A 576,716-nucleotide genomic window follows, 5' to 3' on the forward strand; every position below is an offset into this window, starting at 1 on the left:
TTTAGATTAGCTGGATGAGGTTTGAGGTGTGAACCTGGGAAATGCATCAGGGACTGTGGTTTCCAGGGGGCAGGTAGTTTGCAGTTAGGCACAAAACTGGGGACTGAAGCACTGGGAAGGAAGTTTGGAGTAGTGGAAAGATAGAAATATGCTTTTTAGCCAAGAAGACACGAGTTTGAATCTGTACTCACGTATGAGCTACATGACCACAGGCAAATTACTTAGATTAAGGTAAAATGGGTCGAGGGGATGGAATCTAGTAGTTGAAACTATGTGCCAGGCCCTGTAATTATTGATTTATATATGATACTTAATTTAATCCACATAAGAGCTTTATCAGGTAGACATTATCATGTCCCATTAAATGTTGGTGGCCCACTGCTTTTCTCATCCTATACTCTCTTCTTGGATAATCTAGATATGATCATAATTTCAATATCCACATGTATAGCAGAAACAGACACCTGATTGCAGTGGGTTAAGAAAGAAAATGAAGGAAGGTAGGGTTAGACAACTCTTCCCAAGAATTTGCCTTAGAAAAGGAGATGAGAGATAGAAAGTTAGTCACAATAAATGTGTCTTCAAGAGGGTTTTCTCTCCCTTCCCTCAGGATATAATAGACAAATATGCCTTTAGATTGGGAAAAAGTGAATTCAAAGATAGAGGCAAGGCAAGGCCAGAGAAGGCCAGTCATAGCAAAGGAGGTCCACTCTCCCACTTAGAGGCTTGTATCTGGCAGGCAGTTACTTCACAGCAGCATTTAACTCCACTGACTGCTCCTACCCTTTTGAAACACATTCATGTCTGGCCTCTGGAAACATAAAACTCCTTTTGGTTTTCTTTTTGCCTCGTTGGCTGTTCCTATTCAGCCTCTAATGCTGGATCCTCCTCCCCATGCCAGACTTCTGACTGGCTCTGTCCTCATCCCAATGTCTTCGACCTCAGCTCTCTTCTCTTGTAATCTACATTCTTCCTATGCGACCTCATGACATATAGTGCCAACTCCATACGCAAATGATTTTATAACATAGCTGAATCTCTTGACAGATCTCTCCTCAGAGCTCCACCATTCCGTCTCTTCCATAAGGTCTCCTGGATAGCTGCAGGCAAAGAACCATTTTGGTAATAAGCAGGACCATAAGGTGCCATCAGGAATCAACTGTATTGTTTCCTTCTACTGTCTGTTCAAGCCCATTCTGTGGGCTTGGTTTTCCTCTGCTTCTTAGGTCAATTCTAGGGCAAATCCCTTTTCCGATAACTCTTACTTTACGAAAAGTCATAGTATAAAATTATTCTGAGATTGTGGGCTGTAGAGCTAGACTGACCTTCAAGGCCCGTACTCTATTCTACTTCACCCCGCCTCTAGTTTTAGAGCTTAACTGCCTTTAAAAGTGCATTGTTAACATCGTGGCAATTTTGGAAGGGAATATCATTCACTTTCCTTTCGTAAAAGGAAATCAAAGATTAACAGGTCTCATTTACAAAAGAAATTCAAGACACATGACAAAAATATTTAATCTTATTTCATGCCCCAAATTTTACTCTTTGTTCAAAATGAAGTCTCTCACACTATTGTGTGCTATTCAGTCCCTTGGACTCCTCCTCCAACATAGCAAAGTAAATATGCTGTGACAATCACAATTCCTGAAATAGAGACAAGTATTTAAAGCATAACACTGCTTTCTTCTTTGAGATCTGTAAAGCCCAGTGTGTGAAGTGTCTCCCAGTCCTTTTTCCCCCACGTACACCCACATTTGGGTTCTTGCATACATAGATTCCCAGAACAGAACAAAAACTGGCTTGTTCTGCTACAATGTACAGAGAACGCTTCCTTTTTCTGAAAAACCTGGTTGAACATCCAGTCTTATCCTTCATAAAGTTCAGTTTCTCTGTTGGTACCTATGAGCTAGATATACCCAATTTTAGGATAGGTGGATTGTAAGGTAAATGTATCCACCAGTAATTCCTCTTTTTCTGTATCTTCAGCTTTTTTCTCCTTGCTTGACTCTACTCTCAGCAGCATTCACACTTAAACTGGTATCTTATTACACCTTAAAAATAATAACAAAAACAACTCTGCCCTCATATATCCTTCCTTTTCAGCTGTCAAGGAAGCTAGACAGCTTGGAATTGTCCTTTTGGTAATGGCAGACTAGTTCATTAGTATCAACTCTATTACTGAGAAAACTAGAAGAGCTGAAGTATATATAAATGCCTCTTTGAATACATCAGAGAGCCTATAAGACAGTGAAGAATAATGGGGCTAAAATCCAGCAGAAGATGAGCCCAACATTGGGGTCACTTCCACCTGAAGGGGCTAAGAAGTTGAGCAGAGATTTCAACATACTCATGGAGTTCAGACCCCATCAAGGAGGAGGTCCTTATAAATCATGCTTTGAGTTAGAATCTTGAAGAATAACCTTGGGAATTAGAATGAATGACAAAAAGACCAACCTTCACAATGACTGAAGGTTGTCTTACAATTATTTTAGTACTGAATAGATTAAGATGACCTAGGATTAGTGCCCTTATCTTTCTAACACAGACAAAATTGCAGAAATGGCAGATGAAAGAAACAGGCACCTATAGAGGATCCTGATAAAGGATGGACTTAAGCATGACTATGATTAATATGATCAAAAAATAAAAGACAAGTTCAAGCATTTCAGCATAAACAGGAAAATATAAACAAATAATCAAATGGACTCTGGAACTGAAAATATAATTGCTGAAATTAAGAACTTACTGGAGTTTATCTGCTATTAAACTAGACAGAAGAATTTCAGAAGAATATATGCAGAATAAAGCACAAAGAAACAACTTATACTGAGAAGTTATCTAATAGTCTTATTGTTACAGTGAAAGCCAAAAGAAAGTGAAAAGACATATTCAATGATCTGAAAGAAAACAACTACCCAATCTAGAATTCTATATCCAGTAAAAGTATTCTTAAAGTATTAAGGGGGGAATAAAGATATTTGCCCAAGATAGCTGAAAAATTCACCCCCAGCAGACCTCCAACTAAATACCGTTCTTTTGGAAGATGGAAAATGTTGCAGGTTAACTGTTTAAAGATGCAGGAACAGATGAATACCAATGCAAAAGGTAGATATGGGTAAATACAAACGAATATTGATTGTATAAAATAATAATTTCTCAGAGGATTTGCAATCTGTATAGAATTTAATTATATGACAACACAAACATATTATTTAAGGCATGGCTAAATTAGATGCTGTGATGTCCATAAAATAGTATAAGTACTAATTTATGTTTGACTCTAGTAATCTAAACGCATGGTGTAATATTTTTGGTAATCACTGAAAGAACAGTAAAAGACTTAATAACTACAAGTTAAATGGGATCATAAAACTATTAACTTAATTGAAAGGAGGCAAGAAAGGTGAGGAATAGAAACAGAATAGAGAGACAAATTGAAAGCAAAAATAACAATAGTAGATGTAAACCCAATTATATCAGGAAATAAATTAACTGTAAATGGACTAAATACTCTTCAGTTCTCACACTATTTCTCTAGTCTCTTTCATAGGCAAGATTTTCAAAAGACTGCTCTGCAAATGGTGTTTATACTTTTCCAATTCATATAATAAATTGTTTCTTTCTCAACTCACTCTATATAACCCAGACTTTTCTTGCCAAAGTTTCCAAGGACTTTGCATAATGCCAAACCCAGCAGATGCTTCCTAATACTCATCACAGTATGACCTTTCAGCAATGCCAGGAAACACTATTACCTTCCTTCTTGAAACTTTTTTTTTTTTTAATCTTGGCTCCATGACACATGTTTTCCTGGGTTTTGTTTCTATCTCTCTGGCCACCCCTCTCAATCACCCTTCCTATTTCCTCCTACTTTGTCCACTCTCAGGGTTTGAGAGTTCTCTTTTCGTCTCACTTTATATTCTCTCCCTTAGCAATCTCATCAATTTCCATGGCTTTAAATACTACATATATATATATTTGCTATACTATAACTATACAGTATATATAATACTCTAAATGTAGTTCAAATTGAACTATTGATCTCAGCTTACCCTATACCCTTGTAACCTGCTCCTTTTTCAGTAAATGATATCTTATCCAACCAGTTACTTTGATCAGAAACTTCAAAGTCATCCTTGGCTGTCCTTTATTTCCCCTTTCTCTACCACATTTAATCCATCACCAAATCCTTTTGATTTCGGCTTTTAAATATTTCTAGAGATCTGTCCACTTAGCTTCCTTATTCCCACTCTGGTCCAGACTACTTACCTAGGCTCTCCTCTTGCCTAGACTACGGTACTAGCGTTCTGTTATTTCCATTCCACTCTTATCCCCCTCCAATATATTCTCCACATAACAGTCAAAATGATCTTTTTTTTTTTTTTAAACATCTTTATTGAAGTATAATTGCTTTACAATGGTGTGCTAGCTTCTGCTTTACAACAAAGTGAATCAGTTACACATATACATATGTTGCCATATCTCTTCCCTCTTGCATCTCCCTCCCTCCCACCCTCCCTATCCCACCCCTCTAGGTGGTCACAAAGCACCGAGCTGATCTCCCTGTGCTATGTGGCTGCTTCCCACTAGTTATCTATTTTACATTTGGTAGTGTATATATGTCCATGACACTCTCTCACCCTGTCACATCTCACCCCTCCCCCTCCCCATATCCTCAAGTCCATTCTCTAGTAGGTCTGTGTCTTTATTCCCATCTTGCCACTAGGTTCTTCATGACCTCTTTTTTTTTTTTTTTTCCCTTAGATTCCATATATATGTGTTAGCATACTGTATTTGTTTTTCTCTTTCTGACTTACTTCACTCTGTATGACAGACTCTAACTCCATCCACCTCATTACAAACACCTCCATTTCATTTCTTTTTATGGCTGAGTAATATTCCATTGTATATATGTGCCACATCTTCTTTATCCATTCATCCGATGATGGACACCTAGGTTGCTTCCATGTCCTGGCTATTGTAAACAGAGCTGCAATGAATATTTTGGTACATGACTCTTTCTGAATTATGGTTTTCTCAGGGTATATGCCCAGTAGTGGGATTGCTGGGTCATATGGTAGTTCTATTTTTAGTTTTTTAAGGAACCTCCATACTGTTCTCCATAGTGGCTGTATCAATTTACATTCCCACCAACAGTGCAAGAGTGTTCCCTTTTCTCCACACCCTCTCCAGCATTTATTGTTTCTAGATTTTTTGATGATGGCCATTCTGACCGGTGTGAGATGATACCTCATTGTAGTTTTGATTTGCATTTCTCTAATGATTAATGATGTTGAGCATTCTTTCATGTGTCTGTTGGCAATCTGTATCTCTTCTTTGGAGAAATGTCTATTTAGGTCTTCTGCCCATTTTTGGATTGGGTTGTTTGTTTTTTTGTTATTGAGCTGCATGAGCTGCTTGTAAATCTTGGAGATTAATCCTTTGTCCGTTGCTTCATTTGCAAATATTTTCTCCCATTCTGAGGGTTGTCTTTTGGTCTTGTTTATGGTTTCCTTTGCTGTGCAAAAGCTTTTAAGTTTCATTAGGTCCCATTTGTTTATTTGTGTTTTTATTTCCATTTCTCTAGGACCTGGGTCAAAAAGGATCTTGCTGTGACTTATGTCATACAGTGTTCTGCCTATGTTTTCCTCTAAGAGTTTGATAGTGTCTGGCCTTACACTTAGGTCTTTAATCCATTTTGAGTTTATTTTTGTGTATGGTGTTAGGGAGTGTTCTAATTTCATACTTTTACATGTACCTGTCCAATTTTCCCAGCACCACTTATTGAAGAGGCTGTCTTTTCTCCACTGTATATGCTTGCCTCCTTTATCAAAGATAAGGTGACCATATGTGCGTGGGCTTATCTCTGGGCTTTCTATCCTGTTCCATTGATCTATATTTCTGTTTTTGTGCCAGTACCAAACTGTCTTGATTACTGTAGCTTTGTAATATAGTCTGAAGTCAGGGAGCCTGATTCCTCCAGCTCCATTTTTCGTTCTCAAGATTGCTTTGGCTATTCGGGGTCTTTTGTGTTTCCATACAAATTGTGAAATTTTTTGTTCTAGTTCTGTGAAAAATGCCAGTGGTAGTTTGATAGGGATTGCATTGAATCTGTAGATTGCTTTGGGTAGCAGAGTCATTTTCACAATGTTTATTCTTCCAATCCAAGAACATGGTATATCTCTCCATCTATTTGTATCATCTTTAATTTCTTTCATCAGTGTCCTATAATTTTCTGCATACAGGTCTTTTGTCTCCTTAGGTAGGTTTATTCCTAGGTATTTTATTCTTTTTGTTGCAATGGTAAACGGTAGTGTTTTCTTAATTTCACTTTCAGATTTTTCATCATTAGTATACAGGAATGCAAGAGATTTCTGTGCATTAATTTTGTATCCTGCTACTTTACCAAATTCATTGATTAGCTCTAGTAGTTTTCTGGTAGCATCTTTTGGATTCTCTATGTATAGTATCATGTCATCTGCAAACAGTGACAGCTTTACTTCTTCTTTTCCGATTTGGATTCCTTTTATTTCTTTTTCGTCTCTGATTGCTGTGGCTAACACTTCCAAAACTATGTTGAATAATAGTGGTGAGAGTGGGCAACCTTGTCTTGTTCCTGATCTTAGTGGAAATGGTTTCAGTTTTTCACCATTGAGGACAATGTTGGCTGTGGGTTTGTCATATACGGCCTTTATTATGTTGAGGAAAGTTCCCTCTATGCCTACTTTCTGCAGGACTTTTATCATAAATGGGTGTTGGATTTTGTCGAAAGCTTTCTCTGCATCTATTGAGATGATCATATGGTTTTTCTCCTTCAATTTGTTAATATGATGTATCACGTTGATTGATTTGCGTATATTGAAGAATCCTTGCATTCCTGGAATAAACCCCACTTGATCATGGTGTATGATCCTTTTAATGTGCTGTTGGATTCTGTTTGCTAGTATTTTGTTGAGGATTTTTGCATCTATGTTCATCAGTGATATTGGCCTGTAGTTTTCTTTCTTTGTGACATCTTTGCCTGGTTTTGGTATCAGGGTGATGGTGGCCTCGTAGAATGAGTTGGGGAGTGTTCCTCCCTCTGCAATATTTTGGAAGAGTTTGAGAAGGATAGGTGTTAGCTCTTCTCTAAATGTTTGATAGAATTCGCCTGTGAAGCCATCTGGTCCTGGGCTTTTGTGTGTTGGAAGATTTTTAATCACAGTTTCAATTTCAGTGCTTGTGATTGGTCTGTTCATATTTTCTATTTCTTCCTGGTTCAGTCTCGGCAGGTTGTGCATTTCTAAGAATCTGTCCATTTCTTCCAGGTTGTCCATTTTATTAGCATAGAGTTGCTTGTAGTAATCTCTTATGATCGTTTGTATTTCTGCAGTGTCAGTGGTTACTTCTCCTTTTTCATTTCTAATTCTATTAATTTGAGTCTTCTCCTTTTTTCTCTTGATGAGTCTGGCTAATGGTTTATCAATTTTGTTTATCTTCTCAAAGAACCAGCTTTTAGTTTCATTGATTTTTGCTATTGTTTCCTTCATTTCTTTTTCATTTATTTCTGATCTGATCTTTATGATTTCTTTCCTTCTGCTAGCTTTGGGGTTTTTTTGTTCTTCTTTCTCTAATTGCTTTAGGTGCAAGGTTAGGTTGTTTATTCGAGATGTTTCCTGTTTCTTGATGTAGGCTTGTATTGCTATAAACTTCCCTCTTAGAACTGCTTTTGCTGCATCCCATAGGTTTTGGATCGTCGTGTCTCCATTGTCATTTGTTTCTAGGTATTTTTTGATTTCCCCTTTGATTTCTTCAGTGATCACTTCGTTATTAAGTAGTGTATTGTGTAGCCTCCATGTGTTTGTATTTTTTACAGATCTTTTCCTGTAATTGATATCTAGTCTCATAGCGTTGTGGTCGGAAAAGATACTTGATACGATTTCAATTTTTTTAAATTTACCAAGGCTTGATTTGTGACCCAAGATATGATCTATCCTGGAGAATGTTCCATGAGCACTTGAGAAAAATGTGTATTCTGTTGTTTTTGGGTGGAATGTCCTATAAATATCAATTAAGTCCATCTTGTTTAATGTATCATTTAAAGCTGGTGTTTCCTTATTTATTTTCATTTTGGATGATCTGTCCATTGGTGAAAGTGGGGTGTTAAAGTCCCCTACTATGATTGTGTTACTGTCGATTTCCCCTTTTATGGCTGTTAGTATTTGCCTTATGTATTGAGGTGCTCCTATGTTGGGTGCATAAATATTTACAATTGTTATACCTTCCTCTTGGATCGATCCCTTGATCATTATATAGTGTCCGTCTTTGTCTCTTGTAATTGTCTTTATTTTAAAGTCTATTTTGTCTGATATGAGAATTGCTACTCCAGCTTTCTTTTGATTTCCATTTGCATGGAATATCTTTTTCCATCCCCTCACTTTCAGTCTGTATGTGTCTCTAGGTCTGAAGTGGGTCTCTTGTAGACAGCATATATATGGGTCTTGTTTTTGTATCCATTCAGCCAGTCTGTGTCTTTTGGTGGGAGCATTTAATCCATTTACATTTAAGGTAATTATCGATATGTATGTTCCTATTCCCATTTTCTTAAATGTTTTGGGTTTGTTATTGTAGGTGTTTTCCTTCTCTTGTGTTTCTTGCCTAGAGAAGTTCCTTTAGCATTTGTTGTAAAGCTGGTTTGGTGGTGCTGAACTCTCTCAGCTTTTGCTTGTCTGTAAAGGTTTTAATTTCTCCATCAAATCTGAATGAGATCCTTGCTGGGTAGAGTAATCTTGGTTGTAGGTTTTTCTCCTTCATCACTTTAAGTATATCCTGCCACTCCCTTCTGGCTTGCAGCGTTTCTGCTGAAAGATCAGCTGTTAACCTTATGGGGATGCCCTTGTGTGTTATCTGTTGTTTTTCCCTTGCTGCTTTTAATATGTTTTCTTTATATTTAATTTTTGATAGTTTGATTAATATGTGTCTTGGTGTGTTTCTCCTTGGATTTATCCTGTATGGGACTCTCTGTGCTTCCAGGACTTGATTAACTATTTCCTTTCCCATATTAGGGAAGTTTTCAACTATAATCTCTTCAAATATTTTCTCAGTCCCTTTCTTTTTCTCTTCTTCTTCTGGGACCCCTATAATTCGAATGTTGGTGCGTTTAATGTTGTCCCAGAGGTCTCTGAGACTGTCCTCAGTTCTTTTCATTCTTTTTTTCTTTATTCTGCTCTGCAGTAGTTATTTCCACCATTTTATCTTCCAGGTCACTTATCCGTTCTTCTGCCTCAGTTATTCTGCTATTGATCCCATCTAGAGTATTTTTAATTTCATTTATTGTGCTTGTCATCGTTTCTTGGTTCCTCTTCAGTTCTTCTACGTCCTTGTTAAATGTTTCTTGCATTTTGTCTATTCTATTTCCAAGACTTTGGATCATCCTTACTATCATTATTCTGAATTCTTTTTCAGGTAGACTACCTATTTCCTCTTCATTTGTTAGGTCTGGTGTGTTTTGACCCTGCTCCTTCATCTGCTGTGTGTTTTTCTGTCTTCTCATTTTGCTTATCTTACTGTGTTTGGGGTCTCCTTTTCACAGGCTGCAGGTTCGTAGTTCCCGTTGTTTTTGGTATCTGTCCCCAGTGGCTAAGGTTGGTTCAGTGGGTTGTGTAGGTTTCCTGGTGGAGGGAACTAGTGCCTGTGTTCTGGTGGATGAGGCTGGATGTTGTCTTTCTGGTGGGTTCGTCCACGTCTGGTGGTGTGTTTTGGGGTGTCTGTGGCCTTATTATGATTTTAGGCAGCCTCTCTGTTAATGGATGGGGCTGTGTTCCTCTCTTGCTAGTTGTTTGGCATAGGGTGTCCAGCACTGTAGCTTGCTGGTCGTTGAGTGAAGCTGGGTCTTGATGTTGAGATGGAGATCTGTGAGAGATTTTCGCCGTTTGGTATTACGTGGAGCTGGGAGGTCTCTTGTGGACCAGTGTCCTGAAGTTGGCTCTCCCACCTCAGAGGCACAGCCCTGATGCCTGGCTGGAGCACCAAGAGCCTTTCATCCACACGGCTCAGAATAAAAGGGAAAAAAATGGAAAGAAAGAAAAAAAGAGGATAAAATAAAATAAAATAAAGCAATTATAATAAAAAATAAGAAAAAAAATTATTAAGAGTAAATTTATTAAGAAAAAAAAATTTTTTTTAATTTTTAAAAATAGATTTATTAATTTTTTATACTAAAAATAAGAAAAAATTATTTAGAAAAAATTTATTAAGAAAAAAAATTTTTTAATTTTTTAAAATAAAAAATATGAAAAAACTTATTAAAATTTTTTTTTAAAAATAGAAAATAAGGAAAAAATTATTAAGAAAACATTTATTAGGGAAAAAAAAAAATTTTAAGCCAAAAAAAAAAAAAAAAACGGACGGACCTAACCCTAGGACTAAGGGTGAGAGCAAAGCTATACAGACAAAATCTCACCCAGAAGCATACACATCTACACTCACAAAAAAAAGGAAAAGGGGAAAAGTTAATATATCCTGCTCCCAAAGTCCATCTCCTAAATTTGGGATGATTCGTTGTCTATTCAGGTATTCAACAGATGCAGGCACATCAAGTTGTTTGTGGAGCTTTAATCCGCTGCTTCTGAGGCTGCTGGGAGAGATTTCCCTTTCTCTTCTTTGTTCGTACAGCTCCCGGGTTTCAGCTTTGGATTTGGACCCGCCTCTGCATGTAGGTCCCCTGAGGGCGTCTGTTCCCCGCCCAGACAGAACGGGGTTAAAGGAGCAGCTGATTCGGGGGCTCTGGCTCAGTCAGGCGCGGGGGAGGGAGCGGTACGGAGGAGGCGGGGCGAGCCTGCGGCGGCAGAAGCCGGCGTGACGTTGCAGCAGCCTGAGGCGCGCCGTGCGCTCTCCCGGGGAAGTTGTCCCCGGATTACGGGAGCCTGGCCGTGGCGGGCTGCACAGGCTCCCGGGAGGGGCGGTGTGGAGAATGACCTGTGCTCGCCCACAGGCTGTTTGGTGGCGGCAGCAGCAGCCTTAGCGTCTCATGCCCGTCTCTGGGGTCCGCGCTGATAGCCGCGGCTCGCGCCCGTCTCTGTAGTTCGTTTAAGTGGCGCTCTGAATCCCCTCTCCTTGCACGCCGCGAAACAAAGAGGCAAGAAAAAGTCTCCTGCCTCTTCGGCAGCTGCAGACTTTTTCTCGTGCACCCTCCCGGCTAGTTGTGGTGCGCTAGACCCTTCAGGCTGTGTTCACGCAGCCAACCCCAGTCCTCTCCCTGCGATCCGACCGAAGCCCGCGCCTCAGCTCCCAGCCCCCGCCCGCCCCGGCGGGTGAGCAGACAAGCCTCTCGGGCTGGTGAGTGCTGCTCGGCGCCGAGCCTCTGTGCGGGAATCTCTCCGTTTTTCCCTCTGCGTCCCTGTTGCTGTGGGATCCGCGCTGATAGCCACGGCTCGCGCCCGTCTCTGGAGCTCGTTTAGGCGGCGCTCTGAATCCCCTCTCCTTGCGCGCCGCGAAACAAAGAGGCAAGAAAAATTCTCTTGCCTCTTTGGCAGCTGCAGTCTTTTTCCCGGACTCCCTCCCGGCTAGCACCGAAGCCCGAGCCCCAGCTCCCAGGCCCCGCCCGCCCCGGCGGCTGAGCAGACAAGCCTCTCGGGCTGGTGAGTGCTGGTCGGCACCGCTCCTCTGTGCGGGAATCTCCGCTTTGCCCTCCCCACCAATGTGGCTGCGCTCTCCTCCGTGGCTCCGAAGCTTCCCCCCTCTGCTACCCGCAGTCTCTGCCCACGAAGGGGCTTCCTAGTGTGTGGAAACCTTTCCTCCTTCACAGCTCCCTCCCACTGGTGCAGGTCCCGTCCCTATTCTTTTGTCTCTGTTATTTCTTTTTTCTTTTGCCCTACCCAAGTACGTGGGGATTTTCTTGCCTTTTGGGAGGTCTGACGTCTTCTGCCAGCGTTCAGTGGGTGTTCTGTAGGAGCAGTTCCACGTGTAGATGTATTTCTCATGTATCTGTGGGGAGGAAGGTGATCTCCGCGTCTTACTCTTCCGCCATCTTGCCCCCGGGCCCAAAATGATCTTTTGAAATTGCCTTGCCCAAGAGAATTTTGGTGGCTTTCTATTGTAGTTAGAAGAACATCCAAAAATCCTTATCATTGACTCAGGACCCTGAGTTGACAGCCTCCTGCCTACCTCTTTAGCCTGACCGCCTGCCTTCCCTGCCCTCCTCCTTGCATGCTGGTGTAGCCGCACTGGGCTTTCTCAGAGTTCCTCAAACTTGCCAAGCTTTTTTCCAGCTCAGGGACTTCATACATGTTGTTTTTGCTACCTAGAGAACCCTCATCCCAACCATCTGTCCGGCTAGCTTTATTTCAGTCCTCAGGCCTAAGCTAAAATATTACATCCTCAAGAAGGAATTCGTTACATACTCCCATGTCTTCTAATCTATACTAAACCCTCCATTTCACTCTTGTGCCAGTTACAAACTTATTGCTTCTCAGCTCCAAATTCACTCCTCAATCTATGCTCTGCAATAATGGATGGAATTCCCTTCCATAGTTTTTTTTGTTTTTTTAACAGTAAGCGCATTGTTTTCCCAGTAGAGGGCGCTAGAGGAACATTGCAAGAGGAAGGGGCCCTCCCGCTCTTTTCAGCGGCTTAAGGTGGGTCTGCAGTGTGAGTGTGTGGACATCTGGGGGCGCTCTATCTTAGCTGTTCACCCAGAACACATTGTCCCTGGAAACCTTGCAGCCCTAGTGTGACCTGATGATAACCTTCCTGTGACCCTCTCCATGTGGACATCTCCTGCCTACCCTGGTGCCCTGATTCCCTCTGCTCACTTCCCCTCTCCTATAGGTTTGTCTCCTGCAGTCCTCCCTGCACTGCCACACTCCAGACATTCTTCCCAACAGGGATAGCCCATGCTCCAGGCTTCCTGCCACAGTGGCATCCCCAACTCCTCTTATGCTCCCATGCACCAGCTACCAGCTTCAGTTTACCTGCCCCATCTGTGCTCCAAAGGGTTGCTTCCTGTTTGCCCTTTGACTGCAGAATAACTACCTCTGTCTCAGCGAACTAGTGAGCTGCTCTGATATCCAGTGGATTCCAATACATTCCCCAAGGAGATGTGAATCCCCCAGCCTTGGAGAGGGGTGCCCTTTCTAAGTTTGTCCTTCCTTGGGTACTTTCCCTTGGTAGCATATAGATTTTTCTTATAGCCTATAGTAATTCTTTTATCATAGTTTAATAATTATTTATATTAAACTTGTTTAAATCACTGTGTGATTGTATCTCTTGTTTGGATTCAGACTGCTACAATTCTCTTCTCCCATCCCATAATTTTTCTTATTGTACCAATCACAATTGCATATTTATTTGTAAGTCTATTTCTTAATATCAGTCTCTTCTATGGAACTATAAGTACAAACAGGGCAGGCACCATGTCTGGTTTTTTGTTTGTTTGTTTTGTGTTTTTTGTTTTTGTTTTTGTTTTTTTTGTATTCCCAGTGCTTAGCATAATGCCTGGCTCTTAAAAAACACTCAATAAATATTTGTTGCATGAATGAATACTGTACAGCTGAGTTCATTTTCTGCTAATTTAATCTGTTGTGTTCTTATGCCCCCTTAACTCTTCTCAGTCATTGCTATCTACTCTAAAGTTTAGACATAATGTATTCTGGAATTTGTAGCATTACAAGGGATCTGATTTTGGCTCTTTATAAACAAAATGAAGCTGTATTTTTATATTCTGTCATCTCCATGTTAGACCTATTGTGGTGGGGATGCTCACAGCGGCAGTTACTCAAGATGTTTTTTTCTTAGCTGTGTCCAAACTTACTATAAGATGTACACGTCTTTTCCAAAGAGGACTAGAAGCAGTTTTTTTTTAAAATCTATTTTAATTCTAACCTCTCTACCACCACACTTTTAATTTTTCACATAAATTCTACCTCAGGACTCATACACTCAAATCCCTGCAGGGCCTAGTGAGTAATTTAAATGACTGGGCTCAGTGTAAGGAAATGAGGAGTAGTAGGGATTATGGCAAATTAGATAGTACATGCTTCACCTGAATGCATTTCATTAAAAAATTTATGAAAACTTTGTGCAAGCCAAATATAACATCTGCAGGCACCACTGGCCCCATGATTGCCCCCTGGCAAGCCCAGACACTGCTCCAGGAATCATTCTTAATCTCAAGAACCAGGAATCTTAGACTATGGGATGCACAACATAGGGTTGCTTTATGTATTTGTTTTGCTGAAGAAGCCATTAAAGAAAAGCTAGCATCTACTATTGTCACTGTTTCACAAGAGGAAACAAAAATTATCATCACCGAGAGGTAGGAAGGACACAATCTCAGGATAAAGAACCATCTATTCCATGAAAGAAAAATTGGCAAGCTTGCATTATTGTTTTATTTTTGTCTTCTGACTATAGATGGGAATAAACTTTGCTGTGGGACTTATCCAGGCTACAAATCAGTTCCTTCAGAATGGCCTTGAAAGCTTACAAAAGAATATACAGTTTCCAGGGCCCCACTCAGGAGGGAAGGGGGAAGGAGATAGTTCGCATGTGTACTTTGGAAAACTCTTCAGGGGCTTCTGAAGCATACCCAGGTTGGAACCGTCTGGTCTGTTCCTCTTTAATACTCAGAATACAGAAAACAAGGCTAGACCATCATTTCTCATCCTGCTTACAGAGAATCCTATTTTCCTGCACTGGAGGGAGACAAAGTTTTTGCAAAGTAGCTGTACGGCTCGCATTGCCCTGAAAGGCAGACACCTCCTGCTCCATGGCACAAATAAATGATTCACAGTCTAGGAACGAGGAGTCTTCACAATGATTCAATATGCAAAGTTACTACTCATTTTTTTAAATGTACTGATTTCTTTATAGATAGATACATAGATAGATAGATAGACAGATAGATAGACAGACAGATAGATACTCCTTGTTCCAGAAGGGAATTAAGGTCATTTTAAAAATATATAAAATACCAAAAAAAGCTTAAAATTAAGAAACTAGGGCAATATAAAATAAAGGCAGAAAAAATAAAATTGTGTCATGGATAAGGTAAATAACCCAAGCTCCTGTTTTTCACGCTTATTAGCAGTGGGTCACACAGGTGGTTCAGAGTGAAGCCAGCCGGGCAGAGGACATAGGAAGCAGTGGGCCCTCTATTGAACTGGGCAGCTCTCACCCTCCCTAGAGGAGGGAGTCACTACACAGTTCCCACCAGCTGTGACTAGAGAATTTTTCACGAGAAATTGGAAATGGGAATTTCTGTGTGAAATCTCTAAAATGTATGATGCTTGCTTTTGATTAAAAAAATTAAACATCGTATTGCATAGGGCAAAGAAAACAATTCTGCTGACAAGACCTGACCTGCCGGTTGGTTGTTTGAACTGCAGGCCAGCATCACCTGAAGTGCTTTCCCCACACCCACAAGCCCAGGCCTCATCCCAGACTTGCTGAATGAGAAACAACTGGGTTGAGGACTGGATCTCATATTTTGAGAACATTCCCTAGAAGATTTCAACCCTCACCTATGGTTAGAAATCACTGCCCTAAGGAAATCTGGGAAATGAAACAAAGTATTTCAGGTGGCTCAGTAGGTGCTCTGCTTCAGAAGCCTTGCTAACATCAGTCCCTGTAACCTAAGGAACAGTGCCCAGGCGCAGCGGTCTAGTGAGGTGTTAGCTGTGCTTTGCCTTAGCCCACCTTGATTTCTCTAGGGTACTAGGTATATAGTTTGGTTCTTATTTTATTGACTTTGATAAGAAAGTTTTCACAGAGGATCTGAAAGTAGGAATAAATCAGATAGAAATGTATGCCAGCCTTGATTTATGCAGCAGCAGAGAAAATAAATTACAGTTCTCTGAACTTCTGAAGAAGGAAAAGTTCTTTAAAAGTCACTGGAGAGAACACTGTTTCTAGAATCCTACCACATACATGGTACCTTGCAAGACAATACTTTGGTAATGGACTTCCTGTACTTCCCAGGGTTTCTTGTTCTTGCCCACTCCAACCCTTTCCCTTCCCCTTAGTTTACCTTCTTATGTCTGTAATAGTGGATGCAGCCATCATGCTTCAGCACGAACCACCGCTTCCTCCAACCCTTCATGAACCCGGAGTGAGTCCTCTTATATAGGTAGCCGCGGCAGGTGGGCCAAGGCGTATTGGGACAGCAGCTGATGTCAGATGCCACCACCAGAGTCAGGATGTCTGGACCTAGAGGGATGAATGTGAGCTAGTTCAGTGGCTGAAACTCTTACAATCAACTGGAAGGATTGTTGCTTTTCAGAAGGAATGGATGAAAAAGAGGTATAGTTACCATAAATGGAATCAGTGAAATAGAATTCTACAACTGGAATGAATCAGAGAGTTCTTTAGTAATTCAACCCCTCATGTCGAAGAAGAAAATGAAAGCTGGGGAGGTAAAGGGACTTTGTGAGGACCCATAGCTCATAAGGGGTCGAATCAAATGTGAGACCCAGGTTTCCTGATTGTAAGACAGAACTCTTTCTATTCAACCACATGGCCTAGTTGGGTCTGATTATGGATGACTCAGGTCTGCTCATTCTGTCCATAGTAACAGCAAGCTAAATATTTAACATATTTTGATTTACATCCAAAGAAGGAAGATAGGTGATGTTTGGCTTTTCTATCTCACTTTTATTCAAGATAATTAGCTTCCTTGACCTGTGTTAGCTAAAGGGAGGATCTAAACCACTGCTAGTATATGTTGCCAATATTGTCTCTGATCAAAATCAATTACTAACCTTTGAACTTGCAGTAGACAGAAATTTTAGGAGACTTGAGGTACAAATGTTTTTTATCCTTTTTTCTTGCCTACCCAACTCATTGCTGAGGATTTGACCCTGAGCTTCCAAGTGCCTGTCTTCTCCTTCTGGAGTGCCTGGACTTCAGTGGTGCCCCCTTTCCTGTAGAATCAGTATGGTGAAGAGCTTGAGAAAAATTGTCCCTGTCCCTGATAATATGAGGTCACTGTTTACCAGCTGTGCTTTGATGCTGCCAGCATGAACATAGACTTTCATCATATACCTACCTCTTGATGCCTCAAGAAAATTCTCTGAATGTCACTCAGACAGACAGCAACCCTGACATGCGTTGAAAACTGCAAATGGGGTGTGACTTCATTTACAATTCCTCTGAGATGGAGGCCACATCCCTGAAGGGGGACATTTGGCCTTGGCAGCAGTGACTTCATCATGATGTCTGACATTGAGATTACCAATCTGTTTAGAGCTGTCCATGGAAATGGGGGTCAGTGAGGAGACTCCTCTTATATAAGTGACAAGTTCCAACCCAGGGGATCATTTCTGGCTGAGCCACATGGCCCTGAAAATAAAGATTTGTCCCAGAAAGGCTGACACAGTCTTAACTTTAGCAGCACGCAAAGCACCTTGGTAATTAAATAACTCTGCGTGTTGAGATGATTCTTCATTGCCATGTAAATACATTTTAATTTATTGAACTGCCCTTAAGCTCCTGTCAAAAACACATCCAGAATAATTAGAAGAAATGCTCCAGATTGACCGGCAACCCACAAATGTCTTTGTCTTTGGACTTCAGTCCCCAAAGAAATGCACTCCTGGACTAATATGCATAGTTGACACATCTGCCAACTTATTTATGTACTGCTGCAGTGGGCTGCCCCTGGAGGTCATTTTTTTCTTGCTTACAAAGACTGCATATGGATTTCTCTGATACTGATCAAGCTAAACTTGAGTTTCAGCCGGCCGTAAACATAACTTGGTACACCAAAAAATTCTCTCTGGGACAGGGATACAGATGGTCCTATATTCATATTGAAAGGAAAGTTGGTGCATTCATATTGAAAGGAAAGTTCTTCATGTTCACAGTTAGGACATGATCCTGATGCATGGGGAGTTGCTGAGTTCCAAACAGCTGTTGGGTGGTGGTGTTTTATATTCTTTGCAGGTTCTATCTGGGGCCAGGAGGACCTGGGCCTGACATTTACAGAGACTTTAGACTTTTGATGTTATCTCCACATTAGATTATTTATATAGTCATTGTAGTATGTGTGTGTGTGTGTGTGTGTGTGTGTGTTTTAAAAGAACTAAATGTTAAGTACAAACAATTAAACCCTTCTGATTCTGTTATTATTTATCTGTTAATTTACTGGGAGCCTAAAAATATGCCAATATCCTAGCTCAGTGCTTGTCAAACTAAATGTAGATGCAAATCACCCAGTGGGTTTGTTAAATGCAAATCCTCATTCCGTAGGTCTGGAATGAGGCCTGAGATTCCTTATTTGTAAGGAGCTTTCAGGTAATGTTGGACCACAATTTAAGTGGCAAGTCCCCAGGCAATTGTCAGTTGCTGAGAGGCTCTACTCACCAGCACAGTCTTTGTCACCAACCACCATGCTTCTTTCTTTCCTTGGCTCTGATTTAGTCTCCCCTGTATGCTTTCATTTTCATCCCCAATATTTTGCAACAACAAAATCATTAGTTCCACACCCTATCCCAGAGCCACCATTACTTCTTTCTCTAGATATCTCCCCACCCTGGAGAAATGAAACACATAATCATTGCCTTCCTCTACTGGACACCCCAGAAATCTTTCCTGCTTTTTGGGTGTGAGTGGGAGGAAGGATGCAGTAGGATGAATGGCCTGATGTGAAAGAGTTAAGAGAACTGTTTGTTTCATGAGATGAAAGAGTTTGAAAATCCATGTCTTTAGCAAATACAGCTCTTTGGTGACGACGTCCTTAAAAAGAAAAGCTCTCCAGCAAACTCTTCTTCCCTAGCGCTTTGGCCTATAGTTTTGGAAGTAAGGAGTTGTGGGTGAGGTAATTTACAGCTACAGGAGAGAGAAAAATGATTTCTTTTTGTAATTCACACTTTCTCCTTGGATCACTGTCTTTTATTATGCCACCAATCTTAAACTGTGTCAGAGTCGCACCTCTGCTGTCAGACAAACTCCACCACCCTCGCAGGCGTGGATGAGCAACTTGCAAGATGAGTGCTGTCCCTGAGGGCTGGCGCAGTGGGCTGGTACTGCATTCAGCTTCGAGGTCCTAGGCTCCAGAGGCACTTCTGTGCTTGTTTTTAGTACAGCCTGCTGTTAGGGAAACAAAGGAGCCCTAATGAATCCAAAGGACTTCCAGGTTGATAAGCTTCATTGTTTCCCTTTCCTCTCCTTCTTTTCAGCACTTTTCCTTAATGATTAAATCTTCTATTTGACTCTGCAAGTAACCAAGCCCTATAAAAGCTCAAACCAGAAAGTATGAGGGACCTAATTAAATAAAAATTCACATGGAGCTCTTGTCATTCCCAGTGTGATACTGAACGCTTTCTTAAATCGGTTTTGGTATTTCCATCAGCAAAATTGAGGTAATTTGTCGAGGTGTGTGTGATTAGTATTTTTGAATAGAATTGTTATTTGATTATGTTTTATTTTATATTATTTCCTATTATATAATATATAAAATATACTAACATTTTATTCTATTATTATTGAATGGAATTATTATTTCAATAGAATTATTGAAAACTTGACCTTGTAACATACAGTGGATCCCCTTTCTAATGCTGGTCTAGGAAGATATGATAACACCTGCACTGGAAGCTAACAAAATTGATTTTTAATCTTATGCCTGTAACCTTTCGGCCATGCCTCCGACATGCTGGGCTGTGTACTGATGCTGGGCAGGCTGTGAAAAAACCACCAGGGAGACTTGATGAAAATTACAAATGTGCAGGCCACCACCCACCATGAATTCTGTATTTAAGAGTTTCTCAGGTGATTCTGGCATACAGTTAGATTTAAGATTTAATGTTTTGAGAAAAGTTACTTGATGTTTCTATATCTAAATCAGCAGTGTAGCAATCAGTAATATAATAGGATTTTACCAAAGTTTCACATGCATGGGAGTGAAATTGTGCAGAGATATATAGCAGTCAAAAAGATATCAGATGGACTTTTAAGAAGTTTATAAAAACAGACACAAGAGTTAGGTGGAAACAAACATTCATATTTTTAAACACGCTCTTAATAGGTACCTGGTAAATGTATATTTCAAGACCTCTATGTTTCATATGAATTAACAAAAAGCTCTATCATTTGTTTCACAATTTTAACTTTCTTCAGACAAGTTGGTGACTTCCTCTCCCAAAGAGAACCTCCAAAAGCTTGTTTCAAATTCTATATACTACAGAAATACCTTGACCAATGTATAGGCTTGCTAACAAAATCGAACATGTAAAGCATTACATAAAAATCAAATTATTCCTATTATTTCTTCCCCTTTCTCCTCTTCTTTTTTTAGTTTCACGGTCATGTATATTCTTCTCATAGACCCACTGCCTCTCAGTAATGCTGTGCTTTTGTTTGTTTGTTTGTTTTTTGTTTTGCCTTCCTTCACGACTACCACCTATACATTTTAGAACTTGGATGGAGCTAAAATTGTGTATGGGTGGGTCCCCATTCAGGAGGCATTTGTCTGTTGCTCTTGAACTCAACTATAGACAACTGAGCCCATCGTAACACTCAGGTCATTGCACGCAATTGTGTTTAGAGTACAGCCCCCTTTTGTTTTTTGTTTTACTTTATTTTTTCCTTCCATTCCTGATTCTCCTCAAACATTCTGCTCCCCACAATAGGCACTCACAAAACATGTTTGATATAGGACTGTGAATACACTCTTTTGTGCATGTCTTTTTATTTTACATAAATGGTATTTTGCTAACATCTCATTCTATTTCTGTCTTTTTCTTAACTCAAAACCATGTTTTTAAGGATCTATCCATGGTGCTGGCTAAATGTGCATCTTGTATATTGTTTCAAAGAAGGCATAGAAGTCCAGAGTATGCATCCATTATTGGTCTGCTTATCCATTCCTCTAGTGACAGTCACCCAGACTGCCTCTAACTACTCCCCACCACACAGAACACTGCAATGAACATCCTTGTATATGTCTTCTCAGCAGCTTCTTTGGGCTTAAATGCCCAGAAGTGCAATTGGTAGGACAAAGGATCTATAGGTACTTCACTAGATGTTGCCAGTGCTTTCTGAGATGCCTAGAGCCCAGCAAGACTGCATGAAGATTCTCACTTCCTCATATCCTTACCAAAGCTGGCTATAATCTAATTTCCACTTTTTTTCCCTAACTGGTGGATCTAAAATGTCACCTTATTAATTTGCATTTCTCTGATCACTAACAAAGTTATTCTACTATAATTTCTTTTATTGACATTATGCTGTTAACTTAAAAATTGAAGTCATTAATGCATCTGAGGTCAACCTTGGTATATGTTATAAGGAATAAAGCATAATACATGAAGGTATGAATCCATCCAAATTATAATTCTCCATAAAAATAATGTACTAAAATGTTTGTCCTTTTCCCATTGTTTTGTGGGGCCTTTATCGTATATCAAGCTTTAATAATTTTTTTACTCCATTTTTGAACTTTCTAACCCATTCCATTCCACTGGTCTATTTCTGTGACAGTACTATATTTTTTATTTATTATTATTATGGTTTCATAATATACATTAATATCTGATATGAAAAGTTCCTCTGTCATTGTTTGCCCTATTCATAAATGATGTAGCTATTTGTAGATATTTATTCTTCTACATATATTTGAAGATAAGTTTGACAAGCTACTCAAACATTTAAAATACAATTTTATTGAAAATTTATTGAATTTTTAGATTAATTTTGGGAGAATTAAGATCTTTACAAAGCTTTTCCACCAATAAAGATTCTATATCTCCAGTTATATTTAGGTCTCCTTTTATGTACTTTGGTCAAGTTGTAAACATTTTTTCATGAAGTCCTTGTGCATTCTTTACACATGTTTTTTTTTAAATTTTTATTTATTTATATTTATTTTTGGCTGTGTTGGGTCTTCATTTCCGTGCGAGGGCTTTCTCCAGTTGCGGCAAGCGGGGGCCACTCTTCATCGCGGTGTGCAGGCCTCTTCACTATCGCGGCCTCTCTTGTTGCGGAGCACAAGCTCCAGACGCGCAGGCTCAGCAGTTGTGGCTCACGGGCCTAGTTGCTCCGCGGCATGTGGGATCTTCCCAGACCAGGGCCCGAACCCATGTCTCCTGCTTTGGCAGGCAGATTCTCAACCGCTGCGCCACCAGGGAAGCCCCTTGTGCATTCTTTGTTAGATTAATTCTTTTCTACCTTGTAGTTTTGTTGCTATTGTTAATCATATATTAGTTTCCTTTTATTCTCTTTTTGGTTATTCCAGGTGTAGGAGAACACTCCTGATTTTTATAAGGAGATCTTAGTTTGGTCAATCTTTCTCTAACTACTTCTAAGCATCAGTCTATTGATTTTGTAATAATTATATAATCTACAAATAATAATGGTTTTGTCTCTTTTCTTCCAGACCATATACCTTTATTTGTCTTTCTTGTATATTGGACAAGTCGGGACCGTTGATGTTATATAAACAGAGGTTGTTAAAATTGGCATTATTCTTCTCAATCTCAAAAGAATGTGTCCAAAAGTTTCTCTATTAAATGTTTTATTGTTGTTGTGTATACACTTTTATTTATTTTTCTCTTTTCATGGTTAGAATTTTGGTAGATAGACTTTATCAAGTTATGAAAAAAAACTTCTATTCCTACTATTTAGAGAATTATATGTATATATATTATACATATGTATATATATATATATAACTTGATACATGATTTTTTCTTCTTTATATAGTCATGTGATTTTTTTCTTTAATTCATTAATGTGATGAATTGTGTTACAATATTTTCTTATAAGCTGTCTTTATTTAGGAATAAACCCTACTTGATTATGATGTATTATGTGTAATTTTAATAAACAGTTTGCTTCAGGTATTTACTATTTTTTCTTAGGATTTGTGCATCTATACACTCATAAGTAAAATTAACATATGATTTAGTTTTTCATACTATACTAACCTGGTTCTGAAATCAAAGTTATAGTAGATTTATAAAATGAGCTGAGAAGTATTCACTCTTTGTTATTTTCTGAAAAAACTCTATGGAATAGGGATTATTTGTTCTATGAAAGTTGGATAAGTTTCATCTATAAAAGTGACTGGTATCCTGGGCTTTTGAGTGAGGAATTGGGGGGGGGGATGGAAGTGGAGGAGAGGCAAGGTGGTCTCTTTGTTTATTCTATAAATATTTTATTATAGTCTATACAAATTTTCTAACTATTCTTGCACTAATTTTGGCTCTTTAAATGCTTGTGGAGAATGTTCTTATTTATCTAATTTTCAAATTTATTGTTATGCAGTGTTCAAATAGTATTTTATTATTTTTAAAACTTTGTTTTTCCTCTTTTATTATTTCCTTTTTTTACTCTCCATTTTATTTACATCTTTTAAAGTTTTATTATTTCTCAGTTAAAAGCTGGTATTCTTAGAAATGTGCAGAAGATTAAGCCTGGGGAAGGAATGATCAACCCCCTAATCCAGCTGTGTTTCAAGGGCTACTCTGATGTTTCTCACTGACTGTCCATAACAGGTGGTTCCATCTGTCCGGCTTTCAGTGGAGTGTGGTGGGGAATTGGCCACCAGGGCTATAACGGGGAGAAAAACACTAAGAAACAGTCCCTCAGCCATTCCCTATATGAGATGTTCAGCTCTCTTTAGCTATTGGCTGTAGTTCCCACCCCTCCAAACATACACAGGTACCAAATGGCCTTGTTTCCCTAAAAGTCTCTTACTGTCCTTAATTTAGCATCTCAGATCTATAATTCACCTTTCTGCTTCTGAGGCATCTCTACTGTTGGGTTTGAGAAGGATTGACAAAGACACGGGGAGGTTCCCTGAGGGTCAGGGTCTTGGGATAGGAAGTCCACGCTGGCAAACAAGGAGTGGTGGAACTCAGGTAATAACAGCATATAAAACCATCCTACAGATAACTGCCAGGGACAGCACAAGCTGGGTGCTGAATTTAGCTCTTCTCCCAGTATCAGTGTTGGTTCATCAGCTTTTAGAAATCCAAAAACCCTCCATTCAAGTTTTAGAGCTGTTTTCTATCTTCCATTAACTGAGGCTGAATGCTTCAGTGCTATACAGAACATTAAGCTTCTTGGGGAAAAATAAAAGAAGTACTAAGACTGGAAATATTACTAAAATTAGATTTTATTTAACTCAAAAATTGGAAAACTAATTTGTGAGAAAGAACATAGGAACAGCTAGATCCAGTAGCAAGGGGTAGTATTCCCTCATTGAATGGGATACTACCAATTCATTAGTATAATCATTACCATATTATCTCAATTTTTAATCTGTACTGCATAAGGATAAATATGTATGTAGGACTTAGAAGTAGTTGCTGCACCTGCCGACAGTGTCCTTGGATTCCTGGTGCACCAAGTACATGACAAGCAGCCAAATACTAAGCTAAATTCTACCTCAAAAGCTCCAGAAGGCTTATCAGGACACAACATTTGTTAGTGATTTTCTTGTGCTGGTCTGCACTAGAGAAGTCTCTTGCTGTTGCTAACCCACAAGCATGATGGCATCCTGAGAAATAGTGAGCGATACATACGGTTCAGCAGGTTATACTTATGGCACATGTGGCCTATCCCAAATGCACACATTTTAATCCCTCATTGCCCGATAATATATTTCAGGGCCACAGAGGTATGCATGCAGCCTTTGGGAAGCCAGGAATAGGACACATCACCAAATAATCCCATGATGGAACACAGCAATTACCAGCTGTTTATTTTTAGGTCTGTGGGGAGATGAGGATTTGTAACATGATGCCAAAGAAAGTAACTTTGTTTTGCAGAGAGGAAGGTGGTATTAAACTTTCGGATATTTTAATGTGAGTGGATACAAGTGTACAGGGCATGTGTTATCGTTGTTCTCTTGGTGGTCCCATCTGTGTCAGATTGGTATAGGGGCAGGCCTCAAGTGGCCCTAGGAGAAGCTGTAGAAGCTTTAGGTTTGTGATTTCTTTATGTCCTTCTCTCTCTTTTATAACATTAAAACCCTGAGGCTCTTAATTCTAAAAACTGATGGAAAGAAAGAAAAGAATAAAGGAAGGAAGAAAGGAAGGGAGGAAGGAAGGAGGATGCAAGAATGAGAGGGAGAAGCAAAGGAAGGGAGGAAGGGGAAAAGAGACATACTAAATGAATTCTTGTAATGATACTTTCATGGCAAGGAGTTTAAGGAAATATATTGGTAATAAATAGAGCACATTTTGCTTACTGCCACTTTCTGGTTTCACTTTCGTGGCTGGCCATCAATACAGAAGGAACAAGGGGCAGAAATGTGATTTAATTCCTATGAGAAATCATGTTGATGACAAGGCATTAATGGTAGCCTCAGGAGAGAAGTGAAGTTATACCCATTCTGTGGCTGCCTCCTCCTCATGTTCTCATTCCCTGCTGTATTTCAGCTCTCTGCTTCTTCAGATCAACCCTGGACTCTGTAGACCACCTACCTTTCCTTGCAAGGTGCACAGCTTCTGCATGCTCCACACTGGTGACCTCAGTGCCGTTGACAGCCAGGACCACATCTCCAATCTGGAGCCCAGCTTCCTCAGCGGCACTGTCTGTAAGTAGACAGACAACAAGGGTCTCATTGAGGAGGGGTCCCAAATTGATTGCCCTGCTGTTGGTCCCCTTTTTAAAAGGCTCTTTCTGTAAAGGGCCTTTCTTTCCAACTTTAGACAATTGCCGATGTCATTAATAAGAAGGAAAATACTGTCCTTGCAGCCTCCTTTCATTTCCAGGACATGGTTTCTTTGCACATTCATCCAGGCATCTGCATGGCCTCTTTGCAATATAATAGCAAGGCTGCTCAGAAACTCAATCTATTCATCTACCAGAACGTTGAACTGTTAGTTCTCATTCCTTCATTGCTGCTAGGTCTCTTTGTAACCCTGAGAAAATCACTTAACCTCAACATCTTCATCTATAAAAAGGGAGGTGGGGGGCAGAGCTTCTCAGCAGTATTGTTGAGGGAACAAGTAATTGAAATACTTGAGAAGTTTTGGCAAAAACAGACCTTGGAGTAGTCAGAGAAAAAAGAAATACAGAGCTGCTTTTACTTTTCATTGTATAGGCTCCTTTCTAAGCCATCTCAGAAAGGCAACCAAAAATAGCCTTAGGCCTTAAGATTTAAGTTTTGGAAGGTGGGGAGGACCTCTCCAGAGGCTATTTATTTTATCTCTCGGTTTTTGGGCATCTGCATTTACTGTAACATACCTAATATTCTCTAGGGGTAAAAAAGGATATAATAAATTATTTCAAGGTTAATTCATTTTAAATAAGGTCTCCCATATATTTGAACAAGATTCTTTCTGCAACAGTTTAAATCTATTTTTTCTTTTTCACTTCAGTTTAAACCCATTTCCTCTTTCTTAGATCTTAGTGCTGGGTGAGTGTTTATGGACTTGCAGAGTAATTACGCAGCAATATTAGGCTGTCATTATCTAGAATGTCATAAACCTCCTCAAGTACTTTTAATCTTAAAGCATGACTCTTTTGGTGAGGTAACATGACTTTGAATATTTTTAGTAATGACTATAGTTTGTCTAAGTCTGTTTATAATAGTAGGGAAGATCTCTGCTTGGATAGGAAATGGTCAATCAATGTAGGAAGGTTAAGTGAAGAGTAATATTTGATATATCCATTCATTTGCATAATATCATCCTTGTGGTGAATGAAAGTCTCATGGTATGGCTGATCATTTGAAAAAATTTCCTCCATTGCTTTAAAGACCTTGATTATGACAATGCTTTCTGAATCAAATTCCAAAATGATGATATAGATCCAGAAACAACTTATCAATTTTTGTATTCCATATGCTACTAAATATTATGTCTTTATACAGTAGTCTTCCAATGAATACATGTTGAACGAATGAATGACCTAAAAATTATACCTTCAAGGAGATTAGAATTCTATTGGAGAAGAAAAGACATGCATAATCAAAAAGAAATAGTGCGATACTCTGAGCAGCAAGTGTAAAAACACAAAGATAATAGGTATTGTGAAACTTCAGAAAAGGGAATTCTCACTCCCATTTGGAGTGGCTAAGAAATGCTTTCCAGAGAAGTGGAATTTGGTTTGACCTTGATGAATAAGTAGATTCTCCATAGTGGGGAGTAATGAGGAAGGCAGGGTGAGAAAGACTGCTGGGTGTTCACAAACCAAATTTCTCTTCTATCTGGGCTCACATTTGGACAGCTTTTCTCCGACTCTCTTGCAGTTTGGCAATATGATTGAGTTCTAGCCATTGGAATGGGATAGAAGTGATGTATACCACATTCAGGCCTGGCGCATAAAAACATCCCATGGACCACTCTTCCTATTCTTTACCCATCTGCCTGCCAGATGCAGATGACTTCAAGATCCTATGGCATGATACACTAAAGAAAAAATAAACCTGGATCTCAAACCATTATGTGGGAAGCAGCCATCTTCCAACCAAGAACATCCACATGGGACTATCAGCATGAGTGACTAATGAGCTTTTATTGTCTTAAACCATTAATGTATATTTTGTTGCCAAAGTTAGCATAACCTCAAACAATCAGCAAGCAAGCCAAGAAAGAAAATCTTCTGAGCAAAGGTGCACAAGCAGAATGTTTTAAAGACATGCCAAAAGTTAGTGGCTCAGATCAATTGGAGCAGAGGTTGTGGGTGGATACAGTGAGCCTGGAGGATAAGGTTTGAAAGACAGCCAGTGTGTAAAGGGTCTTGGATGTGAAGATGATGAATTTGTACTTGATCCTTCAATAATAGAGAGCCATCAAAAGTTTGTGAGCAGAAAATATACAGTGGTTTTCAGAAGATTAATTTAGAATAGGGAGAGATTAAGTTAAGCATCTCAGCAAAGATATTATTATCAGAATCAATACAGGCCTGCAATACAGGCTCTGGAAACAGGAACTGGAAACGAATAGAAGGTATAAAATGCTGTCATAGGACCTAAAATACCTCATTGCACTCATTTGCACGAGTAGGGGCAGATGTCTTTCTACCCCTAATAGACTATAAGCATCTCATGAGCAAGTAAAATTTCTTATTTATTTATTTAGGTATTTTCCGTGGCTAGTATAATCTCTGGCACATGGTAGGGGTATTAAAAAGGTTGGCTAAATATACTGAGATAACCATGGAAGAGAAAAACTGAAAATGTTCATTGGGCCAGGTATAAAAATATCTTTGAAACCTAGGATATGAAGTTGGCCCGAGAAATGGATTCAGAATTTATAACCAAAGGGACAAACGTAAGGAGAGAAGTACAGAGCACTGAGGACAAAATCTTGAAGAATAATCATAATTCCCTTTAAGGACAGAGAGGAAATGGGTAGCCAAAGAGGAACATAAAGGAGCAGATAGGTCCTAGAGAGCATGGAAGCAAGAGTGTAAGATCAGTGAAGGCAAAGGAAGAATTTCAAGATGGAGAAAATGGTCAACAGTTCTACAGTGATACCACAGAAGTAACCATAATAATGGTATTCTAAATCCTTTTCTATGCACCAAGAAGAACAAAGATGGAGGAAACGTGATTAAATCTGGAGTAAGAAAAGTAAATGATAACTAAAGAATTTTAAGGAGTATGATGGAAGTGAAAGACAAACTTTTGAGCTACTTGCGCTGATCAATATATGCTAAATGATTGAATAGATGAAGTCATAAACTGCTGTATAATCAAAGGTACGAGTGTTTGTTAACAGATCTTCTCTCCCAAGTAAACTTTGCTTTAAACAACAATTTATGACTTAAAGGATACAGCAATATGGAAATAATTTGCTTTTTTAACACCTTTATTGAGTCAAAACTAACATACCATATAATTTCACCCATTTAAAGTGTATAATTAAATGTTTTTTAGTATATTCACAGAGTTCTGCAACCATCATCACAATATAATTTTAGAACATTTTTGTTACCCCAGAAAAAAACTAAGTAACCAAGAGTAGTGACTCTCTCTTTCCCCCAACCTCTCAACTCTAGGCAACCACTAATCTGTTTTATGTCTCTATGGACTTGCCTATTGTGGACATTTTGTATAAGTGAAATAATATAATATGTGGTCTTTTGTGTTCAGTGTCATTCACTCAGCAAAATATTTTCAAGAGTCATCCACATTGTAGTATGCACTGCATTCTTTTCAATTGCTGAATGAATATTTTATTGTAAAGATATAGCACATTTTGTTTATCCATTCATCAGTGGATGATAATTTGTGTTGTTTTCCATTTTTTTGATGAATAATACTGCTATGAAAATTTGTGTACAAATTTTTTTGTGGACTTATGTTTTCATTTGTCTTAGGTAGATACCTAGGAGGGAAATTGTTGGGTCAAATGGTAACTCTATGTTTATTTAATGTTTTGAGGAATGGTCAGACTGTTTTCCAAAGTGGCTATACCATTTTACATTCTCATCACCATTGTAGAAGTGTTCTGAATCTCTCCACTTTCTTGCCAATATTTGTTATTTTTGACTTTTTGATTATAGCCATCCTAGTGGGTATGGAGTGGTTTTCATTTGCTTTCCTTGATGACTACTGATGTGGAATATTTTTTTATGTGCTTATTGGCTATTTGTTTATCTTCTTTGGAGAAATGTCTATTCAAATCCTTTGCTCATTTAAAAACTGTGTTATTTATCTTTGTATTATTATGAGTGAAAATTATTCTTGTTTGTCGAGGAATTACTTCTGTGGTGTAATGCTTCTTGATAGTTTATTTGATTGCTTTTAGCTTTAATTATAGAGGGTATTGACTGTGTTCCTCTAATCTGAATGCAAGTTACCAATTTTCCCTTTATCTACTAATTATGGTGACAGTTTGTGGCATTAGGATTTCTTAGGGGAGGGAGGTATTTCAAGGTGACTCTGTAATATACCACATAGACGTTTGCCCTACTTGAGGCTGCTCTTGGGAGCAGATGGAAATATACATCCTACACTGCAAAGGAATGATCAAGGTGGTAAGAAAACAAAACCATGCTTTTCTAAGTTTCCTTCCCCAATAGGATACCTGACTACATATTTCTGTATTTATTATAAAGAGTTAAATGCCAAGCTACTTCATCCTTTCATGCATATTTACATATAGTGCAGAATCTGAAAACCTTAAAATTAAAAAGCAGGCTTGTCCTTTTCATTTAAAAAAATTTACTATAACAGTAGCATTTTAAATTCTAGAGCTTCCAGAAAGATGGCCCTGTCCATAATTTCCTCTATGGTCTGCCCATCCCTAAATGTATAGTTTTCTTTTCAAGTTTGCTTTGTATCAAAGTTGGAACATCTGTTTCTTTTGTTTATGCCAACAGATCTCACAAGCATTTAGGCTTTCATAGAAAATGTTCATGCAAATGCCAGCTGGGTGTGGGCAATTAGTTATATAAGCTACGAGCAAGCTCCCTCTCTGTATACTTAAGGATAATAATTTCTATCGCACCTACAGGTCTTTCTGCTTTATCTTTTTTATCGTCAGTGTGTAATTAAGCCTCTCTGGTGCATCCGGAACAATGTTTTGTGGTGTGAACGAGATTCTCAGAAATGCTAAAATACATGTAATTTTAAAGTCCCTCAACCCTTCATTTAGTAGATTTGACTAGACAATGGATTTCAGGGGTTGCTTTTCAGCATTGAGGAACACATTTTAAAAAAAGAGAAGTAGACTCAGCATACATGAATCCCTGCCAAGGCAGTACTTTTTGATGTTGAATAAAATCCTAGGTTAACTGTGTATTGTACCATTTTTGCTACAGTAGAGATGCTTCAGCTTTTCCTATTACAAAACCTCAGGGCCTCCTAAATACAACATCATTTACAATGCAAATATTTTGATTTGTTTCACATCTGAATGAATGAGATACAGTTAACTGTCTCAGTTGGACAGGTATCAGACATTAAAGAAATCATAACATTTTATTAAACTGCATTTAGTTATTTTATCTAGAAGGCAGGCATGAAAAGTATGTCAAGGTTTTTGATATTTGGCAAAAATTTGCTAAACTTATGTTTGAATTTGAAAGGGTAGTCGTTTTTATTTTTCTTATGAATTATTTTATTTCTTTGTTTAAGGCTAATCTTGCAAAGTCAGAGGTATAAAGAGGGGAGTAGGGAGAAGGGAAAGAGGACAGAAGAGAGAGAAAATGGAGCGTGAAGGAAGGGGGAGAGGAGTTAAGTGGAGTGGGAAGATGAGGAACATCGTGAGCACATTCCCCATGAACGAACATTTATTTTCTTAAAGCCAGATGTCCTTTAAAACATTGTAAGAAATCAGAAGCCACTTGATGATAAAAAGTTGACTGTTTTTGTCTATATAGAAATAATTAAAGCCATAATTGGTTTTTGTTCTTGTTAATTTGAAGGGCACTAAGAGACAGAGTAAGGTTGACCCTGGTCAAAATTTGTAATGTTTATGTTTTGTCGCCTGAGTTCTATTGCCATGTTCCTCTTCTACTCTCTCCTCATTTGTCTGGGGTTCACCCTTACCACCCCCAAGTCCCACCAACATCTGGGTAAACTCCCCCCCTTCCCCAATCATTAAGAGAATTATCTGCTTAATAGTCACTTGTATATTTGATTAGCTGATTAAACTTTAATTGAAATTCATTCACATCAAAGTTAATAACTTGGCCCTTTGCTTTTCTATAAATATTTTAGAATCTAATTGAAAATTTTTTACCAAGAAAAACAAAAGCGAAAACAAAAACAGCCACTCTACTAGAATTTTAATTGGGATTATATCTATAGGTCAATTTAAGGAAGAACTGACATCTTTAAACATTAAGATTTACAAACCATACACACTTTTCCTGCCATTAATTTAAGTGTTCTTTAATTTCTTTCTGTATTTTGTTATTTTCAAAGTAATATTTGGCACACCTTTATGAGAATTATTTCTTTCAATTTGCCTTTTTTTTTTTTTTCCTTCCTGAAGGCTTTATATCCCATACTCTACATAGAGTTCTTAGGTCTACACTGCCTAGATATACCTTCAAGAGAAGCTACTGTGAGGATTATGATTGAGTGAAAGCCTTCAACTGCCACACTTTCTGGTCATCCTGCCTCACACTAAGGCTACATTCCTCCCACTAAGTCACTACTTCCAGCCAGTGACTGAATTTGGAGGGGGTACTGGAGCAAGGCTGTTTCTGGCCAATGTGGGACTTGTCTAATGGGCACTTTTTACTCTGGGCCTGTCTCAGAATTTCTCAGAGCTACAGAGCAGTTTGAGGTTCTTCTTACACAATCCTGCTTCCTTCTCCCACTCCTTTCACAGGGGCCAGAACTGCAGTGTTGTCTAAAGGCTCTTCTGCCTACTTATGCTCTCTTTTGTCTGTCATAGTGATTTCCTCCAATCTTTTGCACATCTGCTTTTGCATTGGTGTCTATTTCTCAGACTACAGAAATGGAGAAAAAGGAATTTCTTTTATTACCTTAAAGAAATTTACATCTGTTCCTAATTTACTAATATTTTTGTAAGTCACGAGAAGGTAGAAGTATTGGCTTTCAATTGGAGAAGGAGAAAAGGAGAAAAAGGTAAAAATTCAAGTGCATTTGAAGTTATAGAGGTGGGATTTCTAATGAACAGAAAATAGAAAATAGAGGTGAGAACTAGTAAAGAAGATAATCCATTCTTGCAAGCCTGAGGCTCAAGCTGGGAGAGGAGAGAAACTCAAGATTAGAAAAGAATTCAGAAATTTTTGTTATTACATTAGACTTACCTGTAGTTCTATGATTATTAAACTACACTGAACTTTTAATTACAAAACAATTATGTTCTTATTGTCTGAGACTACAAAAAATTAGAATCCATCCCAGAACTCACCCAGAGCAGGAAAGAATAGGTCTGCAAGGTAAGCTGAATGGAGAGTATTAAGAAAAAGTTATTTTATGTAGTACATTGACTGAATCCTGCTCATAAATGGTCAGATATTTGGGACAATGTCAGTTCAACTGTATAGCTAAGAAGAGTTAGTGTGATTTTTAATGTATTGAATATTTTTCTTAACAGCTGAGAATAAAGTAGGTTAACTCAAGTCATGAAAAATTCAAAGGCAATTCTTTGATAAGAATAATAGGATTTTTTAAAAACGGGATAAGATGGAAGTAATATTACATCAAGAAGAGACAAAACACCACCTTTGTGTACAGTAGGCGATGTTTCCTTTGTGTGACTGTTGTTTATCACTCATTGGGTGCAGAGTGTCAGTCACTGTGTCAGTATGATTTGAGGCTGAGAGGTGGTAGAGTTCCTTGAGGTCTTCTCATATCTTCTCCATCTCTTTTCCATTATTATTGGTACTTTTGGGAATGTGAAGAAGCATTATTCCACCTGTAGATCCAGGGTGGACCCTGATTTGCTAGAAACTCAACCAGGACAACGACATTCCCCTTGCATTTGGCTTAAGTGAAACAGCTCACAGTGGTCCCCAGGGCATGGAAATAAGAGGACATTTGAGGACTGAAGCCAGTCCCCTCCCTCTCTATCTCTTTTTTTTAAATTGGGGTATAGTTGCTTTACAATGTTGTGTTAGTTTCTGTTGTACAATGAAATGAATCAGCTATATGTGTACATATATCTCCTCCCCTTGGACCTCCCTTACCCCCTCCATCCCATCCATCTAGGTCACCACAGAGCACCAAGCTGAGTCCCCTCTCTCTTTATGACTCTGATGTGCGATGGGAAAACTAGAACTGCTAAGATTGTTTTGAATCCAGATGAGAGGCTTGTAACACTAAGGAAGTCTGGATCAAGGGGCTGAAAGAAGTTATGCCTTTGATTAAATAACTGAGCCATGAAACAAATCTAACACCTGTGCTATCTCAGAACCTTCAAGTTTTTTGAGTCAATCAATCCCCTTCTATTTTGAGTCAAATTTCTTACTAGTTGAGACAGAGAGTCCTAACTGATATAAGTCATAGGGCAAAAACTCTGGTTCTAGAGGTAGAAATTCTGAGATATGAATCCTGGAGTTGCCATGATAAAGCTATATAACCTGAGGTGAGTTGTTCAACCAGTTTGAGCCTTAATATATTCATCTGTTAAATGGAAGTAGTAATACCAAGTTTCAAGTTCTGTTGTATAGATTATATGGAAGTACATATATAAAATGCCCTGCTCATACTAGGTGTCCAGTGAATGTGAGTGTCTTTCCTCTCTGCAACATCACATGGCTTTTATATTTAAAGTAAATTTAATTTCTACTTTGATATTATAAATAAGTAAGTAAATTTCTTTCCTTACAAACATCAGTGAGTGTGACATAGATATCTAGGTTACTAAGTACTTAGGCATTCCCCCTATGCTTCATTTAAAGGAGACTAAGCCTCTACATTATACAAAATCTGTGCCATTGATCACCTGGCATAAGTGATAACCTGTGAGAAGTTGTTTCCTTAAGATGGGTCCTAAAACTGTAAAACTTAACTTCCATGCTGCACCAGGAATATCTCACATTCTATCTAGATACTCCATTCATATGAAAAATAGGTGGTTGTCTGTGCACACTGTTTCCTACCCACTGATGTCACCTATGACTGTGAAAGGCTGGGCTTGAAGGCAACAATTTCATCTGCTGCAGCTGTCACCCCTCTGGCCTTTCCCAGAGTTGAGTAGTCATCTACTTCTTTACAGATAGGAGAACATATTCCCAAAGGAATCACAGAGTGTACACAGAGGAAACATCCGAATGCTGATAAGCAAAGAAAAACAAAATGTGACCCTGGGTGATAACAGCACCTGGGTACCAGGGCAAGCCAGAAGTGTTGTAATCTTCCTGGACAGTATGCCTCCCTTCCCCTCTATCCACACTGCCCCAGCCTTCAGGTACCTAGGGCTCTCGTAGTCACTCCACAAGCATTTTGGGGGGAATCTGCTTTGTTGCCTTTGGGACACTGCACAAAGTATTCAGGATTAAAATAATGGATAGGATACAGTTTCTGACCTTGGAAAACTCACAGTCTAGATGGGGACTGTGAAACCCCTAGTGGCCTTGGGCGTCCCTCTGTGATAACCTCATTAGGTCTCCCCTAATGCACCATGCTGGGTATGGGTATATTTATCTTATCTTTATATCTAACAGATCAGGGAGCAAAGGATCTATCTTTCATTAGGCATCTACTAATTCCTAATTTGCTTGTTAGGAAATAAATCTGAGAAGCCATAAAGGAAATAATTTAGGGGGAATGGAACTGCTCCTGGAAACTATTAAATACTAATAAATAGGCAGCTGCCTACTCATAAGACCCTTCTATCTCCAGAGCTTGAGCCCTGTCTCCGTAGGTACAGGTAGGGCTCTCCTTTAGTGAGGTGGCCCTATGTACACCAGAGGTGTCCATTCCATCAGGAAAACATGGTCTTTTAAAAAATAATTGATCATGATGTGGGCACTTGCCAATCATCATGAGTTTTTATAGACTGAGATTTAGAGATTGCTTCTATTGCATATATGTGTTTTACAAGACTATAATATTGGAGGCTATTTAGTATAATATATTGCGTGAGGCTTGAGATAGTTGTTCCTGTCTGAATTAAAGTTGCTATAGTGAGATAACTTACTAGCATCCACTTCAGTTACCACAATTGGTTTGGAGAATTGAATTCGGAATCCCCAGGGATAATCGCCAGTTCCTTTGACTAGTTTCACGGTTCGCTCACGAACTAAAGAGGAAACAAAAAAGGCATTCTTTTGAGTTATTCTTTAGATACTACAGATATGATTATAAATGCAGCTAGTATTTATTGCTTATTTATTACATGCCAGGGGTAATAAAAACATTCTGAGTACTTTACAAGTATCATCTAATTTAATCTTAACATCGGCCTGTAATTAATATTCCTTTTTTGGAGAGGAGGAAACTGAGGCACAAAGAGGTTAACAACTCATCTGAGTCACATAATGAGTAAGGGGCAGTGCTTCCTACTCCGAGGCAGCACAACTCCCAAAAGGCAGCTGAGCCTTACAGGTCTGAGGCACTCAGATCCATAAACAGTGGAACATTTATTAGAAGGTTATAATACACATGGAAACAAGAAAACAGAACACTCAGGGGCTTCCCTGGTGGCGCAGTGGTTGAGAATCTGCCTGCCAATGCAGGGGACACGGGTTCGAGCCCTGGTCTGGGAAGATCCCACATGCCGCAGAGCAACTAGGCCCGTGAGCCACAATTACTGAGCCTGCGCGTCTGGAGCCTGTGCTCCGCAACAAGAGAGGCCCGCGCACTGCGATGAAGAGTGGCCCCCCGCTCGCCGCAACTAGAGAAAGCCCTCGCACAGAAGCGAAGACCCAACACAGCCAAAAATAAGTAAATAAATAAATAAATAAAAAGAAAACAGAATACTCAGCCATACATTTAGCTCTTACAGGAACCCAGGAAATCCTGAACAACTGAGCTCAGAAACAATGGGAATAGCTGGGCCTTGCCGAAATTGTAACTGTAAGGTTATGCTGCATTGAAAGTGGAGAGTTCCAGAGACTTCACAGTAAAAATTCAAGAATTTTTACGTTGGTCTAATAATCTTTAATTAATGTGGCCCAGCTGTTTCTCAGTCTGCTTTTCCATGTGTCTTCTCCCTTTTCCTTCTGCTACCTTTATACTGTCTTTTCTGTATGTGTATGTACGGGGGTGTGTGTGTGTGTGTGTGTGTGTGTATGTGTATTTCTTCCTCAAAGCTTCTGCTTGCTGACAAGTTCATAACTTCGACTAACTCCTGGGCCCTCTTGACTTTTCTCTACCTCAAGACTTTCCAAGAGCATTTTCCCAGGCTGAATTCCTGAAAGAGAGAATCTCACAGGATGAAACTCATAACTCTTTGAGCTATTGCCCTTCAGAGATGAGGAAAGAGCAGGATTCCAAGGCAGAAAACATGTCTCTGCAAGACTGTTCCTTTTGTGCAACGGCAATTTCCATAAAGGGAGATGTGGCCATGGGAGGTGTTTTGTCTTTTACAGTATATTTACACCTTGTTTTTTATTTAGAAAAAAAAAATCATGCCTGAATCATGCTAGAGTACAAAACTGAAATAAAACATTTGAAGGGCTTAAGTGATCTCAGAAGAATCCTATTTTAAATGCTGACAATGTTATCCAATGAAGAATTACAACAAAAGTCTTCAAAATATTGAGTATTTGGTTGTATTTAAGGACAACTTCATCAGAGAGAAGTATTAATGCAATACTGGGAGAATTAATCTGCCCCCAACGATTAGATTGGCATACTTTATTAGTCGAGTTTTTCCTATTTGTTAATGAATATCTTAAAATGATAAAGAATAAATCATAATAAAGTATAATGATAAACTTCCTGAGCTGCAGAAGTGAATTATTAGTAATAGGCCTCTGGGAAAAAGGTATTATTAGGTCTCTGGGGAAAAGGTAATTAATTACAAAATAAGAATGCTCATCTATTAATAAGGGCAAGGCAAATTCACACCTTAAAATTGTAATTTAATAGAATTCCCTTCCATTAAAAAATGGGAATACATTAAAATTTATGGGTAATATATTTTGTAGCTTCTTTTCAACCATTCTTTTGTATTTTTATATTTCTGTATTTCACTTCTCATTTCTCAGAAATATTTAGATATTCCTCCAGGTTGGAGATCAAGGACATTTCTTCTTTGAAGGGTTGCATCCTCTAGATTCATATTCAAAGGTTCATACTAAAAAAATGTCTAGTGCAGGCAAAATTTAGACAAAATTAGAAACAATCAAGAGTTCAAAGGAACTCTCAACTGCATTTTGAGTGGGAAAGGACCTTAGTCCTACTTCCCCTTTGATGAGGAATCTCTTTCTTTGCCATCGCTGACAGATGGTCTGGGTGGGTGAGTCCTTGATCTTTGGAGAGATATTATTATTATAAATGTACCTTATATTTTGCAGAGTTTGTAAAAAGATTTGCCATTATTTTATTAAATTTCCTTCCAGATATTCTGAGGTAAATCTTTTTTAAAAAATTAAGTTTCTTATTAAAAAGTGACAAAGATAGTAAAAGGTTAGGTAATCTCTCCAAATGTTCTTGGATGTGATCATCTCCTTGGTCAGCTCGGGAACAAAAATATCTGATAAAAACAAGGAAACAAGCATCTTTGTCTCTAATAATCCACTGTAGCCTAATATCAGAAGTAATTCGTTCACAAACATTTACTAAGTATCTACTTAGTTGTTGCCCAGTTGTTTTCCTATGTATTAGGACTGTAGTGGTGAAGACAGAGAAGAGACATTTTCTCATGGAGTTTACATCCTAGACACTGGCTACCAAAATTGGCAAACATTCAAAGAGAGAAAGAATAAGTTCTCTTCATATGGATTCCTGAAGGAAGGTTTGTTATTACAAAATGTCTGAACAAAATACACTGTTTTTCTACTGGAAAAGGAAACCAAAGCTGCTGTGCAGGTATTAGTGTATTCCAGCCCTAAAATGCTGTGCTCTGCTCTATTCTATGCTCCTGGGAAGATCTCTTATCATTTGTTAATATGATTCCCTTTTGGCAATTATTTTACATGACTGTTTGGACTGCCACTTACTGGATCTCAGCATAATTTAAGGGACAGAACTGGGAAATTCAAGGACACAGAAATGAATATTTTAGCAGTCTGCAACAAGCTGGTAGCTAATCAAGGCAAAAAGAAAATCAGAAATCCTATTTCTGACCTCGGTAGAAATCATTTCTAACAACCCTACTTGTCAAAACTTCTTGCTCCCTATAGGTTAACGTCTTGATACTATCTTCTGCTTTTGACAGATTGATTACCCAATAGATATTTGTTTAATGGAGTATTTTTACTGTGTTGATTCAAATCAAATCATGTTTTTTTGTTTGTTTTCATATTACATGAGACTGTAAGATAGCTATTGCTTTCAAGGCTGTAGTGGTGGTGGTGGTTTTTTTCAATCAGGCAAATCGAATGTCAACAATGTGTGACAGTATAAACAATTCAATAAAGTCTTTAAATGGTAAGCTCAACTGTAGTGCTCTCCTGTGGGAGAAGATACAATCAAGATGTTTTGTGACATGTTCCCCTCCCACTCTGAAGACAATTTTCTCATATTTTAAGATTTATAGTCCTGGATTCCCTTGCTACTGTCTGGTAAATAATCTATGAGTGCACAGCTGCTGAAAAGCCACAGATGAATGTTATTGTCTTTTCAGAGACTGTGTGGGCACATCGTCAAGTAATTTATCCCCCCAAATAACACTTCCTTGGAATCATCTTGTTAGATGTAAAAGTTCAAATGAAGGGTACATATTTCCATAAATACAATACGACTCATATATTGAAAATACCCTAAATTTTCTTTTAGCTCCAGCAATATACTTTTGTAATGATGCAAACCTTTGTTTATCTATTTCTCCAAATTATAGAAGGACACTTGCTAGAAGATTCAGGATTGAATTTTTTTAAGTGTAAAATTTATTTTCACAAAATACATACTGGTAGATATAAATTAGTATTACAATATTTTTAAAATGCCATTAGGCTAATAAAGATATCTTTCAGTCTTAAAGCTATTCATTTGCCTCCAACTCACGTTTCCTCCCAATCTCCATCTTCTTCTATTGATGTCTCAAAATCACATAGTTAAAAACATGTATCTGGTATATGTCTTAGTAACAGTAAGAAAGAAAAACTAGCACATTCTTGAACTGAGGTTCAGTCCAATAAATAGTATAAAACTCACCACATTTAAACATTTTCTTTAGTTGTGTGTATGTGTGTGTGTGCATATGTGTGTGTGTGTGTGTATACACACACACACACACATGAATTTTTTGGCAAAATTAAACAGATTTTCTTTTCTTTTTTAGCTAGAGCAAATAACAGTGAATCAACCAAATGCTTGTTCATTGGTGACCACAAACAGTTGTAGAAATGGTGATAATTGTACTTTCTTACATCAGGTGTTAGCCAAGATACTGTGAGGGAGGAATTGTATTTTACCCAACTTATTTTCTCAGCTCCCTCCCACAAACAGTCAATACATATTGGTCAATTTAGTTAGTATATTATGAAATAGCAATTGTTTACAATTTATATAAAATACATATAAATATACACAGACGTGAATATGTATTTAATATTTAGTTAAAACTCTCATAAAAATCAAGAAAAATAAGGATAGCAGATAGAAATAGTCAAGATAGATAAAAATAGTGCATTATAATTTTCACATACATAGTCTCACTTTATATTTTTATAACACTGTATGATAGGCAGAGAGATAATAACAGTAAATAAGTGACTTTTCTAAGGTCACATAGCTGGTAAATTACTTTTTATTCATTCATTCAACAAATATATATTGGCTTCCTATAATGAAGCAGACACAGTCCTTGGTGCTTAGAATACATCAATGAACAAATAGAGATCCTAACCCTGAAAATCCTATTTTCGGCCTGGTGGTTTTTTCGTATGCCATCCAATACTCAAATAAAAGTTAGCTATAGAAAATTTTGTTTCTTTTTTAAAAAGTTTATTTCTAATTCTCAGCATCTATTTTTTTTTATAGTTGATTTACAATGTTGTGTTAGTTTCTAGCATACAGCAAAGTGATTCAGTTATACACACACACCACACACACACACACACACACACACACACACAGATATATATATACACACATATATATAAATACATACCTATATATACAATATATATTCTTTTTCAGATTCTTTTCCATTATAGTTCATTACCAGATATTGAATATAATTCCCAGTAGGATCTTGTTGTTCATCTATTTTATATATAGTAATTTGTGTCTGATAATCCCAAACTCCTAATTTATCTCTCCCACCACTTCCCCTTTGTTAACCGTAAGTTTGTTTTCTATGTCTGTGAGTATGTTTCTGTTTTGTAAATAAGTTCATTTGTATTATTTTTTTAGATTCCACATACAAGCAATATCACATGATACTTGTCTTTCTCTGTCTGGCTAACTTCACTTAGTATGATGATAATCTCTAGGTCCATCCATGTTGCTGCAAATGGCATTATTTCATTCTTTTTTAATGTCTGAGTAATAGTCCATTGTATTCATGTACCACATCTCCTTTATCCATTCATCTGTCAATGGACATTTACATTGTGTCCATGTCTTGGCTATTGTAAACAGTGCTGCAATGAACATTGGGGTGCCTGTATTTTTTCAAATTAGAGTTTTCTCTGGGTATATGCCTAGGAGTGGGATTGCTGGATCATATGACAACTCTATTTTTAGTTTTTTAAGGAACCTCCATACTGTTCTCCATAGTGGCTGCACCAATTTACATTCCCACCAACAGTTGGGAGGGTTCCCTTTTCTCCATACCCTCTGCAGCATTCATTATTTGTAGTCTTTTTGATGATGGCCATTCTGACTGGTGTGATATAATGCCTCATTGTAGTTTTGATTTGCATATCTCTAATAATTAGCGATGTTGAGCATCTTTTCATGTGGCTGTTGGCCATCTGCATGTCTTCTTTGGAGAAGTGTCTATTTAGGTCTTCTGCCTATTTTTTGATTGGCTTGTTTTGTTGTTGTTGTTGTTATTGAGCTGTATAAGCTGTTTGTATATTTTGGAAATTAATCCCTTGCCAGTTGCATCGTTCGCAAATATTGTCTCCAAGTCTGTAAGCTGTCTTTTCATTTTATTTATCGTTTCCTTTGTTGTGCAAAAGCTTATAAGTTTGATTAGGTCCCATTTATTTGTTTTTGCTTTTATTTTTTTTGCCTTTGGAGACTGACTGACCTAAGAAAACATGGCTACAATTTATGCCAGAGAATGTTTTGTCGATGTTCTCTTCTAGGAGTTTTATGGTGTCATGTCTTATAGTCAAGTCTTTAGCCATTTTGAGTTTATTTTTGTGTATGATATGAGGAAGTGTCCTAACTTCATTGATTTACATGCAGTTCATCAGCTTCTAATTTAATTTTCAAAAATTCCACTCTAAATTCCTTAAGTTTTAGAATCAAAGTCTCATGCTTGCTTTTCAATGAATGGTTAATCTCAATTAATTCATATTATGAAATGAGTATAAATAAATATTCTAAATGTGCAATATACAAATCTTGCATTGTCTTATGCATGTGCATAGGAACTCAGAGTTACAACTTTTCCTCATTAAAATCCTCCAATGCTGAATTTCATATTTAAAAGAAAAAATTAAGAAAGGCTCTATTTTACTCTACACATAAAACAAATGATGATCTTATATGTAACAACAATTAATCTTGTCTCCATAAATGGGATTAAGATAAAACTAAGCACATTTTGATGCCTGTACTGAAAATTTAAGTACCTCTTTATGCAATAGAATCTATCATACTCATACCTGTCACTTCTGTGTATCTTTAGCAACTTCCCCCAGTTCCTGGACCATAGTAGGCATGGTATTTGTTGAATGCCAATGATTGTATAATTAATTTAAAACATTATTTTTAATCTGAATCTTTGCTTGCTTGAGTTAAATTGTTTACTATTTATCAAAGTCATTTATTTATACCAATAAAACAGAAGTTTATAAAAGCTCTACAGCTTAAATTTTGCAGCAAAGATTGGACTGAAGTAATAATTTCACATGCTGAAAGTTGTTATTCAGGTATAAGTTTTTAAAAAAATCATTATGCTGTTATTGCATTAGGGAAATATCAATAGTTTTAGTAAACTAAATTTTAATCTCTTAAAAAACATCATGAAACTATTAGAATATAATGACATCTGCAAAAACACATGAAAATATTTTATTAAATGAAGGTATAATTATTATATAATTATATTATTAAATATAAATCAGGCTATATAATTTAATTTAATAATTTAATAATTATAGGGTCCTTACCAGCTACTGGTAGGGGTTTTTTCTTATATATCAAACTATATACATGATAATATGAAATGCATATTTCATATGCATTTAAAAACAGGACTAGACCTATGTATAATAAAAAGAATGCAGAAACAATAAAATGGTCATATTCCAGTGCTGGAACAATAAATGATTTGTTACTTGTTTATACTTTCCAGTACATTTTTTAAAAATAGTAAGCATTTTTTCAATGGTTCTGAAGAACCTAGGGACAGGACAGGAATAAAGACGCAGATGTAGAGAATGGACTTGAGGACACAGGGAGGAGGAAGGGTAAGCTGAGACGAAGTGAGAGAGTGACATGGACATATATACACTACCAAATGTAAAATAGATAGCTAGTGGGAAGCAGCTGCATAGCACGGGGAGATCAGCTCGGTGCTTTGTGACCACCTAGAGGGGTGGGGTAGGGAGGGTTGGGAGGGAGATACAAGAGGGAGGGGATATGAGGATATATGTCTATGTATAGCTGATTCACTTTGTTATACAGCAGAAACTAACACACCATTGTAAAGCAATTATACTCCAATAGAGATGTTAAAAAAATAAATAAATCTTAAATCATGGTAAAAAAAAATAAAAATAGTAAGCATTTTTTACTCATAGAATGAAAAAGACTCTTGACTCTTCTTACATTAATCTTTAACTCCAACTGTGAAATTATTATTCTATTTTTGAGTGAGTGCTTAAGACAGTTTATATTTTAATAGCTTCAGACTCTTTCACAATATTAAGAAGTTCTATATATATAAACACACACACATACACATATACATACACACATACCCACACTTCTCTCCAAATGCTCCACCCAGTGTGCAAGTTTGCCGACTTTAGAGACTTGCTTGGTTACAGGTTCTCTAGGACATATTCATTTTACCATACTTGTAGGCTCCTTACCAGCTACAGGTCGAGGTTTTTTACTAAGACATCTGGGGCTGTCATCAGGATTCCCATCATCCCCTCGGAAAACCCATGCTGCTGAATGGAAATTCTCTGTGTAGAATCCTTTTGCTTCAATACCAACTCGAAAGCCAGGATCCACAGAACAGCCATCTTCTGAGGTGACTGAGGAGCAGAAAAGGTGATAACATGAATTACGGTCTGGGAAGAAAGATGTGCACGTGCTGATGGCCAAGGTAAGAAAGCTCCCGAATGTGTGCAGGGGCGAAGTCTATACTAAAGGCAGTGTCATCCTGGAAAACAAGTAACTAAGTTTTTTAGACAATTCTCTTGGGAAGAACTTGTATAGTCCTAAAATAGCATAAATAAAATAGGCATTGCTTGAGGGCCTATTCTGTGGGAGTCAGTGTACTAAAGACAGCACTACAAATCCTTTTGCTGAGGAGAAGTGTGCTTTTGAGACTTATATATTAGTATCTAGGGGTCAAGAGGAAGCCACATAAGACTGAGAATTAGCTTTAGAATCCCTTTCAAAATTCCAGGCACAGGGGGAAAAAAATCACTATTGCTTCTCTGTGCTTCAAAGAAGGTGCTGCAAAAACATACATTCCTAGAAAACTCTCTGTGCTCTTACATGTAGAATGAAGCATACAGGGAGGCAAGTAAAGTTTCATCTGACAGTTTCAGTCATAGCAGTTTACAGTTTTCCGTGTATTTGGGAGTTTCTTGGATTGTATAGAAGGCTATGCCAGTTAAGAAAATGAGAGTGCATTTCTATTTTATCTTCCAAGTATTTCTTTGTGGTCCTGTTTAGGTAATTGAAATCTGAATAAAGTCATGCCCCAAGCCTTTCAGTCTTTCAGGGATACAAAATTGAGAAGCACTATTTTATAACCAAAACATACTTTCAAGAAAAACACAGGTCCTTTACTTACATTTCTTAATGATCATGAAGAGAGTAGGGTTTGGAGATCACAGAATGATTCTCTTTTTTTTTTTTTTTAAAGGTTTTACTCATTTTTTAAATTTTATTTATTTATTTATTTATTTATTTATGGCTGTGTTGGGTCTTCGTTTCTGTGCGAGGGCTTTCTCTAGTTGCGGCAAGCGGGGGCCACTCTTCATCGCGGTGCGCGGGCCTCTCACTGTCGCGGCCTCTCTTGTTGCGGAGCACAGGCTCCAGACGCGCAGGCTCAGCAATTGTGTCTCACGGGCCTAGTCGTTCGGCGGCATGTGGGATCTTCCCAGAGCAGGGCTCGAACCCGTATCCCCTGCACTGGCAGGCAGATTCTCAACCACTGCGCCACCAGGGAAACCCACAGAATGATTCTTAAATAACAACAACAAAACACTTCTCTTTTAATGTCTTCTCACATACTATAGTTGCTCCCATGTGTTTATCTTAAAAATTATAGGTAAAACCTTTTACTTACTCCCCTCACCGTGTCCAGCAGTAATCAGCTGGACTTTTGCTGAAGGTCAGTTATATAAACCCCAGAAAGGTTCTTTTGCTGTCACTGATTTTCTCTGGAGACTCATTACTAATGGTTGTTGCCCTTGGCCCTACATTTCCACCTCTGCTCTCCTAGTACTGGACTGAAGGGTGTAAATGTTAGTTGTCCTGATACATAGATAAATGCAACAATAAGTTTCTAGCTCAAATATTTGTTTAACTTGTGTGGAAATGGTCAGGGGTGGTATACTGACAAAGCATGCTACAGCATAGTCTCTTGCAGACAGTCAAGAACAAACCCCAGGACTTCCCTGGTGGCGCAGTGGTTAAGAATCCACCTGCCAATGCAGGGGACATGGGTTCGATCCCTGGCCTGGGAAGATCCCACATGCCACGGAGCAACTAAGCCCGTGAGCCACAACTACTGAGCCTGTGCTCTAGAGCCCACGAGCCACAACTACTGAAGCCCGTGCTCCTAGAGCCCGTGCTCTGCAACAAGAGAAGCCACCGTAATGAGAAGCCCGCACACCGCAACGGAGAGTAGCCCCACTCGCCGCAACTAGAGAAAGCCCGTGTGCAGCAACAAAGACCCAACACAGCCAAAAATAAAAAATAAATAAAATTTTTTAAAAACCCGAAATGTTTTTAATGCTTGTTCTTATAGTTTTTATTTTATATACCAAATACAAGTTCATTAATCACTTGATATTAATTCACAATGGTTTAAATGGTTTTAGATATATTTATTCATTTATTACTCATGTATTGAGTTGAGTTAATTTAAAATAATTGTTCCTCTGTCATGAGCAAGGTACAATTTTAGGCATAATGGGGATAGAAAGATGAGTAAGATATAGGACTCAGGATGCAGTAAGAGAGTTCAGAGGAAGGAGAGTAATTGTGGCTGTAGGGAAGGGAAGGATTAAAGGAAGGAGGAGTGGGCAAAATTTCTACAGGATGATGGGGTTATGGATTGGTAGGTAAACATGATATGGATAGGTGGCCCACAGTAGGGCAGTAGGTACTGGAAAGATAGACCATGTTGATTGAATAGATATAATTTGGGTGTGTGAAAATAAAGGGGATGTGATATAGTAATATTATGTAATGATAAAGTTGAAATGTAAATGATATGAGAATGTTATGGGACATCTTGTTTATTGAAATAAAAGTGATAACTTTCGAATAGAATACTTTAACTCAGGATATAGAACACCTTCCACATATATTTCAAAATCCCTTAAGTATGTTTGCACTCATGTTTCGAATAAATCTGAGTGTGACATTTGACTTTAAATGGTAGGAAGAGTAAACCAAAAAATTATAATAATTCATTGACCTATCTTTCTGAGCTTTAAGCCTAAATCAAAGCTGCTTCCTACATACTTGCTAAAGTTACAGAAGCCCTAAAGGCTTTTTAAGTGTCATCCATTATTTGATTTATTTCCTATATCCTTGGCCTTAAATATTCAGTTATATTTTAATATTTATGAATATAACATATGTAGATTCCTGGGCAAGGATTTATCTTTATTTTTTTTTTTCTGAGCAGGAGCTGTCCATGTTGGACAGGTAGTCATCCCCCTATCATGTAAAGGTCTGAGGGTGGGCCTTTAAATTATAGTCATTTTTGTTTTTGTCAGCCTGCATGAGACTGTTAAAACAGCTCCCTTACTTATAAACAGATCTGATTACATGAATGAGCAGTTCTCTGTTCCTTCAGTTACCAGGACAGAGCTAATCAACATATTCTTACGTAAACTGAAACACAACATGTGTGTTAAAATCCAGCGAAGCAGCACACCACACACCTGCTGCAGCTTTAAGCTGCTAGATTTCTCAACTGCCCTTTTGGAACTTTGAGCCAAAGAGAAAACAAATCCAAATGTTTCTGTCACCAAAATTTGGTCATCTAAATTTGGCTTGCTAGATGAGCCTTTTAATAAACGAAACTTTAAAACAGAATGAGCTCTTTTTTTTAATTTTTTTTTTTAATATATATTTATTTATTTGTTTGGCTGCATCAGGTCTTAGTCGCAGCATGGGGAATCTTCATTGCGGTGCGCGGGCCTCTCTACAATTGTAGCGTGCGGGCTCCACAGCACACGGGCTTAGCTGCCCCACAGCATGTGGGATCCCAGTTCCCCGACCAGGGATGGAACCCGCGTCCCCTGCATTGGAAGGCGGATTCCCAACCACTGGACCACCAGGGAAGTCCCTCTTTTTTAAAATTTTTAAATTTTTTTTTACAGTAGGTCCTTGTTGGTTATCTCTTTTAAATATAGCAGTGAGTACATGACATGTACACAGAATGAGCTCTTAAATATGCTCAGTATGACGGAAATTGCATGTGTACTTCTTTGCTCTTGAAAAATTTAAATACTTCCTTTTTTGGACTTGAGAATCAAAAAGATAAAATACTCAGCTCACTTCCAGGTGTCTTTAGACATTCTCATATCTCTTTCATTCTACTGTATTACTTGACGGTAAGAAAAAAGTGGTATCTAATGAAGTGAGACCCTGTTTGGACATTTCCAGAGAGAGACCGGCTCAGATATGAATGATCCAACCAGAGGCAGTGAGTTGTATTGTTCAAGAGGGTGGACTCCTGGTCAGAAGGTCTGGTTTGAAACCCAGCTCCACCACTAATTATAGCAAAGGGACATTGGGCAAGTCACTTATTCTCTCCATGATGCAGATTCCCCACTTGGTAAAGTCAGGATGAAAATACAGCATTTAACTAATTTATATTGTAAAGACTGGCATAGCAAGCACAATGTAATTGTTAGCTCTTATTATTAGAAATGGAAGTTCTTTTATTGTGTAAATACAGTTCCATAAAAATTCTTATTGCTGAATGAAATAAGGGAAATGCTATCAAGTATCCTCACACAATTAGACCCAAATTCTTGCCACATCTGCTTGTAATACAGGAACCATTCGAGATTATAAATATCAGAGCTCCATTTTGCGGACCCTTCTGACTTCCGTTTACAGCCTTCAAGTTATTTACCTGGTGTGTCTTAGTCAGCATTCCCCACAGCCTAGATGGATTGATCAACTGTGTCCACAGACATAAATATGTCATTCCTAATGTCTTTTCCAGTTATTATGTAGGAAGTCAGAGATGAGTGAGATTAACAGACTGAGAAACACCAGCTGTAATGATGCTCGATAAAGCTGTCAGATTTGAATTCATGGATTAGTAGCATATCCTGACTCTATAAATGAGATAAAATTTAAACCATACATTAAACAATACTAGTTCCAGCAGCTCTTAGTGAATTGCAGTCTCTACTGAAAAGTTTCTGAGGAAATACAATATGCCTTCTACGTGTCTTTGCCTTGGATAAACTGAAAAATAAAATGGCAGTTCAATTCCCTCATGTCTAATCTGAAACAAATTGTTAGTATAAGTTTTCATTCAAAACAGAATTCACCCCAAAGGAAACAATCATTGTTTTAATTAAAATGACTATGTTATTTTGGCTTGAATTTGAATTTTATAAGTTATACAGCTGATTCCTGTGTTGTTTCAAGTGAGTACTGGTAAATGTTTAACAAGTGACTCTCCAAAAGGGATAAAAAACAAGCCCTGATTTGTAGTGTTTGCCAGTTTCCATTGAATAGATACTCCCATCATGGCCAATTTCAAGCTACCAAACTGATGTTACTGAATTGCAGTGTTAAGGGGAAAAAAGTGCACAGTTGGCTATCGTGAACCACTGTGAGTTGATTCCAACACACCTGTAGTTGTTCCTTTTTCTGCAGAGCAGACATGAACATGAAAGAGCATTGGTAGTAGAGAATTCGTCCATAAAACAAAGGATTTCAAGTTGTTTGCTGTGGAGTATGTAATAGAAGCCCTTTTGTGTAAGGGACTTGAGCATCCAGGGATTTGTTATCCACAGGGGTGGGGTCCTGGAAACAATCCCTTGTGGATTCAGAGGGCCAATTATATTGCTTTTGTGTGGGTATATTCTTTGGGGGACCTGGAAGAGTAGGGCCAATGGCAATTGTATCTGCTTTACATGCATAACACAAGATTTACATTCTTAGGTGAAAAGGAAGAAAATTTTCAAAGACTGCAAGTTAATCAAACAAAAGGCCAAGGAAAACATGAATGACAGTTCAAGAATATTGCTGTCTAGGAAATCCCGTTTGGGGGAATCCGCCTTAGTGAAATTTTGTCTGTTTATTTACCTTAAGACTAGGGAAGATTCGAGTACACTGAGAACAAAACCTTGGACACAACAGCTTGGACACTGAGGACCAAAACCACCTACTCCCACACATCTTACTGTCTAAATTACATGACCTTATTTCACATTATCAACACATTTTACACTCCAGAAGACTCTTGACCAGGCAAATACCTTTATCATTCATTACAGGAACTTCTGTCCGCACCATCAACTCTTCAACAGAATGCACCAATAGATAGTTTATTTCCTTAGTCTCTTTGAAACACTCAGAATCCTCACCTTGCCATTTCCCTAAGTCCTAATCTTTTAAATCACAATCCTTACCCAGTTCCAATCAAGCTCTCACATTGAAAGACCTGCCTTAAATCAAATTTCTAATTCTCTATAAAATCGGACTTTGCCTTTCCCCCTCTGAGGCACTACCAAACCTCTGTCAAGGGGGTATCCTCCCTTATCTCTGTAAGCAATGGACAGCTCTCTCTTATCAATATGTAATGTAGGTGATATTTGATCATTGCTATAATATGAGAACAGAGCACTGGTATGTCATAAGGTTGTGGCATGAAATAGGTGACACACTCAAATGAGTAATTTGAGGAAAGTTTAATAAAAACACTATTTACAAACTGTGGACAGAACTTAAGGAAATTGGGTGTGATAGACCAGTCCATCTAAGACTAAAACAGTAAGGGGGGAAGCAGGTACCAGTTACCAGACCCCAGAGCCATAGAAGGCAGTGTGGAGAGGACTGCTTTATAGGAGTGTGACTTTAAGGACACAAGCAGCCTTTGGTACACCACAGGGAGAGATCTGGAGCAATAATACCAGAATCTCACTCTCCCTCCAGGCTTCTGCTGATCTTCCCTACTGACCAAACCCATAGGAAGCCAGGGGGCAAATACACTCCTTGATATAGTCCATAGTGGTGAGACTCCTGGGGCAGACAGTAAGGTGGAGAAGGGTGCAAAAGGAAGCTAGAGGGGCAAATGGAAGCTATTCGCAGACACGGATTCAAGATTGTGGAGTAAGCATAGACCCAGTATCCCATTTTGATAGGAATGCTAGAAAACATGTTTTTGGATAGGTCCTAATTCCCGCAAGGTCTTTTATTTTATGAACACTGTGATAAATTCAATTGCACTTATGTAGAAACAGGGGTTGCAGCTGAATTTTTCTGCATAATGAAGGAGAGAGGTATTTCAAAGTCCACAGGAAAATTAGGAAATAGAGAATGTGTGTGTGCCTATAGTATAGTAACTGTTTTAAGATCTATAGATATGTTTGGAAGAAAGAAGGGAATTCTCAGTACTACCTAATAACTGGGAAAAACCTGAAATCCAGAATCAAACTATAAGCCATGGAATGAAATCACAGCAGAGGATATATGTGAGAGGTGTTTTTTTGTGTGTTATTTTTTTGTTTTCCTGTTGAAATATATTTGACATATAACACTGTGTAAATTTCAGGTGTACACATATTAATTTGATACATTTATACATTATAATATGATTGCCATTGTAGTGACAATTAGCACCTCTATCACATTAACATAATTATCCTTTCTTTTTAGTGGTTGGAATAATTAAGTTCTAGTCTCCGAGCAAATTTGATGATTATAATACAGTATTATTATCTATATTCACTATACTGTGCATTTTACCTCTAAGATTTATTTACTACTCTTTGCAAGTTTGTACCCTTAAACAACATCTATCCTATCCCCCCACCCCCATCCCCTGGTAACCACCATTTTACTCTCTGTTTTTACGAGTTTGGCTTTTTAAGATTCCACATATAAGTGATATCATACAGTACTTGTCTTTCTCTGTCTGACTTATCTGTGAGGAAGTTTTGATGCAGAATGGTGGGAGTATGACAAGAGTGAGAACCCAGGAGCTAGAGAGGCCCCAGGTACAAACAACAGGGCAATCAACTGGAGCACCATGACAGAAACAGCAGGTAGTTGGATGTCTGTGCATCCCTCACTTAGAAACTCCACCATGAGTCAAGTAGCAGCAGTGATTGTATCTGCCTCTAGCCAAGAAAAAAATGAATGTTTAAAAAAGTTAAAGATTGAGGACAGAGGACACCCAGATGGGATACAGAATATCCTGTGCAGGGGTAAGTCATTTATTGTAACCTGAAGCATTCTTACTTACACAGAGTACAGCAAAAATCATAGTGGAGCATTCGCTACCTGCCCAGGTGGTCAGTAGGAGACATTACATAAATAGGAAATTTGAACCAAAAAATAAACATCCAGTAAAAATCACAAAGCCATTTGGGAAAAGCCAGCACTATGAAATAAAGATAACTCAGCAAATGTGAAATATGTACTGAGGAAATAGTTGATAGAGCAATTAGATTAAAACTTTATATAATTCATTTAATGTTCTCAGAGGTAAAAATATATTAAAAAATAAAAATAGATAAATAAAAAGAAACATCTAAAGATCCTTTGAAATTAAGAAATAGTTGTTGAAATAAAAACGTTTTTAAAAAAGGCTAAAGAGAAGGAAGGATTTGGATGCAAGGTGAATTGTTAAGCTGAAAGATAGGGCTAAGGAATTCTCTCAGAATGTAGCACAAATTGATGAAGAGATGCAAAGTACAAAAGGAAGGTTAAGCTATCTGGAGGATAGATCTAAAAGTTTAGATGTCTCTCTAAAAGGGGTGACAGCAGGAGAAAATGAAGAGAACTCGTATCTGCGAATTTATGAGACTTGAAGAAAGATATGAATCATCAGCATGTAATAGCTTATGGGATGCCAAACATGAAAATATATTTAAAATACACATACTGAGATACATACTAGAAAAATTTTAGAATACCAAGAATAAAGAGAAAACCCTAAGAGGTAAAAGAGACAAAAATTGGATTAATGACCGAAGCTGTGAGAATGAGATTGGATTCAGACTTCTCATCAGCACTGCTGGTTACTGGAAGATAGTGAACCAGTTTCTTAAATAATCTGAACCTAGAATTGTCTACCAAACTATGCCAAACTGTCATTCAGAATTAAGAGGGAAGTGAATACATTTTCAGATATATAAGGTCTGAGTTTACCTCCCAAAGAATCTCTCTGAAAAAATTATTAGAGGATAACTATAGTAAGAAGAAAAAGAAAGCAAATCCTGTTGGAAGTAATTGGTACAAAAAGCAGTGATGAAGAAACATTAATGAACTATATTAAGTATTGATTATTAAAAGTAACAATTTAAAAAAATCTAAATCAAATTCTAGAATATATCAATCCAGAAGTTGATAAGGGGAAGGGGAAGTGAGAGTGGAATAAAATGAACATTACAACAAAATGTGTAGCAGTGGAAATATATTATTGGAAATCTGATATAAGAAAAGTATTCTCCAGGGAGGTACTTCAAGAGTCTGTGAATAATAGAGTGATAATAAAACAACCCTATACAGTAGTATATGTAAGAATAAAATTTTAAGAAATAGGTGAAGGGGATTAAGAAGTACAAAACTTTAGTTATAAAATACATAAGTCAAAGGGATGCAATATACAGCATAAGGAATATGGTCAATAATATTGTAATAACTTTATATGGAGACAGATGGTTACTAGACTTATCATGGTGATCCTTTCATAATGTATGCAAATGTCAGATAATTATGTAGTACACATGAAACTAACATAATATAGTATGTCAACTACATTTCAATTAAAAAGCAAACAAAAATACCATTGGGGGAAACTGGGCTCTCTCTATTCTTTCTTACAACTGCATGTGAATATAGAATTACCGTAAAATTTCAATTAAAAAAAAAAAAAGATTCCAGATCTTGAGTCCTTGCTGCCAAATAGGAAGAAGCAACTAGAGGGATTAGACACTGATCAAGAGACAAGAACAAAACTCTCAGGACAAAATGGAACATTTACATTGTGTTCTTCACTGTTCACATGAATGTAAGAACACCGTGGTGGGATAATACAGTACAGTGTTTAATTATTTAAATTACTTATAATTTTGCCACACATTTATAGCTACATTCAATCTCTAACCTGTGCCAGCTCTCTAACTCACTCTGGATAAGTTATACCACTGTCTTCCTGAACTGTACTTGGGTCATTCCGGGAGCTTGTCCATAGGACATAACCTAGGACACTCACACGCTCACTATTGTCTCTATCATAGAGACACCGTTCTCTACGTCACAACTCTTTTGGGTTCCTGGACCTAATTCCAACGTATGTGTGTGTTGGGGGGGGGCGGTGGTTTCCCCACATCAACAAGAAGCAATTCTTAGAAACCGCATGGGTGTACTACAGTTCAACTCAATTCTGACACTACCTACCAAATACAAAGGTTAAGCGTTCAGTCTTAAAAGACTGCCTCCCCCACCCCACCCCCCCACCCCTCACTTTAGCTGCCAATCACAAGTCCAGGTTGTTGCCTGTACTTCTGACCCACCAGCTAGGTTCCAACGATCTCCATGTGAATTAACATTTTAGAGCAGCTCACATAACTCAGAGAAGCATTTTACTTACTAGATCACCAGTTTATTATAAAGGATACAACTCAGGAAGAGCCAGATGGATGACATGCATAGGGCAAGGTATGGGAAATGGTATGGAGTTCCATGCCCTCTCCGGTTGTGCCACTCCCCCAAATCTCCACATGTTTACCAACCCAGAAGCTCTCTGAACCCCATCCTTTCAAGATTTTTACAGAGGCTTCATTACATAGGCATGATTGATTAAATCCTTAGCCGTTGGCAATTGTCTCAACCTCCAGCCCCTCTCCCTCTCCAGATTGGGGCTTTGAGGATGGGGGTGAGGCTAAAAATTCCAACCCTCTAATCATGTGGTTGGTTCCCTTGGCAATCAGCCCCACCCTGGGTTACCTAGAGGCCTTCTAAAAGTCACCTAATTAATATAAAAAAAGACACCTTTTTCGCTCATGTCACAGGAAATTCCAAGGGTTTTAGGAGCTGTAAGCCAGGAACCAGTGAAGATGACCAAATATATATGAGAAATATATTTTGATCTTCTGAATCACCAAATATATATTTCTTATCACTATATCTTGACAATACTGTCATTTTCTTTTTTAATGAAATTTGACCAGGTTTCAGTATCAGTGTTTTTCGTGAATCAACACTTTGTTGTTTTAAATAATATGCAAATGACAAAATGTCTAGTAATTTGGTAAGTATCTTCTAACAATTTTAGTTGTTAGAAATTTAGAGCCAGATTAATGGTGGTAGGTAGCTGTAAAATAAAACATGTTGCCCACCATCTAGTTCTATAAGGAACAAGTTATTAGCCACTGCAGTAGCTGACTTTTAGTTATACTCTGAAAGGAATTCAGGATGAAAAACAGGATGAAGCATTCTGTGTTTTGGATATATGGACCCCTAGATAGTTAAGATGCACATCTAAGGAATAATTTCAATGATCCCAGATTCTTGAGTCTTCATATAGATAAGCACTAAAATCATTAACTTGAGATATCTGGGGTTTTTTGTGATTACCAAGATGTATGCTTGACTACATGTGTTTCCCAGCCAAAAAAATTCATATATATACTGGCTCCTCCCCTACCTCTTTGAAGCAGTTCCTCAGAGCTATCTAAGAGGCTGTCTTCAAGGCTATAGTCCTCAGTAAGGTCCCCAAATAAAACTGAAACTCACAGCTCTAACTTTGTGCATTTTAAAGATTGCAGTTGACATACTAAATGTGGTATATGGGATTTCCCTGGTGGTTCAGTGGTTAAGACTCTGTGCTTCCACTGCAGGGGGCACAGGTTCGATCCCTGGTCGGGGAACTAAGATCCCACATGCCATGCAGTGCGGCCAAAAATAAATTAAAAATAAATTTTTTTTAATGTGGTATTCATTAGTGCCCCTCCTCCATTTTTTAAACCTGTATTTCCTTCAGTTAAATTTCCTCATTGATGACTTATTTACTTTCCTTTCTCAGTTTGCCATTGATTGTGGGACTGAGATGTAGGGATTCAGAAGAGGCCTCCCCAGGATGCACCACTCTGGCATGTGGATTTCTTTCAGCTAAAGGCAGTGGAACCCTCTGAGCTCAAGAGAATACTGCCCCTCCCTTAACTACCTAGAAGAACTTAAATTGGGGATTTTTCCCAGAGAAAAAGCTATTGCCAGAGATAAGTTTTATCTAAGTGGCCCCCTCTTTATGGCAGGGCAAACATCTAATTACCAAACCTCTGCTCTTCTTATCATCCCATGAATGACCCTCCTGTCCTTGAAAGCCCCAGGCACCTATCCCATTTCTTAGCTCAGGATGGCATATATACCTCATTTTACATTTCCACCTTTTTTTTAAAGTTTTTTGGCCGCACTGAGAGGCATGCGATTCTTAGTTACCTGACCAGGGATCAAACCCACACCCCCTACAGTGGAAGGGTGGAGTCTTAACCACTGGACCACCAGGGAAGTCCCTTACATTTCTGTCTTTGAATCTCTCCAAGAGATTCAAAGACATCTCTGACCCCCAGGTATGTGTGGTCTCTGACCCTCTCATGTATGTGGGGTCCCCACACCTATGAAATTAAGTTTGATTTTCTCCTGTTAATTTGTCTCATGTCAATTTAATTCTTACGCCAGCCAAAAGAACATAGAAGGGTTGAGGAAGGTCTTTTTCCTCCTTGACAGAAGCATGATGCTGATTTAATAACATCTTTTCAATAGCAAGAGAAAAAGCTCTATCTCACTAAAGTACACATCTACTTAAAGACACTTTCTCATTTCAGAAATGTTAAAATGTTAAAAGAAAAAAAAATTATTTCTTATAATCAAACATATTAATCTTATCTTTTTGCACTACAGGTATTTTTGTAAGCCAACTCAAATGCTTTGAAATAGGACACACATTTCATTCAGTAAAGAACCCTATAGTTAGTTATTTCAGTTTCTGAAGAGAACAGTAGTCTTAGAAGGCAGTTGTGTGTTTTGAAGCAGGTAATTTACCAAGTTCAGATTCCTTAGTGTGTAATAAAGAGTTGATTATTCTAAAAATATCTTTCATATGAAAGCACATAATTACCACATTGCCATGGTCAAGCAACAGGGTTTATATTCTGAAGATAAGAGGGAGGGGATCTGGTTAAGCTTCAGTAGGTTGTTGCCTTTGCTCTGGTTTTGGAAAAGAAGGCATTAGTCTACTCACTGGATCCTTCAGTGATGTTGCTGGCAAATGAACTTCTTCCAGCTGAGCTGCATCTTTTACCATCTCTGAATTGCTCCCTCCTCCTGGCCCACTGGTCTACTGCTTCGTCCTGTGAACCGTCGCTGGCCCTTGTATCTTTTGGTGCCATTTCCTGGGATAACTTTTGGTGGCTGTTTATTTCCAAATTCCAATCTAGATTAAACCACATTAAGTATGAAAGTGAGACAGCATTTCAAGATAGAATTTCAAATATTCCAGTCTTTGAAACAGAATCACAGAAGACTAGAACTAGAATGATTTCATTCAACTCCTTCATGATTCACTTTCTAAATTTGTATTACTCAAAAAGAAGAAGAAGAAGAAGAAGAAGAAGAAGGAGGGGGAGGGGGAGAAGGAGAAGGAGAAGGAGAAGAAAGAGCTGTATAGATTGAAAATTGACATATAGGAAAGGGGGGAATCACCATGCATTTCCTCAGTTGGATTCAATTCAGTAGATATTCCTTGGGCACCAGCAGTATGCCTGATACATTGTATTAGTCTATTAGTTGTTTTGGAGGATCACAGTGCAAATAAATTGTTAGTTATGTCCACTGAAATTTCAGTAAGACAAAATATGATTACCTGAATTAGTTAAATTACAGTCTTTGAAAACAAGTTTACTATTGAACTCAAGTCCTTTATGGTTTGACCTCTATTCATCACAAGACTACAAATTTCATGATACTTTTCTTGCTGCATGTGTTGGTTCAAAATGAAGAAAAGGAAAAAAAAAAGCCAAATTACATGAAGGCTTTGATAATTTTATGTTTGAATAAATAACAACTTGAAATACTTTATATACTTCCAAACTGCTGCTTTCTGTCATCACAAGCTATAAGGCTGTATATTAGTTAGAAGTAAGAAAATTTCAGATAAACTAATTGCAATACAAGCAAACTTTAAGAAAATAATTGTCAAAATGAAAAAAATAAAACCTCAAATAGCAGAGTACGTAATACCTAGAAAATAATTTGATAGGCTAGAATTGGTTAGGACTTCCCTTGCTTTCACTTTTTGATACTATACAAAAGGCAAGCAACATCAATTAAAAAGAAACCAAATTTTAACCTTTATTTTTATTCTATTCCCAGAAGCAGATGAATTTTTAAAATTTGGTCTTTGTAAATTAAAAACGAATTTATCAGTGTCAAAATTTGTTCTCAGAACTATTTAAATAATAAATGGGGTATATCCATGAATAAATTATCTCTTTATTTTTATAGATAGTTATTACTAATCCATTTACATAACAATTTAAACTTCACTTGGCAGGGCCAAAGACATAAGAAGGGAGGAGTCATTATTCAATTCCTCTTCTTTTCCATAATTCTGATGTTGACTCCTACCTCCTCCCTAGGGCTTAAGAGAGTGACAGAAAAATGACATTCATTCTATAATATTTACTGTTCCTTTCTATACTAATATATAGGTATGTATGTGTGTGTGTGTATGTATATATATAAAAACTAATTTCTACTGTGCTGGTTACTAGGACTACAGCTATGAACAAGATGACTTCTTTGCCCTCTGGAATTTTACAGAGTGGTGAAACTTTTAAAAATGCTACAGAGCTGGCCTCTAACCATTTTCTTCAATGCTCACTCTAGTTCCACTATTTGTTGAGATTGGGAGTCCAGGCTGACTCTGAAGGCATCCATGAGAAGGAGAATTTTCTAATGTCAAATATTTTACATTTAAAGCAATTCTTTTCTGAAATTGCTGGGAAAAAAAAGAAGTCTTATGAAACTAGGAAAGTGTGTGTAATGGAAATATGACTCTGTGACATTGTGAGAAAAGTTTTCCTTTAGAATCTTAAATACTGAAATGAGGAGAATATGTGCCCTACAGTATGTTTTGAAGTGTGATTTGAGAACCACTGTAATGTGCACTGAGAGCAAAGCATCACTCCCATTGTCCTGCTTGGTATTTGTAGAATCTCAGGTTTGCAAAAATATACAAGGTAATTTTGTCCAACCACCCTCTATATGCTTAAAACAATTCTACAGGATTTCTACCAAGGAGTCATTCAATCTAAGCTCGAACACTTCCCAGACTCAAATTTACTACCTGAATCAGCATAATCCTTGAATACTTCAAGCTGATAGAGAGTTTTTACATGGTGAATTTAACCTATGTCTCGGTAAGCTTTGTTCACATGTAAGCCTCTCCCTCATTCCATGACTACCCAATAGAGGTTTATTGAGCCTTTCTAGGAATCAGACAATTTGCTTGGTGCTGAAATGAAGACACTCAAGGATCTTGAAGGACTCTGTTAAAATACATACTGTCCCTTTGTAGGGACAGTATGTTAATACATCAAAAAACACACTAATATTTTATCAAACGTGAGTATGAAAGTAGAAAGCTACCACCATGAAAGCCAGAAGGAGGCCTGGGAAATGAGTTATAGACCAAGGAGAGGAAGATGCAGATCTGGGTGGAGCCCTGCTGGAAGAAAGCTGGGGCATTGCAGCTGGACCCTGGACCCTGGACTTGCTCATCTACTGAGAAACACTGAAATGGCTGTAGGTGTGGAAAGTTCCCAATTTTGTAAGAAGTCAGCTTGTTGGAAATTATCCCAAGAGTTGTATTCTTCTATAAGAAAAAGAATAACTGTTTTATGTATCTTTTTATCCCTAGTGCTTGGTGTAGATCTTAGGACTACAAACTTTGTCAGAGCTACAATCCTGTACACCTTTTGCCTTGGTGCGGGCTTTCAGAATCACTCCTTCCTTAGGGGCACAGGGAAATAAAATATCTCACACATTACATGTAAGTTTTGTATCATGTTACATATATAGGGCTGTTTAATTATCAATATTTCTATGCCATGTAAAGTATCATTTAATCCTTCTCATTACCTGTCATTCTCTCAGAGTAGCCTAGGTTTGATTTCCTCATTAAAATGTTTTACGACAGAGAATTTCTGGTCCTTTGGCAGAGATCTTAAAGATACATTTCAGGCAATTTACAGCGGAAGAACTGAGGCCCTGATAAACCTCTTTACCTAAGAATGTGCAGACCAGAACCCAGAATTTAGTCTTAAGAGGTTCAGACTGGTATGCTTTCCTTTATACCACTGGCTCTTTAACTCTTGTCATGTGCCAATCCCTACCACCTCTGGTTTATCTAGTTGAGAGGTGGTCGATTGTTTAGCCTGTACTGTGTCTTTAAATGTCATGTACTCTAGAGATTCAGACAGATAAAACCGCCACACCTCCAGCTCGCTTGAAAAACTAGAAGGCCTGTCTCTACAGGCAGGGCCTGAATTCTCATTCCCTCAGGACAGCGTTCCCTCTAGCCCACCAACACTCCATTATTCCTCACATGCAGCCTGCTTTACTCATTTATATTACCTGCCTGGTCCCTCGAGATTGTGACCTCTAATCTAGTTAATTCCTAAGTGGAAGGAACTGCATAAGTACAGCACTCATGTCAGGGATTCTTAATCTGAGGTACATGGACAGACTTTGAGAATTTGGAAGATCCCTCTGCAAATAGAGGCATACTTTTGTGCCTATATTAAATATAAAATTTTCTGGAGAAACAGTACAAAGATGCCCAAGCTCTTCAAAGCAATCTGTACCCTGAAAAATGACAAAATCCTGGCCTGAGGTATCAATAGTATAATAACAATGGTATTGAATAAAGTATAAAAAAACTCATAGCTCTAGGAGAGTAAAATCCATGCAAACATTTATAGATTCAAATGTCTTCTAATATAAACATTTTGATTTCTGAACTGTTTTCCTGTTTTTTTGTTTTTGTTTGTGAACATAGAGTTTTCCACAAAGAAACCTGATATAACTTCCCTGGACTCATTCTTTCATTCAACAAATATTCATTGAGTGCCTACTCTACAGGCAGGCACTGTTCAGGTGCTCTGGATACAGCAATGATCAAAACAGAAAAAAATACTTGCCCTCATGACTACGTTCTAGTGGGAGAAGACAGAATAAATAAATTAGTAAAATATACAGCACATTAGCAGGTGAAGATGTTATGTATAACAGTAATTCATGGAAAAGGAATATAGTATGCCTAGGCTGGACTGGACAGAGCTCAGTTTGCAATTTTAAATTGAGTGGCCTGAGAAGGCCTCACTGAGATGGTACCACATGAGCAGAAATTTGAAGGAGGAGTGTGAACCATGTGGACATTTGTGGGAAGAGCAGTCCAGGTAGTGGGAGTAGCCCAAGCAAAGGACTGATGTGGGCTCTTGCTTGGCAGGTTCCAGCAACTCAAGGAAGTCAATGTGGTAGCAATAGAGTGATCTGGGGGAAGAGGACTGAAGGGGCAAGGGGGAGAGTTGTAGGAACAGCCTTTTGATGAAACACAGTAACACAGGGAATCGGTAACTGGAACTGTTCACTAAATGGGACAGTTTCAAAGTCTAATGAAGTACAGTATCAGCTTTGGGAAGATTCTGACTTGAATTATTGATTTTCTTAAGGAAATATGCCTTGCTGGGAGAGGCAGTCCAGGGAGGAGCATATCCCCGGGGGAAGAGTCAGCCTGGGAGGGATATTCATCCAGGTGAGCACGCATCTGCTCTGGAAGACACAGCGCTCTTATTGCAGGTCTGCCTCTTGCAGACTTAAATAATTGTGGGCTGAAGCAAACGTAAGGATTAACGCCATTGATCCTGGTATCTAGGGGTGTGTCGGCACTGGGAAGCAGTCACTATGACTGATGGATCTTTGCCTTAGGGTGTTCATGTTAAGCAGGTGACTGCATAGCTTTTGTGTTGTTTTAGGGCATTTCATTCTCTATGAAGTAAATTTCATATTTCATGCCAATACTTCTGTGCTTCTGTGTTTTATTTCTACTTCTAAATTTTATTCTATTAAAAAATTAGGGATAGAATGACAACAAAGAAAAGTTAGCTTCTTGACTAAATTTCATCATTCCAAATATCATCTGTGGACCCATTAGGAATGTTACTGGCAGTTTGGAAGGAAGTTTTTACTTGTTCAAGGTGTATTTTAATATACAATGTAGAATAATGCTAACCTTAAATATAAAATATTTGGGGCTTATTGAAGAAAAACAAGAAGGGCCTTCTATGAAATGCCCCAAATGATATAATGTGGATCCTAGATTGAAAGCAGACAGGCAGTATTATGTACTTAGGAAGGAGCTTCTATCCTAGCCCTCTGCAGGTCTGGAGAGCTTCTGGGTTCTATCAATGGTTTGAGAAGGGCCAACCAATCCACAAGGGAGGTCAGAGGTCTGCTTGAGGTCGGAGTCCCCATGGACGGATCAATCAGGATTAGCCATGGCTGTTTCTGTTTTTTGTCCTTTGCTTTAATTACTATTCCACATGGCCTCCTGAAACATGTATGCCGTGCTTCTGCAACAACACAGCAAGGTTTAAAAACACATTTTATCCCAGACATATTCTTCCTATTCTTCTGAACATGCTTAGCGTGCAAGAAGGAAAGAAATGGCAGATTATTTAAGAGTGGCAAAAGGCTAACGTTTCCTACAAAATTGATTTGGCAATACATCAACCTTTTAAAGAGAAATTGATTTTTTTTTTTTTTTTACTTTATGTTACACTGCAGCCTTGGTGATTTTGTTATGCACTATTTATGGGTGGGGTAGGTGATAATGGAAAGAAGCAGGCTGACATATGCTTGCCCATATTCATCTAACTCTAAAATACTCAATATATCTTCAGCAATAAAGAAAAAGCCCCAAGCAATAAAAAAGATTTCCCAAAGCTCAAACATGTAAAAATAATGAAAGTTAAAGATTCTATATAGTCCATTGTACCTTTCAAAGCTTTCTGCTTCTGAGGGGAGAACAACATGTCTATTTGGTGATAGTAAGTTTCCTTTGGGTCATTTTTATTTTCTTCAGAATTTGGCTTTGTCGATGCAATCCTTTGGCCCTCTGCTGGCTCCTGTTTAAAACTGGTTAGTTCAAGGCTTTTTTCATCTTGGTTACCATATTGGTCTGCATCACTGGTCAGTTTTTTCTCAATAAGAAACAGATTATCTGTAGCACACACTGCACAGTTGAACTCAGCACTGTCTGGAAAATTCTTTTGAAAACAAACTTCATCATGAGTCTTGTTTGGTAGGTCTTCAAAATCTCTGTAGCATGCATTGTTTACCACAGGCATAATTATCTGGAATTTGTCTTTTTCAACATTTCCCAGAGAGCTGGGTGACTCTTTAGGCTTTTTCATTCCCATGGGATAATTAGAATAAACCGTGTCTTCTTTATCACTTTGAATAATTAACCTCTGGTCTAACTCATCAGTTATTAAGGTCATAACTGGTGCTTTTGTTTTGCTGAGGACTTCTGTGTCTGGATGACTTGCCTGGGACTCTGTCTGACCCCATTCTGCAGTGCTGTGGCTACTACTGTTGAGTGGGCTGCCAGCAGAGAGGCTGCCAGAGAATGAAGGGCTGAGAGTTGCACACTGTGTACTCTTCATTTCCAGTAGTTGCTGTACTTTTGTATGAGAGTCACTATGTAAAGTGGTTTTGTTAAAGTCTCTGTCAGTTATATCAGTAAGCCCTTCCTCATAGTCTTTCAAAAATTCAGCACAGTGATTAAAGGAAAATGTATCCCCAGGGGTTTCTTTAGGTTCTGAGTGTCCGGTGGCCCAGTGTGATGGCCTGAAAGAAGTGGAAGACTTCAGAGCATTTTGAATAGAAGGGAAAGATAAAGAATTTGAGTTCTCATAGCAATCTGCAGGTGGAATTTTGCTGCCTTTGCAATAAATGTTGGATGCCTTTTCTCCTACAAGCTGCACACTCAGAGAAGATGAAGAACAAAAGTCAGAGTCTTTGCCATCTTGAACTGGAAAGATGTCAGTAATGGTACTTGGCAAATAATTTATTCCTTCTGTGCTGCACTGTATATATGAGTCTGATGTGATATTTTCTGGTTTATCAAAGATGATTTTTCTCTCTCTATTCACGTCTTTGGGGTCCTCAAAATGCATTTCACTTAAGCCTGTATTACTTAAACTTGTGGTCTTTAGGGTATCACGTGAAGTAGGAAGAATGTTTTTGAGAAGAGTCTCAGCCTCAGAAAAATGTTTCTTTTTGGGGGTATTCTTACTAATTATAAAGTTCTTCTGCTGAAAGATGGCAGATTCTACCTCACAGTCATCTAAGACTGAAGATGGTGTGTCAGGCTTATTCTTCTTCTTCTCAGGGCTTGAGCACAGAGAAACCACAACTGTACCAAAATTCTCCTCCTTCTGGACAGCAAACACAACAGGAGGAGAGACATGAAAACAATCTGAACTCTGATGCTTGTTTTCAAGCTGCCACTTTTCAGGGTGCCTAATATTGGACTGTGCAGGAGACTTGGAACATTCTTTAGTTGTGTGATTGGAGGAAATGTTTCTGTATTTAGCTATTTTTCTACTTCTTTTAGGATGAGTTATATTTATTAATATATTCTGTTTCTTACTCATGTATTTAACTTTAATTCCTTTTCCTACAATGCTTACTTTCAGTGAGGGGCTCTCAGTTCTGGCAATTTTTCCTTCAGATTTAGATGGTGCCTCAGGTTTTAGTTCTATTGATATATTCTTGAATTTAGAACAGCAGCTTCTAGAAGTGTAGCATCTCTGAATGTATCTGACAGAATAATGCTGGTGACATTTCGAACGTCTCTTTTTTGTTGGAAACCGTATTCCTGTTTTACAGAAAAATCTATTCTTGATTTCTACTTGTACATTGATAGCCCCACATTTCACTTCTGTAATAATTTTGCCTTTTGCTGGTTTAAAGGCTTCTAATGTGTTTGGGAAATTCTGCAGTGTAATTTTTCCTGATAATGATTCTTCACAGTCATTAAACATGACCACTGGTAAGACTTTCTCTAGTTGATAAGAAATGGATGAAGGAGGATCATCATTTTCCTTCTCTCTAATTATTCTGCTGTCAGATGGAGGTTGTTTCTTATCTTTAGGGAGAAAAGGGGACTTCTGCTTTCTATTCATAGAAGCAGATATATGCACATCTCCATTTTCCTTAGATTTCCCTAATGTCCCAATCTGATGAAGCAAAGCTTCCGAGGTGTCTCCTTTGACTTCCTTTTCAAGATCTTTTATATTTTTTTGGCATGCTTGATTAGCAGGCTGAGGTTCACCTAAAGAAGAAGCAAAAAAAAAAAAAAGACAAAGTTTTCTGTGTCCATTTAGAGAGCAGATGTTCCAAATTCTAGGATGAAATTCAATGCATATCCTTTGTAAGTTTTTTGAGTAACACTTTTTATTCATTTCTAGTATGTCAAGGTATTTTCTATAAAAATTCATTTCTAATATCTCATTTTAAATCAATAATCTGAGAATGCAGAATATCACCTCGTTGTTTTAGGAAGTAAGAATCTAATTAAGTTTTACTCTAAAACAGAGACTTCCAAAACAGGTGAAATAAAAATTTCAGAGCAAATTTATGCAAATAAATTTTAAGAGACTTCTTGATAAAGAGTAAGTTGCCATGGTCAGGTATTTGGCCCAAGAACTGCCACCTTGTGACTTTTACTCCTCTGCTTTATAATGTTAGAATATTTTGCTTGAGAAATTTGTGAACCTGACCATGAGGTACTAGATCTTGTGTAAAAAACAGTACACAAAATACGAAGATTTCAAATTATGTTTTAAACAACATCTGAAAGAGAGTATTTCGAAAGGAAAAGAAAGAAGAATGAGCAACAAATAAATAATGATGTCATGGAAATCTATCAACCAGGGGTCCACAAGGATACTTTTAATAAGTTGATTAAGCTAAAAATTGGAAAAGTATTACTTACAATTATTTTAAATATCCTTAAGTTAAATATGATTTTTATATAACATATTTTTAATAAAAATACTTACATAAATACTTATATAAAGGGTAAATAAATAAATAATCTTCAATCAGAAAAAGGAAAACGTACTATCAAAATTTAGCTACAGGTGGCATGGAAGTAAGGGGTGCAGAAAAATAATTGCTGTTTCAGAACCAAATAAAGAATCATACGTTTAGGAATTATTACTTTCCAACTTGAGGAGAGATATACAGACTTCTGATTTGACCTATAGGTTCTCAAGCATACTGAAGTGCCTTGGAGAGTCTAACCATTCCCATTTGTCTCTCTTCTAGTCTGAGGGAATGGTTTTTCTTACCACAAGTCCTGAAATGGTTTCCAGTGGGCCTGGTTACAGTCTGAGAACTGTCATGTGGAAGTTGTGGGAGAAAAGACATGGAGACATGGCTCTCTAAAGCCCATCTACAGTGGTTTATAGACTGATAGCCTGCCTTCCAGAATTGTTTTCAATTTATTCTTAAGATAACACCCTCCTGCCAAGAACAGTTCAGTTTACAGCCACTTTCAATTTTATAATTTTACAGCTTATAGCCTCCTTCAATGGACTATACTACAATTTCTACAAATAGGAAGATAGATTTGAGACAGTTACATAATAATACACTGATAACAGGTTCTAAGAATAGGGGTTTTAATAGCCTTTGTTTGAATATGTAAATATTTATATTTAAGTTTTTATCACTTGTAATTCATATAATTATTAATGCAGAAGTATATACATAATGACAATTGACCAGATTTCTAAATCATTTTATAATATCTATATGCATTTATCTTCCTACTTTTATAGATATTCCTGTGACAAAGAACAAAATACATAAGCCAGGTAGTTCACTTTATATGTACTTATAAAACCAATGAATTGGACTTACATACTGTGGGATTCAAGATTTTCCATTTTTTATAGGCTTTTCTTCTTTTCTTCCTCATGTTGGGGAGCTGAGGGTCTTCAGCTTTCACTGTCCTTTGAAAGCATCAAATTTGAAATTATTTTCCACTCAGAATATAGGTTTAGTAAAATTACTGACTAACTCAACTCATTTGCCAACTGGATAGCATAATATCATTCTTTGAATCATTTTATTATCATAATTATATTCTCCTTTCCTGTTTAATTCCACCCCAACTATTTAGTGCATTACTATATACTATGTGAACACTCTAACATATGTTCTTTTCATATGTGTAGACATTTAGGATGCAAGTTATAAAGTCGTATTCTGTTTAATTGATCATTTTTATATTCCAATTTTCTTAGCCTAATAGAAATATCTAATTTTTTTTGTGAAGTTGGCCTTAATTCAATATCATCAAATTTCTAGCCCTGCTAAATTAAGTGGGGTAGAGAGGTGGTTTGCCTTCATTACATTATCATCATATACACTATATGTAAATATTATAAGATTTAGTATATACTATATATTCTTTGTAGAAGGATCAACTGTTTGTAGAAGATCAAATTAATTCTTTACCTTTATTGAGAAATAAAGGATTATTTTCCCTGTTGATGTCTTAAATAGTAGAAAGTATTGGGGAGATATCTGGGGGAAGGCAGCCTGCTAACTAACCAGGTAAATACCTGCCTGTGCTTAGAGCTAAACCCATTTCAATTGCTTTACTTTTAGAGGATTAAACTGTCTGCAAAGATGCAAAGAGAAATAGCTTCCCACTGAAGCAGTTTGTTATGAGTGTATTTGGGCGGGCTGTGCCTTTGGACATCTCAGCTGAGAAGCTTATCTTTTATTTGTTTTACCTGTAACTCAAATTAAATGGGGCTGTTTTGTGGCCAGTTTTGGCAAAAATTTATTTAAATTCTTCTTAACTCATTTCTCTCCTCAAAATCCCTTACGTCACAGTATGTGTTGATTTCAAATCCTTTTTCTTCCATAAAATCTCAAAGTTTCATAACTTTATGAAAATTCTTTTTCCTTAGGCTGCCTTTCTTATATAGAGCAATGAACACTCATTTGGTGTCTTCCAATTATCCTTTCTATTCTCTCCCCAATAGACACAATTAAGTTCCTATGGCTGACTAAGCAAGCAATAATCCTTTCTTCTTAGAAGGCCAATATGGGGTGGGGTTGGGGAGAGGATTACAAACACATAATTAAAATCTTTTTTTAACCCGTGTCTTACACATATTGGATTTTCTAATTTAAAAAAATGCTTCAAAAGCATTGACTAGGTTATTGATTATTTCTCTAGGATCCCATTAGTTTGAACAGCAAAATGTAGTCTGCTGCATTCTGTTTAGCGGAAGATCTGGGCTGTGGTCTGACTCTGCTGCTTACTCAGCAGGTCATGTAATCTCCGTGAGGCCGAGTTTCCTTCACCCCTAAGTTGAAAATGATAACAAATTTCACCTTGCAGAGTTGTTTTGAAGAAACACAACTGAAAATATGTTATAAATGTTTCCAGTAAATGGCATCTATTATTCTTAACCTTGTATTCGAATATAAATACACAACTATTAGGATACACACATAATTAGAGTTGAACAGTGCCTGACTGTTGGGAGACAATCCATCACACCAGAGCTGTAAGTGAGTACTTAGACAAAGCTGATCAAACCATAAACTCTTTTAGAGCTAGAAGATCTAGAAGTTTTCAAGATTATCTTACTAAGTTCTAATTTTATAGGAGAAAACATACCCAGAGAGTCCTTGCTTCCTGCATTGCAATAATAGTGGCAAATTCAGGACTAGAACCCAGGCTGTTAGGAATTTGGCAACTCTTTGAGCAACACACAGTATAGATGCCCTGAAATTATTTCTGATCTATAGAGCATATTTTATTTATTTATTTTTAAAAGACATCTTTATTAGAGTATAATTGCTTTACAATGGTGTGTTAGTTTCTGCTTTATAACAAAGTGAATCAGCTATACATATACATATAACCCCATATCTCCCCCCTCTTGTGCCTCCCTCCCACCCTCCCTACCCCACCCCTCTAGGTGGTCACACAGCACGGAACTGATCTCCCTGTGCTCTGCGGCTACTTCCACTAGCTATCTATTTTACATTTGGTAGTACATATAAGTCCATGCCACTCTCTCACTTCGTCCCAGCTTCCCCTTCCCCTTCCCTGTGTCCTCAAGTCCATTCTCTACGTCTGCGTCTTTATTCTTGTCCTGCCCCAGGTTCTTCAGAACCTTTTTTTTTTAGATTCCATATATATATGTGTTAGCATATGGTATTTGTTTTTCTCTTTCTGACTTACTTCACTCTGTATGACAGACTCTAGGTCCATCCACCTCACTACAAATAACTCAATTTCGTTTCTTTTTATGGCTGAGTGATATTCCATTGTATATATATGTAGAGCACATTTTATAATCAGTTTGCATTTTAGCTCCGAAATAGTACAGCTTTGTTTAAGGAAAGTGAAAAAACTGTTGGATATGTGCCTACTATCTAGCACAGTGCCTGACACATAATGGGTACCTAATAAATATGCAAGAAGAAATGAATTAGATGGACAGCCCCAATCTGTATCTAATTATGTTTTTAATAATGTGCCCTCCTTTATTTCTAAATGTATTCTTTCCTTTTACTCTGTATTAATTTGTTGATAGTTAATAAGGTTTCTATCATTTATATATTCTATTATATATATGTGTGTGTGTATATATATAGTCCAGGTTTAAAGTGTTTATAACATATATTATGAATATATATAAAATATATATTTTAAAAATCTGGACAATTGCAATAGCTTTCTAACTGATTTTCTTACTTTTGTATTTATGTTCTTTGAATTTACATAGTAGCCAGATTTTAAAATATGTAACTTAAATCATGTCATCTCCCCTGTTTCATACACTCTAATGGCCTCTTACTGGACTTCGAAAAAATTCTAAGTACTTTAGTTTTTTTTACACATATGCATGAAGTATAATTTTATCTACAAGTAAAATATATCATCACTAGACCTTGATATTTACATTAAGGTACCCACTCCACTACAGAGTTCCTGGATTTATATTTTTCATAAATGTTTATTTCTTCTGTGCAAAATCGGCAATAAAGCTCAGGAAAGTTACCATGATTGCTTTTATATATCAGCCAAACCTATCATATTTGAGGCCTTTATATTGGGTTTTATAGATTTTTTTTTTAAACTGGGCTTTGACTCATTACTATGATTCACAGAAGAATGAGGAAAAATGTAAACAGGAAATACAAACAATATCTTTCTACTGCAGAATTACAAAGTAACACCATTATTCTCAGAATATTGCTAGACGGTAAAGATTTTTTTTAAAGGTATTGTTAGAAAGTTTTACTGGTGCCACTTTTTGGACAAATTACTTAAAAATTCTCTATTGTGTTGCTAAAGCTGAAACGTTTTCCTTGTAACATTCAAAAGGAATGTTCTATTGCCAATAATAAGAGAACGACTCATAAAAAGGTATATAATGATAGCTATTAAAATTCTAGAAGGAGACTATGAAATAAATTCAGAAGGTTAAATGCTTAACTTCCAGTGTAGCATACTATCAAGTACTCTTTTTAATGCCCATTGGCTCCCATTTCCTGTAGAATTTGAAAGAAATCTTAGTGTATTTCTTATAACTTCATTTTCTTAATTTTAACACAAAGCCTATGTTCTCTGTACTAAATGTTTAAAGGAAATTTATATATGTAAAACAAATTATGAAAAGTTCAAGTTAAAATATTTCAAGAAAAAAAGTTTTTACATTTCCATTTACGTTTGAAAGTATGTTGAAAGTACGCAAACTTGTCTTCTACTGTCATTTTTGATTTTGAATAGCCTGAATTTTAAATTATATTCTTTTGTCCTTAAATTTTTAAAAATTATGTATGAGCATAAGAAGAGTTATACTGGAAAGCAGCTGTTTCAGTAATGCCCATATATCAATTCAGACTTGCACTCAACTTCTATGGGTCTGTAAGAATGAAACTATACAAACTTGGTTGCTGGGCAGTTATTCTTAATAAATAATGTAAGTTTCCTAGTATCCTGAAACTAAACAGCTTTAGTTAAAATCATTTAAGGGTGTGTCTCAGTGCTATTACTGAGTAATAGTTGCTCTTCACACATTTACTTCCTTCTCACTGCCAAAAGCATTGATGTGTAAATGTATTTATATCTATATTTATATATATTAATATGGATAAAATATTAAAATCTATTAGGTTAAATTTTTTAAATAGAAACATCCAAATCTCACATCCAAGGAAACCGACTTTTCCTTTCCCCAAGCACCATATATTGAGTAGGTTGTTGAAGCTCTATCTGCAAAAGAGACTCTTGGTGATCATTGGAGCATAAATCTGTTAAGGTCTTGAGTTCAGAAGAATAGATATTAAAAAACCTCAATATTAAAATAATTATCTTTAAACATAAATTTGTTGGAATGCCATCACCCTATTTGACCCATAATTGATCAAACGTAACTTAGTGGATGAGGGTAATCCTTGGAGAACGAGAAGCTCACTCTATACAAGTTAAATCAGAATCTCTGCAGAAATGAACTGCAGATAGAAAAGAGCATTCATTGTCAAGTGTGTAATTTATTATTGTTATTGTTATTATTATTATTAATGTTTTAAAAACTGGGTAAAGAAAAATTTATATTAGTGAACCAAAAGGAAATTGAGCTCAGTATTTAATAAAGCTTGCTACATTAAGTAATGCCAGTAAAGGAAGGGAAGGATGAACTAAAAATGAAAATCCCTTATACCTTCAAAAGTGTCTACCCTTTGACTGAGGTTAAATAGGTGTGAGATCATCTACTCAACTTTCTCGTTTCTCCCTAGAGGAAATGGAGAGATGCAGTGAATTGCCCAAGGAAACATAGTGTTGAGATGCTGCTTCTCTTCTTTTTCACCAGGGCAAGACTCTGAAAGTGAAGAATTTTTTTTACTTGAGATTTTTGAGAGATTTTTATTGCTGTACTATGTTAAATACAGAGGCTCTTCTTGACATGCTTCAGGAACTCTCTCCTCCCTCTCTCACTTCCTTACAGAATGATTCTGGCAAAAGGAGATGGATTACCAGTGGGAAAACTTAGTGTGCTTCCCACAGAGGTAGGCTGAAGAATTTGGCACTCTGTGCTATGGGCTCAAGGTTCTGAGCTGGACTTAATGTAAAAATGTAAATATAATGTAAACTTCAAGGAGTTTATGGTTTAGCACAAGAATTCTCAAACTTAACAGTGCTTAAGAATCACTGAGCAACTTGCTAAAAATGTTGATTTGGGGCCTCTTTAGAGATTTGGATTCTGAGGTGGGACCTAGGAATATGCATTTTTAATAAGCACTCACCAAACCTCCTACCCCCTTACAAACACACCAAGTGATTCTGATTCAGAAACCCCACTGAAGCAGATACAATTGGATAGGTAGAATGGAACCTAATTCAGAAAATCTTAACAACCTTAAGATTTTAAACTAGGGCAGTCCTGAGGAAGCTTGCAATGAATTCAGTTTCATTTCATTTCACCTCATTTTCCTCCTTCCCCAATTGGTACACACTAAGACTTAATTTTTAATTTTTTTTGTTTTGGTTTAAGCACAGGTTCTTTTTCTTTCTTTCTATATCAGCAAGCTTCTAGGAAGAAAACTCCTTGAGAGATCACTTTTTAATTTTTCTCAGCCCAGTGTAAAGAGTCTCTGCCCAAATTGTGCCCTAGATCAATCCTAGGTGTTAACTCCCCAATATCCTTCTTTTATATTGTGCTAACCATGACTTGTGATAAAAATCTAGCAAGTCAGCTTAGCAGGCCAGGGCTACCAGTGTAAGAAGATGCCATGTTGTGCTTTTAATTACTTGTCTCCCCTGTGTTCACATTTGGTTTCTCAGAGTCAAAGGTTTCCATATTTTGGGTTTGACTTTGCTTGTAAGAACTGAAGTGGTTGGCAAGTACATGGGGATTATGGTAAAGTGGAAGTATTCAGAAGGAGGATACTTGGCAGGGTGAATGAGGCACCTAGACCTTGATCTTCCTATTTATGATGGTGCACCCAGAAGTTCATCTTCCTCAGAGCTCAGTATTTGTAGGGCATGGTTCTTCATGAAGCACCACTAGTGAGAATATCTTCCTAGGACTGAACCAGACCCCTGGCTGCTCCATATTTAACCTGACTTGAGCCAACACAGCTTCAGAGGAAATTTACTTTTGGGGCCAGCAAAGGTAGATAAAACACCCCAGTGTAGACAGCCTTAGATTACCCCAATCTCCTGAGGAATCACTAGAGATGTGGGCCAAAATGTAGGCTCCACAAGAGCAGTGATCTTATCCATCTTAACTTTAATGTGCTCCTATTCCATATGTGTGGAAAAACATCATAGTTAGTAAATCTTGTTGGATGAATGAATGAGTACAACTTGCTCTACTGTTTCCCAACTTCAGTAATTTGTGTATTACCTTTATGATTTTTACTACTGCCATGAAATATCTGTGCTGTTATTTGCTTAATAATTTTTGATTCACCAAATTTTTAATTTTAGCTTCATGTAAGACAACAATATATGTGAAATTCTGGGTTGTAGCTAATACATATTAAAACAAAAACAAATAACTAATAAAAAGAAAATATTTTCATCTTGTACCACCTGAAGCCATTTTGCATATCAGCAATGGTATGTGTCTCTCACTTTAGATGGTGTAGTCATACTCTGTGTGCTGTTATCATGACAATTTTAAACTAGAAATCCCTGGAAGTTATTTTGCTTTGCTTCATTTCCTCTTTGGCTTTGGAATGACTATTAGAGTGCAAGTATAGCTAATCCCACATGCAGAGTGATGCATGAATTAAATACCACTGCACAAAGAGGAACCATCCTATTCAACTACAATTAGAACCCTACCTACTCTAAATTTTTTTTCAATTGCTAGATCTGGGAAATCTGTAATTATGGTTTTCTCCTACTCTGACCTTGACCAGCACAGGGACTTTTCAGAATCTATCTTAAGAATCTATCCATTTCCATGTACTCAGTCCTATGTGACACTTCACATTATTCCTTTTTGGCTAATTATACTGTCTGCGCAACTAGACCAGAGGTGACAATTTCATTTCAACACTTACATATTTCAAACAATAAAAAGTTTACTAAACAGGTGTGTTTCCATTAAGATGAAGAAAAAGGAAAAATAAAGCACATATGTGCACTTAAATATGTCATTAGATACTTGGTAATAGTCAGCAAAAGAATAGGCACCAAAGGCTAATTGAATAAATCTCAGGGACTACTTTTTTTCTGCTGAAGACTTTCCCGTACCTATTAATTTAATGAAGAATGCCTCTGAGTTTTCTAAAGAGGAATGCTGTCTCCTTTTTCACTTATTGAAGTGGAGCCACACTACTTCAATAACTATGTTCCAGAAGAGCTATGCTTCTCTGAAGACTTAATAATTGCTGAATTACCAACTCTTGATGGGTTTAAGTGACACTTTCTTAATTTTGAAGCATTCATCCTTAAAACTCTGTTTGAAGTAGTGTTTGAATATACTGTGTCTTGGTCTCCATACAGAAACCTCAGTATGTAGTTCCTCTCAAACATGAAATCCCTGTGATTCTTTCAATGAGGGTTGTGTCTTACTCCTCAGGGGCAAATCTCATCAAGTCTGTGACACTGGAGTTTTTGATTGCTCAAAGTAGAAAATGTGTAACATCTTCATTCCTTTCCAGCCTAGAACCAAGGAAAACCCATATATAACCACACTGTTAAATTCTAAAGAGTAAGAATAATTTCAAGTAAATATTTAAATTAAAAATGGCTGCAGGTTAATTCTACTTCAAGTCACTCAGAAGAAAGTAATGAACAATGTTCTTCAAATGTTTCATTGGAAATGTTATTATCAGCTACTTATGAAGAGCCAACTTTTTATTTTTAGCAATATTTAGGGTACTTTGGGCAATGGTAAACCTCATTATCGGTTAAGAATTTATAATTCAAGATAACTTGAATTACCTTGGAATTACTTGTGTTACCTCTAAAAAAATAATTTGATAAGAATATCACTCTAAATAAGATATAAGGACTTCAAAGAGGTTTTATTCAAAATATATAGAGGATATACCTTCTCCAATAATTTTAGAATCAACATTTAAAAATATTTTCTATGCTCACTTTATTTATTCACTGAAGTAAATACATTTCTGTAGCTTAATCCAAACTAGTGCAAGTTTTTGAAAGCAGTAAAAAAGCATTTATTTTATTTTATTTTATTTTCTATTTATTTATTTTTTAAAATTTATTTATTTTATTTACTTATTTTGTCTGCGTTGGGTCTTCGTTGCTGTGTGCAGACTTTCTTTAGTTGTGGCAAGCGGGGGCTACTCTTCGTTGCAGTGCGCGGGCTTCTCATTGCAATGACTTCTCTTGTTGCAGAGCACAGGCTCTGGTCCCGCGAGCTTCAGTAGTTGTGGCTCGTGACCTCTAGAGTGCAGGCTCGGTAGTTGTGGCGCACGGGCTTAGTAGCTCCTTCCCGGACCAGGTCTCAAACCCGTGTCCCCCGTATTGGCAGGCGGATTCTCAACCACTGCGCCACCAGGGGAGTCCCAAGGCATTTATTTTAAAATGTTCTATGCTTGATATTTTTTTGCTGACCTTCCTTTTACATAGTTTGATCTACTGACTAAGCTGTAGTTTTGTCCACTGTCATTAAAAAGTGTGTAAATTGCAGTCTGGCCAATGATGAAGGAATGAGAAATTATGTTTAGAATTAACCTGCCAAGTTAATTTAATCACTTTATGATTGGGTTCATATTGGGCAGATAATCAGTGCTAACATTCCATCCCATCTCTCAAATTCACTGAGGTCTGGGCAGTCTCATGAGGTAAGAGTAACATATCAGTGCATTTTGTGTAGTAAGTTTTTATCTTCACAAGTCCGATCACATTCAGAATTTTTATTCTGCTTTTTGCAAAAATAATCAGGAACAGTCTATGAAAGAGGCATCATAGGTGATGAGACAGTTGAGAATTTGACCCATCACAGTTAAAATTCCTGGTGTGTCATTTTAATGACTTATTTGAAAACTTGGTTATTGGATGATTTTCCCCCTGAAGAGAAGACACGAAGACTATTCTATGAACATCCTGACTGTAATTTTATCACATGGTTACTACAGATTTCTTTGAAAAGTTAAATGACTTCACATAACATTTAAGAAAAAACATGAATTGCTAGCAACTCAGGGAATCCAGTATCTTTTTTTAAAAAGTAGACAACAGAGATTTATTTTTTAGTTTACTTTCCAAATAAATAATTTTAGGATACTTAGTCAACATTATGGTAATCTGACACTAGAATGAAAGAACTAATGTTTAAATTCTGGGAGAAGAAAAAGAGATGAAAAACTAATACTTAAATTCTGAGTGAGAGTAAGGAAGGTAAGAAGGACTGGCTGACTTCTTGATCCACAGAGGAATCTTTGATTGTAAATATACATTGCCATCAAAATCTTGGAACATATTATTTAAAGATCAACTGACAGTGAAGTTGCAAATACATTATTTTGCAAAGTTTGATTTGGGATTATTTACACAAAAGATATCAGCCAGAATATTTTGCCTATGAAATTGGTCAAAATCTAAGAGTAGATGCAGTTGTTGTTACAGAACAAATTTTAATCCTTAATGTCTCCTTTCTTGAGATCAGATCACAATGTTTTGGGTAATTAATATATTTTAAAACAATTAAATATAAACATTTATACAATAGAAAATTTAAGTATAAAATTAAGAAAAATTCTTCTAACCAAACCAGAAGAGAAAATCATTTTGGTGATTAGTAAATTTAATGCTGTAGGTGAAACAAAGCAGAATATAGGAATTCAAAACAAGGACTGCTACTTTGAAGTGAAACTGACCCTCAGTGAATTCAGAATGACTTTCAATTGTTTAGCAGCCTAGCTTCTCAATTACATTTTCCTTGCTTTCCAAATGTACAATTTATCTCAAATAACCAAATTAGGATATGGATGGTGGCTATTCAAATGTGCATATGATGTCTTTCTTAGCATAAATCAAAGAGGCCTAAGCATACTGACTATTTAGAATTTTTTTGGGGGGGGCGGGTGTATCCATCCTATTTGGTAACAAAGCAAGTTACAAACAGCTGTTAGATTTTTTATGACTGGAAAGAAATATGTTGTTAAATTATCTTCATATATAACATTCAAATAATTTTCCCTTTGCTTTTATCCTTTGCTAAGCAACTAATTTAGGATAGCAAGAATTAACATAGGGAATATTTCATTCAAAATGGCAAAAAAAAAAAAAAAGTAAAAAGTACAAGGAACATATAATCAGCTCACCTGGGTAAAGCCTTCATAAGTTCTTCAGCTCTAAAGAAGACATGGATAAAATGCAAATATGTATTTTGAAAGGCAAGCAAATGAAGTAAAGATTTGAGTACCTTGTCCTGTTCTACTTGGGATTTATCGGGTTTTCTAAATCCAAAATCTGATTAGCATACTTAATCTTATGCAGTGTCAGGAATGAGCTACCATCCTTTAATCATTCTATTATTATCTGTCTTAACCATTCCTAACAGTCTGCTTATTTTCACATACACTTTTAGTGAACAATGCTGCACTGTGTGCTTTTGTGGCTTAAGTGCTTGGATGGGGCATACAAGAAACACAGCTATGATGTTCACGTGGTGCAAATGAAGTGGAAGAAACCCAGACAAAAATGAAAACTTAAATGCTCTAGTTGGGCTCTTTACATGGATGGGATTAATTATAAAGTCATTCATTTATCTTTGTATGGTAAATTCAGGGGCAGAAGCAGTATGGTGTACGGTATGGTAGAGGTTGTAGACTTTGATTAAGAAGATTTAAATGTGAGTCCCATTTTCATATCCTATGTTGACCTTGGGGAAGTCATCTGACTTCTCCTAGACTCATTTGTAAAACCGTACTCTTTTGTAAAACTGGGATAAATAATACAGGCCCTGATTTAGAATTTTTGAAGTCCTATGAATATATCAATGAAAACATAGTTTAGAATCTTTAAATAAATGAAACATTTCTATTTAAACTAGTAGCACATGATATTGATCATAATTATTCAGGTGATCCTTAATGAATGTTATTAATGCCTAATAAAAATTTAGAATGTTTGTCTTGTGGCTTTTTGCAAGAACATCAATTGTGGTACATAAGGGGCTGGAAGAAAGGGAAGTGATGAGAGTTGAAACTGCAGAGGTAAATTGCTCTGCTAAGAAAATAAGACTTTATCCTTTGTCCAAAGAGGAGTCTTTTTTCAAGAATTTTAAGTGAGGGAAAGACTAGAAAAGATTGCCCCTTAAGATTTCCTTTGGCTGTAGTGTGAAGAATAGATTGGGAATAAAATCTGAAGTAGGAAGAGAAGAAAAAGATATAGGGTTTGGAGATTGTTTGGCTGTGGGGTAGGGTAGGGCGAGAGATAAATTAGACAAATTAAGGATAACAATACCCAAAGTTCCATGCTGAGTAATTGCAAGACTATTAAAATAGGGATACAGAAGCAGGGATATGCTTGGAAGAAAAGATAATTTTATACATGTAGTATTTTGGAGGCTCTGAGATATCCAAGTAGGCATGTCTGATAGACAGTTGAAGATACAATTTGGGAACCAAGTAAGTAGTGAAGATCCTGCAGAAATGTGCAGAGTAACAAGAGTAGAAGACCCAACCTGAATTTGACCAAATTTTCAAGGATTGAAGGAGGAAATTAAGACTAGATGTGCTTTTGTCAATGCAGCATTATTAAGAAAATTCTGTAAGATAGCTCTGGAAAAATGAAAGGTTTGGAGTGAAAATACTTGGATTCAAACTTGGGCTCTTCTACTTGGGCTCCTCTAATTATTCACAATGTGACTTTGAGAAATTTAATCCCTTTTAGCCAACTGTAAAATGGGGATAATGATATTAATATGCATTTCATAGGGTTAAGGATAAAATGAAATAATAATTGCTAATATTCAATATATAAAGTCCTGTGTAAACATTATTAGTATTATGAGAATAAGCTAACTAGAGTTGTTTTCCTAGGAACTTGTTGTAAATAGGGATCCATAGTTATTAGAAATACATTGGAAAGAACAGGCAAAAAATAACTTTTACAAAGTCCAGAAAACTTAATTTAAATTGAATTTATAATTTATTAGTATTGGTGTTAGATATACTGAACAAGGAGAATTATGTGCCCTTTTTGGTGTAAAACAAAACAAAGCATTTATGTGATAAATATATCATCATAATAGAATGAAAAAATATGCTTATTACTCATGAAGATGTGTAAAATGGCTGGGAAATAAAGAAAAAGGTCAGTATGACAAACCTAGTAATTTGTATAATATGAGTATTTTCCAAAAATAATCATTATTAGATAGCTCTACAGCCATGAAAACTTTGAGGTTCACACAGATATGTCTGTATTTTCTCCTGTCATCCCAGAACACATGGAGTTCCTACTGGCTTCCCGCTCATGGCTAGATTCCCACTGAAGCCCTCACTATGACAATGCAGAGCAGATGATGGTCAGCACCAACACAGCCCCGGAGATTTGAATTTGCACACATTGCTGGGGCATCTTTTCTTTGGAGTTCCAAATCCTCCAAACTATTTGGCACTAGAGTATTCAAACTTGTTTCATAAACACAAGTAAACCCAGCAAAAAAGCAAAGTAACTCTTAGCAGCAAAGCAGTTGGATAAACGGCATTTTAAAACATTTTTACCCCCACTGATGGAGATGACTTCAGCTCACTGCTGTCTGAAAGCAGTAATAAATATTTATAAGGTACTTGTACTGAGGTGTTCAAAATATCACACTCCTCCAAACAGAGTACAATTTCGGGCTAGAGTAAAATGGGCAGGATAAAAAGTAAACAAAAATAAACTTCAGACTAGATCACTTGTCCACTTACTCTGTTCTAAAATAGATATGAGGACCATTTTCAATTTCTACTGCTGGGTGAAACTTCCACATTACTAAAAATGGAACTACCTCACAAGTTAAGTGGTTAGAAGAATGTTCTTAATCCATCAGGGGTGAGACAAGGAGTTGGTCTGGTATAGTTCCCATGAGCCCAGGAATGGAAAGCCAGGATATTTTTTCATTCTTTATACTGCAGTTTGTCTCTTATCAGACTTCTAGTTAGGAAGAAAAATGTATCCATTAGGAAAAACTTAAGGTCTGTTTTAAAATTCCAAAGCCACCCCACTACTCTGTAGAGCATCATTATAATGGGAATTGTGAAAAGGAGAAATATCTGTTGTCCAGTGTATGATGCTGTCTGCTTAGCAATAAAAGAAATGTATCCTTGAAGGAATAAAGGTAAGTTAAAAGTGCTACTTCCACCAATTAGTACAATTATATGTGGATATCCTTCAGTGAAAATAGTATTTGCCTGTTAGCCCAATCAACATTACCAAGTGTTTATTTTACAGTTGAAAAGATTTTCCCATATAAAAGAATTCAGGCTGCTGATTACCCATTTTTCTCATGCCATCTTATTACTCAAATAACTTTCCTTTTGACCATTTCTACTTTGAGCAAATAAATGGAATTATTTGAAAAATCTATTGTATATAATAATAAACTGCACACCCCCTTTCAGAAGCTGTTTTGAATTCTAACTAAGTGTCCTGGGAAGAAAAAGGACAAGGTATAGCGTAGGAAAAAATATCATTTTCAGTACTAAGTTTATTTTCACAAGCAAGTCCTTTCCAGTTCTCTCCTGACTGATGAGATTCTTTTTGAAGATGCAGGCTCTTGGCAACAGTATTATTCCTGTCTCCTCAAAATACACCATGTCTCTGTACCTCTCCTCCGTCCCTGTGGTGTCAAAGCTCCCAAGCATTTGGCCCCCTTATCAAGCACCCTTCTCATCTGCACTGAAGTCAACATCTTCTGCCTTCCCTTTCTAACCCCTTTGCAAGTGCTTCTGGTTTGCCTCAAGACCCAGATCTTTTACATTTGTAGACAGACATTCCTAATTTTGCACTTTGGATTACTTTGTCCTAGACATTTTTCTGCTAAGAGAAAATTGGCCCTTTTAAGTGCAGCACATAAATTTTACTCATCACCCATCACTCCCAGTTCACGAGCTCGCACGTGCGTGCACACACACACACACACACTCAGAACCTAGTAACTGGTTCTCACCCCTAATAAAATTTGCATTGTAGACATTTTATTGTAAATAATTAATAGATTTGTTTTATAGAACAGTCTCACCTAGTATTTTGCTATATTCACATTAGTAACACAGTTCTAGGACTAGATGTCTACTGTTGTTTACGAGATTTAATCAAGTTTATTTGGCTTATTAACAAACTTATCTTTTCTCCTTCTATCTCATGGTCTCACCCTCTGTTGCTCCATTCTTTTCTGTATTCATCTATGTCCCTAACCTTATCTTTGAAAAAGTTACTTAATCATTTTTCCAACAAAATGAAAAATTAAAAATGCAAAGACTGGTAACATTAGACAAGTAATAAAAATAGATGTTAGGCTAGATATATAACTTTAAATCTGAAGATAAAAAATTATTGAACTATATTATATATGTGTATATATTAAGTCTGTGTGTGTATATATATAAAACATATATGTGTGTGTATATATGTACACAAATATATGTGACCCCAAACTATAAGATTAGAAGATTAAAAAGATTTAAATAAAAAATTTAAGGCTTCCAAATATGGCAACTTTTAAATAGGTTTTTGTATTTTTTGTTTACACATCCTTAATTCTAAACAGGAGGATGACTGAAATTTGGCTTTTTCCATTTTTCAGAAAACATTTATCAAAACATATTAAAAAACCACACATAACACACAAAGCAGAAAATAAACAAATAAATATTTTAATGTATTGTTACCTTCATTTTCACTAGAATACAATCATTGCACTTGAACCTCTAACATTTCTTGGCTATTCCTTCTATCTGCGAGTGGTTATCCACCTCTCAGAGGTTAGCAGTTTAATAATTATTAAAACAATAATTTACTTAGATGCTGATTTTCCCTGAGTACAGGATTAAATATCCAAAACTAAATTTATAATCACATTCTGTTGATACTTTATGTTTTACTTGGCTATCCTAACACTATGAAAACCTGGAATTTTATGATGTAATCTTAGAATCTGTAAGTATTAAAAGTACATTTGGTGTAAAACTGAACCTCGAGTCATTATACTTTGTAATAATCAAGGCACATCATTTTCTGTATACTTAAGTAGTTCAATTTTTTTTTTAACTGTTGAATAATTATTTTTGTAACTTTTTTTATATAGGAGTATAGTTGATTAACAATGTTGTATAGTTTCAGGTGTACAGCAAAGTGATTCAGTTATACATATACATGTATCTATTTTTCAAATTCTTTTCCCATTTAGGTTGTTACATGATATTGAGCAGAGTTTCCTGTGCTATGCAGTAGGTCCCTGTGTCAAAGTACAAATTACATAGAAAATTCAGGTGCAAAGAAATTTAGCTATCACATGTTAATATACCATATGTCTAAGATTGTTCCTATCACAGGCTGTCTTTGAGCTATAAAAGATCAGACCCCGTTCAGTATAACCACCAGTTGTAGTTCAGAAACCTTTGAAGGGCATTAGACTATTTCCTTTCCGTTAATGGTTCCATATATCCAAGAAATGTGTATTAACTCTTCCCTAAAATTTCAATGTAAGGAACTTTCAGATTACTTATATCTGGGATAATGCTTCCTGAATTAAAACTAAGGCTTTATATTCTTCATGCTAAATATTTTCTGGCATTTCAATACTTTAGTCTCAAAAGTGCACTCAGAAGATATTTAAATAATACAACCAAAAGATGAATATGGCGAAATTCTAGATCTAAATTGGAATGCCAAAAATTCTTCTATTTGCAGCAATCCTATTTACTGTCTGATATGTATGTTTTTCTGGTTTACATACCTAACGATCTGAACTTCGGTCATAGTTTCTCCCAGAAGCCTTTCTGTTTTCCTCCTTAAGGCCTTTTGTCCATTCAGATCTTTTTTTTTTTTTTTTAATTTTTGGCTGCGTTGGGTCTTCATTGTTGTGCATGGGCTTTCTCTAGTTGTGGCGAGCGGGGGCTACTCTGTTGCGCTGCGCAGGCTTCTCATTGTGGTGGCGTCTCTTGTTGCAGAGCATGGGCTCTAGGCACGTGGGCTTCAGCAGTTGTGGCATGTGGGCTGAGTAGTTGTGGCTCGCGGGCTCTAGAGTGCAGGCTCAGTAGTTGTGGCGCACAGGCTTAGTTACTCCGCAAATTTTATTATGTATCTGAATGTCTTATGTAAGTCTTAATTTTGTCTAAAGTCCTGATATCAATATTTTCATCAATTACTAAGAAAATCATTGTTCATTAGTAAAATAAAGTTTTGTTTAAGAAAGGTATTATTTAAATGAATTTTAGTACCTAAATTTTAATTAACAGGATTTGGTAAATTAAATTTATTCTTCTTATCACCCCACATATACTTTGAGTAATAGTTTTAACTTCCTATTAGAGGGAGAATCCTGCACTGGGTTATACAGTACAGACTGTTGTAATTAAGTTAATTATAATGATAATTAATTGTATTAACAATTGTAAGTGGTTGTAATTGTGTGACTTTCACCAATTAATTAATTAATCGATTCACCTTTAATGGATAAATTAATTAAATTCACCTTTCAGGATTTCCTTTTCCTTATCTATAAAAAAAGGGCAGTGAACTACAAATATTGTCTTTAAGTTCTCTTCCAGTTCCAACATAGAATAGTAAAGAGCCAAATTATATAAATTTATACATTTATAAAGTACCTTTTAAAACAATTTCAAAACATCCTTATAAAATATGAGTTTTATGTTGCAAAATTGTGAAATGCTAGTTTATTTTCTCTAAAATCTTACTGATTCAGTTCTAAGATATGCTTATTAAATAAACGTTTCTTAGAATGTGTTGAAATAAGGCCAAAACCAAGATGTATTTGAGTTTAATAAACATTATTAGTAATGATTATATAATTTTCCCCTAATGAAGATACATTCCCTTATCACAAAATGACATAAGCCCGTGTTTTTATTAAATATGAAATCTATCTGGGATTTTATTTAATATTTGACCTTGAAAAGAATTCCTTGCAGGTATGTTTGATTTCACTGAAAAAGCAGAGACTCCTGATTTGTCTTAAGAACAACTTTGAGTAGAGCTAACAAATAGATATGTTAATTAATTTTATGTTTAAGAAGGAGGTCCCAGACACAATGGTATTCTCTCACTTAAGTTCTCCTTCCCTGAGGGTGTGGTATAGTGCTCACTAATAGAGTTGTTAAAATAGAAAATTCTTAACACTGATCAAAACAGACTAGTAGTAACACTGTAACAGTGCCACTGTTAGAACAATGGAACCAGAAGAAAAAGTGGACTATAATGGGAAGATGAGCAAAAATCAGCTACTGACAACCAAAAGGACCTTCATGATAACGAAAGTATTAAAAATCAAGCTCAAAATTCATTAAAAATATTTTGTCTCATTTCTCAAAAAATAACTTTAGTGAATGGTCTAATGCTTACAAGAGGTGCTGAAATTTAGGTTTATTTACATTTTCAGAACATACTTCCTTACAACATTTCTCTTATTAGAAATACGGTTTTGTGAGATAAAACTGTGGAGCACAACTCTCCCCCCCCCCCCCCCACCCCGAGAAAGTTCAGAGAATGCTGACTCAGCTTTAACAAAATCTGAGGCAATGTTATAATTTTTAAAAATATGAATTTTATCGTTAAGATGGAAGGTACATTTTGAAAATATTTCAAAAACCGAGTATGATATTTGTGTTGTGACGTTCTAAAGCGCATTAAACATTTCTAATCTCACTTGAGGAATAAATGTGATTACAAATCAATTAGGGCGGGGTCGGAGGGCGGCGCGGCGCCGCGTGGGCGCGCACGCGCCTGAGCGCGCGCCCGTGCGCGGGCGGGACTCGGCGCTCGCACTGCCTTCTGCTTCGGACGCGCGGTGGGTCCAGCCGGTGTACGTGCGGCAATAACACGTCGGCCCCGCTGCCCGCCATCGTGCCTGCCGTCCGGAAGGCCACCGCTGCGGTGATTTTTCCTTCATGGATTGGGAGACACAGGACCGGTTATGCCTGTAACATTAAATATGAACGTGGCCATGCCTACTTGGTTTGACATTATTGGGCTTTCACCAGATTCACAGGAAGATGAAACTGGAATTAAGCAGCAGAAAGTGTAAAATCTTTGATAGAGCAAGAGGTGAAGAATGGCATTCCTTCTAACAGAATTATTTTGGGAGGATTTTCTCAAGGAGGAGCTTTATCTCTGTACAGGGCACTGACCACACAGCAGGAGCTGGCCTGCGTCACCGCTCTCAGCTGCTGGCTGCCGCTGCGAGCTTCCTTTCCACAGGGTCCTATCAGTGGCGTGAATAGAGACATTTCAGTTCTTCAGTGCCATGGAGATTTGGATCCTTTAGTTCCCCTAGTGTTTGGTTCTCCACTGCTGAAAGGCTGAAAACCTTGGTAAATCCAGCCAATGTAACCTTCAGAACCTCTGGAGGCGTGCACAGTTCATGTCAACAGGAAACGATGGATATCAAGCAGTTCATTGATAAACTCCTACCTCCCATTGATTGACGTCACTAAGAGGCCTTGTGGAGAAGTGCACACCAGCATCATCGTCGTAGAGTATAAACTTTTTCCTGTGCCCTATCTTGAAACCTGATGTTCGCAGTGTTAAAATGTTTTGCAGATACACACCAATGACACAGACTAAATGAATCTCCTCATGGGAAATTTATGATCTGTTAAGTTTCTATGTATAATATGATCCAGAATATACTAGTATTAAAATAGGTGAAGCAGCTAGCTTCTTTCTCCCAAATGTAATTCAGCAAAATAATAAAATACTGCAACCAGATTTTTTATTACATCACTTGAAAATTATTAGTATGCTTAATGAAAACTTGTTCAGGTATAAATGAGCAGTTAAGACAGTTTATGCATGCTGTGACTTAGACTCTGGACTTATTCCCAAATTAGTCACCATGCAGTATCTGCATTTTTATGTATGTGTTCATATGTGCTTAATGATTATAATACATAGTAATAATGGGTTATTACATTATTCCTAATTATAGGGATAACGCTCCTAAGTGTCAGTAAAGAGTAATATTGCTGTCTTCAATTAATGGCCCTTTTATTTTGGGGACCAGGTTTTTCTTTCCTGAATATAATTTCTATTTAATATTCTTTTTCCTCTCTAGAAATGAAATAACGTTCTTTCTTCTTTTTTATCCTTCATAACAGACCAAATATATTGCCTACTTGCCATAAACATCTGCTGTCAATACATGCTGTAATTTGACATTCTGAATCACAGACATGATGGCATTGAAAATGTACTTATACTTGTAGAAAGAAACCAGACATCGCTTCAGAGTTTCTGCACTACTTCTTAAACTGGACCTTTGTCTGCAGTTTAGGCCTGCAGAGCTACTAGAATCTTCAGTCCAGGTAACGAGAATAATTCTGTGGTTGTATTTTTCTGTAATTATCTGGAAGAATAATTAGGTCATATTCTAGTATGTTCTGAAATATTTAAGACTGATCTTACAAACTGTAATTTCTAAGATGATTTGCTCTAAGATGATTCTCCTCGTAGCATAGAGTTTTAGTTTACTTATTTTGCACATAGGTTTGAAACCGACTGCTGTAGGAAATGAACAATCCATTCAAAGAATCTGCTTTACTTTTATCTGCCAATGGACTTATTTGAAATTTTCACTGTAGTCAGAGAGGATCTTTTTAAGTTAGTTTTTGTGCAAACATAAAAGTAGCAATTATTTGATTTTAAATAGATTTTTATGGAGTAGTCACCACCCAGGTTAATATGTAGCAAAAATGTACGCTTGATATTTCTGAACTGTTGTTAATTTTTCTGCTGTATCCCAACTGACTAGAACACCATTAGGAATACTTTATAAATGGGTGCTACTTGATGATGGAAACTATTTCGTATGGACAGTATAGGATGTTAATAATGAAGCCATATGTTTATGTCTGGATTTACAGTTTTTAAATAATCATTTACTAAGTCATTTTGCTTTTATCTTGAAGAATATAAACTGTTGTTTCAAACATATCAGCAAGATCTAATTTATGGCAAGAAATATTCCGTTGAAATGTTGTGCTGTAATGTGGGAAAATGTAAATCTTTTTCACGGTTTCTATCAGTGTGAAATAAAATTTAATTCTGACTTAAAAAAAAAAAAAGAAATCAATTAGACATAGTCAAAGTTTAGTTATCTGATTTAGAGATTGGGGTTCATTCCAATCCAGTGTTTGATTAGTTGATGTGCAATAGCTCGGCTTGGTGGCACAAAGAATGCCTGCTGCTTCCCTTTGGTCAGAACATCCACAACCTAAAATACACCACAATAAAATGTATTAGGATTTTAAAACTGTCATACTTAAATACTATTTCTATGCTTATACAATTCAACTAAAATGTAATGACTTTTACAGTGAATAACAACAGGAGAAAGTAATAACATCCATATTCAACATGCAAAATTTAGTACACTATTTTTAGTTGCTTCATTGAGTCAGTGATTGAATTTTTAAAATATTCCAGAAGGACATTTTTCCTGATGAAAATAAGGTTATGAAAAAGTATATGCTACACATTTATTTTCAAAGTGAAAATCAACTTTTGGAAAAAATTCCCTTTTATCCTTTTATAAAATTCTGAAAAAAAAATCTAATTTCTACTTTTTTTGAGGTTGAGCATAAAATAAAATTAATTTTGTGTAAGCGAAGTCACCAAGGATTTCAGGTCTTCGCTACTGTAGAGTATCCATCTGTTTTCTATACAAAGACATTGGGTTATACAAAACACAGACAAGTAATTTATCTTTCACTGTATTACTTAAGGATGAGTTTTAAAAAGTTCTGTGAGTGTATCTTTGTTATACAGTTTCGTCAGTCTTGTCAAGTACATTTAAAATGAACAGAACTTTTCAAAACTTATATGCATTTTTACTGATATTTTTTGAGTTACTTGCTTTAATGCTACAAACTAAAATATGTCTAATAATAATATTCCTGCTTCTCATCTCTGAAATAATGTTCACCCATTTTAAGGCCACTGAAAGGTATCATTACTCTCAAGGAACGGCATGCGAAATGAGAAAATGGCACAGAATCATCATTACTAGAAGAATCTCACAGAATGAGTTAACAGTGGACACATCAATTACATTGTAATCCATGAATGATGAGGGGGCCATAGCCATTCATTCAACTTGTTGAAAACATGTATCCTTGCTACATGCCCAAACCAATACAGTCAGAGAATCAATAGAAGAAGGAAATTAAATTGAACTTCACCTGTTCTCTAGTGAACCAGCGGGCATCCTCTATTTCATTCTTGTCAACTTTAATTTCTGTAGACACTGCCACAGCTAAGCAACCAATCATTAAGGAGGAGGGCATAGGCCATGGTTGACAAGAGACATACTGAACATGGCCAACTTTGACTCCACTCTCTTCTTCTACTTCTCTCCGAACAGCATCTTCTATTGTCTCACCTAATCAAATGGGGCAAAAGAACAAGTAGCTGATGAACATACCCTGGACATTTTGTGCTCCAAATGGTTCAAACATTTGGAAAACACTTTGGACAGAAAGTCCAAAGAAAGAATTCAAAGAATCAGAAAGCAGAAGCCTAAAACGAGATTGGAATTCAAGAAACATTATTTCTTAAAGTATATGACTACCTACAGAATCAAATGCCAAGAAACTTTTCATTTCTTAAAGGTCTAAATTTGTTATATTTTAAAAATTATAACATCTACGACTATCCAGCACCTACTTACTGTTGGCTAAACACTATGCAAACACTTTATATATTATCTTGTTTATGTATCTAACCTTTTCCTCACTAAAATCTCGAAACATTTTTTTCTTATGTTGTCAAACAATTATTGCAGATAACTCTTTTCCAAAGAGTTAAAAACTAAAATTTTAAAAACAGCATACAATGAAACTCATTATTTTTCTCTTACCAAATGATTATTTTTCTCTATATAATTGTTGACCCAGCTATAATAAAGTAATGCCTATAAATGTAATTTATATTTCTGATTTGTTGAAACTGAGAATTAGAATAAAGGGAATAGTTTCTAAGTTAAATTTATCTGAAAGTTTAGAAATATTCTGCTATTTAAATACAGCTTTCTATTTCAAATAGATTGGTAAATTTCCTATATTAAAATTAATTTATATTCAAAAAAATAGTGAAAAGATAACTCATAGACTAGCATAAGATATTTGTAAGGCCAAACTAAATAAAGATTAGCATACAATACATATTTAAAAACCCCTAAAATCAATAAGAAAAAAAGATCAACAACCAAAACAAAAATAGGCAAAGAATATAAAAATGTAAAATTCAGGGAAAAAGAAACTGGATGCCTAATACATATCTGAAAAAGATGCTCCATCAGCAGGGAAATAAAAATTAAAACGACAATGACACACCATTTCATAACCATCAGAATGGCAAATAAAAATCTTGATATTCCTAACTTGGTGAAGATGAGGAATAATAGACATTTCATGTACTTCCAGAGGGAGTGTAGGTTGGTAGGAACACTTCAGAAAACAACTTGGCAATATGTGGAAAAGATTAAGATGCTCATATTCTATGAGCTAGCAATTCTACTCTCAGATATACACCCTATGGAGGCTTGTACCACTCCTTACAAATGTGTACAAGGAGTAGTTCAAGAATATTCACTGCAGTGTTGTTTGTAATAGTAAAAGCTTTGAAATAAACTAAATGTCCAACAGCAGAATGGATAAATGAATTGCAGAATATTCATAAATGGAAGGCTACACAGCAGTTAAAAAAAAATGACCTAGAGCTACTTAGAGGCAGCATAGAAATTAACAGCATGGACTCAGAGCCAAACTGCCCAGGTTTGAATCCCTGCCCTATCACTTACTAGCTGTTTGATCTTGGGCAAGTTATTCAGCCCCTGTGCCTTAGTGCCCCATCTGTAAAACTGCTGAAATACCACCTACTTTATAAGCTTGTATGAGGATCACATGATTTAATACAAACAAAGCCTTCGGGAAAGTGTGGCACTACATATGTTTAGTACTATTATTATCTATCAATGTAGATTAATATTGGAAGTTGAGATTAAACGTGTTAATTAGATATATTAATTCATTTATTCCACAAACACTTACTGAACTCCTACAACATATCAGGCATATGCTCTAAGGGTTTAGGATAGAGCAATAAATAAACCAAAGTCCTTGCCTTTATGGAACTTACATTCTGGTACTAGCAGATAATAAACAAATAAATAGGTAGATAAATAGATAAATACATACATATATACCATGTTAGGTGCTGATGAGTGCTGTAGGGAAAAACCAGACTGGATGACAGGGATTGTACATGCAGGGTATAGGGCTAACTAATGTATTTAGGGCTATCAGGGAAGGCCTCTCTGAAACGGTGACAATTGAGCCTAGTACAGAAGGAAGTGAGGTGTAAATCATGCAGATACCTTGGGTAAGGGCAATATATGAAAGATATATGAAAGAGCAAATAATGAATTTTTAAAACACAAAACTATTCCACTGGTAAAAATAAAAATTATATCATCTAAAATACACAGAAAATATTTTAAAATATCCCAGTTTTATAACATGATAATTTATCAGAGATTATTTCTCAAATGCCGTCCAAACTTTTTATTTAGAAATTATAAGTTAAATGAAAATTACTATAAAAATTATTAAGAAAAGGCTTACCAGGTTCAATAAATCCAGCAAGGCAGGTAAACATGCCTGGAGGAAATCTTTTCTGCCTGCCTAAAAGGCATTTGGTCCCATCTGGATGAATAACTTGCATGATTACTACTGGATCTGTTTTAAAAAAAAAAAAAAAAATCAGATGTATGAATGACAGGAAAAAATAATTTAGACTCATTGTGTAAAGTCACTGTCTAGTAGGATAATAAAAACATGTATCTCCTGTAAGAACAAGACTTTTGTCTAGTTACAAGAGACTATTTCTTTCTGCCGGGAGACAGAGTATTTCAGGAAAATTGCATAGAATATTGTCAGTAAGCTAAAGAAAGATCATTTTTGTCTTCTTTCTCATCTTAATAGCAACATTCATTGTGTATTTATGGTATGCTAGGCTTATTTTTATTTTTTAATTAGAAAGAAGTTTGAGTAGGTAATACATGGCATGGAGAAAATTCAAATTTTACCATAGCAAATGTAGTGAATTTCCCTATTCTTTACATTGCAGTCCTTAACAAAATGTTTTTAAAAGCTAATGTGGCTCTATGATTGAGTTTAATCCATTAAAAAAAATTATTTTAAATAATAGTTCATCTCTCCAGAAGTCACTAATTCAGTAAATTCGCCTCACTAGATCACAACTGAGAACTGGTAATCAAATGTAAAAGGCTCCTGAGCAGCAAACACATATGTCACTAAGCCATGCACTTTACTCCCAAGAGACCTCCTCAGGTGTTGCTGAGTCTATCCTTTTTTCACACAACTTTAAAGCACTGGGTTATTAGATTTCTAAATCCACAGCCAACTCAAAGCACCAATTAGGAGAGAAAGTACAGGCAGACACCAGCAGTAATGAGAAGCTAGCTCCAGGCTCTACCGCTTTGGTGATGCCACAAGCAGGTACTTGACTATTAGGGCTTTTTTTTCCCTCTCCACTAAGTGGACCCAGATGGTGGGTTTTTGAAATCATGTATCTCAACACATCAAATTCATGCTGATTAACCCAGGGTTAAGAAGGGTAGTAAAAGTCATCAAAGTACGTAATACTTTAATACTTATAGTCTTAATAGTTAAATTAAACATGCTTTCAATAAAAAGGTAAGCCCCTCAGCAACTCAAAATCTTGTCTTTCCAGAATGCCTTATTCCCTAAGATTTCCAGAAGGCTGAGGTTTCACTGTAAAAGAAAAGGCTTACCAACTCTTGGGTATGATGTATTGTGAACACCATGGAGGCTAGGACAGTCTTCTTTTAAGCATACTCTTTTATAGCCACCTTCTTCAATTTTAGTTGCACTTCCACAGGTTGGGCAGAACTTATATCGACTGTGCCAGGCGAGGACAGATCTTGCTTGAGCTACAACCCCTACGAGAGAAGCAAAAGAAGTTTTACTTCTGTGACAAACTGTAAACAAATTAATATAGAAGTAAAATGTTCTTAGGTCATAATAAAGATGTACACTGTATTTTCTGAATAGCTGTGTGATCAAGGGTTTTATTATTCCTATTTTTATGATCTGTATCTTTCTTTTAAAGTAAAAGATTTAATTCTACAGATGACAAATGAAAATTAGATTTACCTTTAATTTGGACTAATAAAATATTGTCTCTCATATAACTCTCATATAAGATAGATATACTGGGACTTCCCTGGTGGCTCAGTTGTTAAGAATCCGCCTGCCAATGCAGGGGACATGGGTTCAATCCCTGGTCCAGGAAGCTCCCACATGCCGCAGAGCAACTAAGCCTGTGCACCACAACTACTGAGCCTGCACTCTAGAGCCCGCAAGCCACAACTACTGAGCCCGCATGCCACAACTACTGCAACTCGCGCACCTAGAGCCCATGCTCTGCAACAAGAAAAGCCACTGCAATAAGAATCACGTGCACCGCAAAGAACAGTTGCCCCCGCTTGCCGCAACTAGAGAAAGCCCGAGTGCTGCAACGAAGACCCAATGCAGCCAAAAATAAGTAAATAAAATAAATAAATTTATTAAAAAAAAAGATAGATGTACTAACATCTGTATACACTGTATTAGTTTCGGCATTTACTATAGGTGATTTGTAAATTTTGGATATGCATGACTCTATAGCGTATAGTGACTTTACAAATAGTGACTTTACAATAGTGACTTTTATAAAAATACACTACAAAGACAGTTCTTAACTTAGATTTGGGCCATAAAGACAATATTACTAGGAAACTGTAAGAACCCATCTCTACTTTCCTTGGGACTAAGACAATACTGGTCTGTGTCACTGTGGAACATATTCTGTTTACAACTAGAAACTACATAGAATAATTTTTTAAAATATTGTGTTTACAACTTTTGTGATTAACTTTGCTTATGACAAAAAAGCCTAATAGAATAAATCTTAGAATATGTACACTTTGTCTACAGCCTTTACCCTGATACTTCAAAAAAGAAATAATGTGGCCTGACCAAAAACACTAGAATTGGGGCAATAAGAGTAGAAATGCTACATTTCAAACGCCTGACAAAACCTCTCTCTCCTAAAATAGATTATTGGGTCTAAGGATTTTGGAAAAAACAAAATAATCAGAAACAGCAATAACAACATTTTAAACTAGGAAAAATGAAACTAATAAACCATAAATAAAAACAAATGTAACACTGAAATTCAGTGAACCATAGACAACATTAAATACCTGCCTGCTTTGTTACTGTGTATTATGTAATTTACCTCAAGGTATCGCCATTATTTCAGTATCATCACAATACAAAAAGCTAACATTTATTGAGTACTTACTATGTGTCAAGCACCTGGCAAAGATCTTTACATACATTATCTTATTTAATGTTTAGAGCAACACTATAATGTAGGTACTATTATTATCCTCATTTTTGGGAGGAGGAAACTGAGGCAGACAGAGGTTAAGTATCTATGTAAGGTTACACAGCAGCTGAGTAAAACAGCCTCAGTTTCCTTGCTAGTTTTTTTTTTAAAGATCCTTTTGATCTTAAAATTATATATACAGCTTCAAAGAAAGGATATTTTCTTTTTAAAAGTGTTGTGTTTTTTCCACAGATGTGGGGAATAAAACATACCACCCCAGATTTTGGGATGAGTGCTAAGAAGTCTCTGGAAGAGCCTACCAGATCGCCTAAGAGAATGTGGACATTGAGAAGTGACCCCTTCCTCACCTCCCATTAACTCTTCAGTCTACTGTAATATACCCTCTATTCCACTGACACGCCTCTCGTCAAATTCATCAACAGCTTCATATTATCAAACCAAAGATTCTTTAAAAAAAAAAATCTTTGTCATCTTACTCAAATTCTCAGCAGCATTCAGTATATTTGACTACTAACGCCAAGAAATACTTTCCTCTCTTGGTTTCCATGAGCACATTCTCCTGTTTTCTTCTTACCTTACGGCCGCACTGTCAACATCATCTTTGATGGCTCCTCTCCTTCTATCTGACCTCTAAATTTAGGGGGATTCAGGTTCTTTTTTTTTGCTTGCTCTCAACTCTCTAAGTAATCTCAGAAATTTCCTGGGATTTAAATACCACCTTTGTGTTGATGACTGCCATACAGGTATATTCCAGTTCCTCTCCTTAGTTCCAGATTCTATTTCCCTTCTCTGAAAGTTAACATGCCCAAAGCGAAAATCTTGATTTGCTTCAAGTCTGTCCTGCTTCCCTCGCTCTACCCATCATTCTATATTATTTTATCAAGAAAGAGTATTACTATCTACCAAATTACGAAAGTCTCAAACTTAGCAGTCATTCTTGATCTTTTCTTTCATTATTATATACCGCATACCCACTCCATTAGCAAGTACCACTGATTTGCTCTCCAAAATACATCTTGAATGTACCACTTTTCCACCATCTCCCCTATTATCATCTTAACAACTCAGACGTAGTCTAGGTTACCAGCATCTCTTTCTCACTTATAAGTCTCAACCTACTGTTCAAGCCCTATCAGTTCTACCTCCTGAATATCGCAAACTCTCCTTTTCTCTCTACTCCACTAATCCAAGCCACTGCAATCTCTTACCTGGGCTACTGTAATCTCCAGTCCCCTCTTAATAGGACTCCTGACTTCCACACTTAATTATCTACAGTTCATGATCTACAAAGCAGCCAGAGTGAGGTTTTTTTTTTTTTTTTTTTTTGAAACCTAGGCCAGGTTATAACATTTAAATGGAATTTAGAATAAAATCCCTCATTCTTACCATGATATATATGACCCCACATGAACTGGCACAGCAAGAAACAGACAGCAAAGCAAAACAGTCAAGGTCTTTGCCATTATGCTCAGTGTACAGCAGGCACTCAATAATCATTCACTAAAAAATCAAGTGAAACCAGTATGCGTTAGGGTTAATTCTGGGGAAACTAAGCCTGGCTGATTAAAACTGCTGTAACCACCCAGGAGAGTAGTCCTCTATGGTGAGAACTTTAGGAAGTTTCTAATGAAGACAGCCTAATTTCATTGCTTCCTGGAAAGAGTGTGCTTCCTAGAAATTGTGGATACATGCAATTTCAATCCAGTACCAAAAATCAGATTATTACCAATACAAGTAAACAGTGTTCACTTCTTACCAGCTTCTTTTTCTTTCAATTGCAGAAGAGCTGGCATTGGAGGATGAAGAAAATAGCAATTTTCATGTCTTTGCTTAAATTCTTCAGCAGCAACAGGATCTATACCTAAAGCAAACCAGGCAACCAACGCATCTTTTTCTTGTGAGACTTCCCCAGCATAATTAAATAACTCTTTTTTCATTTCAAGTTCTACTCCAAGGAAAATCAAGGTGATCTTCTCAGGCTGAGCCAAATAATCCTTTATCTCTGTGTAGTTCAGCTGACAAAGCCTGACTTCCGGCTGTTGGAAACTTTCTTTATTGCCACCTAGAGTAACCAAGGGATTTAAATCTGAGAAAAGGATATAAACGGTGGCTGGATGGCTTTCTTTTGCTAACAGCCAGTCAGAATTATTTCTTTTTTCACTTTTCCGGTCCAGTAGTGTCTTGCTAAAATAATTTTCACATTCTTCCATTTCACTGGTTAGGAACCAAGGCTTCTTCCCACCTTTAGCATTAGCTAGTAAGTTAGCTATATGCTTATAACCCCAAAATTCAGCAATATCCAGTGCAGTCTGCCTTGATTTATTGATAATGGATCTGTCGCACCTATGGATGGAAGCAAAAAATAAAATAGTAAAGAAACATTTTCTTCAGTATTTATTACAATAAAATATTTCCAGATGTACGTGATAGTCCCTCTATTTAATAACTGCATATATTTCTTTTTGTTTTAGCACATAATATACTAATGGAAAGGTAAAAGAAATAATCATAAATCATTAAAAGTTAGAGACAGCAGATATTTAAAATTTCTGGAAGATTATTTATAAAATAAAAAAAGCAGGGCTTCCCTGGTGGCGCAGTGGTTAAGAATCAGCCTACCAAGGCAGGTGACACGGGTTCTAGCCCTGGTCCGGGAAGATCCCACATGCCGTGGAGCAGCTAAGCCTGTGCGCCACGACTACTGAGCCTGCGCTCTGGAGTCCGTGAGCCACAACTACTGAAGCCCGCATGCCTAGAGCCCGTACTCCGCAACAAGAGAAGCCACCGCAGTTAGAAGCCCGCGTACCGCAACAAAGAGCAGCCCCCGCTCGCTGCAACTAAAGAAAGCCTGCACACAGCAATGAAGACCCAATGCAGCCAAAAATAACATAATTAAAAAAAAAAAAGCATACGTTTTATGTGCTATAATGAGATATTAAATTTTTACAAGGAGTTTTCTGTAGTCATAGTGGGTAGATTTACACATTCTATTTGGGAGAAAAAAATTAATTTAACTCAATTTCTTTGCTGTTAAGTATGAAGAGTTAATTTCCCAATTAAAAAAAGTTAAAAGTTTTTAATTAGAAATTATGCTATTATATAACAAGACTGTTCAATGAGTTATTTACAAGCCCAATGTTTTAAATATGGCTATAAGAAAAATTTAAAAGAAAATGCGTAATCCAGAAATTAAACCAGACACTCCTTCAGGTGGTACAGCCTAAAATGTTTACCCTTTCTCAAGCAGAAACTGGACAACATCTGGGTGCCCATTCCTTGCAGCATACATTAAAGCAGTCCAGCCATTTTCAGAAGTTTCATTGAGAAGAGATGGAGAATGACTGAGCATTACTGTTAACCTGGCAATATCTCCTTCTGCAGCTGAATAGTGAAATTGGGATATAATTTCTTGGTTTGGACTTCTTTTTACAGAAGACATTTCTTCCTTAAAATAGGAAAACAGGAAAAAAAACTCATTTGCAATTGCTTTCTTGTATCAATGATTGAACATTATCAGGGTGCTGATATAATTAGAATATTAGTTACGGTTTCTAAAACAATATACTCTTAAAAAGGTAACTAGTAGTCAACTGTCATCACAGCATACATTTCAAAACTGTTATCAGTTGAGAATTTTAAATATAATTCAACATGGGGGATGTATAAAATAATGTATAAAGAACTTTGGTGGAATACAGTTGAAGGGGGTGACATCATTGGGAGGGGGAATAAGGTAAGACATTACAAAGAGGAAAGTGTATTTCAGGCAAACCAGACGGACTTCAATATGGATCAGGGCATGAGGGGAGTTAAAGCAAGCAGACAGAAATAAAGACAGATGTTTTCAACAGATGCCAAGTAGTATTCTTAGATTCTGTGGTACTAGAAACAGATCTGTCCTCTCAGGGAAATTATGATCCTATTCAAAAAGCTACGTTTTACATGAAAAAAATTTATTGCTTTACCTTTCATAGTTAATTCTGCTAATCCATCAGGGAATGATTTTTGCTCATGGTGTGAGGTAGGGGTCATGATACATTTTATCCCAATAGATAATCCATTTGACTCAGCATCATTCTTGAATTCACTATCTTTGTCCCATTACATTGCAGTATTATCCTTGTCACAAATGAGACGAGCATATATTTTGGATCTATTATTGGACACTGTTCTATTGGTCACTTTGTCTATCCTTGAATCACAGAAGCTTTTAAAACCATTAACTTTGTCTGCTTTGTTACTCTGTTATTTCAGCAAGAAAGAAAATAATTGTTCCATACCTTTTAATAAATGTTGCCTAATCATGGACTGAATGTGGTAGGGCACAAACTGAGCTTTTTTGTGTGTGTGTGTGGAAATGGTTCATATTTCAGTTGTCTATAAACATCTCAAAATACTTTTTTTAAGGTATGATTTTTTTTTTCTATGAAATTCTATTAAGAAAAGATTTGGGATTCTAACTAGGTTTCTACCATTCTGAGCATAAGATATTGAGGCTAAAGGGAAAGAAAGGTTATAATCCATAATTTTAGACAGCAGTTGTCTCTAGGGTTCTGACACTGCAATTTTGTTGATCAGTTGTGTAGTAGGAATAGCATGACAATATTAAAAGAAAAAAGTGGGCTTTGTGACTATTCACCTTACCTGTTTATATCTTTCTGCTACCTATAAATAGGTCAAAACTACTCACAGGAATAGAAACAAAATATTGAAATTCTCTATACAACTTAAAGTAGGAGTGACTTCTAGATTAGAAAACAATTTTTTATTTCTTTTGATTTACTCTAGAATTTACTTCACCATTCTCTTCATATTAAGATTCCTAAATGCTTTAAAAATATTATGAATAGCAAAAGCTACAACTTTTCAGGACTTTATTTTGTACTGCTGTATACTGACTCATGTATGGTCTCCCTTTAAAGTTGCCTTTTCCTTAAAATCATATCATACAGGTTCTTCAGTTAGGTTTACTTCAGGCAATATTTAAGTCATGATCACTTCCTTACCTTCTCCACAGCCCACTCACTGCAGGTTGACTGCAAAACTGGCCTCCAAAAATATAGTACCATTCACTACCCCCAGCGCAATGCTTATGCATACAGTATTCTCAGGTGAAAAGAAGTGGAAAATGCACACTTTCTCCTTTAGCTTTCTCAGCAGAAAAGCCATCTAGAAATAGAACCATTACTTATTCCAGAAGAGCACACAAAGTCTAAAGTCCACCTCTACTGTTTGATTTACTTTTTCATTTCTCATTGTCAGGTTCTCCTGAAGGTAAGGATTTGAAGGCAGGATGAGGTGATTCAGTTAGCTAAATGCTGCCCTTGCTGTCCAAGAACACGGACTATCCTGAGAAGTCATTTTAAAGAATCTTGAGTTTAAAGAGTCTTAGATTTAGCCAAACCAACATCCACTTTTACGGATGTGTACCCCGGTGCCCCTGACTGGTCCAAGGTCACATGGCTCAAGAGACAGGGCAGACCTCAAATACAGCTTTGTCACTTAAGTCACTGACCATTATTTCTTGGGCGTTCAAGAGGGCCATCTAACCGACCAAGCGCCACCCATTGCACGGTCTCTCCAGTGTCTCCAAACAGTCAAATACCTTGAGAGTTTATTCCCTTGGCAGTACTGTGAGGTTACTTTTATTTAAAAACGTGAAAGCACACATGAAGCAGCACTTCTTTTTCCCCACCTCAAAGACTGCGCTGGATCGGCTGAGTCCCCAGCCCCGTCCCCGGCGCCCGGGCTGCAAGTCCAAGCGCGAGGCTGCGCCACACCACCCAGCAGGGCAGGGCCCGACAGCGCGGAGACCCGAGAGCACAGAGAACTGGTTACCAGCTCCAGAAGCGGCACTGGGCCGACTAACTCGCCGCTGCTGCTACTAACCCACAGGTGACCAGGATAGAAGAAAGCAGGTTGTAGTCGAAGAACCGGGAAATCCCCACGCTCGCTCTTCCCGGCGCCGGATGGAGCCTCTCAAACTTCCGGCGAAGGGCAGGTGTCCTCGCACGGCTTTATGGGAGATGTAGTTTGAAGGTCACGGACTGAGAGATTCGAGAAGGCCCGGGGCTTGGCGGGTAGAGGCTTTGGGGAGCTGGGGCAGGAGGTCCCAGCTGAGAGGACCGGCTTCCTAACGGTGAGTGAAGGGCTGTTTGGTTTGGTTTTGTTTTTTTCCCGGTGAGACCGAGATGTGTAGAGCGATGAAAAATTGTAGGTCTGTGGAAACGGTTTTAAGTTCTCCAGAATTTCACATCTAACCCCCACAAGCTTCTTTCGGATATAGTTCAGTGCGTTGGAGTGTTCAAAGCATTCTTTCTTGTTAGATAAACCTGGAATATTGGTTGGACCAAGTCGTTCCAGTATATGACCTTAAACAGGTTATTGGCCTCGAACCTCAATCACCTCATATGAGAAATGGGACCATGTGTTGATGCCTACCTCATTAAGTAGTCCTCTAAAAAGTTTATGTCAATCGTCCACAACACCTCCTTGGGTTGTTGTGAAGTTTAAATAGAATAACATATGTACACACAACGCAATTATTATTGTTACTGTTATTTTTTATTTAATTTCCCGTGTTTTCGTACTCGCAAAACCTACACAAGTTAAGTGAGTTCGAAATTACAAAGCTCGGCGTTGTTAGTCGTCTAACTCCCAGATCAGGTATTTTTCCTTTACTAAATTGCCCCCTTGGCATTCAGTAGCAGTTAAGGAGTCTCAAGGTTGACCATTGCTTCCTACCCCGATTTTAGGCATTGGAAGTTCTTTTCTCAGTGAAGTTTTTACATGCCCGCTGACATTGTACTTTCATAACTACTTTTTTCTAACTTTGTTCTATGTTTCTTTCTGTGAGTAGTTGGCTTCAGTCTTTAATGATTTCAGTGATGAGGCAGGAGGTCAGAAATACTTTAACTCACTTGAAATACCCAATCTCTGTATTCAAACATATCTTAAATAAGTTGGTTGACGAACGCACCTATATAAATCAGCTAAACAATGATTAATATATAGCCCTCTTCCCAGTCCTTTGGATTCTTTTGAAGTAAATTCCAGACATCATATTATTTTATTGATAAGTATATAAGATTAAGCTTTCTGGATTATGAATATATATCTAAAATATAAAAGGGCTTTTAAAAAGAACATAACTGCAATATGATTAGTACACTTAAAATTTTAACAGTACTGTAATATCATAAAAGAGACATTCGATGTCAAATTTAATTGTCTTAAATTTTATTCCATATTTTACAATTGATTTACTGAAATCAAGACCTAACAAAGTCTCCACATTACTTTTGATGTATTTAAATATATAGGTTCCCGTTTAATTTTTTTATTGCAATCTATTTGTTAAAAAATAATGATCCTGTAGAATTTCGCACATTCTGAATTTTGCAAATTGTATGGATACCTATGATGTCCTTTTTCCTGTCTTTTTTTAAACTGGTAGTTAAATCTACAGGATTATTCAGATTGAGGGTTTTTTGTTTTTCCCCTGAAAAGACTTCATAGGTGTTACTGTTTACTTCTTATTGCATTACTTTAAGAGACATATGCTATCTGGTTATCTTTCTGTCATGTTATGGTTGGTTATTGGGTTCAGATGTTGTCAACCTGATAAAGTTTTATGATAAACAGCATAAATTCTCCTTCGCCTTTTTAGCTAATAGTTTTAGCAGCCATTGATGATTGCTATGTCCATGATTTCATTAGGAGGTGCAAAATGGCAATATTCTTATTTGATCATTAATTCTACCTTTACTAACAGAAATTCTTTTATAATAAAGAACTTTACATTTTTAAGTATTTGTACAGTTTTTATAGGAAGAGTAAGATAAATGAGATTTTTCTCCTTTATTTCCTAGTTTTCAGCATGAGTTAGTTCCCTTGTCACCTTCAGGTTTTTAAGTATATTTACGAACTCATGGATGTTAAAAATTTTAATATATTTCTATAATATTTATTACTTTAATGCTCAAATTGTTTCTTCTTTGGCCAGTGGGAACTCGCTCAAGTGGGCTCCTGAATTCTTTTGACCAGGCCACTGTAGTGTTTGATAGATTACTTCCTTTCTGGCATAACATAAATGTTTTAGACTGATTTTGTAAATATTCTGCACATCCCTGGATTCAGCCCTTTCTCCAAGGAGCATTGGTTCCTTTTAGTAAGAAATGGTATTTAGATACCACAGCCTTTGTACTTGGGGTGCTCATTGCTAATGGGGTACTAAATACTTCTCTGCATGTAATCCTCTTTTAGGGAAGTTGAATAGATACAGATCCTATCCAGTAGGAGTTTATATTCCAAGGGCAGTAATGCTACCAACATAGATATTAATGCCATAATGTTTTCATTTTATTACTTTCCCATTTAGAAACTTAAAGGTTCCTCAGTACCTAGGATAAAAAGTTGAAATTCTTTAGCTTAGCACTAGGTACCTTCCTTAATATGGACCCAGTATATATTTTTAGCTATATTTTCCCAAGAATATTCTGTATAAATTGTCTCTCTGATCCTGCCAAACTGGCTTATAACTGACCTAGGATACGTCTTATTCTTCCTTTCCTCAATACTTTTGCTCAGGCCACTTTTCCTAACTTAAATGTTTTCCCTTAACTAAATCCAACCCATTTCTCAAAGCCCATCTCAAGTCCCTCTTCTCTTTGTTCTTCTAGATCATTCCTGACCATATGATTATCAGTTTACTACCAGCATTCCCTTTCTCTTGCCACTTCAGTGTATGCTAGCCTTTCTTCCAGCTGCCAGCAACGGTATTATTATTATTTTTTGGCCTGAGGGCCTTTTCTTGTCACCAAAGCCCACTTTGTCTTCCTGCTCAGTAGATCAGCAATGCCAGATAAGTAATACTGCCTGGGAGCAGCCCTAAGCTGATGACTGACGTGAGTGAGTATATAAATTCCTCAGCCTTTCTCACTATTTCACTACACTGGCTACACTGTTCTAGACTGGCTACCAGATTCCCCCAGTGGGATTAGGTTCTTTTTATCTACTGTGGACACTTGATTAATAACCAACCCTTTATTGCTTGCTTTCCCTTCCCTGTCTCACTTCCTCCCTCCCTTACTATTGTTTCCTCCTAGTTAACCAATTGCATGTGAATCCTTGTCTCAGGATTTGATTCTGGGCAAAACTAAACTAAGACAAGGATTTTTCCTTCTTTGAATTCATAACCTCTGTTATATAGTAGTTAGCTTCCTCTGCATAACTTGAGAGAATGATTAACCATCATTAAATAAACAAATCACTATTACCACTCATCCTGGAACACATTCTTTTTTGTTTTGTATATTAGAGTCAGTGTTATTGCAAATCAATGCATGGAATTTGGATTGATTGCCTTTGAGTCAAATAGTTTGGAGTTCAAATTTGAAATCACTGTTTTCTCTCTGCTCATCCATTGCATCAATTTCCAAAATGGTTTATCCCTCCCTATTACCAGACCTCTAAGACCTCATGGACCCTTTGTTGCACTTTTTAGTTTTAGCTGCTTTTAGCTGCTTAAACTTTTTAGTTTAGTTTTGGTACCCTGCTAGTGAATGTTGTGTGTAATACATAGACTATTTCTTAAAACAGAAATATGCCAGCCGTTTCCTGCAAATTTAGTGAAAATCTGTCTAGTCAATTTTCCTTCAACTAGATAGAAACTTTATTTTATGGACAACATATAAATAAATGTTTATGTAGGTTATTTTACTTGGTGATTAATCTTATATTACCTGGAGATATGTCTCATTCTTGCCACATATTGCTTTTAAATTTTTGTATTAATACTTCATATATTTTTGCCTTTTTCTCTAATAGATTTTATTTTTTAAGTGAAAAGAGTCTGATTTTTAAAAAATTTTCTACAGTGATAGCTGCTTTCCTTTCACGTATAAGGCCACTTAATAAAAGTTGATGGTTGATAATGAGATATGCTGGGAACTGTGCTTTTAACTCTACACAATTTAGAGGTGAATTCAAAAAAAGTGAAGGTACCTTGAACTCTACATAAGGTCTTTGATATAAAATAATGTCACATGTAATTACAGATAGGGATCTAATTTACATACATCATACACATATTCTACATTCTTGAATACATCAAGTTTGCTCTGGACTTTGGGATAGCTGGTCTCTCTTTTAAAAATACTCCTCTCTTAGATTTTCTAATTGTAGGCTCCTTCTTGCTATTCATGGGTTGTTCAAATGTCACCTTTGTAGAGGGCTTCCCTGATGACCTAGTTTACAGTAGCTCTCCCACTGATATTTTCTTGTTTCTGGTATTCTTGTTTTTGATATTTCTTGTTTCTGTTCTTTATTTATTGTTTGTCCCTCTAAGAATGTAAACTACTACATGAGAAGGTCCTCATTTATCTCATTTACTTCTGTTTTCCCAGGACCTGTAATTTTGATTGGCATATAGGAAACATTCAGTTAATATTTGTTGATGTTAAGTAAATGGTTGCTCTCTTATTAAGTCAAATGTATTTTTGATGTTGCTACCATACTTTGGAAATTAGAACTTCTCAAATGGCATGCATCTGACTTTCTGTGGTTATGTTTGTGTGTTTATGGAATTTAGTCAGGAAAATAATATCTGGTTGTTCCTTTCAAGGAGCTCATTGCCTAATGCAGTAAAACAGATGATAAACTATTACATATTCTATGATAGAGTGAAGACAAAGTAGAGAGCACATTATGGGTACCCAATCTACACTTACATGGCAGGGTTAGAAAAGGTACACTGGAGACCTAAAGTTCTTACCCATGTCTTATTCTTCTCTTCTTCCAGATCTTCTGAGAAGAGGACATGGCCCATGTTCCTTAAAGCTAGTCATGGCCTTGTGATTAGTTATAGCCAGTGCACTGTGGATAGAAGTGGTGCTCTTCTGTGCCAAAGTAGTTACGAAACGGTACATTGTGCTCCAGATCTTTTTTACCCTATTATGGTAATCTGGGTGTGGCATGTTAAGATGACCAAGTCACAAGGAGATAGGACTGGCATTTACCCTAGGGAGGGAGCTACTTTGGAGAGCTACCAGACTTGCAGTGAACTTTGCATAAGTAAGAAATAAATTTTTGTGGTGTGAGCCTCTGAAATTTCAGGGTTAAGTTGCTACCTGGCCATAACAAGTCTATTCTGAGTAATACAGAAAACAGTGAGGAGGTAACCTCTGAACTGAGTTTTGAAGGGCCAGGAAATGAAAGAACAGAATCTGTTTGTCAGGGATTCTTCCTTTCCTCCTTGCCTGGGTAGAAGCTGAACTCTTAAAAGAGTAGGAGCAAACTTAGAGATAAAAGTACGTTAGTAGTCCAGATTTTAAGGAAGTATTAGAGTCCACTAAGTGTCAGATATGTCAGAAAAACACACCATAAAATCCTGATATTCTAGGGCCTTGGTAGGCAGATTGTGGACAGCGCCCTGTCAGCAGTCCCCAACTTGTCCGATTTAAGGCCTGTTGTGTTCACTCTGCTTTTGCAAATGCATTTCTTCTTACTGAGAATGACAGCATGTAATAGCAGTTGACAGAGATGACCAAAATAAAACACTTTACCCTTTGTAATATGTACATAGCAAAGAAATGCTTTAAATCTTTAAATGTGCTCATTTATGATTTTTATGGGTACCAAGTCACTCTTGTTGAGTTTAATGGTAATTTCATCTGTCTTATGATTTTCAAAAACAATTTTCAGAGTTTTTCACTGTTAGAGGTATATGGAAATGACTATTTTTTACACAAACATCAACTTAGTTTATGTATTTTATAAAGAATTCTCAAACAGCAGTTTGTTCTTATTTACAAATGGTCTCTCCCTTTTTGCTGTATGAGTTGTGTTTTATGAAGCAACAACCATGATGTGAGAAAGAGTCTTGTCTGATCAGAGGCAGAATTAACATTACTTGAAAGAGCAGCCTTCTTTCTGTGTACTCAAGTTAATTGATACAGTAATTTAATCATTGAGCCGCTGCTCACATTTCATGTTTAAGTTACTTACACTTGATTTTATTTTATTTTTTTAGAATGTCTAGGCTGATGAGGATTTAAATGGATTTGTAGCATTTAAAAATGTCCTCAAAACTGATTGCAGCATGACATTCATCAGATTCTGTATTCAGTTTTAGTTTAGCTATTTTGAAGCTATCAGATGAAAATAAATCTAAATTTAATATTCTGCAACAGATTTTTTCCATCATCATACTAAAGCCCAGAGGAACACAATATATTTTTTTCGTTTTAGTCTTCTATTTTTCCTTAGGATATTTTTGACCCCAGATACTTTTTCCTTTAAATTTGACTGAGTTGTGATCATGGCTCTAACCTCTAGCCTTGAAAGAAGAGGAGTTATGCCTCTCAGGAGCGATGCCTCAGGCACTTTGCAAATCGGTTGGCGGGGATTATTTCCCAGGCTGTGAAACGATGACCTTCTACAGAGAATGAATGTCTGCAGTGCACGTAAATTCCTTCAGCCATGATTGAGAGCCTTAGGCTTGTTACCTGCTCTGTGAATCAGTCCATTCTATCTTTATGGAAGATGGGTAATTTAGTGCTATATTTAAAGCCACATGTTATGTGCTCACATGTCAGTTAATTTATTGCTGGAGGTGAATATATTCGTTTTTTTTGAGCCCCATATAGGGTTAGTTCAGAAGTAAATCTGGAGTTTTGGAATGAAAAACTGGGATAATTTTACTATGATTAGAGGGCACCTATCCCGTTATTTCTAAACGAAGTGCCCCAGCAGTGCTCTGTCTGCTGTCTCCGTGTCTGATTTCAATCTCTCAAAGAGGATTTCTGTTGCCTCCTAAGCTATCATTACAACAATAATACAATGCTGATGGCTTCAATATTCTCAGAATATGTTAAAAAGAGGAATGAAATTTAAAATGATTAATAAATACTTTTTGAATCTGTGGGATGGCATTTTGTTTTTATTCTCTGAACTGAACTGTCAGCCTTAATCCAGTAAATTTCCAGAGTTTATACATTTTTAGGATAGAAAACTGATTTTCAATATTGGTAATTTTAACATTAATGCTTAACACATTAATGTTAAAAATACATTCTGGGGCTTCCCTGGTGGCGCAGTGGTTGAGAGTCTGCCTGCTAATGCAGGGGACGCGGGTTCGATCCCTGATCTGGGAAGATCCCACATGCCGCAGAGCAACTAGGCCCGTGAGCCACAACTGCTGAGCCTGCGCGTCTGGAGCCTGTGCTCCACAACAAGACAGGCCGTGATAGTGAGAGGCCCGCGCACCGTGATGAAGAGTGGCCCCCGCTTGCCCCAGCTGGAGGAAGCCTTCGCACAGAGGCGAGGACCCAACACAGCCAAAAATAAATAAATAAATAAATTTATTAAAAAAAAAAAATACACTCTGTATTTTAAGTTCTTGTGAAAAATCCTTGAGAATCCACTTATTGCCACTATACAGTCTAGCCAGTTCCAATATAAATATGACCAACAGAATTGCGGGAAAGCTACAGTAATTTAAGAGAGAAGCTATGCCACTGAAGGCCATGTGAAATACTTAGAAAGCAGGATAAGAAACTATTACAAAATGCCACTAGGGATAGCTCTTATAATATCCCATTTTTGTCCTAGTTAAAAAGTTATCTGCTATGGGTGAAAATATCTCCATTTTAAATCACAGGGAACTTTACTGGTGACAGGACCATCAATGAGATACATCTTAGGTAAGACCAGGCACTTTGATCTGAAATAAAATTTGAACATTAATTCATTCGTTCAAAAATAAGGAGTTCTTAAAATGTTGATGGAGAATAGTACTTAATGAAGATCAATTATGCAAAATGTAGCTAATTTTGTTAAATCCAACTTTAAACCCCCAATGGATAAAGCTTAACTTATTTAAGTTATGTCTCATCATTCATTCTCTTTTGCATGGTTTCTGGTTTTCTTAGCAAACGAAATCTGTGATATATTTGGATGCAGATTTATTTAAAAGTCCCTGGCCTATGGAATCTGGTAAAGCTGAAAGGGAAAACAGAAACACAATACTATCTTTGTTCCACCACTATGGGATGGCATGGGATAATCAGATACTGATCTTAACATCTTAAGTTTAATATAGGGCAGTATCTTTCACCCTCACCTTTGCCACCCCCTCCTTCCTCCCCTCTCTTCCATCTTCTGTGATCAAGATTTTAATTTAGCATACATGAGAAAAAACTGTAGTGAAATAACTAGGACAGTGATTATATTGCTTTTCAAATATTGGTCCTAGTCCTGAAATCAGAATATAATTTCATCTTTGAGTTTTAATGACCTCAAATAGGATAATAGTACATTATACCTTGATCTGTAAGCCTACTTTTAGAAGAATGTATAAATTGTCTTTATGGAATTGTGTAGCACCAAAATGTAATGAATGATGTAAGTCAATCTGATTTATACTTTACAATCTTTTTTCTTGTAAGCAGCCTCTGCCTCCTCCTTGGCATTCCCACTGTGCCACCATCATTGTTTAAGATCTTCTCACTGGGATTACTACAGAGGCTTCACAACTGCTTTTCTTGTCTCATATCTCTTCTTCTAATTTATCTCCTAGAATACAGCGAAAAGAGTGATCTTTTAAATGCAGTTGTTCATTTGCTTAAAGTACTTTATTACTATGCATCACCTTCAGGACAATATAGATTATGAGGTTCTTTCTTTTTATTTAATTGCAATACCATCAATTACATTTTTTGGAGGACATATATCTAGAATATGTTTATAAATTATACACATGTACAAGGTTTAACATTCTAAAATATTGTATATAGTATATAATATGTACAAAAACAGAATTTTGGAAAAAGGAGGTGATAAGAATAATTGTAAAAGAAGTTCTCATTTTTCTTCTTGTATTTGTCTTGTGTACTCAACTTTGGAGAACTCCACTACTCCCTTACTTTCTACCTACCCTAGATCCATAAGTAAATAATTACAGGAGCTGTGGCATGTCACCTCCTTCTATTTCTTCTGTTAGAAACACCTGCCTCACTCTACCTCCTCACTCATACAGCCTGTCCTTGAGCAGTTACTACTTGATTTTCAGAACTAAGTTCATGTGTCACTATCTCATGGCAACCAAATTATATCCCCTTGTCTGGTTCCAGAGCACTCTGAATAAACCTTTTTCATAATATTTTATAGTATAGGTATTTCTTTTTTTCTAACATTCAAAAGATTAGGGGCTCCTTTAGGGAACAACTGTCTTGTCCATCTTTTCATCCTTAGAGGCAACCGTAATGCCTGGCACGTGTTATACCCATAATGCCTGGCACGAAGTTAAATGAATTCATGAATGAACCAGGAAGGAAGGAAAGAAGAAAGGAACGAAGAGACAGAGAGAGAGAGAGGGCAGGAGGGAGGGAGGGAAGAATTAACAGGTGTGTTCGAGATAAAGCAATCTGTTACTGGTAAAAGGAGAATTTTAACCGATTTCTTCATTGTTTCCTGATGGTCATTGGTAAATATTTAGGGAAGGTAATTTTGCATTACTTAAGGTGAGAAATTCTGTTTATTATATTTAAATATTGCTATAAATGCTCTCACTTTTCTCTAGGTCCGAAATAGTCACCTGGTAACTTTTTTCTACTGAAAGCTTCGTTTTTATCCTTTAAAAAAAATGTCCTGTTTTATATAACGCCATAGGACTAGCACAGGTATGTAAAATATTGAAGTGCTTAAAGCTCCTTTTGAAATGAGTGTGGGGATAGAGCGGATCATAGGAAACAGGTTATGGATAAGGATAATGTATTTTGATGATATTCAAATTCATTCAGCAAAGACCAAATAAGTCAGAGCAGATTTGCTGGTTCATCAGTTGTGCTTCTTCAGCATCCTTATTAGTAAACTGTAACACATTTTACAAAGACCCATCATTTCCTACAGGGCACAGTTCTAGGTTAAGCCTAAAAAGCAACTTTCATTATAGATCGTTCATTGAAAGCAGAGTGAAGCAATTACAGTATCTCTTTGAAGAGGTATATTGGCCAAAGACTATTTGGGATAGTGCGTTATACTGGATTAGTTATTTAATACTTTGACTATTATTGAAACTTGGAAATGTGTGTAGATGCCCTCTTGGGCTTATTGATATTGTTAGAAAAGCAACAGATATATTCTGGAAAAAGAAGGTATATGATCCTGAGCAGCCTTCTTGAAAGCTAAAATGTAGTAATTTCCCAGTTGGTGTATGTTTTATGAAGTTTACAGTACCAAGGAAAGTTGTTTTGAGTAATCATTTTTCTGTGACACATTGATAAAACCAAATTTCTATTCTGTTGATAACTTGTCTTTGAGCAAATTTAGATGTAAAAATATAGGGGTTCTTTTATATTTAATCTGTCTGAATTTTCTCATTTGAAAAATTGGAATAAAATGCATAAGATCTTTTCCATAATGGACCAATCATAAAAATTCTGTCTCATTTTAGGCAAATTAGTTCTTCTGAAGAGTCAAATAGTCTCCTTGGAAATGGTTGACTCTTTTCTCCTGAAAGTAATGGATTTTTGTCACCTTTCTCTGATATTGGGGACAGGGTTATGTTTTTAAATTCTTTAAATTTAAAGGCTCTGAGTTATTTGAATATGTCAAATCTGAGTTATTTAAATTAAACTGAATCTTATGATTCTTACTTGAAGGTTTCGAATATAATTTAAAATTTGGAAAAACAGTTTCTTGCAGCTAGTGAATGATTTCTCAGATCACGAGTTCAAATTTCTCTGTTTAAATGGCATATCTCCTTTATACAAGTAATAGCTTGCAAGAAATTGTCATTAGCATTCGAATCTCAATCTAAGGTGTGTTTCTTTCACTGGTATTTGCAGAGTTGTTATACATTTACACAGGTCATTTCATGGGACTTTTTCTTTTACATTGTCATCTTTACAGATTCAGTCTCAAAAAGATACAATAAATGTATGCTGTAGATACAATTTGGGGTGTATTCTTGTGGACTACTGTGCTGTATCAAAGATCTGTTCTAGATGCAATAGCTATTATTTTTAGTGTTGCAGTACTATACATTTATTTGTTCTTGATCTTAACTTTTCCAGTTTATCTTTCCATTACCAAGGACACAATCTAGTTCACAGGTTAAAATTTCTCAGCCCCGTTAATGAAACAAAAGTGGATTTTTCCAAGTTGATTCATCAGTAACGATGGAAGAAATAAATTGTAGCAATGAAAGTAATGGATTTAGATGAACACATTTATATTAGTTGATGAATCACATGATTTCTGCCAGTACGAAGCTTCAATAATTCAAGTGAATGGGATTATTTAAAAGACATTCCTAATGTGTACTAATGAAATAATAGTTTATTATTTTCTTGGCACTACTACAGTTCATTTCTTTCCCAAATTCTTTTTACTTCACTTGTATAAGTATGATAATACTTGGTTGAAGTGGAGGTTAATTTAATACTACCTGCCTAGGTTCAAAACCTGACTCTGTTACTTTGAGCTGTGACTTTGGGCCAGTTGCTTAATCTGTGCCTCAGTTACCTGATCTGAATAATGGATTGATTAATAGTAACTTCCTCATAAAATTGTTATAAGGATTAAATGAGTAAATGTGAAAAAGCTTAAGAAATATTGGCATATGTAACTTAAAACACATTGGGGTTATTCCTTAATCTCTTTTTTGTTAAGACATTACAGTATTTTTGTACTTGGAATGGAGAGTGTTTATCAAATGATCACCTAGAATAAAAAAGTGAATTGTATGAGAAAGCTCTCTCACTAATACAGCTTATTGTGGTTAAATGGTGGGGTTAGTGGAGAAGTAGAAGGAGTCTCCAACACTACTTGATTCTTCAACAATTTAATCTTCATACTAAGGTTTATGGAAACTATATGTAACTATTCTGCTTCTTTTATTGTGACCGTGTGGCCTTTCTTTTAGTATAAGCAAGGAGTGAGAGCATCATTTGGTTCCTACTCTATGCAGTTCGCATAGATTATTCTCCTTGTTTTTCTCAGCCTTTCTACTGGCTTAGAGGGGTTGAATGACTTCCCTAAGGTCACACAGCTAATCTTAGTGGCAGAATGTATAGAATTAGCTTCATATTTAATTTTATATTTATTTGATAACTATTTCCAGTTATCAAAACTATATTGAATAAGGTATACTTTTTTTCAGAAAAAGATACTTAAAGCAGAATTAATACCTGGATCATATAAGACTTAAGGTATTATAAAATGACCAATAAAATAAGAGTGGTGTTAACAATGCTTTTGGTTTGTACTGTTTGGAAGAATCAGAATCCTTGGAATCAAGGTTTCATAATTACAGAAGGAGAATATAAAATTTTATTAAAACTTTTTCTCAAATGATACATGTTTTGAAAAGTCTTAGGATATTCACAGTTTTTAGTAAAGTATATATTCTAAAATTAGAATATCTCTGAAATATATTTTAAGAAGAAATATATCTTTTTGATAAATCTGTTGGCAATTCTTAGAAACATGGATAAAGTAATAAATCTGTTCTTTGGTAAGTATTATGTATAAAGAGCCTTAAAATCATCAACACTTTGATAGCTTGAAAACTAAAAGGACTTATTTTAAATACGAGCTTTTAGCAATATTTAAATGAACTTCAGAATTAAATATTTACCTTCTTACCCATTGGCTTTATTTATAACGAGAATCTGTTTGAGACAAGCACCAGCAGCTTTCGCCAGGTTATATTGTGGTACCAATCAACTCCTAAATTTCAGTGACTAGCAACAGTATAGGTTTATTTCTTGTTTGTGTTACATGTCTATTGCAGGTTGACATGTAGCACATCCTCACATTATTGTAATACAGCCTCACATTGTTGCTTTTTCCTGTTTGGTCAGAGAGAAAGGAAAGCTTGAAACTGCAAGATGGCATTCAAGTTTCTGCTTGGCAATGGCACAAGTTCCTTGGGCTTACTTTGGATTGGCCAAAGCAAGTTCCATGGCCAAGCCTGCGATTGTGGTGGCAGGAATTATATTTCTTACCTAAGTAGAGTCATAAGAGAGGGAACTTATAAGGAGGAGTGAATATTTTAAATAAATAATACAATCGACCACAGGAACCATTGTAATTCCTATGTGTGGACTCTGCTCAAGGTGAATGTCAATATTACAGTTTGCTATAGAGAGTGCTTACCTCTAAAATTGTATTTCATGGGCAGCATCTACATCTTTCAGTTCTTAAAATTTTTGTCTGGGTTCTAATTTTTGTTGTTGTTGTATCAAAACTATCCAAGAATCTTCTGTATTAACGACTTGTTGGAGTCAAGGCTTTTGGCTTCAAGAAACAGAATCCCATAGCAAACTAGTGTGAGTTCAGTGGGGGAAGGGTGTTATATGGGTACAGGAGAGGTCACGGAACCTATAGGCAGGAAGCACTGCTGGGCTCGTGTGGGACTAGAAAGCTGTCAGGCATTACTCCCTTTCTCTCTTTCTGTGTTTTCTTCTCCCCCTGGCCCTTTTTAAAATCTGTACTTGCCTTTTCTTATTTTCTCTTTGCACATGGGCATTTCTCTCTGCTTTTCCATGCATTTTGTACTCAATGGCAGCCCCATAGCTGTTAAATTTACATGTTCAGAGACTGAACTATCCTTTCTGAATCCCACTTCTGAACTTCAAGAAGAGAAAAGCACTCTCCTATAGGCTATGACCATCTAGGATCATGGATTTAAAAATGCTATGGATGAGGGAATTGAGTGGGGAAATTCAGAGAAAGAGAGTTCAACAGACAACCCAAAAGCTGTCTATTATGCAAATGTTAGATTTCTTGGTAAAAAATAAGGAGCTTTAAAATGAATTTTCTTTAGTTTTAATAATAAAATCCTCATGCATATGTTTTAAAGAAGTTCTCAGTTTTGGTTTTTTTAATGTTTAATAGACAGGGAAAATGGAAGCACACTGATAAAGGTTTAAAGTAACAGTTTTGAAGCTGTTAAATTGTGAAAGAAAAAAGTATTGGGTATACTTATGTTTTACACACTTTGTTCCTGTTTTACCCAAGAGGCTGTGTTAGGTCACTGCTCCAGCCTTATGACTAGCCATCTCCCACAAGACCAAGGTTGCTCTAAATCATGTTTCTGTAGAATGAGGAAGAAAAAAGAAAGCCTCAATATTCTTTAAAAAAAAGTATCCGCCTTTCTCAGACTTTAAAATATGTATTAAATTTGTCTAATATAAGTTCAGTGTTCTCTTAAATTCCATGAAATTTAGCTGCACTGGTAAGGCAGATTAAGAATATCAATGCATTATATTTTTTTCTCCAGCTTTTTATTTAGAAAGTTTGTAAACCTAAGAAAGGTAGAAAGGATAGAAAAATGATATCCCGTATATGCTTCAACTGGATTCACCAATTTTTGCTTATATCTTTGTACGTGTATGCTTATTTCTTCATTTATTAGACATATCTACTCAATTAAAAAATCACTTAATTCTTCCTGGAAAAACTTTAATACTTGCACATTTTTTGGTACTGCATCCCCTCTTTTTTGTCACATAATTAATGCTCTTGTAAAAAATATACTTCTGTCCGACAGATGATTACTAGACTTACCATGGTGATCAGTTTGTAGTGTATATAAATGTCGAATCACTATGTTGTACACCTGAAACTAACATTATATTGTATGACAAGTATACTTCAATAAAAAGATTTAAAAATATACCTCAATCAAATGTGACTAAAAAGGCTCAAGGGTCTTTTCAGTCATATACTATGTTCCTCTTTCATAGTAAGAGGCTTATTACAGTGTAGATATAACTTTATTGTCAGAAAAAACTTTATCGGTGGATTGCACACAAATTGTCCTTAAAATCTGTTTCGATGCTTGTTTTCCAGACCAATTTGTCCATGCTATTCCATTTATTTTTATTTCAATTTATATATGTTGGAAAATGATTTAGAGTCAACAGCAGGTGGCAGTACTAGCAAAGGTTGTGACTTTTTGGTATATGATCAGCTTGGAAAGGAATGTATCTTTCAAATCTACATGAGTAATACAGTTAATAAGGAAACTTTAAATAGAGACTTAAATTTATTGCCAATTAATTTTATTTCAAGAATTATTTTAGGCGTCAGTTAAAAATTGTAAGATGAATATGTTTAAAAAGAATGGTTTAGAAACTACATTTTGTTTTAATCGTGGGACCAAATAAGTCAGAAAATCTAGCTTATTTTTTCCTTGATTTTTTGCTTATAGAAACAAGAAAAAAAACAAAACAAAATACTTACAATAGAAAGATTAGGTAGTCTGAATCCTGTTAAAGTTTTCAGGAAAAATGTCACAGCAACATCACTTATTTCTGTTGAAGAAAAGGTAGTTATTTTGAAATTTTGTGGCAAACTTCAAGAAAGCTTTTTATAAAGCTAAAGTACTCTGGTTCAACAGGGTAAGAAATTTTAGAAGGCCCAAATTGCTTTGGGCATTTGTGGAAATAATTTATTTATTTTTTAATTATTTAATTAATTAATTTTTGGCTGCATTGGGTCTTCATTGCTGCGCTCAGGCTTTCTCTAGTTGCGGCGAGTGTGGGCTACTCTTCATTGTGGTGTGCATCTCATTGCAGTGGCTTCTCTTGGTGCAGAGCACGGGCTCTAGGCGCCCGGGCTTCAGTATTTGAGGCATGTGGGCTCAGTAGTTGTGGCTTGTTGGTTCTAGAGTGCAGGCTCAGTAGTTGTGGCGCACGGGCTTAGTTGCTCTGCAGAATGTGGGATCTTGCCGGACCAGAGCTCGAACCCGTGTCCCCTGCTTTGGCAGGCGGATTCTTAACCACTGCGCCGCCAGGGAAGTCCTGTGGAAATAATTTAAAAAATCCTCTTTAGTTGTGGTTTTTTTCATAGACCATAATTTTGTTGCATTTCTCTTCTTTCATTTTAAAGAAAAGGAACCTGGAAAAGAAAATAATTTGTTTTCACTGAGGTATCCTGTTTGGTTTTTCACAGTTTTTGTGTTATAATACTAGAAACAAAGAAGACTTTTGAGGATGATATATCAAAAACTGTTTACTGTTTCTTGGATTTTAAAAGATCTGTAACATGTGTTTGAATAACTTACATGTTGCTTATTTAAACGTTCATGTCTTTATGTGTACGTGTGTCATCTAGACATTAGCTAACAGCAATTTCGTTGATTTCTGTTAATTTAATTTAACTTAATAAGAACTTAGAACACTTAAAATTAGAATAGAATTGAGAAATCATGTAGTTGAATGGAATCATTGCTCAGATGAAGAAACTGAGGCCCAAGAGAGATTCATTGAAGGAGACTTAAGGGTATGCAAAGACTTTGTTACATTGGTTTTTGCTTCTTAGGCAGACTCCGGAATATGTCCTCCAGATTCCTGTAGTTTTTTTTTTTTTTTTGCAGGGGCGTGTGTGTGTGTGTGTGTGTGTGTGTGTGTGTGTGTGTGTGTGTGTATGAGAGAGAGAGATTCACTAGGTCCTGTATTTTATTGTGAAGAAAATGATTTTAACAAATATTCTATTCCCTCCAAGACGCACTTATTTTAGCCACTTAATTAACTGAATAGTCGACTTCATGCCCCCATTTGCTTGATGTGTAATTAGATGAGTGTAATGTATAATTAGACGAGTGTAATTAGATGAGTCTTTCTGAAACTTAGTTTCAGTGCTTTTTGAGTTACACCCTGTATAGTGACAGCTATTATTATCACTGCATTTTAAGACAGGTAAGGAGAAAAAAAAACCCAAAATATTTAAGTTGCATTAAGATAAAGAGTAAGTCTTCAGGAGATTTGAGTAGGACAAAAAGACTCTTAAGCATAATCACTGGTTTCCCAAGGAGCAGCTTTTTCTATGAAAAAAAAAAAAAGAACCAAACTTAAAATTTTTCTTCCAGCATTACATTAGAACTAGGAGATGAGATGGAAACATTCAAGACATTATATGTGGGATAAATCATTTTGAAATGGAAACACATTGCCTGTTCTCAATAAAATATTAGTGATTTATTGAAGTTATTAGTTAATTCAAACATAATTTTTTGTACTTTTGAAATTTCGTTATGATTAAATTCTTAAGCATTACCCCTTTAAAAACTAGTATTTACATACAGTAGCTTTTCTTTTTTTAACATCTTTATTGGAGTATAATTGCTTTACAATCTTGTGTTAATTCCTGCTGTATAACAAAGTGAATCAGCTATATGTATACATATATTCCCATATCCCCTCCCTCTTGCATCTCCCTCCCACCCTCCCTATCCCACCCCTCTAGGTGGTCACAAAGCACCTAGCTGATCTCCCTGTGCTATGCGGCTGCTTCCCACTAGCTATCTGTTTTACATTTGGTAGTGTATATTTGTCCATGCCACTCTCTCACTTCGTCCCAGCTTACGCTTCCCCCTCCCCGTGTCCTCAAATCCATTCTCTATGTGTGCGTCTTTATTCCTGTTTTGCCCCTAGGTTCATCAGAACCATTTTTTTTTTTTTTAAGATTCCATATATATGTGTTAGCATACGGTATTTGTTTTTCTCTTTCTGACTTACTTCACTCTGTATGACAGACTCTAACTCCATCCACCTCATTACAAACACCTCCATTTCATTTCTTTTTATGGCTGAGTAATATTCCATTGTATATATGTGCCACATCTTCTTTATCCATTCATCCGATGATGGACACCTAGGTTGCTTCCATGTCCTGGCTATTGTAAACAGAGCTGCAATGAATATTTTGGTACATGACTCTTTCTGAATTATGGTTTTCTCAGGGTATATGCCCAGTAGTGGGATTGCTGGGTCATATGGTAGTTCTATTTTTAGTTTTTTAAGGAACCTCCATACTGTTCTCCATAGTGGCTGTATCAATTTACATTCCCACCAACAGTGCAAGAGTGTTCCCTTTTCTCCACACCCTCTCCAGCATTTATTGTTTCTAGATTTTTTGATGATGGCCATTCTGACCGGTGTGAGATGATACCTCATTGTAGTTTTGATTTGCATTTCTCTAATGATTAATGATGTTGAGCATTCTTTCATGTGTCTGTTGGCAATCTGTATCTCTTCTTTGGAGAAATGTCTATTTAGGTCTTCTGCCCATTTTTGGATTGGGTTGTTTGTTTTTTTGTTATTGAGCTGCATGAGCTGCTTGTAAATCTTGGAGATTAATCCTTTGTCCGTTGCTTCATTTGCAAATATTTTCTCCCATTCTGAGGGTTGTCTTTTGGTCTTGTTTATGGTTTCCTTTGCTGTGCAAAAGCTTTTAAGTTTCATTAGGTCCCATTTGTTTATTTGTGTTTTTATTTCCATTTCTCTAGGACCTGGGTCAAAAAGGATCTTGCTGTGACTTATGTCATACAGTGTTCTGCCTATGTTTTCCTCTAAGAGTTTGATAGTGTCTGGCCTTACACTTAGGTCTTTAATCCATTTTGAGTTTATTTTTGTGTATGGTGTTAGGGAGTGTTCTAATTTCATACTTTTACATGTACCTGTCCAATTTTCCCAGCACCACTTATTGAAGAGGCTGTCTTTTCTCCACTGTATATGCTTGTCTCCTTTATCAAAGATAAGGTGACCATATGTGCGTGGGCTTATCTCTGGGCTTTCTATCCTGTTCCATTGATCTATATTTCTGTTTTTGTGCCAGTCCAAACTGTCTTGATTACTGTAGCTTTGTAATATAGTCTGAAGTCAGGGAGCCTGATTCCTCCAGCTCCATTTTTCGTTCTCAAGATTGCTTTGGCTATTCGGGGTCTTTTGTGTTTCCATACAAATTGTGAAATTTTTTGTTCTAGTTCTGTGAAAAATGCCAGTGGTAGTTTGATAGGGATTGCATTGAATCTGTAGATTGCTTTGGGTAGCAGAGTCATTTTCACAATGTTGATTCTTCCAATCCAAGAACATGGTATATCTCTCCATCTATTTGTATCATCTTTAATTTCTTTCATCAGTGTCCTATAATTTTCTGCATACAGGTCTTTTGTCTCCTTAGGTAGGTTTATTCCTAGGTATTTTATTCTTTTTGTTGCAATGGTAAACGGGAGTGTTTTCTTAATTTCACTTTCAGATTTTTCATCATTAGTATACAGGAATGCAAGAGATTTCTGTGCATTAATTTTGTATCCTGCTACTTTACCAAATTCATTGATTAGCTCTAGTAGTTTTCTGGTAGCATCTTTTGGATTCTCTATGTATAGTATCATGTCATCTGCAAACAGTGACAGCTTTACTTCTTCTTTTCCGATTTGGATTCCTTTTATTTCTTTTTCGTCTCTGATTGCTGTGGCTAACACTTCCAAAACTATGTTGAATAATAGTGGTGAGAGTGGGCAACCTTGTCTTGTTCCTGATCTTAGTGGAAATGGTTTCAGTTTTTCACCATTGAGGACAATGTTGGCTGTGGGTTTGTCATATACGGCCTTTATTATGTTGAGGAAAGTTCCCTCTATGCCTACTTTCTGCAGGACTTTTATCATAAATGGGTGTTGAATTTTGTCGAAAGCTTTCTCTGCATCTATTGAGATGATCATATGGTTTTTCTCCTTCAATTTGTTAATATGATGTATCACGTTGATTGATTTGCGTATATTGAAGAATCCTTGCATTCCTGGAATAAACCCCACTTGATCATGGTGTATGATCCTTTTAATGTGCTGTTGGATTCTGTTTGCTAGTATTTTGTTGAGGATTTTTGCATCTATGTTCATCAGTGATATTGGCCTGTAGTTTTCTTTCTTTGTGACATCTTTGCCTGGTTTTGGTATCAGGGTGATGGTGGCCTCGTAGAATGAGTTGGGGAGTGTTCCTCCCTCTGCAATATTTTGGAAGAGTTTGAGAAGGATAGGTGTTAGCTCTTCTCTAAATGTTTGATAGAATTCGCCTGTGAAGCCATCTGGTCCTGGGCTTTTGTGTGTTGGAAGATTTTTAATCACAGTTTCAATTTCAGTGCTTGTGATTGGTCTGTTCATATTTTCTATTTCTTCCTGGTTCAGTCTCGGCAGGTTGTGCATTTCTAAGAATCCGTCCATTTCTTCCAGGTTGTCCATTTTATTAGCATAGAGTTGCTTGTAGTAATCTCTTATGATCGTTTGTATTTCTGCAGTGTCAGTGGTTACTTCTCCTTTTTCATTTCTAATTCTATTAATTTGAGTCTTCTCCTTTTTTCTCTTGATGAGTCTGGCTAATGGTTTATCAATTTTGTTTATCTTCTCAAAGAACCAGCTTTTAGTTTCATTGATTTTTGCTATTGTTTCCTTCATTTCTTTTTCATTTATTTCTGATCTGATCTTTATGATTTCTTTCCTTCTGCTAGCTTTGGGGTTTTTTTTGTTCTTCTTTCTCTAATTGCTTTAGGTGCAAGGTTAGGTTGTTTATTCGAGATGTTTCCTGTTTCTTGATGTAGGCTTGTATTGCTATAAACTTCCCTCTTAGAACTGCTTTTGCTGCATCCCATAGGTTTTGGATCGTCGTGTCTCCATTGTCATTTGTTTCTAGGTATTTTTTGATTTCCCCTTTGATTTCTTCAGTGATCACTTCGTTATTAAGAAGTGTATTGTGTAGCCTCCATGTGTTTGTATTTTTTACAGATCTTTTCCTGTAATTGATATCTAGTCTCATAGCGTTGTGGTTGGAGAAGATACTTGATACGATTTCAATTTTCTTAAATTTACCAAGGCTTGATTTGTGACCCAAGATATGATCTATCCTGGAGAATGTTCCATGAGCACTTGAGAAAAATGTGTATTCTGTTGTTTTTGGGTGGAATGTCCTCTAAATATCAATTAAGTCCATCTTGTTTAATGTATCATTTAAAGCTTGTGTTTCCTTATTTATTTTCATTTTGGATGATCTGTCCATTGGTGAAAGTGGGGTGTTAAAGTCCCCTACTATGATTGTGTTACTGTCAATTTCCCCTTTTATGGCTGTTAGTATTTGCCTTATGTATTGAGGTGCTCCTATGTTGGGTGCATAAATATTTACAATTGTTATACCTTCCTCTTGGATCGATCCCTTGATCATTATATAGTGTCCGTCTTTGTCTCTTGTAATTGTCTTTATTTTAAAGTCTATTTTGTCTGATATGAGAATTGCTACTCCAGCTTTCTTTTGATTTCCATTTGCATGGAATATCTTTTTCCATCCCCTCACTTTCAGTCTGTATGTGTCTCTAGGTCTGAAGTGGGTCTCTTGTAGACAGCATATATATGGGTCTTGTTTTTGTATCCATTCAGCCAGTCTGTGTCTTTTGGTGGGAGCATTTAATCCATTTACATTTAAGGTAATTATCGATATGTATGTTCCTATTCCCATTTTCTTAAATGTTTTGGGTTTGTTATTGTAGGTGTTTTCCTTCTCTTGTGTTTCTTGCCTAGAGAAGTTCCTTTAGCATTTGTTGTAAAGCTGGTTTGGTGGTGCTGAACTCTCTCAGCTTTTGCTTGTCTGTAAAGGTTTTAATTTCTCCATCAAATCTGAATGAGATCCTTGCTGGGTAGAGTAATCTTGGTTGTAGGTTTTTCTCCTTCATCACTTTAAGTATATCCTGCCACTCCCTTCTGGCTTGCAGCGTTTCTGCTGAAAGATCAGCTGTTAACCTTATGGGGATGCCCTTGTGTGTTATCTGTTGTTTTTCCCTTGCTGCTTTTAATATGTTTTCTTTATATTTAATTTTTGATAGTTTGATTAATATGTGTCTTGGTGTGTTTCTCCTTGGATTTATCCTGTATGGGACTCTCTGTGCTTCCAGGACTTGATTAACTATTTCCTTTCCCATATTAGGGAAGTTTTCAACTATAATCTCTTCAAATATTTTCTCAGTCCCTTTCTTTTTCTCTTCTTCTTCTGGGACCCCTATAATTCGAATGTTGGTGCGTTTAATGTTGTCCCAGAGGTCTCTGAGACTGTCCTCAGTTCTTTTCATTCTTTTTTCTTTATTCTGGTCTGCAGTAGTTATTTCCACCATTTTATCTTCCAGGTCACTTATCCGTTCTTCTGCCTCAGTTATTCTGCTATTGATCCCATCTAGAGTATTTTTAATTTCATTTATTGTGCTTGTCATCGTTTCTTGGTTCCTCTTTAGTTCTTCTACGTCCTTGTTAAATGTTTCTTGCATTTTGTCTATTCTATTTCCAAGACTTTGGATCATCCTTACTATCATTATTCTGAATTCTTTTTCAGGTAGACTACCTATTTCCTCTTCATTTGTTAGGTCTGGTGTGTTTTGACCCTGCTCCTTCATCTGCTGTGTGTTTTTCTGTCTTCTCATTTTGCTTATCTTACTGTGTTTGGGGTCTCCTTTTCACAGGCTGCAGGTTCGTAGTTCCCGTTGTTTTTGGTATCTGTCCCCAGTGGCTAAGGTTGGTTCAGTGGGTTGTGTAGGTTTCCTGGTGGAGGGAACTAGTGCCTGTGTTCTGGTGGATGAGGCTGGATGTTGTCTTTCTGGTGGGTTCGTCCACGTCTGGTGGTGTGTTTTGGGGTGTCTGTGGCCTTATTATGATTTTAGGCAGCCTCTCTGTTAATGGATGGGGCTGTGTTCCTCTCTTGCTAGTTGTTTGGCATAGGGTGTCCAGCACTGTAGCTTGCTGGTCGTTGAGTGAAGCTGGGTCTTGATGTTGAGATGGAGATCTGTGAGAGATTTTCGCCGTTTGGTATTACGTGGAGCTGGGAGGTCTCTTGTGGACCAGTGTCCTGAAGTTGGCTCTCCCACCTCAGAGGCACAGCCCTGATGCCTGGCTGGAGCACCAAGAGCCTTTCATCCACACGGCTCAGAATAAAAGGGAGAAAAAATGGAAAGAAAGAAAAAAAGAGGATAAAATAAAATAAAATAAAGCAATTATAATAAAAAATAAGAAAAAAAATTATTAAGAGTAAATTTATTAAGAAAAAAAATTTTTTTTTAATTTTTAAAAATAGATTTATTAATTTTTTATACTAAAAATAAGAAAAAAATTATTTAGAAAAAATTTATTAAGAAAAAAAATTTTTTAATTTTTTAAAATAAAAAATATGAAAAAACTTATTAAAAATTTTTTTTAAAAATAGAAAATAAGGAAAAAATTATTAAGAAAACATTTATTAGGGAAAAAAAAATTTTAAGCCAAAAAAAAAAAAAAAAAAAACGGACGGACCTAACCCTAGGACTAACGGTGAGAGCAAAGCTATACAGACAAAATCTCACCCAGAAGCATACACATCTACACTCACAAAAAAAAGGAAAAGGGGAAAAGTTAATATATCCTGCTCCCAAAGTCCATCTCCTAAATTTGGGATGATTCGTTGTCTATTCAGGTATTCAACAGATGCAGGCACATCGAGTTGTTTGCGGAGCTTTAATCCGCTGCTTCTGAGGCTGCTGGGAGAGATTTCCCTTTCTCTTCTTTGTTCCTACAGCTCCCGGGGTTCAGCTTTGGATTTGGACCCGCCTCTGCATGTAGGTCCCCTGAGGGCGTCTGTTCCCCGCCCAGACAGAACGGGGTTAAAGGAGCAGCTGATTCGGGGGCTCTGGCTCAGTCAGGCCGGGGGGAGGGAGCGGTACGGAGGAGGCGGGGCGAGCCTGCGGCGGCAGAAGCTGGCATGACGTTGCAGCAGCCTGAGGCGCGCCGTGCGCTCTCCCGGGGAAGTTGTCCCCGGATTACGGGAGCCTGGCCGTGGCAGGCTGCACAGGCTCCCGGGAGGGGCGGTGTGGAGAATGACCTGTGCTCGCCCACAGGCTGTTTGGTGGCGGCAGCAGCAGCCTTAGCGTCTCATGCCCGTCTCTGGGGTCCGCGCTGATAGCCGCGGCTCACGCCCGTCTCTGGAGTTCGTTTAAGTGGCGCTCTGAATCCCCTCTCCTTGCACGCCGCGAAACAAAGAGGCAAGAAAAAGTCTCCTGCCTCTTCGGCAGCTGCAGACTTTTTCTCGTGCACCCTCCCGGCTAGTTGTGGTGCGCTAGACCCTTCAGGCTGTGTTCACGCAGCCAACCCCAGTCCTCTCCCTGCGATCCGACCGAAGCCCGCGCCTCAGCTCCCAGCCCCCGCCCGCCCCGGCGGGTGAGCAGACAAGCCTCTCGGGCTGGTGAATGCTGCTCGGCGCCGAGCCTCTGTGCAGGAATCTCTCCGTTTTTCCCTCTGCGTCCCTGTTGCTGTGGGATCCGCGCTGATAGCCGCGGCTCGCGCCCGTCTCTGGAGCACGTTTAGGCGGCGCTCTGAATCCCCTCTCCTTGCGCGCCGCGAAACAAAGAGGCAAGAAAAATTCTCTTGCCTCTTTGGCAGCTGCAGTCTTTTTCCCGGACTCCCTCCCGGCTAGCACCGAAGCCCGAGCCCCAGCTCCCAGGCCCCGCCCGCCCCGGCGGCTGAGCAGACAAGCCTCTCGGGCTGGTGAGTGCTGGTCGGCACCGCTCCTCTGTGCGGGAATCTCCGCTTTGCCCTCCGCACCAATGTGGCTGCGCTCTCCTCCGTGGCTCTGAAGCTTCCCCCCTCTGCTACCCGCAGTCTCTGCCCACGAAGGGGCTTCCTAGTGTGTGGAAACCTTTCCTCCTTCACAGCTCCCTCCCACTGGTGCAGGTCCCGTCCCTATTCTTTTGTCTCTGTTATTTCTTTTTTCTTTTGCCCTACCCAAGTACGTGGGGATTTTCTTGCCTTTTGGGAGGTCTGACGTCTTCTGCCAGCGTTCAGTGGGTGTTCTGTAGGAGCAGTTCCACGTGTAGATGTATTTCTCATGTATCTGTGGGGAGGAAGGTGATCTCCGCGTCTTACTCTTCCGCCATCTTGCCCCTCTCGGCTTTTTTTTAAGGTTAGGCAAATTGTTGTTTCTTGTAAAATCTGCGGTCAAGTACATAGCCAAGGGAAAGTGCCTTAAAAATGGAACTTTATCAAGTTTGGCCTGTGGTAATCTATGTTTTAAATTACAGCACATCTCATTCCAAATCAGTATAATGAATTGATTTGTAAATGTTTCAGGCAGGACTGCTTTCTTTGGATTTTATCTACTGAATGTGCACTGCAGTTAAAGCATCTTTTTTTTTTTTTTAATGAATAGTCTGTGTTCTAGGCCTTTCATCAAGTTTAAACTGGGCTTAAAAGGCAGAAATGTATGGTTTTGTTTTTTTTGTTTGTTTTTTGTTTTTCCAAGTAATTTTATTAATCCAACAGTACAAAACTTTCCCCACCACATCTCTGCCACCCCCACTTCCTTCCAAAAAGCAGTGGAGCGAGAGGGAGAGAGGGACTGAGCAGACACGCCCCCCTGCAAGAGCCATCTTACCAAATGCAGAGAAGGGGGAGACCACAGAAATAGCAACAGATAAGAGAGGGGCACACAGAACCACAAACACAACACAAAGCTCAGCAGGCGGGGTGGGGGTGGGGCTGCCATCTCTGCTGTTCCACGGCAGGGAACACTGGAGGAGAGAGGCCCAGAGGCCGCTCCCTTCTTTCTCACAGCCTCAAAGGCTGCATGCTGCACCTGGGCAGGCGAAAGAGTTCTTCAGTATACCTTTGTCTTCTCTTCACACGCTAGGGTCCCAGGAGAAGTGGGGGCAGACCACCAGCTCCTCTCAGGGCCACACCCCAAGCCTGCCTTCCCCACCCCACTGAGGAATGTGTGCACGAGCTGTAAGGAAGAGACAGCAGCTGTGAGGGGCTCCTGATCAGGCCGCTGGCCCATCTCTGGCAGGCAGTGCTTACAAAATAAAATAGAAACAAAGCCCAGTGCAGGACCCTGGCTGAGAGGAATGAGAACAGCTAGATCACCAGGCCGGAGAAGATATAAAGAATAGCAGGGAAAGAGAGAAACAAAAAACATCCAGGCTCTGGATTGCATTTTAGTACCATGGCAATAAGGGTCCTGCCGCCTCCCCACCCACAGGCTGAGACAGGGATCCTTTCATCAGGAGAAAAAATGAGGTATAAGGGCTCTGTGCCTCTTCAAGCTTTCCTTCAATAAAGCCAGGAAAGCAGGGGAGTAAGGGCGCCAAAAGTTGAAGACCAGCGCTGCGACTAATGTGCAACAGATGGGGGGGCGTGTACAGCCAGAGTCCAGGCTTCCAGGACAGTCCAAACATCAAATATTCTGCTCTGTCAGACCACATATCCCAATTTTTAGCAAAAATATTGTCATTAGGGAAAAAGCACAAGCGAGTCTGAGAAAGGACCAGTGACTTTGGTATGAGGGAGATATGTCCTGACAGCATCTCTTACCTACTGTCTTGAAGCCCCAAATCACCAAGCCACGTGGCCATAGCCACATACTCTCCTGCTTCTTCAAGCTATTTGGTTGTCTGAGGGGGGAGGAGTTGGGTAGGTCTTGGAGGAGGCAAGGGGAAGGTAAGAAAAGGGGAAAATCTCCATTTATTCCCTAAAGCTGTTTCCCAGCACCCGTGAAAGGGCTACTGCAGAGATGAGAAGAGACCCCCAACTCCTCTGGCCAGAAACTTTTAATACTGGACTCCAAAAACTGAGGCTGGGGCTGGGGGGCTAGATAGGAGTGTTAGGCACAGGTGTTGGGGGCATCCATCATCTGCAGAGGGGACACCCCTGCCCTTCAGATCTTCCTCCAGCCTCTTTTTCTCTTGCAGCCACACCCCTAGGCCTCCAGAGACAGCCACCAAAAATGGCTGTGCTTGGCAGGGCTTTGGTTTCCTGGACCTCTGTAGATCTCAGCATGTAAGTTTCCAGAAAAGTGAGCAATCCAGGCTCTTCTGCCTGCCCGTCTCAGTTCCTTTTCTGCCCCCAGGAGCCATTGTGTTTCTGCCCCATGGGGATGGGAAGCCAGTGGAAACAAGGACCAAGAGCCAGACAGGAAAACACCCTGGAAGAGCAGGGAGGAACGTATGCACTTCCTGGGCACCTCGCCAGCATCACTCATCGTTAGCAGCCACCAGCTGCCCCATGCCCTCGCGGATGTAGACAGGCTGGATCTCCTTGGTCTTGAGGCAGAGATAGCAGGCCCAGACAGCAGAGGCCTCAGTGGTCAGCAGCCCATAGGCGCTCTCAGTCATGCCCGTGCACTCGCGGTGGAACCACTTCTGGCAGGAAGCCTCACACAGAATGGCATCTTGGTCGTCGTTCACCTCACTCCGACAGGCACCACATGGATACACCAGGCCTGGGGGAGGCTGGGGCCCTGAGCCCGCACTTGTCTTGCCAGGGGATGCCAGGCTATTGGCATCCGGGGTGCCCCCACCCCGCCCACTGCTGTTTGGGGGAAAACTGGGCTGATTTCCATTAACAGCAGCAGCTGGGGAGCCTGAATGGGGCTCCTGGGGAAAAGCAGTGGGAGCAGGTGCATTTAAGGGCTTCCCCCCATCCTCACCACCAGGGCCAGGAAAGACAGGGTCTGGACCAGGGAAGGGACCTGTGTTGGGGGGCGAGCTGGGGAGCCCCTGACCAGGTCTCTGGAGAGGAGAAGGGCCAAAAAGTGCCCCTGGCTGGGCAAAGCGTTGGGGGAGAGAAGGGGGGCCCAGCTCCCCTCTGGGAGGCTGTCCCATGGTGGGTGAGATCGTGGGGCCACATCCCCCCCACGGGGCCTGGCATCATCTGCCTACCAGGCGGGCTGAAGTTTTGACCCAGAGGCTGGTTGAAGGGTTGGCTGGGAAAGTTCATGTTGCCTGGGGGAGGGTAGCCAGGGCCCTGGGAGGGGGCATGTTGAAAGCAGGGCCCATGGGGTTGGGAGGGAAAGGGGGCACTGTTGACAAGAAGCTGGGGGCTTCCTCCACCCCCAGTGCCACAGCCTGGGGGTACCTGGCCTGCCATGCATCCCGGTACACGGAAGCCCCCAAAGGGGACAGGACTGCCCAGGAATGGAGGGGCTGCGCCCCCCACCTTAGGAGCTCCGAAGTCATCCTCAAAAGGGTCGGATGCAACCAGGTGATCCACCATGGGAGTCCGGGGTGGCGCAAACACCGTCAGATGTGAGTATGCAGGGCCCTGAGTATTTGCTTTCCTTCGCTTCTTTTCTGGGCTCTTTATTTGCAGGCCGGCCTTGCCCTGCTTCCTCCCGGCGCTGGGTGGCTCAGGGGGCGGTGCGGGGCTGCCACCTCCCTCCAGCTTGGCCGGTGGGGGCGGCGCCGAGGCGGCCATGGAGTGGGGGACGGACGCGCCCTGGGGTTGCACCCTGGCCCGGAACGGGAGACGGGGGCGACGCAGGCCCCTGCGCGGCAGCAAGCCGGAGGTGCGGCGAGGCGGGGGCCGCGAGCCCAGGCGCCAACTGCGCGCTCGCCCAGCCTCGCCGCTCGCCCAGCCTCGCGGCCCGCAGAAATGTATTTTAAGGCAAAATTATGCACATGCACATTCCTTCTTAGTCTTATAAATATTGAAGCTTTTTTTTTTCTCTTTTGGTGAGAAATAGAAGAGACAATAAAGCTGAATGCCCTGTACTTTAGTTCCATTCCTTAGTATATTTTATTTCTGGAAAAAAAATTGAACTTACTGCCCTCAAATGCATTAATTGCCTGAATACACAGTAAAATCCTTTATTTTTATAGCTATGGTTATATTTAAATTCTGGTATATAGGAAAGAGTAAAAAGGAACAAGGTAGTGGTTTAAATTTTGAGAAATCTGGAAATACTTGAGTAAATATATAAGTGGAAAGAGCTGTAGGGAAAGATCAATTCAGCTAACATTTACTGAGCACATATTATAGTGCCTTCTATGTGCCAGGCACTGGGTTAGTCACTTTATGGGTATCTTTCAGTTTCCCAACAATCCTGCAAGGTGTTTATCCCTCATTTACATAAAAGGAAACTGCAAAATTAAGTGATTGAGCCTAGGATTAAAACACAGTTTTCCATAATGATGTTTTGGACTCCAAAAGCATCATGTTGCTTCAGCACCTACTATTTTTCAGGTACTGGGGATGTAAAAATGAATCAAGGGAATTGCCTGGTGGTCCAGCGGTTGGGACTCCGTGCTTTCCCTGCCAAGGGCCTGGGTTCAGTCCCTGGTCGGGGAACTAGGATACCACAGGCTGCAAGGTGTGGCCAAAAAAAAAAAGAAAAAAAAATGAATCAAGTCAGTTCCTGCCTTCAAGGAATTCATATGGTGGTCAGTTGGGAGAGAGAGCCATTCAAACAAATATTTCATATTACCATATGATAAATCCCAATGTATAATGATGTTCTACAGTAAGAGAGAGAATTATTTCTTATTTATTTATTTTATTGAAGTATAGTTGACTTACAATGTTATTAGTTTCAGGTGTACAGCAAAGTGATTCAGTTACATATGTATATTCTTTGTCATATTCTTTTCCATTATAGGTTATTACAAGATATTGAATATAGTTCCCTGTGCTATACAGTAGGACCTTGTTGTTTATCTATTCTGTATATAGTAGTTTTTATCTGCGAATTCCAAACTCCTAATTTATCCCTCCCCTCCTTTTCCCCTTTGATAACCATAAGTTTGTTTTCTATGTCTGTGCATCTATTTCTGTTTTGTAAATAAGTTCATTAGTATCATATTTTAGATTCCACATATAAGCGATACTGTATGATATTTGTCATTCTCTCTCTGACTTAACTTCACTTGGTGTGCTAATTTCTAGGCCCATCCATGTTGCTGTAAGTGGCATTGTTTCATTCTTTTTTTGTGGCTGATATATTCCATTGTATATATGTACCACATCTTTTTTATTCATTCATCTGTTGATGCACATTTAGGTTGCTTTCACGTCTTGGCTCTTGTAAATATTGCTGCTATGAACATTAGGGTGTGTGTATCTTTTCGAATTAGAATTTTAAGAGAGGGAATTATTTCTGATAAAGGGAGCTAAATGTGTAATCACTGAAATGTGAAAAGGTATAAGGCTGAAGAAGAGTAGTGTCCTGTGGCTGATTTTGAAGGGCCTGGAATTTTATGTTAAGTAGTTTAGGACATCTGGGTTACTCTGCTTTCAAACAGCCCTTATTATTGGTTTCCTAAATGGTTGTTGATGCTAGTGGATTTAATTGTTTTATATCTTTGAATATACAATTAAATTATCAGACTTTTGTAGGACAGGATACATTTGAACACAAGTATTTGCAATACCCATTAACAAAGCATATTGTTTTTTAATTTTTTAATTTTTAAAAATAAAAAAAAAATAAATTTATTTATTTATTTATTTTTGGCTGCATTGGGTCTTCATTGCTGCGCATGGGCTTTCTCTTGTTGCGGCGAGCAGGGGCTACTCTTCGTTGCGGTGTGCGGGCTTCTCATTGCAGTGGCTTCTCTTGTTGCGGAGCACGGGCTCTAGGTGTGTGGGCTTCAGTAGTTGTGGCACTCAGCCTCAGTAGTTGTGGCTCTCGGGGTCTAGAGCGCAGGCTCAGTAGTTGTGGCACACGGGCTTAGTTGCTCCGCGGCATGTGGGATCTTCCCGGAGCAGGGCTCAAACCCCTGTCCCCTGCATTGGCAGGTGGATTCTTAACCACTGTGCCACCAGGGAAGTCCAACAAAGCATACTGTTTTTTTAAAAAGATAGACATAACTGTAAAGTAGATTCCAATTGTCAATGACTGTCATTATGAAAGAGTGCATACAAGAGGAGGTGTTGGTAGTGTTCACTTGGCAATTTCATATTTTGCAGTGTTTATGAAATATGGACAGTATATTTTAGACAACATACATGGTTTCATTGTCAGAGAGATGATGTGGGTTTTTAGATTCGTTGAAAGTATATTTGTAGGTAAAGAATATTTTTACAGCTGGCAATAACTTTAATGTTCTGAAGTATATATTTGCTGTCAGCACATCTGATACAGTGATTGAATTACATAGGAAACCTACAGATTGATATCTTGCAGGCATTGGTGATCTTTGTAAGTGCTATTATTTACTGTGAGAGATAAGTGCATTTTTCAGATGGACCACCCAAAATTTTATTTTTAAACTTCATTTGTAATTTGGGAATTGATAGAAACTTTAAATATTTGGAGCATCATCCTATATGATATCTGACTTTAGCTTGGTGAAATTGTATTTTCTGTCCCCTCAACTGTTATTCAGTTATGGGATTTCTTGCACTTTGGGTTAGTACTCTTCTGTGCCCTTAATAACAGTAGTTGTATTTTGAAACCAAAATTATTGATTTATAGATACATGTATAGGTTCTGACGTATTTTTCTGACAAAAATATGAATATATTATAAGTTAGGAATTTAAAACCTATAGTACTCAAGTTATACTTCAAGTTGAAAGTATCTTAAAATGTGTAGCTGTCACCCTGGAAAGAAAAAAATATATGGTAATGCAACAGTTCTTCTCATAAACACTTTAAAGAGTAGTTCCTCTGCCATATGTACAGTTTGAACAGTTGTTTCTTTTTTTTACCACAAAGCAGGTATCTTTATCATTGGCAGCAGCATGAATTCAGAAATAAAGCTTGCCATTAAAGCTTTACACATTTTTCCTAAATGTTTTCTAAACATGAAACTATAACTAACAGAAAGAAGGAGATTTTAAGTCAGGAAAGGAACAAGCAGTCTTTGTTTTTATTATGGTTATTAAATTAAATATAATAGAATGGTAACATTTGATCCTTAGGTATTTTTTAAAGATCTCTAGGTTAAAGGAATTTAATGTTTCCAAGACAACACGAGCCAATTGAGTTATAAAGTGTATGTGCATGTGTGTGTGTGTGTTGTGTGTTTATGTGTGTGTGTATGTGTGTGTTACGTGTGTTTATCTTGCTATTCCAACTCCATAATGAAGGACAGCCACATTTATGCTGTTATTTTTAGGATATTGTACTAAGTTAGAAGTCATATCCATGCTTTATATAAACAGGCCCAAACAGATTCTAAGTTGATTTCATCATGTCAGTATCAGAAAATAAGAACTGTGATACCTAATGATGGCATTACTATTGAATTGCTTTGTGCCTAGGAGGCAGAATCTTAAATTCTTATTAGCTTGCTACTATGTCAGACATAATTGGAAAGTATGGAGTGTTTCTAATTATTATCCTGGTAACCTCAACTCTATATACTTCTGTTTTCTCAACAGTGTGAAGAAGTGTGAGCTTCAATTAATATTTGGGATTATGAAATTACAGATTTAAAGGTGGAAAGTGTGTAAATGTCATTATTCTAATAAAAATTCAAATTTACAAGATAAAGAAACCATTGAATAGCCTTGAATAAATTGCTCCCAATAAAGCAAATCCTAAAATGACCATAAGAGGGTGCAAAGGCATTGTAGAAATGAAAAAACCCAGTTCCTAGAATGAGAAGCCACTGAGAGAAATGTATCTTTGTGACCACAAAATATGTAACGTTTCAGAAAACATCCAAAGCTTCGAGAGCATTTCAATGAACATGACATGAGTTTATGTTCATTTGAATATAATCTTTTCTTGATTTCTTCTGAATGAACAAGTTGTCACTATGTTGGTTCTTGAAAAACTTAAATAGGATCAAATCAGTAAAGCAGTGTTAAAAGTGGGATGTAATTACAGTTGCTGCTGTTTAAACTGAATCTAGGGTTTTTTAAATCATAAATTACCATTTTAGACAAATCTAGATCCTAAGTTTTATACTTTATCTGTGAAGATGGACTTCTGATTGGAGAGAGGTATCTGTAAAGATGGACTTCTGATTGAAGAGAGGAAATTAATTCGTAGAATAAGAGGCTTTGGAAAAATTTGAGAAAGAAAGACAAAAATGCCATTAAATGTCTTCTAAATACAAAACACAAAGTTTCCGTTTATTAATTTGGGTCTTAGAATTATTTTGTTTTAGATGATGTAATTTCATGGAACATCTGTAGGCAGACTCTAATGAATCATTTGGTCTTTTGCATACTTTTTTCTTTTAATATTATGTATTTATTTATTTATTTATTTATTTATTTATTTATTTATTTTTATGGCTGCGTCGGGTCTTAGTTGTGGCATGCGGGATCTTTGTTGAGCCATGCGGGATCTTTTTGTTGCGGTATTGGGGCTTCTCTCTAGTTGTGGCGTGTGAGTTTTCTCTTCTCTGGTTGTGGCGTGCAGGCCCCAGAGCACGTGGGCTCTGTAGTTTGTGGCACGTGGGCCCTCTAGTTGAGGCGCGTGAGCTCAGTAGTTGTGGCGTGTGGGTTTAGTTGCCCTGCAGCATGTGGGATCTTAGTTCCCTGACCAGGGATCGAACCTGCGTCCCCTGCATTCGAAGGTGGATTCTTTACCACTGGACCACCAGGGAAGTCCCTGGTCCTTTGCACATTTTAAGAAATAAACTCAATGAAACAAAAGAACTTACCTAAAAGTAACTTTAAATATTAATAGATTAATTGACAGAGGAACAAGGAAGGTGCCTCTTACAGAGCAGTTGTTTTCATAAAGTTTCCTTGCATGGTCTTAGTTGGACATTTAGATGAGATCAAAATTTTTTCAAAATAATCTTTTATTTTGTGACAGCCTTAGAAGAAATTGAGAACTGTATTCCCTATTAATTGTAAGTGAGAGGAAATAAAAATAAATGATTTGGACATTAGTTTTAAGGCTATATCTGAAAGAACTGCTTTAGAAGTAATCTCTTTGGTGATTTCATGTTAGCTTTTCAAAATAAAATCAACTTTTGAAATGAAATCTCAGAGGAGATGTTGAGTCAGTGGAAATATTTTTTGTTGTAGGATGTCATTTACTAACAGATGCCCCAAAGCTCACAGAATTCCTCATTTTTTCACCATAAGAAGCTTAGAGCCACAGGAGGCCCCTAAAATTTGCCCTTTTCCTGTCTTTACAGTGACCATCTTCCACAAGAGCTGAATTAAGGGAAAGTCTAGTAATATGGTTCTTTACATTGCTGCGTATTTAGGAATCAGGTTCTTGGAATTTGCTCATCTAGGTAGGTATCTAGATTATAGCCCTACATATCTAATAGCAGCAATATTTCTGTTTATACCTCTGAAAATTTTTATTACAGGCAAACTGTTATAAAGAATTCTTGGGGTGATAAAGTAACAATCACTGAATATCATAGATTTATGTATGAATGTTTAGAAATTATCATTGAGATTCTGGGCATAATCCAGCTCATACTCCAGCCTTCTAGTTTCTAGTTGAGATGGGGAAGGTGGTAATTTAAAAGAAGAAAATTAATACTCTTGCTGAACTCTAAAAACTGCATTTCAACAGTGATTGGGAAGATCTATTAAGATTTATACCAATCTCAAGAATTAACAAAAGATAAATAAACCTCAACTGTATAAATAAAATAAGCCAGGAGGATTATAGAACCAGGCAATTATACTTTGAATAAAAAAGAAAACAAAGATATGTTAATCCAGATTTCATACCTGAAGGAGAGAGAGGTCTGAGCATACTGTGAGGGGCAGTAACTAGTCATTTCAAAAAGACCAAAAGTATAGAGGAAACAAGATTTTAGCTGTAGTGCATTTATTCAACATCCAGTTACTATGTACCAGGCATTGGTCATCTTGTTGCTATTTTAAGACCTATCGGTTCTTAGTACCTGGAATTCTAAAGAGAACGTATCTTTCCCTTAGATTCTTTGTTTACTCAGAAGACATCCGATATCCTAGTACTTTTAATAAACATTCTAATCACCTTGCAGTAATTTCTGGACACTACAGGCTTGGGTATAACTCAGTTATGAAAGGCAGTTATGTCTTCTAATTTATTGTTGATATTGGGTCTTCTGTGCTTCATTACGCTAAATTGCTATTCTTCATAGTAGTCAATTTTGTAGCTCAACTGGACAGAATTGGTGCTACTTTGACATTTAATGTCAGGGTGGCAGAGAGTTATGTTTAAAAAAGAGAAATTACCACATTGGAAATAAAGAGTGTTTAAAAGGAATTGTTTTATCAATATATTATTAGTATAGCTAATGTTTTTTGTTTTGTTTTTATTCCTCACTCATAATGCACTAGGGACAGCAAAGGTTTTTTAATTCATTCCTCAACGTTAGGTAAGGACTCCATGCCATCCTTCAAAGACAGTTTAATATTTATCTTCTTCAAAGTTCTCAAGGGAAGGAAAATCTATTTGCTACCTTGATGATACATCTTAGTGTGTAGAAACATTCGTACATTTGTACAAGAAAGAATGAAGAAAATTCCAGTTTGACATAAAATTCGTCATTTACAGTGGGTTACTCTGAGAATGAGGGGAGTGCACATTTCTTTTCTTATGGAGAAGATGAGTGACCTCTCACAGCCTTAACTTTGCTCTGTGTTCTGAAATCATCTTGATCCTGTGAATGTTGAATGAAAGGAGATCAAGAATAGCTGTCAGGCAGTGTGTGTAATTTTGGGAAAATGAGAGGTTGAGGGAAACTCCTGAATATTCTCTACTTCTTCCACTTTTTTTTTTTTTAAATTCATAGCTTTCATTTTGACTTTCCTCTGGTTACATCTGTTTCTCCCAGCTCATTTTCTCACAAGCTCCTGTCAATGAACACAAGCTTAGGTCATGACAAGTCATGACATTCGGGTGCAGAACTCTCTGAGACTCTGTGACAGACAGGAGAAGATTAAAAAAAAAAAAAAAGCTGACAAAGTGAATGAGGCTGGGTAGGCCTAAAATCTGAAGTGTTTATCTCAACCCTAACTTGGAAGCTGATGCCCTGGTGTCAGGATGGACAGGTAGTGGGTGAAGAGTTTCTATTTTGAAGAAGCATAGAAAATATACTCCTGGCCCTGTGTGTAACATTAAGGGCCAGTTCTGTTTGATCTCAGGGATAGTCTATGTTCCCCTGGCCACACACCATAGTTTAGAACTTTAAAGAAAACAAGAAGAAGTAACCAAAGCAGAAGTTATATTTTAATAAGATGATAATTTTGGACTGTTCTCTCCAGAGATGGTCTATTCAAAAGTTTTGTGGATGTGATGCTATTTTAATGAAAGTAGCATGAGAAATGCGTCATATTACTACATAATCAAGCTGTGATAATGTTTCCATTGGATATTGCATCAGTGTTCTGTGATCTGGTCCAATTCCAGATGAAATTTAAGATGTTGACTACAGACCATAAAGTCCAAAATTACTTGGATCTTGGTTACTTTATTCTCCACTAATGTGATACATAATAATTTAGACTTCTGGGCATTCTTGCTGAAGGTTTTCAGACTACATTGATGAGAATTGGAGAATAAAACTTGTTTTAGATGCATGAATCCTTGCTTTGGAAATTATCTTTTTTGGTGGAGGAAGGGACAGGGTGAACTTAAAAATACTGTAAACAACATCTATTGATATTGGACTTCCCTTGAGAAAGGAAGTTTTATTTCAAAATCTTAAATATTTAAATTATTTAAAATAACCGATTGCTTTTAAATCCCAAATATTGTTTTGCATGTATAACCTTATAAACGTACAAACGTACAAATCTTACATGTACACTTAAGTTAATTTTATGTTATAAAATAATGCAATTCTGGCTTAGCGCTAGAGGTGTGTTATAGATTAAATGTTTGTGTCCCCTCAAAATTCATGTGTTGATGCCCTAGCTCTGAATGTGATTGTATTTGGAGGTGGGGCCTTTGGGAAGTAATTATGTTTAGATGAGGTCATGAGGGTGGAGTCCTCATGATGGCATTAGTGTCCTATAAGAGGAAGAGAGACCAGAGCTCTTTCTCTGTCTTTGCCATGTGAGAACTCAGTGAGAAGGCAGCCTTCTACAAGCCAGAAAGAGAGCTCTCACCAGGAATCAAATTTGTCAGAAACTTGATTTTTGACTTCTCAGCCTCCAGAACTTTAAGGAATAAATGTCTGTTATTTAAGCCACCCAATTTATGGTATTTTGTTATAGCAACCTGAGTTGACTAAGACAGGATGGGAATATCAAAATGATTCTAAGATGTAAAATATTACTCCATTACCTTCTTTATGCAATGTACTGTTGAACCTTCTAGCTATGTTTAATAAATCTCTTCCTGCTTTGGACCCATCCTGTTAGCTTCAAAAAGTATCCATCCCTCAAAATTTGTACTTTGGAATTTTGCCTATTTTCCATTACACAGCCCAAAATTTATAAGTCATTTATTGGTAAATCCCCCTCCCTTTTTACACATATTCAAATCATCACCAATTCTCATACCAATTTTTAAATATATATTGATTCTGACCTTTTAATTCATATCTACCCTAGTCCAATCTGCCACCGTCTCTTGACTTGATGATTGCAGAATTCTCCTAACTGGATCCCTACTTCCACTCTAGCTCTACTCCATTTTATTCACAGTGGTCAGCAGCATCTTTTTTTTTTTTTTTAATTGATGGGTTTATTTTTTAAAGCACTTTTAGGTTTATAAAAAAATTGAGTGGAAATTACAGAGTTCCCATACAGTTTGCTGGCCCCACCAGTTTCCCCTATTATTGACATCCTGCTTTCTTGTGCTATACTTGTTATAATTGATGAGCCATAATTGATACATTATTGTTAACTAAAATCCATAGTTCATATTAGGGTTCACTCTTTGTTTTGTACTTTCATTGGTTTTTACCAGTGTACAAAGACATGTATCCACCATTAGTGTATCATACAGAATAGTTTCACTGCCCTAAAAATCCTCTCTACTATGCTGATTTATCCCTCTCTTCCCTTACCCTCTGGCAACCACTGATCTCACATACTTCCCTATACAAATCTGAGAATGAAAGTCTAATATTTTAACACAATGTTTTATAATTTATACTATTAATATCAGAATTAATTTGTTTTTATTATAAACTCCTAGAGAGTTGGTGTTTTTTTCTTTTTTTAAAAGATGAAACCATTTTGAGGATTTGAAGAAAACTAAGGACCCTCACCTTATATTCACTGCCATCTACCCTGTCACATAAATAAAATTTCACTGGTTTATGGGCACTCTGAAGCTATGCTAAGGACTGCTGTCCTAAAGAGAGAACAATTTCTGTGTAGTTGTTTGTACCACATGGAAAAAAGTACTAACTACATTTCTTTCAATATTAACTAAAATTTGTGCAAAACCTAAAAATTTACACCGTCCTCCTGTCTGGGGAAAATGGTTGCAAAAAACAGAATTCACTTTTAGAACAAATTTGATGAATGTGTTTTTTCTCTAATGTGTTGGGATTTTTCTACTAGAGGTTTGAGATTTTAAGATTGCCCAAACACTCATAGGTTGTAAAAAGTAGTTCTCATTCTGTGTTTGTGAAAGCCATTTCAATCTGTGCTGTTTCTCATTTACAGTTTTTTTAGTCTTTTTCAGTCCCACTGTTCTAATTCCTTTAACCTTTTCAGTTTTTCTTATAAATTATTTCTTCTCTGAATATGAGATTATGTTTCTAAAAAGAATAATATTTACCACTTAGATACCTGAATTCATGGAAATAATAGGACTGTGGACCTAAGAAAACCCTTCTATGATAATGCTAATTTCTTCTCTTGCTTGCCTCTCTCCTCACCATGACCCCAACTAGCTCCACAGCAGATTGGTGGGAGGTCTACAGTTCCACTGCCCCTCCCATAGCTATGGTCCACTTTCTGGAATTTGCAAAGGAGGCCTGAGGGCTCCATGGACTTATGGATTTTGGCATAGCCTCCTAGTTCTGTGTGTTGCTGATGAGTCAATCCCCCCAGACAGGCTTAAGAGAAGGAAGCCCAGGGAGCTCAGGTTCCTTGCTGGTAAGACAATTACTCTTCGATGCACCTCATCACTTCAACTACCCAAGACAGTAATCTCCCCAAAATGCTATATTTAGAACTGCTTACCCTTCTGGAAAAAAGCATCAGGACAAGTTACATTACGCTTTACACTCCTGTTTATCAAAGTCACCTTCAGAAGCCCCAGAATCTCAGTTCATAGGTTATCATCGGGCTTGTGCTCCATAGCCTGAAAAATACCCTAATTTGACCACATCATTTGCTTCCACCCCATATTCTACACTCTTTCATTGTGCCCTTACAGTTTATCATCAAAATCTAAAATCCTTGGTATCTTCAACTCTCTCCTCATCATTACCTTCACTTCGCTCTTTTTCTTTAACTGAATCCTGGTCATCTATGAGGATATTGATTCTCTTCTAGTTCTCTCTACTGGTGGCTATTTTTATATCTCATATTCCACATGTAATGGAGCTTGGGGATGAGATAGGTGTCCTCATTCTGTTTCATTGTCCCTTCTAGACCACTCTATCTCCTTCTTTCCTCCAAAATACAAGACCCTCTGAAATACATCCCTTCTTGGTAATGTACAAACCTCCCCCCGCATTCATTGAGGATATGAGCATCCAGATCATTTTCTTCATTCTTGGTGACTTCAGCATCCATGTGGGTGATCACACTCAACACCTCTGAGCTCCTTGACCTCACTTTCCCTGACCACACTATAATCCATGTCCTATTCTAGTCTTTGTCATTACCAATGACTTCATGCGTTCCACTCTTTGAACAGCTGTATCAGTTTTCTTTTGCTGCCATAATGATCTTCGTGGTTTAAACAACACATTTGTTTTATCTTATAGTTCTGGAGATAAGAGGTCTAAAGTGGGTCTTACAGGCTAAAACCAAGGTATCAGCAGAACAGTATTCCTTATGGAGGCTCTAGGGGAGAAGATGTTTTCTCATCTCTTTCAGCTTCTAGAGGCCACCTACTTTCCTTCCTTCCTCTTCAGAGCCAGAAACATAGCATCTTCATATCTCTTTCTGACTTTGACCATCTGTTTCTATCATCACATCTCCTTTCTCTGTCTCTGATTCTTCTGCCTTCCCCTTATAAGGGCCCTTGTGATCCCCACTTTAAGATCTTTAACTTAATCACATCTACAAAGTCCCTTTTGCCATATGAGATAACATATTCACAGGTTCAGGGGATTAGGATGTGGACATCTTTAATGGGCCATTGTTCTCTACTAAGTCAACTATCTTATATTTCTAAGTCACTTACTGATTCCCTGTCTCAAACGTTACTTGATTACATTTGGATCTAATCCATTTACTGTACTACTTATTCATTGCCCATAACTGTCTTAATGGACTCAGTTTTCTCCTTATCCAATTTATATTCTATGATCCTTCTTTTTTTTTTTTTTTTTTTTTTTTTTTTACAATTAATCCCTTCCAGACACTCTCAACACTTCTCCTCCCATCCTCCTTCCCCACCCCTGCTCTCTGTAGTATTCATCAGGCTCTGTCCCTGGTTAAACCCAACCAACTCTCTGCCTACCTACTTTGCACCTGCACCTGAGCAGCAGAATGTGACTGGAGAAAACCAAATGTTCAGGAAGATCTTTCTTATTCCTATCCTTCTGTTTCCTTCCATGTAGAGGGGCTTTAATAACATACCTGTCCTGTCTCTATCCTCTCATTCACTCTGAGCTAAAGGAGATGTGACTTTATTTACTTGGGTGATTGAAAAGGAAAATTGGGAGCATATACCTTGTCCTCTGGCTGCCTGCAGGAAGTATGAGTTCCCTCTGCTTTGTGCTATGCTGCCGTGAGAGGGGTCTGACGCTGTGGGGGATCCTGCAGTTTCCCAACACTGACTATAACTGGGCTGGCAGGTCTACCTAACTGTAGATTTTAATATTAGGTAGTCCTCTTTCCCACAGATATCAGACACATTGTCCAAATTCAGTGTTATCAACAAGAAAAGGGTGACGTTTGGTTTCTTATTTGCCTTTTCCTTATCTTTTTTCTCAAGTGAAGTAGAACTTGAGCGTATTATTTACTGAGTGCCCCCAAACTCTGACCATCATACCAAAAGTAGCCCCCTTTCACTCTGTTTCTTTGCCCTGCTTTGTTTTCTTCATAATCATTACCAATACCTGATATAATGTATTTATTTATTTGCTCTGTTTCGTCTTCTAAATGAGGGTAAGCCATTTGTTTAAGCTATGTTCCCAGTGCTGGGAACAGCAGTGCTTGTCTCACAATGTATTTTTATTGAATGATTATTAAAGGAAAAGATGTAAGAACATTTTAAGTATCATATGAAGATTCAGTTTAGACACTTGTAATTTTATTTTGCTTTATTACAAATATGCCAACTCTCAGTTATCCAGGGTAGAGTTAATTGACTTGGAGATTAAACATGGTAAAAAGTAATAATAGTTCATATGTTAAAAAATTAAAATAATTAAAAATTCTGGCATATAGCAAAAAAACTTCTGTTTATCAGAAAGAGTCTATTTTCAATGGAAGCATGTAATAACTTACATCTATCATATACATCAAACAAGTATCAAATTGTATCTACTTGGGAACATTTTTCCTTCTTGTCAATCAGAAGTGTACAATAGAAATTTGGAATCCAAGCAAAAAAGCAGAATGGTTAAAGAAATCATAAAATAGAGAAAAGGGTAACATTTCTTCTTTACAGCATGTTACTGGGGAACAAGCAAATTTTTGTTTGAAAAAAATTTTCATTTGCATTCTGAGTTCAAGTGGATCGAAAAAGTTAAAGCATGATAAGATATCCTCTTTTGAAAGCCAGGATGAAACTTGGTTCCATTAGCAATGGTTAGAGAAATGCTGCTAAATAAGAAAAAAAGTTTATTTGAAGCTGTGTAACAGATATCTCTATCCCTCTTTCCTGATAATAGACTCAGGTTTTTCTTTCAAGAGTTTTCCCTCTCCTACTTGCAGTCCACGTGATTCAGATGGGCCTGATTGCTCTTCTAGCTTTACAGGGTGTCACAAGCATCAAGTCTGAATGATTGGTGTATTCCATATCCCTGGCTACAGTCACTGGTTCAGGGATGAGCTCATAACCCAAGCTGACTTGGTCAATATTAATGCTAGGACTTCAGTGGGAACTTTTGGAACAAAGTATGCATTTTAGCTGGGGTTGATCGGCTTGGTAGAATATAAAACCGTGGCTGCGAGTGGCTTTCTTGCTAGAGGCAGGTTAACTCAATGAAAATCAATTCTACAAAAACTAATTTTCTGAAATTAAATTTCCCAAATGAAAATTCACTGTATGACAAATCTACCAATTTATCAAATTCTTATATCTTTTAACTACTTAGAAAGATTACTACGATTTATACTTGGGAATGCTTTTAAAAGCTTTTGAAGATTCTTCGTTTTTATTTTTCTTTATATGAACATTTTAAATGTTATAGTTGGTGAATTCTGAGGATCATAGGGTTATTCATTTTTTGTAAAATATATATATATATTCATATTTAGAAAACAATATTTTATCATCAAAACCCAATAGCATTTCATGTGAATTTTTTCAATTTCTGTTTACTTAACATGTTTTTAATGTTATTTTTTGTATCAACATTTTAACACTGTTAAGATTTTTCTGCCAATTTTCCATGTGGCATTTAAACCTTAGCTTATTTCTAAAAAATGGTAGTAAAATAATATTTGGTGTGATTTTCCTCTTGCTTTCTAGTTAATTTTATACTTTAATTGTATCATTTTTAGGATTTTTAGCCAATTTCTATTTTTTAAAAAATTTTATTGAAATATAGTTGATTTCACAATGTTGCGTTAGTTTCAGCTGTACAACACAGTGATTCAGTTATACATATATATATTCTTTTTTTACATTCTCTTCCATTATAGGTTATTACAAGATATTGAGTATAGTTCCCTTGTTCCCCAAGGACAGTAGGTCCTTGTCAGTTATCCATTTTATATATAGTAGTGTGTATATTTTAATCACAAACTCCTAGTTTATCCCTACCCGCCTTCCCCTTTGGTAACCATAAGTTTGTTTACTATGTCTGTGAGTCCATTTCTGTTTTGTAAATAAGTTCATTAGTATCATATATTTTTTTTTTAGATTCCATGTGTAAGCGATATCATATATTTGTCTTTGTCTGGCTTAGTTCGCTTAGTATGATAATCTCTAGGTCCATCCATGTTGCTGTAAATGGCATTATTTCATTCTTTTTTATGGCTGAGTAATATTTCTGTGTGTGTGTGTGTGTGTGTGTGTGTGTGTGTGTGTGTGTATCACGTCTCCTTTATCCATTCACCTGTCAATGGACATTTAGGTTGCTTCCATGTCTTGGCTATTGTAAGTGGTGCTGCTATGAACATTGGTTTAAATTATGTTTTTCTCCAGATATATGCCAAGGAGTGGGATTGCAGGGTAGCTGTATTTTTAGTTTTTTAAGGACCCTCCATACTGTTCTCCATAGTGGCTATACCAATTTACATTCCCACCAACAGTGGAGGAGGGTTCCTTTTTCTCCACACCCTCTCCAGCATTTATTATTTGTAGACTGTTTGATGATGACCATTCTGACCGGTGTGAGGTGATACCTCACTGTAGTTTTGATTTGCATTTTTCTAATAATTAGCGATGTTGAGCATCTTTTCATGTGCCTTTTGGCCATCTGTATATGTCTTCTTTGGAGAAATGTCTAGACCTTCTGCCCATTTTTTGATTAGGTTGTTTGTTCTTTTTGATATCCAATTTCTATGCTGATTCTTCAAATTTTTCTATTTTTGTCTCATTTATGACAAATATGACAGTAATCATATAGTATATTACAGTAATAATAGTAATTGCCTCTGTTCATCCTAATTTTGCTATAATTGCTTTGAATAATTTTATTTTTCTAAGTCAAATCTCTTAGCAAATTTTTTCTAAGTTCATATATCTAATAGTTTATTGTGAGAAACCAGAGTAACTTTTCATTTCTTTTGGATGATTATTTATGTCACATTCTCTCTACTTTTTAGGCATTTTCAGCTTTCTTGTACCAACTCCTTAGATGACAAATAGCTTACTTTACTTCTTACAATTTTTTTACACAATTGTCATTAGATAAGTTTATCCTTATAGAACTGATTTTGGAAAAAAAATTTGGTGAAATGACATAAAATTCTCTTTATACCACAGAGGAGTAACTTGTTAAAAAGGATTTTAATGCAGAGCTGAGAGATAGAGACAGATTGCTGGCATCATTTGAACACCTGGATTCTACTGTGCTTAAAGATAGGTTGGAGGTTGGGTTTGCAGGGATGCAAACTGTGAGCTAGAGATTAACATATAAGAAGTAAAGTATATTGGGATCAACACCTGGGGAAGAACAGTGAAGGAAGCTGACTGGGCAGAGGGAGAAACTGGGCTGTGATTCAGTCTCAACAAGGACTTCAGACAATCCAACCCTTTCTGGTGACTGGAATGCTTGTTCTGGCTCAGCTGTTTTCCTAGCATCAAGGTACCAAGGAAACTGTATTGTACTTAGAAGGTTGTGTGGGAAACAAGGAATGAGAACATGGGGAAGGAGAGACTTTATTCAGCCCATGATAAAGCCATAGGAATATCTTGTACAGTGGAGGACATCTCTCTGGTAACTGTTCGTGTCTCTTAAATGTAGTTCTCTTTCCCGTGGAATGTGCTGGACACATCATAGAGCCAGTTTTACCTCTGAAACCTCCACATTTCCAGTTCTATTATTTATCATAACTTTTTTAAAATAAAATTTAATTTCTCCTATTTTTTAGTTTTCCTTGGAAGGTCCTCATCAGAACCCTCCTTGACTTATAGTTTCCATGTAGCTCTTACTGCCTTTGACTATTACATGTAAACATATATTACCTCATAAAGACAAATGAGTATATAAACATTTTCATTGCACAGGAATTAACTATTTGGGGGTGGTGTGTCTTCAGATAGGCTTGTACTTCTATCCCATATATAGTGGGACCTGTTTTCACTTGCCTTGAAGCCCAAGTCTGCATGGTATTAGATATCAAGACTTCCATTTGTCTCTGCAAGTTTTGAAGAATATAGGTTTTATAATAAGTTTCTGAAGGAGGTACGGAGAAATTTTACATAGTGTATCACTGAGAAAACTTCCAAAAGTTCTCTGAATACATCTCTCCACCTAAGCTTTTTCGTACACTTAACTATTATTTATTAAGTAGTCATTCAGTTCCAGACACAATGCTAGGTGCTAGGAAACAGTATTAAACAAAACAGAAAAATTTATTGAGTATTTGGAGTTTATTAGAATTGAGGGAGAGAGCAGACAGTACACAAGTAAACAAGATAAATAAGATGATTGAAAATAGTGCTAAGTGCTATGCAGAAAACATAATAGGGTAATGAATAGAGAGTGGAAAGAAGGAACCACTTCAGATAGTGTGATCAGAAAAGGCCTCCATGGGTGGCATTTGAGGTAAAAACTGAATGGTGAGAGAGTTGGCTATGTAAAGGTCATGGGAAAGAGAATTCCAGGCTAAATAAATAAATAAATAAATAAATAAAGGTGGAGGGTAGGTAGGAGCCTAATCATATATGGCCTTATAGATAATAATCCGACACTTTGAATTTTATTCCGATTGCAATAGTATTCTGATGGAGAATTTTAAGTAAGAGAACAATATAATCTGATTCATGATTTAAAATAGTCACTCTGGATTTTTGGGACATAAGACTCAAGGAGCAAGAAAAGAGGCAGGGAGACAGGTTAACTATTGTAGTAATCCAGGAGAAAGATCATGGTGGCTTGAATTAATGGGCTATTGGAGATGGTGAGAAGTAGTATAAATAAGGTATATTTTGAAAGTGCAACTGCAGGACTTGCTGATAATTGAAATAATGCTAGGGAAAGTTGTAGTGAGGAAAAGAGAGGAATCAAGGATGATAAATTTCCTTTTTTAAGCAGTCTCCTTATAAGGTGGTAGTTTTCCTTTGCTTCTTCCATGTCTGCCTCCTGTCATGTTTAGTAATGGAACCCCCTTCAGGTGCTTTCTTCAGAGACATTCTCTGGAAAGAAAAGTCCATCTTTTGCTCTGACTGCCTTGTTTATGAGAAGCAGGCCTACCAGAATTTTAATGACTTTCTGTTTCCATTTTGGAAACAATGTTATATTTACCTGCCTTTGTTCTTGCTGTTACCCCTGTGTGATTGAATGTGTCTACCCAAAATTTGTATGTTAAGTCCTAACACCCAATATGATAGTATTTGGAGATGAGACCTTTGAGATGTGATTAGGTCATGAAGCCTGCACCCTCATGAATGGGATTGGTGCCCTTATAAAAGAGAGCTCAGAGAGCTCCCAGGACCCTCCTGCCATTTGAGGACACAACAATTTAGATGGTCATCTATGAACCAGGGAGCATGCTCTCACCAGACACAAAATCTGTTGGCACCTTGATCTTGGACTTCTCAGCCTCCAGAAGTGTGAGAAGTAAATATTTGTTGTTGAGTCACTCAGTCTATGGTATTTTTGTTATAGAGGTCTTGAGTAGACTAAGATACCCCAGCTTTAAATTGTTTGACCTGTCTTTCTGGCCTCCCCCAACCCTTTCCAAACTCTAGAATGACATTTTCATCCTTCAAATACTAACTCCTCTCTAATTTTCCCCACTGAAAATAGTGGAATTAATTACTCTGTGCTTCTATTTCTTTCTGTACCTATCTCTAATATTTTATTAGAGCACTTTCCACATTATATTTTCATTGTTTAAATTTTTCTCTTTCCTGTAGAATGTGAGCTCTTCAAAGGCAAGAAAAATGTCTTTTTTCATCCTCCTATTCCTAGCACAGAGCCTGGCACATTATAGGCTCTAATTAAATGTTTGATCAGTTGAAAGCACTGAATTACCTCTTGTTCTGTTTCAATTGATTTTACTTGTAACCACTTACTGAAATAATAAAAAATAGTATTGAGTAGCACCTCACTGCTTTTTCTTACTAGAACGTTATTTTATGTGTTTAATGTTTATTTAAAGGGATTTTTTAAAATTTACTTTGTATACTTCCTGTTTCTAAATATTTTTGCTCAATTAGATCTGAAAGATGACTCAGAAAGTTAAACTTTGCGTACTGTGGGGAAACAGGTAATATTAATGGACTTTAGCCTTTTCCCCTGGTCCTTCTAATATCAGTTCTTAAACGCTTCAGCCGTATGCTGTTCAGTGGAAACTTGTCAATGGTACACTGCAGTATTGCCACATGAACTTTTGTTAAGGGTGGAAGACTGTGGAACAGCCAGACTTTTTTGAGGAGCACCTTGCTTCTAAAAAAGCAACTGGTCCTGTGTTGCCTTAAGTCTGCAGGTAGAGATGCTGATGGTGAGAATGATATCATGTGTGAAGGGGGATCTGAGATTTTAGATTTAGATTCATCTCCTGTAGACATACATTGTGTGTATTTCTTCTGATTTTGGAAGGTACATCTTTTCTTGCTTTTAAGCAAAGAGACTGGAGGAGAGAAACAATTTGATGATTCAGATTAAAAAGAGAAAGGCACTAGTGTGTATCATATTTTGGCAGGAAGGGAAAGAAGAATAAGTACACACCATCCACATTTTTCCCAACATGGTAATTATGCTAACTTTAAGTTGAATTGGGAGAAGGTGTTAGTTGATAGAATATGTTTAAAAAGTAATAAATTGTTAGCAGGGCCAAATAAGCATATTTCTATGTTAATCATTGAGGAGAAACCAAAATAATTATATTTTGACCAAAAATAGAACTGAAAATTGTGACACTTTCACTAGCATCTAAAGAAATGTGAAAATTGGACTATGTCTGTTATTATATTTGAATTTCAAGCATCTTACCATTGATATGTATTGGAAACAACGTGGTATTAGTTCATCTTAAAACAGAAATCTCTCTCTTAACAAAACTCCTCTCCAACCTCGTTTCTTTCTCTTTGCAGAAAAAGTCCTTAAGAGTTACCTGCACCTCCAGTCCCTGATTCCTCTCTTCATATCTCTCTTACACTCACTTCTCTCAGGCTTTTGACACTTTACATCCCACCAAAATTGCTCTCACCAAGGTCAACAAAGACTCTCAGGCTACTAAATTCAATTCTCAGTACTCATCTAACTTGACCTATTAGCAGCATTTTACACAGTTGATAATTCCTTTTTTCCTGAAAACTCTTTCTTCACTTAGCTCCCAGTATACCACACTCTCCTGGATTACTTTCTACAATATTACTATGTCTTTTCTATCTCCTCTTTGCTGTGTCTTGTTTATCTTGACCTTTTAGTGTTACTTTGGCTCAGGGCTCAGACCTTGGACCTGTTCTCTTTCTCTCCTTGTTAAGTTGGTGATGTCATCGGCCTCATGGCTTAAATCTCATCCATGTGTTGACAATTGCCAGATTTATATCTTTGGCCCAGATCGGTCCCTGATTCCAGAATCATATATCCAGCTGACTACTTGACAGCTCCATTCAGATGTCGAATAGATATTTCAAAATTAGCATGTCTAAAAAAGGATTCCTACTCCTGTCCTCCCCCAGATTTGCTTCACTCACAGTCTCCCTCATATCAGTTATTGACAACTCCCACTTTCTAATTGCTCAGCCCCAAAACCTTTGAGTCATTTTTGACTCTTTTCATTCACTCATGGAATATAGCCAATCTGTCAGCACATGTATTGACTCTACCTTAAAAATAAATCCAGAATTTTGCCACAGCTCACAATCTCCTTTGCTACTAACTGGGTCCAACCTACCAACATCCCTTATTGGGATTGTTGTATGTAATAGTTTCCTAACTGTCTCTAATATTATGTATCTGCCCCACTTCAGTGTGTTCTCAAATAAGAGTCTGAATGGTCTTGTTAACATGTAACCCAGATCATATCACCCTTCAACTCAAAGCCTACCAAGGGCCTTCTGTTCTTTTCAGAGTCAAAGCAAAAGGCCTTACAACGTAATGTGTATTAGTTCGGCTACTGTAACAAAATACCAATGTCTTTAAACAACAGACATTTATTTCTCACAGTTCTGAAGGCCCAGAAGTCTAAGATTAAGGTGCTGGCAGATTCAGTTCTTGATGAGGGCCCTCTTCCTAGCTTGCAGACAGCTATCTTTTTGCTGTATCCTCCCATGGCAGGGAGAAGCAGCTCCGGTGTCTTTTCCTCTTCTTATAAGGGCACTAGTTCTGTCATGGGGGCTCTACCTTCAGGACCTCATCTAAACCTAATCACCTCCCACAGGCCCCACCTCCAAATATCATCAGATTGGGGGTTAGGGCTTCAACATATGAATTTTGAGGGGACACAAACATTCGGTCTGTAACAGCTTATCAAGACTACTGGCCCCTTTTAGCTCTCAGACCTTCCCTGCAATACTCTGCTGTAACCACAATAGCCTTCTTACTTTTTCTTGAGCCTACCAGGCGCCATCCCACATCATGCCCTTTGAACTGACTGTTCACTCTTCCTGAAATGCTGTTCTCCCAGATATATGTATGGATCTACCCATATTTCCCTTCAAGCCTTTGCTCAGTTGTTACCTCTTCAGCGAAGCCTACTCTGGAGTAAGTTGTTTAAATTTGTGACCCATCTCCCAGCACTCCAAATGCCCATTGCTTTTTTCTTTTACCTTCTAATATATTTTATATGTGATGAGACAGTGGTTTGTACTCACCGAGTATACTTTTAGGCTATACCTCTTAGGCTTCTTGAATTTTGGTGGGATATATAACTTATTCTTGCTAATGAAATGTGTGTGCAAGTAATGTGTATCACCTCCAGAGCAAGGTGGTTAAGAGCAGGCATTCCTTTCTCATGGTTTTGCTTTCTTTCTTCATCTCCTAGATGGATACAAGTGATCAAGAGAAAGGAAGGAGATTTAGCTCCTAAAGCTCCTTTAGTGGAGCTTTAGCTCCACTAAAAGGAAGGAGCTTTCTGAATCATAGTGTAGAAGGATGTACTTAGAACACTCAGATTATGTGTGAGAAGGAAGGAAATTTCTGTTGTATCTCAAAGTTATGTGCACCCTCTGTTCTAATTTGTTAGTGCATGTGTTATTTTAGAACATTTTGAATATCGCTCTGGGAACATAAATGGATCAGTGCATATCACTTGAAACTGAGTGGAGTAAGTGATGGCTATTAATAGAAGGAAATATCAACAAATAAAATAATATGGATACTGTAGGTGTCATCAGCATTTTTGACAGTTTCCTTAGATGAATTAAAGATCATATGCATTCAAGGTCATTGAGAATTGACTATAATTTGGGCTGGTTTATGTGAAAGTTTATATCTTAACTCGCAAATTTGAGAAAAGTCAAAGACATTTTCATTCTTTCAATATTTACTTCAACATTTATTCCTGACAATGTAAGTTTAAAACAAACCCCTAATTAATACAAGCCTTGTTTTCCTGGCTGTGGAAATTTGCATAGCTGTGACTTACACTAATGTCTGACTTGTATCTTGCAGCTTGTTAGAACTGCGGCTTAGAGGGGAGCAGAATATGTCAAATATGGTAGGGCCAGGAGAAGAGAAAGCTCTGCAGTCCTGAACAGGTGAAAAAGATCTTAGTGGCAGGCATGAAGCTGAGTTCCAGAAAAAACAGAAATCTTAGATAGTGAAGTGGACAGGATAGAAGAAAAAGATTCCTGGAAGGGAATCAAGACCCTTTAGGTGTCTGAGCCAAAGGTAAAGAACCAATTATTATATTTGGGATTCAAGAAGCCAATTACTGTAGATATTCAGGTAATAAGAAAAGAGTCTAGGTGCTACTATGAACAGCCATCTGTAGGCTGACTTGATGATAAACTTCGGGCTTATGAGTTTATGGTACAAAATTGGTTCAGGCATCTGATGTAAGACAACTTATAGTTGAAAATTTAGTGTTCCAAATACTGAAAATTTGAGTGATGCTGGGAAGGGAGAGAGCAAATATTTTCACCATTGTTACCCAGTAAGTACCCCCAAAATGCTTTGTTAATAAAACACATGAATGAATAGGCAGAAAGGTTTAATTTGGGTATTTAAAAAATGATTAACTAAAACAATCTTAAGTTATTTAGGGTGCTAAAATATATTTGGTTATATCTTGGTAATAAGCTGAACATGAATTTTATTTTCATAATTTCTACTTGCTCTTAAATTTATAAAGGGCCACTTTTTGGATATGAACTATACACATAAAGACATCTTGGGATACAAAGTAAGTATTTTATTGGTATGTTAGTTGTAATTCAAGTCATGTAATTAATAGTAACTTAAACAAATTTTAAAAAGTCAAGATAGTGTTTAAGAGACATAATATGTACTATCCCTTTGTGCCCAGACCTGCCAACACTGAGTGTGCATAAGGTGACCCGAGTGTCAATATTTTCAAAATCCACATGATAAGTTTCTTCAAAATGCAGAAAACAAGAATTTTCATATGAAACCCCATATACTTGATTTCCTAGCTTAGGAAATTAGGATTTGCTTCTCATTTGGTCAAATAGGAAAAGTCAGGATTAAATGCCTGCTAATTTTGTATTGGAATAGACATTTGTTTCAAGAAGGACTCATTACCCACAGCCTCTTTGGGTGGGATTCAGTGCCCAGCTGTATTGGCTCTTTATTAGCTGGAGTGGGTGATAGAGTTATATTCACTTGCCTTTGCTTTGTTGTATCCAGCTGTGTTCTCCAGGTGGTGACCTGGAAATTTGTGTTGATACTCAGCCTGCTCCCTAAAGATGTTGTGGCTGGTATTACTTCTTTATTATCAAGTTTCTATGTACTGTCTCCATATTGCCCTCTCTCAGTCCATAGGCACATGTGAGAGTTTTGATGAATTGCTTTGGTGTGTTTTTGACCTTATGTTACGAGTCAAAGCAAGTATCGTAAGGAGATCACATTCTAGTTACTATCCCAGTCAGTGCCATATTGGGTCGACTCTGTGTGACAGGATAATCTTTTGAGTTGTTTTATATATTTCTCTTCTTGTGTTCAGTATTTTTTTTCCTTTTTCTTTAGTGCAGGTAAAAGAGTAGATGCTTCCTTTGCTCAGAGAAGGTTTATGGAACAGCATAAATATAAAAATAATAGCTTAAATTTATTAAATATCTTCTGTGTGTGAGAGACTTTACTAAACACTTTATAGATGGGAACTCCTTTAATTCTCTCAGACCTTGTGGACTGCGTGTTTTTGTTTTGTAATAACTTTATTTTTTAGAGCAGTTTTGGGTCCATAACAACATAGAACGTAAGGTACAGAGACTTGCCATATACCTGCCCCCACACACGCATGTCTCTTCCTTTATCAGCATCCCCCACCAGAGACCTATATTTGTTACAGTCGATTAGCCTACACTGACGTATCATCAGCCAGAGCCCGTAGTTTACATTAGGGTTCATTCTTGGTGTTGTACATTCTGCAGGTTTTGTCAAATGCGTAATGACATACAGCCACCATTGTAGTGTCATACAATGCCCTAAAAATCTTTTGTGCTCTGCCTGTTCGTCCCTCCATCCCATAACCCCTGGCAACCACTGATCATTTTACTGTCTCCATAGTTTTGCCTTTTCCAGAATGTCATATAGTTGGAATCATACAGTATGTAGCTTTTTGAAATTGGTTTCTTTTACTTAGTAGTATGCATTTAAGATGCTTCTGTGTCTTTTCATGGTTTGACAGCTGATCTGTTTTTAGCACTGGATACTATTCCATTGTCGGGATGTACCACAGTTTATTTATCCATTCACTACTGAGGAACATCTTATTGCTTCCAAATTCTGACAATTATGAATAAATCTGCTGTAAACATCTATGTGCAAGTTTCTGTGTAGACATAAGTTTTCAACACCTTTGGGTAAATAGCAAGGAGCATGATTGCTGGAGTGTATGGTAAGAATATGGTTAGTTTTGTAAGAACCTGCCAAACTGTCTTCCATAATGGCTTTATCATTTTACATTCCCATCAGCAATGAATGAGAGTTCCTGTTGTTCCACATCCTTACCAGCATTTGGTCAGTGTTGTGGATATTGGCCACAATTCTAATAGGCTCCTTGTTTTTTATAAATAAATTTAATTGGAATACAGCCACGTCCAGTTGTTCACATATTGTCTATGGCTGCTTTTGCACTACCAGTGGCAGAATTAAGTAGTTGTGATAGACTTTATGGCCCACAAGTCTTAAAATATTTGCTATCTGGCCCTTTACAAAAAGTGTTTGCTGACCTCTGTACTGCAGAGTTGCTGTCACAATATCTACTTTAGGTATGGCTATTTTACATCAAGCTGATAGTCAGAAAATATTTTCCTGTTTCCTATGACCCTATTAAAACTCTTGTAGTATCTTGAGTTGTGGATTAAGCTAAGTCTTGAACATACTCCTGAGACTTAACAGCACTTTTAAAAATCATGCTTTATTTTGATTTCTAGGCACATATTTTATTTCTTAGATGTAATTTTTTCCTAATTGAAGTTATTTCCTTAAGTACATGAAGTTATTACAGGTTTGTTGTTAATATACATTTTGGAAGTGTAACATTTCCTTCAGCATTCTCTATTGCCCTCCTCTTCTTTTCTAACAAGCAGTTATTCCTTTTTTTTTTTTTTCCCCACTGACCCCAGTTTCACTGATTCACCCTCCCATGTAGCAATTTAAAATAGTGCCAGGGAAAGATGTTGCTTCTCTCTGTCTTGAATCTGTCAAGCTGCTGACTAGTTTCTTCTCAGGTGTTTGCTGAAGATGAAGCAGATTTTCAACAAATGTGTTTCAGGGACTATTTGGCTAGTTTTTCATCATTTTAGCTACAAGAGGGTCCTGACCAAGAGGAGGTAATAATTTTGCTCTTTGTGCTCTAAATATTATTTTGCCAAATTGCCATCTTCACACACATTAGCAACATCATATTTGTTTGGCATCGGCAGCAGGGCCCACAGAATAATTTATGATCTAAATGCAGCTCGTAATAGTAGAATTGCTGCTGGTGCTTAGAAATTAATTCAGAAATCACTGTCTGTAACGGAATGATTTACCATTGTTTTTGAACCATGTTGTGGAACCTAAGAGTATTAATTAAGAAGTATGGCATAAGGCCAGTTAGAATCTGGTGAAGTTTCATATTGGAACAAAGCAACCAGTTATCAAAGTATTTTGAATATAATAAACATTTTCATATTTTCAGATCAAGTTGTGAGTGATACTGTTTAATACACTCCAAGGGTTTGGATCACACCAAGACCACATAGTAGTGTACAGTTTGGATATTCTAATAGACAAATATGTCCCCTTTTTATGAATTTTTAAGAACTAACAAGAATAATTCACCAAGGTAGAAATAATTGGATGTATCTAAAATTGGAGTAAGATTTAAAGATGAAAATTTCATAAATCAGTTTGAGTGGTGATTTTTAAAAGTTGAATTGAGTTGAAAAAAATTGGTAAACAATTGAAAATAGATTAGAGTGAGGAAGTGAAGATTCATGGGATATTTTTTTAAAAATATGGTCTGTCTCAGATACAGTGCATCTCTGAAAGCTGAGCTCAGAAACTTTCTCCCCAAGTAGCTACCAGGAAATTCCCAGTGGAAGTGATGATGCTGATGAGACTGGTCATTAACATATTAGCACTTTCCAGTTTGTGATGCTCTTTCTGAAAACAAAGTTCATTTGACTTTCACAATGTCTCTATAAAGTATCTTCATTTCCTGAACTCCTTTGTAATTGCCTGTACTTCTATCAGTAGTTCTTTATAGGGATATATGTCCGAGACAGTTGGGATACTAATTCAGGAAGTAGGTCTGAGATTAGGCCCTATCTCCTTTTCTAATCTTCCTGATTCTAACATGCACCATGCATTCACAACATGACAAGGATCAACTTGTCTGAAACATTTTATATGCTGTTTTGCATATATTTGTGTCCAAGTTTGATTTTCCCAGGTAGGCAGCAATTATAAAATGAATTATTAAAAAAAACTGCATGACAAGCCTCTGTTAGATGGTAAAAGCAGACAATATCATCATGCATAATCAAAACAAAGCATCTATAAAATAGGAGTGTTAAAATTAAAACTTGACGTTAAAGTTTTACAAAAAAATGCCCATTTGTCTAGAATTTAATTCCATTCAGTTAATTTGACAACCTTTTAGAAGTACTACGTGTTAAGTGTTGCAGAGGCTTTCACACTGAGTGAAAACATGGTCCTTGTCCTCAAAGAACTGGTAATGTGGGAAGTGGGACAAAACAAAGCAGAATACCATCACAAAAGGAAAATTTCAAGTTAACTGAGAATTATTACAGTCCCCATAAAAAGGCTATCAATGGCCAAAGAATAAAGAATGCACTATAACAGACCTGATACCCAAACCCCACTGTGTGATTTACAATATTCTTTTGATGCCTATTGAAGAAGTATGAGCTCTCCTTCTCTTCCGGTGTGTTAGAAACCAGGAGAGTCTGTCTTTTGTGGGAGGGAACCAGACATACTAAATACGGGAAATTAAAATGGTTTCCAAAGAGAGTACAGATTGCAAGTGAAGGGAGGGCCTGAAGCAAGTTTAAGTAGCCAACTAGGAGTTAGAAAACTAGAAAAACAAGATGGTAGAAAAGGGGAGAAAACTGGAGGTTAATTCTGGATATCAGAATTGTATGGCCTTGCCCAGGTTTCTGTGTACCTCCAGGAAATATTCACAGGCAATATTCTAGGTGCATATAAAGAGGCTGTGACAGATGGACAACTCAGAAATAACTAAACAAATATTGGGAGATGTTATGGATATTTGGATACATAATGAATAAAAAGTTATTTATCTACATAAAGAAAGCAATTCCTGAAGTGCAAACTGTACTTCAGTGTCAAAATTCTTTCTTTCTCTTTTTTAGTAATTAATTCAGGAGGGGGTAGATACTGTACAGCTATACATCATGGTGGATCACTAAGAACTACATGATGATATTGTCTGCTTTTACCATCTAACAGAGGCTTGTCATGCAGTTTTTGTTTTTTGTTTTTTTCCTAGTGAAGAAATCTCTGTCAGCTTTGCTAAAACATAGATTTACTGTCTGGCATTTTTCTTTCAGGCTTTCACTTTATGAGGCTAGATGTATTTTCAGTCCTAACAGGAACCCACTTTTGTTATTATCTTTCTGGATAACTGGCTCCCTTTACTTTCACTTATGGCCTGAGGTGGATTGGGCCAAAGATAGTACCACATTAGACTTGTGTTCTTTAGGGGCAAGTACATTTTGTAAAGAAGGTGGAATTATACCTTGATAAAGAAAGTCTAGATAGGCAGTTTGCTTTTGAAAGAGCTTATCTTTTCCACTATATGTAATGGACACCAGGATTCATCCTTTCAGTTCATAATTAGTGAGTATTTGTTATAGTTATAGGCCAGGTAGTAGTTTAGATGTTAGCAGTACAGTGGTGAAGAAGCTGCCAGGATTCCAAGCTAAACAAGTTTATTAAACAAGTAATTCAGTACATGAATAAGATAATGATAATTGCTAAAAGAAAACAAGACAAAGTGATGGGATAAAAAGTGATGTGGTTGGTCAGAGTCAGGTGGTAACTTAGGTGGATTGGTCAGGGAAAACCTCTCTGAGGACGGGACATTTAAAAACTGAATGACAAGGACAGTGGCATGTGAAAATCTGGGGGTCTGCATGTTCCAAGCACAGAGAACCAAACTTAGCAAATCAACAACTGGGTAGAAGGAACAAGGCTATGCACAGAAAGAAACCTGTTGGCCATTTCCCCATGTTGACTCTGTAGAGATGTCCATGTAAGCCATCTTTAACAAAGGTCCATGAGCCATTAAACAAGTGTTACTTGATGGCCCTACAGCTATCTTTCTAAAATGTGTCCCTTAATTCTGAAAACAGAGACAATTTCTCAATTGTAAAAAGACAAATGATTAATATTGTTCTTACATTTATGCCCTTTTTATTTGCTAGAAGAAAAAAATTCAGTGACAAGTGAGGGCATTGCTTAGAAAATCTTCTAAAGCTCTAGACTACATAATAACCCAAGGAAGAATAAAGACCACTTGGTACTTTCTAGTAGTCATCCTGAAAATTAATAATCCTAGTAGCAGTTGTTAGATTTACAGTTTTTCCTTTGCACTCTTTGGCAGTTAGGTGAGGAGCAGAAATATCATCTTGTCCCACGCAAGTTCTGAACATACCCTTATAGATGAGAAGCTTTTAAGGTACAAAAGTCCAGATGTAGGTATTGTGGTTTATATAGATGAATTAGAGCACTGGTACTGACCAGGAATTAAAGTGCAATATAGAAATATTTATTAATCCAGTCATCATTAATCACAAATTCTTAATTTAAAAAATAAGCTTGAGTTATTATATGTGAGACACCTTGCCAGATTTATATGTATATTTTTAACTTAAATATGTATAATTATACACGCACACATATACACACAGACATGATTTTTATTTAGTTTTCCACTTTGCAAAGCAGTATTACTCCAGACAGATTAGAAAACTGAAGCTCAGACCTCTTAAGTGACTTAAACATGTTTATAGTGTAAAACTAGGATTTAAACACAGCTATTTCTAACTCCAAAGCCCATTCTTTTTTACTATGCCATGCTGAATTTGAAAATTTTGATAAAAATGAAGACTTTCATTTATTTGTTTTGTTTGTGATTCTGCTAACTAGATGAAAAGTTTAAATCAGTTACCAGAGAGAAAAATCTACTTAACCTACTTAGACAGCAAGCAATTTTCTAGACCTCTGGAAGTGTTTAGTCACATAGAACTGACACCACCAAAGCAAAACAAGTTTATGTTATATAACATTATGCTTTATGTTATTGAAGCAGAATTGCCAGATAGTTATTGGCAATATTTTGTTAATCTTGTATAATTATTATGGGATGTAAAGTTAATGTTTATGAGCACCCACAATGTTTCAGAATGCACTGTGCAAAATTCTTTGTAACTGTTTTCTCCTTTAATCTGTCCCATTTTATAGACAAGGAACCTGAGGTACAGCAAGTTTAAGTAACTGACATAAGCGAGAGAGCTGGGATCTCATGGTTCCGAAGTGCCAGCCTGTCACGTTACTCTCACCTCCAGGACCTTTGTAGTTTGAAAGTATTAACATTTCTTTATATATAAACAGAATAATTATGATCTTTCAGTCTTTCAGATGATACTTCTTTTTACCTGGCTCTAAGTAGTGAAATTTATCCTGTGTATGGTAAAATCTAGATTCTTCTTTTTTGTACATAAACTTTGATAAACCTTATATATCCTTTTTTATCCGTTTCCCAGGAAATTTTGGAAGATTTCAGGCCATTAGTGTCATTTATAGTTAACTGAAGTTTATTATGTGGAAGCCTTAAAGATTAAATGCCTTACTTATTATTTATCATCCAACCCACTATGGTAGTGCAGCTGGGGAGGATAGAACCACTGATTGTTTGACAGAGATAAATTCCTATACAAGGACTTGCAGTTCAGTTTGAACTTCATCCTTAATACTGCTTTTGATTGATTTATAAGTGGGTTGGGCTTCCCATTCATAATTCAACATAGTAAATCCTCTGGTGGGGATGTTGGTAGCCACAGTTCTGAAACTTTGTGATAATTCATCACTATGATATAAATTTTCAAAATTATTCATTTCCATTTCTACTACTGGAAATGTTTTACTTTACTTAAAAACTTTCAGTCCCCAGCAGGCGTCATATGCATGGACTTGCTAATCCATATTCTCAGTTCATGGCTTTAAACTGTGTCCATTATTGCAACTTGTATTCTCAGCAACTAGATCAATGGTCACCAAGTAAGCTAGCCACTAAATGTGACTGCCTTGATATAACTCAAACAGCATGTTGTAACAATGGTAGGTCCGTATTTCACTTTCAGATACAGGTAGCATGTTAGAAAGAAATTTCCCCATCAAGTCCTATGAGTCAATGTTTTTTTTATGAGGAAATATTTGGAAAAAGAAACGAAGCCACAGAGATCAATCCTGGTTTTATTTAAGTAAAAACGAATGCCCGTTATATAGAAGGAATATTTTCAGTCTTGAAGAGGTAAATAAGAAACATTATTTCATTGTCAAGATATATCTTGTACATGTATTGGAAAATTACTGAAGAGAAGAAGTCACATTTCATAGTCTCAGACCTGTTAGAAAGTGAGAGCAGTTTCTCTCCATGGAATTGGTATTGTGAAAAAAACAGGCTAGCTTTTGTAACACTGGGGTGCTTGATTTCAAGTCCAGGTTTATATTGGGCCTTCACCAAGGTGTGGAACTGTAATAGGATGTGGTGGTTTGATATAAGGTAGTTTATAAGTCTGATCCTTAAAAGCCCATGACATTCTACTGAGAATTCTCTTCTCTGATTTTTCTCAGGTAAGAAGTGTATGGGGGTCATTGTTAGATATTCTGAGTTGTTAAATAAAATAAATATGAAACAATTACTACTGTAGGGGAACATTTCCTGAGCATCTCTGCTATGGTATATCTTTTGCATGTTTAAATTGTTGGTAAAAAAAGAAAGGAAACTATCATAGATGCATTGATAATCATGATAACTTTGGGACACTATAAACTGTAATTATCTTGGAATATAGCTGTTCTACTCATATTGTTTTCAGAAATGAGATAAGAATAAGACCAATTATAATAAGAAGACTGAAGTCTCCTGGGATTTTCTTTTCACTGGGTAAGATTTTAGGGAAATCCCATTTTATCTGATTTAATGTCTATGAGAAAGTACTTTCTAGACGATTCTAATACAGATTTTTCATTGCCTTATGAAATTCTCAGTGTTTCACAATCTGTAATTACTGCCTTGCTGACATATGAATGAAGATCTATAGTGATCACAGAATATGTCCTAGGCATGCTTACTTTGGCAGACCCCATTCCTTATTATATCAAATTCTAGTTCTAATGCACTCATTTGAATGCATCACATTAAATTGATTTTTTTAATTTAAAATTTTAAGATAATTTTATTTTAAAAGAATAAATTATTTCTTTTGTGGACATTATTTGAATATATATATATTCAAAATTTTTGGAGCCAGTGTATATAATTTGTGGGGGAGGCTTGGAAAACTAATAGATCTTAGGTTTTGTGTTTGCAACAGCTGATGTAAAAAATGTCCTGGTTTGTGAAAAGCTGGTCTAAACTATTACAATTCTGCACAGAGGTCTAGGATACCCATTGCAAAGCTAGTTTCACGGTTCTTATGGCAATGTTGATAAGTGTTTGCTTCCACTTTTGTAAGAAGAATGTTGAAATGCTTGGGCTTCTTGAGACAAAATGCTGTTACCTTGAGGATAGTGTAACTGACAGAATCAGTGTTGTAAATCCCAGGTGAAACTGCTACTTAATATGGAATAAGTTTTACTTGGATGCCAGTTTTTCAACATAACGAATAAAATGATCCTTGGTTAATCTCACAGGCGCACACACAAACTCATGAATGTGTGACTTTTTAACATGACCATATTATATAACTTTATAAAAAGGAGATAGAAGCCCTCCCTACCCCCACCTACACTGTAGACACTGCAGATTAAAAAAAAAAAAAGGTTGAACTTTGTGGATCAAAGATGAGGCAGGAGATATAAGACGGATTAAAGTTAAAATGAAGATAAATTCCTGAAAGCAAACAAAGGCATGAGAAAATGAAAAAAGCTTTCAAGGTTAAATAGAGTGATAATCTCAAAAGACAAATGAATTTAAAGTTCTATTCCGTTTTATCACAACCTTTCACAAATAAGACCTTAAAGAGATACCTGGGTAAATATGATGAGCTGCTGCAATAGCTCACCACAGGAATACCATTATCTATCATCTACTTGCCTCTTTCTTGCAATTTTTCCCCTAGTGAAAAAACCCCCTCATTTTGAGATCATTTTAATGAATTATTGATATTCGGGTCATCTCAATACAATATGTATTTTATTTTCAGCTCAAATCATTGACTGTTAAATGTAGGCACCGTTTATTAATTAGAGAAAGAATATTTAAGTTGTCTGAAAGTGGTTAATGCCCCAGTATAGAGCTCTGTGCCAATGTGGCTGAATTTTGTGTTTAATGTCTCTGTAGAATAGCTAGTTTTACTGTGGCATTAGCTGAAGATTTTCTTCCTCTTCCATTAATCTTTTCCTGTATACTTGCTGAGCGCGTTTAGGTCACTCATGACCCGGTCACTGAGGGATTTGCCAGCTAGCAGTTGACCAGTATGTGTCCTTTATTTTGTATTCTGGATGATCTGATGGGTCATCAGGTCAATGCCCAACTGTATTAGAAATAATAGCTGTAAGTGAAATTGTGGTGAGCCTTTAAAAGCCCGTAAAATGGGTGAAAAGCCATTTGATCACATGTAATGTTTAGGAAATACCCTGGCAGAAGTTTGGTTGTGTGAAAAAATGACAAGTGCATATACTACAACTAATCCTGGCCACTGACTCATTATTTTATATCGATGCTGAGTTTTCAACAATGTTAAATTTGATTTTTTAAAAAACTAGGATAATTGGGAAGGAGATTACAATAAAGATAGTACACAACATCTTCATTTGACTGCCAACATTTCTTTATCAGGTCACACAGCTCTACCTGTAGTTTCAAAAAGAAAATATGTATTGTGCTGGCATTATTTGACTATTTTCTAGTAGAAAATATACCATGTGGAAATTTATATTTTAAGAATATTATGGATAAGAAAAATCTCATATCCAAAGTTAGAGTTTGTAAAAATTAGAATGAGCAATATAGTTATTCCAGAGCTGAGAATATGAACTTTGTTTCCAAGTGGAACATAGAGTTATTAACAAGTAGAATGAAGGAAAATAGTTCATGTTAAGGAAGACAGGCTTTTTAGGCATCTCATCATTTATGAGAAACGTCTAAACCTTTGAAAGTAGAACATTGAAATGAAAAAGTAAATCTAGAGGCAGTATGAGCAGATAGATATGGGACCCACCATTATTTTTTTGAAATTGGGATTGAGCTAGAAATTTGCTAGGTAATGGTGACTGCTACCTGCCCGTGGAACGCGGTGGGAAGGAGTGTCCAAACAACAAGACTAATCCTGCTCTGAGAAGAGCACAGTAAAGACAGAGTGGGTGGGGAGAGGGAAGGGAGAGCTCAGATAAGACTGTAGATGACACCAGTGCTACTGAATTACGGATGAATTAGAAGTGGCAGGGTTTGGGCTTATGAAAATCTGAATAATTTACAGCAGTGTTCTCAGAGTGCTACCTGGATGCCTGGAGGAACTTGAGATGATTTTAGAAGGTACATGGGCACAACATTTAAAAACACTGAGCCAGATTTTAGAAAGAGAAGCACTTTCTTTGCAATATTCTTCCTAATTAGAATGAGAAAAAAAACAAGAACAAAAAACAACCAGACCTCAATGTGGTGTGTGTCCAGACCTCAATGTGGTTTAATGTGTCTTCAATAGCTCACTAACACTTGGTATCTCCCTATTTAATAATTGGGAAGCAGGCCTTGGCAAGCAGCTGCATCTAGCAAGATGTTTATGACATTTTTAATGACACATGATATTGATTTTTCATTTACAATAACGGTAGAAAGTTTTTTAAAGTGAATTTATTTAAGTAAAATTAATGATACCATTTAAATTAAAATACTAAGTATATGAGTCTAGGTGTTACAGAGATAAGATACAAGTCAGGACCTCAGTATGCAAATGAGGGTAGTTTGGCCAACATTGGTGTAGAGAGATGCTTCAAGCCCTCTCTTATTTATGAGAGACTCTGGAGATGTTTGGCCAAGCAGCATATGCTAAAGCTTTCCCTTGTACTTCCACCTTCTTAGGGGTCAGAACTCTGTACACTGGGAAGGGATGCAGAGCTCCCCTTGTTCAATGCTGGGGAAAACAATCAAATAGTTGAAGTGGAGGCTTGGATAGACCACTCTTGAAATAAAAAGGAAACAATACTATTTTCACCTCCACACACTCATACTTAGTATGAATTAGCTTGCGACAGTAATGTTTATAGTAAGAAAATGGAGAAAACAATGGCTTTTCTATTGACTTTTTTTTTAACGTATGTAGTTTATTTTGCAAGTTGGTATTTAAAAATAAAACGTATTTGGTAACAATTAGTTGAAGAAAAATATAGCTAAAATATAGGGCCGTAAAGAAAAATTATAGGTGTATTCTCTAATCTTCAATATATCATAGTATAAACATTTGTCAAAAAACACCACTGAGGGCGCAGTGATTCTTGAGTGGTCTGGGTTGGTATCTAAGAGTCCAGAAATGGGATGTATTAGTTTCTTTGACTCTTGCTTGCACTTTTCTTACAGGACCAGGGTCATCTAAGAAATTAACACTCAGCAAATTAAATGATATTTCAGCAAGTAGCTAACTCATAAATTTAGAGGTTGCCACTTAAGTGGACAGTGAATGTAAATGGATTATTTTATGGAGACTTTGAGGACTCTACTAACTTTCTGTAAATATTCTTTGATATATTCAGAGAGCTTTCGCACAGCTGATTTATTTACTGCATGCTTTTTAACCTCTGCACCATGGGCATTAAAAGAAAATGCCTTGAGGACTTCCCTGGTGGCACAGTGGTTAAGAATCCACCGTGTTTGGATATGATGTCTCTAAAATTCCTTGCATTTAAAAATTTTTATGACTTATTCTGTTTGTTCTTAATGGGAGGATAATGTAAAAACACAAGTTAATATATGAACATTTAGGGGGGTATTGCATAATCTATCTATGTTAGATTGTACTTGATTAAAAGTTGAAAAATATTAAGGTCTTATTGAGACCACTATAATTAAATATCTGTGTAAATCTCATTTAAATAAATGAAAGTAAGATGCATGCTTATTTTATGGAATTTAACTTTTTTATCTGCTTAGCGAAAGCTGAAGCTGAACAGATGATTTATCAGGCGAAGCTACTAAACTAGGTATTAGTACAACAGAACATAATGTCATACAAATTTTTTTTTTTAAAGATTTTTTTCATGTGGACCATTTTTAAAAAAGTCTTATTGAATTTGTTACAGTATTGCTTCTGTTTTGTGTTTTTTTGGTCTTTTGGCCACAAGGCATGTGGGATCCCAGCTCCCCAACCAGGGATTGAACCCGCACCCCCTGCATTGGAAGGCGAAGTCCCAACCACTGGACCCATGTCATACAAATTTAATGGATGTATCATTTTCCCAAAAGACAGTTTAGGTAATGCTTTGGTGACTCTTTGGATCCATTATGCTTCTGTTTGGATAATTGCTGTATAGTTGAGTTGTTCTTCTGGAGTTCTCTCCTTGACTCAGGTTCCAGGGAACACTGACATTTAAATCTTGATGACTGGAAAAGGAAATGACGCATTTCACTGGGGCATCTTTGAAACTCTGGATTAAAAGAGATTACCCTGGATCTTTTCTGGTTCTAAATCACATCACATGACTGATTAAATCTTTTTACTCCAAATATTCAACAACTATAACCCTCTTCTTTCCTCTCTGTTGAGTTTTGAAATGGTAACATTTAGTGCTATCTCTCATTCCTTGGGCTCCATTCACCCTCCAACCCATTGCAATCTCATTTCTCCCTTGCTACTTCAATGAAACTGCTTTGGCAAAGGATAGCAACTTCAAAATTGTTAAGTCCAACAGATGTTTTTATCCTTTTTTTTCTTCTACTGTTTTAGGTAATATTGTTATATTCTCCTTCTATAAACTTTCCTTAAACAAGTATACTTCCTTTGCTCTGTGTCATCATTCTTTTTTTTTTTTTTTTTAAACTTTGGTTTAAAGTTTTACTTTAATTCATAGATGCAACAGAGAAGAAAAGGAAAGTAACATGAATGGGAATATTATACAGGTTTAGAAAATCTTCCAGGCTTTACCAGAATTAGCTCTGATATAAAGATACTGACTATATGTATTTACCTCTGCATCTCTCCTAGGGCTTATAGTCCTTTTTCCTTAGTGAAAGATCTTCCCAGCACCTAAGTCTGAGAGAAAAATGCCTATAATCATGTGCTAAAGTTTACTTTGCCCTGTGTTGTTTGAGGATGGTATTGTTTAAATACTTCATGTGGTACGGAGAGCCAATTTGACTCCTGAATGCAAGCTTCTTCATTCTTTCCTTATATTTCTGTTCCTTCCTTGGTTTTAAACTTCACTAGGTACTTACTGTATGTTTTTATGTCATTGACTAATCCCTATACTCTGTAGTGTTTTCCCCTCAACTGTTCAGTATTCACATTGTTCTATATATATACATATGTGTTTACAAATATATTCATGTATGAAAACGTAAAGAACACTGTAAAGAGACCTGCAGTCAAATAGTTTGGCCTTGGACAATCTCTGAATTCACTCATTCTCTGACCCTCAGTTTTATGATTATTAAAATTCAACTTGAACAGGTCACTTGGTCAATGTGAGGTGCTATACAGTGAAATCTTTTATGTGAAAATGTTTGAAAACTTTAAAGTACTAGAAAAAATGGGAAATATTATTAAATTGTTTTATTCATTAGTTTCTCAATATCAGGGACTAAATCCAGTATCACTATAATCTTTCCTCTTAGAACTGCTGTGTCATCATTCTTACCTTGTTTTCCTTTTTCACTGACTGGTCTTTCTTATTTGAGACTTTTCATTATGTTTTGAACCTTAATTTTATCCTTTCTCACATACTCAAACTCAGAAGATCCTGGCAGCTCTACTTTCAAAAGGTACCCAGAATCCTACCATTTCTTATTACCATTCTAAACTACCATCATTCTTTCATGAATTCATGGTATAGCTTCCTAAAACAAAAACAAAACAAAAAAACCCCTCTGCTTTTGCCCCTTGCCCCATAGTAGATTCCATAGGCAATAGCCAGAGTAAATTTGTTAAAACATAAATCATATTACTTTTCCAATCTAAACTTCTACTGGATTTCGGTATTATTCAGAGTAAGATGCCATATAGCGAAGTCTGTATAATGGCCATTAAGATTCTATATGATCTAACCCATTGTTCTTCAAATAATCCAAGCACACTCTTAACTCAAGGCCTTTTGCATTTGCTGTTTCTTAATCCTGGAAAGCTCTATCCTGAGACATTCACCTCAGGTGAGAACTCACCTTCTCACTTTAGATCTCTGCTCAAAAATCACCTGAAAAGTGAGGCACGTCCTGACTATGCTATATAAAATAACAATGCTCTCTCTCCTCCTTACCTTATTTGATTTTTCTTCATTGTGCTTATTTTCATCTTGCTATACTGTTGGTGGCTACCAAATATTTAATCTTGACTTTTCTTTTTTTTTTTTTTTTTTCACACACACTGTATTTTATTTTTACAAGAGATAAATAGACTGACACCAAGCATTGTACATGGATGACCACAACAAAAGCAACAATGATTGCAATTACCAAACATGAAACACACTCATACTATGTCGTAATATTGACATTCAGTCCAGTAATCCTCCACTGTAACAGCTCCTTTACTTTGCAGTGAAAATTGATTTGTATATTCTTTGCCTCTGAGTCCTTGTGGGATTTTTTCTTTTTTTAAATTCAACCAGAAAGTCACAAAAATTATACTCATCCTCATCAGTTCACTCAGTCCCATGTAATTAATTTTTTTTTTTTTCATCTTGATCTTTTGTTAGCACTTTTATGAGCTCATCAGCTTTTCATTAGAGTTCTGAAAATGCTTATTCATTCAGTTCAGCAGTACAGTCAGGTACCAGAAACCTGTACTTGTCAGAGTCTTTTCCATGAATTTCCTGAAGATGAAACCCTTTTATAGGAACATATTTACAAAAGCATCAGAGTACACCCAGAACTGTCTGTAAATGACAAAAGACTTAAAAATGACCACGGTTAAAGATTTGATGAAAGTTCATAATAATGCAGTTGACAAGAAAATTAGTTATTTCTGAGATATACATTTTAAAGTAATAACTAGGATTATGACTTATAACATTATACCAGAACATATAAGATTTTTAGAAATTTCATGTTATGTCTGAAACATTTTTATTAACATATTTCCATACAAATAACCCAATGAAAGTTTAGTATTAGTTGTTTTGTTTGTTTGTTTATACTGCAGGTTCTTATTAGTCATCCATTTTATACACATCAGTGTATACATGTCAATCCCAATCGCCCAATTCAGCACACCACCATCCCCACCCCACCGCTGTTTTCCCCCCTTGGTGTCCGTATGTCTGTTCTCTACATCTGTGTCTCAACTTCTGCCCTGCAAACCAGCTCATCTGTACCATTTTTCTAGGTTCCACATACATGCGTTAATATACGATATTTGTTTTTCTCTTTCTGACTTACTTCACTCTGTATGACAGTCTCTAGATCCATCCACATCTCAACAAATGACTCAATTTCGTTCCTTTTTATGGCTAAGTAATATTCCATTGTATATATGTACCACTACTTCTTTATCCATTCGTCTGTTGATGGGCATTTAGGTTGCTTCCATGACCTGGCTATTGTAAATAGTGCTGCAATGAACATTCCGGTGCATGTGTCTTTTTGAATTACAGTTTTCTCTGGGTATATGCCCAGTAGTGGGATTGCTGGGTCATATGGTAATTCTATTTTTAGTTTTTTAAGGAACCTCCATATTGTTCTCCATAGTGGCTGTATCAATTTACATTCCCACCAACAGTGCAAGAGGGTTCCCTTTTCTCCACACCCTCTCCAGCATTTGTTGTTTGTAGATTTTCGGATGATGCCCATTCTAACTGGTGTGAGGTGATACCTCATTGTAGTTTTGATTTGCATTTCTCTAATAATTAGTGATGTTGAGCATCTTTTCATGTGCTTCGTGGCCGTCTGTATGTCTTCTTTGGAGAAATGTCTATTTAGGTCTTCTGCCCATTTTTGGATTGGGGTGTTTGTTTCTTTAATATTGAGCTGAATGAGCTGTTTATATATTTTGGAGATTAATCCTTTGTCCGTTGATTCGTTTGCAAATATTTTCTCCCATTCTGAGGGTTGTCTTTTCATCTTGTTTATGGTTTCCTTTGCTGTGCAAAAGCTTTGAAGTTTCATTAGGTCCCAATTGTTTATTTTTGTTTTTATTTCCATTACTCTAGGAGGTGGATCAAAAAAGATCTTGCTGTGATTTATGTCAAAGAGTGTTCTTCCTATGTTTTCCTCTAAGAGTTTTATAGTGTCCAGTCTTACATTTAGGTCTCGAATCCATTTTGAGTTTATTTTTGTGCATGGTGTTAGGGAGTATTCTAATTTCATTCTTTTACATGTAGCTGTCCAGTTTTCCCAGCACCACTTATTGAAGAGACTGTCTTTTCTCCATTGTATATCTTTGCCTCCTTTGTCATAGATTAGTTGACCATAGGTGCGTGGGTTTATCTCTGGGCTTTCTGTCTTGTTCCATTGATCTGTGTTTCTGTTTTTGTGCCAGTACCATATTGTCTTGATTACTGTAGCTTTGTAGTATAGTCTGAAGTCAGGGAGTCTGATTCCTCCAGCTCCGTTTTTTTCCCTCAAGACTGCTTTGGCTATTCGGGGTCTTTTGTGTCTCCATACAAATTTTAAGATGATTTGTTCTAGCTCTGTAAAAAATGCTATTGGTAATTTGATAGGGATTGCATTGAATCTGTAGATTGCTTTGGGTAGTATAGTCATTTTCACAATGTTGATTCTTCCAATCCAAGAACATGGTATATCTCTCCACCTGTTGGTATCATCTTTAATTTCTTTCATCAGTGTCTTATAGTTTTCTGCATACAGGTCTTTTGTCTCCCTAGGTAGGCTTATTCCTAGGTATTTTATTATTTTTGTTGCAATGGTAAATGGGAGTGTTTCCATAATTTCTCTTTCAGATTTTTCATCATTAGTGTATAGGAATGCAAGAGATTTCTGTGCATTAATTTTGTATCCTGCAACTTTACCATATTCATTAATTAGCTCTAGCAGTTTTCTGGTGGCAGTTTTAGGATTCTCTATGTATAGTATCATGTCATTTGCAAACAGTGACAGTTTTACTTCTTCTTTTCCAATTTGTATTCCTTTTATTTCTTTTTCTTCTCTGATTGCCGTGGCTAGGACTTCCAGAACTATGTTGAATAATAGTGGTGACAGTGGACATCCTTGTCTCGTTCCTGATCTTAGAGGAAATGCTTTCAGTTTTTCACCGTTGAGAATGATGTTTGCTGTGGGTTTGTCATATATGGCCTTTATTATGTTGAGGTAAGTTCCCTCTATGCCCACTTTCTGGAGAGTTTTTATCATAAATGGGTGTTGAATTTTGTCAAAAGCTTTCTCTGCATCTATTGAGATGATCATATGGTTTTTATTCTTCAATTTGTTAATATGGTGTATCACATTGATTGATTTGCGTATATTGAAGAATCAATCTTGACTTTTCTTGTAAACTTTCTGATAAACATTTCTATTTAATCATCCCAAAGGCACCTTGAATGCACATGTCCAAAACTCAAGCACATTTTATGCTCCAGAAATACCCAACTGCTTATAACCTGAACAAAACCTTTGGCACCATGCTTCTATGCAGTTACTCATGTTATTTTCACACCTGTAATGCTCTTCTTCACCTGCTAATTCCTACTTGTGCTGCAAGAGCAGATTTCATTTCTCCTGTAGCCTTTATTAATGTGATTCCTACCCTTACAGTGGTTAATTATTTCTCCTCTCTGTTTTCATAAAACCTTGAGCTTACCTTTAACCACTGTATGTATTGAATTATAGCAATATGATCCCTTTAATTATCTTTCTCCCCTAATAAACAAAATTTCCTTAAGGATACAGATTGTGCTCTACATATCTTTGTATTCCTAGCACCTTAGTATTGCCAGTGCAGAAGGCACTCAAGAAATGTTTGTTAAATTGATCAGAGCCGGTGTTCCTTAGGGAATGACAGAATGTTAAGGAGGCTGCTAGCCAAAAAGGGCACAAGAGAGGAAAAATAGGAAGACAGGAACTTTGTGACCTAGCTGGTTCTTTACCAAGGTTAATTTTTATACAACTCCAAAAAATTGAGGGCTTAGGCACTGGAGGTGGGGCATATGGGTGGAATAGGATTGACATGAAAGTTCTATCATTGGCCACAGATGCATTTGAAGAGAGGAAAGATAAGAGAGGTAGAACTGGGCTTCCCAGGTGGCACAGTGGTTGAGAATCTGCCTGCCAATGCAGGGGACACGGGTTCGAGCCCTGGTCTGGGAAGATCCCACATGCCGCGGAGCAGCTGGGCCCGTGAGCCACAATTACTGAGCCTGCGCGTCTGGAGCCTGTGCTCCGCAACGAGAGAGGCCGCGATAATGAGAGGCCCACACACCGCGATGAAGAGTGGCCCACACGTGCCGCAACTAGAGAAAGCCCTCGCACAGAAATGAAGACCCAACACAGCCATAAATAAATAAATAAATAAATAAATAAATAAATAAATAAAATTAAAAAAAAAAAAAAGAGAGGTAGAACAATAGAGCCTTACTATCTTAGCAGTTTCACAGCACAGTGCCAAGTGACTGGCCCAGCTTCAGCAGTCCAGTTGGGTGGCAGCAGAGGGATAAATTATACACTAGTGAATTCTTAGATCTAGAGGCATCTTGCTAAAAGAAGGAAAAATAGAGAACAATGTCAAGTTCCAGAGAAACCCCCATGAATCAATATAAATAACAAACCTTAGTATATTTTCAATATATAGATAATTGGATAATAGATTGCCTTTGATGCATGGCTGTTTCTTTATCCATTTCTGCATAGTGACAAATAAAAAGATGTTGAATTGAGGCTTAGAGTAGATATTTCATTGGCTGATGTTTCCACAGTAAGTAATTACAGAGTCAGAGTAGAAATCTACTTCTGACTCCGAATATTTGCTTTTTGTTTAATTTCTTGCTTCTTCAGAAAGAAATGAGTTCAAAACCATGTATTCAAGTACTATTAGTCACTTAAATTTTCTAGGATTCAGTTTCCTGATCCTTGAAATGAGTGTCATATTTATTCTATGTAGCTCTTGGGGTTGTGGTGAGGCTCCAATGAAAACTACAAAGTGCTGTATGGAGGTACTGTTTTTAAGACCATCATAAAAGTAGGAGACTGTCTTATTAGTATATATTAAGTCAAGTTCATTTAAAATTATATTGTTTGTTACTTGGTGTATTAAAATGACAAATGATATTTAATTTATCCAAGTTAATGTTATTTTGTTCTTTCTTCCAGAACAACTAATATGCTTGATAAACTGATTATGACTAAGTTGGAGCCTTTCTGTAAGACAGTGTCCTTACTCAAAAGCCAATTATAGATGAGCACATATTCTCTTGTTTCCACTGATCTTAGACTTCTGAACATATTTCAAGAAGGAATCTTGTGTTGGTTTCCTCTTTGTAGTAGGCTGTTGTTTAGTCAGCTTGGATGTATACATGATTGTAGGAATTAATAATATCTGTTAGAGGAAGCATATATATTTTTATAATAAATACTTTGCAAAATATTTTTTGAGGAAAAAGTATTTTAAAGTTCTAACTATTATATTCAGTGAATATTTCTTATGGTCATTCATTCATTCATTTCACAATTATGTACTGAGTGCCTATTAAGTACCAATGTTCTAGGCACTAGGAAATATCAGTGAACAAAATAGAGATTCCAGCTCCTGAGGAGCTTGTTTTTTTTTTGTTTTTGTTTTTTTTTTAATTTATTTTTGGCTGTGTTGGGTCTTTGTTTCTGTGCGAGGGCTCCCTCTAGTTGCGGCGAGCGGGGGCCACTCTTCATCGCGGTGCGCGGGCCTCTCACTATCGCGGCCTTTCCTATTGCGGAGCACAGGCTCCAGACGCGCAGGCTCAGCAGTTGTGGCTCATGGGCCCAGTTGCTCCGCGGCATGTGGGATCTTCCCAGACCAGGGCTCGAACCCGTGTTCCCTGCATTGGCAGGCAGATTCTCAACCACTGCGCCACCAGGGAAGCCCAAGGAGCTTGTTTCATCAGAGGAAGGTGGACATTAAACAATAAATATAATAAATGAGTATATTACGTAGTATGCTAGGAGGTGAAAATTACTATGAGGAAAAAAGTAGAGCATAGTAACAGGGATCCAGAGGCTGAACGTATTCATTCACCTAATTAATGAATATTTATTAAGTACAGCAACAAACAGGATAATATCTAATTCATACTGTACCAGCAGTACTTAAAGAAATCCAAAATCTAGCTTGAAAAAATCAGCAAAGATAAGTTTGGAAAAGAAGAATAATATAGGATCAATTTCACTACCTTGATTTTTATATTAGTCACTCCCTTGAGTTTCTTTATCAATTTATTACCCAAGTGTGCATCCCTAAACTATAGTCTTACACCTTGTTTGCATATTGTCTGTGCCTTTTATGTCTTTTAGCATATAGTTTCTCTCTATATCTATTTCTTCTTTGGAATTCATTTGTTGAAGAACTTAGTTCATTTTAACCTACAGAATTTCCCAGTCTGGATTGGTAATTTCATACTTAGTACTTTGCTATTCATCACATTCCTCTGCCCTCTGACTTCTTGCATATTGGCAGATGGTTCCGAAGGCTTGATGGGTTAGATCCCTTCTCAAACCTATTGGTGGTGGTGGTTTTTTATTAGGAGACACATAATGTCTGGTTTTCTCTCAGTCCCTGCCACCCCCCCCCACCTCCCCCCACTGCCAGACTTTTTCCCTCTCTGTAACTCTTGTGTTATAATGCTAGCAACCATTCATGCTAATGCCCTGGGACATGGTGATATTCTAATGTTAGTATTTTATTTTCATTTATCAGATGGAATAATTTTATGAAGAGTTGCTGTTCCTCATCTGTTAAGGTAATTACCCAATGGTACAATTCATATAAGGAAGGCAGTATAGATGCTTACTTACTTTTCTTAATTTACCAGTTTCCAGGATAGTGAATTGATTTCCAATCATCTTCTAAAGACCCACTGGCTTTTTTCCTCTATCTTTATAGACTCATAGTTTTAAATGTATTTTGATGTGTTTCAGTCTGTTGGCATTATCATCTTCTTTTTTTTTTTAATAAATTTATTTATTTAATTTATTTTTGGCTGCATTGGGTCTTCGTTGCTGTGCACAGGCTTTCTCTAGTTGCAGTGAGCAGGGGCAACTCTTCGTTGTGGTGTGCGGTCTTCTCATTGCGGTGGCTTCTCTCATTGTTGGGCACGGGCTCTAGGTGTGTGGGCTTCAGTAGTTGTGGCACGTGGGCTCAGTAGTTGTGGCACGCAGGCTCAGTAGTTGTGGCTTGCGGGCTCTAGAGCGCAGGCTCAGTAGTTGTGGTGTATGGGCTTAGTTGCTCTGCGACATGTGGGATCTTCCTGGACCAGGGCTCTAGCCCATGTCCCCTGCATTGGTAGGCGGATTCTTAACCACTGGCCACCAGGGAAGCCCGGCATTATCATCTTCTTGAAGCTCAGTTGTCTCATTTTTGACCAGTGGGAGCCTCTTCCATTTGGCATGTTCTGACAGGACTCTACTAGTTTTTGATTGCTTACTTTCTATTGTACTATCTGGTTTGACAAGATTTTCTGGGCTTATCTTATATATTTCCTATCTAAGTCCTAGAATCATACTTTTTCTGAGAAATCAAACTGGATTGTTTAGTGGAAAGTTGAATTTCAAGATTAAAGTCTGGATGTTAGGGATGCTTATTTATCTTGGGCTGGTCATTGTTTCTAGGCATTTTAATAAAGTTAATTATGTAGGCAGAGATGAGAAACACCCAGAAATATATTATATACCTATCCAAAGATAATATATCTCATGGGTTTATCTTGATATTTTCAAATTAATTTAAGTACTACAGGGTTTTTACTTAACCTTTCCTCAAGGACATAGGGGATGATAGCATTAGAATTGTGCTATAACTTCTAATTTTCTTTATCCTAAATTATACATACAACAGTCTTAGAATGACAGTACTAATATGATGACTATCAATATGATTATGGAACACAGTTATATGTGATTTTTACATATGCTATCCTCATTCCTTGCTCATTTTTTAGTAGTTGAACTATACCTGTAAGGTTTGAGTATATAACAATTACATACTATATTTTTTCCTTTAAACTTAATTCATTTACTTTTGGTTATAAATGTAATTATAAACATAATGCTCACTATCAGTGCTTATGTTGATATTTCTCATTTTGGTTGTCAGAATTCTTTCCCTAGTAGATTCCTAAGGAAGTGCTCATGAGAACATTCCTGAATTCTTGAATGTTGATAATAGTTTGTCTTATGCCCTTTATATTTGAAAGACAGTTTTGCTGGATATGAAATGGATTCTGTCATGGAGATTCTCAAATATATTATTCCATTTTCTTCTGGCATAAAGCATTGCCATCAAAGTCTGGTGATAATCTAATTTTATTTTCCTTGTAAAATAAATGTTTTCCTTTTTAAAAAAAAAGCCCAAGATTTTTTTCCCTTTAAAGTTTGGTAATTTTACTAGAGTGTACCTTTGATATAGTAGTTCTCAGTCTAAATTGTTAAGTACACGTGTGCTCTTTTAATATGCAGTTTCAAATCTGTATTTCAGGGAAGTTTTCTTGAATATTAGTTTTAGTATTTGTTCTGTTCTCTTGCTTCGGTTTTTTATTTTAGGGATTCCTGTGGTCTGTATCTTGGATTGGCTTTCCAGGACAACATCTTCAGTATTTTCTCTCTTCAATATTTATCTTTCCTTTTTTCTAAGCCATTCTTATCTTTTCTTTTTCAAAAATTTCTAAGGTGTAATTTACATAAAGTAAAATTTACCCATTTTAATGTACAGTCCTGTGGATTTTAAGCAATGCATAAATCTTGTAAATGTCACCACAATCAAGATATGGAAATAGTTCTAGCACTCCCATCCCCCAAGTTCCTCTGTACTCCTTTGTAGTTGAGAATTTCCCCCACACCAATCCCTGGCAACCACTGATTTATCTTCTGTCTCTATAGTTTTGTATTTACAAAAATGTCATATAAATGGAGTCATATAGTATGTCTTTTGAGTCTGAGTTCTTTCACTTAATGAAATACATTTAAGATGCATACATGTTGTTGCATTTATCATAGTTTGTTCTTTTATTGCTAATTGCTGAGTAATGTTCCAGCATGTGGATGTACCAGTACCATAGTTTGCTTCTTCATTCTTCGGTTGAAGACATTTGTGTTGTTTCTGGTTTTAGGTAATTATGTATAAACTTGCTATAATAATTTGTATATGAGGTTTTTGTGTAATCTAAGTTTTTATTTCACTTGAGTAAATATGCAGGAGTGGAATTGCTGGTTGATATGGTAGTGTATGTTGAGAAAGGCATGTGTAACCAGAAGGAATGAAACTGGTGTGAGGAGAGAGGAAGAACTGAGTAATCTAATGGTGTTAAGTTCTTAGTCTCATTTTTTTCCCGAAGATCCAGATGCTTCTTTGTTTTTCCCATAACTTGGTTGTCCAATTATTCTTTGGATTTCATAAAACAAACTAATGTCATTTGGAAGATCTATTTTTGTCCCTTTAGGCAGTTCTAAGTAGATTTCTGACATATGCAGCCAAAGTAAGACTTGTATTAGAGCAACCCTTTACTGAGCACTTAGGGGGAGCTAACCACTGTGCTAAACCCTTAACATGCATTTTATAATTTATTCACTGGGATTATCCAGCCTTATACATTGGTTGCAATGAAAATTTAACTCATTGTTATGAAAAAAGAGAGAGGAAGTGAAAATAAGAAACCTTATGTGGAATTAATGTGTTTACTAAAGGGTTATAAACATGCTGTCAAGCATTGCCAATGCATTTTTTGTTTTGGAGAAATACACTTTTCATTACAAATGACTTTATTATTTAGTACAGGCATTTTAATGTTGGCAAGTAAAGTACAAGTCTACTTTGCACAAAAGAACAAGCCACATTGCTATGAATTCACACATGCATATGTAGATTACTTCTTTGGTGTATATATTAATAAATAAAATATTCATGAACTGAAGCCTTAAAATGAGAAACTTAAAACCATGATGGCTAAAGCACTTTGTTATTTCTGTTAGATCTAACAATATTCAGCTTTCTGGTTTCCTTTGGAACAGATGTTTAAAATACAGATGATCTAAAGGATCTCTAAATATGGGCCATGACCTTTGTTGAATAATTTAAGATATTCTGATATCCTTCCATTTTGGGATTAATGCTCTCTTTTCTTGAATCATTTTGTAAGGACACATATCATAGGTGCTATATGAGTGGTCCAGATGCTATGCGCTGCTGGAGTTGAGAAGAGGGACAGGTCAGTTTCTTGAGTTGGAGGATCAGGGAAGGCTTTGCGGAGAAGGTGGTACTGGAATGGGGCCTTGTAAATTATTTGTTTCCAGAGACCATTGACACTAACAGGAATACCTTTATTAAATTAATATGCTTGTAAGGTACTAAACTATGGTTCAGGTAAAAGATTCACCTTCAAAAAAGTAATTAAATTTCTTTTTCACAGTGTTTTGAACATTTAGTTGAAATCAGTAAATCCATACGGCTGGATTCTTGACTAATTATTATAAGAAAATCATGCCCTCTTTGATCCCATCTCCTGCCGTTGCACTTGGAAAAGGCAACTTCTAGAAGAAAATTTTTCTATTATCTAATTCATTATGGAATATTATTATTATGTTTAGCCAAAATTCTGTATTGTATCTTTATTTATAGTTGATTGACCTGAGTTCCAGCAAGACAGTTATTTTAATATTTTCATTATCTCCTGGAAAAATAATAGATCATTAAAAATGAACATTGTTTATTCACCAGAGAGCAAAAGAATCAATGTGGTTACTCAGTAAAATATACTTCTAAATTTAAAAATAACACAAATGGCTTTTTAGAGTAACAAAAGCACACTTCAAAACAGGAAAAATCATCATGGCATTTAGAAGCAATAGAAAAAATAATATATAACCTATTTGTAATTGATTACAACAGGACCTCTGACATTTCTATGTACTTGTTCAGGGGCTTGTTCATGAAGCTGTTGCTAAGCAGGGAATGTTGATGATTATTTATGAAGCATTCAAGAAAAATAATGGTTCATACTCGGCATAAATTCTGAATTAATCTCTTAAGTACTTGCATGCTATACAGCATTATCAGCCTGATGTGCTGATACACACGGATCACTATAGAAACATGTGAACAGAAGTTTTCTAAATGTTTACAAGATATTGAAAGATTTGATTGCCTTAAGACACCACAGACATTTATTAGCAATATTTGTGTGTGCTTTAGTAAATGTGGTATTATATATATGTGGTACCATGTTAAGTATCACACAAACAAGTTTAATCCACTATGCAAATTGTATTTAGTAATACAGTAGACCACATGCTTTGTCACGACTGTGCAATCATTGGTTGATTCCCTCAATCTTCAGATACATCAGTGGGGCATGTGGTGGACCCAGACTTTGGGCAGGTCAGCCTCTTCCACTTTACTGAGCATACAATATAAATACCAATTTTTATGTATGCCATGCCAATAAAATGGTTGGGAAACCCAGAAAGCATCATTTATTGAGCAGCAATTACATGGAAGATATTGGCCTAAGAACTAAAAGTGATTTAAAAACAAACAACCAGACATTTTATGCTTTTAAAAGTGTTTAAAATCTAACATAAGAGGGATATGTAACAAAAAAAAAATGTTACAAACTCAGATTTGTTATTTCTGTTTAAATGATCTTAACATGTATTCCAAGCCCTCATTTCCATTGTGATGGAAAACATTCTTGCCAAATCAAGGTAGCTTCCAGTTTAAACAGTATCTTCTGGATCAGTGCAGGCAACTTCAAGGCTCCTTTCCTACTCCTCTTCCTTAGGATGATCTAGGTTCTTGGGTGCTTCCATATATCTTCCTGACATTGGAGGGAGAGAATATGGTCTGAGGTTCCTATCTGTTGTGTTCACTGCTGTAATAACTTGCCATCTGTCTGTCAGCATCTGCAAAATGCAGTGATTATTCTGGAAAGCTTATTCTGTGCTGTAAGTCCTCCCTCTTCCCGCCCCAACCCAATCATCATCCTCTTAACCTTCAGGGATGGCATATCTTAATTTTTACCTTATTTCTGTGCCTTACTTGGGCAGGAGAGTCTTCTTGGATTCTCTCCATATCCCACAGAATTCAAGAAAGGGTGATGGAGTGGGCATGAATTTCAAGATATTCCTCTGTCTGGACATGCCCTGCTGTAATTTATACTCAAAAGCAGCAGCTCCATGTTAAGCATCACACTGCTAGGCTGCCTCTCTCCAAAATCCAGATAAGAAGTGGATCTTTTTCTGCCTTCATATTCTCATAAAAGTTTGGTGGTCTCTATAGACTCCATTTCTCTGGGTTTCAAGCCTTCATTGAGAAAAGGAAGAGCCATGGACAGCAGTTTAACAATTGCATGTAGCTGTTGTTCCCCAAGCTTCTCCAAACTCTCTTTCCCATTCCACACAGGCACATACAAAGGTTCTGGACAATACATAAACATGTTGCTCCTCCCATCCCAATGTAGTTTATAATTTAAACTTGTAGTTTTCAAAATTTTTTGATAGAAACTCTTTGTGAGAAATACATTTTCTTATCAACCCCAGATATCACACACTTACCTTACTCTTGTGAATTGCAATGTAATCTATTCCATTTCATTAGGGGGAAAAAAGACAAAAACAAAAATGAACAAAAAAAAAGATAATACTAGTGTAGACTCAGGAAAATGATTTCATGACCTTCTTGTGGGCCTTGACCAGCCGTTTGAAAAGCAATGCTATAAGACTTTACTCTGAGCCACTCTTTGCTCCTGATAAGCAAAGCCAAGCCAGAGTTTTAAAATTCTAGTAGACATCATCCCTTTTCAAGTGGCTGAGTCTCACAAACGGAAAGAGCTTTGACCTTCAGACCTAGATCTACGCAATGTGCTTAAAAAATCCATTTGAATTATTTGTTTTGGTCTATATCCCATTCGTCACCTTTGGCAATGAATATCTTTGAGTATATGAGCAGAGAACAGTAAGAAAAATGAGAGAAAAAAATCTACATGTTTTATCCTGATACGTATAAATTAGAACAGAGAACCACAGAATTTTGAAACGCTGCAGAAACTTAGAGACATTAATTTTCCCAACCAAGCAGTTCTAAAAGACACTAATAATCAGGAGGATCATCTGGCTTGTCTATAGCCACAGAGCTTGTTAGAGCCAACTCTCAAACCCCTAGCTTGGCTGTCATGTCACCATTCTTTCCATTGAACACTATTCAGCCTCTTCTTAAAGTCAGAAAATTGGTCAAATGAAAGTACATATGAAGTACTAACATGGAGTGGGAACTCATTCTCACCATGTACTTAATAATTGTTAGTTCTTTTTTCTCTTCCTGACCTTCGTGAGTCTGAGGTTGAAGTATTCATCGTGTCTGATGCGGTTCCTAATTTTCTATATTCTCTCTCTTTTCTTTCTTTTCCTTCATACTTAGGGTGCTCTTGAGGGAAGAGTGGAGAATACTGCCTATACTTTCATGGGGTCACTATTAAGCTGTGGTATTAGGGAACCTAACAACTCAATGTGCCATAAGACAAATTTTGGAGGATTAAACTGATTGTCACTTTGCTCTTTGGCTTTAGTCAGTAATATAGAACCATCCTCCATTTCAGCTCTTCTTAGAGAAAACATATTTCATACACTGACCTAAAGATACCTGGGCAGTTCTGATGATCTGCATCAGGGATCAGCAAAAAGAGGTATTTAAAAAAATATGGATCTAAAAGCATACCAGCAACCCTTTTAGAAAGTGATTTATCAATGTGTGTCAAAGATCTTTGAAATAAGTTCCAGTGTTTATCTCAGAGGTTATGTCTAATAACAAAATTCTATATTAGATACAACTTAAATATCAGCAGTGAGATGATTAAGTATAGTAATAAATACATTTTAAAATAAAAAATTATTATACAAAATACTGTGCAGAATAAATTGTTATACAATCCTGAAATATATTGATGATGTGTCCGTGATTATGGAGAATGTTTGTGTTTTGAAAGGTTTTATAAAAGACATAAGATTGCATCCTCAGTATAAGATTAACTAAAAACAATTGTATAGAAAAAGATTAGAAGGAAATAAATCAAGATATAATAACGATTATCTCTCGGAGATGGCTTACATTGAACCATTTCTCTTTTTCCCTTCAGAGTCTTCAATTATCATGTATTATACATACTCAGAAAAAATTAAAAAATTAAAAGTAAAATATTTCACAAATATGTAATATCATTTTAAAATATTGGAAGCAGGAAAAATCTCAGGTTTTAAGCTTTTAAGGTTTTTAGGTTGTGTTTGATTACAGTGTTCAAAGAAGCTTCATGAGTTGGGAAGTTAGCAGTTTTTTGGATGGAGTATCCTGCGATGTAACATCAGTGACTCACAGTCACTGTTAGTAATGTGCAATATGAAAAAATGAGACGTTGAATGGAAACACACCTACCTTTAAACAACAGGTGGAGTTATTATTTAACATTTTGAGTGGGCCAAGGTGTTTGTTTATCTCCTGCTGCTGTTTATAATTTAGGACTGTTATTAGATCCAAAATAGAGGAACAAGTTGAAAAAAAAAGAAGAAGAAATGAATAGCTCCTCTACCTCCTCTTTGAGGAAGTTACCTGCAATCAATCCTGCTAGAATGAGCAGCAGCTGCAAATGGGTCTGCCTTCTTGAATTCACTGCGTGTACCCACGGTCCACGCCGCAGTAGTTGAAGCAATCTTCCTTTCAAGATATTGATTTCCTATGGAGTTGTCATTTGAAATGATGGATTTACAGTTGGGTTGGGAGCTGGAGGGAAGATGGTTGTGTTTGTGTTGCAGGCATGAATCTTGACAGGCTTTGTCCTCCACACAAACGGCAAAAGGAAAGGAAAGAAATTATTAGAGCTGGGAAAAAAGATTAAGGAGGATACTTTAATCATCTTCCAGTTTTACAGGGCAATTTCTAATACTTAGGACAAGGTTTTTTATGAGTTCATCAATTCAATTCAATAGTTGAATTTTTTTTATTGTTCCTAAAGCCAAAGTAGCAAGACTTATTGTTGTGTACTTTGCAATAGAAATGCAGAAAGTGTTTTTTTGGTTTTTTTGGTTTTTGCTAGAGTATTCATTGGTAGTAATTTTCTATTTCTCAGAGGAGGTCTGAAGGCTGACGAAAGGCTATATTAATACCTTTGGTCACAGTGCTAACAGTCCTTTCTTCATAGGTCAGATTTCCTAGAGCCCTGGAGCCTTCCATTTAAGAAGGGCCTGATTCTGGATTGTTTCCTTCCATCCTAAGGTATTGGACCTTACTCCCTTCTTCCCACTCTTCCTTCTGTTATCTTCTTTTATGTAATACGAATTTCATGTAATATGGATCTTGCTTTTCTGTAATATGTTATTGCCATTTTTGGCCACACTTTGAGGCAAGTTATTCTATCCTTTTTTTCCTTGTTTTTTCATTTGTTTTTCCTTTATGCTCTAATTTTTACTTCAGAAACAATGCAACCTCATTGGTTTGGGGCTCATTAATCAGACTGGTTATTTGCTTGACATCAATTCATTTCCTGTTATTCTAGATAGGCCCAAAGGTATTAATATATCCTTTTGTTTTCTTAGTTTTCAGAGAATAGTCCATGAAGCAAAGTAGGTACATGAGATTGTATATGCTTGTGTATTAAAGTATGTGATATTAAAAACATTAAGTTGATATAGCAATTAATGAGTACTTATCATCAATGAGTACAATATTCTTCATAAATAAATTTTATAACAACAAAAATTTGACTTTATTATCAGAGTATATTTTTAAACCATTTTCTACAGAAAATTTTCATTAAAAAGCACTCATTTATCTACCTACAGCAAGTATAATGAACCAAATTAAATCACTTGTAGGTGATGGAACATCATCCATATATACTGTATAATAGGTACTGTTACTAGTTTTGGGGACCATTGGGTCATTATCTCCTTAGACTAAATGACCACTGAGATTCTGTGTTATTTCATTTGACTTATACATATAGTGATTTTTGATATCACATTATATATATATATTTGTCTTTAATCAGCTGACTTTTCTGTGTCTTAAACATGTGCTTTTCTTCTCTAAATTTGTGCTTTTAATCCACTGTGGACTAGAAAAATCATATCTATACTAAACAGAATTCTATCTGAAGTTGGAATAAGTAGTTACTGGGTGATATTTGAAAACACAGAGTTTGTACACAGCTTTTGACCTCTAGTTTTGCTTCCTTGAGCTCTTTAATAAAACACTTCATTTCCTGATTCTTACTAGGATTACAGAGATTTGAAGTTGTTGGGGAAGTGCGATGTTGAAGTATTTGACTATTTCTAAGCAATGCCCATATTAATAGTAGGTCAACTATCAAAATATTGAGGATTGAATGCATCCTATATTCAAGCATTTGATACATGATAGTCACATAGTGTGTGTGTGTGTGTGTGTGTGTGTCTGTGTGTGTGTGAGAGAGAGAGAGAGAGAGAGAGAGAGAGAAACCATCTTCCTAGGAAAGAATTGGCCAAAAGAGGTGGCTTAAAACTTGATTGGTACCCATTTCTAGCACATTTCACTAATCTGAATCACAATTTTCAGCACTATTGTCAGGCAAACAGCAATCTCACCTTCATCTTTGTTTTGTTTAGGACACATCCCCTACCTTTCTTTTATTTAGAGAATATATTTAGTTTGGAAGAGGTACTAGGTTGTGTATATGTGGATGAAGGTAAGGTGAAATAAAGCATAAAAACATCTAGTTGGAGCTGTGATTCTTCTGATTCCAGTATTCAACTAAATTTCTAGAACACTAAAAAAATTATTTGGCAGATGCTTGCTGATGATAACCTGTTATCATGGCAATATCTTATTATTGAATAATTAAAACCACACTTTCAAGTAGAGTAACCCTTCCAATTGGGGCATAAACACATACTGCAATTCAAGTGCCTGTTTTAGACTTCAGTCAGTAAAACCTTAATTAATTAGAAGTCAGTACATTAGGAACATAAATCAGATAGATTTCAATAGTAAAATAATTTTTACTCTATAATGATAAAATAAAATAGCCTAATATTTAAAAAATATTGTTTGATAACAAGTCAATATTTTTTTAAAAAATGCTTTCTAGGACACTCTCAGGTAGCCAGGGTTTATCCTTCCATTTCTGGTAGAGTATTGTTGTTTTTTTTTTTTTTATAAATTTATTTATTTTATTTATTTATTTTTGGCTGCTTTGGGTCTTCGTTGCTGCTCTTGTGAGCTTTCTCTACTTGCGGCGAGCGGGAGCCACTCTTCGTTGCTGTGCATGGGCTTCTCACTGTGGTGGCTTCTCTTGTTGCAGAGCACGGGCTCTAGGCATACGGGCTTCAGTAGTTGCAGCATGCAGGCTCGGTAGTTGTGGCGCGCGGGCTCTAGAGTGCAGGCTCAGTAGTTGTGGCGCATGGGCTCTGTTGCTCCGTGGCACGTGGGATCTTCCCAGACCAGGGATCGAACCCGTGTCCCCTGCATTGGCAGGCGAATTCTCAACCCCTGCGCCACCAGGGAAGCCCGAGTATTGTTAATTGAATGTTTATTGTAACAGTAATATTAAGGGAGAAATCTTTCCTCCTTCAGGACAGTAGGCCAGTGTGTATCCATTAAATTCTTACAAATCAAATTCTGATTAGACATACTTATAAAAATGTGTCTGATATGCATTTTTTATATAAATAGAAGGATTTTTACATTATTCTTTTTTCATGCTTGTACATTATTAATGGGAAATCAATGTCACTTGAAAAACCATTTTACTTAGACCATCACATTTGTTTTAACAAAGTAAGTAGATTCTATTTGGTGCTCAGTGAAACAGGCTGTTCTGTTGCTGGATATTTATTATAAATATGTGCCATTTCACACTCATTTTTGTTTAGACAAACATGCATTTCTGACATTTATCTATTTTATTTACTGGTCAGTGCTATTTATATTGGTAGGCAATGCAATTTCCTATTTAACTTTGGTATGAACACTATGCAAATATAGTTTTGAACTTGGCCCCCTGTTTACACATTCTGTCATGTGTCCAAGAAAACCTTTTCTAGAAAAAGTATTTCAAGGGAGTGAGACCTTTGGCGATCCTAACCCTAAAGCAGACTTAAATTAGATTTTTAAAAACTGTTAGCCTGCATAAATTCCTAAGGATACCTCTTGGTAGGTGGTATAATTGAGATGCTGGGGAGTATGAAGGGAGTAGCAGGACTGTTATTGATAACACTTGGATCTAATTTCTTAGCTTATAAATATTGAAAATGTGTTAACATGTATTGATGTTTGGTTGTGAACTCAGGGGCAGTGAAATACATAAAGAAGGCACTGAATACATAATAAATGAAGGAGCCACAACTGTGATGTTACACTGATGATGTAGTTTCATATAGATTTTTTTTTACATGGACAGTGTTCTTTTTTGTTAGATTTTGGAAAGGAACTGTGAAATCTTCTAGTGCACAGCTTTGTTAAACTTCAACAGTTTACAGAAAAATCTCATAGCAAGCTTCTCAGTGAGTGTGGCATACTAGGGATTCTAGAGATCAAAGTTTAGTCCTGTTACCTGTGTTGTTTCCCAACTTAACACTAGGAATCCATTTTGGACATTGATTTCAATGAACTATTAGATGAATGTCATTTTAATGATTGATCTAAAACTGGATGAGGTACCCTCCCCCCCTCCCCAGTCAAATGCTCTGTCTTGTATACAGAGTAAAAGATGTATGAAAAGAATAATTTACTTTGAGAAGTTGAAATCTTTGAAGTGGTAGGCTTTGGTATAAAATAAGGAGTCATCTTTCTTTGAACTAGGGGTAATGTGAAAGTATAAGGGAAGTGATATTCTAGTGAGCAAAAATAATTAAGAATATATATTTGCCAATGAAAAACTTACATTTATTTCTGACACCCTTTTTTAAGGTTGGCTGAGGGGAAAAACTATTAGATCAAGCTTTTGGTGATGGAGTAAAGAGTTTTGACCAAGGTTTTGTCTTCCTGTCATTGAAAAGAGTTCTCTGAGTATGAGTTTCTAAAAATGTGAGTAATCAGAAATTTGGAAAAGAAAAGAAAAGGCTAGTCTTGCAGGATGTCAGGAAAGGGCATGAGCAAGCATTAAACAGAAAGAATTCACACAAAAAATACCCCTAATGGGATGAATACCCAGCTTGTCACAAAAATGCTTAATGATGGAGTGAAGATAAATTTGTTCAGTTTCTCATATGTTGAATATTCATCATATAGTCTATGCAGCTGTATCTTAGAATGCCATTTCCTCTTTTTTTTTTTTTTTTTTGCATAAAGCAGATTACTCTCCTAGTTTATTCTTAGGAGCTGCATTGTGCACCTTACATGCTTAAGTGAACTATTGTAAGACAGTACTTTAAATGCTGTTTTGTTATTCTCAGTCCTTATTTTCTTACTGTGTGATCACATTTATGGTACATAGGTAATTTTTTTTTGAAAAAGGGAAAAGATTTTATGAAAATGGGCATTTCCCTATTTGGTACTCAAGCATTCTGATTGATATTTATTCAGTGTTAAATAAAACTAGTGCTATATTTAAAGCATATATGCATATACATATATGTTGAGGTATAAACATTGTCCTTGATTATTTATTAGTAAGGGAAGTGATCTTAATTATTTCTCTGGTAAGTTTCACAGGTTAATGCCAAATCTAATCATATCTTCTTAGACTCAACATGTGTGATTCAAATTTTACAAAGCTCTAACTTGGAAGTAATATTTATAATATCTTATTGGAGTTTATAATCCTACGTCTCAAACTAAACAACCATTTTAAACTTTTAAAGTAATTCTTAAAATAAAATATATGTAAGACCTGATTCCAAAAGTGAATTTAAGATGAAACCCACAAAGCTTAAGTGTCAGGGCCCTCGCTTGCATAGGTCACTTTCAATCTCAGCGTGTTCTACTTTCAGGATGTGGAGAAGAAGCACAGATCATGTTGTAGGTGGTGGTCCTGGGACTGTGGGTGGTTCTGGGTCATCAGCATCTGCATGTCTACCCACGTCCCTGGTGAAAACCTGACCCTGGTAGATCTCATTGTTCATGTGGATCCTACCTTTGACTCCTAAGGAGAAAATCTGAACAAATGCTATTCTCTCCCTCAGAGAGAATGAACCTAAAAATATAGGGAAAAAGTATTACAGAGGTATTATAAAAGTGGTAATTAATAATAATGGTAAAAGTGCTGGGTTGTTTTCCTGGATTTTATTATGTTCATGGTATTTGTCAGCTTTTTAAAACTTTTTAATTTGTTATGAATCCTTTCCTTATTCTAAATATATACTCACTTTCAAATCTACTTTTGTATGCAGAATTTTATATTACTTTCTAAAAAATAAGTCCTCAGGCTATACAAAACCTGGATTCACCCTCTGCCTGGTACATAGCAGCTATTTAGTACATGTTTATTTTATTCTCCTCTAGATCCATTAAATTCCCATTGACTATATAAGTAATAATGACTTTATCTACTAATATTTGTCACACGCAAATACATCATTTCTGTCAATTATTTTCACTTACTTATCCTGCCATTTGTCCTGGGTTGAATGATGACCTCCAAAAAGATAAGTCCACACATCCTGAAACTTGTGAAGTTTCTGAATCTTATTTGGAAAATGGGTTTTTACAACTATAATTAAATTGAGAATCTTGAGGTAAGGAGGTCATCCTCAGTTTTCCAGGTAGGCCCTAAATCCAATGACAAGGGACACACAGAGAAGACTGACAAAAGCAGAGGAGGCAATGTGACCTTGGAGGCAGACTGTGGGGGACAGACCATGGAGGAGGAATGATAGGTACACATGTCAGGGAATGCCAGTAGCCACCAAAAGTTGGAAGAGGCAAAGAATACAGTCTTCCCTAGAGCCTTCAGAAAGAGAGTGGCGATGCTGACACTTTGATTCTGGACTTTTAGCCCCCAGAACTGTGAGAGAATACACTTCTGGTGTTTAAAGTTATCCAGTTTGTGGTCATTTGTCACTGCAGCAAGCAGAAAACTAATACACTCTCATTTTATCACAAACATTTTCTTATGTTATCAGCAATGCACATTCTATTGTAGCAAAAACAAATGACCAGAAATTAGGGGAAAGAGGTGGCAGTGGGGGCTAAGAGGGAGAAACTGAAAAAAAAAATGGAGGACAAAGCAAAATCAGAAATTTATGCAGTTGTCTCTCAGCATTCAAGAGGGATTAGTTCTATGACCTCCGCGCGTACCAAAATCTGCCGATGCTCAAGTTCCTTATATAAAATGGTGATACTTTTTTTAACTTAAGCTATCTAGAGATGATACTTTAAATCACCTCTAGATAACTTAATACAATGTAAATAGTTGTAAATACAGTGTAAATGCTAATTCAAGTCTTGCTTTCTGAATTTTTTTCTTTAATATTTTTCATCTGCAGTTGGTTGAATCTGCAGTTGTTGGAATCCAAGGATGCGGAATCCAAGGGTAATGGAGGGTGGACTGTATTCATGAAACAGACAATTCAGGCACATGTTTTTTCCCTCTTCCTGTAGCATTCTTTCTGGTATTGCCATTTATCATTTTCTATCTGTTTGGGGGGATGGTTAAAAGATAGAGTTTATTAACCCTTTGGTTGTGGATTAGAAAATAGGCAAGGATCACAATGGCAGTTCTGGTACCAAAGTCACGTGAGAAGTTAAGAAGAGGTAGTTAAAATCTTTTGAAACTTTTCAGCTCCACCAGAAGGTAAACTATGTTTTTGCCATATGAATAATCACCTAAAATCCATATTTTTCTTACATACGGGCTTAGAAGTGTATCATTACAATAGGAGATTGTGAATTTTCTTATTTGTCCTGGGTGCAATCTATTAACACTACAGTTTACCTGAGTACATGAAGATCTTTTTGTTGTTGTTCTTTAACAACATATTTTTAAAAAATATTCACTTAAGCAAACTAACTAGAATATGTTTTTGCTTCTTTAGTTGTACAAAAGTTTTAATGTAAATATACATAAGATGTAAATACTCATAAACTAATAGATGAATGAGTTTTTTTTTCATTAAATAGGGACAGTGATCTAAACTTAAGAATTAAAGTTATGTGACTGTTAGAAAAAAGGTATCAGTCATGTAAATGCACCTTAGGAAATATACTGAACTAACATACATAGAAAGATTATTTCAGTTTCATCCCAGAAAGTAATTCAACTATTTATATTTAACAATAGCTTCCTATTTTGATGTTTTTGTATATTGAATTCTCATATTTCATCTTTGGAAGGTATAGTCATTTTTCTTAAAAATTGATGAGAAAGTCATGAATTGTATCCATTGAAAATCAGACTCATTGTTCTTTGCCAGAACAGAGATTATGTTCAGTGTTATATTTTAAAAATTAGATTAAGTGAAAAGGACGGCTTTCTCTATCTTATTTTGTGTTAGAGGACATTTTTTCTAAGAGTAATTTAATGTATTTTATCAATATTTGCCCAAATTCTGTTGATAGTCTCTGTCCTTTAGAAAGACAGGTAGGAGATAAGGGGTTCTCTTCCTTTAATCTCCCCTTTTGCCCCATCCCAGTCTATCCTCTGAATTCAAATCTGTTTATAAATAATATAAATTGCTTCTTGTTGTCTTCAAAGTGAGTGTGAGTTGTATAACTCATAAACAAATCCTTTTTAGTTAAATGACTTTATCTCCTGCCTCATCCTCCCTTCTCCATCCTCTATCATATTATATTCTAATTATACTGAACTATTAAGCCGTACTATTCTACATCTCTGTACATTTTTACAAGTATGGAAGTGTTCTAAGTAAGATGCAAACATAATGTAATTTGTCTGGAAAACTGTTGGGGTGGGCACTTTTCCTGTGCATTGAGAGAACTTTTAGAAGAACTCATTCTGAGGGAAAAAGAAGGATGAGTATGTTGTAAAAAGTGCACCTTGGCCACAGAAGGACAAAGCCAACCTCAGGTTCAACATGTTGTCCATCACTTGTTCAGCTTCCTGTTGGGCACATGTCTAAATCCTATGGAGACTGAGTAGGAGAGAGATGTAAAAAAACATCATAAAGCACAGTTTCCCTAAAATCTGTGTAAAACATTAGGACTCCAGGATCATTGCTTTGTGAGTCTTTTCCCTGAATGGAACAAAACAGAACTCCTACTGTGATTTGCCATAGAATTCCCTAAAGCTTTGATTATATGAAGGTCCAGTGGTGGCCCCTAGGGAATTGTGGTTCCCTGTGGTTTGATACTCTCTGCATCTGTTGATGCCAAAGAGATGTAACTATGAGTATACTTTTTCGTAAGTCTGTATAAGACACTTCGTGGGATCTCAGAAATACCTAGCTGTGGTGTTGATGTTGGACATTGTAGGAATTGGGCACTCTGAATTAATAGATGGAGAAAAGCTACTAGGAAATTGGGACTCTTACTATAAATGTGACCTTGTATCAGTCAAGACACAAGGAATCAGAGCGTAAGCGAAAACAGTAAGATTGAATTTCAGCGTATCAATTTTATAAAGCAGTTTAGGTTATGGTGATTTAACAGAATACAGGAAAGCAAGAAAATGTGTCACACTTACACCAAATTAAGGATGTTGAGTTGTGTTACTAATGTATGCAACTTTAATTTTTTTTAACACTCTCTGCCAAAATAAACTTTATTCCCTATAACGTCCCTATAACTTATATATATATAATAGTTTATTACAGTTAATTCCACTGTTTTGGCTGCAATAAAATCGACTTTGAAAAAAATGAAAAAAAAGAGAAGACAAAATCCACATTAATATTGTGAACAGGGAAAATATAATGATTATTAAGTAGGTAAAAGGGATAAAAGAAAATTTGAAGGTGTAATAGAGGTAGCAACTGCAGAAGATAGCTACCATCTCTATGATTGTAAGTAAGTGAATCAGGAAGGAATTTAGGAATTTAGAGAAAGACCTCCGTAAGGCTGAGATTATGACCTCAGACTGGAGAGCATGACTGTCCACAACAATACACTGTATGCTACTGGGGTGAAGAACTCTGGGGCCTCCTCACAGAACCCTGAGGCTGGCCCGGAGGTGGTAAATGCTTCAGAGAATGCCGTGGGGAACACTGTGCCTCCACGTTACCTCAGTCTTCTCTCTGCCAGTTGTAAACAGAAAACAAAAATGCAGAACAGTCAGTTGGTGCTTCTTATTCCAGAGTTGCAGGCCTCTAAGCATCCCTTTTTGACCAGCTGGCAAAAGAGAACCATTGTAAAGTCCTGGATTCAGTACCTTAAAGTAGAGAAGGAAGGGTGGGTTTGGAGCTAAGAGGCGATAGATTAATAATTGGCACACACTCATTTGTCCCCCACACCTTTAACCCAGGTCAATCCCAAATTCTACAGTTTTATAGGTTCACCTTCCTTATAATATCCGAACCCATGTTTTAAAACTCCAATTTCCTCCCCAGGTACTTCAGACAATTCCTTTGGAGAGTTTATTATTTTCCCTGTTACTAGTCTACTGAACTGTTGCTTTGGTTCTCTACAGAGATCACCTTAGGTAATTTTATGTCCGTCGTCTGTGTTTCTACAGCTTTCTCTGGACCGCTTCTCTTCCAAAACAGAGACATTTCCTTCCTAAGGCACAGTTTACTCAAGACTGTTGTATTTGGCAGACTTCACTGGAGACTTGGGTCTTTGAGGGGGCCCAAGAAATAGTACCTTATTCCCTACCCAAGTTCTAAACAAACTGAGAGATGAGACAAAGGAGTCTCAGATGGAAGCAAAAATAAAGGTTAAGGTGGAGGACATGGGCCTGTTAACAGAACCCTAGAGTTAAGCAGAATGTCCCACCTAGTCACAGATAAAATTAAATCAGACCTGGTCCCCCACCCCCATAGGAGCCTGACCACATCAAACTTTTGTCCTGAAGAAGTTCGTCAGTGGAGAAGGAGGAGCGGCGCTAAGCATTCTGGTTTATTCTGTGCAAATTTAATGATTTCAGAGAAGTTACTCTGTCTGTGTCTATGAGTAGAGACACAGCAAAAGGCCAGAAGTGTCATGCCATTTGATCTCCCACATCACAGAAGAAAATGTAAGGAGTAGGGAGAAAACATTCTCACCTTATTATATAGGTGACACTAGGTCCTAACTTATAACTTAATATGAGATAGGACTGTATCAGATCCATTAACTACTGCCTTCAGAGGGTTGCCCATTGGTCATCTCATTTCAGCCTGTTCTGCTGCCGTGTTGCATCAGATGGATTTAGCTGTTTCATATGCCCCTGCCCAGTTGCCCCACCATGTTCCAGGGCCTCCAAGTGAGGTTGACAGCTAAGACAAAGCAGACAAACAAAAAATCAGTTGACGTAACACTATTATTATTTTTTCTCAAAAGTTTATTTTGGGCAAAAAAAATTTATTTCTTAGTTTCAAAAGTAAAATCAAGAGTACATTCTCTTTTTATGACTGGGTCATTCAGAGAGAACTAGTAAAGTAAAAGAAAAATTTTTTTCTCCTTCCCTTCCTCACCACATATACCCTTAGACCTAAAAAGGGAGAATAGGGACTGGGAAGGGCAAAACTTTCATCACTCCACATGCAGGTGATAGGAGGGAAGAAGCCATTGCCCTGGCAAGAGAGTAGTGTGGTCGTTGGGAAGGAAGCAGTTCCAGCATTAGGTTTCACCAGGAACAACATCCACAGAATAGAAGTGAGTCCATATTTTGTTATCTCATGCTGCCCTGGAGAGAGGACCAGAGCAGGCATCGTTTTGTGATTCTAACTAGACATAATTAGGGCTCTTTTTGAGAGAGGCTAGGGCTCGTTTTTCAAGGGCTAGGAGATTCAGGTACAAAATAAACTAATCATCTCAAATCAAATTACTAGCCAAATCATACCATAATAAATAATAAAAAAGCATTTGTGCTTAAATTCAGGCTACTATATTATTAAAATGTTGCTTTATCTTTTTTATAAATTAGGGTCTACAGTCATCAACTGATTTAGAGGAAAGTGTCTTGAAAAAAAGAAAAATAGGTAAATGTTTGGAGACTTTGTAGTCAAAGGTACATTTTTCAGGGAACACTACCAAATACTCTCAGGAAGAACTTACTTCATTATCATCCTATTATATATCTCTTCATTCTTATTAAATTGGACATACCAGAATATAATTTTGCTCAATCTTTACACAACCAAAAGCCCATAAAGCCAAAGAATATTAACGTCAAAGATAACATTAGGACTCCAGTAACTTGGATTCATAAAACTTCATTGGATTTTGTTTTTAATTTATTTTCTTTCTCTTTTAAAGGCTTCAGAGAACTCATATCCTTTCAAGATTCTAGTGTCTTTCCTGCCCATACACACTCACTCTCATCTCTGTAGACAGTAGGCTTCTAAAAACACATGTGGAGGTCAGTAGACGATCAATTCCAATCCAATCTTCATTGAGAGAAAGTTCTGGAGGGCTCTTATACGTGGGTTTGGTTTTGTCTTGTTTCTAATTACTCAGATAAGATGTCACTTCTTTCAAAAAGACTTTCCCTGCCACCTCACTCAAGCTCTATATAAGTTTGGCCATAATCTCCTCTGGATATTTTGCATGTGCTTCTGTTCTCGCAGTTGTAGACTGCTTCCGTATTAAGAGTTTCTTGTGAGTGCTGGGTATTCTAAGTGCCTAAAACAGTGCCTGGTGCATATTAGGTACTTAATAAATTGTTAAGTGAATGAATGCCCTGAACGTTACTTTAAGGCCAGGACTGTTTCTTCAAACATTACCCAAATTAGGAAGTAGACATTTCCCCTTTTCAGTACTCATTATCTGCATTAACTCTTAACACCTTTCAGATATTCCTACCTTGATTTTGTCTTCTCAGTAGGCAGCTCTATCCTGGAGCTATTTTTTCCCCTCTTTCCATCTCCCTATCATTCTAAATTTAATTTTTTAGTGCCCTAATCAATAGAATCTTGCTAAATGAATGACTCTTTATCTGATATACTTGTTTATGTTGTTATATTAATGGCTAGAAATGGCTAAAATATGTTCCACTACTATTTAAATGTTATCAGACTCTGAAATTTCACTAGAAATTAAGTCCTTGAACTCAAAGATCTACTCTATTATGGTGAGATTTTAGTCCCTGTGGCAGGCTTGCAGATCAGATTTTTGATGAGGGGACATTTTTCAGGTGTCCTCCCAAATCACATTCCCTAACTTCCTATAGTTTCATTCCTTCCAAAATTGCCTCCAAATAAGTAAATTGCTTTGGGCTCTTAGAGTACTCCAAGAGAGCTGATGGCTCTCTGAGGAGAGGGCCAGATGCTTCATTTTTGTCTCCTAACTCACTTCACTACCCCCATCTACACATGACAATCCTCACATTTATCATGGAATATCACTGAACAGGAAAAGATCAATGTTAATGGTTGCTGGGAAAGCTGGTCCAAAGCAATCAACAAGGAAGATCTGCTCTTTGTGTTCCTTTTTGTTTTGCAATATAATAACCCATCAAAAAAATCAAACTAAAGTGAGGAAAGAATCTTGGCATACTAACATTATAAGCTGAGATCTACTGGTTTGTTGCAGAATTCATCTTTGTGCACTGAAAGAAGTAATCGGTCCAGGAGAACCGTAGGGACCTGAAGCAGTTATTAACATTAGTACAGTTAACTAACTTATTAATTAGTGTGTGTGTGTGTTTGTGTGTGTGTATTTTCTAGAGTCCAAATTTTTATCTATTAAACCTTGATTAAATTTAACAAATCAAACATAATCTTTTAACACTTGACCCAAGTGAATGGAAGAGGACTTCGACAGTGTCAGATAAATAGGGAATGAGAATGACCACCCAGGGTTGTAAGTATATCTGTAGGCAGATCTCACCATTGGGGTCTCCTGTCCCTCAGTTAGTGCATCACTCTGGTGAGGACCAAAGTGAACTTCCACATCCTGTTATGCTTGAGATCCCACTGGTCAGACCTCTTCCTCCTCAGTATATTGTTTTGTCCTCAGTTTCCCTGTTTTTATCCAGATTCCAACAACCAGGTTTTTGAAAAAGTTTTTGAGTAGTTGACTGTATTCTTTCTGTTTTAATGACATATAAACTTTTCCCTTTTGGAAATTGCCTGACTCAGGCTTATCATTCTACACATGAGACAGCTGGAGAAGTTAGGCAACTTGCTGTTTACATAGTTTGCTAAGATTGGAAAGCCAGGTCAGGACTTTTGTCTGCCTCTTGGTCCATTTATCCTTCCTTTACATCATGCATTTTCTGACTAAAACCTAGAGTAAGTGGCTCCCTTGGTATCTGAGAATGCAAAAATGGCTGAAGTGCTCTTGGAAGTCGTTTGAGCTTATTTCCCTGGCAAAGAGAAAAATGAAGCTAAGTCTCATTGCTTATTTTTAAGTATTTACTAAATGGATTCTCGGTTGTTGGCATTGAAAAATATAAAACCATAATGAAGACCATACCACACAAAATGGCATATTATATATTTATTTGAAAAAGCAAACAATGAAGTTATTTACAAAGCACATTATAACTGTATTTGCTTAGACGCAATTTGGAAGTGATGTTAAAATTGAGAGCATTTAAAAGTTTTTTCAACAAATATTAAACAGGAACCTACCAAGTGTCAGACACGTATTAAGTGCTTAGGCTGCAATAATAGTGTGCACATGACTCCTGCCTTCATTGAGTTTACTGTCTAGTGGGGGATATAGATAAGTAAGTGGGTAAGTAAGATATAGTGCAAAAATGAGCATCTGAGGTGAAATACAAGGCATGTGAGTACTTAGCAAAGGCATCTTAGCTTATCTAGACATGGGTTGTCTGAGAAGTTTTGCCAGTAGAAATGACATTTAAACTGAGAAGTCAAGAGTGAAGAGAAGTTAACCCAGTAAAAATAGGAGTTGGGTGAGGATGGACAAATGTTGCAAGTAGAGGGAGCAGCAAGTGGAAAGGCTCCAAATTAAAAGAGGAGATAATTTTTCAGGGACTGAGAGAAGTTCAGAGTTGTTGAAATATGCCTCCTACAAACTTTTCTGTGGTTATTCCAGTGATAAACATACAAAGTTATTTTTCTCAAATAAGTACTTTTTCTGGACTTGGACATTTATGAAACAAGTTTTGTTCCTTTTTGTTTTTTGAAGAAGGGGCAGGATACTAATCTCCATACATACTGGTTTGTTTGTTTGTTTCTTATCTCCACCCCATGTATGTTAATATGTGTGGGAGTATTGCCCCTAGGAGGAGATACCATGTTTTCACATGAATCTGTAAATCATGAAAAATGGATGCCTTCTTTTGCCTGCATTGTGACTGTTGTCACTTGTAGCTTAGAACGCAGGCATTATGCTCAAAAGCCTTGTGTGACTTGTCATATATGATTGTTAATGTGTTTCCAACTCCTGGCTCTCTTAAACTTTATTGTATATACCTTAGACCTTTATTATTTATGTAGAGCACCTCAAAATCCTACTTTAAAGCATGGAAGTTTCTGAGAATTCTGCCACACTGGACAATTTAATTGACAACTGAGAGAAAAAAAAGGACAAGTAGGAAATGATTATAACTAACTTATGTCTATTCAAAGCAAACTGGTGGTAAGAAATTGTCCTGTTTACATTTCCCTGCCCTGAAACATCTTGCTCCCTTCCAGAACAGCTGATGCTTATATATTAGGTCATTCAATATTAAAGTGATTATGAAGATTCCTAATGTACAAATATGTTCTAATAATATATCATAATTATTAGCCACTATAATGATCATTATTAACAATATTAATAGCTAGCATTTGCGTCATGTTACTGTATATCAGATACTGTGCCAAGTGTTTCATGTTCATTATTTCATTTAATCTGCATAACACTTTTATGAAGCAGGCATTGACATTTTCTCTATCTTACAGTTAAAGTAATTGAGGCATGGAGAGGTTTATGTCCTTTGCCCAAAGTCACAGAACAACTATATGGGGAGAAGGGATTTGAATGTAGGCTGTCTGACTTCCAAGCTCACTTGTGTACCAGGTAAGACTCTATCGCTGAAGATAGGGGCATCATAAAACTCTGCAAAAAGAGTAAGCTAGCAGCATGCCCAAGAAACCAGTAGAGTATGACATTAATTTAAAGGATATTTTTTTTGGCGTGATGGACTATCTTCTTATGGATATTTTCAGGAATATTTATTAGGTTAAAATTAACTTGCAGTTCTTGTGGATGCTAATAAGCTACCCTGTTTACCTTTAAGCTGAACTTTACAAATGGTATTGTACCTTTATAACCTTGACATTTATTAGGGTTTGAAAAATGCTGTTCACTCTTTGAGAAAAGAGAGTACATCTACTCCTAGTTTGTTGAAAAAAATCAATGTTATATGTGCAGTTGTTTCAGTGGTTCTTTATGGTATACCAAGCACTTTTGCATTATTTTAGTTTATTCTTAAAGCTTTCCTAGAGAGATAGGGTGGGTATTAACTGCCTCCAGTGTATGAATAAGGAATCCAATTCTCAGTGAGTGATGGTTGAACCAGAACTAGAACATGGAACTCTGTAGTCTTCCCTATATGCTGCTTCTCTGCATACAATTCGGAAGAAGAATAGGTTGAGGAAATTTCATAAGGAATAATATATAAGGAGATAAGCTAGAATGTGACACTGTCCCTTGATTTCTTAACATTACCAAATATGACTTGGTTGATAAGCTCACTACAGATAATGAAATTCCTGATTATTGCAACTCATAAATATAGCACATGGCTTTTTTGCTGGCCCCTACTTTTGAGTCCATGTGAGATGGGGGTGCTTCATGGACTTCAGTTCTCCCCTTAATCTACACTGATGCCACCATGGAGGGAGGACAGATGTGAGTAGAGAGTGGCTTTATAAACTCTCAGGAAAACTTGGGAAACTACTTCATTTTTTTAATAGAGGAAATCCTTTGAGTGTCTTGGCAAGGATTTAAAAGAATTTGTTCTTTTAGTAGAGCTAAGATAATTTTTTCAAAAATCCATTGTAATTAGGACAAAAATCCATTCCACTGGCTTGTCAACATACTCAAATTCTTGCTAAAATCTGTATTCAAATCATCTGTTCTGTGTTTTAGAAAATTTAGCTCTTGGCCAAAATTTTCCATATTTAATGATAGAAATAAGAATGAGGCAAGTGGCAGAATGATTGAGTTGAAAGTGTAGATTTTGGTAAATAATGGACAAAAACTAGAATCAAAGACATATTGAAGATCTTGGTAATAGCACCAAGTCACCAACAACGTTAGCCTAAGACAAATGTCGAAATAGGAAGTGTGCATAGAGATATGAGGGCAAGTAGGGTCAAATAAAAAAGGCAAAAATATTAGCCAATCAGATGTCAACTTGATAGTATCTTTTTTATTAAAATAGTATTAACAGTAATTTTACAGTGATCACACATTAGGGGAACTTTGTGATCTTCAAATGTTGTGGTAAGAAGGAATTTCCTTCAACTGAAGAAATTCTTCGTTGTCAGGCAACTCCTTGAAGTCAGACTCCTGGGGAGCAAAATTGCCCATTGTCTTGGCCAAAATATCTAGCCTAATGCAGACCAGAAAGGCACCACAACCCTAACAACTTGAAGAAAGTAAAAGGACATGGGGGCTGATGGGCTGATTTAAGGTTCCTTTAGAAAGAGAGATTGAAGTCCACCCAGGGTAGAGACTTCGTGACTCCAGTGAGGAGGTCCAGTTCATCTGTTGCAGAGATGTGGGCCTTAGTCAAATCTGTTATAACTGGGTTTAGCTCAACTCTGTTTTATGTAGTTACCTTTAGTGATATCTATCATGGGTCTGCCACAGACCTTGGTCTAATACTTAACCTCAGTGGGTCTTTTTCTATATAGCACAATCGATACACTTTCGGTTCTTTTCCAGTCCTCACAGGGATGCCTGTGAACAAGGAACATAGTAAATGTGAAGTTGTTTTGAGTTTCTCAGAGGAAAAGACATGTGTACTGGAAGTTACTGCTATCATTAAAGTAATTATTAGCAGTACATTAGGATAAACAACACTGACAGTCAAGATTTGAGTAGCCTTTAGCTGAAAATCAACCGAGTTCAGCTTAAATATTATAAGGGTTCTACTGGAATAGATACAAGGTTCAGGTATAATAAATATTTTTCTAGGAAAAGCATTGAACAATATATTGATTTAGGATCCATAGAAACATTTTCTTGGTTTTTTTGTTGTTGTTGTTTTTGGAAGGTGCCTAAGTACCAGATAGAATCTGTTCTGTTAGATGAAATTTACTCAGTTCAGTGATGGCTGACTGGCTTCAGTTTTTTATTCTGCTCCCTTCATACACCCTCTCTCCTAGGCTTCTTCACACAGGACAATGAAATAATTATAAAAGCCATACACTGAACAGTCTCAAGTCAGAAACATACAAACATGTAGTGTTCAGTTTTTTCCAGTATCTTGTTAACATTATTTTCTCTTCCACTACCCACTGATAAGGCTGGGGAGTGAAGCTTGATCTTTACAGTAGAAGTATCTGAGTACATGCAGATACTTTTTTCAGGTCACATTCAGTATTTATTATGATCAGTGTCTTTAAGTGGAGGGGTAGTGTTCTGCATTCTCTTTCACCTGTGTTTGCTGAAACCTGGGGTATAGGTAAGGACCTACTGCTCATGTGAGGGACAGAATGCTCTTTGTGAGGAATTTGTGGCACCTCTGTGATTAGCCATTGCCTTCTCTCCATCTAACATCGGCTGCCTGGTAACATTTGGTACAGCTGGTCTCTAATGCTGGGTCTCTGGTGTGACACTTGAGATGGGCTTTGGTACCTAGGGGGCATTCTCTGTGCAGCCCCCTAACTTCAGAGATTCTATGGAGAACAGTAACACCTCTTTTTCCTCAAAACCCCTCTGGGTGGGTTCCCACAGTGACCGTCTAGCCTTGCCTGAGATTATTTCTGCAGGCTTCTCTAGGCCCTTACAAAGCCTCAGAGCCCCTGCCATGGATCCTTAGCTCAGGGAGAAATTGAAAAGAGCAATCTTTGCCTTATTCCCAAATGTTTGCAGGTCCTGGCGATCAGCAAACAGTCAACTATATAATGAGCTTCTTTGAGATATCCGCTTACTCACACAAAGGAGAGAGGGGAAAGGAGAAAGTGCCAGCACTCTACAAATTCTCCCCTTCTATTTTTTTCTCCATGAATGCCCTTCTCTTCTCCAACTAGGCTTTTTTTTTTTTTTGGTAAAATTTAAAATATTTATTTATATATATATATATATTTATTTATTTATTTTTGGCTGTGTTGGGTCTTCGTTGCTGCTCGCGGGTTTTCGCCCGTTGTGGCGAGCGGGGGCTACTCTTCGTTGCGGTGCGCGGGCTTCTCTTTGCGGTGGCTTCTCTTGTTAAGGAGTACGGGCTCTAGGCACGCGGGCTTCAGTAGTTGCGGTTCGCGGGCTCTAGATCCCAGGCTCAGTAGTTGTGGTGCACAGGCTTAGTTGCTCTGCGGCATGTGGGATCTTCCCAGACTGGGGCTCGAACCCATGTTCCCTGCATTGGCAGGCGGATCCTTAACCACTGCGCCACCAGGGAAGCCCTTTTTTCCTTCTTTTTTTGGCAAAATTTTGGTTCCATTGAAAACTCCTAATGCCGGGTAATCAGCAGAGAGACTCCTCTACTTCACATCCTTATAACAATCCTTGAGTGGATCTGAATCTTTTAGGAATGATTTTTACAAGTTGTTTTTATTCATTCTTTTTAATTAGGCAAAATAACATATAAATATTTCATGGTAAATGAAATGTCTCTCCTATTATAAAAGATGCCAAGAGAGAAAATGCCTAGGCTAATCAGTTCCAAACTATATATGTGTGTGTGTGTGTGTGTGTGTGTGTTTTCCTTCCCACAAATCAGAAATGCAGACATTGTTTTCCTGGCTTTACTGATGTGGAAACTGAGTGTCGGAGAAGTTGTCACATACCTAATAAAAGGCAGAGGAGTTATTCAAGTTGAGATTTGGCTAACTTCAAATTCTTTATTCTTTCTGCTAGAGAAAAGTACCTCTTAGCTTGCCATTCCTCTTGGTTGTCCAGCATTTGAACCGTATTCCCAAATATGGGAGTTGCCTTTTCATTATGAGTCTCAGAAGGGGAATATCCACCTCCCATTATAGAAAGTGTAAATATTAGATACTTTCCTAGCCCCCTTTGCAGCCAAGACAAAGACATGTGACCTAGGCACCATAAAGTCAGATGTGCCCATCCCAGAGTAGGGGGCACTTTGAGGAGTTCTCTCTCATCAGCAGTGGAAGTTGCATTGCTGGGTTGAATCTCAGTGGTAGCCTGAACAGTGCTTCCCGAGTCTGTGTCCAGTGCTAAGGACCAGCAATGCCAGTAGTGTAAGCAGAAAAATTCAGTGCCATGAAATGGCAGCCATGGTGTTCCAATTCATCAAGTCAGTGGGCTAATTTTGGGCATTATTCTTGGCTGCATATCCACACCTCTGCTTCCCCAACTTTTCCAGTGAGTCTGAGATCAATCTAATATTCTTTTAATAAATCTCTTTCTGTTTAAATCATCTAGGGTTGGTTTCTTTTCTTGTAGGTTCCAATCTACAGCCTTTTGAATCATTTTAGGCCTATTTTCTTCTGTGTTTGATTTCTGTTTTCTGGGTTTGGGGTCTATATGGTTTATCAGAGAGCTGGATAGTATTACTTTTGGATATGTTTTTCAAAGTACTGTCCATTGTTTCCTTACAAGCTAAGTGTGATTTTTAGGATACAAAGGATATGTTTGCTGTAACGTACCTGGCAGTGTGCAAGAGCATAAATGAGTTTTCCCATAACTTAACAGGCATGGGCTTTGGAACTTACGAAAAGAAGCAAAATAAGCATTTCAAGAGATTAATTTTGTGAAGTGATACCCTTCAGCTGCCATCTGCCTAGCAATACCTGATCAGTTAGAGAGTTAAGTCACATGAAGCCTTTCTACTCTCTCCACTCCTTCTCCGTTTCCTAACTGACCAATCTCTCCTTTGACTTGACTTTACATTCTTCTTTATTAATTTATTTTACCTCTCTCTCCCTTCCTCCCTCCCTCCCTTCCTTCCTCCCTTCCTCCCTTCCTCCATTCCTCCCTTCCTCCCTCCCTCCCTCCCTTCCTCCCTTCCTTCCTTCCTTCCTCCATTCCTCCCTTTCTCCCTCCTTCCCTTCTCTCTTTCTTCTTTTCCTCCTCCTCCTTCCCCTTCTCCTCCCTCTCCCCCTCCCCCCCATGCTCCCTCCATTTTTTGTAAGCTTATTCCCAATACACAGGTACACACATATTAGAATCAGTGGCTCCTCAAGGGCAGATGCCGTGTCTCATTTGCATTGTTCTGTCCACAATCAAGCCCAGTGCCTGGAAGAGAGTAAGCAATCAGTGAATATTTGAAGAAACTAATGAGTACGGTAAATTCTGATATGGTTAATTTCCCTCAAATTTTACCTTTGCTTAAGTCAAATTTTCAAAAGAAGTTTCTCTACATGATTTATGTAATTCTTCATTAAGCTTTCATGATTTATTTGGTTTCTTCCAAAACTCCCATTTCCTTTTTAACTCCATCCTTTCCACATTCTCTCTCTCTACACACCCCTTCCACATAAACCCACATGTAACCTGTGTGCACTATACAGCACGGTGGTCCAAGATTCATGACTATTGCTTTAACATTAAACATCTCCTCTGAAAAACCTTAGTATTAATATCAGCACATTTTAAACCACCTTGTATTTTTACTTTCTCTGGCCCCATTCCATTGTGTTACTTTCAATCCACTAAGACTTAGGAGAAGGTTTTTGATTGCTTAGTGACACATGATTTGTGTTGGCTGTATTCAACATTTTAAAATATAATTTGGGGAAGAGAGAAGTTTAGATTGGACTTAGACATGCCTTTAACTTTATATGCTTAGAGCCTATCTCCCAAAGTTCTGAGGTACAGTCATTATCCTAGTCTGTAGTGTAAAACTCTATTTGTGTTACCTGTCTGAGAATTCGGAATTTCATGCTGCGAAATATGGGGGTTCCGTTTTGTAACACTCCCTTTCTAGAACCTACTCTTTATTTTCAAAGAGAACAAGGATTATAGTGGAAGAAAAGAATGAGGATAATAATGGCTCCATTTTTACAAGCCCCCTGTCAGGTTTTTGTGATGTAACCTCTGTCAATTTAAGTAAAGGCAGGTGAGAAAGACCCAGGGGCTCCAGTCACACAAGGCTGCCCTACGTGTACCTACTGTTCTATCTAACCTTAACTCTCTCCTAGTCTTTTCAAAAGGAGAAAAGAAAAGGACATGAATAGTTCCTGTCTGTTGTACTGTAGACTGGATAGAATATATAAAAGAGGAAATTATATGTCTGGGACTTGGAAAACATTCATTATAACTGATCATAGAACAAATTGACATGGACTAGTGCAATGTGCTGGCCTTACAGTAGATTTAAATATATAGAACAAAGGCGAGGGCAAGTAGTAGCATGACCTTGATTTCCAGTCAATTTCTTTAAACGTCTTTTTAAGATTTCTACTATATTTTGGGCTTAAAGAATACTGAGATCCTTCTCTAAAAAGAAACTATGTTAAACGTCATGTTGTGTAAAAGGATACCTTCAAGGCATTTATAGTTTAGTGGGGGAGAAGGTGTCAAAGAAATACAGCAAATTAAAATTCAATATGAGATTTAATAACAACTATCTTATAGTAAATAATTACCCTGTGCCTTAAACTATCCTAATCTCTGTACTAATAGGACTTCATTTAATCTTTATAAAAACCCTATTATTTATCTGCATTTTACAAAGACGGAAACTGAGGCACAGAGAGGTTAGGTACTTTGCCCAAGGCAACACAGCAAGTTAATGGTGGAACAGCATTCAAACCCAGACAGCTAGGCTTCAGAGTGTGTATGCTACACAATCCTACTGTTTTAGACAGTAAAAGAGATGACTTAAGGCAGTATGTGTTAATGAATGTATATTCCAGAGGTGGCAGATATACACCTTGGCTTGGGCTAAACTTGTCCCTTAGGTGTTTGGACCACACTCTTTTGCCTGCATACTGTTTAGAAAAATTTCTGTGTATTTAAAAGAATTTTAAATTAATTGCCAGTACTTAAAAGCTGAGAGATTTTACATAAATATTCAGATTTGGGCTTCTCTTGATAATTCATAAGTTTTGGATATCCTCTGCCTACATTCTTACGAGGAAGCATTGTCTGTAGCTGAGTAGCTGCTGCTCACTTTAGAAGTGGCATCGCTCTTCAATTTGCCATAGTCCCCACTACTCCCTTTTATTTCCCACATAAATGTTGCGTGTCGGCTGCCATATGTCATTCTGCTTCCAGAGTTTTTATCCTTGTGGTGGAATTAGGAGGAAAATTATTTCTTGTACTTGTGTCTATATTAGGTGTGAGCAAAATGAGAAACATACACAGATACCAAATATTTACACTTATTCACTCACTCATGTTACCTGACAAGTTTGTATACTTGAGATTGTAAGTTATGTAGACTATAACACAGGACTCACTTGGATAGGTAAACTCAGATGAAAATAAAAAAGGATTTTACTTAGGTCTTAAAGAGTGTTTAGGATTTTTGTAGGTAGATCAAAGTATGTTAGGGAAGGTAGGAAGGTTAAGCGTGTAAACATTAAAATGCAATTTGTATAAAAAATAGATTCAGTAGCAAAACAAGCATTACTCACTTTTTGACTAGTGTAATTTGTGATGGGTTTGGTGGCTTCTGAGGCTGAAATGAATGGAATGCATAAACAAATCTGAGAATGTTTCAATGGAAGTACCAGTCATGCCTTCTCTTTCTCTTTGCCTCTTGTCTCTAAGACAGTCACATGCACACACATATACTCAGATATATACACACACACTCCTACACAAATATGCATACATACATGCATACACCTACATACATACACGTGTATATATTACTGTTTTTCCCTTTGAATTGTTCAGTGACTTTAGACAATAGGATGAGAAATAATGTTGATAAAACTGCCAAAGTAAATGAATTACTAGGCCATAATTGTCAAAAGATTCAGGTAACAGAATTAGAGATATTATTTTCCTTCAGGCAGGCTCTTATGGAATCCACAGGGTCACAGAATCAGTAGGGACTAAGCCATGAACCATGGATGCCTTACAAATAAAATCAACAGATGACCATGTCCATGTGATTGCCAGCCAGTCAAGGCCTGGCTTTCCAAATTAACTGGGAAGGTCTGTTGTCATCTTATCTACGTTAGTTGTGCTGCCTCCTCCAACCCTTGTTGCAGATGGAAAAAATAAAGTATTAAAAGATAGATATGGTTTTAAATAGGTTATTACCCGCTTCTTTCAGAATAGTAAAGAACCATTCTAAAACGGTACTTGAGTGCATTTGACTGAAACGTCTTCATGTAACGTGAGCCTCACTGAGCATCAGTTTGCTACACTTCACTGTACTAGCGATAGTTCTCACTGTAATAGTTCATGCCAATTTATCTTACGCCAAGAAAACGAGTATTTCCTGAACTCCAGCGGCACAATTTCCTTTCTTTATGTACTCTGTCTTGAAAGAAAATGTCCCTCGAAACAAAAAGCAAATATTTAAATCTCCCCCTCACTCTACCCCATCCCTATCTTTAAAAGATTAGATATCAGGGTAAAATAATTTGTGGTAACTGTGAAAATTCTTAAGATGCAGCCTGGCTAACCCACTTCTGTTCAATACATAAAATATTTCTTAATAAACTGCTTGAAGCAAAATGGGAATTTCACAGGTATTAAGTCTATTTTTCTCTCTTTAGATACAACTACTGATTTCAAACATGTAGATTTGGGACCCATGAATGATGACATTACTGTCCTGCAGGTGCATAATGGTAAATAAACATAAAAGGTTGAAAGTTTATGCAAGGCACATACGAACCAAGTGCCTACCAGGCTTTAGAACTGAAACGTGTCACAGCATTTGCTGTAGTGGAAAAGGCCTAGACATTTTGGGTTTGGGTCCTGTGGACACTAATTTCCATCTGTAAGGACTCCCTTTTTTCCTCCTACCTGTTTCCTTCCTTACTTCATCTATCCCTTCCTTTCTTTATAAAATGAACACTTACTCTGTGCCAGTTACTGTACCAGGTGCTGGAACACAACTCCCTGTATTAGCCTGCTAGGGCTGTCATAACAAAATATCACAGATTGGGTTATTTTAACAACAAAAATTTATTTTCTCATAGTTCTGGAGTTAGAGTCCAATATCAAGGTGTTGGCCAGTTTGGTTTCTACTGAAGCTTTTCTCCTTGGCTGTCTTTTTACTGTGTCCTCACTTGGTCTTCCTCTGCGGAATTTGTCCCTGGTGTCTCTTCCTCTTCCTACAAGGACATCATTCATAATTAATTAGGTCCCCAAACTTACCACCTCATTTAATCTTTTTTTTTTCTGAACTAAATAAAAATTTTTAAAATTTTATATTGAAGCATAGTTGGTTAACTGTGTTGTGTTAGTTTCAGGTGTACAGCAAAGTGATTCAGTTATACATATACATGCATCTATTCTTTTTCAAATTCTTTTCCCATCATTTAATCTTAACTACCTCTTAAAGGCTCTGTCTCCACACAGTCATATCTTAAGGTACTGGGGGTTAGGACTTCAACATATGAATTTGGGGGGGACCAAAATTCAGTCCATATCACACCCTAATGCAAGATCCCTCTTTTGGAGAGGATTATGGTATAATAAGAGATTAAGAAGGAAACAAAAGTATTAATCACTTGATCAAGGATGAGTCACTTCACCTCTCAACTTCTTAGCATTTTTCCTGTAAATGATGGATTGGGTAAATAATTTCTAGGATTCCTTACAGCTCTGATGATCTGTGATTCCAACTCTGTGTCTAAAATTAGGCCTGAAATACAGGGTGAAATAAATATGGAGAATGGGAAGGGACATGACTAGGCAGTGAGGAAAGTACCAACTGAAGGGTCACTGCTCCTTCTCTAGGGGTCACTGGTATGAATGTAGTCATTCCCCTTTAATTTTCTAAGAAAGGTTTCTTGTCTCCCATTATTTCAGGGAGTTGGTGGTTTTTATTAATCAGTCACTCATCAACTTTTTATATTCTGAAAAATTAACTAAAATTTAACAAATTCTTAAAACAAAAAAGCTGTCTTGTTCTTGGAGTTGAGCAGACATTTTGTTGCCTGAATTTAGGCCCTGAGTCTCTGAAAGAATTCCCCAAACATGTACCACCCTGTCTGTAAAATAACTGGCCCCCTCACATCATAATATCAAATGAATGGAAGGCAACCCTTAGTGTTCCAGATTCACTGCCATGTATAAGGCTTGTTTTCATCAATTGTGATTCTGCTTTCTGAAAATGAATTTCTCTTTTTTCCTTTTACCTTTTATCCAGTGTGAAGTAATTTAAAAATCCATTAGCACATATTGCCATGTTAATTGGATGATATTCTTCAAGGTCAAGAAACTATCAATAGATATTGAATAGTGACTATAAATAAATTCATTACAGTAATTAGATTTGTCAATTAAAATTGGGAACCGCAACTCTTTATGACTGGATTAAAGGTGGATCACTTTGGGAAAATAATTTTGCTCAACATAATAGAGGAAGATTGGTTGATGATCTCATATGCAAGTTTGACCCCATGAGTGAAATAAGCTTCTGATTTTTTTATATCGGCGGGTTCAGAAACTCCTGAAAGTGTGGATGCTGCTGAATTTCGTCTAAAAATATTTTTAGAAATTAAAACCAAGTGAAATATCCAGCATAATATTTATCAAGAAGACACTCTAATAACAAGATCTAACATTTATTAAGAACTTGGTCTTTGCCAGATTATGTACTAAAACCTTAATGTATTATCTTTTTCACTCCTCATAAATTACATACCGCATGAGGTATATAATTATCTTCTTTTTGCAGGTGAAACTTTTCCATGGTCATTCATACTATTAATAAGTGCCGGAGCTGAATTAAAATTTAGGTCCATCTGACTCCAAGCCCAACACTCTTGTCACCTCTCTGCATGTGTATTACTAGATAAATATTTTAATTAATTTCACTTTATTTGTTATTCTCTCCAAAGTGAGAAGGTTTCTGGTAAATAAAAATGTAATCCTTGTTGTTTTTAGTTTTAGTAAATTTGGAATGGTTATTCTGAAAACCAGATCACATAATTTATTGCATATTTCTTCATTTTTTAATCTGGAAGTTGTACAGTGTATAAAAGTTTGTGGTCACTTTTGCATTCTATTTTGTTGGTGACACAGAGCTGTATTTTTTGTCACATGTTCTCTCTTCATAAGGAGTCTGAATTGCATAGCAACTTTAGCATTACTGGTCTGGGGATGTCAGATGCTCTGTGTGTGGAAGAGAAGTATGACTGTCTGTTTTTGATGCTGCCAATCTTATATATTCACTCAACAAATAATCATTAAGTGCCAGTCATGTGCCATAATCTAGCCTAGGTGCTGACAATACAACAGTGAATCAGAAGACAAAAATTGCTAAGTCAAAGAACTTATATTCTGAGAGTAGAAAAGCAGAATCAGTAGGTGATCTCAGATTTGTCTGACCCCAAAGTGCACACTTTATAAGTAGGCTATTCTGTCGTTTCTTATCTGCTGAGTCACTTTTTTAACATAAACCAGTACATTTGGTGTGTGTGTGGTGGTGGGGATTGAAGGTTTGGGGGTGTGCAGAATGTGTGGGTAATGACTAGAGAGTAACACACTAAGCTGTGTTTGTCTTAGTTTTTTTAAAGTATCACACTAACTGCTGACATCTGAGCATGTAATACCATAGGGCATGGTTCATACTTTCTGTTTGTTACAGAAAAATGTCTGGAGTTTGTGGTATGCCAGATCCCCAAGGGGAGTGGCCACCAGAAACTTCTGTGATGAGTGAGGAATCATTATACAGAGTAGCTATCAATGCTGAAAATCAACTTGAATGCCAACTTTTTATTATTTTAATAAATATTGAGCATTCATTATGTCTTAGGCTCTAGATAATGGAGATAAGTAAAGATTTGGGGGAATGACACAATGGGGCAGCATAGCAAATAGCACATGTTTGATGTGGATAGAATATTAACTGTAAGTGTATCTGAAAATCAGGCTTAAGAGAATAGAATGTGTGCTTTGCTAAATGGCTTTTGATCTCATGGCAAAGAATGGGAACTTCTTTCCATGTCCTTCAAACTGGAGAACAGATATCTTAGGGAATATGTGGTTGTTTTTAAGTGGTACAGAGGCTGATATATAAACCTATCCTCTCTATAATATCAACTTTTTATTGACTACCCGGAAGAAAAAAAAACCTAAATTTAAAAATACTAAGCATAGGGGCTTTCCTAGTGGCGCAGTGGTTAAGAAGCCGCCTGCCAATGCAGAGGACACGTGTTCGAGCCCTGGTCCAGGAAGATCCCACATGCCACAGAGCAACTAAGCCCGCGAGCCACAACTGCTGAGCCTGTACTCTAGAGCCCATGAGCCACAACTACTGAAGCCCTCGCGCCTAGAGCCCGTGCTCTACAACAAGAGAAGCCATGACAATGAGAAGCCCGCGCACCGCAATGAAGAGTAGCCCCCGCTCGCCACAACTAGAGAAAGCCTACGCACAGCAATGAAGACCCAATACAGCCAAAAATAAAAACAAATAAATAAATTAAAAATACTAAACATAGATAAATTACAAAGAAGCATGCAGAGTGTATGTGCATTTTTAAACTTTTATATCTATTTATTGAAATATACATAGAGAAAAGTGAACATAAGTGTAGAGGTGGTAAATTTTCACTGATGACAGCTAATAGCGTATCAAGAAATAGAACATTAGCAGCACCCTCAAACCCCACTGTGCACTTTTCCAGTCTCTACCTCCTTCCACCAAGAGTGAGCACTTTCCTGACTTCTAACAGCACAGATTAGTTCCACCTGTTTCTGAACTTTATAGACATGGAACCATAGAGCAGTACTCTTTTGTGTCTGGCTTCTTTCCCTCAACATTGTGTTTGGGAGAGTCAACAATATTTTCTGTGTGTAGCTGTAGACTGTTCATTCTCCTTGCATCATGTTCATTGTGTGAATATACTACATTTTGTTTACACATTCTGCTCTTGAGGGGCATTTGGGCAATTTACAGATGTTGACTATTACAGATGGCTTTGATATGACATAAAAATATGTAGGCATTTCTAAGATCTAAGTTGCTGGGTCATAGGTTTATATACGTTTAGCTTTAAAAGATACAGTTTTTCAAAGTGGTTGTACAATTTATACTCATACTAGCAGTGTATTAGAGTTTTAGTTGCTTCAGGTTCTTGACAGAATTTTCCATTTTTTAAATTTTAGTCATTCTAGTGGATATGCAGTGATACTTGATTGTAATTTTAATTGCATTTCCTAAATGAAATATTTTCATATTTTTAAATATTTTTCTTATAATTTAGATACTCTCTTTGGTTAAGTGTTCATTTTTTGTCCACCTTTTTACTGGGTTTTCTGGTTTCATTTTTTTCTTATTGATTTGTAGAAGTTCATTGTATATTTTGGGTACTAGCCTTTTGCCAAATATCTGTATTGCAAATATCTTCTCTTACACCTTGTGTTGAATATACACATTTTTAGCTAGTACATAAGCATAAGACTTGAATGCAGTTTTGCTCACAAGAGGTCACTTTGGGCTGTGCCCCAAAGGATGAAAGTTTACTGATGTATTTGCTCCACTATCACTTAAGGATATAGGTGCCATATTCCCCAGCCCTGTCCTGGTCTCAAGTGCCCTATCCTTGAAGTTAAAACCAGGAAGATTCAAGAAGCAATGAACAAGGCTAGATCCTTAATGTTTGCTAATGCACTTCGTAGTCTCAGGAATGTTATAGAATTTAGGATAAAGAGTTACATCTAATAGATATCAGAAAACTGATTAGTGTTTGTAAGAGATGAGTGGCATGTATAATTGAATTAAATGCCATATTTTAGGAGACAGGTAGTTCTCACTCAAAGGAAGAAGGTGTTTTTAGAAAACTGTCTCCTTTTTGTTTGTAGGCACATGACATGTTTGTAATTCTGGAATGACAACATCAATATTGTTACGCTGAGCCCAGCCATGAAGGTCATGTGATACCTTAGCCCAAGCCTTCTCTTTGTACACAGTCTAAGTACTTTTTCTGTTATTCTTCTTCACTCTTTATTTAAATATATGTATCAGTTAGGGATGCATTCTGCTATAAATAGCAGTTTAAACACATGAGGCTTAGTGATTTAATGAAACAAGAAATTCATGGGTGAGGAGTCTAGGGCTGGCACAGAAGCTTAAGGAGGTCATTGGGGACCTGGTTGCTTTCCGTCTTCCCACTCTGTTCTCTTTAGTGTGTAGGCCTTTGTCCTCATGCTTATCGACTCAGGGTCACAAGATGGCTGCTGAACCTACTGGGAGAGGATATGTCTTCCAGGCAGGAGGAAGCAAGAGAGCAAAAGAACTAGTAGGCTAACAGGCTTTAATTCATGTACAAAATCTCTGGGGATTTCTGCCTATTTCTTTTTTTTTTTTTTTAATTATTTATTTATTTTATTTTATTATTTTTTTTGGCTGTGTTGGGTCTTCGTTTCTGTGCAAGGGCTTTCTCCAGTTGCGGCCAGCAGGGGCCACTCTTCATCGCGGTGCGCGGGCCTCTCACTATCGCGGCCTCTCTTGTTGTGGAGCACAGGCTCCAGACACGCAGGCTCAGTAGTTGTGGCTCATGGGCCCAGTTGCTCCGCGGCATGTGGGATCTTCCCAGACCAGGGCTCGAACCCGTGTCCCCTGCATTGGCAGGCAGATTCTCAACCACTGCACCACCAGGGAAGCCCCTCTGCCTATTTCTTATGGCCTGAACTCTGATATATGTCCACACCTGGCTCCAAAGTAAGCTGGAAAATGGGATTGTTTCATTTTTTAGCTGTGACAGTAAGGAAGGCAAGAACAAGGAGGCCTGTGAAAGGGGCGTAGTCTGCAGAATAGACCACAGAGCCTTCATCTCCCTCCCTTTTCTCTTACATATTTCATTTGTCATTATAAAAGTATTAGAGACTTGTTGAAGAAAGACAGCAAAGAACAAGAGCAAAGTACAAAAAAGTGTCCATCATTTTAACATCCTGAACAGTCACTGTAGATATCTTAGCTTGCATCTTCTAGTCACTTCAGAAAACAAGACCTGGGTGCTCAGTGTACAGTACTCACGGGTATTGGTGGCGTCACTGCTCTCAGGCGTCCTCAGTAGACAGAGAGGTAGGTAATCCACACACACAATTACATCTACATTTATTTCTACAAGTGTCTGTATATTATGAAATCAGTAAGTTCACCCTGTTATATTTAATTCCAGTCCCACATCAAGGTTCATTCCACTTGTCTTTTTTCCTATATTTGTTAGCCCTTCCTCCACAGTGAGAAACCTGACTCCTTTTACCAACCCTGTATTTACTTATTTGATCAGTCTCTCCATAACCTGTCTCCCATCTTACTTACCACCTTCCCCTCTCACCCCTCTAGACGTCTTCTTAACTCTACTGAGCCTTCAATAACATGTGCCAGGCTGCTCCCTTACTTGGACATGACCTTCTCTTCCCGCTTGAGCTCAGGCAGCTTTGCTAGGCTGCCCATCTGCTCCCATTCCCTTCCTGCTTCCTAGAGCAAGCCCTTCTCACCCACAAATGTTCTGGCTTCTCACTGGCTCAACAGAATACCTATAACCCCATTCTGACACTACCTTGCTTGGCCTTATCTGTCAGTTTGGGACAGAATTTTTCAGGAAAGGAAGGGAAGGAGAGAAGGATATAGAAGAGAAACTATTTGTCTTTTTATTTCATGGTGTGTTCTGATGTTAGAAACTTTACATTTTCTTTAAGTAAACTGGTCAGTCTTTTGGGGTGATTTCTTATCCTTTTACATTTAAAATGTGGTGCCCCATAGAGATATTAAAAATATACTATTTTTTTCTAAGTTTTTTGTCATTTAATTATCTATCAGTTAGACATTTTGCCTTTTAATGTGAGGGGAAGAGATCTAAGCTAATTTTTTTCTGTTATTACAATACCACCTTCCTTTTTTAACTTTTCTCATTTTCTCTTCTTGTAGCTTCCCTTATCCTTTTTCTTTATGTTTCTTTCTACTTGTTTTTGACTTTTCTTCTTCGCACCTTTATATTCCCTCAAATTCTGCCACCAGAGATCACAAACCCTGTCAACTCTGCCCTACGGTGTCCTTTGCTTTCCACTCTGCATCCTCTGAATGCTCTCTTCCACCCTTTGCGTAACAGTCAGCTAGATTTTAGGAAATCAAGTTGTCATTCACAGTAATGAATGCCAAATAAATCAAAGATATTTTAGGCTCTTCCTAAGAAAGCCTAGGGAAAGAGAACCCTCTGATTGTCTAAGATCTTTCCAGCCCTAGCTTTCAGTCTGCAGCTGAAGTCAGCAGGATTACTTTTATATTCTTCCCTATATGGGGACTGTCTTGCCCTAAGCAAAGTGTGACTTGCTACTACAACAGATTTCTACCCCAGGGATACACTGGTCAGAAGAGGTTTTCCATAATATTTAGGCCAAATATTTTACCTGTTGGAAAAGGTAAGTTTAAAGGTTCCAGAAACATCCCAGTACAGCTCCCTCAATCCTCCTTGTTTTTCCACTCCTCTTCTCCAGATAAACAGAAACATGCTTAGTTTGTGTGTTAGAAGTAATCACAGATGTGAACTGCTTTACGTTTATGTCTCAGTATGATACCATGAGAATAACAGTTACTCATTTCAGTAGAGCAGATTTTATGTTATGGTATCATTTACATTTTCTAATGTATTTCCAGTCTTTAAAGCTCTATGGCATATTTATCAGACTGCAACTTAAAGTGAGTATGGATTAAGGGACTAAAGAGATAAAGATGAGGTTTAAAGAAAATTGGTTCGAAGGACTAAAGGACAGTGAGTAATTTTCCTCTCTTTTGATTCCCCAGTGAATGCATTTCTGAAGAACTTTGTTTTAGAAAGATGCTTATGTCCTGAGTGAAGTCAGAGAAAACACTAAAATGATGTGGTTATAATTAGGAAATGGTTGGGAATGGGGAGGGTGAGCGTATATAGCATATATGTGGGCTAAGTGATTTTTGAAAACTATTTTCAAGGTGAAAGTAATAAGCCAACCATTTGTCAGTCTTTCTGGAACAGTCAGCTCTTGATTATGTATGGAGACAGTGGTGTGGATGATTAGCAAAGAGTGGATAGTTTCCTATGCTTTTCTATTAACATGGGCAAGGGAGTGGTTGGTTCAGGTTGTTTAGCAGGTAGAGGAGAAAGAGAGTCTCCTTTCTCCTCAAACCTTCAACATTTCTTCCTTCCTTCTTATTTTAAGCTATAACTTTGTTTCTTATCTCACAGAAGAGAAGTATTATTTCACAGAAGTAATCAGAAGAGAAATTCCTCTATCTTCCTCTCCTCACATTATGCAACCCCCTACATCTATCTATACATATGCATTATACCTTTCATCCTTCACTATGGATGAAATGTGTTTCTTGCTATGGCAACACCCTCCATCTCTCCTCCCCCACCCGATATTCCTGCCGTTTGCTCTTAAGACCCTATCTCCTCTGTCCTAATCAAGGACATTGCTCTAGCAAATCTTTTTTCTCTTGCTTCATGATTTTTTGCTTTTTGTCAAATCATTCCAATGAACAAACACATAAGCTTTTTCCTGTCTTAAAAACAGATAACAACAATAGCAAAACTCCAAAAAATTTCTTTATTCCATTTTTTGCTCTTCCTTAGAGTAAAACTCCTAGAAAGGGCTGTTCTAATACATACCGTATATCCTGTGTCCCCATTTGTCTTTGAGCCCACTTGATGACCTTGAAACAGCGCTCATGAAGTATACCTGACTTTTATGTGGCTAAATGGGTTTTCTGTGAAGCCTTCCCTGACCAGCTTATATAAAAGAGCCTCCCCCATCACTCTCTATACCCCGTTCTCCCTTTATTTTTTTTTCCTCAGCCCTCATCAGCAACTGACATGCTGTATATTTACTTGTTAAAATTTAAATGAGAATGTAAACTCACTGAGTCAGGATTTTTACTTTGTTGACTACTGAGTCCTAGCACCTAGAACAGCACCTGTCCCATAATGGATACAGAGTAAATGTTTATTGAGTGCATAGATAACTGGATGGTAAGGGAAACAAGCGTTTCTTATTTGTTTTAAAGTTCTAAGGGCTGAATTTGTGTCATGTTTGGGTGGCACAGTGGGAAGGGAGAAAAGGATGTATGTGTGGGAAGAGAATGGGGGCCAGAGCCCAAGTATCACCTGTTTGGCACCAAATCAAAATCCTTGGAAGGGGATTCTGCCTCTGAGTGATGATGTAGTGATTCATATAGCATAAGGATGGTTGATAGACTTTGTTAGGCATCAGAGTAACCAATTAAGATATCCTCATGTGAAGTTGGACAACTCCAGAATTATTTGGTCATTAGTAAAGCAAACCTGAGATATGCTAGGTAGGAGAAACTATTTCCAGGACTGACTGGCCCCATGAATTCTTGAAGTCAATTTGTCACAAACTGTAACTTCTTCAATAATACATATATATTTTTAAGATAGGGACTAATATTCTTTTCTTTTTTTTCTTTTTTAATTAATTTATTTTATTTTTGGCTGCGTTGGGTCTTAATTGCTGCTTGCGGGCTTTCTCTAGTTGCGGCGAGTGGGGGCCACTCTTCGTTGTGGTGCGTGGGTTTCTCATTGCGGTGGCTTCTCTTGTTGCGGAGCACGGGCTCTAGGCACGTGGGCTTCAGTAGTTGTGGCATGCGGGCTCTAGAGCACAGGCTCAGTAGTTGTGACACACAGGCTTACTTGCTCCGCGGCATGTGGGATCTTCCCAGACCAGGGCTCAAACCTGTGTCCCCTGCATTGGCAGGCGGATTCTTAACCATTGCGCCACCAGAGAACTCCCTAATATTCTTTTCTTAAGAAGCATTTTTGGCTTACAAAGAGAGGCAGCATAAAAAATAACACATTATGTGTATGAAAATCAGCAGCTGCAATGCAATGAAAATAAGGCAATGAGATTTTTAAATTAAAAATATTCTAATTTCAAACCTCCTGTCTCTATTAAAAAAGTTCTCCAAGGCAACAAGATATAGCTATAAAAGCTTGAAATCTGTTTTAATCTGAGCTCTATTACAAAACTAATGGAATAGCAAAATGGGGGATTTATTCAGTTTCTTTATTTGTACACTGAGGATTCTGGACTGGAGTTGAGTCAGCAAATGTATTTCATCTTCTGTGCCAGCTGTGAATGATTGGTAAGGGCACCCTAGAGTGCTGTGTGGACAGGCACTGGAGACCACACCTAGGCTCAGCAAAAATGAAACCTGAAATTGATTGGTGCTGTCCACCTTGGGTTTAGGAGAGATGAATGGCAGCGTGTGTGTGTTGTGTCTTTGCTTTCCTGGACTTTACAGTCTCTAAGATATTTTTCAGTTCTAAAATTCAATGATTGGAGTGCCTAGTATGTTATATACAGTCTTTGCAGTAAAGGCAATGATAAGATTTTATATGTAAGATAATAAAACATTCGTTTTAGTGTATGCTTTTGGAAAATTTGAATATCTTTCGTAACATTTTCTTCTAAAGGTTCTGGGAATTTATATATTACTCAGAATATTTTTACACTGTGTGCGAAGTACAACATGATAAGTGTATACAAGCAGCATATTGAAATAGTAGTGATATTTTGCCATAGAAAACTCAAGTCAGCATCAATTAATATAATTCACCTAAATCAAGTTTTAGTTTTAATTTAAAACAATCTTGCAGTTTTACCCACTGGTGTTGTCTTATGATAAGCCCATAGGAGGTGCTATTTTGGCGTCCAGGAAATGAAGCATTTCAACTGCAATCTTTCCAAATTACTATAGAAACTTCTAGAATTGAGTGATGCTGTCTTAGTTAAAATAAATATAAGGGTGAGATGTAAGGGAGAATATCTAGAGATCTTTAGCGATAATTCAACTTTAAATGTGGAACCTTAATTATGATGCAGACGTAGTCTGCTTCAATTTATATTTCTTAGAGCAGTTCTTCCTTGCCCACCACCTGTAACATGCCATATAAAAGAAATTGGAAATTTTAGGTCGAGTATATGGATCTGATATAATTTCATCTATTTTTCAAGAAAGTATCAAAATATGATACAATTATGTAACTGGCTGAAAAGCACCATTATGTTTGGGGTATTTTTAGTGCAATAACCTAAGTGATCACAAGAAAGAAATGTCAGTTTGTGGAAGTAAGCATGTGTTCTTCATGTAACTGTTAAATATGTCTTACTCATCTTCAAACCTGGCACTGAATTTGACACTTAAGTTCTTAAGTGTCAATTTTTTGAATAGAAATAATTTAAATAGTACTTTGGATAAATGTACTTTGAAATGCATTATTTCATATATAATCCTGGAGTTATTTGTGGTGTTTGGATCATCTGAACTCATTTTCTCTAATTTCTGATCTTCGATATAATCAAAGGGTTTTTTTTAAGAACTGAAAAGGGCATTTAGAAATCATCTAACTCAATCCTCTCATTTTCCTTTCCTTTCTTTTACTTTATATTTTTTGTGATTTCTATGTTCATCTTGGTCATGTGCTTTTATTTTTGTTTTCCCGTTTGTTTGGTCTGGTCTTATTATTTTAGAACAAATACAATGAAATAAGTCAGATCCCACTTTCTAGATGAAGCTTAGGGTCAGCCAAACACCTGGTTCAAAGTGAAATGTCTGTTAAATTAAGCGAACAGTGGTTTGCTTTCACACCCTGACCAAATTGTCTGATTTCAGTCTGGACTGGGTTGATGGTTTTCCACTCAGACTATCCGATTTTGTCCTTTTAGTAAGCTGATTTGATTAACTGTGTTTATTTTGCCTGCATCGCTGTAATCTCTAACTAATGGCCTCAAGGTGTCTGTGGTGTGCAAGCAGCTCAAGGGCTGGAGGTTTTTGTTTTTTTGTTATTTTTATTTACAAAGCAGTCACGTCCTGCTGGCACGGTCCACGTTGTGTTCGTTTTTTCTTTGAGCACTTGGACAGTGCTTTCTACCCAGTAGGCTCTCAATATTTGTGTTTTAAATCTCTATGTATTCTTTTACTTGAGATATAGGTTAAGAGGTTTTACCATGAATTAGGACCTCACCTATGTGATTCTGATATGAATTCCTCTGGAATCTTGTTTGAACAACTTTGGATCTTCTCAGCTCTTTCAAAGTCTTCCCAAACTTTGACCATCTTTGAAGACCTTGTTATGGGATCTCCTTCTGGAATCTGAGATGCTTTCAATAGTTACAAATACCCTATTCATTTCCTTTTCATTTTCTAGATTTATTGAAACTCCAAAGTTATTTTTTCATTGAGTATTACTCATAAGCTTATAGATGAAAATTTCTGAATAAAGGGAAGAGAATTCCGTATTTAAGAACATAGAAAGAGGGGGGTGGGTGGTGGTGGTGGGATGAACTGGGAGATTGGGATTGACATATATGCACTAATATGTATAAAATAGATAACTAATAAGAACCTGCTGTGTAGCACAGGGAACTCCGCTTCGCTGTACAGTAGAAAGTAACACAACATTGTAAAACAACTATACCCCAATTAGAAAAAAAAAGTCTAATTTTACACTCACAAAAAAAAAAAAAGAACATTGAAGAAAATGCAGAAGTGGGACTCTTGTAACACCAAAGGGATTCAAAACTGGATGTAGACATGTCTCTTCGTTTTACATATGAGGAAATGAAATCAAAGAAAGACTGAGTTGTCCAAGATGCACACTGGTTAGTGACTGAAGGATCCTCAGACTCCTATTCCAGTGCTGTTTCAACTTAACTGTCCTGGGAGGTAAATCATAAGTTGCTCAGATTTTCACACCTTTCCATCTCTATTCCTGCTCTTTCTTTTGTCTAGGGTAAATCAGAAGTGACCAGATCTCTCTAAACCTTTCCCTGAAACAATGAAAAGAGAAACAGTGAAAGATGCTGCTGAGCTGGGTGTGGGAGACTGGGTAAGGGTGAGTGGTGAGTGATTAAACATGGAAGATTTCATACATCATGTTTATCTAATATTTGCAGAGTTTTTAAAAAACTTCACCAAGTTGCATGGGCTTTTACAGCAGACTAACCATCTCATAACCATCAACACTCCCTAGAAATTGTTTTCTTCCTTTTTCTTTTATATAGGAATGCATTTCAATTTAGGGTACTTTAACTGTCAGAAATACCAGAAAGAGCTTTTGCACTTTATGCAATCTTCCCAAACTCCTCTCCGGTAGACGCACAGTGAGAGCAATTTTGAAGCAATCCTTGGTTTGCCTTCCCATTGCCCTTTCACCCCAGATGAGGCTTTCAGCTAATTAGGTCTTCCTGACATCTCAATGAGAGTTATACTGTGCTCTACCTAGAGCGGTAGATTGGGGAAGGTCACACAACTCTAGCCTTGCCGAGATTTATTTGTAAAAACCATATTTTGTTTAGCTATTTGACACCTAACATTTCAGTTGCCCAAGTGCTCACAATTTCAAGGTTCCAATGAACTGCAACTTACCATTTTAACTTTAGGTCAGCCTCTTTACTCTGTTTCTGCCTCTTATCTTTAGGTATTACGAGTCCCAAGTCATAATGAAATCATTTTTATTTTGCTTTTTAAAAATTTGAAGAAATGTTGAATGTCAGGACAGAATCACTGGGTTTATTTTTATGGGCACATTACTTAAAGATTAAAAGGCAATGAAAGAACAAGGGCCTCTCAATATTTTTAGCATACAGTGTGCTTTGGAAGGCAGCAAATCAGAGGGTCGTCAGTGCTGTGGTATACCTTCACAGAGGAACGAAGCCACTTAATGTACAATTACTGGCATCAGTGCTTTATTTGAAGGGTCTTTTACAATGAAACTTTTTAACAGGATAATTGTAGACATCTGCTCCATGTTACCTTAGCAGCAGCATAGCCAGTATTTGCTAAGATGTTCTGAGCTTTTACAGCTTTACACAAAAGGACATATTGGCAATTCCGTTTTCTATATAATAGGCATACTATGCAAAATACTGAGCTAGAATTCAGCATTGTAAAAATGCTCAATGTCACCAGAGCGATTGACTTGTTCCACCTGGCTTTCAGACATTTGGAGAAGCAAAACATATGTACCTTAATTGCAAAATGTGGGCTTAATGAACATGCAGCCGTTATGTTATACCAAATGCAACAATCGACATGATGGCAAGCTACTTAAGAACATGTCACAATGTTTGGTTTTTAAGAGGTTTGCCTTTGGCAGTGTTTCAGAGAAGAATGTGTTTCTTACATTTGCAGTCCTGTGAGCCAATAATAAAGTGTTCAGCATATGAGGCTGGTATTTATTTTAAATTGCTATGTCAATATTTTTGTTTAAAAGCAGGTTTGATTCCCTGTGTGGACTTTGTTGAAGCCTTCTATCACTGCTTTTTATTTGAGTTTTGATTTAGCTTCTTTCCCCCCTGATTTTGTGTTTCGCAGAAGGGCTTGCATGAAAGCCTTCTGATTGGGGTGGGGGGATAAAGTTGCTATGTGAATTTCAAAGCTCATACAATGTAAAAAGGAGCAAACACTTGCTCAAGGAATCAGAGAAGTGACTGCAATCAAGCAGTGTTGGTTTTGTGACCTTGAAGCTTCCCAGAATAGCTACAACATTTGGAATAATGGAAGCCCTGAATTCAAATGCCTCAGGATGACCTCATCACCAGCAGCCCCCTTCCTCCTCCTGATATGTCTCCAGGCTTTATGCCAATGTTTAGTCCGTTAGCAGGAATCCAGAAAATCAGGCTTTTGTTTTTGAAAATACAAAATAAAGGCAGCCATTATGGTATACTGCATAACTGGTTTAATCCTAATGTGGTGTCAAAACAAATTTCCCCAGTAGTTGAGAGAATGCTTTATCTACCACAGATACAGTTGCTTTGTTGATACTGGGTGCTCTTCCAATAAATTGTTGGGCAGTTCTGTTCATGAACTCTCACAATTCTCCATCCCAAGAACATTTTTGTGGGTAATTAAAACAGTCTTTTTATAACGGCAGTATGAAACAGTATGCATCATCTATACACGCTGAGCTGAAAAAGTATTGTATTCATAAGTTAAATTGGACATTTTGAAAGGTTAACACAAAAAGCTGCTTTGCTCTTGGTAATCAATAAAGAAAAAAGGATTTCAGGTAATTAAAATCTGTGAAGTGAACATTTCTCATTTGGAACCTATTAAAAAGAATGTAAGCAGATAGAAGCTAGAGATAAATATGGAAAACAAGTGCTTCAAAATTTTTGTTATGTGTTGGCAAGGGAATGTAACAACATATATTCTGAGGTCTGAAATAATATAACATGTTATTACAGATAATATAACAAATTATACAGTCTGTGTGTAAGTTATGTATGTACATTACTTAATTTAAGCATTAGGTTACGATTTTAAAATATGCCTATACTATATTTTGGGCTCTGATTTAGCTGTTTAAGTTTTTCTTACTGAAAGTTTGCGCTTGGAGGCAGTATGCAGCATGAATGCTTGTTAGAAATGCAGAATTTCAGGTCCATTCCTGACCTACAGAATCACAATCTGCAACTTAATGAGATCCCCACGTGATTTATATGCACATCAAAATTCGAGGACAGGCTTTGGGTGATTGTCCTACTAAGATGTGTTGCCTCTTAAAAATTCATGCTCATTTTTTTAGGCCCAAATCAGTAGTGTTTCCTGGGCCAAATATAAGGATAATAACAGACTCTGCCTAGGTTATTTTAGAGCTCCTGACTTCTCACAATGTAGCAACTAAGGGAATTAAATGCTGAGAGTGGAGCCAGCCTCCATGCCCAACACTTGCATCTAGGCCCTGTTGATACAACTTTTCTCTTTGTCTAATGGCAGTGTTCTTTCCTCTTTCTTTGCTGTTTGCCTATGAAAATTTGATCTCTGGTTCCAGATTACAGTTTTCTTTACTAGACATTAGAAATCACCTCTGTGGAATTTTGTTTGTTTGTTTCTTTGTTTGTTGGCATATTCTCAGCTCTTTAGAATTTTTCCTAGAATTCTGACCTTGGCTATAGATACCGGACTGAAACATCTGAAGACTTGCCATTCTGTGATGGTTAATTTTATGTGTCAACTGGACTGAACTAAGGGTTGCTCAGATAGCTGGTAAAGTATTATTTCTGGGTGTGTCTGAGGGTGTACTTCTGGAAGAGATTAGCATTTGAATCAGAACATTGAGTAAAGCAGATGGCCCTCCCCAGTGTGGGCAGGCATCATCCAATCTGTTGAGGGCCCCAATAAAACAGAAAGGCAGAGGAAGGGTGAATTAGCTTTCTCTTTTTGAGCTGAGACATCCATCCTTTCCTACCCTTGGACATTAGACGTCAGCTTCTGGTTCCTGGGCTTTTGGATTCAGATTGGGTTTTATACTCTTAGAACCATCCTCTTCCCTCCCACCCCAGGTGGGTCAGTTCTTTGATTACCTGCCTGTAATTCCTGCTTCAGGTCTCAGCACACAGCTTCTGCCAGGTACAGGATGCTAGACTATAAAATTCATTTTGCTTTCTCTTCAGTTTTCATATAGCTTTCAGAACATTGAAGTAGCATATGCTTCATTTTAGTTTTGACATAGAGTTGCAAAGATGTATTGTTTGTATGATAGAAGAGGTCTTTTTTTTTGTGCCAGGGTTAAAATACATGGCTATGACGTTTTAAAAAAAAATATTTATTTGTTTATTTGGTTGTGCCGGGTCTTAGTTGCGGCATGCAGGATCTTTTAGTTGCGGCATGCGAACTCTTAGCTACAGCATGCGAACTCTTAGTTGCAGCATGTGGGATCTAGTTCCCTGACCAGGGATCGAACCTGGGCCCCCTGCATTGGGAGCGTGAAGTCCCTGACTTTTGGATAATAAATATTTTGTATATATGTATATATATGTAAATTTATTTCCAATGAAGAGTAAGTACCTATGCTGTGTGCTGTGCAGTATAAGGATGAATTATAAACTACATGGTTTAGAGCACCTAGTGCATATAACTGTAATACAGGTAGGCCAGTGTATAAGTGCTATGAAAATAGAAGTGACAAGGGCATTAAGTGCTCAGAGTAGAGAGAAGTCACATCTGGCTGATATTCAGGAAAAGGCTCAAAGAAGAGGCAGTATCTGGATAGAACCTAAATGGGATAGGGAAATAGTATTCCCAGCCCAGAACATAGCAAGGGCACAGATGCTAAAACAGATTTATTTAAGATGTACCCAGAATTATAATGGACATTCAGGTGAAGCTGAATATATGTGAAGGCAAGTGGTGGGAGACAGAGGGATCTGATCACAATGTGCTAAGCATGTGAACTGGATTTCTGGAAGGAGCACAATTGTTAGTGACAGAAACGGGAGAAAAATAGTGCTGTAGGGAGAAGTGCTGTAGGGAGAAAGGCAATTTTGTGCCTGAATGCCTGCCTGCTGAAGGCTGGCCATGAAAAGGTCACACTTAGCAGTAAAGGAATGCACATGAAGTCATCTTTGTCAGTCTAAGCAAGATTTCTCATCCAGAGGGGAAAAGGAGATGTGTATTAGAAATCAGTGGCACCATCAAGTGATTGTCAGCAGCCACATAGCTCATAGACAAAATAATACATTGGTCATATGTTTGGCCAAATGGATCTAATAAATTGAGAATCCAGAAAACCCGTGGATCAAACTTTGCAGCTCAGGACAGATGAAACAAGTAAAGTGATTGGTTCTCATTAACCAAGAGAGAACAGGTGAGATAGGAGACTAGTGTAATGAATGGAGGTGAGAATGGAGACTAGTATAATGGAGGAAGCACTGACTCAGGACTTAAAGACAGGGACAATGATACAATTCTGTCCTAATTCACTGTGTGACTCTTGGCAAGTCACCATAGCTTTCTGGGCTTCAGTGTCCTCGTCTGTAAAATGAGGACAGTCTGTATTCCTGGCCAATGTGGATACATTTTGCCTAATTTTCTAGGTCTTTTGAGGATCACAGTGAACAAACAAATTTCAGTTTGGGAGACTGTGCCAACTAATAGGGTGAGGTGGGAAATTTAAATTTCTTTCTGAATATCAAGATAGTAAAAATTTTGTTGAATCTACATTCCACATGTTGATGCAAATGGAACCATTGCTGGACACTCAGGCAGTAGTGGTAGAGGTGCAGAGTTTGAAAAGCAGCACCAGTGGACCCAAGACCATGTTCATTGCCTTTTTGACCACTGGACTGCTGGAGGAGTCAGAGGAGGGTGGGAGTTAGAAGTTATGACTGGGGACATCCGCAGGTGGCTTTGTAGAATAGGACATGATGTTGGACCTTCAACAAAAATGCTCTACTGCTAGCTTGTGCCTGGGTCCATGATGCTTAAACTTCAGGTTGTATATTTTTGGTGTTCATCATTGTGGAAGATCGTTTAAGACTTTGGCTTCCAAGTGTCACATAGTTTATGCACTGCAGGGAATGTCTGCCAATCAAGTAGTATATCTCAATGGGATATATTTTAAAATTCTGGTGGCTGTAATCACCTCTCATTACAATTTTCTACAACGTCTACTCTGGAAAGAATGCTACAAAAATAGAAAAAAAGATGTATTTTCAGAAAATTATTCACAATTAATGCCAAGTGAGTAAAATTCCTAAGTGTTTAAATGCTAAGTAAAAGACAATACCAACTTGACCTTCTTCAATTTTCATATGGAAGCTTGTGAGGTTTGGGTAGGATAAAGAGAAAAGTACCTTTTATTCCCAAAGGTTTTTAAAACCTGCCTTTAGTAGGCACTCTGTGTCTTCTCTTTGTAATCTCAGGTTTTATAGTCTCCTTTATCAATTGTGAGAGGTGTGGAATGCTAGTGTGTATCTTTCAGAAGGGACACCTGGGTCAACAGGTTGAAAGAACTTTGAAAGTTATTTGTATCTTTGCCAGTCACTGCATTGTGTGAGAATCGCCCTAGCTAGTGTGTAAACTACCTTTGAATAAGAGGCAGAAAATGGAATTTATCAGGGGACAATGCCCTTTGTTTAGAAGGAGCAACAAAAGATGAACAAAAGGACACAGCCAGTCTTCAGTGTTCAGTGTCCCATTTTTCCAGATAAAAAAGGGGATAATATTCAATCTTGATTGTGCACAGAGGCCTTTGGTACTTTAAGGAGATGGAGGAAGAAGGGAAATGAAAAAAGAAAACGACCGATATGTTCTTGAACTGTGACTTCTAGCAGGTGCATTTAAAAAACAACCATTACATTTTTTGAGTGTATCTGTGAGGCTTATCCATTATGTGGGCAAACACAATCTGATTACTATTTGTTATAAGCTCATCTTGTCTGCTTTTATTATAGACATCACCTTCAGATGTGGGGCCACTGCAGCTATTAAATCAGGAATATTTAGCTATTATTTGTAATAAATGTCAGCAGGGCTGAACTGAAGCCAGCAGGAAATGTTCAGGGTAGAAAACACACTGACATTCATTCATGCAAATTTGTACCACTGGTAGAATTAATCATTAAAGAGGGAGGGTAGAGCATACAATGCATTTATATTACTGGTTTGGCCAGTTCTCCTTCTTCTTGAATATGAGAGTTATAATGAACAGAGAGCAATCTACTGACAAATAGTCCCATGTGAAGTACAGGCAGCAAGATTAACTTTCCAAAGCAGGCATGTCTGGGTTTATAGTAGATCACCTTTCCTTCCCTCCACACTACCCTGGCCATCTGAGGCAGTGTGTGGTGTTCTTTTTCCTCTTTAAAGGACATCTAGATTTATGGGACTTCCCTGGTAGTCCAGTGGTAAAGAATCTGCCTTTCAATGCAGGGGATGCGGGTTCGATTCCTGGTCAGGCAACTAAGATCCCACATGCCGCAGGGCAACTAAGCCCGAGCGCCACAACTACTGAGCTTGTGCGCCTCAACTAGAGCGCGTGTGCCGCAAACTACAGAGCCCACGTGTTCTGGAGCCTGCGCGCCACAACTAGAGAGAGAAAAACCTGCATGCCACATCTAGAGAGAAGCCCGTGCACCACAACGAACAGCTCGCGTGCCTCAACAAAGATCCTGCGTGCCGCAACTAAGACCTGACGCAGCCAAAAAAAAAAAAAAAGACATCTAGATTTAGCATGCACATAACTCTTACCTCTTAAAATCATAGGGACACTCTAAAGAACATTCTGTGAGTTTTGCTGAGTGCTGGACCAGACTTACCTTATTATAACTCAGGATGCTTACATCACATTGGGAAGCTATGGTGATAGGAACTTAGCTGTTGGTGATTAAGAAACTGTAGTTTACCAAAAAGAAGAAAGTTTAAATCCTTTGTAATCTGCCTCTGTGTAAAGTGAGGTGAAACAGCTTCTACAACTGAATAATCTCCTCAGAGAAGATTGTAATCACCATTATCAAACATAGCTATTTGATATAGGAGTATCATTTAATTCTGTGAGTGAGTAAAGTTATAACCAGAAAAGAATTAGTGCACTTATTTTTTTAGAAAAGTGAGAAAAATACAAGGTGAAAGCATACTTTAAAATTTTTCTCATTTTCTCATTGCATGAAATTATTATTCACTAGGAAACAAAAACTGCTGAAAGGAGTTGGCATTAAATATAGGTGATTTCAAAGATACTAATTCTTATGATATTTTAGCCCTATCATTTGAATAAAAAAACATGAAGAACATGAGATAAAAATATGCTAATTCTTATGATATTTTAGCCCTATCATTTGAATAAAAAACATGAAGAACATGAGATAAAAATATGCTTAATAAAGTTAACACAAAAATGCTTTTAAAAATCGTATACTCATATTAATCAAAATTAAGGTAAAGTCTTCTAAAATGTTTCATGTATCATGGAAGTCAATTCAAAGTAATGCTTTTCTAAAACAGTGTCAACCCTCGCCCCTGCCCCTGCTGCTATCACTTGTACACATATTTATAGAAGGCATATTATAAACTGAAGCACTTTCCTTGCTAATTCTAATCCTTGATGTGATTATGTTTCTTGCATTATTTTTCTTAGTGTAGGTTTTAGGAGAGAGCTTACACAAGTCAAATGGAAAAGGACATTTCTGTTAATTAACTGAAAGTTGTACTAAGTATAGCAACTGAATTGAATGACTTATGCTATAATTAGGGAGATCAGAAGTGGCATCAAGAGAGGTGTAGAACATGTTTTTTGCCTATGGGATGTTTGCAGTACCAATGGAGAAAACTAGAGAAGCTGATGTAGCATTGTGACTTCACAACTTTTCAAAGCTGAGCTACTCTTTTTAACAATGTCCTTATGGTGTAATTATTGATTCCATGTCTCATTCTACAGAGGATTTGCAGAAATTATAGGAATGTGTTAAAAAAATAAAGGGATGAAGGAAGTATAAATTAATGGCAGCAGTAAACATTTCTTTATAGGGAAGATCAATATAAGGGGGATAGATATTTACACTGCAGATACATAGACTATTTAGCCTTACAGAGTTACTAAAGCTGAGTCAAAATTTTGGCTTTGGGTCTTCTAGTGGCCAAAAAGAAAGAGCAATATGATTCTTATGTGATTAGAACTGTTGGAAAGAAGAAAGTATTAGTAATTTGAGGCAGACAGACTCTGTGGTGGCCCTCATGATTCCTGCCTCCTGGTATTCATGATCCTAGTGCAGACTCTTCCCCTTGAGTATGGTCAGGATCTATAACTTCTGACTAAGAAGAGTATGGCAAAGGTAACAGGACATGCATGATTATCAGTGAGTGAGTGATTACCGTACAGAAGATTATACCACCCCTCTTGCTAGGGCTCTCAAATTCTCTCCTCTGCTGGCTTTGAAGAAGCAAGATGCCATACTGGGAGCTGCCATAAGGAGAAAGCCAGTGGAGGGGGAAAGTAGCCTCCAGCAAACTGCCAGCAAGAAACTAAGCTCCCGAATCTAGCAGCACAAGGAATTGAATGCTGCCAACAAGGACATGAGTGGATCATTTCCCACTTGAGCCTCAGTTAAGACTGCAGCCATGGCTGACACCTGTATTGAAGCTCTATGAGACCCTGAAACAGAAGAGCTAGATAAATCGTTCCTGGACTCCTGACCCACTGAAATTGTGAGACAATAAATGTGTCCTGTTAAAAGCACTAAATTTGTAGTAATATTGTTGTGCAGCAATAGATAACTAATGGGTAAATATAAGAAGAACTCTTTTTCAGTTCCTCTGCTGTTTGGGTCCTAAAACTGTTCTTTATTTTTAATTTATCTTTGGGACCCAAGAATTTTTTTCTCCACATCAAATTGCCTGCATCTCCACCTCCTCTTATAAATATGTTTCCTTTGGTTTCAAAGACAGTTATTACATATTCCTATGTCTTCTCCCTTTTCCCTCTCTTTTTTTTGGCTGCATTGGGTTTTTGTTGCTGCGTGCAGGCTTTGTCTAGTTGCAGCGAGCAGGGGCCACTCTTCGTTGCGGTGCACAGGCTTCTCACGGTGGCTTCTCGTGTTGTTGAGCACGGGCTCTAGGCGCACAGGCTTCACTATTTGTGGCACGCAGGCTTGGTAATTGTGGCTCATAGGCTCTAGAGTGCAGGCTTAGTAGTTGTGGTGCATGGGCTTAGTTGTTCCGCGGCATGTGGGATCTTCCTGGACCAGGGATCGAACCCGTGTCCCCTGCGTTGGCAGGTGGATTCTTAACAACTGTGCCACCAGGGAAGTCCCATTTTCCCTCTTAAGATGTTTCTCTTCTCTACACCCAAAGAAAAGTGAGCATTCAATCTCTGGAGAGACTACAGATTGTTTTTCTCTTTCTGAAAGATTTTGATGCTGCTTTAAAAAATAAGCATAGCACAATTTACAAAGTATAAGTATTACAAAAAATTTTATAAAGGAGATAAAATAGAAAACACAGATTATATTTATTATGTATCAGGCTCTATTCTAAGTGCTTACATGTTAACTTATTTTACATTAATAAAAACTTTTTCAGAAAAAAATTGAAACAGAGAGGTTAAATAACTTTCTCAAGGACACACATTTAAAGTGCAAACTGGAATCCAATTCCAAGTATTCTGGTTTCAGAATCTGTACTTTTAACTACTGTGCTATCCTGCCTCTTAAATGCTGTTAGTAGGAGAAGACAACTATTAGAATGGATGCAATTGTATATAAAGCCGAGTCTAAGTTTCCTGGTGGTACTTGCAGAGGATGAAATGTGCTGAGTATTTAATTTTAATTGTGTTAAGAATGCATTTATGAAGTAGCTGTGAATCAGCCTCCATATAATAAAAGGAGATTCACAGAGTTGTTTTTGAAGCCACCTTCAGCTTTCGATTTGGGCAAGTAGCCCATATCATCTCCTCATCAGGAGGCTCATTTCGGCACCAATTTTGATTAATCTGAATTTTATTTAAAAAGGTAGCCTTTGCATTTTTTTCCACTTTGATTATTCTCCTTGAAACTTCTAGTTTAAGCAACACAACCAACTGATGCATCTGTCTTTCAGGATGAATCACCTTTGGCCTCCTGTAGCCATCATCCATCTCCACCTTTCCTTCTTGATTGTTGAAGTTTTGTATAGTGTGATGGTTAATTTTATGTGTCATCTTGGCTGGGCTATGGTGACCAGATATGTGATCAAACATTATTCTGTATTCCTGTAAGGGTTTTTTGGATGAGATTAACATTGTTCCTGAAAAGCACAAAAATTTTACCTCACTCCATCGAGAAAGAATTCTGCTAGCAGACAGCTTTTGACTTGAACTTCAGCACCAGCTCTTCCTAGATCTCTGGCTTTCCAGACCACCCTGCAGATTTTGGAATTGCCAGCCTCCATAATCATTCCTTAAAGTAAATCTGTTTTAATGGTACTGTTTCTCTGGAGAACCCTGACTAATACAGTATCCATGTGCTTCAGGGGAGGTTGGTCTTCCTTTTAGTCAAGAGGTGAAAAGGAAATGTTAGAGGAATTCTACTGGGAACATTTTGAGAAATGTTTCCTCAATTGTAAAAGGAGATACAAGACAGGAGATCTTTTCTTTTATCACTCTGGACTTCATTGGCTGGTGTGACACCAGGACCAGTGCTGGTTAACTTGGAATGAGGGGAGGAGATAGCCACAGAAACCAAGGCTATATACTCAGGATGGCAAAGCAGGAAACTGAGACATTCTAGTTGCTTGAGATACTGTTGAGCTGCTGAATTAGCCAACATAAGAACCCTGAGTTTAAAACTCCTTTACATGCAAGATAATAAATATCTATATTGTTTAATCAATTCTAATTGGGTATTAATTTTACTTGCTGGTGAAAATATACTAATGGATGTTGTTAACCATTGCATATGTCTCTGGGGAGTTGAACAAAGTGACCTGACATGTGTAATTATTAGATACTGATTACCAAATCAGTTACAACCTCATAAGAATACAAGGTCCAGACAGTTAATATATTTGAGTGAACAATAAGGTATAGTGGGGACTGTGGGGTACCTGAAGAGGGTATAATCTGCCTTATAGGGCAGCTACTCAGCTCCTATGAATTGTTACCATGAAAATGCAATCTAAGTACTGTCAGTTTTTTTGAATTTGAATTGGAAAAATCTGTATTTTTCTTTAAAACCTTCCAATTTTTGAATGTTTATAATTAATTGTTTATAAGAAGTAAAACACGAGTGGGTCAGACAATCAAGGTTGAAGGCCAGAGTCCACTTGAAAGGTTCTAGTTTGCAATTTCTGACATAAAACGTGGTGAATTTATGCCAAATATAATTTCTTGTTTCATTTTATGTTATGTTAAGTATTTATTACCTCTTTTTCCTTGTACTACATAAGTAGCAGGACTAATGATCTCTTAAGGCAGTTTCTGGATAGTGATAATAACACCACATTACTTGAGTACAGAAGAATGCTTATCTTCCCATTTGCTTTAATATAAAGCATTATGAAACAGTTATGATATAAAGTTTAAAAGGCAGAAGGAATGTAGAACCCTTTTTTTTTTACCATCACTTAAATTGATATCCACTCATCAAGACACCATTTCCTCTACAGAAATTATCTAGGATTTCTTATTTTCATTTTGTTTTGAAACATGCTTGCTGAATTAGTCCATCTAGATTTTAAATTCTAATCAGATGGATACTCAAGAATTCCTGGGCAGACTTCACCACCACTTATTTGACACTGGGAAAATTATTTAAGCTTTTAAGAGCTATTTTTTCCCATCAGTGAAGTATGAAAATTAAGAGGGGGAGACATTCAAGATGGCAGAGGAATAAGACGTGGAGATCACCTTGCTTCCCATAAATACATCAAAAATACATCTACATGTGGAACAACCCCTACAGAACACCTATTGAACGCTGGCAGAAGACCTCAGACTTCTCAAAAGGCAAGGAAATCCCCACGTACCTGGGTAGGGCCAAAAAAAAAAAAAGAAAAAGCAGAGTCAAAAGAATAGGGACGGGACCTGTACCTCTGTGAGGGAGCTGTGAAGGAGGAAAAGTTTCCACACACTAGGGAGCCCCTTCACTGGCGGGGACTGGGAGTGGGTGGGGGGAAAGCTTTGGAGCCATGAAGAAAAGCGCAGCAACAGGGGTACAGAGGGCAAAGCAGAGAGATTCCTGCACAAAGGATCGGTGCCGACCAGCACTCACCAGCCTGAGAGGCTTGTCTGCTCATCTGCCAGGGCGGGTGGGGGCTGGGAGCTGAGGCTCGGGCTTAGGAGGTCAGACCCCAGGAAGAGGACTGGGGTTGGCTGTGTGAAGACAGACTGAAGAGGGCTATTGCGCACAGCTAGCCAGGATGGAGTCTGGGAAAAAGTCTGGACCTGCCAGAGAGGCAAGAGACCTTTGTTTCAGGGTGCATGAGGAGAGGGGATTCCTTCCCAGTGTGCCCACAGAAGGCAGAGCACCACCTAAGCGAGCTCCAGAGACGGTCATAAGACGCAGCTATCAGCTCTGACCCCAGAGACAGGCATGAACCACTAACGCTGCTGCTGCTGCCACCAAGAATCCTATGTGCCAGCGCAGGTCACTGTCCACACCCCCTGGGAGCCTGTGCAGCATGCCACTGACAGAGTCCTGAAATTCAGGGACAAGTTCCCCGAGAGAACACACGGCACACCTCAGGCTGTTGCAGTGTCACACTGGCCTTGGCTGCCTCAGGCTCGCCCTGCATTCCAATTATGACTACCATAGCCCTCCCTCCCACTGGCCGGAATGAGCAAGAGAGCCCTAAACAGCTGCTGCTTTAACCTCCTCCTGTCTGGATGGGAAACAGACTCCGGAGGGCGGCCTACACGCAGAAGTGGGGCCAAAACCAAAGCTGAACCTCAGGAGCTGTGTGAACAAAGAAGAGAAAGGGAAATTACTCTGTGCAGCCTCAGGAGCATCAGATTAAATCCCCACAATCAACTTGATAAACCCTGCATCTGAAGAATACCTGAATAGACAATGAATGTTCACAAAACTGAGGTGGTGGTCTTTGGGAGCAACTGTAGATTTGGGGTTTGCTTTCTGCATCTAATTTGTTTCTGGTTTTATGTTTATCATGGTATACGATTTACTGCTTATTATCATTGGTGGATTCGTTTATTGGTTTGGTTGCAGTCTTCATTTTTTTTTAATACTATATATATTTTTTCCTTTTTCTCTTTTTTTGAGTGTGTATAAGTATGCTTCTTTGTGTGATTTTGTCTGTATAGGTTTGCTTTTATCATTTGACCTAGGGTTTTGTCTGTTCATTTTTTGTTTTGTTTTGTTTTTTGTTCTTGTTTTTTTTCTCTCTTCTTTTTCTTCTGAGCCATGTGCCTGGCAGGGTCTTGGTGCTCCGGCCGGGTGTCGTACCTGAGCCTCTGAGGTGGGAGGGCCGACTCCAGAATATTGGACTACCAGAAACCTTTTGGCCCCACGTAATATCAATCAACGAGAGCTCTCCCAGAGATCTCTGTCTCAGCACTAAGACCCAGCTCCACCCAATGGCCAGCAAGCTCCAGTGCTGGACGTCCCATACCAAACAACTAGCAAGACAGAAACACAACACCACCCATTAGCAGAGAGGCTGCCTAAAGTCATACTAAGTTCACAGACATGCCAAAACACACCATTGGATGTGGCCCTGCCCACCAAAGGACAAGATCCAGCCCCACACACCAGAACACAGGCACCAGTCCCCTCCATTAGGAAGCCTACACAAGCCACTGAACCAACCTCACCCACTGGGGGCAGACACCAAAAAAAAATGGGAACTACGAACCTGCAGCCTGTGAAAAGGAGACCCCAAACACAGAAAGTTAAACAAAATGAGAAGACAGAGAAATACACAGCAGATGAAGGAGCAAGTTAAAAACCCACCAGACCAAACAAATGAAGAGGAAATAGGCAGCCTACCTGAAAAAGAATTCAGAGTAATGATAGTAAAGATGATCCAAAATCTTGGAAACAGAATGGAGAAAATACAAGAAATGTTTAACAAGTACCTAGAAGAACTAAAGAGCAAACAAACAATGATGGACAACACAATAAATGAAATTAAAAATTCTCTACAAGGAATCAATAGCAGAATAACTGAGGCAGAAGAACTGATAAGTGATCTGGAAGATAAAAGAGTGGAAATAACTACTAAAGAGCAGAATAAAGAAAAAAGAATGAAAAGAATTGAGGACAGTCTCAGAGACCTCTGGGAGAACATTAAATGCACCAACATTTGAATTATAGGGGTTCCAAAAGAAGAAGAGAAAAAGAAAGAGGCTTAGAAAATATTTGAAGAGATTATAGCTGAAAACTTCCTTAACATGGGAAAGGAAATAGGCAGTCAAGTACAGGAAGCACAGAGAGTCCCATACAGGATAAATCCAAGGAGAAACACGCCAAGACACATATTAATCAAGCTATCAAAAATTAAATTCAAAGAAAAAAACTTAAAAGCAGCAAGGGAAAAGCAACAAATAACATACAAGGGAAACCTCATAAGGTTAACAGCTGATCTTTCAGCAGAAACTCTGCAAGGCAGAAGGGATGGTAAGACATATTTAAAGTGATGAAAGGGAAAAACCTACAACCAAGATTACTCTGCCCAGCAAGGAGCTCATTCAGATTCGACAGAAATTAAAACCTTTACAGAAAAGCAAAAGTTAAGAGAATTCAGCACCACCAAATCAGTTTTACAACAAATGCTAAAGGAACTTCTCTAGGCAGGAAACACAAGAGAGGAAAAGACCTACAACAACAAACCAAAACAATTACGAAAATGGTAATAGGAACATACATATCAATAATTACCTTAAGTGTAAATGGATTAACTGCTCCAACCAAAAGACACAGACTGGCTGAATGGATACAAAAACAAGACCCATATATGTGCTGTCTACAAGAGACCCACTTGACCTAGGGACACATGCAGACTGAAAGTGAGGTGATGGAAAAAGATATTCCATGCAAGTGGAAATCAAAAGAAAGCTGGAGTAGCAATTCTCATATCAGACAAAATAGACTTTAAAATAAAGGCTATTACAAGAGACAAAGAAGGACACTACATAATGATCAACGGATCAATCCAAGAAGAAGATATAACAGTTGTAAATATTTATGCACACAACATAGGGGCACCTCAATACATAAGGCAAATGCTAACAGCCATAAAAGGGGAAATTGACAGTAACACAATCATAATAGGGTACTTTAACACCCCGCTTTCACCAATGGACAGATCATCCAAAATGAAAATAAATAAGGAAACACAAGCTTTAAATGATACATTAAACAAGATGGACTTAATTGATATTTATAGGACATTCCATCCAAAAACAACAGAATATACTTTCTTCTCAAGTGCTCATGGAACATTCTCCAGGATAGATCATATCTTGGGTCACAAATCAAGCCTTGGTAAATTTAAGAAAATTGAAATCATACCAAGTATCGTTTCCAATCACAACACTATGAGACTAGATATCAATTAGAGGAAGAAAACTGTAAAAAGTGTGAACACATGGAGGCTAAACAATACGCTACTAAATAACCAAGAGATCACTGAAGAAATCAAAGAGGAAATCAAAAAATACCTCGAAACCATTGACAATGAACACACGACGATCCAAAACCTATGGAATGCAGCAAAAGCAGTTCTAAGAGGGAAGTTTAGAGCAATACAATCCTACCTCAAGAAACAAGAAACATCTCAAATAAACGACCTAACCTTACACCTAAAGCAATTAGAGAAAGAAGAACAAAAAAACCCCAAAGTTAGCAGAAGGAAAGAAATCATAAAGATCAGATCAGAAAACAATGAAAAAGAAATGAAGGAAACAACAGCAAAGATCAATAAAACTAAAGCTGGTTCTTTGAGAAGATAAAGTTGATAAACCATTAGCCAGATTCATCAAGAAAAAAAGGGAGAAGACTCAAATCAATAGAATTAGAAATGAAAAGGGAGAAGTAACAACTGACACTGCAGAAAGACAAAGGATCAGGAGAGATTACTACAAGCAACTATATGCCAATAAAATGGACAACCTGGAAGAAATGAACAAATTCTTAGAAAAGCACAACCTTCTGAGACTGAACCAGGAAGAAATACAAAATATGAACAGACCAGTCACAAGCACTGAAATTGAGACTGTGATTAAAAATCTTCCAACAAAGAAAAGCCCAGGACCAGATGGCTTCCCAGGTGAATTCTATCAAACATTTAGAGAAGAGCTAATACCTATCTTCTCAAACTCTTCCAAAATATAGCAGAGGGAGGAACACTCCTAAACGCATTCTACATGGGCACCATCACCCTGATACCAAAACCAGACAAAGATGTCACAAAAAATGAAAATTACAGACCAATATCACTGATGAACATAAATGCAAAAATCCTCAACAAAATACTAACAAACAGAATCGAACAGCACATTAAAAGGATCATACACCATGATCAAGTGGGGTTTATGCCAGGAATGCAAGGATTCTTCGATATATGTAAATCAGTCAATTTGATACACCATGTTAACAAACTGAAGAATAAAAACCATATGATGATCTCAATAGGTGCAGAAAAAGCTTTTGACAAAGTTCAACACCCATTTACGATAAAAATTCTCCAGATAGTGGGCATAGAGGGAACCTACCTCAACATAATAAAGGCCATATATGACAAACCCACAGCCAACCTAGTTCTCAATGGTGAAAAAATGAAAGCATTTCCTCTAAGATCAGGAACAAGACAAGGTTGCCCACTCTCACCGCTGTTATTCAACATAGCTTTGGAAGTTTTAACCACAGCAATCAGAGAAGAAAAGGAAATAAAAGGAATCCAGAAAATCAGAAAAGAAGTAAAACTGTCACTGTTTGCAGATGACATGATACTATACATAGAGAATCCTAAAGATGCTACCAGAAAACTACTACAGCTAACCAATGAATTTGGTAAAGTAGCAGGATACAAAATTAATGCACAGAGATCTCTTGCATTCCTATACACTTACAACGAAAGATCAGAAAGAGAAATTAAGGAAATAATCCCTTTTACCATTGCAACAAAAAGAGTAAAATACCTTGGAATAAACCTTCCTAAGGAGACAAAAGACCTATATGCAGAAAATTATAAGACACTGGTGAAAAAATTAAAAACTATACAAACAGATGGAGAGATATACCATTTTCAACATCATAAAAATAACTGTACTACCCACAGCAATCTACAGATTCAGTGCAATCCCTATCAAGCTACCAATAGGATTTTTCACAGAATCGGAACAAAAAATTTTACAGTTTGTAGGGAAACACAAAAGACCCTGAGTAGCCAAAGCAATCTTGAGAAAGAAAAATGGAGCTGGAGGAATCAGGCTGCCTGACTTCAGGCTATACTACAAAGCTACAGTAATTACGACAGTATGGTACTGGCACAAATCAGAAATGTAGATCAATGGAACAGGATAGAAAGCCCAGAGATAATCCCACACACACATGGTCACCTTATTTTTGACAAAGGAGGCAAAAATATACAATGGAGAAAAGACAGCCTCTTCAATAAGTGGTGCTGGGAAAACTGGACAGCTACATGTAAAAGAAAGCAATTAGAACACTCCCTAACACCATACACAAAAATAAACTCAAAATGGATTAAAGACCTAAATGTAAGGCAAGACACTATAAAACTCTTAGAGGAAAATATAGGGAGAACACTCTATGACATAAATCACAGCAAGATCCTTTTTGACAGACCTCCTAGAGAAATGGAAATAAAAACAAAAATAAACAAATGGGACCTAATGAAACTTAAAAGCTTTTGCAGAGCAAAGGAAACCATAAACAAGACGAAAAGACAACCTTCAGAATGGGAGAAAATATTTGCAAACAAAGCAACTGACAAAGGATTAATCTCAAAAATATATAAACAGCTCATGTAGCTCAATATCAAAAAAACAAATAACCCAATCCAAAAATGGGGAGAAGACCTAAATAGACATTTCTCCAAAGAAGATATACAGATTGCCAATAAACACATGGAAGGTTGCTCAACGTCACTAATCATTAGAGAAATGCAAATCAAAAGCACAATGAGGTATCACCTCACACTGGTGAGAATGGGCATCATCAGAAAATCTACAAACAATAAATGCTGGAGAGGGTGGGGAGAAAAGGAAACCCTCTTGCACTGTTGGTGGGAATGTAAACTGATATAGCTACTATGGAGAACAGTATGGAGGTTCCTTAAAAAACTAAAAATAGAACTACCGTATGACCCAGCAATCCCACTACTGGGTATATACCCTGAAAAAACCATAATTCAAAAAGAGACATGTACTGCAATGTTCATTGCAGCACTATTTACAATAGCCAGGACATGGAATCAACTTAAGTGTCCATTAACAGATGAATGGATAAAGAAGATGTTGCACATATATACAATGGAATACTACTCGGCAATCTGTAGTGAGGTGGATGGAGCTAGAGACTGTCATACAGAGTGAAGTAAGTCTGAAAGAGAAAAACAAATACCGTATGCTAACAGATATATATGGAATCTTAAAAAAAAGTGGTTCTGATGAACCTAGAGGCAGGACAGGAATAAAGACGCAGAGGTTCATAATGAACTTGAGGACACAGGGAGGAGGAAAGTTAAGCTGGGATGAAGTGAGAGAGTAGCATCGACATATATACACTACCAAATGTAAAACAGATAGCTAGTGGGAAGCAGCTGCATAGCACAGGGAGATCAGCTTGGTGCTTTGTGACCACCTAGAGGGGTGGGATAGGGAGGGTGGGAGGGAGATGCAAGAGGGAAGGGTGTTGGAGATATATGTATACATATACCTGATTCACTTTGTTATACAGCAGAAACTAACACAACACTGTAAAGCTATTATACTCCAATAAAGATGTTAAAAAAAAGAAAATTAAGAATGAAAATCAGTAACATTCTTTTCAACATTAGAATGTAATGATTCTTGGTTTATAGCAATAGCACACAAACTACATTTTGGGAAGAGCTGATGATACTGTACTGTCTTTGTAACATTTTTCTGTAGCTCAAGAATGTTATCTTTTATTAGTTTTTTCAATTTTATTTTATTTATTTTTTATACAGCAAGTTCTTATTAGTTATGTATTTTATACATATTAGTGTGTATATGTCAATCCCAATCTCCCAATTCACCCAACACCCCCCAGCCTGGTTTCCCTGCTTAGTGTCCATACCTTTGTTCTCTGCATCCGTGTCTCTATTTTGGCCTTGCCAACAGGTTCATCTGTACCATTTTTCTAGATTCCATATATATGCGTTAATATACGATACTTGTTTTTCTCCTTCTGACTTACTTCACTCTGCATGACTGTCTCTAGGTCATCCACGTCTCTGCAAATGACCCAATTTCGTTCCTATTTATGCCGAGTAATATTCCATTGTATATATGCACCACATTTCTTTATCTATTCATCAATCCATGGGCATTTAGGTTGCTTCCATGACCTAGCTATTGTAAATAGTGCTGCAGTGAACATTGGGGTGCATGTGTCTTTTTGAATTATGGTTTTCTCAGGGTATATACCCAGTAGTGGGATTGCTGAGTCATATGGTAATTCTATTTTTAGTTTTTTAAGGAACCTCCATATTGTTCTCCATAGTGGCTGTATCAGTTTATATTCCCACCAACAGTGCAAGAGAGTTCCCTTTTCTCCACACCCTCTCCAGCATTTGTTGTTTGTAGATTTTCTGATGATGCCCATTCTAACTTGTGTGAGGTGATACCTCATTGTAGTTTTGATTTGCATTGCTCTAATAATTAGTGATGTTGAGCAGCTTTTCATGTGCCTCTTGGCCATCTTTATGTCTTCTTTGGAGAAATGTCTATTTAGGTCTTCTCCCCATTTCTGGATTGGGTTGTTTGTTTTTTCAATATTGATCTCCATGAGCTGTTTATACATTTTGGATATTAATCCTTTGTTAGTTGCTTCATTTGCAAATATTTTCTCCAATTCTGAGGGTTATCTTTTCATCTTGTTTATGGTTTCCTTTGCTGTGCAAAAGCTTTTAAGTTTCATTAGGTCTCATTTGTTTATTTTTGGTTTTATTTCCATTAGTCTAAGAGGTGTATCAAAAAAGATCTTGCTGTGAGTTATGTGAAAGAGTGTTCTTCCTATGTTTTCCTCTAAGAGTTTTATAGTGTCTGGTCTTACATTTAGGTCTTTAATCCATTTTGAGTTTATTTTTGTGTATGGTATTAGGAAGTATTCTTTTATATAAAGCTGTCCAGTTTTCCCATCACCACTTACTGAAGAAACTGTCTTTTCTCCGCTCTATATCGTTGCCTCCTTTGTCCTAAATTAGTTGACCATAGGTGTGTGGGTTTATCTCTGGGTTTCTATCCTGTTCCATTGATTTATGTAGTCTGAAGTCAGGGTGTCTGATTCTTCCTGCTCCGTTTTTTTCCCTCAAGATTGCTTTGGCTATTCAGGTTCTTTTGTGTCTCCATACAAATTTTAAGATTTTTTGTTCTAGTTCTGTAAAAAATGCCATTGGTAATTTGATAGGTATTGCATTGAATCTGTCCATTGCTTTGGGTAGTATAGCCATTTTCACAATATTGATTCTTCCAATCCAAGAACATGGTATATTTCTTCATCTGTTTGTGTCATCTTTGATTTCTTTCATCAGTGTCTTACAGTTTTCTGAGTACAGGTCTTTTACCTCCTTAGGAAGGTTTATTCCTAGGTATTTTATTCTTTTTGTTACAATGGTGAATGTGATTGTTTCCTTAATTTCTCTTTCTGATCTTTCCTTGTTAGTATATAAGAATGCAAGAGATTTCTGTGCATTAATTCTATATCCTGCAACTTCACCAAGTTCATTGATTAGTTCTCATAGTTTTCTGGTGGTATTTTTAGGATTTTCTATGTATAGTATCATGTCATCTGCCAACAGTGACAGTTTTACTTCTTCTTTTCCAATTTGTATTCCTTTTATTTCTTTTACATCTCTGATTGCCATGGCTAGGACTTCCAAACCTATGTTGAATAATAGTGGCGAGAGTGGACATCCTTGTTCCTGATCTTAGAGGATATGCTTTCAGTTTTTCACCATTGAGAATGATGTTTGCTGTGGGGTTGTCGTATCTGACCTTTATTACGTTGAGGTAGGTTCTCTCTATGCCCACTTTCTGGAGAGTTTTCATCATAAATGGGTTTTGAATTTTCTCAGACGCTTTTTCTGCCTCTGTTGAGATGATCATATGGTTTTTATTCTTCAGTTTGTTAATGTGGTGTATCACATTGATTGATTTGCATATATTGAAGAATCCTTGCATCCCTGGGATAAATCCCATTTGATCATGGTGTATGATCCTTTTAATGTGTTGTTGGATTCTGTTTGCTAGTATTTTGTTGACGATTTTTGCATCTATATTCATAAGTGATATTGGTCTGTAATGTTCTTTTCTTGTAGTATCTTTGTCTGATTTTGGTATCAGGGTGATGTTGGCCTCACAGAATGAGTTTGGGAGTGATCCTTCCTCTGCAAGTTTTTTTTTTTTTTTTTTTTTTTATTGGAGTATAATTGCTTTACAATGGTGTGTTAGTTTCTGCTTTATAACAAAGTGAATCAGTTATACATATACATATGTTCCCGTATCTCTTCCCTCTTGCATCTCCCTCCCTCCCACCCCTCTAGGTGGTCACAAAGCACAGAGCTGATCTCCCTGTGCTATGTGGTTGCTTCCCACTAGCTATCTATTTTACATTTGGTAGTGTATATATGTCCATGCCACTCTCTCACTTTGTCACATATTAACCTTCCCCCTCCCCATATCCTCAAGTCCATTCTCTAGTAGGTCTGTGTCTTTATTCCCGTCTTGCCACTAGGTTCTTCATGACCTTTTTTTTCCCCCTTAGATTCCATATATATGTGTTAGCATACTGTATTTGTTTTTCTCTTTCTGACTTACTTCACTCTGTATGACAGACTCTAACTCCATTCACCTCACTACAAATAACTCCATTTCGTTTCTTTTTATGGCTGAGTAATATTCCATTGTATATATGTGCCACATCTTCTTTATCCATTCATCCGATGATGGACATTTAGGTTGCTTCCATGTCCTGGCTATTATAAATAGAGCTGCAATGAACATTTTACATGACTCTTTTTGAATTATGGTTTTCTCAGGGTATATGCCCAGTATTGGGATTGCTGGGTCGTATGGTAGTTCTATTTTTAGTTTTTTAAGGAAACTCCATACTCTTCTCCATAGTGGCTGTATCAATTTACATTCCCACCAACAGTGCAAGAGGGTTCCCTTTTCTCCACACCCTCTCCAGCATTTATTGTTTCTAGATTTTTTGATGATGGCCATTCTGACCGTTGTGAGATGATATCTCATTGTACTTTTGATTTGCATTTCTCTAATGATTAATGATGTTGAGCATTCTTTCATGTGTTTGTTGGCAATCTGTCTATCTTCTTTGGAGAAATGTCTATTTAGGTCTTCTGCCCATTTGTGGATTGGGTTGTTTGTTTTTTCCTCTGCAAGTTTTTGGAAGAGTTTGAGAAGGATGGGTGTTAGCTCTTCTCTAAATGTTTGATAGAATTGACCTATGAAGCCTTCTGGTCCTGGACTTCTGTTTGTTGGAGGATTTTTAATCACAGTTTTAATCTCAGTGCTTGTGTTTTGTCTGTTCATATTTTCTATTTCTTCCTGGTTCAGTCTTGGAAGGTTATACCTTTCTCCGAATTTGTCCATTTTTTCCAGGTTGTCCATTTTATTGGCATAGATATTGGCATTGCTTGTAGTAGTCTCTTATGATGCTTTGTATTTCTGCACTGTCCATTGTAAATTCTCCCTTTTCATTTCTAATTTTATTGATTTGCGTCCTCTCCCTCTTTTTCTTCATGAGTCTGACTAGAGGTTTATCAATTTTTTTAAATCTTATTTTAGTTTTATTGATCTTTGCTATTGTTTTCTTTGTTTCTATTTCATTTATTTCTGCTCTGATCTTTATGATGTATTCCCTTCTACTAATTTTGGGTTTTGTTTGCTCTTCTCTGTCTAGTTCCTTTAGGTGTAAGGTTAGATTGTTTATTTGAGGTTTTTCTTGTTTCTTGCGGTAGGATTGTATTGCTATGAACTTCCCTCTTAGAACTGCTTTTGCTGCATCTCCTAGGTTTTTAATCGTCATGTTTTTGTTGTCATTTGTCTCTAGGTATTTTTTGATTTCCTCATTGATTTCTTAAGTGATCTCTTTGTTATTTAGTAGCATATTGTTTAGCTTCCATGTGTTTGTGTTTTTTACATTTTTTTCCCTGTAATTGATTTCTAATCTCATAGCGTTGTGGTCAGAAAAGGTGCTTGATATGATTTCAATTGTCTTAAATTTGCAGAGGCTTGATTTTTGACCCAAGATATGATCTATCATGGAGAATGTTCCATGTGCACTTGAGAAGAAAGTGTAATCTAGTGTTTTCAGATGGAATGTCCGATCAATATCAATTAAATCTGTCTGGTTTATTTTGTCATTTAAAGCTTGTGTTTACTTATTAATTTTCTGTCTGGATGATCTGTCCATTGGTGTAAGTGAGGTGTTAAAGTCCCCCACTATTTTTGTGTTACTGTTGATTTCCTCTTTTGTAGCTGTTAGCATTTGCCTTATATACTGAGGTTCCTCTATGTTGGGTGCATATATATGTATAATTTTTTTATCTTCTTCTTGGATTGATGCCTTGATCATTATGTAGTGTCCTTCCTTGTCTCTTGTAACATTCTTTATTTTAAAGTCTATTTTGTCTGATATGAGCACTGCCACTGCAAATTTCTTTTGATTTCCGTTTGCATGGAACATCTTTTTCCATCCCCTCACTTTCAGTCTGTATGTGTCCTTAGGTCTGAAATGGGTCTTTTGTAGACAGCATATAGATGGGTCTTGTTTCTGTATCCATTCAGCAAGCTTGTGTCTTTTGGTTGGAGCATTTAATCCATTCATATTTAAGGGAGTTATTGATATGTATTTTTCAATTACCATTTTCGTAATTGTTTTGTGTTTGTTTTTGTAGGTCCTTTTCTTCTCTTGTGTTTCCCACTCAGAAAATTTCCTTTAGCATTTATTGTAGAGCTGGTTTGGTAGTGCTGAATTCTCTTAGCTTTTGCATGTCTGTAAAACTTCTGATTTCTCCGTCGAATCTGAATGAGATCCTTGCTGGGTAGAGTAATCTTGGTTGTAGGTTCTTCCCTTTCATCACTTTCGATATATCGTGCCACTTCCTTATGGCCTGTAGAGTTTCTGCTGACAAATCAGCTGTTAACCTTATGAGAGTTCCCTTGTATGTTATTTGTTGTTTTTCTCTTGTTGCGTTTAATAATTTTTCTTTGTCTTTAATTTTTTTCACTTTGTTTGCTATATGCCTCGGTATGTTTCTCCTTGAGTTTTTGCTTCCTGCGACTCTCTGTGCTACCTGGACTTGGGTGGCTATTTCCTTTCCCATGTTAGGTAAGTTTTTGACTATAATCTCTTCACATATTTTCTCAGGTCCTTTCTCTCTGTCTTCTCCTTCTGGGACCCCTATAATGCAAATGTTGGTGTGCTTAGTGTTGTCCCAGAGGTCTCTTTGGCTGTGTTCATTTCTTTTCATTCTTTTTTCTTTATTCAGTTCTGTGGCAGCGCATCCCACCATTCTGTCTTCCAGGTCACTTATCCGTTCTTCTGCCTCAGTGTTTCTGCTATTGATTCCTTCTGGTGTATTTTTCATTTCAGTCATTGTATTGTTCATCTCTGTTTGTTTGTTCATCTCTGTTTGTTTGTTCTTCAATTCTTTTAGGTCTTTGTTAAACATTTCTTGCATCTTCTTTTTCTTTGCCTCCATTCTTTTTCAGAGGTCCTGCATCATCTTCACTATCATTATTCTGAATTCTTTTTCTGGAAAGTTGTCTATCTCCACTTCATTTAATTGTTTTCCTGGGGTTTTATATTGTTCCTTCAACTGGTACATAGTCCTCTGCCTTTTCATTTTGTTTATCTTTCTGTGAATCTGGTTTTCATTCCACAGGCTGCAGGATTGTAGGTCTTCTTGCTTCTGCTGTGTGCCCTCTGGTGGATGAGGCTATCTAAGAGGCTTGTGCCAGCTTCCTGATGGGAGGGACCGGTTGTGGGTAGAGCTGAGTGTTGCTCTGGTGGGCAGAGCTCAGTATAAGTTTAATCCTCTTGTCTGCTGATGGATGGGGCTGAGTTCCCTTCCTGTTGGTTGTTTGGCCTGAGGCTACCCAACACTAGAGGCTATAGGCTCTTTGGTGGGGCTAATGGCAGACTATGGGAGGGCTTATGCCAAGGAGTACTTCCCAGAACTTCTGCTGCCTGTGTCTTTGTCCCTGCGGTGAGCTGCAGCCACCCCCCCACCCCCCTGCAGGAGAGCCTCCAACACTAGCAGGTAGGTCTGGTTCAGTCTCCTATGGGGTCACTGCTCCTTCCCCCTGGGTCCTGATGCACACACTACTTTGTGTGCACCCTCCCACAGTGGAGTCTCTGTTTCCCTCAGTCCTCTTGAAGTCCTGCAGTCAAATCCTGGTAGCCTTCAAAGTCTGATTCTCTGGGAATTCCTCCTCCCGTTGCCATACCCCCAGGTTGGGAAGCCTCATGTGGGGCTCAGAATGTTCACTCCAGTGGGTGGACTCCTGTGGTATGTGTTCTTCAGTTTGTGAGTCACTCACCCAGCAGTTATGGACTTTGATTTTATTGTGATTGCGCCCCTCCTACCATCTCATTGCGGCTTCCCCTTTGTGTTTGGATATGGGGTATATATTTTGGTGAGTTCCAATGTCTCCCTGTTGATGATTGTTCGGCAGTTAGTTGTGATTCCGGTGCTCTCGCAAGAGGGAGTGAGTGCACGTCCTTCTACTCTGCCATCTTGAACACTGTGCCAAGAATATTATCTTTTAAATAACTTGTAATGGAGTCAATCTGTGAATCCACCTAACCTCAAACTTTTTCAGAGTTCCAAGTTGAATAACGTTTTGAGGATAATGAGTTCCATGTGTTCAGTTATCAACAGGTAATGAAGTACTTCTTTTATTTGTTCCCAAATATGGATTTTAAAAATGAACCACAAACATAAAAATATTTACATAACTCATGGGTGGGACTATGACACCCATTCATAATTTCTTTGCATAATTAAAAAAAAACTCATTAAACATGTAAAGGTTAAATGAAATGGAGGTAGTGATATTGCTGTTATACACTGCAGTAATGAAAAAATAGCAGCAATCACATCACACCAGCATGATGGTATTTATCAAAAAAATGACCTGTGCTTTCTCAAGGTAACAAGTTCCTCAAGCACACTCCAAAGGCATTCTGATTTTTCCTTTTGATTTGCTTGTTTCTCTTTTCAGGCTCTTGGCTAATTATGCCGAATGTTATATACCAATCTTCTATGTGAACAGAACAAATATACGTTAAATAGAAGTTTCTTATTGAATGTATACACAGAATTCAATGACTAACAAATATGACCTAACTTCTTAGGGAAGGAGAATGAGATCGAAATACTTCCAACACTGAGCCTCAGTGTTCACAATAAATTGAAATAATCTCGTTTTCAAAAGATACGGAGTTCTCACCTGCTTGAGAAGATTTTTTATTATGTAGAGACTTTGACGCCCTCTACTGTACGTTCTACGTGTTTAATGACCACTCATGTAAAATAGAATTTTAAGGAAACACTGCCCCAAATTGGTTTATTTTGAGATTGAAATATTTAAAAATTGTATCCTTTTCTGGAGTTACTTTTTTTGCTATATACAGGATTAGGAGATTTTTATAGTTCCTGGAGGCAGTAGGGATGGAAGTTTTTGTGTTTATTATATCTAAGTTAAAAGCTCCCACACTTGGGACTTCCCTGGTGGCAGCAGAGTGGTTAAGAATCTGCCTGCCAGTGCAGGGGACGCGGGTTCGATCCCTAGTCTGGGAAGATCCCACATGCCGCGGAGCAACTGAGCCCGTGCACCACAACTGCTGAGCCTGCATTCTAGAGCCCCCATGCTGCAAGTACTGAAGCCCGCACGCCTAGAGCCTGTGCTCCGCAACAAGAGAAGCCACTGCAATGAGAAGCCTTCGCACTGCAACGAAGAGTAGCCCCCACTCACTGCAGCTAGAGAAAGCCCGCATGCAGCAAAGAAGACCCAATGCAGCCACCCCTCCCCCCAAAAAAAGCTTTCACACTTGATTCCTCAGCTGGCATTTCTAAATTAGAGCATTTATTTTTGTTAAAAATTGATTTTTACCATGGCCAAAAAGTTGATTTATTTTTGTTCATACTCAACCGTTCTTATGAAAAGGAATGAATATGAAGTGTTATTGTGAAATTCGTATAGTGCATTCACTTTATTTTTTTGGCAGCTCTGATTTCTCTGGTTATTTGGATATGACTTAGTGATCCCATATGATCATGATCTGAGGTCCTTAAATCCCTTCCAGTTGAGGTAGGAAATATACCAGGCCTCATTAAGAAGTCACCTGTATACTATATTGATTTTTATAAATTGCTTCTCAAATTATAGTGGGCAGCATGACACATACAAACTTCACTGAGATCAGGTTATGTTTGGATAAAATTAATACATTTTGCTAGTAGTTATTGTCACAGCTATTCTCTTACTGTGCCATGAGTAATTGTCCTTTGGTAAATTATTTAAAATATAAACTTTTGCCTTCATTCTCATTGAAGGTATATGTTGAGTAAATTATGCTTATTGTTAGGTTATAGATGTCAATCTTGGTGCATGACAAACTATGATCCTTCCTAGGTCAATCTTACCTGTCCACAGCTATTGCTGAAGAATCTGACTTGTGAAGATGATGGAATTCTGCCTCCTTGATTTGACTGATTGGGAAATAGGGAAATAATTAGTGGTTAATAAGGGGAGCAAAAATTGAAAGATGTCATGGGATAAAATTAGAACCCTAAGTGATCACAAGCCAAAGTTCTGAGGAGGCAGAACTGTGAGTCAACAGAAGTTACCAAGAAGAGAAAGGATAGCAAATCTGTCTCTAGTTGTATGAATGGAGATAGGTAACCTAGTTAAGGTAAAGCCAGAACACCAGTGTAAAGATTCTGCCATGTTACAGGGTTTTTATTCTCTGGGCACCAGCTTGTCCTGGGTTTCTGTAGCCATGTCCATGTATCCTCACAGCACACTTCCTGTTATATAACTCAAGTTTGTCTCTCTTTCTTGACATACAATGAGAATTATTTTTTTTCTAACAGCAGAACCAATTCTTTAAGTGAAATATTTTTTAGCTTCCTTATATCTTAAAGCAAATGAAGTCCTGTATACTTGAGGCAATGGTAGAGAGCTAAAGTGCCTGTCACTCTTCCCTTAGTTCTCCCAATTCCGTACTGTCACCTGCTGAGACAGTTCTGTAGATTCTAGTTACCTCTTCCTGTAGTTTAAACTTCACTAATTTGAAGTAAAGATACAGGTAAACCCATAAACAAGTGGTGAAAGGAGCACGGGGACCTAGACACACAGAGGCATTTATTTCTCTTGAGTTTGAATCATTATTTTATCATGATTCCTATCATGATTCTTTTGCTATGAGACCTCTTCTTCTCAAACTACTTTCATTCCTCCCATGATCTCACAAAATATCACAAAATTTGTGTTCAACTATAAGCTTGGCATCTTCAGCCTAAACCGCTTCCTTGAACTCTGGACTCCTCTGTCCAGTTGCCTACCAATCATGCCCTTTGTGTGGCTAGCAGGCATCTCAGAAAGTAGTGGGAAAATGAAGTCATTACACAAAGCAGTTGTGTAGTTAAACTGAATGCAAGAGAAACTATGTTCTAGCAGCCAGTAAAGTTGGATCTGGTAATTTGACTAAGGCAAAGCATCATCAGACATTACATTAAATTAATATTAATTTTAACTTATTGCTTTTATAGCTTTGATCATATTTAATTTGTATGTTTTTGCTTTTATATTTAGGTAAGGAGTTTATATTTAGATTTATGTTTTAAATATTTAAATTACCATAAACACAATTGAAGTTATTACTGGTAATGCATAATGCTTTGTATTCCTCTAATATAAAAAATGTCCATAAGAACCATTAACTGACACCATTATTACATGCTATTAACCCTATTTATGTTGTTCACAGAGTGGTCTTTTATCTGCTAGCATCCTAATAGCAAAAGTTTTTTTTTAAATCAGATACTTTTAGAAGGGGAGCTGTATGTTTTTGCTGAATAAAGCAGGATAAATTGATGAGGCTTGTTTTGATGTGTAAAGGTAGAATACAAAGATATTTAAAACTGAATACAAAGATATTTCTTACATTCACTTTATGTTTTACTTTCACCATGTCTTAGAAGGTAAAGGTTATGTTTATAGTGTTTGTTGGGAGTCATTTAATAATATGATTAGAAAGTTAAAAGGTTACTTTTTGAGGTGTCATCAAATGCCACAGCTTCAAAATGTATTGATTTGCTGAAAGTATTTGGTTTAACTTGTGGCTGGATTTTCTTTTAGGAGTGCATGCTTTTGTTGATACCAAGAGACATACTAGTTTACCTTTCTTTCTACCTCCCCTCATTAATAATTGTGTTGTGGCAAAAGCATGGAGATTATGTGTAATTGGAGGAAGCTAAAAGTGAAGTAGAGAGGAACCAAGGAAATTATAAAATAAAATAGAATTTCATTGATAGTGGTAATAAAAAAAAACTTCCTCTTGCCACTAGTATTGCCTTTATCACTAGCAATATTAGTAAAATAATCTCCAGAATTAAACTCAGAAATGATTCAGCTGTTGCATTTTATATAATTGTGGAGAGTTTGTTTATGGACAAATATTTCTTAAGCAGCAACTCTGTGTAAGAGACTGTGAATAGCACTTTATACATAAATTTTACCCTCACAAAAGTCTTCAAGGTCTGTGTTATTACCTTCGTTGTGCAGACTATGAACCAGAGGTGACAAGTGGTTAAGTAATGTGACCTGAGTCAGGCAATGTGTAGTGGACTTAGGTTTCAAAAACCAGATTTGTGTGGCTTCCAAATTCATACTGTTGCTGTTACATCTCTTTAATAAAAATCAGAAAGATGACTATGGAATACCGTGCATTTAGTAAAATATAAGGCCTGTGTTCTTGTAAACTAGTTCTAAAGGCAATTCCTATTAATGCTCTATTAATATTTGGAGCACTGTCCACATTTTAAACTGTGTAAGATAACTAATTTAAGAGAACAACAGCACACTTACATACTTGTAATTTCTAGAGTATCAAAAATGAAACAAATATTTGTAGTTGCACTCTTTAGAGTGTATACTAAAAAAAAGTTATGGTGACTGAAGTACCTGACTGTCATCTTGAGATGGTTGTTTTTCAGGATCTTTAATTATGTATTCAATGTTCTTACAATATATAGACCAACATACTAGTTACTTGTTATTTCTAACATTAATAGTATTAATATTTCTACTAGTTTCCAAAATTAGAGACATTTTTGGACCAGTAAATAGGGCTATTGGACTCCTTCCTTCATTTCTTGAATGCTAAAGCATTTGATCCCATTAGGTCATGGTTATCAACATCAAAAGACAATTCCAATATTCATTTTTGGGATCCCTGTTAACTCTGCAGTTATCAAGAAAAAGATGATGGTATGTGTCTCATAAATGATTAAGTGGGAATTAGAAAACACAGTAGTTCCCCCTGACAGCCCTTTACCACTGGCTTACTAGAAACCTATGATGAAATTTAGTAAACATTTCTTACAACTAATCCCTATTCTTGGGGAAAAAAAGTGCTTTTTCATCTTTAAAAGTCTTATTATATCTCTTCTGAAATCTATTTTTATTGTTTTGTACTCACCTGTACATTTTTTGGTAGTATGTTTGTAATTTAGACCCTCTCCAGTTCTCTTTAGAAAGCATATATATTCTCTTTCCACTGAATAATATAGAACTATATTGTGTTAAATAAAAATAAAGGATAATTTAGTTGTTGAATCTATGAGGCCAAAGAAAACTATGACTAGAGAAAAAATTTATTGAGTGTATTGATGAAATTTATCATTGTCTTACCATGTAGCAATGCTCCCTTTCAAAAAGTTGCCTAAAAGGGATTGCCTTGGTAAACTTTCTTTGGAATATTACTTGCTAGATGCTTGAAAGATGTGAAAAGGCAAACCACCAAATGTGTATGTGTTTAAAAGTTGATCTTTACAAGTAAGAGGAAATAGTGGCTTTTGACTTAGTTATTCATTCCACACAGCAGTGGACAGGTTGTTATTGTACAACACCAAACATTCTGGGGTGAGATTTGCTGTAATAACATAAACCAACAGGTTTAAATCTCAGAAATGACCTTTTAAAGGGCAGACATTCAATTTTGACAAAAGTGATCAACAGCAGGCTTGAGGGTAAAATATAAAAATTTTAAATCCTACCATTAGGCAGCTTATTTAAAAACACAGGATGAGAGGCACAGATGGTTCATATTAACAAAAGCAAGTAAACATAAGACTAAAAACAGGACTATAAAATCAGTGATGGCAAGAGATGAACTACTTTAACAGACTGGCTCTGAAATATCTATCTCTTTATCAGTCAGCATTTATTGGGAATTGGAGGTAAAATACAATATAAGTCTTTACTTTGAAGAAATTTACCTACTGATAAAGGTGATAGAGTTTACATCAGTTGTATAAATCTATGTGCAAATGAAATTTCACCCTATAAAATTATTTGTACAGAAGTATGAAACAAGTTTTGGAAAAGATTTTTTAAAATCTCATCCAGGAATAGATACAAACGCAGTTGTAAATTGCTATGCTTCTCTATGTTCCGAGAGCTATACTTCTCTCAATCTCTTCTTCTGCCAAATTATATAAAACTAAAGTATGGAAAAGTGGTATTTGTTTCCAAAGTAATTATTGCATTCATATGATTGGACTTATTGGTCAGATAACATTTATGAACCATCTGTAGTGTGTGCACAATACTTCATAAAAGTTAAGTGGGAGTGAGAAGATGGTGGTTTGGATGGGGGGATGTTCATAAGAAATAATAATGGTTTTTGTCCTTATGAGTGTAGTAGTTTGATAGATATGACTGGGGGTGGGGAGGGGGAAGAAATGAGAGTGAATATTTGTGTTCCATAAACTATTCTTCATTACTTTTTCTACCCTTTTCTTCTTGGGCTTGTTTCTCCTTTCTTTTTTAAAAAAATCTTTCTTCTTTTCTTATATTTCCCAGATATTGAGACCAAAGTGGTTTGAGTGGAGGAAGTGTATGGTTGAATTGCTTATGGGTCAGCATTTTAGTTTTTCTTTTCTGTTGGTCCCCATTCTTGACTCAATTCTTAGTCACAGTGTATCCATCCACCTTTGTGCCTGTGTGTGGAAAGGGGAATTTGATTCTTTTGCTAATCTAAGGGCTTAGAATCCTTGATTTTTTGTAATTTGAGGGCCTGAGCCAGGGAAAAGAAGAGGCCTCCTCAAATTTCAACTGATTTTAAATTTTGGTTTTATGAATGCCCTAGGCATTTGACTGTTGTCCTTCATAGATACTTTCTGTGATAGCATGTGAGGCTGTCAATAGGAAGCTAATCTATTTGATCGCTTAAATAAAGTGAATGATTTCAAGGACACCTGCTTATACGGAACACTATTCTATATCAGATTGCTTTTATTGGCTTATTTTATAGATTGAAAGACTGAGAAGCATAGAAAGTTTAGTGACTTTCCAGCACAGCCCAGCAAGTCACTATCAAGATAATGCAGACTAATGAAACTTGGATGTAAAGCCTAACAGTCAGGCAATTGTGTATGTGCATTTTTTTTGCCGAGGCCTCTTACGGGCTCCATTTTATTTTCTGTGGTTGCTTGTTTCTTTCAGCTGACCTCACTTCAAAAGCACCAGCTCTCAGAAGCAGTAACCTGGTAGTGGCACCATTGGCAGCATCTGGCTCATCATTGATCTGGAGACCCTGGCTCTATATAGTAGCCCCTCCACATAGACATGCCTGTGATTGACTCACAAAATACACTCACTCTGTGAGGGGCAATTTTTATCTGATTGAATGACTTGAATGGGCCAGGGGTACTAATGTGTATACAGAAATCTACGGCATATTTTTCTTTTTCAAAAATGTGAGCTCCACTTGTCAGGATAAAGACTATTTTTTTCATTTGCAAGGTTTCTCTCTCTGTCTCTGACTTCTCCACATTTCCTCTCTGCTACATCAGCCCTGAATGAACTGCAAATGGGATAATGTAAAGCGCAGGAAGGACATGATGTTCAAGGGGGGACAAGGCAGGGAGGGGTATCTTTTTCACAGTTGATCTTCTAATGACTGTTCAGTTTTCCAGATGGATGGCACAGTGATCAATTCTAACACTTTAGACAGTACCATTCCAGCTGCTAGTAACTTTGTCATACCTAGTGTTGCATTCAGTGCCAGTCTGACAGGGCAGTGTTGGCAGAATTTTTCTAACCTCAGGTATGAAAGCAAAGCAAACAGTTTGTGATAAATGGATCAGAACCATTTCCTATCTCCCTTTGGAAGGAAATTTTTTTCTTTTTTTCTCAGACAAATGAGGGTGAAATAAGGCAGGCTTGTGGGGAAAGAGATGAATCAAAGAATTTCCTTATGTTTCAATCAATACTAAGTGCTTTAACATATGTTTTCCCCTGGGAGGGTGGAACTGGGGCTGTCATGGAGTAATTAGAGGCTGGTGCACTGAGCATTGTGTATACCCTTCAACCAAATACCACAGGTAGTTAAGCCTTTTTTTTGTATGTCTCTGTGGCAGGTATCCTCCTTCCTGGCAGTCACAAGGAAGTGTCTACAGATGTTTTCTGCAGATGTCTCCTAGCAGGGACTCTCTTTTACTGACTGCTTTCTCTTATCGCCTGCTTCTTTTCTTCATTCCCATATCTATCCATTTCCTTCTAGTGAACTTTTTGCTGCTCTTCTCTCTCTCACACCTGCCTCCTAGTTCCCTTGACTCTGACTTTGTCCCTTCTTCTTCCTTGCATCTGCAGTCTGGCAAGAAGGCCACCTGTTCTTTTCCAAATCTCTTGTCAAAATTCACTTTTGGGAAATGTTTTCAGTACATTACCATAATAAGTGCATTTCTCAAGATTAACAGTTGAGTATCAAAGGAAGAAAAAAATACACACACAAACATATAATAAAAATAGTGCCTTATCTCTAATTTAAGTTACCCATTAAATGTGAAATATATGATACATTTAATGCATTCATTTATTTAATAAATTTTTCCCGACTAAAAGGGACCCAGAAATCTAGATTTAGGAAGAAAATTTTTCTGACCTAAAATTAAACAATACATGGAAAAATAAATAAATAACTTTACTAAAAATCAAAAGTTAGCCCATCACTATTGAAGCTGTATTTTGTCCTACTAATATGATTACCATTAGGCACACTACTATTATACTAGGGAGAATAAGAAAGTCTAATAAAAACTGTTGTTTAGAAAAATGGTACAGATGAACCTATTTGCAGGGCAGGAATAGAGCCGTAGACGTAGAGAATGGACATGTGGACACGGGGGGAAGGGGAGGGTGGGACAAATTGGGAGATTAGGATTGACATATATACACTACCATGCCTAAAATAGATAGCTAGTGGGAACATGCTATAAAGTACAGGAAGCTTGGTTCAGTGCTCTGTGACAACCTAGATGGGTGGGATGGGGGGTGGGGATGGGAGGGAAGTCCAAGAGGGAGGGGATGTAGGTGTACATATAGCTGATTCATTTCATTGTACAGCAGAAACTAACACAATATTGTAAAGGAATTGTACTCCAATAAAAAAAAAAGGTGTTCTGAGCTCACTAATTGTTGAGAAGGACTGTTAAAAAAAAACACACCAAAAAACTGTTGGACCAAATAAGGTATCTTGTCAACAGTTAGATTTTTTGAAGTTTTTGCAAAGATAACACATACACTATTTTAAATTTGTTTAAATACCCTGGAAAATTATTTTTTCCTTCACTTCTATGTAATTCTACTATTTCTCCTCTAGATTTTTCTACAGAACTTCTTGTTTTCCCGTTCATTATTCTCATACTGTAGCTAGATTTCATTCCTTATACTTCTATACCCTCAAATTGTACAAGCACAGAGTTTTAAACAAATGTTTTAAAAATTGTAATTTATGTTAGCTGTTATAGTCAAAGATAATCTGGATAAGCAACATAGATTTATTACACATTGCTTTTATTCTTTTAGTAGATGACATAGAGCTAAGACTGATAAAGAACTCTTGGGATGCATTTACCTGTAATTGTTTTCGTATCGTATCTTTCTATCTCCCTAACTGGTTTCAGAGCCTAAAAAGTTAGGGGAAGTATACACCTTGATAAAAGACAAGAGAAACACACACTGTGCTGGAACACAAAAATTTGTACAGATGTGGAGAAAGTGTTCCAGCCTCGCTAGCTCTCATAATTGAGAATCAATTCTTTAAAAAAAAAAAAAAAAAAGGCAATCCAGAAGTGTGTCCTCAGCTTCTTAGAAAGAAATAATTTAAAGTGGAAGCAGGGAGAGATGAAATGGGGGGGAGTACAGAGAATTAAAATAAATGCCAAATTTGGAGGCATTAAATTTTTCTTTGGGTTAATTCTTATTTTTGTTTACCCAGGATTTTTTTTTTTTTTTTTTTTTTTGACAAATACTTAACTACATAATTGGGTGACTTCATTTAGGGAAGAGAAATTAGCACACTTTTAAAAAAAAGACTATTCCAAGGGCAAACAAATCTTTAATGAAAATTCATTGAAACTTTTTAAAAAGTACTTTTAAAAAGTATTTTTTAAAAAAGGTACTTTAAAAGTCCTTGGGTGGAAATGTGCTCATTTTCAGACATAGGTGCCTCTCTGGCATCATTATATGAACACTAAAGGACCATCAGAGCCACTCAAACCACCAAGGGGAACAGACTTGAGCTGAATAAAGTGAACAAGTCTCTCTACTCTAAGGACAATTTTGTTAAAAATCAGATATTTTTATGCTTTATTAGCATAAAACAGAATTTCAAAGTTTGTGTCTCCCATGAGTTTCTTTACATGGTTTCCCCCCACTCCACTTTCATTCTTTCACCCTAAGTAAGTAGTAACTCTATACTTTCATAAATTAGTAGTTTTCTGTATTTATTCTGCAAAACCAGATTTAGATGTGACACAATAAAGAGTGAATATTGATTAATATACATGAACATATATCATTAACTGCTCAGATGGAAAATCATTGTGTGTGTGTGTGTGTGTGTGTGTGTGAGATTGCTATAAATATTTTCCTAAACATGTTTTCAGAGGAAAAAATCCCAAATGTGTGTAATAATTTACAGAAAAGGAAGGAAAGAAGGACTCCAGATATGAAGAAGGATTCATTTGGAGCGAATAGTCATGGGCTCTAGTCACAGATCACTTTATGATTTCATAAAGTTTGAACATTAATTCAATATTGATTCAGTAATGTTTGCACAAGATAGTACAAAACGGGAAGGATTAAAACAAGTGGCCTGTAACCCATTTCTCTTCTGATAAATAATTACCAGAGTACCAGACCAGTTGATTCCCTTCCAGTGAAAGGAAACAGGTGACCAACTTCAACATCACTGTAAACATGCTGCTAACCATCCTCATGGTATTGCTTAGCAGGAGAATCCTTATCTGTGGAATGCTAGTAGTTCGATATCCTTGTTATAGGATTACTGAAGGCAAACAAATATAGAATCTGTGGATTTATGGGACAACCTCTCTGGGATCTCAAGTGTTACTGTGAGCCAGAAAGTTCGTGGGATATAGAAAGGAAGGGCTTATAGAGCCACATGGTATATCCCAGAGCTCTCCCTGCTTCGCCTTTGCCCGTTGATTCTGGGTGAGATTTCTGATTTGTGCGAGTCTTGATTTGACAACTAATCAAGTTGTGTCAGTTCAAAAATAGTTTTCATTTATTAAATAACTAAATTGGACAGCATACAATAATTTTACAGACATCATCTCATTGGACTGTCACAAGAACCAATTCATTGCCCTCATTTTACAGAGGAAATAACTGAAGCTCAGAGAGGTTACTAATTTGCCTTAAATTACACAGTTAGTAAGTGGTAGAGCCTGGCACCATGCTAGGTCCCTTGGGGACAAGTGGAAATATAAAACCTAGTCTCTGTTTTTCTGTAATAATCCTCCATGCTCCATACAAATGGTGTTCCCGGTCCCTGCCAATAACACATCAGACTTTTACTAAAAAGAAACGTGAGTATTATGTTGCAGCAGTAGTAGCAGAAAGGCTATTTAAATCAGTATGTAAAAAAAGTCTTGTTGAGGAGGAGGTTTAACTGGAGAGAAGACTGAGTATATTGTGTAATTTCAGGGAATTTGAGGGAATTTGAACTTTAAGTAGTTAGGATAAAGACTAACAAAAGAGTGGCCAACTTCACGTATATTCTGAGATGTGTGAGATGATAGAAGTGTTTAAATGGAGATTAGAAATCATTTTATGCCATCTACTCTGTAGAGATGTAAATCTCAGTCTACGAAATCAGGTGTGCTGGAAATGTAACTTTGCTTTTTATTACTTATTTTAACCTATTCCAAACCTCTTTTTTTACTGGGTAATAGAAAATCTAAGTCAATGCACAGTTTTCATCTCCTCCCTGAAGTGAGTCTGAGTGCTAGGGGACTTCTGAAGAGTCCAGGCAATGTATTGAGATTGGAGCACACTTTAGTGCTTGACATCTGCTGAGCTGTACATCATCTCATTGGGTCCTTGATCTTTGCATTTTTTTCCCCAGATCATTGCTGTGCCTGTGCCATGTCTTGATTTTAGATTATAGGCCTCTTGGGGTCTGCTGAGTCCCCATTCTATGTTTTTTCTCTTCCTGAATCATTCTGGTGAGCAGCAGAAACTACAAGATTGTCTGAGGTCGATTGTCCTAAACCCACAGTGCAGCCTCTGCTCTTGTGTCATGTCTAGTATGCAGGGAAATTCTGAGGTCTTTCCACCTCTCTGGGCTCTACTGGGAAGTGACGTAGTTTCTCTGTAATCTGGACTTCCTCACAACTCTTTGGAATTGTTTTTTTTCCCATTCTATCTATCTGGTCCAAATTAAAGGGCATGGTTAGTGCACAGGCAACTTTCTTAGGGACACATCAATGCCTAAACTATCTTTGCTTCTCCTTTTAATGAAAATAGAAAGGTTTACTTTTACCTTCTATATTCTTTATATCCTTGAAGCCTCCTACACCTTATATTTTTGACACTTCAAACCTTATTGTATGTTCTTCTGCTCTCCCAAACTTTGCATATTTGCCAAGTGTTTAGCTGCCCAAGTGGGAAGAGTTTTAAAAAGTAACATGAAATAGAAGAAATGTCATAATCACTTAGTATTCTTTTGCCACCTCTCACGTAAAGATGAGAAATGAGAGCTGTGGAGATGAGAGAAGGGAGTGAAGTCAAGAAGCACAGCCAAGGGGCTTCCCCTGTGGTGCAGTGGTTAAGAATCCGCCTGGCAATGCAGGGGACACGGGTTCGAGCCCTAGTCCGGGAAGATCCCACATGCCGTGGAGCAACTAAGTCTGTGCGCCACAACTATGATGCCTGTGCTCTAGAGCCCACGAGCCACAACTACTGAGCCCACGTGCCACAACTACTGAAGCCCGTGCGCCTAGAGCCCATGCTCCGCAACAAGAGAAGCCACTGCAATGAGAAGCCTGCGCACCACAGTAAAGATTAGCCCCCGCTCGCCACAACTAGAGAAAGCCTGCGCACAGCAATGAAGACCCAACGCAGCCAAAAATAAATAAATTTATTTTAAAAAAGGAAGCAAAGCCAAGACCAGTAGGTAGAGAGTTCAGCTTTCCCTTCTTCCATGATGCCGTTGTCCCATTCAGACTCCCAGGACAGGAGAGAAATGTTATATCAACAATAGTAGAGAAGACCTTCAAGATGGCGGAAGAGTAAGACATGGAGATCACCTTCCTCACCACAAATACATCAGAAATACATGTGCATGTGGAACAACTCCTACAGAACACCTACTGAATGCTGGCAGAAGACCTCAGACTTCCCAAAAGGCAAGAAACTCCCCACAAACCTGGGTAGGGCAAAAGAAAAAAGAAAAAACAGAGACAAAAGAATAGGGATGGGACCCTATTCTTCCCTCTTTCTGGGAGGGATCTGTGAAGGAGGAAAAGTTTCCACACACTAGGAAGCCCCTTCACTGGTGGAGACGGGGGTGGCGGGGGGGAAGCTTCAGAGCCACAGAGGAGAACACAGCAACAGTGGTGCAGAGGGCAAAGTGGAGAGATTCCCACACAGAGGATCGGTGCCGACCAGCACTCACCAGCCCGAGAGTCTTGTCTGCTCACCCGCCAGGGCGGGTGGGGGCTGGGAGCTGAGGCTTGGGCTTCGGAGGTCAGATCCCAGGGAGAGGACTGGGGTTGGCTGCATGAACACAGCCTGAAGGGGGCTAGTGTGCCACAGTTAGCTGGGAGGAAGTCTGGGAGAAAGTCTGGACCTACCTAAGAGGCAAGAGACCATTGTTTCAGGTGCGTGAGGAGAGGGGATTGAGAGCACCACCTAAACAAGCTCCAGAGATGGGCGCAAGCCATGGCTATCAGCGCAGACACCAGAGATGGGCATCAGATGCTAAGGCTGCTGCTGCAGCCACCAAGAAGCCTGTGTGCAAGCACAGGACACTATCCACACCTCCCCTCCTGGGAGCCTGTGCAGCCTGCCACTGCCTGCGTCCCATGATCCAGGGACAACTTCCCCGGGAGAACACACGGTGCACCTCAGGCTGTTGCAACATCATGCTGGCCTCTGTTGCCGCAGGCTCGCCCCGCATTCCGTACCCCTCCCTCCCCCCAGCCTGAGTGAGCCAGAGCCCCCGAATCAGCTGCTCCTTTAACCCTGTCCTGTCTGAGCGAAGAATAGATGCCCTCAGGCGTCCTACACGCAGAGGCGGGGCCAAATCCAAAGCTGAACCCCAGGAGATGTGCGAACAAAGACGAGAAACGGAAATCTCTCCCAGCAGCCTCAGAAGCAGCAGATTAAATCTCCAGAATCAACTTGATGTACCCTGCATCTGTGGAATACCTGAATAGACAACGAATCATCCCAAAATTGAGGCAGTGGACTTTGGGAGCAACAATATATACATATTTTTTTCCTTTTTCTCTTTTTGTGAGTGTGTATGTGTATTCTTCTTTGTGTGATTTTGTTTATAGCTTTGCTTTTACCATTTGTCCTAGGGTTCTGTCTGTCCTTTTTTTTTTTTTTTAGTATAATTTTTAGTGCTTGTTATCATTGGTGGATTTGTTTTTTGGTTTGTTTGCTCACTTCTTTCTTTTTTTTATTACTTTTTAATTTTTAAATAATTTTTAATAATTATTTTTTATTTTAGTAACTTTATTTTATTTTATTTTATCTTTTTCTTTCTTTCTTCCTTCCTTCCTTTCTTCCTTCCTTGCTCTCTTTCCTTCCTTTCTTTCCTTTCTTTCTTTTCTCTCTTTTCTTCTGCGCCATGTGGCTGACAGAGTCATGGTGCTCCGGCCAGGTGTCAGACCTGAGCCTCTTAGGTGGGAGAGCCGAGTTCAGGATATTGGTCCCAGAGAAATCTCCCACCTCCACATAATATCAAATGGCAAAAGCTCTCCCAGAGATCTCCATCTCAACGCTAAGACCCAGCCCCCCTCAACGACCAGCAAGCTACAGTGCTGGACACTCTATGCCAAACAACTAGCAAGACAGGAACACAACCCCACCCATTAGCAGAGAGGCTGCCTAAAATCATAATAAGGTGACAGACACCCCAAAACACACCACTAGACGCGTTCCTGCCCACCAGAAAGGCAAGATCCAGCTTCATCCTCCAGAACACAGGCACCAGGCCCCTGCACCAGGAAACCTACACAACCCACTGAACCAACCTTAGCCTCTGAGGGAACACACCAAAAACAACGGGAACTGCGAACCTACAGCCTGTGAGAAGGAGACCCCAAACACAGTAAGTTAAGCAAAATACGAAGACAGAGAAACACCCAGCAGATGAAGGAGCAAGGTAAAAACCCACCAGACCAAACAAATGAACAGGAAATAGGCAGTCTACCTGAAAAAGAATTCAGAGTAATGATAGTGACGATGATCCAAAATCTTGGAAATAGAATGGAGAAAATATGAGAAACGTTTAACAAGGACCTAGAAGAACTAAGAGCAAACAATGATGAACAACACAATAAATGAAATTTAAAATTCTTAAGAAGGAATCAATAGCAGAATAACTGAGGCAGAAGAACGGATAAGTGACCTGGAAGATAAAATAGTGGAAATAACTACTGCAGAGCAGAATAAAGAAAAAAGAATGAAAAGAATTGAGGACAGTATCAGAGACCTCTGGGATAATACTAAACACACCAACATTCGAATTATAGGGGTCCCAGAAGAGGAAGAGAAAAAGAAAGGGACTGAGAAAATGTTTGAAGAGATTATAGTTGAAAACTTCCCTTATATGGGAAAGGAAGTAGTTAATCAAGTCCAGGAAGTGCAGAGAGTCCCATACAGGATAAATCCAAGGAGAAACACACCAAGACACATATTAATCAAACTATCAAAACTTCAATACAAAGAAAAAATATTAAAGGCAGCAAGGGGAAAACAACAAATAACATACCAGGGAATCCCCATAAGGTTAACAGCTGATCTTTCAGCAGAAACTCTGCAAGCCAGAAGGGAGTGGCAGGACATATTTAAAGTGATGAAGGGAAAAACCTACAACCATGATTACCCAGCAAGGATCTCATTCAGATTTGATGGAGAAATGAAAACCTTTACAGACAAGCAAAAGCTAAGAGAATTCAGCACCACCAAACCAGCTTTACAACAAACGCTAAAGGAACTTCTCTAGGCAGGACACACAAGAGAAGGAAAAGACCTACAATAAAAACCCAAAACAATTAAGAAAATCGTAATAGGAACATACATATCCATAATTACCTTAAATGTAAATGGATTAAATACTCCAGCCAAAAGACATGGATACAAAAACAAGACCTCTATAAATGGATACAAAAACCCGTATATATGCTGTCTATGAGAGACCCACTTCAGACCTAGGGACACATACAGACTGAAAGTGAGGGGATGGAAAATGGTATTCCATGCTAATGGAAATCAAAAGAAAGCTGGTGTAGCAATTCTCATATCAGACAAAATAGACTAAAATAAAGACTATTACAAGAGACAAGGAAGGACACTACATAATGATCAAGGGATCAATCCAAGAAGAAGATATAACAATTGTAAATATTTATGCACCCAACATAGGAGCACCTCAATACATAAGGCAAATGCTAAGAGCCAGAAAAGGGGAAATTGACAGTAACACAACCATAGCAGGGGACTTTAACACCACACTTTCACCAATGGACAGACCATCCAAAATGAAACTAAATAAGGAAACACAAGCTTTAAATGATACATTAAACAAGATGGAATTAATATTTATAGGAAATTCCATCCAAAAACATCAGAATGCACTTTCTTCTCAAGTGCTCATGGAACGTTCTCCAGGATAGATCATATCTTGGGTCACAAATCAAGCCTTGGTAAATTTAAGAAAATTGAAATCGTATCAAGTATTGTTTCCAACCACAAAGCTATGAGACTAGATATCAATTACAGGAAAAAAATCTGTAAAAAATGCAAATACATGGAGGCTAAACAATACACTACTTAATAACCAGGAGATCACTGAATAAATCAAAGAGGAAATCAAAAAATACCTAGAAACAAATGACAATGAAAACATGACGATCCAAAACCTATGGGATACAGCAAAAGCAGTTGTAAGAGGGAAGTTTTTAGCAATACAATGCTACCTCAAGAAACAGGAAACAACTCAAACAACCTAACCTTACACCTAAAGCAATTAGAGAAAGAAGAACAAAAACACCCCAAAGTTAGCAGAAGGAAAGAAATCATAAAGATCAGATCAGAAATAAATGAAAAAGAAATGAATGAAACAATAGCAAAGATCAATAAACCTAAAAGCTGGTTCTTTGAGAAGATAAACAAAATTGATAAACCATTAGCTAGACTCATCAAGAAAAAAAACTGAGAAGACTCAAATCAATAGAATTAGAAATGAAAAAGGAGAAGTCACTACTGACACTGCAGAAATACAAAGGATTGTGAGAGATTACTACAAGCAACTATATCCCAATAAAATGGACAACCTGGAGGAAATGGACAAATTCTTAGAAAAGTACAATCTCTTCCGAGATTGAACCAGGAAGAAATAGAAAATATAAACCGACCAATCACAAGTACTGATATTGAGACTGTGATTAAACATCTTCCAACAAACAAAAGCCCAGGACCCGATGGCTTCACAGGCGAATTCTATCAAACATTTAGAGAAGAGGTAACACCTGTCCTTCTCAAAACCTTACACAATATAGCAGAGGAAGGAACACTCCCCTACTCATTCTACGAGGCCACCATCTCCCTGATACGTAAACCAGACACAGATGTCACAAATAAAGAAAACTACAGGCCAATTTCACTGATGAACATAGATGCAAATATCCTCAAGAAAATTCTAGCAAACAGAATCCAACAGCAAATTAAAAGGATCATACACCATGATCAAGTGGGGTTTTATCCCAGGAATGCAAGTATTCTTCAATATATGTAAATCAATCAATTTGATACAACATATTAACAAACTGAATTATAAAAACCATATGATCATCTCGATAGGTGCAGAAAAAGCTTTCGACAAAATTCAATCCCCATTTATGATAAAAACCCTCCAGAAAGTAGGCATAGAGGGAACTTACCTCAACATAATAAAAGCCACATATGACAAACCCACAGCCAACATCGTTCTCAATGGTGAAAAACTGAAACCATTTCCACTAAGATCAGGATCAAGACAAGGTTGCCCACTCTCACCACTGTTATTCAACATAGTTTTGGAAGTTTTATCCACAGCAATCAGAGAAGGAAAAGAAATAAACGGAGTCCAAATCGGAAAAGAAGAAGTAAAGCTGTCACTGTTTGCAGATGACATGATACTATACATAGAGGATCTTAAAGACGTTTTCTAGTAGAAAACTACTATAGCTAATCAATGAATTTGGTAAAGTAGCAGGATACGAAATTAATGCACAGAAATCTCTTGTATTCCTATACACTAATGATGAAAAATTTGAAAGAGAAATTAAGGAAACACTCCCATTTACCGTTGCAACAAAAAGAATCAAACACCTAGGAATAAACCTATCTAAGGAGACAAAAGACCTGTATGCAGAAAACTATAAGACACTGATGAAAGAAATTAAAGATGATGCAAACAGATGGAGAGGTACACCATGTTCTTAGATTGGAAGAATCAACATTGTGAAAATGACTGTACTACCCAAAGCAATCTACAGATTCAATGCAATCCCTATCAAACTACCAATGGCATTTTTCACAGAACTAGAACAAAAAAATTCACAATTTGTATGGAAACACAAAAGACCCCGAATAACCAAAACAACCTTGAGAAAGAAAAACAGAGCTGGAGGAATCAGGCTCCCTCACTTCAGACTATACTACAAAGCTACAGTAATCAAGACAGTACAGTACTGGCACAAAAACAGAAATATAGATCAATGGAACAGGATAGAAAGCCCAGAGATAATCCCACACACATATGGTCACCTTATTTTTGATAAAGGAGGCAAGAATATACAATGGGGAAAAGACAGCCTCTTCAATAAATGGTGCTGGGAAAACTGGACAGCTACATGTAAAAGAATGCAATTAGAACACTCCCTAACACCATACACAAAAATAAACTCAAAATGGATTAAACACCTAAATGTAAGGCCAGACACTATAAAACTCTTAGAGGAAAAAATAGGCAGAACACTCTATGACATAAATCACAGCAAGATCCTTTTTGACCCACCTCCTAGAGAACTGGAAATAAAAACAAAAATAAACAAATGGGACCTCATGAAACTTAAAATCTTTTGCACAGCAAAGGAAACCATAAACAAGATGAAAAAACAACCCTCAGAATGGGAGAATATATTTGCAAATGAAGCAACTGACAAAGGATTAATCTCCAAGATTTACAAGCAGCTCATGCAGCTCAACATCAAGAAAACAAACAACCCAATCCAAAAATGGGCAGAAGACCTAAACAGACATTTCTCCAAAGAAGGTATACAGATTGCCAACAAACACATGAAAGAATGCTCAACATCACTAATCATTAGAGAAATGCAAATCAAAACTGCAATGAGGTATCACCTCACACCAGTCAGAATGGCCATCATCAAGAAATCTGCAAACAGTAAATGCTGGAGAGAGTGTGGAGAAAAGGGAACCCTCTTGCACTGTTGGTGGGAATGTAAGTTGATACAGCCACTATGGAGAACAGTATGGAGGTTCCTTCAACAACTAAAAATAGAACTACGAAAATACGACCCAGCAATCCCACTACTGGGCGTATACCCTGAGAAAACCATAATTCAAAAAGAGTCATGTACCACAATGTTCATTGCAGCTCTATTTACAATAGCCAGGATATGGAAGCAACGTAAGTGTCCATCGACAGATGAATGGATAAAGAAGATGTGGCACATATATACAATGGACTATTACTCAGCCATAAAAAGAAGTGAAATTGAGTTATTTGTAGTGAGGTGGATGGACCTAGAGTCTGTCATACAGAGTGAAGTAAGTCAGAAAGAGAAAAACAAATACTGTATGCTAACACATATATATGGAATCTAAAATAAAAAACAAACAAAAAAATGGTTCTGAAGAACCTAGGGGCAGGACAGGAATAAAGAGGCAGATGTAGAGAATGAACTTGAGGACATGGAGAGGAGGAAGGGTAAGCTGGGACGACATGAGAGAGTGGCATGGACATATATACACTACCAAATGTAAAATAGATAGCTAGTGGGAAGCAGCCACATAGCACAGGGAGATCAGCTCGGTGCTTTTTGACCACCTAGAGTGGTGGGATAGGGAGGGTGGGAGGGAGACGCAAGAGGGAGGAGATATGGGGATATATGTATATGTATAGCTGATTCATGTTATAAAGCAGAAACTAACACACCATTGTAAAGCAATTATACTCCAATAAAGATGTTAAAAAAAAAAAACAATAGTAATAATGGTACAGATGAACCAGTTTGCAGGGCAGAAATAGAGACACAGATGTAGAGAACAAATGTGTGGACACTGAGTGGGGAAGGTGCCGGGGGGTGGGTGGTGGTGGTGTGATGAATTGGGAGATTGGGATTGACATATATACACTAATATGTATAAAATGGATAACTAATAAGAACCTGCTGTATAAATAAATAAATAAAATTCAGAAATTCAAAAAAAACATATTAAGTGCAGATAAAATTTTAAAAAACCCAAAACAATAGTAATAATGACTAAGTTTTATTTATGGCTAACTCTGTTGGAAAGTTCTCTAATAAGTATTTATGAACTATCTCATTGAATAGTCACAACAACTCCAGGAGGTATATATATTTTCTTAATTTTACAGTTCAGGGAACTGAGGTGCAATGCGGAACACTGATGTACAGAGAGAGAGACAATAACTTCCTCCTGCTATAATACTATACTACACTGATTATGTAGACAATATTATTGTACTAGTTATATGTTACTTCATAACAAAGCAGCTAAAATCAGTAAAAATCTTACACAGTTTCTGTTGGTCAGAGATTTGGGAGCAACTTAGCTAGGGGGTTCTGGCTAAGGGTTTTGCATCAAATTGCAGTTATGGTGTAGGCTTGGTCTGCAGTTATGGTGTAGGCTTGGTCTACAGTCACCTGGAGGCTTGACTGGGAGTGATGAATTTGCATCCTAGGTGGATTACTCACATGCCTGGCAAGGTTGTTCTGGCTCCTGGCAAGAGGTCTCAGTTCTTTGCCATATGGACCTTTCCACAGAGCTGCCTGAGTTGTTTCCTCCTTACATGGTAGTTGGCTTCCAGAGAGAATGATTGGAAGGGGAGAGGGAGAGGGAGCAGGAGAGGGAGAAGGAGAGAGAAAGACCTTTTATATCCTAGACTTGGAAGTCATACTCTGTCACTTCTGCCATATTTCTTTGTTAATATGTTATTTCATTTCACTTGTTAGAAGTCAGTCACTAAGTCCAGCTCATATTCAAGGGCAGAGCAATTAGTCTCTACCATTTTTTTAAATTGAAGTATAGTTGATTTATAATATTGTGTCAGTTTCAGATGTACAGCAAAGTGATTTGGTTTTTTATATATATATTATATTTCAGATTATTTTCCATTATAGGTTATTACAGGATATTGAATATAAGTCTCCACCTTTTAAGGGGAGGTGTGTTGACGTGTAGGCATATTTTAAAATCACCACAAGGGCATTCCATGTTCATGAATGTTATAATTTAGTCCAATTTGACTTTTAACTTGCTCTTTACACATATGTGTGAAAAAATATTCTCCTCATAAAGAAACACATCCAAGTCCTTATTAGGAAGAATTGAATCTGCCTACACCTTGTGCTAGAATTATGGGTATCAAACAATCATAGCTTTGATGTTTACTTCACTGTACTTTGGAGGCTAATTTTTAATTTATAAAAATGACAATTTTCTGTGCCTTTGTGGCTATTTTTGATATGTTTTCCATTTTTCCCTTGCTATATAGAAGTCAGTCTCTGTGGTACATTCATCATCCTTGAGTTACATTCCTAGGTAAAATGCAGTTTACAGACTCCAGCTCTGCACACCTGTGTTCAAATCCCAACCTCACCACTTGGTTTTGTGACCTTGGAAACATTGATAGTCTAAGTCTCAATTTCCTCCTCTGTAAAATGGGGCTAATAATAGTGCACGTGTCATATGGTTGTGATGATTAAGTGATGTAATTTCATGTAAATTGTTTAGCACAGTGCTTGATACATAATTGTTCAATGTAGTTGTTTTTTTTTAAATTGAAGTATAGTTGATTTACAATGTTGTGTTAGTTTCAGGTATAAAGCAGAGTGATTCAGTTATACATATATGTGTGTATGTGTATGTATATATATTCTTTTTCAGATTCTTTTACATTATAGGTTATTACAAGATATTGAATATAGTTCTCTGTGCTATACAGTAGGTCCTTGTTGTTTATCTATTTTACATACAGTAGTGTATACATGTTAATCCCAAATTCCTAATTTATCCCTCCCCCCACCCCTGTGGTTGTTTTTCTAATTATCTCATAACAGAACTGGTATAGTATCTGCCAAAAGATACACTGACATTGGTTTTTTAAAAATATTTGACTAACAGATGATATGAGACCACCAACCTCTTTCTTATGGGTGTTACAGTATTTAAAAAGTGCCCCCTTTTTATGAATGAAGCTTTAAACCAATCATTTATCAAACACCTGACTTTCAAGCACCTGATTTTCAAAGAATTTATCCATATTCCCGTAGGGTCAGGCCAAATGACTTGATTGACTTCGCTATTCCCCTTTAAGGTCAGTTGGTTAATGACAGTAAAACACTTAATTATGGTAGAGTCACAGGTCAAACTTCCCAGCTCACTCCAGTTTTACTGAGAATTTGCCTTTTGTTTTCTCTTTTCAGCCTTGTTCTCCATTAAGTGAATCTCAGATGATTGTGTTATCAATCACTGTGGCAGCACTTACTCTATATGGCCAATAATATGCTCAGAAAATCATGTACTTTCCTTCATGATACAGTTCTGTAGCTGTTTTCATTGTATATGATAAGCAAAGCAATACGCAAGTTTCTATGCTGAGAAGTGGAATGTACCAAGACATGGAATTGATTCTCTTTTATAAATTCAGGAATTATTCAAAGTATTTAGTTCTTGGACTTTTAAAGACTGTGATTCGTGGATTGACTCTCAGGAAAAGTAAATAATTTAATTATCTGAATTCATATATGTGTGTGTGCTATTCTTTCTTATTATGAACATTACTATTTAATGATAACATTGGAATATTATGTTTTATGGAAAGTAATGAATCATCCAGCTATCTGTGAAGGCAGGATATGATGGATGTGACAGTCCACAGAAGATTCTGTCAGGTAATTTGGCTTCAGTTTACCTCTGTCAGCCCAGTTCAGTGCTTAAAACTACATATCTCTTTAGTATATAAATGGGTATTACTGTCCAAGGTAGGCTGTGCAACTTTTTACATACAGGCTGTTTTTCCAGGGAAAGTAGTGGGAGGGAAGAAAACTTAAAAAATTTTTTTCCTTTGGTTGTTTTATAGAGATTCTTAATTCCGGATGTGCATCAGAATTATCTATTGGGCTTTAAAAAATCCAGATGCCAAGGTTCCATCCTAGACTTAATAAGTTAGAAAACCTAGAGGTAGGGAACAGAGATATGTAAAGTTAAAAATCTCCATTGTTCATTTTAATGTACTCTTAGGTTTAACAGTAATCGTATATGCTGAAGTTTTGTTGGGAAAAAATAGCAGTAGTCACGTGACAGTTTTCTTTTTACGTAAAGCATAGACTAGGAATTAATGTAGTATCTAGTATACAGTAAACAAGCTCTGTCATGGGTAGGAATTTTGCACAGAGCTTCAAAGCCAGGCTGAAGGAAATAAGGAAGTCGTAACAGGGAACCTCTCTGTTTCCATAGCTTGGGTTAGAGTAATTCCTTGGAAAAGCTCTGCTCTTACAGGAAATCTAGTAAATCAATTCTGGGCTGCATTTCAATTTTAATTTTGACAAACTGATTAACATTTCATTGTTTTTTTCCTCATGTTCGATTTTATAGACTTCATGATTCAAAATAAGGTTGTAAATGATTGCATTCTTGTGATAATTTGAACTTTCTGTTTAGAATCTATTGGATTTTATAATCTTGCATAGGGTATTTGGTAATTTCAAGGTTTAAAATCTCAGAATGAATAATCTGTTACATTAATCTTACTTTCAGCTGTAGTCCTTGATAGTTGCTATGTTCTGCTCACAACTCTGACTCTAGTTATGTTTAGTTAGCTCCCTATTTGTCTTTACCTCCAGCATCAGCACAGTGTTTGGCACATGTTTGGATGTTAATATCCATTGAACGATTAAACCCCCAGATCTATCCAGTTTTTACTCTGTTACTCTACTTCTTTTGGCCTGATAGAAATGCATGACATGTTTTATTATAGCAGGTTTTTTTTCTTTTAATACCTGCTGTGACCATCTAGTACTTTTTGGAGCATGAAGAGACGTACCCACTGAGAAATGAGTCCCTTACTCTGTTCCCTTTGCTACTGCACATGACAACACCTCTCAGAGAAGTAGTTTTAAGCATTGAACTTGATATGTTAATTGGTTTATATTCATGAACTGGACAAATTCCTTAAAATCATCACCATCCTGCTCCTCACAACACAGTGAGTCATTTTGCACTTACATTTTCGGGTGCCAGAATGCATATGTGTTACTCTGGAAGAACATTTTACCTTTTGTGAAAGATGGCTTGGGAGAATTAAATGTGTGTGAAGTGAATGAGAGTGACAATAAAAATTATTTTTGGAAAGCTTGCCTTTAAAAACTAGTTTTTCAAGAGAAAACTTTAGCAGTAGAATATATGTAGCTTTTTATAATTTTTAAGTGATTTTGCATATTCTATCATGTTTAATATATTTAATCTTCAAATAACCAGGGATAAACTTAAAACTTTACATTTGAAAGATTAAACAGTGGAGAAAGCATTGCGACTTTCTTACAGCAGTTCATAGTTTTAATAATTTCTATCATTTAATAAAAAATGGTAATGCATCAGGAGCTCTGCTGATTGCTTTATATAATATCTCATTTCATCTCACAGCAACCCCCTAAAGTAGGTATTATGAATGGGGAAACTGAGGCTCAGAGCAGGTACCTTAGTAATTAATTGAAGACCAAGTGTCACAACAAGTGTATGAGATGGCTTCAAGTCCATTGGAGTTGAAAGTTCTTGTTCTTAAGCACACTAACATGCTCTGGAGCTTGAATGCAACTTTCCTAATAATGAATTAATTTTCCCCATCATATCATACTTTCTTTTTATCACAGCCACTATAGACCCCAAATCAATGAAGACAATGTAGATGTACTGGCCACCTTTATAAATTGTAGATTTGTTTTAGTTAAAATAAATAAAGCATTATAAAATTTATACAATAATGCCTTGTATAATGAATTTTATTAATGATACTAAAAATAATTATTTGATAAGATTTTACTGTCTTACTGCTCCTTAGTTTGCAGAACAATAGCTTGACTGTTGTTTGCACTGAGACTTGTTGTTTTATAAACTATAATACTCAGAGGACAAATATTCACTCTGACCAAATAATATCTTTCCTCTATCCCGTGCATACTATTATTCACAGTTGTACTCTAAAGAAATCCTTTTGGATTATCGTGATATAAGTAGCTAGTGCATCAGAAAATTCACATAGCCATGGAAAAGAGCATAGCCATGGAAAAGCCAAATAGGCTGGTTTTGAGAAAAATCCATCCTTTTTTTTTTTTTTAAAACAGGTCCTCACAGTCACCCCTCACGCGTTGCATGGCTGGATTTGCAGTGCTTCTGTAAATGTGCTGTTTCTCTTTGTCCAATTTACTGGTCAGATGACTGTGTCATAAAACCACCATCACCACCTCCACTCCTGGTACTAATTAGCACCCTGTTTGTCAGCTTCAGTCCAGTGGTAAGGACTTGAGTGGTTATAAATACTGTAATACTTTTTCACCTGTGAAAGTAGCTCTTCCAAAGACAAAGAAGAAAGCACAGCAGGCAGGAAGGCTGCATTATTGCCACCTGAGCTGTTCCTTTCTCTGGACAATTTCAAGCTTTAACATCTGTTCTGAACACTGCATTTATTAAACTAAATAACAGAATACATTCATCTGTATATAATAGTCCTCCCAGGGGATACAGAATGGGGTTTCCCTCTTTTTAAAAAAAAGTGAAACACAGTTGACAGAGTCTGCTGTCTGTTTAATGTCAAGAAAAGCAGCCTGGGATATAGGAAAGGAACATATTAGGAAAGATTTTTTTCCCCTCTTTGACTGTGGTGTGACTGCTGCTGAGGATATGCTTATGTGTATTCTCCTACAATTTTTAATTACTGGGTTTAATTGTTGGCAGGTGGATAAGAGCTCTGTTACATGTAATGTTTAATTGTTTATCCTTTGCTCTTTGTTAGAAATTGAATGCATTAGTTTGAAAATGAGACTCAAGAGGTCTGTTGTGGTGATGTGTTCCTTTTCCTGCTAGAGGACAAAATAAACTCAGATTATAAAGTTCTAATTCTTGCAAGGTCAGAAACTTTCCTCACAAATAGAAATCACATGACTACCAATGAATATGTAGGTCACACACTTAACATTCTTAATAAAAGTAAAAAATGTGAGGAAAATATAGCCATTTTTAGATGGATATAAAAGTCCATTCTGAAACCAATGTAGAGAACATCAGTAAATATTCCAACTTTTCCCTCTCTATTATCACAGTTATGACTTAGACCTTCTTTCTCTCACCTTCCCCTCTTTCCTCCTAGTTTCTTAAAGACTTCATCTAGATTCTGAATGGGCTTTCTCCATTTACAAGGCTCTCACTTAGCCCTCCCATGCCCTAAAGCCTCAATTGTCTGTAGACCCTAACCTCTAGCAGGCTGTGGAGCTCAAAGGAGGTGGCTTGGTTTTTAGAAAAGGGACTGAAAAAGTGAAAAAGTCTAAAGGGTTTCAGAGAAGTAAAAATAGACTGGTTATAGATGTGTAGAGGAAGTCTCATGAAAGATGTGATTCTAAGTTATGAATGATCGTGAAGTGTTGGAGGTAGTGGAAGATAACACTTAAGTGGGAACAGAAAGCTAGGGGGAGGTGGAGAGTAGGCCTTATGGAAGATGAGAAATAATGTTGGTGAACCCTGGAAGAAAATATACTCTGAGGATATTGGTGAAGCATTTGAAATGAGGGAAAGAAGAAAAGGAATGTTCAGTCAGTACTTACTGGTCTTGTACCTACATTAATGCTGTCCTTAGTGTGCCCAGGGTGAATATCACATGATGCATAGATTATTTCTCATGTGACTCACATATGATCATACATTTATCACCCATCTATGACTACTGGCTCACCTGTCCAGTATCTAAGTGGCAAATGAGAGCTTAACCCTTTGTGAAATTACGCCTGTGGTGTGAAATGCAACAAAATTACTGAGTGGTATGAATTGCTACTTTGAATCTGACAAAAAAAATGTCTTTTATTTAGCCAAGTTAAGCAAGAAGTGCTACATTTCACTTGCAAAGAACTTCTAAGGGTGAGTTTTATGAACCCAGTGGAAAAGTCAAGTTTGCCTGCAAAACACTTATTTATATTGGTAATTTGGATTGCTAACCTATTGTAAAGTGGCTTTTGTTTGTTTGTTTATTAATAGGTACAGGAAAAAACTTAGATCATCTAACTAGATTTTTTCCCTGTCAGACCAACACTGACCATTAATTCACATTCTCACAAAGTTCTCGTTCAGTTTGAAATGACTCAAGCTGATTCCTTTAGTATCTGCCTCCATATCTTTAAAGAACATCTGTATATTGTACTTCATTTTAAGACATTATTTATTGCATTTTCATTAGTAAAGGTAAGGATTTAGTTCTCTTTCACCTACTACACATACACGTTTCCATTCATCCATGCTCCCAAAATATTATGGTATAAATTTGGGTATTTTCTCTCAATTTTTCCTGTATTTGATATATTGTTCCCAGAATATTAATGTAAACATTCCCTCTCACACTGGACAATAAGGGGAAAAAAACTCACAACATTTACAAATGCAGCTGCCCTTTATATAACTCTGGTTATGCGATATTCACCTAACCTCAAACTTTACTCTGGATATATATATTTTTTTTTTAATTAATTAATTAATTTTTATTTTTGGCTGTGCTGGGTCTTCGTTTCTGTGCGAGGGCTTTCTCTAGTTGTGGCGAGCGGGGGCCACTCTTCATCGCGGTGCCTGGGCCTCTCACTATCGCGGCCTCTCTTGTTGCGGAGCACAGGCTCCAGACGCGCAGGCTCAGTAATTGTGGCTCACGGGCCCAGCTGCTCCACAGCATGTGGGATCCTCCCAGACCAGGGCTCGAACCCGTATCCCCTGCATTGGCAGGCAGATTCTCAACCACTGCGCCACCAGGGAAGCCCCCTGGATATATTTGTTTTACATGTTTTGATCTACTGTATTGTTTGGAGTATCATTAAAAGGCAAGGTGAGTTGGTTTCAAGACAGCTCTGACAATGCTAAGAAATCTAGCACAATTCTTCTAGCATAGAGAAACAAATATGCTGAAGTGACAATTGCCAACAACTCAAGAGGAAAAAAATAGTTTAGATCTTAAACATCCTGGCATAAATAACACCCATAGTATACACAAATCAGTAATAACATATTATTTTTGAAATGAGATTTTATTTAATGAATGTCAACAAGAATTTAATCCCTATATTTCATTGAAAAATGTTTCATCCATTTGAATAAATATTTTTTTCTTCTTAATTTGTGGCTTTAAAAAGATTTTGCAGGCATTAGAACAGCTGCCAATGTTATAAATTATGATGTACACTAAGTAGAATTACACTGAGTATTTAAAAGGAAAAAAAAAAGAAATGTACACACACCTTTAAAGTATTAAATTGTTCAAAAAAGGCATTTTTCTTGTTATCCCTAAATGCATGTAAAACATTATAAAATGCTGCCTAAAGTTATTGTCTGTTTGGTTACTTTGGAGGGAAACTTGTGAGTGGCTAAAACAAAACGTTTTCTGTTTTGTTTGCAAGATGTTTCTCTGTTATGGCTGCTCTTATTAAATAGCTAGTTTTTGTGTGCAATGTGTATGTGGGAATTAGTGATACTTGAGAGATTAGATACTGTTCAAAGACATAAAAGGAAAAAACTTTCAGGAATTGATGTTAAAATAGCCTGAAAACTCCTGATACTGATGTTTTTCAAGAATTACTTTCAGCATTTTAGAATTCTGAGTCAGTATATCTACACAGAAAAATAATCACTCTCTAAGTTTGGTTCCCCATGGCTTTATCCTACATCTACCTGGTTCAAGGGAACAAAATACTTCTTTGTTGATACAAATGGATTAACATGAGTTAAGTAGAGCAACAGTTCTGCTTAAGACAATCCCAGTATGGGAAGAGCTAGATTTCACTTTTTTTCGAAGTTTTTCTATTTAGTAATGACTTTTTATGCATGGATGGAATTCAGTTAGAACTACAGAGAAGGTTTGATGTACAATATTTGGAGCATAGTGGGGACCAAAGCAGACAAGCAATTATTCCCTCACTTATCAAGGAGGTAAATGATCTTTGCACCTCCTCTATGTGGATCACAATTGAGAGCCAAGAGGTGAAAAAATAAGGCTTGTGCGTTGCCAACATATATATTCTATATGTACTAAAGCTCATGAATGGTATTTGTGGGAAAAGTTCTTAGATTCTTTTATAGCAATTGTTTAAGTTTCTATTATTGGATTATTAAAAATCCAATAGGTTCTTTTCTGATTTCCACTTCTACTATTTCAAAAATATTTTAAAAGAAGGGGAAGGGCAGATAGCTATATGCAGGTCAGCTGAAAGGACACTGACAGTCTACAGGTGAGGGAGGATACAGGCTGATAAACCTCTGTGATCCCTGAGGGTAGCACTGCACAATTCAGAATAATAATGGTGCTGATAACAATAAAAATGGTGATGATGATAAAATAATCATGGTGATGATAAAATAATAATGGCAATGATGAAAATGGTAATCATTGTAATGGCTTTAATTTCCTGAGTAGTTTCTATGAGTCAGGATTTGCTTTATGTGAACTTTCATACCTGATCTTTATGATAAACCTATGGAATATGTATTACTGTTGCCCCCATTTTATAAATGATGTAACAAAGACACAGAGAAGTTAAGTCATTTGCATGAGGTCACACAGTTAAATGAGGGAGAAGCAGAATATGCACTCCTACAGATATGTTATGCTCTACTGAATAACTTGCATTTGATGACTCCGAGTCATCAAGAAAATGTTAAATTGTGTTCAGCATTTTTGGTTAAGAAGATAGAGAGAACTGTAGCTTGATTAGAGGGATAAGTGTCAGTTTTCTAGAAGAAAACTTATTCTCTTTTATATAAATGCAAGTGTATGTGAGAGACAACTAAACAAGGCTCAGCGACAAACTTCTTGAGAATAAGGAGGAAATGGGAAATGTGCATTCATTACAGGCTTTAGTCAAATCAGAGGGGTCTGATGAATGACATTTGGGAAGCCTGAGACAGGGTAGATATTACTACAAAGCCATTAGGGGCTGATATTGAGGATTTATTTGAGGATAGTGAAGTCTTTCAAAACTGTCCAAGGCAAAGTTTGTTTGTAAAAGGAAAAACAATCTTGTAAGCATAGATGAATTAGAGTAAAAATCAAAGGTACTTGAACAAAGTACCCTACCTCTGGGTATAGACAATGACACCATTTTTTTCTCCTATGAGTGAGTACTGTCTTAGGTAATTAAAGAAAAAATTAGTCAATGTGCCTTATCAAGTGTCAGTCTCCATAGTGTGGGTGGGTCTGCTTATGACGAGAAAAACCACATAAACAAGTCATGCTATCGCAACCTCAAAAGTAGGGCTGATCTTCTTTGACATAATTGATTTGTATCAGTTTAAAGAAATAATCAGTGATTTATTAGATGAAACTTGATGCTAGTGAATCAAGAAGCACATGACTGTTAACTCGGATGACAAATGTGTTAAATTGAACAGATCATAAAAAATTAGAAAGATAGCCAACAAAAGCTAAAATTAAGTCAATGGGAAGTGGCTACTTGCAAATATATTAATGACCAAAAATTAACAATGTGTATATGATTGGAAAAAGCCTGGCTTGGAAGAAATGTGGCTGGAGATTACCTGACAGAGGACTGTAAAGAGAAATAAGAATCCCAAACCTAAACCTTAAATACATACATGAATTTATAACAGCCATTATTAAAAGTTAATTTAGTTCTATTTCTGATGGTTTCATTGATGAAGTTAAACCAGAATTGAAAAAAGTCCCCAGTCAAATATTCAAATAAATATCAAAATAGTAGCTGAATTAGAACACACAAAAGAACTGTGTTAAAGAACTGTGTTAAAATTCCCAAGTAGTCACACTTCCTCAAACATTTTAAAAAAGTTTACTATGCATCTTTTTCATGACCATAATTTAAATGATGATTTTTAAAAATGAGTTAGTGCTCCAGAATGGAATATAGAAAACTTAAAGTCAGCTATTCAAGGTAATTGCATGTTCCATTTTTTTTTAACATGTTGTAGGATTAATTTACAACCTTTCTTTCATATTTTACACCTTTTCCTCACTGCTTTGCAATGTACTTTCACTTTATATGCTATGTTGTTGTAGAGACTATTGTTTTTTTAATGTTCTCAGGTTGAATTGTGGTGATTTATGTTCATAAATAGGCCAAAGTCATAAAGGTATGATTTAATACATTTTCTAAGTAACATATGACGTTATATAGTTATATCTTAAGTAAATTAATGCATAAACAGTGATTCTTGTGTGCTATAGAGTCTTTTGTGTAAAACAGTGCAATAAAGATTTATTAAAATCTAAATTTAGTTTGGTTCTAAATGTCTTAAGCCTGGAATTTATTTTGTGGTAAATGGACTTGAGATATTACTTTTGAGAGAAATTTAGACATACTTAATGATATCCCAAATAGTATCCAGAGTTTGAAAACAGGTACTTGAAGTTTGGGAGTTGTTGAAGTCATAAAACAAAATATTTACACACACACTGGTACACAGATCCCACTGTCTCATGCTACTTATTTTACGACAGATGATTTATTTGTACTGGGCGTGTTTATCATGTGCAGCGCTAATAAAAGCTAGATAGAATAGGGAATAATTAGGGGGACAGTTTCTTTTTTTTTTTTGGAGGAATTTTTAGGAGGAAGTATGTTGATGGTGCATCAAAAGGTTCCTATTAATTTTGATAAAGTTAGATCTGAAAGCAACATATATATGTTGGATTTAGAACATATACATTGCACATTTGGATTTAGAAATAATATGGATTATATCCTTATCATAGACAATAATATATTTAGAGTTGTAGTCCTCAGTTTCATTCAATCCATGCTTCCCCTTTTTGTCCATGTTCCCTATTTATAATCATATAATTCTTCCTCTGATCCTCCAGATTCTGCTACACCTCTGCAACCTATCTTGTGAAATACTAATTTAAAATGTGACTCTGAAAACAGTGACTCATTTTTTCTTTTGGGAACCACCTTCCCTTCTTTTAGTTCATGCAGTTTAGTTGAGCTGATTCGAATCTAACCTAGGGAGTCGCGAGTGGCTCATATGGATTTTTTTATTCCTAGTTTCAGTTCAGAGACTGGTACATGAAGAAAGTAGGTGTACAAGATTCAATTCCAGGAAGAACTTTGGCATGAACTAGAATGAAGAAGCTCTTTTCATTTATTTGTTTGTTTTTGTGGAATTGCTTTCTGTTAGGATAATGCAAGGCTGGAAGTGTCAGTACTCACAATATAGAGAGGTCATGCTTAAATTATAGCTGGCTCAAAGCGAAGCTGAGCCAAGAGAGGCAAATGATGAACTATTGATCATATCATCTGAGCCCCTGGGTCCAACCATGCCTGAAGCTAACATTTACTCTGAAATTTTCAGTCATAGAAAATTGCAAATTAATGCCTCCCCCACTTTTTTTCTTTGCTTTAGTGAATTGAGTTGGCTTTCTTTCCATTGCAAACAAAAACATCCTAATACAGAAATGACTTGTGGGAATATGCACATTCCACTAATTAATTCTTTACTTATCCATCCTATGTATATAAAATGCAATATAATTTTCCTCCAGCTCGTTACCTCTCTTACCACAAACTCCCTAGCACCATGAATACTGATTACATATTCAATAACCATAATATAAATTATACTCGGAGTACAAACAATTACGTTCTTCAGATTGGATATTAACAATCATGTCCTCTTAAACCAGTGTAGTTAACTTATTATCCTGTTTACCTGTAACCTCTTTATCATTGAAGCTGACACTGTTCTTTTGTGCTCACTTTATGTTTCTCCTCTTAATTCATGTTGTAACTGTGGCTTGAATATTCTATTCTGTATTCTCTCTCTCTTTCTACAACTGGGTTTATGTTTTTGATGTGTTTTTTGACTTATAGCTCCCTTTCCTTTCTCATATCTACTATGTCCCTCAGTACTAACCCTTAACTCACCCCTTTGTCCCAGCTGCTCCTTTGCTGATCCTCTTCCTCCTTTTTCTTTTTCCCTCCACCAATCTTAAAGCATCTTCAGGACATACATGTATGAAAGGAGTTTTGTGGACTAGATATCTTTGAATTTCCTGGTATCGTGTCTTAGCACACAGTAGGCATTCAATAAATGTTATTGAATTAATATAAACTTACCTTATTAATATAGCATTGTAGAGTTCTAAGAAAATTACTGCTGTTTCAAAGCTGCCTGATTTATGTGCAGAAAGCAGATTAGACAAGGAGAGAAGTGAGTTAATAATCTTACCTTCAACGTATAGTTAATTTTGATACCTGTTAATTACTCACTGCTCTTTGGAAGGTAGTAGGAGACATATCTTTCTTTTTAGTGAGGTTAGGTCTCCCAACAAATGCACTAAGAGCTAAACAGTGAGACTCCAAATGGTGGTAAGCAATTGTTTATCTTTCAGTACAAGTTCCTGTATTATTTCATTCATTTTTTAAAGTTTATGAGACTCTGGGGAGATTATTAAGAAGAAAAGGCGGCCATACCTTTACATTGTAATATTGCTGCAGCCTGTATTTCAGATACTCTCCCACGCTCATTGACTGGGTTCTGTCCTATGTAGACCTCTAATGGCCCAGCTTCTCATTTCCCTCAGTCACTATTCATTCTGCCTGCACTTGAATCTTGACTCAGGTTAGAATTTTCATCAGTCACCTTTATATAGTCCTAATACCCTAGCTTACCTTGTACCTTAAACCTATAGCCAGATCTGCTGTGTCTGGATCAACCCCTGGCCAATTTATCGTTTTTTATGCTCACAGGCTATCAAATAGATGTGTTGATTTGACTTGCTGTGACCTCTAATTTACTTTTTAACTCATTGTGAATACCAAGACTTTTTATCATGTATCGGTTTCCTAGTAACAGTTTTTATCAGTTTCTATTGCTTCAATCCTTTAATCTCATCTCACCAGCCTCAGTCCTGTCAGATAGTCTTACCCACCCTTTCACAAAAAGGATAAAGGTCACCACTTTAGTCACAACTTGGCCCATCTACTGTCTTTACTACTCACAAGTACCCTTTATTGATATTCATCTTTCTTCCTTGCTTCCTTTTCTGTTTGAGGAAGATGTGCCCTGTCTTCTTTTTAGGGCTAACGACAATCCATTTGCTCCTCGAAGACCCTGCTCACTCTTGATCTATAGCATCTTCAGTCTTTCCACCTCCAAACTTTTCTTCCCTATAACCGCAGATGTACAAAGGTCTCACCTCCCTTTCACCATTGCCAAAATTTTGGATTCAGAATTAACAACCATTGTCTCTTCATAATTATGTACTCTAAGCCACTATTTATTTAGCTTCGCTATCTTGAGTCCACTGAAACCCTTTCCTTAATTCACTGACAGGGATCCTGTGCTCCCTCCAACTAATTTGCTCACTTTGCTAAAATAGTTCCATGGTTAGAATTCCTTTTCATTATCTAAAATTTCTATGACTGGGAAAAGATACTCTTAGAAGCTACCACAAAGCTTTTGCTAAAATTTCCAAGCATCTGTGATAAACAGAAATATTAACTCACTCCTTCTTGCTTTGAAAGATTTCCTGCCTTTGAAGGGGGAAGGGTGATATTCATTAACTTCTGGATGAGATATAACCAACATATTGGTCTGTGCTATTGAATATCTAAAGTGTGTCAGAACTGAGCTAGGCTTAAGCATTGCCTTAATGAAAAAACAGTCTCTGCTCAAAAGGATCTCACAGCTAGCCTATGCATTAGGGCATTAAGCCTAGCTTCAGCTCATATCTGAAAACTGTAACTAGTTTGAATATGTTTTTTTTTTAAATTAAAATACTCCTACTCATGGAAGCTAAGTAGATGTTTTATTAGTATTCTTAAAATCATGGCAAGCTTAACCAAAATCAGTGACCCTTTTGGCTCAGCATGTGAAATTTATTTTCCATGATGTATTGCCCCTTATCCAATTCTAGAATATGGAAAAATCCACGTTAGTGAGTTTATAATTACTTTATGACTTACTAACTTAATCAAAATCATATCCATTCCTATTTGAAGGTTTTCAATAAAAGAATCATGTATGCTGTAAAGAAAATATGTTAGTTACATATTTACTCTATTGCCTGATGAAAATACAAACAAATATAGGATCCTTCAAATGAAGTATGTTTACCCAAATGCACAGTTATACTATTTCTATATCTTTAATAGATTATTGTTGGTTTCAGGTGTTATGGTAGGTTAAATATGTAATATTACATCAGGGCATCATATTCATGGAGAAACAGGAACACTCACTCTGTGTGCACCAGGCACTGAACATTTGTTGTAAATGCCAGGGCTTGTATACCTCAGTTTAAAATGTGTATGCACTGTTATTTATGAGTTCTCCATATATTGTATAGTTTACAACCATCACTAAAAGAACTACAGTGAATAGTGAGACAAATTTAATTTTTTTCCCTTGTAATTCAGCTACACTTCTTTGTGAAGAATTATTATTAATTTATCTGATAGCTTCAAATGATTTAAAATGCTATTTTTGATAAAATCGTATTTTATACACAACAAACTAGCTGTCCTAAATTTTCTTGCATTCTTTGCATGGGGGTGTGAAAATACCTCTTTTATATATTATATATTTAAATATGTATGTGTATATAATTTGCTTTCTCTTATATTACTCTTTAAAAATTGTCGAGGTTAGTTTTAAATGAACTATGTCTTCCCATAGAAGAGCTTAAAAACCTTCGTTATTTTATAACACTCTATTGAAACACTTTCCATAATAACTCAGAAATAAACAAAGCTTGAAGAGTTACATTATGGATCCTAAAGTATCTGAAATATGGGTTCTTCTTATTTCATACTATTTTGAGAGTGATGTGCGCCAACGTACAAGTCACAGAGCTTCTTCATAGTTGGGACTCTTTATGCCCTACCTAGTGAGAATATTTGTGGGGATAATGAAGTCATATCTGCCACAGAAATCTTCCACTATGTTCATTTTAAGATTGTGAAGAGTTTTCATTGTGGTTGGGGTTTGATTTGGAACACATGCAAACTTTTTGGCCTTTATCAAGTGTAAGGTTTCAATACTTAAGCCTTCCTTATGAGTCTGTGGTCCTTTGGGGTGTAAATTTGACTTCAAAGATAGCTTGGCACAGGAGTGAGGCAAAGTCTTTATGTAGGTGTCTCTGCCTCACTAGAAATCTGATTGCCTGCCTTGCATCCTACATAAATACTTTAAAAAAATTTTTAACTGACAGTCACTTTCCCTTGAACTCCTTTGGACAACAAGTCCTCTGACCTAAACCCTGATGCCATTTCTTGTATGTTTAGAGATCTAATGAGGCATTTCTAGTATGTCTGAAAAATTCCTAGAGTATAACATCTTTGAAATTATTATTTCTCCTGACAGGAACATAATGTGAATACATGATTAAAAAGGCTGGTCCAGTGTTTGAAATATCTAAATATATATGGAGGGGAGATAAGAAAATGATTTTCAAGGAAGATTCTGTATTCTTCCTTGTGCACTTAACCAATTCATAAAAATAGCTGACACTCACCATTCTGTTCACAGAACATGCCATCCTGTGCCCAGGACCTGCTGAACATGGAGGGCTAACAGGCTGCTAACCTGCTCTACTTGCCTGGTATGTTTGTACAGTTCTACTACCAGTTGGCTTATATGCTTACCACAGTGTATTCCCAAACCAATTGTGTTGATTATTATTATAATTATGTAATCTACTTGATAATCTATGAATTAATGTAGTGTGAGTGTGAAAAAAGTTGTTTCCATGATAACTAATTAGAATGCTCTGGAAAGGGTTGATAAAGGTGAATTGCTAAAACTACTGTGTCTGCTGTCAAATTAGGTGTGAGCAAGCCAAATATAAACAATTGGAGTAAAAGTTATTAAATGTAGAGTTTTTTGATAGCATTTAAAAATTCTTGCTTGAAAGACACTAAGAAATTATATATTATGATTTATATGTATGGCTAGTGAAAGAAGGAAGATGGGGAATTACAATCAGATCCATACTTTCTTAAGAAAAGACCTTGTCCTACATCAAAAGTATTAGATAATTATTGTGTTTTATTTGTCACATAAAGTGAAATATTTAAGATATTATGTGCATTTTCCTTGATTTCCTACTTTTTCAATTATCTGACCAATCACTGTTCTAGGTAACTAACATAAGACCCTATCTATTGTAAATGCTTTGGTCCAAGTAACTGTGTTTTACTGCTTATTTAACATTGGAATCCCCAGATCCCCACAGTAGGAAGCAGATTTTTTGCTTGATCAAGTTGAATTTCCTTAGTGTAATGGAGCTTCCTTCTGAATGGAGCTTCTACTACCTTCCCAGCATCCTCCCCCACCTTTTCCCCATACATCTGAAGCTACAGCCACATCTGACTGCTGACTATTTACTAATCATGTTGTAGACTTTTTGCCTCTGATCACACTGTTTGGGATTCCATCAGGCTGTCACCCACCTGATCCATCTGCTTTGTCCACTAGCAAAGTTCTTTTCAAATATTCCAGCTCATATATTCACCTCCTCTGTGTAATCATCCCCGCCGGGAACTCCCTTAGTTTTAGTCCTGTAAAAGTAAGTACTTTGTTTTAGCACTTATCACTCACACTGCAAGATGATTTTTTATGCAGCATTTGTCTCAGCCAGAGTCTAAGCTCCTTAAAGGGGAAAGAAACCATGTATTGATTGTTTCTGTATCCCCAAATCCAAGCAAATACTAGGTATTTGGTAACGTGTGTAGAATGAAGTAACAAAGAGATCGAATTTGTATCAAATTGAACTAACAACTAGAATCTTCAGAGAATAAGGCCTCCCTCAGAAGCTAGTGAACTCCTTGGTCTTTCTACCTTAAATTACCTTCTCTCTTTTTCCTTTTACCATAGAATTTATCGTCTCAACTTCTATACCTCTCATTAATCTTAAACATGCTGTATTTCAATTTCAGCCCCTACAAATTTATGGGAGATTTTTAAGAAAATTGTAAACAACTACTGACAGGGAATTCCAGAAGGAATTAAACTATCAGATGGTGGGTTTGACTGGATTAAATTTAAGGTTCCCTCTTGCCCTGATATTCTGTGAGTTATCTTTCAGCAGGTATTAGTTCCCTCACAAATTATGGTGCCCTTCACATTCCGCCATATGGGCTGTCATCTATTCTACTCGGTATCCATGACTCTCTTATGGAGCCTCTCTTTCATCATCTCATTAGTGATAAACAAGAACAAGTGGGTTAAGTGCCCACTTACCATTCTACCTACCTCTTAAATCCACAGCCAATGGGATGGACTCTGCAGAATGGGAAGTTGGCTGGGCAGATGGCAGGGCTTTGCTTATATATTTGCACATAGTACTCTCTACTGTCTGAGATTCGCAGAATGATAAAACTGTGTGTGTGTGTGTGTGTGTGTGTGCGTGTACGTGTGCATGTGTTTCCTCCTCTGCAGCCATAATCTACTTGAAACAGAAAGGGCAGTGTACTTCTCTGTGTATAAAGGAAGTAGCAGGGAGAAAGTAGAGACAGATTCAAGTACTGGGTCACATCCTACTGTCAAATGTATTCAGATGGACTGGGGTGAAGATGATCCAATGCATCTATCCCAGTTATGCCTGAGCACAAAAGTTGGCAGCAACAGATTGGACATAGGGTGAGCAGTTCTCTAGGACTAGGTGGGGATGGGGACAGCAGAATATTAAGAACTCAAGGTGAATGTCCATTTCTGTCACAAGTACTGTCACAAACTCAGAGATTTCCCTACTAGCAAAGAGTAGCAGCTTTTTTTTTATTGGTGTCCCCAGTAGGACTACTGAGATCATGGAAATTACCTAGGTCCCAGTATTTATAACAACCAATACTCAATGTCACGATACCCTATAGAGAATTCTGCTAGTTCTGGTCAGTGGGTGATCATTTCATTTCTTTGCTGATTATTTCCTAAGGACATGCCATGTAATTATATTATACCGCACGTGGTTAAAAACTCCGAAATCTTGTTTTTTGTGTGATTATATGTGGCTAATAAGTTTATTTCTCTAAAGCTATTTCATTGGGAGAGATTTGGTTTAAGATTTTAGCACAAAAAGTGGTAATTTACCCATATGCCTTTCTATTATATTTACAGAAACAAAGTTACTAAATTAGTTTATGCAGGGCTCTGAAATTTTACCCTTCGTGGGGCTAGAAAATACACATTTTTTTTAAATTAATTAATTTATTTATTATTTTTGGCTGTGTTGGGTCTTCGTTTCTGTGCGAGGGCTTTCTCTAATTGTGGTACGCGGGGGCCACTCTTCATCGCGGTGTGCGGGCCTCTCACTATCGCGGCCTCCCTTGTTGTGGAGCACAGGCTCCGGACGCGCAGGCTCAGTAGTTGTGGCTCACGGGCCCAGTTGCTCCGCGGCATGTGGGATTTTCCCAGACCAGGGCTCGAACCCGTGTCCCCTGCATTGGCAGGCGGATTCTCAACCACTGCACCACCAGGGAAGCCCGAAAATACACATTTTGAAGTAGCTTCCTGGAAATCTGTATAATGCTGTCATCACAAATTGTGTGTGGGTGTGTATGTGTGTGTGTGTGTGTGTGAGAGAGAGGTATAAAAAGAAACAAAATGTAGTAGATCAACCATCTATAAAGTGAAACAGGAACACTTTCAAAACTTAATAAAAAACCCAATTTGAGGGTATGTGAGCTAGAAGCACAGTTATATCTTTTAACCCCACAAAATTGCATTTCATTTCAAGTTCTTGTCTAACAAAGCTACATATATCAGACACTTAAAACGAAAACTGACGTTAGCACCAGCTGTTGGATGAAGGCATGTAACCATCCTTCTTAAGTTTAGCAATGTCTGTAACCTGCAGTTAGCTGTGAGTGATTCAATGTCCTTGAATTAGAGAGTGAAACACTCTGGTAGATAAAATTAATTGATGAAATTTAGGTATATGATTTAATGCACCAAAAAATGAGTCACATGGAAGACAGAAATTAATACATATTCATAATGAAATTATCCCTTGGCTCATTGATGGCAGGGAGCAAAATAATTCCGGGATTGAGAGGAATTCAAGTTAGAGCTGAGGGAATTTGCCAGTTACACAATTACCTTGTGGCCTAGAAGGGCCAGTGTCTTGCCCTGGGCAATGCTATCACTCTCAAGTATTCCAAGGCCCTAAACAATTCACTCAATTCTCTTCCAAAATTGTATGCATAGATGATAATCCAGGGGAACTGGGGAGCTCCAGATGCCCTATTATTAATATATGGCATACAATATTTCATTCATAAAGTAATGACTTTGGTTCCTTGGACGCTGAGCAAGAAACTAAAACAAATGTGACTACACTTTATAATTAGTGACAAATCTCTCCTTGCTTCCTTTTGGTATTCACTGTGATATCATTAATCAGTGCTGAACTCTTGATAATAAATCTTAATGTTCCCAAGAATGCAAAAATGCATTATTCCTCTGTTGTCCAGTATTCTGTATGCAACACTCTTTGTTAAAAACAACTAGAAGGTTCTAGGAAAAACATTTAGTGCAAATTCATATATTCAACTATTTCACTTTTTTTTTCTTTTTTTTTAAACATCTTTATTGAAGTATAATTGCTTTACAATGGTGTGTTACTTTCTGCTTTATAACAAAGTGAATCAGTTATACATATACATATGTTCCCATATCTCTTCCCTCTTGCATCTCCCTTCTTCCCACACTCCCTATCCCACCCCTCTAGGTGGTCACAAAGCACCGAGCTGATCTCCCTGTGCTATGCGGCTGCTTCCCACTAGCTATCTATTTTACATTTGGTAGTGTATATATGTCCATGACACTCTCTCACCCTGTCACATCTCACCCCTCCCCCTCCCCATATCCTCAAGTCCATTCTCTAGTAGGTCCGTGTCTTTATTCCCGTCTTGCCACTAGGTTCTTCATGACCTTTTTTTTTTTTTTTCCTTAGATTCCATATACATGTGTTAGCATACTGTATTTCTTTTTCTCTTTCTGACTTACTTCACTCTGTATGACAGACTCTAACTCCATCCACCTCATTACAAATACCTCCATTTCATTTCTTTTTATGGCTGAGTAATATTCCATTGTATATATGTGCCACATCTTCTTTATCCATTCATTCGATGATGGACACCTAGGTTGCTTCCATGTCCTGGCTATTGTAAACAGAGCTGCAATGAATATTTTGGTACATGACTCTTTCTGAATTATGGTTTTCTCAGCGTATATGCCCAGTAGTGGGATTGCTGGGTCGTATGGTAGTTCTATTTTTAGTTTTTTAAGGAACCTCCATACTGTTCTCCATAGTGGCTGTATCAATTTACATTCCCACCAACAGTGCAAGAGTGTTCCCTTTTCTCCACACCCTCTCCAGCATTTATTGTTTCTAGATTTTTTGATGATGGCCATTCTGACCGGTGTGAGATGATACCTCATTGTAGTTTTGATTTGCATTTCTCTAATGATTAATGATGTTGAGCATTCTTTCATGTGTCTATTGGCAATCTGTACATCTTCTTTGGAGAAATGTCTATTTAGGTCTTCTGCCCATTTTTGGATTGGGTTGTTTGTTTTTTTGTTATTGAGCTGCATGAGCTGCTTGTAAATCTTGGAGATTAATCCTTTGTCAGTTGCTTCATTTGCAAATATTTTCTCCCATTCTGAGGGTTGTCTTTTGGTCTTGTTTATGGTTTCCTTTGCTGTGCAAAAGCTTTTAAGTTTCATTAGGTCCCATTTGTTTATTTGTGTTTTTATTTCCAGTTCTCTAGGAGGTGGGTCAAAAAGGATCTTGCTGTGATTTATGTCATAGAGTGTTCTGCCTATGTTTTCCTCTAAGGGTTTGATAGTGTCTGGCCTTACACTTAGGTCTTTAATCCATTTTGAGTTTATTTTTGTGTATGGTGTCAGGGAGTGTTCTAATTTCATACTTTTACATGTACCTGTCCAATTTTCCCAGCACCACTTATTGAAGAGGCTGTCTTTTCTCCACTGTATATGCTTGCCTCCTTTATCAAAGATAAGGTGACCATATGTGCGTGGGCTTATCTCTGGGCTTTCTATCCTGTTCCATTGATCTATATTTCTGTTTTTGTGCCAGTCCAAACTGTCTTGATTACTGTAGCTTTGTAATATAGTCTGAAGTCAGGGAGCCTGATTCCTCCAGCTCCATTTTTCGTTCTCAAGATTGCTTTGGCTATTCGGGGTCTTTTGTGTTTCCATACAAATTGTGAAATTTTTTGTTCTAGTTCTGTGAAAAATGCCAGTGGTAGTTTGATAGGGATTGCATTGAATCTGTAGATTGCTTTGGGTAGCAGAGTCATTTTCACAATGTTGATTCTTCCAATCCAAGAACATGGTATATCTCTCCATCTATTTGTATCATCTTTAATTTCTTTCATCAGTGTCCTATAATTTTCTGCATACAGGTCTTTTGTCTCCTTAGGTAGGTTTATTCCTAGATATTTTATTCTTTTTGTTGCGATGGTAAACGGGAGTGTTTTCTTAATTTCACTTTCAGATTTTTCATCACTAGTATATAGGAATGCCAGACATTTCTGTGCATTAATTTTGTATCCTGCTACTTTACCAAATTCATTGATTAGCTCTAGTAGTTTTCTGGTAGCATCTTTAGGATTCTCTATGTATAGTATCATGTCATCTGCAAACAGTGACAGCTTTACTTCTTCTTTCCGATTTGGATTCCTTTTATTTCTTTTTCTTCTCTGATTGCTGTGGCTAACACTTCCAAAACTATGTTGAATAATAGTGGTGAGAGTGGGCAACCTTGTCTTGTTCCTGATCTTAGTGGAAATGGTTTCAGTTTTTCACCATTGAGGACAATGTTGGCTGTGGGTTTGTCATATATGGCCTTTATTATGTTGAGGAAAGTTCCCTCTATGCCTACTTTCTGCAGGACTTTTATCATAAATGGGTGTTGAATTTTGTCGAAAGCTTTCTCTGCATCTATTGAGATGATCATATGGTTTTTCTCCTTCAATTTGTTAATATGATGTATCACGTTGATTGATTTGCGTATATTGAAGAATCCTTGCATTCCTGGAATAAACCCCACTTGATCATGGTGTATAATCCTTTTAATGTGCTGTTGGATTCTGTTTGCTAGTATTTTGTTGAGGATTTTTGCATCTGTGTTCATCAGTGATATTGGCCTGTAGTTTTCTTTCTTTGTGACATCTTTGTCTGGTTTTGGTATCAGAGTGATGGTGGCCTCGTAGAATGAGTTGGGGAGTGTTCCTCCCTCTGCAATATTTTGGAAGAGTTTGAGAAGGATAGGTGTTAGCTCTTCTCTAAATGTTTGATAGAATTCGCCTGTGAAGCCATCTGGTCCTGGGCTTTTGTGTGTTGGAAGATTTTTAATCACAGTTTCAATTTCAGTGCTTGTGATTGGTCTGTTCATATTTTCTATTTCTTCCTGGTTCCAACTATTTCACTTTTGACACCATGATTACCTTGGGATCTCATTAAGAACTATGAAGATTACTTTGTCATTTGTCTATTGTCCCTGGAAGGAAAATAAAATTCCTTCTTATCAATTTTGAACCTGTAGTCTAGGAATGTTTGCTTTTTCAATCTATGTATTATGAATATATATATTTGCCTGTTATAGTGTCTATTCCAGATGATGGACATAAAAAGGGAGAAAAAAATTATGTCCATTTGATCCACTTCCTAATGGGAACATTATCCATCTGTTCTTAATAAACTGTAATCAGCCCTACTTATTTTTGATTTTTTTTCTAAAAGAAACTGACAAAGACAAAATAAAAGAGACATTTAGAATTTGAGAAAAATAGCTTCCTCATCATGAATCTCTACTAGATCAAATTTGTACCATGTCACAGATCACATCATGAAAGCAATATAAACAGATTAAAATAATACTCGCACAATCTGCAATCAAAACAGGAACAGTTGGCATTTAATGTCTGACAGTCATGTTTTCCAAGTGTATTTTTAAAATCTAAGTAATAATAATATCTACTTGCTAAAAAAGTTAAATGGGTTTATAGAATAAAGTTTAGAATGAGCTTTCTCCTGTACCACATGCCAGATCTTGTTTTTAGAGAAACTACATTCAATTCTTTCAGCTTTTTTATTCCTAATAGTCACCCCATATTTCTAAATTAAATGGGTTTGTACATGTATGTTCTTTTTCTTTTAATATTGTCCCAACAAGGTTATATCATAATATTTGATTAAACTAATATTCAGTCTTTGTATTAATGATTATATAAATACTGTTAACTGATACATCAAGTAGCTCACCTTTCTATTAATGTAGATTTTTTTTAGTTTTCCTAGAGTTGAAAATTGCCTCACTTTGAAAACTTTCTCTCTAAATATCACTAATTCCTTACAGACTCTTCCATGGAACTGTGAAACACCTCTGGGTACTCTTTTTCTACATGGTAAAACATACCAGATAATCTTATCAGGTTCTTCTTCTTTCTTTTTTTAACCAGGAGACATCTTACTTGGAGCCCTCCCAGGCTTACTGTATGCACAAGGTGACTTGTGCTACATACCTCCAGGTGTGCGTTTACACAGACTATGATGTACATGGTAGCCCCTACCTCCACTCCAACCAGGTTGGACAATTCAGTAACCCTCAACCCCCTTGTATACCTTATTACTTGTTCCAAATTTCACTAGTTGTTCTTCAGACCTGATGCACAACTTGTCCTGGGTCTTCTGTTTACCATTATTGTGAATATTCCCTTTATCTCTGTTGGTTTCCTGTTTCCTGAATTTTAGGCTTTCCTCCTTCTTGGTTATCTGCCTCATTTTAGTGGACATTTTAGGAAAGCACACGAAGAATGTAACGCTTGCATGTTTAACAGTATTTTTATTCTACTCTCAGACTTGCTTGATAGTTTGGTTGGTTATAAAATTATAATCTGTAATGTTTTCCTCACACTTTTATGGCATTTCTCCCTGTTGCTGAAAATTGCTATGTCATGTTGTATCCTGATCCTTTGTGTATATTCTTTTAATTTTTTCTGTAGAAGCTTTTTATACCCAGTGTTTTAGAACTTTTTGGTAATGTGCCTTAGTGTGGGTCTTTTTCAATTCATTGTGCTTGGTATTCAGTAGTCCCTTTCAATGTGTTAACTAACCTTCAGTTGTGGGAAATATTATTTCTTTAATAGTATTTCCTATTTTTCTTTAAACTTAGAACACTTGCTAAGCAAATATTTGACTTCTTGCTCTGATTTTCTAGTTTTCTTATCTTTTCTTCCTATTTTCCCACTCTCTTTTCTTGATTTTTTAAAAAATTTCTCTTTCTACAAGGTAGACTCTTTCCAAACTTTCTGTTAAAACTTATATTTCAGCTATTCTAACATTTTCATGTTCTCTTCCTACTCTGTATACCCCATTAAAAAAACTGCACCCTTTTTTTGTTTTGAAGATGAAATAACTTCTTTTATATCTCAGATAATGTTTTTCTCTATTTTGCCAAGTTCCTTTAATCTGCTGCCTCTTTTTCATGTTGAAGGCTTTTTTCAAGTCTCTTTTGGTTCTTGGCAACCATTCAAGTTTAGGAGTGAGGACTAAAAAACTGATGGGAAAATTTATGGTGTGTGTGGAGTAGGTTTTTTTTTTTACAGAGTGGGTCTAACAGAGATTCAGAAGATTCATTCTGGGGCCCTTCAATGTCTTGTTGGCCTTTTCTCTGATCCTTTTCTCCAGGGATTAATTCACTCTATTGCTAGAGTATCTGACTGCTAGCATAATGAGAGTTTAGGTGGGAGAGAGGGCTGGAAACTCATTGTTCAATACATAGAATTTAACTTTATTCTCCTCAACCCTGCCTCCCCTGTGTTTTTATCCTCGTAGTCAATTTCTTTAAAGACTAAAGCTCTCCATCTTTTTCCAAAGGGAGTAGTTGCTTGGTTGTCTGGAGTAGGGTGCCTGGGCCTGAGGAGAAGGTTTGTCTGAGGGGAGGGTTGTTCTGATATGTACTTCTGCTTTTAGCCTACCACTCACCAACTCCTCCACTTGCAGAGGCTTTCCTGAGGCTATCCAGAATTCTTCAGCAAAAGCTAGCTTTATCTCACTTGTGGGATAGCTAGCTTTATGCCCCACTGCATATGCTGACATTTTAGTTTTCTCCACACATTTAAATATGTTACAACTCATTCACTTCCTTTCCATATCCTAACATTTGTTGACATATATTGCCCACTTTTGTTGCCTCATTTTATTTTTCTTGTGGTTTAAAACTCTTTGTTATCTTGTTGTCATCATTTTTGTAAGGAGGTAAACATAAATATATGTAAAATCTGCCATTTTGAACAGGAAATTCTCTAATAGAATGTAATGTATCAAAGAAATTACCCTATTGAAACTATCTATTTGTTTATATACAGAGTATTTTAACTGCCCTAAAAATCCTCTGTGCTCCTTCTATTCATCCCTTCCCATCCAAACTCCTGGCAACCACTGATCTTTTTACTGTCTCCTTTTCTATATCATACAATTGGAATCATATAGATTAGTTTTTTTTCACTTAGTAATATGCATTTGAGGTTCCTCCATGTCTTTCCATGGCTTGATAGCTCATTTCTTTTTAGCACTGAATAATTTTCCATTGTCTGGATGTATGCAGTTTATCTATTCAGTCACCGAATGAAGGACGTCTTAGCTGCTTCTAAGTTTTGGTAATTGTGAATAAAGCTGCTATAAACATCCGTGTACACATTTTGTGTGGACATAAGTTTCCAACTTCTTTGGTGAAATATTAAGGAGTGTGACTGATGGATTATATGGTAAGTGTATGATTAGTTTTGTAAGAAACTGCCAAACTCTCTTCCAAAGTGGCTTTACCATTTTGCATTCTCACCAGCAATGTATGATAGTTTCTGTTTCTCCATATCCCCACTAGCATTTGGTGTTGTCAGTGTTCTAATAGGGCACCATGAACCATTGTGTGGAGGGATGCCAGGGAGAACAAGAATGACAGATGTTGACTTTCATGACGACCTAGCTGAGTGATAGACGCATAGTCAAAATTAATTTGATTTAAAGAATGTGAAGAAATTAGATAATCTTTATGCATCTATATTGTGAACTGTGTTAGTGTCCTGTTGCTGCTGTAAAAAACTACGAGAAACTTGGTGCTTAAAACAACACAAACCTATTATCTTATAGTTACGAGGTCAGAAATCCTAAAATCAAGGTGTCAGCAGGGTTGCGCTCCTTCTGGAGGCTCTAGGGGAGAATCTGTTTCCTTGTCTTTTTAGCTTATAGAGGTGGCCTGCATTCCTCACTTCTTAGTCTCTTTCTTCATCTTCAAAGCCAGAAGGGTAGTATCTTGAAATTTCTTTCCATCTTAGTGCCCCACTCCTTTCTCTTTCTGTCTCTTTTCTCTGATCTTCTATTGTCATATCCCCTTTTCTGACTTTCTTGTCTCCCTCTTTCCCTGATAAGAACTCTTGTGATTACATTGGTTATATCTGGACAATCCAGAATAATCTCCCTAATTCAAGATCCTTAACTTGATCACATTTTGAAAATCCCTGTCATAATGTGAGGTAACATAGTGCCAGTTTTCGGGGATTAGGATATGGATATCTTTGGGGGAGGCAATATTCTGCTTACCACATGGACTGAAAATATTGCACACATATGTAATTTGGATCGAAAGAACATTATTTTAAGTCTAGGGGGAGAAGGTCAAAAACAAGGGGTAATAGCTCATAGATGAAATGTATTATTGCTTTTGATGAGAAAGTAGTCCCATGTTCATTGTGGTTAATCCAATCAATAGAGAAATGCTATGTATATAGTAGGAAAAAAAAATTTAACTTAAAATTTAACTTAAAATTCCAAGGCCAATTGACAGTCCTTGTCTTTTATTTCCAAACCCTTGTCTTTCAAAGACGAATGTCAATCTATGAACACAATAATCAAATCTGATGCATACTTCAATCCTATTGGTAGACCACATCTCTCTTTTTTTTTAACATCTTTATTGGAGTATAATTGCTCTACAATGGTGTGTTAGTTTCTGCTTTATAACAAAGTGGATCAGCTATACATATAAATATATCCCCATATCTCCTCCTTCTTGCGTTCTCCCTCCCACCCTCCCTATCCCACCCCTCTAGGTGGTCACAAAGCACCGAGCTGATCTCCCTGTGCTATGCGGCTGCTTCCCACTAGCTATCTATTTTACATTTGGTAGTGTATATATGTCCATGCCACTCTCTCACTTCGTCCCAGCTTACCCTTCCCCCTCCCTGCGTCCTGAAGTCCATTCTCTACGTCTGCGTCTTTATTCCTGTCCTGCCCCTAGGTTCTTCAGACCCATTTTTTTAAAGATTCAATGTATATGTGTTAGCATACGGTATTTGTTTTTCTCTTTCTGACTTACTTCACTCTGTATGACAAACTCTAGGTCCATCCACCTCACTACTAATAACTCAATTTCGATTCTTTTTGTGGCTGAGTAATGTTCCATTGTATATATGTGCCACATCTTCTTTATCCATTCATCTGTCGATGGACACTTAGGTTGCTTCCATGTCCTGGCTATTGTAAATAGAGCTTCAATGAACATTGTGGAACATGACTCTTTTTGAATTATGGTTTTCTCAGGGTATATGCCCAGTAGTGGGATTGCTGGGTCATATGGTACTTCTGTTTTTAGTTTTTTAAGGAAACTCCATACTCTTCTCCATAGTGGCTGTATCAATTTACATTCCCACCAACAGTGCAAGAGGGTTCCCTTTTCTCCACACTCTCTCCAGCATTTATTGTTTGTAGATTTTTTGATGACGGCCATTCTCAGTGTTGTGAGATGATACCTCATTGTAGTTTTGATTTGCATTTCTCTAATGATTAGTGATGTTGAGCATTCGTTCATGTGTTTGCTGGCGATCTGTACATCTTCTTTGGAGAAATGTCTATTTAGGTCTTCTGCCCATTTTTCGATTGGGTTGTTTGTTTTTTTGATATTGAGCTGCATGAGCTGCTTGTAAATTTTGGAGATTAATCCTTTGTCAGTTGCTCCATTTACAAATATTTTCTCCCATTCTGAGGGTTGTCTTTTCATCTTGTTTATGGTTTCCTTTGCTATGCAAAAGCTTTTAAGTTTCATGAGGTCCCAATTGTTTATTTTTGCTTTTATTTCCATTTCTCGAGGAGGTGGGTCAAAAAGGATCTTGCTGTGATTTATGTCATAGAGTGTTCTGCCTATGTTTTCCTCTAAGAGTTTGATAGTGGCTGGCCTTACATTTAGGTGTTTAATCCATTTGGAGTTTATTTTTGTGTAGGGTGTTAGGAAGTGTTCTAATTTCATTCTTTTACATGTAGCTGTCCAGTTTTCCCAGCACCACTTACTGAAGAGGCTGTCTTTTCCCCATTGTATATTCTTGCCTCCTTTATCAAAAATAAGGTGACCATATGTGCGTGGGGTTATCTGTGGGCTTTCTATCCAGTTCCAATGATCTACATTTCTGTTTTTGTGCCAGTACCATACTGTCTTGGTTACCGTAGCTTTGTAGTATAATCTGAAGTCCGGGAGCCTGATTCCTCCAGCTCTGTTTTTCTTTCTCAAGATTGTTTTGGTTATTCGGGGTCTTTTGTGTCTCCATACGAATTGTGAAATTTTTTGTTCTAGTTCTGTGAAAAATGCCAGTGGTAGTTTGATAGGGATTGCATTGAATCTGTAGATTGCTTTGGGTAGTACAGTCATTTTCACAATGTTGATTCTTCCAGTCCAAGAACATGGTATATCTCTCCATCTGTTGGTATCATCTTTAATTTCTTTCATCAGTGTCTTATAGTTTTCTGCATAGAGGTCTTTTGTCTCCTTAGGTAGGTTTAATCCTAGGTATTTGATTCTTTTTGTTGCAGTGGTAAATGGGAGTGTTTCCTTAATTCCTCTTTCAGATTTTTCATCATTAGTGTATAGGAATGCAAGAGATTCTGTGCATTAATTTTGTATCCTGCTACTTTACCAAATTCATTGATTAGCTGTAGTAGTTTTCTGGTAGCATCTTTAGGATTCTCTGTGTATAGTATCATGTCATCTGCAAACATTGACAGTTTTAGTACTTCTTTTCCCATTTAGATTCCTTTTATTTCATTTTCTTCTCTAATTGCTGTGGCTAAAACTTCCAAAACTATGTTGAATAATAGTGGTAAGAGTGGACAACCTTGTCTTGTTCCTGATCTTAGAGGAAATGGTTTCAGTTTTTCACCATTGAGGACAATGTTGGCTGTGGGTTTGTCATATATGGCCTTTATTATGTTGAGGTAACTTCCCTCTATGCCTACTTTCTGAAGGGTTTTTATCATAAATGGTTGTTGAATTTTGTCAAAAGCTTTTTCTGCATCTATTGAGATGATCATATGGATTTTCTCCTTCAATTTGTTAATATGGTTTATCACATTGATTGATTTGCGTACATTGAAGAATCCTTGCATCCTGAGATAAACCCCACTTGATCATGGTGTATGATCCTTTTTATGTGCTGTTGGAATCTGTTTACTAGTATTTTGTTGAGGATTTTTGCATCTATGTTCATCAGTGATATTGGCCTGTAGTTTTCTTTTCTGGGACATGTTTGTCTGGTTTTGGTATCAGGGTGATGGTGGCCTCATAGAATGAGTTGGGGAGTGTTCCTCCCTCTGCTATATTTTGAAGAGTTTGAGAAGGATAGGTGTTAGCTCTTCTCTAAATGTTTGATAGAATTCACCTGGGAAGCCAGCGGGGCCTGGGCTTTTGTTTGTTGGAAGATTTTTAATCACAGTCTCAATTTCAGTGCTTGTGACTGGTCTGTTTATACTTTCTATTTCTTCCTGGTTCACTCTCAGAAGGTTGTGCTTTTCTAAGAATTTATCCATTTCTTCCAGGTTGTCCATTTTATTGGCATATAGATGCTTGTAGTAATCTCTCATGGTCCTTTGTATTTCTGCAGTGTCAGTTGTTACTTCTCCTTTTTCATTTCTGATTCTGTTGATTTGAGTCTTCTGCCTTTTTTTCTTGATGCGTCTGGCTAATGGTTTATCAATTTTGTTTATCTTCTCACAGAACCAGCTTTTAGTTTTATTGATCTTTGCTATTGTTTTCTTCATTTCTTTTTCATTTTTTTCTGATCTGATCTTTATAATTTCTTTCCTTCTGCTAACTTTGGAGAGGTTTTGTTCTTCTTTCTCTAATTGCTTCAGGTTTAAGTTTAGGTCGTTTATTTGAGGTGTTTCTTTTTTCTTGAGGTAGGCTTGTATTGCTCTAAACTTCCCTCTTAGAACTGCTTTTGATGCATCCCATAAGTTTTTGGGTCCTTGAGTTTTCATTGTCATTTGTTTCTAGGTTTTTTTTGATTTCCTCTTTGGTTTCTTCAATGATCTCTTAGTTATCAAGTTGTGTATTGTTTAGCCTCCATGTGCTTGTATTTTTTACAGATTTTTTCCTGTAACTGATATCTAGTCTCATAGTGTGGTCAGAAATGATATTTGATACAATTTCAATTTTCTTAAATTTACTAAGGCTTGATTTGTGACCCAAGATATGATCTATCCTGGAGAATGTTCCATGAGCACTTGAGAAGAAAGTGTTTTCTGTTGTTTTGGATGGAATGTCCTATAAATATCAATTAAGTCCATCTTGTTTAATGTATCATTTAAAGCTTGTGTTTCCTTTTTTATTTTCATTTTGGATGATCTGTCCCTTGCTGAAAGTGGGGTGTTAAAGTCCCCTACTATGATTGTGTTACTGTCGATTTCCCCTTTTATGGCTGTTAGCATTTGCCTTATGTATTGAGGTGCTCCTATGTTGGGTGCATAAATATTTACAATTGTTATATCTTCTTCTTGGATTGATCCCTTGATCATTATGTAGTGTCCTTCTTTGTCTCTTGTAATAGTCTTTATTTTAGTCTATTTTGTCTGATATGAGAATTGCTATTCCAGCTTTCTTTTGATTTCCATTTGCATGGAATATCTTTTTCCATCCCCTCACTTTCAGTCTGTATATGTCCCTAGGTCTGAAGTGGGTCTCTTACAGACAGCATATATACGGTCTTGTTTTTGTATCCATTCAGTCAGTCTGTGTCTTTTGGTTGGAACATTTAATCCATTTACATTTAAGGTAATTATCGATATGTATGTTCCTATTACCATTTTCGTAATTGTTTTGGGTTTGTTGTTGTAGGTCTTTTTCTTCTCTCGTTTTTCCTGCCTAGAGAAGTTCCTTTAGCATTTGTTGTAAAGCTGGTTTGGTGGTGCTGAATTCTCTTAGCTTTTGCTTGTTTTTAAAGGTTTTAATTTCTCCGTCAAATCTGAATGAGATTCTTGCTGTGTAGAGTAATCTTGGTTGTATGTTTTTCCCTTTCATCACTTTAAATATGTCCTGTCACTCCATCTGGCTTGCAGAGTTTCTGCTGAAAGATCAGCTGTTAACCTTTTTGGGATTCCCTTGTATGTTATTTGTTGTTTTTTCCTTGCTGCTTTTAATATTTTTTCTTTGTATTGAATTTTTGATAGTTTGATTATTAAGTGTCTTGGCATGTTTCTCCTTGGATTTATCCTGTATGGGACTCTCTGCACTTCCTGAACTTGATTAACTATTTCCTTTCCCATATTTGGGAAGTTTTCAACTATAATCTCTTCAAACATTTTCTCAGTCCCTTTCTATATCTCTTCTTCTTCTGGGACCCCTATAATTCGAATGTTGGTGCATTTAATGTTGCCCCAGAGGTCTCTGAGACTGTCCTTAATTCTTTTCATTCTTTTTTCTTTATTCTGCTCTGCAGTATTTATTTCCACTATTTTATCTTCCAGGTCACTTATCCGTTCTTCTGCCTCAGTTATTCTGCTATTGATTCCTTCTAGAGAATTTTTAATTTCATTTATTGTGTTATTTATCATTGTTTGTTTGCCCTTTAGTTCTTCGAGGTCCTTGTTAAAAGTTCTTGTATTTTCTCCATTCCATTGCCAAGATTTTGGATCATCTTTACTCTCATTACTCTGAATTGTTTTTCAGGCAGACTGCCTATTTACTCTTCATTTGTTTGGTCTGGTGGGTTTTTTACCTTGCTCCTTCATCTGCTGTGTGTTTCTCTGTCTTTGCATTTTGCTTAACTTACTGTTTCTGGGGTCTCCTTTTCGCAGGCTGCAGGTTCGTAGTTCCTGTTGTTTTTGGTGTCTGCCCCCAGTGGGTAAGGTTGGTTCAGTGGGTTGTGTAAGCTTCCTGGTGCAGGGGACTAGTGCCTGTGTTCTGGTGGATAAGTATGGATCTTGTCTTTCTGGTGGGCAGGACCATATCCGGTGGTGTGTTTTGTTTTGTCTGTGACCTTGTTATGATTTTAGGCAGCTTCTCTGCTAATGGGTGGGGTTGTGTTCCTGTCTTGCTAGTTGTTTGGCATAGGGTGTCCAGCACTGTAGCTTGCTGGTTGTTGAGTGGAGCTGGGTCTTAGCATTGAGATGGAGATTTCTGGGAGAGCTCTTGCCGTTTGATATTACGTGGAGGCGGGAGGTCTCTCGTGGACCAATGTCCTGAACTCAGCTCTCCCACCTCAGAGGCACAGGCCTGACACCCGGCCGGAGCACCAAGACCCTGTCAGCCACATGTCTGAATCTGTCACCGAGTTCCTTTTACCCCCTTCTGCGTGATGACACCAAGTGGAAATGGTATGCATTTGGGAGGCAAGAGGCTGAAAAGCAGGAAGCACAACTGAGCCGGAAATTTGTTCAGCCTCTCTCCGCAGCAGGCTCAGGTGCTCACTACAGAAGTGGCGATGGCAGCGGCAGCAGTATTGCCGGGTGGTCCCAGTGTGCCCGATACCCGGTCGGCCAGATGCTCGTTGCAGGCTGCGGGGCGGGCTGGGGTGCGCGGTGGCAGCGCCTGCATCCCCAGCTCCCTCCTTGGACGCCCCCACTTGCCCAGCCCTGCCCCGCACTCACAGTCGAACACCGCCTCCAGGCGCTCGGCTGGGAGCGGGAGCTTTTCATGTCACCACCCAGACTTGGGCACCAAAAGGGCCACATATCTTTTTGATGGAGATGTGGGTAGGGAAAGATTGGCTTCAAGTTAAGTTCTATATGTATGTTATTCTAAATGATTATTTCCTATTTTATTTATTCATTTTGAATATGCAGTGTTAATTTTAATCCCTCTACTTCTTATCTTAATTGAGGGACAGACTATTGTCTAGATCATCACTTGACTGATTCTTAATCACTTCTAACATGAGCCTTGTTAGTATTCATGTCATTTTATTATTCTGTTATAAACTTTAGATTTTGTTCTACAGAAAAATCCTTTTGGAATTGGAATTGAAATTGCATTGAATATAATGAGTGATTTGAAGGAAATTTTATTCTTTAAACTTCTGTATATCTAGTATAAATGTAAAGTCTTCCTCTGGCTGAAGAGTTATGAGTTTTCAAGATTTAATAATACAGAAGACAGTCAAGCAAATAAAAAAATGAGCCAACACAACCAGAGTGTGTTCCTTGAAAGACTAGTAAAATAGCTGCAATTTTGGCAAGACAAAGAAAAAATTTTATATACGTTTTAAATAAAACATAGATATAAGTAAAGATGGCATGTTTAAAAAGAAATACAACAAAGCTTTGTATATCAAAAATTGACATGAAATGTAAGGTTTCCTAGATATAACTGTATAATCAATGGCTCCAGTTTATACTAAATTAGTAGTAAGAATCAACCATCTGGAAAGGATACCAGGCCCAAACAGTTTTACAGATAATTTTAATCAGAAGCTTGAAGAACAATAAATCTCATTTTAGAAAAATTATTCCTGCAGTTGACCATGTGCTTTTATGCAGGATTTAATACCAGGAATGCAAGAATAATTCAATATATCAATGTTATTTCCTACACAGAGTAAGATATAACAAACAAATGGAAACTTCAATCAGTGTAGGAAATCATTTGATAAAATTCAACGTTTGTTCATAATAAAAATTTAACAGATTAGGGATAGAAGGGAACATTCTTAATCTGATAAAGGCATGCATTAAAGACATGTAAAATACAACAAATTAGTGAATAAAACAAAAAAGAAGCAGACTCATAGATAGAGAGAAACAAACTAGTGGTTCCCAGTGGGGAGAGAGAAAAGGAGAGGGGCAAGAAGGGGGTGGGGGGGAAAGGGGTGTTAATATGGGATTGTATGAAATCTTGCGTGTGAAACTTTTGAAAATTGTAGAGATTTGTATAGAATTTAAAGACTCTCAATTAAAAAAAACATTTAAAATAATAACTAATGGTAAGTAGTACAGTGTTACTTGGGGACCTGAAAGCAGCCCTTTTATTTCTTCCTAGTTTTGAAAACAAACGATAAGTTGACACAAGAAGCCAAAAGATAGAAATAAAATATAGTAGCTTTATTACTGGCAAAGATTCTTAGAGGACATGATTTGTATGTGCAGCCACATTGGCTTTCTAATTTTTTCCTCCTGTATTGAACTTGCTGCCTCATTGGGGGCCTTCCTCTCCCTGTCTCAATGTAAGTACTACATAGATGACCATCGAACCCAGTATTGCAAAAAGAAAGTGGTTTTGAGGAAGAGTGGCCCAAAAGGGGGTGATTAGAGCATGCTCAGTTCCTTCTAAACTTATCAGTTTGATAAAGTAGTGACAGTAGTCACATAGTGTTGTAAACTTGAAGTCTCTGGAAATGTGAGGAGTGAGAGATAAAGTTATCTCTTAGTACTTTTTACTGAAGCCAGGAATAAGACCGTTATTCCCACGTTACACCCACTATTCAGTATTGTATTGGAGAACCTGGACAGTGCACTAAGTCATCAAAAATAAATGAAGTTTAGTTTAAGGAACTGAAAAAAGTGACAAAGGTCATTTCTTATTTTCAGATAATATAATTATCTAAATGCCAAATCAAGAAAAGTATATAAAGTGTCAGAAGCTTTAAGAGAGTTCCACAAAGTTGCTGGGTATATTACTGACATTTGAAAAAAGTGGAAGAAACTTATAAAAAGGCATAAAAGAAAACTTGAAAAATGGAGAAATGTATTATGTTTATTGATGAGATTGTGAATTTTATGAAGGTGACATTTTTCCTTCAAATCACTCTATACTTTCAATGCAGTTCCAATTACAATCCCCAAATAATTTTTTTTTGGTAGAAATTTACCAACTGATTTTAAAATTCATGTGGAAGGGTAATGGTCCAATAATAGTTCAGTAAGAAAATGTAATAATATGAAAATTGGTTGATTAAACAGACTAACAGATTAAACAGGAACTCAAAAGCAAATTCATTCTTAAATGGAAACTTGATGTACTTGATGTGCAGTAGAGGAGGAAAGGCAGATTATCCAATAAATATTGTTAATAAAATTGCCTTTCATGTGAAAAAGAAACATTACTACCCTATACAAAAATAAATAATGTAAGTTATAGAACTAATGTAAAACATAAAATTTAAAGCAATTAGATTATGGGAGGATCTTTTTATACTCTTTTGTAGGAAAATATTTCTTAAATAAAACATTAAAAACAACAAACATGGGACTTCCCTCATGGTCCAGTGAGTAAGACTCCACGCTCCTAATGCAGGGGGCCTGGGTTCGATCCCTGGTTGGGGAACTAGATCCCACATGCATGCTGCAACTAAGAGTCCACATGCTGCAACTAAAGAAATCCACATGCTGCAACTAAGAAGAAGCCCTCATGCCACAACAAAGGTCCTTTGTGCTGCAATTAAGACCCGGCACAGCCAAAAATAAATAAATAAATAAATAAATAATTGATTCATTAATTAAAAAAACAAACATATGGGGAAATTTTGCTAAGTATATCTATTTCAAAATGTTAATATTCAGAGAATATTTTTTTAACATTTGACAAAAGATTGCAACCAAAATTTTATGGATTTTAGTGGGTCCTTGAATCCCTTGAAAATTGCAAAAGTGCAACATTGTGTTTACAGATATCATATAGAGTTTTATCAGTCTGGAAAATGGGTGCATGGCCCCCCAAATTAATTGTAACCTGTGCTAAAATATGTATACACATACTCAGGAGAGCAAGAGATGGGGCTTTAATCTATCTGCTCCCCCAATTCTAATATTTTTGGCACTTGTCTTGGCTCTTCCTCTGGCCCTTGACTTTCAGACTCAATACATTTATCCCATTCTCCGTCTTATGCAGAACTTGATTTTTTTTTTTAAAAGGTGTATCTATGAATGATAGTCTAGGAAAGACATCCATTTCCCTCAGTTTTGCACAAGGGTTATGGTAAGGTCATACCCTCTGAGAATTCGAAATAAGAGCAGCTATATGTGATAGCTTGTGTACCATACCTAGATCTAGGGAAGCATCCTTGGAAAGAAGAAATAGTTGGAGAGAGTTTTATTCCTCTCCTGTGTTGTCAGATTTAGCAAATAAAAATACAGAAAAGTTAAAGATGCTACCACGCAACTACTAGAGCTCATCAGTGAATTTGGTAAAGTCACAGGATACAAAATTAATACACAGAAATCTCTTGCATTTCTATACAGTAACAATGAAAGATCAGAAAGAGATATTAAGGAAACAATCCCATTTACTATCGCAGCAAAAAAAATAAAATACCTAGGAATAAACCTACCTAAGGAGGCAAAAGACCTGTACTCCAAAAACTGTAAGACACTGATGAAAGAAATTGAATATGACACAAACAGATAGAAAGATATACCATGTTCGTGGATTGGAAGAATCAATATTGTCAAAATGACTATACTACCCAAGGCAACCTACAGATTCTACACAATCCCTATCAAATTACCAATGGCATTTTTCACAGAACTAGAACAAAAAAATTAAAATTTGTATGGAAACACAAAAGATCCTAAGTAGCCAAAGCAATCTTGAGAAAGAAAAATGGAGGTAGAGGAAACACACTCCCTGACTTCAGACTATATTTCAAAGCTACAGTCATCAAAACAGTATGGTACCGGCTCAAAAACAGAAATATAGATCAATGGAACAGGATAGAAAGCCCAGAAATAGAGCCACACAGTTATGGTCAATTAATCTATGACAAAGGAGGTAAGAACATACAATGGAGAAAAGACAGTCTCTTCAGTAAGTGGTGCTGGGAGAACTGGACAGCTACATGTAAATGAATGAAATTAGAACATTCTCTAATACCACACACAAAAATAAACTCAAAATGGATTAAAGACTTAAATGTAAGACTGGGTATGATAAAACTGCTAGAGGAAAACATAGGCAGAACGTTCTTTGACATAAATCTCAGCAGTATCTTTTTGGATCCATCTCCTAGAGTAATGGATATAAAAGCAAAAAAACAGAAAAACAAAAACAACAACAACAAAACCAAATGAGACCTGATTAAACTTAAAATTTTGCACAGCAAAGGAAATCACAAACAAAATGAAAAGTCAACCTACAGAATGGGAGAAAATATTTGCAAATGATGTGGCTAACAAGGGATTAATCTCCAAAATATATAAACAGCTCATACAGCTCAATATAAAAAAAAAAAACTAATCAAAAAATGGGCAGAAGATCTAAATAGACATTTCTCCAAAGAACACATACAGATGGCCAAGAAGCACAAGAAAAGATGCTCAACACTGCTAATATTAGAGAAATGCAAATCAAAACTACAATGAGTTATCACCTCACACTGGTCAGAATGGCCATCGTCAAAAAGTCTGCAAATAATAAATACTGAAGAGGGTGTGGAGAAAAAGGAATCTTCCCGCACTCTTGGTGGGAATGTAAGTTGGTACAGCCACTATGGAGAACAGAATGGAGGTTTCTTAAAAAACTAAATATATGATCCTGCTACCATATGATCCTGCAATCCTAATCCTGGGCATATATCTGGAGAAAACCATAATTCAAAAAGATACATGCACCCCAGTATTCATACATGCAACCCAGTATTCATAGCAGCACTGTTTACAATAGCCAAGACATGGAAGCAACCTTAAATGTTCATCGACAGATGAATGGATAAAGAAGATGTGGTATATTTGTGCAGTAGAATATTATTCAGCCATAAAAAAGAATGAAATAATGTCATTTGTGGCAACATGGATGGATCTAGAGATTATCCTCTAAGTGAAGTGAGCAAGACAGAGAATGACAAAAATGATATCACTTATATGTGGAATCTATTAAAAATGATACAAATGAATTTATGTATAAAACAGAAACAGATCCACAGACATAGAAAGCAAACTTGTGATTACCAAAGGGAAAGGGTGGGGAAGGAATAAATTGGGATTTGGGGATTAACATATACACACTATATAAAATAGATAACCAACAATGACCTACTGTATAGCACAGGGAACTATACTCAGTATTTTGTAATAACCTATAATGGAAAAGAATCTGAAAAAAAATAGATATATATGTATGTATAACTGAATTACTTTGCTGTACACCTGAAACTAATACAACATTGTTAATCAACTATACTTCAATAAAAATAAATTAATTAATTTAAAAAATACAGAAAGCTCAGCTAAATTCAATTTTCTTATGACAGTCAAAAACAATGAATACTTTTCATTATATTTTGAACATACGTATACTAAAAGTTTTTGATTTATCTGAAATTCAAATTTAACTGGTATGATATGTTGTATTTAGCAGCCCTACTCTTCTCTGGTGTGAAGGTTCTCACCATTGTCCACACCTGAGTAACTTGGGTAAGACCAAAGTATCCATTATATGAAACATAAATAGGGATTTTTGCTCTCTGACCCAACAATGCCTCACCCCTGGACTCCTAAATTAAATTTACTGCAGAAGACCAAAACCATTCATCATGTATTAAGTTTACCTAACCAGATGATTTAAAAGAAAAAGGCATGATTTAGTTCACCAAAATTACCAAAACTATTCAAATCATTTAAAACTATAATTTGAGTCAAGTTTCTAAAATACTAGCAGGGGTCGTAAATTCACATTCTCTTTAAGAATATCTCTTCTCTCACCCTTACCCCTCACATCCCCACACGTACAGGCTATTATTACCTACAAGTCTGTTGTTAGACTTTCAAGTTTTATATTCCAAATATTTTTTAGGTCTGCTTTATGCAGGGAATCAGGGAACTAATACATGAAACCAAAGCTTACAAAAATCTAGTCAAAATTAAAGAAGTTAACCATACAATACATTTCAAGTATAAGAAGTTTAAGGTTCCTTCCAAATCTATGATCTGTGATCCATGGCATCTTAGACCATTGAATCAAATTGTACTTCATAAGTGATTAGATTATTTGGCAGTCCTGGTGTTCTACAGCATGATTTTATATTCTCAAACTATCTATGAAGGTAGAGTTATGAATAATGAATAATTTAGATCTTTGAACTTAATTACTGTAGGAGTCCAGGGTGAGGGTGTTTTCTGGGTTAATGAGAAGTATGAATAGTATAGTGTCTTGAGGTGAATTCTAGGAATTGTCATTTTGCAGTTCAAAGATAAGTTTAAAGATAGTTGTTGTGGTAGACAGAATAATGGCTCCCCAGTGATGCCTATGTCCTAATACATGGAACCTATGTATATATATTATGCTACATGGCAAGCGGGGATTAAGAATACAGATGGAATTAAGGTTGATCATCAGTTAACCTTAGAGATTACCTTGGATTATCCAGTGGATCCAGTGTAATCACAGAAGTCCTTTAGATATAAGAAGGAAGCAGAAAAGGAGTCAGAGTCAGATTTAAAGATGCTATGCTGCTGCTAGGCTGTAGTCAAGGAATGAAGGCAGCCTATAAAAGCTAGAAAACGAAAAGAGATGGTTCTCCCCTAGAGCCTCCTGAAGGAATGCAGCCCTGTCAGTATCTTGATTTTAGCCCAGTGAGACCCTTTTTGGACTTCTAACGCTCAGAACTTAAAGATAATAAATGTGTGTTGTTTTAAACCACTATGTTTCTGTAAATTTCTATAGCAATAATAGGAAACCAATGCAGACATATAATTCATGTAACACAAAAGATTTTCAATTCTTAGGCTAAAGTTTCTCTCTTCTAAGATAGTGTGTTGGCTTGGTATTTTACCTTTTAGCCACCATTTTGTTGGGGCTTACTACATGTGAGTGCTAGTAAGTGCTTTACATATGTCACTCTATTTCTTCCCCAACCAATTTGATCAGTTATTACTATACTCTCTTCATGGATAAAGAGACTGAGCCTCAGAGAAATGAATCAATTTGCCTATCTTTGAAAAGTGAAATAGATCTACCTGAATTTACTTTATTTTCATTAGTGCAAATAGCTGACATGTGATATGCACATAGTTAAGTAAGTATGCTTTTTAGGGGGGAGGGATAAACTGTTCTCAAGGGTAGGCAGGTTAAAGAAGATAAAGGGAGAACTCTGGGTTAAGAAAAGTTTGCTTGTATCATTTATAACATTATAACCTGGGTAGGTGTTTTAAAAGAGGTATTTTACATGTTTTCTGGTATGCTAGAGCTAAAAGAGAGATATTTTACATAGGTTCAAAGTTGTGACTTTTCTTGCTTCATGCTAATGTTGGCATTTTGTTATACATTTAAAAGGAAAATTTGATGTTAATTCAAGTTGTGACCTTAACTTATGTTGATTGTACTTTTCGTCCTGTTAAAAATATGAGTCACGAACATGACCCTGGATGTAATATTGCTAGAACAGAAATTGATGAATGCTTTAAGCAGTTCATAGGAGTAGCCATCATATTGTCCCAAATGAAATAAAACTTACATTTGCCCAACCTTAACTATATTACCAGGGCTTTCTAATGGAACAAAAAATGTGGTAGAATCTGCTCTACTAGTTAATTCTAAAAGTCTCTGATACTGTTTTTTTACTTTGTGTTATTCCATTCAAGTTTATTTTAAAACAATCAGAAACCATGAATAGAATGTCTTCTATTTTATTCTTTGCCTGATCTCCTATTTGAGTATAATACCCTTGAGTACTGGGGACATGTCTCATCAACTCTTTATTTCCAGACAGAGAACATAGTGGACCCACAATTTATGATAAATAAGTGTATGCAGTGTTGACCCAAACCGAATAGACAACCAGATTATTTCTCCAGCAAAGATGCATTTATTCAGGATCAGTGGAAAATTGCAATTCAAGGTCTGCAACCATGGCAAGGGAAGGAGAATACTTTAATAAAGGGGAAGAGGAAGTTGGGAGGGCTTCTTGTGGGCTCTGCTATTGTTGCAGAGCATAAGAGCTCTCCTTCTGGTCTCCTGACTCCATTTAATTACGGTTTCTGTCAATTTTTTTATGGCAGTCATCAGGTAAAGTTTGAGTTACTTATAACTGGTACTTCAGAAAGTATTTAGATTCTGGGGAAAAAAGAGAATTTATTGAAAACTAAAAAAGGCAGTCAACTTGCCCTGATAGACATCTATTTGTCCTCTTTCTTTTCTTTTTTAATTGAATATTGTGATATTTTCTTTCTTTCTTGTATTAAAAGTGATGTTTTGCATTTGATAGGTGATGTCTCTATCTTTAGATAGAGTAGATCTATCTTGCTATAGAGTAGATTTCAAGAATCTTTGTTTTCCGGTTGTGAAGCCCAAAATGTCTCTTTCCTTTCAATAACGGAGAATCTGACCCAATCTGGCTTGAAGCAAACTGACTCACCTTACTGAAAAGTCCTAGTGTACAGCTGAATTCATAGTCTGAAACCATTATCAGAATTCGAGTTTCTCCCATCTTTTAGTTCTGGTTTCTACTGTGTTGGTTTTTATTCCTCCAAGAACATCAAATTGATAACATCACAAAATCAGTTTCGGGAGAAAGAGCCTGCTTTCTAGGTTTGAGATCTGTTGCCATAACTGGTTTAATGTGGATCTTGTGCCCTCCCCAAACCAATCCTGTTGTTGAACAGTGGAAAATCTTAAGTATACGTTGTGCATTTCATTTGTGGGTATAGATTCAGCCTCACTAGATCCAAATAGAGTAAGAAAGGGGACATCATTATCACAAGAAGTAGGGATAGATACTAGGCTACAAAGCCAACAAATAATACTAGGTCTTATTTTTCTTGAACTTGCTTTACAACCAAAGTGTGAGGAAGACGGTCACACTTTATTATTTTGGCAAATGGCACTGGGCACTCTCTTTGCATGGTTAGGGTAAGTTGAGTTTAATGTTTCCTTTGAGGATTATCGAAGTGACTTGACCTTTGTAAGAATAAAAGTAACACTACTGACATCAGCTCAAATGAAACTAGTTCTCTATAAACAAGTGAGAAGTTGCTGAACAGTGCCCATTCCAAAAGCAGATTACATTGAAAGATGACACACAGAAGAATTAAAGTAGCTGTTAATTTCAGATTCTTTCTTGTTTTAGTTACAAGAAAGAATTTAATTGACTTCAGTTTAGGTAGATGGCAGAAGAGAACATCTGCTTTCTTGTTCTACAGGGAATTAAAATCAAAGGTTTGAGCCATTAAAATAGAAGGGTTGGGAATCCTGACTGAACTTTATAGCAGATGAACAAGTGCAAGACTATTACTTTTCCAAAGCTACCTAGATGACTTGCTTGAGTTTTTTTAGACTGGTTTAATGGCAGAGTGGGTTTGTTATTAATAGGTAAAACCCTAAACATGTTCAGCTTTATGTATAAGTGCCGTGTCATTTAAAATTATGAGTAAACTTCTTAGAGAGAAAAAGATATGAGGAAACCAAGTTTAGTAACTTAGATAACCAAGTATATTTACTCACTGAAGTGAACTTTTAATCAATTTTTTAAAAAATACAGTGAGATTGGAATCCAAGGAAATGAATCTCGTTTACCACTCATCCTACTAATTGAAGTCAAATGAGTAAGACTCATGCACTGCTTTTGGTGCTCTGGTGTGTATAGTTCTCTAGTTTGATTTTTTTATCCAGAGAACTCATTGATGTGGCAATATGATGTGCTGAGAGTTCAGCTAGCTAAGAGAAAAATGATACACAATGTATAAGACACTCCTCTGAAATCCAGTTCAATGAAAGATAGTGTTTAAGGCTTCCTGAATGAATTACAGCTGGGTAATATACTGCTATAAAAGCAGCAAAACCACTAGTATAGACAGTAGAGATGCTAGGTTGGAATGCTTTTATATGCCAATTTAATGTTTGTGATTATGCTGCACAGATTCAGTACTTCATAAACCCATTTCTATGGCAACAGGGAAATGTTGAAAACCCATAGCATATAACTAAGACTTTTGAAAATTCTGACTAGTCTAAAGAATATGTTACCTTCTTTTAATGCACAAATTTTTAGAAATTGAAAATTACTGAATAACACGTGAAGCAGATCTGACATCTTATAGTTAAGCCTGCTGAAAGCCTTATTTGATAGTTTGTTAAATGCAGCTGGTATATTTAAAAGTATTACTAGAGGGGGAAAGAAAGAGATGAGTCTGTAAAATGTTTTAGTCCAAATAAGCCTTTAACACTTTGGTGTTGGTAAAGAAATGGAGCCAATCTTCTTGCTGGAATTTACTTTTAGGATTCCCATATAGTTTTTGAATGGGATATTGTGAAACATAGCACAGAGATTTCAATAACAAATAAACAAACAGAAGATAACCCATGGAAACTTTTAATAATGTGATAGCCTTGTAAATGCTTTCTTCAGAAATTAACTTTGGGGACTTTGACATTTATTTTCTTATAACAAGGGTGAATCGATTATTGAATGGTTGAAAGCACACAATGCATATTGATCTGTTCATGCATAGCCACTTTCTCCCAACAGGCACCTTGCTGCCTGCAACATATTTTTAAATAAGATTACTACTCATTAAATTACAAGAACCTGAAGCAGTGGTCAACAAAAATGAAATTGCCTGGGTTCATCATGGTTTGGAGCATTGCCATGGACTCTCAGTGGCTTGCTTTTCCTGGTGGAACTCGACCTGAAGAATATACTTGGATGACTTCTTCAATGTCTAGAATTTAGCCAACCAAAACCCCCAATTTTGTGCCTATGACTGAAACTTAAATATGTCCAAAGTTTTATGTTATGATGACAAATAGTTTAAGGAATCTTTATTAAACACTGTATATTAATCAGATTGTGGATATTTTGTGTAGCAATCTATGGGCTACTGATGCAAGAGATTAGAGTTCAATTTAAGGGAAATTTTTTCCTTTTGTTTTTTGCTTTTTTTTTTTAATCATAGAGAAAGTATATAGACAGTTACCTTAAAAGGATGTTAATGGAGAGGGTGAGAGGGAGATGCAAGAGGAAGGGGATATGGAGATATATGTATACGTATAGCTGATTCACTTTATTATATAGCAGCATCTAACACAACAATGTAAAGCAATTATACCTCAGTAAAGATGTTAAAAGAAAAAGGATGTTAATGGAAGTTCTAGATTAGATGATCATAGGAGGGTAGGAAGAGGTATGATGTGGACATACTAACATTTTCCCAAAAGTTACATATTATAAGTCATTCTTGACCATTGGAAAGAAAGATTACAAGTGCCTTGTTGTTCTCTTCCTGTCTGTATATTATTATTCCATGATTTAACCTATACTTATACTTTATAATCTATCTCATAATTTCCACCTTCTTAATTTATTTTATGATACGTGAGCACTTGGTATATGTATCAGATCTTTCTCTGAGAAATCTAGGGCCCAAGTTATGATAAAATTTGGGGGATCCAAGGCTTTCATTCAGCTGTCTTATAGCTCCATATCTACCAGGCCTCCCCATTATACAATTTTAGGCATTGAGGGTTTGTTATTGGTAGAAAGATCATGTAATCTCTTCATTTCCTCTGAGAAATAGGGGCCAAGTCACCAAAGCTCCTGTGATAAAGTGTCAGGACCATAAGGTCAATCACAAGCCCTGAATTCGCTTTCCTTTTAGGCATCATGTAATATAGCTACTGTTTACACTTCCAGTACCACATTTAGTTCTAGGTCTTCTTCAATGATTTCTTCACAATTTAGTTAATCCCTTGGCACTCTGGGTTTGGATGGCTACCAGCTTAGAGTTCCTTGATGCCACGCTAGTGACCTTACTATCCAGGCATGGTCTTACTGTTTACATCTTGTCTCTGTATCCATACTATTTCTTTACACTCAGAATGAGCCTCACTTTCCTCTGGGGTGTCCATAATACTACCACGATGATCATCCTATGTAGATTGGCAACCTCTCTGTCCACTGCCTCCAGCATTCCCTACTGTGTTACAATGCTTTGATTTCCTCCATAGCACTTCTCACCTGACATACTATATATCTAACTGTATATTTGTTTATGTTGGTTTCCTTCCACCTGAGCTCCTTTAGAGAAGAGATTTTGTTTACTGCAGTTTCTTCTGTGCTTAGAACATCACCTGATATGAGTGCTAAATAAATACTAGTTGAGTGACTGACTAAATGCATACAGGGCAGAGCTTTGAGGGTTAAGAGCCTCATCACAGTCTCATGTCTGCTCTTAGGAATATTCATTGACAGTGAGTTTGCCCTCAATTGTGATTCATAGGTCTTTGAGGCAGATATAAAAATGGGAGACCAAACTGCATTCTTGAGATTTATAAAAATTTTATCTTATAATTATTTTAGCTGAACAGTTTCATGTTTGTACCCATTCTCCCATTCTGATAATTTAGCTCTGTATAAATAGATACTGTCTGTCTTCCAAAGAAACAAGAAAAAGTGGAAGATGAAACCTTGTTTCTAAGGAGAAAGATGTCCTTTTGGAGAGTAATGTTATGTAACATAAGTGAGTAGGAGTAATAGCTTTGCCTTATTCCTGGTGCTGAACTAAGCTATTCACTTCTCTTGCCCAACAGTGCAAATATTGTTTAAGCACAAAATATCAATGGGTTAAGTCTTTGATAATGTAATATTTGGAAAACTTAGCAGTTTTTTCACCGTAAGTCCCAGTAGAAACTAACTCCTGGTGGTGGGTCCCGTGCCGTCTTTCTGTTGGAAATAAATAACATGATCACTTATCAGAAAGAACTATCACCACGAAAGGGAGATCATTGCTCAATCAGGGTGAATTTAAGGATGGGAATTTAAAATGCAACAAATAACGTCAGCTGTTTAGGAATAATTGGTCAAATGGAACATTCAGCCTCACTTGAACGATTTTAGATTATGAGACATGATTTCATCTCAAAAGTTAAATATTGCAAACCCCTGTGAATTTTAAAGTCTAGTAAATAAACCAAAAAAAAAGAAAAAAAAAAAAAAAGGAAAACTAAGCTGGTTAGAATATAAAAAGATGTTAAAAAATGAAAGTTCACTTCAGGATATGAGCAGATGTGACATTCCAGAAAATATCTGTACTTGATTCTTCCTTCCTCTATGCTGCTCATCATTTCCTTCTAGAAATTGTGTTGTTTCCTCTGCTTGGAATTCTTCCCTCCTCGATTTTCTTATTCAAATCTACCCATACTGGGGGTTTTCTTCTCCAGGAAACCTTCTGTGTCAGAATTTACACTGAGAAATCTCTTCTATAAAATCTGGGAGACTTATTTACATATCAGACCTCTAAACTGTAGTTATCTCATTGCTCAATAGGATTTTAAGTAACTAGGGGGAGCCTTTTCTTCCTCCTTTTTTGTCTTCTTCTCTTCCTTCTCCTCTTTTTTATTTTATTTTATTTTTTAAATTGAAGTATAGTGATTTATGCTTCCTTCTTCTCTTTTTCTTTCTTTTTATTCTTCTTCTTCTATTTCATTTGACTGCTGATCCAGTGATAGAGTTCAATATGTTTTCTATTTTAAGGTGCTTAATACAGTTTGAGAAACATATGGTACAGCTGAAAGGTTTGGAGTCAGACAGACTTGGCTTTTAATTAATTTTCTGCCACCTACTAGTTCTTTGACCTTTGGCTAGTTTCTTCTCTTTATTTTTCAGTGACCTCTTTAAAATGATATACCTTTTAGTGTCATTGTGAAAATTAAACTTGATAATGTATGCAACCTGTCATATAGAATGTACTCAACCATGTACTATCTCTTCTTCTCATCGTTATTTTACTCATTTGACTTTGAGATGACCCTAATTATTTGTTTGCGTTATGTAAACTTGTATGGAGATTCTAAATGAGAATTTTGTGTCTGATCATTAAGTGCTTTCTGGAGGTGTTTGAGGAAGTGGACGATAAAAAGAAACCTGTAATCAAATAAATGGTCATTTAGGGGATATTAAATGTTTTTCTTTCCAGTTTCCTAATTTTTCTTTCCCTCTCCCTTCTTCTCTTTCTTCCTTCTTTCCTTCATTCTTTCTTGCCTGCCTTTCAAAAAGCATAACACTTATAATCCAGAGGTAAAAAGCATTTAAAGACTTTAATATAAGGACTTCCCTGGTGGCCCAGCAGTTAAGACTCCGCACTTCCGATGCAGGGGGCCCGGGTTCGATCCCTGGTCAGGGAACTAGATCCCACATGCTGCGACTAAGAGTTCGCATGCCGCAGCTAAAGATCCCACACGGGGCAATGAAGATCCTGCACGTGGCAATAAAGGTCCCGTGTGTCGCAACTAAGACCCAGCGCAGCCAAATAAATAAATAAATATTTTCTTTTAAAAAGACTTTAATATAGTAGTTTATAAAGGGGGTATAAGTATACAAGTGTAATTCAATTTTATGATATCTCAGACCAAAAAAATGGTATTTCATCACTTCATTCCTTCCTTTTGTTTAACAAACAGCAGTCAGTATGCACATAAATTATTTTGATTGAAAAAGTATATTCTGCAGAAACTCAGGATTGTGAATTTGAAACTGTACTTGGTTCTTATTGGGCACATCTTGCTATCATCTCAAATTTTTATCTAATTCTTGTGGTTCAACTTGACATTTCTTTCTTACATTTCTCACTGATGATTTACATTTCTGATAATGTACAATGTTAAATTTAATTTTTCTAAACTGAATCTAATTTTATTTCTACCCCATATTTCTTTTCACTTAGGTCCATTTGTCTAGCTTCTCTGTCTTTACTAGAATTTGCAACACCATCAGATTTATCATGAACTGAAAATTTCATAATCTTTCTTCCAAACCATTACTGATGGTGTTAAATGAGATATATTCATTTTCAGTCCTTTAATTGCTTCCTCAGTGGGCTCTATTTTCATTATTATTTCCTTTTTTAGTAGCCCTCAGAATGGTTTTTACTATATATTATAATATTTTAATGGAGGCCAATTTAAATTAATTTTTGAACAAAATTTCATTATACACAACTAAAATGTTACCAGAATCGGAATGTGCTGTCTGTGATACTTCCCTCACTGTTTTTTTTAAACAAAATTAAAATGTGAAGGAATTGCATTTTTCTCTTATTATGGACCAATGTTGCTTTGTCTTTTTAATTATGTTTTAATATCTTTCATTGTTTTCTCTTGCTTTTCATTTGATCACTCCAGAATTGAAAAGTTTTGTACACTAGAAAGTATGGATAAGATTAGCCTAGCTTTATTTCAATTTTCAGCAATATGTTTAATACCGTGTTTCTTGAGAAAAATTTACTTGGTTGACTCTTATAATAACTACTTTAGTATAAGAGAGAACGCCCTATACTTTTGGGACCCTAAAATAACCTTGGGTAATTTAGAAACAGTGTTTCTAATTACTGAACTTTTTCTAACGTTGACCATAACACTTATTTCTAAACTTTTCTCATATTCATATAAACAGATTTGTGTTTATTATTGATCCCATGACCTAATTTTTCTCTCTGGGCCATTTTTTTTTCTTTAGGAAGAAGATGCATTTTCAGAATACCTAATGACCAGATAAATTAAAAAATATTTCCAACATTAAAATTTTAGTTGCACCTGTAGTCACCTTTTTTGGGCCAAAAGTTTGGAATAATTTTACCTAAAGCAAGCCCCTTTTTATTACTTTCTGACTTGGGGAAGAATATTGAAAAATATTGCCATCTGAAACGGGCATCCTTCCCTCAGACTTAATGTATATACTTAAGATTAATTGTAAAATCCCAACTTAAAGTACTTGGGGATCTGCTTTCTGTACCAGCAAGCTCTAATGGAAAGGAAAACATTTGAAAGAGGGCATACCCAAGAAAGATTTAAATATAAAGCTAGTCAGTAACCCTAATCTTACTTTATGTTTATTATTTTAATTACTGTGTGGTGGATTTTAATTACTCTTTGCCCTTGCCATTATTGATTATTTTTTTCATTTGACTTCTTTTGGTACCAATTTAAGGAAATGTTTTCTAAGAAGTAAAGCACTTTTAGGATATTGTGATTTTTAATTGTACAAACAACAACTATTCAATCAGAGACTTATAGTCAGAGATTTCTTTTAATTTCTTAATTCCTTGCTGTAAATGGGTACTTGCCTATATTTAATAAAACTTATATTTCCAGTGCTGAGAGCTAGTCTTATTCAAAATTTTAAATTAACCAAGTTTTCTTTAAGGCTTCTAGCCTCTATTTAAATCATTCCTTTTGGATGTTTAACAGCTTAGTAACCAGGTACTAGGAGTGTTCATCTCTTATATCCAGTAGATCTGGCAAAGACTCTACATGGTTCCAAAATTTTCCTTTCTGCAAGAGTAAAACTTGCCTGTGTTATATTCCTTTGGTTCCTTGAACCTAGTTATAGTAGATTGTGTTCTGTTGAGCAGATTTCAGTGTTAGGGGCTCATCTGGGTTAACCGAACCTGATCATTTTTATCTCATGAGATTTTAATTGGTTTGATATAAGTATGATGCATTATGCATTCAGTCCAAAATTAGTGATAATCTGTCTATGGAGTACAATATAGTTATTGATTGCATTTATCATGTTTTAACATACTAGAAACTCAATAACTATTTCTAAAATTTTAAAATTTAAAATTTAATATATTTTGAATAGGAAATCATTTATATGGCTCAAACATTCAAAAACTGTAAAATGAGAGCAGTGAAAGTTTCCTTTAAGCCAATGTTTCTCAGCCATCTAATTTTTCTCCATATAGGCAACCAAAGTTGTCCCTTTGTTTGTATCCTTACAGAAATATTATATGCATATATAGACAAGCACATAAATACACCCACATCCTTATTTATCTTTTAAAAACAAAGTATAGAATATTAGAGTCATATATATCAGAGATCACTATTTCATATTAGTACAAAAAAGATCTTGGTTCTTGGTTATCCTTTTACTATGGATGTAATGTATAAATATACCACAGTTTATTTAACTAATCCCCTATTGATGGATATTAAGGGTTTTTCTAAACATGCTAGTGCAAATAACCCTATGTTGAATAACCGTGTATGTAAGTTGTTTTCACCCATCTGAGTTGAAATAAGTAGCTGTTGAATGAATAATATTTTATTTGATGTCTTGCCTTATTTAGTTTAGATAAGTTTGATTTTCTTTTTACTGAGTCAAATTTGTAAGCATTTCCAGTTAAAACAATTTTTTTTGTCACTAAAAACAAAAGGAAGTTATACTTTTTCTGAACTACCTTTTAAAGAATGAAGTGTTAAATGGTTGATTTAGTTAAATTTAAGAATAAGGAGGGGCTTCCCTGGTGGCGCAGTGGTTGAGAATCTGCCTACCAATGCAGGGGACACGGGTTTGATCCCTGGTCTGGGAAGATCCCACATGCCGCGGCGCAACTAAGACCTTGCGCCACAACTACTGAGCCTGCACTCTAGAGCCCATGAGCCACAACTACTGAGCCTGAGTGCCACAACTACTGAAGCCCACGCACCTAGAGCCTGTGCTCCGCAACAAGAGAAGCCACCACAATGAGAAGCCCGTGCACCGCAATGAAGGGTAGCCCCCGCTCACTGCAACTAGAGAAACCCAGCGTGCAGCAACAGAGACCCAACACAGCCAAAAATAACTAAATAAAATAAATTAATTTAAAAAAAAAAAGAAGAAGGAAAACCCATTTGATGTTGGATTTTACCACTTAAACTAGTATAGTATGAAAAAAATTAGAACACAAGAGATTTCCAGGACAATTTTCTGTAGTAAACCAAAGAATCAATGAAGGGGGGAAAAAAAGCTTTTCTTCTTAGTTCTAAATCCAGTTACAATAGTTATGAATCTGGATATGGCAAAGTTTGTGGTTTTCTTGCTTCCCAGGCTAGGTGTTTACTATGAGAAAGGAAAGCAGGAACTCATTTGGGGTTGATTACATTATGGATGTAGGGAAAGAATCACAACATTTCTCTTCCTATAATCACAATTTCACCTCCTCATGTGGTGCACACCTGTGCCTTGTTGGCAGTTGTCAATGGGAAGTCACACATCACGTACTTCCAGTAAGGGAGGAAATTAGTTTTTTTCAGTATATGTCCTTTCAGATGACACTGAATGTTTCTTACTGAAGATCTGCAAACTAAATAAATAAAAAGTCAGAAGAGAAACTGTGAACAGAATTCAGTGCAAAGAGTGTCTGGCTTGATGGGTACAGATCTGCATGCCATGGGTAATGGAATCATAATGACTTTAGTAAATGCTCATGTTTCAGTTTATTTAAAATTTAATAGCAATTCAAGGAAGAAAGCTTTAGAGTAAAATTATGTATACTAACTCTGCACTTTGCATGAATTTTCAGGCTGGCTCAGCTAAACAATAGGATGTGGCAGTGCATTCATTTGCCATATGAGTTCAACATTGTCTTCCTCCACCCCACCCCCTGCCCAGCCTACACTGAAAATGCTTTGCAGCTGTGTGACTTTTCCATTGTAAGACTGTGTCTGAATTTCTCCTCTGTCAGTTTTATCTTGGGTTCTTGAAACAGTTATTTTCCCTGATATTTTTTAGCTTCCTAGGTATTTAGTATTTTTTTCATTTTGTCTTAACAGTTATTATTAGCTACTTTCAAGCTATCTCTCCTATTTATGACTTTCTTTTATATGTTTTACTATTTGGACTGTGATTGCTTGAATGTGTTCTGCTACCTCTTTAATACAACTAATGTCTGCATATAAGGGGAAGTTACTGTATTTATGTATTAATTTGTCAAGTTGGATTACTCCACAAGCAGATGCGAGATATGCTTAGAGAAAAAACAAAGAAGGGAAATCATTCAAAATTTTATTTGAAGTCATAGATGTTTCACAGTTAAACCAAAAAGTAGTCATAGTTAGAAAACTCAAAGTTTTGTTGGCATTTCTTATACTTATTTTATGACTTAGTGTTGTTTTTATTCAGAATTATATCTGAAGGGTGCCATGAAGTCTCTTGTAACATTTAGGATCTTTTATAATTTTAATCTGATCCTGCTCATGCATTCTCCCAAACAGTATTTCCTCTTCTTCCCAAATTCCCAGATATTAAAAAAGAGAAAAGCTACTTTTACCTTTCCAATGTCTGTCTTGCCTGTCTCCCTTTTTTGGGATGGCTGTTGTGTCTAGGCAGCAAAAGGAATCATAGTTCTGAAATCTTGATCTATTTCAGGGATTGGCAAATGATGGTCATGAGCCAAATCCAGTTCACACCTGTTTTTCTTTGGCCTGACTACTAAGAACGGTTTTATACTTTTTAATGATAGAAAAAAAAATCAAAAGATGAGTAATATTTCATGACATAAAAATTATACAGAATTTGGAGTCTTCTACTTTCAGGATGAGGGAGTAGATGAACTTTTGGGTATTCCTTCTACTAAGTATATCTAAAAACATTATGTAAAAAACAAACAAAAAGACCCTGAAAATTAGAGTGAAAAAGGCAGACTAAAGTCCTTCGTACCCAAGAAATAACACTGTCATGAGTTCCTTCAATTTTCTTTTTGCCTCATATAGCCTACACTCGGAGGTGAAGAAGCCAGAAGCCTGGAAATGTCAATGGTTAGATGACAATGACAACATCAGCAACAACAACAGCAACAAAAGCCTGATCTCTCTAGCCAGGACAGGGGCAGCCTAGTAGGAAGGAAAAGTTTTAGACAATAACTAGTGTACTGTAGCCAAACATCACAGAAAAAACTGTAGTCCAACTTCCAATCCTGCCAGCAAAGGCTAAGTAGGAAACTCTTAGAGGCTGTAATAAGGCACCCCAACCTTCCTGCTTGGGTGATGTCAGAGAAGGCTGAGTAGGGAGCTAGGACTTTCATCCCTGCTTGAAGGTGGTGGGTCCCCACTTCCATCCCCCGACCATCTTTGGAGACCATATGGGAATCCTGGACCTCTATTCAGTAGTAATAAGGCAGCCCTTCTCCCCACTGGGGTGATGTCAGAGGAGGCTTAGTGGATATTTGGGACTTTCACCAGTACCCAGGTGTAATGAGGCCACCCCTCACCATCTCATGGTGTCCCATGCACTCCTACTCCTCCCAGCCAAGGTAGTATTAGTGGAGGCCTAGTGGAGAGCCAGAACTCCCACCCCTGCCAGCAGTATCAAGGAGCCCCTCCTGCCATCAAGTGTTAATGGTCTTCAAGTGGAGAACTTGTACTTCTACCTTCACCTCACAGTAATGAGGTGGTGTACCCCACTTCCTTTGCTGGAGTTGTGTCAGGAAAAATCTAGCTAAAAATAGAAGGTTAAAATAATATCCAGTATCTCATAATGTAATACTGAAAATGTCTAGTTTCCAAAATTTGAATTAAAAAAAGGCAATCAATAGATATCAACATCAAGATGACAAAAATTTTAGAATTATCTGACAAAGACTTTAAAGGGGTCATCATAAAAATGCTTTCAGCAATTACAAACACAGTTGAAACAAATGAAAAAATAGAAAGTCTAAAATGAAACAGAAATATTCAGCAAAGAAATAGAAGATATAAAGAAGAACCAAATGCAAATGTTAGGACTAAAAAAACAGAATAACTGACATAAATAACTCAATGGGAGGACTTTAACAGAATAGAAGGGTCAGAGGAAAGTATCAGGGAACTTGAAGATAGAACAATAAAAATTACCCAGTCTGAAAAACAGAGGTAAAATTGACTGAAAAGAATAAATAAACAGAGCCTCAAGGACATGGGGGGACAACCAAAGATCTAGCATTTATGTCCTTGGAGTCCCTTCAGTGAAGGAGAGGAGAAAGCGGGTGGGCCTAGAAAAGCAGTCAAAGAGGTAATGACTGAAAACTTCCTATTTTAAATATGTTAAAAGTCAGTCAAGAAGTTGTTCTAACCCCAAACCCCCCCAAAATCCATGCTGACACATTGTAGTCAAACCTCTGAAAATTAAAGAAAAAGAAAAATCTTGAAAACAATGAGAGCAAAGTGACTCCTTAATAATAGGAACAAACAATTCAAATAACAGTATATTTCTTATCAGAAACCATGGAGGCCAGAAGAAAATAGTGCACATTTTTCAAGTCCTAAAGGAAAAGGACTATCAAACTAGAATTCTATATCTGGTGAAAATATTCTTCAGAAATGAAAGGGGAATCAAGATATTCTCAGATGAAAGATAATGAGAATAATTTGTCACAACAGACCTACTCTGAAAGAGTGGCTAAAGAAAACTCTCTAAATAGAAAATAAATGATAAAAGAAGGAAATATTGAAACATTAAGAAGGAATAACCATGGGACTTCCCTGGCAGTCCAGTGACTCAGCTTTTTCACTGCTGTGGCCCGGATTTAATCCCTGGTCGAGGTACTAAGATACTGCAAGCTGCAGAGCTCAGCCAAAGGGAAAGAAAAAAAAAAAGAAGAAGGAATAAACAACATGCGTGACAAGAACAGAATTATGGGTGAATACTGTAAATTTTCCTTCTCCTTTTGAGGTTTCTAAATTATGTTTGACGGTTAAAGCTAAGATTATAGTATTGCATGTTTCTATAGGTATGTATAGGAAATATTTAAGGCAATTATAAATGAGGGAAAGTAGAGGGATGAAAGGGAGATAAAGTTCCTATATTTTACTCAGACTGGTAAAATGTTAACACCAGTACACCATGAGGAGTTATTTATATATAATGTAATACATAGAACTATTACTTAAGGAAAAAAAAAACCAATACAATGAGCATACTGAAAAACACTGTAGAAAAATCAAAATGGAATTTTAAAAGAATGTTCAGGTAACCCTTATTAAGACAGGGAAAAGGATGAACAAACAGAAACCAAAAAATAAAATGTCGGACTTAAGCTGTAACATAGCAATAATTACACTAAATGTACATGGTCTAAATATACCAATTAAAAGACAGAGACTTGTACAGTGAATTAAAAAACAAACAAACAAACCAAAAACTTGGGCCTGCTTTTATGTTGTCTACAAAAGCTCACTTCAAATATAACAAAAAAGTTAGGTTAATCTTTATAGATTATGCAAACATTAGTATATTAATATCAGATATGTTACAGTTCTAAGTGGTATGAACCAAACAGTAGAGCTACAAACTATGTGAAGCAAAAAGTGATTGAACTTAAAGAAGAAATAGACATATCCGTGATTATAATTGGAGATTTCAACACCCTTGTATTAGTTTCCTAAGGATTCCATTAAAAAAGTCACAAACTTGGCAGCTTAAAACAAAAGAAATCTATTCTCTCTCAGTTCTGGAATCCAGAAGTCTGAAATCAAGTTGATGGCAGAATTGTTTTCTTCTGGAGACTCTAAGGAAGAATCTGTTCCATGCTTCTCGTCTAGCTTCTGGTGGTTGCCATGAATTCTTGGCATTCCTTGACTTACAGACACTGCAGTCTCTGTTCCCATTTTTACATAGCCTTCTGCTCTGTGTCTCTGTGTGTCAAATATCTCTCTGTGCCTTTCTCTAATAAGGACCCCTATCATTGATTTTAGGACCCATCCTAAATTCAGGATGATCTCATCTCAAGATCCTTAACTTAATTGCATCTTCATAGCCCCCCCCCCACCCCCTGCAGCCTTCTTTTTTAAAAATAAGGTCACATTTACCACTTCTAGGGTGAAGATATCTTTTTTGAGGCTGCCATTTAACCCATTACAACTCTCGTAACAGCAACTGACAGAACAAATAGAAAATTGGCAAGGATGAAATAACTCAACAACACCGTCAACCGACAAGGTATAATAAACATATATAGAGCATTACACCAAACAACAGCAGAATACACATTCCTTTCAAATGTCCGCAGAACATGTACCAAGATAGACCACCTTCTAGGTATAAAACAAGCCCCAACAAATTTAGAAGGATTGAAATCATATAGAATTTGTTCTTTTACCACAATAGAATGAAACTAGATATCAGTAACAGAAAGATAACAGGAAAATCTTTAAACAGTTGGAAACATACACAGTTCTAAACAACATACTTCTAGATAATTTATAGGTCAAGGAGAAAGTCTCAAGGGAAATTAAGAAATAAAACATTGAATTAAATGAATATTAAAACACAACCAACAAATTTGTGGGACACACTTAAAGCAACTCTGAGAAGGACATTTATAACACTAATGCTTACATTAGATAAGGAGAAAAGTCTCAAATCAATAATCTAAGATCTCTTGTCAAGCACCTAGAATAAAAAGACCAAACTAAACCCAAAGCATGAAGAAGACAGGAAATAATAAAGATAAGCACAGAAATCAAGAAAATTGAAAACAGAAAAACAGTAGAGAGCATAGATGAAACAAAAAGCTAGCCCTTTGAGAAGATCAATAAAATTGACATACCTCTAACAAGACTGACAAAAGAAAAAGAGAGAAGGCAAAACATTACGACTATCAGGAATAAAATAGGGGCTATCACTATAGACACTTCAGATGTTCAAAAAGATAATGAAGGAATACTACAGTCTTGTGTCTACACAGGAATTTGACAACTTAGATAATTTAAATTCCTCAAAAAACACAATTTCGTCAATTCACCTGGTATGAAATAGAACATTTGAATAGCTCTATAAATATTAAGGAAACTAAATTTTTGACTTAAAAACCTCTGAAATAAAATATCCAGGCCCAGATGTTTTCACTGGAGAATTCTACTAAAAGTTAAAAAAATTAATGCCATTTTAATGCAGTCTCTTTCAGAAAATAGAAGAGGAGGAACATTTCCTAACTCAATTTATGAAGCTAGTAGTACCTGGATACCAAAATCAAAGGCAGTTAAAAAGAAGAAAAGAAAGAAAACTATAGAATAATGTCTATACCATGGAATACCACTGAGCAATAAAAAGGAACAAATGTGATACATGCAAAATTTGGATGAATATGCAGAAAATTATGCTGAATAAAGAGAGCTAATACCCAAAGTTGTATGATTTCATTTATATAACATTCTTGAAATGATAAAATTATAGAAATGGAGAATAAATTAGTGGTTGCTAGGAGTTAAGCATGGGCGGATGTGAAAAGTGGGTGTGGCTATAAAAGGACAACAGGGCGTTCTCTGTAGTGATGGAAATGTTCTGTATCTTGACTATATCAATATCAATATCCTGGTTGTTGTATTATGCTAGGCTAGAGTTTCATAAGATATAACCATAGGGGAAATAGGGTAAAGAGTCTATTGGACCTCTCTTATTGCTTACAACTTAAGTGAATCTACAATTATCTCAAAATGTTTAAAAAATTATAGGAAATTCTAATTTCTGTGTCCATAAATAATGGACAGTACCTTGTTTAGAATTTTTTTTCATTCAACAAATATTTATTAAATGATTATTATGCCAGGCCCTAGAAATTCAGGATCATCAAGGCAGACAGTTTTAACTCTCTTATAACTTAGATTCTATGGGAAGAAATAGGCAACATATAAGTAAACAAATAAACAAGATAATTTCAGATAATAAAAAGTGTTGTGAAGAAAACAAAGCAGTGTGAGAAGATAACGAGGGGTAGTATGGTGGTTGGACTTAGACTAGGCAGGCAGAGCTGTTCTGTCTGTGGAAAGGACTGCTTCACTGTGCCCCCTATGGGAAAGTAAGAGAAAATCTGAGGGAAGAGCATCCCAAGCCTTTTTTCTAGCAATTAACAAAGGCGTAAGTTGCTGTTTGCTTATAAAGTTTATAAACTTTGCTTATAAAGTTTACTTATAAAGTTTAGCTTGACTGAACAACAGAAATGTGGCTAGTGTGGCTGGTGTATGAGATGAATTTGAAGAGGTCTCAGAGGCCAGGTTAGATGGGGCCTCATAGGCCATGATGACAATGCGTTTAGATTTTACCATAAATGCAGAAAAAACATTGGAAGATTTTAAGCAGAGGAAAAACATGCACTGATTTATGTTTTTAAAAGATCATGTTGACTGCTTTATGGAAAATGGAAAATTTAAAGCAAAGGAATTAGTAAAGTCACTCTTGTAATAATTTGGGGAAGAGATGATGAAGTCTACCCATATCTCTTCAAATTGAATTAATTAAAAGTGCATGTTAAGTGAATAAAGGAAGGGAAGAATAGAGTATTGAAAGTAAACATTGGAAGTGGTTACTTATTTCAAAAGCCCTCTGTAGGAAGAAGAACTTAAGTAATGGAGTCTTAGCTCATAGTCATTTGACCAGTTGAGGGCTGAGTCTCCTGGGAAATCAAAAGGAGAGGAGGGTTTTTGTGCTATCATCAAGTATCAAGGATTGCTTGCAGAGTAGTGTGGTGTGTAGTGTGTAGTATACCTACTAGTCAGGGTTCTCTAGAGAAACAGAGTCAATAAGATATATATTTATATTCATATTCATATTTATATTCAGTCATATTCATATATAGAGAGATATGGAGAGAAAGAGATTGCTTTATTTTAAAAAATTGGTTTACACAGTTGTGGAGACTGGCAGGTTCAAATCTGCAGGCTAAGCAGGCTCCAGGCTGGAAACTCAGGGAAGAATGGTTGTTGTAGCTTTAAGTCTAAAGGTAAACCGCAGGCAGAATTCCCTCTTGCTCAGGAAAGGTCAGTCTTTGTTTCATGGCCTCCAACTGATTGGATGAAGCCCATGAACATTATAAAGGATAATCTGTTTTACTCAAAGTCTACTGATTTAAATGCTGATCTCCTTTAAAAAAATACCTTCACAGAAACATCCAGATGTATTTGACCAAATATCTGTGTACTCTGGCCTAGCCAAGCTGACACATAAAATTAAGCATCATACTTAGGGAAGTTGAATTCTACTGATACATAACACAGCCTTGAAGAGACCATGTATGCCATGCATAAGAATCTCAGCAGTAATAGGTGGAGACAGATGATAATGATCAGAGGAACACACCTTGACTTTGGGGCTGCACAAGTCTTGTCATAACCCTTCTTGAGGGTATGGATAGAGCCTTGGAGATAAAAACCAAGATTAGATTTATCAGCTGCCTGGAAAGATGAAGGCTTAGAGTTTGCTTGAAGTTGATTCAAAGAAAATAAGGAAATGTGATTCATTTTCCACACTCAAGTTTGTGGACTAAGTGTTAAACATGATGCAGAATGCCAAGGATGGTAAGACTGGTTCACAAGTTAGGTTTTAATTTAATGAGAAGATACCCACTTACAGAGGCACAGGTAATATCTCTATTATTTGTGCTGACAGAATAAGGGTGTGTGGAGGTCTCTCTTATTGCTAATTCTAGTCAACTTTGGTTCTTTTTTCTGAGAATCAGAAAATAAGAATGATGATTCTCAGACTTTTTTTCAGAGCTCTCATTACAACAAATATGCATTGATCATCACCTATTCATAAAACACTGGGCTAAGTAAGTGCTCAGGGCAACATAAAGAGATAATTTCTGCACTGAAGGAATTAACACCTTAGGTGGGAGGTGAAAAAGCAGGCAGTGTAGCTATTTGCCACTTTGACTTTTAGGTCAGATCAATAGGGGTTACAATTCCCCACTTAAACTAATTACTAGCTTTATGTACTTGGGCAAGTAACTTGTTCTCTTTGAGACCATTTTCTGATCTGTAAAATGGTAATAATACCATGGATCTGCATGTTACACTGAGTTACTTTCTAAAGTAAAAGGTGGGATGATAATCCCATGTAATCAATATTATGCTTAAAAATATCCCATCACTTATGAAATACTGCACCCACAATTTTGTGTGTGTGTGTGTATATATATATACAGTACCTCTTATACACTAAAATTTAACAGTCACTAAACTGGACTAAATGAAAGAATTAAAAGAAAGTCTGTAAGCAAATGTCTGGGCATTCAACCATTTGATTTTTTTAGATGACTATCAATCCCCAGTAAAAAATAGGAAGTTAGGTAGAGAATTTTTTTTTTTTTTAAACATCTTTATTGGAGTACAATTGCTTTACAATGGTGTGTTACTTTCTGCTTTATAACAAAGTGAATCAGCTATACATATACATATATCCCCATATCTCCTCCCTCTTGCTTCTCCCTCCCACCCTCCCTATCCCACCCCTCTAGGTGGTCACAAAGCATTGAGCTGATCTCCCTATGCTATGCGGCTGCTTAGGTAGAGAATTATTAAAGGTTCTGGTTGCTTCAAGGATTTTCTTCATATTAAGTCTTTTTAATTATATGTTTGTGCTTATAGATTTGCTTTTATTGTGAGAATTAAGTGAATATTGGAATAGCTACATTTTTTTTAAGGGGTTGAGGGAGAGGAGGTTTGTGGGGAATATGTTCTGAAGCAAGTTGAATTGCAACTTCAGTGTTATAGGACTTTGTGCAGAGTAAATAAAATACTTAGGTGAATCACCTATTATCATACCTGACACAGGATAAACACTCAGCTGCTAACTAGTTTTTGTTATTTTAATTAATTTTTTGTTGTAGAAGTATCAATAATTTAATCATCACAAGGCTGGTTGGCAAGGTGATGTTTATAGCCCCATTCAGCCTTAAATTCTCTGATCTTGAACATTTTTAATGTATAACACATGATCTATTTTGGCAATCTATTTCCACACCTGTATAGAGTATTCTGAAAAAGGAAAAAATAACTCCTGGTTTGGAAGTCAGGAAAGACCTCATGGAAGAGGGAGTGTTTGAAGAACTTGAAGAACTAGTGGGGGACCCTTGAAGAACTAGTGATTCCTTGATGGATACAGAGAGTGATTTTGGTAGCCACCTTTTGTTGAACAGTCACTCCTCTCCCCACTCTAACCCTTCCCCACTTCTAGGAGTCAGAAACCTGACTCCAGACCAGGAGCTCGCTTCCCCAACTTTCCTTGCAGCTGGACATAGACATGTGATACAATCCTGGCCAATGAGCTGTAGGGTGGCTTCTAGGAGATCTTTCCTTCCTGATTATCAGAGAGGAAGGAGAAGGAGGGAGGGAGGGAGAGAGAAAGAAACTAGTTTTCCCCATGAGCACAAAAATAATAGAAAATATTTATGTAATGCTATTTGCCAGGTACTGTGTTAAGATTTTTACAGTTTTTCATATTGGAATATTAAATCTCCACTTTATATATATTGTCATTAAATCCTAGACACTATTTTTATCTCTGTGTTATAGATGAAAAAACTAAAGCTCAGAGAACTTATGTACATTCTGAAGGTCATAAAACAGAAGTAGATTTTGAACTCAGTCTAATTCCAGTAGATATAGTCTTGACTATTATGCTATGTAATGAACCCCAACAAATTGGTGATGATGCAACTGAAAGAAGGAAAACACTAGCTCCTTGAAAATTTTTGTGACAGAAAATTAGCCAAAACATGAAACTGAGTTCCTCTGCACTTACAGAATTTCAGAATATTTAAGGTCTTAATTGTTTAACTCACTGTTAGGTGGATTTTCTGTTACTTGCAAGCAATAAAAGATAATTTTGGGATTCCTTAGGTGGTGCTGGTGGCAGTGTTGGAGTTAGAAATGAACATTTCAGGCAGGGAGAACAGCATGAACAAATTCAAGGATGGGCTGGGTTTAGAGGATAGCTATTAACCTCCATTTGCTGGACCAGAGTCCATGTGATAGAGCTGTAGGAAATGAGTCCTGAAATACGGAAAGAGACCTAAGGTAACAACATCTTATTCCAATTTTCACTAATTTCAGGCAGAATTTCTCTTTAAGGTCATTGAACTTGGGAGCAATAAACTTAGAACATTGCTTTAAGAAAAGCAACCCGGTAATACAGAAGGTCTTTCTTCTAAGGGTATGGACAAAGTGACAATTACATTTCATAAATGTGGCCAGAAAGAAATTTGTATGCCATATGTAATTGAAGAATTATCTCTAGCCTTGAATTCTAGTTATAGCTTTGCAAATCTCTAAGAAAAAATTATGCCAGGAATATGTGCTACCCATTATGTTTGCATGGAGATGTTTGATTTCTCACTATTATCTCTTTAATCCATTGCAAAATGTTTTAGAGCAAAATTACTTCCATTATCAAGTCCTCAAATCGTTTTTCTGAGAAACCATGTAATGTACTGCTTCATAGGTCCCCTGTCTAATGAAACACTACAGCAAAGGCTCTAAATCAAACCTGTGCTTTTTACTTTAGTCCTCCTATTTTGCAGGGACTGAAGGACAGAGCACATGTATCATCAAGATTGGCTGTTTTCTTTTTAACATTGCTTCTCTTTTCCTGAACATTCTTTTAATGCCAGAGGCAGTGTAGTATAAGGAAAAAAGTATAGGATTTGATTTAAACAGAACTAATTTCTAACCTGGCTCTAACTTTTCTATGTCCTTGGATAAATTCTACTTAGGCACTCCAATCTTTAGTTTTCTTATTTATAAAATGGAAATAACTCTTCCCTTGTGAGGAATAAATGAGACAATATATGTGTTCAATAAATGCTAAACTTCTTTGCTGAGTCATAATGAATAAGCATAGGTAATTATTAGGATATTTTGGAAAATATCCTTGTAATCTAAAACATCAGTTAGAATTATTTAGAAAAAAAAGGAATTGAGTCATTTTGAGACTCTTTAAATGTTATTTTCTACTATGGTTCAGCATCAAGTGTTTGCTTCTTTTGGAACTCTTTGTTCCTTTAAAATTCTTATATTACATTGATTTGAAGAAAGCTTAACCCAGAATTTTTGTTTCTAAAAGATAACTTTCTGGTGTACTCATCTGCTGCCAAGACAGCCACTATCAAATGGTAGCAAAATGGAAAACCAAATGAAACATGGAGGGCATTCATTGTGTTCCAACTGCACTGATTAGTTATTTGAAAAGCAAAGATGATTTTATCATAGATTCGCAAGCAAATTCTTACTAAATTTGAATTTATGTCTATAGATGGATGATATCAAATTTTCACTTTGTTTTGACATAAAGCAACCATGATGCTTAACAGTGACCCACCTACAAGAGGATGATAAAGAAATGAGGCAGTTGATCAAATGAAAATCAGTCATTGAGTGAAATATAAATCTGATTTACTGTGATACTCACCTCTGGTTTGATTTGCATGAGTATCTCTGTGTCTGGAAATTCCAAATGTATCTACTGAAAGCAGATGCTTTAGCAGTTCTGAATTTAGGGATATTCTGAGCACAAAAGTTCAGGAACTAGGGAGACCCACAGGCAAAGGTATGAGATAAATAAATGTAAATGTACCCAGGAAGAATTTTCTCACTAGTATACTATTTTCATAGGACTGATAACTTCTAAGAAGAGCAACAAAACTAAAATAATCTTTGGAAATTTAAAGCAGTGTTGTAATTTCCTACTAAATAAATGTTGACTTAATTTTGACATTGGGTATCTAAAATTGGTTTCGCCATGTGTCATTCAGAGCTGAATTTATCCCACAGAGGTTTAAGTAAATTGTTGGTAAATATAGTGTCAGTATAGTAGTGATGATGGAAGGAAAATTATAAAAACCTATGCATTTCAAACTTTTAAAAATTATGTGGCACAATTATATTGCATATTCTGGATAGAGGGTTATAGTCCCATAAACATCCAAAAGGATTGTAGATGCAGTAGTAAGATATAAAGAAAGCCTCTGAAAAGCATTTTTTTTGGTTTTTTCTCACATGAGTTTTTTTAATTGAAGTATGGTTGATTTATAACGTTGTATTAGTTTCAGGTATACAGAAAAGTGATTCAGTTATATACATATATGTATACATATGTATACATATTTATGTGTATATATATATAACTGAATCACTTTTCTGTATATATATATATAAAAAACTGGGCATCCTCGTCTTGTTCCTGATCTTATAGGGAATGCTTTCAGCTTTTCACGGTTGATGATGTTGGCTGTGGGTTTGTCATATATGGCCTTTATTATGTTGAGGTGTTCCCTCTATGCCCAGTTTCTGGAGAATTTTTTTTTTTTATTATTATAAATGGATGTTGAATTCTGTCAAAAGCTTTTTCTGCATCTATTGAGATGATCATATGGTTTTTATTCTTCAATTTGTTAACGTGGTGTATTATATTGATTGATTTGTGGATATTGAAAAATCCTTGAATCACTGGGATAAATCCCACTTAATCATGGCATATGATCCATTTAATGCATTGCTGGATTTGGTTTACTAGTATTTTGTTGACGATTTTTGCATATGTGTTCATCAGTGATATTGGCCTGTAATTTTCTTTTTTTGTGACATCTTTGTCTGATTTTGGTATCAGGATGATGGTAGCCTCATAGAATGAGTTCAGGAGTGTTCTTTCCTTTGTGGTATTTTGGAGTAGATTCAGAAGGATAGATGTTAACTCTTCTGTAAATGTTTGGTAGAATTCACCTGTGAAGCCATCTGGTCCTGGACTTCTTTTGTTTGTTGGGAGTTTTTAAATTACTGTTTCAATTTCAGTACTGGTAATTGGTCTGTTCATATTTTCTATTTCTTCCTGGTTCAGTCTTGGGAGATTGTACCTTTCTAAGAATTTGTCTATTTATTCTAGGTTGTCCATTTTATTGCTGTATTGTTGCTTGCAGTAGTCTCTTATGATCCTTTGTATTTCTGTGGTGTCAGTTGTACCTTCTCCTTCATTTCTGATTATATTGATTTGAGCCCTTTCCCTTTTTTCTTGATGAGTCTGGTTAAAGGTTTATCTTTTCAAAGAATCAGCTTTTTCTTTCATTGATCTTTTCTGTTGTTTGTTTTTGTCTCCATTTCATTTATTTCGGCTCTGATCTTTATGAGTTCTTTCCTTCTACTAACTTTGGGTTTTGTTTGTTCTTCTTTGTCTAGTTGCTTTAGGTGTAAGGTTAGGTTGTTTATTTGAGATTTTTCTTGTTTCCTGAGGTAAGCTTGTGTTGCTATAAAGTTCCCTCTTAGAAACTCTTTTGCTGCATCCCAGAGGTTTTGGATTGTCGTGTTTTCATTTTCATTTGTCTCTAGGTGTTTTTTAATTTTCTCTTTGATGAAAATCATTTTAGATTCAGCAAATAACAGGGTTTGAAAAGGATTGTCTGATCCTACTCATTTCACAGAAGCAGAGACTGAGGCCCTAAAGTGAATTGTGTTAAATCACCACAATGCCAAGTGTTGTAAAGATTGTCCAAATTAGGTAAGCAATCACTGTCATCACATTATTTACATGTGAACATCAATTACAGGGAGAAACTTGAAGGTAATGGTCTTTTCAAATGTAGTTTGCACAGAAAAGAGAAGATATGAGAAGGTAAAGAGCGAAGGACAGATGGCAAAGAAGCATATGAAAAGATACTTCACATCATATGTCATCAGAAAATGCAAATTAAAACAACAACGATACCACTACACACCTATTAGAATGCCCAAAATTCAGAACACTGATAACACCAAATGCTGGAGAGGATGTGGGACAACAGGAACTCTCATTCATTGCTGACGGGAGTTCTGAATGGTACAGCCACTTTGGAAGACAGTTTGGCAGTTCTTACAAAACTAATCATACACTTTCCATGTGATTCAGCAATTGCACTCCTTGGTATTTCACCAAAAGAGCTGAAAACTTACGTTCACACTAAAACATGCACACAAATGTTTTTAGCAGCTTTATTCATAATTGCCAAAACATGCAAGCAACCACGAGTCCTTCAGTAGGTGAGTGGATAAACAAACTATGGTACATTCAGACAACGGAAAATTATTCAGCACTAAAAAGAAGTGAGCTATCAGGCCATGAAAAGATTTGGAAAAATCTTAAATGAATACTCTTAAGTGAAAGAAGCCAATTTGAAAAGGGTACATACTGTATGATTCCAATTATATGGTATTCTGGAAAAGGCAAAACTGTGGAGACAGTAAACCTAGGTTGCCAGGGGTTTGGGCGGGGAGTGTGGCATGGAGGAAGGAAGGATGAACAGGCAGAGCACAGAGAATTTTTAGGGCAGTGAAACTACTGTGTATGATACTATAATAACAGATATATGTCATTATACATTTGTCCAAACTAGTAAAATGTACAATACCAAGAGTGAACCCTAAAGTAAACTATGGACTTTCTGGAAGAATTAGAAAATAAAACAGACCAATCACAGGTAATGAAATTGAAACTGTAATTAAAAATCTTCCAACAAACAAAAATCCAGGACCAGATGGCTTCACAGGCGAATTCTATCAAACATTTAGAGGAGAGTTAACACCTATCCTTCTCAAACTTTTCCGAAAAATTGCTGAAGGAGGAACACTGCCAAACTTGGTCTATGAGGCTACCATCACCCTGATCCCAAAACCAGATAAAGATGTCACAAAAAAAGAAAACTACAGACCAATATCACTGATGAACATAGACGCAAAAATCCTCAACAAAATACTAGCAAACAAACTCCAACAACACATTACAAAGATCATACACCATGATCAAGTGGGATTTATCCCAGGGATACAAGGATTCTTCAATATACGCAAAACAGTCTATGTTTAATGCACTACATGCTGCTGGCTGCTGGAGGTGCAGGAGGAAAGGCTGGTGTGGCCAAAGCATCATGAGAAACTAGGAGTACAGTCATCCCCCTTTATCCTCAGTTTTGCTTTCTGGGGTTTCAGTTACCCACAGTCAACCTTGGTCTGAAAATATTAAATGGAAAATCCCAGAAATAAACGATTCATAAGTTTTAAATTTGGAGAGGTTCTGAGTAGTGTGATGAAATCTCACATTGTCCCATTCTGTCCCACCTGGACTGGGAATCATCCCTTTGTTCAGTGTGTCCACACTATATGCCACCCGCCTGTTAGTATAAGAAAAAACATAGCGTATGTATATATATATGTGTGTGTGTATATATATATGTATATGTATATAGTGTATATGTGTGTGTATGTGTATATATATAGGGTTCGCTACTATCTGTGGTTTCAGGCATCCACTGGGGGGGGTCTTAGAACGTATCCCCTGTGGATAAGGGGGGACTACTGTATTGATAAAGGTGAGGTCAAAGAGGGGCATTGGAGTCAGACCACTCAAGGCTTGTGAGCCATTAGAGGGATCTGAGATTTTCCCCTACAAACTATGGAAATCCACTAGAGTATTTTCAGCTGGCAGTCATAAGATCTGACTTACCTACACCACCTTGATTTTTTCTTCCTAATGTTTGATATTCATAATTAGGAATTGCTTCTGAGGCCAGCTACCATCAACCTTCTAACTATGAAAATAGGTGAAGGGAGACAGGAGAGGGGTGTGGTTAGGAAACCTGGGGTTGAAGCTATACCATTCACTACTATGTGAAAACACTCCTTCGGAGCACTGGGGGATGTGATACAACATCAATATTGACAGATGTCTATGTCCTGCCAACATGGGAGAGCTAAGTGGGATATAAACACTACAGGTGCCTTGCTATTCAAAGTTGTCGGCATGTTGCCCTCAAATTCATTTCTTTTTGAAAAGATCATGTTTATTATTAGGGTGTCAAGACAGTATATCAAGGCCAAGTTATCAGTGAAAACACCCAACATCCCGCACAGGAGATTCAGGAGGAAAGTGGCAATTCTTTCTTGAGTGTGAGCACATGGAGGTTAGATCGATATTTGATGTGCACTTTGGGAAGAATGTGATGAATATATTGAAAGTTAACGGGAATTAAAAAAATAAAATGTATATGACCCACCATCTTAAAAATGAAGTTTTTAAAACATTTTTTTCAGCAGTTTGTATCATAGATTTTATAATCCCTTTAACATCTTGAAAATAGAAGAACTTTCACAGAGATTTAGTGACTTTCAAGTCAAGCAAATTAGTTGATGAAAGATCATACAGTATCTTTCCTGACGGGAAAGGCTGAGATGAATAAAGACCCTTAAGATCAAAACACTAAAAAGATTAAGCCACTTGAGTTCCAATCAGCAAACTTTTCTGTAGGCAGAAGAGTATTTTCAGCAGTGTTCAATGAGGTTGTTTTAAAAAAATGATATATGAATGATGAAGTGACTATGCTCCTGTTGCAATATGGGAAGAAAAGCTGATGGCACTTCTCTCCCTCATTATTTGCAGCACTTCCTTCAATACAGTTGGTGGTCTTGTTACAGGCAGAAGCGCCCACTCAGCATCTCCAGTATTAGATATTAGTACCAGTGTGAACACGTTTATTCCTGGGAGTAAACAGTCTTTTCCCTTTCTCCCTGGACTTTGATAGAATATCTTCTCATGAACATCTACGTGGGTTCTGTCCTTACTTCTCAAACCCTGTTTCTAGGTTGTCTGTTTGGTAAATGATCTTAGACTCTCCAGTGTGCCAGACACATGCAGCTGTTCTTGTTTGATTGTCGACTTAACTATGAAATGTGCCTCCTGACACTTGCTTATGCTGGTAGCTTTGGTGGAGTTGTTAAGAAGGAGAGAAGGTGATTCTGTGTCATTTAAAATGCAGCAATATTTTCATTGTTTTAGTTCATTTCCTGCTCATGGAGCTCTTGAAACTTTGCCCATGAGTCTTCTGTGTGGAAATCTTGGGCATTTATTCTGCCCTGGGAGTTCTTGGGCCTCTGTTATATTCATTTGACCCTGTTTCTCTTTGCTGTGATTTTATGTTTAGAAGTTACTGTTTTTTTCCCTTTGTAGTAAGGCACAGGACCAGTTACTAGGGAAGAAGGGAGAATAAGAAGGGGAAACAGAAATATGACTAAACTATCTTGTTTCCTTGGAGCACTGGGACAAACTGCCATAATTTGGAAGCATTTTGTGAATTTGCAAAGATCTTCAAGACCAACTATAGTTAAAAAAAAAAAAAGAGACCAACTGTAGTTTACCATGTTAATTTCTTATTGATTTTTAGCAATTTAAAATGCTTGAGGCTTAGCTTAGCATGCACTTCTGGACTTTTTAAATTAGATCTGTATATACAAGTCTAAAGTGTTGATGGAACTTTTATGACTTGTTTTAAGATTTAGGAGAAGGAAAAAGGAAGAAGCACTTTATCCTTTTATTTGGTAGTTATTTTCTTTATGGAGATTGAGGTGAATACAAGGGGAATGTTTATTGCTAAGATATTTTGAGTATTTTTAAACCTCTTTGTAATACTGGGCTTTGATGCCATTCCACTCTGTTAGATCATGACCTTTTCATTATCCAGTGTTAAAATAAACTTGATGAAATAAGAAAAAGGTTAAGATTTTATGTTGTTTTAGAAGGAATGTATGTATTTTCCACTTAATTTTCTATGCTGATAATTTAGTTACTAAGAGGCCCATAAATTCTCCTTTTATAAACTGGAAAATTATAGGATGATTTACTGAGGACAATACATGTGGAACAACATCTAAAGGTTTAATAATCTCTACTTCTCAGTGAGAAATATGGTTTAACATCCATCTCCACCTGGATAATTTTGCTTTCTGTATCAATAAGACATGTCTCATCTTGTTTCCACTCTCATCATTTTTCTGTGGGATTAATTCAGAACCTCCCTGACTTGTCTCTTCATCTTCGTTCTCATACACCACCACCTAGCTCACTGTGCATTTCAGTAGAAAGCCTGCTGCACTTGGGTAAAGGCTTGGCTCTCAGTCTGGTTTATGCCACCAAATAACATTATGATTTTGGGTGAATTATTTTGCTAATAATCTCTCTTCTACATGCCTCACAGTGTTTTGTAATGGGGGCATGAGATAAGATACAGTGAGGTGCTTTTTAATGATAAAGTGCTATATAAGTATATATAAAAGGCAGCATTATTCCTGAAGGACAGCCCATATTATGTCATTCCCTTACTCAAAAAAATCTTCAGTGATTCCCTATTACTTAAATAATCAATTCAAACTTTTCCTATAATTCAAGGACTCTAATCTCCCACCTTAATATAGTCCTTACTTACCTTTCTGATCCTATTTCCCTCCTCTCTCTCTTATGCTCTCTTGATTCCAATGATGTTTTCCAAATTCTAAGCTTTTACACATTAATTCCTCTACGTAGAATTTCTTTCCCCAAATATTCAAATTACTGTTCATTCATGAGCTCTTTCATGACATCATTCTTCTACATATGGAAGCAATCTCTCTTATATCTGAAAAACGATATCTGTTTTTCTTTATTTCATCACTTTCTACCTTATTTATGGGGAGGCCTTATCTCCTGTACTATACATTCCTGAAGGGATTCTTCATATCTCCAAATGCGTAGAACTTCTCATTGCACATTCTATCTGCTCTATAAATACTTGAATAACTATAAAAAAAAAAAAGCCTATTGTTTTTCTTTTAAAAAATCTTTTTTCAGCTTCACTGAGGTATAATTGACAAAGAAAATTGTAAGATATTTAATGTGTGCAATATGGTGATTTGATATGCATATACATTTACTTTGTGAAGATTCCCCCCATTGAGTTAATTAACACATCCATCACTTTACATATTTACCCTTTTTTGTGTGTGAGAGAAATTTTAAGTTCTATTATCTTATCAAATTTCGGTTGTATAATACAGTGCTATCAACTGTAGTCACCATGTTATACATTAGATCCTTAGACCTTATGTTATAACTGAAAGTTTGTACCTCTCTAGCAACATCCCCCTGTTCCCCCCATCCTCAACCCCTGGCCCTGTCATCTTTAACTGGAAGTTTGTACCCCTGTAGCAGTACCCTTCTAGCAACCTTCCCCTATTTCCCCCATCCCCAACCCCTGGCAATTACTCTTCTACTCTGTTTCTATGAGTTTGACTTTTTTTTTTTAAGATTCTACATACAAGTGATACCATGCAGTATTTGTCTTTCTCTGTCTGGCTTATTTCATTTAGCATAATGCCCTCCATTTTTATCTATATTGTCATAAATGATAGGATTTCCTTTTTTTAAAAGGCTGAATAATATTCCAGTGTGCATTGTGTGTGTGTGTGTGTATGAACATTTTCTTGATCTATTCAGCTTTTGACAGAAACTTAGTTGGTTTCCATAACTTGGCTATTTGAGTAATGCTGCAGTGAACATGGAAATACAGATATCTGTGCAAAATAATTTTTCAATTCCCTTTGGGTATATACCCAGAAGTGGGATTGCTGGATCTTGTGGTAGTTCTATTTTTAATTTTTTGAGGAATCTCTGTACTATTTTCCATAGTGACTGTACTAGTTTGCATTCCCACCAACAGTGTACCAGGGTTCCCTTTTCTCTACATCCTTGCCAACATTTATCTCTTATATTTTTATAATAGCTATCCCAACAGGTATGAGGTGATATCTTACTGTGGTTTTAACTTGTGTTTCCCTGATGATTAGTGATGCTGAACACCTTTTCATGTACATGTTGCCATTTGTATGTCTTCTTTGGAAAAATGTCTATTCAGGTCCTTTGCCCATGTATTAATTGGGTTATTTGCTTCTTTGCTGTTGAGTTGTATGAGTTTCTTGTGTGTCTTGTGTATTAACCTCTTATCGGATATGTGGTTTGCAAAAAATTCTCCCATTTCATAGGTTGCCTTTTCATTTTGTCAATGGTTTCCTTTGCTGAGAAGAAGCTTTTAAATTTTGATTTAGTCCAACTTGCTTATTTTTGCTTTTGTTGCCTTTGTCTTTGGTGTCAAACAAACAAAAAAAAATCATTGCCAAGACCAATGCCCAAGGAGCTAACCCCTATGTTTTCTTCTAGGAGTTTTATGGTTTCAGGTCTTACATTCAAGTTTTTAATCTATTTTGACTTGATTTTTGTGTATAGTGTAAGATAGTGGTTCAGTTTCATTCTTTTGTATGTGGCAATCCAATTTTCCCATCATCATTTATTTAAAAGACTATCCTTTCCACACCGTATATTCTTGGCTTCGTCATAAATTAATTGACCATAAATATGTGGGTTTGTTTCTGGGCTTGTATTCTGTTCCATTGGTCTACATGTCTGTTTTTATGCCAGTACCATAGTTTTGATTACTATAGCTTTGTAATATAGTTTGAAGTCAAGCAGTGTGATGTCTCCAGCTTTGTTCTTCTGTCTCAAGGTTGCTTTGGCTCTTAGGGTCCTTTTTGGTTCCTTACAAATTTTAAGATTGTTTTGTCTATTTCTGTGAAAAATGTCATTAGGATTTTGATAGGGATTTCATTAAATCTGTAGATTACTTTGGATAATATGAACATTTTAACAATATTGATTATTTTAATCCATGAGCATGAAATGTCTGTCCATTTATTTGTGTCTTCTTCAATTTCTTTCATCAATGTCTTTTACTTTTCAGTGTATAGATCTTTCACTTCCTTGGTTAAATTTATTCCTAAGTATTTTACTCTTTTTGATGCTATAGTAGATGGGATTGTTTTCTTAATTTCTGTTTCTGAAAGAGAATTTTTTTTTTTATTCCCTGAATTCCTTTTAAGAAGTTTTTGTGCTTAATAGATCTTAAAAAAAAATCTGTTACTATGATGATGGTGGCAAGTATGTACAAATAGCAGAAATGTGCACGTTTAATTAGATGTCAACCTTCATTTTTTATTGACAGTTAGATACTAAGCAAATATTTCATTAAAAACTACTCTTTCTCTCTGTATAGAGATTTTTCATTGAAGGTTATCAATTTCCTCTGACAATCCCCTCAAGTTAGTGATTTCTCTTGCTTGGACTTTGACTCTCAGGGACAAGATGCTGTAATGTTGGAAGTAAGAGATGAAGAATAAGAGAGAAACATATCTAGCTTGTTATTTGTTTTATCCCTTGGCCGTATTAGAGATAACGTGTATGTGTTTGCAGGGGGTGGGAATGAGGGTGTCCCAGGAAAAGTGGGCAAAGGACAGATCTTTAGAACTCATTTGGGAAAATGTTACACTTCATTTGATCTTTTTTTTTCTTAATTTATTTTTGGCTATGTTGGGTCTTCGTTGCTGCACACACACTTTCTCTAGTCGTGGCGAGCGGGGCCTACTCTTTGTTGCAGTGCGCGGGCTTCTCACTGCGGTGACTTCTCTTGTTGTGGAGCACGGGCTCTAGGCACATGGGCTTCAGTAGTTGCAGCACGCAGGCTCAGTAGTTGCAGCATGCAGGCCCTAGAGTGCACGGGCTCAGTAGTTGTGGCGCATGGGCTCAGTAGTTGTGGCTTGCGAGCTCTAGAGCACAGGCTCAGTAGTTGTGGCCCACGGGCAGTTGTCCTGTGGAATGTGGGATCTTCCCAGACCAGGGATCGAACCTGTGTCCCCTGCATTGGATGGTGGATTCTTAACCACTGCTCCACCAGGGAAGTCCACTTCATTTGATCTTACTGACAGTTCAGAGTATTTAATAGCCATTATATCATTTATGTATTTGGTGGGACATGAAGTTCTTTTATTTCATTAAAGAATCTAATCTAATATGGAAGTGTTACACCATTCCTAAAAGACGATAAAAATGAAGGGAAGAGTCAGATTCACTAAATGGAACATTTTCTACAAGTTCAGTCTGTACTTGTTGAATGTGAGTGTTTCAGTTACTATAGTTGTATTATATTGAATAAAACATCCCCAAACTTAGTAGCACAAAACATCATTTATTATATTCACAGATTCTGTGGGCTTGTCCCTGCTTCACAATATCTATGGCCTCAGCTAGAAGATTTGAAGTCTGTGGCTGGAATTATTTGACGGTTTCTTTGGGCATCTCTCTCTGTCTCTGTAGTCTCTCTGTGTGAACTTGCCAGATTTGTGGCAAGACTTCAGGGAGGCTGGATGTATTACAAATTGGCAGAGTGCTCCCAAGGCTCATGCCCAGAAAAAGAGAGGGAAAGCCAGTGAAAGCTCAATTACCTCTTTTGACCTAGTCTCAGAAGTCACACAGCATCTCTTCTTGTATTGTTTGTCGAGGTAATCACAGTGTCCTACTCAATTTCAGTAGGAGGGTAATAGACCACACCTTTTGGTGGGAGAGAGGCAAGGATCTGGGAGAGTATGTGGGACCAGAAATCTTAGCATGGCTATTTTTGGAAAATACTGCAGTGCATGTCTTGAAATTTCAACTTAAACTCTGGTTTAGGATTATAAAACTTAACATAAATTACAGTACTAAGTCTAGGGTTGAGAGTCTAAGTCTATTTCAGATACTACTGTTCTAGCTTTATTGTCACTTTTTGAAGGAACTGGGATTTTTTAGTTTTTCTTGGTAAGTTGTCCCAGCAAATAGACTTGAAAGCAAAAAACAAAATTAAATGGACATATTTAAACAAGTATATGCTCCTGCAGTAGTTTCCGGAGAAGTAATGACCATTTTGAAATAATCAGAATTTCGAATTGTGTAAATTGGTTTCATTTTGCTGACCTGCTTCAGCAGATGCTAACCAAGCTTAGGAGGACTATTCTAATTTCAGCATACAATATCCAGAAATGATGTGAACATGGAGGACTTCATGACCTTCAGAGATGGAATTATGCCCTTTTTAGCAAAGCTTTTTATTTCTAAAATGTGTTCTACTTCCAACAGACCTGACTCATTAATGCCTGTCCCCTTTCCATGTTGTTCTGGATGGCCAAAGCATCATTATTGAGAACCTCCTTTGTGCAGGGCACATTTTTTTCCTAATTGCTTTGCATAGAGATGAATGCTTTTTCAAGGTTGAAGGCTTTGGATGAGATAAAGACTGCTATTGAGCTAATCAGAGCATATGTGGGAGGGTAAAGGGGTCAATGGTTTTCTAAGAACAGAACCTTTTCCTCTTTTCAAATACAGATCTATTCTACAAAGCTCAACATTTGCTTGTTGTTTTTCTGCTTTATTCCCCTCTGCATATTCATTTTCTCTTTCACAGTAATACCCCTTAAACACACACACATGCACACATGCACACTCACACACACATTAATTTTAAGAAAGAATAATCTTTATGGTATGGACCCTCTTTTAGAAAATGATTCTTTTGCATCATTATGAATATTGCAATCAGTTGGTATATTTCTGTTAACCCACTCTAAATTTATACTTTACAGAAATGAAAGCAGAGAATACATACTTCGCTCTGCAACTTTACGTTTCTAGAGCAGTCATGCTTCTAGAATATGTCATAATCTAACCTTTAGGACATAATGATAAACCACTTTTTTAATAGACTTTACTGATATAGATTGATAGCTTAAGCTTATACTTTAGGTGCCATTTTATTATCCACTATAGTTGTTTTTTTGATTTTGATTTAACTTACTATATTTTTGCTCTGAGATAATTCATGCATAAGGTGCTGTTCAGAAAAGCAGAGTACCTGTATAACTCTTTATGTATTTCTTTTTAGATAGGTTAAGAGAGCTAAAGTGCAAATGGATATTTTGGTCCTTGTTCTCAGCGAGATGAGAGTGCTGATGATGTAGCTTCGTGAATTGTAGGTCTTGGTGTTGGCATTAGTTGGAGTGGAGAAACTCAAATGAGGTCATTTATGATGCATTCTTCTTACCCTCATCCATCTTTCTGTGGCCCAGTGACATCTGTAATGAGGTGTAATAAGGGACAGGGTGCAATATTAGTTGCCAGCATTCTGTGCTTTCTCTAATGATTCAGCTAACCATGAGTGTTCCTAGTAATAAAAAGGGGGAAAAAAAAGAAAGAGGGATAATGCAAGAGTGAATAAAAGAAATACAGTCACATGTGAGGCAAGAGAGCAAAAATTAGATGAGACATATGGAAGCAATTCCTGTCTGACTTGTTAAATAATGTAATTTGGGTATGTGGAAAAGGAAATTTCACCTGAAGGAAATAGCATGGGCATATGGACCAAATTGAGTCAATATTGTAGAGTTGAATTTTAATTTTTTTTGCAATCTTCTGTTTCTCTTAATGTTTATTTCCTTTCAGAATCTATGGCTCTGAAGACATAGGCATCTTTTCTCTGAATGTTTTGAAATGTTTTTCTGAAGTCTAGGCTATATCAAACCTTTAGTTGTTTATTATGAACTTTAGGTGGCTTAATAACTTTTTATATTCAATAGTAATAATAATGTCAACAATATATTAAATATCTACTCTGAACCTGAAATACTGCTATATATATGAAAAATAGATCATTTTTGTTTTATTATATGTATAGTAAAACTTTGCTTCACAAAATGTTTTTTAATTGGAAGACTCCAAACCACATCTTCTTCATAAAAAGTCTGTTTTTTCCATACTGTTCTGTCAGTTCTGTTGGTCAGAATTAAGTCATGAAATTTAGAACTATAATTTTTGTTGTGGCTTCTGCTTAACAAGAGATAAAATTATATGTAATTTTAATTTAAATTATATGTAAGTCTGGCCAAATTTTAAGAAGTTCCATTGTAAGTAGAAAAAGGCTTGAGCTTGTGTCAGGATGTTTGAAGTTGCTCAATGCTATTATGGTTTTCATTTGGTTCAGTTTTGTCATCTCTGTTAGAAACTATCATCTACGTCTTTGCCTCACTGGCTAGTCTATACTGAAAAAGTCCTTTCGGAAGAATAAATTACTGATCAGTTTATGACATAGCAAAAAAAAAAAAGGGAATTTAATTATTGCTTTAACATTGATAGCAAACAGGTGTAGCCTATGTGTTTCCTGCTTTCTCCACCCTCTGCCTTTACTAATCCTGTTTGCATTTACACTGGCCCTGTCCTCCCACTCTCACCATTCAATTGTCAAAATCCCACTCAACATTGAAGACCTAGTTCAAACGCAGCCTTGTTTCCAAAGTTTCCCTAATACTTTTCCTCCTTCCCCAAATGAAGCAACAAGCTATTTCTGTTCTCCTGTAACACTTTGCCTGGCTCTTAAAGCACACTTGTAAGTTACAGTTGTTTAATTATTAGTTATTTACAAAAGTCTCTTATCTGTCTTTTAAGAATAGCCCTAGTATCCTCCAAAGGTTGGGGGTAGGGGGGATGACTCGCTTACTGCTTGATCCTTAACAACATTTCAAAAGGAAAAAGTGCTGATGAACCTAAATACACATTGCCAGTTCTGTGTGACTTCCTTCTTATGCTCACGTACTCATTTAATTATGTTTCTATTGGTGTGGAAATAGCAAATAGCTTATTGGCATTTTTAGCATGTACTTTGCACACACCAGCAGAAGAATATTGTAGAGAAAAATTATTAATTGAAACTTTGAAAAATAGTAAAAGTAGTCATTATGGGAAAAAATCCATCTCTAGATAATTCTTCATACCAAATTTATGATTATTTGTGAATTATATATGTATGGGAATGAGGGTAGAAGTGAGGGTTGGGAATGAGATCTTTTAGGTTTCATGGATTCACAGATGTCCATTTAGTTTATCTCACAGTCATACTACTCACTTTCTCTCCTGTTAGATTTTCAGTGTGGGTTTTCTCCCTCTACCCTACAAACAAAATAAATCCTTCTGTTACTTTATTCAATGGATCCTTGTCCTACGACATTATATTTATTTCCATATGTTACTGGCGTTGTTCAATACCAGGATGCAGGGTAGTTAGATATAGGTTGGTTCTCTAGCATAGAACTGAAGTGGCCCTGTGGCTGAGGCAGACACTTAGAATGACCTGGTACACAACTTGTGGGTATTCTTGCAGGGAGGCAAGTCCTTTAGGGGTGCACTCTCTTCCCCTTAGTGTAGGCGCTGGGCTTGCTATTTGAATCTTGCCACACAGCAGTTATTCTTATAAAAGTATTGATATTTAATTTAACTCTATTTCTGAGAAAGATTGACAAATATTTCTGTTTTCTGTAATATTAGTTAAGTTGTAATTTTAGTGGGGAAAATACCTTAAATAATTTAATTTGGGATTCACAAAAATTAAGTGAGCAGGAGAGCTACTGTTTAGGGTCTTTGTTCTTTAGGAAGTTGACAGACTGTCTATGTGTGTGTGACATAGAATGTGTTAGGGTCCCATGGTGCCTATTATGGCTTTCTAAGTAACAACCTAACTTCACTGGGCACTGAGTGCTTGTGGTGGATAGATGGCTGATGCTCAGATTCAAATGCTACTCCTGCCTGAAGGCCCCATTTTTTTAAATACTGAGATAGCGTGTAAATTCACTGAATGCAAGGGAACAAAAGTGACTGTTATTCACCAATTTAATTCTTTCCTCCCAGTGCAGAAATCAATCCTGTACTTTCGTCAGTGGGGAAGATAAAACTCTAGGACAGCAACCAGCTGTGGTGGCAGAAGGAAAGGCAGTAAGAGTTTAGAGGCAGGAGCCACACTTGGCTAAAACAGGGGAGAAGAATGGACTCAAATTGGCATTGGGTGTTCACTCAAGGGCATGTATACTACGTCCTCGGCATGAGCTGATAGAATCAAAAGAGACCACATGGGGCAAAGGGCTGACTTAAAAAATCAGTTCTGGCAAGTTGGTAGTCTCTTAGAGATGTGGAGGAGCATTCTGCGGTCACATCCCAAGGGCAGACAGAATGCAAAACTCAGTTCCCACATTGCTTGCAGTAACTAATAAAGAAAAGTCTAGGAGGTGATTGTTGGAGTAGTGAAACTGGCATATTATGGGTGAGTGGGGACCAGGTGACTGGGAGCATTGTGGACTGAATGCAAAGTATGATAGAATGAATAACCAAGGCAGTGATTGTAATGGAGTGAGATTAAATTGGAAAATTTTCAGGGGCAGTGACTAAGGCTTTACATTGCCCACAGTGCTAGAAGAGAGCACAAGTGTAAATTAATTGAGCAAATGTAGGCCAAAACATCTTTGATCAGAACATCTATATTTCAAAAATGGTATTTATGGACAATTATATCTTTTATGGGTGCTTATCTGATATTGGTGGTAGAAAGAATTCTTTCCTTGTTCATTAGTGAAAAAGTAACCCAGGAGTGTTGGAATAGTGAATTGACTCCAGAATTTTTCCCATGTCCAACTCCCCTTTCCTGATGGATCACTGCTTTATGGAAATAGGAACTGTGATCTATCCCTGCTGTGGAACATGGTGGCTCTAGGTCCTTCACTGTAACTGAGCAATCTCTGATGGTCTTGTCACACTCTCAGTTTGCTTGCCCATGGATTGGTAGGTCTTTCTGTGTCAGCAGTAGAAAAAGAGAAATCCCAGAAATTCCTCCTTTTAAAATGATATTCTTAGGATAATCCAATGTTTTCACTACTTTACATCAAAGGCCATTGCAAGAATAGCTCACAGGATTGCAACCTTGAAGAAGCATGGGGTTGAAGCTTCAGAGGACCCCAGCTCACTTTGTCTTCTTTTTTTGTAAGGCTCTGAATAAGCCATACACAGGGAACATCACAGTGGTAACTGTGGCTTAGTGATCACAATTTCCTACTTTGTATTTTTGAAAAGTTTTACTTCTCAAAGGACCTAGATCAGTAAGCCCTTTAGATCAGACTTGGACAGAGTTTCTGAAACTTCATTCAACCACAGAAATTTAAAGTTGTCTATGACTGTGGTATGCATTATCCAAAATGAATTATTTCACGTTATGTGTTGGAGGGGAAAAATAATTTTCTCTATACCCTTTTAGGTTCTTGGCTGAGAGCCACCCTGACCCACCCCCCCTCCAGCCCCCATAATAAAAGACAGATTAATAGGAGAAAAATAAAGAAATGTTTAATAACATGCATATCTCCTGTATACTTGGGAGATACCCAGGAAAACTGAGTAACTCCCCAAAATGGCCCACGACACCAGCTTAAATACTATCTCCAGCTAAAGACAAAAGAAGATGTGGGACGCAGAGAGTGGGTGCTGGGGGCTGGAAGCCAGTTAATGGAAGATTAACTGGGAAAAGCACAGTAAACAAGGTATGGAGTTATTATGAAGATTTAAGTTGTCGCCTTCTCCACTGAAGAGTTTCTAGAGATTTATTCATCCTCCTCTTCCTGGTATAGAGAGGTAAAAACCCTTACAAATGGAGATTTCCCTTGTAAATGCAAATTTCTGTTACCAAACTCAGGTTTGGCTGATAGGGATGATGTAGTAAAAAGAGAAATATTGATGATGTCCTTGAGCATGTGATAAAGAATGAGGAGCTTGCTAGTACATTCTAAGTAGAAAGACACAAGTCATAGTAAATGGGTCCAAATGGATATTTCTGGGTGGATCATAAAAGGAAAAACCAATGGAAGTGGAAATGTTACCCAGCTCAGGTTCTGCTGCTCACTGCTGGAAAGCAAATACTCAAGAGACAAGTATTGGTTGGAAAGAAAATGTTGCTTTTATTCAGGTGGCTGGCAGCCTGGGAAGAAGGTGGACTCATGTCCAAAAACCAACTCCAAAGGTTCTGCTCGACCATGAATGTTTTGGAGAAAGGGAAGTTAATCATTTGGGGAAGGGGTCAGAGTCTTCATTATCTTCCACTGTGTGCAAACTTTCTTCTGATTGGTTGGTGGTGAGGTAACAGAGTGGTGTTCCAGAAATCTTGTGCTCAGCCTGAAGTTACCATCCTTCACCTGGGTGGGGGCCTTAGTTCTTGCAGAAGAACTCAAAGATATTGTTATGTATATCCCTCAAGGAGTAACCAGGACTATTGTGTCTTGATTGCCCCTCCTTTGTTTCTGCATTTCCCTCCCTTCCCTGTTTGAATCTGCCCTTTGGAACTCAGGGAAGGTCAAGGAAGCTGAATGAAGTTGATTTCCTACAAACAAGAAACGGGGGACCTGGAAAGGATTTGTACCTGGGAGCGCCTCACAGGGTCCTGCTTGGTTCCACTTCTACTCCATTTTCAGAACTTCTTCTGTGTCTGCTGTTTCTTAAAAATAATCAGCCCTAAAATGATCCTTATGCCAAAGAGGCATATTGTGGGGTGATAAATTCTGCTCCCTTTCATATGTGTCCAGAAACAACTTAAAATGCGCGTGTCCACAGCCACACACATCCACACACATATGTTTAAGAGAATGTTTATTTTTGAAGGTAATTTTGGTGACCACATTTTCGGGGTATGCAGGTGGTAAAGTCACTGTTAGGTTTTATTCTCTGAAGTGGGGTAGGGAGCCCTATTGTGCCTAATTGCACTTTAGGGGGAAATTAGTTTATTATATAAGGTAGCCAGTTATGAGCAAGTACTTGTGTAAGAGGCAGGAGACAATGCATTGATAAAAGAAAGAAGAGAAGAGGATGGTAACTGGAGTGCATCTTAGCTTGGGGCTAGTGCTTTTATGACCTGAGAGATGACATCATGGGAGGTGGGAATGGAATTCAGAAACTCAACTCTTAAAACTTATATGTAGCCTTAAATAATCTCTTCTGTTGTTAGTCATTGTCAGGGAGGAAGAAATTTTCCACTGCCCTCCTAGGTTCTTCTGGCTGGTCTAAGAATTATATTGACATGAAACAGATTAACAGGGGAAAATCAAACATGTTTATAACATGTTTACATGGGAGAGACCCAGAAAAACTGAGTATAGTTTACCCTTGAACAACACAGGGTTTAGGGGCACTGACCCTCTGAAAAGTCAAAAATCCCCATTTAAATTTACAGTTCATCCCCCATATTCATAGTTCTGCATCTGAGAATTCAATCAATTGTTGGTTGTGTAGTACTTTAGTACGTGTTTATTGAAAAAAATCCGTGTGTAAGTAGACTCACACAGGTCATCTACATCATATATCTTTCATATTGAAGGGGAGCAGAATTTGCTGTCCCAAAATAGGTCTCTTTGTAATAAAGATAATCTTGAGCTCGTTATTTTTAAGAAACTGCAGACACAGGGGAAGTTCTGAAAGCTGAGTGGAAGTTACCCTTTTGTAAGAGAAATTTACATTTATGAGGAATGTCTATTTGTAAGGGTGTCTCTCTTGCTGTCCTGGGAAGAGGAGGATAGCCAAACCTATAGAAACTCTTATTAATGGAGAAGGCAACTAACTTAAATCTGCATAACAACCATACCCTTTTAACTGTGCTTTTCTTTTTTCTTTTTTTTTTGAAATTTATTTTACTTATTTTTTATACAGCAGGTTCTTATTAGTTATTTTCTAAGAAAAATACTTTCTCCCATTCTGAGGACTGTCTTTTCTTCTTGATTGTAGTTTCCTTTGCTTTGCAAAAGCTTTGAAGTTTAATTAGGTCCCATTTGTTTATTTTTGTTTTTATTTCCATTACTCTAGGAGGTGGATCAAAAAAGTTCTTGCTGTGATTTATGTCAAAGAGTGTTCTTCCTATGTTTTCCTCTAAGAGTTTTATAGTGTCTGGTCTTACATTTAGGTCTCTAATCCATTTTGAGTTTATTTTTGTGTATGGTGTTAGGGAGTGTTCTAATTTCATTCTTTTACATGTAGCTGTCCAGTTTTCCCCACACCACTTATTGAAGAGACTGTCTTTTCTCCATTGTATATCCTTGCCTCCTTTGTCATAGATTAGTTGACCATAGGTGCATGGGTTTATCTCTGGGCGTTCTATCCTGTTCCATTGATCTATATTTCTGTTTTTGTGCCAATACCATATTGTCTTGATTACTGTAGCTTTGTAGTATAGTCTGAAGTCAGGGAGTCTGATTCCTCCAGCTCTGCTTTTTTTCTCCCTCAAGACTCCTTTGGCTATTTGGGGTCTTTTGTGTCTCCATACAAATTTTAAGATTTTTTGTTCTAGTTCCGTAAAAAATGCCATTGGTAATTTGATAGGGATTGCATTGAATCTGTAGATTGCTTTGGGTCGTATAGTCATTTTCACAATATTGATTCTTCCAATCCAAGAACATGGTGTATCTCTCCATCTGTTGGTATCATCTTTAATTTCTTTCATCAGTATCTTATAGTTTTCTGCATACAGGTCTTTTGTCTCCCTAGGTAGGTTTATTCCTAGGTATTTTATTATTCTTGTTGCAGTGGTAAATGGGAGTGTTTCCTTAATTTCTCTTTCTGATCTTTCGTTGTTAGTGTATAGGAACGCAAGAGATTTCTGTGAATTAATTTTGTATCCTGCAACTTTACCAAATTCATTGATTAGCTCTAGTAGTTTTCTGGTGGCATCTTTAGGATTCTCTATGTGTAGTATCATGTCATCTGCAAACAGTGACAGTTTTACTTCTTCTTTTCCAATTTGTATTCCTTTTATTTCTTTTTCTTCTCTGACTGCCATGGCTAGGACTTCCAAAACTATGTTGAATAATAGTGGCGACAGTGGACATCCTTGTCTTGTTCTTAGTCTTAGAGGAAATGCTTTCAGTTTTTCACCATTGAGAATGATGTTGGCTGTGGGTTTGTCATACATGACCTTTATTATGTTGAGGTAGATTCCCTCTATGCCCACTTTCTGCAGAGTTTCTATCATAAATCAGTGTTGAATTTTGTTAGAAGCTTTTTCTGCATCTATTGAGATGATCATATGGTTTTTATTCTTCACTTTGTTAATATAGTATATCACATTGATTGGTTTGCGTATATTGAAGAATCCTTGCAACCCTGGGATAAATCCCAGTTGATCATGGTGTATGATCCTTTTAATGTGTTGTTGGATTCTGTTTGCTAGTGTTTTGTTGAGGATTTTTGCATCTATATTCATCAGTGGTATTGGTCTGTAATTTTCTTTTTTTGTAGTATCTTTGTCTGGTTTTGGTATCAGGGTGATGGTGGCCTCATATAATGAGTTTGGGAGTATTCCTTCCTCCGCAAGTTTTTGGAAGAGTTTGAGAAGGATGGGTGTTAGCTCTTCTACAAACGTTTGAGAGAATTCACCTGTGAAGGCATCTGCTCCTGGAGTTTTGTTTGTTGGAAGATTTTTAATCACAGTTTCAATTTCATTACTTGTGATTGGTCTGTTCATATTTTCTATTTCTTCCTGGTCCAGTCTTGGAAGGTTATACCTTTCTAAGAATTTGGCCATTTCTTCCAGGTTGTCCATTTTATTGGCCTAGAGTTGCTTGTAGTAGTCTCTTATGATGCTTTGTATTTCTGCAGTGTCCATTGTAACTTCTCCTTTTTCATTTCTAATTTTATTGATTTGAGTCCTCTCCCTCTTTTTCTTGATGAGTCTGGCTAAAGGTTTATCAATTTTCTTTATCTTCTCAAAGAACCAGCTTTTAGTTTTATTGATCTTTGCTATTGTTTTCTTTGTCTCTATTTCATTTATTTCTGCTCTGATCTTTATGATTTCTTTCCTTCTACTAACTTTGGGTTTTGTTTGTTCTTCTTTCTCTAGTTCCTTTAGGTATAAGGTTAGATTGTTTATTTGAGATGTTTCTTGTTTCTTGAGGTAGGCTTGTATTGCTATAAACTTCCCTCTTAGAATTGCTTTTGCTGCATCGCATAGGTTTTGGATTGTCATGTTTTCATTGTAATTTGTATCTAGGTTGTTTTTTTATTTTAATTCTCTTATTTAAAAAAAATTTTTTTTTATTTATTATTATTTATTTATTTATATTTATGGCTGTTTTGGGTCTTCGTTTCTGTGCGAGGGCTTTCTCTAGTTGCAGCAAGTGGGGGCCACTCTTCATTTGTCATTTGTCATTTGTCTTTAGGTATTTTTTGATTTCCTCTTTCCTTTCTTCAGTGATCTCTTGGTTATTCAGTAACATGTTGTTTAGCCTCCATGTGTTTGTGTTTTTTACGTTTTTTCCCCTGTAATTGATTTCTAATCTCATAGCGTGGTGGTCGGAAAAGATGCATGATATGATTTCAATTTTCTTAAATTTACTGTGGCTTGATTTGTGACCCAAGATGTGATCTATCCTGGAGAATGTTCCGTGTGCACTTGAGAAGAAAGTGTAATCTGCTGTTTTTGGATGGAATGTCCCATAAATATCAATTAAATCTATCTGGTCTATTGTGTCATTTAAAGCTTGTGTTTCCTTATTCATTTTCTGTCTGGATGATCTGTCCATTGGTGTAAATGAGGTGTTAAAGTTCCCCACTATTATTGTGTTACTGTCGATTTCCTCTTTTATAGCTGTTAGCAGTTTCCTTGTGTATTGAGGTGCCCCTATATTGGGTGCATATATATTTATAATTGTTATATCTTCTCTTGGTTTGATCCCTTGATCATTATATAGTGTCCTTCCTTGTCTCTTGTAGCATTCTTTATTTTAAAGTCTGTTTTGTCTGATATGAGTATTGCTACTCCAGCTTTCTTTTCATTTCCATTTGCATGGAATATCTTTTTCCATATGTGTCCCTAGGTCTGAAGTGGGTGTGTTGTAGACAGCATATTTGTGGGTTTTGCTTTTGTATCCATTGAGCGAGCCTGTGTCTTTTTGTTGGAGCAGTTAATCCATTCATGTTTAAGGTAATTATCGATATGTATGTTCCTATTACCATTTTCTTAATTGTTATAGGTTTGTTTTTGTAGGTCCTTTTCTTCTCTTGTGTTTCCCACTTAGAGAAGTTCCTTTAGCATTTGTTGTAGAGCTGGTTTGGTGGTGCTGAATTCTCTTAGCTTTTGCTTGTCTGTAAAGCTTTTGATTTCTCCGTCGAATCTGAATGAGATCCTTGCTGGGTAGAGTAATCTTGGTTGTAGATTCTTCCCTTTCATCACTTTAAATATATTGTACCACTCCCTTCTGGCTTGTAGAGTTTCTGCTGAGAAATCAGCTGTTAACTTTATGAGAGTTCCCTTGTATGTTATTTGTCGTTCTTCCCATGTTGCTTTTAATAATTTTTCTTTGTCTTTAATTTTTGTCAGTTTGTTTGCTGTGTGTCTTGGCATGTTTCTCCTTGAGTTTCTCCTGCCTGGGACTCTCTGTGCTTCCTGCACTTGGGTGGCTATTTCCTTTCCCATGTTAGGGAAGTTTTCAACTATAATCTCTTCAAATATTTTCTTGGGTCCTTTCTCTCTTTCTTCTCCTTCTGGGACCCCTATAATGCCAATGTTGTTGTGTTTAATGTTGTCCCAGAGGTCTCTTAGGCTGTCTTCATTTATTTTCATTTTTTTTTTGCTTTATTCTGTTCTGTGGCAGTGAATTCCACCATTCTGTCTTCCAGGTCACTTATCCGTTCTTCTGCCTCAGTTATTCTGCTATTGATTCCTTCTAGTGTGTTTTTCATTTCAGTTATTCTATTGTTCATCTCTGTTTGTTTGTTCTTTAATTCTTCTAGGTGTTCGTTCTTTAATTCTTCTAGGTCTTTGTTAAACATTTCTTGCATCTTCTCGATCTTTGCCGCCATTCTTTTTCCGAGGTCCTGGATCATCTTCGCTATCATTATTCTGAATTTTTTTTCTGGAAGTTTGCCCATCTCCACTTCATTCAGTTGTTTTTCTGTGGTTTTATCTTGTTCCTTTACCTGGTACAAAGTCCTTTGCCTTTTCATTTTGTCTATCTTTCTGTGAATGTGGTTTTCCTTCCACAGGCTGCAGAATTGTAGTTCTTGCTTCTGCTATCTGCCCTCTGGTCTACTGTGCTTTTCCTTATAGCTTCCTATAACAGGCTCCCCCACCTCACAACATCACTTTTGTCTTTAGCTTTAGATGGTATTTAAGATGGTGGCTTGGGCCATTTGCAGGAGTTACTCAGTTTTCCTGGATATCTCCCATGTGTATAGGAGGTATACATGTTATTAAATGTCCATTTGTTTTTCTCCTGTTAATCTTCTATTACAAGGGGTTTTCAACCGAGAATCTCGAAGGGTAGAGGAAAAATAATTTTTCCTCTTCATGAATATATTTTTCATTCACTGCATTCAAAATTCAAAGGTTATCTGTCCTTCCTTTCCTCCATCCCATCCTCTCTCCTTCTCTTCCTTCCTACCTTTCTTTCATCACCTCATTGCCTTGCTTTCCTTACTTAGCTTGAAAACACAATAATAACCAAAATAACATCATCAATAAAAATAATCCCTTTTGTTTTCATTTCTTACTGCCCTTCATTTTGCTTATTTATTGCCTCTTTAAGTGCTCCTCTGAAAAAATGGTTTGTGCACAGGAGGCATGTAAGTATGAAATGGGTCACATCAGGAGTCTCATAGTTCAGCCTAATGATCATGTGTTTCTTATTTCTGGCTGGTTTCTTATGCTTCTAAGCATAATCGTGTTACCCGAAAACTGGGTTTGCCTCTTGGTGGGTGTGGAGCCAAAAGACACAACGAAGTCAAAGAACAGGAGAAGGAACGGTTTATTACTTGCAGCAAGTAAGGAGAACACCATGGGTCTTTCCTCAAGCAGTGTCTCCCCAAACAGCAAAATTGGGGAACTTTTAAGCTAAGGGTACATGAATATTCATTAAGGGGCTTGAGCAGAGGAGAATTCAGTGGTAGAATTGGGGCAAAGGTTGACAGAGTTCAGGTTCTAGTTAAAGTCACAAGGATCAGAAAAGGTCAACATTATGATTCCTAGGTTCCAGTTAATCTGGTGGTTGAGTGCTCCAGGGAGTTTGAATTCTGTGAAATAGCTCAAGAATGTCCTTCAGCCTAAAGGTTTACCACTGAAACAGAACTGCAAGTCTTTATAAGTAATTTATTATCTTTGCTATTATTAAGTTATCTTCCTGGCCTGCTAATAGATGTTTGTTTTTACCTTCTTTTGTTTCCTTCTACCTTCTTTTGTTTCCTTCTACCTTCTTTTGTTTCCTTCTACCTTCTTTTGTTTCCTTCTACCTTCTTTTGTTTCCTTCAAATCATTAAACACTGGTACCTATTCTTCTGCAAGGGCAAGCATTGTGGCCAGGTTTAGGTCACAGAATGGCTTAGGCCTAAAATGGCTCCTCTTATGTTAAGAAAGTTATGTCTGGTTCTCTTTCACTGGGGACCCCTTACCCTATCTGCTCACAGTGGCAAAAAAAACTGACTTGTGATTTTGTTCTCTTTCTTGGACATAAAGAGCCCGGTTGCAATGACACAGGTTTGATGTCTCTAAATCATTCAAGGTTACTAGGTGTGACAAATTTTTCCAAATTTTATTTTGCTTTTTAATTTCCTTTTATTTTTTGATATGCATGCTGTTAAAAATTTTGTACAACTGCACAAATACATACACATAAATGTATTTCTTTTCCTTTCTGAGTTATTTACTACTTACTCTTTAAGTTTTACACTTTCTGAAATCGATTATATAAGTCTTTATTTTTCTGATATGCTTTTTTTTCCTTTAACTCAAATTCATCTGAGATTCGTATTGCAGTATGCTATATAGTGTAAATAAGATTTTTTTTAATAATTAATTTTTTCCCACCTTCTCTTGAATAATTCATCCCTTTGTTATTGGTCTCCATTGTCCTTTATGTCACATATTAAATTCTTTTTATATGAAGGTCTATTTCAGGAATATCCTTATGATTTTTTTATATCTGTAAATTTTCCTGCCAATATCACATTATATTATAATTGTAGACTTGTAATTGAAAGGGAGGATGATTTGCCCCCCTAAAATATGTCACTGGCATATTAATTATTTTAAGCTGATTATTTTCTAAGAAACAGCAGACTGGGGGAAACTTTGAAAACCAAGTAGGAGTTACCCTTTTGTAAGAGATATTTACATTTGTAAGGGAAATTTCCATTTGTTAAGGTGTCTCCTTCTTTGAACTAGGAAGAGGAGGATGACCAAATCTCTAGTTACTCTTATCACTGGAGAAGACAGTGACTTAAATATGCATAACAATCTTACCCTTATTCACTGTGCTTTTCCTGGTAACCCGCCATAACTGACTTTCCCCTTTTGTATTTAGCTGAGGATGATATTTAAGGTGAGGGCTTCTGTCATTTGAGCGAGTTACTCAGTTTTCCTTGGTGTCGCCCATGTATATGCATTATTAGATTTTTGTTTTTCTCCTGTTAATTTGTCTCACATCAATTTAATCCTTAGACTAACCAGTTGAACTTAGAAGGATAGAGGAACATTTCTTCCTCCTCAACATAATATTTTTTAGTATTTAGCACAAAAAATTTTCCTCTATTATTTTTCTTTGTCAAAAATATATTACCTGTTAGATGTGTTAACTCCTGTGTATAAGCTTGAGAGTCATTCTGCTAACTTCAGAAACAATCCATCTGAATTTTGTTGGCAGTGGCATTTTCTCTAGATATTAGTTTGGAAGAATCTATACTTTTACATAAATCAGTTTTCTGATTTATAAAAATGGAATGGCTCATGATTTACTCAAATCTTAATATTTTAGATGTTTCTCATAAATATATGAAATACTTAGATTGTGCTTGCTATATGACTGGAATTTTTTTATTGTAGTTTATAGTTTAGGGGAGAAGAATTTGCCCCCCTGAAATATGTCACTTTGGCATATTGTTTTAAGCTGGTTATTTTCTGAGAAACAGCAGACATGGAAGGGCTCTAAAAACAACTAGGAGTTGCCCTTTTGTAAGAAACGCTTACATTGGTATGGGAGATTTCCATTTGTAAGGGTGTTTCCTTCTCTTTACCTAGAAGAGGAGGATGACCAAATCTCTAGAAACATCAGTGGAGATGGCAGTGACTTAAATCTGTGTAACTCACAGTCACCCTTGTTTACTGTACTTTTCCTGGTAACCTCCCATAACTGAGTCTCTCCACCCTCAACATCCTCTTTTGTCTTTAGCTGAGGATGGTATTTAAGTTGAGGGCTTTGGTCATTTTGGTGAGTTATTCAGTTTTCCTGGATCTTTCCCATGTATACTTGTTATTAAATTTTTGTTTGATTTTTTCTTGTTAATTTGTCTCACATCAGTTTAATTCTTAGACCAACCAGGAGAAGCTAGAAGAGCAGAGGAAGATTGTTTTCTCCCTGACAATGGTACCTAATTTTAGACATTTGCTTTTATTACTTTTTTCTTATAAGGCTACCCTACTTAATTATTAATTATAATTAATTTTACACTACATTTTTGGGGGTGTTATCAATATTAAATAATATTGGGAAAGTAGTATTCTAGTCTCCTTACTAAAACCTTTAGAATTTAATTGTCCAAAATACTGTTTTAAGATACATAATGGTGAATTGCTCATTTCTTAAAATATGTGTCAGGATTAAGTATTGAATATTATCACATGTCCTTTTGGAGTCTATTGAGATTGTCAAAAGTGTTCTCTTACTTGAACACATTTCTGTTAAAAGAGATTTCCTATGATTATAAAATCTTTGTATTCCTAAATTAAAACCAACTTGGTCATGGTAGATGTACTGTTGAGTTTAATTTGCTTATATCTTATTTAGAAATATTCGTATCTTTATTCATATGTGCATTTCCTCTAAGCCTATTTTTATGTGTCGAATGTATAATATTAATCAAATTGAAGCTAAATATTAAAACAGAGCTGTAAGTTGGTGTAGAACAGCAGAACATTTCAATCTTCTCCTTGTGCCATTTTCTGCTAGGCATCTGACCATGCTTTTCTCAAGACAGTATAGTTTTGAAAAGCCACACATTTGCATAGTGTCTTTCCTGTTGTTCCTTTGTTCTTTGAGTTGTATCAAACTAATTGCTTTGGAAAGTTTTCTTCCCAAATTCCTCCCACTGGTAACATTAAGGTAAATAAGGCTCTTCAAAGTTAGAATCAGGGAGTTGATACTATTGGTATACATCCTGGAACATCAAAGAACAAGACCAAAGACTCCTAAGAAACAAAACATCAGAAACTTTTCTTCCCACCACTCCTTTGGTTAATGTCTATTCTGATTAGAAAGGAATTGAGAGTGATGCCAAAAACTTGGCCTCTGTGCACCAGTGCCAAATTGAATCTTGGAGATGAGTTTGGGGTGAAGTAGAAAAGAATATCTTTATTGCTTTGCCAGGCAAAGGGGGACATAGTGGGCTTGTGCCCTCAAAAACTGTGTGTCCCAACCCAGGGGTTTGGTGAGGAGTTTTATAGCAATGGTTCAAGGGTGGGGTTGCTGATAAGGATCAGGGTGTGTGCAGGGCCTACACTCCTTTAATCTGACCTAAGGTGGTCTCCTGATGAGCTTCTCTGGTTCTCAGAGGTTATCAAACTGTGACCTTCTCTGGAATGAAGATTGCTTCATCAAGTAGTTAACATCTTCCATTTGTTGGGGGTTTTAGTTTTGTAGAAGAGCTCAAAGATATTATTATGTGTATCCCTTGAGGCAGAACCAGGACCCTGCCCCAAGGCTGCACTATTATTTTTTGACTGCTCCTTCCTTGTCTCTGCATCACTTCCTTTCCCTGATTAACAACTGTTTGAACCTGCCCTTTGGAACTTAGGTTTCAGCCTCCATGACCTTCCCTATTTCCTACAAACAAGAAACAGGGGACACAGAAAGGCTCTGTGTCCAGGAGACCCACAAGGTCCTGCTTGGTTTCAAGAGGGAACCAGGAAAAAGGCAATATTTCTGCTAACAAAGTCTTAAGGAAAGGTGTTCCTTCACAAATGGGTTTGGATGAGGACACTGATTTTTATGAGGAAGTTACATCAGGCCAACAATAAATTCTATTAAGAGTCTTCTATCCAAAGTTGCTCTTTCCTGTATTCTTTAATGGTGTTTATACCAATTATCTCTTCCTTGAGAATGTGAAAGAAGTTTCTGGTAAAACTTTCTTTTGACACTGATGGGGGGTTCAGGGCAAGCTGCTCCAAGATGTGCCACTCTGGCATGTGGATTATTTAGAGCTGAAAAGAAGCAAGACCCAAAAGACTCAGGAAGAACCTTTGAACTTCACGCTTACTGCCTAAAAAATTTGAGATAGAAAGCTTGTTCCAGGAAGGAGTTATCACCATAGATAACTATAGTAAAGTATTGAACTAAGTGTTGTAAACAGGAAGGCACCTAGCAAGGCTCATTTGATCAAAGTCCTCTCTGTCCTGTTGTCTCTAGGTGGCCCAGCAAACATTTGTTTACCAAAAATTAGTTATTTTCCTCTTCCTGTGAATTACTTTACTTTCCTTTGAAGTCCCAGACCCCTACCTTCTTCTTCTTAGTCCAGAACAATATATATACCTCATCTTGCCTTATTGTCTTTGAGATTCTTCATGCTTATATAGATTCCCCATATGTGCAAAATAAATTTGTTTTTCTCTTGTTAATCTGCTTTATGTCATTTTAATTGCCAGCCAAAAGAGCTAAGAGGGAAAAGAGGGGGAAATTCTCCTCCCCTACTAGATATTTTGTGGGGTTTTTTTCCACAGTTATTTTATTTTATTTTTTTTCCTAGAAGGTTTTGTCCTTCTATTTGAACTAAACATAACTATTTCCCCAGAAAGGAGTACATCTCACTGATGCTTTCAAATTTATCATCATAGAATTGTACATACATAATTAAAAAATCTTCTCTGTTTTTGCTTGTGTAGGTCCTTTGACAGTTAATCATTAATTTGGCAGATCATTTCAGATGGATCCCCCTGGGCTGTGTTTTCACTCTGAAGGTTTTGTTGAGATTTTTCCATTAATTTCTAATTACAACATTAGAATTAAGTTCTTTTTATGAACTTTCTTGTGCTATATATGGCAGTTATAATTTTGACACCCTTATTATCTCACTTGGATTTCTGTGTCTGGGTGCCCTGTGGGCACATATCTTTTCTTCATTCAGAGTTCTAAATTTGCCCTTGGCACTGAGCTGTCTCCATTTTATGACATGCTGATCTATGAGCTAGGTCTCTCCTTTGTCTGTTGTTATAAACAAACCTGAGATGACTAGGAGTATTTCTCTAGTGAATCAGTAGTCTGCTTAACATTCTACAGTTTCTGGAATGACAGTATAAGAGACTCATAAATACTCTGGTTGTCTCGCCTCATCCCTGAGTTTCAGGAAATCATACTTAACTTTCATATCTTTACTTTGCAATGAAAACTTGGAGGTCTTCTGAGGAGCCTGAAAACAGTTTCATTGAAAGATGGGGGGATTCTTTGTATTAGCCAGTTATGGAAGTGAAGCATGTCTGGTTGTTTTCTACTCTTTTGGCTTTCTTTATATTGACCGTTATTGGATATGAGATTTAATTCCCTCTGTCTCCCCACTGCATACGGTAAATGATTAGGAATCAGTGATTTCCATGAATTGTTGAAAATGAGAGGAGAAGCATATCATCTGGAAGTGAGAACATTTTGTTTAACGTTTGATTTGCCATAAGCTGCCTGTTTTCCCTTATTGTCTAAGGCATGGATCCACCAAGCAGCTCATCTCTCTTACAGTAGAGCTTTTTGTCTTCCAACTGGTGATTAAAACCTTACTGATTGCTTCCACTTGAATTGTTCTCTAGTATAGAAATGTAGTCATATTATCTCTCTGTTTAAATTAATCTATTTAAAATAACTCTGCTCATTGTTACACTGTTTTACTTTATTGATAGCCTTCTTCGCTAACTGAAATAACATTTATTCATATTTTAATTTATTTATTCTACTAAAATATAAGCTATATGAGACCAGGGACTTATCTGTCTTACTTTTTACCATATCTCTGTTGCCTAGAAGTGCCAGGCATTCAGGAGTAAATCCTTCTGAATTTTCTGATGTATTTGCCCTTCTTTTTATTGATATGTATTACTGTTTGTATTTTAAATTGAACAGTCACATTTATATGTATGTTGAAGTTATAAACTACCTCAAATCTTTTAAAAAATATAGTAGAATGTCAACAAATAATAAATAAAAAGCCAACCAGCATAATGTACTTGCAGATAAGAAGATTTGGTACATAAGTACAATGGAATATTACTCAGCCATAAAAAGGAACAAAATTGGGTCATTTGTAGAGACATGGATGGATCTAGAGACTGTCATACAGAGTGAAGTAAGTCAGAAAGAGAAAAACAAATATCGTACATTAACGCATGTATGTGGAACCTAGAAAAATGGTACAGATGAACTGGTTTGCAGGGCAGAAATAGAGACACAGATGTAGAGAACAAACGTATGGACACCAAGGGGGGAAAGTGGTGGGGGAGGGGGTGGTGGTGTGATGAATTGGGAGACTGGGATTGACAGAATATACACTAATATGTATAAAATGGATAACTAATAAGAACCTGCTGTATAAAAAAATAAATAAAATAAAATTCAAAAATTAAAAAAAAAGAATTTTCTTTTCTTAAATTATGTTGTTATTTTAAAAAATGTCAAGAGAGAGGGGAAATAGACTCACATGAGCATGTGAATTGGTGTAACTTTTTGAAGGGATATTTGGCAGTATGTAGCATAGTATAAAAAGCACATACCTTTTTAACAGTGGTATTAATGTCATCAATGTTAGATATTCCTATAGAGTCATGCCAGTGCGCAGAGATTTTTATAAATGAATATTTATTTCAATATGGTTTTAGTAACAAAATAAAACAAAAAATCCTTCTCCCTAAAATCTGGAAAAAAAATATAATGACCAAGAATCAGTGAAAGTGATTATGCGATATCATATGATATAATACTATGAACCTGTTTAAAAGGTTTTTATTTTCATATGTGCATAACAACAGTTTACAAACAGCAATACCAAAGTAGCTAGATTCTGTATTTTAAAATTATTAAGAATCAGTTTGTCAGAAACATAAGCCAATTAAAAAAGATAATAACAGTTTGATGACTTAACTTTGGGTGAATATATCACAAAATTATGGGTGATCTCAAGGTGAGGATCTAAGAAATCATCTAATATAGTGGATAGGAGCATGACTTAGGGATTGCAGATAGGGTTGATCTTTAGCTATGACCTTTGATTGCTATGTGATTTAGGACTGTTACTTAAATTCTCTGAGCCCCACTTTTCTAACCTATAAATTGGATCTAATAAGAATGATTCATGTGCATTGAGTATTTATTATGTGCTTGGATTACTTTTTCTGATTTAAACCCCACACCACTATGCCCATAAGGAAAGTAATATTATTTCTTTCTTACAGATGAAGAAACCGAGTCACAGACAAATTAAGTAACTTGTTCAAATGATATAGTTAAGCAAGGGTTAGCCTTGACATTCCTACCCCGGCAGACTGACTCTGCATCCTAACTACTAAACCAGCACTCCATACTGCTCCCTGTACATATTAATAGCTTGTTTTGCTAGAAAAATGAACAGTGTATGTGACTGTCATAGCAGAATGCCTGACATATGGTAAGGTCTCATTAAATGTAGTTATTATTTTCTTATCCCAGGGATTGTCATGCTGTATTCTGAGGGAGCCAGAGATCAGAGAACTAAACAGCCAAACCTTTGTTTAATATATTGGGCTTGGCCTCAGATTCAATTAAATGTGTGGTTGCAAAAATAAAATTGTACAAAACAAGGATTTACCTGTTAAAACTGAAAAAAAAATTGACACCCAGGCAGGCAAGTTTTCTCCCCGTAATCAACCAGCTAGTTAAAGGCAGAAATTTTCCTTCCTTACTTCCTGCCTTCCTGCCTTGCCTCCTTCCCTCCTTTCTTCATTCCTTCCTTCCCTTTCTCTCTCCCTCCCTCCCTCCTTCCTTCCCTGTTTTCCTTCCTCCTTATCATTTTCCCTCCCTTCTGTCTTCCTTTGTTTCTTTCAGCATGTAGGAGTGTTGGGATGGCATATATCTGCAACACGGATATACACTACCTTTAACATTAAAATTTAAACACCTAAGTTTATAAACTCTTATTGAAGCTGCTGCAGGTTTGGTGAACCAATAAAAATAGCAACATGATTAGGCGCTTGGTCATAGACAGCTGGAGGTGGGGATCTGAGGGTGGAAAAAGTCACTATATGGCTGCGAACTAGATATACACCTACAATAAAGATGGGTTCCACATAAACGAAGATGGAATCCTGGTACTCAGGAGTGGAAGACAGAACAAATCCCTAATTGGAAATGCACAATTTAGAGACTCTTATATATAGATGATAAACTTAGAGTTGATGGTAACATGTGAGATGGCAGTGTGCCATGGTTATCATACCTCACATCTGAGGGAGGTTAGCAGAGCTATCTGCACCAATTTAAAGATGGAAGGTCATAACTACTGGGGAAGTGGTTTGATAACAGTCCTATACTAACATAAGCTATTATGTAAAAAGCAACTCTGAGAACCCAGGCTAGTTCTTAAACTTTGCCCAATAGTAGAGATGAATGATTTCCTGGAATGCTTCAAAAATGTTTTAAGAATTCTCCAGCATGAGGGAGAGTGGTAATCCCACAACGTAGGGTAGGCAGTGAAGTAACTGTCCTACAGTCAGTGTCGGACAGGAGGAATCAGACTTTATTTCCTGATTCTTATGAACCAGATGGGTGATTGGGCATGGAGTTCATGTGATGGTGTAATAAACCTAAATGATGCTTTTATTTCAGTTGTGGTCTTACGAATCTTCAAAACCTTGATATATTATTGCTTTGCCTGCAATTTTCCCCGGGTGAACATTGGCATAGGATCAAATGATTTTTCTTTTTTCTTTTGTAATGTTAATACTACTTATGCTTAGATATATATTTTGCACAACATTGTTAACTTTTATTTTATTTATTTTTATTTATTTTTGAATTTTATTTTATTTATTTTTTTATACAGTAGGTTCTTATTAGTCATCAATCTTATACACATCAGTGTATACATGTCAATCCCAATCGCCCAATTCATGACACCACCATCAGCACCCCGCCGCGGCTTTCCCCCCTTGGTGTCCATATGTTTGTTCTCTACATCTGTGTCTCAACTTCTGCCCTGCAAACCAGTTCATCTGTACAATTTCTCTAGGTTCCACATACATGCGTTAATATACGATATTTGTTTTTCTCTTTCTGACTTTCTTCACTCTGTATGACACTCTCTAGACCCATCCACGTCTCTACAAATGACCCAATTTCCTTTCTTTTTATGGCTGAGTAATATTTCATTGTATATATGTACCACATCTTCTTTATCCATTCGTCTGTCGATGGGCATTTAGGTTGCTTCCATGACCTGGCTATTGTAAATAGTGCTGCAATGAACATTGGGGTCCATGTATCTTATGGAATTATGGTTTTCTCTGGGTATATGCCCAGTAGTGGGATTGCTGGATCATATGGTAATTCTACATTTACTTTTTTAAGGAGCCTCCATACTGTTCTCCATAGTGGCTGTATCAATATACATTCCCACCAACAGTGCAAGAGGGTTCCCTTTTCTCCACACCCTCTCCAGCATTTGTTGTTTGTAGATTTTCTGATGATGCCCATTCTAACTGGTGTGAGGTGATACCTCATTGTAGTTTTGATTTGCATTTCTCTAATAATTAGTGATGTTGAGCAGCTTTTCATGTGCTTCTTGGCCATCTGTATATCTTCTTTGGAGAAATGTCTATTTAGGTCTTGTGCCATTTTTGGATTGGGTTGTTTGTTTTTTTAATATTGAGCTGCATGAGCTGTTTATATATTTTGGAGATTACGCCTTTGTCTGTTGATTCGTCTGCAAATATTTTCTCCCATTCTGAGGATTGTCTTTTCGTCTTGTTTATGGTTTCCTTTGCTGTGCAAAACTTTTAAGTTTCCTTAGGTCCCATTTGTTTATTTTTGTTTTTACTTCCATTACTCTAGGGGGTGGATCAAAAAAGATCGTGCTATGATTTATGTCAAAGAGTGTTCTTCCTATGTTTTCCTCTAAAAGTTTTATAGTGTCCGGTCTTACATTTAGGTCTGTAATCCATTTTGAGTTTATTTTTGTGTATGGTGTTAGGAAGTGTTCTAATTTCATTCTTTTACCTGTAGCTGTCCAGTTTTCCCCACACCACTTATTGAAGAGACTGTCTTTTCTCCATTGTGTATCCTTGCCTCCTTTGTCATAGATTAGTTGATCATAGGTGCATGGTTTATCTCTGGGCTTTCTATCCTGTTCCATTGATCTATGTTTCTGTTTTTGTGCCAGTACCATATTGTCTTGATTACTGTAGCTTTGTAGTATAGTCTGAAGTCAGGGAGTCTGATTCCTCCAGCTCCGTTTTTTTCCCTCAAGACTGCTTTGGCTATTCAGGATCTTTTGTGTCTCCATACACATTTTAAGATTTTTTGTTCTAGTTCCATAAAAAATGCCATTGGTAATTTGATAGGGTTTGCATTGAATCTGTAGATTGCTTTGGGTAGTATAGTCATTTTCACAATATTGATTCTTCCAATCCAAGAACATGGTATATCTCTCCATCTGTTGGTACCATCTTTAATTTCTTTCATCAGTGTCTTATAGTTTTCTGCATACAGGTCTTTTGTCTCCCTAGGTAGGTTTATTCCCAGGTATTTTATTCTTTTTGTTACAGTGGTAAATGGGAGTGTTTCCTTAATTTCTCTTTCAGATTTTTCATCATTAGTGTATAGGAATGCAAGAGATTTGTGTGCATTAATTTTGTGTCCTGCAACTTTACCAAATTCATTGATTAGCTCTAGCAGTTTTCTGGTGGCATCTTTGGGATTCTCTATGTATAGTATCATGTCAACTGCAAACAGTGACAGTTTTACTTCTGCTTTTCCAATTTGTATTCCTTTTATTTCTTTTACTTCTCTGATTGCCGTGGCTAGAACTTCCAAAACTATGTTGAATAATAGTGGTGAGAGTGGACATCTTGTCTTGTTCCTGATCTTAGAGGAAATGCTTTCAGTTTTTCACCATTGAGAATGATGTTTGCTGTTGGTTTGTCATATATGGCCTTTATTATGTTGAGGTAGGTTCCCTCTATGCCCACTTTCTGGAGAGTTTTTATCATAAATGGGTGTTGAATTTTGTCAAAAGCTTTTTCTGCATCTATTGAGATGATCATATGGTTTTTATTCTTCAATTTGTTAATATGGTGTATCACATTGATTGATTTGTGTATATTGAGGAATCCTTGCATCCCTGGGATAAATCCCAGTTGATCATGGTGTATGATCCTTTTAATGTGTTGTCGGATTCTGTTTGCTAGTATTTTGATGAGGATTTTTGCATCTATATTCATCAGTGATATTGGGCTGTAATTTTCTTTTTTTGTAGTATCTTTGTCTGGTTTTGCTATCAGGGTGATGGTGGCCTCGTAGAATGAGTTTGGGAGTGTTCCTTCCTCTGCAATTTTTTGAAAGAGTTTGAGAAGGATGGGTGTTAGCTCTTCTCTAAATGTTTGATAGAATTCACCTGTGACGCCATCTGGTCCTGGACTTCTGTTTGTTGGAAGATTTTTAATCACAGTTTCAATTTCATTACTTGTGATTAGTCCGGTCATATTTTCTATTTCTTCCTGGTTCAGTCTTGGAAGGTTATACCTTTCTAAAAATTTGTCCGTTTCTTCCAGGTTGTCCATTTTATTGGCATAGAATTGCTTGTAGTAGTCTCTTAGCGTGCTTTGTATTTCTGCGGTGTCTGTTGTAACTTCTTTGTCATTTCTAATTTTATTGATTTGAGTCCTCTCCCTCTTTTTCTTGATGAGTCTGGCTAATGGTTTATCAATTTTGTTTATCTTCTCAAAGAACCAGCTTTTAGTTTTATTGATCTTTGCTATTGTTTTCTTTGTTTCTAATTCATTTCTTTCTGCTCTGACCTTTATGATTTCTTTCCTTCTACTAACTTTGGGTTTTGTTTGTTCTTCTTTCTCTAGTTCCTTTAGGTGCAAGGTTAGATTGTTTATTTGAGATGTTTCTTGTTTCTTGAGGTAGGCTTGTATAGCTATAAACTTCCCTCTTAGAACTGCTTTTGCTGCATCCCATAGGTTTTGGATCGTCGTGTTTTCATTGTCGTTTGTCTCTAGGTATTTGTTGATTTCCTCTTTGATTTCTTCAGTGATCTCTTGGTTATTTAGTAACGTATTGTTTAGCCTCCATGTGTTTGTGTTTTTTACGTTTTTTTCTCTGTAATTCATTTCTAATCTCATAGTGTTGTGGTCAGAAAAGATGCTTGATATGATTTCAATTTTCTTAAATTTACTGTGGCTTGATTTGTGACCCAAGATATGATCTATCCTGGAGAATGTTCCGTGTGCACTTGAGAAGAAAGTGTAATCTGCTGTTTTTGGATGGAATGTCCCATAAATATCAATTAAATCTCTCTGGTCTATTGTGTCATTTAAAGCCTCTGTTTTCTTATTTATTTTCATTTTGGATGATCTGTCCATTGGTGTACATGAGGTGTTAAAGTCCCCCACTATTACTGTGTTACTGTCGATTTCCTCTTTTATAGCTGTTAGCAGTTGCCTTACGTATTGTGGTGCTCCTATGTTGGGTCCATATATATTTATAATTGTTATATCTTCTTCTTGAATTGATCCCTTGATCATTATGTAGTGTCCTTCCTTGTCTCTTGTAACATTCTTTATTTTAAAGTCTATTTTATCTGATATGAGTGTTGCTACTCCAGCTTTCTTTTGATTTCCTTTTGCATGGAATATCTTTTTCCATCCCCTCACTTTCAGTCTGTATGTGTCCCTAGGTCTGAAGTGGGTCTCCTGTAGACAGCATATATATGGGTCTTGTTTTTGTATCCATTCAGCAAGCCTGTGTCTTTTGGTTGGAGCATTTAATCCATTCATGTTTAAGGTAATTTTCGATATGTATGTTCCTATGACAATACTCTTAATTGTTTTGGGTTTGTTTTTGTAGGTCCTTTTCTTCTCTTGTGTTTCCCACTTAGAGAAGTTCCTTTAGCATTTGCTGTAGAGCTGGTTTGGTAGTGCTGAATTCTCTTAGCTTTTGCTTGTCTGTAAAGCTTTTGATTTTTCCATCGAATCTGAATGAGATCCTTGCCGGGTTGAGTAATTGGTTGTAGGTTCTTTCCTTTCATCACTTTAAGTATATCATGCCACTCCCTTCTGGCTTGTAGAGTTTCTGCTGAGAAGTCAGCTGTTAACCTTATGGGAGTTTCCTTGTATGTTATTTGTCATTTTTCCCTTGCCGCTTTCAATAATTTTTCTTTGTCTTTAATTGTTGCCAATTTGATTACTATGTGTTTCAGCGTGTTTCTCCTTGGGTTTATCCTGTATGGGACTCGCTGTGCTTCCTCGACTTAGGTGGCTATTTCCTTTCCCATGTTAGAGAAGTTTTCGACTATAATCTCTTGAAATATTTTCTCTAGTCCTTTCTCTCTCTCTTCTCCTTCTGGGACCCCTGTAATGTGAATGTTGTTGCGTTTAATGTTGTCCCAGAGGTCTCTTAGGCTGTCTTCATTTCTTTTCATTCTTTTTTCTTTATTCTGTTCCGCAGCAGTGAATTCCACCATTCTGTCTTCCAGGTCACTTATCCGTTCTTCTGCCTCATTTATTCTGCTATTGATTGCTTCTAGTGTAGTTTCTTTTCAGTTATTGTATTGTTCATCTCTGTTTGTTTGTTCTTTAATTCTTCTAGGTCTTTGTTAAACATTTCTTGCATCTTCTCGATCTTTGCCTCCATTCTTTTTCCGAGGTCCTGGATCATCTTCACTATCATTAATCTGAATTGTTTTTCTGGAAGGTTGCCTATCTCCACTTCATTTAGTTGTTTTTCTGGGGTTTAATCTTGTTCCTTCATCTGGTACATAGCCCTCTGCCTTTTCATCTTGTCTATCTTTCTGTGAATGTGGTTTTTGTTCCACAGGCTGTAGTATTGTAGTTCTTCTTGCTTCTGCTGTCTGCCCTCTGGTGGATGAGGCTATCTAAGAGGCTTGTGCAAGTTTCCTGATGGGAGGGACTAGTGGTGGGTAGAGCTGACTGTTGCTATGGTGGGCAGAGCTCAGTAAAACTTTAATCTACTTGACTTCTGATGGGTGGGGCTGGGTTCCCTCCCTTTTGGTTGTTTAGCCTGAGGCAACCCAACACTGCAGCCTACCTGGGTTCTTTGGTGGGGCTAATGGAAGACTTTGGGAGGGCTCACCCCAAGGAGTACTTCCCAGAACTTCTGCTGCCAGTGTCCTTGTCCCCATGGTGAGCCACAGCTATCCCCCCACCTCTGCAGGAGACCCTCCAACACTAGCAGGTAGGTCTGGTTCAGTCTCCCCTGGGGTCACTGCTCCTTCCCCTGGGTCCCGATGTGCACACTACTTTGTGTGTGCCCTCCAAGAGTGGAGTCTCTGTTTCCCCCAGTCCTGCCGACGTCCTCCAATCAAATCCCGCTAGCCTTCAAAGTCTGATTTTCTAGGAATTCCTCCTCCCGTTGCTGGACCCCCAGGTTGAGAAGCCTGACGTGGGGCTCAGAACTTTCACTCCAGTGGGTGGACTTCTGTGGTATAAGTGTTCTCCAGTCTGTGAGTCACCCACCCATCAGTTATGGGATTTGATTTTACTGTGATTGCGCCCCTCCTAACGTCTCATTGTGGCTTCTCCTTTGTCTTTGTATGTGCAGTATCTTTTTTGGTGAGTTTCAGTGTCTTCCTGTCGATGATTGTCCAGCAGCTAGTTGGGAGGCTGTGTTCTTTATCCCCTTTGCTGTGATTGGCTAACTTTTAAATTATATATTTTCTCTGCATCTTTGTCGGATACATTTTGAGTTTTTAGGGTATATTTTGGTTGACATTAAATCATTGTCAAAAGCATTACCAAACTGCCAACCCAATTGTTACTAAAAAAAACCTAGCAAAAAACAAAAACACCCAAGGCAGTAACAATTCAGTTAATTTAATAGAAAACGTTTAAAAATACCTAATTTGTAATTGAATATTTTAATACAATTTAGAACACTAATTAGCTTAGTCTGTGGGCTGTTACTCAGGTATTGAAAGTAAACCTTTCCAAACACCAAGGTAGAATAAAATGTTGCATATTTGCATTAGAATTCATTTTATTACAGACTGAATTTCTGTGCAACTTTCCTTTTAATTCAAAAATGCATAATAATTTGCCCAGCTGATGATGTAATGCTTGCCACACTTATTTTTCTTATGTGAATCCATTTTTGAGTTGTGTAAAAATACAAAAAAGCTTATATTTTTCAGCTTTTTAAAATTGAAATAACACAAAAATAGTTTTTGAAATGTTACAAGATTCAATCCCTTCTAACCACAAGTGAGTTATCAAAATTTTACAGTTTGCTCTTTTGTTGATGAGGATTTCTAATGAAGAGTGTGACTAAGTCTCCTTTACCCAGGTTGGACTGAATACTATTTCTAAATATAACATCTGCCCTCTAGTGCCTAATGGTCCAAAGGTCTAAAGGTGTCATTTTAACTGATGAAAATTATAAAAGAATTAAAGCTAAAAGCTATGCAAATGAAGTAGGATGGCTTTTGTTAAAAATAAAACTAATATATTAAACAATTAACAAATGTGAATAGAATCCTCTCCCAAATTAAATGTTTACCTAAATTTTAGTATCAACCATGTTGACATCATGAAGAACTGTCAAGAGAGCTGACATTCTTAGAAGACATAACTTCACCTGTAACCTTTAAAGAAAGCTGCTTTGTGAAAGCCCTAAAGGCAGAATGGTCAGACTGGCATTTGTATAGTGTGGTGAGAGATGTTAAAATAGCAACACACAGAACCCTTTCAAGCAATTTTTATGTCACCAACAGTGAGACTTTTGGAAAGAAATCTATAAGTAGTGATTTGTCACCACTTATGTAAAGTGGAATAATTTTAGACAGTTTTTTTTTTTTCCAGATAAGAAAGTGCTCTACCTAAAGTGAATAATAAATCAAATTTGAATCTTTTTGTCTTGATATATACATCTCTGAGGATACTATTTTTAAAGCTAACATTTATTTCTTCATTCTGCATAAAACTGAAGTCCAATTTTATAACTTTGCAAATTTTTTCAATCACTTTCCTTGGTGTAACAATTACAAGTGCAACATATTTGTAATAAAACTGTCAACCATGGTTCAATTCAAAATTATCATGGGGAAGTCAGACTTCTGAAGGGGGAAAATTCTGGTACTTTTCTTTGAGAAGCAGTGAAGGTACACTCTCAGGACACTTTAGAATCAAATAACAATTTCCCCCAAATCAGGGAAGTTTGGAATCCAACTTTTTATAATTATAAAACAAAATTTGAGGGTACTTCTAAACTGTTGTCTCCACCTTTTAGAGTGAATGTTAGTGTGTAACTTCTTTTCATCAGTAGTTGTCTACCCAGAAAAAAGATTGTTATTGCATGTTGGAGAAAACAATATTTAACCCTAAATCAGCTGTGATTTTTTATCATCAGTGGGCCTTTTGAGATCATTGTGACTCTTATGGTTATTTGTGTGTGTGTTTTTGTGAAATATAAAAATGAGGTTATCTATCTCCCCACCATCCAAAATATCTCTGGAAGATTTATAATTCCTCTATTCCTTTTTTTTTTGAAGTAGAAAAGAATAGCTTTATTGCTTTGCCAGGCAAAGGGGGACACACCGGGCTTCTGCCTCGAAAAATTATGTGTCCCAACCCCGGAGAATTTGATGAGGGGTTTTATAATAATATATAAGTCCTCTATTCTTTATACACTTAATAATTCTGAATATACTCGGTAATTATTTACTGAGACTCTCCTCTCGAGTTTATACATCAGAGATTTAACCTTGTTGGGGTCCAGGGCAGGCAAACCCAAAGTATTTCTCAGGGGGATATTGATTATTTTGAATTAAAATTACTTAAGAAACAGTTGGTGAAAGAGGAACACTTTCGATCCTCCTCTCTGTTTCCCTGAAAGCAGGAAATAAATCACTTATATGAAAGGTGCCCTCCCTGCACATGGTAGAAGGATGCCCTTATGGCCATAGAGTGGGAATTCGGGCTGTGAAGTCTGTATAAACAAACCTTGTTACTTCTTTAATTTACTACCCAAAACCCAAACTCTGTTTAGATTCTTCACTAATTATTAATTAATTAATGAATTTCACCTAAAACCTAAGTTTCTTTTGTCATGTCAGTTGCTCATAAATTTATTGTTTCTTTGTCTAAAAAGTATAAAAGCTGCCTGCTCTGGCCACATCTTATATTCTGTTTCTATGAGATCTTTGTGTGTATGAATTAAAATTTGTTTCTTTATCTCCTGTTAATCTGTCTTGTGTCAGTTTTATTATTACTCCAGCCACAAGAACTCAAGATGATAGAAGGAAATTTCTCCTGCCCTGACAACCTCATTGCCCAAGTTTTCAATTTTGTTTACAGGATTCAGGATTTCAGTTATTCTTAATTAAGTGTTTGATGATCCATAGTGTTCCTACCGTTTAATACTTTCATCCCAACAATAGTTTATAATGTAGTTTGAGGCGATATTGTCGCTGAGGTTTTGGTTTTCTCACAGTCAGCATTTTATAAGAGGAAAGCAGTCTGAAATTACTGATGATCTTTTTCTACTTAAGCCAGCAAAATATTTTACTTGAATACCCATAAGTTTCAAAAATTATGAAGAATTTTGGATACTGTAATTTAAGAATACATTTATGGCTAGGGTTGAAACCATAGTTTACTTAATATACATGGGTAAAGGTTTACTGTTTGAATGCTATCTCTTAAAACAAGCTAATATTTGTAATTTTCACATTTATGTCCTCTCCTAATTATATTTTAATTCCTAGAGGGTAGAGATCTTATTTTGTGCATGTTTCAATACCTCTTAAAACAGGGATTTTTAATGTAGCAGGCATTCAATTGCCAAAGTGAATCTCCACTTCTCTAGTGATTCTGAAGGCTTACTAAATCATGATATGGGTATTTGGGTAGGGTATTTGGAATTGCAGAGTTTAAATGTTAGGATATTATGAGTTTAATTGTAATGACGTCATGCCTTCTAAAGCAGCCAGATGGTGGTAACCCTGTGTAGAGATTTCCCTAGGTGAACAATCTGTCCATCGAGTATAAATGTAATTACTGATCCTTCTTTGCTTCTTTGATCAGTCTAAACCTCTGAGTTGTCTGTAATTTATTATGAAGATATATTATCCAGGAAGTTTTCCAGATTCGTCTTGAAAGAATTGAACTTCCCAATATGTGATTCTGTGGGTTATCTTCTTGTGTTGGAAATTAGCAGTATATATTAATACTAAAAAAAGGATGAAAATTCTTTTATATTGAAATCCTTTAGGAACCATATTGTAATTTCTTTTAAGTGAAAAGTATGAAAAATGTTGTGTTTTCTATTTCTGTCTAATGTTTCAATAAAGTAAGTTTATTTACTGTTGTTAAGTCTTTAATTTTGATAGGGGATTCTGTTTACTAATAGCAACATAATGTTTTGAAACATATATTAAATCGGCTTACATATTTCCACAAGTGGCTTGTTCAACATCAAAAATAAATCATTACATATTAGGAAATTCTTTATCCTCTCAGGTTGAAATAACGTAGGATGTCATCTTATTCTTAGATAATGGTGACACAAATCTGATCCTTTTAGTTTTCTTGGCAGAGGAAAAAAATCTATTCTGGAATTTACACTTTAGTGAAGTTACTTTTCTGAGATATGATTGTATGACAAAGAACAGCCTTTACTTGAGATATTTTATCCCAGACCAGGGACTGAACCCATGTCCCCTACATTGGCAGGCAGATTCTTAACCACCGCACCACCAGGGAAGTCCCTACTTGAGGTATTTTAGACAGTGCTCTTTTCCTACAATTAAGATACAGACATGTGTGCACACACACACTGCCTGAGAAAGTATGTGTTGATCCTGTGGCAAACTTTTAATTCACTAAGTTACTTGATTTGTGAAGTTCGTTTTGACCAACCTGTGTGAAAGAGAGAGTGATTTTTCATAACTGACTTTGAGACAGCTTATCAACTTTTTCTTTTTGGGCATGGAAATAAAATATAAAATTTAGTGAGAACCAACTGGCCTGATCTGCTTCGATGTTTCCTATTCTAGATCTCAGTCTTTTGAACCTTAAACTTTTGATCTGACCACTATTTCTGATATATCTGGACATACTTCATGCACTTTTAGTTGCATTTCAATAATTCTAATTATTAAAAACAGTGCTGTTTTCCTCCAAAAGAAGGGAACTTAGCCAAAAGCAATTTGTTTGGTCAACACAATGCTTTGTTAGAAAATAAATATTCCTAGTTCGAGGGTTTTTTCAGACTTAAAAAAAAATAATTCTTTTGTATTTCATATTCCTCTTTTAGTTACTTAATATTACCTTGTACTCTTTTTGATACTGAAGTGTTTTGGTACTGAATATAAAATATAATACAAGTGGACTAATTGGAAAAATCTGTTACAAAACAGTAAATGCAAATATTTCATATTAAGAAAAAATATCCTGGAGAATGTGATTTGCATATGTGAATGTGCATATATGTGTATGTGTATACAAGGTGGTAACAGAAATTGACTCTGGATAAGTTAGAGGAATTATGGGTATTAGTTACAGACTTTTGCTTATCTGTATTTCTTTGCACAGGGGCCATGCTAATCTTCTTTGTATCGTTCCAATTTTAGTATAGGTGCTGCCGAAGCAAGCACTGCTTATCTGTATTTCTTGATTTCTCTTGAAGGAGCCTGTCTTGTTTTCATAAAATGAACTCTGCTTCCATTTCTCATGTCTCAAGAAAAAGGTCTAGTTCTAGACTTTGTAAGATACCTAAAATGAGAGACGAAAAACAGAACTGGGCCTAAGAAGGAGACTGAGAATACCATAGGAAAAATGCCAGTGGGCAAGTTACACAGATGTGAGCACATGTACATATATGTCCATGTACACACACAGACTTTTCTTTTCTCAGGTATTATTCTGATCACATATTTAAAAAAAACAGTGCTTTGAGAAAAAGACTCAGCTATTGACACTCAAATGCTCTATAAATAATCACAGTGGTCTGCAAGCTGGATGCTAATCCATTCTGCCTAGTAGTTTATTCCCCCTGTGACTCCTTTTCAGTGCAAGGAAAAAGATGCTTGACTGAACAGACAGGATCAGCATGATGCAGGTTCTGGTAAGAGATGCATAAAAGAATGTTGCTTTGAGAACAAAGTCATACCTCATTGCAATTTCAAAATATTTTTAAACATTCTGTAATTTTGGTCAGTGTGTGGTTTCATATTTGCAGTTATAAAACATTATATTTATGCATAAATTGTAGACTCAACACTTAGTGAGATTGTGTCTTGTGTAAGACATCAACGACATTTTAGAAAGCTTTTGTGCGTGTATGGAACAGTCACATATAAGGGATGGGTTCCTGAAGACCTAGCATAATTTTAAATTATCCTAATTCAAGAGAATTTCTTAGAAGAATAAATATAAACAGTGGATGCCTCCTTCAAATGCACAAATATTCCCATTTCTAGCATATTTTAAAAATTGTTTTTCTTTTCTCAGAACTTTCTCTAAGATATTTACAGTGATCTCTTTAATAGTAACATTACGCCAAATCACAGTGGTTCTGTCATAGTTTGTATCAGTCAGAGTCCATTTGGAAGACAGAATCCACGAAGTGATTTGAACAAGGAAAGTTATAATAAAGAATTATTAGCTATAAAGGGGATTATAGTTACTAGGAGTTGGCTAATAATAGCAAATTCTGACGACTGTAGAATCAGTTGATACAAAGAATAACCCCTATCCCTAGGGATAAGATAAAGGACCCAAGGAAGAATTGCCTCTCCAAGCCTGAGATGCAGAACTTGAAAGAGATGGCACAGATGTAGCTTGCTGGATGGCAGATAAATCATTGTGTTGCTGCTCTGGTAGAATCTACTAGAAATCTGCCCTTTAGAACTTGTCAGAAATCTGCCTCTGACAGTGCAGGGGAAGGTGCTCACCATGATGTCCACGGTTACAAAACTGCCTGAGGCAGATGACTGGGGAAACTTCTGGCCTCTGGGTGCAGCTACTACCACACATATACATGACAGGAGCCAGGTGCTAGGGAGGCTTCTGTGCTGCCAGTGCAAGTATGTGCTACAGGAGAAGCGGCCTGCTTTGCAGGAGCCTGCCTAGGAGCACACCAGAACCCAGAAGGAAAGCCCTTTTCTCATGCAGTGTCCTTCCTGCACCCTCTTGACAAAGCTTAACATCATGCCAACTAGCAAAGGAAAAAATACTTAAAGGGTCCTTCTGTTTTTCATTGAGCAGGCAATGAAGGATGTATTTGAATCCAACAGACAATAAGTTGATAACAGGCACAGCCTTTATCTCAATATTTTATTGCCTCAAAATTTTACTACCAAATTATTGATTTCAGGATTTTTTTTCCTCTGACACTAAGCACCATTATGGCCACTTAATCATTTGCAAAATAAAGACTATAAAAAGATTTTAAATCAGGCTGACGGTGAACATTAAAATGATGACATAATATGCACCCTGAATTATATGCAAAACATAAAAATGTGTTGCTCACATAATAAGAGTATTTACTGATTCAGATGAATTTAAAATTCAGCCAGCTCACCACTGTCTTAGAAATTAAGCAATTCTTGATGTGTTGAATTCTTTGATATTCATGTTATTTTCTATTTTGCATAAAATGGGATTTATAAATATATTTTTTATCACATTATTTCAAATGTCCTAAGTCAAGTTCATATAAACTGTGATCACACTAAGTATATCCCCATTGGCTGGTTAAACGATTATCTTATTTTTTGCTATAGGGAGAACAGACAAGAGAGTGTAGGATGATCACCCTAAACCTGTCTCCACTGTAAGGGAAAAAATTTGTTCATTCTTCCCAGTGATGACTCAGTCATTTTCCAACATCCTAAAATTGTTCATTCAACCTGTGCTTGACTCATTCTCATTGCATAGTTAAAATTATATTTTGGGGGAATTTCCTCAGCTTCTTAAGCCATTTTACTTTTCAGAGTTTCACATTATTTTTAGAGAACAGTAGTTTGGAGTTCTGGTCCTAGAGCCCAGCATCTATATCCAAACCTCTAATTTGAATTAGTCACTCTATGAAATTATGCATTTCATTTAAGCCTTCTCTTTATCTTCTCAATCTCTGAATAAGAGCCACCATTTTCACTGATAATGCTGAAACCAATATCATTATTTTTTAAAATGCCTTCACACCTAGAAAAAATAGGCTTAGGTTGTATTTTATAAGTATTTTTCTTCAAGTTGAATTTTCCTTCTGTAAAACCAGTGCTAATACTACAAGGAGAAAAACACTTTCCAAGATGGGTACTCGGTCAACATTCCTGGCTTATGAAAGACAATGATTTCATGTAAAAGACTGCCAGGTATGCCTTTGGGCTTTATATTAATTTGTGAAACATTTCTTTCATTATGTTTTCTGTTCAGAAATTATACACATTTGAATCAAAGCCCAATGACAGTGTCTAGTAACTGGAAAATGTTTATTTCTCCTTGGAAATCTTACCTGCTTAATTACCCAGTCTTTTGGGAACACAGCCAAAGCCTGGAGTGAGTCTTTTGTTGTAGGAAGAAAAGAGAAAAATAATTTGGTGCTGAGGGGAAACAACTCCCTTACAGTTCTCGTGGGCCATCTTGTCATGTTTGGAGTTACCTTGCAAGGCTGCCGTTGTCATTTGGTTTTGTGTCATTAGAGTTCACATCATATGATAACCCCAAGGTAAAGGACTGTGTTCCTTTACTACCCTTCTTTTTTCTTTTGCTGTCTCATATTCAAGTCCAACTTGCTCTGGCTCGTTCATATTCTGGGAGTAATGGGGTGAAGTTAATATAAGACAGTTAACTCTCAATTACTCAGGGGCTAATTATCCAGTCTATTGATTGCACAGTCCAGCCTCTGCTTTTCCTGCCTTTTAAAGGGTGGCTGACTGCCCATTAGCACTTAAAACAGACAAGAGTAGGCGGTGGAGAGGTAAAGTGATAAAATTCAAATCTATTTATTTTGCAGCTTATTAGCACTGGTTAAGAGCTTAGGTGAATGGCAAAAATGTGGTTTGGAGACACCTGTGTATTTAATTTAACTTTACTTTTCCGTGTCATCTCTTACCATGGATAACTGAGTTGGCTGCATTACCTTATGTTCATACAGTTAATTCTCAGAAGTTGGGCTTTTACTGCTTTGGAGCAGTGGCTTAATTGGTACTTAAGGCATTTGAAGGAGGTAGGGTAAGTTATATAAATTTCATTTTTTAAATAAGGAAACTGAGACTAAGTATTCAAACTGAAGCAGGGCACTTGGTGGAATCATGGGCCAGAGTGATTTTTTACTCTTTGGTCTGATTTCACAGATACACAGATATGGTAGAACCACCTAATGATAATTCTTCTTATCCATTGGTTCCCTACAGTGGTCTGTGAGTCTAGTATAATCCAGCCATGAGGAGTTAATTGTTTCAGAGTTGGCTCGGGATGTCTCTCAGTTGTGCTACTTATGCTGATTGAGCTTGATATACATTTCACTTAGCTGAATGTATGGAATATAGTAAGTGCTCAATAGAGCCATTTTAATTCAAATTGTAGTAATAGTTGTAGTGGTAGTAGTACTACTAATAATAAAGTCTCTGAGTTGTTTTTAATATTTCGAGAACAATAAGTGAAAGCATACATTTACCATTGGCAGGACCATGAGGTTATTACTTAATGCAACCTTAAGTAGTAATTTAATCTCAAATTATGGTTTATGAGGTTGTCCCTAGTACAGTTCCCTTATTTTGTAACTACAAAAATACAGGCTCAAAGAGCACAACTGTTTTTCCAAGTTTACCCAGCAAGTTAAGGGAAGAGATGCCAATGGGATAAAGATGTAGGACCAGTGGCTCCCAGCTCAACCTTTTCCCTGCAATTGTACTGATGTTAGATCATCAATGACCTGATTCCTAGAATCAATAAGTGACCTCCACTTACCTTTTCCTCACTGTCCTGCTCAGTCCTCAGTGCCTGTGTCCTTAATTTCCTAATGGGAAGTGGGACAAAAGAATAACTTTTACGAACTAGGAGACCTGGGAGAAAGAGTGATGGCAGCAAATCCTTAGGTGGTAGTAGTCAAGCAAAATGCAGTGGAAAAGTGGTGGAAATAATGTGTCACTTCAAAGGCAAACCTTTTAAAAAATAAATATGCCCTTTCCATATTCTTTCTTTTTCTACTGGCTGGGCGCAGAGGACCATGAAGCCCTGGGGGGTAGAAGACCTACAAAGTAGGTGGATCCTGGGTCCCTGAATCACTACATGGAAGAAAGCAATTCTTTGCACAGGAATATCAGCATTGAATTGCAAAGTGAATGAGAAATTTCCATCATCATAAGCTAATGGCATTTGGGGGTATGCTAGTATGACTCCAAATGATATTTGCACTATTTTTCACAATAAATGTAATGAACTGTCAATCTCTGAACCATAATATATATGTACATAGATATTATATTTTCTTATAAAAAAGAAAATTCATCTTGGCATAAATATTTATTTTGAAGAGGCTTCTTATAATTATATGATATTATTTGATAAAGCACTCATATTAATTCTGTCAGTAATGCTGAAATATAAATTTGCATTCCTCCTAAATAATATTTTGTGATGGTGAACAAAACAAATTACATTTCAAGTCATTTGGACTAAAAACAATAGTGAGCAGAGCATGCAAAAGAGCATATACTAAGTATGCAAGAACGCATGAAGCCAAACAAAGCGGCAGTAATTTAGCATACTTTTAATAAGTATAATACCTTTTATTCTACACAGCAATGGCCATCAATGCTATGAAATTTATGGGAATTTCTGTAACTAGCATTTCTTTTTCATTGTGAAATCAAATTTGTAGTTTCTTCTTTTCTCTATCACTTCACCAGTGTCTTAAAACTATGTTAATGTTTACAGTTCCTCCTATTACCACTCACTATCTAATGATCATATATTCACACTCAGAGATGTGAACACATTTTAAAAGAAAAAATTCTACATTTGACCATCACTGTACTCCAGATCCGCATGCATTTGTCTTCAGTGCTCTAGCTAAAACCTAATGCCAGAGCTTTATGCCCCTGTCTTCCTGCCATTTCATTTATTCCCTGCCATGCTGCTTTTCACTTCAGAGGTTCTTTAAGATCATAACTAGGGGCTCCTTTCCCAGAAGTTCCAGTCTTAAGGACTGAGATTCGGAACTGACTTAAAGAAGCAGTCTCTGAGTCAAGAACCGATGGGTGCTCCTGTTGGGGTAACAGTTAAATCATCATGCTAGTTTGGGGCTGACAAACCAATTCTTAGCAGGGAAGCTTCCAGATTCCTTGGCCATAAAAGTGAACAATTGTACCAGTCACTCTACCCAGTAATGTTGCACACAGCATAATCTGAGACAGAATTCTACTTTCTCTCAGAATCAGTCGCTGCATGCCTCACACAGTGGACAGTAACCTGCCTCCACAACTGGAGGGAACAAGAAAACCCTGGGTCAGTGTTGAACTTAGTGAAATGATATCACTGAGCAAAATTCTTGATGGTTGATTGTATGTGATTTTCACCATATAAACAGACTTCAGAACCTAAATTCTAAGTAAGATGTGGGAATTAGAGTCCACTAGGATTAGAAGAAACAAATGATGCTTGTATGTTGCTTCCGTAGGTCCAAAGGCCCTTGCGGGGAATACTTTTTCTCTCCTTCCCTCTCTCTATTCCTTCCTTCCTTTTCTTTTCTTTTTCTTTTTTATTTTATTTTTTTTAAACATCTTTATTGGAGTATAATTGCTTTACAATAGTGTGTTAGTTTCTGCTTTATAACAAGCTGAATCAGCTATACATATACATATGTCCCCATATCTCCTCCCTCTTGCATCTCCCTCCCTCCCACCCTCCCTATCCCACCCCTCTAGGTGGTCACAAAGCACCGAGCTGATCTCCCTGTCCTATGCGGCTGCTTCCCACTAGCTAGCTATTTTACATTTGGTAGTGTATATATGTCCATGCCACTCTCTCACTTCGTCCCAGCTTACCCTTCCCCCTCCCCGTGTTCTCAAGTCCATTCTCTATGTGTGCGTCTTTATTCCTGTCCTGCGCCTAGGTTCATCAGAACCATTTTTTTTTTTTAGATTCCATATATATATGTTAGTATTTGTTTTTCTCTTTCTGACTTACTTCACTCTGTATGACAAACTCTAGGTCCATCCACCTCACTACAAATAACTCAATTTCATTTCTTTTTATGGCTGAGTAATATTCCATTGTATATATATGCCACATCTTCTTTATCCATTCATCTGTCAGTGGACACATAGGCTGCTTCCATGTCCTGGCTATTGTAAATAGAGCTGCAATGAACACTGTGATACATGACCCTTTTTGAATGATGGTTTTCTCAGGGTATATGGCCAGTAGTGGGATTGCTAGGTTGTATGGTAGTTCTATTTTTACTTTTTTAAGGAACCTCCATACTGTTCTCCATAGTGGCTGTATCAACTTACTTTCCCACCAACAGTGCAAGAAAGTTCCCTTTTCTTCACACCCTCTCCAGCATTTATTGTTTGTAGATTTTTTGATGATGGCCATTCTGATTGGTGTCAGGTGATACCTCATTGTAGTTTTGATTTGCATTTCTCTATTGATTAGTGATGCTGAGCATTCTTTCATGTGTTTGTTGGCTATCTGTGTATCCTCTTTGGAAAAATATCTATTTAGGTCTTCTGCCCATTTTTAGATTTGTTGTTTGCTTTTCTGATATTGAGCTGCATGAGCTGCCTGTATATTTTGGATATTAATCCTTTGTCAGTTGCTTCATTTGCAAATATTTTCTCCCATTCTGAGGGTTGTCTTTTCGTCCTGTTTATGGTTTCCTTTGCTGTGCCAAACCTTTAAGTTTCATTAAGTCCCATTTATTTATTTTTGCTTTTATTTCCATTTCTCTAGGAGGTGGTTCAAAGAGGATCTTGCTGTGATTTATGTCATGTTCTGCCCATGTTTTCCTCTAAGAGTTTTAGAGTGTCTGGCCTTACATTTAGGTCTTTAATCCATTTTAAGTTTATTTTTGTGTATGGTGTTAAGGAGTGTGCTAATTTCATTCTTTTACCTGTAGCTGTCCAGTTTTCCCAGCAACACTTATTGAAGAGGCTGTCTTTTCTCCATTGTATATTCTTGCCTCCTTTATCAAAAATAAGATGACCATATGTGGGTGGGTTTATCTCTGGGCTTTCTATCCTGTTCCATTGATCTGTATTTCTGTTTTTGTGCCAGTACCATACTGTCTTGATTACTGTAGATCTGTAGTATAGTCTGAAGTGAGGGAGCCTGATTCCTCCAGCTCCATTTTTCTTTCTCAAGATTGCTTTGGCTATATGGGGTCTTTTGTGTCTCCATACAAATTGTGAAATTTTTTGTTCTAGTTCTGTGAAAAATGCCATTGGTAATTTGATAGGGATTGCATTGAATCTGTAGGATTGCTTTGGGTAGTATAGTTATTTTCACAGTTTGTTTCTTCCAATCCAAGAACATGGTATATCTCTCGATCTGTTTGTATCATCTTTAATTTCTTTCATCAGTGTCTTATAGTTTTCTGTGTACAGGTCTCTTGTCTCCTTAGGTAGGTTTATTCCTAGGTATTTTATTCATTTTGTTGCAGTGGTAAATGGGAGTGTTTCCTTAATTTCTCTTTCAGATTTTTCATCATTAGTGTATAGGAATGCAAGAGATTTCTGTGCATTAATTTTGTATCCTGCTACTTTACCAGATTCATTGCTGAGCTCTAGTAGTTTTCAGGTAGCATCTTTAGGATTCTCTATGTATAGTATCATGTCATCTGCAAACAGTAACAGCTTCACTTCCTCTTTTCCGATTTGGATTCCTTTTATTTCTTTTTCTTTGATTGCTGTGGATAAAACTTCCAAAACTATGTTGAATAATAGTGGTGAGAGTGGACAACCTTGTGTTGTTCCTGATCTTAGTGGAAATGGTTTCAGTTTTTCACCATTGACAATGATGTTGGCTGTGGGTTTGTCATATATGGCTTTTATTATGTTGAGGTAAGTTCCCTCTATGCCTACTTTCTGGATGGTTTTTTTCATAAATGGGTGTTGAATTTTGTCAAAAGCTTTTTCTGCATCTATTGAGATGATCATATGGTTTGTCTCCTTCAATTTGTTAATATGGTGTATCACATTGATTGATTTGCGTATATTGAAGAATCCTTGCATTCTTGGGATAAACCCCACTTGATCATGGTGTATGATCCTTTTAATGTGCGGTTGGATTCTGTTTGCCAGTATTTTGTTGAGGATATTTGCATCTATGTTCATCAGTGATATTGGCCTGTAGTTTTCTTTCTTTGTGACATCTTTCTCTGGTTTTGGTATCAGGGTGATGGTGGTCTTGTAGAATGAGTTGGGGAGTGTTCCTCCCTCTGCTATATTTTGGAAGAGTTTGAGAAGGATAGGTGTTAGCGCTTCCCTAAATGCTTGATAGAATTCGCCTGTGAAGCCATCTGGTCCTGGGCTTTTGTTTATTGTAAGATTTTTAAACACAGTCTGAATTTCAGTGCTTGTGATTGGTCTGTTTATATTTTCTATTTCTTCCTAGTTCAATCTCGGAAGGTTGTGTTTTTCTAAGAATGTGTCCATTTCTTCCAGGTTGTCCATTTTATTGGCATATAATTGCTTGTAGTAATCTCTCATGATCCTTTGTATTTCTGCAGTGTCCATTGTTACTTCTCCTTTTTCATTTCTAATTCTATTGATTTGAGTCTTCTGCCTTTTTTTCTTGATGAGTCTGGCTAATGGTTTATCAATTTTGTTTACCTTCTCAAAGCACCAGCTTTTAGTTTTATTGATCTTTGCTATTATTTCCTTCATTTCTTTTCCATTTTTTCTGACCTGATCTTTATGATTTCTTTCCTTCTGCTAACTTTGGGGTTTTTTTGTTCTTCTTTCTATAATTGCATTGGGTGTAAGGTTAGGTTGTTTATTTGAGATGTTTCTTGTTTCTTGAGGTAGGATTTTATTGCTCTCAACTTCCCTCTTAGAAGTGCTTTTGCTGCATCCCATAGGTTTTGGGTTGTCGTGTTTTCATTGTCATTTGTTTCTAGGTATTTTTGATTTCTTCTTTGATTTCTCCAGTGATCTCTTGGTTATTAAGTAGTCTATTGTTTAGCCTCCATGTGTTTGTAATTTTTACAGATCTGTTCTGTAATTGATATGTAGTCTCATAGCGTTGTGGTTGGAAGCGATACTTGATATGATTTCAATTTTCTTAAATTTACTGTGGCTTGATTTGTGACCCAAGATATGGTCTATCCTGGAGGATGTTCCATGAGCACTTGAGAAGAAAGTGTATTCTGTTGTTTTTGGATGGAATGTCCTATAAATATCAGTTAAGTCCATCTGGTCTAATGTGTCATTTCAAGCTTGTGTTTCCTTATTTATCTTCATTTTGGATGATCTGTCCATTGGTGAAAGTGGGGTGTTAAAGTCCCCTACTATGATTGTGTTACTGTCAATTTCCCCTTTTATGGCTGTTAGCATTTGCCTTATGTATTGAGGTGCTCCTATGTTGGGTGCATAAATATTTACAATTGTTATGTCTTCTTCTTGGATTGATCCCTTGATCATTATGTAGTGTCCTTCTTTGTCCCTTGTAATAGTCTTTATTTTAAAGTCTATTTTGTCTGATATGAGAATTGCTACTCCAGCTTTCTTTTGATTTCCATTTGCATGGAATATCTTTTTCCATCCTTTCACTTTCAGTCTGTATGTGCCCCTAGGTCTGAAGAGGGTCTCTTGTACACAGCATATATACGGGCCTTGTTTTTGTATCCATTCAGCCAGTCTATATGTTTTGGTTGGAGCATTTAATCCATTTATATTTAAGGTAATTATGGACATGTATGTTCCTATTACCATTTCCTTAATTGTTTTGTGTTTGTTATTGTAGGTCTTTTCCTTCTCTTGTGTTTCCTGCCAGAGAAGTTCCATTAGCATTTGTTGTAAAGCTGGTTTGGTGGTGCTGAATTCTCTTAGCTTTTGCTTGTCTGTAAAGGTTTTCATTTCTTCGTTGAATCTGAGTGAGATCCTTGCTGCGTAGAGTAATCTTGGTTGTACGTTTTCCCCTTTCATCACTTTAAATATGTCCTGCCACTCCCTTCTCGCTTGCAGAGTTTCTGCTGAAAGATCAGCTGTTAACCTTATGGGGATTCCCTTGTATGTTATTTGTTGTTTTTCCCTTGCTGCTTTTAATATTTTTTCTTTGTATTTAATTTTTGATAGTTTAATTAATGAGGTGTCTTGGCGTGTTTCTCCTTGGATTTATCCTGTATGGGATTCTCTGCGCTTCCTGCAGTTGATTAACTATTTCCTTTCCCATATTAGGGAAGTTTTCAACTATAATCTCTTCAAATATTTTCTCAGTCCCTTTCTTTTTCTCTTCTTCTTCTGGGACCGCTATAATTCAAATGTTGGTGTGTTTAATGTTGTCCCAGAGGTCTCTAATACTGTCCTCAATTCTTTTCATTCTTTTTTCTTTCTTCTGCTCTGCAGTAGTTAGTTCCACTATTTTATCTTCCAGGTCACTTATCTGTTCTTCTGCCTCAGTTATTCTGCTATTGATTCCTCCTCGAGAATTTTTAATTTCATTTATTGTGTTGTTCATCATTGTTTGTTTGTTCTTTAGTTCTTTTAGGTCCTTGTTAAACGTTTCTTGTATTTTCTCCATTCTATTTTCAAGATTTTGGATCATGTTTAGTATCATTACTCTGAATTCTTTTTCAGGTAGACTACCTATTTCCTCTTCATTTGTTTGGTCTGGTGGGTTTTTAGCTTGCTCCTTCATCTGCTGTGTGTTTCTCTCTCTTCTCATTTTGCTTCACTTACTGTTTTTGGGGTCTCCTTTTCACAGGCTGCAGGTTCATAGTTCCTGTTGTTTTTGGTGTCTGCCCCCAGTGGCTATGGTTGGTTCAGTGGGTTGTGTAGGCTTCTTGGTGGAGGGGACTGGTGCCTGTGTTCTGGTGGATGAGGCTGGATCTTGTCTTTCTGGTGGGCAGGACCTCGTCCGGTGGTGTGTTTTGGGGTGTCTGTGACCTTATTATGATTTCAGGCAGCCTCTCTGCTAATGGTTGGGGTCGTGGTCCTGTCTTGCTAGTCGTTTGGCATAGGGTGTACAACGCTGTAGCTTGCTGGTCGTTGAGTGGAGCTGGGTCTTACGTTGAGATGGAGATCTCTGGGAGAGCTTTCACTGTTTAATATTACGTGGAGCCAGGAGGTTTCTGGTGCACTGATGTCCTGAACTCGGCTCTCCCACCTCATAGGCACAGGCCTGACACCCAGCTGGAGCACCAAGACCCTGTGAGCTACACGGCTCAGAAGAAAAGGGAGAGAAAAAGAAAGAAAGAAAATAAATAAATAAATAAAATAAAATAGAGTTATTAAAATAAAAAATAATTATTTAAAATTAAAAAATTAAAAAGTAATAAAAAAAGGAAAAAGAAAAAAATAAAGAAAGAAGAGAGCAACCCAACCAAAAAACAAATCCACCAATGATAACAAGTGCTAAAAACTATACAGAAAAAAAAAAAAAAGGCAGACAAAACCCTAGGATAAATGGTAAAAGCAAAGTTATACAGACAAAATCACACCAAGCGGCATATACATACACACTCACAAAAAGAGAAAAAGGAAAAATATATGTATATCATTGCTCCCAAAGTCCACTGCCTCAATTTTGGGATGATTCATTGTCTATTCAGGTATTCCATTGATGCAGGGTACATAAGTTGATTGTGGAGATTTAATCTGCTTCTCCTGAGGGTGCTGGGAGAGATTTCCCTTTCTCTTCTTTGTTCGCACAGCTCCTGGGGTTCAGCTTTGGATTTGGCCCCTCCTTTGCGTGTAGGTTGCCTGAGGACGTCTGTTCTTTGCTCAGACAGGACGCGGTTAAAGGAGCAGGTGATTAGGGGGCTCTGGCTCACTCAGGCCTGGGGGAGGGTGGGGTACGGAATGGGGGGCCAGCCCACGGCGGCAGAGGCCAGTGTGATGTTGCAACAGCTTGAGGCGCGCCGTGTGTTCTCCTGGGGAAGTTGTCCCTGGATTACAGTACCCTGGTAGTGGTGGGCTGCACAGGCTCCCGGGAGGGGAGGTGTGGATAGTGACCTGTGCTTGCACACAGGCTTCTTAGTGGCTGCAGTAGCAGCCTTAGCGTTTCATGCCCGTCTCTGGTGTCCGCGCTGATAGCTGTGGCTTGCGCCCGTCTCTGGAGCTCGTTTAGGCGGTGCTCTGAATCCCCTGTCCTCGTGCACCCCGAAACAATGGTCTCTTGCCTCTTAGGCAGGTCCAGACTCTTTCCCAGACTCCCTCCCGGCTAGCTGTGGCGCACTAGCCCTCTTCAGGCTGTGTTCACGCAGCCAACCCCAGTCCTCTCCCTGGGATCTGACCTCCGAAGCTGCAGCCTCATCTCCCGGCCCCCGCCCGCCCTGGCAGGTGAGCAGACAAGCCTCTCGGGCTGGTGAGTGCTGGTCGGCACTTATCCTCTGTGCGGGAATCTCTCTGCTTTGCCCTCTGCACCCCTGTTGCTGCACTCTCCTCCATGTCTCCGAAGCTTCCCCCCATCACCCCCCGTCTCCACCAGTGAAGGGGCTTCCTAGTGTGTGGAAACTTTTCCTCCTCACAGCTCCCTCCCAGAGGTGCAGGTACCATCCCTATTCCTTTGTCTCTGTTTTTTCTTTTTTCTTTTGCTCTACCTAGGTACGTGAGGAGTTTCTTGCCTTTTGGGAAGTCTGAGGTCTTCTGCCAGCGTTCAGTAGGTGTTCTGTAGGAGTTGTTCCACGCATAGATGTAGTTCTGATGTATTTGTGGGGAGGAAGGCAATCTCCACATCTCACTAATCCGCCATCTTGAAGGTCTCCCCTCTTTCCTTTTTAAATGGAAGCAGTTGAATAAGACTTGTAGAAATGTGAGAATAAGTGTGTGGACCTTCCTCATGTTGATTACTTCTATACACAGTTTCCTTTCATTTTTCTGATACAACTGAACACGCTTGCCTTCAAAACTGATTCTGAGAGGTGACTGGTACAATTTTTTGGCAAAACAAAAGGACTTGCTTGACCTTCTTGCAAAAATTTGTCTTGTTCCCCCTCTCAGTTTTACCTTTTTTCCTTGAACACTGTCTTTTACCTTTACCCCTGTCTAACTGGAGAAGGTTTTTATATCTCACAAACAGAAGTTTAGATTAAAATGCAGATATCTCAGAGAAAGTCAGTTTTTTGGCTTAGAATCATTTATGCCTGGAATCAAAAATTGCTGTCAGCCTTTGACCTGAAACCAAGAGGAAAGAGAGTTTGAGGTATGTGTATATGTATGTGTGAGCTTTGGTTGGGGTTTTGGAAGCTGGGGAGAATTAATAACTCAGGAGGGTTAGAGACCACAGAAAGAAGCTCAGCTTAGATTTCCCACTTCATCTTTTTGCCCAGGGCCAGCTTTGTTCCTCTTCAACTATGTGGATGCAAATAAAAAAGAGAGGCATTGAAAATATGCTATTGGCACAATCTGCTTTTCCCTATTCCTTTGTAATATGGTCCTCTGTCAAGTTACAGGTCTAATGAGAAATTGCCTCTGCAACTGTGGAATATGTACCAGCATTTTGGAATAATCTTGCTAAGAATGCAGGAAGAATACAAGCAATGGACAGAGTGTTGCAAGTCAACTAATCTGCGTTTTTTGTTGTGGGTTGGGGAGGCAATTGTGTTCCATTCCTGCTGACAGGACTCTGGCTCAGAAATAATTATTGACAACATCCCTTTTCTATATCAAATACAATGAATATTTTTTTTTCCATATAAATGCCATAATAAACTTGTTCTGTGAGGAAAGAACAAAGATGAATAAAGCTTGGCGTTCCCTGGTTTATACTCAGAGCTATTCATTGTGTTTTCATCCTCTCGCTACAAAGTAAAATACGTGTTTATCTTTTAAAATTACTCAAGAATTGACAATGAATTGCAAAAGATAGCACAAGAACATGGAGGAGAGAAAATAGAGGATACACTATTTTCTATTAATTAATCGAAATGTCTTATTTCCACCATAGGGAACAAGCTAAATAAAATATATTAAATTTTTCCTTGACATACACCTTTATTAATGGTCAATAATTCAATGTCTTGTCTGTTCGTGTTTTTAATCCTCAGTGCAATTTCTGGTGGTTTTGGTATCCAGTCTGAGCCTGTTTTCATTGGGCTAAGGCAGTGGTTTTGCTCTGCCCAGGGCTCTGACAAACCTCCCTTCCCTAGTTTTCCATCAAAGGACTAAAGAAAATCAGTGGCTGTTTTGTTGTTATTGAGAAGAATCTGTAATGGGAAAAATGACTATTCTCGAAGGAACAATTAATATATTCAGTACTTTATTCAATTAGACCTACTGTTTCCTGACGGCCACCCATGGTATGTAGTAACACTGTATAAAACTAACATCTAAGGCACAAAGACCCCCCAAGAAATAGTTTCCACAACAACAAAAACAAGAAAAAATTAGCAAAGAAGCAAAATATGAACTGAGGAAATCCCTAAGTTTGAGACTAATATGTTAGGAGATGTTTCTAGTTTCAAATCATACCAGGTAGGAAAAGTACAAAATTGTGCTGGTGGTACATCATCCAAACTGAACTTTAGCATCCTATTTATTTTTTTCTCTAAAATGCAGTACAAAATGGACTCATTTTTGTTATAGTCTTTAAATAATTATTAGGCTTAATTGCCACAGTTCTTAGAAATTTTAAAATTAGCAAGTGGTGCTTATCTCTGCTGTGCTCAGTGTTAATAAAACATGCTGCTCCGTAAACACATTTCACATCATATTTGTGCATGATTATTTCATTGTTTTTCCAAGTACAGATGCCAAGAGACAAAGTGTTGCCGAATTCCTGTAATTACCAGCATTTCCCTCCATTTGGGGCCTTGAAGTATGTAGTCAATCTCTATTGTCTTGTGCCTTGGTTTTGAATCTGTCCCCAGTGCAGGAATGTCAAAAACACCATTTAGCTACACAGCCTGCTCAATTTAAAAAAAGGAAAATCACATTCAAGCTACTAATTAAGAAAAGAAGAGAAGTGAGTTGTGAATAAAAAGAACTGCCTTCTAAAAAGGCTTTAAAGGGAAACTTGCAACTATGCTGCATTCAGAAAAGGAATGATTCTTAGTTATCAAAGCTAAATTCTAATACAGCAGTTAGAGGCAAGATTTAACTAACTCCTTAATATTTTAAAAGCAGCCAAGTGAATGAGAATTCAGGTAATGTCCATTTCTTTTCTACCTTTAAAGGGGAGCTTAATTAATTTTTTTCCCCCAGTTATCAGACACTGCTTTTTCTAGAAGCGTCTTCTATCCCTTTAAGGTCATTTTGACAATTTAAAAAAATTCCTTTAAAAAGTATACTGATGCCCTTTTATGCACAAATATTTGGCAATATTGCTAATAGACTTGTCTCTGTGATATAATAATTCTTCCAAATGATTTATTTCAACTGCTCTTTAGAACTATTTAGAATAAACTAAGGTTGAGCACCATAGACACAGGGTAAATGATTTGACGGGTGGGTAAATAGCAAACAGGGAAAAATTCTCCTCCCATTTAATGTTACACTATCGAACTGTTCCTGTAAGAACGTGGTTAAAAATGCCAGGTGTAGATATAGAAATAGAATCTAAGTAGGCTCTATAACTGTATCTACTTTGAGAGCAGAAAGTGTGTCATATGTTACTCTCTCGAAATTAATTCTTCATTACTTTAATACTCTATATATTGATTGATCAAGAATATGAAAAGATCAATCTATTCAGCCATGCTTTACTGATTTTAATCTAACTGGGTAAACTGTGCAGGAAGAATACAGTTATACTAAACTCTTTGGACACCTGATGCTTCTTTATGTTCCCCACGATGCTTTGAAGGTAGTAGTCTAGACAGTTGCCCTCTTTCCATTGTTATTCTCCCAGAAATAAGAAATCCATTAAAGTCCATCAGTAGTTCGGCATGTTTATTTAGGATCTCACTTTTTCTATCTTAAGACCTAGGTCTGGGGGCACTTCGGTAGGCCATTAGATGCTGCTAGTATTCTTTTTATTGCTCAGTATTCTGCAAAGAAGTCTTCCCTCGCAGGGTGAGAGCCATCAGACATTGAAGTCTGTCTTCTCAAACTGGAGGCATTTGGTTTCCACCCCTAGGAATAGCTTGGTTGCTATCTTCAGACTATTTCTTATCTTGAGCAGGAGAAATTTGAGAAGGTTCAGTTTTTGAGACCATCAAATGATCTTTTAGGGTATTATCCTAAGACCTAGTCCTTACCCTAATTCTTTGTTTCCTCCATGCCTGCATTTCTGCCTTGGACCTCATGCAGTGCCCCTGAAGAGTTGGATTCTTGGCAGTTTTCATTCTCCCCTTTTCCTTTACCCCCGAAAAACTAGAATTTTACTTCTCAACTTGATTTTGACAACTGGGTCCCTGCCACCTTTTGAGAAATTGCTCTGCCTTCCACTTGCTGATAATCATCTGAATCTCCTGGTGGTTAAAATACATGTTCTATGCACATATTCAAAGTTAGTTCAGATGGAAGGGCAATATGGCTTCACTTTGGTGTCCAAACCAACACAAGCATTTCATGTGTTAATCTGGCTACCTGGGAGAGTGTCCTTTTTTTTCTGTAACCATTCCTTACCCCATTCCCTCCACCAACCTATTTAACAGAAAAAATAGATGAAGATAATGTTCCTAGATATAGGGGATTGTTCTTTGCCCAAGGTTATAGAAGTAGCCCCCTTTCTTAGGATAACATTAAAATTTTGGATCTTATTTGAGTGAGTCATGTTTCCTAAAAATTAAAACTTTAGTGTGTTGCTTATAATGAGATATTTTTTCTAAAATAGTAACATTTTGAGATTATTTCAGTTAATAATGTATTTTTGTTTTTGAAACTTCAAAAAGAAATTGAAATAAAGATAACTTCAAAACTTCAATTATCCATACTATTGTATGATACTTCTGATTTAAAATGTACCCGTACTTTTAATTATGTACCTGTACTCTACTAAACCCTTTATAAGCAGTATCTCTTTTAAGCCACATAACCTTATTAGGTGCGAACAATTATTTACTTCATTTTTCAGATGAGAAAATACAGCAGAGAGAGGTTGCCTAACTTGCCCAGTGTCTCATGGTTGTTAAGTAGTGGGGCATGAATTCAAATGCAGGTTTGATATCAGAGTTCAGTCTATTAATGTGATATATACCCCTTATTCTACTTTATTGATCAAATTTGTTTGGAAGAATTAGAATAGCTAATAATCCTTTATTTAAATATATTTCTATGAAAAATGAGCTTTGTTGAATTATTTGCTTTAAATATATATTTATTCTTTCCATGTTGGGTCAGGCTCTTACATAAGTCTCCTCTCATACATTTTCATTGGAACTACTTGGTATGAAATGTCTATGAAGTTCCTAAAGCAAAAATCTGTGTTTAAAGAAAGGTTAGTATTATGTTGGCAAAATTATTTTTTCTCATTGGATTTCTAAGTTCCTCAGGGGTTTGAATTTCATTTAAATGAGTGGTAGAGCTTCTATCAGACAGATTGTCCACCTTTCACTTGTGATGCTTGCTGTCTATCATTTTGGGGAAATGCATGGATCCATTTTGTTCAATGTGGTCTCTAAAGGACAAGTTTGATATGGAAAGCATTGAAAAATGTTTGGATGTAGTAATATTTATGGATTTTTAAAATGTACCCTCTGTAATACTTGGGTTTTATCTAAAGATTGCAAAGAGAGGGTTTTTCCCCTAATTCTGACAATAACAGTTATTCTTGTTTAGTTAAGAGGGAAAATAATTCAGGTTCTCATAGTTCAAAAAATAATGACAGCTTTGAAACACATTTTCATAGCTCTGCAACAACTCCATGGGCTATGAAGAGGATAGGAACATATCCTCCTGCAGCAAATACTGAGCTTTATTGGGTGAAAATGAATTGCCTAGTATCATTGGTTGGAGAAAGATGACTCAGATGTGGATTCTACTCTCAAGAAATTTTTCTTTTTAGTAGAAGAGACAAAACATACATAGAATGTGAGGCAGAAAAAATGCTAGGTTCTGTGATAGGTAACATACTTCGGTGTCAAAGGAAGAAGACATATTTTCTACCTGAGACGGTTTTGCAAAATATAGCAGGGTTAGTGGACAATCCTTCAATAAATATTTAAAATGCATGCATCCTAATTACAAGTAGCTTAATGAGAAAAAATATTGTATATAGCACACACTATTGTAATAGGTTTTAAAGACTGGCAGCTGTATTCAGTTGCTTTTCAGTGTTTCTGTCTGATTTGGTGAAATCTGAGCCTGGTTTCTTAAATTTGTGTTAATCAATGTAACTTGAATGTCCATAGTAGATCTCAAGTAAGAACTGGTCTCTATGTTTAGACTTATCATTAACTTATCATGATAATGTTGTTAATGATCTTTGTGTCTCAGTTATTTTATTTCTAATTGTGGGATACAGTTATTCCTCAATATCTCAGAGAGAAAATTGTGACACCTTCTAGGTAAAAGCTAATATGATTTGTTCACATGGGAAGAAAGCCTACCTGGGGAGATTGTTCAGGAAATGGGTGGGAGGGAAATAAGAGAAGTAAGGTGATTAAAACAAAGGGGTAGAATAGACAGAGGAAGAGGGCAGAATAAAAGCTGTTCTCAGAAGAATTAAAGAGGAAAGTGAAAACTTAGAGTTTCTTAGGGGTGGAGGACAGATCCCATCTTTCAATGGACAGTCGATCAGGATATCACCAATAAAATATCTGCAATTCCCACATGGGTATTATGTTTTAGAGCCTTGATCATAAAGTCAAGAGGATGACCCTGGAGTTTTCAGTGATTCAAATACCAAATGTAAAAACCATAGCTTTAGTCAAAGTGACATGAATTATTACTTTCAAACTGATACCTGGAAAAAAATTTTAAAGCAGCAATTATCTAAAGGACTACTTTTAAGCAAACAAAGAAAGAAAGATAAAATATTACATATATTTATAAATTAAATCATTTCTAGACATCCTTTGTTATAAAGATATTAAACATTTTAAAGTTATCTAAATTTAAAAATGGTTGGATTTCAAATGTGCAAGACCTAACTACCACATAGAGAGTGAGGCTATTCCATTTAAAAAGAAAAAGGTCAAGGAAGAAGATAGTCAATTTACATATTGAGATAAAGTATTTTAAAAATAAGTAATACATATTTTAGAAAGAAGCTCGTCACAGTATAACAAAAGGATTGTCAGAGAATTCTTACAGTAGGTGCAAATCCATTTCACAAGAAGCAAATAAGAAACTTTCCTGGTATTGACAAAGGCCTGATAAGAGTAGAGAATATTTGTTTTCTAGTTGTTACCACCTAGCTGTATAATGATGAGCAAGTCCCTTCATCCCTTTGAGTCATCTCTAAGGGGGAAGAGCAGGAGGATCATTAACTTCAAATATTTGGTTAGAAAGCTTCATACTGAAAGAATGTCCTCCAAATGGAGGGAAGGCAGTTTGTAAACATAGCAGAAGTACTGCTGAAGTTTGCTATTACTTTTTAAAATACAGCTTTGTTAAAATATAATCCATATGTCATATAATTTACCAACTTAAATTTTATAATTTGATGTTTTTTAGTATGGTCACAGACTTATGCAACCATCCCCACGATCAGTTTTAGAACACCCCCCATTTTCCAGCAGTCCTCCCCTTTAATGCCATCCCTCGGTAACCACCATTAACTTTTTATTGTTTTGCTTATTTTGGACATTTCGTATAAATGGAATCCTACAACGTATGGTCTTTTGTGACTGGCTTCTTTCACCTAGCAAAATGTTTTCAATGTTCATCCATGCTGTAGCATGTATCAGTACTTTTTCCTTTTTGTACAGATATGCCACATTTGTTCATTCATCAGTTGATGGATGTTTGGGTAGTTTCTACTGTTTGGCTATTATGAATAATACTGCTATGAACATTCCTTTCCAACTTTTTGTGTGTAAATATGTTTTTATTTTCATAATTACCTTTTTATGTTAGAATTTTAAAAAATATCTGACTAGCTTATGGTGAATATACAGATTAAAAAGTATGACAAAGACAAGGAAAAGTTATAAACAGTATACATTTAAGTTTAAGAGTATCCTGTTTACTACATTGTCTTTAAGGAAAATAGTTTCTCCAGAATAAAATTTATAAAGACGTGAAATAGTTATAAATGTAGGCATTTTTTGAGCTACTTAATTAAAGGCTGGATATTAATCTAAGTTTTTTGGTATTTATTATTGTGACTCTGGACTGGAAAATGATGTTGGAGTTGAATTCTATCATGGAGGGGATAGCTAGTATACTTAAAAAGTACAATTTTGTCAGTAAAGTCAAGCTTCTGTTTATGATTCCAGAGCATTTGAATTTGACATACATTGATAGTTTATATTGTAGAGATCATATTGCTGTACATTTGGCATTGTGTCTTTTGGGGAAATTTGGTCTCCACGATACCAGGTGAACTTTCAACATATGATACATCCCTTTGGAGCAAATTAAATGGGAGTAGAAAGCTGTGGATATATATTTTCTTGGTACTGAGTGATTAGTGAAAATATACATGGTAGTGATGAATGTAAATAAAATTTATTAAGAAAAATAAACAGCTGTACTCTTTTTAGATGTGGCAAACATCTTTGTTAGAAAAGGTTAAAAAGACAATTTATATAACTAAGGAAATAATAAATGGGCTAATAAATTTCTGACTTTTAAAGTCAAGTAAATAAATAACTGAGCGTTCTAATTCCAGTATGAATCCAATTTGAATTTAAAGCTAAATGCTACGATGCTTGGAAAATCTCTGAAATAAGTTTTTTTAACTTCATTTAGGAAAAAAAAATATTGGTCTTACCTTTTCATGCTGCTTGCAGATCTAGGCTTTGGTCCCAAATAATAAAATTCGTAAGCATGCTGAGAAGAGCTTCCTGGAGAAGTCCTAATAAACCAATAAGCACATGTATAGCACTGTGATTAGAATATAAAGCAAAACTCTCAAAGGCACTCGAAGTCAAATTTGAAAGGTCTAAATATGCTTTTTATGGGACTGGATTTAAAGCAGGTGAATTTACTCTAAATTTTGTAGTGCGAAGCATGAGATAGTTTAGTTGTCCTTGGTCTCCCCTTGTCAACTGTTCTCAGACAAAGAAACCATTTAGATAATAATGATTAAGCTTCTTAGCAATTCATTTTCCTTAATAATTTTTTTAACTTTCTAAAAAATTTTTTTATTATTATTATTATTTTTAACATCTTTATTGGAGTATAATTGCTTTACAATGGTGTGTTACTTTCTGCTTTATAACAAAGTGAATCAGCTATTCATATACATATATCCCTATATCTCCTCCCTCTTGCATCTCCCTCCCACCCTCCCTAACCCAACCCTCCAGGTGGTCACAAAACACCAAGCTGATCTCCCCTTGCTATGCAGCTGCTTCCCACTAGCTATCTAACATTTGGTATTGTATATATGTCAGTGCTACTCTCTCACTTCGTCCCAGCTTACCCTTCCCCCTCCCCGTGTCCTCAAGTCCATTCTCTATGTGTGCGTCTTTACTCTTTTCCTGCCCCTAGCTTCTTCAGAACTATTTTTTTTTCTTTTAGATTCCATATATATGTGTTAGCGTACAGCATTTTTTTTCTCTTTCTGACTTACTTCACTCTGTATGACAGACTCTAGGTCCATCCACCTCACTATAAATAACTCAATTTTGCTTCTTTTTATGGCTGAGTAATATTTCATTGTATATATGTGCCACATCTTCTTTATCCATTCATCTGTCGATGGACACTTAGGTTGCTTCCATGTCCTGACTATTGTAAATAGAGCTGCAATGAACATTGTGGTACATGACTCTTTGAATTATGGTTTTCTCAGGGTATATGCACAGTAGTGGGATTGCTGGGTCATATGGTAGTTCTATCTTTAGTTTTTTAAGGAAACTCCATACTGTTCTCCATAGTGGCTGTATCAACTTACATTCCCACAAACAGTGCAAGAGGGTTCCCTTTTCTCCACACCCTCTCCAGCATTTATTGTTTGTAGATTTTTTGATGATGGCCATTCTGACTGGTCTGAGGTGATACCTCACTGTAGTTTTGATTTGCATTTCTCTAATGATTAGTGATGTTGAGCATTCTTTCATGTGTTTGTTGGCAATCTGTATATCTTCTTTGGAGAAATGTCTTCTGCCCATTTTTGGATTGGGTTGTTTTTTTGATATTGAGCTGCATGAGCTGCTTGTAAATTTTGGATATTAATGCTTTGTCAGTTGCTTCATTTGCAAATATTTTCTCCCATTCTGAGGGTTGTCTTTTTGTATTGTTTATGGTTTTCTTCCATGTGCAAAAGTTTTTAAGTTTCATGAGGTCCTATTTGTTTATTTTTGTTTTTATTTTCCTTTCTCTAGGAGGTGGGTCAAAAAGGATGTTGCTGTGATTTATGTCATAGAGTGTTCTGCCTATGTTTTCCTCTAAGAGTTTTATAGTGTCTGGCCTTACATTTAGGTCATTAATCCATTTTGAGTTTATTTTTGTGTGTGGTGTTAGGGAGTGTTCTAATTTCATTCTTTTACATGTAGCCATCCAGTTTTCCCAGCACCACTTATTGAAGAGGCTGTCTTCTCTCCACTGTATATTCTTGCCTCCTTTATAAAAATAAGGTGACCATATGTGCATGGGTTTATCTCTGGGCTTTCTGTCCTGTTCCATTGATCTATATTTCTGTTTTTGTGCCAGTACCATACTGTCTTGATTACTGTAGCTTTGTAGTATAGTCTGAAGTGAGGGAGCCTGATTCCTCCAGCTCCGTTTTTCTTTCTCAAGATTGCTTTGGCTATTCATGGTCCTTTGTGTCTCCACACAAATTGTGAAATTTTTTGTTCTAGTTCTGTGAAAAATGCCATTGGTAGTTTGACAGGGATTGCACTGAATCTGTAGATTGCTTTGGGTAGTTTAGTCATTTTCACAATGTTGATTCTTCCTGTCCAAGAACATGGTATATCTCTCGATCTGTTTGTATCATCCTTAATTTCTTTCATCAGTGTCTTATAGTTTTCTGCATAGAGGTCTGTCGTCTCCTTAGGTAGGTTTATTCCTAGGTATTTTATTCTTTTTGTTGCAATGGTAAATGGGAGTGTTTCTTTAATTTCTCTTTCAGATTTTTCATCATTAGTGTATAGGAATGCAAGAGATTTCTGTGCATTAATTTTGTATCCTGCTACTTTACCAGATTCATTGATTAGCTCTAGTAGTTTTCAGGTAGCATCTTTAGGATTCTCTATGTATAGTATCATGTCAACTGCAAACAGTGACAGCTTTACTTCTTTTTTTCTGATTTGGATTCCTTTTATTTCTTTTTCTTCTCTGATTGCTGTGGATAAAACTTCCAAAACTATGTTGAATAATAGTGGTGAGAGTGGACAACCTTGTCTTGTTCCTGATCTTAGAGGAAATGGTTTCAGTTTTTCACCATTGAGAATGACGTTGGCTGTGGTTTTGTCATATATGGCCTTTATTATGTGGAGGTAAGTTCCCTCTATGCCTACTTTCTGGAAGGATTTTATCATAAATGGGTGTTGAATTTTGTCAAAAGTTTATTTCTGCATCTATTGAGATGATCATATGGTTTGTCTCCTTCAATTTGTTAATATGGTTTATCACATTGATTGATTTGCGTATATTGAAGAATCCTTGCATTCCTGGGATAAACCCCACTTGATCATGGTGTACGATCCTTTTAATGTGCTGTTGGATTGTGTTTGCTAGTATTGTGTTGAGGATTTTGCATCTATGTTCATCAGTGATATTGGCCTGTAGTTCTCTTTCTTTGTGACATCTTTCTCTGGTTTTGGTATCAGGGTGATGGTGGCCTCATAGAATGAGTTTGGGAGTGTTCCTCGCTCTGCTATATTTTAGAAGAGTTTGAGAAGGATAGGTGTTAGCTGTTCTCTAAATGTTTGATAGAATTCGCCTGTGAAGCCATCTGGTCCTGGGCTTTTGTTTGTTGGAAGATTTTTAATCATGGTCTCAATTTCAGTGCTTGTGATTGGTCTGTTTATATTTTCTAGTTTTTCCTGGTTCAGTCTCAGAAGGTTGTGTTTTTCTAAGAATGTGTCCATTTCTTCCAGGTTGTCCATTTTATTGGCATATAGTTGCTTGTAGTAATCTCTCATGATCCTTTGTATTTCTGCAGTGTCAGTTGTTACTTCTCCTTTTTCATTTCTAATTCTATTGATCTGAGTCTTCTCCGTTTTTTTCTTGATGAGTCTGGCTAATGGTTTATCAATTTTGTTTATCTTCTCAAAGAACCAGCTTTTACTTTTATTGATCTTTGCTATTGTTTCCTTCATTTCCTTTCCATTTATTTCTGATCTGATCTTTATGATTTCTTTCCTTCTGCTAACTTCGGGGGTTTTTTGTTCTTCTTTGTCTTATTGCTTTAGGTGTAAGGTTAGGTCGTTTATTTGAGACGTTTCTTGTTTCTTGAGGTAGGATTGTATTGCTATAAACTTCCCTTTTAGAACTGCTTTTGCTGCATCCCATAGGTTTTGGATCGTCATGTTTTCATTGTCATTTGTTTCTAGGTATTTCTTGATTTCCTCTTTGATTTCTTCAGTGATCGCTTGGTTATTAAGTAGTGTATTGTTTAGCCTCCATGTGTTTGTATTTTTTACAGATTTTTTCCTGTAATTGATATCTAGTCTTGCAGCATTGTTTTCGGAAAAGATACTTGATATGATTTCAATTTTCTTAAATTTACCAAGGCTTGATTTGTGACCCAAGATATGATCTATCCTGGAGAATGTTCCCTGAGCACTTGAGAAGAAAGTTATTCTGTTGCTTTTGGATGGAATGTCCTATAAATATCAATTAAGTCCATCTTTTTAAAGTATCATTTCAAGCTTTTGTTTCCTTATTTATTTTCATTTTGGATGATCTGTCCATTGGTGAAAGTGGGGTGTTAAAGTCCCCTACTATGATTGTGTTACCTTCGATTTCCCCTTTTATGGCTTTTAGCATTTGCCTTATGTATTGAGGTGCTCCTATGTTGGGTGCATAAAGTTAAAATTGTTATATCTTCTTCTTGGATTGATCCCTTGATCATTATGTAGTGTCCTTCTTTGTCCCTTGTAATAGTCTTTATTTTAAAGTCCATTTTGTCTGATATGAGAATTGCTACTCCAGCTTTCTTTTGATTTCCATTTGCATGGAATAACTTTTTCCATCCCCTCACTTTCAGTCTGTATGTGTCTCTAGGTCTGAAGTGGGTCTCTTGTAGACAGCATATATACAGGTCTTGTTTTTGGATCCATTCAGCCAGTCTATGTCTTTTGGTTGGAGCCTTTAATCCATTTACATTTAAGGTAATTAAGGATATGTATGTTCCCATTAGCATTTTCTTAATTGTTTTGGGTTTGTTATTGTAGGCCTTTTCCTTCTCTTGTGTTTCCTGCCTAGAGACATTCCTTTAGCGTTTGTTGTAAAGCTGGTTTGGTGGTGCTGAGTAATCTTAGCTTTTGCTTGTCTGTAAAGGTTTTAATTTCTCCGTTGAATCTGAATGAGATCCTTGCTGTGTAGAGTAATCTTGGTTGTAGGTTTTCCCCTTTCATCACTTTAAATATGTCCTGCCACTCCCTCCTGGCTTGCAGAGTTTCTGTTGAAAGATCGGCTGTTAACCTTATGGGGATTCCCTTGTATGTTATTTGTTGTTTTTCCCTTGCTGCTTTTAATATTTTTTCTTTGTATTTAATTTTTGATAGTTTGTTTATTATGTGTCTTTGTGTGTTTCTCCTTGGATTTATCCTGTATGGGACTCTCTCTGCTTTCTGGACTTGACTGACTATTTCCTTTCCCATATTAGGGAAGTGTTCAACTATAATCTCTTCAAATATTTTCTCAGTCCCTTTCTTTTTCTCTTCTTCTTCTGGGACCGCTATAATTCAAATGTTGGTGTGTTTAATGTTGTCCCAGAGGTCTCTAATACTGTCCTCAATTCTTTTCATTCTTTTTTCTTTCTTCTGCTCTGCAGTAGTTAGTTCCACTATTTTATCTTCCAGGTCACTTATCCGTTCTTCTGCCTCAGTTATTCTGCTATTGATTCCTCCTCGAGAATTTTTAATTTCATTTATTGTGTTGTTCATCATTGTTTGTTTGCTCTTTAGTTCTTCTAGGTCCTTGTTAAACGTTTCTTGTATTTTCTCCATTCTATTTTCAAGATTTTGGATCATGTTTAGTATCATTACTCTGAATTCTTTTTCAGGTAGACTGCCTATTTCCTCTTCATTTGTTTGGTCTGGTGGGTTTTTAGCTTGCTCCTTCATCTGCTGTGTGTTTCTCTCTCTTCTCATTTTGCTTCGCTTACTGTTTTGGGGGTCTCCTTTTTGCAGGCTGCAGGTTCGTAGTTCCTGTTGTTTTTGGTGTCTGCCCCCAGTGGCTATGGTTGGTTCAGTGGGTTGTGTAGGCTTCTTGGTGGAGGGGACTGGTGCCTGTGTTCTGGTGGATGAGGCTGGATATGTCTTTCTTGGGCAGGACCTCGTCCACTGGTGTATTTTGGGGTGTCTGTGGCCTTATTATGATTTTAGGCAGCCTTTCTGCTAATGGATGGGGTTGTGTTCCTGTCTTGCTAGTTATTTGGCATAGGATGTCCAGCACTGTAGCTTGCTGGTTGTTGAGTGGAGTTGGGTCTTTGCATTGAGATGCAGATCTCTGGGAGAGCTTTCGCTGTTTGATATTACGTGGAGCCATGAGGTCTCTGGTGGACCAATGTCCTGCACTCAGCTCTCCCACCTCAGAGGCACAGGCCTGACAGCCGGCTGGAGCACCAAGACCCTGTCAGCTACACGGCTGGGATTTGTTCATTGTCTGGTTTCTTTGAAAGATATAGAGACTTGTGAAGATATAAGAGAAGGATAGAAAGGACCCGCAAAGTATACCCAGCAATGACAACAAAAAACAACAAAGCTAAAAGAGGAGTGATCTTCTCCCCTTCTTCTCCATTTACCAGACCAATTCTGCTTGTTCTTAAACCTCTGCTTCCAGGAAGGTGGGAAACTGAGATCTTAAGAGTTGTTGAGAAATCTGGAAACTTCGGGATTTTGGACTTCAAGAAATTTCCAGGCCCAGGAGGGTGACCAACAAAATGGCGAAGTGGCCTTCCTTATTATTTTTTTATGGAGGGGAAGGATCTTGTTTGCAGCAAAACAGTTAGGAATGCACGGAGTGGTACAATTTGATGTTTTAGAGCATTTATAGAATATTTAAGTCTAATAAAAATAATAAATAGAAATTTGCATACTGGTTTCTTCTACTGAGTAAAGGTAAACATAAAATCTTATTTTTTCACTTTTTAAATTTCCATTTTTCATATTGATTGGCTGATTGTGTGGGTTTATATTCTAGTGGTGTAACCAACTTGTTCCATATGCATTTGTACAATGATAATCATAGATGGAATTTCTGCCTAGTGTTTACTATAAGCTGGACACTGTTCTAAGTACTTTCAAATATATTATGACAATACTTATCATCAAAACAAGTTATAAGGGAGATAGATTTTTCTCATTTAAGGAAGTGAAGGTGAAGAAAAGTTAAGTAATTTGCCCAAGGTCACTATACAATAATTGTCAGAGATGGGATTTGAACTTAGGCAGTGTGAGAAATTTGTATATGCATCTGGTTTTGTATATGTTAATATTATAAGCATTCTCAAGTTTTTTTGTGGATGACAGTGAGTGATGTAAAAATCCCTAAATATAGATTCACTTGTTTGCCACATTTGTGTGTTTGTGTGTGTAATACACCTTTTCTTTAAAATTATTTCCCCATTTAAAAAATAACAAAGCATTAAGTTCAGCTGTAAAGTAAACGGTTATTCTGGTTTTACCTGAGACAGAGGAAACCACTAAAGGAAAATACATTATTCCATACAGGTCTTGCCAGCACCAAAGTTGGATCTGGGAGTAGGTTTAATATTCCCTGTCCTGTTCATCACATGGCACTTCCCTCTAGGAAGTAAATACAACATCCTTTATATCTGGCAAATCTAAATCTATAGCTATATTGTCCAAATCTTCTAGAAAAATAATAACCTTCATGGGACAGAGAAAACAAAGATGTATCATTTAAAAAAATAGGTATTAACTGTATTTTAAATACAGCATAAAATATAATGTCAACATTTTTGAAGGAATAAGACAAAAATAAATCGGGCCAATTTGCTAAATTCTCCATAGTGCTTGAGCATCAATGTCCTTTAAGTACATTTTTTCATAACAACTCTTCTGAAAAAAATGTCTTTTATCACTTCAGTGTGTAGCCTAAAATTAAATATCATCCCTCCTAATATGAATTTCCTTTTAAATTAATACTGGGTGATTAGTTTTGTTCATGTGAACTTTGTAAGTGAAGCCTTATTATCATAATATTTTATTATTTTTCTTCACTTGAAAGTCAGATTCCATTTTGTTTTCTTTTATTCCGTGTCAGGATGTAGTTCCTTTAGCAATGACAAGAAGAACGTGGCAAAAGGCTAAATTATATTGTTTGCTGCTATGTTTGCCTATCTGATCATGCAGGTTAATGAAGCCGCTTTAGGTAACCAAGGACTCCTAACAATAAGGTTTGGTGATTATATAAATTCAACAGAATCACTGTCAAACCATGATTATAATATGGTGCTGTTTTTACCCCTTCAAGGCATTTTCCTCTCTATTTATGAAAAAATGACTTTGATGTGATGGGATAGACTACTGGGTATTGACTTCTTTTAAAAAAAACCTACTTTAAAATAGAAAGGTACCCAGCTATGACAAAACAACAATGAAGAGAAAATGAGAAGGCAGGTTGATTTAGTCACTTGTGTATGTATCTATATAGGAACATTTCAAGATAACTTTTTAAAATTCAGTAATTAGGAATAAATCATATATCTATATATATATATATAAAGCATACAATGAGTAAATATCAATATTTACACTTAGAGCAGTGAATGAAGCAATCGAGAAAGCTGAGAATAGTCTTCTCAATTGTGATTTGGGATTTAGTGATGGTGCTGTAGGAAATATTTTTCTGTGGGACTGGGTTTACCAATTTGGGGCTTCTCAAGGAATCTTGGTCAAGGCATTTAATTATGCCATCTGAGAATTCACCAGTGTGCTAGGAGCATGCAGCCATTTTGCTGTACATTGAAATGTTGCCATGAAGATGGATGATCACGTTTCTCAGCAATAGCCATACCATGGAAGCAGTGTGTGTTTTACCAAAAAAAAAAAAAAAAGGTAGAAGATGAAAAACACGATATTTTTATTAAAAAGGACTAGAATATAAAGTCTGAAGACAAAGGAATTATGACTTGAAATAGTGTTTTGCATAGTTCTGGAAAAATGTAACTACTCAAATGCAGTTATGTGGCTGCTGTGGTAATTCTTTTACCTGTATTTTATTCACCTCCCGCCTCATGTGCTGTTAGTACTCTGCTCTTTCACAGGGCAGGCAGCTGAGTTGCAAGAACTTTGTCAAAAGAACTTTGAATATGATTCTGACAACCTTGGTGGCCAGAATTTTTTTTGGCCTTTTTAGGAGACAGGTGAATAACACAGAGAGTTAAGGGGGAAAGGAACCCTTTTAGGCGACAGAAGCTGTAAGTTGCCAGTCACAAATACAAATGAACTTACTTGCCAAAACTAACTAACTAACTAATTAAGAAAGAAAGAAAAAGAAAAGGAGAAAGAAAAAGAAAAATATTTGAATTTGATTCTAATCTCATATAAACCAGATTACATGCTTTTTAAGGAATGTAAGATCCACAGCTTTACATTTCATCTGAATAACAAATATCAATTAGGAGTACATCATGAATAATACATATGAGTATTTAAGGTATACAATGTTAGGAAAGAAGGTCTCTGTAGAGGCAGCTGGCAGGTGTTTCTGGTATGTCTGAAGTTACCCAAAATCGGGCTGTTGAAAAATATTATTCTTTTATAACTACATCTTTATTAGAAATTCAGGAAGTACTTACAATGTTGTTTGAACAACTTCCCAACATGTAAGTTATGTGGCAAAGCTTAGATGTGGTAAAAATATGATGGATTAGAAAGAGACTTTACATCTTTAAAAGAGAAAGATGTTCAATTGCATTGTCAAAGGAACTATACTTATTTGAATTAACGGCTGCTGACTTTTGCTTGGGGTTTTTTCCAGATGTCAACAGAAAGGATAAATATAATCCTTAATTACTCTCCTTGCATTTGCCAAGCACCCAGGCCAAGTTCAGGTGAATAGCACAGAGAGTTGAGGGGAAAGAAAGCCTGTAATCCCTTCACCATTCCTTGAAAGCACGATTAATGCCATGTTAATTGAAATGGTTTCATTTTGTTCAGACTATTTCTTGAAAATTCAGGCACTAAGAAATGTCTGCACGGGGAAGGGGAAGGATAAGCAGGGACGAAGTGAGAGAGTGGCATGGACATATATACACTACCAAATATAAAATAGATAGCTAGTGGGAAGCAGCTGCATAGCACAGGGAGATCAGCTCGGTGCTTTGTGTCCACCTAGAGGGGTGGGTGGGAGGGAGATGCAAGAGGGAGGAGATATGGGGATATATGTATATGTATAGCTGATTCACTTTGTTATACAGCAGAAACTAACACACCATTGTAAAGCAATTATACTCCAATAAAGATGTTAAAAACAATGTCTGTTGTTATGTTTTAGTTGAAATGGATTTTTAAAATATTTTAAATGATGTTGTTATTGATCTCTTGTAAATAACAGCTGAGTACACTGCCCTAAAAAACAAATACAATGAAACCCTCATCTTATCCATTGAAATTTTAGAACCCAGTGATGATGAAGCATCAGGATTCCTTGGTCACTCTTTTGAGAGTGCACTGAGGAAGCAAATTTCAGGAGCAAGAGTAATATCTTTTTAACATTGTGGTACCTGATAGCAGAATGGTAATGTAACATTGACCAAGCACCCAACTTTCACTGGCATCAATTTCCATTTGTAAAACAGAGAGGTTTTAAGGTCCTTTCTGGCAGGTATCTTAACTACTTGAGAGGACTGGTCCTCCTCTAAATTTGGTGATATTTGTAGATTTTGCAAGAAAATAGTTGGAAAAGCTCCTTTAGGGAATGAAAGAATAAATTTCTCTGGTTCATTTTTCTTTCTTACTGCTCAAACTGAAGTATGTTCTCCTTTTTTCCCTCCCTCCCTTTCTTCTTTCTTCCTCCTTCCATGTTGTTCCTTAGTCTCCTCCTTTTGTTTCACTTTACTCCCTCTCTCCCTTGCTTCTTTTTTACCTTTATTTCTATTTTTGGTCTTAGATGCTTATTAAAATCCACAAAAACTACCAAAACATCTGCTTGAGTTAAGATGCTTATCGGTTTTCTTAAATTGAAAGTTCAGAGGTATTCTGGCTTCAGCTGATAGTTGATCAAAGACACCCTGAGTACCTGGTTTCTTTCCACTTCTGTACTTACCTTCTGCAAGGTCAACTTTGTAATTCAGACTTCCCTTTAAAGATTACTTCTTTTTTTTGATAGCTTTCATGGGAAATCAGGAAAAACTTTTGCCCCGAAACTCATGTTTTTTCATAGCCAAAATTGAACCTGGCCCAAATCTGAAGTCATTGTTAGCCAAGCAAATGAAATTTCTGATTTGCTTAAGCCAAGGTATTTCAGTTTGGGCTCAATACCACCCCAAATGCATGGCCTAAGATGAAGGAGATGTGATTCACTAAAAGGAATCTGCCTGCTACACTCAGTCTCTGGGGGATTTCACTTAGTCCTGGGACTTTAAATTTAATAAAACGCTAGTAACTATATTTTACAAATATGTTACATAATACGTAATAACCAGTCAATTATATATATACATATATATGTATGTGTATATGTGTATATATATTCGTACATGTATTTCCAGTGTGTGTATGTATATGTATGTATGCATATATGTGTGTATATATATATATCTCCAGTGTGGGACACTCCTCTTCCATTTTTTTTCTGCATCCAGTCTCCTACTCAACACTTCTACTTTGACATCTAATAGGCCCGTACAATTTAGCATGTCTCATATCAAACTCTTGATTTCCATACCCTGTGCACTACTTTCCTCTTCTATTCTTTCCTATCAGTAAAAATTTACCCAGTTGCTCAGTACAAACATTTTGGAGTCATTCTTGATACTTTTTCCTCCCACTTCAGATCTGTTTGGCTCCATATTCATTATGTATCCTGACTCCACCCACCCGCCCTCCACTGCCACTACTGCTCTCATAAAGCTACCATCATCTCATTTCTATAATAAGCTCATGACTCTTCTTGGGGCTTCAGCTCTCACCCCCTCATTCTATTCTATTCTATCCTATTCTATTCTATCCTATTCTATTCTATTCTATTCTATCCTATTCTATTATCAATAAACAATGATGTCTTAAAAACATTAGTCAGATTTTGTGAGAAAGCCTAGTGTCATTCCATAACACTGAGAATAATTTCCAAATTTCTTAATATGACATAAAAGGTCCTTCATAATCTGACCCTTGGATGTCTCATCACCTTCATTGTTTCCCCATTAATAATCTCTGCTCCAGTCACATGCCTTTCTGGCAGTTCCTCAAGAGCAATAAGTACTTTTACTGTTCTAAGCTTCTTCACTTGCTCTTCCCTCTGCCTGAAATGCTCTTCCCTAAGGTCTTGTCATAATTTAGCTTAATTCCTCATTTTTTTCCCATGTCACAACTCAGATTTTACTTTTTCAAAGAAAACTTTTCTGACACCCCCATTGCCACCTAAAATTGCCTCCCTCTCATCATTTTTAACTATCCCCTTACCCTGCTTTATTTTTAAAAATAATTTTTCAATTTTTTTTCAAAGTGCTACCTAATGTTATATGTATGCATATATATCCTATATCCTATCCCATCCCATCCTATCCTATCCTATCATCATTTATCACACTTGCATGCAACCTCCATGAATGCAGGAACTTTGTTTCATTCACTTCTGTATCCACAGTACATAGAACACTGGTTGGAATATAATGAATGCTCAATGTATATATAATATATAGTGAATAGAAGTCTATAATGGCAGTTTTCAAACTAAATTCTAGTATGGGCTGCAATTTGAAATAACAGTGCCTTAAAATTATTTTCTAACATTTAGTTTCCTGGTATGATAACTAAAAGGTTTGTTACCCATTCTGGGTGCTGCTATTCATTCTTCCTTCTTTCTATTCTTTTCTTTGTGTGTGTGTATGTGTGTATGTGTGTGTGTGTGTGTGTGGCTTGCCTTTAGCTCTTTTTCTTTAGTGGGTCCATAAGAACCACCAATGAGTAGAAGAAAATAAGAAATTATGTATTTGGGAGACTATTTGTAATGATTAATTAATCATCCATTCTTCTGTTAAAGATGAATACATTTTTTCTTTTGGTGAAGTATTTAATATTTACTGAGCAGAGATAGAGTCTGCCTAAGTTGTAGGTGTTGAAGTCCTGGAGTTCACAATCATGTTAATACATTATTTTTGCTGGATACCTGTGTTTTTATGTAAGAAATAGTGGGCTAATGCATTTTGTACTTCAGCTATTTCACCTTTCCTATTTGCTATAATGTTAAACATGTTCTATTCTGTGGGACTTTGTAATGTGCCTTTGAGACAGAAATGCATGTGTGGGAAAGCATTTTTAAAAGGCCTTATTATACATCATTTATTTGTTATGTTATAATTTACCAGTACTTTATTGGGCCTCATCTGTCGAAACTTGATAAAGGATAATTAACTGCAGGCAAAGTCCAGATTTGGGGATTCTTTCATCTGCCATTAGAATAAGAACTTGCATGTACGCCATTAACTATATAGATTCCAAAGCATGGTTAAAATATGACATTATCTCTTTCAAGCCTGGTGCTATGAAATTATCTTATTATATAAACAAATTAATACACGATTTAGGAAAAAAGTTTTATGTCATATTTTTCTTCTTATTTTGGGAACACTTAATCTTTTAGAATGATTACAAATTTATTAAAAGCATTAAGCATTTTAGTTCAGTCCACTCTTAAGGTGAAGGGAATTGGGCTCTACCTTTTGAAGGTAGGATGATCAAAGAATTCACAGACATATTTTAAATCTGTAATACCTTTGGAGAGAAGGGAGGAGGTAGTTACTGGGAGGGAACATAGAATGAGGGACTTGAGGGACTTGGAAGATACTCTATTTCTTGATTGAATATTGCTTACATTGGTGTGTTTCCTTTGTGAAAATTCCCTGTGCTCTACACTTTTGTGAATTTTCTGTATGTGTGTTATATTACTATAAAAGAGTTAAAATGCTTAGTGCTAATTTTGATCATCTTTCACTAAAACAGTTAGCCATTTGAAGAGATACTTTAAAAAAGATACACAGGATAAAAAAAATATTGTTAAGTGTAAACAGGCTAATTAATCATGTAGATGTGCCATTTCTCTGTTGAAGCAAATATTGCACAGTAAGTTGATATTTCCTAGGTCCACCAGAACACCAAATATCCTAGCATAAATTATCACAATATATGATGGTTCAGGGCACCTCTAGTTCTTAGAATTCATGAAGGCAGTAAATTTTTTTCTTGCTCAATTCCAGTTAATTAGAAGATTAAATAATTTTCCTTAAAATTGTAGTTATGCTGGATTCATGATATATGTTTGCCCAAGATGCGTCAGGACAAGCACAGATCCTGCAGAGAATATGAGTTCTGTGGCCCTAGAGGCACTATTTGGTACTAAGTGGTTGTGGCATTGTCTCAAATATTGGAGATGCAGATGCACCTTGGATTTACTAAAGAATTGCATTTTCCATTACATTTGTCTCTGTGCTAAATGCTGCTATGAAAAATGAGCAGATAAATAAGAGACTCTCTTGGGTGTAGAATATATGGGAAGAGAGAAAACTTGCACAAGCCTCTTAGATAGCCTCATCCACCAGAGGGGAGACAGAAGAAGCAAGAAGAACTACAATCCTGCAGCCTGTGGAACAACAACCACATTCACAGAAAGATAGACAAGCTGAAAAGGCAGAGGGCTATGTACCAGATGAAGGAACAAGATAAAACCCCAGAAAAACAACTAAATGAAGTGGAGATAGGCAACCTTCCAGGAAAAGAATTCAGAATAATGATAGTGAAGATGATCCAGAACCTCGGAAAAAGAATGGAGGCAAAGATCGAGAAGATGCAAGAAATGTTTAACAAAGACCTAGAAGAATTAAAGAACAAACAAACAGAGATGAACAATACAATAACTGAAATGAAACTACACTAGAAGGAATCAATAGCAGAAACACTGAGGCAGAAGAACGGATAAGTGACCTGGAAGACAGAATGGTGGAATTCACTGCTGCAGAACAAAATAAAGAAAAAAGAATGAAAAGAAATGAAGACAGCCTGAGAGACCTCTGGGACAACACTAAACGCAACAACATTCGCATTATAGGGGTCCCAGAAGGAGAAGAGAGAGAGGAAGGACCCGAGAAAATATTTGAAGAGATTATAGTCGAAAACTTCCCTAACATGGGAAAGGAAATAGCCACCCAAGTCCAAGACGCGCAGCGAGTCCCATACAGGATAAACCCAAGGAGAAACACGCCGAGACACATAGTAATAAAATTGGCAAAAGTTAAAGACAAAGAAAAATTATTGAAAGCAGCAAGGGAAAAACGACAAATAATATACAAGGGAACTCCCATAAGGTTAACAACTGATTTCTCAGCAGAAACTCTACAAACCAGAAGGGAGTGGCATGATATACTTAAAATGATGAAAGGGAAGAACCTACAACCAAGATTACTCAACCGGCAAGGATCTCATTCAGATTCGATGGAGAAATCAAAAGCTTTACAGACAAGCAAAAGCTAAGAGAATTCAGCACCACCAAACCAGCTCTACAACAAATGCTAAAGGAACTTCTCTAAGTGGGAAACACAAGAGAAGAAAAGGACCTACAAAAAAAACCCAAAACAATTAAGAAAATGGTCATAGGAACATACATATCAATAATTACCTTAAATGTGAATGGATTAAATGCTCCAGCCAAAAGACACAGGCTCGCTGAATGGATACAAAAACAAGACCCATCTATATGCTGTCTACAAGAGACCCACTTCAGACCTAGGGACACATACAGACTGAAAGTGAGGGGATGGAAAAAGATATTCCATGCAAATAGAAATCAAAAGAAAGCTGAAGTAACAGTACTCATATCAGACAAAATAGACTTTAAAATAAAGAATGTTACAAGAGGCAAGGAAGGACACTACATAATGATCAAGGGATCAATCCAAGAATAAGATATAACAATTATAAGTATATATGCACCCAACATAGGAGCACCTCAATACATAAGGAAACTGCTAACAGCTATAAAAGACAAAATCGACAGTAACACAGTAATAGTGGGGGACTTTAAAAAGCTCACTTACACCAATGGACAGATCATCCAAAATGAAAATTAATAAGGAAACACAAGCTTTAAATGACACAATAGACCAGATAGATTTATTTGATATTTATAGGACATTCCATCCAAAAACAGCAGATTACACTTTCTTCTCAAGTGCACACGGAACATTCTCCAGGATAGATCATATCTTGGGTCACAAATCAAGCCTCAGTAAATTTAAGAAAATTGAAATCATATGAAGCATTTTTTCTGACCACAACGCTATGAGACTAGAAATGAATTACAGGGAAAAAAACGTAAAAAACACAAACACATGGAGGCTAAACACTACGTTACTAAATAACCAAGAGATCACTGAAGAAATCAAAGAGGAAATCAAAAAATACCTAGAGACAAACGACAATGAAAACACGACGATCCAAAACCTATGGGATGCAGCAAAAGCAGTTCTAAGAGGGAAGTTTATAGCTATACAAGCCTACCTCAAGAAACAAGAAAAATCTCAAATAAACAATCTAACCTTACACCTAAAGGAGCTAGAGAAAGAAGAACAAACAAAACCCAACGTTAGCAGAAGGAAAGAGATCATAAAGATCAGAGCAGAAATAAATGAAATAGAAACAAAGAAAACAATAGCAAAGATCAATAAAGCTAAACGCTGGTTCTTTGAGAAGATAAACAAAATTGATAAACCATTATCCAGACTCATCAAGAAAAAGAGGGAGAGGACTCAGATCAATAGAATTAGAAATGAAAAAGGAGAAGTTACAACAGACACCGCAGAAATACAAAACATCCTAATAGACTACTACAAGCAACTCTATGCCAATAAAATGGACAACCTGGAAGAAACGGACAAATTCTTAGAAAGTTATAACCTTCCAAGACTGAACCAGGAAGAAATAGAAAATATGACCAGACCAATCACAAGTAATGAAATTGAAACTGTGATTAAAAATCTTCCAACAAACAAAAGTCCAGGACCAGATGGCGTCACAGTTGAATTCTATCAAACATTTAGAGAAGAGCTAACACCCATCCTTCTCAAACTCTTCCAAAAAATTGCAGAGGAAGGGACATTCCCAAACTCATTCTGAGGCCACCATCACCCTGATAGCAAAGCCAGACAAAGATACTACAAAAAAAGAAAATTACAGACCAATATCACTGATGAATATAGATGCAGAAATCCTCAACAAAATACTAGCAAATAGAATCCAACAACACATTAAAAGTATCATACACCACAGTCAAGTGGGATTTATCCCAGGGATGCAAGGATTCTTCAATATACGCAAATCAATGTGATACACCTTATTAACAAATTGAAGAGTAAAAACCATATGATCATCTCAGTAGATGCAGAAAAAGCTTTTGACAAAATTCAACACCCATTTATGATAAAAACTCTCCAGAAAGTGGGCATAGAGGGAACCTACCTCAACATAATAAAGGCCATATATGACAAACCCACAGCAAACATCATTCTCAACAGTGAAAAACTGAAAGCATTTCCTCTAAGATCAGGAACGAGACAAGGATGTCCACTGTCACCACTATTATTCAACATGGTTTTGGAAGTCCTAGCCACGGCAATCAGAGTAGAAAAAGAAATAAAAGGAATACAAATTGGAAAAGAAGAAGTAAAACTGTCACTGTTTGCAGTTGGCATGATACTATACATAGAGAATCCTAAAGATGCCACCAGAAAACTACTAGAGCTAAGCAATGAATTTGGTAAAGTTGCAGGATACAAAATAAATGCAGAGAAATCTCTTGCATTCCTATACACTAATGATGAAAAATCAGAAAGAGAAATTAAGGAAACAATCCCATTTACCATTGCAACAAAAATAATAAAATACCTAGGAATAAACCTACCTAGGGAGAAAAAAGACCTCTCTGCAGAAAACTATAAGACACTGATGAAAGAAATTAAAGATGATACCAACAGATGGAGAGATATACCATGTTCTTGGATTGGAAGAAACAATATTGTGAAAATGACTATACTACCCAAAGCAATCTACAGATTCAGTGCAATCCCTATCAAATTACCAATGGCATTTTACAGAACTAGAACAAAAAATCTTAAAATTTGTATGGAGACACAAAAGCCCCCGAATAGCCAAAGCAATCTTGAGGGAAAAAAACGGAGCTGGAGGAATCAGACTCCCTGATTTCAGACTATACTACAAAGCTACAGTAATCAAGACAATATGGTACTGTCACAAAAACAGAAACGTAGATCAATGGAACAAGATAGAAAGCCCCGAGATAAACCCACGCACCTATGGTCAACTAATCTATGACAAAGGAGGCAAGGATATACAATGGAGAAAAGACAGTCTCTTCAATAAGTGGTGCTGGGAAAACTGGACAGCTACGTGTAAAAGAATGAAATTAGAACACTCCCTAACACCATACACAAAAATAAACTCAAAATGGATTAAAGACCTAAATGTAAAGCCAGACAGTGTAAAACTCTTAGAGGAAAACATAGGCAGAACACTCTTTGACATAAATCACAGCAAGATCTTTTTTGATCCACCTCCTAGAGTAATGGAAATAAAAACAAAAATAAACAAATGGGACCTAATGAAACTTCAAAGCTTTTGCACAGCAAAGGAAACCATAAACAAGACGAAAAGACAACCCTCAGAATGGGAGAAAATATATGCAGATGAATCAACGGACAAAGGATTAATCTCCAAAATGTATAAACAGCTCATGCACTCAATATTAAGAAAACAAACAACCCAATCCAAAAATGGGCAGAAGACCTAAATAGACATTTCTCCAAAGAAGACATACAGATGGCCAAGAAGCACATGAAAAGCTGCTCAACATCACTAATTATTAGAGAAATGCAAATCAAAACTACAGTGAGGTATCACCTCAAACCAGTTAGAATGGGCATCATCAGAAAATCTACAAACAACAAATGCTGGAGAGGGTGTGGAGAAAAGGGAGCCCTCTTGCACTGTTGGTGGGAATGTAAATTGATACAGCCACTATGGAGAACAATATGGAGGTTCCTTAAAAAACTAAAAATAGAATTACCATATGACCCAGCAATCCCACTGCTGGTCATATACCCAGAGAAAACCATAATTCCATAAGACACATGCACCCCAATGTTCATTGCAGCACTATTTACAATAGCCAGGTTATGGAAGCAACCTAAATGCCCATCGACAGACGAATGGATAAAGAAGATGTGGTACATATATACAATGGAATATTACTCAGACATAAAAAGGAACGGAATTGGGTCATTTGTTGAGATGTGGATGGATCTAGAGACTGTCATACAGAATGAAGTAAGTCAGAAAGAGAAAAACAAATATCGTATATTAACGCATGTATGTGGAACCTAGAAAAATGGTACAGATGAACCGGCTGTCGAGCGCAGGCTCAGTAGTTGTGGTGCACGGGCTTAGTTGCTCCGCAGCACGTAGGATCTTCCCGGACCAGGGCTCGAACCCGTGTCCCCTGCATTGGCAGGCGGATTCTTAACCACTGCACTACCAGGGAAGTCCCCATCCACTGCTTTTTTAAACCTCTGAAATTACTTCCATGATGATGAATTCTGGTTCTACTGATATGTGACATTAGAAAAGTGACAAGGGATGTTTGAGAATTATGGCAGAGTATACTTTGGAGAGGTCCCATTTTCTATATGTAAAGCTACTGGGTTCACTCTTTATGTAATTCTGAACTCAATTGAAAATTAATATATGGTAATCGGAGTTCACCTCTTGAGAATACTTATCTTGAGAATACCACTTTTTTCTAAGTGTTCATTAGCAAAAGTAATAAATCTAATATTCTCTCCCAAATAATCATGCATTAAAAAACTATTCCAGAACCAGGGTACAAATGTGCATCATCTGAATTAACTAAAGAACAATTTTAAAGAAACTTAAAGATCAATTTTAAGCAGGTGCTAGGATTTTATTAACTATTTTTTTACTCGCCACAAAAGGGAGCCATCTCTCTTTGTCAATCAAGGCTCATACACTTCATTTAGAATTTTTGACATTTGTAGATATAAATAGAGCATGTGAATAAGAGCAGGATATTTAGGCAACTCTTTTAGCAGAGTTCTGAAGGATGGGGTTATGCACACTAATAATATGATTATCAAAATTGTTTCTGATGATGTATAGTATTGAAGAATGGGTCTGATGATTCCTTAGTCTGCACTCTACCTAAGGGAAATGGAAATAGTTGAAAAGATGCACAGCAGTTAAAAAGATCAGGATACTGAAAGAGCAGTTATCATTATTACAGTAAATTTGGTCTGGAACATTTGAAGATGAGCCTGAGCACTTGGTTGATAACCATTGCTCTGAAGAAACCTGTGAATGATTTCCCTTGGAAGTAGAGTAAGGAAGATAATAATTCCAAAAGGACCTTCTTGATTACAGTTAATAAGCTTTCAGCCTGTAATGATGTCAATGCACATGGAATGAACAAATTTCTGAAGTGGACTTCTGAATTCAATGGGTCCTCAGGGTTTTTCTTACGTAAAAATGCTCCTTTGTTTGTGTGTCTTAACAGTGGAGGTCTATATGTGTAGGTCCATTTGTATGTGGAGATTGGAATTCATATGTATGGTCTATCTAGAGAATACAAATTGTCACTTTCATGTACATTTAGTTATTTGCATTGATGTCTGTGAGATTAGATATTATCCAATAGGAATGGCATAGTAATTCTTATTTCATTTACATTTTATAGTTTTGTACCAGGTGTGTGTCACTTCATGTGTAGCACTTATGACTCAGAAACAACTCCATTTTAAGCCTGTATTTCTGAGTATATATGTGTTTGTAGGTTTCTATTTTAAGAATATAAAGTTTAATTCTATTCACCTGAACAGTGTTATTCAAGTGGGATATTGTGTGGGATAGCCTAGGTCAGAGAACTATATTTGGTGAATGCCATAGTAATGAAAGACAGAGGCGAGTAGGGCTTTGGAGCAAGACAGCTTGGCTTTGAATCCTGCTTGCAGTACTTACTCGCTATTTGGCTTTAGTCCCTAGTTTCTTTACTTGTGAAATGTGAATAATGATGATAATAACACCTACCTCATAGGATATTTTTAAAATTAAATGAGATAAAGAGTGGAAAGCACCTATATGTTACTTGAAATGCACTGAAGCATGAATAACCAGCAGACATTATTGTAATTCTTTCTAGATCAGTGAACTTCATGAAAGGGGTGGTGATGGTGGTAGAACTGCCTTCTATTATATTTCCAACCCAACCAACTGCCTCACCATTATGTGCCGTGGGCCAAAAGAGCAAAGAGATTACAGATGGCCTGGAACAAACCATTCCCTCTGCCTGAGAAATAATTTAAAATGAATTTTGAGGTTTAGTCTTCACAGTTCATCAATACTCTACCATTTAATAGACAGAATTAGAAGGCCTAAAGAGGAACGGCACATTAAGCTTTCAAAATTTGGTACTCCAGGGCAGTTTGGAAGAATTTATTCAAGATAGACATACGTGCCAGGATTGAAGAATAAAAATGAGGCATAGAGTTATTTAGAGAACATTCACCATTCCAGAAGGCAATCTGGGTAATTCATAGCAAATAGTGGCAACTTTATAAGACATCATCATCAATAAACATTTATAAGCATCCACCAGGACCAAGACCATACCTGGCACTAGAAATTACTGAATGATTGCTTAACTCCAAGTTTCCTTTTGGTTCTGGAGACATGGTCATGCATTGATGCATAAGGGAGTGTTCATGATGGGAAATGATCACAGTAAGATTTTATCATGACTACTGAAAAGCATGCCACACATGGTTTCCAATTTTTGGTGAAGCAGCTAAAAATACGGTATGTTCAAATATGTCATATTCATCAATAAGACTTTATTTAATGTATAAGTTGTTCCAAGGAAATTTTTTTTTTATAAATTTATTTTATTTTTATTTTATTTTTGCCTGCGTTGGGTCTTCGTTGCTGCGCGCGGGCTTTCTCTAGTTGCGGCAAGCGGGGGCTACTCTTGGTTGCAGTGTGCGGGCTTCTCATTGTGGTGGCTTCTCTTGTGACGGACAGAGCACGGGCTCTAGAGCACAGGCTCAGTGGTTGTGGTGCGTGGGCTTAGTCGCTCCGCGGCATGTGGGATCTTCCCGGACCAGGGCTCAAACCTGTGTCCCCTGTATTGGCAGGCAGGTTTTTTAGCACTGCGCCACCAGGGAAGCCCCCAGTGAAATTTTTAAAAGCCTTGTAAACAACACTGTCTTTGATGCTTTTTCTTTTATCATTTTATACTATTCAGTTTTGTGAGAGCTTTACAACCAGTCATACACACACACACACACAGAGTGAAACCACACACAAAGGGACTTCTCTCAGAAAAATGTTTAAAGATTCAAACTTTATTTTAAGCCACAGCAGGATGCTTTAGAGCAGATAGAGTGAGAACTAATGAGTTATCCATTTGCACCAAGACTCTAAACTCTATCTTGCCAGTGGACTTGATATAATTCATGTTAGCCTGGCAAGAACGGATTAAGAATGGAAAGTGTGGGCTCACTCATATATTGTGTTTGGCTCATTAACAACATTAGTGTACCTTGTTAAGTAACTATATATTTCAGCATTGAATGCTATGCAAATGACATTAAAATTATCTTTCATTTTCAGGAAGGAGCTCTTAATTACTATATGGTTACATCTATCTTTAACAAAATGTCTCATTTTTTCTTTTGTAGAAGAGAAACTAACAGAGAAATACCCTAGACCAGGGGGCTCCGCAGATTTTGTAGACAGGTCACAGGGATTCTTTCTGTTAAAATGCAGATTCATTAGGTTTGGGGAGGAACCTGAAAAATTTGCATTTCTAAAAACTTCCTGTTGATGCTTTTGCATGTAGTTCACGCACCACGTTTTCAGTAGCAAAACCTGAGCTAACACATTGGCTCACATAACTTCATTTTAAATGGAAATACCTGAAATCTAGGGAAAAATGTGCCTTGGTTATTATTGGAATTTGGTTGCTTTGAGTTCCAGAACTATGAGGAAAGACATTCTAATCATCGTCTATGAACCTGTGACAGCAAATTTTATATTCCAGGATACTCCTTGTTTTATGTAAGAGTTCTTTCAGTTTTCCTAACCTATGTCAATAGTGAAGCCACATTTTTGTTTTTGTTGTAAATTTATGAGGATAGCTTATCGGAAAGGAAGCCACATTCTGTAAACAAAATCTGAAATGTTTATTTCTATTCCTTTGCAATTTAACATAGAAGACTGTGTTTTCAATCTTGGATCTTACAACCTATTGTCTTATTTTAGTGCTTCATTTATTATGTATTGGGTTAAAATTTTAAAAGAGTATCAGATATAGTTTACCTTTTATATACTTCTTTTTTCTTTGCATCCTGAAACATTTCTCCCAATAGAACTAGTTTGAGAACCTGAGGCATATTGCCCATTGAAAGAAGTGCAGAAATAATCTAAAGCGAATGAAGAGTCAAATTCTTGGCTTTTTTTGAGCTCCCAGGTAGACTTTTAAAAATCTACTGCCAAGTCAATAGTCTGCAAGTCAAAGCTCTTTTGAGTTGGAATGGGTAGAATTTATTCAGAGAGAACAGTTTTGTTTTGTTTTGTTTGAATTCCAAAAGATGGGCTCTGAATATCAAGAGCAAAACCTGGAGGACTCAGGGCACAGGGTTTACACAATAAACCACAGACTAGGGAAGACTATATGAATGACATGAAAGCATTGTGCCCACTCAAATGGAGCCAGCTTTGTTTTGATCAGTGGTTGAGAGAAGAAGATCAGAGGGATTGTGACTAAAACTCAGAGGCTGCCTGGAATCATGGTCTGGGTGTAGCGGTAGATAGTGGGGCTGATATAAAACTATATAAAACACAGGTATGTTTAGGGGAATGTGGGAGTAGAAGAGTCACATGCCCTCCCTTACCAAGTATAGTTGGTGAAGCTACAGACCTCTCTGGAACACTGGTATCTAGTGTGGTGTTGGAAGAACAGAGCGACAGAGGCTGAGAGGAATGCCTTGGACACTTGGCCCGGTGGACTCTCTCAAAGTGCTGTCCTATTAAGTTGGGGAAGGAGATCTTACAGCCTGGGTCAGGGTGAGGAATAGATACATGCTTGGACTGGGTAAAAGTACTATTGAGGCCATCAGCAGAAAATATCAATATCTTATGAAGGAGACTAGATGAGATGAGTTACATACAACGTGGAGAGTTAAGAGTCCTGGGCAAGATGTCCAACAATACAAACAGCCCTTCAGAACATAGATTACCTCCAGTAAGAAAGGAAAGGGAAGTCAGATGGGGATGGGAGTGGTGGAAGAATCCTAAGGAGTGACTGCAATTGACTGAGTTGTATTAAACAGAGATCAAGGTTTAATGTAGAAGTGACGCTGGTTAACTTGAATTGCAAAGATGAGTTATCCTTTCATTGTTGGGAATAGAGGAATTGAAGCTCATGAGGTAAATTCAGTTTAACAGTGTGTCGACTGAAAAGAAGTGCACAACTTAAAAGGTGAAAGTTATGTTTTATTCGGTGGACAAATCTGAGGACTTAAGCCAAGGATACAACATCTCAGATAATTCTGAGAGACTTCTCCAAAGAGGAGGGTGGGGAGAGCTAGGATATATAGGAGTTTTTGCAACAAAACCAGGTGGTTGTAACATGAAAAGATTACTATTTCTAAAAGAAAACCAGATATCTCAAGGTAAGGAATTTAGTGCTTTTCTATGTATGGGAATATGCAAGAGTCTGGGCTCACTGAAATCATTACTTTGATATGCACCTCAGCTATCTGGGGCCAGCATCCTGTGTTTTCTCATCCTGAGTCTTCACGAGGTACACCGTAGGGGTGACTGCAGCAGTTGACTGCTAGATGGCAGGCATTCTTTGTTTCCATCCTGAGTTCCCTCAGAGCTCACTGTTGGGGCAGCTGTAATGTGGTGGCTTGATGGCTGCAACAGCCTTTGTTTACTGATATGGCAGACAATATTTTAGTTCTCAAATGTAATAATAAAGTTACAATTTATCAATCTGAGTTCTGTGCCTATGTCAATTCGTAATCTCCAGAGTAAGATGATGATAATAATAATGCCAGCCCTGCTTACTTCAATTTTAAATGGGGGAAAAAATTCCTATAGAATTTTTAGAGTAGGTATTAACTTTAGGATAACTAGGTCATGTCATCCCCCTTCTCATAATCTTTGAACACTTCTCCTCGTTCTCAGAATAAAGCCCTAAACCCTTCACATGGCCTTAGAGACCCACTACGTCTTGCTGCTTGCCAGCTCTGCAGCCCCACCTCGTTCTGTTTGCCCCTCGCTATCTTTGTTCCAACCAGACATTGTTTTTGGTTTCTTAAACTTGACCTACACTTTTCCCACCTCAAGGCATTTTCAGATGTTATTCTCTCTGCTTGAAAGTCTCCTTTTCAACCGTAGGTCAAGTTTCCTTGCCAAATGCTTCCATATCACTCTGTACTGCTTCTTTATAGTATTTATCACAATTGAAATAGATTTTTGTTGTTGTTGTGGAGATTGTCAGTCTTTCTCATAGGCTCTAGGCTTCAGTAGTCCAGAGACCATGTCTGTCTTATTTGCTGATGTAGCCCCAGTGTATAGCACAGGCCTGACATGTTATAGTCATTAATATTTGGGGAACACGCAAAATGAGTGAATGAATGGTTTGATCTGATACTCTCATTTTACTTAAGAAGATATAGTATCTGATGTAGTACATATATACAATGGAATATTACTCAGCCATAAAAAGGAACGAAATTGGGTCACTTGTAGAGACGTGGATGCATCTAGAGACTATCATACAGAGTGAAGTAAGTCAGAAAGAGAGAAACAAATATCATATATTAACACATACATGTGGAAACTAGAAAAATGGTACAGATAAACCTGTTTGCAAGGCAGAAATAGAGACACAGACGTAGAGAACAAATGTATGGACACCAAGGGGGGACAGGGGGGTGGGATGAACTGGGAGATTGGGATTGACATATATACACTAACTAATATGTATAAAATAGATAACTAATGAGCACCTGCTGTATAGCACAGGGAACTCCACTTCGCTGTACAGTAGAAACTAACACAACATTGTAAAACAACTATACCCCAATTAAAAAAAAAAAAAGAAGATATAGGGTCTGATGAGACTGAGTTTTCTAGTTGCTTAACTGTAATCAAAGTTGTTTTATTATACCTTGGGGAGAGGATGGGAGAAAAATTCAAAGATACTAAAAACACAATTAAGAATATTGTTTAGTTTAAGAAATCATTAATTACCCCATCCCCTACTGTTCCAATCTTTTTTGTTATGTATTATGTTTATTTATGAAACCTGCTCTTAAAAGAATCATTGGTTGTACTTTTATTGTATTTCAGATAAAATGTTATGGTTAGAATGTCATACTGTTTTATTTATTAAAAGAAAATTGGTCTCTTTGGCTCGCTTATTAAGTTTTGTGGCTTTTTTAAAAGATGAATACCCACCAGACCAACGATTGGCCTCCATAGGTGTTTTTCCGCCATGTTAACCAGAAAGCCATATGATATTTTGAAAAGATGTTTGCTATACCTGGAAGAGTGAAGCAGTAAAGAACAATGAGGCAGCCAAAAATGTCACTAGATAAATGAGTCCCAGCTTGTATTCTCTTATACAAGATTACACAATTTTAAATTGCACTAAATTGGTACTGATCTGGCAATCTTGTCTTTGATATGCTTTGAGTCTTAAAATTCTACAGACTGTAGACTTGAGGGGCACTCACACCAGGTTTGAATGAAATGTATTTATAGCACAGTGGGAGAAAAGTATTATTATATTCCTGGTTTTCTCTATGCTTCTTAGTGTGGAAGCAGTGGAACCAATGAAACCTTATCAATATTTAGCATCTCTTCTTTAAAATGACAAGCTTTAGAAAAATAATTCAATATCAAGGTAAATAACCATAGCTCTGACTGCCCAGGTATGTTTTAAACATTGTTTGAGGAAAGAGAATATTTCTCCTAAGAAAACTATATGAATGTCAGACAACTATTTTTTCCATAAGGCCTTATAAATAATAACTAATACTGTGCTAGGACAATAGAGGATTTTCTCAATCTCCTCTGGGTGCCAGGTAGAATACTGGCTGTTAGCTCATATTTATGACAAAGTATTATTTTTCTGCTAAAACAGATGGATTTTGAACTGACATTTTGACATCACAGGAAAATGCATACTGTCCTTTCAAACACCCCTCTTGGATACATCAGGAAAGCAACTATTAAGTGAAATGTATGACAGCAGGACTTCATTCTACTTTTCTTATTCGAGTGTTTATTTGCTTGAATTGGCCATAGATAGGTTCCTAAGGATTTGAACTGTGTCGGAAATGATTTGATTTAAGTCAAACAACGAACACAGTCACACCTTGTCACCACTTCCCAAATGACTTTTTTCAGGGAGGGGCCCCCTTCATGGACATAATGTAGTAAGTTCAGAAAAGCTTTCCTGGGGATTGTTTCATTTGCAAGATATATTTAAACCTGGAAAATGACATAAGAATATTTACCAAATACAGATAGTAATTTCTACTCCCATAAATGTGAATGTGGAAGTGTTTAGAGACAAGTCCTATGTGACAGTTTGAAAACAGCATATACATATTACCGAATAGAGATATTACCAGAATAATTCTATAGCTGTATATCCATAAATGAAGACTTAGAGAAATGTTAAAGTTGTGATTACAGAAATATTTAATCAGGGAAATTATCACCGTGAGGATTTTATTGTAACTGTATGTGTGGGGTGGGGTGGGTAAAGTAAGACTTACTGGTTATTGCATTTTATTAGGTAGAATTAATTATGTGCAGGGGAATATTCAAATATATTTTTATATGAAAACTTCCTGTTGTTCTTTATGTGCAGACTTCTCTAAGTTTTCACACATTTGAAAGATTGGGTTTGTTTTTTGAACCACTTAGTAAGTTTATTCCTTTGGATTTATTTTCCATTCAAAGATGAGGTTGTTTCCAATGTAAAGCTACACCTTGAGCATTTTGACAACTCAGCTGAAGACATTCCTTCTGGTCATGCTGGCCTTATACACACTTACCCCCTGCCCATATGAACCATTTTAGTAAGCTGTAGATAGTTGTACCTTTTACTTCAATTCCTCTGAAATCATTTTCAGTCATTTTGATGAAAGCTGTCAGTTCCTTGTTCATTTTTATCTTTCAAAAAGGCTCAAAAGGCACTGCATTCTCATTTGCATACCCAATCCTTCCTTTCAGTCTTGAATTATTATTAACAGTACACTTTGCTCTCTAACATGAACTTAAGACTGTAAAAGAGTATTGTTTTGTTGAGACTATCAGTAAATATCTTTATATGCAAAGATATTATTATTACTATTGATATTAATATTACAGACATTTAGTTGTGATTTTTTTCTTAACAACTTAATTGGTAAAGCTGTTTAAAAATTATATTTAGTTTACATTAGCTTTATCCTTTAAAAATCATGTTTCTAAATCTTGTGGTTAATACTTTAGTGAAAGGGTGTTTCAAGGTCCCTTTTCCTTTATATGAAACCAGTTCAATCAGCAAAGTAAAAGTCAGAGCTTTGACTCTCTTTTTTAGATTTCTTCTTATTTGAATGATCCACCTTTCCCTATAGTGATCACCGTGAATCACTTGAAAATGAATATGCCAAGGTAAGTGTATGTTCGAGAAAGTTTGGGTATTTTTAAATTGCCTATTCATATAATTTAGACCTCAAATTCATATGAACCTTATAATTTAATCAAAAGGATGATGTTGTCCAGCAATTATTTTGAATTCCTAAAATATGCCAGGTACAAGCACTATGTCATTTCAATCATACAGATGCGGAGGACTCCATACACATGAGGACACTGATGCTCAGCAAGGTTGAATAACTTGCCTGGTGTTACGCCTCTAAAAATGACAGAGTGGGCGGCAAATCTGAGTCTTTCTGGTTCCAAAGATGGTGACCCACTGAATTATTGGATTAGTTTCTTTCACGTTTGCTTTTCTTACCTATAATGCTAAAAAAAGAGGTTCTTTCAGATTCTTGGAGAGTGAACCTATCTTGGATAGGGTTTCTTTTCTCTTCAACTGCATTTTTAAGTGATTTAATGAGAGAAATAGTTTAGTTGAAACTGAAAATTTAAGATAAGAGACTCAACATTCATGAATTTCAATATTCAAGCATTGCCCCCATCACAAGAAACTATCTCTTTTTTTTTTTTTTTTATTGAAGTATAGTTGATTTACAGTGCTGTGTTAACTTCTGCTGTATAGCAAAGTGACTCAGTTATACACATATATACATTCCTTTTTTATATTCTTTTCCGTTATGGTTTATCCCAGGATATTGAATATAGTTCCCTGTGCTATACGTAAAGACCTTGTTTTTTATCCATGAAACTATCTCTTAACAGGCCATTGTATTTGGAGAGAGCAATTAGAGAACCTAGGGTTCTCAAGTTACAGACATATTTTACATGGTTATTAATATTTTAAATATTTTACTAACTATTTAACTGTTTGGTTTACTTCTACCACTTGTAAGGAGTAACTATGAACAGCTATCTTGTGGGATGTCCTGGTTACTTCGCTTTTTTTCTCAGGGAGCCATGTTATGATACTGGCTAGAGTTTGTTCTGAATTTCAGGTAATGATTGACAATGAAATAATAATTAATATTTGTAGAGTTTCCACAAGATATGTAGTAAAGATGGTGAAAAAGGAACATATGTCAAGATATTTGCTAATATATAGACAGATTGTTCAGACACTGACTCATCTCATAGAATGATAGAGGTCAATGAGTATGAACAGTAAAATATTCTTCTTTCGGTTGAGGAGAATGAAGTCTAAAGGAATAATTAATTGATAGTAGAGCCCAGTCAAAAACCTGTTTCTTCACAGAGCTGATCAGGGAAAGGGCCATGATTTGAACTCAGGCTGTTTGATTCTGTATCCTATCCTGTCATGCAGTCCAAGGGTTCTGGATGTCTCCCAAGTAGGCCACAGAGGAGGAGGCCTGGTTCATACATGTCCTTCCAGAGGGCTCTGGGTCTTTTAGGCAGAGCGTGGGTAAGAGTTACCCCCTAGGACTGAACTTGCATGGTGTACCCCATAGTTGTAGATTAAGCAGCCTTGGCACATACAGCCCCCCTCTCCAACCCTATCCAGTAGTTTGTGCTGCTTCTGTGGAATTACTGCTGGCTCAGGACCATTGTGCCTGCTTGCTGAAGCTCTATGCAGACAGGTGCAAGTTTCTCCTCCTTGGTGGGTCCCTTTCTTCTCCTAGGGGTCGGCCAAAGCCCCTACATGGTCCATGCCATTCCTAGTCAGGCGCATGGCTCAGAGTGTTTCCTCCTATTCTACGGGTTCACGTAAGAGATTGTGAGATTCATGGGGAATATGAGGAAACTGAGGTACAGAGAAAGGAAGGGACTTGCTTGCGGTCACAGAGCCAGGAAACAGAGCTGATAAGAACAGAATACTGATGTATCCATTTCTTCTCCACAGCAAAGCTAGGAAAGGGATTGATTTTTTGCCATCTTACCTCATGAGGAAGCTGAGCCTTGTTCAACGTCACATAGCTGGTAAGGAGGGCTAATAATAACAACAGGAATAATAATACTAATCTACTAACACGTTTTGTCAGTTACAGTGTGCTAAACATCATCGAATGCTCATAGTTCTAGGAGGTTGATGCTATTTGCAGATGAGGAAATTGAGGCTCAGAGAAGTGAAGAAACGTGGAAGTCACATGGCTAGTAAATAGGGATGGAAGTAAAAAGAGCTAACATTTACGGCACAGTTAGTGTACACTAAGCACCTTGCTGTTTAATTCTCACAGCCCTATTGGGAGAACAGGTGCAATTAATCAAGTTTATAGGTGAGGAGAATGGGGCTTAGAGAAGTTATTAGATGAAGGTGACACAGTTAATAAATGGAAATACAAAAACAGTAATAGTAATCATAAGCTAACATTTATTGAGCACTTACTCTGTGCACAGTAATATGTCATGTTCTCTCATGTTCAGAGAATTAAGGGACTTACACAGGGCCACACAGCCAGGAGTGGAAAAGCAGGGATTTGAATTCAGATCTCTGGAGAGGGAGATCCTTCTGTGGGAGGGGAAGTTGATAAATATGGAGGCCCTTCAACTGGGAAGACATTGGCCGCTTGGAGGTCTTCCTGGAGGGCATCTGTGTTTGGAGGGTGGCATCCTTACCTACAGTTTCAGTTGCATCAAAAACAGCATGAGCTCCAAGCCAAGCACAACTCCTATGGCACAGCTCAGCCACCCAAAACCAAAACCGGCCACTGGCTGCCAGCTGACATCATGTACAACATCAGGGCACTGGCCCCCTATGACAGCAAGATGTTGTGACAGTGGGTACGAGGACAAGGAGGACAGGGAACCCCATGGCAGGGGCGAAGTGGCTGAAGACAACAGCCTGCAGAGGGTATGGAAGAGGGTTGACTTTGCAGGCCCGCCCGGGGCCTCTACTCCTGGTGGGTCTCCATTTGTGCCCTTTGGACTCTGGTCCCTACAGTATTGGAATGTCCTGTCAGGGGTGAGAGAAGTGGACCCTGAAGTCCTTGGTCAGCAGCCTGGGGCTGGGCATGCATCCTGCATTGTCCCCCTAGCCCCAAGAGATTGACCCCAGGACACCTGTGACATTGCAGCTTTCTCGAGGTCCAAAGAGGCAAGAGGAGTGGGTACACTTCCTGGCCGACTGAGAAAAGAATTCTCAAACGCCTCATACCTCTCTGTTTAGTCCTATTTTACAGATTCGGAAAGTGAGTTTCAAAAGCGGGGAAGGGACTCAAAACAATTTTATTTTTGTCCTCTGACTTTTTATATCTTATTTTCTACTCCTATATATAGTTTGTTTTGATAACCTTAAAATCACCACCGAGAGTCTATAGTTTAAACTATATTTATTTGAACAAATGTAGGATCTTTTATGTGTACTAGGAGTCTTTGTATATAGTAGGTATTCAATGAATATTTGTTGATGTGGATATTTTAATTAGAAAGAAAATGGGAAGAAGTATCTTCATATTATTTTAGGGAATCCATGAGTTCTCTTGATAAAAGGATTTAAACTGAAGGGCTATCCAAAAAACAGGGTCAGGTAATAAACCCCACAGTTAGGAAGAAAGAGTTTGTTAAGGATAAGGCCCCTCAGACTATGAGATTTAGGGTCCTGACAGATGGAGAAAGTGGATTTAAGGGGATATGAAAGCAAATGTGGCTATTCAGCCGCTGATCAGAAAATGACAGATGGATTCACTGAGAAAGCTGAAAAGGCACACCAGAAGAGGAAAACAATACTATTATTTAAGATACTGGGGACATTCTTCACAGATCGTTTCTGGAAAAACCAGCAGGCATGTTTATCCCCTGATTGAGGCACTGAATACGTTTCAATCAAAGCACAATGAGTTGACCTAATAAAACTTTTCAGAGCAAAAGTAAGGAAAAATAGGAGACATTATAGGCAGTAAGCATTTTACCTTTGTACAGTTGGCAGTGTCAGTGAGCAATCACATTAGCCATCTTAAGGCGGTGACTCTCAAAGTGTCCTTTTAGGGGTTCTGTGGGGTCAAACTTTTTTGTAATAATACTAAGGTGTTATTTTCTTTCACTACTAAAAGTTCTCTCATGGGTACACAATAAAACATTTCCAGATGCTACTTAAATTGTGATATCATAACCAATTGAATGCAGAACTAGATATGTGAATGTAGCTGTCTTCTGTTTAATAAAGATACTAAAGAGATTTCCAAAAATCTAAAACAATGCCACTCTTCTATTTTTTTGTTTTATTTGGAAATATAGTTATTTTTCACTAAAAAACATTATTTATGTTAACATATGATGGGTTTATTACTTTTCTCTTAAAATGAATTAATAAATACATTTTTAAATTCTCAGCTTTAATTTCAAACGTTAATAGACAAAATCAACATCAAAAATAGCTCTTAGGGCCCTCTATAATTTATAAGCGTATAGAGAGATCCTGAAACTGAAAAGTTTGAGAACCTCTGTCTTTAGGGATATGAGAATGTTTCTTCTAAAAACTGTCTGTGTATGACAGATACTGTAAATGATAATCATGCCCATTTCTCTTCTCCTTTTGGAAGCATGGGAGGAGTATACATCCTCGTAGGTCTATGATAGAGCAAACCTATGTTGTTGGTTCTAGCAATGTGTTGTGGATGGCAATGACACGTGTCACTGTCTGTCAGAACATTTGATGGTTGATAAGAGATTCTTAAGAACTCTGCTTTCCTGCTATTGTGACCACGGAAGCACATGTTGACATAAAGGTGCCAAAGATTAAAGCAGACTGGGATACTGGGCCAGCTCTGGGAGGAGAGCCCCTCTGGAGAACCACCTGGAGTGGCAGTAGACCTAGCATGAGCTGGAGAAAGATGTTGTCAGTGATAAATCCCTGAGACTTGAAGGCTATTTAATACCAGTGCGTAAACTAGCCTATCCTGGCTTGTACCTGACTTTTCATGGGAAAACCAGCAGGGGCAGACAATTTTAGGGGATTAGCCTGAGAGCTAAAGGAAAGTCCTCATACTGTTAGAATAAAAGGTGATTCAGAGTAGTTTTTTAAAAAATGTCATTTATTATTTTTTGATGCTTTAGAGGTAATTATTTAAGAAAATGACATCAGGCTCTGTGTAACTAATGTGTCGAATATGGATAATACGTAGGTCCTTACTCTCGAGGAATGTGACCTAAATGCTCTTCTATTATTTTATTATCATTTGTATTTACAGAAAGCAACGTTCCCCTATGTATTTATTAACTCTTTGAATAATAGTTATTAAATGATCACTATGCAGTACTTTGTTGGGAATGTTACAATGACAAAGACAGTCTTCGATGTCACCACTTAACATAGAGGCAAGAGATCGAGAAAGGCAAAGGGTAAAGTCTACATGCCAGTTGGGTTTGCACATTTCAAGAGCTTTCTAAGAAGTCCCTCCAAGGACTTGGGCTTACATCTTGTTGGGCTTACATCTTGTTGGGCTCTCTGAGCTATTAGGAAGGCTGGAAATCATAGGGTTTTTTTGTTGGGCACATTGACGCCCTGAAAAAAATTGGTTCTTGTTAATAAGGTGAAGAGTAGATCAATACTGAGTAGGCAGCCAGACGCATCTTCCACACTGACCCTTGGTCCTTTTGCGGATCTCATCACCTCGTTTGTACCAAAAAATCTGGACTCACATGCGCTGCCAAGGCACAAAGTCCTCAGTCCCAAGTGGCCAGAATATCACTGAGTCACCTGCCACCCTGCTCCACATGGCTGTTTCAGGTCTATTGGCATTCTACTTCTTACGTGTTACTTTTTGGGGTAAGGTTGTCTTTGAAAACTGCAGTAATGTACCACAGAGTTATTCTCCCCCCTGGACTCTGCTCTGGGAGCCAAGCCCAGGTCCTCTTTGCTCTTGGACCCACAGATCTCTGTTCTCTACCCCCTCCTGCCCCCATGACAGAACAGTTTCTTTCTAATAGCAGGGATATCCGTCTTCCTTCATGATGCAAACCTAGTCATTTTGCCTACACCTAGAAATCCTCTCCACCCTTTGGAAGCAGGAGGATTCATGGGATGTTTTTCCTTTCTACTCTGATGCATCACTTCCTGAAGCAACATTTACATCACCAACTACCTGTATGAATAAAAGAGAGGGAGAAGAAAATACAAGTTAATATCATAAAGTATCATTCTATCATATAAGTGATTGGGTTTTCAATATAATGTTGTAAGGTTTCTCATATGCGTAGGCACAGTACGCTCTGGGAAGCCCTAGGAATAAGTTCCAGGGAGTCTCAGGAGTCCCTGAAAAAGTTGGTGTCTGAACTGAAAAATTAGTAGAATTTATCCAGTTGAAAATAAAAGATGGGGGGAGAGAAGAGGGAAGAAGGGAGAGAATGAGAAGTACTCTAGAGAAAGGAAATAGCACGTGTAGAAACAAGAAAAGTATGAAGAGGTAAGGGGATTGTCAGTAGGTCAGTATATGGCTTGAAAGTACAATGTGAAATAGAGAGTGATGTGATGGAGAAGGAGTGAGAGAGGAAAATAGCTCATTTGGACTTTATCCAGGGGGAACCTAAGCAGCCCTAACGATTATGCATTAGTAAGATCTCTCTGGCTACAGTATGAAAAATGGATTCAAGCTGTGCAAGACTAGAGTAGGGAGACCTTTTAGAGGTCTGCTGTAATTATTTTGGCAGAAGATAACGTCAGGTTGACCTAATGTCATAGCAGTGGGAAGGAAATAATTGAATTGGAGAGTTATTATGGATATAGAATAATTGCAACATCGAAAATCAACAGTTGTCTTTGGATTGTCAATTGAGTGTGTGTTGGTGACGTTCTGAGATAAAAAACACAGGAAGAGGATCAAATTCTATGAGGTGACTCCACTCTCTAAAACTCCTCCCCATTTCCTGCTTTCTTTCTTTTTAGAATTTATCATTATCTGTTACATTTTATTTTTTCCTAGTTTGTACATACCCACTAGAATATAAACTCCTGTGTAAGACATTTGTGAAAGTTTTTTCTCTGTTGTATCCCCAACTTCTAGAACAATGCCAAGCACATAGTGGCTACTGAGTAAATATTGGTTAAATAATTGAGTGACTGACTGACTGCCTAAATGAGTAAGAATGGGCCAGTAGTAAAATAAATAAGGTCAGTGTTTGGACCTGCCGAGTGTGAGTTGCCTTTTGGCATTCCTTTGGGATGTCCACTACACTTTAGAGATAAAGATACGGAGTTCAGGTGAAGTCTCTGATATAGAAATATTGGGTTGGCCAAAAAGTTCATTCAGGTTTTTCCATAATATCTTACGGAAAAAAACCCAAACGAGCTATTTGGCCAACCCAATAGAACTTTGGGAGGTCTACAAAATATAAGTAGTCTTTGAAACAATGAGAGTGAATGAGATGTTCATCCTGTAATTCAGTTCTTGATTAAAGAAAATACCCTATCATTCTTCTCTGCAGCTACTGTTGCTCCTGATATAAATTTCCTTTATTCATCAATGAGAACATGAAAGATTTGTCTTTGTAGTCACCTTCCCTGCACTTCACTCCTTCAATCTTTTCTTCACCAGGAATGCAGTCCCTTCATTGAGATGTAACAATTCTTATATTTTATTTCATAACTTACAAATCATCTTCTATCTCATGGCTTAGGTTACTTAGGTACCTCTGGAACCTTACAAGATTTGGTGATTGATAATTAAGCAGTTCCCAGAAGCAAAGGATACTTATCGTACATTCTTTGCAGTCTTATATAAATGCTCTTGAAAAAAGTTATACTCATCTAAGTATTTTCCTAACACCTCCCATTTTCATTCTTTCTAATTATTCCTCTTTACATTTTTAAATGACCTACACGTACACCTAAATGTTTTTCTCAGGAGGAAGAGTTTAAGATACCAGATAAATGTTTGCTTTTTTTTTTTTTCTCTTTTGCTGTGTAGCTGGCCTCTAATTTGCCATCATTTGTAATCATAGGGAATTCAAACATCTGCCCACCAGTCAGAGACAGAGCCAAATTTTGTGAATGAGTCCTATAAGGTGGAGTTTAGTGCCAACTCTCTGCATGAGTTGTTTTGGGGATGGCTTAATGTTTTTTCTTCTTTAGAGTAAATATGAGAGGAGTTCTCAGATGTGTGAGAAGTGATGATGCTCATAAAAGCAGGGCATGTGTCTGAGGAACTGGTGGGGGCCAGGAATCACTAGTGTGTTATTTTCATCCCAGGCAACAAGGTGCACTACGGCGGTCTTAGGAGGCTCAGGACAGGAACATGAGGTGGGGATACTAAATTGGCTGATTTTTGTTACCAGAAGAAATATTTCCAGGTTTTAAATGACAGAGTAATTGTTTTCTTATAACTTTGAGTTAACTGAAACCTATTTCTATGTAAGATCTTAAAAGAGCTTGAGGGTTAGGGATGTGATAAGGAAACTATCTGCCTAGTATTATTTTTCTCAAGAAACTATGTCAAGTTAGGCTGAGATTCCTTAAAAGTGATCCGGCCTCTTGTGGCAGGCTTCTGTTCACCCGGTGTGAGGGATGGCTATAAGGCTGTTAGAAAATTGTTTGTGGTCAATCTGTAAATGACTCTGGAAACATGAATGAAACCATTGAAAACTTGGCTTTACCATATAAATTGTAACATTTGTGAAGTCAGGCACTATGCATTCTTTAAAAAAATACTATTCGTACTATTCATGTATCACAGTGCCCTGTACACATAAAAAATATATGTTGATCATTCATTTAGTAATTATACAAATAATTTGAAATCATGCTTTAATGTATGTTTTTTTTGGTAGAAACTCAGCACTTACTGTATGCTGGGTATTCATTTTTAGTTTTTAATTATTTAACTTGCACATTTTTAAGTAAAAAATTGAGGTACAGAGTAAGTCACCCACAAAATTATCAGTTGAGTTTTAAATAGAACCAAGCACTTCATACTCTCAGTCTTTGCATTAGATAGTAGAAATGATTATTAAAATGTTTTCTTGTGGATAGAGAAAGCTTACCTTTACAGAATCAATTATTCCTCAACTGTAAGATGAACAGTTTTCTTCTGCTTATCTCTCTCTCTTTTTTTTTTTTTTTTTATTTCTCCAGAGTTCTCCTTATCTCTTAAAAACTCTTAGAGATCAGCAGATACTCATTAAGAGAAAGTCTTGTGGGTGGAACATGGATCCACAAGACAAGAACTTGTAGTACGGTTCCTAATAATTGTTTGAAGCTCTGAGCAGGGGTCTCTATACTCCACATCTTACCCTCCATTCCATCCACAATCATAAGAAATTCTGACAGAGTTAAAAAGCTTTTAAAGAAACAATTTTATCTTCTCATACCTTTGGGGGGAGGTAATGATAAAGTAATTATTGTGCATAGAAACAACACCAGCTTTGCATTGAAAATCCAGTAACAAATTGCAAGTGGAGCCTAATAAACATCGTTTATTTCCTTCCAGTTTAAAAGTCCCATAAGTTCCAAAGGCAGATTGTTCTTTAACCCTTATTTCAAAAAGCTTTTTTTTAAAAATCCCTAGCACCAGTCCCTACATAGGTGAATAACATGATTTTAGATTCAAGCCCATTTCCTACCTCAGGCTTAACATTGAAAGTCACAATTTTAATAGAATAATTCATTTTAGAGAGGTAGGCAGCCAGGCAATCATGTTAGCTACTGCTATTTATTAATAATAAATGTAAAATACCAAGAGAAAATATACATTCTTAAGTTAATCAATGTGGCTTCAGGAATTACAACACGAAATCTTTCAGTTGTTTCTTGAAAACATTGGATCATCAAGTTCAATATTGATTGAAAAAAATCTGTAAGCACTGGCATGGAATACACAATGAATCTCATTGTAGAGTCTACACAGTGAATGCATTTTATGTCAGTGTATGTACATGTGCAGCACAAGGAATCGGTATCTAGGAAAGTGGGACTTGTGGTTAAGGACTTGCTCAAGTGGGCTAAATTACTTTCAAATACCCGGCTCTCAGTAACGCCGTATGATTTAATGTTGCTCCTCCTGATCTATTAACTTCTATGTGACAGAAGCTTCTAAGGAAGGTCAATGGTATATCTAAGAGATTATGACAGATGAGTTATGGTTTCAAACAGGTTTGGCTTTTACACTACCTTAGAAAATGAAATAGCTTTTGATTTATAGTCATTTTACATTAATATGCATTTCTCTCTTGTATTTCACTTGAAATTGGGCAGGCCAGGTTTATACATTCCATATTACTTCTTGAGGTGCCTACTGAATTACGTATTTTAAGCCAATCATTCTAAGTTGACATCAGGTGCAAACAATGAGAGAATAAGTAAGAGGCTCTGAATGTCCCTGGCTATTAATAGCAACATTAAAGGCATAGAGACCTCTGTATGACATGCTAGTCTAGGTGTATTTCTCTGTTAATAATCTTGTACCCAATAAAATTTTTAAAAAGGCACCAGATTAGAGATTCTACAATATCAGACATGAGATTTTTTTCTAAACTATGATTAAGTTGGGAGATAAATTTTCAGGTGTCTGGGTCTTTGTTGGTAGGAAACCGAATCCCACATTTTATAAATGTATCAATAGTAGAAGAGAATACATTTTCTTCTACCTACTAAAATGTACTATTTCCATTTCTGGGTGGTCTTGTGATTTTCCTTATTTCCAAAACTGTTCATGGCTTACTGGGTAGAAACTTCACATGCTTCTGCATCCTCTTTCACTCTGGAATATTTTTCAAGGGCACTCTACCTCAGGATTTAGTGAGATAAGAAGAGTGTCAACTGATAGTCTTACCACTGTGGTTGACTGCAACTTTTGAGCTTGCAGAGATATGCTACTCTGGATTCTCTGAAGTCTAAGTTTTTGAGTGAAAAAATATGTGTTTTATAACACAGGAAGACTAACCTACATTTGCTTTACCTCACTCTATTTATTCTAAAGAAGAGTAGATCTAATATTATTAATTCATTGATTTATTTAACAAATATTTGTCATATGCCTATTGTTCTAGGCCAGACATTGTTCCAGAAGTTGGGGATACAGACGTGATTACAACAATGTCCATGACTTTATAGTGCTAACTTTTTAATACCAATTTAATATGTTATTAGTATTATATATTGAAATAGACTCTGAACACTTGAGTTTCTCTTACCTGGTGAAATCGTACAATTTCTTACTCATAAAAGCAAGGGAATGTTAGGAGAGAAGGATTAGTTTTATGTATGAATAATGGTAGATGAAAGGAAGGGAAAATGTCCTCAGGAGGCAGTGATGCTGAGGCACTCAATCATGCTTCATTCATCATGAATGGGCTGTCCTGGGTGCAGGGACACTTTTCTTATATTTTAGTTCAGATAGTGACTCATTACTCAGTAAACCAAATGCTTCCCACACGCCTGATATATTTATCTGAATTCTGTGGAGTAAACCATTTCTTTATAGTATTCAGAATGCTTGGTTTGAAGAAACTATTTTATTTTTTTAACGTCTTTATTGGAGTATAATTGCTTTACAATGTTGTGTTAGTTTCTGCTGTATAACAAAGTGAATCAGCTATATGTATACATATATCCCCATATCCCCTCCCTCTTGCGTCTCCCTCCCACCCTCCCTATCCCACCCCTCTAGGTGGTCAAAAAGCACCGAGCTGATCTCCCTGTGTTATGCGGCTTCTTCCCACTAGCTATCTATTTTACATTTGGTAGTGTATATATGTCCATGCCACGCTCTCACTTCGTCCCAGCTTACCCCTCCCACTCCCCGTGTCCTCAAGTCTATTCTCTGTGTCTGCATCTTTATTCCTGTCCTGCCTAAGGCTTTTCAGAACCATTTTATTTTTTATTTTTTATTTTTTTAGATTCCATATATATGTGTTAGCATATGGTATTTGTTTTTCTCTTTCTGACTTACTTCACTCTGTAAGACCCTAGGTCCATCCACCTCACTACAAATAACTCAATTTCATATCTTTTTATAGCTGAGTAATATTCCATTCTATATATGTGCCATATCTTCTTTATCCATTCATCTGTCAATGGACCCTTAGGTTGCTTCCATGTCCTGGCTATTGTAAATAGAGCTGCAATGAACATTGTGGTACATGACTCTTTCTGAATTATGGTTTTCTCAGGGTATATGCCCAGTAGTGGGATTGCTGAGTTGTATGGTAGTTCTATTTTTATTTTTTTAAGGAACCTCCATACTGTTCTCCATAGTGGCTGTATCAACTTACATTCCCACCAACAGTGCAAGAGGGTTCCCTTTTCTCCACACCCTCTCCAGCATTTATTGTTTGTAGATTTTTTTGATGATGGCCATTCTGACTAGTGTGAGGTGATACCTCACTGTAGTTTTGATTTGCATTTCTCTAATGCTTAGTGATGTTGAGCATCCTTTCATGTGTTTGTTAGCAATTTGTATATCTTCTTTGGAGAAATGTCTATTTAGGTCTTCTCCCCATTTTGGGGTTGGGTTATTTGTTTTTTTGATATTGAGCTGCATGAGCTGCTTGTATATTTTGGAGAGTAATCCTTTGTCAGTTGCTTCATTTGCAAGTATTTTCTCGCATTCTGAGGGCTGTCTTTTCGTCTTGTTTATGGTTGAAGAAACTACTTTAAAGGAGACAGAATTATATGGTTTTACAGAGGAAAGGGATATGGGACTCAATAATAATAATAAAATGACATGTAATACAATTAGTTCAGTTTAAAAAATCTCATGAAAATATTCTCACAAGCACCTGAAAATATTTAAATGCAACCGAGTTCTTTATTAATAGAAAGTTTACAGTTACGTTGGAGCATTAGAAGCTTTTGCTCTAATAGGAATGACTTAACTAGATGCTGTGATCCCCTCTGCAGGAAGTATTTCCTCTTTGTTAATATAGATTTATGCCTGAATACAGGAAGCAGTCTGTGCTGCTAGAACTGATGATCCTCCCATTATTCTTGTCTCTTCAGCCAAGCCTTATGTGAAGATCAGGTGAATACAGGCCTCCATGCATTGCTGATTGAATCCTAACTGATCTTCCAGCTCAACCTGTACTTCTCTATATATTTCTGTCTTCATCATCATCATTGACTGATATTTATGAGTACATTATATGCTTCCCTAAACATTGCTCTGTGTCTACCATGTGTTTGAATCAACAAGTTGTAAGCAAATAAGTATGAAAAGCTCTTCGACATTGAGGAGTTTCCAGTTTAGTGCAGTTACTCTTAACTATAGATGAGCACTGGGCTCAAGGACTTTTAAAAAATACAGATTCTTTTCCCTCAGTAAGTCTTGGCAGGGAATTATATCAGCACCTTAAAATAATTTTCTCCATGTTATTTTGATGCATATTTGCAGTTGGTACCCTTGAAAGTGGAAGATTTGGCCTTGACAACAAGTATAGAAGAATACAACAAATATCATTGTCTGGGTACCATATATAGTGCAATTACAGTTGAGAGAGTGCCTGCCTTTGTGTGGACAGGTCACCTGGCTGAGGAAGTGATGTTTGAGCTTGAAGATGATTAGAATTAGATGGGTGGAGCGGGTAGGGAAGGACAATGCATGCAAAATGCGTAGAGGCATGAAGTAACTAATACTATAAGTTTTCTCATACATAGAAATATTCCAGGAGTAGTATAATGAATACATATGTTACCTTCACCTATATTCAAAAATTATTAACATTCTAAAATAGGCTTTTGAAGAAACAAAACAAACCAAAACCAAAACCAAAACCAAAATTCAAACCAAACCAAACCAAACCAAACAACAATAAACATTTAACTTCTTTGTAATGCACATATCTGGGAAATAAGGCAGTTGATGTTCCAGTAATACTTTTTTGATGCATAAATAATATGTGCATTAAAAATTAATATTCCCCTACATAAAATAATCTTTCTGTATTTAGGAAACAACATTCTATTTTATATGCTCACTTTCTTCTAATCCTGAAAGTCTGATTCTGTGTGTGTGTGTGGAGGGGGTGTGTTTTGTCAAGAAAATAGAATAAACATATGATTTGCTCTATATAAATTTATCTATTTTAAGATAATGCTTTATGAAAACCTCTCATACAGCAACGCCAGTTTGTGAGAATATGTTGCCATAATTTCTTTGGGAAACCATTTGATATATTCTAGTGCTGAGCCACTTGTTTGCTCTCCATGAAGACCTATGGTAATACTGAGGAAGGAAGAAGAGGACTGTCAGTAAGGTATTTGAGACCCAATATACAGCAGTACGTTTTCCATTAAAGGTTTGAAAATTAGAGACTATGGAAAATAAGGGCAAGAGTTACTGTTCAAGGTGACAAATTTTTTTTTTCTGGCCCCGAAGAAGTTAAATGTCAAAGGTAGACAGTGTATTAGCTTTCATACCATTTTTTTGAGCCATATATTTCTGATATTCAGGAGCATGCTAGATATTGTCCAGACCCAATCCTGTTTACTGTGTTGACTTGTCTTAATTATGCAATATGCATTATTAGAGCATTGATAATCTCATGAAATAAAGTTTGGACTAAAATGCTTCTCAATTACCTTCTAAGACGTATGTCTCATAACTCTATGTAACATGCTTTAGATATTGTATTAAAATATCATCTCAGTTCATACATAAAATGACTAAAAATTTTTTGGAATTATTTAAACTTGTTCATTGATTTTTCACTGTATAAGAATATATTTCTTAAACAACACACAATACACATAAAAGAAAATGCTCATTATATAAAATTTATTTGCATTTAGGTAATTATTAATTCAGGAAATATAGAAGTTGTTGGAACCACTGATACAGAATTTAGAGTTTTACTTAGTGTTAAGCATTGTTTTATTAGTCATCACATTAAATTGAAGCCATTTGAGTCTCCTTTTGGTGGCTTATTTTTGCTCCGAACAGATAGTGCTTTATGAATGCAGATATGTGAAACTTCTGCAGCATTACGTGTTATTAGGATTTAATGTTTATGATTGTCAGGTCAGAACTATCTGATGCAAATTTCTCTCATGTGTTCATGCAGTCAGAAATGATTTTCAGGGTATATATCCTAGTTTGAAGCATGAATTAAATAATTTCTGAGGTGATTCCTTTTCTCTTCCTTGGGGCAAGACTGAATGGCTCTCTCCACTTTATACTTATGGTGACTCACCAGACTATAAAAATAAAGCTTGATTTGTGACTCTAGAAAAAATAAACAGACTGTTGGTCCCACAGGCACTCAGACTGCTGCTGGTAAACTAAGATATTCATAAACACTATCACTTGAGGGGGGCACTTGTCCCAGATTTTCAGTGTATCCTATGCTGTCTAGATACTGGACATTTTAATAATGTATATATTTTCTTACATGTTAATAGGCATATTTGCAAAATGTAGCACTTATAATAATAATAGTAACAATAACAACTACAATAGCAATAATAGTAGTAATAATATATTTTTTGTTAACTTCAAAAGCAACACTAAGAACGTTGGCTTGAGGTGGGCAGTTTTTATATTTTGACTGCCCAGCATCATTTTCTATTTCTTATCAATACCCTGATTTTCTCACGAAAACTGATCTCTCTTCTGTTGTATGTAGTCTTTCTGACTTGCTGAAGCTGAAGGGGTCCCCGCATCTCACTACTCAGGTACAATCAAGGGGTACGTGTGAAACCTAAGTTTATCCAAATAGATTCTCTCTTCTAGAATTTTAAATCTCCAGTGGAATGAAACAGGATGGAAGAAATAGCTAGAGCTCAATTATTTCAGCAGTTTTTCCCTTTCAGCAAAGCAGTTCCAGTGGGTTCTTGCTTTGTTTCTAATCCTGGTTTTTCCAGGATTAGAACTCCATGCATTTAGTAACACCCTGATATCCTTCTAATAAATTTCTTTTTATTTAAGTTGTCTAGAATAGGTTTCTGTTGTTTGCAAACAAATAACTCTAATATAGGATATACCGAAGTTAAGTTACATTGCTAAGTAACACCAGCAGCTTCAGCAAGGAAATTAATAGGCTTTTAAGCTGCTATTCCAGCCTTCTGCTGGTGTCTGGAGACTATCAATTAGCAGCCACCGTTTTTGAATCTCTTTTAAACTTTGAAAAGTCCTTTTGCTCTTGACCTTCAGAAATGAACAATTCTAATAAAATATTAAAAGATATGGACCTGATTTATTTTAGTAGAATGAAAATGAGAGAGTTTTGTTTTGTTTTTTTTTAGCTTGACAATATCGATGTCTACTTTCCTCTAATTTTAATGCAGTGTATATTAGAGACAACTCAGTAAATCTTTACAGAGAGGAGACATTGAAAAATATTCTCCTGATTATCTATTTCCCTCTTGAGACCAGAACTACACTGCAAATAATATACAATATGTCTCAACCAAAATGGAAAATACAGCTAATTACCATTTTAGTAAAACACATAAGGGATTTTTTAAAAAGGTAGCTGAATATGGCCTGTTTCTAATTATCCAAGGAGAGAAACTTCCATTTCTGAGTGATACATTTTCATCATATCTTCTTCCTCTCTTTGTCACTCTTCTCTGTTTTGTCTCCCTGTCTCTGTATCTGTTTGTATATGTGTGCATACATGTGTGTGTGTATTATGGCCTATTTGAACTTTTCTGTTGCTCATTTGCCACACACACAAAGAATGTACGAGAAGGATTTGTAGCCCACAGTACTTTTGTAAAGGGTAGACGGAAAGAAATCCCTTTTCTTGAAATCATGGCTATTTTACTCAGTTTCCCTGATATACATACTTACATAGATGAGCTAGGGAGAGTCTTTACTATTCCAGTGGTTTTCACTACAGTGGAAGAGTTTGATCCTGGTTGCGGTGCAGCTGCTTACCCTCCATATGCTGTTGAAAACACATAACCTTTACAGGACTTGCTCTTTGTGCTGTATAATGAAGCGCTTGGGTTAGTGATATCTAAGGACTTTTTTCCTCTAAAATGAGCATAGTAGAAATTCTTACAAGTGATTGTCAATATATATATCCCTAGGATCAGTTTCTTCAGCAGAGTGAAGTCAAATTCCGGTAACTGATTTACTTTTCTGTGGAAAAAAGCCAACAACAAAAATTGTGTATAATTTGCTGTATTTGCTCTGTGTTAGTTTTAGGCTCTAATAGGGGTTCTCTTCTTCATGGGATGCAGTCTTTACTTAAAATATCCTATAAACAGGATGACTCATCTAGTTTTAAAATTAGAATTTACTAATCTAAGGTCAGGATATTTGAGTCACATCCTCCGAGTTTTAACTTGAAATTGAAGGCTTAGTGCTTGCTATTGCTTTTGAGTAGTTTACTAACTTGGATATAGGACCTTTATGTTCTGTCTATATGAGGAAAGTATTTTACAACATAGAACACTGTATGGTTTATCTCTCAATTTTTTAAAAAAATGTTTTTTTTTCTATTTTTCTCAGAATAAGTTTAATTTGACAAACATTTACTGAGTGCCAGGCATGGTAGTAGAAGATGAAGGTACAAAACAAAATAATTGCTGTATTATGCAACAGTAAGTTACAACAGTCTACTTACTGAATATACCTTTCCAACTTTCAATCCCTTTTCTTCACTATATCCATGCATTAAATTTAAGATAACTTTTAGTTCCTTGATTCTTCAGCTTTCTATTTCTCCATCCTGATTTCATTTTCCTCTGCATTTAATCTTGAAACTTTCTCTTAGTCCTTCTTCCTCCGATAACTTCAACAGCTTTGTCTCCACATCTTTCTCCCTAGCTGCACTTTGAGGCACAGTTGTCAACCTGGATTATCTGTTTACTATGTCCAGGCAACTGAGCACTGGTACAGGAAATCACATAACTATGGGGGTATTGGAGAAAGCAGATTTACAGCTTCTAGCTTCAATTGGGTACTTAAATCTTCCTGGAAATCTTTTAAGCTTTTCATCAGTCTCTCTTCCATGCATTATTATTCTAAGCTCCCACAACCCTTCTCAAATTCCCTAAGCTACTCCTATTCTTTGACTCCCAGAAGTAGACTGTGCCTTGGAATTAATGGTGAAAACAGAGTAGATTAGACTAGGAGGATTCTTCTAGTTTCTCAGCCTTTCACCTGCAAAATATCTGTATATACTCTAGCTTTTTTTCCTCTCTTCTCATAAGAAGCAGTCATTTTTTTCTTAAAAAATATCCTTCCTACTTTGCCATGGGTCCCACATCATCCCCATTTCCTCAGGCACTTCACCAAGTATCATGATTGAATCTCATAACTTGAATGTTTCTTACTATACTGACTCCTTTCAGCAAACTTTCATCTCTGCAACCAAACACAATTAATAAATCCAGAACTCAGTCTTGTATATTATTGCAGGCATTACATCATATCGTTCTGTCCATTAACAACCAAAGAAGTAGAGAAAGAACATCTCTACTTCATATGCATGCCTCTTATATGTAGCTTACTGTAATTAGAATACCACTCCTGGAAATCAACAAAACTACTTTTGCCAAAGTTGCCCAAAACTTCTAATTGCAAAATTGAATGAGTTATTTATGGTTCTCATATAATTAATTTCTGAGTGGTATTAGAGAGTAGGATTGACTATTTAATTTTTCTTCTCATTGAAATGCTTTCCTTTCTTGGCTTCTTTGTTTTCCTTCTATTTTTCTGAGCTTTCTTAGCCTCCTTTTTGTGCCTATATCCTCCACCATACTCCATGTTTCAGTGTTTTTCATGGTTTTATCCAAAGCCCTACTATCTTAAAAACATATTGGGTGACAAATGTGTGAATTCTGCCAGATTTTCTGTCACCTCAATATTGACATCAGCTGCTTCTATGGTCTCCCCTGTATCAGAAAGGAGAAACTGGGAACTGTGTTTCTGAGAAGACCCATGGCTATAACAAAGAAACAGTTTAAATTGATAACTCCACAATCCTGATTTGAAGCACAACTCACTTGCAGGCATCATGGCATATCTCCAACAGTTCTAAGACAGCTCCTGTTGGCCGCCCAGTGGCACCTCAGCTTTCTGTGTCCTAAATCAGTTGTTTCATTTTATCCCATTAGTAAGTGGCACTTCAATTTGACTTGGTTTCATAAGCTAAAAATTGGGAGTCATTCTGTATTGTTCCAGCCCTCCTCTTTCCTACTGTTCACTAAATCCTGTCAATTCCTAAATACCTCTTCAATGAGTTCTGTTCTTTCTGCACTTACAGACTCTATCTTAGCTATCTTAGCTCTGTCCAGCATAATTTTCAACTGTTATTATTTTAATAATCTTATACCTAATGTTTCTGCCTCTCATTTAGCTTCTTTTAATTCTTAAATATCTGATTGTTCACCCTCTTGTGTGATATCTTCAAATTGTTTTCCATTACCTTCCAGATAGAATTCAAACTATTTTGGGTATAAAAGAAAAGGCCATCTTTTAGTCTTGTCCTATTTTTCCCACGTCATTCCCTACATGCAGCTCCTGTTTGGACCATACCATAATGATGTTCTTTGAGTTTTCTGTGGCTTTGCATTATAGGGACTTAACCCTCTTCTTCTTTGCTTCAAGAATTACTATAAATATAATCTCCTTTCAAAAGCATTTTGATGGTCTTCAGGAATCCACTCTCAACCACAGTTGTTAAATTCTTTTGTGCCAGCCCTCCGCACACCTTGGTCTTATCTTCCAACATATCACTAATTATGCAGTATTGTAAATATATTTTAATAGCTGCAGAACTTTTATCTAGTTTATGAGAATGTCAGATCTCTGAGGACAAGGATTATATCTTTTTCTGCGTGTCGAGTGCCTTGCGTAGTACCTACCAAATATAGCTAATACAGAATAAAAGACTGATAAATGAATGAATTCTAGTGGCTTCCAAAATCCATCGAGAGTACAGATCTATAAAAATACTTTACAAATTTGTAAGGTGAGTGGGATTTTAAAGGTGAGTAGAATTGGTCAGTCATGGACATGGAGCTCTGATTTTTAACTTCTCTCTACCGTAAACTTATAAATGACACAGACCTTCTGTAATCTCACATTAGAGAGTTATTTACCCATCTCAGAGTGATGTGAACAAGTTGGCTGATGATTAATGACTTCAATGGAAAAACTGTAACTTGCACTGTTAGGGTAGTATAATTTCTTTGGCTAGACAGGTAGTCAAGTGTCACACAGAAGGAGCTAAGAAGATATTTAGTCTTAGTTTTTTCAGCTTGGAATGGGTTATTCAAGTTATCTCCTGAACCTACTTTCTGCTAATGATCACAAGTCATAAAAACTGTTGCATAAAAACTCCTCCAGTCTGCAATATTGACTTTCCTGTCCACTAACTTTATTCTGTCTCTTGATTGATCTTATTCGCCCTTTGGATTCAGTACCATTTTCTTGCTACAAACTTGGACAATAAATATTGTGGGTCTAATTCCCAGTTACAAAGCCTCATGCTTCCTTTTGGAGTAACCCTTCTTTGGTTAATCCAGGCTAGTGTTTCCCACTATAGCTGTATAATATGTAAATATCTGGAGAGCTTAAAAAACACAGATTAGCAGTTTCAAACCAGTTAGAGAAATCCCTGAGTGAAGGGTTCAAGCATGAACATTTTTTAAAAGCCAGGCATGAGTGTTATTGACAGAGACCCTATGGCCTTACACAGTGACACTTCTGTATTCTAAAAGCAAAATAAAGCCACCGTCCTCTATCCTTTGGAATAGGGAGTTGAGAAGAGTCTATAACTCAGTGTAGAGGTATAGATTTCAATTGAGGCAATATTCTACTAAAGAAATTCACAGATAAGGTAGAGGAAAATAGGTTTTAGAGTGGTATAATAAACAAGTCACAAAAATTACAAGATTATTGATTCAATTTAACTGTGTTCTAAGGCACACCGGATTCCTAAAATTTCACCTAAAACTTTCATCTTGGAAACAAAGCTTTCTAATATTAAGTAAGCTTTTTATTTTTCTCCTGATTACATTGAGTAGTAGATACTTACAAGATTTTTAGTTTTCAGAGATTCAATTAAATTCTTTTCAATTCAAATTTTAAGTTTCATCTGATTGAACTTCAATTTATTTTTATTATTATTACTATCATCGTCGTCGTTGTCGTTGTCGTCGTCGTCATCATCATCATCATCATCATCATCATCATCATCATCATCATCATTTTGGTACCAAACTGTTAAAAAGCTATTAAGAACATATACTCAGTGGTTTCCAATAATGGCATCGGTACAATAAAAAATTTGTTTCCAACATTTTTGTTTCTGGGAAGCTCTGAAATCTGAAAAGCTAAATCTCTGAACACATTGTTTTTATTTGCAGGACAAAAATGAAATAGGTTTACTTTGAAATTAGAAATTGTTAATCCTATTTCCCAGAGTTGTTAACAATGAGTCACTGTTTACAGTTGGATTATCCACTGAAGCAAGGGCTGTGTACCATGTACGATGGAAATTGAAAACACCTGTATGACTAGCTGCCATTGATTTTATATTACTTCACAATGGTAAATGGCCCATCTCTTCAGGGCTACACTCTATAGCTTTATTAAAGTGCACTCTCTCGATTAGAAGCACATGAAAATAAATCATTTGGTGAGGAGAAAATTAAAAATACAATTATTAATGAGACTCACTTAACTTTTGGCTAACCTTAATAATAATATTTTTTTCAGGTAAGCATTTTATAAAAATGTGCAGGTGTTATCAAATGCATCGTTATGCTGAGAGATAACTATTCTTTTTATGTTGTTTCCATCACTGGATAACATATGAAGCATGAACTGATCTCTTGGTCCTCATGTTAGAATGGAGATATTGTCCTCAGTCCTCTTATATAACAGTGTCTCAGTTGGGGTACTGTAGAGAAACAGAATGTGTGTGTGTGTGTGTGTGTGCACGCGCGCACGCTCGCGTGTGCATTCATGCATAATGACACAATACAACATCTGTTTCCGACATTTTTGTTTATCTATCTTTCTAGAAAGATGTTTATTATAAAGAATTGAGGAATGGGCTCACGATTATGGAGGCTAGCGAGTCCCAAGATCTGCAGTGTGATTCGGCAAGCTGGAGACCCAGGAGAGCTGAGAATATATAGTTCCAGTCCAAAGGCCAGCAGGCTCAAGACTTAGGACGAGTTGATGTTTCAGTTAAAGTCTGAAGGCAGGAAAAAAGCTACCTTCATATTTTTGCCTTTTCTGTGTATCACTTATACTTGGATTCCCTATCTCTGTCTCTGTCTCTCTCTCTTTACACACACACACACACATTTCAAATCCACCCTTTCTCAATGTGTCTTATTTTACTTTCACTTAAATACTGGCAATAATAGAATGTTCACATAATGATATTTATATACATGTATCTTTTTTTGGGGGGGGGACCCAATGGAACCTTTAATTCCAAGCAGAGTCCCCCCTCCCCAGCATTATCACACGCATCGTGCCCAGGCTCTGGGCAATAAAACCCAGACCCAGAGATAGATATATCTATACCTATTTACATCTATATATAAAAATTATATACAAATATGTATTTGTAAAGAGGAAAAGCTGGGAGTATGATTAAGGTAGGGCAGAGAGTTAGGTGAGAAATGCAGTGTGAGGGGGTGGTGCTCTAATAAATTACATTCTTTAGGTATGGGTATGAGCAGGACCTGGTAGCCAGGACATTCAGAAATGCTCCTGTAGCCTGGCCTCTTGATTCCATCCAAGGGAGTTTGAAGGCCTGGGTTCTGCCCAGGATTTGGGCTGGTACTAGAAGGTAGAGTTCTAGCTGACTTTGCCTGGAGGCTGATGGTGGGCAAGGATTTTGTTTTGGTGACATCTCCACTCTAAGCCAAGGTTTTAGGGGAAGCCAGGTTTGGAGCAAGAGTCTTTGAAGCTTGGGGGTTGCAAGGAGAGGACAAGGTGAACTAGACAGAGGGCAGAGCGGCCTCCCTGTTTGAGATCTCCCTGAGCTGCAGGCTGCTTTTGCTAGAGTCAAAGAGGCTGGAGGTCAGGGTGATGGGGGAGCTGTAAAAGGTGAAGTGAGGAGGAGTGCTTGGGTACACACGGGACCCTGGAGCTTTCCCTGCCTCCCTGGCTGCTTCCCACTCTCACCCTCCTCCTTCCAGGGCTGGGGGTTCTACCCACCCATTGGTCAAGACAGCTGACAGGTCTGACCTCTTAAGTGCCATATTTATTTTTCCTTAATTTCTTCTGGGAACCTTCATGTGGGGATGGAGGCAGGGAGAGGTCACAAACATTAACCCTGTGTGTGCTTGAGTCCAGACTGGGTTTGCCCCATCCAGTGAGGACCAGGGATGAGAGAAAGAGGACTGCTCCCTCATTGTGGGGAAGGAAGTCCATGTCCCACAACCCCAGGGCTGCAGAAGACATGGAAAATACCCTTGAGAAGTCCTTGGCTGACAAATGCCTGTCAAGCCTGGAGGCAACTTCGTTTGCCCCTTACTGGTCACCACCAGCATTTCATAGGGACAGATCAGCAAGGTGTGGGCTTCCATTCTCACTCCCCATGGGCTGAAGTCTGAGAAGTATAGTAAGCTCAGGGTGGTCCTGCCATAGGCAGAGAGAGAACAATTAGACTGTCCATGGTGTAAGGAGGTATGAAAGGGTGTCCAGTCCAGTAGGGACTGGTTCTCTCTGGATAGGCAATGACTTTTCCATCTCTTCTTTCAAGACCATCTTTCCCAAGTTGGACATCACCTTACTGAGTTTCTCTCTCTGACGCTTCCTTGAGTGCCATTTCTTCTCTGGAGTCACCATCGCCCTCCTCTTCCCTCTCTTCGTCTGCCTCCCTGTGAGATGCCTTTTTTTAAAAAAAAAAAACCACTTTTTATTTATTTATTAATTTTTAAAAATTTATTTATTTATTTACTTTTGGCTGCATTGGGTCTTTGTTGCTGCACAGACTTTCTCTAGTTGGGGTGCGTGGGCGCTACTCTTCGTTGTGGTGTGCGTGCTTCTCTTTGCAGTGGCTTCTCTTGTGGAGCACAGGCTCTAGGCGCGTGGGCTTCAGTAGTTGTGGCGTGTGGGCTCAGTAGTTGTGGCTCACAGGCTCTAGAGTGCAGTCTCAGTAATTGTGGCGCACAGGCTTAGTTGCTCCACGGCATGTGGGATCTTCCCGGACCAGGGATCGAACCCGCGTCCCCTGCATTGGCAGGCGGATTCTTAACCATTGCACCACTAGGGAAGTCCCTGCGATGCCTTCTGCTTCCTCCATTCTGTCTCCACAATGAAGAGTCATGGGAGGCAGACCAGTAGTCAGTTTTGATCTTGGCCATCTGGTTGGAGTCAGGAGGCTGGGATACAGGGAACTTGGGTGACTCAGTGATGAGTTCCTCAAGGAAAGGCTTGCTCTGAGGGCTGCCTCCCATGAACTCTCTCTGTTTGTAGATGAGTAACTTCTTGTAGATGTTGGAATCTGGGCAGGTGGTCTTGGGATCATGGAAATGGTAGAGGCTGGTTCTTGGGGCTAAAATCTGAGAGACGGTTCCAGGAGACCAGCTGTCTGCCCACACCTCCAGGGTGATGGAGATGGTAGGGGAGTGTAGATTTGAGTGACAGTGAGCTCCTGGCTTCTGGGCAGTTCCACGTGTTCCATGAGGGAAGGTAAAGTGAGGCTTGTAGATTGTGAGGTTAGGCCACCCGATGTCCAAGATGGCCTTGTCCAGGGGGATGGCAGCCAAGTCCTTGTGCCCAGCATGTGATTGTCCATTGATTTGTGTGCTAGTTTGTGTGCTAGCTCTATATTTCCAGCTGCCATTAAAATAAATGCACAAAATGTTTATTTGTGTACCATATAAAGTAAGCCAGGTTATCATCAGCAGTTTGAGAGAGATTAAAGTTTCTGGAAGTTAGTTTTAAAGGACCATAATACCAGCCACGACTAGATAAGTTTAAAGCAACTATTTTTGAATTGAATGTAAATTCCCCTAAAATAGGCTGTCTGTGGGGTTTTGTAAAGTAGATACCACATAGTAAGAACAAGGAATGGTAAATTTGATTATATAACATTAACAGTATTATATAGGCAGTTTAGTCCCAAATAGATGAACACTTATGTATTTATAAATAAATTTAACATAATATATGATATTAATATCATATAATTTTCTGAGTTAGCAAACATATACTAAAATTAAAATTTTTAAAGGACGGTTTTATAAACATGAATAGAAATAGATTTATAAGCAGTTTTCCCCACAATTCAGTTGATAGTCTTGAGCAATCCTTAGTGCTTATACTCCATTGGGTCAAGTCTGTGACTCAGCATCAGAATTTGACTGCTTAGATGAATCAATGATTTTATATTTTTTAAAGACTCCATCTTTTACCTTGATCTCTGAGATGACATTGTTTATTTTATTACCTCCCCTCCACAATTTCCAATTATTTGGATACTTTTATTTTAGTTGTGTCATAGTGGTAGCAGAGCAAAACAGTGGATCATGAAATCAAGAGAACAGCTGAAAGACCAGTACAAGCAGATTTAGGTCAAAGTAGTGGTATTCAGTAAGGTTAAACATAGATGTATTTTCTAGGAAAGCTATAGTTAAAAACAAAAGCAAAACATGGATAGCTGAATTGGCAAAGAGATACTTTGCAGACCACCGACTCAGCATTACATTACCTCCCAGTTGTTTACTTAAGGACAAACAGGGCTCCTTCAGTTTTTGCTTATGAAGACAAAGGGGAAACCTTCTGTTTTAAGTAGGGTGTGGCTTATAGAAGCATCTTATTAAAATGACTTTCTCCCTGTGGGCATATATATTAAGAAACAGTTCACCCAGCCTAAAATCAATTACTCCTATGGCAAAGAAATTCTGAGTTAAGCATAATTCTCAGAGGTAGTTAACATTCCACTGAAGGTTACTGCTCCCATCCAAGAGAGGAGTTACCCAATTTAATCGACTCTCTGAGTGTTAAACCTCAGATAGTAAACAACTTAGATTATAAACAGTGCAATTATTAAGTATAATCGTTAAGACACTGTGTTTTAACTAGATAATTCACAGAGTAATCAGTGGTTAGCCAGAGAGTTCTGATTGTTTAATACTTAGTTGAACTTTTATTCAGAAGTAAACACAAAACAAGTTTGAATATTAACCTATTTCCATGATTCTAGACCCTCCCCCCCTCTTATGTTCTGCACATTGCAGTCAGTTTTCTTTCTCAAGGAAAAACTTTGGTCTCTCTCCTGCTTAAAATATTCATCTGTTCTTCTGTGTTCTCTTGGTAGAATTCAAACACGTTTACGTGGCTTAATGCACCCTTGATCTGACCCCTCTTTACTTCTCTAGCCTCATCTTTTATCTCTGTACTGCTCAATCTCCTTTCCCTTTCTTCCACTTTAATTCTATACTGTGGTCATTCTGGATTTCTTTAGTTCTTGAAACATGATATAATTTCCCACCACTGGGCATTAATATAGACTGTTGCCTCTGTTGGGGACTTTATTCTCTTCCTTTTTGCCTAAGTCGTTTCATCATTTATGTTTCAACACAGATTCCAATTCTACTGGACATTTTCCCTTGACTCACTAAGACTGGGTTAGTATTCTTTCTGCATAGTCCCATAATGCTCTGTTTTATACCTATCATAGTTCTCTCCATGCTGAACTTGGCTTATTTAATACTGTGTCTATTTTCCACACTGTTGTATTCCTAGAGGCTAGGTGCTGGGCAGGTAGTAGTTGCTCAAAAAATGTTTATTGAATTACTGCATAATTAAACTCTTAGTTGATGCAAAGGTGTTTCTCAATCTCTTAGTTAATACATAAGGTATTCTCACACCTTAGAAATTTGATCCACTACCATCAGAAGCAATGGCTTACTTTGTAGTGGTTTTAATGGCAAATGGGAGATATAGGAAGATTTCCATTGCATGAGGAATGTGTTGGGGACTGTATTTAGTTTGAAAAGTTCCCAGGTAACTGTGTTATGTTCCCCTGCTGCAATATGACTTCTGGATTAGAATCAGTAATTTAAGCATAGAAATTCTAGCTCTTCCTAAATCAGCTACGAGTTTTAATACAATTTGAAAGTCCTTAACACCAAGACATTGGGGAGGAAAAAAGAAGACCTTATAATTAAGGTGTTACGAAAAAAAAAAAGGAGAAGAAGGAAATGGCTAACCAATTACTTGTGCCTCCATTTTCCCAACCTAGTTTTTTTAAAAAATATATTATTATTTATTTATTTATTTATGGCTGTGTTGGGTCTTTGTTTCTGTGCGAGGGCTTTCTCTAGTTGCGGCAAGTGGGGGCCACTCTTCATCGTGGTGCGCGGGCCTCTCACTATCGCGGCCTCTCTTGTTGTGGAGCACAGGCTCCAGACGCGCAGGCTCAGTAATTGTGGCTCACGGGCCCAGTTGCTCCGCGGCATGTGGCATCTTCCCAGACCAGGGCTCGAACCCGTGTCCCCTGCATTGGCAGGCAGATTCTCAACCACTGCGCCACCAGGGAAGCCCCCCAACCTAGTTTTAATAGCATCATTTCTCACCCGGGAATTATTTTACTTACCATTAATGTGAGACCTGAGGGTACTACTGTTAATGGCTCCTTCAGGAACCTGTACTAGACCCCTGCTAAAATTTCTGTTTAATGGGTATATGGAGGTGTTTATTAGGTCCCAGTGTTCACCCAGAATGAATTTTAAACTATGGGTGTAAATCTTACCAGTAAGCAGCTACGGTCTCTTTTTCTAGCTACAGTCCATTAAAAGATTTGGCCAATGTATTTATATTAAAAAAGAAATAAGTTATGGGTATTAGTAAGTTGTTTAGAAATAAAAGAAACCAAATTGTGGTTTTTGGACTCATCAGCTTTTAGGGATAATATAGAAGAGAGCTTCAGATTTCTCTTACATCAGTCAATTCTGGACAGGATTTCCTAAAGTATTCAGGGAAGCACATGGGGAAAATGTTATTTTTGTTTTTGTTTTTTTTTTGCATTGGAATTTGAATCCTTTTATTTATTTTTTTTAATTGAAGTATAGTTTATTTACAATGTTGTGTTTAATTTCTTCTGTACAGCAAAGTGACTCAGTTATACATATATATGTGTGTGTGTATATATATATATACACACACACACACATTCTTGTTTATTCTTTTCCATTATGGTTTATCCCAGTACATTGAATATAGTTCCCTGTGCTATACAGTAGCACCTTGTTGTCCATCCATTCTATATGTAATAGCTTGCATCTACTAACCACAAACCCAATCCATCCCTCCCTCACCACCCCTCCCCCTTGGCAACTGCAAGTCTGTTCTCAATGTCTGTGAGTCTGTTTCTGCTTCATAGATAGGTTCATATGAGTCATATTTTAGATTCCACATATAAGTGATATCATATGGTATTTGTCTTTCTCTTTCTGACTTGCTTCACTTAGTATGATAATCTCTAGTTGCATCCATGTTGCTGCAAATGGCATTATTTTGTTCTTTTTTATGGCTGAGTAGTGTTCCATTGTATATATGTACACATCTTCTTTATCTATTCATTTGTCAATGAACATTTAGGTTGTTTCCATGTCTTGGCCATTGTGAATAGTGCTGCTATGAACATAGGGGTGCATGTATATTTTTGAATTACGATTTTGCCCAGATAATTGCTGGATCATATGGTAATTCTATTTTTAGTTTTCTGAGGAATCTCCATGCTGTTTTCCATAATGGCTACACCAACTTACATTCCCACCAGTAGCATAGAAGGGTTCCCTTTTCTCCACACCCTCTCCAGCATTTGTTATTTGTAGACTTTTTAATGATGGCTGTTCTGACTTGTGTAAGGTGGTACCTCACTGTAGTTTTGATTTGCATTTCTCTAGTAATTAGTGATGTTGAGCACCTTTTCATGTACCTATTGGTCATCTGTATGTCTTCTTTGGAGAAATGTCTATTTAGGTCCTCTGCACATTTTTTGATTGGGTTTTTTTGTTGTTGTTGTTGAGTTGTATGAGCTGTTTGTATACTTTGGAAATTAAACCCTTGTTGGTCACATCATATGCAAATATTTTCTCCTGTTCCATAGGTTGTCTTTTCATTTTGTTTCTGGCTTCCTTTGCTATGCAAAAGCTTGTAAGTTTGATTAGGTCCCATTTGTTGATTTTTGTTTTTATTTCTGTTGCCTTGGGAGACTGACCTAAGAAAACATTTGTACGATTTATATCAGAGAATGTGTTGCCTATGTTCTCTTCTAGGAGTTTTATGGTGTCTTATATTTAATTCTTTAAGCCATTTTGAATTTACTTTTGTACATGGTGTGAGGGTGTGTTTTAACTTCATTGATTTACATGCAGCTGTCCAACTTTCCCAGCACCATTTGCTGAAGAGACTGTCTTTTTCCCATTTTATATTGCCTCCTTTGTCGAAGATTAATTGACCATAGGTATGTTGGTTTATTTCTGGGCTCTCTATTCTGTTCCATTGATCCGTATATCTGTTTTTGTGCCAATACCACACTGCTTTGATTACTGTAGCTTTGTAGTATTGTCTGAAGTCTGGACGGGTTATGCCTCCTGCTTTGTTCTTTTTCCTCAGAATTGCTTTGGCAGTTCTGGATCTTTTATGGTTCCATATAAATGTTAGTATTATTTATTCTAGTTCTGTGAAAAATGTCATGGGTAATTTGATAGGGGTCACATTAAATCTGTATATTCCTTTGGGAAGTATGGCCATTTTAACAATATTAAGTCTTCCAATCCAAGAGTATGGGTTACCTTTCCATTTCTTTGAATCATCTTTAATTTCCTTTATTAACACATTATTGACTGGAGACATATTAGTATATCTTTTGTTACCCAAACGTTATTGACTGGAGATGTTATCAATACGTTTTTAGAGAGTGCTACAATTAACATCACTGTGCAAAGTTGTTAGAGCTTACAATTGATCAAGTGTTCATTATACAACTTATGATTGTCATTATCATTCACATTCTGCTCCATTAGGTTTTTGTTCCAACCTTGTGTATGTTATAAACGTAAAATTTTCAAAAATGACACATCGTGAAATTTTGAGTGAAGAAGAATTTTTCAGTGAATTTTATGCAAATACTTTCTCTGATTCTCCAAGCGACATATATACTAGTGTCTCAGAAGATGATAGTTCTTCAGAATATAGTTCTGATTCAGACGATGTGACTGTTAGACCAATAAAAAGACAAAAACTTTAGTGATTGATTCTGATATGGAAAGTGAAAATGAAACTCACAGTGCTGGAGAATGCTCCTTTGCTTCTACAGAAGAGTGGATTGAAGACAACATTTCACAAAAATTAGAAGACTTTACAGGTGTGTCAGGTGTAACTATTGAATGTAATAACCAACAAAGTGTTAGTGAAATAACAGAATTAATTTCTGGCTGGCCAAAATAAAAATCACTGGCCACAGGCATTAGTTTCTGCAAAAATCCCCTGGGCAATAATGAGTTAATGTTTTATAGTTCTCAGCATATAAGTCTTTCACCTCTTTGGTCAGATTTATTTGTAAGTATTTTATTTTATTAATTTTTTTTGTGTGGTTTTAAAAGATATTGTTTTTTTTATATTCCCTTTTTTTAAAATTAATTAATTTATTTATTATTTTTAAAATTTTTGGCTGTGTTGGGTCTTCGTTTCTGTGCAAGGGCTTTCTCTAGTTGGGGCAAGCGGGGGCCACTCTTCATCGAGGTGCACGGGCCTCTCACTATCGCGGCTTCTCTTGTTGCGGAGCACAGGCTTCAGATGCACAGGCTCAGTAGTTGTGGCTCACGGGCCTAGTTGCTCCGCGGCATGTGGGATCCTTCCAGACCAGGGCTCGAACCCGTGTCCCCTGCATTGGCAGGCAGATTCTCAACCACTGCGCCACCAGGGAAGCCCTACATTCCCTTTCTAATATCTCACTGTTAGTGTAACGAAATGCAACTGCTTTCTGTGTGTTAATCTTGTATCCTGCTACCTTGCTGAATTCATTTATCAGTTCTAGTAGTTTTTGTGTGGAGTCTTTAGGGTTTTCTATATATAGTATCATGTCATGTGCATATAATGACAATTTTACCTTTTCCCTTCCAATTTGGATACCTTTTATTTCTTTTTCTTGTCTGATTGCTGTGGCCAGGACTTCCAATACTATGTTGAAGAGAAGTCATGAGAATGAGCATACTTGTTTTATTCCAGATTTTAGCAAGAAGGCTTTCAGTTTTTTACATTGAGTATTATATTGGTTGTGGTCTTGTCATAAATAGCTTTTATTAAGTTGAGATACGTTCCCTCTATACCTACATTGGTACGAGTTTTTTTTTTTTAATCACGAATGGATGTTGAATTTTGTCAAATGCTCTTTCTGCATCTGTTGAGATGATCATGTGGTTTTGTCTTTTCTTTTGTTGATGTGGTGTATCACCTTGATTGATTTGCATGTCTTCTATGAAGATAATTTTATTATATCTATTTTAATATTACTTAAAATATTCTCTTTTCCCAAAAAGGCCTTACCTTTTACCTTTTATCTCTGTTGAAATTCTTCCATTTGTCTGAGATGTGTCTCAATATTATCTTCAAATTTTGAAAGCATAATTTTTATTTAAAATTTTTTATTGCTCTAATTATTTTGTATCTCTATTATGGCAATTAAATCTTCATATATTATATTTGTGCTTTTCTGAAGATGTAATTTCCACTCACAGAATAAGTTTTTTGATGATATGGACTAATGTCTTATTTATTAGTTTACTCTGTATAATTCATAGCAAAACATCTTGAATAGAGCAAAGAGTTTTTGAATTACTGAGTTATTTTCAGAAAAAACTCAATTATAGTCTTACTTATATTGAAGAAAAAAGGAAAGAAAGATAATGTTTATAAAGTAGCTTAAAATTCTATGGGGAAATTTCCAAGATATTTTGCAAGTTTTTATTTCACCTGCCAAATAGTGTTTATGTATATATTTAAAAATTTAACAAATTCAAGTGTAAAGCATTGGAACTGGGGATTTTTTTAAACTACTGTTTTCTTCTAAATCATTGTTTTGTTTCATCTTATAGTAATTAATATATGTCAGTGATCTTATTAGATCACACGTGCAGGAGTCATAGTAAATGTAATTTTGAAGCTAGCCTGAGTAAGAGATTTGGAACTGATATATGCCCAAAGAAGTTTTTGTGATTTTCTCTAACTTACAAATATCTGAAATCTTTTCAGCTGATCCATTTGAGAATTTAAGACCAGAAAGTTTAGATAAGCATCTTAGGAATTATGACTATGTTTTCTCAAATGTGGCAGGTGTGCAGCACTTTATTTTGGCTTTCATACAGAATCTTAATCCATGAGGGAAGTATGCCACTTTATCCGTCTCAGTCATTAGTTCTACTGACACCACTAAATTGCGAGATCCAAATGCAATCACGGATAGCACACACCTGTTTAATACTTAACAGCTCTTGTCATGGTGGTCATTTAAAAATAGTGTGGTTCTAAATGCATCCCTATTTCCTGGGCAAGGCATTGTCAGGTTGGCAGATTTCCCCACCGAGACACTTGTCCGACATTGCTTCTGTGTCTATCATGTCCTTTCATTCCTCCATTAGCAAGCAGTCATTCAGCTGTGAGTTCCCTGTTGTCTCAGCTGGACCCTTAAAGCTCTCCAAACTTATAGTACTCAGATGCTCCAGGACTGACTTTTTTTATTTCTTTTTTTCCCAAGAATGGCCAAGTAGATATGTGTTACACTTGGGTTTACGAAGGAGTCAAAGAAAAACAGCCTGCTCCACAGTTAAAAACAGGGAAGTCTCACAGTGAGTTGTCCCAACTCTGAGCTGGGGATAAACAGGGCTGATTTATTTATATTTTGAAAGCTGTTTTTGCTCAGGTCTCATTACAGTGCCTAAGATGCTGCCCCAATGTCCTCTGGTGTGAATAGCAGAGTAAACTACAGCCCAGGGAAAGGGTTGAGCACAGCTTTCCAGAGGGATCAGACCTTTTTCTTTATTATCAACGGCAACAACAATAACAGCAACCACCACCACCAAAAGAAAAAGATATTTTCTATTTTTTACTTATACCCACAATGCCTGTCTAGTCAGGTCACACATTTGCGTAGAGAATACCACTAAAATCCTTTCAAACCAGTTTTTGATGTTACTCATGTCATTATGCTGTAATGTCAGAGATGTGATCATGGATATTTTTTAAATGTAGTTGTATTGTAATTTAAGACAATGTGTGCCTGCAGCATTCATTATTTAAGAAAATGGTGTTTTTCTCTTTCAGACCCCAATTTCCCCTCATTATTAGAGAGCTGAATTCTAAATCAAAGACTGGAGAAGAGATGCGCAAACTGAATAAAACATTTCCAGAAGAGCCTGAATAATGGTTCTGAATAAAGGGAACTGAAATGTTCTTGAATTGTAATTGGAAAAATTCAAGTGGGTGTACCCAGGAGCACATCTACTAAGAAGAGGTTAGTTATTATTATTCTTAGTGCTATTTAACATTTATGGGGCCCCAATAGTATTTTTAGTTCTGAATTGAACACAAGTGGTATAAGTGATCTCCCATCCAAAGTATCCATGTGGAGATTCACCTGTAATCATTCTCCGTGTAGAGAGAGACAGCACTGATAAACAACCCAGAACAGGTGGACTATTAATGCAGAATAAAGTGATTAGACAAATATGGCCTTTGAAAATATCATTTGATACTTTCTTCTCTTACCTGATTTCTCCATGGCTGGGCATTCAGAAGTTAGTGAACACATTTGTTGGACTCATACAAGGTTGCTGAGAAGTTGAAGAAGGAAGTAAAGGTAGATTGAGGAGGACTGAAGATTAGGGTCAATCTCTGACCTCAAGGATTTTATGCTCCACAGATAAGTAATGGAATGTCTTTTCTTCTTTGTCTCATATCAATAATATAAAAAAAATAGTGAATGCTACTTTTGAGAAACTGTCTCTGATACTTAATTCTGAAAAACCATAGTAGAAAAATTTCTGGAGTAATGAATATTATTGTCCAGAGGAAATTAAAAATAAGAGAGCATAATCCTATGATAATTAAATGTTAGAACTGAGAAAGGTAGATATGTGAGTCATGATAGAATCTATAAGAATGAATTCATGCTTCTATGTGTAAATTTCTATGCCAGTTACTTTCTATGTAAAAAGGAAAAACTGGTTCCACCACCTAAGAAGAAACTAAATATCCAACAATAATTATAATACAGGGGACAGTCTGAATTTTAAGCTAAGAAGTAGAGACTTTATTCTCTAGGCACTGGGGAGCTGCTGATAATTTTTGAGCAGGTGAGTGACATGTCCAGAATTGCGTTTTATGAAGATTAACCTGATGGCATTTTCAGGATTGATTAGCGTGAAGTCTGTATTGTGACAGAACAGATTGTGATAAAGCAAGTCTGAAATATGGTGTTGGCAAAGAGAATAGAAAGAAAGAAATTGATTTGAAAGATCCATGACAGTGGAACTTCAGGACTTGATTATTAAATATGGGACCTGAAGTTAGGGAGACGTCAGAGATGACTCCAGAAACTTTGAGCCTGAGATGAGAAATCAAGAATGCCCTGACTGTCACTGGTTTATTATTACCTCCTGGATGCTGTGAATCATGTAATCAATTGCATTTCTAAAATCTTGGGTCCAAATCCCAAGTGGATTTGGGATCCACATCTACTTAGCGGACTGCGTCATCCTGGCATCTATTTTTTGCACAGTGATCCATTGCCAACCATAGGTTTTACATTACTGAAAAGTACAGTGTGTGGCAAAACTAAAGTTGACTAGACCAAGAACGCAGAAAAAAAATTGCATTTAATATATTTAAAAAAATTAAACCTCAGGAAATAAAAATTATAGTAAAAATCCACTTCCACAATAAACAAGATCAATCTGAGTTAGAAATTTGCTTTAAATTTATTCATCCCATTGAAACCAAACCACTAGTTAAGCACACACACATATACACACACACTAGAGGTAACTTTTCTCTGGAATCACTTTTAGTTGTTCAGGAAATATTGCTGAAGTGGTGTAATCTGCTGAGGCAGATTCTCCTAGAAGTTTTATATTATGCAAAGTGATTTCTTTTTAAAGTTTTCAAACCAACCCTTACTGACTTGAAATTTAATGTATCTTACACTTAAATTCTTTTTTGCCTTTTTAGTAAGTCTCAGCCAAATGCTTGTATAACTGCTTGGCACGTTCACAAATTATGAAGATCCTGAAGGACATGTATTTATACTTTTCTATCTACATATTGAGAACATGTGGTTTAAACAGATGCCGTATACCTGCAGTATCCCCTAGACTCATTTAAGTGGCCCAGAAAAGTGGGGAAGTAATCATTCCAGTAGACTATTTGCTCATGGGGATTGGAACTATTCTATGTAGAAATATATGCATGCAGTTTAAAAATTTTATGCAGATATATATAACTGCATAATATAAAATAATATATATTTTTCCATTCTATAGAAAAATAAAAACATGATTGCCAAAGCCACAGATGATAAGACATTACTGTACTAAGTGCATTCATTCATGACTTCAGATATTTTCCACCTTTATTTTCCTGTTTTGAATTTTTCATCTTTATTGAAAACTTTATTTTCTTTTCTAATATGTGGTTTTGTAATTCTTATATATCATTTAGCTGACATTCTCAAACTGTGGAGGTGTCATAGAGGCACATAAAGCCAGAGGATAAATGTCACCATCTTCATGGAAAGCATGAAACTGTTACTCCGATTTTTTTGGAGAGCTTCCAAAGGTTTAGCATTAAAATAAACATTTACCCTTCCCCCTCCCCATGTCCTCAAGTCCATTCTCTATGTCTGTGTCTTTATTCCTGTCCTGCCCCTAGGTTCTTAAGAACCTTTTTTTTTTCTTCTTAGATTCCATATATATGTGTTACCATATGGTATTTGTTTTTCTTTTTCTGACTTACTTCACTCTGTATGATAGTCTCTAGGTCCATCCACCTCACTACAAGTAACTCAATTTTGTTTCTTTTTATGGCTGAGTAATATTCCATTGTGTATATGTGCCACATCTTCTTTATCCATTCATCTGTCGATGGACATGTAGGTTGCTTCCATGTCCTGGCTATTGTAAATAGAGCTGCAATGAACAGTGAGGTGCATGTATTTTTTCAAATTATAGTTTTCTCCGGATATATGCCCAGGAGTGGGATTGCAGAATCATATGGTGGCAGTACCGGTTTACATTCCCACCAACAGTGTAGGAGAATTCCTTTTTCTCCACACCTTCTCCAGCATTTATTATTTGTAGACTTTTTGATGGTGGCTATTCTGATCGATGTGAGGTGTTACCTCATTGTAGTTTTGATTTGCATTTCTCTAATAATTAGCAGTGTTGAGTAAAATATTGTTAATCACTAATTTAATTTGTGTATTTCCATCTTGGTAGAAAACTGAAATACTTTATTAACTTGGTAAAGTTATTTATATTGAGGTTTAGTCACATCAATGTAATAAGTTTTAGTGAGAATATAGAGCTAGATTACACAAATACCTCTATTTCATGGTATATGAGCAGAACAGTGGGTAATTCTGAAAAGTCAAATGGAAGGTCTTAATCTCTTTAATCTTATGAGATTAAAAATTCCCATTTTAAGTGAATAAAAAATGCAAACATTTCAAATAGATCATGGTGTTCATTGGCAAAGGTTGATAATTGAAATACTATTCAGTTTCCTCAATGGACCTGATTTATTATTTTGAGATTAAATACAAATTAGTTTGAAATAAAAATGCTGCCCTATTAAACTTTGCTCCTCAAATGTCTACAGATGCAGGTAGTATTTTCAATCAAAAGATAAATTTCAGAAATACTCTGAAGGTTGAGGACAATTCTTTTTTCCTTACTCCTGAGTTTTTTTTGTGATATAAAATAGAAACATACATAGCCTTCTTATATACTTGATGACACTTAAGCCAATTATCTGTTTTCTTCTAAGCTCCAAACCAGACATGAAGTATAAATAACTTAGGTAAGACTTAAGACAATAAAACAAACCACAAACAAGGTAGACTTTTAAAACAAATTAGGGAATGTGACCCATTGTACTAAGGACAATTCTCCTTATGCAAATCCGTGGGTAGAGATGGTTTTGTCAGTAATTTAGAAATAATGTCCACCTCATTTTAGTCTGAGTTATCTCGGCAAATTGAATCTTGTAGATTAAAATTTTTCCCCTCTATAACATGGAGAGTGATCCTAGAGATTTTCTGGGGACTCCTTCTTCAACTTAACCTTAATTTTGTAAGTGTGGCAGAGGTGGGAACAAAGACATTTAAAGTCACCACTTAACATTTCTCCTTGTCAAAGATCACTGGGAAAAGATGTTTGATTCTTTAAGGTTAAAGTATTTTAAACATTTTAAGACTTTTCTATACATGGAATCATTTGGAACAGTCCTTCATTCATAGATGAGTGTGAGAGTATCTGAGGGGCTTCTGGGATTGGGACCCTGAGCATAGTTTCTCAAAATGCTGTGAATAAGCCACTGCTAGGTCATGAGCTAATTTTAGGTGATAGAAGAACAAATACTTTTTCACTTTAGTAGCTGAGGTTTTCTGTTTAAATGTGGGGTAGGGAAATACAGCTAACAAAATATACCAGAAATTTCAGAAGATAACTGGAGTTAGTGTGAAATATTTGAAACAAAATAGGTAGTGTCTCAGCAAATACCTTTCTTTTTCATGATACATTGACATACATATCTTACAAGGATATGGCCAAAATTATGAAAATATTATACAAGTAAATGAACTTTGGGAAACACTGCCTTTAAAGTGAAAAATTAGGTGAATTATGTATTTTTCATTCTGTTTGTCTTATTTCAGTGATGACTGAATATTTTGTTGCTTTTACCACCAATGAACAAGAGTGAGTGCATTAGATTAATATCTTCCAATTGACAAAACATAAGCAACTTTGTATGTACTGCCTGCTAATATATTTCTTTTGATTTAAGTAACACAAGAATTGACTTTAAATTGTACATTGTGAAGAAAGTTAATCAGTTTTACATAGGGTTCTTATTCCAGGTTAGAAATTTTGAGTATCCAGAGAGCATGTGTTGGGTAAACCTGCTTACACATTTATTCTTCCATTTGTACATTTGTTGTACATCCAACAAATAATTTATTAGGTTTCTATCATCTCTTTCAGTTAACTATAAAATACTTATTATAATATTCATTTTTTTTAAATTGCTTGCTTGATTTTTGTTAATATCAAGGAAAAGAGAGTTACCCACAATTATTAGGTAAAATTATCTTGGATTTGGGCTTTTTTTGTCATAAAGGAATCTAAAGCAGTATTTTTCAAGTTGTGGGTACTGAACCTTCTAAAGAAAAGTCTCCTGAGATACCTTCCAAAATGTAAGTTCTCTAGGAGTGGGGCCCGGTAGTCCACACTTTTAACAAGTTTTTAGGTGATTTTTGTTTGTACTTCAAAGATTGGGAGCCACTCAAGAAGAGAGTAGGGACTGAGTCAAGAGTTTGTGCAGAATTCCACATGTGAATGGATGTAAAACACACTCCTTAAATTATTAATAAATATGGGTCTATAATTTGAGGAATAGTGGATTGCTCTTTTCTTCTTTCATCCTCGACTCCCCTCCTTTGCTTCTCCTTTCTCCCTTTTGCTTCAACCCCCTCCTAAAGCAAACACACGTAGGTTTCCAACTTTTAAACCTAAGACTACTTTGAAAAAGATGACTCCTCCACTGTTATATCTTTATATAATCTTGAAGATCACCCAAGTGCAATGTTTTGATTTCATATCATTTTCAAAAATGCTTAAGAAGTGAACAAAACACACTCACAGGCCCTAAATATGGAAGCTGAAAAATAAAGTGCCTTGTTTCACAGAATGCTACAGCTTGAATATCTGACTGTGCTTTAAGATATTTTCATTGATTCATGTGATTCATTTTCTGTTGAGCTGATCAAAAATTGTCAGAGCAATTGTTAGTTTTAGGATAATTTTTCTGCTACCTTTATCTGTACCCTGGTGAGAAAAAAAAAGGTTGGGGGGAGTTAAACACATCTTGTTCTAATGCAGAGATGAATAGCACTGAAAGAGTCCCAGTGTGGCACTTCTGGCATTGGCCAAACAAAGCTGAAAAGCAACATGGGACAAACAAGGAAAAATGGGGGGGAAATGTTTCCATAAATTCAAAATTAAGTTCCTCCTTCAATTTCCTTGAAGCAAACTCCCTGTGGTGAACATCTGGCAGGCCATTAACTTTTGTTACTTTATTTTATTAAAAAATCTTAAGGTGAGAGAAATTTCTCCATTTGGAGACTTGAGTTAGCATTGAGACTGAAGTCTGGGCCATCATGTTGTCATTTGTTGAGTACCCATGAGCCTACAGAACATATTGCCCTCACAAACTTTACTAAGTTTTCCACCAAAGGTTGCAGTTCTTTGTCCTGAGAGTTGTTTTTTTTTTTTAATATATAAATCAGCTGATCAGTGGCCTGTATCTGCTGAGGGAAAAGTGACTGCCAGATTCTTTATGCTTTATAGCTTCTTGCTTGCATGTTTTTTACTGTATTATTTTCTACAGGAGCTTAAATGTCAAAACTATTTACATAGAGCTTTTTCAGTGATCCATCAAAAGGATGTGAACTGTTGATTGCACCATTTTCTTTATTTGTACAGCTGCTGTAACCTTCAATCTAAATGATTTTCCTACTGTGTCTTCCCTTTCTCTTTTCTTTTTCTTTTTTCTCCTTTGTGAGCTAACCATCACTTTCTAAAGTAAACGTTTCATATTCCACTATCAAAACTATTTGTGTACATTAACTTCTAAGCCATGAAGTTACTTATTAGTTATTACTTATTAGGTTATTCTTTATTAAAAATTCTGGGTAAATGTTAGAGAAAGGAGTGCAAATGGCTTATTTTTTGTTGAATTTAATGTAATTTATGAACTTGCATCTTTGTTTCTTTGATTGCATGTATACATCTATTACATTTCTATCTATAATATATCTATCTTAATTATTTAACATAAGATTTTTTAACCTAAGCAATTTTAAGTTAAAATATTTACTCAGTTTTATGAATGATTCTAATAGATTTTTTCAAAGTAACACAGGTATTCCTGTTTATTATAATTAATTTGTTTCTGAACACTCATACAATAATTACAACAAACTGCTAACAAACTCTGAATGTTTTGCTGAGAAAAACTTTTGAATGTTCTTTTTAGTATTACAAAGCCTTTTTTGATTGTAGGCTTATAATAAAACTTCTGAAACAATTCCAATGGCTTTTTTCCAGTTTATAAACATTTTTTGATGATAATATTATTTTTGAGATGTAAAAGATTAAGTATAAGCAGCTGAATCTTGAGTTTTCTCTCTAGATTCTACTATAACTGCTTAGTAAGTTACATTAAAAAAATAGGTGTTATATATTTTTCTCTAATAGTCTCAGCTTAACTAAATATCTACATCTGCATCTATCAATGTATAAAATGCTGTGCTGTTTGCAAAGTGAATTTTATAGAATTCTTTTGCATTTGACAGTAGCTCTGGAAGTTGAATTAGGGTGGATGTGATTATGGAGATGAGAAGTCAAGCAGGAAAGATACGACGTTGAATAAGGAAAACTGAGGTTCAGACTTCAAGGGATTTTTATAAAAGTTTGTGTGAAGAGTAAGTGCAAAGTTCTATGATTCTAAATGTGCACTTCTTTCCAGTATAGTGGGGTTTATTATATTTTTTGAGAATTTTTAATTTCATTGAGCCATTTTTAAACACATCTACAAAGTAGGGTATAAAAATTCAGACAGACAATTTTATATGTAAAATTGAGTCCAATAAGTCATTGAGAGAAATATAGAACCCATAAAGAATTTCATATTTGTGTTTTTTTAATCACATGAGTAATACAGAAACACTTTATAAATTATTTCAAAACCCAGAGTATATGGAATCAAGACTAGGATAGCCTACTTTTACATTCTCAGCAGCAGATTCTATTTCCTTCTGCTGATGTAACAATGCAATTTCCTTATCTATTTACTACTACTTAATTTTTTTCTTTTCTTAAAATGTGTCTTGGAGTTCTTTTCATATGATTCATCTTGTTCTTTTTAATTACTTTAGAGTTTTGCATAATAGCAATATGATACAATTTATTTACAGTTCCCTCATTGTTGAGCAATTCGTCCATATTTTTGCTGTTAAATTGTGCTCATTTGCTTCTTTTTTTGTATGCCTCCATACACAAGTGAGTATTTCTTACAGATATTTCTAGAAACAGAATTAATGGTTCTCTGTCATGCTCACTTTGAGTTTGATACATCCTGCCACAGTGCCTCCCTATCAACAACATGTAAGTGATCATTTGTCTCCACCAGTGCCAAGTCAGATATAGTCAATTATAATTATTTTCTATAAATTATCACATTATTATTTTAATTTCCATTTCTTTGATTACTAATAGTGATGATCAGCTTTTCAAATATTTATTTTTTCCCCGAGAATTGCCTATCCCTATGCTTTGACCATTTTTCTATAAAGCTTCTTTCTTATTGATACGTAGAAGTACTTTGTATAATCTAGTTGAAATCTAAACATAAAGAAGACAGAAGAGTGAGGTAACTTCCCAGTCCCATGTTCTGTCATCTGCAAAATAGGGACAGTAAGGCACATTTCTCATAGTAAAGGCTGAATAGTTGTTAGTTGTTTTTATTAACTTTCTATGACTATGTATCTGAATCCACAGTGTTCTTTCTAAAGAAATCTATTAAGACTCTTTATGGAGCACAAGAGTACAAACTAGGGTAGACAAGTTCCCAAGATGTTAATTATATCTATTTCTGTTACCTAACTTGCAGATCCCTAAAGGGACTCTTTAAGAGGGTCTGTGGGTACTTGTCAGATATTAAGTAGAAACTCATTTTCTGATTCATTTAATCAATACTGACAAAGAGAGTTTGCTCAGGTCCCCTCTCCAAGTATCTACCTATCTGATTCAATTGAATTTACTTCTTGTATTAATAATTTAATCAGATACTTGCTGATCTCTAATGAATTTATTATTTGTAGATATAACTAATATACTTATGAGATTTATGGAAATTCATTTCAAATTTAATTTCATGAAATTCCAACATTAAGTCTATTTTCTTTGACTCTCTTTGAATTTTCAGTTCCATTGTTTATGTATAGGTATATAAGTCTATTTGCATATTTCTTCAAACAGAGAAAGATTATTTAGAGAAATGAAGAAAGATGAAGCCAAATCTGATCAGAAGACATACCTTGTTTTTGAAGAACAGGAGTCTAATTCTAGTGTCCAGGCAGACAGATTTTGACAGGTGATTTTTCTTTTATGAAAGACTATGTAAAGACTTTTTTTCCCTTACAACTTTCTTATTATTGTAATTCCCTAAAATTCTTAATAACCTCCAAAGACTCTTGCATACTTTTATCACCTTGCTCTTTTAATGATCTTGAAGTTGCTTATCTTACTGCTTTTTTATTCTAAAACTTGCTTCTTACCCCCTTGATCTGCTTATTGGGGTTTTACCTCTAAGGTTATTAGAGCTGCCTTTTCTTGCCAGCTGACTCTGTGGTCTCTCAACATGCTTCTTTACACTCACCCTCTGCCTTTTCATCTTTCACTTTATATCATGTCTCTCATTCCTCTTTTCTTCAGCTGCATTGAGCTCATTTTATTTTGTGTGCGTAGACGAAAAATGCCCTCTTGACATGTCACCACTAATCTTGTTTTCCATTTCTAGTGTGTATTTTATTAAATTTTTTTCTCATTTATTAACCTACATACTGACACAGTGCCAGGCTTATTTCAAGATTTTTAACTCAGTCAACACCAACTGGCATGTGTTAAACTAGGAGAAAAAAAGAAATCAAACAGAATAAGAATTACCGGAATTCAACTGCACTTTCTGGATGAAGAACGTTGGTAATTGAATTGCTACATAGCCACTAGGTGTAGGGAAAGGAATACAAAATGCCCAAGATAGAACTGAGGAGAACTATTGAGTCTGTTAAACTAGATTTGAATAATTTGCTCCTGTGATAGAACCTATTCCTATAGGGAAGCATCATATGACTGAACCTGAGAATAAAATTACCATCAGACCTAAAGCTCATTTGACAGTGCACAGTATTGCCAGATATGTAGCACAGTAAGTAACATAACCAAGTGCCTGATCATGACTGACCATCAGCATCAGGAAACAAACATATTCCATATGTGTTAGGCTTAGAGTAGCTTTTTTCTTTTTCTATATGTGTGAATAAGAATGAACAAACTGAAAGATTTAAAGTTTTTCTGTTTCTGACATTTTACTGAGTATGTTGAGGCTTGCTTGGAATTTTAAAATCTATTGAAAATATATTTTCAGTGTTTCCATTACAGGCTAACTCTTTGTACATTTCGGTGTAAACAGTTGTTTAGATAATCCTGCACATGTGAGGGTATGCCAGGAGGTGAAGAAAAGGAAGTGTCAAATAGGATAATTTTGCTACAGAAAGAACTGTTGGTTTATAGTGATGAAAAATGACATTAAATATTAAATACAATGAGAAATACTTGTTTAAGCTGTATCACAACAGCGAATTGCAATTATCTTTTCCAAAGGCAGAAGTCATCCCGGCATAATTCTAGTGTTTCTGAAAAATTATTTATACCTTAGAAGCTCTCAAAATAATCTTCTCTTCTTTTTGACATTTGCTGAAAAGCACTCATTTAAGTGCTTTAAAACAGTCTTTGAGGGCCAGGTTGCTTGTTTTAGCTATAAGGTTGAGTTTACTGGTCTTCCATAAGAACAACAGCTTTGGGTTAAATTTTGATGTCTTAACCTCCTAAAAAGAAAAAAGAGAAAGTTTGAGTCTTCATTTTTCTATAAAAAATATGGTAACCTAAAAAATGAACAAAACACAGAGTCGGGGTGAAATTCAGATATATTCTTACATAATATGGATAGATTTTTATGAAGCTTAGATCACAGTATTAATCTTTTTTATCAATCTGATGAAGATATATATCTCATAAAAATGTTGCCATTTCCATATATCTCAGTGTAATTTGACTACTGTCACTTCAAAAAGCAGTTAGTTGCCTGGTGAGTTTTGCTAGTTAGGTCTTGTGAAAGAGGAGAATTTATGCTAAGCCCGTCCCAATTTCCCTTCATTTACTGAGGATTAGCAATTGACTGGTAGATAAATGATACCCATGGGAAGTTAAGTGCACTTTGCACTTAAAAAGCTGCTGTTTTTTACAGGGTTAGGCTTGTATCAAAAGCCTGATATGTCTGCTTCCAGTGTTTTGCACTTTATCAGTATAACCAAGAAAGACTCAAGCCTGAAATAGCAAGTAATGAGTCAAGTCCTTAATTCAGGTGCACTGCTGGAGATGTAGGTGAAAACCTCTGCTTGCTCAGGGCCCTGGGCTCCAATTCTACTGTCACTGTGCTTTCCCAAATGTTAAATAGTACAATTGGAATGACATTCTGTGTGACTGGTGCACAGGGTAACAGTGTCAATACAAAAGGTACACCATAGCTGGTCCCACATATTTTATCATGAAGTTGAAAGAGCAGCAGTAGCTAAAAATAATGACACATAACTTTTGTTATGTGCTGAATACTGAGAAAAAGAGGACGTTTTCTTATATTGATACATTCTGTCACAGAGGTAGAGATTCAGAACACTTTTGAAGTCCTTATCGTTGTTGACATGAAGCAGAAAGGTGGTGTTTTAATATATAACTTTTTTTTCCATTTTCTCCAAACTGGTAAATGTTTCATATGCCTTTTCAGCTGACAATAACACTACCTTTTAGATGGTTGAGGGTGTCTTCCTTTTAGGAGCTCAGACTATAATATAATATTTATGTAAGACCTTAAAATTTATAAAAACTTTCTCATTCACCATCCACTTAGTAGGGCCTTTATTGTTTGTATTTAAGGACTAAAAGTAAGGCAGATTATCTAATGTACTCTAGTATTCCCCAACAGTATTTCATACTGTTTTCTGTAAACCAGATTATTGATTCCCATGAAAAACTCCAAAGCTAGAAACCATAAAGAAAATAAAAAGACTAATCAATTCAAATAGGTAATAAATTTTTTTGAATGGGGGAACATAAAACTCACATGGAATGATGAGGAAAATAGTGATGTGATGGCATATTTTTGAATTTTTCTCTCTCTATATTTTTAATTTCTTTCTCTTAATAAAGTTTTTTTATTCAGACAGCTAAGCCCTCAGTGATTTTGCTTCGGGAAAGGGATGAGACCACAGAAAGCAGAGAAAACAAAGCACATGAATTCTTGAGTTTTGGTATTAAGATTGCCAATTCAAATTAAGAGCCAAGAATTATGGTTCCTGTTTACATCCTATACTCCAACAAGAAAAACAGAATTGGAGGAGAAATAATTGTGTCATAAAAGAATAAATAAATAGGTGGATACGTAGATAGGGTGGATCCCTGAAGAAAGGGCATTCAAAATCACCGCTTGCCAGTAATGGGCCTGGGTAAAGCACTGATGTTTTGGGGCAATTTGAGGGCAAAGATGATCTGCCCTTCCCTTTCTGTACAAAGTTTAGATAGCATCAGAATCCAGAGAGGAAGTGGCTGTGAAGTTTCTGTAGTCAGAGAGAAACAGATTGAGTCAAGAAGTATCATGCTCTCCAGTGATGTTCCCAAGTAACGGAATGAACTCACATGCCTCTGGCCAAGTTGCATTAGTAAATGAGTGAAGAGGAGTTTCTAAAGAGGCTCTGTACTTGGGAAAAGGGATGGTTTAACAGCCTACAGGTATGGACGTTTGCAGACCCGATGGAGCTAAGTATGGATTCAGTGCCTGCTTAGATGGTTCTATCCCAGCCCTGGCAGAATATAAGACCCTTAAACCTAATAGAACCCTGGATATTATAGGAAGAGACCTAAATTGATTCAAAATATGCCTCTATTCCTGAGTGGAATGGGGATTAATAAGTAGATGTTTTTTGATAATATAGATTTAGCAGATTGTTTTTACCTGCTACAGGAGCAAGGTTTCCATTCCCTGGGACTAAAGCAGATTTCTTAACAACATGGTGAGGCAAAATCTGCTCTGTACTTTTTAGGAGACCCTGAGGGAACTGTGCCAGAAACCCCAAGTAGGATGAGTATACAAGTACTCCTAGGACCTATTTTTTCCTCACTTCTAGCGTAACTCTCAGGAAACTGCAAGCATGACATCAGGAAACAGGCCCTGGGTGGAGAGGTCTTAAAAAAACTTGGCAGGTTTCCTGGGTACCTGGAGTCTCACTGGAGGGACAGAAGATGCATACATAAGTGACAGGGGAATAGACAGACCCTTAGCTTCACAGGGTTGAATGGAAAACTTTCTTTAATGGGAATTCTTTTCTAGAGAAAGAATGTACCTGTGAACTCAAGAAGGATACTGCTATAGTAGAAAAAGCTGGGCTTGACTTAATATTTTGGTAGAGAATGGTTTGGTGTGATTTGTGTGAGCTAAAATTGAAGGCCAGATGTGAACAGAGGTACTTCAGTGGATGCTCAGGGGACAGCTAATGACCCAGGCACAGTGCACCTTCACTCCATCACTTAGTTCTTCTAATCTGTGAACACATACCAGGGGTGGTGAGTGGGGAAATGGAGAGATGATGGTGATCGGCTAGGATTAAGTTCTACCACAAAGAGGAGTGTCAGTTCAAAAGAGAAAAGTTGAGTTATTCTATGGAAAAATAGACCATTTTTGATTTTTATAGAAAAGTTAATAATTTCTTGATCAACTGAGTTTATTGAATGTGATTTTAATGTCTTTTATTTACATATCATTTTATACTTTTCAAAGCATATTCTTTTATTCCAAATGCATATCAGCAGCAGTAAGTGATAGAGAAACATTTTATTTTACCCATGCTTCTAAAATAGGGTCTTCAAAATTGAAACCTGCTGAAATTAGCACATTCCAAATGTCTGGAATTAAAATCTCTGTTCTTTCTTTTTTAAAATTTTAGAAAAGTCTAGTACCTGAAAATCTATGTAAACCTTAACATTTTTATCCGTTTTTTTAAATTGAGCTATAGCTGGTATACAATATTATGTTAGTTTCAGGTGTACAGAAAAGTGATTCAGTAGTTTTGCAGATTATACTCCATTATAGGTTATTATAAGATAATGAGTGTAATTCCCTGTCCTATGTAGTATATCCTTGTTGATGATCTATTTTATATATAGTAGTTTGTGTCTGCTAATTCCATACCCCCAGTTTGTCTCTCCCCACTCTCCTCTCCCCTTTGGTAACCACAAGTTTGTTTTCCATATCTGTAAGTCTGTTTCTGTTTTGCATATACATTTGTTTGTATTGTTTTTTGGATTCCATACGTAAGTGATATGATACAGCATTTGTCTTTCTCTGTCTGACTTATTTCACTAAGCACAGTATTCTCTAGGTCCATCCACGCTGCTGCAAATGGCAATATTTCATTTTTTTTATTACTGAGTAATATTCCACTGTATATATACCATATCTTCTTAAACCAGTTGTCTGTTGATGGACACCTGGCTTGCTTTCATGTCTTGACTATTGTAAATAATGCTGCTATAAACACTGGGGTGCATGTATCTTTTTGAATTAGTGTATTCATTTTTTCTGGATGTGTGATATACCCAGGAGTGGAATTGCTAGATCATATGGTAGTTCTATTTTTAGTTTTTTTTAAGGAACCTCCATACTCTTTTCCGTAGTGGCTGTACCAATTTGCATTCCTACCAACAGTGTAGGAGGGTTCTCATTTCTCCACATCCTTTCCAACATTTGTTATTTGTAGACTTTTTGATGATAGCCATTCTAACAGGTATGGAGTGATATCTCATTTCTCTAATAATTAGCTATGTTGAGCATTTATTCATGTGCTTGTTAGCCATCTGTATGTCTTCTTTGGAGAACTGTCTATTTAGGTCTTATGCCCATTTTTTGACTGGGTTGTCTGGTTTTTTGATATTGAGCTGTATGAGCTGTTTGTATGTTTTGGATATTAACCCCTTGTTGGTCACATCATTTGCAAATGATCTTAATGTTTTTTAGACTTTTCTGATTAATGGCTATTTCTGATTAGAATCATTTAGGAAATCATTACAATAATGAAACAATTTTGGTCTAAATTTAGGAGATAAGCATCAGAAGTTAATTCTGGCCGTTATATTGCCATTAACTGGCTTTTAAAATAAATTATCATCATCTTGCTTGGATACTTATTACTATGAAAAAAATGTTGAGTTGTAAACATAAATCATTTTTTCACAGGGAATTGCTATTTCACCATTTTTGCTTAAAAGAAACCTCTCTCAAGGTAGGGAAATTTTATTTAGTCCTGGTAAATGTTATAATACAATCTACACAAAATTAAATTAAGGGTTTGACATATTTGGTATTAATTTAAAAGGTTTAGAATTTAAGTGAAACTGAAATAAACAACAACAATAACAACAACATAACCTGGCACATACACTGGCCTGAAAGGAGTTACCAGTTACTTGTAATTAAATATTTAATGCCTACTTAGATGTGATTACTGTGATATAACTAAGAAGGCATGATATAAAATAATGTATAAATTTGTTGATAAGTTATTTAAAGTAGTATTTTATTAGTCTTAGTATTTTAATAGGTTTGACTATCAATTGGATACTAACTAAGCTTTATATTTCTGAATTTTATCTCATGGTTTATTATTTAGATTTTAATCTCATGTTCTGAGTGTAGTCTTTTAACTGTTTAAAAGGGTTATTTTGTACTTTTGCTGGAGTTTTGCTTTTGTTGAACTGTGTTTTAAAAATGTGTATTCAAATAAATCTCCTTTTTAATTGTCCCATATAATGATTTTTCTATAAATGATACCATTTTAAAATGGCTGCCTATTACTTCCATTTCTAATTTCTTTTCATTCAGCTTAGCTGATGATAGCATAATTTTGAGTTTCACAAGCATACCAGTTGGTTTATTTCAGTTGGAAGCTAAATTTACAGTAACTTATGAAAACTCAAGGAAATTGACATCATTCAATTACTTGACTTTGCCAACAGCCACATCTTCTTCATGAAGGAAGATTTATATATAAAAAGAGCTAAAATACCTGCAAGTGGACATGGAAAGAATATGGATAACAGGTAAATACATGCAGAGGCCTGGGTGATCTTTAAAAAATGCAAATTTTTCTCTTAAAACATATTAAGTCTTCTTGTGGCAATTGGAATACAGGGGGGGAAATAGTCACCTGTACCTTCAAGGCCTGGCATGCTCTGGTCCCTGCCTACATCTCAAACTTCACTTGGTGTCTCTTTGTCTCCTTCTGCAACTTTATTGACCTTTTGTAGTTCCTTCAGTGTCTCCAGCCCTTTACTACCTTAGGCTCTTCATGTGTTACTGCTTCCCATGCCTGAAAGCTCTTCTCCCCAATCTCTTCCGTCTGGCTAACTCTTACTCATCTTTGAACTCTCAACTTGAATTTGGATTCCTTTTATTTCTTTTTCTTCTCTGATTGCCATGTCTAGAAATTCCAAAACTATATTGAATAAAAGTGGTGAGAGTGGACATCCTTATCTTGTTCCTGATCTTAGAGGAAACGCTTTCAGCTTTTCACCGTTGAGAATGATGTTAGCTGTGGGTTTGTCGAATATGGCGTTTGTTATGTTGAGGTAGGTTCCCTCCATGCCCACTTTCTGGAAAGTTTTTATCATAAATTGGTGTTGAATTTTGTCAAAAGCTTTTTCTGCATCTATTGAGATAATCTTATGGTTTTTATTCTTCAGTTTGTTAATGTGATGTATCACATTGACTGATTCGTGGGTATTGAAGAATCCTTGCATCCCTGGGATAAATCCCACTTGATCATGGTGTATGATCCTTTTAATGTATTGTTGGATTTGGTTTTCTAGTATTTTGTTGAGGATTTTTGCATCTATGTTCATCAGTGATATTGGCTTGTAATTTCTTTTTTTGTGATATCTTTGTCTGGTTTTGGTATCAGGGTGATGTTGACCTCATAGAATGAGTTTGGGAGTGTTCCTTCCTCTGCAATTTTTTGGAAGAGTTTGAGAAGGATGGGTGTTAACTCTCCTCTAAATGTTTGATAGAATTCTCCTGTGAAGCCATCTGGTCCTGGACTTTGTTTGTTGGGAGATTTTTTTTTTATATATATAAATTTGTTTATTTTTGGCTGTGTTGGGTCTTCGTTGCTGCACGTGAACTTTCTCTAGTTGCGGCAAGTGGGGGCTACTCTTCATTGCGGTGCGCGGCCTTCTCACTGTGGTGGCTTCTCTTGTTGCGGAGCACTGGCTCTAGGTGCGTGGGCTTCAGTAGTTGCAGCATGCAGGCTCAGTATTTGTGGCTTGTGGACCCTAGAGCACAGGCTCAGTAGTTGTGGCGCACGGGCTTAGTTGCTTCATGGCATGTGGGAACTTCCCAGACCAGGGATCGAACCCATGTCCCCTGCATTGGCAGGCAGATTCTCAACCACTGCACCACCAGGGAAGCCCTTGTTGGAAGATTTTTAATCACATTTTCAATTTCATTACTTGTGATTGGTCTGTTCATATTTTCTATTTCTTCCTGGTTCAGTCTTGGAAAGCTGTTCCTTTCTAAGAATTTGTCCACTTCTTCCAGGTTGTCCATTTTATTGGCATATAGTTGCTTGTAGAAGTCTCTTATGATCCTTTGTATTTCTGTGGTGTCTATTGTAATTTCTCCTTTTTCATTGCTAATTTTATTGATTTGAGCCCTCTCCCTTTTTTTCCTGATGAGTCTAGCTAAAGTTTATCAATTTTGTTTATCTTTTCAAAGAACAGGTTTTAGTTTCAATGATCTTTTCTATTGTTCTCTTTGTCTCTATTTCATTTATTTTGGCTCTGATCTTTATGATTTCTTGCCTTCTACTAACTTTGGTTTTGTTTGTTCTTCTTTCTCTTGTGGCTTTAGGTGCAAGGTTAGGTTGTTTACTTGAGATTTTTCTTGTTTCCTGAGGTAAGATTGTACTGCTATAAACTTCCCTCTTAGAACTGCTTTTGTTGCATTGCTTAGGTTATGGATCGTCGTGTTTTCGTTGGCATTTGTCTCTAGTTATTTTTTGATTTCCTCTTTGATTTCTTCAGTGATCTCTTGGTTATTTAGTAGCATATTGTTTAGCCTCCACGTGTTTGTGTTTTTTACAGTTTTTTTTTTTTTTTTCCTGTAATTGATTTCTAGTTTTATAGCATTGTGGTCAGAAAAGATGCTTGGTATGATTTCAGTTTTCTTAAATTTACCAAGCCTTGATTTGTGGCCCAAGATGTGATCTATCCTGGAGAATGTTCCATGTGCACTTGAGAAGAAAGTGTATTCTGCTGCTTTTGGATGGAATGCCCTATAAATATCTTTTAAATCCATCTGGTCTAATGTGTCATTTAAGGCTTGTGTTTCCTTATTGATTTTCTGTCTGGTTGATCTGTCCATTGGTGTAAGTGGGGTGCTAACGTCCTCCGCTCTTATTGTGTTACTGTCGATTTCCTCTTTTATAGCTGTTAGCAGTTGCCTTATGTATTGAGGTGCTCCTATGTTGGGTGCATATATATTTACAATTGTTATATCTTTTTCTTGGATTGATCCCTTGATCATTATGTAGTGTCCTTCCTTGTCTCTTGTAACAGTCTTTTTTGTCTGATATGAGTATTGCTACTCCAGCTTTCTTTTGATTTCCATTTGCATGGAATTTCTTTTTTGTATCCCCTCACTTTCAGTCTGTTATGTGTCCCTAGGTCTGAAGTGGGTGTCTTGTAGACAGCATATATATGGGTCTTGTTTTTGTATCCATTCAACCAGTCTATGTCTTTTGGTTGGAGCGTTTAATCCACTTACATTTAAGGTAATTATCGATATGTATGTTCCTATTGCCATTTTCTTAATTGTTTTGGATTTGTTTTTGTCGATCTTCTTTTCCCCTTTTTTTTTTCTCTTCTCTTGTAGTTTGATGACTATCTTTAGTGTTGTGTTTGGATTGTGTTTCCTTTTTGTATGTGTATCTATTGTAGATTTTTAGTTTGCAGCTCGCCTGTGGTTTTGATATTGCACTCTATATATGTACGAGGTTGTTGTAAGTTGCTGGTCTCTTAATTTCAAATGCAGTTCCCATTTCCTGCATTTGTACTCTCCCTTCTCGTGGTTGCTGGTTTTGATATCATATTTGTGTGTGGATGATTTCCTACCTTTACTTTATGTTTGCCTGTACTGGTGAGCTTTTCCATTTGTGATTTTCTTGTTTCTAGTTGTGGCCTCTTTTTTTCCCGCCTAGAGAAGTTCCTTTAGCATTTGTTGTAAGGCTGGTTTGGTGGTGCTGAATTCTCTTAGCTTTTGCTTGTCTGTAAAGCTTTTGATTTCTCCATTGTGGAATCTGAATGAGAGCCTTGCTGTGTAGAGTATTCTTGGTTGTAGGTTCTTCCCTTTCATCATGTTAAATATATCATGCCACTCTCTTCTGGCCTGCAAAGTTTCTTCTGAAAAATCAGCTGATAACCGTATGGGGATTCCCTTATATGTTATTTATTGCTTTTCTCTTGGTGCTTTTAATATTTTTTCTTTGCATCTAACTTTTATCAGTTTGTTGAATGTGTGTCTCAGCATGTTCCTTCTTGGCTTTATCCTGTGTGGAACTCTCTGTGCTTCCTGGACTTGGGTGACTGTTTCCTTTCCCATGTTAGGGAAGTTTTCGGCTATAATCTCTTCCATCTTTATGTGGGGGTTACTGAGATCTCTGTTTCCTATTTTACTATCTCATCATATTTCCTATCCCAAAACTTCCATTCCAGATTAGTATTTAGGTGCAAGTTCAAGAGCTCTTGATCCCCAAATTCATTGCTCTAACCTTCAAAACTCAAATTTCAAGTCTTTAATCTTTTTTCTCTTTCCCTGATGTCCATCTTAAGGATTAATGGGAAGGACAGAGCCAGGAAAAAGAAGTTGAGCATAGGAGCTCAAACATTCCTCTGAAAAGTTCCACATTTCCGGCCCTCAGAGATTAGGCAACAGAACATGCTCATTTCAACCATCAGATATAGGACCTACTTCTTAATGTTTTATGTCCTGATATAAATGAGTGCGTAAGTATGAAGACAGACAGGAGTAGATTAATCAGTCTGTAAAGGTACCTAGAAGCTTGATGGCAAATATTACATCATGGGGTATTTATAATCTATCTGTGAAAAAAGAAACTGCAATTTTAATTTTTTTTCCATTATTTTATTTTCTAGTTTAACTTTCTTTCTCTTGCTTAATTCATTGGGCCAATAGAGTCCCGATGGGTCAGTTGGTGAAGCAGCAGTCTGTAAACTCAGGTGGTCTGTAACCCATCCCCTGCTGGGTTTTTAATTTGCTGTGTAACCTTGAACATGCCTCTTAATATCTCTGTGCTTCAGTATCAGGATCTGTTTAAAAAAAATGGAAGAAACGTATTAAACTTCAGGCATATTTGTGAGGAAAAATTAGTAAATGTGGTTGGAAAGCACTTTGAAAATATAAAGTCCTAAGCTTAAGAAAAAGGAAATCACTCAAACTCTAGAACAACTGAAAATGGCCTTAAATGTACTTAGCTGTTAATGGAGAGATTTAGGTTTAATGTGAGGAAAATTTTCCTGAGAGTGAGTTGTTAAAATAGTTTACTTCTTTGACTTATATTTTCCTGCTGTTTCACATTTTATTATGTCAAAGCCAATCTTCCATCAAGGTATATGTGGAAACTATAAAATAGAAGTCACGCAGTAACTATAACCAGTTGTATGAGACATGGCCAGGCTCTCAGTACACAGCCTTCATTAGTGGTCAGTTTTTATATATAGTCTAGATAATCACTAGGCTGATACCAGACAGAATTTGTCAAGTAAATGATGCTGTTTGGTTGCTTAAGAATTTTACAGCTTAAAGCATTTTTCATTTTTTTGTTTTTTTTCCTGAGAATGTTTACTTAATCAAATAGTTAATCCAGAAATCTCAAATTATAGAATTTCAGGCACTTGAGAACAGGGGAAGGGTATCTTATTTATTTACTTTTTAGGCAGAGAGTCCTTCTTGGGGCTACAGGAACCACATCCTAAGTGGTCATTTGTTTTCTTCTTATTTCTAAATTTATTACCAGACCTGTTTAACCTCTTTCTGGAGTACATGGTAAAGAGTTGGCATATGATATGGGTTGACTTTCTGGAGGGAAAGATGAAAATAGTTATTTAGGAATTGAAATGTATACATGAAATATTGTTTAAAGGGACTTCTGAATATTTGCCTTTAGAGGTCATATAATGAATTCATCGAAACACATTAGTTTCCAGAATGCTAATGTTCTTCTCTTGAATTGTAATATTGAAATTTTTTTAGATCTACTTTTTTAGAGTTGGAACATCAGTCTCCTGAATCTTTGCCTGATCAAAAACCCCACCTTTGAAATCAATGTTTTTGCAATGGTACCTGAACAAGATTAAGATGTTGCTAATGATATTGAAAGTTTCAATTAGATATAAAATTCATTATAAAAATTCTGCTACATTATCATATAATTAAGAGATTTGCTTTGCATTTTTAAAGATTGTCCTAAATGTGTCAAGCTTTGATGGATGTGCATATTTCCATCGGTTTATCAGAAGTAAATCTTATGGTTCTTACATAGAAGAAAGGAGATTGAAGATCATGAGATCAATTTGGTTTATCCATTGCTTTTAAATTGAAATTCTCACTAGTTTATTTTAAGTTTCAGTCTCTAACTTGTCCGTCCTGGATGAAGAATTGTCAAAGAATTTAGAAACGTGATTCTCAATAAATCAGTAAATTTGCAGTATTTCCTAATTGAAATCTAAAGTTTTAGGCATTTAGCTTTTAATTGAGACTATAGTATGTTGCATTTGATTGTTTAATTGTTGAAAATATAGTGCAGGCCTTCTTTAACCTAATTTCATGTACAACTTTCAGTTTCTGAGCTATGGTCATAGCTTAAATGGATATCAAATCACCTATCACTCTTGGCCGTAAAGTTTTTTCTTAATATGATCCTTTTCTTTCTGTTTTCAGTTTCTAAATCCATAAAAAGCAATAGTGACAAATGCTTCCCTTTGTATCATGGTGTGATTAAAAACTCCTTAATTAACATCCAATACAGCATATAATATTAATAACATCTTAGGCTCTTCATTGAGTTTTTTTTATGATCAGAGTAATTGTATCATTTTCCAAGAGGAATATACAGACTTTTCCCTTTAAAAGCATAGGTTAAAATGAGAGAATCTTAAAGGAAGAATGGGAGAAAAGCAGAGCCAATGAAGACAGAAGTTATATTTTACTTAGAAAACAAGGAACTAAATTTATAGTGTACTCTTTAAATAAAATATTAATTTGACTCCTGCTGTACTATAGATTTTCATATATTTAATGTGAACTAGGGGACTCATTTATATTTGGACCAAGTTAGTCTTACCTGTATCTCTACCAAGTGAAGTAGCTGCTACGTATAGGAGAGGAAGGAGAAGCAGTAACTTACATATTTCACTTCTCTGAGACTAGTTGAGTCTTATCGACTTACAACAGAACATTTGCAGTGTATAGTGTGCAAAACAGCAATCAATATGTGAAGACTTCCTCATGTGGCATAAATTCTATTGGTCGTTAACAATATTAATACTTCTGTAATTCACATGATTACTAAAATTGAAATTATGTGCTTTGTTACAATGGGAAGTGAAGAACTGAGCATTACATCCTGAAATATACTCTATATACTCTATTGGCTGAAAATAAACAGCTAGATAAACATCTTGACTTCAAATTTAATCTATAGGAAAGCTCTTTTCCTAAGACCTGTTTTACACATACCTATCAGTACATCACGTTCTTTTTTCTTTTTTCTATCTTGGTGAGGATTGACTCGTTAATGTTTACAAAGTGTTTTGAAGGCATAAAGTGCTATGCAAGTGCTAAGCCCAATAAAAAGTATTTTATATTGAATCTGAGAGCTGACTTGTGCAGCACCCAGCTTTGTGAGTGAATTGAGCAAAGATGATTAAAATCAACATCATTTGTAATTTAAAATACTGTGAACAACAAAGAAGATCCAACCACGGCTTTCGTTTTGGCAGGCTGCAAATATAGATTGCTGAACAGCGGTAGTCTGTCAATATAAAGCATTTAGCACTTCACTAAGCAACTTGAGAGTTTTCTACTTAAGCAGAAAAAAATATATATGAAATAAGATTTGGTGTAACATTATTTTGATGGATTGGCTGTATCATTATTAAAAAGAAAACTACAACTCAACAAAATCTAAGAAAGAGTCTTCAGTGTAGAACTTATCAGTGTGGTGAATGTTCAGAAAAAGGAGACCCTCTCCATGAAGCTTCTCCTCGCCCCCATCCTGAATGTGCAGAGGGATGATAAAAGAAATCAATTGCACAGGGATAAAAGGCATAATAATCATAAGGAAAGATTGAGAATAGATAAAAGATTGACAGCCACTCATATGAGAAGTAGCTTTGAAATGTGTTTGGCTGGTTTCCACAATCTAGTTTCACAAAGTGCAAAATATTTTTTTATTGAAGTAATAAATGTTGATTGAGTCCACAAAATATTTTCAGAATATTTGGGGGAACACTTTTATTTATTATATTTTTATAATGCCAGTCTTAAAAATAATTTAATTCTGCTCTTAAGGGATATAAAATGAGTAAGACACAAATAATGAACTCACAGAACTAACAGTCCGAGAAGTATAATAAAATGTCTAAGTAAATATCTATACTACAGAAGAGAATGTGAAAGTTACATGATTAAGATACTGATTTGATATTTTGGGAATTCAGAGGAAGGAACTTTGCATCCATTAGGGGAAATCAAAGAATACTTTAAAGTGATATAGTTCTGCCAATTATCTATCTATCTATCATCTGTTGAATTTTTCTTTGGAGAGAAGGATTTAAGGTAACGACTGCAATAAAAAAAGATTAATTTGGTTCATTAATTCTACAAGTATTTATCCTGATTCTTATATTTAAAAACAAAGGTCTTGGATTTAGAAAATGCATTACTTCATTAGTAAATCAAGGCTGTGTATGTATAGTTCACAGATTAATTTACTTTTTTCTCTTGTGAAACTAGTACATTTAAGGACAATCCACACATATTTTGTAAAAAATTGCAACAAGATTAATTCCCATATTTTTGGGCAGATAGGCTAAAATCATTATGTGGATACTTCAATCATTACATTGGCCAGTGAACTTTCTCAGTAACAAAATGGGAGATACGACTTGCCCAAAATATAAATGGAACTAGATACTATAATAGTAGTAAAACTACATTTTATATCATTCTAATCCCTTCTACTGTTGATCTTATTCTTCAACTTGTAACCCTCAAATACCTAGGACCCTTATACTGCTTCTTAATTTCTTATCATCCATATTCCTGGGCCCCCTTCCCTCATCTGTTTCCTTTCTCCTATTAGAGTTCCTTGTATATATATATATATATATATATATCTTTTATACGCACACTCATTAAGAAGAATTTGAAACATTTAAAAGTGTAAGGATATTAACAAAATCTCTCATGGTCTCACCACCCAGAGATATTCATTTTTTAATATTTTGGTGTGTATCTTTCAAAGCATTTTTTCCACCTCAGATACTTTCAAAAGTTTGCATAATATTACATAAATACATATTAAGCCTCATGTCATCAACCTCCTAGATATTTCTTCTGGGAGATGGTAGCGGTGTCTTTCACCATCCCTTAAATCCCAAGAAATAGGAAATACCAGTGTGTGTAACTCTACTCCAAGATGAAAAGAAGTTAATTTATAAAGATACAAACCAAAGAATTTTGTGAACAGGTCAGCATTACTATTCTTCTGAAATATTTGAGTATAGAACATTAATCAACATTTATTGAGTGCTCACTGCATGCTTTGAGGAGCATTATGTTCTAGAATGGAATGTGGTACAGTGGGATGGCAGGAGTTTTGCCCTGTCAAGCCCTATCTGTGTGGTAGTGGAATAACTGTTTCTATACATGTCAGCTTTTCCACTAAACATTGGGCTTCTTTTTTTTTTAAAAAAGGAAGCAAGTTTTTTTTTTTTTTAATTTATTTATTTTTTATTTATTTTTATGGCTGTGTTGGGTCTTCATTTCTGTGTGAGGGCTTTCTCTAGTTGTGGCAAGCGGGGGCCACTCTTCATCGCCGTGCGCGGCCCTCTCACTATCGCGGCCTCTCTTGTTGCGGAGCACAGGCTCCAGACGCGCAGGCTCAGTAATTGTGGCTCACGGGCCCAGTTGCTCTACGGCATGTGGGATCTTCCCAGACCAGGGCTCGAACCCATGTCCCCTGCATTGGCAGGCAGATTCTCAACCACTGCGCCACCAGGGAAGCCCTGGGCTTCTTTTTTTTTTAGAGATTTTTTTTTTTTTATGTGGACCATTTTTAAAGTCTTTATTGAATTTGTGACAATATTGCTTCTGTTTTATGTTTTGTTTTTTTGGCCGTGAGGCAGGTGGGATCTTAGCTCCCTGACGAGGGATCGAACCCGCACCCCCGGCATTGGAAGGCGAAGTCTTAACTGCTGGACCTCCAGGCAAGTCCCACATTGGGCTTCTTGAGGTTAAGACAACTTAATTCATTTTTGGATCACCAAAACCTTGCACAATATGTGACACATATTGGGTGGTTAATGAAAGACTTAAATTGAATGACAGGGCTGTACTAGATAACTTTAAGATTACTTAAAGTCTATTTTTGGTGACTGATTTCTAAGCTACATGTGAATCCCTCATAACTAGGAAAGTTACAGTTAATTCTAGTCTTTCACATACGTCAAGTCCTTAATCTGTTAAAGTCAATGTTCTTTATATATACTGGCTGATATCACTTTCACAAATCTTGAGGAGAAAGTAACCTTATTTTCATGATTTTACAATAACTGAGGTTCAGAATCTTAAATTTTCTCAAGTTCATGTAGCGAGTAAGTGAGGAACAGTATGTGTACCCAGTTCTGACACCAGAGTAACCATGATGCCAGTCTGCATCATAGAGGGAACCAACTAAAGGAAGGCTCCACGGATAAGAGAACCAGAACTTTGAGAACTTAAAATCACCATCAACTTAAAAGTGATCTGAAAATGTCCTTAAATTTGTTTGCAGCTTTTTTTTTCAGCCACGAATTATGACATGCTATTCTCGATGAAATAACTAAGTTTTGTTAAATGGAATTAAGACATACTAGGGTGTTTTCTTGTAGTGTATTCATTTCTCAATGCTGCATTTTAAGAAGAATATTTTCAAATTGGAACTTATCCCAAAAGAGAGTGAAGAAACTAAAAACCCTTTCATTAAAGAGTTACAGTAACAGGGTTTTAAGAGCTTGGAGGAGAAAAGAATGTGTGTATGATATTGAATAAAGTTTATTTGTAGGACACAGGGAGTGCAATGAGGGTTTGGGGATGGAAGTTAAAGGGAATATAATACTATTCGAAATGTTCCAGATTGGAGGGTGGATTTGTGGAAGTCTGAACGGAATCTATTCCATGTGACTTTATACTTCAGACTTAAGAACAGTGGATAAAAATTCCTAGGAGACCAAATCTAACTCTTTGTTAGGAAGATCATTTTAACCTTAACAACTGTCTCTACTACTAGAGGGCAGGTGACTTTGCCTTTGTTCTTCTTATTACCAGTGTCTTGCAGCATGCCTGATTTGTAGTCAGCTTTCAGTGTTGGTTTACTAAATATTTACATGTATGGGTGTTCAAACAAACGGTATACTTTATGAGGTAGTGGGTTCCCATTCCTGGAAGTTTTATTCGCAGTCTTGACAGGCACTGTCTGGTATGCTGTGGAAGGATTCTTGGAGAGCCTGATATAGGAAAAGCCTGGCAGTGTGCAAAGTGCAGAGGCTCTGCTACCAAAGCCTGGTTGCCAAGTCAGAGTAGAGCTGCAAGTTGGACAGTGAGCTCTGGATTCCTGCTTAGAGGCCAGATGAGCCCCAGTGCTTAGGGTGGGGCTGAGGCAGCAGATCTGTACTAAGAGGTTCCAGCTGTCAGGGAACAGGCAGGCTATTTACATGAGTAAGTCTTAGACAACTTTGATATAAAAGATTTTAGCATTTTGATGAGTTAAGATTACTTGAACACTTGGAAAAATAAAATTGCAGATTTTTTCATAAACTGTTAGTAATTACTAAAAGAAATCATTTCCAGAAATAGTATGTTCAAATCAGTGATTCTCAAATATGACAGCATAACTCCCAACTCAGAGCATTAATTCTGATTTAGGAGTGGGATGAAATTATTTCTAAGTTAACTTTTCTCTTTTAAAAGAAATTAATCAGCCCCCTCTTCTACTCTCCCACTAATAAACTATAATTATACTAAAAGTTTTGTATGTGGCTGATATATGGAAATATTTCTTTACTTATATTTCTGAAAGTCAGTGAAATATTCAGTTTAAAATTAAAACTTAAGTTTTTTTTTACATTGTGGTAAATAACAGTCTGAATATTTTCATTTTAATTATTTGATTGAATCATCTAGTAGGGTTTTTTTTTCTCCTAGGAGGCTAGGGGTCCATGTTAGTGTTTTTAAAGTAAGAGAAAGAGTTCTGTACACTCTAAATATCAATTCTCCTCCTTTTCTTATTAATAAGAACCCCAAATTTTAGCTGACTACCTTGCTGCCCAGCTCAAAACTGATTTTTCCTCTCATTGGTAGTGGCCTTATAAATAAATTGTGACCAATGAAAACTAAGTGTTATGTGCAACTTTCAGGAAATATCCTCAAAGGAAATAAGATTTCCATACTTATTCCCTCTAATTTTTCCTGGGATGTGATCATGATGACTAGAGCACAAGCATCCGTTTTGTGAAATGAGGCAGCACACTAAAGATGGAAGCTTTATCAGGACTCTACAAAACAGCCCTGGGCTGCCTAAATCTGTTACTAAATGAGAATAAATGTTCATCTTGTTCATCATCTTTTGTTGGTGCTGTTATTGTTATTGCTGTTGTTATTGTTATATGTAGATGAACCTAAGGCTGATATACCAGAAGATTTAACAGTTAAGGTCACACACACATGCATTCACTCACACACCCACTCACATTTGTGCAATGCTGTGGTAATTAATCTGTGTTGGATCTGCTCAGTAACCTTTAGAGTTGTGACAGTGACTAAAGTTTACAAATACCTTTGGCAATTTGAACTGCCACAAATTGGCATGAATGACTGATGTATTTCTAGATCTTGCCTTCTGCAGAAGAGGAAAGCTGCACCCAAACCCCTCTCCAAACATAGTACTTTCTGGGTTGTTGAAATATGTATTTTGAAAATCAGTCATACATGGAAAAGAGAATTTAGAAAAATATAATGATAAGGTTTTCTAGTTAAATAAAATGCATTCTTGGCACTTTGAAGTCTACGATAATATAAAAAGGTTTCTGATAAATGTTATTCTGTTTAAAAATACTACAGTTTAGATTGTTCATTGAAACAGCGGTCCCCAACCTTTTTGGCACCAGGGACCAGTTTCGTGGAAGACCATTTTTCCACGGGGATGGGAATGGGGGTGGGGGATGGTTCAGGTGGTAATACTGGTGATGGAGAGCTATGGGGAGTGGCAGATGAAGCTTCTCTTGCTCACCTGCCACTCACCTCCTGCTGTGTGGCCCGTGGTCGGCAGCCCGGGGTTTGGGGACCCCTGCATTGAAATGATGTGGAGTAAGGTAGGGTGGATTGAGTCCTAGCTTCTTGCTTCTGCCTTGTGGTCTGGTACCTGTTTATCCGTGGGTTTGCTCTTCAACACAGACTTGACTGCAATTAATTAACTGAAATTTTGTTGAGTACCATCCATGGACCCTGGAGCTGAAGGCTCCCTCCTCACTTTTGGGTGCTAAGGGCATTGTGCTGATATTTTGATTTGAGGTCATGTTTATTCCTTTATTCATGCTGTTCACAACGTAGCTGCTAAATGTACACCTATATTAAGAATTCCTGCTGTTGACATAGGTATAGCAAATAGAGTCCAAATCTTGCATAAATGCTCTACCGGGGAATTGGGCAAAGTCTGTGAAACTGCTTTTTGTTTTCTTAAGCCCTAGGAATGTTTTAAGAACATCTTTAGTAGAAGCATCTAAATTACATTTCTATTTAAGTCATGTTTTAAATAATAGTTCATCTGAGGGAAGAAAAATGTGTAAAGATTTTTGTGACTCTGAGAAAATCTATGAAAGAAAATAATTGAAAAAACACTTTACACCAAAAGTAATTCTAGCTAATTGTTCTTAAAGCCCATGTGTTAAAAATAACGTCTGAAAGAGTTGTGTTGCAGAGATTTGCAATTCACTATTGTGCAAAAGTTACTGTTAAATGTACTATTACCAGGTATACATAATACAAGGCTGTCCTTATAAACATTCATCTACACAAATGGGCCATATCGTAGAAAGAGAAAGTGGGTTTACAATTTTATTTCAGCTGATTCTTATGTGGGACTAGGGAGGATAGTTTGAAGAAACTGATTTGTTTTTTCATCACAAATAGGGAGGTCTTCTGTCATACACACACACACACATACATACATGTACATATACATTTGTTATTCACTCATTCTCTTTTAACCTGTCAAGTATAATATGCCTACATAAATGTGCATATATCATAAGTGTACAGCTTGATAGATTTTCACAAACAGAAAATACCGAGGTAACTAGGACTTACATTAAGTAAAAAAAGATTACTTTGTAGATGCTTACTCTTGTACCCTTCCAGTCACAAGCTCACCACCAGGGTAACTGGTATCCTGACATCTAATAGTATAGCTGAGTTTTGCCTTTTTTTGCACTGTTTTTTTTTTTTTCATTTTTTAAAAATTAAGGAATAAAATATTTTCAGTGAAGCAAAAGAAATACAGAAATTTTAAGAGTTCAGCTCAATAAATGTTTACACATATATATACTTGGGTAACCGTAGATTTCTATCATGCCTGAAGGTTTCCTCCTGCTCCTTTCTAGTCAATACTCATCCCCTCCCCAGAGGTAACCACCACTCTTACTCTTAATTATTTATTCAGTGAGGCTTTTTCGTGTTAGCTGCTGTGCTGGTTGCTAGAAGTGAACAACCTAGTCCCTGCCTCCAAGAAATTTATTGTGGAAAATCTAGATCTATAAGCAGGAAATGTTAATGCTGAGTGCTGAAGGCTATGATCAAGAAGGGAACATTCTGGGAGCTCCTAGGAAGGGCAGCTAAATCCAGCACAAACATTGGGTAAGGCATCCCAGTGGGAGGGATGACTAAACCAAGAGCGAAAAGATGGGGAAAAATTAGCCAGGTAGAGGAATTACAGGGGAACCACAAAGGTAACCACTTCTACTGAACCCTGGAGCCCAGAAATTGAATGGTCTGGAGTTTAGGAGGACTGGATCTGAAAATGTTAGGTGGAGAGTGATAGAAAATGACTTGGAAAAACAGAAACCAGGCCACGTAAGAAATGTGGGCTTTGACCTGAGTTTGTGGCAGATATGATATGATCAAATTAGAACTTTAGGAAGTTCACTGACTGTGGTTTAGAGATTGAATTGAGAAGAACAGGATTCAACCTAGGTGATCCAATTTTGAGTTGAGGAAAGGACATTGTCTCAGTATTCCAAGTGACACTACAGAAATAGGAATAATGAGAACTGCAGCTAACAGTATAGCCGACATTAACTAAACCAGGTGCTGCTAATTGCTTTCCTAACCTACCACCTGTAAATTCTCAACACAGCAACATGAGGTAGATGTTACAAACTCCATTCTATTTATGGTAAAACTGAGGCACAGCATGGAGCAACATAGCTAAAATTTCACTGTAAATGACGGAGCCAAGATTCAAACTTCAGAAAGCCTAACTCTCGGACTTGCCTTCTTAACTACTCTGAGTAAAACTCTTCTGTTAACTCCTTAGATTAATCATTAGCAAATGTCTTCAGTTTACACGCATTGTGAGTTTAGAGGACTTTTCCCTATGGGAAGAAACCTATTGATTTTCCTCTTCTTTAACCTGTATTCTCATCTCCACCCTCACCCATATAAAATTTTCTCTACCGATCTAAGGTGTTATAATAATAAAACTCTGGCAACTTTCTGGTTTCTCCGTTGATGTTGTGCTGGATGACCTAAGCATATTGTTAAAGATTTTCCTTACAAAAAACAAACAGAAAAACCTCGTTTTTATTGTGTTGTTCTAATTGCCATCTGAATTCAGCGCACACTCCTTCACACAGAACTCAAGACCCTCTGACATCCTGAAGCAGTCTATGCTTACACTCATTTTTCTTTCTCCAAATCCCCACATATCATAAGTCAAACTCCACTTGAAACTCTTGCTTTTCCTTGGGCTGCTCTGTTCTCTCATGCTTGTTTTTGTTCCTGTCTTGAATGCGTTCTGCCTCTGTGTTGAAATCCAAGGCACTGTTAAGGGCCCAGCTCCAGGAACCTCCCCAACCCCTCATACCTCTCCCTCAGACTCCATTTAGGCTCCTTCCTCTGCAAAACCATAGTACTTTCATAGTACTGTACTTTGTTTATACCTTTATAGCACTCAGTGAGAATTCTATTTGGTATACTTTCAAGGAAATTAGGAAGGACTGCTTGCCTGCTAAAGTGATCTCACCATCTGGCTCCTATTGCTTGAAGTTTTACAATTAAAACCAGAGGTGAATGAAGCTAACAGAGTTTCAGCTTCAGTGCCCTCTACTTGAACAGGCCCCTGTGAGTTCTGGGAATTGTAGGATGTTCTAGGTAGAGAACGGAGGCAGATTGCTATTAGGAAGCATATGTAATCATATTTGTAAATTTTCTAAAGAGATCTGAAAATATAGACGTACATGAATCTCCATGTCTTCAATGTTTTGTTGGCATTTCTTTTCTCATTCTAAAGCAATGATCACTTTCATATCTGACTTTGTAATTTTGTATTCTTTTTCTTAGAGAACCCCACGAATTATACAAACTTCGTGTCTCACAAAATCTGGATCCACCCCTAATTATCACATTATTCCACTCAAGTCGTTCAGAGTATTGCCTTGCCTGGATTTGTCTTCCAGCATATTTCATTTTTACTGCTAGGGATATTTAGCATCACTTAGATAAACATCAGGCCCAGTTAGAAATTAGTCCTGTTCCCAGCCAAAGCTTAAAAGCAGTAGCTCATTCTGTCTGCAAAAGTCAGCGATGTTATCGATCCTTTTCTGATCTTGTATGGTAGTTAGGTTCCAGGAATTGTGTAGCTTTCCCCTGTTTCTTGCCATTGCCTGGCCTATTCTAATAACTAAGTCCCTTTCTTGTTTTCCTATGTCTGCGTCCCTGCCTTGAGTATCTTTCAGGCAATATAGTCTCAGAGCTGGAATAAAGGACATACCACTTAGGGAAGCTTTGACTCAGGCCTCTAGGAAGACTAGACACTGGATTTGTTAAACACACACACAGTAACAGCGAAACCGCAACATCAGTGGCAACAAGAAAGGCAGTATTACAAGAATAGGGAATAGCATCAGTGAAACCAGCAGAGAGGGAATAAAGGACAATAAGGGAGCAGACTTGCTAAGAGATGGGTAGAAGGGGAGGGTAGGAAATGGTTTGTCAGAAAGGGTACTAGGACACTGGAGGGCCTTGATAGCTAAAAATGAGTCACCATTTACCATGGCTTACCCTGATAATAGCAGAGAATATTTCTGATTTTTCTTCCTTAAGTTAACCCTTAGATACTGCTTTGAGATATTCAGAAGAATAATAAAAAGATTAGCATCTATTTGTGGATAATGGAAGTATGTAGGATTCAAAGTATATTGATAGTATTATGTATAAAATTATCAGTACATTTCTGTTGGCTAAGATTATAGATGGATGATTTTATTACATCCTTTTTTCTCTCCCTCAGCCATTTTTTTTTTTTTTTTTTTGCATTAAGCACTTAGTAATTTTTTAATTAGGGGAAAACAAAACTATTAATGTTAAAATATGTTTGGAGAAAAATATATAAAAATAAACACTCAAAAATGAACTCAAAGGACATATGCCAATTTGTTGAAATATGTGAGTTTTAAAAACATTTTTTTATTATTATTACTATTATTATTTTAAGTTGTGTCAGTGCATTGTTACAAGTTTTCATAACCTGGTATTTACTATTTTTGAATTAGGAAAAATAAATAACATTATAGAAGGAAAATATGGGAAGAAATATTCTAAAATATTAAGGATGATTATCTTTAGGTGGTGACATATTAGAAGACTTCCTTCTTTTGACATTTTCTTTTCAACAATTTCTATAATAGGAACCATTAACAGTTAAATTTTATCTAAACTAAGTCAACATGTTAATATCTAAATATTGCATAATATAGTTTTGTGTGTAACTATTTCTAGAAATAGTTTCAGAAAGCTGTATTACATTGTTACTTACCATATCTTCTAAATAAATAACTAGCATATTTCCTCTTATAAATATATTTTTGACAATATCTATTTTGAACATGTCATAAAATTGTTTTAAATGTTGGATGAATTCATTGCTTCATGCAGTAAGCATCAAGTTAAGAATTAAATAGTTATTCATTTCTTCTGCAATAGTATTTCAAGCTTCTTTCATTTTAATGCTGACAATGTAGTAATAGATGAAAATATTTTCAAGACTGTTTTTATCAATAGTCACTCTAACACAAGTGATTAAATAGAAAACCATAAAAATGATAGTTTTATTCTCTTCAAAATAGTTTTTCATCTGGGTGGCTGCTCTCGTAGAAATTTGTTTAAGACTCTAAGACTTGTATTAGGAGGCAGATGTGACTTAGACCTGCTTTAAATTCTTCTTAATATAGTACACAAAGAAAGGACAACTAGTCAAAGAACCAAAAAGTATACATAGTAATCCTAAAAGTACTATCACTTCAAAGTGAATTACAGCACTATATGGAAAAAGGCTTGCATTGCTATTTAAGTTCTTCCATTCATTTCAACAGGATTAAAATAAATGATGCACTTACCTCACCTGGCATTGAAATTCATGGTGATGAAAGGAAAGGGTGATCTTCAACGATGCAATGTGCAAGATTTAAAATTTGATGGAGGGATTTACTTCTCAAATTGTCATTGCCATTGATTGGATTTACTAATCAATGAGCAAGAATTGACTGAAATGAGAAGCTGTGCCTAAAACTGGTAAATCTATATTTCATATTTTACTTTTGCCTTTTGAAAGACAGGACAATTTATTTGATCAGTGGCTGGGATAACATTATATATGAGCCTGCTAAACTTATATTCTGGATCCTTACCTAAAGCTATCTCAAAATCTCATCTAAATTTGCCTTGAACTCTAATTATTAATTTGGAAATGTTTTTTTCTAAGATAATATATTAGAGTTCTAGATTTTAATCATGCTTTGATTCTTCTGGCCTTACTAACTCATCTTTGTGGTTTCACATTTTTAGCCTTTGATATCACATCTGCTTTTGTTTGTTTATTTTTATTATTTAAGCAATTTTTTCAATCATTAGTATAATTATCTAGGTCATCAATCTTGATCATTGAAATTTTGTATTATACAAAAATGCCTGATCAGTTAGATGAAATTAATCAAAGCTACAGTATGGATCATACATGTTTAGTGATCAGTTGGCAGTGGTTTTACACTTTCCCAATAATTATTTTAAGCTCATTCATTTCCTTTTAGAAAATACATACGTAACTGCTAATCTTAATTATTTTGAGGTTGTGTTGACCACAGCTTATGGCAGTCATGATAGCAGAAACCATTCTTTAAAAACATTGTTTTTTTACAGAGGTTTTTTTGGAGTGATGAAAAGGTTTTGGAAATAGTGATGATGTTTGCACAATGTTGTGAGTCCAATTAATGCCACTGATTTGGACACTTAAAAATAGTTAAAATGGTGATATTTTATGTCCTACATATTTTATTACAGTAAAAAAATTAAAAGGAAACATAAGAAAAAATTAAACTGTATGTTTTATAATCAAAGGTAACATTTTTGAATTGATAGGTTTGGGACAGTGCAGATGAGTGAGGTTTTTCATTGGAAATTTTAGAAAAGAAAGAATTCATAAGGTGCTCTCATAAGGAATGTTGTACTCAATTCAACATGGTTAAATACGAACTTGATTTTCAGAGTCCACTGAGTGAAATCTGTGGCATTTTGAATTGTAATGTTTTGAAATTGTCCATGTGATTTAGTCAGCAAGGGGTTTAGGAGTGTCCCTCTCCAGTGTGGAGTGGAGTTCGAGGTGGCTGGCAACTTGATCCTTTAATTGCTGTTCGCTGCCTGCTCCCCGGAGCCCCTCCCTCCAAGCCCCCAGCAACTCTCCACCGCTGAGTGGAGAGTTAGAGGTATGTGGGGAACCCAGGAGTGTGACTCTCACATCCTCTTAAAATTCTGTCTCTCTGTTTGGACTAGTCATCCCAGTCCTTAAAACCATCCCTGAGAAATGGGAAGGAAAAGGCTCAGGATGAGAGAAGTGGGATATTTCAAAATTTTGCCAAAAACAGCAAAGTCGGAAAATCCTTGGCAAAACAGAAGAACTGGCTACTTTAACACGTTTCTCATTCCTGGGATCCCCTGTTAACTGCAGTGCTACTGTCCCCAAAGGTTCTGTTTTTGCAGGTGGAAAAGCAGTTGGAGCAGCACCCTCTCTCCAACTCAAACATTCTTTTCCAGGCCCTCTGTGAGCAGCCTGCTCCAGTGGGCTCAGCGTTCAGCTATCAAGTCCCAGAAGGCCCATTAGCCCTTAACCAAATGACAGCCAGTAAAGTTCCGTGGAGTGAAGAACTAGGGTAAGCTGTTAACCTTCCCCATGCAAAGGACAACAAAGAAATTCTGGTAAGAGGTAAAAAGACAGACACTCAATTTACTCTTCTGCTATTAAATTCTCATCCCCTGCTCATGGAAGAAAATGTGTGCTTTTCACAACTGTTTTCCTTGGGCAGTTGGCATAGCAGGCTACCTGCAGCAGCAGCCTCTTTGCTTCTCTGCCATTTATTTTCCCATTCCTGCTTGCTGCCTGCTCCACTCAAGCACCTTAAATAAGGTGATACCACTCAAGCTGAAGTGCTAAAATCTGCCTGCCCTAAATGGGATATGGAAATGTGGGAATATTAGCCCTTAAACAGTAGGCTAAAATTTCTTTCATCCGTCTATCCCTAAGGCAAATGGGGTTTTAAAGCCAAAATCACAGGTTGCCTTTTGCTTTGTAAATCAGCAGTTGGATGTGTAATTGGGTTTTTTTTTTTAAATGTCAGAATGACTCTTGGGTGTTGATCTGGCAAGTGGAAGTAACATAGAAAGGCTGTATAAGTAGTTTTAGAATGGCAGTTAAAATCTCATAATCTGACTTTAACAATTGATTTTGCTCCAAATTTCCATATTGGTGTTATTCATCTTTTGGCTGAGGATCTGGAAATGGAGCTTTTTTCCCAGTGAAACTCGGACTAAGCCTAATATTGGACTTGTCGTGTTCATAGTTTGGATAGGTAAATTTTATACATCTAATTTGCAGACCAGCTTATAGAAACATGAGATGAAAAGACCATTTCATGTATTCCCTTGGAAAGGTGGAACATTTTCTTCCAGTATGTTTTCCAATTTACTTTTGGAATTTATGGAAGTTAAGAAAAGTACCATTCCATTATCTAATAGTTCTTGCTAATAGGCAGTTTTCTTAAATACCTAGCCTAAATTTTCCATTGCTCATCTGACTTTAAATCTTCATAATTTTCCAACCTAATGGATTTTATAACTTAATGTTTGCTAAATCTTTAGTTAATAGCTATTCTCAAGATTGTGATTTTTAAAAAAATGCATATTAAGTGATTTTGCTCCCTTAGAAATTCTATAAACTACTGATTGAATGTGTGAAACATTTATGCCCTATATCTAAAAGAGTAAAAACTTCATCCACAAACTATTGCTCTGGATAGCAAGACATGAGCTCATTTCTTCTGCCTAGCTAAGAGAATTATTTTGCTTAGCTTGATGCTGTCAAAGTATCTTTAAGAAAGAATAAAATGTGAATTGATCATGCTTGTGCGTGATTTTCTGAGGTTGAGGCAAGAATGGTATATATGGAAGGACACAACAGAACTGGAGAGCAGTAATTTCTTTCAATCACTAGTAACCTGTGGGGTGTTCAGTCATTGACCTACCAGTAAAAGGCTGCATCTTTTCATCACTATTTCCCTGTGATATTTGGATCTTTTAGTCTACTCACATTTCAACTTTTATATTAGGTTTTGAAAAGCCATCCCTACTAGACTTGTCAGTTCAGGTGCTATATGGATAAAAACTGTTGCAAATATTTTCTGCATGTTCCTCCTTATAATTAAGTCCAGTATTTGGTAATAATAGCTAGAATATATTGAATACTTCCTATGTACCAAGAATTATTTGAAGTGCTTAATCTGAATTAATTTACCTAGTCTTGACAGAAATCTTGTCAGGTATGTTTATTATTCCCATTTCACAGGTGGAGGAAGTGAGGTACTGATTAATTCATTCGCCCAAGGTTTCACCACGGCAACGAGACAAAACCAGGATTAGTTTCCACATATTCAGTTCTCCAGAGCCCGTGCTTTTAACCACAACTCTACCACTGTCAAAATGTGAATATTTATACTATTAAAGAATACTTCACAATAGCACTTATGGAGTATTCTTGCCAAAAATATTAAACATGAATTTGATTAATCCTCTAGATCCAATTTCCAATTTATACGAAACACAGAATGTAGAGAAAAGTGTTAAGGAAACACAGAGATGCTGTCAGCAAAATCCAGGCTGTGGGAAACTGGATAGTACAAGGAATCTAGTTTCTTTAAAAAATAAATTGCAAGGAAGAGAGAGAGAATGTGCATGCGAGAGGAGTGGAAACCTATAAATTTAAGAAGACTTAAAAGATGCACTCCCATGTTCATTGCAGCATTGTTCACAATAGCCAAGAGGCAGAAACTACCTAAATGTCTATCATTTGATGAACAGATAAAGAAAATGCAGTATATACATACAGTGGAATATTATTTGGCCTTAAAAATATGACAGGAAATTCTGCTATTTGCAACAATGTAGATGAACCTGGAGAACATTATGCTCAGTGAAATAAGCCAGACACAGAAGGAAAAATACAACATGATACTACTTATTTGAGGAATCTAAAGTAGTCAAACTCATATAAACAGAGAGTAGATTGGTTGTTGCCAGGGGCTAGGAGCAGGGGGAAACAGGAAGGTAAAAGAGTACAAAGTTTCAGTTATACAAAATGAATAAATCCAAGAGATCTGCTGTACAGCATAGAGCCTATAGTTAACAGTACTGTATTGTATTAAAACAGTATTGTACTAAAAATCTGCTAAAATCTGCTAAGAGATCTTAAGTGTTATCACACACACACAAATAAATAAATATAAATAAATAGGGCAGGAGGAAACTTTTGGTGGTGATGGATGTATTTGTGACATCGATTGTAGTGATAGTTTCACTGATATATACTTATCTCCAAACTCATCAAGTTGTATACATTAAATATATACAGCTTTTTGTAAGTCAATCATACCTCAACAAAGTGGTTTTAAAAAAAAAGTAGGAGGTTTAGTAAAGTTAAGCCACCAGTAGAAATTAGCATTAATATACTTTAAAAAAAGGAGAGAGAGACTTAAACACGTATCAACCAGTAACAATGTGTGGATTTCATTTGGATCCTAACACAAGAAAAACAATTTTTTAAAATTATATGATATACAGGATTTCCTTCAAAATAATATTGGATGGGACAAGTGGATGAGGGTATAGAAAATGTCAGATTGGCCATGGATTGAAAATAATTGACAATATGTGATAGAGATATGCAGGTTTATTCTATTTTTTATCTCTTTGTGTATATTGAAATTTTTAAAAAAATTAACAGTAAAAAAAGTAAAAGAATAATTAGTGGCAATTTCTTCAATCTTTTGAAAAAATTATGTGATTTATAACAACATATGAAATTAGTTACTACATAGAAGTAAGCCAAAAGGTTTCAAATGCTTATGGTTTCATATTGATATAATGAGCTGCCAATTCACATATTTGAGTTAGCTTATATTTTCTTTCACAAAGAACCCTGCAAAGCATCGTTGTGACTTTAAGGGTAAGACTATAGTGCAAAAATTTATTGTCAAAAGGAACTGACAGCAAATAAAAAGATGGCATAAATCCTTCAGAGCAGAGAGAGCAGAGTATGATCAGATTTACAGAAAGTGGTACTCATTTACCAAAAGTGATTAAATTATAGTCAGGATGTACCCTGAAGTACCCACTTCAGTAGACAGACCGGAATATATTTAGAAAATATAGAACACTGCACTATCTCTCTGCTTTATCTTTCACAAACCACTCTTGTGTTTTCATAACATGGAAAATACTTAACCTGTGTTTTCATTGATGCTTAGGACATGAAACTTGTTGCAGAGAAGCACCGTATTTTTCTTTTAAAATTGATTAGATTTAGTTCAACAAAAGGCACCAAGTGCATTGTGAATTTTTTCCTATAGATATAAGGAAGATAAACTTCCCAAGAAAGGGAATCCCTGACTTTAAAAAAAAAGGTGGTATAATCATAAAACCTAGAAAATGCCACAAATGGGAATAGCATCAGGCACAACACGAGTGCTAACTTCTATTGCTATTGCATGACTGATTTCCTTCAAGCAAGCATAACTATATGCTTTGGGAAAACCATGCCCTAGTGGTTATTAGATGTATTTTCCTTCAGAAATAACTGCTCTTAAAATTAACTATTCAAAGTAAGAACTCCAAAATATATAATTTGTCAGAAGTCATATTTTGGCCTTTAGATAGCCAGAGGAAATCATTATGAATTTATGGGGTTAGAATCATAAATGTGTAGCATCTGCGGTACACTGTGCTTGTGAGAACTACTTCATCTGCTAGAGTTACATTATTGCATTTGAGTAAGTTAAGCAGAGTACTTCTAAAGCTAGTTTTCCTTTAGTTTCACTTCACCATGAGTCATCAATGCTTGTAACAGAGGGGACAATTTGAGCAGTGTGAAACTCCTGATCCCCCTGTTGATCTCTGTTCTTTGCAATAGAAATTACAAGTTTGCATTTTCATTCAACAACCTGCAGGGGAGAGGAATCAGATTGTGACTAAAGCATGTACCTGACAAAATGTCTGTTGCATTGCATGGCAGAGCCTTGCTGCCGCTGATAATCATGGGATGACTTGCAAGGTTATACCATTGTATTATTTCACAGCCAGTTATTTCTATAGGTTTTATGCATTAACACATAATATGCTGGTTTTTTACATAACATGACAAGATTTAGTGAAATCCTTTTTCAGTAAAATACTGAAGACCCCTAGTTGTCTATAATATTTTAAATTAAAGATTATACTTAGTTTTTAGATGTTCATGAACAGGCAGAAACAGAAGTCTTTACCAAAAGATAACTGAATTTTTAGGAAATTCAGTGTTTGCTAATTGTATTTGACGTGTAAAGGATTTTCTAGTATGCTTTTTATTTTTTTATTTTTATTTTTTAATAGACCTTTATTGGAGTATAATTGCTTCACAATACTGTGTTAGTTTCTGTTGCACAACAAAACGAATCAGCAATATGCATACACATGTCCCCATATCCCCTCCCTCTGGAGCCTCCCTCCCATCCTCCCTATCCCACCCCCTCTAGATCATCGCAAAGCACCAAGCCGATCTCCCTGTGCCATGCTGCTGCTTCCTACCAGCCAACTGTTTTACATTCGGTAGTGTATGTATGTCGATGCTACTCTCACTTCGCCGCAGCTTCGCCCTCCCACCCCATGTCCTCAAGTCCATTTTCTATGTCTACCCCTTTATTCCTGCCCTGCAACTAGGTTCATCAGTACCTTTTTTTTTTTTTTTAGATTCCCTATATATGCATTAGCATACAGTATTTGTTTTTCTCTTTCTGACTTACTTCACTCTGTATGACAGACTCTAGGTCCATCCACCTCACTACAGATAACTCAATTTCATTTCTTTTTATGGCTGAGTAATATTCCATTGTGTATATATGCCACATCTTCTTTGTCCATTCATCTGTCGATGGACATTTAAGTTGGTTCCATGCCCTGGCTGTTGTAAATAGTGCTGCAGTGAACACTGTGGTACATGTCTCTTTTTGAGTTATGGTTTTCTCAGGGTATATGCCCAGTACTGGGATTGCTGGGTCGTATGGTTGTTCTATTTTTACTTTTTTAAGGCCTCCATACTGTTTTCCATAGTGGTTGTATCAATTTACATTCCCACCAACAGTGCAGGAGGGTTCCCTTTTCACCACACCCTTTCCAGCATTTACTGTTTCTAGATTTTTTCATAATGGCCATTCTGACTGGCATGAGGTGATACCTCATTGTAGTTTTGATTTGCATTTCTCTAATAATTAGTGCTGTTGAGCATCTTTTCATGTGCCTCTTGGCCATCTGTATGTCTTCCTTGGTGAAATGTCTATTTAGGTCTTCCGCCCATTTTTTAACTGGATTGTTTGTTTTTTTGATATTGAGCTCCATGAGCTGTTTGTATGTTTTGGAGATTAATCCTTTGTCTGTTGTTTCATTTGCAAATATCTTCTCCCATTCTGAGGGTTGTCGTTTTTGTCTTGTTTATGGTTTCCTTTGCTGTACAAAAGCTTTTAAGTTTAATTAAGTCCCATTTGTTTATTTTTGTTTTTATTTCTGTTACTCTAGGAGGTGGGTCAAAAAAGATCTTGCTGTGCTTTATGTCAAAGAGTGTTCTGCCTCTGTTTTCCTCTAAGAGTTTTATAGTGTCTGGTCTTACATTTAAGTCTTTAATCCATTTGGAGTTTATTTTTGTGTATGGTGTTTAGGTAGTGTTCTAATTTCATTCTTTTACATGTAGCTGTCCAGTTTTCCCAACACCACTTATTGAAGAGGGTGTCTTTTCTCTGTTGTATGTTCTTGCTTCCTTTGTCGTAAATTAGGTGTCCATATATGTATGGGTTTATCTCTGGGCATTCTATCTCGTACCATTGATCTATATTTCTGTTTTTGTGCCAGTACCATACTGTCTTGATTACTGTAGCTTTGTGGTATAGTTTGAAGTCAGGGAGGCTGATTCCTCCAGCTCTGTTTTTCTTTCTCAAGATTGCTTTGGCTATTTGCGGTCTTTTGTGTTTCCATATGAATTGTAAAATTTTTTGTTCTAAATCTGTGAAGAATGCCATTGGTAGTTTGATAGGGATTGCACTGAATCTGTAGATTGCTTTGGGTAGTATAGTCATTTTCACAATATTGATTATTCCAATCCAAGAACGTGGTATATTTCTCCATCTGTTTATGTCATCTTTGATTTCTTTCATCAGTGTTTTATAGTTTTGTGAGTACAGGTCTTTCGCCTCCTTAGGCAGGTTTATTCCTAGGTATTTTTTTCTTTTTGTTGCAATGGTAAATGGGAGTGTTTCCTTAATTTCTCTTTCAGCTTCTTCATCATTAGTGTATAGGAACGCCAGAAATTTCTGTGCATTAATTTTGTATCCTGCAACCTTACCAAATTCATTGATGAGTTCTAGTAGTTTTCTGGTGGCATCCTTAGGATTTTCTATGTATAGTATCATGTCATAGGAAAACAGTGACAGTTTTACTTCTTCTTTTCCAATTTGTATTCCTTTTATTTCTTTTTATTGTCTGATTGCTGTGGCTAGGACTTCCAAAACTATGTTGAATAAGAGTGGCGAGAGTGGACATCCTTGTCTTGTTCCTGATCTTGGAGGAAATGCTTTCAGTTTTTCACCATTGAGTATGATGCTTGCTGTGGATTTGTCATATATGGCCTTTATTATGTTGGGGTAGGTTCCCTCTATGCCCGTTTTCTGGAGAGTTTTTATCGTGAATGGGTGTTGAATTTTGTCAAAAGCTTTTTCTGCATCTATTGAGATGATCATATGGTTTTTATCCCTTAATTTCTTAATGTGGTGTATCACATTGATTGATTTGCATATATTGAAGAATCCTTGCATCCCTGGGATAAACCCCACTTGCTCATGGTGTATGATCCTTTTGATGTGCTGTTGGATTCTGTTTGCTAGTATTTTGTTGAGGTTTTTTGCATCTATGTTCATCAGTGATATTGGTCTATAATTTTCTATTTTTATGATATCTTTTTCTGATTGTAGTATCAGGGTGATGGTGGCTTTGTAGAATGAATTTGGGATATTTCTCCCTCTGCAATTTTTTGGAAGAGTTTGAGAAGGATTGGTGTTAGCTCTTCTCTAAATGTTTGATAGAATTTGCCTGTGAAGCCATCTGGTCCTGGACTTCTGTTTGGTGGAAGATTTTTAATTACGGTTTCAATTTCATTACTTGTGATAGGTCTATTTATATTTTCCAGTTCTTCCTGGTTCAGTCTTGGAAAATTGTACCTTTCCAAGAATTTGTTCATTTCTTCGTGGTTGTCCATTTTATTGGCATTTAGTTGTTTGTACTAGTCTCTTATAATCCTTTGTATTTCTGCAGTGTCCATTGTGATTTCTCCTCTTTCATTTCTAATTTTATTGATTTGCATCCTCTCCCCTTTTTTATTGATGAGTCTGGCTAAGGGTTTATCAATTTTTTTTATCTTCTCAAAGAACCATCTTTTAGTTTTACTAATCTTTGCTATTGTTTCCTTCATTTCTATTTCATTTATTTCTGCTCTGATCTTTATGATTTCTTTCCTTCTACTGACTTTGGGTTTTCTTTGATTTTTTTTCTCTAGTTGTTTTAAGTGTAGGGTTAGATTGTTTATTTGAGATTTTTCTTGTTTCTTGAGGTGAGATTGTATTGCTCTAAACTTCCCTCTTAGAACTGCTTTCGCTGCGTCCCATAGGTTTTGGGTCGTCGTGTTTTCATTGTCATTTGTTTCTAGGTATTTTTTAATTTCTTCTTTGAGTTCTTCAGTGATCTCTTGGTTATTTAGTAGCTCACTGTTTAGCCTCCATGTATTTGTGTTTTCTACAGTTTTTTTCCTGTAATTGATTTCTATCTAATCTCATAGCGTTGTGGTCAGAAAAGATGCTTGATTCGATTTCAATTTTGTTAAATTTTCTGAGGTTTGTTTTATGACCCAAGATGTCATCTACCCTGGAGAATGTTCCATGTGCACTTGAGAAGAAAGTGTATTCTGCCACTTTGGGTGGAATGTTCTATAAATATCAATAGATCTATCTGCTATTGTGTCATTTAAAGTTTGTGTTTCCTTATTTATTTTCTGTTTGGATGATCTGTCCATTGGTGTAAGTGGGGTGTTAAAGTCCCCTACTATTATTGTGTTACTGTCGATTTCTCCTTTCATGGTTGTTAGCATTTGCCTTATGTATTGAGGTTCTCCTATGTTGGGCGCATAAGTATTTATAATTGTTATGTTTTCTTCTTGGATTGATCCCTTAATCATTGTGTACTGTCCCTCCTTATCTCTTATAACAGTTTTTATTTTAAAGTCTATTTTATCTGGTACGAGTATTGCTACTCCAGCTCTGTTTTGATTTCCATTTGCATGGAATATCTTTTTTCCATCCCTTCACTTGCGGTCTCTATGTGTCCCTAGGTCTGAATTGGGTCTCTTGTAGACAGCATATATATGGGTCTTGTTTTTATATCCAGTCAGCCAGTCAGTGTCTTTTGCTTGGGGCATTTAATCCATTTACATTCGAGGTCATTATCGATATGTATGTCCCTATTACCATTTTCTTAATTGTTTTGGGCTTGGTTTGTGGGTCTTTTTCTTCTCTTGTGTTTCCCGCCTAGAGAAGTTTCTTTAGCATTTGTTGTAAAGCTGGTTTGTTGGTGCTGAATTCTCTTAGCTTTTGCTTGTCTGAAAAGCTTTTGACTTCTCCATCGAATCTGAGTGAGATCCTTGCCGGGTAGAGCAATCTTGGCTGTAGGTTTTTCTCTTTCATCACTTTAAGTATATCCTGCCACTCCCTTCTGGCCTGCAGAGCTTCCACTGAAAAATCAGCTGATAACCTTATGGGGATTCCTCTGTATGTTATTTTTTGTTTTTCCCTTGCTGCTTTTAATATTTTTTCTTTGAATTTAATTTTTGTTATTTTGATTAATATGTGTCTTGGTGTGTTTTTCCTAGGGTTTATCCTGTTTGGGACTGTCTGTACTTCCTGGACTTGGGTGAATATTTCCTTTCTCACATTAGGGAAGTTTTCAACTATAATCTCTTCAAATATTTTCTAGACCCTTTCTTTTTCTCTTCTTCTTCTGGGACCCCTCTAATTCAAATATTGGTGCATTTAGTGTTGTTCCAGAGGTCTCTGAGATTGTCTTCAATTCTTTACATTCTTTTTTCTTTATTCTGCTCCTCGGCAGTTATTTCCACCATTTTGTCTTCCAGCTCACTTATTCGTTCTTCTGCTTCAGTTATTCTGTTATTGATTACTTCTAGTGTATTTTTCATTTCAGTTATTGTGTTTTTCATCTCTGTTTGTTTGTTATTTAGTTCTTCTAGATCTTTGTTAAACATTTCTTGTATTTTCTCAATCCATTCCTCCATTCTATTTCTGAGATTCTGGATCATCTTTACTATCATTACTCTGAATTCTTTTTCAGGTAGGTTGCCTATTTCCTCTTCATTTATTTGGTCTTGTAGGTTTTTACCTTGCTCCTTCATCTGTGACATATTTTTTTGCCATCTCATTTTTTTTTTTTTTAATGAGCGGATTGTGTTCCTGTCTTACTGGTTGTTTGGCCTGAGGCTTCCAACACTGGGGTTTGCAGGCTATTGGGTAGAGCTGGGTCTTGGTGCTGAGATGAGGAACTCCGTGAGACCTCACTCCAATGAATATTCCCTGGGATCTGAGGTTCTCTGTTAGTCCAGTGGTCCGGACTTGGAGCTCCCACCGCAGGAGCTTCGGCCCAACCCTAGGCTCGTGAACCAAGATCCCGCAAGCCGCCTGGGGTGGCAAAAAAAACTCCTCAAAAACAAAAAAAACAAACAATAACAAATTAAAAAATAAAATTAGACTAGGAAACTAACAGATATATTAGGAAGAATATAAAATAAAAATATAGATGAATCAACAACTGTAAGGTACATCAGTACCACAGTAGTAAAAAGAAGGAGGAGGAAAATGAAAAAAAAAGAGGGGGGGAAGTCTTGGCTGTGGAGGGTGAGGCCTAAGCAAGGGTGAGGTGTGGGCAGTGGGAGGGGCCAGTGCTCAGGACCCACAGTCTGTAAAAGGCCCTGGGGGCTGTGGGGCATGGGGCTTAGGCTCAAGGAACAGGAGGGGCCCAGGCATGCCCTCCACCCCTGGTCTCAGAGGGCGGGGGACCTCACCTGGGAGCCCAGCAGGCTTCCTGGGCTCGAGTGGGCGGGGCAAACACCCTCCTCTCCTCTCCTGCTCCTCCGGTCTGGGAGGACCCCTCCCACCTGCCTCTCCTGATCTTCCCGGCCTCCCTCCTGTGCCCCCAAAGACCCACATGGCCTGGAGGGGGCCTTAGAGGACAGGGGACTGGCCTGGGAGCTCAGCAGGCTCCCAGTGCCCGAGTGGGCGGGGCAATCACCCTCCACTCCTCTCCTGCTCCTCCTGGAAGGCCCCTCCCGCCTGCCTCTCCTGATTTCTCTGGCCTCCCTTCTATGCCCCCAAGGACCCAAATGGCCTGGAGGGGGGTTTGGAGGGCAGGGAACTGGCCTGGGAGCTCAGCAGGCTCCCCTGTGCCCGAGTGGGCAGGGCAATCGCCCTCCGCTCCTCTCCCACTCTTCCCAGAGAGTCCCTCCCACCTGCCTCTCCTGATCTCCCCGGCCTCAGGGGCGCCGATCCTGTCTGGCCTCCACTTCTCTTCCCACCTCAGTCCCCCTATGACCTATCGGTTCACTTTGGGATTCCTCCCGTCTCCTTGGGCGTCAGAGTCCCCCACCAGTGGCCTGCAGGTGCCCTAGCTGTGGGGAGACACTAACTCTGCGTCTTTCCTACACTGCCCTCTTGACTCCCACCTAGTATGCTTTTTAAAGCAAATAATTTTATTTACAATGTTCTGGGCACTGCTTTATGTGGTCTATTCAGCTTAAAGAGATAAGGTAAATTATTATGAACTTTTGTTATTTGCTTTGGACACAGTGACACTTTTCTACTAATTATGACTCTTTTTTCCTCAAGCAAAGGATGGTTTAAAGTTAAAGATAATTATTAATTAATTTATATTATGGCAATTATGATTCCCAAGAAGATCATCTTTCATTATCTGTACATAATATCTGTGAATGAACAGTTAGAAGTTACATTATGGAATCAAAATGTGTATGATGAATTCATATATCCCTTGGTGTCACCCATACAACTGCAAAAATGAGAGAGTGAAACAATTGGGTGAAGATTTCTTTCTTACCTTAAAATAGTTTCAAAATGAGAATATATTATGCACTTACTAAGTGATGAGAGATGGTATCATTGCCTATATCATGTTATGCAGCGTCCTAATTTTATGTCTCTGTCATAAATCCTAAAAGCTGGAAAAAGCAGTAATTTGTCACTTTTTAGTTTTTCTCAATTCATAAGTTCCCTTGAAATGCTGATCCCACTTGAAATGTTTCTGCACGTACCAAACAAATATTTTGCTTCACAATCAACATTTGCTTATCCCAGAGTGACCATATTTCCTTCCTGTTTTATAACTTTGCTAGCTGTGTAACTATTATTAGCACCCATTTTCACTCTAAAATAGCCTGGGTTAGAAAATAAATTGTATGGTCAGTCTAGTTCATACCTGTATGCATAACTAGTTCAAAAATTCTAGTTGATTTTAGAATTCTACCCTGTATGAAATGAATCTTATGCAATTATAATCTGAGTTGTGATCTGTGGTGGAGTTCAGGACACATACCCACAAAATATGGTACCTTGGCATATTGAATATTTTAAACGGAAGGAGTTTGAGAAAACGGGAAGAAGCAGGAAGGTCATTTTGACCTTTCTCCTACTCTTCTCCCCTGAAACATGTTAGAAAACCCTCCTATGAGAGGTGTCCTTCCTATTCCATGAGAAATGGAGTATCCTTATGTCCAAAGACAAAAAAACGCTGAGAAAAATCCTAACAAACAGGCCTTCCTAAGTTTCCTCCAGTTTAGTACACTTGCCTCATACTCCTTGACCTATCATATTTCTCCATGACTGTCTACTCTTCATCAAATGTAACATAAAAATACTCAGGTAAGTTTCTTGGGTCTCCATGTTCTTATGAAGGGTCCCATGTCACATAAAACTTACATTAAATACATTTGTATGCTTTTCTTCTGTCAACTTGCCCTTGTCAGTTTAATTTTTGGACCCAGCCAGGGGATCTAAGAAGGTTGAGGGGAATTTTTTCCTCCTTTAAATTTGTGCTTTTTCTATCAATGTCAAGAATAAAATAAGAAATGCTGAAAATTTAAAGGGCTTTAAATTACGATTTTTTATCAGACTAAAAAATATGAATCAGAACTTATTACATTAAACATTCATCTTTTATTAATTTTGGTGAAAAAGTAGAGTTTAATGAGTTGTAAAAAATACATTTGAGCAATAATACATTGATACATAAGCATATGGATAGGAATCACTCACAAATGAAAGTACATTAGCCTGACAAATATTCCAGCAAATATTTGCTCCGAAGCAGACTGTTCAGCAATGTCACTGATACAGAATGTTGAAAGTAGAGAGAAATTAAAATATAACAATGTATTTATTATGTAAATTCTATTGTAAAGTTAACATTATGCATATATATTTATTAAATGGGTCAAGTACAACACCTTAATTGATCAATGGGGAAATCAGCTTATGACATTTGGATTCACCCATGACCTCATGTAAAAAAGGGATCGTTTCCTGTGCATTTTTCTAAGGACATTGGTTTGGCATCTATTATGTCCAGGGAAATGGAAAACCCTGAACTGACACTTTAAAGGATAAAGAACCTTGTAGGCACCTCTAAAGTGTGTTTTCGTGAACCATGCAGATTGATGCAGTAGTACCCCAAATGTAACTTTCAGAATGAAATATGGATAATAATTAAGTAAAATGTTACTTTGAGATTTTTATTCCCAAATGGTTCATTGCTTTCATATTCTAAATTCCAGTGCCCTTGTAGGTCCAATTAAGATGCTTAATTGAAAAATTCCAAGTAAGCAGAATGCCCTGGCACCCAGAGGGGATTATGCCTAGTAATGATATTTCTGAATTGAACAGAAAGAATACTCACAAATGTCAGCAGAGGAACATATATTTGATAATGGAACATTTATTCTCCAAGTGTAAAGAAAATCAAGCCTGAGAATCAGGGGTGCTATGGTAACGTACAATTTTCTTTTTTCCAGGTCTAATTTTAAACTATCCGTGCCTTCATTCTTTCCCTCACAATCCCTTAATTCTTAAGTAAAGGAGAAAAATACAACTAGTGGTAGCAAATTTTAATTTATTAACACAATTCCCTAGTTACTATCTGTAAATTTTTTTGAAATGCAGGGTGAGGCAAGCCATTCTGTGACTGCCAGGTACTCCTTCCAAAGTAGAACTAGTAGAATAACCAAGGCTATATTTAACTAAGGGCACTAGAGAGAAAATTGCTTACACACATTTGATTTTAATATGCACATTAGCACCCAATTATGCCTTATGTTGAAACAAAGCATTTTTATGATGCACTTCAATTCTTTTACATAAGGGCTTTTGTTTATTGTTTTACTTGTCTTATGTTGCATGTTTTCTGTACTGTGGATGAATATCACACAAAACATGGCAGAAAGTGAATTACTAGTGTGGCACTTACATTTCTCTGATATATTGTATGGAAATAATTGTGTTGTGTCTTTAACATTTCTCTATTATCAATTATATTTATATCTTATTTGTGAGTCATCCCAAAAATAGGAAGAAGAAAAAATAATAATAGAGTATCATTAACCTTGATTTAAAAAGTTTAGAACTCCATCCACGATACTTAATAAGAAAAAGATGAATAGAATATAGGGTCCAAAGCTATTTCAGTAATATTTTTTTAGATATAATTGACTGTGGTCTTTGTCAAACTATATGTTGAGAAACACAACATTTGTGTTTCCTTACAACAAAAGGAAAGCTAAAATTGAATATAGAAGTTTTCTTTGTATTTCTATCTAAAGATGATTTCATTTTAGTATTTTTTGTGTGTGAATTGCAAATAATTGTGAATAATTATTTCCCTGCTCCCACTGCCTTGCTGTCTTTGTTAAAGCTCTCCCCTTCTGTGTTTGAAGGCCATTCTTTTTTTCATCCATTGGCATTCTAACCCAGTACTCAGACAAACCAACTTCTCTAATTTCCATACATTAATTTTCTCTGGGAGTGGCAACAGTAGTGCTGACACTCTTCTCACTGACCCAGCAAATATTGGTAGTCCTTAGTCCCTATCCAGAAATAGTCTCTGCCACATAACCTGCATATAAAATTAGTGCCCTAACTCATGGGACAAAAGACGACACTAAAAGTGTATTTATACTGTTACAGGGCTGCCTGGCGGTCAAATCTTCCTGATTATTGCAGGTTTCCAGATTCATTTGTCTTCTGATTTAACACATTTCAACATCATATATCTGGGTTAAACAAATAACTGCTGAAGTTCAAGTGTTCTATATTTGTCAAGAAGTTCAAATAAATTGAAATTAAATTGCTCCTTATTCTATGTACCTCTAGAGGTACAAAAGCTAGAAAAACAATTATGCTTTTGAAGCCAGTTTATACAGGTCTTTTTTGCTTAATTATATGAGGAATTGAAATGTGGTCTTTTCTTTCTAGAGGTGATATTTTGTGTCTCTTTAAAATATACAACCAAGAGAAAATTGCTAAGAATATAGCTTTGTCACAGTTCAAACACTTCCTGCTGGACAAGCCACTTTATTTGACATAGGTCTTTATCTTCTTTATACTCTGAGAGAACTGGAACTAGATGTAGTTTTGCTTCCAACAGGTGTCATGACAGAAATTTTCAAAACTAATGTGTTCTTCGTTGTATATACAACTTTCAAAATTTGTTTCAGTCTCTGTGTCTGCCCGTCTTGTTGAAAGTTGTACCCCTAAAGGAAAAACTTTCCTTCAACCTCTTGACTTCTAAATTAGTGGTTAGTTAATGACCGCCATGAGGTGTTACCAAGACTCCTGAGAACAAACTTGGTGAAATAGAATATAGAAAATTATGAAAAAAAAATAGAATGCTAAGAGCATGGTGTATACCAAATAAGAACATTTATTCCCAAAGGGGTTGCTATAGTTTGTGGTTTAGGTGATTTTGGTCCTGGAACATATGATCAGATATAAATAGGATGCCTCTATTTTCACTGAGAGTAAACAATGCTTATTAAACATGATCTTTCTTTTGTATGAACTTGTGTCTTTAACTTCCTTATTTCAGAGACAGCAAAATGTAACACATCTTTCCATTTTGGCATAAGTTTTAGTCCATTGAAATATTTATTTGCTATCTGATAGGAGTGGGAAGATCTTCCAGATGCTACCTTATCAAGAGGGCATCACTAAAGACAATTTTTGCCTCTTATCATTATATATTCTCAAAATTAAGACAAAATATAAGCATCTGGGTTAAAACACTACTGCTCACATTGAAAAGTTCCATATCTGGCTGGCAGTGAAATTTGAATTGAATTGTTCCTTATGCAATACCACTGTGCCACAGGGTTATTGTTTTAATGGTCACACCCATGCAAAGTGTATGTGTGAATGTGTGTGTATATCTGTGTCTGTGTCTGTGTGTTGTGTTTGATGAGGAAATGCAGTGTACAGGATACTTCAATTGATATGATACTGGAAATGTCTCAGTATTTCATTTTTTTCAGTATTTAATGGCTATTTATATCTAAGTTTTACATTGCAAAATAACTTTATGTTTGAATGTAAATTAGGTGAATAATAATAAGTAAATGTCCATTTAGAGCAAATTATCTATAACACTTTCACTTAGACAAAGCTTTGTTTTAATTTGCTTTAAGCATCTTTTTTTAAAGACTACAAGTTAATATCAGCAAATAATTCCTGGAATTTAAATTGAATTACTATACTGAATTCAACACTTTTGTATCTGGAAAAATAAGACAGCAAAATACTAAATGGTACCCTACCCTACATAATGTACAAATCAGTTGCATGGGTATTTACTTTTTTATTTTTAGAAAGTGCTAAGTCTCTTATTCTTTGAAATTTCTTATAAAAAAGAAATGTGTATTATCTTTTATTCAAATGGTTGTAAGTAAAATAAACAGCCTGACCTTAACAACTTTCACTCCTTGTATTAACTTTGTACATACTTGAGAATTATAGGCGCAGCTATAATTCTCAAGGAAGAATAATTAGAAAAACAAGAACAACAGGTGACGATTTGGTCAGGGTACCAAAATCCTAGGTTATTAATTTATTTATCTATCCTTTTCCATTTTACAGTTTTCCTCTTGGTATTGGATACTGTGCTCATTCCCTACTGCTCATTTTAATGAATACTTAACAGTATGAAATATTTGTTCATTTCAACAGAATTCCCCCTGGTTTCAAAAAAGAATGCAGAAGCCATTTCAGAGCTTAATTAGGGAGATTTGGAACCTCTATGCTAGTTCAATCAATTTTATCACAAGTAAAAGCATTTTAACTATTCCCTTTGTCTATACAATCATTTGCAACCCAGCAGAAAAATTCCATTCCTTCTACTGTAAGCTTAACCAAGCAGGAGAGTCAGTTGGAGTGAGGTCACACTGGAAAACGTTTTTAAAAGGGTTTTCTAAACCTTTTAAAAATTTAAGTTAAGTTTTAATGAGCACTGCAGAAGAGTTAGATCCCCAGGGGGCAAATCAATTTTGAGTGTTACACTGTCTGTTCCTTTTAGCCTCTGAAGTACTACCTTAACTGACTTCTCCATGCTTACGTGGAGCCAGATATTCAGGATGAAAGAATGCAGATATACAGCCTGTGAATTTCTGCCTCACCCAGGGGTCACCAAATCCTTCAGCCATTTTATTTTTTCAAGTGGTGAAAGGGATGAAATGGGTGGAACAAAGTAGTTGGCTATTTCAGCACTAAGAGAAGTGTGAGGTATAAGGTGGGCTGTGGAGGGTTTGGGAACCTTCGTTAGGATACGCTTAGTGACTTTACCCCCTTGGGTCTAGATCAGCTCCTGGTATACAGAAAGTTTAAAAGTCAGCCTGGGACCCACTGTGGTTTAACATGACTGACTACTGAAGGATGAAGGAAAGCTGCCTAATGAAGTTCAGACCCATGTTTACTTTTACTTTTTCCCTCATATGTGTGTTGTTTTAGGGATTTTTAGATTCATAATGTTAGAGATATAGGAGTTCCCCCTCCACAGTTGCACAATTGCTTCTTTTTCATATATTACCTCAGATAAACTGACACCATGCATCTTCCGAAAAGGACATTATGCTCCAGAGTGTACTTCTCTGGGGCTATTTACTACATTCTGCTGTCTCCCTGAAGTAAGGAAATTATATATTAAAGATTAACTGAGCATATCATTTCCTCTCTCTAGGCTGCCGTGAAGTAAGTCTACAGACTGCTGCTCAGTATTTTTGCAGCTTACCCCTATGAGAGAAAAATTTTGAGACTAGATGAACACATGTTCTTCATTCCATCCGTGAATCAATATGTAGCCTCCTACAAATGCTAAGTAATGCACTGTATTGAGCCCTTGTTCTAGAAGATATATTATTACTCTGTTTACCTATTATCTTTTAAAATTTTGGCTTAAAGGTCATCTTCTCAGTGAGGCCTACCTGACCATCCTATTTAAATTCACAACAGGTACCACACCCCCTCTTTATTCTCCAGCCTTGCTCTATTTCTTTTCTCATGGCATTTCTTACCACCTAACACAGTATATCCTTTTTCTTATTAATAAAAATATAGTTGTAGGTACATAACTAAAATATAAATCAATATAAAGTGAACTCATGTAATACTGTATTCATTTTTTTCATAGCTGCATTTCACACTATGTCATATTTACACCAAACCTATGAGTAGCCTAATTCCCACTTCATTGAAGAGGAAATAGATTAAATAACTTGTTTCAGGTCATGTGGTTTGTAAGAGGTCAGGATGGCATTTAGGCCCTTTTATATCTGACTTCATTGTTCATATTCTTTATACTTTCCATGTGACTTTGACATGTCTGAGAGAAGACCTTGAATGATATACATACAGTAGTCCCCCCTTCTCTGAGGTTTCACTTTTTGCCATTTCAGTTACCTGCAGTCAACTGTAGTCTGAAAATATTAAATGGAAAATTGCAGAAATAAACAATTCATAAATTTAAAATTATGTGCTATTCCAAGTAGCGTGATGAACTCTTGTGCTGTCCCATTACTTCCTGCCCAGGATCCCCAACCATCAACATCTTATGCTCCTGATATCTAACCATTGGCATCATTATGGCTAGATGATTCAGGACCACCTGAAATAGATGTAAGAAGGAGACTAGTAGCCTAATGCTACATCACAATGCCTACATCATTTACCTAACTTCATCTCATCACGTAGGCATTTTGTCATATCATCACAAGAAGAAGGGTGAATATAGCATAATAAGATATTTTGAGAAAGAGATAAACCACATTTGTATAACTTTTATTACAGTATATTGTTATAATTGTTCTATTTTATTATTAGTTCTTGTTAATCTCTTATTATGCCTAATTTATAAATTAAATTTTATCATAGATACTTATGATATACCTAGGTATAGCAAAAAACATGCTATATATAGGGTTTGGTATTATCAGAGGCTTCAGGCATCCACTGGGTGTCTTGGATCATATTCCCTGCATATAAGTGGGGACTATTGTAATCATATTAGTGTGATTAAATCTTCAGTTCTGAATGGATTCCTATTGATTAGAAACTTGCTTTTTTCTATCTGAATTTGCTTTGGATATTTTAGTTCCACTACAGTAGAGTAAATAATCCTCCCCAACTTTGGATAGCTCAGTTCTTCTCAAAAATGGAGTCTAATCACCGGCCAAAATTCAAAGCTGAATTTAAATCTGTTGGCTCCTTAGCATTTATTTGACTTTGACTTTTATGTAATCTTTAGAATTCTGGTGCTAAGTGACACTAAGGATGACTGGCATCTTATTCTTACACTTAGGTATTTTGTAAACAGTTTGTAGCTGCTTCATAACAAATTGCTTGCAAGTATAAGGAACATAAACAACAAAAATCATAACCAGTATAATGTAGTTTTCCCTGGGTGAATTATTTTAAATGTCTTTAGTGTGAGAGTGTAATTTCTTTTAGACTTTTTGATTGGATTCATCCTCCAGTTTGGAAGCACAATAAAGAACACACGCTATTTAAAATCTCATCAACAAGGGGAAAAAGATTAAAAAGTTGGGCTTATTAACATGAATTTTTTTTTCAATGTATTATTACATCGGTCAGGACAGGTTAGATTATGCTGAGGTAACAACCTGAAAAATCTAAGTGGTTTACAACAAAACTTATTTCTACCTTGTGCAATACATCCTTCACTCATCAGTTACTGATCTGTTCTAACCTATTTACTCTAGGATACAGGCTAATGGATCAGTCTCTATGTAGAACACTACCACTGATTGTTCCAGAGAGAGGAAAGAGAGTAGACGACTCACATGCTGGTTCTTAAAACTTTTGTTTAGAAATGACACTTCATGGACCTAAATAAATCACCGTGTCCATGCCTGAGTTCAACAAGGCAAGGAAGGAAACAGGAGACACACGTCACAACCTGATGGTAGTAGGGGAGGGGTGCATAATAATTTTGAAGGGAGGTGAAGGAATAATTTTAAACATTAATAAGATCTACTTAAATTATCTTTTAAAATTTGACTTACAGAGTTTTAAAAAATTGTTTCTATCTCAAAGGAATATGAGAATATTTTCCCTTGGTTTTTGCTGTATCTTAAACATAGCTAAGAAGTCTGTGTTGTGCTACATACACACTTATATAACTTTCCAGGATTACCAGTGCTTTCCATTGATGGTCAAATCAGTCAAAAACAATATTCCCTGCTACTGGGTTGGCCAAAAAGTGCCTTCAGTTTTTAAGTAGCCCGTTAGTGTAAGGTGATTTCTAATATTGGCTGCATTATTGTAAATTGAATATGGGAGACAATTGCTCCCTCTGTTCAGTGGCTCCCCTTAGAGATATGAGATCTAGAAATATGTGGTCTTATGCACAGAACTTTGTGGGTACTCAAGGAACAGCTCTGAGTTTCCTACAGCTTGTGAGAAGCCAACCATATGTTCTAGGGATCTTCCAGATATTCTCTATTTATCCCTCCAGATCCATCATTCTCACCTAGTTCTGTGGCCTGAGAGGTTATCATTTTCAACTGCATGAATGGGTACCCTTGACCTCTGGCTTCTGATTTGGCCAAGTAAGTCATTGGTAGGAGATTTGAGGGTGAAAGGAGAGTGAGGCAGGGGCATTTATTCCCACAGCTCCCCCTCTACTGCCTTCCTTTACAGCAGCTTCTCTTTCAGTCCTAAAGAGTGTAATGACTTTCCACATTGCCAGCCCTGGCATTGTGCATCATCTCTTCTTGGTTTACTTTAACACTATCCAGAGTCTATAAATAGTCCCTTAGGTAGGTGCTCCTCCCTTACCCCTTTTGTTATAATATCTTTCCTTCTGTGACTTTGGCAGATACAAGGCCGTTTTGTAATCATATGATTACAGTTGTGAATAACTGTATTCCCAACCGATATATTGAACTGTATTCATAACCGATTCAACCCATATGCGCCTTTACCATGTATGATGCATTCCTAAGATGTTTTCTACACTTTGTGGATGCAACTGATGCTGTTTAATTGTGTCTCATCAACTTTTATTCTACAATAGTGTTCTTAGTTTCCCGAAGTAAAACATCTCCCTTACCTTACTATGTAGTCTTCCAATTTTGATAATGTATATCTCTAGATTTGGAATCCAACAGTGTATGGACACTAATCTTCTATAATGTTGAGCAGATGTAACTCTTTGTTTCCAAGAGAGCTGGGGGAAAACGACTAGAATGTGAAAAGGGTCAGCTAGTTCTCTGATTGATTTTGTAAGTGAGCAAAAATTTTAATGTCTCTAGATTTTAATTTCCACTTATGTGAAGTAAGGAAGCTGGGCTAAATGAGTGTTTCTTTCCATGAATGCAGTTTTATTCCTTTATTAAGCCTCATCTATATGCCAGGCACTCAGAAGACTGGTTTTGGTGTGTTAAAACTCTAGAGCAACTTGATGGCGAATGGTGCTAGGAAGTGTCATTTTTACTCCTAAATTACTTTCCCTGATTCCAGCATTTCCTAATTTGGGATCCATCATCTTTTGGAAAGTCCATGGATGGTCTTTAGACAGGGTGTATAGTCCCTTGATTGTATGTTAGAAGACTGGGTCCATGTACGTTTCTCTGGGGTGAGTGTCCATATCTAACACTGGATTCATAATGGAAAAATGACCTCCTTTCCAAAAAAAAAATTAAGGACCACTGTTCTTTTCCTTTTCCTCACTCCTACTCCTTGAAGACATGTTAAAGACATGTGTTAAAGTTCCAGGCTGCCAAAGATATAATTAATATATGACCTACTGCCTCCATAAATGCATTTATCATGTACCATGAGCCATCTTCTTTTCACAGGGTTTCACATTTCTTTAAAATATTCTGATGGATTTTCAGATCAACCTTTGACTTGTAGAAATGAGAAAGAGGCTTTTTTGTCTATGTGACTTTCTTTTTAACTATAAACAGCCAGCATATTTAAAGACTCTTTTAGGATAAAGAGCAGAAGCAGATTTCTCTCACAGAGAAAATCAGATTAGGAGTCTTTATTTTAAAATTAAGTATCTAAGTTCTGTTTTTCAGGTGTTTTTCCTTCCCTGAAGCACTAACTTGCCTAATGGAATTCTCATTGAAGTTTCTGTTTCTATCACACTGCTCTATCAAGCCTTTAGTTTTCTTTCATTGATTTTTTTTCTCCTGTTTCTCCTTATAAAAGGTGTCAGGTCACATCTATAGGATAGTAAGTGGGGTAACACATCAGTATTTTCATACAGGATCAAATTCGAGAGGAGGCAGAAAATACCTTTGCCTATGGGTGATGTTTGTATTTCCAAAATATCTCCCTCTCTCCTATATATTTCAATCCGGTTTCCATCATCAGTATTTACCCAAAACACTTCAGTTAATTTAACCAATTATTGTGTATCTGTCTCTCTACCTGCCTATCTGTCTGTCTACTTACCTATCTATCTAATCTATTTTTCTATCATCTATCTGTCTATCTCTATTTATCAACACTTATAAAGAATTTTGAGACAGTGTTCTAAGTACTTTACGAGAATTAACTCATACTTTTTAAGAGTTACCTTATTTTATCCTCAAAACCTGTGATTCTCAAACTTTGTGCCTCAAAATCACTTTTTACTCTTAAAATTACTAAAGATCTCAAAGAGTATTGTTTATGTAGGCTTAATATGTTGACATTTTTCATACTCTAAAATAAAATTGAGACAACTTGAAATATTTATTTAGTAATTAGTTTAACAACAATAATAAAGCCATTGTAAGGTAACATAACTAATTTTTTATGAAAATAAAAATATTTTCCAACACAAAAGCAATGTAGCGAAAAAAGTGGCATTCTTTTATATTTTTCAAATCTTTTTAATAACTGATTTAATAAAAGGCAGCTAGACTCTCATATCTTCTTTTGCATTCAATCTGTTGTGATACGATGTTTTATAGGAATCATATGAAGAAATTCCAGCCTCATTGAGATATCTAGTTGGAAAAGGGAGGACTGTTTTAATAACCTAAAGGTTATTTCAGTTTTGGATTCAAAATCATGTCAATAAATTTTTCATAGTCTGCTACATTTGAACACTGGAGTATTTGAACATCAAATGGTTATTTTTACCTATGTAGAATTTTGGAACATTATGCATTAGGCATTTGGAAAATGTTGGTTCACTGAGATACATAGGTCTCGGCAATATTTACACATTTCATTATATAATATGAAAGATAAAAATGTATTGAAATTAATATTTTTACTGGTTCATCAATAACATTCTTATAGGAAATTGACTTTTTTCTTTTACCTGCAAGTGAACTGTGGAGAAGAATACAATGGTAATAATACATTTTAGTGCTACCTCTTTGGCTTTTGCAAGTCAACTCAGTCAAAAAGGCAAATAATGTCTTAACATTATTATGAAAGCAGTTTTGATCTCACAAATCTCCTCAAAGTGTCTCTGGAAACCCCTTGTGTCCACAGAGCACACTTTGATAAGCACTGTTCAAAACAGCCTGTATTACAAATGAGAAAACTGAGGCAAAGAGTTTAGGTGGCTTCCTCTAGTATACCTAGCTAGTAAATGAAGGAGGTGGGATTCTAACTGGGGTAATCTGCTACCAAATCCATGCCCTTAAACTCCATTTTGATAAATCAAATAACATTTTTTCAGTTCTCACCTTATTTTATCGGTGTGATTTGTCATCACTGTTATTTCCTCTCTCAACTGCTTTCTTACCTCTGCTTCCATAGCATCATCCTCTCCTAGTTTTCCTATACCACTTAGGCAGCTCTTTTTCAGCCTTCTTTGCAGTTTCATTCTCCTGTAACCATCCATCCTCAAGCTGAAGTACCTTAAGGTTTCGTCTTTCCTCTCCTATCTTCCTCAGTTTAAATTCCCTCTAGGCAATATCCATGTGCATGCTTTCATTACCATTGATATGCAAATGACTCAGAGATTTATATCTCCAACTCTGATTTCTCATCTGTGAAACACTTTTATTTTTAACTCATTTTACATGATTTCTTCCTTCAAACATATTCTGAACTCTATAGGACCATAAGTAGAACTAGGTACCCTCTTCCCACCCATGACTTCAGCCTAAAGCTGCTTCTTTTCTATATCCTATTTAATGAATGTTATTACCATCTATCCATATCTTATGTGGTGACTGCAGTAGTCCCCCTCTTACCCATTCTGCACAGTGGGGGCAAGGTATCATGCAAGTTCAGATCTGTTTCCTTTCTGCTAAAAAATTTCAGGGCCTCTTCATTGCCTTTATGATAAAGCCTAATACTTTAGGATCCCCTATGAATAGGATGACTATAAGTCTCCAGTCACTCGGTAACTGGTAACCCAACTATGCCTAATGTTATTAGTAGAAACCCATTTCACTTTGAAAAGTGCCTTGGTTTGCATGACGAATCTACATGGCCACCCTGCCTGTGGATGTCCTGCATGATTGGATCTCTGGTCTCATCATGTACAAAGCTCTTTCTTACTCTGGACTTCAACATAAATGGCTTTCTTCAAGTCCATGAACTACAAGCATTTTAATCCACTTACCTCATATTATTTCTTCAGATTTCATCTCAGTCTTCACATTTTAGGGTAGGCTTTCAGATTCTATCTGATTCAGTCCCATAGCACCATAAACATTCTCTTTTGTAGCTCTTGTTTCACTTGTAGTGAATAGTTTTGTGATAAATTTCCATATCCCATTTTAGACTGTAAGCTCTGTGGCGGCAACCAGCGTGGCCTTTTAGCTCACTGTTGTGTCCTCAGTATTTTTCAGTATTTGGACAAAGTGAGCATCCAATATAATTTTTTGAAGAAACAAACAATACCTGAGATGCTAATTCTTATTTTTAACTAACATCTGTGAAAAAAATTAATATTTAACTTTTTGAATGCTCTTTAAAATGCAAATATGGGGCTTCCCTGGTGGCGCAGTGGTTGAGAGTCCGCCTGCCAATGCAGGGAACACGGGTTCGAGCCCTGGTCTGGGAGGATCCCACATGCCGCGGAGCGACTGGGCCCGTGAGCCACAACTGCTGAGCCTGAGTGTCTGGAGCCTGTGCTCCGCAACAAGAGAGGCCGCGATAGTGAGAGGCTCGCGCACCGCGATGAAGAGTGGCCCCCGCTCGCCGCAACTAGAGAAAGCCCTCGCACAGAAACGAAGACCCAACACAGCCAAAAATAAATAAGTAAATTAATTAATTAATTTAAAAAAATGCAAATATGAATTGCTTTAAACATTGTTAAGATCTCCTTTTTCTGAGTTAGTTTATCAGAGAACTTTTCCTTTTTTATAGGAAGAGCTGAGGAAATGAAACTTGACTGGGAGCAAGGAAAAGATCACTCAAGAATAAGGGAGTGGCAGGAGTTAAGAGTGTGCATACGAATGTGTGTGTGTGTGTGTGTATTTGTGTGTGTGTGTAGTTTGTCGGTGGGAGGAGAGCTGTTGGGAGCTGTTAGGAGGAGATTATTTTTCTCTCTTTAACTGCTGCTTTGCAACCCTGTGGGACAAAGCCTCAAGCGAGATGCAGATACCCGTGCAACTTTACAGTTTAACCGCTGGAGTAAAATATTTTGATATAGGCAAGCCAATGGACCTTTCTGTGTTTTTTAAAATTTTTCCATGGTGAGATGGTTCATTCTTGGCTCACTGGTCCCCCCAGCAGGAGGGAGAGGCGGAGAAAAATGGTGCAGTTGCGTGCCAAGAGGGTAATCAGAGAGGTCACTGTAACTTTGTTTAATGAGCACATGGAGGACACAGCCTCTGCCCCCAAGTTATCAGAATTTTCCAGAAGCTGAACATTGATATAATACCCTGAGTCACAGGTAATCTGATAATAACCTCTGTTATAAATGCTTTGAAGAAAGCTTCTTTAAAGGGGTCACTCTGGGATCATGCTCAATTTGATAAATGTTCTCACGTATTTTAGCCCATTGTTTGCTAGTGGATCGAAAAATGTAAACTCTGATTCTAATGGCAGGGACTTTATTTTTAGCTAAAATTATGAAAACACCAAATGACCTTTGATCTACTAGAGAGTAGGAGACACTTCACATTGCTTTGCTGACCTGCAGAGTGGCACATGACTCTTATAATTACATGAGTCGAAGCTCCTCCTAAGCCTCTCTGCTTCCACCTTGAAGGCAAATGATGTAATAACTACATGTCAAAACAACTGAGAATATATTGAAGGTCTACGCTACTTAGTTCATTTAGCCCCAAGGTGTGGTATGTAATCTAGCCCCTTGAAAGGTACCAAACACATTTGAAATGCTTTTTTGTGTTGTGCATTTTCTGTGACTTAATGGTAGTTTTTGTTTAGCAGTTTGTAGAAATCTTCCCAATGACTAGTATTCAGTCATCAAGACAATTACTAAGAGTGTAAGACTTTTTTATAAAAGAAATAACAAAACCTGTTCTTATGAGTCATCAAAATTTTCTTTCCTCATAATTTTCTATAACTTACCATTTTGTGATTATTCCCCTGTAACTTTACAGTTTTAATGCAGTCATTGGTACCAATATATAGAGAAAGAAAACTTTTACCTCTGTAATCTCCCTGTTATTAAATGTGTAGCAATGATGATTTTTTCTTTAAATCTAGAAAACTAGTCAAATAAATCAATTTTAATTAATGCAGATCTCACCATAAATTTATTATGAACTTACTGTGTGATGTAAGTAAGATGTTAAATTTTGCCTTACTTTATATTTTTGTTTTATAAACAAAGTTTTCAAGAATAAATCTATCTTCTACAATTAAGGACTAGAAATAAATAAGATAATGTATATGTAAAAACTCAAAAACTTGTTAGTTTTGAAACTTTTTGCTCAAATTTGATAAATGTTATATTTTTCACTTAGAATATAAATTAAATGCCACCTATGAACATTTTTGAAGGAGATGATTCATTTTGACGTTTGAATTGTATTATTATACATTGGTCCATAAATTTTAGAATAACTGTTCTATTAATATTTCTCTGACTGATAAATGTTTATTAAACACTAGTAATGTTGAGAGTCATAATTAAAAACTATACATCTTTACCAGCCAAGTTAATTAAATACACATTTTGACCTTATTATAGAATGTGACACACTGAATTATCACTATTTCTTTAAGTGTCTCCTCTTGTCAAGTAGAAAAACAACTATTGGAATAACATTGTGATTTATTTAAATTTATGTCTACCAAACAAGCATAATTTCTGGTCCATGGCCAGAACTCAGTAATGGCTTGTTGCATGGGTAAAATATCTATAAAATGTACATAATCATAAGGGGGTAAACTTACAAAAGAGGGAATTGACCACTCAAGACCCAAATTCAGACAGGTAACCCCAAAACAAATACATCAGCAAAGAGGGTTGCTAACATGCTGTGGAATTAGTAGAATTGATATGTCGCTTCTTGCTTTCTGGTATGTGTGTACGTGGGTTTGTGGGAGAAGAGGGTACTGTCAGCCTGACAGGGCAGGAACAGTGGAGGGTGAACATACCATAAAGGTTTAAGAAATTCAAGATGGACTTAATGGAGAAACATCATCCTAAAGGTTCGTTAATTCATTCAAGAAATATTTATTGAGTGCTTCCTATATGCACTATTTTAAATTGCAAAAATGTAGCAGTGGACAAAACAGAGCCCTACTCAGAGGCCACATTTTAGTTTATAAAAAAATATTTGGAGGATAAAGAGGGTTCATTTGTTAGAGAGACAATAGAAAGATGAGCTTCCCATTGTAAGTACAATATTTTAAATCATCTCTGAAAAAGAGATCCCCAGAGAAGAGATTCAAGGATTTCCACCCAATTCTTTCAATACTTAGTAGATCTACCTGGAAAGAAATTATTCCCATTGGTTTACGTAACCCTCACACGCTGCATTTTAAGCTAGTTTCCTCAGAGTCTGTGTCCATAATGGGAATGAAGGTAAAGAAAGGATAAACACTAGGATGAAATAAAGGTCAGGAGAGGAGTTTTTTAACAGGAGGGAAGAAAAGGAGAAAAAGGAATAAGAGACTATATTTAGATTTATTTCTAGAGCAAGGGGAAATGAGAAAAGATGTTTGTGAAAAAATCATCCCTACTTGGCTAAGATCCCATGTGATTATATTTAGACCTAGATATTTTTGATAATTTTCACGGTCTCTCATATCTCTTTATTTTACTCAGTGTGGTAAACAGACATTATTTAATACATTTTTATTATTTACTTCTCTTTAAACGTCAACATATTATAATTTTCTTTACCATTTAAAGGTAGATTTCCTTGACTATCTTTTGTAATTTTTACCTATTTTTCTTCTGATATATAATTCCCCAAATATACCATGGTCATCTATTTTGCAGGAAATTGTATTTCTTTCTATCTATTATTTTGTGCTTATTAGAAATAATCTTTCTTTTTTTAAAAACATCTTTACTGGAGTATAATTGCTTTACAATGTTGTGTTAGTTTCTGCTGTATAACAAAGTGAATCAGCTATATGTATACATATATCCCCATATCCCCTCCCTCTTGCGTCTCCCTCCCACCCTCTCTATCCCACCCCTCTAGGTGGTCAAAAAGCACTGAGCTGATCTCCCTGTGCTATGCGGCTGCTTCCCACTAGCTATCTGTTTTACATTTGGTAGTATATATATGTCGATGCTACTCTCTCACTTTGTCCCAGCTTACCCTTCCCCCTCCCCGTGTCCTCAAGTCCATTCTCTACGTCTGTGTCTTTATTCCTGTCCTGCCCTTAGGTTCATCAGAACCATTTTTATTTTTAATTCCATATATATGTGTTAGCATACGGTATTTGTTTTTCTCTTTCTGACTTACTTCACTCTGTATGACAGACTCTAGGTCCATCCACCTCACTACAAATAGCTCAAAGAAATAATCTTTCTTTTTTAGACATTAGAAGTTGCACATTTGTATATTAGAGGAATCCTGGGATTTCACTGGAGGGGTTCTTGAAGTTATCTCTTTATGAAACTCTATCTTGACATATAATTGAAGAAAAGACACTTGCCCATATCAAAACTTGGGCACTAATGGAGAATGTAAGAGGGGTTCATCTTCCCCAGGTGATGCCACCAGTATACAATATATCTCTCAGTAATGTAGCTATGGTGATCACTCTAGTTTCCATATCATTCAACATCATTCAAAAAATGTCATTTTCCTGTGCTACTTATAATTTTATTTATTTGATTTTCTAATTTTTTTCTTTTGTTTTAAATGCATTTTAATAAGCTACAACATTCTAAGACAGAGTATCATTCTAAGGCAATGTAAACATATGTAAAATAATCACTATGACCTTTTTTATTTCTCCTTGTACTTCCAATTCACCTACTGGTTTCCATGTACTCTGGGTTCAATTAAAATTTCTTGCTGCTGCCTACAAACCCAGTCTTCTGTCTGCATAGTCTGGTTTTATGGGACAAAAACATTTTTTGTAGGTAAAATTATCAATTCACTGAAGATGGTGTAATTTAATAGTCTCCAGACTGTGCAAATTTAGGGACTTAGGTATTCTTAAACTCAAGTGAAGTTTATTAAACCTAAGGATTTAGTAGTTAATACAAGTTACACATTTGCACAGTCATTCCTAATGTTTATAAAGGTGTATACTTTGCATAACATTTGCATTGCTATACTTGTCAATCAGCTTTAGCTGTTCTTAGTTTGATGAGGCTAGACAGGTAGTTGGGGTATATATCAAGGCGTGAGGCTATAGGGAAAGCAGTTAAATGTATTCCGTCACATAAATGTATAGAAAGATAAAGAGGAATGCAGAGAGAGGGAGGCAAGTGTGGGTTCCTTCGTGACCATAAATTTATTGGACATCGTTCTTTCACTTTAAAACTATTCAGGACCATTAGTCTGATTCTTCATTTTCTCCATAGGCTTGCACATTTTAACTAGAGTATTTTCACTAACTGTGGTCCTACTTCACCCTTTTAAAAAGTTACCTTCTTAAGTGATTGCTGTCTTCCTTTTCTAATGATAGCACACAAGAAAATAGTTTAAACTGTAACCTCTAAAGCCACTTAATCAAATCTTACCTATAAAATGGAGTGTGTATCCTCACCACAGTACATTCACATTGGCATTGGAAAAGTAAAATCTTAATTTTTAGAGTTATGGAGTTGAAAGGCTACCACCACAAAATGTGCATGATGACATTTACACAGCCTCAATGACATGACACTTTAGAATGAGAGCTCCAAGTCTCCTGACTGTGGCCCACCTGCAAGTCATTATAGACCATAATATGTTTCTCAAGTCCTGACCATATTATTTATAGAGCTTGACCAGCCTGTCAGAGAATAATAACAGCATTTCATCCTTCTGCTGTGCCCTACATCTCAATGTTCCTTACTAACATGAATAAATTCTTATATCACTTCTGTGTGGTATTAGATAAATATTTTGACATCAAGTTTTACAGATGGGGAAGTAGAAAATGAAGCACAGATGTTAAATAATTTTCTCCAATCCCAAGTCAATATGTAGCACTTTTCTACAGACCATATAAATAATACCAAGGATCAAAACTGATGTGTAGGGAAGTAGAAATGGGTGGAGGGAATCGGGGCTCATTTAAGCCAATTGAATATGGAAAAGTCACTGTGGGAGTAGTTAAGCTAAGAAGGTGATTGAAAAAAAAAAGAGGGATTAAGTCACTATGATTTATTTATAGCTCCTCTCCTAGTAACTTCCCAAAAGGACATGCAATGGGAGAATTAGGATGTCTCTTCTCCCCTAAGGTATTTTTGCAAGAAAAAGAATGAGAGCAGACACTAGGAAGAAAATTGCATTAGATTCCTAATGAGGGATTATTGTTCAGTTGGTCTGGTTATACTCTGGTAATGAAATTGTAGATGGACTAAGGAAAGAGTTGGCTGAGAATTCATATTTATGATATCTTTAGCATTAGAACTCTCATCTTTATTTTTTTTTCTCCTCTTCATCTTTATCCACATCTGCTTATGGTTGCTCTCTCCCTGAACAAAATATATACTATATATATATTATGTATATAATGTACTTATACATATATACAATATATAGTGAATATATATGGGATGTATTCTCTCTCTCTCTCTCTCTCTATATATATATCTATATAGATATATATCTATATATCTATATAGATATATATATAGAGAGAGAGAGAGAGAGAGGAGACACCATTATTACTATCTTAATGTTTGGATTTTCTCAGGATCTCGCTAAATCGAGGTTTACTCCACATGCAGATTCCACATGATTAAATAATCATTTGGATAATTATGTCTTTAATATCTGTCTCCCACAATAGACTCCATGAGAACAGCAACCATCTGTCAAGTTTCCACCCGTACTTCTATCTCTGGTACATACCACAGGGTCTGGCATATAGTAGGTGCCTAGTAAAAATTTCATGAAAGAGTGATGGGATGAATGAAGAAGGAAGCAATGAAATGCTGCATTTGAGTGGATCTTAATCAGAGCCTAGGGAAACCCTCAAGACTGGAGCAATGACTGGTTCAGAGAGAAAACTGTGTTCCCCTGCAATTTCAAAAGCTTACTAAGTCTCTCAGAAGGATAGAGTATAATGTGCCAGTGGACTGTGTAAGACACTTGTGGAAAGTAACTTTAGAATAAGAGAGTAAAAAGGCTTAGCTTTTTTACCTGTGGAGAACCTAGGCTTCAAGTGAGTAGTATAAACAATTTGAGGGAACCACTTGAGAGCACGCTCTAAAATTAAGTTAAAGGAGTTTGTCATCATCCTGAGAACAAATTAAATAGGAGATTTCAGTTACTCATTTTTCTAGTAAACAAAGGATTAAGTGGGTATAGTTACTGCACACCAAAGAATAAAGACGGACTGAATTATGCAGACCACATCTGGTTCTATTAAAATGCTACAAATAGTTTCTTGATTACTCTATAATATCAAGGATATTTTCTTGGTTACTTTGTTTTAGGCAGTGGAGATTCACTGGCAGTCAGGATCCCTAACCTCATGGAGGCTACATTCAATCACATAGAACCAGACATTACAAACATAAATATATAATATCAATACAGTCATTTTATGTCATAATAAGCATTACAAAGAAAATAACATAGTGTATTAGGGATTAGGGAGTAACTAGGGTAAAGGTGGAGGTGGATGGCTTTTTTTAATCTGGTTGCCTGAGACAGTTTCTCAAAGGACATAGAATTTGAATTGAATCTAAACGGATAAAAAAAGGAATTACACATGTTAAGAATTGGAGGAAGAACACCCTAGGGTGGAGGGTGGGGTGGTGGGTGAGGGTCAGCCCCAATGCAAAGGCCCTGAAGTGGGAAAGAGGCTGGCATAGTACGTTTGAGGAAGAGAAAGGGGGGTCAATGTCACTGTGAGTATAGCTGTAGAGAATGAACTGCTGTAAAAGGAGTCTGGATACACAGGCAGGAACCTTACTTAGGCCTTGCTACTCAAAGCATGGTGCATGGAAGAACGGTGAATTTACACGGTCTAATTTACTTTCATAAAGTTTAGCTCTGGGTCTTATGGGAAGAATGGAATGTATGAAGACTATAGCGGAGGGTATGAGGTTCATGCAGAAGTCTGGGTGACATTATGGTGACCAGGAGTAGGAAGATGGCATTAAAAGTGGAGATGTAAAGAAATGAATATCAGTAGAACTGGGGAAGTACTGGTTGGCTGATTGGCTAAGAAAAATGTTTAAAGTTACAGATGTCCCATAGACACTTGCCCTAAGCAATGGATAGATGGTAGTATCATCTACTAAGATGGGAAAAGACTAGAAGAGAAACAGATTAAGGAGTTATAAACACAAGTTTGAAATTGGACAACCAAAAAATATCAAGTTGGTCTTTTATTAAGTCAGGATTTCCTAGTAACTGTACTAGAGATATATCTTACTTAAAGCCACTGGACTATGTGAGACTATCTAGGGGTGAAAAGAGAGAAATATGCAGGACTTAGGCCCTGAAATACACTAGCATTTAAAGATTCTATAAATCTTTGTTACTCAAACTACGCTCCATGGACCTACAGCATCAGTATCATTTGGAATCTTACTAGAATTGCAGAATTGCCAGACTTATTGATTTATAATCTGAATTTCTACAAGAAGTTCTACTGTACAAGGTTGTATTATAATAAACAAAGAAGACAGAAATGGTGTAATGATTGAAACAGAGGACTTAACTTGTAACATGTGATATCAGAAATATCAAAAGAGGGATGTGTTTTAGGCATGAAGGAGTGGTCAAACCTATGGAATGCCCTGATAGGTCAGATAAAGTAAGGACAGAGAATTGTTCTTTGAATTTCATCTCAACTTACTTTCTTGCAAAATCTGTTCTACATTTATCCACATTATTATTAATAATCCTTATCAGCATAAAACATACTCTGTTGACTCTCATTAAGTCCTTTTTTAATCTTACACCCACATCTCACTCTAACTCATTATTTTCCTTTTTTTTTTCCAGAAAAACTTATCAAAAGAACTGATGAAATTATTATCTTTGTGTCTTTATTTCTTATTTCCTCTTCAATCAATTCCAATCTGGTTTCTGTCCTTATTGAACCAATTATGGAGGGTAGAGTTATTTTACAGCTGGACTGGGAAAGTTCAATGCTTTTCTCTTGGAATTCCTAGATATTTTAGTTAAGTATGAAAAATATTTTATTTTAAAATTCTTTACTTAAATAGGTACGACTGAATAGACCAATTTTATGTTCATTATGGGTATAACTTACATTTCCACAGACCAATCATATCTGGGATTAAATGGAGCATCTATATACAGAAGTAGCATAAAAATGAATTGAAATAATCACCTCCATGGTAAAATGGGTAGAATTAGTACTGTACCAAGGGATCTGTCAAGATAAATAGAAAGAGGAAGTTGAAGATGTTGACAGCTATATCTATCTGGGTCATGTGTTAATGGGGAATTTAGCAGAAGAAGAAAGCTAGAGTGTGTAAAGAATAGTCTTCATCACTAGATGAAAAGCTGCCCCCCTAAAAAAAGAAGAAAGAAAAAATTCAAAAAGCTATTCTACCAGAATTCTACCATTCTGTCTCTAGCTGTACAAGTGCCACATGTCTTAAAGCTACCACTAAATGCTCATTGAGAACTCTAGCGAAAGAATGTAATCTTTAAGTAACTCAAGGTGCAATGGAACAGAAAATGCACTCAGCTTTACTGACCTATTAAACATGGGCTGAGTTACAATCATAATGTGGCATTTATGGTTACAGTATAGGTGATGAACAATTCAATTAAATTTAATTCTTTCCCTCAAGTTATAGACCTAGGCACTGTTCTGGGTACCAAGATTTGTAAATCTGTGGTATCGAGTTTAATGGCAAAGAAAAGATGTGTTTATCAAAACATTACTAGAGACAGCAGCAAATGCAAATTCCCAAAGGGAAGTGCAGATAAAGTATTGTGTGTGTTGGGTAGTGAGGTGGTTAGGGAAAGGAATAATCATATTGAGTTGTGGGGATGAGAAGAAATTTCATGAATAAGAAATCTGCATCTATTGTGCACCTCCAACACCAGTCACAGGACCTGCTACATAGGCATACACAAAATAGAGGTTGAGTGCTTAACTGAATATGGTAGAAGTTTAGGAAAATTTAAGAAAGGGTCCAAATGTAGAAATGGAGAGGAGGAACATGAATCAGGGCACCAAAGTAGGGAATCATAGGTGTTACTCTGGAGAATAGCAAATGATCCATTTTAACAGGAACATATAGTGTGAAGACACAGGGATGTCAGGTGTATGGTTCTGAACTTTGTGATGTCCTGACAAGCTCTTTGAGAGGAGCCATGTGCCCTGATGTGTACAGTGTGCTCATCCAAAGAATGGGACCCTTTTCTTTTCACAAAGGCAGTCATGAGCTCTGGCCCAAACTTGTACCTTCAGGCTTCTATCTTCCCAGAGATGGTGTCTTTTTCTAATTTGCATAAGTGTGCCCTATAGGCTAGGGTAGTATCTGGAAAGATAAGTTAAGGCCACACACAGCAGAGGATCCTGAATGTTTCTAGAAGGGATCTGTTCTTAATTCAGGAGGCAGTGTGCAACTAATCAAAGAGCATTTTTCAGCAGAGAAGGGGCCATGTTTGGAGCTGTAAAATCAGACCTTAGAGCGATTGGAATGGGAAGAGATGGGAGTGGTAAAACCAGTTAGAGGAGCAGATCACAGAGCTTTACTTAATATAAGAAGACAGTGTATTTCATGAATTAGATAACATAGATTGTGGTAACCATGTAATGAATCAGTTTGGTGAAATATGGAAGTACATCTGCATTAGTAGACATATGAAATCAATGTCAATGACTAATAGAAAAAATAACTTCTACATGTGTATGTGTGACATGAGCAAGACAAAAATTGTGTAAACAAATATATTTATAGGACATTTTCTATGCCAGGCACTGACCAGCCTGGATATTAGGGGTACAAAGGTGAATGAAGCATAATTCTTGCTATGGCAAATGACAGCAATTAGTACACTAATACATATCTTCTCTTTAGGTTTCTGGAATCTAATTATTTTAAGCTAAATGTTTCCATATTGATGGCAAGGTAAGAATGTCTTTTATCATACTCAGTTGTTCCTAATTATCACTGTAATTTTACTCTTTCATTTTTACATGAGAAAATCAACTCAATTCAAAACTGTATGATGGGAGTTCTCATCAGACTTGATCTAAGTAAATAAATATTAACCTTTAAATCTTAATGTATAAACATAAGAAAAATATGAATATGTTATTCCTGATTCATAGGCTGGAATACCTTTAGTCTTTAGCCTACCACATTATTAATGGAAACACAAAATTAAAGGAGATATATATATTAAGATATGTAAGTCACTATATTTTATGTTGTTAGTCAGGATGAGAGTAGATTGGTCATAATTCAGATTTGTGGGGAGGGAGGGATTGTTAGATAGTTTCCATTTGCTCCTCCCAGTTTGCTCTCTACTCCTTCTCACTCTGCTTTCAAAGCCAGTGTCCCATCCATGTGGATCACAACAGTGGGCTTTCCGGATTCCTGTAGGGTTCAGCCTATGGGAAGGGTATTTCTTCTCCTGACTTCCTCTTTGCAGGACTACCTTGGGTTGCCTATATCCCTCATAAGTTCACTGTTCAGAAGTTCACAAGCGACCTTCTCTGCTGACCTTCACCTTATGTATTCTGGTAACCATTTCCCTCTCTTGTTCCTGTGGGCCCACTAGGGCTTATAACAACTCTGCTTTTACTAGCCTGTCGCTATGCCACAGTCACTTGTGGTGTTCTAAAACTTTGTAAATAATCTCTTTATTAAACTCTCTTCAAATTATCCTGATGTGAGAATGACATTTGTTTCCTTTTGGGGACAGTAATTTAGAGAACGACAATAGGGCTGGAGGTTGTAACAATATGTGCAGTATTAAGTGGAGGGTACATCCAGATATTGCCTGGAGGGCAATATTCAGATATTAAAGTTAAGAACACTCGGCTAGGCAGAGGAACAATTCCTTAGAGAACAGAAGTTAGAGATTAGAGAAAATAAGCAGATCTAAAAGTTCTAGGAAACTATCAGAAAATAAGAATTAAAATATCAGGACAAAACATGAAGTAAAACAGACATGGCATCAATGAAAAGGAGGAACATGATAGTAAAGGCAATAACTTTATTCCTCATTTACCCGAATAACTGCAGGGACGGGGACAACATTTATGTATTCATAACTATTTGAGCTGCTGACTGGAAGCACATAGCTAAGCTAAGCTAATGGGGCTATTGAGGATACAGCAACAATTTTATTGGCAGATCAAAACAATGATTTTCTCTGTCCCTTAAATGTAATGAGTTTTAGAGGTATATATGCTGATCTTCCCCCAAATATCTTCCAGTTCTTCTACCAAATCTGAATCCCCGCTTTTTGTAATGATCTGAGGACAAGATAGGTAAGTCATAGCAAATGAGATTCAGGAGAATTATTCAGGTGACATGGTAGGAAGAATGATAATCCCCAAAGATGTCTACACCATAATCCCCAGAACCTGTGAATATGCTACCTTACATGGCAAAGGGACTTTGTAGCTGTGATTTAAGCTTAGAATCTTGAGATCAGGAGATTACCTGGATTATCTGGTGGGCTTAATGTATTCACATGGTCTCTAAGAGTAGAGAATCTTTCCTGGCTATGGTCTGAGGAAGGGATGAGACACAAAAAAAGAAAGAGTCAGAGAGATGTGAGGTTTCTGGCTTTGATGATGGAGAAGGAAGACCACCAGCCAAGGAATGTGGGGTACATCTAGAAGTTGGAAAAGGCAAGGAAACAGATTCTTCCCTAGAGTCAGCAGAAGAAAATACAGTCCTGCCGAAACCTTGACTTCAGCCTGATAAAGACCCATATTGGACTCATGGAAACATAGATGATAAATTTGTGTTCTTTTAAGTTTAAAAGTTTGTGAAAATTTGTTAAAATAGCAATAGAAAACTTATACCAAGATGTATTTACAGATCATGAAACTTGAAAATTTTGGATAAAGAAATAAAATACAACAGAAAATCCCCACTGCCTTGGAACAAAGTTGATAAGGGCAAATGCCTAACAAGAAAGACCCTATCCTGGTGAAAAAAAAAGCTGTAAAAATGGAGGTCAGTAGGTTAATGGTCAGTCTGCCAATTAACTAACTACATGAAAGGTCAATAATTTATGCATATAAAGTTTGGTATTATTCAGAAACTCAAGAATATCCACTTTTTTGGCTTCTTTAGGATATGACAGTGATGGAGATAGAGAGATGAAGGAACTTACAGTTTACAGCTAAGCAAGGCTCACTGCTGCCACCTGAAGTTGCCCAAAACGTCCTTTCTCCTGCTCAGTTCTGTGTGCTCTTCTTAACTGTTGCATAGCATACCTGTTTACATTTGCTAATTGCCATTGCTAGGGGCGAACAGGCCCATTTGGTATACCATTTCCAGGAATGAAACTGAGGTTAGCATTGGCAATGATTGTGAAGAGTTTGATTTTGATCACACCGTCTTAATATTTATTTTGGTTTTGATCCTATCATTTCAATATTGATTTCTCAAAAATTATCATGAATTTACTTCTACTTTTGAGAAGAAATAAAATGTTCTGACACCTTGTTTTGCCCCTTTCAGAAGGAGTGACTACAAGAATCTTGATATGCTACAGGGATTGGTTTTCAGACAGTGACCCATAGGTTCTCTATAGCCAATCAACTTCAGGAGAGATTATAGAGTTGGAGAATGGGATTCCTCCCTCATTTAGGGATAGAGAACAAGAAGGTCTTTAAACTTAAAGGAAGGAAAGGATAAGATGTGTTAGTAAAATAAATCCATGTATGTGATTCATTTTAACGGGTCATAACTCAAGTTAAAAAGAAGTTATAGGACTTCCGTGCTGGTGCAGTGGTTAAGAATCCACCTGCCAATGCAGGGGACACAGGTTCGAGCCCTGGTCCGGGAAGATCCCACATGCCGCAGAGCAACTAAGCCCGTGCGCCACAACTACTGAAGTCCGCGCGCCTAGAGCCTGAGCTCTGCAACAAAGGAAGCCACCGCAATGAGAAGCACGTGCACCACAAAGAAGAGTAGCCCCCACTTGCCACAACTAGACAAAGCCCGTGCGCAGCAACAAAGACCCCACAGAGCCAAAAATAAATAAATAAATGTATTTATTAAAAATAAATAAATAAATAAAATAAAAAGCAGTCATACCAGAAAAGAAATAATTTTGAAACTTATTCTAAAGGCATTCAATATTTTTAAAAATTGATGCTTTAGATTTTATGATGAGCATGCATAAAAAAACAGAAGTCAGCTGGATAATTCAATGAATGTAGATTTTTTTCCCACACTGTCATGTTTCAATACAATTCACAGCTGTATAAATAATGCCATTCATAAACAGAACTCGGGCAAATTCAATTCTGTTTCTATTAATGCGGAATGTGCTAAAATTTTCCACTTTTGTTTGCTTAAAGAGCATGTATGTCTTGGCACACAAAAGCTCTCTTGTGTTCATCTAATTGTAAAAAAAGTTAAAAACCCACCTCAAAATCCTAAGGGCACCATGCAGTCATCCTTCCAAAGAGGTCTATATTCTCAGACATTGCGTGTATTACTGATTGTGGAACAAAATCCACTGCATAATTTCTGTGGTTGTCTAAAACTGACAAAACAGCTGGGAGATAAAAACTTACTGGTTGCTATTTCCCCGATTTTCTTTCATCTCCCTCTGAGGAATGTGTTTTCAGAGCATACACAACACAATCCAAAAAGGGAGGCTTTTTCTGAATGAAACATGTTCTGTCTTAAGCAAGTTCTAAAGTGGTCTACATGTGAAGCTTTGGAATCTGATGATACCTACTCCACGGAGGCCTGATGGTAAGTCACGTAATACATCGATACGTTCATGCGTTTCTCGGTTAGTAATTCCAGATGGTGTGTCTGTGCTCCGGCTGTGCACTCTGTGTAAATCATCTCACTCACAATCAACAGACATCCAGAAGCACTTTAATTGGAAACATTTATTTTTACCAGTTATTTATAACTTTCAATAGAGTTTCATTCAAGAACATGGAGCCCCTTGTTTTTCATAAAGCTGAGCTCTTTTTCTGGAGAGCAGGTTTTGGCAGGGTATGTGCTGTCTGAAACAAAGTTTTTCCTGAGGTTTTTATATGTTCAATATACTTTTGGTTTAGTCTTAAGAAATGCTGCTATTGAATCTTCTGCCTCGCTCAACACCACCTTCTTGCCAACTCTTATTTTGGACTAGAAAGTACTTCAAAAGAAAAGCATGTTTGCCACAGTTGAAAAATGATTGCTGTTAATGCCAGGGTCTTGGTATCAGCTCTTCAAACCACTATCATTAATCTTAATTAGGAAACTAATGCAAAGGTTTTTACCATTTGCAATTAATATGGGACCTAATTTGGATTCAGATTCCAAACTGAACTCACTTGTCTGCCTGTGTTGGAGAGAGTGTTTTATACCTGCCAGTACCAATATTGTTTTAGTAACCGAGAAAAGAGCACTGCCTTGACTGACATCAGAATAATCTGTGTCGACCATAAGCATTAATCTTATTTAGAAAGTCAAGCCGACCTTTGTCAAAGAAGAAAGGTCTGGGAAAAAAAAAAAAAAGAAATTTACTTCAAGGCTCTACATAGTATCAAAAGCACCAAGTTTCATCTTTGACTTTTTCCCATGGGAGAGATGGATTTGGCCATTTGTAATGAAAGTCTTGTCCTTTACTCTTCCTTATGTTATTCCTCATTCTTTGGAGGAAACATGTGACACCTGAGCTCTTTCTTCATGGGAGAGCTCTTCTTATAAAATAGTATTTTGGAGAAAATATCTCTAAATTCTTAGAGACATTACCTCCAACTTCGTAAGCATTTCAAGTCACTTTTAATTCTAATTGAATTTATCTGAATTTACTAAACACAGAAATATCTTTAAGGAGATATTGGCCTAGACGATTTATTGTATTAAAACCACCATTTATCTCACCTCTTAACATTGGTGGTCTTTTCTAAAGGTCTGTGAGTGAGGTTGTGAGTTTCAGGACTTCTCAGGAGTATAGTGGCTGGTTGGAAACTGAGATAATGGTGCTTGAAATTTAAATGCAAATTGTCTGATATTCAGAAGATTTTATTTTCAAAATGCCAACTGCTGTAGTAAACTGATACTTGTATCCATGTAAATAAACGTATATATTGCTGGTATTTATATGTGTATAAAGTCAGCTTATCAAAGCATGTGTGTGTATATACATGTCACTTGTGTTTTACACATTTTTCAAATATGAAAAAAGAAGGATAAGAAAAGGCATACAGTAGCAGTCAAATCAGAATAACGTTCCCAACATCTAATTTTTAATAAATTGATTATTAATCTGCCTTTCAGTTTTAAAACACCCAAATGAACAAAGCTAAGGATCAATATTTGAGTATTTTATCTAATTTTATTTGGCTGAGAATGAGAAGTCTGACTGCTAAACACTCTCCTAAAAAGGCTTAAAAATTTCTGATGCTGGTCTCATATTGTCTCTATTTAATCAAACTTTTTGCATCTTGATCCTACTAAATAAAGAATACAAAGCATTAACATGACTGAAGCTGGATATTGCATATATGGGTATTTATCATAGTAATTTATGTACGTTTTACCCATATTTGAAAATATCCATTAAAAAAATTAAAAAATAAAATATTAACACGGACAATAGATATTGACAGAAGAATAAAATTAAATAGAAACTCAAACATGCCATCTGACTCTATTGACTTCAAAATATAGCCCAAATATATACCTCAAACATAAACCTTTCCTCGAAACACACCCTTCTTACCACTTGCTTGGACCCAGAAGCTACTCCGACCAGACAGAGCTGGATTTCATCCACCACTAAACACCTTGGAAATAGCATTAAGGAAGATTGGCAACTGTCAAGAATTTTTGCTCTTTCAAAGGTTATTCACTTTTGCCTTTTCAGTTTCATCATGGAAATGGTATTTCTCACAGTTTTATATAATATGGTTTTCGGTGTGTATACAAGTGACTTTTCAATGTTAGACATTCCCCATCAGAATTCTATTAAATAGTGCTATTCTGGCTCTGAAAGATGTTGGATGAATTAACATGGGAATCATTTATGTAGACAATATTCATTATTCTTATTTAGAAAGTCATATTTTCTGATGGCCATGAAAGGATTTTATTTTATTTCTGAATTCTCAGTTGGCAACTAAATCAAAAACCCATTTCCAATAACTGCCACTACATAGCTCATATATTCCTATGCTTCATTTTCTTCAGCTATCCTATAAAGTGTAAATGTGTTAAAGCTGCAGAGTAATCTTCTCTTGCAAAGGGCATCAGTAGATGCCTAGTTTGTATTTTCTTATCACTCAGTTTCTCACTACATACAGCTTTGTCTGTATCTTCTAATCTCTAGTTATAAACTCCTTCATTATAATCTGAGGGATATTGTGCTAGTAAACATGATGATTGGGAAATGTCTTTAAAATCTGTAGTCTAGTAAATAATTCCAGCAACAGGAAAATACTTTGTAATAAATTTGAAAGTACTTTAACTGTGGAGTATATTACCTTCTGCTTTCAGTTTTTTAGGCTTATGATCTGTAAGTTTTTAAAATAACAAAAGGAACGTATGAGAAGAAATTCTGGCAATCCCAGAAGTAGCCCCTGTTGTGCATGTAGTACCATCTGTAGAAAGACACCAATGCCAAATTGCCAGTTGCAGCAAGTTGTACATTTTTCTTATTTCTTGGGGTCCCTTTCAAATCAATACTGTTTTTTCTTTGACAGAATAGTGAAGATATCCAATGGATTAAAATATAAAATGAATTTGAAATAGTATTACATTTTGAAAATGTAAACTAATTGGTACAATATTTCCTGAAGAACACATCAGTAAATTGGTTCATAAGCTTAATCACTCTTTTCATTTAAGGTCTTTCAACATACAGTGACTGTAAACCAAGATGCAAATGGCAGTGTTTCATACTGAACAAAGTATAGTGACATTCATTTTGACATCTGTCCCTCAGCTTATTTATTCTGCCTGATGTAGTGTTATGGTTTGTGTGTTTCAGAATTTTAGGTAAAAACCCAGGTAATCTAGAAAATATACATTTTAAATTAAATTAATTAAAAATTAATTTTGGGTTAAAGGTAAAATGGCTATAACACTCCTAAGCAAAAAATTTTTATATTTGATAATATTCGTTTGAAAAAAATTGTTATTAATTTGGGGAAAATATTTTCTTATAAAGTCTAAATATTCATACTGACCTCTGGGGAAAATGTAAGAAACAACATGAAGAAGAATAGAATAATTATTTCCATATTATTTTCCTACAACTATATGTCTAGAAATAGCAGCTTTGGAGCAAGTGGGACCAAAATCTAAAACTGTCAAATAAGAATATTGTATTAAGCCAAAGTAATGCGTATATAACTATTTTAAGTTAGAATAATACTCAGCATCCTTTGGAGTTTTCAATCTCAGGAGATAGATGTGTACAGTCTTGCAATATTTTCATTGTATGCTTTTTCCAGACACCACTAGAGGCCACACAACTCCAAAAATAAATGAGTGATTACATGGATTACTAATCAAAGCATAAAAGAAAATAGAAAGTTAAGTGGAAGGATTACCACTATCTGCATGGCAAGATTTTAAATTCAGAGATTTTTCCTGGAAGAGTTTAGATGGCCCTTGTGAAGTCATTAACACTTGTGCACTTTTTATTTCCTTCTCTAACTGCAGTATATTCTAATGTTGCACACTCCTTACACACACCCACATACACAGAATATATGTATGTAAGTGCCAACAGCACACAGGGTCTTGAAAGAAATATACTTCTGAACCTTCTGAATCGATTAGGAAATTGAATTTAAAAATGTACTGTATTATAGATTGCTAAAAATTTGCTTGCTTTCTTTTTATATTGTATTTATTTTTATATTAGGATAAAGAGAGACTTTAAACACAGTTACAGTTTACATTTGTAACAAAAATATGAGCATTCTCTGTGTCAAACTTTATGTTATGCCACAAACACATTTTATAATAATTAGGTAAAGACCCACGGAGATGAGCTGCCTTCTTTCTCCAAGGACACGTACCTCCTCCGGGATGATCTGAGAACAGTGTGGGGATAATGTTTCATTGCCAGTAAACAGACCAGTCTTCTGGATCTCTTCTTACGTCCTAAGTGAAATTAGATGTAGCATTTTCAGCCTGGTTTCTAAATGTTTTGTCTGCCAGCCGGCAGCTTGTCACCTTGAGCAGACTTAACCAATTAGTTCAGTTCTCTGGTTCCTGGCTAGACTTGAATCATAGGAAGCTTTCATGGCATCTCAGCGGAAGCTTAAATTGTGACCTTTCTGGTGAATAAGTAGTGTCTAGGCTCTGGGAATTTATTTTGTGAAAAACCAGTAGCACCTGGGCTGATTTTTCTAGAAGACATAATAATGTTACCAAGCTTTTCTCTGAGAGCCTTTCATTCTGGGCATCTCTGTTTTCCTGAGGAGTAAACATAATTTCCCTTCTTTTTCAGCTGGAGAAAGAGTAGTTAAGAGAGCTTAAATGACATCATGATAGCAAAACAATACCTAAGGCAAAGGGTCCCCAGATTTTTAAACTACAATTGTTCACATTGACAATTGCTAGATGATGGTATTTCAAAATTAATAGATCAGATTCCTACAGGGCTTCTCTCATGTCCAGAAGGATGTGAAGACTGTTCGGAGCATATAAAGGCATGTAAGGCCCAGTTTTTCCTCCCAAGAAAATAACGATATAAACTTAAAAGTATGTCTTTAATAACAACCTAAGTACATGCTATTTTCTGAGATACATCTGAAATAGTTAGAATAAAAAACTAGTCAGAGATATAGAGTTATCACAAGCAAAATAGGAAATCAGAGTGGCAATACTATTCTTGAAGAAGAATTCAAAGCAGGAAGTGTTACAAAAAAATGTTTATATCAGTAAAAGTGACTACAATATTTGGTAAAGCTCAAAATAAATTTTTCCCTCTAAACAAGATAGCTTTGTGACACATAAGGATGTTACGAACACAATGAAATATAGACAAAGACTATTGATAAGATTCTTTGAAACAATGTTATCAATGTTTGAAAATTAAATGAGTTAAAATTAAAGAGGGATATTGACTACTTGAGTAATATAAGTAATTTTGAGCTATGTGTTGGGTTGGCCAAAAAGTTCATTCGGGCTTTTCCGTAAGCGGTTACAGAAAAACCTGACCAAACATTTTGGCCAACCCGTAGTTATCCTTGATATAGATATGTTATAGGTATTATAATATATGTTATATATAATTTGTCTTTGGATATATGACTCCTCATACCTAATATATCTAATTATATGTTGTGTTATATTTACATATTGTATATTATGTAAAATTATGTATTACATATTACAGATACCTATATAGATATGTAGTTAAAAGGAAAAAGTCTACTTATCATCAAAAATGACATAGATAAAAGATCAATAAATTCCGAAATTCAGATATATGTTTTTGCTTTAAACACATTAAAAATGACTGTAAACTAATAAAAACTTTAAATAATGATAGCCTTTAGCACTCATAAAAATTATCATGCAGAGTAACTCTTACATGAAGACAGAATTGGAAAGATATTTAATGTTCATGTGTAGGAGTACTTTATACTTTAAATGTGTCAATACTACCTAAATCTAGTTTCAGTGTTGCCCAAAAAGCTTCTTCTTAAATGAATAAACTGTTTCTAAAATTTATATAGAAGTACAAAGGGCCAAGAATAGTCAAACCTTACCAGTAAAAGAAAATAAAAAAGTGAAGCATATTGAAAAGCTTAGTATTAAATGAAAATATTACAACTGTGTGTGGATGATTCAGGGATAAGTAATTGTCAATAGAAGAGAGTGGCGGGTTATTAAAAAGACACCGACTTATGAGAAATCTTGCTTTATGACAGATGTGGTATCGCAGGATTTTGAGCAAAGGAGTGACTATTACATAAGTGGTCTTGGAAAATGTAAATTTCCTGAACAAAAAACCATGAAACAATCACAAGTCGAAGACTGTCAAATTTTACTGTATACAAATTAAGAACTTTAGCTTGTGAATATGTGTTTTAGAGAAAGTGAAAAGACAGAACACAAACTGGCATTAGATATTTGCAGTATATGTAAACAACAAAATATTAATTTTCAAATATATAACCCTTAAAGAACAATCAATAAACAAGTAAACAGAATTGAAAAAGTATTCAGACATGAACACGTGTTTTGCAAGAAAAGTAATACAAATGACTGAAAAAGGTGTGAGGATGTGCTGAACTTCATTAGTAATCACAAAAGTACAAATCAAGATAACTATGAGATACTATTTTAGACCCATTCATTAGGCAGAAGTTAAGTCCGACCATACTGAGTTTTACAGGTGTTGTGCATCACTGGGGCCAGTTACGCTGGCAGGAGAATAAATTGGATAATAAGTATGGAAAACAATTTGAAATTGTCTTGTAAAGATGAACTTTTGTTTCCCCTCTAATCCAATAGTTTAACTCCTAAGTATTTATCCAAGAGAAACTTTTCAAAAGTGCATCAGAAAGCATGTACAATTAAGGTTCAGAAAATCATTTTTTGTAATAGAGAAAAAAACCCTGAAACATCATAAATCCTTTAACTGAGATAAATAGATAAATAAATTTTATTGTAATCACATAATGGAATATTATGCATCAGGAAAAATAAATGAATTATAGCTCTGTGCAATAACATAGATGACCTCATTATGATAGTATTGAGTGAAAAGACCACATGCAATATGATGACCTTGATATAAAATTCAAAAAAAGGAAATGTAAACTGATATCTTTAATATACAAAAAGGCTTTCCAGTAACAGTGGATGTGAAAAGATTATTAACGTAAGAAATACGACTAGAAAATAAAAATGAAAAATAAGTGCTTAGTCGAGCAAAGGGTGTAGTCAGATAAACACTGTATTCACTTTTGATGGAAGGATAAATGAACAAAATCTCCCTGAAAAGCAATTTATTAATATCTAAAGAAACTTAAAAATGTTGTTGTTCTTTAAAGTAGTAATTCTTAGAAATCAGTTCCTAGAAATAATCAGTGATAGAGTTTTATAGATAAAGATACCCATCGCATTATGATCGACAGTAATAAAATTAGAAATAAATGAAATATAAACTATTATAATTCAATAAATTATAGTGTATACATTAAATGGATGTTAGGAAATCATTAAAATTATGTTTTCAACTTTTTAAAATAATCATTTAATTATTTTATACAAAATAATATCTAAAATTATTTTAAGAATCAAGCGGAAGAATCAAGAAAAATAACAAAAGTATATCTCCATCCACAAATAACACCTTGGGAAAATATCATTCCTAGTCTGTGTTTCTCTCCCTTGAAATATATATATATATTCACACACATACATATATGTGTATATATGTAATATTTATATAAAATAAATGAGTATTATATATTTTGTGTATGTATATGTTATACACATAGAGATTCCTTGAGTTTATTAACTTTCAGGAATATCTTTCTATTGCCATTGCATATAAACAACAACAAAAAATGACTGTTTATAATATTCTTGTCTCACAATATATTCCCCCCTGATCTATAGACAATTTGTTCATTGGTGTCTAAAATTTGTTATGGAAAAATTTGGTGCCAATATGTTTAGGTCCACCTTTAACCCCCATTGGTGACTTATTTTCTGCAAGAATCCTGAAGAATTCTTTATTTACCAAGTTCGATGATATAAAGACAATATGTTTCAATAATATGTCTCTTATTCTATGCCAAATTTTTTTAAGTGCAGTGTGCCATTTTAATCTTCATATATACTACTTTTATTACAGTGTTTGTTTCATATGTTGAATTATCTACTTCTTTCCCAGTGGAAGCCTCTTTTATATCAATACTATGATTTTTAAGCATGGCTAGTCTATTTCACAATGTTTTAAATTAATTTTGGTCCCCTTAGCTATAATATTTCTGGATTTTCTTGATTGTGAGGCACTCTCAAAAAGTTGTATTTTCATTTTTTCTGTACTTTTTTTTTGCACTGGGTTCCCTTTTAGATTGGACACTTTGATATTTAAAAAAATGTGATGTACATTTCTTTTATCTATTTCTGTGGCATGCTTACTTACTTGCCATGTATTTTCTTTTCATCTTGCTCTGCCAAAACCCTTTATTTGTTGTTTTATCACATGAATTAATTCTCCTTGACTCTATGACTACTATATCTGAAACCTATCTTCCTTCCCCTCTCCAAGTATAGGTTGTAACTTGAGATATGACACTTCGGTCCAGTTTGGAGAAAGGGCTTTGCTGGAATTATATATAGCCTTTGTTGGATACCCTGAGCATATCTTATACTTAGTTTATGTGAAATGGTATGAAGCAGGGTTCCCACTACTTAGCTAGAGGGAATATCATGATCCCTTGGCAGAAGACTTGTGTACCTCAAATCATTCCCTCCTGTTCATGATGCAGCACTTGAAAATGGTGAGGGGCCTTTATTCTGTAGGGTTCGAACCTGTTTTTTCTAGACAACCTGCTTGTCATGTTTATCCATTTGTCTTCCAATTGGTGGATATTAGTGAGTTTTGGAGATTTTCTTGATTTACATTCTTTCTCAAAATGACTAACAGGTGTTATAACCCAAACATTGCTGTAGCAGAATTCTTTCCTTGGTCAAGATTTTTTAAAGATTATGGTATGAAATTTTACTTGTAACATGGTTTGCTTGTAGCTGTTGAGATTTCTGTTTGGTTATTTCTGTTTTTTTCTTTTTATCTAGTATTGAGGGATCTAGATTTTATAATCCTGCTTTATTATCTAGAATTCTTTTGAAATGATACATTTCTGAAAAAAAGATAGACAACCATATAAACAGTAAAATTCCCATTTTATAAAACCAACAGATGCTTAGAAAATAATTGTAAAATAATGAGTACTTTTTTTGTTAGGGCTTTAATGGTTATTTTATTCTTAGTTTTATAATTTTCTCTGTTTTATGGATTTATTCTGAATATTCGCTATTTTGATTGTCCAAGAAAAGAAAATGCTTTGTTTTGGAACTACACAAAAAATCCTCAATCATATAAATAAAAAATAATGATTTGCCTTTTCCAATATTCAATTATGTTTTTTTTAACATCTTTAATGGAGTATAACTGCTTTACAATGGTGTGTTAGTTACTGCTGTATAACAAAGTGAATCAGCTATACATATATATATATCCCCATATCTCCTCCCTCTTGCGTCTCCCTCCAAGCCTCTCTATCCCACCCCTCTAGTTGGACACAAAGCACCGAGCTGATCTCCCTGTGCTATGCGGCTGCTTCCCACTAGCTATCTATTTTATATTTGGTAGTGAATATATGTCCATCTCACTCTCCCACTTCGTCCCAGTTTACCCTTCCCCCTCCCCGTGTCCTCAAGTCCATTCTCTATATCTGCGTCTTTATTCCTGTCCTGCCCTAGATTCTTCAGAACCATTTCTTTCTTTTTTTTTAGATTCCATATATATGTGTTAGCATATGGTATTTGTTTTTCTCTTTTCTGACTTACTTCACTCTGTATGACAGTCTCTAGGTCCACCCACCTCACTACAAGTAACTCAAATTCATTTCTTTTTATGGCTGAGTAATATTCCATTGTATATATGTGCCACATCTTCTTTATCCATTCATCTGTTGATGGACACTTAGGTTGCTTCCATGTCCTGGCTATTGTAAATAGAGCTGCAATGAACATTGTGCTACATGACTCTTTTTGAATTATGGTTTTCTCAGGATGTATGCCCAGTAGTGGGATTGCTGGGTCATATGGTAGTTCTATTTTTAGGTTTTTAAGGAACCATACTGTTCTCCATAGTGGTGGTATCAATTCACATTCCCACCAACAATGCAAGGGGTTCCCTTTTATCCACGCCCTCTCCAGCATTTATTGTTTGTAGATTTTTTGATGATGGCCATTCTGACCAGTGTGAGGTGATACCTCATTGTAGTTTTGATTTGCATTTCTCTAATGATTAGTGATGTTGAGGAACCTTTCATGTGTTTGTTGGCAATCTGTATATCTTCTTTGCAGAAATGTTTATTTAGGTCTTCTGCCCATTTTTGTATTGGGTTGTTTGTTTTTTTGATACTGAGCTGCATGAGCTGCTTGTATATTTTGGAGATTAATCCTTTCTCAGTTGCTTCATTTGCAAATATTTTCTCCCATTCTGAGGGTTGTCTTTTCATCTTGTTTATGGTTTCCTTTGCTGTGCAAAAGCTTTTAAATTTCATGAGGTCCCATTTGTTTATTTTTGTTTTTATTTCCATTTCTCTAGGAAGTGGGTCAAAAAGGATCTTGCTGCGATTTATGTCATAGAGTGCTCTGCCTATGTTTTCCTCTAAGACTTTTATAGTGTCTGGCCTTACATTTAGGTCTTTAATCAATTTGAGTTTATTTTTGTGTATGGTGTTAGGGAGTGTTCTAATTTCATTCTTTTGCATGTAGCTGTCCAGTTTTCCCAACACCACTTATTGAAGAGGCTCTCTTTTCTCCACTGTATATTCTTGCCTCCTTTATCAAAGATAAGGTGACCATATGTGCGTGGGTTTATCTCTGGGCTTTCTATCCTGTTCCATTGATCTATATTTCTGTTTTTGTGCCAGTACTGTACTGTCTTGATTACTGTAGCTTTGTAGTATAGTCTGAAGTCAGGGAGCCTGATTCCTCCAGCTCCGTTTTTCTTTCTCAAGATTGCTTTGGCTATTCGGGGTCTTTTGTGTTTCCATACAAACTGTGAAATTTTTTGTTCTAGTTCTGTGAAAAATGCCACTGGTAGTTTGATAAGGATTGCATTGAATCTGTAGATTGCTTTGGGTACTATAGCCATTTTCACAATGTTGATTCTTCCAATGCAAGAACATGGTATATCTCTCCATCTGTATCATCTTTAATTTCTTTCCTCAGTGTATTATAGTTTTCTGCCTACAGGTCTTTTGTCTCCTTAGGTAGGTTTATTCCAAGGTATTTTATTCCTTTTGTTGCAGTGGTAAATGGGAGTGTTTCCTTAATTTCTCTTTCAGATTTTTCATCATTAGTGTATAGGAATGCAAGAGATTTCTGTGCATTAATTTTGTATCCTGCTACTTTACCAATTCATTGATTAGCTCTAGTAGTTTTCTGGTAGCATCTTTAGGTTTCTCTATGTATAGTATCATGTCATCTGCAAACAGTGACCGTTTTACTACTTCTTTTCCGATTTGGATTTCTTTTATTTCTTTTTCTTCTCTGATTGCTGTGGATAAAACTTCCAAAACTATGTTGAATAATAGTGGTGAGAGTGGACAACCTTGTGTTGTTCCTGATCTTAGTGGAAATGGTTTCAGTTTTTCACCATTGAGAACGATGTTGGCTCTGGGTTTGTTAATATGTTTGTTTATTATGTTGAGGTAAGTTCCCTCTATGCCTACTTTCTGGAGGGTTTTTTTCATAAATGTGTGTTGAATTTTGTTGAAAGCTTCTTCTGCATCTACAGAGAATATCATATGGTTTTTCTCCTTCAATTTGTTACTATGGTTTATCACATTGATTGATTTGCATTTATTGAAGAATCCTTGCATTCCTAGGATAAACCCTACTTGATCATGGTGTATCATCCTTTTAATGTGCTGTTGGATTCTGTTTGCTAGTATTTTGTTGAGGATTTTTGCATCTATGTTCATCAGTGATATTGGCCTGTAGTTTTCTTTTTTTGTGACATCTTCATCTCGTTTCGGTATTAAGGTGATGGTGGCCTCGTAGAATGAGTTTGGGAGTGTTCCTCCCTCTGCTATATTTTGGAAGAGTTTGAGAAGGATAGGTGTTAGCTCTTCTCTAAATGTTTGATAGAATTCGCCTTTGAAGCCATCTGGTCCTGGACTTTTGTGTGTTGGAAGATTTTTAATCACGGTCTCAATTTCAGTGCTTGTGATTGGTCTGTTTATATTTTCTATTTCTTCCTGGTTCAGTCTCGGAAGGTTGTGCATTTCTAAGAATTTGTCCATTTCTTCCAGGTTGTCCATTTTATTGGCATATAGGTGCTTGTAGTAATCTCTCCTGATCCTTTGTATTTCTGCAGTGTCAGTTGTTACTTCTCCTTTTTCATTTTTAATTATATTGATTTGAGTCTTCTGCCTTTTTTTCTTGAGGAGTCTGGCTAATGGTTTATCAATTTTGTTTATCTTCTCAAAGAACTAGCTTTTAGTTTTATTGATCTTTGCTATTGTTTCCTTCATTTCTTTTTCATTTATTTCGGATCTGATCTTTATGATTTCTTTCCATCTGCTAACTTTGGGATTTTTTTGTTCTTCTTTCTCTAACTGCTTTAGGTGTAAGGTTAGGTTGTTTATTTGAGATATTTCTTGTTTCTTGAGGTAGGATTGTGTTGCTATAAAGTTCCCTCTTAGAACTGCTTTTGCTGCATCCCATAGATTTTCCTTTGTCGTGTTTTCATTGTCATTTTTTTCTAGGTATTTTTTGATTTCCTCTTTGATTTCTTCAGTGATCTCTTGGTTATTTAGTAGTCTATTGTTTAGCCTCCATGTGTTTGTATTTTTTACAGATTTTTTCCTGCAGTTGATATCTAGTCTTATAGCATTGTGGTCGGAAAAGATACTTGATACAATTTCAATTTTCTTAAATTTACCCTAGGCTGATTTGTGACCCAAGATATGATCTATCCTGGAGAATGTTCCACAAGCACTTGAGAAGAATGTGTATTGTGTTGTTTTTGGATGGAATGTCCTATAAATATCAATTAAGTCCATCTTGTTTAATGTGTCATTTAAAGCTTGTGTTTCCTTATTTATTTTCATTTTGGAATATCTGTCCATTGGTGAAAGTGGGGTGTTAAAGTCCCCTACTGTTATTGTCTTACTGTCGATTTCCCCTTTTATGGCTGTTAGCATTTGCCTTATGTATTGAGGTGCTCCTGTGTTGGGTGCATAAATATTTACAATTGTTATATCTTCTTCTTGGATTGATCCCTTGATCATTATGTAGTGTCCTTCTTTGTCTCTTGTAATGGTCTTTATTTTAAAGTCTATTTTATGTGGTATGAGAATTGCTACTCCAGCTTTCTTTTGATTTCCATTTGCATTTAATATCTTTTTCTCTCCCCTCACTTTCAGTCTGTGTTCCTCAGTCTGAAATGGGTCTCTTTTAGACGGTATATATACAGGTCTTGTTTTTGTATCCATTCAGCCAGTCAATGTCTTTTGGTTGGAGCATTTAATCCATTTACATTTAAGGTAATTATCAATATGTATGTTTCTTTTACCATTTTCTTAATTGTTTTGGGTTTGTTATTGTAGGTCTTTTCCTTCTCTTGTGTTTCCTGTCTAGGGAAGTTCCTTTAGCCTTTGTTGTAAAGCTGGTTTGGTGGTGCTGAAATCTCTTAGCTTTTGCTTGTCTGTAAAGGTTTTAATTTCTCCATCGAATCTGAATGAGATCCTTGCTGGGTAGAGTAGTCTTGGTTGTACGTTTTTCCCTTTCATCACTTTAAATATGTCCTGCCACACCCTTCTGGCTTGCAGAACTTCTGCTGAGAAATCAGCTGTTAACCTTATGGGGATTCCCTTGTATGTTATTTGTTGCTTTTCTTTTGCTGCTTTTAACATTTTTTCTTTGTATTTAATTTTTGATAGTTTGATTAATATGTGTCTTGTCGTGTTTCTCCTTGGATTTATCCTGTGTGGGACTCTCCGTGCTTCCTGGACTTGACTGACTATTTCCTTTCCCATTTTAGGGAAGTTTTCAACTATAATCTCTTCAAATATTTTCTCAGTCCCTTTCTTTTTCTCTTCTTCTTCTGGGACCCCTATAATTTGAATGTTGGTGCATGTAATGTTTTCCCAGAGGTTTTTGAGAGTGTCCTCAATTCTTTTCACTCTTTGTTCTTTATTCTGCTCTGCAGTAGTTATTTCCACTATTTTATCTTTCAGGCCACTTATCCGTTCTTCTGCCTCAGTTATTCTGCTATTGATTCCTTCTAGAGAATTTTTAATTTCATTTATTGTGTTGTTCATCATTGCTTGTTTGCTCTTTAGTTCTTCTAGATCCTTGTTAAACATTTATTGTATTTTCTCCATTCTTTTTCCAAGATTTTGGATATATTTACTACCATTACTCTGAATTCTTTTTCAGGTAGACTGCCTATTTCCTCCTCATTTGTTTGGTCTGGTGGGTTTTTACTTTGCTCCTTCATCTGCTGTATATTTCTCTTTTTTCTCATTTTGCTTAACTTAGTGTGCTTGGAGTCTCCTTTTCACAGGATGCAGGTTCGTAGTTCCTGTTGTTTTCGGTGTCTGCCCCCAGAGGGTAAGGTTGGTTCAGTTGGTTGCGTAGGCTTCTTGGTGGATGGGACTGGTGCCTATGTTCTGGTGGATGAGGCTGGGTCCTGTCTTTCTGGTGGGCCGGACCACATCCGGTGGTATGTTTTGGGGTGTCTGTGAACTTATTATGATTTTAGGCAGCCTCTCTGCTAATGGGTGGGGTTGTGTTCCTGTCTTGGTAGTTGTTTGGCATGGGGTTTCCAGCACTGTATCTTGCTGGTTGTTGAGTGGAGCTAGGTCTTAGCATTGAGATAGAGATCTCTGGGAGAACTTTCATCATTTGATATTATGTGGGGCTGGGAGGTCTCTGGTGGACCAGTGTGCTGAACTCGGCTTTCCCATCTAAAGGGCTCAGGCCTGACACCTGGCCGGTGCACCAAGACCCTGTCAGCCACACGGCTCAGAAGAAAAGGGAGAACAAAAAGAAAGAAAGAAAAAACATAAACTAAACTAAAATAAAGTTATTAAAATAAAAAATTAAAAAATATTATTAAAAATTGAAAAATATAAAAGTAATAAAAAAGAAAAGAAAGAAGAGAGCAACCAAATGAATAAACAAATCCACCAATGATTACAAGTGCTAAAAATTGTACAAAAAAAAAAAAAAAAGGACAGACAGAACCCTAGGACAAATGCTAAAAGCAAAGCTATACAGACAAAAATCACACAGAGAAGCATACACATACACACTCAGAAAAAGGGAAAAAAATTATATATATATATATATATATATATATATAAAAAGGAAGACAGCAACCAAATCAATAAACAAATCTACCAATGATAATAAACTCTAAATACTAAACTAAGATAAACATAAAACCAGAAACAAATTAGATGCAGAAAGCTAACCCTAAGTCTACAGTTGCTCCCAAAATCCACCGCCTCAATTTTGGGATGATTTGTTGGCTATTCAGGTATTCCACAGATGCAGGGTACATCAGGTTAATTGTGGAAATTTAACCCACTGCTCCTGAGCCTGCTGGGAGAGATTTCCCTTTCTCTTCTTTGTTCGCACAGCTCCTGGGGTTCAGCTTTGGATGTGGCCCTGCCTCTGTGTGTAGGTCGCCTGAGGGCGTCTGTTCTCTGCTCAGACAGGATGGGGTTAAAGTAGCAGCTGATTAGGGGGCTCTGGCTCACTCAGTCCGGGGGGACGGAGGCGTACGGAGTGCAGGGAGAGCCCGCAGCAGCAGAGGCCGGCATGACGTTGTAACAGCCCGAGGCACACCATGTGTTCTCCTGGGGAAGTTGTCTCTGGATCACGGGACCCTGGCAGTGGCAGGCTGCACAGGCTCCCAGGAAGGGAGGTGTGGATAGTGACCTGTGCTTGCACACAGGCTTCTTGGTGGCTGCAGCAGCAGCCTTAGCGTCTCATGCCCATCTCTGGTGTCTGCGCTGATAGCCATGGTTGCGCCCGTCTCCGGAGCTTGTTTAGGAGGTGCTCTGAATCCCCTCTCCTCGTGCACCCCAAAACAATGGTTTCTTGCTTCTTAGGCAGCTCCAGACTTTTTCCTGGACTCCCTCCGGACTAGCTGTGGTGCACTAGCCCCCTTCAGGCTGTGTTCACGCAGCCAACCCCAGTCCTCTCCCCGGGATCTGACCTCCGAAGCCCGAGCCTCAGCTCCCAGCCTGGCGGGTGAGCAGACAAGCCTCTCGGGCTGGTGAGTGCTGCTTGGCACCGATCCTCTGTGCGGGAATCTCTCCACTTCGCCATCTGCACCCCTGTTGCTGCGCTCTCCTCCGTGGCTCCGAAGCTTCCCCCCTCCGCCACCCCCCGTCTCTGCCCGCGAAGGGGCTTCCTAGTGTGTGGAAACCTTTCCTCCTTCACAGCTCCCTCCCACTGGTGCAGGTCCCGTCCCTATTCTTTTGTCTCTGTTTTTTCTTTTTTCTTTTGCCCTACCCAGGTACGTGGGGAGTTTCTTTCCTTTTGGAGGTCTGAGGTCTTCTGCCAGCGTTCAGTAGGTGTTCTGTAGGAGGTGTTCCACATGTACGTGTATTTTTGATGTACTTGTGGGGAGGAAGGTGATCTCCATGTCTTAGTCCTCCGCCATCTTGAAGGTCCTCCTCCTCAATTATGTTTTTTAAGTTCACATGTAAAATGTGACTGACTGGTAGAAACTTGTTCATGAAGTCTATTAAATGTATGATATAAAGAAAGTTTAAAGATAATAGTGTACAAATGTGGGAAATTTTGAGGGACAGAGGATGTTTTAACCTCAAATGAGTTTCATAAAATGAAAATTTATTCAATTTTATATCTAGCACTCATTACATAGGAAACCAATTCAATTTAATTCACCTTATTTTCTGAGTCTGCATGCTTGAGGATAGTGATGTGTCATTATCTTGCAGCACTAGTTTTCTTTAGCAACTGTGATGATCAGACTTCTAGTTCCCAACGACTAGGCCCATTTCAAAATCAATGTTGGTATTGGCAGAATGTTGCCACAATTTTGTTTTTTCAAGCTCCAAAAATGAAACAGATATGAGTAACATCTCTTTTCACCTTCTTAAAGAGAAGACTGTATATACCTGAATAATCCCAAATAACTATAGGCTCTGAAACACAAGAGCCATTTTCCACATTTGGTTTCCTTCACTTAAAAAAGTTCAAAACAGGACACTTTAAGGATCTCCCCAGAAATTTTCAAGGTTAAAGTTTCAGTATTCAAAAGTGAAGTGCTGGTTTAAGATAAAAAATATGCTAACAGTAAGTTTTGGAGTCATGATGGCTTAAAAAGCTTATAATTTTATCAGAAACTATTGGCTTGTAGAATAACTACAGTAAGAAATATGGGGCTTTTGAGTATATTGTTCTAATGTGAGGTATATTATATATAAGACACTACTCTTCACATTAGGAGATGAGAGGTGTATATCTTGACTTTATTGGAAACATCCTTCTCCCTTAGAAAAGGTGATTCACAAAACCCAGCTAGGGAGAGCACACTCGCAATTCAAAATACAAAATAGACTAATGCAGTCACAGAAACAATAAGGAACTAAACCAACTGCAGGCAAATCTCTTCAATTCATTACACAATGAGAGTTAGGCCTGGACTATTTCATTTTGGATTGCTTTTTGCAACCTCATAATCTCTTTAATGGCAGTAATTTGTTAATAAAATAAATGGTAATGAAACAGAAGTATCTGTTTACAGCAGTCCCCTTATATTTCTTGTGCTTATGCCTGCTTTCATTATTTATAGGGAAACGTACACATTTGCTCTGGTATACATCAGTAATGGAAAACCACTTTACAGGAGGATAGGAAAGGACATTACCAGTAGAGTATAATGTCTGTATCTGGAATCATTATTGCCCCCTTTGGAGTGTTTTTTCAACCTTAAAGCAATAGATCTTGAAGCAAGCTAAAAGCTACAATAAAAGCATATTTTATCTTTAGTCCTTTAAACAATATTTCTTTGATCTAAATGGGCTCTCTGCATCAGCAATTACCTCTTAAGTTTTTCTCATTTCTTGACTTGGGAACCTACATTTTAGTGTGAACCAATAGTAATTCTAGAAACAAAGTACACTTTCAAAGATACATGAATTGTTTTTCCTCATATCTAGAGAAGTTTATGTTTTTCTTCTGTTTCATACTTATTGATAACACAGTATGGTTGTGTCTATAATCTGTATAAAATATTGGGGATTCTTGATGAAAACATCAAGAAAACAATCACACAATTCCCCAAATCCAAAACAACAACAATGAAAAATTAAATTCATTAAAAAATTAATATAATTTTTGATAATCTGTGAATAAAAAGACCAGCTTTGTTTTTTCAGTTTTGAAAAAAGATTTATTTTAGTTAAATTTAATAAATGAATTTCAAATATAATATTTTTAAAGACATTCATTATTTAAAATATATTTTGCATTTGATAAATTTCTTCAGTATAACAGAGAATACTGTATGAGAGGAAAGGCTATCTAAAATGCAATTATTTAAGTCTACTGTAAGCAAAAATCCCTTTATAATACAATTTATGTCACAATATCCTGTTATGTCTTGCATAAAAATCTGAATTCTTTGAACGTTAGTGGACAATTACAACAGAAGGGTAGTAAAAGCTTTCCAGTATACTAAAATATGTTCTATTAATTAATAATGCAGTGGCAAGAGAAGTCTTCTTATTTAAACTAGTTAAAGTGTTTTTTTAAAGATCAATATTTTTCTATTTTTGAAATCACATTTCTGAACTAAAAATCATATGGGAATTTTAAATTCCAGCATTACTCCCAAATGAAGGATTTTCTGTAACGTAGGACATGCCCAACATGCCAATCTGTATATGTTATTTTGCCATATATCAACCATGATGCAATTCCCAACTACACCCCACTGCATGGCTGGTGACATTACATAACCCTTTTCAGGCAGTTTCCTCATATGTAAAATAGGAACAATGATAATTCCTACCATAGATGGGATTTATCGCTAAAGGAAATGCATCAGAACTCAGAATCTGAAATAAACATTTATTTAACATTAGCTTATCAATAGTAGATTTCAAGGAAGTAGTGAACTCCTCATTTACAGTGGTGTTTATTGGGCTATATTGGTGGCTTGAAACTCAGATTAAGGGAAGGGGGATTTTATGTGCTTATGAGAATTATTTTCCTGGGACTAATTCTATAAGATTTTAAAACAAACTGTGAAATAAACTACGAAAACTATGAAGTTAGGGTACTTAGGAAAAGTCATTCTGTTCATAAGTATTTCACCTCATGTCATTTCCAGTCACCAGCACTTATGACGCCATAGACAGGCACAGACACAGAACTATATCCATGGGAAGGGAAGGGGCATTAGTCTATGGAAGAAACCCAGAATGTTCTTATGAACCTTCTGCAGAATCTGCCAAATGCATGTGGGTGGGTTTACCTCTTCCAGTCATCTCCTGTTGTTGAGAGCTGGGAGCGAGATCAGCTAGCTAATTTTTCAGGCTCGGTGCAAAATGAAAATATAGGACCCCTTTCTTCAAACAGCAGGAAACAAGTGCTAGTAAAGGTACTTAAAATAAAATTCCTTTCTTCTGTGGTCCTTCCCCCTCTTTCACAACCTAAACTATATATTTTTAAAATTTACTATTTAATGGCCTGCCCTTTGAGCGTGGGGATATCTGGAGGGCTAGTACAGACATTCACAGGCCCCTGGGGGCCTTGTCTCTGTGACTGAGTGTGCTCGCATGGCCCACCAGCTGCAGCTACCTCCTGCCAGACACCAGACCAACACGCTGAATCTCATAAACAGCAAGGAAGTCAAGCAGGCTCAAACCAAGGAGGACTGACAACCGCAAAGGACATTGTGACCTCTGCCTTGAGAGGCATCAGCTGCCTAGATCAGGGTGGGTGAGAGGCTTGCCCCTACTTGTCTCCTGCAGGATGCGTTGAGGCTCTCACTGCCCATCTGTAGAGGAATAATCGCCACTAAGTCTCATCAGGACTGACCTTTACCTTCTGGGCACTGGTGATCAGGCCCTGGCTGGTGATGGAGGGCAGAGGCTGCCTCTGGGAGGGGGAGAAGAGGGAGAGGCCAAGAATAGGTCCAGCAGAGGCAGAGGTTCTAAGTCTCCGGGATGAGTTCTTGCAAATCACACATTCAAAGATGAAATTATTAAGAATTTCAAGGCAGCGACCAAAGTCGCATTAAACCCCAAGTGCTGGGCCTGGGTGCGGGCAGAGCCCTGTGCTGCTGCTCTGGTTGCAAGCTGGTAAGGACAGCACTGGTCCAGGGGGCTCAACCTGTACTCTTGGGTATCTGAGCAGATTATTCCTAGTGTTTAGGATGTGCCTCCCAGGAGCATTAAGAAGTGTTGGAATGATGATATTTCATTGCAATTTAAAAAACATCTTTTTTTATTTTTTTAAACTATTTATGAATCAAGATCAAGCAATATCCTCTGAATGAGGATTCTTTGGAGTAAACCCTCTTGGGAGCTGTATGCTGGCCTGACAACGACCTGGCTTCCCAGCCAGTCTAACACTGCTTTTGGGATCTACCCATAGGGAGATTTATGTTTATTACCCAACTGATTTTCCTGACTGCCTTTCCCATAGCCTTCATTGACTAATATGACTAAGTGTTTTTCCTCCTGTTTCTGTAGATAGCCTATTAGGGTTCTCTGCGTGATTTAATTAAATAAGGTGCTCCCTGGAATTCAGAGACAAAGTCAGAGAATACTCTTCGAAATGGAAACAATTAGGAATACACATAAAATATGTGAAATCAGGTGGAAAGATCTCAAGGGTGCTCTTTTTATTACTTTCCTCTTTAGAGAAATCTGCTTATTCTCTCATCCACCACACACTTCATACTGAGAGCGAGGATAGAAATGCATCTTCCACTCTTAACCAAAAGACCTCCTCCTTGCGTGCTCAGGACATTGTTTTGTCATATCCCACCCACTCTAGCCAACACTTTCCATATATTCTTTTGAGAATTTGGCAACTAACTCAAGGTATTCCTCATTAATTCAGGTCTCTCAAGTTATACTGGGAAACTCAAGGGCTCTTTGCATGATAAATCCAGCCCCATATCCATTTGATTTTCAGGGTGAAAGCATCATCTCCATTCCACTTCAACAGCAACCCACACCTGAGGTTAGTGGGTTGTCATCAACCACTAGCTAGTCATCACAACAGCTCTTTCAGGTGTGAAAGTCCATTACTCCACTCTTACACAGCTTCCAGTTTCTTTGGGTTTCTCACCAGCTTGCTTTCACTACATTTGCTCTTCCATACATACCCATTACAATTTCCAGTCCCTTGCCTTTTCTGCCTGAAGCTTCTAAGCCCTACCGTGTGCCCTTTTTTTCCTTTTACACTCTCAACTCCTTGGGCTGTCAGCATAATCTTACTGTTTTCTTTTTTATCACAGCCACTTGCAAAAGTTCAACTTTGATTCCATTCAAATCATCCTTCTCTGGTTCTATGACTTATAAATGGCATAATGAAGGGGAAGAAAATCTAACACTATGACTGAGTTTAAATTTATAGTTACAAGTTACAAGTCTTCAGCTGAGCAGGACCTTCATTGTTCTCTGGCATTTATTTTTTGTTTATAGCCACACCCAGCTTTTTCAGCCATTCCCTGGATGTACACTCACATTTTTGTCACTTTCGTCATGTACTTGATTCTATCTAAGTAGACTCAGCAAACTACTTTCCTACTTCACAGAAAAGCTGGAAACTGAATATTTACACATATTTATTTTCCCTTCCTCTTGAAACGACAAAGATATGTGTATCTCTACTAACTCCTTCTCTCCATTCTGATTCTGTGCATGAACAGAAGGATTGCCTGGTCTCTCTTTGGGAAATGTGCTCCATTAATCGTCTCTTCTTTTTTTTATCTTCAGCAGTATCTTACTGCTTGTCTCTTTTCCTCTAACGTATAAACAATTGCTAATTTCCCCCACTGTAGAAATATGGGAAACAAAAAATATTTTTCCCATTTCATTTTACTTTACCTCTAGTTCACAATAAAAGTTTTTGAAAGGATATTCTATATTGGCTATCACAGGTGATCACATCCCATTTATAAGCAAACACTAACCTCCACTTCATTTCTAAACATACTGTAACTGGGGACTCCAAAGATGTCCTAAAGACGCTTTATTCTCTTATCCAGTGTAATTTATCCGAGGTGATTGGCATCATTGATTACCCCTGCCTTCTTGATTCCGCCATAAACATTCGGTATTTACCTTTGTCTTTTTAAGATTTTTCTTCTCCCTTCCATGACCACTACTGCTTTGTCCCTTTCACAGGCTTTTCATTATTTTTTCTGTTTCCATATGGCAGAATTCAGGACATCATCTTTATCTTTCTTTTCTTCCTTCAATTTCTAGGTGAAATTATCTAAACTCGTAAGTTTTGGGCTCCTGACTCTAACTAAAATGGAGTAAGAGGAATGGAATTTATCCTCCTGCCTAAACAACTAAAAATATGGATAAACCTATGAAACAGTGGTTTTTCTAAACATTGGACATCAAGCAATCAAAGTCAGTGAACCATGAGTGAGAGGAAGTAAATGAAATGAGCACTGATTGGCCCAGTTGAGTGCTTCAAGGATTTTCCAGGTCATAGTTCAGTGAAGTGGGTAACCAGGAAGAATTCAGCAGACTCACTGAGTTGAGGAAGTAGAGCTGAGAAGAAAGGACAGGTACATAAAGAACTGAGGAGATTTGCAGAGGAGATTTGCAGAGCTCCTCTAGTCTTCAGCAGAGTAGTGATTGGCAGATTTTTTGAGGGAATTATTTGAGGTAGGAAAAAAGACTCACCCTAAAGGATGAGAAGAAACAGTAGCTAGAGCTCACGTAGGGCTGGGAAGAGTATCTGTTCCCCAGCTAGACCTGACAGCCTCATAATGTGTGTGACACTGAGTACAGTTCTCAGAAGGGCCTTATCTCAGTAGTGGGGAATTATTATCCCAAGAGTAAATGCTGCTTTGGTCCCACTTAACAAGTCAAGAGGAAGACTGAAAGGATCTAACAGCTTACAAATAAGTTAACTGTGTCCCAGATCAAAGCTCAAGAATAATTATAGTAATACAAAAATACATACTACTCAACAAGGTAAAATTTACAATGTATGGCATATAATAAAAAAAATTGTTAGGCATCCTAAGAAGCAGAAGAATATGACCTATAAAAAGGAAAAAATCCATTAAATCAGAACCAACCCAAAAGTGATACAGATGTCAGAATTAAAAAACAGGGACATTAAAATACTTATGTTAACTCTATTCCATGTATTGTAAGAGGTGGAAGAGAGACCGATCGTGTTGAGTAGATAAATGGAAAATATAAACAAGACGCAAACGGAACTTATAGAAATAAAAACTACAATGTCTGAGAAAGAAAATCACTGAAAGGAATGAATATGATATTAGATATGGCAGAAGATAATATTAGTAAATTTGAAGCTATAAAAACTCTCCAAAAAAACCCAAAAAAAAAACCTGGGGGGGGGAAAAAACCCTAAAAACAAAAACATATACACCTGTGGGACAACTCTTCAAGTGACCCGTTATATATGTAACTGGAGTTCCTAAAAGAGAGTGAAAATAGAAAATTTATTTGTAGACATTATCACCAAAAATGTTCCTAATATGATGAAAATTATTAACTCACAAATCCTAGCTAAGTAAACCCCAAACACACATACGTGAATTTCAACTTCCGGATATTTGTGGCTATCAACTAGGGAAGACATATCTCCTAGATTAATTCCTTTTATATGTAACCAACAACCTATTAGACATCCTTAACTGGATGTCCTGTATATACTTTACAGAAAACATGGCTAATGGTTCACCTATTTGTGAACCAGTATTTACTGAGGCGCTGATATGTTCCAGACAATGCAATAGGGATCAAAATTACACAATTGAAAAGAAATTGTCCTTGAGGTTTAGGAGTCAACATAAGACATATATATACAAAATATTTAAAATACCATGTGTTAAGTTCCATAACGGTGATGAGTACAAGATGAAAATACCATAGATGAAGGTGAAACTGAATCTAACCGGGAGAGTCAGCTAAAATGTACTATTCAATTAAACGCTGCAAGTTGCACCTTGAGGATTGTAATTAAGAGATCATTTGTGATAGCGCAGCTGCGCCGCCTCGCAGGCGCGGGGCCGCGTGACCCCAGCGCGACCCCGGCTGCTTTGGCCACCAGGCGGCGCTCGTTCTCTGCCCGGCAATCCGCTTGCTCCCGCCAGAAGCCGGACAGCCGCAGCTGCGCGACGCTTCTCCGGGTGAGTGGACTGGGTGCCGGACGCCGGGGTTTAGGGGAGACGGGCGAAGGCTGCGTGGGGGGGCACTTTGGCGGGGAGGTCTTGGGGCAAAACCGAGGGGCCAAAACCTAGTCAAAGGCGTCGGCGTGGGGAAATGCTGGCAGGGAGCTGAGGAGCCCGGGGCAGGAGCATCCGGGCGGTTGCAGGAGGGCGTTTGGAGGACGGTGGTCTTGGGCTGAGGGGGCTGCCTAGCAGATGAGAGGCGGGGAGGCCCCGAGAGCATCGAGAGTATCGCAATGAGAGGAGGAGGCTTTTGTCTGGATGGACACCGGCCAGGGGCTGCGAGGAGCCCAGAGCCCAGAGAATTCGGGGCAGGGGGTGGGAGAAGAGATGTTTTAAAAAAAAACACAGAAAACGTCGTTTGTGACTTTGATGAAAGGTATTCATTAAAATAGTAGAGATAGAAGTCAGATTACAGTGGGATGAATAAGAATAGGGTATAAAGACATGGGAATAGGAGACAGTCACCAGATCTGAATGTGGGGATGGTAATGCTCCGCAATCCATACTCTCCCCCAAAGGGGAGAACTTTAATTGTGCATAAGCATCATGGGTCAAAAGTGGTGGTGCTCACCAATATCTGAATTCCCTTCTAACTTGCAACACTCTTGTCCTACATTTCCCATTACCTTGCTTTTGTTGGGGCCATATGACTGAGTTCTAATCAGCAAAATTCGAGCAGAAGTTATGAGCAGCACTGCCAGATACGGCCTCTAGAATCTCTCATGGAATCGTCCATAGTCTTTTCTTCCCTATGCTCTTATGTAGTTGCAGAGCATTCAGCAGAGGACTTGGAGAAATGGTGGAGCACAAGATGGAAAAAAGCCTTGGTCTCTTCACCACCGTGTGGAAGCTTATCTCCTGACACTTAACGGTACTGTGACATGATTATCTTTAAATTTAATTTCTATTTCCCTAAGCCTGTGGATATTTGCTTTGCAATGTTGCGGGTTGCAGCAGTTTTTCAAAACCAGGGCTTCTAAACTCTTTGACAGATTTTAATAATTCCATAACATGTTTTATTGCAATGCCCACGAATATTGTTTTATTTACTTGTAGTTTACTGTCGACAGGTCTGGCAGTTCCCAGAGTTAACATTTGTGCACATGCCAATGGGATGGGTGCAGAGACAGGCAAGCCAGCCCCCATGCACTGCCCCCACCAGGAGCCCCTCCTCTCTGCTGGGCCAGAGCCACTGCTGCCCTGGCTGCTGCTTCTGCCAGTCTGTATCCAGGTCCTGACTGGGTTTTACTCACAGAGTCCCAAGAATCCTGGACTGCCCCACATGCGCTAGTTGTTGCCATGTATATCTTCTTTGCTCGTAGACTCACTCTGTTGTTCCATAGGACTTCATTTAGAAACACAGGTCCTAAGATAAAATTATTAAGAATTTCAAGAAGGCAACACAAGAGCATTAAACCAAATGTGGGGTTCCCTTTTGAGAATGGGACCCTGTGGGGCTGCACAGTTGTACAGCTGTGAAGCAGTTGTAATCCCAGAAGTGGTTCAGGTTTAGGTGCTGTTTGATCCAGAGGTTTATAATATCAGGGTCTTATTTTACTTTTCTACAATTTTCTCTGTCTTTTCACTCTGCCTTCCTTCATGTATTGGTTCCATCCTCTGACTAGTTTCCTATATGAAAGCAAAATGGCTACAGGAGTTCCAGGTCTTTTATCCATATAATACACACTCTATAGCAAAAGAGATTCTCACTAGTTAGTCAGGCGAGGGTTACATGGTCATATGCTTAGGTGATAGGCTACCTGATTGGCTTAGCCTAGCTCATATGCTTCACCACTGTAGTAAGATTTTCTGGAACCATATGGCTCCTAGCATGGAAACTGAGGACTATTAGAAAAGCAGGAATTGCTACTGTGGAAGAAATCACAAATGTCCACTACAGAATATTTCTTGAATTAATGACTGACTGACAGATTGTAGTACTTCATCCTGGGAAAAGATTTGTAAGTATGCCTCTTGTTTCCAAAATCTTAACTGAATTTCTAACTAATACTGTAAAAACTGATGTCTGGATAATTATAATATGGCAATTGTTAAAAGAATATTGTGATGAGAAAAAATCCTATTGCCTACTTAGAGATATTGAAAAAGAACCACTTAGTACCAAGAATGTTATGTTTTTCCAGCACTGCTGGGGGAAGACGTCTTAAGGCTTCCAATGACCAATACTGATTATATTTTAGGTATATATGTCTCTGAAGATATAAAGGAGAAAACACTAGCCTGATGGAACTATCTTTCAAGCAATAGCAAAATTTCTTATTATTATTCTGTGATTAATGGACAGCTTCTCTTATGTAATTTGGTTTTTGTGATGAACCTACACACCAGGAGGAAGTGTTGTATACAAATGTATAGTAGCTATTAACCAATTATCAATTTAGCTTAAATAAGTCTTTTAAAAGATTTCTTATGTGTTCCATTTCCCAAGAAATTTAATATCATTTAGGTGTTGAAAAACTAAAAAAAAAAAGAACAAAATTAAAACAAAGAAACAGCAAACAATACCTTGATGATGTTCTCAACTTGTATAGCTGAGGATTTGACCCCTGGTAACTCCATACATTTGTCCATAATTAATTAATTATAATTAACTAATATCATAATTACAGGGCATGCTAATGTTCTCAGCTTTGTGCTGAGATGCAAAGATAAGCCTAATATGGGGAGTAGACCTTCAATCATCAATGTCAAATATTTTTAAAAAAATATTTATTTATTTATTTAGGTTGCTCCCAGTCTTAGTTGTGGTGTGCAGACTTCTTCTTCGTTGCGGCATATAGACTCTTAGTTGTGGCATGCGTTCGGATCTAGTTCCCCAACCAGGGATCAAACCCAGTCCCCCTACATTGGGAGCGTGGAGTCTTACCCACTGGACCACCAGGGAAGTCCGGAATATCTTCTGTGTTTTAACAATCTTAACAAAACCTAGCTGTTTTCCCTGATTCCTATGCTTCACTACCAAATTGCAATTATTCTATTGCATAAGTTTGGCTATGATTGTATATACTCACTGATTTCATCTGGGAAATGGTACTGAAAGTGTTACTGAGTTCAAACTCACGCTGCTCACCGCACGACAGGCCAATCAATTGAGAGACAAGGTGTTGGGGTAGGGAATAGCAGCTTTATTCAGAAAGCCAGCAAATCCAGAAGATGATGGACTTGTGTCCCAAGGAACTGCCTTGCCTGGGTTTGGATGCTATTTTCTTCCATAGAGCAAAGAGAGGGAGGTGAGGAAATAAAGTAAAAAAGGTGATAAGTTGTTGCAAATATTTCCTGGGTCCAGCCAGACTCTGGAGGGGATGTGTTAATTTCTTCCTTCCTGCGGGCATTCATAGATGGGCCTGGTCAGGATGTTTCCTGTGAGCTTAAATAAAGGTATTTGAGCTTAATGCTCAGGCATGGGAAGCAGGGTTCCTGGAGATGGGCCATTATATACACTATAAGCTCTAGGCAACATTCCTTTAGTGATTAACTTGTAACAAAAGCAATCGAATACAAAGGTTAAAGTAAAAACAGGTCCAATATGGAGTCAGATTTGGTTTTCTCTATTACAAAAGTACATAATTTAAAAATTATATAACATACTGTAATACTTATATATTCATCTAGAACTTTTAAATTGAATAGGAAAAACAGACATGGAATGAAGAAAAATTTATGTATTCGATTTGATTATTAGATAATGCAACATATAATTTGGTGAATTTCAAAGACATTTATTTTTTACTATGATAGCCACTGAATTTCACTTTGGTGGGGGCTAAGTTATTCTTATAAAATAAAGATTAAAGGAGGCTATGTTTCTCCTCTTCAGATCATTCTTGTTATGTGTATTCAATTTGCAAGACAAGCAATTACTGCTGTTTGAATCTGGCAACTAGCCACTATTTTTAATTGAAATGGTATTTTGCAAAATAAAGAGCATGAAGTTATAAGAGGAAGTGGTGTTGATGTGTTAACAGGAGTGAGCCATAAGGAATGGCAATTATATATTTTAACATGTAAAGAGATTTTCCAAATTAGCTGTTGGTAAAATTGCTACGCCTGTCACACCAAGTTCATTTATTTCTTGGATAAACTTGAAGAATATAAAGGCACTTATAAAGATGCTTTTTTAAAAGACATAAATGCATCATAATGATAACATCACAGGAGTGCAGGGATTTGATTTTAAGTAGAACCAAGGGCTCTTGCTTAACCAAGTTAAGCAGGGCTTCAGAGTTAGATTGATCTGGATGATCCCATCTTGGACACCTTATATGTGGTTACCTGGATTAAGTGTCATAAACGTTATGAAGCTTCCATTCTCTCATTTCTAAAAAACTCGATACTAATTTTACATTATAGGTTTTTGGAGTATACGTGAAGATTAAATGAGATAATGTCTAGAAAACACTTATCCCTGTGTCTGGCATGTAGGTGTTCAATAAATGGTACCTGCTATTTTTATGTTTGCTTATTGGGAGAATGTGACAGAAATGTGTAGAAAACTGATAACTTTTATAAAGAAGTTTTATATTCAGCTGAAGTCATATGTTAATATATGTCAGTATTCAAATCTAGTAGTATACTTTCCTCAATTTGTTTCATGTAGATTCTCCTGTTGCATTTCATTCTGAATTTATTTAGAATGAATCCAAATTCAGTATTAAATCTTGCCAAGCCTGTGACACTTACCCTGACCTCTGAAATTTAAGTAGAGGTTATATTGCTTTCTGCCAAAACAATGGCTATACAAAAAAAGATTTGTTTATTGATTGCATAATCAAAGTAACCAAAGTCAATTCATTATTGACTTATTAATTTATCCATTTTTATTTCAACAAATAGTTTTATCCTATGAGTACTATTCTGTACAAACCAAGAATAATTTTGGGCACTGGCAGGTATAATATATCTAGTGAAATGGTTTTCAACCTTTTCAACCTGGTTTAACTTAGAATCATATGGGAATGTTTATAAAATACCTATGCCTGGACTCTATACCCAGAGATTCTGATTTAATTAATTTGTATGAAGCTCAAATGCTTTTAAAACCTCCCCATGACAATTCCAATACGTAGCTGTGCTTGAGAGCCATATATTTAAAGTAGTGGTTCTCAATTTTGTGAACAACTATAATATTCACCTGGGAGCTTTATTTTAATTTATTATTACTTTAATTGATGTAATTTAAATTTTTATTGAGATACAATAAGTAAACATAAAAGTGCACTAATCTTAAATGTACAGCTCAGTGAATTTTAGATATGTGTATCTTTGCATAATAAATCGAGTCATTATATTTTCTCTAGTCCAAAATGTTCCCTGTGACTCTTGTTTTTTTTTTCTTCTTTTAAATTGAAGTATAGTTGATTTACAGTATTCTGTTAGTTTCAGATGTACAACATAATGATTCAACATTTTTATAGATTATACTCCATTTAAAGTTATTACAAAATAATGGCTATATTTCCCCATGCTGTACAATATATACTGGTTGATTATTTATTATATACATAGTTATTTGTATCTCTTAATCCCCCACTCCATCTTGCTGCTCCGTCCTTCCCTCTCCCCATTGGTAACCACTCTTTTGTTCTCTATATCTGCGAGTCTGCTTCTATTTTGTTATATACATTTGTTTGTTTTATTTTTTAGATTCCACATATAAGTGATAACAGTATTTGTCTTTCTCTGTCTGACTTATTTCACTAAGCATAATAGCCTCTAGGTCCATCCACATTGTTGCAAATGGCAGAATTTCTTTTTTTTTAATGGCTGAGTAATATTCCATTGTATAGATATGTAACGTATCTTCTTTATCCATTCATCTGTTGATAGACACTTAGGTTGCTTCCATATCTTGGCTATTATAAATAATGTGACATAAACATTGGAGTGCATATATCTTTTCAAATAAGTGTTTTCATTTCTTTTGAATATATACTCAGGAGTGGAATTGTTGGATTATATGGTAGTTCTATTTTTAGTTTTTAAGGAACCTCCATACTGTTTTCTACAGTGGCTGCACCAATTTACATTCCCGCAACAATGTACTGGGCTTCCCTTTTCTCCACATCCTCATCAACATTTGTTATTTGTAAACTTTTTTATGATCACCATTTTGACAGGTGTGAGTTGATACCTCATTGTGGTTTTGATTTGCATTTCTCTGATGATTAGTGATGTTGAGCATCTTTTCATGTGCCTGTTGCCCATCTGTATGTCTTCTTTGGAAAAATGTCTATTCAGGCCTTCTGCTCATTTTTTAAACGGGTTGTTTGTTTTTTTGAAATTGAGTTGTATGAGCTGTTTATATATTTTGGATGTTGTATGAGCTGTTTATATATTTTGGATGTTAACCCCTTATCAGTTACATCTTTTGCAAATATTTTTTCCCATTCAGTAGGTTGTCTTTTTGTTTTGTCAGTGGTTTTCTTTGCTGTGCAAAAGCTTTTAAATTTAATTAGATCCTATTGTTTATATTTACTTTTGTTTCTTTTGCCTTGGGAGACAGATCCTAAAAAATATCGCTACAATTTATGTCAAAAAGTGTTCTGCCTATGTTCTCTTCTAGGAGTTTTATGGTTTCAGGTTCTACATTTCAGTCTTTAATCCATTTTGAGTTTATTTTTTAATATAGTATGAGGAAATGCTCTAATCTCATTTGTTTACATGTAGCTGTCCAATTTTCCCAGTGCCACTTATTGAAGACACTGTCTTTTCTCCATCGTATATTCTTGCCTCCTTTGTTGTAGATTAATTGACCAGGCGTATGTGAGTTTATTTCTGGGCTCCCTATTATGTTCCATTGATCAGTGTCTGTTTTTGTGCTAATACCATGCTATTGTGATTACTGTGGCTTCGTAGTATAGTCTGAAGTCAGGGAGCGTGAAACTTCCAGCTTTTGTTTTCTCAAGATTGCTTTGGCAATTTGGGGTCTTTTGTGGTTTCATATAAATTTTAGAATTATTTGTTCTAGTTTTGTGTAAAAGTATCATGGTATTTTGATAGAAATTACATTAAATCTATAGATTGAAACTATGAAATAATAAAGATGCGCTGTTTTAAGCCTGTGAGTTTTGGGGGTAATTTGTTATGCAGCGATAGATAAATAGTTGAGTTGGTACATTGTTTTGCAACTGTTAAACTGGTTAATGATGCTTTCTGATCCTTCCTGAAACAGGTAAACAGTTGGACCAAATACATGAAAATATGTTTCTCAAGCCTTTGAACATCAGACAGTAATGTACAGTGATATTTGAGAGATGGGAAACTAATGAAGTAAACTTGAGATTGCCCAGTTTGCTTCCTTAAAAGAATTTTCAGGCTACAGTACCAGGAGGGGAAACTCGCATGGAGTTCAGCAGACTCCTTTATTTGAGGAGACAGAGCAAACATTCTAGGAAGAACAAGACAGCTAAGGTCCTCAGAGCAGAGTACCCAAGAGGAGAAAGAATAGAGAAAGACAGCTATGGAATTTGCAGTGGTTGAGTAGTCAGTGGATGCATCAACAAATGCATGTGATAAAACTATGCTAAGTCAGGAAAGGGACCACCTGAAAAGAATAGAGGGACTAATATTCAGAGCTTACATGGGGCCAAGAAGAGTGCCTGTTTTTAAGTCTGACTGTGAACATCATAATTCATAGGGCATTGAAGAATACTCAGAACAGTCTTGCCTCTTAACAGTAATTAGCCTTAGACTGACCACTACTGTGGTCCCACTTAACAAATTTCCCAGTAATTGTGTCTTAGAACAAAGCCTAAGAATATTTGTAGAAATTATATCCCTATCTATCTATCTATCTATCTATCTATATGCAGAGAGGTAGATGGGTGTGTGTGCGTGTGTGTGGGCATGTGTGTGTGGGTGTGTGTATCTTAGCCAAAATCCAATGAGGTAAAATTCACAACATGTATCATCTAATGAAAAATTTTGCAGCATGATAAAAAACCCCAGGAATATATGATTATGAAGAGGAAAAAAATTAATGCAAATCTACCCAAAACTAACACAGGTGTTAGAAATAGCATACAAGTACTAAAGCAGTTATAACTATCCCATATGTTCAAAAAGACACAGGAAAAAGATTGGACATTTTATGTAGAGACACAAGTTAAAAAATACATGAGTGAAAAACACTGGTTTGGTTTAATGGTGTATTAGATGTGGAAGAAAAAATATTAGTGATCTTGAAGACATAGTAGTAGAAACTATCCAAAATGAAATGTAGTAGGAAGAAAAAATGAGCTGAGCAAAGAGACCTGTAGAACTACAAGTGGCCTAATGTATGTGTATTGGAGAGAACAAAAACCAAAACTTCTTTCATCATTATTTTATCCCCAACATCAAGCACGGTGTCCAGCATATGGTAGGGCTAGATAAATGTTTCTTAAGTGAATGAGTTAACATTTAAAGTGAATCAGAAATTGTGAACCTTATATTTTATTAAATATACTGATTCAAAGTAAATGAAAATATTTTTATTAGTAAAAGAAAACCAAAATCCATTTTGTGGAATATATTAAATATTATGTATATATGTATATATACACACATATAGGTATCCCTCTATACACGTACGTATATATTATTGCTTAAACAAATTTGTAGATCAGTATTTTGAATTTCTAGTAATTAAGTCTAGAAGTTTATAGACGCACATAAACACACACACACTTTGTTTCTGTATGTCCGCCAGTCAGAAAAGGGAGAAAAATATACAGAGAAGAAAAAGAAAGACTTCACATTTCAACAGCAGTTATAGATATAGACTTACCACAAACATGCAAACACTCACAGTAGAAATAGCATTCATGGGATACAGACAGATTGATTTATTGTATAAATACAATAAGAATAGGAAATTTGAAGACAGACATGAATTCGATCTCACCTAATACTCTTGTGAGCTCTGGACTTACATAGCAGTCATTGTAGTCTCTATCCTATAGCAGTCCTGTTCAGTTTTATTCAAGAGTCTGTACAGAGAGCACTCCCTTTAATATGTAGTCCTTTGGGAGATGTTTAAAGAGATTCCCCAGAGATTCCTTTTATAAACTCAAAAAAGATCTACTGCATTATTTATCAGATTTTTCTAATCTGAGGCTACTGCTAATTGAAATGATAGGGGGGAGGAGCTAGATTTCAAAGTCTCTAATAGTTTCAAAGAGGTGGAGCGTAAGTCCCCTCTCCTTAAGTATGGGCTGCCCATAGTGATTGTCTCCCAAAGAGTATAGTATGGAAAGGGAGAAAAGAATGACTTCACAGTGGAGAAACCTGACAAACACTACTTCAGCCAGGTGATCAAGGTTGACATCAACAGTGTTAACTCATGAAGATAAAATGTACCCTTGAAATGATGTGATACAATGGCACTTTACCTCTGTATTCATCCTCTCCAAAACCTACAACCCCAGTCTAATTGTGAGAAAAAAACATCAGACTAATCCAAATTGAGGGACATTCTATATAATCACTGACCAGTCACTCTTCAAAACTGTCAAGGTCATCAAAAACAAGGAAAAGTCTGAGAAAGTGTCAACAGCCTAGAGCCACCTAAGGAGACATGAGGACTAACTGTGGTGTGGTGCCCTGAATAGGATCCTGGAACAGAAAAGATATTAAGTGAAAACTAAGGAAATTTGAATAAAGTATGAGTTTTATTTGATAATATTTAAAAATCATGGTTCACTAAATGTCACAAATGTACCATACTAATGTAAGATAACAGAAACTAGGAATAGGGTATATGGGAGCTATCTGTACTATCTTTGTAACTTTTCTATATATCTAAATCTGTTCTAAAATAATAAGTTTATCAAAAAAGTAAAGTAGGAAACATGAATAATATACTTACTATATAAGAGAGGAATAAACATAATATATGAGAGTAAGAGCAAATTTTAAATGAATAAAATCTGGGAAACTTGAGAGTCCCTAAATTTGTTGTTTGAAATTTTAAGCTGTTATTATATTGTTTACCTAAAATTTGATTTGCAAGCACAACTGATTCATTTCCTACAGTCTGAGTACTTCCCGATAATTAAGGACTTAGGACTTCAGAACAGGTTGGGTGAGGTATATACATTTTGTACTGGCTTGACCTTTTTATGCATTAATAATTACTATTGGAAACCTATTTCAAACAGTGGTGACTACACTGGGTATTCAAAAGTAAATAAGGTAAATATATGCCCTGACTTGAAGAATGTCGTAGTCTAGTGAGAGAGACTGACACATAAACAGTTAAATACAATGCAATGTGAAACATGCTGTGAAAGGACAAGGGAGGGGGTGGCTAAGCTTTCTGGGCTTCACAGCACAAAGTCTTAGAAAAGCCCCCATGACCCTTGTTTCTTGTTCATTAAGGTGCAAAGTCACTATTACTCAAAACTTTGCTGTTTTTCATAGCTGCTGATGTTTCAGCATCCATCCTTTCTTATGCCATAATCACTTTTTTTGCTTAATAAAGTCAGAGAATATTAATGTTGAGATAATAAAAGGGAAATTCAAGTTTATCTATTACATCTTCCTAAATCATTCATGAGTTTCCTGACAAAGGGCATCCACTCTGTGTATGAGCACTTTTAGGGATGGAAAGCTAAATATGTTTCAGGGTGGCCTAGTCCATTGTTTTAACAATCCAATTATTCAAAATTTTCTTTAACAGTAACTCTTAATTTTGTTTCTAGTCATTTTTCATTCATTACAGACCTGCCTTTGTTTTTTCCAACCTTCAGATAGAGGACATTAATAAACGCATGTATGTAATTTAAAAGTTTAATTACTTTGCAGGTACACATGGCAGAATCAATTTATAAACATCAATGGAAACATATTTTGTGCACTTTTAATGTACCACAAATTTAGTAGCTATCATTTTAGTGGCATATCATTAAATGTCATTTCCCAACTTATGGAAAGTATGTTTCAGTTAATGGTACTAGTTCATAAACATTTTTAAGACTATCTCCAACTCATTTTAAAAATGTAATTTTGATCAATTAAAAAAGGTGCTTTTAAATGGCACCATAAAGAGTAATCTAATAGAACTAGGTTAAAGCAAATGAAGTAGTTAAGAAATTTGTCTTTATCTTATCTGAAAAATTCATTGAAGAATATTTGTAGAGTTTAAGCATGTCATTAGGAAGCATTATCATTAGGGATATGGTATGGAGAGTCAATTTAGAGTGTAGATTTATCTAGCTATCAAGGATGGTAGAATAAAAAATACTTAGATGACTTCACTTAGGTGAAGTCACCTAAATCACTATTTATCCATCTATCTATTTATCTATCTTATATCCTGGAGGCTTCTAGGCAATAATATATTTGTCTTGATTGTTGCATTTATTACAAAAAGCAAAAAATGAAACCAGTAATGTATGCTGTTATGATTTCATAAGTATTAAATAGGACGTTAATGAAAATATTAATAAAAAGAAATAGTGTGAAAGCTATCTATACATTCCTTCGTGTAATGTTTGCAGTTAGTGTTCATAATGTCTACAAAGTTATTCAGTTTTAGTACTCCACAATGAGTGTGAAATTCTTGGCATTTAAAAGAATAATTGCACACCTCTACAAGATTAAAAAATAAATTATACTTGTTCTTAATTTGATATAAGGTTTGTTCCCAATTTTGAGTGACCAGCCCTTTATATTCCCTCAGGTGTTCTACTCCCTTGATTAATATAGAATTGAAGAATGTCAGTTGTGAACAATAAAATACTACTAATTCTACTCATGTACTTATAATCCAAGTTAAAATTTATTCATTCTCTTCTCTTCTTATTGCTGTCTTGCCAAACTCCTTGAACTTCACAAGTCTTTTTTTCACATAAGTGCTTATTTTGTCTGGTATACCCTAAGCTCTGCTTAATTTAGTTGCAATTATCTTTAACATGAGTGTAGACCTTCACTTTCATCCAAATTTATTCTTGTTGGCCTTATGTTATTCACTGTAGATATCTATATATCCTCTACATATATAGATATATCCTATATATCCCTATAGATATAGATATCTCCCCTTTAGTGAATAATATTGTGATGGTTTTTTACATGTCAACTTGACTGAATCATGGGGTGCCCAGATATTTGACTAAACATTATTTATTTCTGGGTGTGTCTATGAGGGTGTTGGTGGATGAGATTAACATTTGAATCAGTGAAGCAGATTGCCCTCCTCAACGTAGGTAGAGATCATTCAGTCCTTTGAGGGCCTGAATAGAACAGTGAGTGGCGGGTGCGGAATTTATTCCTTTCTGCCTGATTGGATGAGCTGGAACATGGATCTTCTTTGGCTTTTGGATTGAGATTTACACCATTGGCTCCCTTGGTTCTCAGTACTTTGGACTCAGACTGAATTACACATGAGCTTGAATTACACTATGTGTTTTCCCGGGTCTCTGGTTTGCAGATGGCTGATGGTGGGACTTGTCCTGTGAGCAACTCCTTGTAATGAATATATAGGATATTTTAAATATTTAAAATATTACATTCCTTATGATACATATATGTGTTGTAATAATGTATATCATAGGTTCTATTGGTTCTATTTCTCTAGAGAACCCTGACTAATACAAATATATATACATAATGAAGATCTGTCTATCTATCTACCATTATTTATCTATCTATCTATCTACCTATCTATCTATCTTATATCCTGGAGGCTTCTAGGCAAGTTTCAGCAGTGACTTAGATCAGTGATTTTGGTCAGAGTTTTGCAGCTATACATGTTTAGGTAAGGCCTAATGCAACAGGCTTTGTATATTGAAATCTTTAAGTTTGAAATAAACCAAAAAAAAACTTGAAGAAAGGAAAAAAAATGAAAAGAAAGGAAAATTATTGAAATCAATTTCTTAAGGATATCATAAATTTTTAAATGGACAGAAAATTACATTAATTTTAGTGAAAATAATTATATATAAATTATTTTAAGCAATTAATTTTCCCTACAAGGTGGATTTGATTTTCTAATAAGACAAGAAATGAAATGAGTTTTTCTTTAAGATTGTTTTCTTTTTTTTTTCCTTTTTTAAATTGAAGTATAGTTGATTTGCAATGTTGTGCTCAGATTGTTTTCTAAAGACAGTCTCATGTACTCTTTTAGTCAAAAAAGTCAATCATATTCCGTTTACCATCAGGAATAACATGGGAAACCTGGAAAACATTGTCATAATGTTATTTTAATTTTGATTAGCTTTAGCAAAAAGTCAAGAACACTATGAAAGAGCTCAAGTTCTATAGGAAGTCTGTAGGAACCTTGGCATCAAAGGTAACGCTAGAACCTCAAGCTCACCAGGACTCTCTTCCCCTTCCATCTCCTGTTTCTATGTGTCTATTCTCGACTTTATTTTGCAGGCAGTTTCCCCCATATAGTTGGGAAGATGACCATTGTTAGCCATTCCCAGGATAGTAATTTTCTCAGAAAAGACACTGTCCCTTCCCCAGTCTGGATTCTGATTAGTGCCCCCTGCTCCCATACCAATCTCTGTGTTCAGGAGAAATGTGCTAATTCATGTTCAACTTGTCTCAATATGTGTACCCTGAAACTAGGGGGTTGGGGAATAGGTTTACAATCAGGAATAGAAGATTGAATAAAGATGTATCAGGTGGCCAAAAAAACAATAGACACTGCATTTCATTATATATAGTAGTAGACTGAATGTAGTGTGTATAAATCTGGACTACTAAGTATGATTCTAAATAAACATTTTAATAAATGCAAAATAGAGCTTGGATTGAAAAGCAGTATTGTGGTGTGGGACATTTATTGCACCAGAAATCAGAGGTCCTGGATCATGAGTTAGTCCCTTTATACTCATAGGCCTTGGATAAATCACCTAAATGCTGAGCCTTATTTTTTTTAATTTCTAAAATGAGAATTTTACAAATGTAGACATTATTCTTCAAAATTTCTTTGAAAATGATACGTATGGTTCAGAAAAGGCTAAATAAAATGGTAAAGGGGAGAAAGGTTTATAGACCTAAACTGTTTTATCTATCTATCTATCTGAAATAATCATGATTATAGCATTTAAAGTGATTGCTGTCTTCTCTGTAATTCTTCAATGTAATTCTTCAATTTAAGGAGGGTAGAGGCTATTGAATAGGTATATATGAGAATGAAAGCCTAAAGGCAATCAAATTATATGTTAAATTTCCTTGGTTAATAATTTTATTTCTTGCTTTAACTGTTACAGCCTTGGGACTGGAGCTAGAGTTGTACAGTTTTACTCTGCTGAATTCCAAATTTTTCTACTATGTAGAGTTTTGAATAAAATTTTGATTCCCCTCAGACTCTTTACAGGATTACTCTGAACTGTACAAAATACCCCTGATCAATAAAGTAGCATTAACCTGACTTGCCCTGAATATGCAACGTTCCATTTCCACATTTGCTAAACATGCAGAAATCATCCATGTTAGGAAGTCCGAGTTGTCTTTACTCTTTCTTTGTTCCTAGTATTGATTTGTGTATAGGGTTGGAAGGAGGAAAAGGTATTTTTGGTATGCTCTTCAGCTCCTTTCCCAAATACTTTATCTTATCAAATAGCCACATGCCAGTTCTTCCTTTCTGCCTGAATAACAGCTGTGGTTAGACAATTTACCTGAATGCTCACAGCTTATACAAATACCTAGAAATGCATGAAAACATCATAAGGATTAGAGCGTTAATCTTACGGGATATGATGGACAGAGAGTCTAGAGCCAAACATCTCCCACCTTCCAAAACTTCCAGGTATGCCTTAAATATCCACTAAGGAGAAGAGATGTAAAGGGTAGATAAGTTCATCAATAATCATCACAGAAGGAATCTTCCAAGCATTCACAATAAAGCTACAAGTACAGTCCTATTAGTGTCCTTTGTTGTATTTTCAAGTGATAACTCAGGACCATTTGTCTTTCTTTTATCCTATGAGACAATATAGTGATATTTTCCTTAAACAGAAAATCTGCAGCTAGATTCACCTGTATTTATAAGAATGTATACCAACATAATGGTTTCTCAGTTTGCTATTTATTTCACACTCACAATTAATTTAATGACAAGAAAAGCTATACTGGTATTATAGTTATTTAACAATTAGATACAGTAAACAATAGAATATATGACATCTTTACAGTCATGGGCATTTTCCCAAGAGTGTCTAGTACAATGAGGAAAATACAAGAGAAAACCCAGCATTGGGTTCACAGGAACCTGGTTTTAAATCATGCCACTATTACTTTCTAGCTTTTTGATGTATGAAATTTATCTACCTTTATAAATGTATACTTTTTAATCTGTGTAATAAAGATAGCATAATAATATCATGTGATTTGTTAAGAATATAATATACTTTCTAGACTGCTAATTTTCTTCTTTCCCTTTCCCTTTCTAGTCCTCTTATACAGGACCCACCCATCTTTTACTGATTTGTTCCTGAATAATTTCTTTTTTTTTTTTTTTTTAAGATTTATTGATTGATTGATTGCTATGTTGGGTCTTCGTTTCTGTGCGAGGGCTTTCTCTAGTTGTGGCAAGCGGGGGCCACTCTTCATCGCGGTGCGCGGGCCTCTCACTGTCGCGGCCTCTCTTGTTGCGGAGCACAGGCTCCAGACGCGCAGGCTTAGTAATTGTGGCTCACGGGCCTAGCTGCTCTGCGGCATGTGGGATCTTCCCAGACCAGGGCTCGAACCCGTGTCCCCTGCATTGGCAGGCAGACTCTCAACCACTGCGCCACCAGGGAAGCCCTGAATAATTTCTTAATTATTATTTTAAATTTAGAGAAAAAGTTTCTTATATTTATGTGCAGTCTTTAAGGGGTCTTATTTTATCACTTAGCATGCATCAGTGAAATTATTTCCTTAAAAGGGTGCTATGAATTCTGATAAATTCAGGCATATTTTCTTGTAATTGAGAACTCATGAGGTGAAAATGTCCTTGTTGAATAACCTCAGACTGTACATCTGAAACCAAGTTTCTCAATGGAATTGCATGTCTGATTGAGAATGGGAGGTAATTAGTGAGTTCTTTCTATATTTTACTATTATCATAACAGAACATTTTTTAGTTCCTTACACTTCATTTTGTCTAAAATTAGTATGCTAACTCATGCCTCAGAAATTCTCTGTGTTGTCCCTTGGGATGAAAGAGATAGAATTATGTGATATGTGTAAACAGGGATTAATTTAATCTTAGGCAAATCCACACTTTGCAGTGTGAGTGAGGTTTGCAGAGGATTATAAATACAGTGAGTTAGATACAGTTTGACATCTTGTTTTTTGAGGCTCATACTTTTTAAAAGCTTTTCAAAATCACTTATTAATTTTTGGTATGCAAAATTACATGGGAAAAAATAAAAATTGAGCAACAAGTCAAGTTTACTTTGGATTGAATGTTAAAAATGTCTCTTACCTATTGGAATAGGAATTAGGTTTTATGTGATTCTAAAAGGCATGTGTCTTCTTTGCAAAAGGGCAATTGTCTTGCTTAGAGATGCATGTTGAAACGATGCTCATAACTTGGGACATTTATTCATTTTGATTCCCCGCATTGTTCATCACTCGACTGGGCAGCATTTATTTGGTGGCACCCTATGAACTCTAAAGTACATAAGTTTAATGGCAGGAGTGTGTGTGGAGAGATTGGCAGAGAGAAGCCCAACATACATCATGTGGCTAGAAATGATATAGTAGGAAGTCACAAGCCATCATACTCATCGTAGGTTTAAGCTTTAGCTATTTCTGTGGTTAAAAAAAAATATTTGGGGGAAATTGGACTTTATCCAAAATCAATTTACAACTCTCAAATTTTTTTAAAGCCTTCACAGAGGGAGACATGAGTTTGGCACCTCTATTAGAGCTACACTTCCGGGAATATCAGGAATCGACATATTGGTTTAATAAAGAGTAAAAAATCCAATCAATGCAACATCAAGGTTTGGCATGGAATAGAGTAAGTTGGGGATTTTCTTTCAGAAGGCTAATAGCAAGGTAGTGTTAACTCATAGGATCTTGACAGGTATTAGAAATTGGATTGTATAAAAGAAAGGAAGATATAATGTAAATAATAGAGATCACATCTGTTTTCAGTATCTCTAGGGTGAAAGAGTAGAAACACTTGAAGTTGTTAAAAGTCTTGACTAGTCAAGGCATAGAGGAAAGGAGTGTGGACCATAAAGGGTTATAGCTTCCATAGATCCAGGACATCAAAAAGAACAGCAATACTACATGTGCAGCATAAATGGATTCAGTTGTCTGTGACTATGAGCACAAGCTGTCTGTGATTAGAATCAAAACTATCCTATCACAGCTGGAACCATTAGAATGGTCTTGGGTGGGATTTAGAATCGGGAAAAAATCTAAATTTGAATCTCAAGGCTGTCTTTCAAATTACAGAAAGTCCTTAGAGACTTGCCTCTGATGGAAAATTGTACAAACTAGAAAAGAAACCATGAGTTTGACTACAGGTGTACTGAAAACATAACACTCAATCATTATTTAGGTTTAATTTTAAAGGATCAAATTGAATGATTCTTGAATGATCTTATTAAGAGTCTAAAGCTCTAGATATGAAAATGTGGTTTGTGAAAAGTTTTCTGAAAAGAACATTTTCATGTATATGCATTTAAAAAAAGTAATATAAGAAAGATTTAGGGCATAAATTGAGTAAAGAGTTAAAAACTTTGTCATGATCCTAAAAACTCATTCTTGTTTTAGTAAAGGGATTCTCCATATGGTTTATTAAAAATTTTTCCTTAATTAGTTACTATTTAACCTTTACTATATTCTATATATCTCATTCTTTAGATCTGTAAAAACTAACATCATACCTATCTGGCTATTTTGGCTTTATTCTAAGTGGATTTCTTCCTTTTATTTTATTGCCATCCAAAATTTGGGACCTTTATTCTCTTGATGTCATTACTTTAGCAGGTGCTATGCCCAGGTTTTAGCTACCAAGCTTTGTTCAGAGGCAAGGAAAAATACGTGTAATGGTTAAATTACAGACCAGGCACCTGCTGTCAAATACAGTCAACACAGAATAAATCACTCCTGCCTGTGAATCAAAATTTTAACTTTCCCTTGGCTGTCTGCAGAGCATAGCACAGCACCTGAGACATCATTATGGGGATGCTTTTGTCAAAGTACACCATTGCCCTTTGATATCAGATGCCAAAACATTTATGCCATACCTGGGATTTGTAAGATTTTCCTTGGATATTGGTTTATATAATCATGGTATAGTTTATTATTATTTGCCTCTTACCCATTATTTCACGTTTTCTACTAAGTTTAATGAGAGAGTTTTTGGCTATACAAATATCCCTCATAAAAGTAAGTAATATGTTTTGCTAAATAGATTGTATGAAAGTCACCCAGTTCATGAAATAAGAAAAGTCAGTTGGCAAAAACGTACTTATTTCAAAATGTATGTAAAATAACTCTTTTATGCCAAAGCAGAATTGTATCCCTTGAATTGAGCCACATAAAATAATATAGCAATGATAATTCAATTCTGATTAACACCATTTGGGCATCTACTACATGTAAATCCCTTTTCTAGACATAGTGAGATTTAAATGATGGATAAGAGTCAACCCTACCCTCCAGAAATTTATAATCCATTGTGGTCAAGGAGAATAATATATACATACTGATATGCATATTTAAAGGCAAATAAATTAAGTGCTGTAGTACAGAGGTTCTCAAATTTTATTCCTTGGGTCAGCAGCACCAGCATCACTTGTGAGCTTGTTAGAAATGCACATTTTAGTTAGGTTGCATCTCAAATCCTTGAACAATGTGGGGGTTAGAGGCAACAATCCCCCACTCAGTCAAAAATCCACATACAGCTTTGGACTTCCCCAAAACTTAACTACTAATAGCTTACTGTCGACCAGAAGCCTTACCTGTAACATGAACAGTTGATTAGCACATATTTTGTATGGTATATGCATTATATACTGTATTCTTACAATAAAGTAAGCTAGAGAAAAGAAAATGTTATTAAGAAAATCATAAAAAAGAAAAAAAACATTTATAGTACCATACTATTTTTATCAATACCAGAAGTTCATATCATCTGTTTACAAGATGAATCATCTGTCAGTACCTATATCAATGGCATCTCCTATGATACAAAACACTGTATGTTATATATATTACTAACACTGGAAATCAAAACTGAAGAGATAATGTGAAAAATAAATTCATATTTTCTTACAGGCATCATGCATTGATAACAAAGAAGCAGCAATGTGATTGCTTTATGGTAGCCTAGTGTAATCAATATGATTGCTTCACAGTAGCCAGGCCTATACACTAATGAATTAATCATTATAAAATTTTGTGGCGTACAGTATTATAGTCATATTCATAATACTGTATTGAAACTTTGTTACATTTTAAAAAAACCACTTACCTGTGATGATAGGCTGATATGCAGTTTTTTCAGTTATGAGAGAGAGACATACTATGCAGCAATGTAATTCTTTGAAAACAAAGTTATAAAATAGTAAGAAAACTAATACATTATTAATTTCATATTAAATATCACTCACTTTATGCCCACGTAAGGATAGACTATCCACTTCAATTCAAGCCTTGCACTTGATGTTCTGAGCAGTGAATGCTTAGATGATGATGATGATGATGATGATGACATGAAAACATCTCATACAGTTCTTGTTGTAGTTATTAGATTTTCACATGAAGACAATCACACACACGAGAGACGAGCATGTTAACTGTATGGCATGATTATTTACTATTCGTTAAGTAGAAATGGATCATCGTAAAAGTATTCATCCTCATCTTCATGTTGAGTGGGCTGAGGAGGAGGAGGGAGAGGAGGGATTGATCTTGCTGTCTCAGGGGCGGGAGGGGTGGAAGAGGTTGAGGAGTTAGAAGGAGCGGTAGGTGAGGCAGGCACACTCAGTGTAATGTTATGGAAATACAGCATAATTTCTGTCTGACGTTTTTGGTTTTTCATATCTCTAAAAATATTTCTGTATGGTACCAATTCTTCCACTGTTTGCTTTCATTGCAGTGCCTGTATCATAGAAGGGTCCATGTCATAGAAGAAGTCAAAAGCAGTCTTGAAAAATCAGAACCATTTTGCCAGATTCTTTTTTTTTTTCCCACAGTGTGTATATTCTTTTTTTTTTATTGGAGTATAATTGCTTTACAGTGTTGTGTTAGTTTCTGCTCTATAGTGAAGTGAATCAGCTATATGTATACATATATCCACTCCCTCTTTAACCTGTCTCCCCGCCGCCATCCCACTCATCTCGGTCATCACAGAGCACCGAGCTGAGCTCCTTGTGCTATACAGCAGGTTCCCACTAGCTATCTATTTTACACATGGTAATGTATTTATGTCAAACCTAATCTCCCAATTCATCCCACCCTCCTCTTCCCCCCTGTGTCCACACGTCCGTTCTCTATGTCTGCCTTTCTATTCCTGCCCTGCAAATATGTTCATCTGTACCATTTTTCTAGATTCCACATATATGCATTAATATATGATGTTTGTTTTTCTCTTTCTGACTTACTTCACTCTGTATGACAGACTCTAAGTCCATCCACATCTCTACAAATGACCCAATTTCATTTCTTTTTGTGGCTGACTAATATTCCATTATATATATGTACCACATCTTCTTTATCCACTCATATGTTGATGGACATTTAGGTTGTTTCCATGTCCTGGCTATTGTAAATAGTGCTGCAGTGGATATTGGGGTACATGTGTCTTTTTGAATTATGGTTTTCTCAGGGTATATACCCACTAGTGGTATTGCTGGGTCATATCATAGTTCTGTTTTTAGTTTTTTAAGGAACCTCCATACTGTTCTCCACAGTGGTTGTATCAATTTACATTCCCACCAACAGTGCAAGAGGATTCCCTTTTCTCTGCACCCTCTCCAGCATTTATTGTTTGTAGATTTTTTGATCATGGCCATTCTGACCAGTGTGAGGTGATACCTCATTGTAGTTTTGATTTGCATTTGTCTAATAATTAGTGCTGTTGAGCATCTTTTCATGTGCCTCTTGGCCATCTGTATTTCTTCTTCACTGAAATGTCTGTTTAGGTCTTCTGCCCACTTTTGGATTGGGTTGTTTGTGTTTTTGATATTGAGCTGCATGAGCTGTTTGTATATTTTGGAGATTAATCCTTTGTCCGTTGCTTCGTTTGCAAATATTTTCTCCCATTCTGTGGGTTTTCTTTTCATCTTGTTTATGGTTTCCTTTGCTGTGCAAAAGCTTTTAAGTTTCATTAGGTCCCATTTGCTTATTTTTGTTTTTATTTTCATTAGTTTAGGAGGTGGGTCATAAAAGATCTTGCTGTGATTTATGTCAAAGAGTGTTTTTCCTATGTTTTCCTCTAAGAGATTTATAGTGTCTGGCCTTACATTTAGGTCTTTAAACATTTTGAGTTTATTTATGTGTATGGTGTTAGGGAGTGTTCTAATTTCATTCTTTTACATGTAGCTGTCCAGTTTTCCCAGCACCATTTATTGAAGAGGCTGTCTTATCTCCATTGTATATTCTTGCCTCCTTTATCAAAAATAAGGTACCCATATGTGTGTGGGTTTATCTCTGGGCTTTCTATCCTATACCATTGATCTATATTTCTCTTTTTGTGCCAGTACCATACTGTCTTGATTACTATAGCTTTGTAGTATAGTCTGAAGTCAGGGAGCCTGATTCCTCCAGCTCCATTTTTCTTTCTCAAGATTGCTTTGGCTATTCACGGTCTTCTGTGTTTCCATACAAGCTGTATAATTTTTGTTCTAATTCTGTGAAGAATGCCATTGGTAATTTGATAGGGGTTGCATTGAACCTATAGATTGCTTTGGGTAATATAGTCATTTTCATAATATTGATTCTTTTAACCCAGGAGCATAGTATATTTCTCCATCTGTTTGTGTCATCTTTGATTTCTTTCATCAGTGTTTTATAGTTTTCGGAGTACCAGTCTTTTGCCTCCTTAGGTAGGTTTATTCCTAGGTATTTTATTCATTTTGTTGCAGTGGTAAATGGGATTGTTTCCTTAATTTCTCTTTCTGATTTTTCATTGTCAGTGTATAGGAATGCCAGAGATTTCTGTGCATTAATTTTGTATCCTGCAACTTTACCAAATTCATTGATTAGTTCTAGTAGCTTTCTGGTGGCATCTTTAGGATTTTCTATGTATAGTATCGTGTCATCTGCAAACAGTGACAGTTTTACTTCTTCTCTAATTTGTATTCTGTTTATTTCTTTTTTTTTCTCTGATTGCTGTAACTAGGACTTCCAATACTATGTTGAATAATAGTGGTGAGAATGGACATCCTCGTCTTGTTCCTGATCTTCGAGGAAATGCTTTCAGTTTTTCACCATTGAGAATGATGTTTGCTGTGGGTTTGTCGTATATGGCCTTTATTATGTTGAGGTAGGTTCCCTCTGTGCCCACTTTCTGGAGAGTTTTTATCATACGTGGCTATTGA

The 576,716-nt window shown here is 36.6% G+C and overlaps 1 protein-coding gene, 1 long non-coding RNA gene, 1 other non-coding gene and 3 pseudogenes across 6 annotated transcripts; 2 read left to right on the forward strand and 4 right to left on the reverse strand.

Moving 5' to 3' along the window:
- Positions 1–84,443: 84,443 nt before the first annotated feature.
- Positions 84,444–85,104, forward strand: LOC133089850 (acyl-protein thioesterase 1-like; annotated as a pseudogene).
- Positions 85,105–86,549: 1,445 nt separating this feature from the next.
- On the reverse strand, positions 86,550–99,005 carry NUDT12 (nudix hydrolase 12). 4 transcript variants are annotated; one of them, XM_061188037.1, is made up of 7 exons: positions 98,874–99,005; positions 96,269–96,480; positions 94,792–95,378; positions 91,414–91,581; positions 90,221–90,334; positions 87,779–87,978; positions 86,550–86,811 (listed from the first exon to the last, which is right to left on the reverse strand). In XM_061188037.1, the coding sequence occupies exons 2-7, from the start codon at positions 96,472–96,474 to the stop codon at positions 86,701–86,703; spliced, it is 1,386 nt and encodes a 461-aa protein (XP_061044020.1). In that variant the 5' UTR covers positions 96,475–96,480; positions 98,874–99,005; the 3' UTR covers positions 86,550–86,700. The 4 variants fall into 4 exon arrangements, with proteins under 4 accessions (XP_061044020.1, XP_061044018.1, XP_061044019.1 ...); XM_061188035.1 differs by having other exon boundaries at positions 98,731–99,005; XM_061188036.1 differs by having other exon boundaries at positions 98,925–98,990.
- A 125-nt stretch (positions 99,006–99,130) lies between these two features.
- On the forward strand, positions 99,131–454,701 carry LOC133089852 (uncharacterized). Its single transcript, XR_009700753.1, has 3 exons — positions 99,131–99,174; positions 280,227–280,299; positions 454,650–454,701. It is a non-coding gene; the product is annotated as an uncharacterized LOC133089852 (long non-coding RNA).
- On the reverse strand, positions 125,847–127,068 carry LOC133089521 (pygopus homolog 2-like; annotated as a pseudogene).
- LOC133091583 (U6 spliceosomal RNA) lies at positions 371,730–371,833 on the reverse strand. The gene has a single exon (XR_009700922.1). It is a non-coding gene; the product is annotated as a U6 spliceosomal RNA (small nuclear RNA).
- On the reverse strand, positions 444,564–446,115 carry LOC133089522 (dematin-like; annotated as a pseudogene).
- Positions 454,702–576,716: the final 122,015 nt, after the last annotated feature.

This window comes from Eubalaena glacialis, chromosome 4 (genome assembly GCF_028564815.1).
Source record: "Eubalaena glacialis isolate mEubGla1 chromosome 4, mEubGla1.1.hap2.+ XY, whole genome shotgun sequence".
Classification (NCBI taxonomy): Eukaryota; Metazoa; Chordata; class Mammalia; order Artiodactyla; family Balaenidae; genus Eubalaena; species Eubalaena glacialis.

Excerpts from the sequence above, each read along its gene's own strand:
- NUDT12 (XM_061188037.1), bottom strand. The coding sequence starts at position 96,474 with ATGTCTTCTGTAAAAAGAAGTCCAAACCAAGAAATTATATCCCAATTT. Across the intron at positions 95,379-96,268 it reads CAGTTTCTGCTTGAGAAAGG|GTGCGACAGATCCATTATCA; the intron begins GTAAACATTTTA and ends TTCCATCCATAG. Across the intron at positions 91,582-94,791 it reads ATTGAAAGAAAAAGAAGCTG|GGGTTGTAGCTCAAGCAAGA; the intron begins GTAAGAAGTGAA and ends CTTCTCTCGTAG.